Source organism: Stomoxys calcitrans, chromosome 4 (genome assembly GCF_963082655.1).
Source record: "Stomoxys calcitrans chromosome 4, idStoCalc2.1, whole genome shotgun sequence".
NCBI lineage: Eukaryota > Metazoa > Arthropoda > Insecta > Diptera > Muscidae > Stomoxys > Stomoxys calcitrans.
The window spans coordinates 160,873,827-161,425,369 of NC_081555.1; the positions used below are offsets into that span (position 1 = coordinate 160,873,827).

The window sequence follows — 551,543 nt, forward strand, 5'->3', positions numbered from 1 at the left end:
GCATAAATGGTATAGATCCGTTTCTACAATAAGCAAGATGATATTGTGTTTTCTTTCATCTGAGCCAACGTGCAAGTGAGCCAAATATATACCACTGAATGCAAAAACAAATTTTCTTGCTTCTTAGTTTGGGCATCCCTGACTTTAATTCAAGAAAACACATGGCTAGAGGAAAAAAAATTTTCAAAAAATTTAGAAAGTGTAAAATGTATTCAAAGCAAAATTCAATAAAATAAATATAGTGTGAATTAAAGGAGTACAAACAGAACAAGTAAGATCATGCTCAGTTCGGCCGGGCCGAATCTTATATACCCTCCACCATGGATCGCATTTGTCGAGTTCTTTGCGCGGTATCTCTTTTTAGGCAAACAAAGAATAATGAATAAGAACTATTATGCTATTGAAGCTATATCAAGTTATACTCTGATTCGAACCATAAATGAATTGAATGCTGAACATTGTAGAAGTCATTCTGTAATATTTCAAACCTTTCGGATAAGAATAGCGTCTTGTTGGGGCTTAAGAAGCATAATCGGAAGATATGTTTATACGGGAGATGTATCAAGCTATAGATTGCACATAAAATTCAATAAAATAAATATAGTGTGAATTAAAGGAGTACAAACAGAACAAGTAAGATCATGCTCAGTTCGGCCGAGCCGAATCTTATATACCCTCCACCATGGATCGCATTTGTCAAATTCTTTGCGCGGTATCTCTTTTTGGGCAAACAAAGAATAATGAATAAGAACTGTTATGCTATTGAAGCTGTATCAAGTTATACTCTGATTCGAACCATAAATGAATTGAATGCTGAACATTGTAGAAGTCATTCTGTAATATTTCAAACCATTCGGATAAGAATTGCGTCTTGTAGGGGCTTAAGAAGCATAATCGGCAGATATGTTTATACGGGAGATGTATCAAGCTATAGATCGATTCAGACCATATTGGACACGTATGTTGAAGGTCATGGGAGAAGCCGTTGTACAAAATTTCTGCTAAATTGGATGAGCCTCTACAGGCTCAAGAAGTCAAGATCCCAGATCGGTTTATATGGCAGCTATATCAGGTTATGTACCGATTTGCGCCATACTAAACACAGTTATTGGAAGTCAAACAAAAAAAATTTTCAGCCAAATCGGATGAGAATTGCGACCTCTAGCGGTTCAAGAAGTAAAGATCCCAGATCGGTTTATATGGCAGCTATATCAGGTTATGTTACGATTTGCGCTATACTAAGCACAGTTATTGGAAGTTATAACAAAACACCTCATGCAATATTTTAGCCAAATCGGATGAAAATTGCGCTCTCTAGCGGCTCAAGAGGTCAAGATACCAGATCGGTTTATATGACAGCTATATCAGTTTATGATACGATTTACGCCATTCTAAGCACAGTTATTGGAATTGATATTAGTATCAACACCACGTGCAAAATTTCTGTCGAATCCGACGAGAATTGCGCCCTCTAGAAGCTCAAGAAGTTAAGAACCAAGATCGGTTTATATGGCTGTTATATGAGGATATGAACCATACTAAGCACAATTATTGGTGTTGATACTAAAACACCACGTGCAAAATTTCTGTCGAATCGGACGAGAATTGCGCCCTCTAGAGGCTCAAGAAGTTAAGAACCAATATCGGTTTATACGACTGTTATATGAGGATATGAACCGATTTGAACCATACTTAGCATAGTTATTGAACCATACTTAGTTACTAAAACACCAGGTCCAAAATTTCAGTCAAATTGGACGAGAATCGCGCCCTCTGAAGCTTAAGAAGTTAAGACCCAAGATCGATTTATATGGCAGTTATATCAAAACATGGACCGATTTCGCCCATTTATAATCCCAACCGACCTACACTACCAAAAAGTATTTGTGTAAAATTTCAAGCGCCTAGCTTTACTCGTTCGAAAGTTTGCTTGCTTGCGACAGAGGGACGGACAGACGGACATGGACATGCCTAGATCGACTTAATGTTATGACGATCAAGAATATATGTACTTTATAGGGTCTCTGATGGATATATCGAGGAGTTACAAACAGAATGACGGAATTAGTATACCCCCATCCTATGGTGGAGGGTATAATAACAATTATTTATTTGAAATAAAATCAATTAAACATTTTTTTTTTGAAACAATAAACGATTTCCGATAAATTGGTTTATTAAGTTGTTAACCGCTTCAATCGGATTATTCAGCTTGTCATAAATTATAAATCATAAATTCCTTTATAGGATAGATTTCAACAAAATTTTTAATTGAATATACAACGTCTTAATTAAACCAAGTTTTAAATTTTTTCTATGTGGCGAGTGAAGGCTTCGCTTGCCTCACATAAAACTACTGTTGTCATTGAAAACTATAGAACAAGATTTGAAGACAATATAAACTTAGTAGTCAAGTGGGACAATCATCATATACATATGTATGTATGTGTGTGTGTTGGTATGGGATAGACACATTTCAAGGGGATTAATAAATAGAATTTGTTTTGCTGGTCAATGATTGGTTGAATATCATTATCATAGTTTATTTGGATTGGATTTGTTTTATATGCAGGGCTAAGCAAAGAAATTAATCGATAATTCCCTAACTTGATTTTGGTGAAGTTATCATTTTAGGTTTCAGTTGAGTTTAAATATTTTATCGGCAGTGAAAAAATAAAAAATTGGTTTTAAATATCATAGTACTGTTTAGCTATTTTTTTTATACTGAGTTTATGTTTTTGTATTTAAATATAAATTTAAAGTTTAGAAAAGTTTAGTTCATAGTTTTATACTCGCATTAAAATTCTAAGTTTTTGGTTTTTTAAAAATTATTCTTTATCATTGACTATTTCGTATTTCATTATTTGTAACAAATCACATATAATTTTTTTTCTGAAATTTATTTTATTTTTAAGTTTAAAATTCACATTAATAATGGTTATCGTTGTTTTTTAGAATATTATCCTTTATAATAATGTATCGATTGGGGTTAAGGGTGAGATTTGCTATATCATTCGCGCTCTATAATAATCATCAATCAGTACCTTTGGTTATTATTTGAATTGGTTTTTATATGCATATATGTAAAATTTACGCAATAAATATATAACTTTTAAATAGTGTTTCACATGTGTATAAACCTGTTTAAAGAAATCGAAAATAGTTTTTTTTTATATTGGTTTGATTTTAGCATTATTTTTTCCTTTTATAATTTCAGTACATATATCTGAATACCTCCCTTTTTGTCTTGTTTCCATCATTCATTTGTTCGTTGGGATATGCAGGTGCAGGTGTGGCGTGAGTGTTTGTGGGTTTTTACGAGGATATATGATTTATTTTATTGTTTTTTTTTTTCAATGATGAATTATGATGTGAATGTTACTGCAAACAATAAAAATATTTAATTTGGATTTTCAATGCAGATAGTTTCACTATTTTAACTATACGCTAAGATAGGCATCTACTTTTTCTCGAAATTGTTTACACTTTTTAATATAAAATTGTATAAGCTATATATTAAACCTAATTTGCCATTTTCTATACAAATAAATAAGAAATATTTGTGAAATTTTAACAATAATAACCCAAAGTGTTAAAGATCTTTAATTAGTACACCTACAAAAGAAAGCTGAAAGTGATTAGCTGACCTACTACTCTTTTTCAATATTGCTTCTCGTTCGGCTTTTAGCATACACTAATAGAAATTACCGTTATTTACCGAATCAAAAAGTGAAAAGGCTCCATTAGGCCAAGGCGGATTAAAAAAGGTGGTCTCACGCGAACAGCTGTTAACAGCCGGCCAGATTTGATGGTATTAAGATGACAGATTTTTTTCTGCATTGTCTTGGTTGATATATTCTTTCTAGCATATTGTATGCTCATGTACGCACACGTGTACATACACTCGCACAAATTTCTTTGGGTGTGTTGGCAAAACGTTGATCAGCTTCATGACAAGATGGCGGATTTGCACCCAAGATATATTACTTTATAGGCAGTGGCAGGTGCCCAACAACAAAATATTGAGTTCACTATCTGTCAAAATCAGTGATTAGTGCAACTCTGATTTTGTGTATGTGACTGGTTCGCGCCATTTTTCATTGTTTGTGTGTGTTATAGTTCTCAACTATAATATACAAACACAACCAAAACTCGTTGACAGATAGTGTACTTCGCGCGAAAAAATTTTACTCAGCTGTTTATGTCATGATTGCACCATATAATTTGTGGTTGTTGTACGAATGAGACTACCTTTAATTGTTTCGCCATGCTATTAGGCCTTCAAACGAAAAGCTAAAGCTAGTGTCAAGTTCCCTTGCCTTGGAAATTGCAACTCTGCAAACAAATCCCACAAAAACAACGCGCAAAATTTAAAGAATTTTCAACTTTGGCGAATGAAATCGATCGTCGTTCTGTGTTTCCATACGTAAAGTAGTTTTTTTTTTGTGACACATATATTTAGAGAAAATGACTGTTAAGTTTTCCCTGTGAATATTTTTTACTTATTTGCATTAATTCCTATTTTGTCCCCATCAATGTATTTCTTCTCAATTTCAGTGTTTTTTTTTTTAATTCTAGAAGCAGCTCTGATATGCACTTTGTTGAATAACCTTAACTCTCTTTTTCTCTGCATTGCGAGTTTTACGGCAAAACGACGCCCGCAAATGGATCTCTTCAAGCTATTTGGTTGCCCAAAAAGTAATTGCAGATATTTCATATAGTCGGCGTTGACAAATTTTTTCACAGCTTGTGACTCTGTAATTGCATTCTTTCTTCTGTCAGTTATCAGCTGTTACTTTTAGCTTGCTTTAGAAAAAAAGTGTAAAAAAAAAGTATATTTGATTAAAGTTCATTCTAAGTTTTATTAAAAATGCATTTACTTTCTTTTAAAAAATCCGTAATTACTTTTTGGACAACCCAATATATTCATATTGCTTTTTTACAAACGGCACATTACTTCATATCAAAAACACATTTAATCGTACTGTAGGTGCTAGCTGATTAGAGCGCAACTTAGCATATTTGACATATCGATAATTGAGAGGCAGACAATTTCTCTAGTATATCGATAAAATGAATAAAAGGCGAAAGAAGGCATGTAATAGAAAACTGTTTTCTAGTAGCATCTGGGACGAAATATAAATATTTCAATGTTCGCATCGCATAATTAGTGAGACAATAGATTTTATAGCTGAATAGAATACAAGTTAAATTAGAGTAGGTTTATTGTTAATGGTTTTATGAAATGTTGACTTTTTACAAAAAATGCCCTTAATATAAAAAAGAAAAAAATTAAAAATATACTTACATTTTGAGTGGTTTGGAGTCGATATGCTGAAGATAAGAGAAAAAAATTCCCCCTATTCCGGTTGTTGAAAGCGTAGTAGATTTTCGAAAATTTTTAGAAAAGTTATTATTGTCGTCGATGGCGTAATAACATCGATTAGTTTATTTTGAAAAGTGGGTGCGGATATGAATCTGCCCCATGCCCCAGTAATCGGCTTGTTGTGCTCTCTAAATACTAAGAAGTAACAATGAAAAATACAATTTAAGTCAGGAATTCCGAGCTGCATACAAAATTCCTTATTGTTTTCCATACCACGACCCTTAGTTGGTTTATGTCTGGTATTGTGTCCCCATCTAAGGGCTGGTGTCTGCAAGCCGCGAAAGCCAGACAATGACAAAGGAAATGTTCCAACGTCCCATCATCTTTCCCGCTTGCCCTACAAATACTATCACTTGCCGCACCGATTTTGCATAAGTGAGCTAGTAGTCCCACATATGTGTTCTGTTATGACGTCAATCCGAATCTCCCCATAGGATTTTCGTCGTCCTGCCGACCATTTCGCTGTTCCACAGTGTTACATGCGCGATAAAAGTCCGTGCTCTTAACTCGGACTGCGTGACCAAGTTTGTTGACGGCAGTCCACTAGCCTTCATTGACAAATCGTCTGGCCCGGCAACGAAACGATGCTGATCGTGCCATTCTCAGAAAAGGCGTTAATCTCCTTCTTACAGTACAATACTCTTCGTGTCTTTAACTTCCTGGTTGTTGTTGTCCTTATGGGCAGTTTACTGTCCATAAAAATGTTCACACTCAACGGTCTCAGATTAGCACCACACCACCTCAGACATTCCGTGATCGCCCGGATCTCCGCCTGCAGGTGTTATGGTCAGGCAGCCCAAAACAAATCTCAGTTCGTGGGTTTTTAAAGTATACCCCCAGGCACATTCTGTTCTCTAGCTTTCATCCATCCGTGTAAATTCGCGAAATAACATAAATAATAACATTTTTGGTATCACGTAAATCAAGTTCGACTATCAAATTTGACGAAAACGATCGATATAAGTAAATTGCACTCTACACTACATCACGTTTGTTGAAAGAGTATGGAGCCTACTTTTATATTATGTTTTTACTATAATTACTATAATTTATTTCTGTATCCAAACTGTCGAAAGCAATTAAGTTACTTAATACCCAAGGCGGATTTAAAAATTTGGTCTCACGCGAACCGCTGTTAATAGCCGGCCAGGTTAGACGGTATTAAGATGACAGATTTTTGTTTATCCTTATCTTATCTTATTTCTCGTATATTCTCTGCTCATGTACGCACATGTATACACACACGCACACAAATTTCTTTGTGTGTGTTGGCAAAACGTCGATCAGCTTGATGACAACATGGCGGATGGCACCTTATGATTTGTGGTTGTTGTACATATGAGACCACCTTAAATTATTTCGCCATGCATAATACCATGAAATGTAAAATTCGCCTACCACTATGACTACTGTCGATTTTCGCCTTCGAAAACCGGAATAAGGGTGATTAATCTATTCTATTGAATAAAACTCGTATATCAAGAAATTGTTAGGGTTGTATGAGAAAAAGTATTAGCGATCCATTGATATGTAGATAATACGCTACGTGCTATTCTATTCGTTCAGCAGTCTTCCACTCTTGTACTCATTTGGAAAATTTTTTACATAAAGCCCTTGTCGTTCTTTTTTGCCAGTAGATTCCATATTGACAATTAAGAATTTGTAAATAAATCAACATTGAATAATTCAAAATAACGTTCGATAACAAGTCTTTTTCCCCTCTTTAGAACAGGTATGGGCACAAACAAGGTGTAGAGGCCTAAACCCTATGCTCGCAGCAATAGGAAAAGCAAACAAAAGCACACGTACACTGTTAACAGCTTCGTGTGACTTTGTTTGGTTAACGCATTGTTGTCACTCCACAAAGCTATGCCATTCAATTGAAGTTTTATGATATTCTTGTATAAGAAAACTGCTTTCTTATAACACGTACAGCTTAGTACTGACTTCGACTTTTCACACCAACAGCTGTCAAAACTCACTATAAAAAAAATGGCGACGAAAATTATGCGAACACATTCCGTACAAGTGGTACTGAGATTTGTAAGCAAAATAGTAGGGACATGTCCCTGCATCAGGATAAATTTCGCACAATTTTAATTGGAAATGCTCGCGAAATTGGCCGAATCAGGGGCCTAATTACCGCATTCGTGATTGAGTACGCATTTGTATCGAATAAAATTTTATATCGTATTAATTGTATATTATTTCACTTTAATATACATTTTAATGACAAATTGTTTAAAAATTATGATCGATTTAAACATCCGCGTTAAAAAAATCAAAAAATTTTGTTTAATAAAGAAATACATAATTCACAATAGACATATTTCGAACGATTCACGACTCGGTCACGGTTGGCGTTATTAGGCCCCAGCTCTGCTTCAGTCTTGTTGTTTGATTTTTGTTGTGTTCTGACAAAGAAAAGAGTCCGTCGAATTTCGCAGTTATTTAATAGGCATTTTCCCAGTGAACGAAGTCAGTGCTAGGCTTTAAGGCTAAAACAGAATGAGCGCGTTGAGCTTTGTTTTTGAGTGTTTTGTTGAAAAATGCAAAAGTTAAAAATTAGAAGTGTGCTTTTAGGCGTCAAAATTGAAAATTGCTCATCTGTTTCGGCTTGTATTAATAATAGAATAACATTTCACTATATGGATGTTATGGCGTAAGTTATTCAATTAGACAATAAGCATATAGAGAAAATTATTACTTATCCAATATGTTTCTATTGAAAATTATTAAGAAAAAAACCATAAAACAATAAAACAAAATTAAATTAAAAAAAAAAATGAAATGAATTCAATGACTTTTTAATGTTTTATTAATATTTATTTGTGTTTGCTCGATTTTGTTATTTGGTATGATTATTATAAATAAATCACTTACGGTATAAATTATAGAAATGAATTTGTAGTTGGTTTGTTTGGTTATCATTACATTTTTAGCTCATCTTTAGTATTAATAATTAACAATTAATTCGTTTACAGCAAAATTATTGCAATAAAAAAAACTAGAAAATTATATAAAACTAATTAGGAAAATATGTTGTGTTTTTCTTAATATATACAAATAAGTTTTAATATGCTGTGGGGTTTTTTAAATGAGTCATAAAATTAAATTAATCTATGGACGTATTTGACATAATATCAATCAATAATAATAATTGTAATGATAATATATAATTGTTCTGTTTTCATTAACAAAAATATGAGGATTATGGAAAGTGTTTAAAACCAAAAAAAAAAAAACATTTTTCATACCTTTGTTAACATTTCATTTATTTTTTTTTAGTAATGCAAATAAGTTTGAAGTTAGTTTGAGTAGCTCAAAACTAAAACAAAAAAATTTTAATGGTATTTGTGTACATAAAAATAGAGTAGTGTATACGTATATGGAGCTGCAGTATATTTTCTTATTTGTTTTCGTCCTTATTTACTTTATTTTCTTTTAAAATTTGTAAAAAAAAAATAATTAAAGTGTTTTTGTTTTTCGTCATAAACTATATCCGGTTTACTTTTTTAAATAAAAATTAAAGTTTGTGATAGTTTTATATTTTTTCGGTTTTGTTTTTTTTTTTTTGTAAGCAACATAATATTACACAAATTAAGCCTTTGATTCTTTTATGTTTTTTTTTTATTTGTATTTTTAATTAACTAATTCCCATATATTTTTATTACTGGTACAAATTAGGCATATAAAGAAAACTAAAAAGTACAATTTCTCCTCAAAAATGTATATATTTTATATGATTTCCTTTAATTTTATTGGTTTTTAAAATTGTTTCTTGTTATTTTATTTTGTTTTTGTTTTGGGAATTTTATTTTCTTGTTAAAGCATATTGTTGATTGACGCTGTAAAAATCCATATGAAAAATAATACAAAAAATTGCATTGATTTTCCTTATAATGAAAATTTTTAAAAGAACAGCGAATGTTTTGTATCTGTTTACCCGTTCAAGGGGTTTGAAATTCTTCTTATGAACACAACATATTTAAAGTTAATAAAGATTTGAGTGGTTGTCATATCTTAGTTTTCAAAATTCTATGTTTCTAAGTTTTTCCCACAGTTTGCTTATAATTATAACATTTGACGAATATTAAATGTTTTTTTTTGGTATTACACATAATTTTCTTTTCTTCTGAACTTATTATGTATTTTATACATATGTTAAAAAAATCTTTTGTTTTTTTCAAACGTATTTCTTATATTAGTTTGTTTGTTTATTTTTATTAATATGTATATATTTTTCAACTTTACACTTAGACAAAAGGAAAATGCTGTAAACAACCGTCTTAGGTCAGTAAGAACGATTTTTTGTAGTAGGAAAATACTATAAATAACCGCTTTGTATTCCAACGTAAATCAAAAGTAATAACAATGTTCCATTCAGGCAAAAATCTTTGTTTTTAATAGGAACTAAAAAAAAACAAGTTTATTGTTGAGTTTTTACTGTCTCACTCTATGCCTCTAATTACTGAAATTCTATCGGGGTTTTAAGCAGAGTTTACATGGCACATCATGGTCGTACTCATCGTGTGTATGTGTTGATTACAGCTTTTGCCTAAAACGGTACATCTATTTTTTCTTTTATTTGGTTTTATTTAATTTTTAATACATTACTTCTCATTTTATAACCGTATTTGTCACAGAACGTGTGTTTAATGATTACACATATCTTTGTAAACGGTAATCGATAGACGTCATTCATCGAAAAAAATTAAATGATTTTGATTTTCAGACATGACTGATTGTTATGTGTACATGTGACGAATACACCTTTGTTTTCACCAAACTATTTATTACAATAGCCATACATCATATGTGCCATGTAAACTCAACATTAGATTAACAGGAAGATTAGAGTTATCGGTTTTTCTTGTTATCGAAACATATTTTCTCTCTCACTACTTTATTAGCAACAGTGATTGACACATCTCAATAAAAATAACTAAATGAGTGTTATTGAATTCACAATATGTTATGGAGAATTATACCAAGCAATGGTATATTTCGATAACAAATAAAGTTTAACAATATAACATAAGTTCAATAAGAAAAAAATAAAATAAATTAAAATAAATGCAACAAAATAAAACCAATTAATTAAAAATTTTAAAGAAAAGTAATAAAAAAATCCGGATAAATGTTTCTGAATAAAATTAAATTTTTTGTTACTAAGATAATAATTCGATATTTACGATTACCTGGAACCCGGCCGATATTAAATATTTGAGAGTAACGTTTAATAAACGACTAGAATGTACATTGCACAATAGTATAGTTTTATTAAAAATAAAGAGTTTCTGTGATGAATTTGCTCTATATATAGCAGCCCAGTGAACCAAATTTCTGAACTGAACGTCTATAAGGCTGAGTTAGGAAACACAAAGGCGAGCGAAAAGAGGCTCAGAACAAATCCCAAATAGAATTCTGCAGCTGCCTTCCCGGCTTAGGCTTTCTATTGGACAACAAATCATACAACGGCACACAAGAATAGCAATTACATTGAAACAGAGTTGTTTGTGATCCAGTTCGGGGGCAATTAATTACATTTGCGTGCTAAATTTGGGCGGGCTGAATCTTATATACCCTCCACCATGACTCGCATTTGTCAAGTTCTTTGCATGGTTTTCTCGTTGTAGGCAGAAACTAAAAAATAATAATGGGGGGCCATAAAAAGAAATCCCATTTGGATTTGTTTTATGCTTGGAAAAGAATTGCGCCCTCTCAAGAAGTATATTCGGAGATCGGTTTATATGGGAGCTGCATCAGGTTTTGGACCGATTCAAACCATATTTGATACATCTGCTGGAGGTCATTGGAAAAGTCATTGTGTCTACTTTCAGCTAAACTGGAACAGAATTGAGCCCTCTAGAGGCTAAAGAAGTATATTTGGGAGATCGGTCTATATTGTCTTATGCCATGTCAAATTTAGCACAGGTTGAGTTGTACATGTCGTGTGATAAAACGATACTACAATACCATATAAAAATCGCTTCAAAATAGCACATGTTATATTTTTCAATTAGAGTGTGCTCTATTCCTTCTGTGAAAAAGATTGTCTTGTGACATATACAAGTTTAGCTCACGGGTGAGCATGCGATTCCTTATGCTTAGAGATGGGCTAATAAATTCTCACACATTTGAACTCTTTCTTAGGAATCTATAAATTCCTTTGTGTAAAAACACATTACACATATAACATACATCACAATTCTAATGCTGAGTTTACATGGCACATATGATGTATGGTCATTGTAATAGTATTGGTGAAAACAAAGGTGTATTCGTCAAATGTACACATAACTATCAGTCATGGCTGAAAAATCAAAACCATTTGATTTTTTTCTATGAATAACGTCTATCGATTACTGTTTACAAAGTGTAATCAATAATTGAGAAATATTGAAAAACGCGTTCTGTGACAAATAAGGTTAAGAAATGAGAAGTAAAGTATGAAAAATTAAAAAAATCAAAGAAAAGAAAAATTCGATGTACCGTTTTAGGCAAAAGCTGTAATCAACACGTACACACGATGAGTACGACCATGATGTGCCATGTAAACTCTGCTTTAAAGGTCAACGAATATTGAATGAACTGTGTAAATGGTTTCTATTTTGAATTGTGTCAATTGTAATTTCTTTGCTTGGCATGTAACGGTATTACAGAGTGTATAAGAACACAATCATCAAAAACATTGAATGGATATTATGCAACAGCAGTAGTTTTGAATGGTTTCGTTTAGTTTTTTCGGCTTAGAAATTCGCAAGTAGCACAACAAAACGATAGTTATTATACACGCGAAAGGCACATAAATTATATAAGATTTAAATAATTTGTAGTGAAAGACAGTAAGAAAAACTAGAAGCGAATGGCGACTTCATTCGTGTTGAAGAAAAAAAATCGAATCATAGAGCTTCACAGTTATCGATATCATTAAATCGATATCATCTAAATCTAATAACTGTATTTTGCTCATCAAAGTGCTGACACATTGAGAGTCAATGTGTGCTCTCTTACCGATAGAAAAATGAGAATAAGTGACCCTTACACGATCAGAAATAATGACAAGCATTAAAAGATGTAAAGTTTTCTTCATGTCATATGCATTAAAAATTAATACTTTAGTTAATTTGCAGAGTACAAACATAAAATGTAAAATATGAACAAAAATAAGTAAAAAATTTTCAAATATAGAAATTTATCAGGACACATCAAATGATTTATTAATTGGTGTGTCAAAGTATATATAAATATTTCAGGATTCACTGAATACGGTTAAGCCATGCGATCAGCCGACATATAATATTTTTAATTTTTGGCAGTACTTGGCATTGAGGATGTCAACTTGTTCTCTTTTAACATTTATTCTTTGTTTACGTTTTCTCCTATTAGATGACATTTTCGATTGGCGGATTTGACATGCTTAATGATGTTCATGGGGCCTACCCACTTTATGTTTTTGCAAGTGACCAAACCTTCTATTTGTGAATCCTGTAAATATTTACATAAATATTTTTTATATTTGATTTAATTTTTACTTATATTTTAACATTCGATTTACTTTGAAAAACATTGGACCTTAGTATAGTTGGGAGGTTATGCCATGGTATTAAATTTGAACAAATATTTTTTATGCATTTTGCGCTAATATAAACTTAAATATATTCAATCTAAGAGAAGTTTATGCTTTTCATTATCGCCATTTAAGTTTTTTTTTTATATATAAAACTAATTTATGTTATATATGTAGATGCATATTTGTTTAATTTTTACTTTTCTTTTATAAATATACATATAATTAATTTTGTAAAGGCTCATGTGTTTTCTTCAAAGTTTTTTTTTGAGATTTTTTTCGAAGATTGACTTTTACATTGTCTGGGGGAAAAATTTAGAATGTATCGTATTTAAGGGTGGTGTTTAAAGCAAATAAGCCAAATGATAAATTTTTTCTAAATAAAATAGATAGAAGCATTTTCAAAAAAGCAATGATTGAATGCACTTTCTTTAAATTATTATGTTTTTCGGTTCTTTCTTTAAAATTGCATTAAGTTTGCCCAATATTTTTTTCTTTTATAACTTTTAATTTTTTTTTCTTAGATTTAGGAATCTATTTCTTTGTATGGACTTGACTTAAAATTCTCGTGCAGCTTCCTTTTCTTGTAAATTTCAATTTATTTAAACATAAGTTGCCACAGCTCCCGTATTAGTACCTGTTGTTGATGCATTGGCTCCAGTTGCTCCTCCACCGCCTGCTGCGGCAGGAGCTGAAGGCGCTGTTGGTGTATGTGAGGCTGGGGTGTTGTTCGCCGGTTGTGGACTAACAGGTGGTTGCAATTTACCCGGCACATATTGACCAATAAATGAGCCATCTTCGGTAAATTGTCCTGAAAGAAAAATCGATTATGAATGAATAAACAATGGCCAATAAAAACAACAAAAAATATTAGTATTAAAAATTGGAGAATTAGATTCCAACCACCAATTTCAGGATCGGGTAAGAATTTACTACAACGAAGATTTTATTTTTAATTCAACCACCAAGATTATTAGTATATTTAGTTGTAATATTATAACATTTAGGATATTCATCATATCTTTTATCGGGTATATAGAGGTACATACATTTTTTCCCAATACTGAGAATATACCAAATTCGACCAAATAATCTATGAAAATCAAATTATAAGTACATTTTCTATGAAAATCAAATTTCTGGAATACGATTTTAGACTTTATTTTTTAAATCTTCACAAAATTGGATTTGCTAAAAAATTTTCTCTAAATTTGGACACCAGTGAACGTTTTTAACTTAATAGACTGTTGAAATTAGAGAAAAAAATTAAAAGGTCAATTCCCATCACCAGCTGTATAATATCTTACCTTTCTTTTATTCTATATCTGTAAAGTAAGGATTGGAACGAGATTGCTGAAAATGATTTCAGTTTCTATTATTTCTATGGAGGCCACTGCAGCGCAGAGGTAAGTATGTCCGCCTATGACGCTGAACGACTGGGTTCGAATCCTGGCGAAACCATCGGAACATTTTTTTTAAGCGGTGGTTTTCCCCTCCTAATGCTGGCAATATTTGGGAGGTACTATGCCATGTAAAACTTCTCTCCAAAGCGGTGTCGCCTTGCGGCATGCCATTCGGACTCGGCTCGGAGGCCCCTTAAACTTGAATCGAACTGAACTCATTGATATGTGAGAAGTTTGCCCCAGTTCCTTAGTGGAATGTTCATGGGCAAAATTTGCAATTTGCAATCATTTTTATTAAAGCCGGCGTTTGTCGTCAACATGGAGCATAAATTATCCAGCCTTGATCGTCATTATATAGCAGACTGATTATATGGCGAACATACTATCTCTGTCCTTTCCCAGGTCTGTGGTAAAGAATTTCATAATACGAAGGATATTTTACATAAATGATGTGATGCACATCTTGTTTAAAAATTCAAAAAGAATATGTAGATCTGTTCTAGGTTTCATTTGTAAAAGCAGATAATGCAGAAGTGTCCCCAGGCCACTATAGTGCAGAGGTAAGCATGTCCGCTTATGACGCTGAACGCCTGGGCTCGAATTCTGCCGAGACCATCAGAATAAATTTTCAGCGGTGGCTTTCCCCTCCAAATGCTGGTAACGTTTGTGAGGTACTATGTCATGTAAAACTTCTCTCCAAAGAGGTGTCGCACTGCGGCACGCTGTTCGGACTCGGCTATATAAAAGAAGGCCCCTTATCATTGAGCTTAAACTTGAATCGGTCTGCACTCATTGATATGTGAGAAGTTTGCGCCTTCCTTAGTGGAATATTCATGGGCAAAATTTGCATTTTCGCCCCCAGTCCAACCCAATCCGTACTTGGGTAACAAAAGCCTCCCCCAAGAAAACTCATGTTTCAGCTCGCCTGAAATCAGTTGCAACGATAGAGAGAGTTAGCGGTAGAAATGAAGAGAGTAGAGACGCCTATTCCTATTTTATTGAAACTTCATATATGGGCCGACTTGGTTAAAATGCCTAGAAGGCCTCTACAAGTCGAAGTTTCGGATTTCAGCGAAATCGTGTAAAAACTGGGCTTTTTATGGGTTTAAGATATTTCGATGTGTTGCAAATTAAATCACTTAATAAATACACCCCCTATTCTGCGATAATGAGTATAAAAATGTGAAAAACACAAGTAAATTCTCAAAAAGAAACTCACGACAAAGTTTAAAGGGAAAAACAATTCCATAATCGATTGAAAACTACCGCAATCACTTTCAATGTTCATTCACAATATTCTTTTTTTTCATTCACAGTAGCTAAAAGTTGTATATTCTCTCAATTTTTGTTTATTTTTAATTTTTGCACTAGAGATGTTTAGGAATCAGAATAATGTCTCGAAATTCTGTCAAAGAATCAAACCAATGCCTTTGGAACACGCGTATTCTTCTATATTGAAAAGGCCAAACGGTGTTTGTATGAGTATAATCAAACATCGACTACCCAATGGCCGAATGACGAAGGATTGTTTAATGCGTTAAATGCCAATGTGGCCTAAAAGAATTCTTATTGAAAATCAGTTATTTAGAATAGGTCTGTTCGCGTACTTTTCCAGTAAAAATTTGCTAATAGAAACTCGCAGGAGAGTAAGAACATCTCTTAGTCTCTTTTGTTATTTATTTGAATTCAACAGCTGGCTTTCATAAAACAGCAGTTCGATGCTGAAAATTTCTATTGGGAAAAAAAATCTCTAGTAGAAATTTGCAAGCTCTAAGTTACCAAACTCTCAAAATGTTGCTCGCTCTCACGCACTCTCCCGCTCTCTTCTGGTGGCAAATAAAGTACACGATCGACTTCCAGTAACAATTTATGCAAATTTTCACAAATTTTTGAGTACAAGAACACACTTAATGACATGATGCAATCTGAGTTTTCAAAAAAAAAAAAAAAAAAAAAAACAGAATCTGAGTATGCCAAAACACAAAACAGAATATTGCGCCATCTAAGGCAAATAAATGTCATCTCTTCAGTTTAATTCTAAACATCGTGCAGCAAATGACGGACAAAAAGATAACTTTGCATAATATCAAGGCAAGTTCTTTACTTAATTTATATAAATCTCTTTTGTTGTTTGTTATATGTGTACTAATTTCAGAGTTGACGAAAACAGCGATATAATTAAACATTGCAGTAATATGTCATTACTTCAGAATTATGAAGGGTTGTTGAAGACCCTGAATATTTGGCTCACCCTATGTAAAATGGAAAGGAAGATGCAAAGTGCTAAGCAGACCTCTGGAACGTCTTGACAGGCCTGAAAATAGACCGTCTAAGGACATGAACTCTGATGCTGGGTATATAAAATAGAGTCAGCCGAACGAAGCAACACGAAGTTGTTTTCACTGTATGTGTGCGTCTGTATGGTTTTTCCTATGCCCGCGGGTATAAAAATTAATGTGCGGATGTGTATGCTGGCCTTCTAGGTTCTATAGAGACAAAGAAGGATATCTGGTAACAGATGCAGATAGTGTGCTTATGATATGTAAATAACATTTACCCAGCTGCTAATAACCGATGGTGGTGACAGAATTAATCCCAGATGATCGTATAGAATGTAGTCGTATACCACCTAGTCAGAATGAAGTCCAAGTGGCTGTGACCCGACCGAACTATTTCAGACAGGTGGCCGGGGGTGACACATTAATAAAGCTTTCGCATTTGCTCATCTACGCATACCCTATTAGTGGAACCTCTGCATACTATGTCCCGTACACAAGAAAGGGGACAAGAGACCATTAGTGGAATTCTGTTAGCTGTTTCAACGAAAATCGTTCCCTAAATAATTGTGTACATTTTATTGATGATTTTAATGTTTTTTAATTAAAATAAAAAAACTCCTGGCTATGAGAAAAATTATTTTTTAAAAGATTTAAAAAATTTTAAAAGATGTGAAATAAAAAAAGAAAAATAACAGGTAGATGTACAAAATGTTCCCTTTTGTCACAGAAAAAAAATGTACTGACATTTGTTAACATTCACACATGGCGAAACAATTAAAGGTTGTCTCATTTGTACAACAACCACAAATCAAATGGTGCTATCCGCCATTTTGTCATCAAGCTGATCGACGGTTTGCCAACACACACAAATAAATTTGTGTTCGTGTGTGCGTACTTGAGCAGAGAATATGCGAGAAAGAAGATGACAATAAAGAGAATGCAAACAAAATCTGACATCTTAATACCGTCAAACCTGGCCGGCTGTTAACAACTGTTCGCGTGAGTCCACCTTGTTAAATCCGCCTGGACATTCACAATAGCCAGATTTTGACAATTGTTGTGTTTTATTTTAGTATTGGATAAACAAGCCGTTAAGGGCACAAATAAAAAGTTTCCAGTGCAAATCAGTTTGTTTGTCATGAGGTGGTTACGTCAAAACAATACGAAGAAAAAGTTGTAAAATTTACGACTAAAATTTGCAAAACATGTTTACACATAACAGTCAAATAAAATTTAGAAAGTTTTGTGCACGAAATTGTATAAATAATTGACTTTTATTTTATTCTATCATTCACAATAGACGTATTTCTGCAAGTGGCCACACTTATGTATTTGCAAAAAAAAAATATATCATGACAACTCTGACAACAGATGTTCTGCGTAAGTCTGCACTGGTAATTTATCCAGAGCTTTGTTGTCCTGGATAGATGTCATTTTCATATAAATTTCATTGCACTACACTATAAAGTACTGAAATAAAACACAGCTAATATTAATTGAATTTTATTTTATCATTCACAATAGACATATTTCTGCAAGAGGCCACACTTATTTGTGAAAAAATATATCATGGAAACTCTGACAACAGATGTTCTGCATAAATCTGCACTGGTAATTTATCCAGAGCTTCGTTGTCCTGGGTAGATGTAATTTTCATATAAATTTCATTGCACTACACTATATAGTACTAAAATAAAACACAGCTAATATTAATGATGTTCATGGGGTCTATCCACTTTATGTTTTCGCAAGACAGTATGTGTCAACTACAGAGGAAAGGTCTCCTTCCCATTGCATGAAATATGCTCTCGAGCGTACTGTTTGAAAGATTAAGATCAACTGCCAAAACTATTGGGTTGCCCAAAAAGTAATTGCGGATTTTTTTAAAGAAAGTAAATGCATTTTTTATGAAACTTAGAATGAACTTTAATCAAATATACTTTTTTTACACTTTTTTTCTAAAGCAAGCTAAAAGTAACAGCTGATAACTGACAGAAGAAAGAATGCAATTACAAAGTCACAAGCTGTGAAAAAATTTGTCAACGCCGACTATATAAAAAATCCGCAATTACTTTTTGAGCAACCCAATATTAAGCTTTTGACAGGCAATTTCAATGGGTTTTCGAATGAATCGAGTATTAAAAAGTGGTTTATGCAATATAATGCGGACCTATTAATTCCGACCCAAATCTCCGAGGCGAACATATTGGACAATTAGGATAAAACGAGTTTCAAATGAAAGGTTTTTGAGAGTAGATCATGAATCTGGGAATTTGGGACCCTTCATACGTGTATATACGAATGATCAGGATTTGCAATTTGTAAATTTTGCCGATACATCGTTAGAAAAAATCTCAGTCGATATTTAGTAAAAAATTTTAAATATCGATAATAACATCGATATTTTGTCAGATCTAATTGCAAATGGTTGTTGCACAAACGAAATTTCGTAAGGTTCAGGGCCTGTCAAAAGTGGCCTTAAATTTTGCATATAATCGAGTTCAATTTTATTAAATTTCATTTCGTTATGTACCGTTCGGAATCGGCAACATAAAGGAGGTCCCTTATTATAAAAAAACTTGAATGGGACATTACTCATTTATATGAGAGAGGTCTTTTCTTAAATGCTAAAATTGCATATACAACCCAGATGGTTCTCCTTATAGAGTTCAATAATTTCCTATTGCTATACTTCAAACTTAAATTTGTGTATACAAAACTGTAAAGAATTGACTGTTGTGGGGGCTATGAACAATAATACATTTGAACGGAAGAGGATATGCATACAACAAACGAAACGAAAAGATTAAAAAAATTATAAAATATATCAAAAAAAATCTACCTTTATGGGAAAAAATCCTTGCAAACATGCTCAATATGTTTAAAATTCAAATATTAAATAATATTTACAAGCTACAGAAAAATGAAAAAAATAAAAAAACCAAATTAAATATTAAACTCAAAGACAAAAGAAGAAAGAAAAAATGTTTTTTTTTTGGTTTTTATTGAATTTTTACGATTTTTTAATAATATTTTTTGTGTTTGTTGTTTTTTTTTTTAATTTATATATATTTTGTTTTTATAATACGAAAAAGAGGTACAAATTTAACTTAACTAAAGTTAAATTTACATTACAAAAAAAAAATTAAACATTACAAATATGCATACATTTTTGATAGATTTTGTTGGTGTTTTCTTTTTTAAATCATATTTTTCTGTTGTTTTTTTTTTTTTTTTTTAAACTAAAAAAAAGAATTACGTTTAAGGTTAAGCTTTTCTTGTTTTATAAAAAAACTATATATGCAATTACATAAAAAATAATAAAAAAAAACAGAAAAAAGTTACAATACAATGAAAGAGAGAAAAGCATCGGTACTTATTACACATAAAAACGATGAGCTAGATAAAAAAGAAGATACATTGGAAATTTGCTTGGACATTAGGGTGTGATGCTAGGGGACGTATGAAAAAATTGTTTACATTTAAATACACACATGTTCTTATACAAAAAGGACAAAAAATTAATATTATTATATAAAAAAATAGATGTAATAATTGCTATTTTTTTTAACAAAACAAATATATTTTATAAAAAAAGAAAAAAAAAAAGAGAATGAAACGAAAAGTTTTTGTTATACATAATTACTACTGACAAAAATATTTATATCCAATGATGATTCGTCGTTTTGTTTTAAGATTCGAGATTGCAATTTTAATTAAAATAAGAAATAAAAAAAAAAACATACAAATAAACAAATAATATAGCTGCTGGCAGTATTTTTAAATTTTTGTTTTTTTTTTTTAAACCTAAATACAAAATAAACTTGGATTTATTGTTTGGGTATAATAGGAGTGAAGTAGCTGATTTTTTTTTTTTTAATTTTGGAATTTATTGAATTGGTTTTTGTTTTTGTCATCAGTATCTTGGCGGCGGCGTTGGTGGTGGAGATGATTGATTACTTTTTCACATGGTTTGTTTTTTTTATAACTATTTTTGTTTTGTTACTTTTAAAAAAGTTGTTTACTTGTTAGAAATTAAACTAAATCAAAGTTTACGTCCATATTGGCCTATGAAAGAACCATCTTCGTTCAGACCTAAGGTTCAAAATTCGCCCCCAAGAATAAAATAAAAAACACCAACACGTTACAGTTAAAGCACGTTACAGATAAATAGCATAATATCCAATCCATAAGCCCCATTCGAAGCATTTAAGTCGTTGTGTGTGTGTGTAGACAATGGGGTGGTCGGTCACACACATTTGATTAATTATCGTTGTGTGGATTATGGGTGTTCAAGGTGGTTGACATTAACACGTAGTAGACAAAAGTGGTAGTGGTAGTGGTGGTGGTGGTGGATTTGTTGGGTGGTGTTTACACAACATGGTGAAGATTTCAATTTTATTATAATATAAAACCCACACGTACGCATAATGAAACAGAAAATATATATAAAAATTCAAAAAGAAAAAACAAAACATGAATTAATGAAAAAAAATAATGAATATAAACAAATTGTGTAAATAAAACCATATATGTAGGTATTTTAATAATTAATTGAAACTTTGCATTTGTAGTTTAGTTTTGGTTATTCTGTTTGCATATTGATGAAAATGAGCTGAGATTTCAATTTTAGTTCACATTTGAGCTCAAACATTCCTTTTGCTTTTTTTTTTTTTGGAGGATGACTTGTCTATGTTGCTCATTGCCAAGATGGATGAATGATTGTTTGATTGAACGATTGATTGTTTGCTTCTTTAAGTATGACAGCCGAAACAACAAGCACTGAAGTGGTATAAGTACTGTAATAATAATTATGAACGAAACAAAGCCATAACAAGAAAATGATGCCAAGTACTAGTTTGCTGATCCTTTATTATTTCAAGCTTGGAGGGTATTTGCAAAAATAAAAACAAAATATTTTTTGAGGACAAAAATTTGATTTTTTGTTTCTAATACTGAAAATCTTATTAAAAAAAACTATGTTTTTAGAGAAAGTTTCCTAAATATTTCGAAAAATGTTTCAAGAAATTTTGTCTTCCGAAAAGCTTCCTACTACCGCGCCGTTGAGTCCTGCGTCGTTGTCAGTGCGTTGCATACTCATACATACTGACAACGACACAAGACTCAATCGAGCTATACGGGAAATTATTTGTTCTATTCCAGATGATGTCTTCCGCGTAAAGACGAAATCTTATATATAAAAATCAATTTGTGTTTGTAGGTTTGTTTGTTTGTATGTTTGTGTGTTCCTTATAGACTCAGAAACGGCTGAACCGATTTTCTTCAAATTTTCACAGATGGCGCATAATGACCCCGTGGTGAAAATAGGGTACTATTGTACATTTTTTGATATCTAAAGGAGAGGGGGTTCAGACCCTCCCTCTTACCCTAATTTTCAGAAACGCCAGATCTCGAAGATGGGTGGTGTGATTTAAGCGAAATTATGTGTGCTCTCATATAGTACCCTAAAAATAAAAGTTTGGTATCCAAATTTCGGATGGGGTACCTAGGGCGGCTGCCCCACCCTGAAACCTACCAAACATATATTTAGACCAATCACGACAATATTTCCCAAAACACCCCCCTAACAGGACTTATTTACTGACCATGGGAATATGGGACTTGAATAAAAGGTATTTGAACGTAGAATACGAATCTGATATCCAAATATGGGACTAATTGCTTGGGGGCCGCCTCTCACCAAAAAGTTCCCTCAAAGGGGACAAATTTACGACCATAGCAATATGGGGCTGAAATGAAAGGTTTTTGGGAGTAAAGCACGAATTTCATATCAATATTCGGGAAAAGTGTCTATGGGGCCACCCCACCCCCACACACCACCCAAATAGGAAGTATTTGCTTACTATTCGAATATGAGGCTCAAATTAGAGGGTTTTTAGAGTAGAGCACAAATCCGACATATATTTTCAAGGCCAACTCACTGAGTGGCCTCCCATCCCCCAAAACACCCCCCAAGCCGGCCATGTTTGCCGACTATGGAAATATGGTTGAAACCGATTTTTATCTATTTCTTTATGTGTAACAGAAATTTTTTTTTATGTGTACCACAGCTTAAGAAGCCATATCGGGAGATGTTTTATGTGGGACTTAGCCACATCGGGAGATGTTTTATGTGGGACTTATACCTACAACATATGTATGAATGTAAAGTGTTAAGAATATGGCTTTATTGGTTAGAAAATTATATAGCTATGGACAGACGGACAACGCTTAATCTGCATACATTTTTAAAGGATCTTAAATCAACATTTCGAAGAAATGCAAATGGAATGGCAAAGTCTTTGTTTAGTATAAAATTTCAAGAGGCTGGCCTTCTTAAAGTTTGGCGGCTTACGAAAGGCATAAAGACTTGTATCGCCAACTCAACATTAGACTATCATGGCAATCAAGGGCCTTGAGAAAATATTTCCAGATGTTACAAGCGAAATGGCAAAATAAGAATACCTCAAAATCTTATCAGTTTTGATGAACTGACAGCTTGCATAATTTTTCATAGTAAGGTTGTAAAATTTCCCGTTTATTTCTAGTTTTCCTTTTCAACAGCATCTTGGGATTTTTTTATTGACAATCTAATTTCAAAGCGCTTAGTGGCTATTAGAAAGGGGTTAGTTAGTTCAATAACGCAAATAAATTTGAACTAGAGTTTTCAATATCGCTTAGGGCTTAACATTTTTTTTAATTCAAACAAAAAGCATATTTCAAATTTGGATTAACAGCAAACTTGGCAGAATTAAAGGCGAGCGGAAACATGGTTTCTTTGTTTATTTTAAAACGCATTAATAACTCAAGTAAAAAAGACATGCATAAACTCTTTCTTTACCTTGAAGACGTTTTTTTTGGGAGGACGATTTTTTGATATGAAACTTCAATGGTAAATTACAAAATTTTGAAATTGAATTTCTAATTACTTCTTAATACCAAAAGACTGAGGGGCGGAAGTCTCATCTATGTGCTCTGACAAAGTAGGTAAAGTTTGTTGAAGTTTACGCGCCCCCGCTGAGCTCATTTTCAACATAAATGCAAAAAAAAGTAAGAAAAGAATTTAAAATCAATGGAAAATAATACAACAAAACAATTACATAAAGTAAAAATAAAAAACAAAAACAAAATAAGTCACTTGAAAGAAACCACAGCGGCTTATAGAATATCGAAACGCATACCTGTATCACCATCACCGTATTCGGCCATGGAATCGGTATCACTTTCCAGGCCTGGTTTTGCTGAACTAACAGACTGGCGACCAGCGCTCTTGTTGTCCAATCTGCAAAATGAACAAAAAAAGATTTAGTTTACCTTTGCCTGTCTCTTTATCACCCAAATTTGAAAAACTTACGGCTGTGAGTATTCATGGAAACCACCTTCATCGGGGTAGTCGCGTCTGCCATTCGCCATTTCGCGATCGTGCACATCATATTTGCCACCACGATTGCGGCGTATTATACAAATGATTATGAACAGAATGATTATGATGGCCAAGGCCAACATCATGCCGATAAACCAGCCGGCATTGGCCAAATTTTCATTGGGCACCTTTATGGGACCCTCAACGGCTCCAATATCTACCTCCCGCGTTTCACTTTCCTTCATGAAATGACCATCAACGGCCACTACACGGAATTCATAGACAGATTCAGGATCTAAACCGGCTACCTCTTGGTAATCGCGATTCTTTTCCTCGGGAGTGGTATTCCATTGGGTTTCACCCTTGACCCTGAAAAAAAAAGAAAACCGAAGAGCATTTAATAAATAAGGAAACGAAAATACATTTCCCACCACCTGCTTCCTACCTGTATTTGGTGAAGAAATGTGTACCGGTATGACCTTCCTTGTTGGGTATCCAGTTAATGCGGAATTTGGCCAAGCCATTGTCTGAGGGCTCTTGCTGATATTCGAAATAGGGAACTGCGGGTTCCTTGGATTCTTCGGTTAGGGTACGTTTTTCAATGAAATGTCTGAAATTTAAAAAAATTATTAGAAAACAAGCCTTCCTTCCTCCTCCTTCTTTTGACACTTACTCGGTGCCTTCTCCCGCCTTAGTGGTGGCCGCTAAGGCAATGCGATATTTGGTATTGGGTTTTAAACCAGCCATCTTCATGCTGGTCACACGTGGATCGGTAATATGGGGATCATATTCACGTCTCTCGCCCACATAGCTGCCCTTGACTTCCTCATAGTAGACCTTGTAGCCGGTAAGTTTGCCATTGGGATTCAAGGGCTTCTTCCATACCAACCAGAAAGCCGAGGAGCCCATGGGATAGGCATTCAATGACTCTACTGGCGAGGGGACACCTTCGGGTGTATCAAAATCAATAACAGCACTGGCGGGGCCATTGAAACGTCCATTATAGGCCAAGACGCGAGCAAAGTTCTTGCTATCCGGTTTGAATTGTGTAACCAAGGCCTGATTTGAATCACCTTTGACATGAATTTCTCGCAGACCTTCCTCACCTTCCTTTTCGGTCCAGGTCTGAATCTTATAGCCCTTGAAGTGTCCACGAATGGATTCCACATTAACGGGATTCCAGTTCAAAATAGCCGAGGTGGCACCTACAACCTGGGTCATGCTGAAATTGGTGGGGGCTTCCAAAGGACCTGTAACCAAGAGAAATAAGAACAAGATCAATATTTTCTTAAAGGAGAGGGCTATTGCTACTTACGATCTTCTCCTGACCAGCCTACTACTTCCTCGGCCGCAACATTGGCTTGTCCATTTTGATTGATGGCCACCACCTTAACTAGATAACGCACAAACGTGGGCTGGTCCTCCACCACCAAACTGTCTTGTTTCCAATCGAAGATGTCCTTTGTATTCCAGGTAGCTGCTGGTATGTCACGCTTCCAATGAACACGATATTGGAAGTTGGGACCATTGTGATCGATTTCGGGCATAGAAGTCCATGTTATCACCAAGTTGGTGGGCTCAGTTCCTTGTCCTTGGACATTATCGGGATTCTTATAGGGCACATCGGGTTGGGTGGTACACACTTCACTATGACCCGAAGGGGGAGAGGGTCCAATCTTGTTAAAGGCAATCACTCGGAATGTATAATTGGCCCATGGCGACATATCTACCACAAATGAGGTGTCCGTCGAGGGCACCTTCTCGTAGGCCACATCCCAGGAGGCCGGAGTGAATGAGGTATTGAACTGAATGGTGTAATGGAGGATGGGAGAACGATTATCGCCGCGTGGTTCCCAGGTGATTTCGGCTACATTTGGTCGACATTTAACTTCCTTGAGCAGAGGGGCGTTGGGCACATCCTGCACAATGAGATTGGCACTGCTAGAGGCCTCATCCAGTTCGGTGCGGGCCACACAGGTATATTCACCAGAATCCAGTTCGATGGTCTTGGCAATGGTCAGCGAGTTGTCATTGGTCTTCACAAAACGAGCCTCGGCCTCAAAATCGATTTGTTGCGAATCCTTCCACCATTCAATGGTCAAATTCAAAGTGTCATCGTGGGCCTCGTTACAACGGAAGGTGGCCGACTGACCCGCAGATACTTCGTAATTTTGGGGACCCTGGGTAATGCGAGTGGCTTCCTTCACCTCCAGCGAACCATTGGCTGATTTTTCACCAAATTTATTCTTAGCATAACATGTGTACTGGCCAAAGTCATCATGGATAACCTGTTGGATGTGTAGATCACCACTGGGGAGGACAGTGAAGCGTCCACCTGTCAATTCGCGGCCATTGTGCAGCCATTTTACTTGGGGCTTGGGGGCACCAAAGACACGACAACGCATGGTAACATTTTTACCGGCCACAGTGGCTTCTTTGCGGGGAGGTGCCTCAATCTCTGGGGGCAGGGCCAACACATTTAGGTAGACATCCTTGTATACATAGCCCAGGGAGTTGGTGGCGTTACAACCATAATTGCCTGTGTCAGTCTTAACCAAATCGCGAATAATGATGCGATTGGTTTCCACAATGCGTCTGGTATTGGGGGTTGCTTGTGCTATGGGTTTACCATTGTGGATCCATTGGATAGTGGGCTCAGGAGTACCCAAAGCTTCGCAACGGAACTCGACAGTCTCATCTTCGGCAGCATTTTGTATTTCTGGCTCTACAGTGAAATAGGGGACGGCTTGAATTTCTAAATTAATGGAATAAGACTGGCCCTTGCCTACACCATTGAACACATCACAGGTGTAGGTGCCAGCATCCTCGAAGGTGGCATAGCGTATGACCAAAGACTTGCCATAGTGGCCCTGAGATATGCGATCGCCCCAGTTAATGGGAGCTCCATTCTTTTTCCAAATCGTTTCGGGCAGCGGCGTACCACCATAGATACAGTACAGCTCCACGTATTTGCCACGTAACGCCACTTCATTCTTACGAGTCACATATTGTTGGCGGGGAGGGAATTTATTTTGCGAAGGGCTAATGCCTGTCTGCTTGACATCCAAAAGGACACGATTACCAATCTTGTACTCATTACGGAACACTGAGGTAGCTGAGCAAGTGTAAAAGGTATCTAACGAGGCATCATCACGGGTAACATTGGAGAACCACAGGGTACCCTCGGGATCCAGGGTCATGCGTGAGTTGTTGATGGTCTTGATGCCGGCATCAAATGTGTTTTGGATCAACCAATTGACGGTGGGCTTGGGCCAGCCATCGGGCGCCTGACACTGCAACGAGAAGGGTTCACCCTCATTGGCTTCGACAATCTTCTTCTCATCCTCCTTGAACGCATTTAACTCGGCCTTGCGCACAAAGACCGAGTTCGAGGTGGCAATACCAAATTCATTCTCAGCAAAACATTGATATTGGCCCAAATCTTCGTCTTTCGGCGAGGTAATGACGAGTGTACCACGACCGGGTTGTTGCAACATGCGATTATCATAGGCTTGCCAATCGAATTTCTTGCCATTCTTAATCCATCGGTATCTGGAAAGAGAAGAAGAAAGAACACATGGTTTGGGTTAATTACTTGTTGAGCATAAGTTTAAAGGCAATTTAAATTTTTTTATGGTTCTGCTTGCTTTTGGTTTAAATGGCAACCAACGGCAGTTTTAATTTGCTGATTATTTTTATGTTTCCTGTTTCAAAGAATTGTGGTCGGTCAGCTGGTGGAAGAATGGGGGAAAGAGTTGACGGGTGGGTGGTACAAAATGAGGAAAATTTAAGTCGTACAACTTTTGCATAATTAATTTAAAAGTCTTCTAAAGTTCCAAATACGTCCGACTGTCAGTGTCTATGATGATGAGTCAAATATCATAAAAGCCACAAATGGCCAAACTTGCAAACTTTGTGGCATGCAAGTTCCGTTAGAATAAAATTTATTATACACTTCGAGTCAGCTTAGTATCGTTAAAAATATCTTAACATCCAAAAGGGGTTGAGGGGTTTTGTAAAAATAAAATGTCCCCAAAGTTTTTAGTACGTTGTTGAGAGGTGATAAACTAACCTCAAACTACAGGAGAAAGATGATTGTTTAAAAGAGGTCAATGATTAATCCTTAATCATTATTTTAGTACCAAAACGTGCAGTAGAGCGAAAATTGTATGGAAATGGCATCTACCTATTCACTACGACGAAGTTCTGGATAAATTCCCAGTGCAGGCTTATGTAGAACATTATTGACAATGAATTTGAAGTTCGCAAGTACACTGGTTGGTGACACTTGTGAATACAGATAAATGAGAGTTATCTTAGAACATGCCGCAAGCAAAATTCTGCTTTCAATGACATGCTGTTTGCGTCGTTTGCATTTTCTAAATATCCATTGTTTACTTTCCCGGGGAGGAAACTATGGCGTAATAGATGTACATATATAGGCGTACGGTGGTCTAAGCCTCCAATGTGCGTAGGTTAGGTTAGGTTGAAAAGAGGATACAGATATTAATCTGCCCCATGCCACTATGGACATACACCTGCGACAGTAATCGGCTTGTTGTGCGCTCTAAAAACTATAAAGTAACCTCTAAGAAGAAAATTTTAAGTTAGGACTTCTGTGCTACTTACAAAATCCTTTATTGTCCAACGTTTCATCATCTTCCCCGCATGCCCTACACATGCTATCACTTGCCGCACTGATATGTCCCGTTATGATACCAATAGACAATGTGTCCCGTTATGATGTCAAAGTGCGTATATTTCTTTCTTTTCTTTTTGCTATAAATTTAATTTATCAACTTTTAGGCAGGGCTGCTTGCTTTGAAGAAAAATAAAATAATTAACGACACCTTGTTTGGTTTTTCACAATTAAGTGTGGCCAACTACTGAAATACATCCATTGTGAATGACATTGCAATTTTTCACATCATATGTAATGGTATGCAATGCCACCATTTTTATTTTGTAAAAATTTTTTGGACTGATCGTCACTGAAGAGAAAATAATTCATGTTGTTTTTAGTAAATTTATTAAAACAATAAATTAACATAAATACCTAGGTCGTATATATCAAAAAATACATTTTCTTAAAGGAGAAAATAATTTTTTTTCTAAAGCACCACATGATGTCTTTGGCTCTTTAGGTTTGTCCTCTCTGTGTTGCACTGTTGTCATTAACTACAAGTTATAGCTAAGCTTTTTGCCATACATACAATTTACGGGTTAATTGGGTATGAAACTTCTGGCTTAGTTTCAAGCATTGGCCACCATTAATGCATATTTTCTAAGGCTGGCTGGCTGGCAAGCAAACCGGGTCGGCCTGCCTGTCCATCTCTATATGAAATAAGGAGGGCAAGCCACACCATAGACAAGCAATATTAAGCAATAAAATAAGCAAAATAGAAATGTAAATGAATAAATGGCAAAGTATAAGAAGTGCCTTGCCTGTCGTACACACACAACCCACCAACAATTCTGCTTTTGTTTTATTATTATTATCATCATTACAAGTAGTTTCGAGTATTGTAGTACTTCACGACTTTTTGTTGTCTTAGTAAGACAAGAAAGGACGCCCGGCAATGAGTGGGAAAGTCAGACTTTTTTGCTTTCCGTAATGAAAATTGTCAGTGCCTGTAAGTTAAGTAACGGTATGAGGATTGCTTATTGCAAAGCATTGCTTGTAGAACACAAAGGCAGGAAGGAAGGAAAGAGTGGGCATTTGAATGATAGAGTGAAGTTAACTATGCTGAGGCCAAGAGGTTCGAAGAGGTTAAATGCGGCCGCGAATTGTTTTTAAGTGGTACTATATCAGCCATGGAGAAGATGGAGATAGATGGCTTTGTGTAAACTCTTAATTTGATGGCTAAAAAATATAAAGATGATTATGTTGGCAGTATATAAGAGGAGATAGTTTAAAAATTAAAAAAAATTAGTATATAAAAGTCCTGTATTATCGACAAGCAAGCCATAAAGACAAAAATGAGTGTTTATTTGTGTTGCCACTTTATTAATATCATTCACAATAGACGTATTTCTTTAGATGTACTAGATATGCCTGCACTGAGGATAGAAGGATTCACTTAACCAGGTGAAGCCAAGCGATCAGCTGATATGCAATTTTCTTTTAATTTTCTCGATTAAGCTTTCAAACTTTTCATTGTTTACGTTTTTCTTACATTCTCGCAATGTGCGTTTGTTTATATCAATACACAAAATTGAAACATTTCAAGCCGTATTTGGAAAAGATGTGAAATAAAAAGAAAAAAAGGTGGATGTGATATATGTTGAACTTTGTAAGAGAAAACATTTTTACAAATTTGCAAATTTTGGCCTGAACATTCCACTAAGGAACAGGGGCAAGTTTAAGCTCAATCATAAGGGGTCTCCTTTTTATAGCCAAGTCCAAACCGCGTGCCGCAGTGCGACAACTCTTTGGAGAGAAGTTTTAACATGGCATAGTAGCTCACAAATGTTGCCAGCATTGGGAGGGGAAAACCACCGCTAAGAATTTTTTCCGATTGTCTCGCCAGGATTCGAACCCAGAGAATAATGCGAAGACGTGCTATATGTTGAACTTTGTAAGAAAAAAACATTTTTACAAATTTACAAATTTTGGCCTGAACATTCCACTAAGGAACAGGGGCAAACTTCTCACATATCAATGAGTGCAGTCCGATTTGAGTTAAAGCTCAATGATAAAGGGCCTCCTTTTTATAGCCGAGTCCGAACGGCGTGCCGCTCTCTCTTCGGAGAGAAGTTTTAACATGGCATAGTACCTCACGAATGTTGCCAGAATTAGGAGGGGAAAACCACAGCTGAAAATTTTTTCTGATGATCTCGCCTGGATTCGAACCCAGGCGATCAGCGTAATTGGCGGACTTGCTTACCTCTGCCCTACGGTGGCCTTCACATAAGGCTGCATAGGTTATTTACCCAGGGGTCGAATTACCGCATACTTGAACGAGTAAACGCGTTCGAAATATTTCTATTGTGAATTATGTATTTCTTTATTGAAAGATAATTTTTGAAATTTAAGAACGTAAATGTTTAAGTGGTTCTTAATTTATAAAAAGTTTGACATTAATATGTTTATAAAAGGGGTATAACATCAATTAAATACGAGATGTCATTTCATTCGATTCGGAAGCGTATGCGATAATTCGGCACCAGAACTAGAACTGGCAAAATATCGATATTTAATTTTTTGGCTGAATATCGATTGATATTTTTCCGATGGATACTATCACAAAAGTTAAATTTTTTCCAAAACTTAACAATAAAAAGCAATCCGATACTGAATGTACCTTAAAGATACATTGCGCCTATAGATGGCGCAATTTTCATCCGATTAAACTAAAAATTTGTACAATGATTTCTCTTATGACTTCCAACTGACTTTATTAACCTTGGTTTTATTTGGTCTGTGCTTTGATATTGCTTCTATATAAATCGATTTTTTACTTCTCATTTTCGTTTGAAATATAGGTGATGGGAAATTAACGGTATCTATACTATCGTTATTTATTATTAAAACTATCGAAAATATCGAATGTTGCGATTATCGATAGTAAATAGTAAATAAAATAAAATACATCTAATAGTTTAAACCTAAAAATTTCGAAATAACTCTAGTTTAAAAAAATCGTAAACCTAACAACACACACAACAATGACTAATCTTCATTTACACTGCTAACAAGAAGTATTCTCGATTATTTGTTTTGCTTATACTCTCTGACTTGTTTGAATTTCCCACATGTTTGCTCAGACTTTAGAGAACGCCTTAGTAAAACGAGTACACATCAAGTACAAACTCTGTTTGGAGTTATGGAGTGGGGGCACATGGTGTCTGCCATTTCTCTACACTCCATACCTCCTCTTGACCTACTTACTCAAACCCAGAATGTTGTTGTGGCGGCTTACTCAGTGCTGCTCCATAGCTTTGAATTCGAATTGAACAGAGAAAAAAGCGTCTGAATACAAAACAAAGCCAATCATAAGTCTGGGAGCGAAAAAGAGTCTAAACGAGAGAACGAGTACAGGGGGAGAGTTGATATATTTATGTTTGCTGTGTTTCTATCGATATATGTATGTGTTGGTGTTTGTATATATAAACATCATGATATATACTTTCAACTATACCTCAAGTGTCATTTACATACATATAGTATGTAAGTAAGTATGTCTAATACAACAGCTATATTGAAGTTGGTTGAAATAAAGGTAAAATTCTACATCATTACATGGAATCATACCTTCCATGCATGCACAACACATGTGTACACACATACATACACCCAGTCTACATATGTGTATGCATAAATTATTCAAATGCTCAAGGCTAAATTGGGGTCGACTTGGTCGTTCGTTGTTGTTGTTGTGACGTTGGCTTACAATACAACCTGGCTCCTCTTCCCATTCATTGTCACATTGCTGATTGAGTTGGAATTGAGCAGTTCCAGCTTAGCAATCTCCCACACACTGACCAAAACACCAATATGCTTGGACAACAAAAAAGGCCTCCAAAGTTCAAGTTGCACTGGAAACACAATAGGAATTGTTAGTTCTTTTCAATATTCATTCTATATTGTTATTGAAGTGAGTGTGAGGGTGATCACCGAACTAAATTGTAATGTGTCAAAGTTACAAAGACTTTTGATTCTTATCATATGAAGTCATGAGTTGTGTGGAATTATTGGAGCCAATAAATATAGCCACGTTTTCTTTTAGTAAGCAGAAAAGTGTAAGAAAAATTACCAATTTATGCATACACCTAATGGCTCAGTCAAGAAGGCTAGGTCAGTTGCCAAAAACAAAAAGTGGAAATGTACCCTATGAACAAATGTGCCCATCAGGATTCTCTGAATAAGGTTAAGTCAAGCGATCAGATAACATAAAATTTTTTGAATTTTTGGCAGTATTCGGCATTAAGGATTTCAATTTGTTCTTTGTTTACATTCTCTCATTCGCTGTTTGTTAAAATTTTATGTTATACTAGCCGAACCGGGCCCGCTCCGCTGCGCCTTCTTTAACTCTCTAATATCTTTTTAGGGTTGGGACACTTCGCCCTGAAGGTGTATATCGAATTCGTGCCTCTGTAGCTTATGTCCGTCTATAACGTTGAACGCCTACGTTCAAATCCTGACGATAATATCGGACAAAATTTAAAGCGGTGGTGATCCCCTCTTAATTCTAGCGACATTTGCCATGCATGGTTATGTAAAAAATTCTCCCCAAAGAAGTGTCACACTGCGGCACGCCATTCGGACTCGGCTATAAAAAAAGTCCCTCATCATTGAGTTTAAACTTTAATCGGAAAGCTTTCATTGGTGTGTGAGAAAATACCTTTCTTTTGAGTCCTATATTATCGTAGTGGTAAATATTTCCGGTTTAGAGAAACACTTGCCCCTTAATGTAAATATACGCTCCTTGCTCTACATTCAAATACATTTCATGTGACATGATCGGTAAATAAATTCTGTTTGAGGGTGGGGTGGACCCCAGGGACTTTGTCCAGAAAATGAGCATCAATTTCTCGAAAATCAATTAATTTAAACATGAAATAGCTTTTTTATAATAGGGAGATCTGAGATCTGTTGTTTTGTCATATTGCCATAATCGGAAATGACGTTTAGGGGGTGCTTTAGGGCGTACCCTCTAACGCTTGGTTCCAAAATTGGTTATCAAATTCGTTAATTCATAATGGGTCAATTAACCTATTTGACTTATTTTTGGAAGGAAAAATGCCACCTAGACTTGAACAGAAATTTTAATGTCATATCATTTACTCTCAAATAACGTTCATTGAGTCCCATATGGGGTGTAAATTACACCCCATATGGGATATCTAATATGCCCATTTGCGGGTACTTGGGGTGGGCCGAAATCTATTGTAGAATACTTTTTATTTGAGGTCCATATTGACATGAACGTCGAATATATCAATTTAGAGGAGTTTTTGGTGAAAGCCCGCTGAGTACTTGGACTCAAATTTTAATACGATATACGTTTTCTAGTCTCCAATACCTTTCATTTGACGCCCATATTGTGCATATCGGTCCACTTTTGGTTTTGGATGACATAGTTGGGGTAAGGGGGAGGGACCGCTCCCATCCGATATCTAAAAATTATATAGCCTATGTTTCCTTCCAGACAAACTTACACAATCAGTGAAAATTTTAAGAAAATCTGTTCAGCCGTTTTTGATTCTACGTAACAAACAAAAAAACCGTGTCCCAGATAGTCATGACACGTCATGCGAAATTTCAGATAAATCGGACTAGAATTGCGACCTCTAGTGGCTCAAGAAGTAAAGATTCAAGATCGGTTTATATGGCGGCTATATCAGGTTATGGACTGATTTAAACCATACTTAGCACAGTTGTTGGAAGTCATAACTTAACCCGTGCAACTTGTGCAAAATTTTAGCCAAATCGGATTGTAATTGCGCCCGCTAGACGCTCAAGATGTCAAAAACCTAGATAGGTTTATATGACAGCCTAATCAGGTTATGGACCGATTTCAACCATACTCAACACAGTAGTTGGAAGTGATAATAAAATACCTTAAGCAAAATTTCAGACAAATCGGTTAAGAATTGTGCCATCTAGTAGCTCAAGAAGTCAAGATCGGTTTATATGGCAGCTTTATCAAAACATGGACCGATATAGCCCATTTACAATTCCAACCGACCTACACTAATAAGAAGTATTTGTGCAAAATTTCAAGCGGCTCGCTTTAGTCCTTCGAAAGCTAGCGTGCTTTTGACAGACATATGGACGGACGGACGTGACTGATCGACATAAAATGTCATGACCATCAAGAATATATATACTCTATGGAGTCTTAGACGAATATTTCGAGGAGTTACAGCGAGGAGTTACAGTTACAGAATGATGAAAATAGTCTAACCCCATCCTATGGTGGAGGGTATGCTGAATTTTGTAAGAGAAACAAATTTTTACTGATATCTGCCAACATTCACAATAGGCAGATTTTGAAAATCTTAATGATGTTCATGGGACCTATCCACTTTATGTTTTAGTAAGTGACTTAACCTTCTATTAGTAAATCCTGAGTCCTATCCAGCATAAGTCGGATGTTCTGGATAAAATATGAGTGCAAAGTTGTACTGGAAAGTTATCGATAACATGCAATAATAGAAACGATTAATCGTGATTTGCACTATATAGTACTAAAAAAGCCCAGTAAATATAATGAGCTGTCAATAAAACAAATATCATGTAGCTGACATTTCTAGTTTGACAGGTATACCAGTGCAAACTTGGTAACACTTCATTTCCGCTACACTGTAAAACCAATATAATTGGTGTTTTATTTGAATTGCAATTTACGTTCCGATTTTTATGAACCAACCTCGGCATAAATCGAGGTATTACTGCACATATGTTTCCAGGATTGCCATGGTATGTTTTTCTTAATTGTTATCAACTGAAGAAATGCGTCTATTGTGAATGGTATAATAATTTGTTTTTTTTCTTCACGCATTTCTTCAATTTCCAAATCACATGTGCTGCCTCCTTTAACTTTAACTTTAGCTTTCCTTTTTTGCTTAGTTACATTTACTTTATTAATTACTACCAACCAATTTGCCAAAGATTAAATTGCCTTCTATCATTTTCGATTTCACATTTCAAAAGTGAAAACGACAACAGGAATGAAATGGGAGGCAACTAATGTAATTTAATCCTTAAAAAGGTTACGCCTAAACAAGTGTCGCTTTCCAGAAGCCCACCCCGGGGGCGAAGAAACCATCGCTCAATACACACTTTTGCAAACACTACTCAAATTTCACATCCAATTTTATGATTTCCTTTCATTTAAAGTTGATCAAGGCTGTAGTTTAAGGAAGACAAAAAAAAAAAACTCCAAAACCACATTTGAATGAAATCAAAGTAACCTCAGGCTGGCTTGAGTTGGGGGGGGGGGGGGGGGGGGTCGGTTTTTTTATTTAGTGATGATGACTTATGTTTCCAACGAAAAGACAAAAAAAGTGAGCTATAGAAAGTACACAAAGGTGTTTGTTAAACTAAACAGGGAGTACTCACGACCTGAGGTTACATATTGGTTAGTCATCAAAAAACAAAAAAAAAAAAACCAAACCAAGTAGGCAGAAGCTAGTCCTATGGGAGATTGTGGTGGTGGTGGTGGTGAAGCTTTCGTATATAAAATGATTCATTATCTTCCTTTTGCCTGATACCTCATTTAAAGCATGAACCATGACGACGAGTGATTTATTCCACACCAAATTTCAGCATGGCCTTAATGGCGGGATTTGAATGCAATGCAACCAAAAGTCCAGAGTTTATGGTCTCTGGTTAATCCAAAACTGAAATTCATATCTATGAATAAATATTTGAAAAAATGCAAATGGATGATGTTGGCCCTGGGGCAAAAGTGATGCCAACACCAAAGAATAATGGTCACTATAAAAGAGGGAAAAAAACACAAATAAAAGAACCACATCCCCTTCATGCACAGTCCAGCACAATGCAGCTGGATAGGCCTCGGTTTTGTACTGGCTGAAGTAATGCTGAATTAATGTTGGATGTGGTTCACCATTAGCAGCCAACCATAGTGTCGCGTGTCATGTTTGTTATTGGGAAATTGGGTCCGTGCTCCGTGCCATTTTGTGGGGAATCGTTCTACCATGCATAAATGTGCTATGGTGCCATGGCCACCATGCATGCATATGCCTCTCTCTAGCAATGGTCCGCCCCACCAACTCTAGATGGCATTGATGCATTTCCATAGTAAATCTTGATAATGATTTTGGAATATTGATGGCATATTAAGTTACCCAATCATTTAGGCTTTCATGGGGCAAATACGAGAGCATTTCTGAAAATGTTGAGTGTCATTATGCAAATGATTGACAAAATAATTGGTGCATTCAGAGTAGCAATTCCACCTACATACCTAAATCTTATTTACCTTCATATCCGTTATATTTAAATTAACAACTCAAAAACTGCTATAATGTAGAATAATTAGTATCCATGTTTTATTTAAGCATTGGATTATGCCAAACCCAAGATTATGCCAAGCCAAAAATGTTTTTAGTGTGTATCAGCGACTTATGCTTAATAAAAGGTAAGGACACTTGCGAAGACATAAAGTGGATAGGCCCCATGAAAATCATTAAAATTGTCAATTTTTTTATAACAATATGCAGCTTGCGTGGATACGCCCATTACTTTTATACCCTCCACCATAGGATGGGGGTATACCAATTTCGTCATTCTGTTTGTAACTCCTCGTAATATTCATCCAAGACCCCATAAAGTATATACATTCTTAATAGTCATGTCATGTTAAATCGATCTAGAAATGTCCGTCCGTCCGTCTGTCTGTCGAAAGCACGTTAACTTTTAAAGGAGTAACTAGCGGCTCGAAATTTTGCACAAATACTTTTTCTTTTATCCTTTGTTTGCCTAAAAAGAGATATCGGGAAAAGAACTCAACAAATGCGACTTGTGGTGGAGGGTATATAAGATTCAGCCCGGCCGCACTTAGCACGTTTTAACTTGTTTCTTATTTTACATCTTTTTTAAAAAAAGCTTGAAATATTTAATTTTTGTGTATTATCGATTCAATTTGAATTTGCGAAAGCGCACATTGAAATAAGTAAAACCAGTAAGGAAAGACAAAAGTCGCAGCTTAATATAGGAGCTATATCCAAATCTGAACCGATTTTTTCCAATTTCAATATGCTTCGTCTCTACGCCAAAAAAATATATGTGTCAAATATAAAACGCAACTAAAGTTTCCAGTACAAATCTGTTTGTTTGCCATGTGGTGGTAACGTCATTTGCCAACCTGTCAAAACAATGAGAGGAAAAATTGCCAATGTTTATAAAATTTACAACTAAAATTTTCAACAAATGTTTAGGCAATTGTATAAACAATTGGTTTTAATTTTATCATTCACAATAGAGATATTTCTTCAGTTGGCCACACTTATTTGTGAAAGACATATCAGAGACCAATCCTGATAACAGATGTTCTAAATAAGTCTGTACTGGTGAATTATCAAGAACTTCGTTGTCCTGGACAGATGTCATTTTCATACAAAATGCATTGCACTGCACTGTATAGTACCAAATAAAACACAGCTGAAGTTATACTGTCCAAAGAAATGCAGTCTCAAGGTTGTGCGCATTGCATTGCATCGTTTGCCAACCTAATTTTAAATACTTATAAAAATTTTATACTAATTTTTCATTATATGTGCTGTATTGTAATTTAATGCCCTTCACAGTAGATGTATTTCTTAAGTTCGCTACACTCCATGCTAACGATGAGGAGTTTAACCTATACCAAATAAAAAAAATATTTCATATAAACTATTTGTCTTTCTGTTTCTCTAATTAGGGTGTATAATTCTAAAATTGGTTTAATCACAAATACGCCATTCACAATAGATGTATTTCTTTTATTGGCCACACTTATTTGTGAAAAATATCCCATTGTAACTCTGGAGACAGATGTATTACCTTGGACCGAATTACAGCATACATACGTGAACGTGTAAATTCGGTTCGAAATCCGTCTATTGTGAATTATGTATTTCTTTATTGAGCGTGAGTTTTTGAAATGTAAGCAAGCGAATCTTTAAATTGATCATACTTTATTACAAATTCTATATTACAATAGTTATATTTACAAGTGGTATAACTGAATATGAAAGCGCACTCAATCACGTATGATGCAATTCGGTTTCTGCACAACTGCAAAACTTCGTTGTGTTCGATGTATGAGAATCATGTATGTAATAACATGTTCAAAGCAGTCCTGTCCATCAGAGAAGAGGGGCTTTCGTAGGTGAGTCTTATATACCAAAAATAAATGTCTTTTTCCCACAGTCATACATAGCCAGACCGCAATATCCTTAAATTGTTATTTTGGCTATGTCCGCTTTCAAATGGTTCTGGCCTAATGCAGTTGCCAGTTTTCACATACAAATGAGACGGCAGTTTTGTAGTCTGGCTGTTGGGTTTGTCTTTTGCCACTATGTGATGGAATTTTGTTTATATTGAAATGTATTTCTTTTTTGCTTCCAATGTTTGGGTGTAGTTTTTGTTGTTGTACGATGTGTTTTGAATTATAAGCATTAAATACTCCGCATTATTATTGCTAACATCAACATTTGGTTTTTCTTTATAGCACACTTTGGGAAGCTTTTGGAATATGAATTTTTGTGCATAGCAAAGTTCCGAGTGTTTGCGCCAATGGGCATAAGGCAGTCATAGGGTAGTTGAGAACTGGAGGGTTAGCAGTAAGTCAACCAGCCATTCAGCTCCACAATGTAAGATTCTAGTCTTTTTATCCCTAAACAAGTCAAAGGGCGGAAAGGGAGGCAATAACATATGAATAAATGGACTCACGAACACCACTGACGATGGCTGATGCATGGAAACATTTCATTTCCATTCCACATCCCATATTTAGATGGTTATGAGTTGTATTGTTGTCATGCCTATGCTGGCATAACTATTTTCATATTAAATACTTTTGCCATTATTATTAATATTTTTATATACAAGTTGCTTTTTTTTATTACTATTGTTAACATATTTTGAATAGTTTGGGTTGCCTTTTTTGTTTTATATTCTGGTACAATGGAAAATTGGTCATTCCTTTGGGCTTTCGGCTTTATCTGTGAAGTTTTTGTATAACTTTATAAGTATGCACAAAAAGTGGGATGACGCCCCTGAGTCACGCGATATGCCTGAAGAATAGTGAGGAGATAATCGCATATTATGCATGCAAGGAGTAGGATTAAGGTAATGGGGACAAATATGACTCCACAAAATAGAAAGAAAAAAAAATAAAGAAAAATCTAAACAAAGCAAAAATTAAAAAAACTCGAAAAGGCAATTTTAAAAAAAAAATTGGAAATTAGGTTTCGGTTCTGATAATTATCATCATAAGGTAATCAGATTAAATATGGTTATAAGTAGGGGCCGAAGATCCTGAAGTTTCAAAGCGACGCACAATGGCGCGGTTTGGGTTTTTTCGTTGCAAATCATTAAATTGAATTATTTAAACGGCATATGTATGATAGATAAATGTTCAGCCTATGAAATGAATATTTAAAAAGGGTGCCACGTCTTTTAGTTGAATTGTGAAGAAATGGAGCAAAAGCATTTTTTTCAATTTTAGATTTATTCTCCTTTTATTGAGGAATTAATATTTTAAAATTATCAACCAAAACTAAAAAAAATTAATTATTTTTTTTAAATTTTCTGTAGAATATTTGGAAATTTTAATGTTCGGAGAATTTTTTATTGCAACTCCGAATGGAAATGTATGTTTTAATAGATACATGCGACATGAAATATTGTTATTTGCTAAAAGCCAAAATTATCTCAAATCGGGCAAAATTATATTAAATCGGACAAAATAATGAATCGAAGTTTGTCCCCATTTTGTTATTTTTCTACACAACTATTTTCCAGTGGAGATATAAATGCCTCGGCGGCAAACGAAAATTTCGCTAAAGCTGCGTACTGAATTTTGCATAGCACATTTGTTGACCAACTGAAGAAATACATCTATTGTGAATGGCAGAGTTAGATTCAAACAAAATATTTGAAGTGCAGGGTCAAAATTAACGCACATGTTAACTAATAAAATCGTTCGAAATAGATATTGTGAATTTTGTATTGAACGAGAATTTTTGAAATTTAGCAACGGGAATGATTAAATCTATTATAATTTATAAATAATTTGACTTTAAAATGTGTATAAAAATGGTACAACATCCATTAATTACGGACAATGGCATAGGAAATGCTCTAACGTTTCATCATCTTCACCGCATGCCATACACATGCTATCACTTGCCGCACCGATTTAACAAGGACTGCGTCGATCCGAAAGGCTTCGGGTTAACCAAGTTTATTGACGGCAATTCTCTGGCCCGCACTGCCAAATCGTCTGCTTTCTAATTCCTAATGGCTCCGCTATGGCCCGGCAACCAAACGATGCAGATCGCGCCATCGTCAGAGAAGGTGTTTACTGTCCGTAAAGATGTTTATACTCGACGTCCTCGCGTTTATAACTGATGTACAGAATAACTGTTATACAATGTAACTGTTATACAATGTAACTGTTATACAGTGTAATTGTTATACAGTATAGCTGTTATACAGTTTAACTGTTATACATTTTAACTGTTAAACAGTTTTACTGCTATACAATGTAACTGTAATACAGTTTAACTGTTATACAATGTAACTGTTATGCAGTTTAACTGTTATACAATGTAATTGTAATACAGTTTAACTGTTATACAATGTAACTGTTATGCAGAGTAACTGTTATACAATTTAACTATTATACAGTGTAACTGTTATACAGTTTAACTGTAATACAATATAACTGTTTCAAATTATTCCACAGGTATACTGTAAGGTACACATTTTAACTGGTTTAAGTATAACTATATTACTGTTAAATGGGTTAGCTTCCCTACAACTGAAAACTATACTCGACAAATGATGAGTGAATCAGAATTCGTGTGTTTTGTGACGGGGAGCTCAAGCATTCATTTCTTGCTTAACTGTATTGTTGTTGTTTTGTTCAATGTTTTTGTTCAATGGCCCTGGTAGCCTAGGCAAGTGATTAGTGCGACATATGTTTACAGATGCTTGAGAACACCAGCATATAACACTTACATTAAGATGATTAACATAGGTGTTGCTCTTAATATTTTTAACTACATTATCTTATACACTAAGTGTTGTATACCTAACTACATTTGTCATTCTATCATATTGGTATTGGCTTACAATACTATAATTGTTAAGCATAACTTTTACAGTGTATAACTGTTATAAAATGAAATTGTTATAAGTTAAATTATACAAATTTTATACAGTGTTACTGTTATAATGTGTAATTGTTAAACCAAACCACATTTATGCAGTATAACGGTAATACATTGTAACTTTTATGCAGTATAACTGGTATACGAAATAACTGTAATACAGTATAATTTTTATACAGTATAACTGTTATACAATATAAATATTGTAGAGAGTAACGGTTAAAATATATTGTAATAGTAATATAGTACAACTGTTAAACAGTTATACAGCGTAACTGTTATACAGTACAACTGTTATACATTATATTTGTTATACAGCATAACTTTATATAGTATACACTGGGTAAACAGCCCTATGCGCACAAAACAAGGAAAATTATAATAATCAGGAACAGTAATCAACCAGAAAAATGATTCAGGATTTCATAGTCATTTTCTGGGGTTTCTCGAGCCAATTACATATCTGTTAGTGCATACTATATCGGGTCTTCAGAGTTCAATTTTAGAAATATTTAGCTTAATGGAAAACCGACTGACAAGTTTATAGTTAAAAGCTTCACAAATTTCAAAAAATCTGTTACTTTTTTCCCCCAAAACTATATCCTTTTTGGTTTTCCTATAGGTCTTACAAATTTCATATTTAGTATTCATTTCAAGGATACCTTTTGATAAACTAATAAGGCTCTTGTTTTCCCAAATTTCATAGGGCAAGAAAGTAAGCCAGTGGCACAAAGACCATTTCCCCATGGATAACCAAACAAAATAAAAAAAAAAAAACAATATACATGGTATTCATAACAAGAATAAAAGCTCAAAGTACAAACAGACAAAAAACCAATTATTAATAAATCATTTTTTCAAGACTCTGGCCTGGCAATGGGTAAGCAACTCAAAATTTGTTTCTGTTTACTCCTTTTTGTGCTTATTCATGCTATACTTGGTATATGGATACGAAATTAGTCTCATTTTCCGCTTTCAGAATTCCTGGGCCCCCTTTTGCCCTTGGAATGCTTTGAGTTTCACATTTTTTATTTTAGCTCTCCGTTTGCCATTGTTGATTGTATGATTTGTATGTCTATTTACTTTTGTACCTCAAGTAGGCAAATAATTGTTCTGTTTCGTTTCAAAGAACTTTTGATGGGGGGAAGTGAATGAGAGTGGCTACTGTGAAAAGGGGTACCCCCGTTCAAGTAGTTATGAATGATTTTTGAGATTTTCAAATTTGATCTCCTTCCATTGTTGTGTTTATTTTCGGGGGGCAAGGCATGAAATTGCCACCCAGAAGTAGAGTTGATGGAATTTTTTGTTTGTCATTAAGTTCAAATGGATCAAAAATGTAATTAAAGTTGAAAGCAATTGGTTTGATTTGTGAGGTGAGGTCTGTAGATCGTTTAAAGGATGAAGAATGGTTTTCCTAGGCATTGAAAGCAACAGCTTTCTTTAATTGGTAGAGGGGGAAATCACAAATGGGCCAAGTCTTTGAAAAACTTTTCAAACTTTTTTAATGAAAATCTAACAAGAGTTCGTGATTAAACCACATTCAAACTTCGATGAAATTTTCTTTAAGAATCTAATTTTAATGAACTGATTTTGTCGAAACTAGAATACTCCTTTGTTGCCCAAAAGGAGTGGGGTGGGCGCACCAACTAACCTCAATTTTCGAAAACACGAAGTAGAGTTCGATAAAATAAATGGGTCAAGCTATGTACATGGGGGAATGCCCCGCCAAACGAATGTTACCCGATTGGGACAGTGTGAATGGTATTGCGGAGTAGAGTATGAATCTAATACTAATACTAGGGGACAATGTATGTGGGCCCGCGCCAACTCCAAAAAATCTGTTTAACAGTCATGAAGACCAATCGGGATGTGGCATTCAAATAAAAGGGTTTTCACGGTCAAATACCAAGTCCTTGACGCCAACCTATAAAAAAATTCATGTAGGTCAAACGGGGCTATAAGGCACTCAAATGGAAGGTTTATGAAATTAGAGTTGAGATCTTATATTAATATTAAGGACTGAGTATCTGGGAGGGAGGCCCATCCAAAAACCCGTCAACAGGACATGTAGACCTATTGAGACTATGCGGAATAGGATTAGAGTTAGAATCTGATATAATATTGGGTACATATAGGCTGATCGGGACAGTTTGGGATCTATGCCCTTGGGGGTCCCCCAACCCAAAATTATGCACCAAATGGCCATGTACACCGAATGTGACAAGATAGGACTCAAACGTAAGGTGTTTGAGAGTAAAACACGAAATGTATATAAAAATTTGGGTCAATTTCCGGAGAGTCGCCCTACCCCAAAATTAAACGTCAAATGGACATGAATACCAAACGGGATTCCAATGAATTTCATTGAAGAGTTAAATACGAATATTAAACATTTTCAAATCCATGACCATGTCGAAAGGGGGCCTCAAACACTTATGGGTGTAGCGAAGAACACCTGGTCAGCTCGTTTTCGATAAGAATAAAATGTCGACGAAATTTTCTTTAAAAATTAAATTTCAACAAAAATTTCAATAAAAAAAACGAAAATTTTTATAAAAATAAAATTTCGACAAAAATTTTTATAAAAATAAAATTTCGACGAATATTTTTATAAAAATAAAATTTCGACGAAAATCTTTATAAAAATAAAATTTTGACGAAAATTTCTATAAAAATAAAATTTCGACGATATTTTCTATAAAAATAAAATTTAAACGAAATTTTCTTAAAAATAAAATTTCGACGAAATTTTCTATAAAAATAAAATTTCGACGAAATTTTCTATAAAAATAAAATTTCGACGAAATTTTCTATAAAAATAAAATTTCGACGAAATTTTCTATAAAAATAAAATTTCGACGAAATTTTCTATAAAAATAAAATTTCGACGAAATTTTCTATAAAAATAAAATTTCGACGAAATATTCTATAAAAATAAAATTTCGACAAAATTTTCTATGAAAATAAAATTTCGACGAAATTTTCTATAAAAATAAAATTTCGACGAAATTTTCTATAAAAATAAAATTTCGACGAAATTTTCTATAAAAATAAAATTTCGACGAAATTTTCTATAAAAATAAAATTTCGACGAAATATTCTATAAAAATAAAATTTCGACAAAATTTTCTATGAAAATAAAATTTCGACAAAATTTTTTTTAAAAATAAAATGTTGACGAAATTTTCATTATAAATAAAATTTCGACAAAATTTTCATTAAAAATAAAATTTCGATAAAATTTTCTAAGAAAATAAATATTCGACAAATTTTTCTATAAAAATAAAATTTCGATGAAATTTTCCATAAAAATAAAATTTCGACGAAAATTTCTATAAAAATAAAATTTCGACGAAATTTTCTATAAAAATAAAGTTTCGTCGAATTTTTCTATAAAAATAAAATTTCGACGAAATTTTCTATAAAAATAAAATTTCGACAAAATTTTCTATGAAAATAAAATTTCGACAAAATTTTCTATGAAAATAAAATTTCGACAAAATTTGCTATAAAAATAAAATTTCGACGGAATTTTTTTATAAAAATAAAATTTCGACGAAATTTTCTATCGAAATTTTCTATAAAAATAAAAATTCAATGAAATATTCTATAAAATAAAATTTCGACGAAATATACTATAAAAATAAAATTTCGACGAAATTTTCTATAAAAATAAAATTTCGATAAAATTTTCTAAGAAAATAAAATTTCGACAAATTTTTCTATAAAAATAAAATTTCGATGAAATTTTCCATAAAAATAAAATTTCTACGAAATTTTCTGTAAAAATAAAATTTCGACGAAATTTTCTATAAAATTAAAATTTCGACGAAATTTTCTATAAAAATAAAATTTCGACGAAATTTTCTATACAAATAAAATTTCTATGAAATTTTCTATAAAAATAAAATTTCGACGATATTTTCCATAAAAATAAAATTTCGACGAAATTTGCTATAAAAATAAAATTTCGACGGAATTTTTTTATAAAAATAAAATTTCGACGAAATTTTCTATAAAAATAAAATTTCGACGAAATTTTCTATCGAAATAAAATTTCGACGATATTTTCTATAAAAATAAAATTTCAATGAAATATTCTATAAAATAAAATTTCGACGAAATATACTATAAAAATTAAATTTCGAGGAAATTTTCTATAAAGAAATAAAGTTTTGACAAAATTTTCTATAAAAATAAAATTTCGACAAAATTTCTTCAAAAATAAAATTTCGACTAAATTTTTTATAAAAATAAAATTTCGACAAAATTTTCTAAAAAATTAAATTTTTTAACTCAATTTGATATAGAAATAAAAATTCCCCCATATGATACCCGAAACATGAAATTGGTAAAAAATTTTGGTGTCAATTAATATGGGGGGACGCCCCATCCCAAAACCCACCTGAAGGGACATATTTACCGATTGGGACAATATGGGTATCAAATGAAAGGTATTTAAGAGTAGAGTACGAACTTGATAAACAAATTCCACCCTACGTGCTCGGGGGGTCCCCCACCCCCCAAAAACACCACAACAGGACCTTTTCAACGCTTTGGGCATTATGGATATCAAATGAAAGGTATTTGAAAGTAGAGTACAAATCTGAGACAAAAAAATAAAATTTCAATGAAATTTTCTATAAAAATAAAGTTTTGTCGAAATTTTTCTATAAAAATTAAATTTCGACAAAATTTTCTATAAAAATAAAATTTCGACGAAATTCTCTATAAAAATAAAATTTCGAAGAAATTTTCGATAAAAATAAAATTTTGACGAAATTTTTCTACAAAAATTAAATTTCGACGAAATTTTTCTATAAAAATTAAAAATTTTTTATACGAATTTTATACGAATTTGCTGAAATTTCGGACAGTGAGATGTTTTAAGCCAGCTGACATCCTTCCTAAATTTGGCCCAGTTTGAACCCATAAAAGGCGCATTTATAGTCTGATTTCGCCGAAATTTGGAACACTAAGTTGTGTTAGGCCCTTCGACAGCCCTCTTCAATTTGGTCCAGATCGGTCCAGATTTGGATGTAGCTGCCATATAGACCGATCTCTCGATGTTAGGTCTTGGGCCCATGAAAGGCACATTTATTGTCCGATTTCGCCAAAATTTGGGACAGTGAGTTGCGTCAAGCTCTTCAACAACTTTCTGCAATTTGGCCCAGATCGGTCCAGATTTGGATATAGCTGCCATATACATCGATCTCTCGATTTAAGGTTTTGGACCCATAACAGGCGCATTTATTGTCCGATTTCACCGAAATTTGGAACAATGAGTTGTGTTAGGCCCTTCGCCAGCCCTCTTCAATTTGGCCCAGATCGGTTCGGATTTGGATATAGCTGCCATATAGCCGATCTCTCGATTTAAAGTCTTGGCCCCATTAAAAGCACACTTATAATGCGATTTCGCAGAAATTTGGGACAGTGACTTATGTTAGGCTCTTCAACATTCGTGTTGTACATGGGTTAGTTCGGTCTATATTTGGATATGGCTACCAAAAAGACCAATACTTCTCAATAACCATGTTTCGATAAAGCTGCTATGGATGCATAAATTATGCATTTTTCACCGGACTATGACGCAAGGTGGTTTACATATATACCCGAGGTGGTGGATATCCAAAGTTCGGCCCGGCCGAACTTAACGCCTTTTTATTTGTTTTATTCCAATATTTCGGATGACATCACTTTACCGTAATCAAGGCTACTAGTTAAATATACGTCTTGAAAACGGAAAGGCAATGTCAGCCGAAATAATGGAATAACACAATGAAACAATGAAGAACCTACAACCTGAACAATACAGTATTGCAAAAAATACTTAAGGACCTCATAAAATCAGATATGAAATATAGAATTTTTTTTTAATTTTGGTAAAAATAAATTTTTGGGTAATTAAATAAAATCTTCTATAATAATAAAATTTTCTACAAAAATAAAATTTTGATAAAATATTCTATAAACATATATTTTGACAAAATTTCTATAAAATATTGAGTAACACTTTTTTTCTTGTTAAAACAAAATGTATTCTTTTCCTTCTTCTTTTTGGTTTGGCAAAATTACAATATTTAAATAAACTGTAAGTCCTTAAGAGCATAATTTTAGTTCACATTACTTTGAAAATAAACATAAGTCTTGGGCTATGAAACCACACTCAGCAGGCCTCATTGCAAGGCAACATTTCCAATGTTTGAAAATTTTATTGTGTTCGAAGTCATTTAGCCCATCCACCCACTACTTTGGCTTTCCTTTGGAATTTTTGTATGTATGTATAAAATTTGTACATAAGTATAACTTATAATCATGATGACTCATGGTTAAGGCTATGAACTCTTCCAAATGGTTGAAGGTTCATATTACACATTTATGGCAACCGGTCTCAATGTCTTATGGAGGGAAAGCAAGCACATATAAGGAGAAAATATAAGGGAAATCAAGAAAATAAATGACGAAAAAAGAAGAAAATCAAGTATCGAAGGGAGCCAAAGAGCAAATAATTTCTGTGATGCGATAGTAACAGTGGGATAAACCACAAAAATGATAAACGGCAAAAAGTTTACATTAAATTTTAGTTTTCTGTCTTCAAGTTATAAATTCGATTTAGTTTAGTTTCTAGTTTTGAGTCTTTTAAGCTTTTTCATCTGCGCAGGATTGTTGGCCTCGTAGCTATGTGTTTTGTTAGATGGAGTGTGAGTGTGAGGGTGTATGTGTGCAGTTTCCTATTGGCGCAGTTTTACATGTTCTATTGTGTAGCATAATAGAAGGATGTAAATGCCAGGATATGTGTGCTTCATATTGCAAAAATGGAAATAGTAGTCATTCGAATGGTGCAAAGAAACACTACAACCAGATGACATTAAATATCCTGACGCGTTTTATTTCTGCATAAGGCAACAAAAGGACATTCTTGTTAGCTGCCATCAACAAAAACAACAACCACAATTCATATACAATGAAACAAAAAAGAAGGGCAAATATCGAATTGTTAACAAGTTGTGGAGTTGTAAAAGAAAAAACCAACATCAACACAAAACAATGGAAAAACTCGTGATATGGAAGCTTAAACAAGAAATAAGGAGTCAAATGGGAGTAGAGAAGAAAGATGTGTGTTCCTTACATACAACCTTTATGACAACCATAGAAAAGTTTCCTTTTATTGTCACAACTTTTTAAACGTTTAAGGATCTCCAACACATGTCCTATGTGCCTTGTGTAAATGTCCTTTTTTTATTAAATTTCTAAACAAAAAAACAAACTCTCTAAATGTATTGCGGTTGTATTCCATGTGGGGTTTTTTGTTTTATTTCCACTCTAAACCAACACCGGAAGACATTGCCATTTGTAAGTTGAGGTCTAGACAATATTTGAATGTCTTTTTGTGTTTCTGTGGTGTTTCTTTAAGAGGTCTATGCACTATGGCTGGCTGGTATTGTATAGTCTTGGCCCCATAAATTTGTCACCCCACGTTGCCTTTAAAAGCAAACAAAATAACAAAACAACGAATTCAAACGGCTGTCATATTTAAATTCATGATCTATTCATCAATGTCATGTTGCCCTGCTTTATGAGGTATAATGTATTACTTAAACATTGTAGGCTTCAAGGAATTCGAATCCTGTGTTGTTTTGCATTTTTGGCGATTAAGTTGTCAAATAATTTGGGTCGTTTTGTCTTCAGGTCTTATGTATCGAAAACAGCAGGGGACAAAAGTCGAAAAATGACTAATGGACTTTTTGGGGGTAAAAAAAAAAAAAAAAAAAATAGCATAAATGATTGTCATAACAAAAAAAAAAATCCCAAAAAAAATTTGAAACAATTCTACAGAAATAATATTTGTGCAAAAATTTTGAAAAATATTTCTATGAAATATTTTGACAAAAATTTGTATAAATTTTTCTTCTAAAAAAAATCCAACATTTAAATTTTTTTTTTATTTTTGAAGAAAAAATATGTGCAGGAATAAAATTTATTTTATATGATTTGTTATTTAAGCGAAACAATTTTTTAAATAAAATTTTTACAAAATTTCTAAAAGAAATAAAATTTTTGTACAATTTTATGTTTTTTCCTAAATTTTTTTCTAAATATTTTCTGACAAAATATTTTTAAGATGAATTTAAAAAAACCGGTCTCTTAAAAAAGTATTGAGAACAAATACCTATTCCAGTATTCCGAATCTTGAAGTCGGTGATGGGTCCATTGTCGGATCCCGATGTGTTAGGCTGTGTTGGGTTTCATGCTACTGCACTGCCTGATATTTTAGTATAAGGATCTTTGCTTATCCTATTTTAGTATTAGGATCTTTGCTTATCCTAGTCTTTCCAATATTGAGAGAGGCCGGGGTTGTCTCGTCATCAGCCCCCTGTTCGTTGGGCGGTGTTGAGTCAACAGTTACTGTACGGCCTGATGTCTCAAAATGAGTATTTCCTCCTATCCTAAAATGCAAACTTCTCACATATCAACGAGTGCAGTCCGATTCAAGTAAAAGCTCAATGACAAGGGGCCTTTTTTTTATAGCCGAGTCCGAAAGGCGTGCCGCAGTGCGACACCTCTTTGGAGAGAAGTTTTACATGGCATAGTACCTCACAAATGTTGCCAGCATTAGGAGGTGAAAACCACCGCTGAAAATTTTTCTGATGGTTTCGCCAGAATTCGAACCCAGGCGTTAAGCTGCACAGAAGGACATGCTAACCTCTGCGCTACGGTGGCCTCCTCCTATCTTAGTCTTCCTAATCTTGAAAAAGACAGCTTTGCCCCTGTAGTGCCCAATGCCCTTAGTCTTAGCCAAACTCGTCGCGGAAACTTGATGAAAGCCAATCACAAGGAGAGTTCCATCCTCCTTCTCCTCCCTGTGCAAGACTTCCCACTTCTCTGCGACCAAACATTGATTTTGCTTGCCCAAGAATCCCAACATGCGTTCCGTCGCAAATTTACTGCCCCATCCCTTGATGAAGACCGTCGTCTATGTGAGCTGGGGGATATCCATCTCTCTCACAAGTTCGAGCTTTGCGCCCTCCCAGGCAGCGTGAATTTCTCTGACGAGCTGTTGGACGGTATCAATACATTCCGCCGACGCAAAACGCAGCGTAAAGATGTCCCCTCTATATTCGCAGCTCATCATTTGTATGGGTGGGCCCTCTACAGAGTTTCACATATGTTCAAAAATCCGATCGCTAAACAGATCATCCACTTGTGACCGATGATCTGGTGGAATCTCACCGAATGCACTGTCGATATTGATGACTGCATAAGTCAGCTCATCTCTCCTTGTGCTTCCTTGCCACTCTGGCGTAAGAGGGAGGCTCCTTACCATTCTCAGCGACCATCTTCAACTTCCGTGATGGCTGTGGCCTCATTTTGGAAGTCACAGTTCTCCATGAAGACTCAGCGCGCGCTTCCTTCGTTCCAGTTCCGACTTTGTCTACCTTTGCGGGATGGCTGACTTGGTTTTCCCAGAGTACTTGAAAGCGGGGAGCTCTTTTTCTTCTTCAACATTTTAGCAGTGTTATGCCCTTCGGGAGATTTGATTCTTTTTCCAGCTTCCGTAGAAGTGCTTGAAATGTCAGTTTTATCCCTTCCAGCATCCTGCACTTTCGCCCGATTACACTTCCGGCACATACTCCTCTGTCTCCTTCGTTGTACACCGGATCGCTTTTTCGGTATGCTTGTGCATGTGAGCCATCGCTCACTTCTGCCGTCATCCCGATGCCTTCATCTCTCGATTCAGTTGCGACCACCTTTACTTAAAGGCTGGGGACGAACTGTGTATTCCTCTTGGGACCAATTTTTTATATCAAATACGTAATGTACTCTTACAAGACCATACATTTAATACCCATATTGTTTCGATTGGTTAATATGCCCGTTTTGGTGGGTTTTTGGTGGGGCGTTCCCCCACCAACTTTCAATTTTTTGGAAGTTCTTGTTTTTGGATCACTTATATTTGTCCGCTCAGTCCTCCTTTTTTATACCCACCACCGACGGATGGGGGTATATTCATTTTGTCATTCCGTTTGAAACACATCGAAATATCCATTTCCGACCCTATAAAGTATATATATTCTTGATCAGCGTAAAAATCTAAGACGATCTAGACATGTCCGTCCGTCTGTCCGTCTGTCTGTTGAAATCACGCTACAGTCTTCAAAAATAGAGATATTGAGCTGAAATTTTGCACAGGTTCTTTTTTTGTCCATAAGCAGATTAAGTTCGAAGATGGGCTATATCGGACTATATCTTGATATAGCTCCCATTTAGACCGATCCTCCGATTTAGGGTCTTAGGCCCATAAAACCCACATTTATTATCGGATTTTGCTGAGATTTGGGACAGTGAGTTGTGTTAGGCTCTTCGACATCCTCCGTCAATTTTGCCCAGATCGGTCCAGATTTGGATATAGCTGCCATATAGCCTGATCCTCCAATTTAAGGTCTTAGGCCCATAAAAGCCACATTTATTATCGGATTTTGCTGAAATTCGGGACAGTGAGTTGTGTTAGACCCTTCGACATCCTCCGTCAATTTGGCCCAGATCGGTTCAGATTTGGATATAGCTGCCATATAGACCGATCCTCCGATTTAGGGTCATAGGCCCATAAAAGCTACATTTAGGCCCATAAAAGCTACATGATTTGTCTTAGGCCTTTCGACGTCCTCCGTCAATACAGCTCAGATCGGTTGAGATTTGGATATAGCTGCCATATAGACCGATCCTCCGATTTAGGGTCATAGACCCATAAAAGCTACATTTATTATCCGATTTTGCTGAAATTTGGGACAGTGAGTTGTGTTAGCCCCTTCGACATCGTCCGTCAATATGGCTCAGATCGGTTCAGATTTGGATACAGCTGCCATATAGACCGATTCTCCAATTTAGGGTCTTAGGCCCATAAAAGCCACATTTATTATCCGATTTTAAGAAAATTTGGGACAGTGAGATGTATTAGGCCCTACAACATCCTCCGTCAATTTGGCATAGATCGGTTCAGATTTGGATATAGCTGCCATGTAGACCGATCTCTCGGTTTAAGGTTTTGGGCCAAAAAAGCGCATTTATTGTCCGATGTTGCCGAAATTTGGTACAAAGAGTTAAGTTAAGCCCCTCCACATATTTCTGCAGTTTGGTCTAGATCGATCAAGATTTGCATATAGCTGCCATATAAATCGATCCTTCGATTTATAGTCTTGGCCCCATTTGACGCACTGACTTACGTTATGCTTTTCGACATCCGTGTGGTATATAGTTCAGATCGGTTTATTTTTAGATATAACTACTAAAAATACCAATATTTTGTTATATACAATTTAACAATAACTTTTACTTATTAGTATCTGGTCCAAATCGGAACATAGTGGTGGGTATCCAAAGTTCGGCCCGGCCGAACTTAACGCCTTTTTACTTGTTCCTTCTCCTCTTTTGATACCAAAAAAAAAAAAATTAGGTAGGTACCGTTCAACAGGTTGGGTGGGGCGTCCCCCTGGTTGCTTGGCCTCCTTCTGATATTGTCCAGATGGATCCCTGTATCTTTTCCATTACCTTTTGGTTGAGTCCCGTATGGTGCCGATTGATCTAAATAGCCACTTGGAGGGATTTTTGATATTGGGCCCCCCTATTCACGTTTAATCTCAACTTGGATGTCAGATTTGAACTCTACCCCCAAATTGTCCTGATGTGTATATTCAGTAACAATTCCGACTTTCGTTATTGATGACATTTGATCCAAAATTTTGATAAACGACTCGTAGTCTAATTCCAAATTCCTTTCATTTATATGATCTCGAATAAGATTTATGTTATTGAGTAAAAATCAATAAGGGTACACAAAATCCCCCTGAATTGGTTCAGGCATCTGTGTGGAAACGCTGTATTACAAATGAGTGTAAGATTTGTAAATATAGTGTAGCGCCATCTACAGGTGTAAAGATACAATTAAGCCTAACATTTTAGGCGGCAAGCGCATAATAAGTCATGGTATGAAAAACAGTAAGGAATTTTGCTACTTAATCGATTTTCAATGCTCCTTAAAAAAAACTTTCCTACAAGTTAAAATGATGTTCACACTACTTTGGTTGCTCTAAAAATTGAATTCCTCCGAAATAACTTCTAAACTTCCCCATTTATGTTATATTTTCTTCCATTACTTTAAATCTGCGTAAAGAATTTTGAAAAAAAAACTTTCTTCATTAAAAGCCTATAAAACTTAACACCAACTTCAACACCCATGAAAACCTTATGCGGGAATAATAAACCGCAGGGTGAAGTGAATACCCAAAATACCTGCTTTCTGGCAAGTGTTAAAATGCTCCATGAACAAAACATTTCAAGTCATTATAAGCAGCCATAATGAATCATTTTCAAGGAACTGTTTACAATAAAATTAAAATGCCATTAAAATACACACACAGCAGACCATAAATCCCAACATCTATTCACAATATACAGCCGCCACCCCCACGAAATCCTTGACACTTTTGAGCATATCAGGGGGGAATGTAGAACAAATGTCAAACACAAGTGTGGGTAAATTTACAATAGAAAAAATATTTAAAATTCCTTTAGAGCAAAGAAGAAAGAAGAAGCAGCAGCTGCGAAATGACATCAGGGGGCACAAAAACTTCCTGAAAAAGACAAATGCCTAGCATTACATAGCTACCTTTCTCTCTCTCTCTCTTTCTTTGGCAGAAAAACCGCAATGTTGGCTGTGGTGGCTTAACACCAAAAGAATGCAATGATAGGCGACCTTATATCCTTGACTAAAAATTGCCAGAAAATGTGTAATCGTCTAATTTTAATATGACAAACCCCAGTTTCAACTTTGGAATGGCATGCCTTGGCCTGGAATGAGATGGCGTGCATATGAAACATTCAAATGTCGCAGTAATACACAAATTCCATACCCGACAGCCATCATCAGAGCTACCATCCACAGTCATTCTGTCATTCATTCATGCATTTTGTCATTGTGACAGCACGTTGACTATGAGACAACCACATTGTACAAAGAAGAAGCAGCAGAACAAGAAGGGTAATGACACGCTAACACAATGTAAGCCACAATGGAAAATTGTATCCACCATTTAGGTGTATAGCAGTTGGGGGAAAAATTACATTAACTGGCAAATGGGTGGCATGGCAGTTGCATTAGGAGATTTGTCAGTTATTAAATTGTGTTTATATAGCCATTTTTCTATTTCTGGCCCCAAAAAACTGTGTGGTGGCTCCTAGCGACATGGCTTTTTACTGGTTTTATGGCCTAATCTGGGTTACAACATTTGTATGCCATTACAAATGAATCAGCCTAACATTAAGCATTATTAGGGGTAAGAAAAAATAGTTGGCTTTGAAGATAAAAGTTTACTAAATTTGCAATAATTAAATAAAATTAAATAAAAAAAAATAAAACAAAAAAATTTAATTAAATAGAATAACATACAATAAAATAAAACGAAATAAAATAAAAATGGCAGACCCTCGCCTTACCCCATTTTCAAAAACGCCAGATCTCGAAGATGGATGCACCGATTTAAGCGAAATTTTTTATGCCACCTTATGCAAATTTGACCATGAACATTCCATTAGGGAACTGGGGCAAACTTCTCACAAATCAATGAGTGCTGTCCGATTATAGCCGAGTCCGAACGGTGTGCCGCAGGGCCACACCTCTTTGGGGAGAAGTTTTTACATGGCAAAGTACCTCGCAAATGTAGCCAGCGTTAGGAGGGGATAACCACCGTTGAAAAATTTTTTGATGTTCCTGCCAGGATTCGAACCCATGCATTCAGCGTCATAGGCTGACATGCTAACCTCTGCGCTACGTTGGCCTGCCCCTTTATGGTATCCCAAAAACATGAAAATGGTATAAAACTTTGGGGTCAAATAGCCTAGGGGGACGCCCCATCCCAAAACCCACTCGAACGGACATGTTTACTGATTGAGACAATATGGGTATCAAATGAAAGGTATTTAAGAGTGGAGTTCGAATTTGTTATACAAATTTCGCTCTAAGTGTTCGAGCGGGCCCCCACCCTCAAAAAATCCCACAATAGGACACTTTTACCGCATTGGACAATATGGGTATCAAATGAAAGGTGTTTAAAAGTGAGCCCCCCCCCACTCTCCGAAACCCACCAGAAGGGCATATTTACCAATTGGGGGTAATATGGGTATCAAATGAAATCTACTTAAAAGTAGAGTGAGAATCTGACCCAAAACCCCTCAACAGGACATATTTACCGATTGGGACAATATGGGTATTAAATGAAAGGTATTTGGAAGTTGAGTACACTTATGTTATAAGAATGTGTCTACGGGGCCTCCCCAACCTTAAAACGGACATGAATGTCCAACGTCACAAAATGGGTATCAAATGAAAGGTATTTGGGAGTTGACTACGATTCGGTATACACATTTGGGACAGAAACTGGGACCGGCCCACCCACTAAGTACCCTTCAATAGGACGTGTAGTTAAATAGGGATAATATAGGAATTAAAGGAAAGGTAGAGTTCGAATCTAATGTTGATATAAGGATCCAAATATCTTGGTCACATCCTGCCTTTCAGCAGGACATGTAGATCGCGACAATAAAAGACCCAAATAAATGGTCTTTTAGATCTTTGCGTAGGGGGGACCGACCCTCCCCTTCCAATATAAACAACAACAAACTGTGATGTAGGACGACTGAGAACATATTGTACACAAATGAAAGGACTTATCAGAGGGCAATCCCCCTCCCTCATCCTACCAAAAACAAAAAATAAATAAAAATTTATATATGAAGGCCTCATCGGTCTAGAATAGAACAGCAATAAAAGGTCTTTGGTAGTAGAGTACACTTTTTGGCCTCAGATTGGGATAGACACAGGAGGACCTGCAGATCGTACAAAATGTGGGATATCACATTTTTACATTGATAGCTTTGAAATATGATTTTGAATAAAGATAACCAATAGAAAAAAAATTAATTGGTGTGGATCTGAACGAAACCCGTAGCCCTGAATATCTTGATCGTCACCTTCAAAATGCTTGACATTATGGGGCACAAACAAAATATGATATAGCTCCCATATAAACCTAACTCCCGATTTCACATCTTAAGCCCCTAGAAGCCGAAAATGTTATCCGATTAGGCTGAAATTTTGCACATAGTGTTCTGTTACGACTTACAACAACTTTACTGAGTATAAACTGATCAGCAGATTAGCCTTCTATGGCCTCTGAAGGCTTACATTTTTGCCTGAACTGGCAGAAATTTGTTATGGAATGTACTCATATACCCTTCAATTAGGTTCAATTGTGTAAATTTCAAGCAGAATCTATGGAGGTGGCTTTCCAAGATTCGGCCCGTGGGAACCTGACAGATTTTTACTTGTTTAAATTTTAATATATGCCATGTTAGATGGTTACCCCTAATATTTTCATGATGTACCTCGGATCATTGTACTTTACGCTGTTGATTACAAAAGTGTAACAGTCTCACGTTGATGATTTTTACCCTCGACAATCCAGTAAACCCGCCAATTCTCAAAAGCACATCCTTTGTAATACAGCCAAACGAGGGGCAACTCCCCCTTGTACTGCCCAAACTTATCTTGGCTTTCATCGCAAACAGTAAACACAATAGGAACTTGCATACCACAATCCTGGCAAATGGGTTTCCCAAATACATATAAATAGAATTTTCCCACTACAAACACACACACACACATAAAGATGGGCTTAGGATAGTAAGACACGCAAGAGTAAAATAAGTAGTTTTTCTTTTACATTTTTACTTTATATAAAATACTTTTTAAATTATGACATTTTTCTAAGTGCAGTAACACCGATTCCCCAGGTGGTAAAGGGATAGTAAGCGCACATATTTTGCCGTGGAAATTTTAAGGGCGTCGACAATGTGACGCTAAGCTATGCCATGTTCGAGAGGAGTTTTCCTAAAAAGGTGAAGAACCTTTTAAAGGTAACTTTAGGGAACTAAAAAAAAATAGCTGCAGCAGTAGTAGGAATCCATGTCATTGCTTAGGTAGTTGGCTGTGCAAGCAGGCTTTTGGCTTTTCTTTTTCGCGTGGGGTTATTAGCGAAATTGCATATTTCGTCATTTGAATGCTCATGTTTTTATTTTTGTTTTCTGGGTTGAATGTTCTTTTTTTCTTTCGTTTTTTTTTGTGGTGATTGTGGTTGATTCATGGCTTTTTGTTTGAACGGCTGGTCGGCATTTTTTATTTCATGGGAAATGACAGTCTAAAAATATAAACATTCAGGCAGAATTACCTTTGAACACGACATTCTTCAAGTAATTTTATATGTTTTTTTATGTTATGTTTCATTTCTAAAGGAATTTTCTTTGGTTTGTTGTTTTTTTTTTGTCAGTATTATAATGGCCTGGCAATTTGTATGGAAAACATCGGGCCAAAAGGCTATTTATTCTATAAATTATACTCAGAAATGATTTTATGCCACCAATCTCCTAAAATGAATGTATCACCATGATATAATCCGGCACATAGATAGATATCTTCATTAGTGGAAAAAAGTGAAATGATTTAAGAATCCCACCAAAAGGGAAAATTCGTGACTTCAGCATATAAACTGAATGTGAAAAAATTACTGAACATCTCATGTTTAACATACATAAAGCATAAATGTAATTATAGAGAAGTTAAGATTTTTTAACTCTTACAAAATATTTTTTTCCTAATTTTAAAGTGTTTTTGTATTAAATTTAAAGACGTTCATTATTAAAACTAAGGAAAAATTTCTTTAAATTAAGGAAAAATTTTCTCCAATTAAGTAAAAAATTTCAAATTTAGTTTTTTTGATCTATCCTTGATGGTAATTTTAAATTGGACTTCAGTAATTAATGCTGTAAATTTGTCTTCCGCCGTGCTACAAGTAATTTATATGTTTTTTATGTTATATTTTATTTGTTAAAAATTTTCTTTGGTTTGTTGTTTTTTTTTTGTAATGGTCTGGCAGTTTGTATGGAAAACATCGGGCCAAAAAGCTATTTATTCTATGAAGAATTGTTTTATGCCACCATAATCTGGCACATAGATAGATATCTTCATTAGTGGAAAAAGTGGAATGATTTAAGAACCTCACCAAAAGGGAAAATTCGTGACCTCAGCATATAAAATTAATGTGAAAAATTACTGAACATCTCATGTTTAACATACACTAAGCATAAATGTAATTATAGAGAAATTAAAATTTGTTAACTCTTAGAAAATATATTTTCTTAATTTTAAAGTGTTTTGTACTGTAATTTAAAGACGTTCATTATTAAGACTAAGGAAAAATGTCATTAAATTAAGGAAAAATTTCCTCCAATTAAGTGAACATTTTTTTTAATTTAGTTTTGTTAGTCTACCCTTGTTTTTAATTTAATTTAATATAATCTGGCACATAGATATCTTCATTAGAGGAAAAAAGTTAAATGATTGAAGAACCCCACAAAAAGAATAAATTCGTGACCTCAGCATATAAAATTAATGTGAAAAAATTACTGAACATCTCATGCTTAACATACATTAAGCATAAATGTAATTATAGAGAAGTTAAGATTTTTTAACTCTTACAAAATATTTTGTTCCTAATTTTAAAGTGTTTTTGTACTAAATTTAAAGGAATTCAATATTGAGACTAATGAAAAATTCCATAAAATTAAGGAAAAATTTCCTCCAAAAAAGAAGAAAATTATAACATTTCAAAAATTTAGTTTTTTAGTATTCCCTTGTTTTTAAGTCGATGGTAATTGTAAATTAGACTTTCATAATAAATGCTGTAAGTTTGTCTTCCGCCGTTCTACAAGTAATTTTATATGTTTTTTTATAATGGCCTGGCAATTTGTATGGAAAACATCATTACAAATTTTTTCAACTCTGAAAAAATATTTTGTCTTAATTTTAAGTTTTTTTTGAACTAAATTTAAAGATGTCCAAAACTAAGTCTAACGCAAAATATCATTAAATGAAGAAACAGTGTATTTGTATGAGATCTTTCTTTATATATTCAAATATTTATTCTAATGCAAGCTGAAATTTAAAATTTATGAATTTAGTTTTTTTAGTATACACTTGTTTTTAATTCGATGGGAATTGTAAATTGGACTTTAGTAATAAATGCTGTCTTCCGCTTTAATTGAAATAATTTAACAAATGGCCATCTCATCACTTCAGCCATTCTAATTAAATAATGAAAAGCCATTGGCTTTTAACCTCTGTAAAGATGGATGTTTCGTTAGAAACATTGAAACATTTTGCCACATTCCTAAAATTCCTAACTTGTAATGATTATTTGATGATGTAATTTCATCAGCATCACTTAACATTAACATTTGATAACAATGTTAATTTGTAAATTGGTACAAATTCTGCCATTGGGGGTACCCATTCCAGAATCACCACAACAAGATGCAGGTCTTTTAATGGCTCCCACAGGCATTAAACACTAAAGACTAAACGCAACCACTACCACACCACCATCATTACAGACATTTCTTAGTCTGCCCTTGCAATTCATTTAATGAGAGGGCCAATGGTCGTCTAAAGTTCTTCATTCTTGTGAATTCGATATAAACAGTTGGATATGGAATAGTTTGCAGAGACTTAATAAAAATTAAATTTTTCTCATTGCTTTCGATTGTTGTATTCCCTTGGGGCGTTCAGCCATAATTGCAGAGTTGGCCACAACCATTGGCGTCTGTGGTTTTTAGAATAAAATGCTAACCCAAATCAGATAAAATTATATAAGATTCCCCTTCAATCCTGCAATTCCTTTGTTTGTAGTATTTCTTGTGTTTATTGTTTAATTATGTGCAAATTTCTTGTTAATTTTGGTTTTATCAAAGGCATAATTTTGCAATGATTTAGGAAATATTTGCTGGGGTCTTGTTATCGCGGTGGTCTTTATCAGAAAAATTTCCCACAAGCATAGTGGTGTATAGGATAGGCTTGGGCGAGTTAGGCTGGTAAAATGATGAAGGAATTTTTAAGAAAAAAAATGTCTTAAGTATTGACAAAAAAAATAAATAAAAGGCGAGAATAAAAAAGGAGGAAAATAAAAACAAAAAATAACAGGAGAATGTCAAAAGAAAAAATGAAAAACAAATTAAAAAAAAAAAATTGGGTTGGTCGAACATGGAAGTTTCTGTGCGATGTTTTGGCGAAGCGAATTAAAAACTCTTAAAAAATTCACTCCAGCTATCAAAAATTTTAAATCTTAGACTTTAGTTTGAGTCTAGTCTCTTTTCCTCAGTAAATGCCTTTATACATTGTCTGGAAAAAAAATACCTTGGAAAATTAAAGAAGTGTATTCTAATCACGATTAAATTGAATTTTTATCAAATATGGGATTGACTGCTATAATTCTACCTATGCTTCAAACATATAGCCCTTCAAGTCGAACTTCACTCTGTCCGTATGACAGTATGATAAAATAATGATATTATACGTGATAAAAATGTTTTATACAAGCAATAATTAAATGTGTCAAAGCAATACAAAAAATTAAAACAACTTTTGCCTTCAGTTTAACACATCTCAGGTTTTTTTTTTGTATAGGGAAAGGGTTCTAAAACTACACTTTGCATAGGGAAAGGGTACTAAAACTCTACTTTCTAAAGGGAAAGGGTATTAGTATAAGGAAAGTGTACTAAAACTAACCTTTGTATAAGGAAAGGGTACTAAAAATAACCTTTGTATAAGGAAAGGGTACTAAAACTAAAATTTCTATAGTGAATGAGTACTAAAAAAACCCTTTCTATAGGGAAAGGATACTCAAACTACCCTTCCTAGAAGGAAATGGTACTAAAACTACGCTTTGTATAGGAAAAGGGGACTAAAACTACTATTTATATAGGGATAGTGTACTAAAAATACACCTTCTAAAGGAAAAAGTTACTAAAAATACCCTTTCTAGACGGAAAGGGTACTAAAACTACTCTAGATAAGGAAAGGGTACTAGAACTAACCTTTGTATAAGGAAAGGGTACCAAAACTACGCTTTCTATAGTGAAAGGTTACTAAACTACCCTCTCTGTACTAAAACTACCCTTTGTATAAGAAAATGGAACTAAAAAAACCCTTTCTATAGGGAAAGAGAACTAAAACGGCACTTTCTTTCGGGAAAGTGTACTAAAACTACCCTTTCTATAGGGAATGAGTACTAAAACGAACATTTCAATAGGGAATGAGTACTAAGACTACCCTTTCTATAGGGAAAATGTACTAAAACTTCTCTTTGTATAGTGAAAGGGTACTAAAAATACCCCTTCTATAGGGAAACGATACAAAAACGGTACTATTTGGTTATGGGAATGGGTACGTAAACGATGCTTTCTATAGGTAAAGGGTACTAAAACTACTCTTGTTTAGGAAATGGTTACTTAAACTGCCCTTTCAACAGGAAAAGGGAGTTAAAACTACTCTTTGTATTGGGAAAGGATACTTAATCTACCATTGGCATAGGCTAAGGGTACCAAAAATACACTTTCTATAGGGATAGGGCACTAAAAATACCCTTTCTATAGAGAATAAGTGCTAAAACTACCCTTTCCACAGGGAAAGACTACTTAAACTACCCTTTGTATAGGGAAAGGGTACAAAAACTATTCCTTGTATAGGTACAAAAATTACCCATTGTATAGGGAAAGGGTACTAAAAATACCCTTTCTGTAGGGAAAGGGTACTAAGACTACACTTTCTATAGGAAAAGGATACCAAAACTACCCTTTGTATAAGGAAAGGGTACTAAAACAAACCATTGTATAAGGAAATGGTACTAAAACTACCCTTTCTATAGGGAAAGTTTACTTAACTATCCTTTCTGTACACAAACTACACTTTTTATAAGAATAGGGTACTGAAAGTACCTTTACGTAGGGAAAGGGTACTAAACCTGCACTTTCTATAGGGAAAGGGTATTAAAACAACCATTTCTATTGGGAAAGGGTACTAATATTACTCTTTCTATAGGGAAAGGGTACTACAACTACCCTTTCTACCCTCTAAAATATGCTTTTTATAGGGAAAGGATACTAAAACTGTACTTTTAACAGGGCAAGGGTACTAAAAATACCCTTTCTATAGGGAAAGGGTAAAAAATACCCATTCTATAGGGAAAGGGTAAAAAATACCCTTTTATAAGGAAAGGGTACTAAAAATAAACTTTTTTTAGGAGAAGGGTACTAAAACTACCCTTTGTATACTAAAACTAACCTTTCTATAAAGAAAAGGTACTAACACTACACTTTCTGTACTAAAACTATAGTTTATGTACTAAAACTACCCTTTCTGTACTAAAACACCCCTTTTTATAGGGAAAAGTTACTAAAACTACCATTTCTGTACTAAAGCTACCCTTCCTATAGGAAAAGGGTATTAAAACAACATTTGTATAGGGAAAGGATATTAAAATACCCTTTGTATTAAAATAACCTTTATATAGGGAAAGGTTACTAACACTTCCCTTCCTATACTATCCTTCCTATAGAGTACTAAAAATACCCTTTTTATGTGAACAGTTTCTACCCTCTCTTTAGGAAAAAGGAACTAAAACTACCCTTTCTGCAGGGAAAGGGTACTAAAACTACCCTTTCTGCAAGGAAAGGGTACTAAAACTACCTTTTCTGTAGGGAAAGGGTACTAAACAACTCTGTTGGGATAGGATTTTAAAACTACCCTTTCTTTTGGGATAGGTTTCTAAAACTACACTTTCTGTAGCGATAAGGTTTCTAAACTATACTTTCTGTTGCGATAAGGTTTTAAAACTACCCTTTATGCTGGGATAGGGTACTACAACTACACTTTCCATTGGGATAGGGTACAAAACTATACTTTCTATAGGGAAAGGGTACTAAAACAATCGTTTCTATAGGGAAAAGGCACTAAAACTACCCTTTCTATAGGGAAAGGGTACTAAAACTACACTGTTTATAGGGAAAGGGTACTAAAACTACATTTTCTATAGGGAAAAGGTACTAAAACTTCATTTTCTATAGGGAAAAGGTACTAAAACTACCGTTTTTATAGGTAAAGGTTACAAAAACTATCCTCTCGATATGGAAAAGGTACTAAAACTACACTTTCTATAGAGAAAGGTACTAAAACTACGAACTACTAAAAGTATTTCTCCCTTTTCTATTAGCAAAGTATGCTTAAACTACCCTTTCTATAGAGAAAGTGTACTAAAACTCCCCTTTCTATAGGGATAGTAGGTTTAAACTACCCTTTCTATGGGGACAGCGTACAAAAATTACCCTTTCTTGAGAAAAATGGAACGGAAACTATCCTTTCCAAAACTAACCTTCCCTTGGGGGAGAGTACTAAAACTGCATTTTCCGTTAGAAAAAACTACTAAAACTGCTCTTTTTCTTGAAAAAGAGAGCTTGAATTACATTTTCCTTTGGGAAAGACTGCTCGAACCATCTTATCCTTTGAAAAAGAGTACAAAAACTAGAGGAATTAGTATACCGGTTTTTTTGTTCTAAAGCCGGTTTTCGAACTATTCGAAAAATTTGCTGTTTTAAAAATCGGTTTAAGTTTTTAAGTGTTTTTAAAATCGGTTAAACCGAATATTATCCTTTAAAGGAAAACCTTTTCCAAATTTTATAAAGAAATCTTACGCTGATAAAAAAAGACGTTGCAAAATCATGCACCGATGTTGTCACTATCATACACAGACGTTGTTGGAAATATTGTTAACAAGCTTGGATAATTTTGCTGCTGTTGGTCTTGTAGCCATATTTACATGTGGAGGGGGCGATCCTCGTCCAGTTCCTTTAGGCGAGCAAGTTCGTTCGGGCCTAAACGACCGATCGCCGCGGGAACATGATGGCCATTGGTTACTTCAAGGCGCCAATAACTCGTCTTGTCGTTTCGAGCATTATAAGCACTCAGTATTTACGCAAGAGCCGGTTCCGACCGGTCTCTCACTGAGACTCTCCACTCGATACCGCTGATTGTCCGCGACTGCAGTTAAAGTTACTCCGCAAGAAGCATTCCACTATCCACTATCCGCAATCTGTGAACGCGACCGGTAGCTGCCGGCTAAGCTTGTCGTAATAACGAAAACACCACACAGATTGGAGCTCAAAGTTCCGGCCTGTATGATGCTTATGGTTATCCATGCCATTTGTATGATTTTGTGATTAAAATTAACCATTGTTTTGGGAGAGGGTACTAAAACTACAATTTCTATTGGTAAAGGCTTCTATAACTACCAGTTCTCTTGGAAATTGGTCAGTGGACCATTTGAAGAACCAGAAGATCTTTAAAAGGCTATTTAAAGTACAAGTTACATAAAAAAGTTGCGATAATATATCTTCTGTGCTAACCATCGTTTATTCAACTCTTCCTTAGCATATAGCTTCTTCAGAAAGCCTACCATAATTTTGGCAATATATTTCAAAAGTGACCTTTTCCATTTCCAGTGTGACAGTGACAAAATACTTATGCTATACGTGATAAAAATTTCTAAAAACAGCAATAAATTTAAATTAAACAACAAGTGTTAAATTCCCAACCATTAAATTCCTTTTGTCTTTAACGCATACTCTATGTGATTTTCTTTCTTTGAAATTCTTAACAAAAATGCTGCGGATATGCTCACCGTCGATTTAATTTTTGAGCGGCTTTAAACTTTTATCTCTACCTTCAAAGGAAATGCTAAGTAAACTCATTTATTTCCTCTTAAATTGTTTGTACTTGCACATAAAGGCTCATTTGCCGGCAATGTGAAGCGTGGGGAAAAGGTATTATTATATGCCTTTACTTTAAAAGGCCTTCCGTCCCAGTACCCACTAAAATCCAATTAAGATCAACCATACCAATAAGCCGTAGTACAATTGCAGGCATTAACATACAGCAACAAAACAACGGAAGCAACAGCTACTAAATGAAGTTTTAAAGACATTTCAACAACAAATCAACACTAGACGTGGGCTACTACAAGGTTCTTATGTCTGTATATGTGTTTGTGTTTGTTTTTGGCTTACGCAGCAAGAATACCCAAAAATTCCCCAGGTTGACATTTTCATTGTTGGAAAGTCAGCAACGCTAAACACAGCAGGCACTTAAGTTGAGACTACTTACCTGCAAAGAGAGAGAGAGAAAAGAGAACAAAAGAAAAAAATCGATTAATTTTATGACTTCCAGCTTTAAACGACAATAATAATAAAAATTACAAAATACAAGAAAAACGAATCACAAAAAAAACAAATTCAAAAAGCAGCTTAAAGCTTAAAGGTTTCTTTCCATGAAAATACATCTCAATAAGGGATGTTTCTGTGTTCTTTTCAGAGAGGTTTCCTTTTATTCATTTCGTCTCGTTTCATTACGTTTTACGCAATGTACACTCTAATCCAGGGGTATTACTGTCAGGCAATTTTACGCACCTTGTTATTTAGTTATGCTCGTTGAAGGAGGAGGGTGGGAGGTTATCTCAAATGCACAGGTGTAGCTAGGGGGCGAAGTGATGTCAGTATACATTGTGTATTAAAGTGGTTATAATTAAATCATTTGTAATGACAAATCATAGTTTACTGGGGGCAGCAAGCGAAATAGGATATGAATGAGGATGAAGTCTGGCAAACCGGATATGGTTGGCATCTAGGGAATTATGTGCTGACTTTTAATGGATATCGTATGACAAAACATAGTGGTAGAAATTTTATATCTCTGAATACATTTATATAAGGTTATGGTTATAGTGGGGATAATTGGCTTGTCGAGAGGCTTACAAGTAATTAAATTGTTGGAAACTTTTACCTAAAGCTAAGGGAAGTCCAAAAAGAACAAGGAAGGGGAACGACTTAAAATATTAAAGTGAAGATTTTAAATCAATTTAATATTGAAGACTTTGGATTTCTGGTACGAAATGTGTAGAATAAAAATTTTCTACGAAAAATGTTTATCGCAGAAAGATTTTCTACGAAAATGTTTATCGCAGAAAGATTTTCTATAACAAATTTTCATCGGATAAATATTTTCTATGACAAATGTTTAACGGATAAAAATTTTCTATGAAAAATGGAAATTGTTTATCGGATAAACATTTTCTATGAAAAATGTTTATCGGATAAACATTTTCTATGAAAATTGTTTATCGGATAAACCTTTTTCCATGAAAATTGTTTATCGGATAAACATTTTCTATGAAAATTGTTTATCGGATAAACATTTTCTATGAAAAATGTTTATCGGATAAACATTTTCTATGAAAAATGTTTATAAAACATCCGATAAACATTTTCTATGAAAAATGTTTATCGGATAAACATTTTCTATAAAAAATGTTTATCGGATAAACATTTTCTATGAAAAATGTTTATCGGATAAACATTTTCTATGAAAAATGTTTGTCGGATAAACATTTTCTATGAAAATTGTTTATCGGATAAACATGTTCTATGAAAAATGTTTATCCGATAAGTATTTTCTACGAAAATTGTTTATCGGATAAATATTTTCTATGAAAATTGTTTATCGGATAAATATATTCTATGAAAAATGTTTATCGGATAAACATATTCTATTAAAAATGTTTTTCGGATAAACATTTTCTATGAAAAATTTTTATTTTCTATGAAAAATGTTTATCGGATAGATATTTTCTATGAAAAGTGTTTATCGTATAAATATTTTCTATAAAAATAGTTTATCGGATAAACATTTTCTATGAAAATAGTTTATCGGTTTAAACATTTTCTATGAAAGTAGTTTATCGGATAAAAATTTTCTATGAAAATTGTTTATCGGATAAACATTTTCTATAAAAATTGTTTATTTGATAAACATTTTCTATGAAAAATGTTTATCGGATAAACATTTTCTATGGAAATTGTTTATCGGATAAACATTTTCTATGGAAATTGTTTATCGGATAAACATTTTCTATGAAAATTTTTTATCGGATAAACATTTTCTATGAAAAATTTTTATCGGATAAGTTGTCTAGGAAAAGCATTTATCGGATAAAAGTTTTCTAGGACAAATATTCATCGGATAAACATTTTCTATAAGAAAAATGAATCGGAAAAACATTTTCGATAAAAAAATCAGTCGGATAAACATTTTCTATAAAGAAAGTTTACCGGATAAACATTTTTTAGTAGAAAAATGAATCGTATAAGCATTTTGTATAAGAAAAGTTTATTGGATAAAGCTTTTTATGTAGGAAAAGCTTATCGGATAAAAATTTTCTAAAAGAAAATTCTAGCGGATAAACATTTTCTGGAAGAAAATTCTAAACATTTTCTATGAAAATTGTTTATCGGATAAACATTTCTATGAAAATTTTTTATCGGATAAACATTTTCTATGAAAATTTTTTATCGGATAAAAGTTTTCTAGGAAAAACATTTATCGGATAAAAGTTTTCTAGGAAAAATATTCATCGGATAAACATTTTCTATAAGAAAAATTAATCGGAAAAACATTTTCGATAAATAAAATCAGTCGGATAAACATTTTCTATAAAAAAAGTTTACCGGATAAACATGTTTTAGTAGAAAAATTAATCGTATAAGTATTTTGTATAAAAAAAGTTTATTGGATAAAGCTTTTCTATAGGAAAAGCTTATCGGATAAACATTTTCTAAAAGAAAATTCTAGCGGATAAACATTTTCTGGAAGAAAATTCTAAAATTCCTATTATTGTAGAAAAGTTTATCGCACATTTTTTCGAGAAAAGCCTCTCGGATAAACATTGTCTATAAGAAAAGCTTATCAGATATAAATTTTCTATGGGAAATTTTATATCCGATAAACATTTTTTATGACATATGTTTATCGGATAAAGCTTTTTTATGACAAATGATTATCGGATTAATATGTTTTATGACAATTGTTTATCGGATAAATCTTTTTTATGACAAATGTTCATCGGATAACCATATCTTATGACAAATGTTTATCGGATAAACATTTGCAATAAGAAATAATTGGTAGGACTCCCCTGGGTTTTCTTATTAAAAGAACAAACCCTGGCAATTTACAAAAGCAAAGTAATTAAAATAATTATTTGAGGTTTGGGAAGGTTGTGCAATGTAATTCATACAACAAAGCAAGCACATAATTAACCCTTTTAAGATTTTAAACTTGTAGATGTCACGATTGTTTATTATCCACTTAACATGTTAATAAAATAAAGTGTAAGGATAAACAAAAACAACCCAGTATAATAAAAGGATAACTTAAGGCTGCAAAAGCCATCATTTGAAATGAAAGACATTGTGTATGGTAGACAGTAATTCCCAAAATAGTAGCTTATAAAATTTTCAATTCAATTAATTGTTGTGCTTGGCTAGATAACACCCAAAATCCATTAAGAACGATTGAAAAGTGCTGCCTTCTAACCATTATACTCATACCCATAATCAGGTTTTTTTTTTGTTACTGAACAAAATGAAAAAGGTCAGCATGGATTACAGTATAGTCAAAAAGTTGCGGAAATGAGTAAGGAATTTGAAAAGAAGGTTTATTTTGCCTTGTAGACATTTGAAATGTTTCTAAATTGTATGTAATCCACATAAAAGCTAAAGCATTCCCAAAGGGTTAAGTGCAGGGTCAAATCATTGAGGCGTGCATCGTCATACCATACATACCAAATCAACTCATAGAACAAAGTTTGAATTGAGTCAGTAGAAATGGGATTTTTTTTTTGTCTTTTCTGTTTTATTTTTGTTCCTCTATGTTATGCCTCAAAGCAAATACTAGCAGCAGTTGGAGCTGCCCCTAGTTTCCTAGCGATGGTTTTAACTTTGCTTCAAAGCGTAAAAGTTAAAAGCCAAAGAAAGACATCTGAGAGCATAATGAATTTATTAATGTTTGCAGGCTTAGGCTCCCCAACTTCAACTTAAGATGGCATGTGGTATGATGGGTTTGGAAAAGGTAACAGGAATGACCCAAAATTAGCTCGAAGGACCAAAAATGTTTTGTTATAACTGTACATAATGATATTGGTTTAAGGCTATATGATGTTTACTCTAATTCTAGGTCATAATAAGGCGCAGACAAAATTTTTCTGAAATTACATTTAGACATTTTTTCTGACATTTCTTCTAAAGACAAACTTTTTACGAATTTTTTTCAAAGATTTATGTTTTTCCCAAAAAATTTTAGTATTTGTAGTTGTATTCCTTCTAAGAAATTTGTTCGTTCGAACCAGGAGCTTGATTTTATTTAGACTTCATCTGTTATGCCAACTTTCTCTTTCTCACCTTATTAAAGTTACCTCAACCATCATTTGACGAGGTTTGAGGTCAATGAAATGTGTTGCTTTTCTTGCCAAGCATAAATACCCCTAATGCGTGCTTATCCATACACTCAGCCGGCAATAACAACTACCATCTACCTTGACAAGTCGCGAAACCTCAAACATCCCGGTTGTAAAGAAAAGCCTATGTAGAAATGTGAAAGAAAACAAATACAAGCCATGATGGGGCGGTTGCCTACTTGAGGTCTGAGTTCAGTGACGGCATGCCACCCAATATGGAGCAACATACCACAACAGCAAATGAATGAGTCATCCTGATGGTGTATAGAGGAAAATGAAACGATGTAGTCAAAGAGGAGATGAAACCTATGCAGGTTTTTAACCCTTTTAAGGGGAGTTTCATGATTTTTCTCTTCTTTTTTTTAATGAAAAGGACAAGGACGTTGATGTATAGGATTGCCAACAACAAATACTGCAGCATCATATTTACCTAGACAGCTACCCCCTACCTCCCTCTGCATGTTTTATTTGGAGGTTATACATGTTTTTACACTTAACCAACAAAAAGGAAAAAAAAATTGCCATTTGCCAGAAGTAAAAAATAAATAAAAATGTTAAGTACAGTACATGCCATCATATCATTGATGCGTAGTCCTGCATACATTTTGTCGACTTAAGGACACTGTTGATGGTGATGATGGTGTAGATGGTAGTGGAGATGTAGATAAAAACCAAGCAACGTTTATTTTTATTTGTTTATATTTTTCTTTTGCTCAAAAAAAAAAACGCTTACAAAGGATTCCTTGCCTCAAAACAGGACCTAGGCTCGTCAACGTCAAAGGCAATGGGACAACATAAAATCTCAGCAAAGCGTTGGCAATTGTGTAAAGAGATTTTTTTTTTTGATGTTGTTGTAATTCCTTTGAACGAAAACAGAATTTCAGAACATTACGTCTGTCTACTGCCATTTCCATGTAATTTTCTGAGTTTTTTCTGCTTTCTTGCTACAGAGGAATTCATTGATGTTTGCATAATGTTTTACTTTTGGTATTACACCGACTGAACATTACTTTAGAATTGCTTGTAGCATAAAGCCTTAGTCCTAGTTTTATTTGCCAAATAATAGCAACATGGAAAGGAAAACAAGGAAATCGCTAGACAACACAATTCTTGTTAGAGGAAAAGAGAGGGCGATAGAGGACTAGCTAGACAAATGAAAATATTTGAAAAAGTCTGCAGACGAAATACATATAATAAGGGGGAAATTAAATATCATTAAATAAATTGGAAAAAACATTCCTCAACAGGCGAGGCAGGAATTTAAGACTTGATGTTTTGAATTTAAACTTAAAATTTAAAACTTATATATAATCAGTAAGGAAGGGCAAAAGTCGGGCTGTGCCGACTGTATAACACCCTACACATACCCTATAAGTACAATGTGGGAGCTATATCCAGGCGACATACAAATATGACGAACATATGGAAGCTTTATCTTAATCTGAACCGATTTGGAGCACACTTCTCAGATATTGTGGTAGTTGCCGAGAAAAGTGTTGTACAAAGTTTTGGCAGCATTGGTTAATAAATGCGCTTGCAGTGGCTGTAGAAGTGAAAATCGGGCGATATACATATATGGCAGCTATATCTAAATCTGAACCGATTTCTATGTTTTTCACCGGTAATATCCAGAGTCATAAGAAAATCCTTCCTGCTAAATTTCGAGAAAATCGGTTAATAAATGAGCACTTTATTGCAATATTTCACAAAATCGGATGAACATATATATGGGAGCTATATCTAAATCTGAACCGATTTGGAGCACACTTCTCAGATATTACGGTAGTCGTCGAGGAAAGCGTTGTTCAAAATTTTGGCAAGATTGGTAAATAAATGCGCTTGCAGTGGCTGTAGAAGTGAAAATCGGGCGATATACATATATGGCAGCTATATCTAAATCTGAACCGATTTCTATGTTATTCACCGGTAATGTCGAGAGTCATAAGAAAATCCTTCCTGCCAAATTTCGATAAAATTGGTTAACAAATGAGCACTTTATTGAAATATTACTCAAAATCGGACGAACATATATATGGGAGCTTTATCTAAATCTGAACCGATTTCGAGCACACTTCTCAGATATTGTGGTAGTCGTCGAGGAAGACGTTGTGCAAAATTTTGGCAAGATTGGTCAATAAATGCGCATGCTGTGACTCTAAAAGTTAATATCGGGCGATATATATATATGAGAGCTATATCTAAATCTGAACCTATTTGTATGTTATTCACCGGTAATGTCGAGAGTCATAAGAAAATCCTCCCTGTCAAATTTCGATAAAATCGGTTTACAAATGAGCACTTTATTGCAATATTTCACAAAATCGGACGAACATATATATGGGAGCTTTATCTAAATCTGAACCGATTTCGAGCACACTTCTTAGATATTGTAGTAGTCGTCGAGGAAAGCGTTGTTCAAAATTTTGCAAGATTGGTCAATAAATGCGCTTGCTGTGACTCTAAAAGTTAAAATCGGGCGATATATATATGTGAGAGCTATATCTAAATCGGAACCGATTTCCATGAAATTCACTAGTAATGTCGAGAGTAAAGGATTTTCTTATTCTTGCAAAATTTCGAGAGAATCGGTTAAAAACTACCATTTTATTGCATTATTACTACAAATCGGACGAACACATATATGATAGCTATATCCAAATCTGAACCGATTTTTTCCGATTTCGATAGACATCGTATCTAGGCCGAAAACCATGCCTGAACCAAATTTTAAGATGATCGGATGAAAACTGCGACTTGTACTTTGTACACAAATTAACGTGGACTGACTGACAGACATAGCTAAATCGAATCAGAAAGTGATTCTGAGTCGATCGGTATGCTTATCAATGGGTCTATCTCTCTTCCATCAGGGAGTTAGAAGCAAATGCACTAAGTTATAATATCCTGTACTACAGTAGTGGTGTAGGGTATAAAAATCAATCTGTCTTATTTGTTTCTTTGTTTGTATGAATGTTCCGTATAGACTCCAAAACGCCAGAACCGGTTCTGTGGATAAATTGGGGTACTACATTTTCAACATCTGTGGCGGGTGGACCCTCCCCTTTACCTCAAAAACACCAACCAAAATTAAAAGTGAGCTGAAAGGAACAATATGGGTACCAAATGATCGGTATTGGAGAGTAGAATGCGAATATGGCACTAAAAAATTTGGTCTGAGTACCTGGGGTTCCAACCCCAAAATTCTTCCAAAGAGACATATTACATATTTATGTCAATGTTGGAATCAAATGAAAAGTATTCGGGAGTAAATTACGAATATGGAATACAACTTAGTATCTGCTGGGTGGTGGTCCAAGTAATGGGGAATCCCCCAACCCCCAAAAACATACCAAATAGCCCTAAAAGCCGATCATGGCTATATGGGACTCAAATGAAATATATTTGAGGTTAGATTACGAATATAACATTAAAATTTGTGTCCAAGTGTCTATGCGGCAATTTACCTCATAAAAACACTTCAAATTAACCCATCATGACAAAGTGTGTGATTCGAGTGATTGATATTTTTGAGTGAAGTGCCACAAATTTGTGCTCAAATGCCAGGAGTGAGGCACATACTTTTCAAAAACGTCAGATCTCTAAGATGAAAGCAATATTTTCAACAAAATTTTGTATTTTTTGTCCTCATTTGGCAATCCAAAAACACAAAATTGCTATGAAACTTTGTGGTCAAATAACCAAAGGGGGACGCCCCATCCAAACGGGCATACTTTGCGATTGGGTCAATATGGATATCAAATGAAAGGAATTTACAAGTAGAGCATGAACTTGATGTAAAATTTTGACCTTAAGTGTCAAGGGCCGCCTACCCCCAAATAACCTTCCCCCACATATGGACTCGTATACCGATTCGTATAATATGGGTATCAAATGAAAGGTTTTTGAAAGTAGAATACGAATCTGAAATAACAATTTGGCACAAGGAGCATGAGTGTCCTCCCCAAATAATCTCCTACAGAACATATTTACCGATCGGGACAATATGGGCATAATATAAAAGGCATTTAGAGGTAGAGTGTTTATAATTTCGTGGATAGTTTAACCGATAAAATTATTATAAAAATATTTGGTAAAAGGTGTTTGGAGTCTCAACAACCCCAAAAGCTCATTAAAAGCCCAAAAACGGACATGCATGTTCAACGACATAAAATCAAAAGATCATAAAATAAGTCTTTGGGAGTAGACAACGAATCTGGTATAAATATCTGGAAGACAGTTAGTGAACCGTCCACCACCTAAAATCCGCTCAATATGACGAGTAGACTGATCGGTTCAGCAAGGGTCTTAAATAAAAGGTCTTCGACAGTAGAGTACCCAACTGACATTAATAGCCCATAACCCTGAAGGTCTAGATAATCTCAGCCCCAGGGAAGGGAAGGCTTTACCCCAATTTGCAAAAACGTCAGATCTCGGAGATGGGGGCGAAATTATGTATGAACACTTGCAGTAACTCAAAAACACAAAATTGGTATAAAACTTTGTGGGGGACGCCCCACCCAAACGGACATGTTTACCGATTACGACAAGATGGGTATCAAATGAAAGGTATTTAAGAGTTTAGTACGAACTTGATAAAAAAAAATGTGACCCCAAGTGGCTCTTGGGTCTAAAAGTCAAGATCCAAGATCGGTTTATATGGCAGCTATATCAGGTTATGGACCGTTTTGAACCATACGTAGCACAGTTGTTCGAAATCGTAACAAAAACCTTTATGCCAATTTCAGCTAAATCGGGTGAGAATTACGCCATCTAGTGCCTCAAGAGGTCAAAATCCAAGATCGGTTTATATGGCAGCTATATAAAAACATGCACCGATATGGCCCATTTACTATCCCAATCGACCTAGTATTTGTGCTAAATTTCAAGCGCCTAGCTTTACTCCTTCGTGCTTTCGACAGACGAACGAACATGGCTAGATCGACATTAAATGTCATGACGATCGCGAATATATGTACTTTAGGGGCCTTAGACGAATATTTCGAGGAGTTACAAACGGAATGACGAAATTAGTATACCTCCATCCTATGGTGGAGGGTATAAAAATATTAAATATTTTGTTTAAAAATTATAAATTTAGTTTTTCAAGTTTAGGGCGAAGATCATTTGAATTTTACAATTTTCGTTTGTTTCTCTTTCGAGACTAGCTCAATGATCAGAGATTTTTTTTGGCAATGGAAAAGGAAAACCAGAGAAACCATCACACACACCAACCGCTATGGAAACCGTTTCGTCATTTGGTTAGAATAATCCATCGGCCATATTAGGTGCAAAGGCTTTAAAGGGCCCTACATTGGTATGTTGTTCTTACCCACGCTCGACTATGAATAAATACCACATTACCCACGCTCGACAAGCTTGTCTTTCAGCCGTTCCTTTCCCAATGCATGTGTTTGTGTAATGGCAGATTTTTTGTCTACACAATTACACTACTCCCATGGCATACACATGATACTGTGCGTCCTTTGGAAGTTGTATTGATGGCTTCCAACGCTAGACAACGGCAAAGGCTCTCGCCGTTGCTTCGTGTGCCCAGGTTCGAATCCCGAGCCGGGCTCTGCCGCATTTTTAATTTTCAAGGTTTTTTTGCAGTTTTATTTTATAATTTTCGTTTGTTTCTCTCTCGAAAACTGAAAAAATTTCTTTCAACTATCTCTCAGTTTTTTTAAATTTTATTTAAATTTTCTATTTAGCAAAAATGTATCCTCTCCTCGCTTAAGTACCCTTAAATATTTTAGTTTAACAAGTGTTTTGCAACATTTTTCAAAAGCAGTCAGGCGCAAAGTAATGTCATTATAGCGGTTTGTGGTCTAGAGGCTAAGTAATCGATAAAAATGTTAAGGCCACCCACACAGTACAGACATACCAAGAGGATGACCACAACCACAAAATGTTTTGAAGCAAATAAGGACTACAATCATGATGATGCGCTAGATGATGATGCCATGATAACAAGTTAGTAATGTATGAACTGCCAGACAGTAGACAAAAACAAATTGAATATTGAGGGCAGCCTCTTTTGCATTATTAATAAAGATTTGTTGGTAATGTCCAGAAGAGGGAGTGAACAAAACGCACATCCCCACACAAATGTCCGTCTGCTCAATATTCGCAATATTCGTTACTAAGACGATTTAATGGAATTTTGTATACATTTTTTGGAATACAAAAATTAATAATTGGCCAACCGCCTGTCTATATCAATAATAATTGTCGACATCTGTGCTTGACTGAGCAAGAAGGGGCAAAGATAGCAGGCGGTTTTTTTGATTTTCATCAGTTCTCAGTTTAAATATTGGCGCATAATTGCTATGGTATGGCTTTTATATGGCAGTTTTAATTATAAGAAAAATGACGAGATGTATATTTTGGATTGGATCGAAAGAAATTCTGGGAAATCAAATAATTTCGCCACATGTTTAATGCAACTCTCAAGGGGTAAAAAAAATGCAAAAATAAGAAATAGCCCTCTTAGGGAATGGGAAGAAAAATATATCGTTTTTGAATCAATTTTTCATTATTTTTTTTTTTTTTTGACAAAATTCTCTTTGATGCTCTTAAGTTTTTTTGTTTTTGTTTTAATTCAACTTAATTTATTTAATTTATTATTTTAAGTACTTTTTTATACCTGGTAACCTTATTATAACAATATCTTCTTATATATATAAAATTAAATTTGTGTTTGTTTGTTTGTTCCTTATAGACTCAAAAACGGCTGAACCGATTACCTTGAAATTTTTACAGATTGTTTAGGTTGGTCAGGAAGGAAACATAGGCTATAAAATTTTTTGATATCGGGAGTGGGGCGGACCCTCCCCCTAACCTCAAAAGTTGGGTCCAAGTATCTAGGGGGCCGCCCCAGCCCCAAAACTCCTTAAAATAGTTTTATTTGTCGATCATGACAATATGGGACACAAATGAAAGGTATTCGGGAGTATATATCGTCAGGAAGTAGGAATAGGCTTTTTAATTTATTGATATCGGGAGGTGGGCGGACCCTCCCCCTAACCTCAAAAGTACTACCCAAAAATAAAAGTTGACCGATCGGGACATTATGGGATTCAAATGAAAGGTATTCAAGAGAAGAGTACGTATTTCATAATAAAAGTTGGGTCCAAGTGCCTAAGGGCCGCCCCAGCCCCAAAATCCCTTTAAATAGGTATATTTGTCGATCATGACAATATGGGACTCAAATGAAAGGTATTCGGGAGTATATATCGTCAGGAAATAGGAATAGGCTTTATAATTTATTGATAACGGAAGGGGGCGGACCCACCCCCTAACCTCAAAAATACTACCCAAAAATAAAAGTGGACCGATCGGGACAATATGGCATTCAAATGAAAGGTATTCAAGAGTAGAGTACGTATTTCATAAAGAAAGTTGGGTCCAAGTACCTAGGGGGCCGCCCCAGCCCCAAAATCCCTTAAAATAGGTTTATTTGTCGATCATGACAATATGGGACTCAAATGAAAGGTATTCGGGAGTATATATCGTCAGGAAGTAGGAAAAGCCTTTATAATTTATTGATAACGAAAGGGGGCGGACCCTCCCTCTAACCTCAAAAGTACTACCCAAAAATAAAAGTGGACCGATCGGGAAAATATGGCATTCAAATGAAAGGTATTCAAGAGAAGAGTACGTATTTCATAATAAAAGTTGGGTCCAAGTACCTAGGGGGCCGCCCCAGCCCCAAAATCCCTTAAAATACAAAGAAACACAAATTGAATTTGTCGATCATGACAATATGGGACTCAAATGAAAGGTATTCGGGAGTATATATCGTCAGATACCGGATATTGATACCGGAAGGGGCAGGACCCTCCACCCTTACCCCAAAAACAGCACCCAAAATCAAAAGTGGACCGACAAGGACAATATGGGTATCAAATGAAAAGTATGCGGGAGTAGATAACGAATCTGGCATACAAATTCATGTCGAAATATAGGGGGTCACCCCACCCCCACAAAAACGCCCAAAATGGGCACATTAGCCAATCACGGATATATGGGATTCGGTTTGTTTGTTCCGATAGACTGAAAAACGGCAGAACCGATTTTCCCGAAATTTTCGCATATTGTGTAGGTTTGTCTGTAAGAAAACATATGCTATATAATTTTTCGGTATCGGAAGGGGGAGGACGGACCCTTCCCCTTATGCCAAAAACACAACCCAAAATGGATCGATCAGGACAATATAGGCATCAAATGATAGGGATTGGAGAGTAGAATACGAATATGGTGTTGAAATTTTAGTCTAAGTGCCCATCTCCGACCCCAAACCTCCTCCAAAAAGACATAGTGGACGTTGATTTCAAAATGGGGCTTAAATGAAAGGTATTCGGTAGTAGATTACGAATATGGTCACGAAGTAGAAATAGGATTTATAATTTATTGATAACGGAAGGGGGCGGACCCTTCCCCTTATGCCAAAAACACAACCCAAAATGGATCGATCGGGACAATATAGATATCAAATGAAAGGTATTGGAGAGTAGAATACTAATATGGTGTTAAAATTTGAGTCTAAGTACCCATCGGGACGCTCCGACCCCAAAACTTCCCCAAACAGAAATATTGGACGTTCATTTCAAAATGGGGCTCAAATGAAAAGTATTCGGGACTAGATTTCGAATCGAGCATACAAAAGCAGATCGAAGTATAGGGGGTCTCGCCACCCTTCAAAAACGCCATTAGACCCATTAAGACTTTATGATACTTGGCTGAACCGAAATAAGTATATAACCTATATAAGTTTTAGATATCGCGTGGGGGCGGACGCCATCCATATCCGAAATTGGTCCGATGGGCAGAATAAGAGTATCAAATGAAAGATATTGGAGACCAGAAAGCGAATATGAAAATTTGGGTCCAAGTACCCAGCGGGCCCTGCCCAACCCCAAAACTCCTCTAAACAGATATATTCGAAGTTCATGGCAATATGGGACTCAAATGAAATGTATTAGGCAGTAGATTACAAATATGGCATAAAACATTAGGTCCAAGTAAGGGGAGGTCGCTTACCCCCAAATACCCCCAAATGGGAATATCAGCCAACCATGGCTTTAAGGGACTCAAATAAAAGGTATTTGGGATTAGATAACGAATATGACATTAAAATTTGCGTTCAAGTCTAGGTGTCGCTTTTCCTCATAAAGATACGTCAAATGGGCTATTTGCCCCATTATGACAATATGGCACTCGAAAGATATTTGAGAGTTGAAAACGAATTTGATATCCAATTTTGGAGCCAAGTGTTTTGGTGTACGCCCTAAAGCACCCCCTGAACTGAACTTCATTTCCATTGGGAATAAAGAACGAATTTGATATCTATTTTCAGTGCAATGTGTCGGTGGCCGCTCCAGCCCCAAAACACCCTCCAAACGGTTCATATTTACCGATCATGGCAATATGGGGCTCAAATTAAAGGAATTTGGGAGTGTAGCACGAATTTGATATCCATATTTGAAATGTCTGAGGGAGGGATGGCTCCCGTAATGAGAACATTATCTCAAGGAAGAACATTACCACCAGGAACCGAGAAGGGGCAAATTCTCACACATCAATGAGTGCTTTCGGATTCAAGTTTAAACTCATTGATAGGGGATCTTTTTTATATAGCCGAGTCCGAACGGCATCCCGCAGTGCGACACACCTCTTTGGGAAAATTTTTTTAAATGACCATGCATGTATCTCGCGAATATTAAGAGGGGATAAATACCGCTTTGTCAGATATTCTTGCAAGGATTCGAACGCGTTCAGCGTCAAAGGCTACAATGGCACAAATTCGATAACCGCATTCAGGGCGAAGTGTCCCCACCCTAAGAAGATATTATAGAGTTAAAGAAGATACACCCCCTTGCATATGGTTTTACTTCTTTTATTGCACTTCAGTCCATGAACATTATTCAGGATGTCAAATCTGCCGATTGAAAATGTCATCAAATAGGAGAAACGTAAACAATGAATGAATGTAAAAAAGAGGACAAGTTGGCATCCTCAATGCCAAGTACTAATGAAAACTAAAACAAATCATAGTCCGATTCGGACCATTAATGAACTGAATGCTGAACATTGTAGAAGTCACTATGTAATATTTCAGTTTATTGGGATAAGATTTCCGCCTTATAGGCGCTCAAGAAACAAAATCGGAAGATCGGTTTATATGGGAGCTGTATCTAGCTATAGAACGATTCAGACCATATTGGACACGTATGTTGAAGGTCATGAGAGAAGCCGTTGTAGACATTTCTGCGAAATCAGATGAGAACTGCGCCCTCTAGCGGCTCAAGAACTTAAGATCCAAAACCGGATTATATAGCAGCTATACCAGGTTATGAACCGATTTGAACTATACTTATCACAGTTGTTGGAAGTGAAATCAAAACACCACATGCAAAATTTCAGCCAAATCGGATGAAAATTGTGCCTTCTAGAGGCTCAAGAAGTCAAGGCGCAAGATCGGTTTATATAGCAGCTATACCAGGTTATGAACCGATTTGAATCATACTTATAACAGGTGTTGGAAGTGATACCAAAACACCACCTGCAAAATTTCAGTCAAATCGGACGTGATTTGCGCCCTCTAGAGGCTCAAGAAGTCAAGACCCAAGATCGGTTTATATGGCAGCTATATCAAAACATGGACCGATTTGGCCCATTTAAAATCCCAACCGACCTACACTAATAAAAAGTATTTGTGAAAAATTTCAAGAGGCTAGTTTTACTCCTTCGAAAGTTAGCGTGCTTTCAACAGACAGATGGACGGACGGACATGGCTAGATCGACTTAAAATGTCAAGACGATCAAGAATATATTGGGTTGCCCAAAAAGTAATTGCGGATTTTTTTAAAAGAGAGTAAATGCATTTTTTATAAAACTTAGAATGAACTTTAATCAAATATACTTTTTTTACACTTTTTTCTAAAGCAAGCTAAAAGTAACAGCTGATAACTGACAGAAGAAAGAATGCAATTACAAAGTCACAAGCTGTGAACAAAATTGTCAACGCCGACGATATGAAAAATCCGCAATTACTTTTTGGGCAACTCAATATATACTTTATAAGGTCTTAGACGCCTATTTCGAGGAGCTACAAACAGAATGACGAAATTAGTATACCCCCATCCTAGGTGGAGGGTATAAAAAATTGTATGTCAGCTGATCGCTTGGCTTAACTTTATTCAGTGAATCCAGCTCTTCAGTAAAAGTTTTTTATTTGATCACTATAAACGGCTTCAAGTTTTATGACATTAAATCAAGTAAAATATTTACATCAAAAAATCTTCTTTTTAATTTTTTTTATTATGGCAACAATGTGTTGCTATGGTAGATATTTTCCAACACACAAAGTGCATAGGGGCATAATGTCAGCTTAAAAATCCATAAAAATTTATAAGACACACCAACGTCTGATAGAGGCGACAAAGTATGCACTGCACAAACAGTTAACTTTGTTTAAAGTCAGGTGAGGTGGCATAAAATCTCCATGGTTTTTGGTTGCATTGCCAGGCAAATGACCAAGTTGGAAAAAAGCATGTAAATTGAAATTTCTAACAGGTGGCGGTGCCGTGTGAGAAAGGGCATATAAGGGCAATTGATTATAAAAACAAGCAGTGTGACTGATAATACCAAAGAAAAACCAACTTCCAAGACTTTCTAAGAGAAAAAAGCAAAGACAAATAAAGTACTCCAAATTTAATGATAACTAACCAAAAAATGTAAGAAAATTCGATGACACCTTGGTGTCATAATTAATGATAATTATTTGAACTATTGTATTTCCTAAGGTAGACATTTTTGTTCCCATTTACAAAAACTTGGCTTCAGTAAACCAATATTTATTAATAAAATTGATTTTTGTAATGAACCTGTAGTATAGCTTGACACCAGTAGCTTGAAACCCCAATCATCACGACCGAGTACGCTAGCAATGACTTTATACAACAAATGGAACACCAACCTCTTATGGTATTGGCTAGCAGGTGTTCGTTCATTGGTACTTGAACACGTTCTTACAAAAACTTATTCAATAAGAAATTCCATAGAAAAGTTAAGGGGGGTGTAAAGTGAGTGATGTAAAAATTGAGGTTTTTTTTAACAAATTCGGTTTATAAATGAAGAAAACCGAAGAAGAACAAATTTATTCAATATTATATTACCTATAGACGAAATTTTCATAATTCTTATTCAATAGAAAATTTGGCATTTAGCCTCGAACACCAAGGAATAGGTTTTTATATAAGTTCTTTACTATACTTTTGAATACCTTGCACTTGATATTCATCTTGTCCCAACGGGTAAATATGTCCCTCTGGGGGTTTTGGTGGGGTGGGAAGGCTACTTAGGCACCAAGGAATAAATCTTTGTCAGATTTGTATTCTTCTTTTAAATACCTTTCATTTGATATCCATATTGTTCCAATTGAAAATATGCCCTCCGGGGATTTTGGGGTGTGGAAGTTTATGTCAGATTTGTACTCTACTTTAAAATACCTTTCATTTGATACCCATATTGCCCAAAGCGGTGAAAGACTCCTGCTGGGGGGTTTTTGATACTTGGACCCAATTTGTAATATAAAATTCGCATTCTAAATCTGAATACCTTTCATTTGAGTCCCATATTGGTCCACTTTTATTTTTGGTTCCTACTTTTCGGGTAAGGGGAGGGTCCGCCCCCCCTTACGATATCAACAAATTTTAAAGCCTATACCTCCTTCCTGAACATATTCGTAATCTACTCCCGAATATCTTTCATTCGTGTCCCATATTGTCATTATCGTCCAATAAACCTATTGTATTTTAGGAGGTTTTTGGGTCGGTGGGGCCCCTCAATTACCTGAAGTCTAACTTTTGATATCATATTTGTATTCTACTCCCGAAAACCTTTCATTTGAGTCCCATATTATCCCGATATTATTTTTGGGTAGTACTTTTGGGGTAAGGGGGAGGGTCCGCCCCCCTCCGATATGAAAAATTATTTAGCCTATTGCTCCTTCCGGATCATTCCCCACAGTCTGTGAAAATGTCAAAAAAAATCGGTTAAGCCGTTATTGAATCCATACGGAACAAACAAACTTACATACGCACAAATAAACATACAAACAAACACAAATTCATTTTCCTATACATAGATGGAAGATATTATCAACTTTTTATTATTTTGTTAACCGTCCAACCGGTTTTTCTTTACCCCAGTTGAATCAGTCTCGTTCGGCATACATAAGTCTAGACCAAGAAAAGGTACAAATACATTGCAATTAAAGCCAAGCAAATAATGGTGAAAATTAGGTTATCCAATCCCCCTAAGGCCAAAAGGGGGGATGACTCCATGGCAACCCCATCTATGCAATTGCAGCAAAAAGGGCTTGGAGTTCATATTTCCCAACCCCAACACCTAGCCCTTTGAGCAAAATTCTCAAAATAAAGGCCAAGTGAAAACGTGTTGACATTTCCGTTCTAGGATGTTATTTCCAGCACAAATTGATTTGTCATCATCTCTTGTTTGTTGCCCAGGCCAAGAGCTACGCAGACATGTCTTATCTAGGCATTGGCATGTCATGCGGGTGCCATGTTTGCTTTGGGGGGTTCAATTCTAGGAATATGAGTCATGGTCACAATAACGCCATCACATACTTTAAGGAGTTGCCAAGGAAGATGTTTTTCTCTTTTGGAGAATATTAAAGACCTTCATACAAAATAATGAAGTGGAAAGCAATGAAATTATTTTTGCGGACGAGACAAGTGTTGGTACGCCTCATACACACAAAATGTTGATGAGGAAGTAATTGGCTCACATAGCCACCCCCAAAGTTTGTTCTTCTTTTGTTTCTTTCGAGTTGAGTTTATATCACAGCCTTAGCTGAAATTTCTAATTTAAATGGGAGTAACTTTTTCCCCTTCCCCTGCCTTATCCTAGTGCCGCTGTGGCTTGATTGCGCTTTAATAGGAAGTTAAGCTTCGGGCGAGAAATGCCACATGTTAGCAGTTTTTCATTCGTTGCTGCTGTGTTTAGAAAGATAGATGACTGTTTTTTGGCAATTTAACAGGCGGGGGTGTATACGAATTTTGCAGTCCTATGGACAAATGGTGTGAAAAAATGCAAATGTCCTGAGTTATTTTTTTTTTTTTACTTTTTTCTAAATGTTCTAAAAGAGCTATAAAGGGAATAAAGCAACACGTTTTGCTTAAGTAAAAATTGGAAAGCAAATCTGAAATCTGATATTGGATGTATTGCCTAAAAGCCTTTTAGTGATTTCAATTAAGTGCCATTGTTTGTTTTTTTTTACTTGGGGACTTGTAGACTATGGGCTCCTACTCGTAGCTGTAGAAAATTTTTATTTATGGAAATTTTTTTATAACTTGTTCACAGTTTTGCAGCACAAATCAAAAACTAATCCAAATGGGGTTTTCTGCACACAACACAGCAATTTGAAAGAGTTTTATTTGGGCTATAAAACACTATGGTACCTCAGATTTAAGGAGTTTTTGCCTTAAATTGCATAATTTTTTTCAGATATTTCTAAACTTTGGCACAGGACTTACACAAATATCTTCGAAGCCGTGAACAATTCGAGTCAAATTTTTACATAGACACATATAAGAGAATATTTTTATCTAAACAGATTCAGGGGTTAAGGGGAAAAATAATTTTACAAAATTCCTGTACTGCAAACTTAAAACGCAAATCTTGTTTTCCAGTACAGCAATAAATAAATAAAAAAGTTAAGGTGTAATTCAATTTAATTTATTAAAAAATGTATTAAAAATAAAATTCTGAAAAATATTATATAGAAAATTATGAATACATTTTTTTAAAACAGAATTATTTTTTAAAAAAATATATAATTTTCAAAAAAAAAATTGAATAAATAATATTGAAAAGATTTTTTTTGAAAATTTGATATTTTTTTAAAAAATAGTTCTGTTTTAAAAAAAATGTATTCATAATTTTCTATATAATATTTTTCAGAATTTAATTTTAATAAAATTTTTAATAAATTAAATTGAATTACACCTTATCTTTTTTATTTATTTATTACTGTACTGGACAACAAGATTTGCGTTTTAAGTTTGCAGTACAGGAATTTTGTAAAATTATTTTTTCCCTTAAACCCTGAATCTGTTTAGATGAAAATATTCTCTTATATGTGTTTTTTTTTTATTAAAAATTGGATTCGAATTGTTCATGGCAGAGCAAATGCAGAGCAAATACAGATTTGTACTGAATTTTATAAAAAATGTTTTTCTATGGTAGATTATGCCGAAATTTTCATTTAGTAGAGCCTTTCAAAACATTACAAAACATAATTTTTGGAAGGGGGATCCAATATTCTCCTGTACCAAAGCCTGATCAAAAGTTGTGAACTTATTTCCTTTATGCTTTTCGGATCACTTTATATAGTAAATTTTGTAATTTTAATGTCGAAATATTATTTAGATTTTATTATTGCATCTGATATCGTTTATAATCGATTTTTTACTCGTTTCCGATTTCATAACCGATTTAGTTTTTTTTTTCCAATTGCGATATAACAAACAAATTTTGATTTATTTTTGAAACGATTTTAATTTTGTTATCGATTTTGTTTGATAATCGATTTTTATTTCATTACTGATTTCACAATCGGCTTTGATATCATTATCGATCCCGAACTTATAATTGATTTTGATTTACAAACGATTATGATTTTATAGATCGGTGTCGACTTTATAATTGCTTTCAATTTTATGATCGCTTTCACTTTTGCTTTTCATGTTCTTTACCATCGATTTTGATTTTATAACAGACTTTTTTGATTTTACGATCGTTTCGATTCCATTTTACAATTAATTTAGATTTTTTTCGAATAGATTGCGATATCACAATCAATTTCGATTTCTCATATTATAATTGATGTATTACTTTATAAATAATTTAAATTTTTTTATACGATTTTGATTTTATAATCGATTACAGTTTTATAATTGTGAAACAGTTTAGAATTGATGCGAAACGAATAACTAATTATGATAAAGTAGTTATTCTGAATTAAAATTCTGAATTAAAAATCAATTTCGTGTTTTAATCGATTTTCTATTTCTCATTTTATAATCGATTTATTATTTTATAAACAATTTAGTTTTTAATCGATTTTGATTTTATAATCGAGTTAAATTTTATTGTTGATTTCGATTCTACAATTAGTGTTTTGTTTCCCGAATTAATCATCGATTTCGATTTTATAATCGATTTCGGTTTTGTAATTGATTTCGACTTTATAATCGATTTCGATTTTATTCCACAATTATTTTTTTGTTTCCCGAATGAATCATCGATTTCGGTTTTGTAATTGATTTCGATTTTATAATCGATTTTGATTTTATAATCGATTTTGATTTTATAATCGGTTTCGATTTTATAATCCATTTCGATTTCAATAACCTATTCGATTTTATAACCGATTTGATAAATTTCATCGATTTTGATTTTACAATCGGTTTGAAATTCAAAATCGATATTTATTTCATTAGTTTATATCAAGTTTTTAATCGATTCGATTAATAAATAGATGTGATAATAAATTTTAATTCAATTTTATGATCGATATCGATTTAATAATCGATTTCAATGTTTTAATCGATTTTAATGTTGTAATCGATTTTGATTTTACAAACGACTTGAATGTTATAATGGGTTTTAATTTTATAATTGATTTTGATTTTACAATCGATTTTATAATCGATTTCGATTTGGTTGTATAACCGATTTCGTAAATTTAATCGAGTTTTGATTTTACAATCGGCGTCAAATTCAAAATCGATATTTGTTTCATATCAAGTTTATAATCAATTCAACTACAAAATAGATTGGGATGTTCAAATTGTTTTCGATTTTATAATCGATTTTAATTTCATCGCCGATTAAGATATTATATTCGATTTCGATTCTCTTATATAGCCAATTTCGTGTTTTTAATTGATTTTACAACCGAATTTAATTTTATAAACTACCCTGATGTTATGATAATTTGAATTTTTATTTCATAATTGATCTTAATTTTTATTTTATCGATTTGATTTCAATTTTACGATCGATTTCGATTTAATAATCGATTTCAATGTTATACTGGACATTGATTTTATAATCAATTTCGAATTTATATTCTATTTCGATTTGGTTATATAATCGTTTTCGTAAATTTAATCGGTTTTGATTTTATAATCGGTGCCAAAAATTCAAAATCGATTTTTATTTCATAGTTAATATCAATTTTTATAATCGATTCGATTACAAAATAGATTGGGATGTCGTAATTGATTTCGACTTTATAATCAATATCAATTTCTTAAACAATTAAGATATAATAATCGATTTCGATTCTATTATTTAGCAAATTTCGGGTTTTTAATCGATGATCGATCTGATTTTATAATCAATTCAAAATTTTTTTTCATAATTGATGTAAATTTTTATTTTATTGATTTGATTTTGATTTTACGATGGATTTCGATTTAATAATCGATAAGAATTGCACACTCTAGGAAAAAAATATTGATGATGATGAGCTTTGGAAAATTAAAACTAACTTACTGGTCTAGGTATAACATCCTTAGCACAAGTCATTGAACTTACCTAAAACGAAAGAATAAAAGAGAACATAAATTAATAAAAATCTATAGCTACTAAAATATGTTTAAAAGGTTTATACATATCTACATGAAAATTGTTCACTTTTAATACAAATAGGAAAATTTAATAAAATTTCCATTATCCCTTTTTAATGTTTTTTTTTTTGAGTTTATCATTTATCTGCCTTTGCCATTTATATTTCTGAGTATGCAAATTGCCATTTTTCACCACCATCTTTGGGCAACATCATAAGAAAATTGAAATTTATTAATTTATTCCAACACGCTTAAATGCCATTAAAAGACAGTTACGACAGCTACTCAAAGCAGAACAGATATAAAGGATATGATAAGAAGGAAATGTATGAGAGCTACCAGCCATATCCTTATAAGTTTACAACAAAGACAACGAAAACGTGATGTCTATCCTTGAGGTATTTCATAAAAAAACACACATACACACAGAAAAAATGGCCAACAACTTTTGTTGCATTTCCGCACAAAAGCATTTCTTGCCAAATCAGCAAATTTTTGGTTGTTTTCTTTTACTTTTTTCGTGCCTTTTTTCTCTTTATTGCAAAATCATATCTGGGTAATCATTCATTGTGGGCGGGTAAACAACTGCTTTCCTTTCCCAAAAAAAAAAACGTTTATCAATTCTAGTTTAACCCATTTTGGTATATTAAAATGCCATGTCGCAGACACCCTTGTCATTTGGTCTTGTCTGAGTCATGTCCTGCCTGCCAGTTTTTACTATCGAAATTGTCTGCCATAAATTCAAAGTCATTCTTTGGCGCCCAGTCCTCATTAATTTTGGTGAAGGACAAACAAAAGGAGAAGAAAATTGGGGAAAAAAACCATGCATGGCAACAAAAATTCTCACATATCGTTTGGCACAAACTCTGTAAGGAGAGACATAAGAGGGAAGGAGTTTATTTTAAGGACAAAGTCCAGGACAAAGTTTGCTGGCTACATTTACATTAACCACCTTCATTATATCATATCCCAAAAGTCTGCGTTTGATGATTTCATACCACCTTAAACCATAAAATAAACCAGTGATGCCAATGTCAAAAAACAAGGAAAACTAGAATTTTTTTTTTAAATCGCTGTAGAAATAACATTGTTAAGTAAATAAAAAATGAATTTACATTTTCTTTAAAAATTTTCTGTGCAAATTTTTTAAAAATCAATTTGCGTTTGTTTGGATTTTCTTGAAACTCCACATATGTTGCAGAATGGTCCCGTGGTAAAAATAGGGTCCTTTATTTTTTGATATCTTAGCGAACCCACCCCCTTACCATAATTTTTAAAAACGCAAGATCTCAGATATGGGTGGGGCAATTTAAGGGGGCTTTTGTGTGCACTCTTACAGTAGCCAAAAGCAAAAATTTTGGCATTCAATATTGGTAGGGTGCCTAGGGGGACCACCCCACCCCTAAAGCCCGCTCAATGGAGTTATAGACCAATGATTACAATATTGAACTCAAATGAAAGGTATTTAAGATTGGAAAACGAATTTGATATCCAAATGTGGGATCAAGTGTGTAGTGGGCTGATCCACCCCCAAATCGCACATATTTGCCGACCGTGACAATATGGGCCTCAAATGAAAGGTATTTGGAAGTGAAGTACGAATCTTATATTCACTTTCGTCATTTCTAGTAAAGATTTTAAATATCAAAATAAAATAGTGCAAACAGATGCTGGCTCGTCGCTGCGCTGTAGGTAAATGCGGCCTAAGCACTTTTTGTGCTTGTGGTACTTGCAGTGCAGTGTTCAAGTGCACACCAAAAACAGTTTGGCAATGTTGATGCGTTTGCTGTTCCAAGCATTGTTGATTACTCTGTATCGGAATAGTGAAAAGTAATGCTTTCTTCTCTCTTGCTACGCTAAGGAGGACGTTAAAGGACTTATTGAGCCCTGATTTAAAACAAAAGCGTGCTCCACACTCAATAGTCTTTGGGTATGTAGGGCACCTTAATCTATTTGAGAAAGGTGTTGATGAAGATGCATGGCGTATCAGAAATCATGATCCGCTAACCAGTCAAAGTGTTTTGGATAATAACACACACTTGCTCAACTTTTATAATTTCTTTGCTTTACTATTTGATTAAATTGGGGGAGACGTCCAGCACGTATGGGGCCGTTCCAATGCGATGAGAGTTGTGGATGGTTTGGATGTTATCCAAGTTGTTCCATCAACTGGTTGTGGACTGTATTTGTGGGATCACAGACTCACAGTTCTCACTAGGAGACTAAGGTAAAAGAGTTTGCTCGTAGAGTGGAGTACAAAAAAGGAGGAAAAGTAAAAAACAAAGAGTTGGGGTGATTTTACCAATTTATTGCTGACTCGATTGCTGCTGCTGACGAAGTGGCCGAGCTTAGCTATTTAAGCCCGCCAAGAAGCCTTCGAGTATCGGCATTTGTATCTTTTTTTTAGTACATTTTCATGACATTTGTATTTTGTTACGTTAAATTCAGTGCCTTTCCAACCGTTACAATTCATGTGTGTTTTTTTTTTTTGACTACGAATTCATGATTTTAAAACTAGTATTTCATAAGAATATAAAAAAATAAGTATAAACTTTGAGTTTATACACTATTCTTTGAATAGAAGGCATTGAATATGTTCTCGAGCTGGAAGATATTCGACAACTAAAATTTTGACAAAACTTTCTATAAAAATTAAAAATTAATCTATTTGAGAAAGGTGTTGATGAAGATGCATGGCGTATCAGAAATCATGATCCGCTAACCAGTCAAAGTGTTTTGGATAATAACACACACTTGCTCAACTTTTATAATTTCTTTGCTTTACTATTTGATTAAATTGGGGGAGACGTCCAGCACGTATGGGGCCGTTCCAATGCGATGAGAGTTGTGGATGGTTTGGATGTTATCCAAGTTGTTCCATCAACTGGTTGTGGACTGTATTTGTGGGATCACAGACTCACAGTTCTCACTAGGAGACTAAGGTAAAAGAGTTTGCTCGTAGAGTGGAGTACAAAAAAGGAGGAAAAGTAAAAAACAAAGAGTTGGGGTGATTTTACCAATTTATTGCTGACTCGATTGCTGCTGCTGACGAAGTGGCCGAGCTTAGCTATTTAAGCCCGCCAAGAAGCCTTCGAGTATCGGCATTTGTATCTTTTTTTTAGTACATTTTCATGACATTTGTATTTTGTTACGTTAAATTCAGTGCCTTTCCAACCGTTACAATTCATGTGTGTTTTTTTTTTTTGACTACGAATTCATGATTTTAAAACTAGTATTTCATAAGAATATAAAAAAATAAGTATAAACTTTGAGTTTATACACTATTCTTTGAATAGAAGGCATTGAATATGTTCTCGAGCTGGAAGATATTCGACAACTAAAATTTTGACAAAACTTTCTATAAAAATTAAATTTTGACAAAATTTTCTACACAAAATTATATTTTGACAAAATTGTCTTTAAAAATTTTTTTTTTTGACAAAATATTGTAAAAAAATAAAAATAAATTGACTAAAATTTGTATAAAAATAAAATTTTGACAAAATTTTCTATGAAAATACAATTTTAACAACATTTTCTATGAAATAAATTTTGATAAAATCTGTTTGTTTGTGTGTTCAAAATGGTTGAACCGATTTTCTTCATATTTTCACAGATAATGCATAACGATCACGTGGTGAAAATAGGGTACTACATTTTTTGATATCTGAACCCTCCCCCTTACCCTAATTTTAAGAAACGCCAGATCTCGCAGATGGGTGGTGCGATTTAAGCGAAATTTTAGTGCTCTCATATATAGTTATCTAAAAACAAAAATTTGGTGTCCAAATTTCGGATGGGGTAACTAGGGGGGCCGCCCCACCCTAAAACCTATCAAACGTATATTTAGATAAATCACGACAATATGGGACTCAAATGAAAGGTATTTAGGATAAGAAAACGCATCTGATATTCAAATGTCGGACTAAGTGTTAGGGGGACCACCCCAACCCCCAAATCATCCCTAAATCGGACATATTTACAGACCATGGCAATATGAGATTCAAATGAAAGGTATTTGCGAGAAGGATTCGAATCAGATATCTAAATGTGAAACCAAGATTCTGGGAGTCCGCTCCTTCCCCAAAATATGAGTATATATAATTTCAAGGCCAAGTCAAAACACCCCCAAACCGGTCATGTTTGCCGACTATGGATATATGGGGCTCAAATGAAAAGTCTTTGAAAGTAGACCACGAATCTGATATCAACATTCGGGGCCAACTGTCTAGGGGACGTCCCACCACCATAACAACCCCCCAAATAGGACGTATTTGCTCACCAAGACAATTTGGGTCTTCAACACAGTGGAGCTCGATATTAATAGTTTTTGGGGCCCATACCTCAAACCGGACATATTTGCTGAATTTTGCAATAAGGGGTTTAAATGAAAGGTGTTCAAGATTAGAAAACGAATTTGATATCCAATTTCAAGGCTAATGCCAATATGGGGTTCAAATAAATGATATATAGATACACGGGAATAGAGCACGATACTGCTTTATTTTCAGTGCTTAGTGGTTGGGGGACCACCCCACTCCTCAAAACACCCCTAAATCGGGCATATTTACCATGTCAATATGAAAGGTAATGGGGAGTAGAATACGAAATTAATACCCACTTTCGGAACCAAATACCCCACAAACAGCAGTTATTTACTGACCACCGCAATATGGGACTCAAATAAAGGTATTTGGGAGTAGAATACCAATATCCAAATGTGGGACCATATTTTTGGGGCATTGCAATATCTCGAAAAACCCCCCAAGGGTTTAAAATTTGCTGACCATGCCAATATGTGGCTCAAATGAAAGGTATTTGAGATTAGAAAATTAATTTGATAACCAATTTTGGGGCCAAGTGTTTAGGGGACGCCTCATCCTATAAACTCTACCTCAGCCAATGGCAATGTGGGGTTTAAATAAATGGTATTTGAGACAAGAGCAGGAAAGGCACTTATATTGTTATACTGTTAGTCAAGCGATATGCATATGCTATTTTCTAGCTGGCATTTCACTAAAAACCCTTTAATTGTGGAAAATAAATATTCAAAGGATAATTTTGTTCCATATAAAGTAGAAGAAGGCGCAGCCGAGCGGGCCCGGTTCAGCAAGTTTACAATAAAAATAAAGTGTTAACAAACATTTCTATACATATTTGACAAAATGTTCTATAGTAATTTACATTTAAAACAAGTAAGAGCGTGCTAAGTTCGGCCGGGCCGAATCTTATATACCCTCCACCATGGCCGCATCTGTCGAGTTATTTGCGCTGTATTTGTTTTTAGGTAAACAAAGTAAAATGAATAAGGACGGAGGAGCAGCTACATCAAGTTATAGTCCAATTATATGGGAGCTGTATCAAGCTTTAGATCGATTCTGACCATATTGCACATGGGAGGAGCCGTTGTACAAAATTTGTGCCAAATCGGATGAGAATTGCGCTCTCTAGAGGCTCAAGAAGTCAAGACCCAAGAACGGTTTGTATGGTAGCTATATCAGGTTAGGACCATACTTTGCACAGTTGTTGGAAGTGATATCAAAACACTATGAGCAAAATTTCATCCAAATCGGACGAGAATTGCGCCCTTTAGAGGCTCAAGAAGTCAAGACCCAAGATCGGTTTATATGGCAGCTATATCAGGTTATAGACCGATTAGGACCATACTTGGCACAGTTGTTGGATATCAAAGAAAAAAACACGTCGTGCAAAATTTCATCCTAATGGGACAAGAATTGCGCACTCTAGAGGCTCAAGAAGTCAAGTCCCAAGATCGGTTTATATGGCAGCTATATCAAAACATGGACCGATATGGGCCATTTACAATACCAACCGACCTACACTAATAACAAGTATTTGTGCAAAATTTCAGGCGGCTAGCTTTAATCCTTCGTAAGTTAGCGTGCTTTCGACAGACAGACGATGCATTTGTTTGTAACACCCAGAAGGAAGAGAGATACACCCATACACCAGTATACCGATCGACTCAGAATCATTTTCTGATTGGATTTAGCTATGTCCGTCTGACTGTCTGTCCGTCTGTCTGCCCATGTTAATTTGTGTCAAAATTACCGGTCGAAACTTTCGTCCGATCGTCTTAAAACTTGATACAGGCATGTTTTTTTTGGCCTAGGGACGAATCCTATAGAAAAATCGGTTCAGATTTGGGATTTTGAGAATATTAGCAATAATGTTGTAATTTGATTTGTTTGAAGATATTTGCTCAAAATGTGATACGGTTTGTTGAATACCCCATCTGAAACCATCCTGCAAGGTTCACCAAATTTGGGCCAGAGTAAAAATATAGCTCACACTTTGTATTTATAGAGTAGGTGTAGGGTATTATACCATTGACACCGCCCGCCTTTTGCTTTCCTTACTAGTCTTGTAATGCTTTATCACTTCAAGAGGTTGGCAACTCTGCAGTGGCCATACAAATTGTAATCCTCCCCCTAACACCTATAAAAGAGGGATTGCAGTTGTTAGTTTCTTGAGTCCCGCCAAGATTATTGAGGTAACAAAGTGCTTTTGTTTTATTTAAGTTGCGTTTTTTTTTTTGTTCTCCTCAACAACAGCTTTTAGCCAACTTTTATGGCCCCCAACAAACAAAAAAGGCAATAAAAGTCTGCTGGTTGTTTAATATCCTTGTATTTTTCCAGTACTCCCTCCTTTCTCCTTTCTGCTTCCTTTCGTTGCTGTTTCGCTTTAAGCAGCGCATTAACTATTTATGAAAGTACATACAATGTAGGTGCTCTTTGGCAAGCGAACGAGTGAGTATACAGCATGTAAAAATGCTTGGAGTATCTTGGAAATTTGGTAGCAAAGCATACAATGGCAGGATAACAAGTGTGTATGTATCCTGGGGCAAAAGCAAGGAACAGCTGTTTACGAATACATTTATTTCCCACAAACCCCGTATAAGATGTAGAGAATTTTCCTTTTTTTTTGCCACTGCAAGGCAAGAAAAGAGAAACACGAAAAACAAATTTACCATAAAATGACGCCATAGGGATAGCGGGCAAGCTCTTAAGGAAAGACGAAAATGGCATAACCAAAAACCGAAAAATAAATAAGGAAAGCTTGAACATGTCCCTAAAACCCTTAAAAAGAAGCAACAACGTCTGGGCACTATAACTTTAAGAGACAAGCGTCTTTTTTATGTGGTACAGAATTTTATGTTTATATGTGTCTGGCAGTTGGACTGTTGAAGGAAACCCAAAATGTCCTTTTGAATTTTCCAGCAGGTTTATTAAAGTTGTGGAAAGTTTTAGGAGTTATGTAAACAATTTAGTTGATTAATTCATATATTATTTAGGAAATTTCAAGGAATTTCAAGAGATTATAAAATATGGGAAGCAAATTTTCAGCTTAGCGGCTTAAGATGAAACAGAGTTTCATAACTTGTTTTGGAATCTTCAACTGATCTTTGATCTGGAATAGCTTTTTTTATTAGGCTTCCCAGTCTTCCCTATAAATCTCTAAATCTTATGTTTTTATATTTTTATACCCTCCACCATAAGATGGGGGGTTTACTAATTTCGTCATTCTGATTGTAACTACTCGAAATATTCGTCTGAGACCCCATAAAGTATATATATTCTTGATCGTCGTGAAATTTTATGTCGATCTAGTCATGTCCGTCCGTCTGTCTGTCGAAAGCAAGCTAACTTCCGAAGGAGTAAAGCTAGCCGCTTGAAACTTTGCACAAATACTTCTTATTAGTGAAGGTCGGTTGGTATTGTAAATGGGCCATATCGGTCCATGCTTTGATATAGCTGCCATATAAACCGATCTTGGGTCTTGACTTCTTGAGCCTCTAGAGTGCGCAATTCTTATCCGATTAGAATGAAATTTTGCACGACGTGTTTTGTTATGATATCCAACAACTGTGCCAAGTATGGTTTAAATCGGTTTATAACCTGATATAGCTGCCATATAAACCGATCTTGGGTCTTGACTTCTTGAGCCTCTAGAGTGCGCAATTCTTATCCGATTGGAATGAAATTTTGCACGACGTGTTTTGTTATGATATTCAACAACTGTGCCAAGTATGGTTCAAATCGGTCCATAACCTGATATAGCTGCCATATAAACCGATCAGGGGTCTTGACTTCTTGAGCTTCTAGAGTGCGCAATTCTTATCCAATTTGAATGAATTTTGGCACGTAGTATTTTGTTATAATATCCAACAACTGTGCCAAGTATGGTTTAAATCGGTTTATAACCTGATATAGCTGCCATATAAACCGATCTTGGGTCTTGACTTCTTGAGCCTCTAGAGTGCGCAATTCTTATCCGATTGGAATGAAATTTTGCACGACGTGTTTTGTTATGATATTCAACAACTGTGCCAAGTATGGTTCAAATCGGTCCATAACCTGATATAGCTGTCATATAAACCGATCTTGGGTCTTGACTTCTTGAGCCTCTAGAGGGCGCAATTCTTATCCGATTTGGCTGAAATTTTGCAAAACGTTTTTTATTGTTACTTTCAACAACTATGTCAAATAAGGTACAAGTCGGTTCATAACCTGATATAGCTGTCATATAAACCGATCTGGGATCTTGACTTCTTGAGCCTCTAGTGGTCGCAATTATTATCCGATTTGCCTGAAATTTTGTACGACGGATTCTCTCATGACCATTAACATACGTTCTTATTATGGTCTGAATCGGTCTATAGCCCGGTACAGCTCCCATATAAATCAATCTCTCTATATTACTTCTTGAGGCCACAAAAGGCGCAATTCTTATTCGAATTGGCTGACATTTTACACAGGTCTCCAACCTATAAATTTAATTGTGGTCCAAACCGGACAATATCTTGATATCGCTCTAATAGCAGAGCAAATCTTTTATTATATCATTTTTTTGCCTAAAAAGAGATGCCGGGAAAAGATCTCGACAAATGCGATTTATGTTGGAGGGTATATAAGATTCGGCCCGGCCGAACTTAGCACGCTTTTACTTGTTTTAATTTTTGCTTTTAATAAGCCGGTCTGTTTCTCAAATCTCTTAAGTAATCCAATTTTAATAAGAAATATTTTTTTTTGTCGTCAAGAAACCCCATTAAAATCCATTCAAAGTGACAATAATCGAAATTGAAAAAGTCCATAAAATTATCCATTCATTTGGAAACAAACAGCAGTTGCCACTTGGCAAAAATTTCAAATTCAAATTAAATTGAGTTGATTTCCTTTGAGAAGAGAGCAAAAAAAAAAAAACAAAAGCGAGAAATTTATTCACGCGCCAAATACCTGAAAAATTTGCATATTTTGTGAGTAAAAAAAAAAAAATATTATCAATAGATCACCGCTAGAATAGATGTCTGTTTAGAAGGCTACCCTAGTAAATGTTCAGTTAAACTTTGTATGATTAAAACGCAGATGAGAGCTTTTTTCAGTTTCCAAGTAGTTGAGATTTGAAATCAGCAACTACTCCTCTAGTGTCTGGGCTATCATGGGGCATCACCTACTGTGGCCTCATCGTCATTGTCTACAATGCTGTTCCATGGACCTGAAAATCCATTCTCCACCATCCATACATCTGGGCCCCCTATGTCTGTCTGTCCATAATTCAGTCCATTCGCTTTGACTAGCTGTCAGGGTGTACTGACATTAATCAGATGTCATCAACAATGACAACATTTTGCTGCGACTTTACAGCAATCATTTGTTTTGTTGCTCAGCCGTGAATGTCGGCGGCATATATGACACAATTACCATGATTTTTTTTTTTGTTTTTTCCTCGTTTTTTTTAGAATTTTCCATTTATTTTGATAGAGTTTTTTTGTTGTTGCCATTGTTGTCATAGAATCATAGAATAAAGCGTAAACTTGGAAAATAGAAAATGTGCATAACTATGCGTAAGAGTTGTATAATTTCGATTTGGTGGAAATCTAAAGGCATACGGTTGACATTAAAAGGCAGGCTCAAATGCAAAAGAAACTAACAGTTATAACTTTTGAATTAAATAAATTAAAATTAAATAAAAGAAAACAAAAATGTGAAATAAAATAAAATAAAATTAAATAAAATAAAATAAAATAAAATAAAATAAAATAAAATAAAATAAAATTAAATTAAATAAAATTAAATAAAATAAAATAAAATAAAATAAAAAAAAAGTAAAATAAAATAATATATTCTTTTTATTCATTTTGATAAAAATTTGTAAAAAAAATAAAATTTACAAAATTATTAAAAAAAAACAGTAAGGAAAGGCAAAAGTGGGGCGAAACCGACTATATAATGCCCTACACCACCGAGTCTACGTAATACTTTTAATATATAGCACTTATATCCAAATTTAGTCAGACTTTAATTTTGCCTACCTATTGAAATATCGAATAGAACCTTCTACGATTTGCTTACAATTGTACGAAAATTGAGGCTTCTACAGCCTTAAAAGTCGAAACGCATAAAAGCTATATATGGGAGTTTCATCTAAATCTGATTCGATTTTGATGACATTCAATGTAGTGCGACGTCAAATAAAACATCTCCTGCAAAATTTTGTAAGGATGGGACCAAAATAGTGGCTACTACACCTTTAAAAGGGCATATCGGATGAAAGATATATATGGAAGCTATATATAAATCTGATCCGATTCTGGTTCAATTTTGCACACATACTAGGACGTCAAAAAAAGGACATCGTGCAAAATTTGGTAAAGATAGGACCGGAATTGTGCCTTCTACAGCCATAAAAGACCATATCGGATGAAAGATATGTATGGGAGCTATATATAAATCTCATTCGATTCTGATGAAATTTTGCACACATACTAGGACGTTACAAAAAGCACTTCGTGCTAAATTTGGTAATGATAGGACCAAAATTGTGCCTTCTACAGCCTTTATAGGTCAAATCGGATGAAAGTTATATATGGGAGCTATATATAAATCTGATCCGATTGTGATGAAATTTTGCACACATATTAAGATGTCACACGAAATATATCATGGTGAATTTGGTGAAGATCGGACTAAAATTGTGGATCCTATAGCTTTAAAATGGCATATCGGTTGAAAGATATATATGGGAGCTATATCTAAATCTGGACCGATTTTTTCGAAATCAATAGCGCTCATCCTTGGACCAAAAAAGAGATTTAAGTAAAATTTTGAAAAAACCGGACTATAAATGCGACCTATGACAGACGGACATAGCTAAATCGAATCAGAAAGTGATTCTAAGCCTACCCGTATACTTATCCATGGGTCTAGCTCTTCTCCTTCTTAGCGTTGCAAACAAATGCACAAATCTATAATACCCTGTATCACAGTGGTGGTGTAGGGTATAAAAAATAAAATTTCAATTCAATAAAATTTCACGCTAACTTGCGAAGGAGTAAAGCTAGCCGATTGGAATTTTGGACAACTACTTTTTATTAGTGTAGGATCGGTCGGTTGGGATTGTAAATGGGCCAAATCGGTCAATGTTTTGATATAGCTGCCATATAAACCGATCTTGAGTCTTGACTTCTTGAGCTCATAGAGCGCGCAATTCTCATCCGATTTGGCTGAAATTTTGCATGAGGTGTTTTGTTATGACTTCCAATAACTGTGATAAGTATGGCGTAAATCGGTACATAACCTGATATAGCTGCCATAAAAACCGATCTGGGATCTTGACTTCTTGAGCCTCTTAAGGGCGCAATTCTCATCCGATTTGGTAGAAATTTTGCACAACGGCTTCTCTCATGACCTTCAACATACGGTCTGAATCGATCAATAGCTTGATACAGCTCCCATATAAAACGATCTCCCGATTTTGCTTCTTGAGCCCCTACAAGGCGCAATTCTTATCCGAATAAACTGAAATATTACACAATGAGTTCTACAATGTTCAACATTCGTTTATGGTCCGAATCGGACTATAACTTCATATAGCTCCAATAGCACAACAGTTCTTATTCAATATTTTTCGTTTGCCTAAAAATAGATACTGCGCATAGAACTCGACAAATGCGATCCATGGTGAAAGGTATATAAGATTCGGCCCGGCCGAACTTTGCCCGCTCTTACTTGTTCAATATCCGAAGGGGAGGACAGACCCTCCCCCTTACCACAATTTCTCAAAACGCAAGATCTCGGAGATGGGTGCACCGATTTAAGCTAAATTGGTATATAAGTTTAGGGTCACATAAAATGGGGGACGCCCCATCCCAAATCCCATCCGAACGGACATGTTAACCGATTGGGACAATATGGGTATCAAATGAAAGGTATTTAAGAGTAGAGTATGATTTTGGTATAAACATTTCACCGTAAGTGTTCAAGGGTCCTCCACCCCCAAAAAACCTTTCAACAGAAAACTTTCACCGCTTTGGGCAATATGGGTATCAAATAAAAAGTGTTTGGAAGTTGAGTACACATCTGTTATAAGAATTTGGTCCGACGTGTCAACGGGGCTCCCCAACCCCAAAAACCCCCTAAAACAGGTATGAATGTCCGACGTCACAAAACGGGTATCAAATGAAAGGGCTTTGGGAGTTGACTACGAATATGGTATACAGATTTGGGACCGAGTCCGGGATCGTCCAGTATAGTATGGGAATTAAAAGAAAGGTCTACCACCGTAGAGTTCAAATCTAGTAATGATGTCAGGTTTCAAGTATCTGGGTCACGTCCTGTCGTTCAACAGGGCATGAAGGCCGATCACTGTAGAGGACAGCAATAAAGTCCTTGGTAATAGAGTACACTTTTTGCCGTCAAATTGAGATAGATACAGAAGGACCTGCGGATCTTTAGAAATGTGGTACCCCAAGTGGTAGCTTTAAAATATGATCTTGAATGTAAATAACCAATACAAAAAAAAATATTAGTGTGGATCTAAACGAGACCCGTAGCCCTGAATATCGCCACCTTCAAAATGCGTGACATTATGGGGCTTACCCACATACCCCTCAAACTGGTCATATTTGTGGACTATGGCAAACAGAGGCTCAAATCTGATGTCTGTTTTATGACTATGTCTTACCTCAACTCAAAACTCGCCCTAAACCACACAAATATACCGACTATAGCAATGCGTACCTAAAATATGGTTTTTGGGAGTAGAAAATGAATCTGATATCCAGATTCATTCTCTACTCCCACCGAGTAGCCAAAACACCCCCCAAACGTGACATGTTTGCCGACTACGGCAATATGCGGTACTAAGGGACATTCGGGACTTACTGTCTAAGGGACGTCCCACCTCAAATAGGACGTATTTGCTCACCATTACAATTTGAGGCTCAAAGAGAGTGGAGCACGATGCACCGGCCATATTTGCTGATTATTAGAATGAGGGACCCAAATGAAAGGTAGTTCAGATTAGAAAACTAATTTGATTTCCTTTTTTGGGGTGAAGTGTTTGGAGGACGCCTCCTGCCATATACTCCTCCTTAAACCAATGTCAATATGGGGTTCCAACAAATTATTTTTGAGAGTGGAACACAATGCCAATATTTTTTCAGCTAAGTGTTTGGGGACCACCCCACTCCCCAAAATACCCCTTTTTTAACGACCATGGTAGAGTAGAGCACGAAATACCAACTTTCAAGACCAAGTTTCTTGGGGTCCACCACTTTCCCAAAACAACCCCCCCCCTCTCCCGCCAAATAGGACTTAATAGAATAGAATAGAATAGAATAGGATTTTCCAAAGGGGGACCAAGTGTTTGGGGAACGCTTCATCCCATAAACCAATGGCAATATGGGGTCTAAGTAAGTGGTATTTGAGAGTAGACCACGATGCTTACACTTTTTCAGGGCATTTAGTATTTTTTATATATTTTTCTAATTAATATTTTTTTTTTTATATAGCTCAACAAAGATTAACATTTTTTTCATTTTTGATTATTTATTGTCTCTTTATTAATTTTTTTTTGTTATTATCTAAACGATTCTTATGCTCTATGACATTCTAACTGCCTATGTTTGTGCGAAAATGCTGTTGTGTCTGTCGTTGTCGCGACAGACTAGAAACAAAACTTTATTGCAATTGAATGTTGAAAAACTACTTTTGTTGTAAAAATAGTTTTATATTGACATCATGACACACTTTTATTTGATTTTTGTTATTTTCTCTGTTTTTTTTTTTTTTTGTTTTTTGTTAGTGTGTTGTTTTTGCAAACTGAGGGTAAAAGAATTTGAAAATTGTTTTTAATTTTTTTTTTTTAGTTTTGTACAAACGAGCGGCAAAATGTTCTAAGCAGCAAAACACGCATAAAATACCATCACTTCATAATACAAGTATCATTTATTGTGGCAAAGATCAAAAAACATTCATTAGCAAACAAAAAACATATGCCCTCATATTTAGTTGTATTAATTTTCTTTTGTAGTTTTATAAAATATTTGTGTTGATTTGTTGTTCTTGGGAGGGCATTAAAAGAATCTGAGGAGAAAAAGGTTTATTAATTTTTTTATTGAAATTAATTTATTTTAATAACATAAAAAAAAAATGATCTTAGCCTTGACAGGCGCGAAAATACTTGGAAACAAATTATTATTTCGCTATCTAAGGCACGCATCAGGGATACACTTTTGAACATCTGCTGTCTAAAGATTTGTATCACACTTCAGCAGCAACATGCATCCAACTCTATACTCATAGTAAAACGTTGGCAGGCGACTTTCTGGTTTAAAATCACAATGAAGAATATTTTTGTCTTTGTCAGCATCCTCCTGAAAGAAGGTATTTAAGGATAATTAGGCGTCAACTTAGAAAAACTACGGCTTAAATCCATATGATAAAATAAATGATAGGTTTGGTGTATTCAGGGATCTATAGTAAACTTTTATGCCAAACATTTGTGTAGAGAATTTGGATCAGCAAATAGTCTGTTTTAAGGGCATTTTTATACCCTTCACCATAGGATGGGGGTATACTAATTTCGTCATTCTGTATGTAACACCTCGAAATATGCGTCTGAGACCCCATAAAGTATGTATATTCTTGATCGTCATGTCATCTTAAGTCGATCTAGCCATGTCCGTCCGTCTGTCTGTCGTAAACACTCTAACTTTCAAAGGAGTAAAGCTAGTTGCTTGAAATTTTGTACAAGTAATTTTTATTAGTGTAGCTCGGTTGGGATTGTAAATGGGCCAAATCGGTCCATGTTTTGATATTGCTGCCATATATGTCTTGATATAACTGCCATATAAATCAATTTTGGGTCTTGACTTCGTGAGCCTATAGAGGGCGCAATTCTCCACTGATTTCACTGAAATTTTGCACTTGGAGTTTTGATATCACTTCCAACAACTGCGTTAAGTATGGTTCAAATCGGTCCATGTTTTGATATAGCTGCCATATAAACCGATCTTGGGCCTTGACTTCGTGAGCCTATAGAGGGCGCAACTCTCGTCCGATTTGACTGAAATTTTGCACGTGGTGTTTTGGTATCACTTCCACAACTGTTCTAATTATGGTTCAAATCCGTTCATATAAACCGATCTTGGGTCTTGATTCTTGAGCCTCTAGAAGGCTCAATTCTCGTCCGATTTGACTGAAATTTTGCACGTGGTGTTTTGGTATCACTTCCCACAACTGCACTAAGTATAGTTCAAATCGGTCCATGTTTTGATATAGCTGCCATATAAACCGATCTTGGGTCTTGACTTCTTGAGCCTCTAGAGGGCACAATTCTCCTCCGATTTGACGGAAATTTTGCACGTGGTGTTTTGGTATCACTTCCACAACTGTTCTAATTATGGTTCAAATCCGTTCATATAAACCGATCTTGGGTCTTGATTCTTGAGCCTCTAGAAGGCTCAATTCTCGTCCGATTTGACTGAAATTTTGCACGTGGTGTTTTGGTATCACTTCCCACAACTGCACTAAGTATAGTTCAAATCGGTCCATGTTTTGATATAGCTGCCATATAAACCGATCTTGGGTCTTGACTTCTTGAGCCTCTAGAGGGCACAATTCTCCTCCGATTTGACGGAAATTTTGCACGTGGTGTTTTGGTATCACTTCCTACAACTGCTCTAAGTATGGTTCAAATCGGTTCATGTTTTGATATAGCTGCCATATAAACCGATCTTGGGTCTTGACTTTGTGAACCTCTAGAGGGCGCAATTCTCATCCGATTTGATTGAATTTTTGCACGTGGTGTTTTGGTATCACTTCCCACAACTGTTCTAAGTATGGTTCAAATCGGTTCATATAAACCGATCTTGGGTCTTGGCTTCGTGAGCCTATAGAGGCCGCAATTCTCGACTGATTTGACTGAAATTTTGCACGTGGTGTTTTAGTATCACTTCCAACACCTGCTCTAAGTATGGTTTAAATCGGTTCATGTTTTGATATAGCAGCCATATAAATCGATCTTGGGTCTTCACTTCTTGAGCCTCTAGAGGGCGCAATTCTCGTCCGATTTGACTGAAATTTTGCACGTGGTGTTTTGGTATCACTTCCCACAACTGCTCTAAGTATGGCGCAAATCGGTTTATGTTTTGATATAGCTGCCATATAAACCGATCTTGGGTCTTGACTTCTTGAGCCTCTAGAGGGCGCAATTCTCGCTCAATTTGACAATGAAATTTTGCACGTCGATTTTTGGTATTATTTCCCACAACTGCTCTATATATGGTTTAAATCGGTTCATGTTTTGATATAGCTGCCATATAAACCGATCTGGGATTTTGACTTCTTGAGCCTCTAGAGGGCGCAATTCTCATCCGATTTGGCTGAAATTTTGTACAACGGCTTCCCTCATGATCTCCAACATACGTGTCTAATATGCTCCGAATCGGTCAATAGCTTGATACAGCTTCCATATAAACCTATCTCCCGATGTTGCTTTTTGAGCCCCTACAAGGCGTAATTCTTATCCGAATGAACTGAAATATTACACAATGACTTCCACAAAGTTCAGCATTCATTTATGGTCCGAATCTGACTATAATTTGATATAGCTCCAAAAGCATAACAGTTCTTATTCGATATTCTTTGTTTGGCTAAAACTCGACAAATGCGATCCATGGTGAAGGGTATATAAGATTCGGCCCGGCCGAACTTAGCACGCTCTTAGTTGTTAGTTTTTGTTTTTCAAAGGGACCAAAAAGACCTCTTTAACGAGTTGCTGAAGGGTTCAAATGAGTTGCTGAAGGGTTAAATATTTCATTGCAGTATTATCAGTAATATTGACAAAAGACATTATATACCCAATATATAGGGCTTGCAAGGAATCGTTATTTCAAATTTTGAAAAATGCCGAAAAGTGGACATTTTGCCTTCCCTTCCCCTTATAGATTCCCAGAATATGCAAACCTTCTATACACCGATTGGAGGCCACCGTAGCGCAGAGGTTAGCATGTCAGCCTATGACGCATACCATTTGGTATGGCAACCATGTAAAAACTTCTCCACAAAGAGGTATCGCACTGCGGCACGCCGTTCGGACTCGGCTATAAAAAAGAGGCCCCTTATCATTGAGCTTAAAAAAACTTGAATCGGACAGCACTCATTTATATGTGAGAAGTTTGTCCCTGTTCCTTCATGGGCAAATTTGCATTTGCATTTTTAACACACCGATACACGAGACTTCTTTTTTTATCTCTCCTTTCAAAACTCATTTAGTTTTCCTTATAATTATTGTTTCTGTTCTCAACACTTGTTTGAAAATAAAGTCTGTGCTTGCCCGACATTCTTTTGAGCCTTACTTATAATCCATCTGTTGAAAGTATCACGAAATGTTTTATTGTTAATTGTTTCTGGGTAGAATTCACAAATAACAAAATGTTCTATTGTGAATTATAATGGGCAGCTGTTGTACAGTGAGCATTACTAGCATTCACAATAGAGTTTAAATGAAAAGAATAAAAACTAAAATTAAGGGTTTTTATCGACAAAACGCCATTTCTAAAGTAATTACCATGAATATAAGAGTAAAGTTGCTATCACACGATACGTATAGTCATATATATTTCAAAGGTAGCAGGTAAAGGTGGTCAAATCAAAATAATTCACGCAAAATTTCACCCAAATCGGATAATAATTGCGCCCTCTATCGACTCAAGAATTCAAGATCCGAAATCGGTTTATATACTAACCGATTTGGGCCAGTTGTTAGAAGTTAGAACAAAACACTTCATGCAAAATTTCAGCCAAAACGGATAATAATTGCGCCCTTTAACTGCTCAATAAATCAAGATCCGAAATCGGTTTATATATGAATTACATCAGGTAACTAACCGATTTTGGCCATACTTGGCCCAGTTGTTAGAACAAAACACTTCATGCAACATTTCAGCCAAATCGGAAAATAATTGCGTCCTCTAACGGCTCAAAAATTCAAGATCCGATATCGGCTTATATGGGAGCTATATCAGGTTACCAACCGATTTGATGCAAAATTTCAGCCAAATCGGATAATAGGTTAATAATTGCGCCCTCTAGCGGCTAAGAACTCAAGATACAAAATTGGTTTATATGGGGGCTATATCAGGTTATAAACTGATTTCAGCCATATTTAACACAGTTGTTGATAATCAAACATAAACACTTCATGCATAATTTTAACCAAATCGGAAAATAATTACGCCCTCTACCGGCTCAAGAATTCAAGATCCCAGATCGGTTTATATGGGAGCTATATCAGGTTATGAACCGATTTGAGCCATACTTAGCACTGTTGTTGGAAGTCAAAATAAAGCAAATGGTGCAGAATTGCAGCCAAATCGGATAAAAAATGAGCCCTCTAGAGGCTCAAGAAGTTAAGATCAGATATCGGTACATATGGAAGCTATACCAAACCAGGACCAATATGGCCCATTTACAATCCCAACCGACCTGCACTTATAAGAAGTATTTATGCAAAATTTCAAGCACCTAGCTTTACTCTTTCGAAAGTTGGCGTGCTTTTGACAGAAAGATGAACAGACGGACGGCCATGGCTAAGTTGACTACGAATGTCAAGATGATCAAGAATGTGTATAAAGGGTGATTTTTTTAAGAGCTATAGAAAAGCTTTTTGTTTTACAAATATACATACAAAAATAAAATTCAGAAAAATACATGAAATCGTTATTTGAATCGATAGTACGGCCCATATATCGGGTTGCCCAAAAAGTAATTGCGGATTTTTTAAAAGAAAGTAAGTGCATTTTTAAAAAAATTTTGAATGAACTTTAATGAAATAAACTTTTTTTACACTTTTTTTCTAAAGCAAGCTAAAAGTAACAGCTGATAACTGACAGAAGAAAGAATGCAATTACAGAGTCACAAACTGTGAAAAAATTTGTCAACGCCGACTATATGAAAAATCCGCAATTACTTTTTGGGCAACCCTATATATTTCAAAGGTAGCAAGTAAAGGTTGTCAAATCAAAATAATTCAATTTTAGCCAAATCGGATAATAATTGCGCCCTCTATCGACTCAAGAATTCAAGATCCTAAATCGATTTATATGGGAGCTATATCAGTTTACTAACCAATTTTGGCCATACTTGGCCCAGTTGTTAGAAGTTAGAACAAAACACATCATACAAAATTTCAGCCAAATCGTAAAATAATTGCGCCTTCTAACGGCTCAAAAATTCAAGATCGATATCGGCTTATATGACAGCTATATCAGGTTACCAAACGATTTGGACCATACTTGGCCCAGTTGTTAGAAGTTAGAACAAAACACTTCATGCAAAATTTCAGCCAAATCGGAGAATAATTGCGCCCTCCAGCGGCTTAGAACTCACGATACAAAATTGGTTTATATGGGGGCTATATCAGGTTATAAACTGATTTCAGGCATATTTAGCACAGTTGTTGATGATCAAACATAAACCCTTCGTGCATAATTTTATCCAAATCGGATAATAATTGCGCCCTCTACCGGCTGAAGAATTCAAGATCCCAGATCGGTTTATATGGGAGCTATATCAGGTTATGTAACGATTTGAGCCATACTTAGCACTCTTGTTGGAAGTCAAAATAAAGCAAATGGTGCAGAATTGCAGCAAAATCGGATAAAAAATGCGCACTCTAGAGGCTCAAGAAGTCAAGATCAGATATCGGTATATATGCTAGCTATACCAAACATGGACCAATATTGCCCATTTACAATCCCAACCGTCTTCCACTTATAAGAATTATTTATGCAAAACTTCAAGCCGCTGGCCTTACTCTTTCGAAAGTAAGCGTGCTTTGCACAGACTGACAGATAGACAGACAGACGGACGGCCATAGCTAAGTCGACTACGAATGTCAAGATGATCAGGAATGTATATAAAGGGTGATTTTTTAAGAGCTATAGGAAAGTTTTTTAAAGAAGAAACACATAAAATTCAGAAAAATACATGTAATCTTTATTTGAATCGATAGTACGGTCTATATAATTTAATGTTTAAAAATTATTTCATGCAAATGTTGACCAAGACTGCGCCTCAAATGGTCCATCCGCTTAGTCCAATTTTGACATACTCTTTCCAACATTTTTAGCGGTATCTCACAAATAAATTTCAATGTTGTCCTCCAATGCCTCAATCGAAGCGGCCTTGTCTGTATAGACAGGTGCTTTAACACAGCTCAAAAAAAAAGTAGTCTAAAGGCGTTAAATCGCGCGATCAAGGCGGCCAATTGACCGTTCCCGGACGTTAAATAAAAAATTCAACAAACTCGCCTCTTAATAAGTCCCTTGTAACGCGTGCTGTGTGGCATGTGGCATGTGGCACCGTCTTGTTGAAACCACATGTCATGCAAGTCAAACCCTTGGATTTTGGGTAAAAAGAAAGTTGGATATCATCTCAGGATAGCGCTCACCATTCACAGTTGCGTTACGATTCGCATCACCATTGAAGAAGTACGGTCCAATGTTGCCACCAGCCTATAAACCGCACTAAATTGTGGCTTTTTCTGGATGAATTGGTAGCTTTTGCAATGTTTCTGGCTGATCTTCACTCCAAAATCGAAAATTTTGCTTATTTACCTACCCATTGAACCAAAAATTAGCTTCGTCGTAAAATGGAAGAAGTGCGCGATTAACTTTCTTAATAGAGCACGCATTTAGACAATAAAATTCAATGAAGATCCAGCCCATACATGTAAGTTGTACTCTATTTTTGGCCCTATGAAAGTGGTATGGATGTTAAGAAGATCAGAAGGAGTAAAGTAATTCTTACACAGTTTTAGGAAGACTTAGAACTTGAATGCTTCTTTCGACACTTCAAATACAAGTTGAGCCCAACGGACATCACTTTGTATTTTCATGCCCAGAAAATCAAGAGCTTCTGATTACTCAACATATATACCGTTGATAGACAAAGATGATCGTAATAGGTCGGTTAATCATTTGTGTGACTACAAGCATCACTGATTCTTCCGTACATTAAAATCTACTCGATTCATTTGACCCCACTCAGAAATGGCCAGAAAATCCTGGAAGATTGTATCGTCCATAACCCGCCTCTTGTCCTCAATCTCTCGAAGACTTGACCTATGGTCGAATGAGTATGAATGACAGAGATTACTGTCATCCGCAAATGAGTAGATCGGATTCGATGTCTGGCTCATCAGATCCTTGACGAAAATAAGAAGAAGAGAAGGAGAAGTGCATGCAAGTCTTCTGGATACAGAAAGTGACAGCACATACATATGTAACGCATATATCGTGTGATAGCAGCTTAAGCATTATAATCTATTAAAAAGGTATATAGGGTTTTCGGTTTCGTTTTAATGAGTTTGGCAGCAGCATTTCTAGGTTGGCAACTCAGCCATCACACCTTATGTCTGGCCGTATGAAAGCCCCACAGCGTATGGCTCCAGCACAAGTTATGCCTATATATGAAGTGTAGTTTTTTTTCTTATTTTTAAGTATTTTTTGCTACCTGAGGTTGCTTAATTTTTTCTTTCATTTTTTTTCATGACTTTGATTTATTCTCCTTTTAAAGTAATTCGAAAACTTGAATTGTCTATCCATGCTTTAAACGTTAATGGCTTCATACTCATGCTAGAATATTTGGCGGTTAGATTGGTGATGATGGTGATTTTGATGATGTCATGAAATTGACTTTTTTCCCTTGTCACATCACACTTCATTTCGAATTCATATGAATTTCCGTTGAACGTATAATGCGGTGTATGTCATTATTTTTTCGAATATTGAAACAAGTTTTTTTTCTTCAACTTTGCTTGTTCAAAAGCGTTCACATGTTTCAAATAATTTGAATTTGGTTTTTTTTTCTTCGTCTAAGTGTTTATAGCATAATTTTGACATGTGTTGACTTGGTATTTTTTTGGTTGGGTATATTTATTTGTTTATAACAAAAGCCGGTAAAATATTGATTTTTTTTGTTGTTGTAGATATTTTTTTTTCGCTTTTTATGGTTGTTTGTTCGAATTTTGGTGTTGGGAATTGCTATCGACACTTGGCATATACAATTCCCAATGGCTTACTATTTTAATGGCTTTAGCTTTAGTAAATCAATTTTTTTTTTTCATAAATTATTTTCACATTTGTGTATATCGAACAATTGTTTATTTAATGGCCATAGTTGGTGTTTCATCCTTTTTTGGGTTATTAATAAATAAATTATACCTTGGCCATAAATGTAATAGCTTTCTGAGTAGGTAATGCACTTGGAAAAAAATTTAAAAAATTAACTGTGCGAAAAAAAAATCATTTAAAAGAACAACGTAGATATTGGAAGAGGAGCTAAGAATGGAATCGGTGTTTCCAAAGGCTACTTAGAGAGGTTACCTTAAAAAACCCGCCCTCTTCCGATATCAAAACATTATAAAGTCTATTTCTCATTCCTGACCATATTTGTAATCTACTCCAGAATGCCTTTCATTTAAGTCCCATATTGTCATAATTCTCCACTAAACCTATTTAAGTGAGTTTTGAGGTGGGGAACAAACCGACAAACAAACACAAATTGATTTTTATACCCTCCACCATAGGATGGGGGTATACCAATTTCGTCATTACGTTTGTAACACCTCGAAATATTCGATAATAAGTCAATCTAGCCATGTCCGTCCGTCTGTCGAAAGCACATTAACTTTCAAAGGAGTAAAGCTAGGCGCTTGAAATTTTGCACAAATTCTTCTTATTAGTGTAGGTCAGTTGGGATTGTAAATGGGTCATATCGGTCCATGTTTTGATGTAAATAGCTGCCATATAAACCGTTCTTGACTTCTTGAACCACTAGAGGGCGCAATTCTCATCCGATTTCACTGAAATTTTACATGAAATGTTTTGTTATGACTTTCAACAGCTGTGCCAAGTATAGTTCAAATCGGTCCATAACCTGACGTAGCTACCATATAAAACCATCGGGGTTCTTGACTTCTTAGGCCTCTAGAGGGCGCAATTCTTTTCGGATTTGGTTGAAATTTTGCATGAAGTGTTTTGTTATGACTTCCAACAACTGTGCTAAATATGGATCAAATCGGTGCATAATCAAATATAGCAGCCATATAAACAGATCTGGGATCTTGACTTCTTGATCCAATAGAGCGGGCAATTCTCATCCGATTAGGCCGAAATTTTGCATGAGGTGTTTGTTATGACTTCCAACAACTGTATTAAGTATGATTCAAATCGGCCCATAATCTGATATAGCTGCCATATAAACAGATCTGGGATCTTGACTAAATGAGCCACTAGAGGGCGCAATTCTTTTCCGATTTGGCTGGAATTTTGCATGAGGTGTTTTGTTATGACGTCCAACAACTGCACAATGTATGGTTCAAATCGGTGCATAGCCTGATATAGCTGTCATATAAACCGATCACGGATCTTGATTTCGTAAGCCTCTAGAGGGCGTAATTCTTATCCGATTTGGTAGAAATTTAGCATGAAGTGTTTTGTTATGACTTTCAACAACTGTGCTAAGTGTGGTTCAAATCGGTCCATAACCTTATATAGCTGCCATATAAACCAATCCTGAATCTTGATTTCTTGAACCACTAGAGGGCGCAATTCTTATCTGATTTGGCTGAAAATTTGCATGAGATGTTCTTTTTAGACTTCAACAACTGTGCTAAGTATGGTTCAAATCGGTGCATAACCTAATATAGCAGCCATATAAACAGATCGGGGATCTTGAATTCTTTAGCACAATGACTTTTAACATGGTCTCCAACTTTAACTGGGTAACTTGATATAGGTCCAATAGCATAACAATTGTTATCTATAATTTTTTGTTTGCTAATAAAGGAAAAGAAGGCCACCGTAGCGCAGTGGTTAGCATGTCCGCCTATGACGCTGAACGCCTAGTTACGAAACCTGGCGAGACCATCAGAAAAAATTTTCAGCGGTGGTTTTCCCCTTATAATGCTGGCAACATTTGTGAGGTACTATGCCATGTAAAACTTCACTCCCAAGAGGTGTAGCACTGCGGCACGCCGTCCTGACTCGGCTATAAAAAGGAAGCCCCTTATCATTGAGCTTAAACTTGAATCGGACTGCACTCATTGATATGTGAGAAGTTTGCCCCTGTTCCTTAGTGGAATGTTCATGGGAAAATTTTGCATTTGCAATAAAGAAAAACAGAGCAAAGAACTTGACAAATGCGATCCATGGTGGAAGGTATATAAATTTCGGCCCGGACGAATCCAGCAAGTTTTTTCTTACTCTATATAAGAAGTTTTGGCAAAATTTTATTCACTTTTCCTACATTTTTAACATTGTTTTTCTAACTCAGTACAGTTTAAAGATACATTTTTCACTTTATTTCCCAACAATACCAAACCCATTGCTAATATTTTCCTTCATTCTCTTCGTTGCCATGCCTAACTACCTGTCGGATGCAGATGTAGCAGCTAGAGCAACATAAATGTTGATGTTTGTCTAACAAGCCTGTCTCGCCTGCTTTTGCAGTTTATTTTATTTATTTATTTTTGTTTTAGTTTTAGAATGTTGACCCAAATGCTCATTGATGCTAACTGTGTGAAATTAGAATTTATTTTTCTTTAGAGCATTTATTTTCATAAACTGCGCCTTGTGTCGGTTTACTTTCATATATGCGGATTTGGATTTGGTTTCTTTCGTATACCAAAATAAACAGACATAAATTGCCTGCCGTGAAATTTATGGGAAAATTATTGGTTAACATAAACACAGGGAGTAAAATACAAATAGAGGTCAAATCTATGCATGGAACTTGCAAAAAAAAATCCAAAGGAGATGTTTGGTTAAAAAAAAGGCGGGAGAACCAGATGGAAAAGTATAGCAATCTTAAATTCATGAAGAAACATTTTCCAGAGGATACTGAATGACACAGCAGCAATCGAAGCAAAGAGCCTAATAATGAGTGCGTCTTGCCATCAATGCAACCGTAAAGGGCTGACCATCGCTTATTTAATTTCTACTTAAAACTTCCAGTTTCGATTTAGTTTCTTGACGGGGGAAAATGCTACATCTTTTCCTCTTACATTGATAAGAGATTTGCAGCCATATTCACAAAACTTTATGAACCCCTAAAATGGGTTTATTTGAAAGTTACAAAAAAGAAATCGGTCAAATAAACCTATTTCAAAGTTACACTAATACATACATACATTGAATAACACATACTTACATTGAATAACGCATACAAACATTGAATAACACATACATACATTGAATAACACCTTCATACATTGAATACCGGTGTTAATGTATGATGAACAATACCGAATAACCATGAAAATTACGAAATATTTATGTACTGAAATCTCATTAAAACTTCATACATTTTAAGAATCCAATTTCTTATTTTGAATACAAGTTCAAAACTCTTACTGCCTTATTCACAAAACTTTATGAAGCCAGTAAGGAAGGACAAAAGTCGGGCGGTGCCGACTATATAATACCCTACACCTACCCTATAAGCACAATGTGGTACCTATATCCAATTCTGAACCAGTTTTGATGGACCTCGGCTATATTTGCTAGCCGAAACTCAAGCTGTAAAAACTACGTTTGATAAATGACAACATTATGGCAAATAACCCAAAATCTGACGAACGTTTATAAGGGAGCTATATATATATATATATATATATATATATATGTGAGAGCTATATCTAAATCTGGGCCGATTTCCATTAAACCAGTAATATTGAGAGTCAAGAGAAAATCCTTCCTGCAAAATTTCGACTCAATCAGATAACAAATGATCACTTTTTTGCAATATTTCTCAAAATCAGACAAACATATATAAGAGAGCTGTATCTAAATCTGAACCGATTTCGAGCAAACTGCTCAGATACTGTGGCAGTCGTCGAGGAAAGCGTTGTGCAAAATGTTGGCAAGATTGGTCAATAAATGCGCTTGAAGTGGCTGTAGAAGTGAAAATCGGGCGATATATATGTATTGCACCTATATCTAAATCTGAACCGATTTCCATGAAATTCACCACTAATATTGAGAGTCAAGAGAAAATCCCTCCTGCCAAATTTCGAGAAAATTGGTTAACAAAAGACCATTTTATTGCAATATTACTGGAAATCGGACGAACATATATATGGGATCTATATCTAAATCTGAATGGATTTTGACCAAACTCTACGTATATTGTGGTAGTTATCGAGGAAAGCGTTGTGCAATATTTTGACAAGATTGGTCAATAAATTTGCTTGCAGTGGCTCTAGGAGTGAAAATCGGGCGATATATATACATATGAAAGCTATATATAAATCTGAACCGATTTCCATGAAATTAAACAGCAATGCCGAGAGTCAAGAAAAAATCTTTCCTGCCAAATTTCGAGAGAATCGGCTAATAAATTACCATTTTATTGCATTATTACTGAAAATCGGATGAACATATACATGGGAGCTATATACAGATCTGAACCGATTTTTTCCAATTTCAAAAGGCTTCGTCTCTAGACCGATAAACATGCCTGTACCAAATTTGAAGACGACCGAATGAAAACTGCGACCTGTACTTTGTACACAAATTAACATGGGTATTAACATCGGGTATATATGTAAACCCCCCTTTTGTCGCAATCCGTTGAAAATTGGATAACTTGTGCACCCAAATTCGGCACGGACATTGAGTGGTCTACTAAATATAAGTCCCTGTTGTATTTTCACTGTTGGTATCTAAAATTTCAATAAAATCGGGTAATAAATAAAGCTTTTATGAGCTTCAGACCCTTAATCGGCAGATCGGTCTATATGACAGCTATATGTAAATATATTCCGATCTGAACCATATTTGGGTCCTATGTTGGGAGGCGCAAAACTGCGCACTATTCCAAATTTCGGCGAAATCGGTTAAAAAATTAAGCTTTTATGGGCTTCAGACCCTTTATCGGGAGATCGGTCTATATGAAAGCTATATCTTAATATAGTCCGATTTGATCCATATTCAAGTCAGCGGGAGGCTTAAAATAACCCACTGTTTAAAATTTCAGCGAAATCGGTTAAAAAAAAGCTTGTATGGGCTTCAGACCCTTTATCGGCAGATCGGTCTATATGCCGGCTATATCTAAATATATTGCGATCTGAACCATATTTGGGACGGATGTCGGGAGAACTAAGACTACCCACTGTTTCAAATTTCAGCGAAATCGGTTAAAAAATAAAGGTTCAGACCCTTTATCGGTAGGTCGGTCTATATGGCAGCTATATGTAAATACAGTCCGAACTCACCCACATTTAGGTCAGCTGCTGGGAGGCTTAAATTAAACCACTGTTTCAAATTTCAGCGAAATCGGTTAAAAAATAAAGCTTGTATGGGCTTCAGACCCTTTATCGGCAGATCGGTATATATGACAACTATACCTAAATATAGTCCGATCTGAACCATATTTGGGTTGGATGTCGGGAATCCTTAAACTTCAGCAAAATCGGATAAAAAATAAAGCATTTATGGGCATTAGACCCTTAATCGGCCTTTATAGCAGCTATATCCAAATATGGATATAGAATCGTCTTAGAATTTTACGACGATCCGAAATATATATACTTTGTAGGGTCGGAAATTGATATTTCGATGTGCTGCAAACGGAATGACTATATGAATATACCCCCTATCCTAAGGTGGTGGGTATAAATATAACTCATAGATGATGTACTTTTTGACTTCTAATTATACCCTCGACCATAGGATGGGGGGTATACTAATTTCGTCATTCTGTTTGTAACTACTCGAAATATTCGTCTGAGACCCCATAAAGTATATATATTCTTGATCGTCACGACATTTTATGTCGATCTAGCCATGTCCGTCCGTCTGTCCGTCCGTCCGTCTGTCCGTCCGTCCGTCTGTCTGTCGAAAGCACAATAACTTCCGAAGGAGTAAAGCTAGCCGCTTGAAATTTTGCACAAGTACTTCCAATTAGTGTAGGTCGGTTGGTATTGTAAATGGGCCATATCGGTCCACGTTTTGATATAGCTGCCATATAAACCGATCTTGAGTCTTGACTTCTTGAGCCTCTAGAGTGCGGAATTCTTATCCGATTGGAATGAAATTTTGCACGACGTGTTTTGTTATGATATCCAACAACTGTGCCAATTATGTTTTAAATCGGGTCATAACCTGATATAGCTGCCATATAAACCGATCTTGGGTCTTGACTTCTTGAGCCTCTAGAGGGCGCAATTCTTATCCGATTTGGCTGAAATTTTGCATGACATATTTTATTCTTACTTTCAACAACTGTGTCAAATAAGGTTCAAATTGGTTCATAATCTGATATAGCTGCCATATAAACCGATCTGGGATCTTGACTTCTTAAGCCTCTAAAGGTCGCAATTATTATCCGATTTGCCTGAAATTTTGTACGACGGATCCTCTCATGACCATCAACATACGTGTTTAATATGGTCTGAATCGGTGTATAGCCCGATACAGCTCCCATATAAATAGATCTCTCTATTTTACTTCTTGAGCCCCCAAAGGGCGCAATTATTATTCGAATTGGCTGACATTTTACACAGGTCTCCAACATATAATTTAATTGTGGTCCAAACCGGACCATATCTTGATATCGCTCTAATAGCAGAGCAGATCTTTTCTTATATCGTTTTTTGCCTAAGAGGAGATGCCGGGAAAAGAACTTGACAAATGCGGCCCATGGTGGAGGGTATATAAGATTCGGCCCGGCCGAACTTAGCACGCTTTTACTTGTTTTCTTTATTTTCACAATTTTTTTTCTTAAACTATTGAAAACAGAACAGTTCATTGAGTTCAGCCAAAAGAGGCATCGGCATTTTCTCTCGATTAATAGAGAAAAATAGCCTCTGATGCTGGCCTTTGAAAAATATTTGTTTTTAATTTATTGTAAATACAATGCTAAGACACTCATCACCTAACACCACAAAACGTATACAAAATATTTGTCCGTCCGTCCGTGGCAACGGACCTATCCTCCCCATATATATAATTGCCCACATTTATTATTTTTGCATTGAAAAATTAAACAAGACAAAAAAAGTGCCTGAATAATAGAAAACATTGTCTATTGCAAACAAATGCAATCACTTTAAATGACATGAGTCATATACATACGGGTATGAATGTATATGGGGAGTAAAGAAAATGATTTCGTTTTTAATTTGATTGGCGTTGTGTTGCAGAAAAAAGTGAAGTCTCAAAAGGAAATATTCTAAAAATGAATCATTTGATTGACGATGATCATCGCTCAATGATCGATGATGACAAACTTGACATTAATTGGTAAACGATGTCATGTTGAGAGAGGTTGGGAAAGTTATTGCCCAAAGCTCATAACCCTATTAAAATTTGTATTTGTTGGTACAATTTCTTGCGCATCTAACGATTACATCAATCGTCGAATGCCGGCCTTCTTCGTATCGGTGGTGCCGGTAAATAACCACCTTACAGATAACCAATCTTGGGGTACAGATTCCACCTCGGAACTTCTTTTCCATTACTTCCAGGTGGGGCCCCTTATTTGGTACTTGACCATCATTTCCGCATAGTGTCTGCGTCCACACCTGTGCTTTTTCCCCTACGCCATTGCGTCGAGGTCCATTTTCTTTCTACGCAGTATTTGTGCGACGTATCTAGTGAATGCCTCCCAATTCCTCTCATTTTTCAACATCTGCCCTAGCGCATCAGAGGAAATGTTGCCAACCAACGTTTCCAGTTCTCTGCGTCGCACAGCCCGCTGACTGCAGTCGAAGAATGTATGCTCGGACAGTGGGAACCGAAAACAAGTAAAAGCGTGCTAAGTTCGGTATGGCCGAATCCTGAGAACCCACCACTATGGGTTCTGCAAAAAATTTATACAAAATAAATGTAGTTGAAGGACATAATTTTATTCTACATACTAAACTTCTGTCAAACCAGCAAAAATTAAAGCTTCTAGGAACTGAACATGGATGATCGAGAGACCGCTTTACATGGGAGCTATATCAGGTTATATACTGATTTGGACCGTATTTGGTACAGATGTTGGAAGTCGTAACAAAACACAGCATGCAAATTTTCTGCCAAATCGTAACGGTTCAAGAAGTCAAATCGGTTTATATGGGAGCTATATCAGATTAAAGGTCAAATCGGGAAACCGGTTTATATGGGAGCTATATCTTAATCTGAACCGATATGGCCCATCTGCAATCCCCAACGACTTACATCAATATTAAGTACCTATGTAAAGCGGCTAGCTTTACGTGTTCGACCGCTATCGTGATTTCGACAGACGAACGGACGGACATGGCTAGATCGACTCGGAGCGTCGAGACGGAATGATTAGATTAGTATACCCCCATCCTATGGTGGAGGCCACCGTAGGGCAGAGGTTAGCGGGTCCGCCTATGACGCTGAACGCCTGAGTTCAAATCCTGGCAGGAACACCAGAAAATTTTTCAGCGATGGTTATCCTCTCCTAATGCTGGCGACATTTATGAGGTACTTTGCCATGTAAAAACTTCTCTCCAAATAGGTGTCGCTCTGCGGCACGCCATTCGGACTCGGCTATAAAAAGGAGGTCCCTTATCATTGAGCTTAAAATTGAATCGGACAGCAATCATAGATTTCTGAGAAGTTTGCCCTTAATGGAATGTTCAAAGGCAAATTTGCATTTGCATCCTATGGTGGTGAGTATACAAAATTGTGGAGTGAGTCAGCCATTTGAGAGCGGATAAATATATCTTCTTAAAACTGTATATGGTTATGAAGGGCGAATTTTTAGCTATTATCTTTTTGGCAACACTCGTTCGAACAGCTCACACACGTTTGGAGTTTTGTTTCACCATTCATCGTCTAACAAACGAACAACACTTGCAAATTATTGAATTTTATTATAAACATGAGTGTTCTGTTAAGAAAGTTCATCGCGCGCTTCTTCCAATGAGCGATTAAGCTCATTTTTAGCTCAATGGGTACGTGAATAAGCAGAATTGTCGATTTTGTAGTGAAGATCAGCCAGAAGCATTGCAAGAGCTACCAATGCATCCAGAAAAAGTCATTGTTTGGTGCGGTTTATGGGCTGGTGGCATCATTGGAACGTACTTCTTCAAAGATTATGCGAATCGTAACTTAACTGTGAATGGTGAGTGCTATCGTGAGATGATATCCAACGTATTTTTGCCCAAAATGCAGCTTGACTTGCATGAGATGTGGTTTCAACAAGACGGTGCCACACGCCACACAGCATGCGTAGGGCTAAGTGGGGCTAAGTTAAAGCTTATGTCTTTACAGACAAGCTCGCTTCAATTGACGCATTTGAAAACAACATTGAAGCATTTATACGTGAGATACCGGCCGAACTGTTGGAAAGATTATGCTAAAATTGGACTAAGCGGATGGACAGTCACAGTCAACATTTGCATGGCCGAAATGTTGGAAAGAGTATGCCAAAATTGGACTAAGCGGATGAACCATTTTAGGCGCCGTCACGGTCAACATTTTCATGAAATAATCTTCAAAAATTAAATTATATGGACCGTACTATCGATTCAAATAAAAATTTCATGTATTTTTCTGAAATTTATGTGTTTTTTAACTTTCCTAAAGTTTGCCCCTGTTCCTTAGTGAAATGTTCATGGGCTAAATTTGCATTTGCATAGCTCTATAAAGTCACCCTTTAACAAGTGAATTTATTTGATTGGCGACTTTTCGCCTGAGACAATAGTCCAGAGGATGCAGGTAGGCGGCGATGAGATACTCCGAAGTAGTAGCGCAGGAAGACGATAGAACTGGAAAAAAAGGCCTCGAGTATGAATGCGGAGGTTTGGATGCAGACAAAACGAAGATAATATGGATAATCCGCAGACATGCGGTCCACCTCGAAGGTGGAACTAATCCACAAGGGTGACACAGGGTGGGTTTTTAGCCGGTATCGTTGTTGGGCAATCGAACATAAGGACATTCCTTAAAAAAAGAGGAAAAAATGCCACCAGGGCCGGGAACCTTCTTACTTTTGAGTTTTTTGGCGGCGGCTTACAGTTCCTCAGTGGTGAACAGTGGTATGATCGCGCTAGGCTTTGTCTCTGTGTTTTCCTCTGTTATCTCAAGCCCGGGGAAGTGTGTTCACTATGTTGTTATTGGTATCCGCATCCATCTTGCCTACTCAGCATCTCATTCCGAGCTTTACAATGACAATTTTATACCCAAGTCACCTGGGATTTTTATACCCTCCAACTTAGGATGGGGGTTTGGTTATTTCGTCATTCTGTTTGTAACACCTCGAAGTATGCGTCTAAGACCCCATAAGGTATATATATTCTTGATCGTCATGTCATTTTAAGTCGATCTAGCCATGTCCGTCTGTCTGTCGAAAGCACGCTAACTTTCAAAGGATTAACGCTAGGCGCTTGAAATTTTGCAAAAAAAAAACTTTTTGTTAGTGTAGGTCGGTTGGGACTGTAAATGGGCCAAATCGGTCCATGTTTTTACATAGCTGCTATATAAACCGATCTTGTATCTTCACTTCTTGAGCCTCTAGAGGGCGCAATTATCGTCCGATTTGACCGAAAATTTTACCAATATGGTCTGAATCGATCAATAACTTCATGCAGCTTCCATATAAACCGATCTCTTCTTGTGCCCCTACAAGACGCAATTCTTATCCGAATGGACTGAAATATTACACAAAGACTTCTACAAAGTTCAGCATTCAATTCATTTATGGTCCGAATCGGACTGTAACTTGATATAGCTCCAATAGTATTACAGTTCTTATTCATTATTCTTTGTTTGCCTAAAAAGAGATACCGTGCAAAGAACTCAACAAGTGCGATCCATGGTGGAGGGTATATAAGATTCGGTCGAACTTAGCACGCTCTTACTTGTAATTTACATCAAGTCTCGTATCTTCCCATTTGTCTCTCTTGCTTTTATATATGGTGGCCTCGTTCTTGTTTAAATCTTGGATATTGCTGAGTTACACGAGCTTGTAATTTTCGTCATAGTGTTCTAGGCAATAAGTGAAGTATCTGTACGTTCTTGATCTTCTTCCAGGCGTCTGTCAATCTCGTCTAGTAGTAGTGTTGTGTCAATCTTGTTGACGTTCCATCTTCTGGTGGACGCGGAGAGTTTGCAGCTCCGTGATCCAGGCACGTGATCTGTTGGTCTTTCTCTCTGTGAGCAGACTCAGCATTTCATTTAAGTCCCGCATTACTTCATTTTGTGGTCAGTTTCGCAATAGTGGATAGTATATAAGATTGGACCTGGTCGCACTTAAGACGCTCTCACATGTTTTTTCTATTTTTTATTTAATTTTCGATGAAATGATTTTCGATAATTTATTCTTGACCTTGCATTTCTCTTTGTCAACAAAAACCTCCATGAAAGTAATAAAACTTTTGTCGTTTTTGTTTAAAAAAGAAAAGCGGATATACGTATGCCTGCCAGCCTGCTTGCCTACCACCTAGACAGTGTTTGTACTATTAATTAAATTTTTTCCATTATATGCCTAATTTTTTATACACCATAAAAGAATCACATAAAATACGCCATAAAAATTAATGAGGCCTATTGCGAGCCATAAACTACGAGTATATCTATTATAGAAAATTATATACAAAATTTATGTATATATATAATTTTTTTGCTATACAATTATGCATATTATAAAAATAAAAATTGAAACTTTAAACACTTGTCAGCCGTTAAATTGATGCGTGAGAGTGTTGAATATTTTTTTTTTTTTTTTTTGGTCTACAATTCTTCCAGATTTTCTCGATGAGACATGTTTTATGAGAATAGACAACCCAATTGTGGATGGCGACTATGATAACAATGACGTATTTAAATGTAGTGGGCAGAGATGTTTGTATGACATCTACAAACTAAAATTGAAGGTCAAACAAATAAAAAAAAAACCAAATTCATTCAAATCCCAATAAGATTGTCGAACATGTAGCTGGTTCAAACATATTTTTCTTCATGTTGTAAGCAAATATTGTAGTACAAAAATTCAAGTTTTACATGAATTTTTCAAATAATGAATAAAGTTTGTAGTTTCTAGTTTGTCTTCTTTGCTATGAAAAACATGTTTTTCTCTATGTGATGTGTTTCATAAACGCCTACAAACCTTTTTTTATGGCAGCATGACGGGCGAGATTTGCTCGCTTTAAAGTAGTCTAACAGCCCCGAGCCTAAGGCAGATATAAAATTTCTTGTCTCGTCGTCAAGGTTGAGAGTAAGTTATATGAATTTTGTTTCATAGAGAAGAAGTAGAAGAAATATTAATAATGAGAAAATGTCGCAATAGCTTACGGGCCTACAGAAGAGTAAAACATATATTCAACATTGAATAAACTTTAAATGTTAAGGAGAATATGGACTTGTTCGTGATAAGGGACATTTAATTTAATTTATTTTAATTTAATTTAATTTAATTTAATTTAATTTAATTTAATTTAATTTAATTTAATTTAATTTAATTTAATTTAATTTAATTTAATTTAATTTAATTTAATTTAATTTAATTTAATTTAATCTAATTTAATTTAATTTAATCTAATCTAATTTAATTTAATTTAATTTAATTTAATTTAATTTAATTTAATTTAATTTAATTTAATTTAATTTAATTTAATTTAATTTAATTTAATTTAATTTAATTTAATTTAATCTAATTTAATTAAATTAAATTAAATTAAATTAAATTAAATTAAATTAAATTAAATTAAATTAAATTAAATTAAATTAAATTAAATTAAATTAAATTAAATTAAATTAAATTAAATTAAATTAAATTAAATTAAATTAAATTAAATTAAATTAAATTAAATTAAATTAAATTAAATTAAATTTAATTTAATTTAATTTAATTTAATTTAATTTAATTTAATTTAATTTAATTTAATTTAATTTAATTTAATTTAATTTAATTTAATTTAATTTAATTTAATTTAATTTAATTTAATTTAATTTAATTTAATTTAATTTAATTTAATTTAATTTGATTTAATTTAATTTAATTTAATTTAATTTAATTTAATTTAATTTAATTTAATTTAATTTAATTTAATTTAATTTAATTTAATTTAATTTAATTTAATTTAATTTAATTTAATTTAATTTAATTTAATTTAATTTAATTTAATTTAATTTAATTTAATTTAATTTAATTTAATTTAATTTAATTTAATTTAATTTAATTTAATTTAATTTAATTTAATTTAATTTAATTTAATTTAATTTAATTTAATTTAATTTAATTTAATTTAATTTAATTTAATTTAATTTAATTTAATTTAATTTAATTTAATTTAATTTGATTTAATTTAATTTAATTTAATTTAATTTAATTTAATTTAATTTAATTTAATTTAATTTAATTTAATTTAATTTAATTTAATTTAATTTAATTTAATTTAATTTAATTTAATTTAATTTGATTTAATTTAATTTAATTTAATTTAATTTAATTTAATTTAATTTAATTTAATTTAATTTAATTTAATTTAATTTAATTTAATTTAATTTAATTTAATTTAATTTAATTTAATTTAATTTAATTTAAGTCCTAATCTGTGACACAATCCAAGGCACAGAAAGGATGCTAGACACGTAAGGAGCCACCCAGGGATCCATATTGGGTCCAGACCTTTGGAATGCAACGTACGACGAGATTTTAAAAATCAGAGGTTAGCATGTCCGCCTATGACGCTGAACGCCTGGGATCGAATACTGGCGAGACCATCAGAAAAAATTTTCAGCGGTGGTTTTCCCCTCCTAATGCTGGCAACATTTGTGAGGTACTATGCCATGTAAAACTTCTCTCCAAAGAGGTGTCGCTCTGCGGCACACCGTTCTGACTCGGCTATAAAAAGAAGGCCCTTTATCATTGAGCATAAATATCAATCGGACTGCACTCATTGATATGTGAGAAGTTTGCACCTGTTCCTTAGTGGAATGTTCATGGGCAAAAATTACATTTACATGCTTGACAATCAAAACAACTTTATCACTGCTGTGTTGTCGTAGCAGTGATAAAGGCAAGAATCACGGAAGAGGCCCAACACAAACTCCGCCAAACCATGATCAGCATTAAGAGCTGACTGGACTCACATGGACTACAAATGGCCATGCATAAAACAGAGCTGCTGCTGTTGACAAGAGATAAAGATGAATGTAGGCGACATTTTCATCCCCACAAAGACGTCTATCAAATATCTAGGGATAAGGCTGGATTCCAAATTAACGCACACGAATCAAATCGAGTACACAACGACGAAAGCAGCGGAAATAACCTCGAGACTAATTAGCTTTATGGCCAATATAGGCGGACCTCTTCCAAGCTAGGGAAAGATACAAATGGAGACCACAAACAGTATCTTATTCCATGGCTCCTACATATGGACACCGACCATAGCGATGCAGACGAGAGCAAAGAGAATCCTATCCGAGAAAAGAATAGCAGCGCTACGAGTCACATCAGCCTATTACACGGTATCAGTAGAAGCCGTCATTGTACATGACCCCCACTGATCTCCTAGCAATGGAGCGATAAAGCATCTTTAGAGTCAAACATGACGGCGTGAATCATACCAACCAGACACGGAGAAGGTGGACACACCGACTTATCCCAGATATACAAGCATGATATCCGGCCATGGGTATTTTAGGAAGTACCTACATCGAATGTACAAGACGGAAGAAGTCGACTACGACGCCGAAACATACGTCCTTTGAATGCAGTCTCTAGGCTGGGCGATGCAGGGAACTAGAGATGCTTATTGGCGACCCGAGAACATAGACCAGAATATACTCGAAAATGAGAGGATTTGGGGAACAGTCACCAGATTCGCTGAACAGATACCGCGTAGGGAAAAGATGGACCTCGAGGCAATGGCGTAGGGGACAAAGCGGAGGTCTGGACACAGACACTATTTGGAGGCATTGGTAAAGCACCAAAATAGAGGGTCCACCTCACCTAGTTCATAGGTGAAATCTGTACCCCGAGGTGATATAGGGTGGGTTCTTAGCCGGTACCGCCAATTCGACAGAGTCCGGCGACGACGATGGACGATGGATACTTACGTTACACATAATTAAGATATGAGTTTTTGAACTTACCTAAAAAGAAAAAAAAAATAAATAAATTTAATTAATAAAAATATACAAAATATTTGTCCAATAGTAGTTAAATCTTATATATAAAATTCAATTTGTGTTTGTTTGTTTGTTCCGTATAGACTCAAAAACGGCTGAACCGATTACCTTGAAATTTTCACAGATTGTATAGGTTGGTCTGGAAGGAAACATAGGCTATATAAGTTTTTGATATCGGGAGGGGGGCGGACCCTCCCCTTACCCCAAGAGTATAACCAAAAAATAAAAGTGGAGCGATCGGGACAATATGGGGCCCTAGGGGGCCGCCCCAGCCCCAAACCCCTTAAAATAGGTTTATTTGACAATCATGGCAATATGAGACTCAAATGAAAGGTATTCGGGAGTAGATTACGAATATGCTCAGGAAGAAGAAATATGCTTTATAATTTGTTGATATCGAAAGCGTGCGGACCCTCCCCGTTACCCCAAAAATACCACCCAAAATCACAAGTGGACTGATAAAGACAATATGGATATCAAATGAAAGATATTGAAGAGTAGAATACGAATATGGTAATAAAAATTGGGTCCAAGTACCTAGGAAGACGCCCCAACCCCAAAATGTCTAAAAACAGACAAAGTGATCGTCCATATCAATATGGGGCTTAAATGACAGTTATTAGGAAGTAGATTACAAATCTGGCATACAAAATCAGATCGATGTGTAGGGCGGTCACCCTACCCCCCAAAAACTCCCCAAATGGGCATATGACCTATCATGACTATATGAGACTCGGTTTGTTTGTTTGTTCCGTAGAATCAAAAAAAGGAAACATAGATTATATCATTTTTAGATATTGGATGGTGGCTAACCCACTTCTCATTACCCTAATTTCAAAAATACCAGATCTCGGAGATTGGCAATGCGATTAGTTCGAAATTTTTTGCACTCTAACAATCACCAAAACAAAAAAAAACATGGTTTCTATTGTTGGGGACGGGAACAGCCCAAAACCCGCCAAATGGATATATAGACCAATCACGACAATATAGAGCCATGTGTTTGGGGAGCCGCCCCACCTCAAAATACCTCCCTATTACATAAAAGCTATTTGGGGCGGAAATTTATTGATTTTCGGGAAATTTATATTCATTTTCAGGACAAAGAGCCTGGGGCTCACCCCACCTTCAAACACAAATTATTTACCGATCATGCCATTATGGAACTCATACGAAATGTTTCTAAAAGTAGAACACGAATCTTTTATTTACTTTGATGGCCAAGTGATCACTCCCGAAATAACCCCTAAACCCGAAATATTTACCAATACAGTAATATGGGACTTAAAAGAAAGAGTACAAATTTGCCCAGGAACCGAGCAGGGGCTAACTTTTCATACATCAATGAGTGCTTTCCGATTCAAGTTGAGTTTATCAACAATAAGGGACCTTTTTTATAGCCGAGTCCGTACAGTGTGCCGCAGTGCGATACTACTTTGGCGAAGCATGGTCTGGTACCTCGCAAATGTCGCCAGCATTAAGAGGGAATAACCACCGCTTTGAATTTTGTCCCAAGTTCCGCCAGGATTCGAACGCAGGCGTTCAGTGTGGACATAGGCTACAGTAGCACGATATCCACATTCAGCGCGAAGTGTCCCCACTCTAAAGAGATATTAGAGAGTTAAAGAAGGCGCAGCGGAGAGGGCCCTGTCCAGCTAGTACCATATAAAATTATATTTAAAAAAGATTTGTATTGAAAAAATTTATTTTACAAATTTTTATCCCATTTACCTTTGGCTTCAAATAATATTTTCCTAACAAGACAAATCCAATAAAATTGATAACAGCTTTAACAACAAAAACGTTTTCAATATTTAACTGCTATCTTAATTTTTTTCTGAAAAACATTGACAAATGGGGAAAACTCAATACAAGTCAGGCAAATCTACCCAACAACAAAAGACTGAATGATTGAGGCCTTTTCCTCATTTTCAATTCAAAGAAACTAAAAGAAAAAAATTGTGAAGCAATCCTTGATTGGATTTTTCCACTTCAACGAAAGTTTGCCGCATTGTTTATGCCTGGGAAAATATTTCTCAGACCTCAGTAGCTCCTCTGTATATGCAGTTTGCAGTAAGTATTCAAGTAAGTTGTATTGACAAAAGTAATCCATAGACATTTTTGGCTTGGCTTTCCCCAAATTTCATTGGACGAGCGGAGCGGGGAAGGAAATTGAAAACAGCTACATACAAACAATAAAATAATGAAATTCTATGATATACAGCCTTCTGCCAGTCTGGCTGAAAGCTTGGTTGACTGGATGTTACTACGTTTCAATTACAGGGATTCTTTTATGGTTCGCTACAATTTGTGCGCTATTTTTTGGGAGCCTAGTATGGATGTTGTGGGGAAACTGTGACGAGAGGAGAGTTTAAGCCATCAATCTCATCTTGTATTGTGGTCGCAATACGTGAAAGCTTTAACCATTGTAAGCGCTGCAGTCCTCCAACAAAACAAATAGGAAACTAGACTCCCTTGAGCAATATGTTGGTGCTTGTGATGCATCCGTTGGGTTTGCTCTTTACCCAGAAAAAAACTTTTACATAGAGAAAAAATACTTCCTTTTATATAATAATTTATGAATTAATTTATAAAAAATTATGAATAAATTCTTAATGAATTTATTTAAATAAATTGATAAAAAATTATGAATAAATTCATAAAAGATTATGAATTAATAAAAGATTATGAATTAATTCATAAAAAATTATGAATTAATTCATAAAAAATTATGAATAAATTCATAAAAAATAATGAATAAATTCATAAAAAATTATGAAAAAATTCATAAAAAATTATGAATAAATTCATAAAAAATTATGAATAAATTCATAAAAAATTATGAATATGAATATTCATAAATAATTATGAATTAATTCATAAAAAACTTATGAATAACTTAGAAAAATGTTAAATAACTCATAGATTTATGAATCTAAAAATTTTTTGAATAAATTCATTAAATTGTTTAAATAAATTCATAAAAAATTATGAATAAATTCATAAAAAATTGTAACAATTGTTATTATTATAAATAACTCATACAAATTCTAAATTATACGTAGAATTTTATGAATTCATTCATAAGAATAAATTCATAAAATATATGAACAAATTCATTAAATTTATAAAAAATTATGAAAAATGAATAATTCATAAAAATGTATGAAACTTCTTAAAAAAGTATGAATAAATTCATAAAAATTATGAATAAATTAATAAAAAATTATGAATAAATTCATAAAAAATTATGAATAAACTCACAAAAAATTATGAATAAACGCATAAAAAATTATGAATAAATTCACAAAAAATTATGAATAAATTCGCAAAAAATCATAAATAAATTCATAAAAACTTATGAATAAATAAATAAAAAATTATGAATCAATTCATAAACAATTGTGAATAAATTTATAAAAAATTATGAATGAATTCATAAAAAATTATGAATAAATTCATAAAAACTTATAAATAAAATCATAAAAAAATTTTGAAATTATTTTATTATGAATATCTTTAAAAAAAATTAAATAATTCATAGAAAATAATCATAATCATAGAAATTCTTTCATAAAAAACTTTGAGATTATTTCATAAAAATTTATGAATAAATTCAATAAATTGTATGAATAAATTCACAATAAATTGTGAAAAATTACTTCTTAAAAAATTATGAATAAATTCATAAAAATATATGAATAAATTCCTAATAATGTATGAATAAATTCCTACAAGCTTATGAACAAATTTATAAAAATTATGAAGAAATTCGTAAGAAAAAATTATTTAAAATTTAAAGAAAAATCATTAAAATTTATGAACGAATTCATAAAATTTTAAGAAATATATAAAAGAAAATTTATAAATAAGTTTATAAAAAAATCCTTTACAATTATACTTCATCTCGAATGTATATATGCCACACTCTTTTTTCTTATGTTATCTCTTCTATGTCTCGCTTCATACTAATCACCCAAGGAGCCACCATTCCCACCTGGTGTCAAAGTTGGATGGCGCAAAGTACATGCTGGTGTTGGTACTTGCTTGGATGTTAGTTAAAGTGCAATTGTGCAGAATTTTCCATTCTCTATATAAACGTTGCACAGACACCAGGGAGTGGCGGTTTGCTGGTGGGGACCCCCACCCATAAAACAAATTTTTCTTCTTATTTCCAAGTTGTGTGTTGCACAAATAGGTGGAAATTGGATTTGAATGGGTTTTCGCAACATTGCAGTTTTGCTAGATGAGAACAGTTGAGATTTGTGAACTCCAGCATGGCTTTTCATAGAAGGAACAGTGGGATCCATACCCATATGGTTGTAGCGGTTATTTAAAATGGAAAGGTATGGTTGTAAGATTGGGCAATCAAGTGTTGTAATGGATTTGCCAAAAGGATTTCAACGTTGTATGTGGTTGGAGAGCCATTTTGTTAAAGGTTAAATCGATAGATAACATAAACCATTAATTTGAGGTTCTTTTTATACCGACTTGCTGCGAGATATCTATGTGGCCATGATGACTTTAGTAATTGCTGTCAAGGTTTAAATTGTATGGCACAATGTGCTAAGATATTCATAGGAATATCATGGGATCTAAAGTTAATGAATTTTTATTGTACAAACTAAGCACTCTAATGGCATGGTGAGTGATAATAGCAATTGAAATGACAAAATACATTAGACACACCAATAAATCAAATGTGAAGAAAGAAAAAAAAAACAGGAAATAGTCATTGATATCTAATATGAAAATGGATATCTTCTTCAAAGTAAATATAATGGCAAAAATTGGTCGTGATGCCTGAGAAAGAAATAGGAGGTTTAATGGAAATGTGAGTTAAAGAGAGAAGAATGATAACTGTGAAATTTAAAAAAATTGGATAATTGGCTATAAGCTGGACAATATCCTAGAGAAATCTCGAAAGAAAATTACTCAATTTTTTCTTCTAGAAACTAAAAAATTTAATAGATCTGCTAAAAACACTATTTTTGTTTTTAGTTTTTCCAGTAACTAACGTTCCTGTTAGACTTTTAATCTTCTCAGTTCTCTATCCTGTAACTTGCCAACCCATAATCGTCTTTCATCTCTCTTTGACAATGAATAATGGCTGTTTCACACAAAGATACTCATAATATTGTATATCGGGATTGATTTCCTAGATTTTCTTTCATTTTTTGTTATCTTATTCCGGAAAAAGATACTAAGAAAATGTTGTATTAATGGATACAAACAAAAATATAACGGAATCAAGTACAGACTAGCATCATTGAACGAGAGGAAAGAAGAAAAAAAGGAAGTGAACAGCAAAAACGTTTTAATATAAAAAAAAACATCACAATAAGAACCATACAGCCAAAGAGGTCATCTGAGTCAGTGTAATGATACGTCGCACATCATCAGAGGAAACGGAAATAGGAAACTTAAGTGAAAGCATGCTACCAAGATAATTGCAAAATAAATATTAAATTTCTTCAACAGGGGAGGGAAGCTGAATGCCATAAACGGAAATTTTATGATTAATGGTTATATTAAGAAAAAAATTCGTATTTTTTATTAAACCTATGATAAGGAATGATGATAGTTAAGTGAATATATCAAGAATATCCAAACTAGCAAAGAAAATAAAAAAAAAACCAATAGATTGAGAACATTTCTTTTTTACATTCTCCTCTATCTCAGGAAGGCCATCCCCTGGGAACTTGTCCTACCGGTAACATCATAAAAAGTTTTCTGTGACGATTAGGCTCTCACTAAGGCTGGCGACGTATGTGAGGGATTCAGATGTGGAAAGTCATGTACGGCCAAACGGTAGTCCTTACCGTTCAGCCTAACCCCCAACTTGAACCGAATTGAAGCAGGTGGAGCAAATGACACTATCCCAAAATTGCTTATAAGGGTGACGCGATCCCTAGACTTTTCTTTTTCCAAAAATAATTTTCCGATCGGTCCAAGTATTATCTTCGATAGTTATGGAGGAACTGCTGCCAACTAAGACTTCGATTTCAAGTCAGTGGAAGCCAAATCCCCCAAAAGAACTCTAAAGCGCACGAATAAATTAAATGTGACAACATTAGACCTTATGACACGCATTTAAGAATAGAGTACAGATTTAGGTGGTAGTGTTTGGGGGGAGGCCACCCTAGCGCAGAGGTTAGCATGTACGCCTATGACGCTGGATGCCTGGGTTCGAATCCTGACAAGACCATCAGAAAAAATTTTCAGCGGTGTTTTTCCCACTCCTAATGCTGGCAACATTTACCAGGTACTATGCCATGTAAAACTTTTTGCCAAAGTGGTGTCGCACTGCGGCACGCCGTCGGACGGCAATTTTTTGTTTGGAGGGAACGCTCCACTCCAATATGCACCCAGTGGCCATAGACTAATTGAGATAAAAAGGTTTTTTGGCATTAGGAAAGTCTACGGTTTATCGCTATACATTGGATAAAAAACTAGCCCTCAACATAAACCCAAAATTGGTTATAAGGGTGAGGCGATCCCTAGACTTTTCTTTTTCCAAAAATAATTTTCCGATCACTTCAAGTGTTATATACGACAGTTATGGAGGAACGGCTGCCAAAAAAATCTCAAACACATGAATAGATCATTACATTGACTTAATTTTTTTGCCATATTCGTAATCTACTCCCGTATACCTTTCATTTAAGTTCCATATTGACATTAACGTTCAATATATCTGTTTGGGAGAGTTTTGGGATTGGGGCTGCCCGCTGGTTACTTTGACTCAATTTTTAATACCTTATTCGTATTCTACTCTTCAATACCTTTCATCTGATACCCATATTGTTGCGATCGGTCCACTTTTGTTTTGGGTGGTGTATTTGATATAGGGGGAGGGTGCGCCCCCTTCCGATATCAAAAAATTATATAGTGTTTTTGCTTTGTAATATCATTTGAGTGGTTTCCTAGGTCTCGTTTTCGTTTGATACCACCAAACTCGTCAGCAGGATTTGCCAAGAAAATATATGTCTTCTAGGTTGAAACTATTTATAGCGTGGCATACGACGGAGTTTGTCTTGCATTTACAACGACAATGAACATTATTCAGTCTCTCCGCAGATTGTGAAGCTGCATAAAAATCAAAATGTGTTCAAACTATTACCTACAGCTTTCTTCGTAGTTATGAGCAAAGTGTTTTCTCATTTTGGTAATTATTCCCTTAGCTTATAACATTGAATACCGCTGATGACAAAATGGTATTTCTCTACAAAATTTTTTAAATGGTTATTAAAGCTTTTTTTAATTTTTTTGAAATTAGATTGCTTTAATGTTTTTTCTCTTTCGAGACGAACAGAATGATCGGAGATTTTTCTTTGCAAATGGAAAAGGAAAGCCAAAGGTCGCAACACACAAACCCCTATGGGACGCCGCTCGCCTTTGGTTAGAAAAAATAATTAATTGTTAATAAAATTTTAATAAAATATAAATATTTTTTTGAGCTTCTTTTGTTTGGCCCCAAAAATTATTTCATTTTGTTTTAGGATTACTTGTTTCGATCTTTGCCGGAGGCCACCTCGATTTCGGCCTTTGTCGGAGGCCTCATCAGATTGCGATGCCACCAAAAGATTACATCCACTGCTCACTAATTGGTAAGTAGGTGGAAGTATGTAAAGACCTTTGCCAAAGGCCTTATCAGATTGCAATGCCGCCAAAAGATTACATTCACTGCTCACTAATTAGTGATCAGGTGGAAAGGTGTAATCTTTTGGTGGCATCGCAATCTGATGAAGCCTCTGGCATGGGCCGAAATCGAGGTGGCCTCTGGCAAAGGTCGAAACAAGAAATCCTAAAACAAAATTAAATAATTTATGTGACCAAACAAAAGACACGCATATTTAAATCATATTTTTTTAATTGCTTTTTATATATTTTTTAATTGTATTTTATTTTTTTATATTTTTAAATCTTTTTTGTAATTTTCATTTTTTGCTCTTAAAAAACACTTATCAAATTTTTATAGAAAATTTAAATAAAATTCCATTTCAATAGAAAATTCTGTCCAAATGTTCATTTTATAGCTAATGTTTTGCTTTAGTTCTCATCTTAAAACATCAAAGCAATTAAAGAAAACCCACAAAATGCTCATAAAATTTGTCAATTTAGATTAGCAAATATATTTCAAAACCCCTATAAATATCTTATATTCTAAATTACTTGACATATTTTTAAGGCACACCCTTACCATGGACATCTATCTTGGCGCATTGCCATTTTATACAAAAAAAAAAATATTAAACAATATTTGAGTCATTATTCATTTAAGGTTGCTTGGCGATTGTAGACCATCACAAAAAAAATGACGTAATTTTCTGACTTCATTTCTGACACAGTCGTATTTTTTTTATTCTTAAATACAGCTTTATTTTAACTCCATGTGAGATATTTATACTCGATTCTAAAGAGGTAGCAACAATTTATGTATGTAAGCTTTTTTTCTCTTTGTGCATTTATAATGAATTTATTTTTTTTAATCATAAAGCAAATCAGTTTCAAACAACCGGTTTATGGAATGGTTTTCTATTCCAGCAACTCATTCAAAAGTTTTTTTTCTTTATAATAAAAAGCCGAAGAAAAAAAGAATTAAAGCATAAAAGATATTTAAATGATAATGACCCTGAAAATTACCATAACATTTAGTTCTTTTTTTTTTTTGGGGGAAGATTATCTCTTCAAAAAGATTGAAATGAATTCAATTGAAAAAGTCTTGTCTGATGTAAAAAAGATTTATTACACACAAACTGATGCGGTATTTTGAAGAATTTTTGATGATATCCAACATTAAGTGGTAGTTTATTTAGCATAGAAAAAAAAACAAAAATAAACACTACTACACAAACAAAAAGAAGTGTGGTTTTAAATGTAAAGTTATCACACATGCGAGCGTACATGCAGGCAACTACATCACTACAGCAAATCGTACATACGACTATCGACACCCGAACTCATAGCATGTCTACACTATGCTGCTCACATCTCAATTCGCTCTCACCAGTGTTGACTCACTTGTTGCGAACGGTAGATCTTTTTGAATGTTTGCCGTATTTGGCAACATCAGTGTCTCCACGACCAAATTTTTGCTTTGAGGGAATATTTTTCTATCAACGCATCATTTACGATAATTACCAATGAAATCACATTTTTCTGGGTGTAATGATTTCATATCCAAACTCCATTAAAGAAACTTTCTTACTAAAGTACCTAGCATTTTAAAATGCTGCTGTTTAAGACAGACATGTATCTGCACGTACCAAGCAAATAACCAACCAGGCAACAAGCAATCAGGCAAACAACAACTCGCTCAATGACATCCAAGTGCCACTGATGAGCCTGATGATGATGTGCCTCCACTTATGATTACTTAGGCTGCCACTGCTGTTTAATGTCTGTCGGCTGCTGCCGCCACTGTCTGTCTGTCGAAATGCCACTTGTTCAAAAAATTCAAAACAGACATTTCTATGCATTAGAGAGAGAGAGAGAGAAAGAGAAGAGAGAGAGACGCTACTGTTTACCCATGATGCTGCAGCAGCGTAAGCTATAAGAAATTTATAATACAGAGCCGGGGGCTTTGGTAGGAGATGAATAAACAAAGACTTGAGGCCGCACTTCTTTTGCTACAGTCTTTTACATCAATCGGGCACAACTGTTTTGAAGTTAGGAGGCGCACAACCTAATCACACACACACACACACACTCATACGATTTTATAAAAGTAATAAAATAATAATCACTTCTCGGCTAATGGCGGCAGACACTTGTTCCTTTGCTTGACATTTGAGAGCAAAAGGAATAAATGTCCAACATAAAGATTTGCAAAAGATCGAGGCACGAGGCTCGAGGAAATTTTTAAAGGAAATATGAAGCGAATAGAGTGAAAAGGGTGCTAAGTTTGACCGGCCTTCTTCAACTGTCTTATACACTTTTTTTGAGCCCTATCTTGCCATGGTCGTTAAATAAGTTCTGTTTTGGGTTGGGAACGTTTCGCCTCGAATTGAATTCGCCCTCTACTCCCGAATACCTTTCTTTCGAGTCCTATATTGCCATGGTTGGTAAATATGTCCGATTTGGAGGGAGTTTTGGAGATGGGGTGGCTACCCAGACACTTGGCTTTTAAAGTATTTGTAGAGAACATGCTCCCAAGTACCTTTTATTCGAGCTCTATATTGTCATTGTCAGTAAAAAAAGTCCTATTTCGGGGTGTTATGGGATGAGGCGGCCCACCAGGCACTTGGTTCCAAAGCTGGATGACATTTTCAAAAATTTGATATTTTGGGGTCTAGCGGCCCTCCAAACTCTTGGGCCTAAAATTGGACACTAGTTTTGTTTTCTACTCTAAAATACTGTTAATTTGAGTCCCATATTGTCATGATGGGTCTTTATATCTCTTTTGCGGGTTTTGGGGGCGGGCCGGTCCCCCCAGGTACCCCACCCCATATTTAGATAGCAAATTTTTGTTTTTAGGTTATTATAGAATTGCAAAAAAAAATCCACTTGAATCACACCACCAAACTTCGAAATCTGATGTTTTTGCAAATAAGGGTAAGGAGGAGAGTATTTCCCCTCTTTCTTTATGGAAAAATTAAGTACCCTATATGGTATTATATGGTTCAGTCATTTTTGAGTGTAATCGGAACATACATAGAAACAAACAAAGACAAATTGATTTTATACATAACACCAGCTGGCCTGGTGCGCTGCGATACACTCTAAAATGGTTTGTGAATTAAGTCCTTAAAAATATAAAAATAAGCTGGTCTCGGGGTCCTAGGTTAACTCTTGGTTCCTTTATGCCCCAATGTGGGACACGAGATTCGTGTGTACTCCAAAAAAAAAAAAAATTATAAATAGACCATATTGACCCGATCAGCCTCACTGTCCAATTGACAGTTGTTTGGGGTGAGGCGGCCCTCTATACACTGAGTCCTAAATATTAATATCGGATTTGAACTTTACTTTCAAAACCCATACATTTGAGTCAGATATTATCCCGATTAAACCACATGTCTTGATGGAGAAGTTTTTCGTTTTACACTTCCAAAGCTCGTTAATCTGAATCCCTTATTGTTTCGATATGTCATTCGTTCATTTGGGGTTTTTTATGGGTTGGGCAGCACCTGTCCCAATCGGTCTTCTTATCTACTTCTCTACTTCATCTGAGTCCTAAAATTGCCTTCGGAACATGTAGACCGATCGGAACAATGATTACATTTTCCGAAGGGTATTTTTTTTGGGGTGGTTAGGCCCCCCGTAAACTTGATCCCTGATATTCACTTGTATTTGTAATCTACTCCCGAACACCTTTCATTTGGTACCCATATTGCCCCAATCAGTAAACATGTCAAAAAAGATGTCCTGTAGGCGGGAATTTTTGAAATAGGGGTGACCAAACTTTTATATCAGATTCGTTTTCTATTCTTTAACACATTTCATTTGATACCCATACTGTGCCAAAACCCACTCAAACAGACCTGTTTACGTTTGAGTGGGTTTTGGGGTGAGGCTCCCCCACAAGGCATTTACATTTTCGCTTAAATCGGTGAAACCCTCTCCGAGATGTGGCATTTTTGAAAACTGGGGTAAAGGGGAGGCCCGACCTTTCCCCTTTGGATATCAAAAAATGAAGCCAAATCTACTCCCCTCCCCCTTACAATAAATTTCAAAAACATCAGATCTCGAAAATGGTTGGGGTGATTTAAGCGAAATTTTGTTTGCACACTTACAGTTACCTAAAATTCAAAATTTGGTATCTAAATCTGGAGTGGGGTGCCTAACGGATATAGGTGCCAAACGGATATATAGACCAATCATTACAACATGGGTATTAAATTAAAGGTACTTGAGAGTAGAAAACAAATCTGATATCCAATTGTGGGACTAAGCGTTTCGTGTGTCACCTCAATCCCAAAAAACTCTTGAGGGGAAATGTTTACCGACCATGGCAATATGGAATTGAAATGAAAAAAATTAATTGATCCAATTATTTTTTTAATTGAAACTATTAACTGATTAAAGGTACTTGAGAGTAGAAAACGAATCTGATATCCAATTGTGGGACTAAGCGTTTCGTGTGTCACCTCAACCCCAAAAAACTCTTGAGGGGAAATGTTTACCGACCATGGCAATATGGAATTGAAATGAAAAAAATAAATTGATCCAATTATTTTTTTAATTGAAACTATTAACTAATTAAAGGTACTTGAGAGTAGAAAACGAATCTTATATCCAATTGTGGACACGAAACACTTAGAGTGTCACCTCAACCCCAAAAAACTCTTGAGGGGAAATGTTTACCGACCATGGCAATATGGAATTGAAATGAAAAAAATTAATTGATACAATTAATTTTTTAATTGAAACGTTGAAACATGAAAATGATAATTTCAATCAAATTTTTTAACAAAAGTAATTGGAAAAATTTTAAATTAAAACAATTAAAAGTGTGCTAAGTTCGCCGGACCGAATCTTATATACCCTCCACCATGGATTGCATTTGTCGAGTCCTTTTCGCGGCATCTCTTCTTAGGCAAAAAAAAAAGGATAAAAGAAAAGATTTGCTCTGCCATTAGATATGATCCGGTTTGGACCACAATTAAATTATATGTTGGAGACCTGTGTAAAATGTCAGCCAATGCGAATAAGAATTGCGCCCTTTGGGGGCTCAAGAAGTAAAATAGAGAGATCGATTTATATGGTTGTATCAGCCTATAGACGGATTCAGACCATAATAAACACATATGTTGAAGGTCATGAGAGGATCCGTCGTATAAAATTTCAGGCAAGTCGGATAATAATTGCGACCTCTAGAAGCTCAAGAAATCAAGATCCCAGATCGGTTTATATGGCAGTTATATCAGGATATGAACCGATTTGAACCTTATTTGGCACAGTTGTTGAGAGTAAGAATAAAATACGTCATGCAAAATTTCAGCCAATTCGGCTGCCCTCTAGAAGCTCAAGAAGTCAATTCCCCAAATCGGTTTATATGACATCTATATCAGGTTATGAACCGATTTGAACCATATTTGGCACAGTTGTTGGATATCACAACAAGAAATGTCGTGGAAAATTCATTCAAATCGGATAAGAATTGCGCCCTCTAAAGGCTCAAGAAGTCAAGACCCAAATTCGTGCAAAATTTCATTCAAATAGGATAAGAATTGCGCCCTCTAGAGGCTCAAGAAGTCAAGACCCAAGATCGGTTTATATGACAGCTATATGAAAACACGGACCGATATGGCCCATTTACAATCCCAACCGACCAACACTAATAAGAAGTACTTGTGGCTATCTTTAGTCCTGCGAAAGTTAGCGTGCTTTCGACAGACAGACGGACGGACAGACTGACGGACATTTTTTCTACATTAATTTTGATTTATTTCTTTCAGTGTAAAAATATTTCCACAATCTTTTGTATGGAAACCAAGTGCAAATGTACATTAATAATGTTTGTGTAATGTGATAATATGAAATTCAACATCATTAAGGGTAGCCCAGGAAATGAGTCTGTACTCAAATCACAGTTCTGACTTGGCTAGCTGAGACTATGACTACCTACCTGCATTGAAGGAAGACTAAAGTGTGCGAAAGGGCAGGAAAGAGCGTTGCCAATTCCCAGCAGACATTAGGGTAAATTAAAAATTAATGAGAGAAGTGAAAAGATTGCAATTCTCAAATTGCATTGCAGACACTAAAGTAAATAATACTCGTATACGGTATGAAAATGAGAAGATTTGTAAATAATGAGTGGATGTGTTATTCTTTTGTATGAATCAGCAACAAAGGTATTTTATCAGGGGACTAGAATTGCACACAACACAAAAAAGAAATAAATTTAAAAATTTCGAACGTAATCTAACAAACAAACAAACAAGAGAAATCAAAATCACAATGTAATGAAAACAAATTTTATGGGAAACTAATTTTTCCGTTTTGGATATCACAACAATATTTCGCACTCCATTTATTTTATTTTCAATAAAGTCTTTAATTGAATCACAACAATATTTTTTTTGTGATTTTCTTATGAACGGCTGGACTACATCGCCTTTTTCACCCATTTCCTCTGAAATGAAAATTGCGCCATTCTCTCAAGCTGTACGATTGTTGGCCTTGTGTAATAATGATCTCATTTGGGTAGGAAATCCACTTGGCGGCTGTTTGAAATGCTAAGAGTGGTTCATTCATAAATCTTTGCGAATTTTATTGATGTTATTCCATTTTCTTGAATATGAGCCTTATAAAGAAAAATGTCTATCATGAATTTCTTTTAAAATTAAGTTAATATCATCATAAAATCAAGTCATAACAATTATCCACAACATATTGCCATCATAGCACACCTCCCATTGCATTGCCACTTTCCATCATTTTCCCATTAACTTACAACTGGCATCTCTCATTTATCTCATTTTTATTTTTGGGTGTCTGTTTTTAAAAGCAACCAATTAGCCTATAAATATAAAAATTCAAGTGAAACACTTTTCACTTTTGTTTTGGGAGGTGGGTAAAAATAGTCTCTCACTCAGTCAGTCAGTCACTCACTCATCGGTGTGTGATGCCAGGCATGGCATACTAAATTTAAAGCGCCACCACAATTTCCTAGTCGATCGGCCTCACCGGCCTCACACCTTCTCTTGAACATCCATGACTATTTCACACCATTTCATGTTCCCGTAGTTATTTGTTTGGCAGCAGCTGATGTCAGCCCTCCCAACCCAAATTAATTTCGATGCCATTTTTCATACCAAAAAGACAACATGATTTTTCCTTAATTTCCCAGCAAGGTGTATTTTATGGACATTTCATTTTTTTTCGAGAGGAGCAGCAGTCAGTCACACGACGCAGCAGTAAAAGCCTTGTTTATTTATTTTCCTATAACTTAAGCAATATTTATGAGATGTTTTGAAGAATTTTCCTTATTTCTCTCACTCCCAAAAGAGGAGGCATCGTTTGTTTAATGGGAGCCAGAAGTGTAATTATGTACTTACGTTGGATCTGGTGTTCCTTCAGCTTCACATTCGATGATGAATGGTTTATCACTTTCCTTAGTTGCTTGAGCTACTTTGAATAGAAGTTCATCTGTGGGGGGTTGTTTGATAATGCGGGGAGGTGAATTGACTGTAAAAAGACAAATAAGAAGAGAAAAGTTAAAAATCAATAAAAAATAAAAAAAAATTATAAAGATCTTTAAAATACAGTTAAGAAACACAACATTTTGTCAAATGTTATTTTTATAGAAAATTTTGTCAAATTTTTATACACCTAGACATATTTTTAAAAATTTTATTTTGTGGAAAATTTTGTTCAAATTTTATTTTGTGGAAAATTCTTTAAAATTTTTAGAGAAAATTTCATCCAAATTCTATTTTTATGGAAAATTTTATCTAAATTTTATTTTTATGTAAATTGTTAATACAATTTTATTTTTTTTTAGAAAATTTTGTCAAAATTTTGTTTTTATAGAAAACTAGCTGACCTTGTGTGCTTCGTAACACCCATTAGTGCTTGCGGCCCTACTTCAACATAGTCCAAATTTGAAAATAGTTTATATTCTTATTTAACTTTCAAATAACTTTTATTACAATTCTATATTGTCCCGTTGGTATACATGTCCACTGGATGCATAGTTTTGAGGTGAGGCTACCCGCCCGGAAATAGATCCCAAATGTCGTATTCTACTCTCAAGTACTTTTCTTTTTAATCCCACATTATCCCAATCGGCCTACATGTCCACTTGAGAGTGTTTTTTGGGGTGGGGCGATCCTAGTAAGACTTGATCCTAAATTTGTATTAATGTTTCGTATTCTACTTCCAATCAGGTTTCAGTTGTACCCCAATCGTTTAACATGTAATTTTTTGGGGTTGGGGAGGGCCCCCCTGGGACTTGACCCCAAAATTTTTCTACTAATCTACTTTTACTTACGATCGAGTTGATACCTATATTGCCGCAATCGTCAATTTTGGGTGGTTTTTGGAGGTGGGGGGGGAAGTTTTTATATCTGATTCGTAACGTGCTTTCAAATACCTTTTATTGGTTATTTATATTGTGTTAATCAGCAAACATGTCCGTTTGGGTTAGTTTTCAGGTAAGGTTAACTGAAACAAGTCTTGTCTACAATTATTCGAGGTTTGGGTTGGAAATAAAAATTCGCTTCCAACCGTGCACCCATTACGGAGAATTCGCGTTTTTGAAAACTAAGGTAAGAGGGAGAGTCGGCCCTCCCCTTTGAGATATCATAAAATAGGGTACACTAATTCATGGGGTAACTCTACATTGTGTGAAAGTCGGAATCGGAAAAAAACATAATGAAGAAATATAAATACAAACATAAAAAAATAAAACAAATACAAAAAAAAATTTAAATAATAAATTAAAAACTATAAAAAAATAAATAAAAACATAATAAAAAAAAAAAAAACAAAAAACATAATAAAAAAAAAATAAATAAAAAACATAAAAGAATTAAAAAAAAATAGAAAAAAGAATAAAAAAAAATAAAAAAACATAAAAAATAAAAAAATATATAAAAACAAAAATAAAAAAAAAAAATAAATAACAACATATAGAAAAGTATAAAAAGATATAACAAAAAATTAAAAAAAAATTATAAACAAATAAAAAATTAAACATTGTTTTTATATTTTTTAATTTTTTGCGCATATTTTTTTATTTATTTTTTTTTGCGATGTCATAAAATGGGATACACTTTTTCTTGGTATGGGCTCAACTCTACATCGTGTGAAAGTCGGAATCGGAAAAAACATAATTAAGAAATATAAGTATAACAAAAAAAAATAAAAAAGAAATAAAAAAATAAAAACAAAAAAATAAATTAAAAACATAAAAAAATAAGAAAAGACAAAAAATCATAAAAAATAAAAAAAAAACTAAAAAAACATAAAAAAATAAAAGAAAAATAAAAAAAAAATAAAAAAATATTAAAAAAAATAAAAAAAAACATAAAAAAACAAAAAATAAAACAAAAACATAAAAAAATATAAAAGTTTATAAAAAAATTAAAAAATAAATAACAACATATAGAAAAAATAAAAACAAATTTTAGATAAGTATAAAAAGGATATAAATTAATTTAAACAATATTTTTATATTTGTTAAATTTTTTGCGTATTTTTTTTCATTTATATTATTTTTTATTTATTATTATTTATTTTTTTTATTTTTGAATTTCGAATTTTTAGTTTCATTTTTATTAGTTAGTTTTATTTTTCATTTCTATTTTTTAACTTTATAAAAAACTATATTTTCTGTATATTTCTTTTATTGTTTTGTTTTTTATTTTTATGTTTTTTTTTTAAATTATATTTGTTATTTTTTATTTGAAATTTTTATTTCTTTGTGAATATTTTGTTTATTGCATTTTTATATTTTTTTTTTTTTTGATTTTTTTTTATTAGAAATAATTATTACTTTACTTTATGACAATTTGTTTTATTGTTTGTTTTCATTTTTAAATGTGACTTATAATGCATTTTTTTTTAATTTTGAATTTTTTTTAGAGTAAATTTTTTATTGTTTTTTAATATTTCTTTACATTTTTAACTGTTTTCCTATATTTTTAATTTTTTTCTATTTTTATTTTGATCTTATTATTATTATTTTTTTGTTATTATTTTATTAACAAGCAAAAAAAAATAAAAATAACAAAAAACAAGTAAAAAGGCGTTAAGTTCGGCCGGGCCGAACTTTGGATACCCACCACCTCGGGTATATATGTAAACCACGTTTCATCAAAATTCGGTGAAAATTTCATACCTTATACTCATATACCTCATACCGATCTGAACTATATACGACACGGATGTCGAAAAGCCGAACATAAGTCACTGTCCCAAATTTCAGTGAAATCGGATTATAAATGCGCCTTTTATGGAGCCAAGACTTTAAATCGAGATATCGGTCTACATGGCAGCTATATCCAAATCTGGACCGATTTGGGCCAAGTTGCATAAACATGTTGAAGAGCCTAACACTAAGCACTGTCCCAAATTTCGGCGAAATCGGACAATAAATGCTTCTTTTATGGGCCCTAAACCTTAAATCCAGAGATCGGTCTATATGGCAGCTATATTCAAATCTGGACTGATCTGGGCAAAATTGAAGAAGGACGTCGAAGAGCCTAACCAAACTCACTGTCTCAAATTTCAGCGACATCGGACAATAAATGCGTCTTTTATGGCCCCAAAACCTAAAAACCTAGATATCGGTCTATATGGCAGCTATATCCAAATCTGGACCGATCTGTGCGATATTGCAGAAGTATGTCAAGGGGCTTAACTTAACTCACTGTTCCAAATTTCGGGGACATCGGGCAATAAATGAGCATTTTATGGGCCCAAAACCATAAATCAAGAAATCGGTCTATATGGCAGCTATATCCAAATTTGAACCGATCTGGACCAAATTGAAGAAATATGTCAAAGGGTCTAAGACAACTCACTGTCCCAAATTTCAGTGAAATCGGATCATAAATGTAGCTTTTATGGGCCTTACACCATAAATCGGAGGAACGATCTATATGGCAGCTATATCAAAATCTGTACCGATCTGAGCCAAATTAACGAAGGATGTCGATGGGCCTTACACAATTCACTGTCCCGAATTTCATCAAAATCGGACCATAAATGTGGCTTTTATGGGCCTTAGACCCTAAATCGGAGGATCGGTCTATATGGCAGCTATATCCAAATCTGGACCGATCTGAGCCAAATTGACAAAGGATGTCGAAGGGCCTAACACAACTCACTGTCCCAAATTTCAACAAAATCGGATAATAAATGTGGCTTTTAAGGGCCTAAGACCCTAAATCGGCGGATCGGTCTATATGGGGGCTATATCAAGATATAGTCCGATATAGCCCATCTTCGAACTTAACCTGCTTATGGACAAAAAAAGAATCTGTGCAAAATTTCAGCTCAATATCTCTATTTTTAAAGACTGTAGCGTGATTTCAACAGACAGACGGACGGACATGGCTAGATCGTCTTAGATTTTTACGCTGATCAAGAATATATATACTTTATAGGGTCGGAAATGGATATTTCGATGTGTTGCAAACGGAATGACAAAATGAATATACCCCCATCCTTCGGTGGTGGGTATAAAAAATATATAAAACAAGTAAAAACGTGTTAAGTTCGGCCGTGCCGAACTTTGCATACCCACCACCACCATGGATGAATTAATTATCCTCTTTAATACCAACTTCACTACCATATTCATAATAATATGCAAATGGGGGCTGGTATGGATTATATATGATTCAGGGCCCGAGAACTCTTATATCAATCACAGTTTCAGCGAAGTCGGGCAACATGTCCGCTTTTATGGAATCAGGAGCCTAAATTAGAAGATCGGTCTATGTGGCAGCTATATCTAAATATAGTCTGATCTAGACCATATGCTGGTCGAATACCGGGAGGCTTAATACAAGTCACTGTGTCAAATTCCAGCGAAATCGGGTAATATATGGGCTTAAACCCGTAATTGGCAGATCGGTCTATATGGCAGCTATATCTGAATAAAGACCGATGTGAACCTTATTTGAGTCGAAATTGGAAAATCGAAAATCGATATATGGCATCTATATCTAAATATAGTCTGATTTGGACCATATTTCTGTCGAATGACGAAAGGCTTATAACAACTCATTGTTCTCAATTTCAGCGAAATCGGATAATAATAGCGGCATTTATGGGCTTAAGGCCCTAAATCAGAAGATCGGTCTCTATGACAGCTATATCTAAATATGGTCCGATCTGAACCATATTTGAGTCGGATGTCGGGAGGCTCAAAACATCTCACTGTTTTCAATTTTATCGAAATCGGATAATAAATGAACCTGTTACGGACTTAAGACCCTAAACATGCATATCGGCCTATATGGCCGCTATATGTAAAAATGGACCATATTCGTATTTACAATAATAACGGGGTCCTTAGTACAACTTACTGCCGCCTATGAAGCTGAACGCCTGGGTTCGTATCCCGGCGAGACCATCAAACAAATTTCGCACTGCGGCATGCCGTTCGGACTCGGCTATAAAAAAGAGGCCCCTTAGCATTGAGCTAAAGCTTGAATCGGACTGCACTCATTGATATGTGAGAAGTTTGCCCCTGTTCCTTAATGGAATGTTCATGGGCGAAATTTGCTATATGCAACCTTTTATATATAAAAATTTCTTATTTTAATGTTAGATTTTTGCATAAAATTCAAAACAAAAATGCCATGGAAATCAATATTACAAAATTTTTACTTATCCTACAATTTAAAAAAAAAATAGTTTTTTAGTTTCCCCATCAACAACATCTCTATAAACATTCCCAGTTGACGTTCAATATACCAAATATGAAAATTTTGCAACTTTCTGTTTGACAGATTTGACACTTCAAATCAAAGCCAACAATAGGCAAAGATTCTTATCTGACTGAATCAATGAATGTCTCTTAGGAGACTCAATACCCTCATTCTTCCCATTTTTTCTTTCGACAAGCAAAAAAACAAAACACAAATAAACAAAAATTAAAAAAAAAAACTCAACAAAAAAAATGGGAACATGTTCCCCTCATGCCACTCAAAGTCATGCCACGTACCATACCATCAACAGTGCAGATCGTTGGACACAGATGTGTCAATAGATTTGGATCAACAAACTAGTATAGCCTCTAACAACAACCACAATACCTGCGTCTAAGTTCCCCTTGGTCCCAATTAGTGGCAATACGTAGCAAATATTCTATGGTCCCACCAACATGCACACACATGCACCCACTACTCAAACATTGCTGTGAGGCTGAGACAGATGCATCCATCACTAAACGAGATGGTTTGTTGTTTTTTTTTCTTATGGCACATTCGATTCATTGCTTATCGCTTGTGCAACATGATTTTAAATTGGATTTATGGTCAGAGCATCTGCTGCCACTCATACTGCATGCCTTTTGTAGAGTGTATAGTTAGGGGTAAAGAGAGTCAAAGAGAGAGAGAGAGAGAGAGAGGACATAATGATTTTTGCCAAGATCTATAAAGACCCCATAATCATGACGTTGCCCATCATCTGTTAGCTAACATCTACATCTACCAGAGATGTAATCATCTTTCCCAGCAGCCTTTGGCAATGGTCGATGGTCTCCCCCACTATTGCACAGCCATGACTGCCTGTGCAGTTTGTCTGTCTGTGTCTCTCTGTCTGTCCCATGGATGTCGAGAATGTTGTCTTGCACATTGAAGCGATTGTTATGTTGCACTTTAGCAAATTAGTTTGGAGTCCATTCTGATAGGGTGTGTAAGGGGCGAAAAAAGAGTGTGGGGGTATTGTGGCAGTATGGAAGTGTGGGTCTTGTTGGGAATTGTTTATATTGAATTTACATGAGCTATGCTGTGCTAAGATGAATGTAAACAACCATGGAATTTGAAAGACATGGAAAAATATGTTGGCCCGCTTACACAGCATTAAATTCAATTTCAGTCTACAACAACAAGTTGAGGAGAACCCCAATGTTTTGAAATAAGAATTTTTATAATCCAAATATTTAAAAATTGCTCGATATAGGGGATATTGTGGATAGATGAGAGTTTATATCACTGACCCTAGTGTCACCTGTTGTAGCTGCTTTTAGCTTTCGTTTAAGATGGTGAGCTAAAATGTATGAAGCGTGCAACCTACATTGTGAAGAGGGGTCTCATAACAAATCCAGCCCATGATGAGGAAATTCGATGAAAACTGAAACTGAACTTCAAACGTTGTCGCAGAGACATTGATGATGCAGAACAAAGTGTTGCCAAACTTGTCAAAGAAAGCATTGACAAAACGTTTTGAAATAAGCAAATGCTTACGTTGTGAAAATAAAGGGTGAATTTTTAGCTATTGTCTTTTTGACAACAGCTCACGCACGTTTCGTTTTTTCTTTTACTGTCAAACATCTTCAGTGTGTTCTATAATTTTAGCATGAATCGTCTTACAAACGAACAGCGCAACAACAAATTATTGGATTTTATTATCAAAATGCATGCATTTTTAAGAAAGTTCATCGCGCGCTTCTTCTTCTTCAGCTCATTTTAGGCTCAATGGGTACGTAAATAAGCAGAATTGTCGATTTTGGAGTGAGGATCAGCCAGAAGCATAGCAAGTACTACCAATGCGTTGTTGCACACTCTTTCTCTGACCATCGCTACATTAGGTTTAGAATAGCATGGCCAGCGCCAAATTCGATAAGCTTTTGGAATAAGTTAGGTAAGGATAGGTTAGGTTAGGTAAGAGTGGCAGTCCTTTACAGACTCACTTAGACAAATTTAAGTCCATTGTGATACTACAGTAGCGACAGACCAAGGCTTCTGGCGGGAATCGAACCCACGACCCCCTGCACTGGTAATCCAAGCACGCTACCAACTCGGCTACCTGGGATGGGTTAAGTTAGGTTAGGTTGAAAAAAGTGGACAGATATTTATCCGCCCCATTCCACTATAGACATACATCTAACCCAATAATCGGCAATGTTAACCCTGAGAAGACTGAAATATGCCTGTTCACGAGCAAGACAAAGGTGGGCCAATTTAACGCACCACGTTTCCTCAACGAAACGATTTCGATATCTGACCAGGTCAAATACTTAGATATTGGGTTGCCCAAAAAGTAATTGCGGATTTTTCATATAGTCGGCGTTGACAAATTTTTTCATAGCTTGTGACTCTGTAATGGCATTCTTTCTTCTGTCAGTTATCAGCTGTTACTTTTAGTTCATTCTAAGTTTTATTAAAAATGCATTTACTTTCTTTTAAAAAATCCGCAATTACTTTTTGGGCAACCCAATATGATCTTGGACAGAAAACTGAATTCAGGAGCGTACTGAGAAGGCTCACAGATGTTGGGCACTATGTCGACGAGCCCTTGGCTTGAAATGGGGCTTGAATCCGAGGAAAGTCTACTCGCTCTACAGGCGCGTCCACCAGTAGTTTGATGGACTGCTATGGTGAAAAGGTGCAACAATAAGGACCATACAACAGGTTCAGACAACAAGTTGTCTTGGCATAGTCGCAGCGATAAGGACCACGCCCACTTAGGCAATGGAGACTATTCTAGATATCCGACTCATTGACATACTGATTAAGTGTGTGGCAGTCACAGCGGCTATGAGACTTAAGGCGATGGGAGAATGGATTAAGGAAGGGAGCAGCTCATACCATCGCGGTATAATATAAGGCGACGATAGGAAACGTGGAAGAAAGGGAGAGGTTTCCGTTCAAATACCAGATATGAACCTTGAGGTCGAGTGCAAGGCACTGCTGGATTGACGGAACACTAATAATGCCATATGGAAGATCACGTTGCACGGATGGATCAAAGCTTAAAGACAGAGTGGACCTGGGGTCTACATTAAGAACCAAAAGACTGCCTGATCATAATACGGTCCTGCAGGCGGAGGTTCGGGCGATCACGGAATGCGTGTGGTGCTAATATGAAGACCTCGAATCTTTACGGACAGTAAAATTGCCATAAGGGCAATAACAACCTGGACGGTAAGGTCACGAACAGTCTTGCAGTGTAAGAAAGAGATTAACGCCTTCTCTGAGGATGTCAATATCCGCATCGTTTGGCAACCGGGCCATTAGGAAGTAAGAGGGAATGCAAAGGCAGACGATTTGGCGGTGAAGGCCAAAGGACTGCCTTCAATAAACTTGGTTAACACGAAGCCTATCGGGTCGACGCAGTCCGAGTTAAGGGAGTGGGCGACGAATGCGCATGCAACATTGTGGAACAGCGAAGCGGTTGGTAGGACGGCGAAAATTCTATGGGGGATCCAGAGCATGAGAAGACGAGGCTATTACTAAAAGGAAGTTAGAAGAAGGTCAGTATAGCTATTGGTATCATAACGGGACACATAGGACTACGAGCTCACTTATGTAAAATCGGTGCGGTAAGTGATTGCCTGTGTAGGGCATGCGGAGAAGATAAAGAGACGTTAAAGCATTTCCTTTGACATTGCCCAGTTTTCGCGTCTAACAGATACCGGTACTTAGGTGGATTTAGATTTTCTTTTTCGAGGTTATTTTTTAGTTTCTAGAGCGCACAACAAGCCCGTTACTGACTTAGGTGTATGTGTGTAGTGGCATGGGGAAGATTAATATCTGCACCCACTTTTCAACTTAACCTAACCTTACTAATGCATCCAGAAAAAGTAACAGTTTGGTGCGGTTTATGGGCTGGTGGCATCATTGGACCGTACTTCATCAATGGCATGAAACGAATCGTAACGTAACGGTGAATGGTGCGCGCTATCATGAGTTAATATTCAACTTTTTTTGCCCAAAATGCAAGAGATTGGCTTGCAGGACATGTGGTTTCAACAAGACGGTGCCTATTGCCACACAGCACACGTAACAATGGACTTATTGAGAGGCGTATTCGGTGAACATTTTATTTCACTTTCGGGACCAGTCAATTGGCCGCCTAGATCGTGCGATTTAACGCTTTTAGAATATTTTTTGTGGGGCTCATGTTTCAACAGACCAGCCCACTTCAATTGACGCATTGGAAGACAACATTGAAGCTTTCATTTGTGAGATACCGGCCGCAATGTTGGAAAGAGTACGCCAAAATCGGTCTAAGCGGATGGACCATTTGAAACGCAGTCAGGGTCGACATTTGCATAAAATAAACTTCAAACATTAAATTATATGGGCCGTACTACCGATTCAAATTAAGATTTTTAGCATTTTTTTTGAATTTTCTGTGTTTTTTTAACTTTCCTATGGTTCTTAAAAAATCACCCTTTATTAAAAGGGTTGCTTGTATATTTTCAATTCGGGCAATATTAGGTTTGCCATGGGAAAGTTTAAACATTCTTCGAGCATTTTTACTCAGAACACTTTGTCATTTTGTATGAAACTACTCTGCTACTGGAGGTAAGCGTAGCACAGAGGTTAGCATGTCCGCCTATGACGCTAAACGGCTGGGTTCGAATCCTGGCAGGAAGATCAGATACAAATTTCAGCATTGGTTATCCCCTCTTGATGCTGGCGAGGCATTTGTGAGGTACTATGCCATATACAAACATCTCCTCAAAGAGGCGGCACTCTGCGGCACGCTGTTCGGGCTCTGGGCTAAAAAAGGATATCCCTTATCATTGAGTTTTAGCGTGAATCAGACCGCACTCATTGATGTGTTAGAAGTTTGCCCCCGTTCTTTAAAGGAATGTTCATGGGCAAATTTGCATTTACTTGACACCTACGGCAACATTTTGCAGAAAATTAAACTTTTTCCTCAGGGCCATTGGTTGGCAATGTGGAAAACACAAAATTGCGGACTATGATCTTGTACTTTTAGATTAGTTTTCGTACGTGTGTTTTAGTAGCCAAACTTTTTTTGTGTTATCAATTTAATTACTTTGTTGTGTGACTTTGACTGGAGTTCAACGGAAACATATGGAGTTCTATTTTTTAAGCCAATTGACGATTAGTTTTTATGTTTCATACTGCGTGTTATGCATCTATCATGAACTCTTTTAATCTCTTTAGTTGTGGTAGTGTAAATCCTTAAATGTTCAAAATAATCCCTACTACTGATAGAGTTAGGCACGCAGGATTTTGCCCTTTTCCCCCCTAAATCATTAATTTGGTGGCGCACGTGCGACTTACTACAGCAGATGTTATTAAATCATCAATCACGTTGTAGTGTCATCACGTAGTAGGAGTTAAGAGAAGGAGTTAGTAGGAGAACTCGTGTTGTAGTTATTGTTAGCGATATGAGAGAATATGCTTTATACTGTTATGTCAAAATAATTTTTATACCCTCCACCATAGGAAAGGGGTATACAACACTTCTCTATTCCGTTTGTAACACCTTGAAATATTTATCTAAGACCCCATTAGGTATATAAATTCTTGATCATCTTGACATTTAAAGTCCATCTAGCCGTGTCCGTCCGTCCGAAAAGCACGCCCACGTTCGAAGGACTAAAGCTGGGCGATTGAAATTTTGCACAAATACTTCCTATTAGTGTAGGTCGGTTGGGATTGTAAATGGGCCATATCGGTCCATATTTAGATATAGCTCCGATCACCGATCTCTAGATTTTCTTCAAATGAGCCTCTAGATAGAGCTGGGAAACTATCGATAATCGCAACATTCGATATAATCGATAGTTTTAATAATAAATATCGATAGTATCGATACTATCGTTATTTTCCCATATTCTATATTTCAAACGAAAATGAGAACTTCATCAGGAGATCGATTTATATAGAAGCAATGTTAATGCAAAGATCAAATTTAACTAAGGTTAATAAAGCCAGTCAGATAATGAGAGAAATCATTGTTCAACATGTTAGCCTAATCGGATGAAAATTGCGCCCTCTATAGGCGACTACTTTTGTTTAATTTTACAAAAAATTAAACTATTCCGATAGTGTCCATAGAAGAAATATCAATCGATATTCAGTCAAAAAATTAAATATCGATAGTGCCATCGATATTTTGCCAGCTCCGCCTCAAGAGGGTGCAATCCAAAGACCAAATTAAACTAAGGTTAATAAAGCCAGTCAGATCATGAGAGAAATCATTGTACAAAATGTTAGCCTAATCGGATGAAAATTGCGCCCTCTATAGGCGATTACTTTTGTTTCATTTTGCAAAAAATTAAACTATTCTCAATCGATATTCAGTCAAAAAATTTAATATCGATAGTGCCATCGATATTTTGCCAGCTCCACCTCTAGAGGGTGCAATCCAAAGACCAAATTAAACTAAGGTTAATAAAGCCAGTCAGATCATGAGAGAAATCATTGTACAAAATGTTAGCCTGATCGGATGAAAACTGCGCCCTCTATAGGCGCAATGCATCTTATTTTTGTTCACATCGCTTACGTTTGTTTAATTTTGCAAAAAACTTTTCCGATAGTATCCATAGAAGAAATATCAATCGATATTCAGTCAAAAAATTAATAACGATAGTGCCATCGATATTATTCGATTTTGCTGAAATTTGTCACAATTGGTTCTTCAATGACCTTCAACTTACGTGCGAGTATGGTTCAAATCGGCCCAAAACCGTATATAGTTTACCTACAAACCGACCTCCCGATTTGAGTTCTTGAGCCTCTAGAGGGCGCAATACTTATACGATTTTGCTGAAATTAGGCAAAGTCGCTGTATCCATGACCTCTAACAAATGTTAGAGGTCAAATGTGGTCTGAATGCGTCTTATATAGCTCCCATATAAGCCGATCCCGCGATTTTACCTCTTGAGCCTCTGGAGGGCATAATTCCTATCCGATTTTGCTGATATTTGGCACAGTCACTGTATCCATGACCTATAACAAACGTGCCAAATATGGTCTAAATCCTTCCATAACGTTATATAGCTCCCATATAAACCGATCTCGCGATTTTACTTCTTGAGCCTCTAGAGGGCGCAATTCTCATACGATTTTGCTGATATTTGGCACAGTCACTGCATCCGTGGCCTCTAACAAACGTGGCAAATAGGGTCTGAATAGGTCTATAGAATGATATAGCTCGCATGCAAAGCGATCTACCGATTTTACTTCTTGAGCATCTAGATGGCGTTAGTCTTATCCAATTTGGTTAAAATTTTACACAATGGGATATACATTCATAGTAGAATGTCTGCTGAAAACAACAAACATTGTCTGCTGACCGTTAGCAGTTCATTTTGCTGCTATTACAGCAGTAGTTTTGCTATTACATCAGTAGTTCTGCAATTTCAGAACAGCAGGCCTACTGCTGAAAAGTCTGTTGTTTAATTTATGATGCTTTGTAAAAAGAATTGAAATGGAAGAGACATTTTTTTGGAAAGAAAATTAGAAAAAAAATGGTTTTGGTCACCCACCCACACGGTTGTTATACTTTTGTAGTTGTTGTTTATTGCACACACTGTTTGTATAAGATTTTTGAGCCCAGGCCCTTGTGCGCTGGGTTTTATGACATTGTAAAAAAAGTCATCGTTATTGTGAGCAATACACAGCACTTCTATGTCATAAGCTTCAACTAGGTATGGAGCATTTATGCGGCATTTCCCTGTTTAAAATACCTTTGTACTGTTGTTGTTCTACTTTACTGCACACGAGAGATGGATTGTTGTTGTTGCTGCTGTGTTAAAAGACAAAACAGCAGCATTATGTTTGCGGAAACAGCAGTAATGTCTGCTTTGCCTTTTTCACCAAAAAAAATGTTGTTTAAGCAAACATTTTTGCTGTTTTGAACAACAAATTTTGTTGAGTGTACTGTTGTCTTAAACATCCAAGCCAAGTATGGTCCAAATCGGTTTATAAACTGACATAGCTCCAATAACATAGGAATTCTTATCCATTATCCCTTGTTTGCCTATAGAACTTGACAAATGCGATCCATGGTAAAGGGTACGTAAAATTCGGGCCGGCCGAACTTAGCACGTTTTTACTTATCATAATTTAATTCCGATATGATTAATGTTTGGTAATATTGAACTTGGACAAAACATTAAGGAATATGGCATATTTCTATTACATTAAAAGCAGCAAAAAGAAGAAAGTCACCCGTTAGAAATATTAAATCATATTAGGAGCATGAGTGGGCACAACAAATGCAACTCTGTAAAAGTGTAACGTTAAGTTTGAATGCCTCCATTGAATGGTGGGGTGTGTATAAGAATTTTTATTACAAACAATTTTTCAATATCAGCCAAGCTAAAGTAGCCTAAAGGGATTTGAGCTCTTTAATTTTTAGCTTGTTCAGCTAAAAAACAACCCAAAGTACTCATCATAGAGTTTAGTGCAAAGGCGACGAAAGGTTCTGGTTACTACATTGTTGTGTCTGTTCTGAATGTAGTAGTCTGCGTATAACGTGGTGTGCATAGTAAAATGTTGCCCGAAGAAGGTAATTGGAATTTTAACAGATGGGGAGAAATAAATAGCACAATAGTTGAAACTCAAATAGCGGATAAGTTAAAAAAAAATTTACTTATATGAAAGAGAATTTCTATTTTGGAGGCCACGGAGTTTAGAGGCGCAAAACGCCTGGGTTTGATTCTAGGCGAGAAGTCTTGAAAAATCTTTCAGTGGAGTTTCTAGCCTCACTAATTTTGGCGCCATTTGTGGAGTAGTCAGCCATGCAAAATTTTTCCGTTAAGAGATTTTCTAAGCGACATGCGTTTTTGATTCAGCTATAGAAAAGGTGTATCTTATCATTGAGCTAAAACTTGAATTGCACGACATTCATCGATATGCGAGAAGTCTCCCTCGGCGTTTCTTAAATAGAATTTTTATATATCGGACGACCATCATCACAATGCGTTAAGTGTCCCCAAAGTAACTTAAAACCAGTAAGGAAGGGCCAAAGTCAGGCGGTGCCGACTGTATTATACCCTACACCTACCCTTTATCTACAATGTGGGAGCTATATCCAATTTTGAACCAATTTTGATGGACCTTGGCGGATGTTTTCAGATGGGTTATAAAACAGTCCGTATCATATTAAGAGCAAATATGTTCAAACTGTAATAACTACGGTTGAAAAATGACAACATTATTGCAAATTACCTAAAATCTGATGAACATATATATGGGAGCTATATCGAAACCTAAACCGATTTCGAGCAACCTTCTCAGATATTGTGGTAGTCGTTGAGGAAAGCGTAGTGCAAAATTTTGGCAAGATTGATCAATAAATGCGCTTGCAGTGGTATTTGAAGGGAAAATCGGGTGATATACATATATGACAGCTATATCTTAATCTGAGCCGATTTCTATGAAATTCACCAGTAATGTCGAGAGTCAAAAGAAAATCCTTCCTAACAAATTTCAAGGGAATCGGTTAACAAATGACCATTTTATTGCATTTTTACTGCAAATCGGACGAACATATATATGGGAGCTATACCTAAACCTGAACCGATTTCGAGCAACCTTCTCAGATATTGTGGTAGTCGTCGGGGAAAGCGTTGTTCAAAATTCGGGGAAGATTGGTTAAAAATGCGACTGCAGTGACCATAGAAGTGAAAATCGGGCGATATATATATTGGGTTGCCCAAAAAGTAATTGCGGATTTTTTAAAAGAAAGTAAATGCATTTTTAATAAAACTTAGAATGAACTTTAATCAAATGTACTTTATTACACTTTTTTTCTAAAGCAAGCTAAAAGTAACAGCTGATAACTGACAGAAGAAAGAATGCAATTACAGAGTCACAAGCTGTGAAAAAATTTGTAAACGCCGACTATATGAAAAATCCGCAATTACTTTTTGGGCAACCCAATATATGAGAGCTATATCTAAATCTGAACCGATTTTTATGAAATTCGATACTAATGTTGAAAGTTATACCAAAATTCTTACTGCCAAATTTCGAGAGAATCGGTTTAAAAATGACCATTTTATTGCATTATTACAACAAATCGGACGAGCATATATATGGAAGCTATATCTAAATCTGTTCCGATTTCTATGAAATTCACCAGTAATGTCGATAGTCATACCGAAATTCTTACTGCCAAATTTCGAGAGAACCGGTTAACAAATGACCATTTTATTGTATTATTACTGCAAATTGGACGAACATATATATGGGAGCTATATCTAAATCTGAACCGATTTCTTTGAAATTCGCAATTAATGTCGATAGTCATAAGACAATTCTTCCTGCCAAATTTCGAGAGAATCGGTTAACAAATGACAATTTTATGGTATTATTACTGCAAATCGGACGAACATATATATGGGAGCTATATCTAAATATGAACCGATTTCTATGAAATTCACCACTAATGTCGATAGTCATAAGAAAATTCTTCCTGCCAAATTTCAAGAAAATCGGTTAACAAATGACCATTTTATTGCATTATTACTGTAAATCGGACGAACATATATATGGGAGCTATATCTAAATCCGAACCGATTTTTATGAAATTCACCACTAATGTCGATAGTCATAAGAAAATTCTTCTTGCCAAGTTTCGAGAGAATCAGTTAACAAATGACAATTTTATTGCATTATTACTGCAAATCGGACAAACATATATATGGGAGCTATATCCAAAACTGAACCGATTTTTTCCAATTTCAATAGGCTTCATCTCTTTGCCGAAAAACATGTCTGTACCGAATTTGAAGACGATCGGATAAAAATTGTGACCTGTAGTTGGTACGCAAATTAACATGGACAGACAGACGGACCTGGTTAAATCGAATCAGAAAGTAAATCGAATCAGAAGTCGATCGGTGTACTTATCAATGGGTCTTTCTTCTATCTTGGTGTTACAAACAAATACACTAAGTTAAAATACCCTGCACCACAATAGTGGTGTAGGGTATACAAATATCAGTTTCAGCCAAATCATGCAATAAATCTGATTTTAATGGGATTAAGGCCCTTAATTGCAACATCGGTCTATACGACAGCTATATTTATAAGGTCTGATCTTAATCAAATTTGGAACGGATGTCGGGAGGGTTAAAACAACTCACCAATTAAAATTTTAACGAAATCGGGTAATAAATAAAGCTTTTATGGGCTGCAGACCCTTAATCGGCAGATCAGTCTATATGGCAGCTATATCTAAATATCTTCCGATCTGAAACATACTTGAGTCGCATAATGGGAGGCTTAAAAGAACTCACTGTTTCAAATTTCAGCGAAATCGGTTAATAAAGAAAGCTTTTATGGGTTTCAGACCCTAAATCGGCTAATCGGTCTGTATGGCAGCTATATCTAAATAGAGTCCGATCTGAACCATATTTGGTTCGGATGTCGGGTGGCTTAGAACTATTCACTGTTTCAAATTTCAGCGAAATCGGATAAAAAAATAAAGATTGAATGAGCTTCAGACCCTTTATCGGGAGATCGATCTATATACTCACTGTTTCAAATTTCAACGAAATCGGATAAAAAATTAAGCTTTTATATGCTTCAGACCCTTTATCGGCAGATCGGTCTATATGGCATTATTATACCCACCACCGAAAGATGGGGGTATATTCATTTTGTCATTCCGTTTGCAACACATCGAAATATCCATTTCCGACCCTATAAAGTATATATATTCTTGATCAGCGTAAAAATCTAAGACGATCTCGACATGTCCGTCCGTCTGTCCACCTGTCTGTTGAAATCACGCTACAGTCTTTAAAAATAGAGATATTGAGCTGAAACTTTGCATAGATTCTTTTTTTGTCGATAAGCAGGTTAAGTTCGAAGATGGGCTATATCGGATTATATCTTGATATAGCCCCCATATAGACCGATTCTCCGACTTAGGGTCTTAGGCCATAAATTCCACATTTATTATCCGATTTTGCTGAAATTTCGGACAATGAGTTGTGTTAGGCCCTTCGACACCCTTCGTTAATTTGGCCTAGATCGGTCCAGATTTGGATATAGCTGTCATATGGACCGATCCTCCGATTTAGGGTCTTAGGCCTATAAAAGACACATTCATTATCCGATTTTGCTGAAATTCGGGACAGTGAGTTGTGTTAGGCCCTTCGACATCCTTTGTTAATTTGGCCTAGATCGGTCCAGATTTGGATATAGCTGCCATATTGACCGATCCTCCGATTTAGAGTCTAAGGCCCATAAAAACCACACTCACTGTCTCAAATTTCAGCAAAATTTGATAATAACAATTTTGCTGAAATTTGAGACAGTGAGTTGTGTTAGGCCCCTCGACATCCTTCGTTAATTTGACCTAGATCGGTACAGATTTAGATATAGCTCCCATATAGACCGATCTCTCGATTTAAGATTTTGGGCTCTAAAAAGGCTAACTTGTTGTCCGATGTCGCTGAAATTTGGGACAGTGAGTTAAGTTAAGCTCCTTGACATACTTCTGGCATATGGCACAGATCGGTAAAGATTTGGATATAACTGCCATATAGACCGATCTCTCGGTTTTAGGTTTTGGGACCATAAAAGACGCAATTATTGTTCGATGTCGCTGAAATTTGGAACAGAGAGTTGTTTTAGGCTCTTCGATGTCCTTCTTCAATTTGGCCCAGATCGGTCCAGATTTGAATATAGCTGCCATATAGACCGATCTCTCGATTTAAGGTTTTGGGCACATAAAAGGCGCATTTATTATCCGATTTCGCCCAAATTTGGGACAGTGAGTTGTGTTAGGCTCTTCAATTTCCTTCTTTAATTTGGCCCAAATCGGTCCAGATTTGGATATAGCTGCCATATAGATCGATATCTCGATTTAAAGTCTTGGCCCCATAAAAGGCGCATTTATAATCCGATTTTACTGAAATTTTACACAGTGACTTATGTTAGGCTTTTCGACATCCTTGTCGTACATAGTTCAGATCGGTATATTTTTAGATAGGACTACTAAAAAGACCAAAATTTTGTTATACACAATTGAACAATGACTTGTACTTATTAGAATTTGATCCAAATCGAAAAATATTTCGATACAACTGCTATGGGACATAAGGTATGCAATTTTCACCGGATTTTGATGAAAGGTGTTTTGCATATATACCCGAGGTGGTGGGTATCCAAAGTTCGGCCCGAGCGAACTTAACGCCATTTTACTTGTTTTTAAAATATTTTCTGTTGTGCCCTATAAAGTAGATTTTTCTCAAAAAATTTTAAAAAAATTTTCTATAAAGAAATTTTCCAACAATTTTCCATAAAGTTTACATTCATTCATATTGATTTGATTGCTATTTTCTGTTTAGTTAGTATATTTTAAACCTCCCTATCTAGTATGCTGTTATAAAAGAGAATTTAAAATAATTTTTTGGTTTTTTTTTTCGTTCAACTTACCCGATGCTGTTGTAATGCCTAAAGCAGCAACCAAAAGGACGACGGTCAGCGTACTAGACGACTGCCGTCCCATTTTGATGGCAGTTGCTCTGCTGTTGATGGAGGGAAAATGGAACTCTTCCGCAATACACGATGCCCTTGCACTTACGGCCGGGTCTGATTAAGATATTCACACACTCTCTCTCTCTGTCTCGCCCTCGCTTACACACAATCAGACATACACAAAATCCCACCTCTTTAGGGCCTCAACTGGGAATGTGGGGTTGAGGGGGATTTCTACCAATGTCGCTGTTGTTTTGTATTCCTTATTTTGCACGTTTGTACGTTTTGAATTTTATTTTGAATATGTATTTCGTTTTAGATTTTGTATCACTTAAAAATTAAATAGGCAAAATTTTACGTAGAAAATCTAAAATTTTGAAGAAAGAAAAACGAAGAACATGTTGTAAATCTGCAAAGAGAGAGAAGAGTTAAAGAAATGGAATTAGTTTATGCAGAAAAAATTACAAATATTTTTTATTTCTGTGTTTAAAGTGATCTAATTTCTGTATGATCTAATTTTCTAATGTCTATTAATAATAATTAATCTGTCAATGTGTGTAACAGTCTTGATGTCTCTAGCAACAGTAAGGCTAAGAGCCGGCCCTGCTCTTACAAAAGGTGTCAGGTAAATCAAACCACAAGTAACCGCAACAACATAAAACGAACAACCATATCATACATGTGGTTAAAAAGAAGAAGAAAAGAGTATACAGAGACGTCGTTATTCAAATGGAAAAGCTAGCAAAAACAAAAGTGGTTGATGGTAAAATGGTAACAAATTTGAACAAAGTTAAAAAATAAAATTCAACAAGTTTATGATCGGGCGCCAGCAAATTTGCATTCGATTAAGAAATTCGTCTATTATAAGGCGATCATTGAGCAAGGGATGGACAAGTAACAAGACCCCTCAAGGATGACCGCCAAACGAGACAACAATGTAATACGAAAAATGCAAAAGTTGTTGTAAGTCATAACGGAAAAATTGGGGTTATCAAATCAAATGAGTCAAATCGGGAGATCGGTTTATATGGGAGCTATATCCAAATTTGAACCGATATGGCCCATTTGTAGTCCCCAACGACCTACATGAATATAAGGTATCTGTGCAAAAATTCAAACGGCTAACTTTACGTGTTCGACTGCTATCGTGATTTCGGCAGACGGACGCGTTCGACTGCTATCGTGATTTCGGCAGAGGGACGGAAGACGGACATGGCTAGATCGACTCAAGACGTCGAGACGATCAAGAATATATATACTTTATGGAGTCTTTGACGAACCTACCCGATCCTATGGTGGTGGTTATAATAAAATCATGAACTACAAAGAAACCTATGAAGAAAACAGGCCATCAATAATAAAGAAAACAAAGAAAAAATAAACAAGTTATAGTCCAATTCGGACCATAAATGAATGCTGAACATTGTAAAAGTCATTGTGTAATATTTCAGTTCATTTGGATAAGAATTGCGCCTTGTAGGGGCTCAAGAAGCAAAATCGGAAGATAGGTTTATATTAGAGCAGTATCAAGCTATTAATCGATTTAGATCATATTAGACACATACGTAGAAGGTCATGAGTGAAGCCGCTGTACAAAATTTCTGCCAAATCGGAGGAAAATTGCGCCCTCTAGAGGCTCAGGAAGTCAAGATCCCAGATCGGTTTATATGGCAGCTATATCAGGTTAAGGGCCAATTCGCGCCATACTTGGCACAGTTGTTGGAAGTCATAACAAAACATCTCATGCGAAATTTCAACCAAATCGGATGAGAACTGCGCGCTCTATTGGCTCAAGAAGTCAAGACCCAAGATCGGTTTATATGACAGCTATACCAGATTATGAATCGATTTGAAACATACTTAGTACAGTTGTTGAAAGTGATACCAAAACACTACGTGCATAATTTCAGTCGAATCGGACGAGAATTCCGCCCTCTAGAGGCTCAAGAAGTCAAGACCCAAGATCGGATTATATGGCAGCTATATCAAAACATCGACTGATTTGAGCCATACTTATCGCAGTTGTTGGAAGTGATACCAAAACACCATGTGCAAAATTTCAATCAAATCGGACGAGAATATCGCCCTCTAGAAGACAAGCTGAACGGGGCCCGCTCCGCTGCGCCTTCTCTGACTTTGTATGGAAGAAAATTATACTTTGAGTATGAATTTTCGACAATTAAAGAGCCTTAAGTGAAATACCATGCTACGAAAATAGTATATGTATTGGGTTGCCCAAAAAGTAATTGCGGATTTTTCATATAGTCGGCGTTGACTTATATTTGATTAAAGTTCATTCTAAGTTTTATTAAAAATGCATTTACTTTATTTTAAAAAATCCGCAATTACTTTTTGGGCAACCCAATATATCGCTTGACTAACAGTACGCGAATATAAATACCTTTATCTGAATCCTTTATGATCCTTATTGGTTTAAGAATTCGCTCGGAGGGTTTAGGGTCATTAACGTTTGGATGTGTGATATACTTTATCCTTAAAAGTCTTTATTTCAGCCCGATGTTGTCATGATTTCCGATTTGGTGGTGTTTTCAGGGGTGAATAAATACCATTTATTTAAACCCCATATTATCTCAAACTCTTGGCCCCAACATGTGTACTCTTTGGAGGGTGTTTTGGAAAAGGGGCGGTGACCCAAATACATGGATTCTAGATTCTGGTTTCAGATTCTAGGGGTGTGTTGTGGAAAGGGGTGCTCCCCCAAACACTTAGCCCTCCTCTACTCTCAAATATTATTCATTTAAAACTCCTTTTTGGCATTGGCCTCAAAATTGGATATCAAATTCGTTTTCTAATCTCAAATACCTTTCATTTAACCCCCTTTTGCAAAAGTCAACAAATATGTCCGGTTTGGGCTATGGGCCCTAAATACTATCAATATCGCGATCCACTCCCTTTAATACCCCAATTGTCATGGTGAGCAAATTCTTCCCATTTGGGGGTTGTTTAGGGGGTGGGACGTCCCCTAGACAGTTGGTCGCAAATTTTCATATCAGATTCGTGGTCTACCTTTCATTTGAGCCCATATTGCCATGGTCGGTAAATATGACCGATTTAGGGGTGTTTTAGGGGTGAACACTTGGTCCGACAATTGGATATCAAATTCGTTTTCTTATCTCAAATACCTTTCATTTAACCCCTTATTGCAAAAGTCAACAAATATCTCCGGTTTGGGCTACGGGCCCTAAATACTTTCAATATAGCGTTCCACTCCCTTTAATACCCCAATTGTCATGGTGAGCAAATTCTTCCCATTTGGGGGTTGTTTAGGGGGTGGGACGTCACCTAGGCAAGTGGTCGCGAATTTTGATATCAGATTCATGGTCTACTCCCAAATACCTTTCATTTGAGCCCCATATTGCTATGGCCGGTAAATATGTCCGATTTAGGGGTGTTTTAGGGGTTGGGGTGGTCCCCCTAACACTTGGTCCGACAATTGGATATCAAATACGTTTTCTTGTCTTAAATACCTTTCATTTGAGTCCCATATTGTCCTGATTGGTCTTAATATATATTTGGTAGGTTTTAGGGTGGGGCGGCCCCCCTAAGTATCCGAAATTTGGATACCAAATTTTTATTTTTGGTGTACTAAAAGAGAGCACACATAATTTCGCTAAAATCGAAGCACCCATTACCGAGATCTGGCGTTTCTGAAAATTAGGGTAAGGGGGAGTGTCCGCCCCCCCCCCCCCCCCCCCCCCTGTAGATATCAAACAATTTAGTAACGTTTTTTCACTATGGGACCATTATTTTTATTTTTTTTTTATTTTTCTATCCAATCGCAGTTTAAGGGTTAGAGTTTAAGTCTGTTGTTACAGAAAACTTCATTACATTTAACAACATTTGAGGAAAATTATTTAAAAAAAAAAAATATTTTGTTTTACTATAATCACAACTTTGGAGCCCCCATTTCCATTGCCGCCACTGCTTAACAACCCAATGTGCAAGCATGTATCTCTCCCCCACAACATTACTAGCTAGACGCATAGCACTTTTGTGTGAATAAAAGGTAAAAAAAACCGTAGATTTTTACAACAACACATGGAAAAATAGAAAACCAAAACATGAAAATGAAAACAACAAAAGCCAGAGCGCAAAAAACAACACAGAAGACGCTGAATAAGACCGAAAATGTGGGGGAAAATAAACCAAAAAAAAAAGAAAAAAAATGAAAGCGAAAACTTGCTAATTCAATTAGCCCCATTGAAACGACACAGTCCCAACCATCGAACGACAATGAATGGCACCAACAAATTGAAAAGTGAATCGGAGTCAAAGGGTTAGATTCACTAAAATGTTCTCAGATACCTCAGCGAACGGTAGTGGTGGTGGTAATTCGATCGCTATAATTTTGGCTTTAGTAATTATATTAAATATCTTGAAGATAATACGACAGCTGGTGAAGATACATAAAGTGAAAAATCAATAAAAAATACAAAAAAAAAAACAAAAATTTGGAAATTAACTTCAAAACGCTTGATTCATATGTCCCTATGTGATTAAAAAGGAAAGTGTAGAAAAAAAATGGATTTTCGCAGTATATGTTCAAAAATAGATGTGGATTCAATACGAGGTGGGTATCAAGGGTGTGAAAATCAATATTTGAGGGGACCTGAGGGCCAATAAGACCCCTCTTAGCTGGCAGCTAATAAAATGTGCGTGATTTGTTGTAGCATTTTGTTTTGAATGTCAAGCGTGCGTGGTCTTTTCAAAGGAAACCTTTTAAAATAAAAGCCATGGATTCCCCCCTTTGGTCCCTACTTCCTCTACCTTATCATCATCATCTAAGGGCTTACGTTTTTTGATACTCTTATTTGATTACAGCTAAAATTCCACCTTTGCCTGATATGGTAACCCAAATTAAGTTACCCAAATCAATGTCAAAGTTAAAATCCCGCAAGGTTTTCCGCAGCTCAAGGGATGATCTCAACACTTCGCCACATGCCAAACGTTCCAGCTCACGCCGTTCGGAGAGCTCTGATATAGCAGGGCAAGCATTTGCCATACCCTTAGCACCGCCTTCCGATTTTGTGGATCATACACCAAGGAAAATTTCAACCATTTCTTCATTGGTGGGCCAATCACCGGTAAGAGGTCAAACGAATAGAGGTGGTGGTGGTGTTGGCGGGCGCAGTTATAGGCCCACTACCCTAAAAGGCTCCCACTTCGATGATGATGACGATGATGAATTCTCCTATCGCAGTGCTGGGGGCATAGAGGATTATTGTCCTTCACCTCTAAATGGTCCAAGGAAAAAATCCACCATATCCAGAACCTCCTTGGATATGTCTCCCAGCCATCTACAAGCCACTGATGGGCCGCCAGCCAAAAAATCCCTCATGCAAAGGGCCAAACAAGGCTACAAGGAAGCCTCCGAGTTTCGTTTAAAGCATATTTTTGTCAAAAAGACAGTGGTGCGCCAGGACACCATACAGGTGGACAATTATGTGCATCGCTATGAAGAGGATCGCCAACGCCAGCAGATGTTTGAGGCTCGCCGCAATAGTGGCATATCTGATGATTATGAATTTGAATTTAAACTTTCAAGTCGCAAGTCCGAGGAATCCTTTGGTGATGGCAGCCCAGAGGGTTCAGCCAGCCACCAATGGAAGAGTCATAACAAGAAAACTTTGAGCGAGCAGAGCGGTGATGAAAGTGGCATGGAACAATCGCCACCCAAGCGTAAGCCTGGAATAGCAGCCACACGTTTCTCAAGAGTGCGCAAGGATTCTTTGCATATGTCCTTGGAGGAGGACGATGGCATACAACAGCACTTGAAGGCAGCTAAAAGACCTCAGCACGTCGATGATGATGATGATGCTGAAATGCGAGAAATTCCTTTGCATCCCATAGAGAGTGCCCTTAAGAAGAAGCTCAGCCAAAAGCAGGAACATTTGTCGCCTCCTCAAAAGATGACAAAATCCAAGAGCATAAAAAAAGGTTTGGGAGAATTGAAGAATGAGAGCCAAGAGGAATCCTTGTCACTGGATGAAAAGGAAGATGGTGACGATGAGGAAGAGGATGAGGATTTTCAAGCAGCAGAGCAAGAATTGGAAATGGAAACGGTCATAGCCAAAAGGCCAAAAACAAGGCCATTGCCGCCGAGACCGCCCACACAAAAATCCCAAAGCATTAAAAACCCTCCCTTGGCCAATTTGAGAAATGTTAGCCAAGAGGAATCCTTATCCATGGATGATGATAATGTCGATGGCAGTCCAGAAGAACAGACCAAGACTGCAAGCCGCAGTTCCAAAATCCTAAGTCCCATTCAAAGCAGCCTCTATAGGCTAAAGGGCACCCTGTCGAAAAATAACAGCGCTGATGATTCCTTATCCAGTGGTTCCACAAAGAAACGCAAGGCTCCTTTAAGGGGACAAAAATCCCAGGAATCCCTAAAGTCCCCTGGAGGCTCGGAGAAGGCCTCCTCAGAAAAGGCTTCCTCCAAGGGCAATTTCAAAGAGAATCTCAAACGTTTCCATAAATCCATAAAATTACCCTCCCGCTCCTCGGTTTCTGCAGCCGAATCCGATGTGGAGAATCAAAGCGACAAGGTCAAACAATCCAAGAGTCAACAATTTGCGGAGCGTCTAAAACGCTTCCGCTCGGTGGATAATGTGGATAAACACACTGAGGAGGGGCAGGAGGAGAGGCAAACACCAGGCTCACCTTTGCAAAAGTTGAGCTCAAAATTGCAGGATTGGAAGAAGAGCTTCAAAATTAAGGCCTCCGAGAAGGCCTCCCACACCGAAGATGATGATGAAATGAGTGGTGCCACCTCACCGAAACGTAAAAAGGGAACCTTGATCAAAAGGCTACAGCAAATACGCATGCGCAAGCAGCATAGTCAAGATGATCCCGATGATGACGAAGAGGGTGGGGCCACCTATCGTGAAAGTTTCCGCTCTCGAGCCAAGCTACAGTGGGAGAAGGGTGTGGTGGCAGCCACTCAAATGCCACAAATGACCATGGAAAAGTTGAAGGAATCCAAAAAATATTTCCGCAAAAGACAGGAGAAAGACAGGGACAAGGACAAGGAAGAGGATAAGAATAAAAAAGAGAAACCCGAAATTGGGGTGGCTAATAATGCCAGTGGTGAATCGGATTTGGAAGATAGCGAAGAAGAATCAGCAGCCCGAAGAACAAAGAAACCTGCAGCCAAAGCCCTAGCTAAGGCTCAGGATAATAGCAGACATTATTATAGCTCCGATGATGAAGAGCCCGAAGAAGAGGAGCAAGAGGAAGATCTCACCAAAGTCACTTTGGAACCCTATCAGCCCAATGTTTTGGTGCCTTTATCACGAGCCGCTTGGAGTGCCAAACCCATACACCCTGACTCCACTGGCGACGAAGATGATGACATGCTACCACGTGTGCTCATACACCAGGATAATTCCGATGTCTTTGAATCGACTTTGATTATAGCGGTGACAAGACCCATACCCTCACGCTCTTCCACCTCCTCACCCTATATAACAGAGTTGCCACCAGATTACCAAGAGTCCCCTAAGGGTTCACCCACAGATTCACCAAAGCCTTCCACGCCGGAAACCAAAGCAGACAATTGGATACCTAATCGTGAGATTATTTCAGCCTTTAATGCTGCAAGTTCACCCTCCAGGAAGTGCAGAACAATAAAACGGGATTTGTCCAAGGATTCCTTGGACTCCACAAGCCCACAGAGGGCCTATTCACGCAATCAGTCCATGGATTCCAGTTCCGATGAATCTTCGTGGCTGAGAGGTGTTAATCGAGAGCCTTCTACGGCCATAGGACTGATAGGCAATCGTCATATCGACCTAGAGGAAGAGGAGGGACCTTGGAAAGTTGGTGCGGTAGCTGATAATACCAAAGACAGTCTTTACAAGACCAAGAGCATTGACATCTTTGAGCTACACAAACAACAGGGTCAGGCTTTGCATATTTTTGAAGATTTCGATGATGAATTGAAAAATACGCCAGTGGTCAAAATTGAAATGGAGGCCAAGGAACAACAAACAAAAAACAATAACAGTGCAGAGGATGAAGAACAGGAGGATGATAGCAGTGATGATGAATATGACAATGCTGCTGATGATGATAACTCCTCGAGAATTACCAAAATTCTAAGATCAGAGGAAAATGACAACAAAATCAAGGAAGCAGAGGCCAGTGTAACTCCGCCCCTGGCCCCGAAGAGTTCCCTGGATAATGTGGTTCTGCATATAAGTGAGGATGAGGACCTGGCAGATTTGCCAACAATTGCCATAGATCTGGCCGAGAATTTATTGGAAAATTGTCGAGGAATAGTTGCCAGCAGAGAGGTAAACAACAAGCAGCCTGTCAAAGTCGAAGCAAAAGCCGAAACCGAAGCCAAAGAAATGGGAGAAATCCCAAAACATAATCAGAATCCCAATGGTAATAAACCATCTGGCAACACTTTCCAAATAACTAAACCTTTAGTCCAACCTCCCCTTGCAACAAATCAAGTCCCTCTTGTGGAAGAAGCAGTAGCAAATCTACAACAAAGACTTGGGGAAATACCCAGAGATCAGTTAACCATAGAATCCAATCTGGCAACTCAATTGCATGGCAGTAGTCGAGAGTGCTTACTCCAGGAAGAAATAAAACCTCTTCCTACCATAATTGCAGCAGCTAAACCCAAATTGGCCAATTTCCAATATGCCAATAGTCAAGAAAGTCTCATGGGCAATGTGGATCCCAATGAGACCCCTGATGATGAGGAGGATTCCAGCTACAAAGAGGATGATCAGGATAGTGATGAAATCGAGGATATGGATCGTCCTCCATCGTCGGCACCTTCACCACCACCAGTGCAATCGCCGCCACCACCACCTCTACCGCAAAGACAAACATCTCCCAAGGTGTATAAAGCTCAGCAGCAGGCTCCCCCACCACCACCACCTGCTCTACAAAAAGAACGAACTCCCTCGCCGCCACCACCTTTACCGCAAACCAAACCACCTTTACCCCCCAATAGACCCATTGCGGGTCCTCCAAAAATACCTGAGCGAACTCCCTCAGTGTCAAAGGTGGCCAAGCCTCTGGTGAAGACAGCCTCCCTACGTTTGGCCTATTCGGAACAGGTGAAACCCCAAGATGTGGGGAAAGTCAATAAACTGATATCACGTTTTGAGCCACAGGGAAGACCACGTATTATACCAAAGCGAAATTATATGACTCAAGAATCCGAGGAGATATTTAGCGATGACGAAGAGGAGACCATCAAACGTCTAGAGAAATTAGAACTGAAGGATGTGAATAAAAATATTATAAACGAAAATGAGCCCCTTCTACAGCCTCTCAACATAATACCAGATGAAGATGTTATGCCAGTGAGGCAAACATTTTCCCGAGATAGAACACCAACAAATGCTAACATGACTCTGGAGACCAACATTGCTACCAAAACAGAAGAAACTTCCTTCAATAACAACAACAACAACAATCTCCAAACCTCCAGAAAATCATCCAAGAAACTCAATAGAGCGCCACCACCTTTGATAACAACATCTCAGCCCCAGCCAGAGCCTTCGTCTTCACCTACGAATCTTTTGTTAACCCCCACCCCCGGCAGCACCACAAATTCCTTCAATCAATTCGATCGAAATTCCAATTATAGTCAATCGAATTCCGAATATGGTTCACCCATGGATTTTCCCTCCAGCCTAATGGGTTCCACCGAAGTGACTCCGATTTCCATGCGCAAGGAAACGGAGTTTTTGAATACTCACCGCAGTCGACGCAGCATGACAAGGGATGATGCAGAGAGATATTATTCATTTGATAGTGATGAAGGTATGGTGGATTCTTAATATTTCTGAATTTTTTTTATTAAATTTGTGACATTTTCTTCTCTTCCTTTAGAGAACAGCTACTATTCCATCAGTTCTACGGGCAGTAGTCGTTATGTGGTGGAACTGTAGCTTGGACTAGAAGACTAAACCAAATCAGACCACTGCACAGTGCAGTACAGTCCAGTGCTATATAAAATAATTTATTTGTTAAATCGTTTTATTGTTATATCATTTATCTGTATGTAGAGTAAGATTTTATTTTATTGTTAGGCCAATGTCAAATACTGAAAAGATTGCGGCAGTGTGTGAATAGACTTCAGGGAGAAAAATCAAAAACGAAAATTCAGTGTTTGGATTTATGAAGAAAGATATTTGGCGAAAAAAGGGTATAAAATAAAAACTGTACACAAATTTGTACTGAAAGTACGAAAGAAATGGAAATTAATCGTACTTAAATTAAGAAAAATCGTATGTTAAGTACGAGAAATCATATGTAAAGTACGAAAATCATACTAAATGAACAAAACCGTACTAAAAACACGATAATTTGTACCAAAATTACAAAAAATCGTAACAAATGTACGAAAAAGTAATTTTATCGGCGAACAAAGGGATAAAATGTAAACTCGTACTAAAAGAACGACAAATCGTACAAAAAGTACGAAAAATTGTACTAAAACTACGAAAAATCAGATTCGATGTACGAAAAATCGTACCAAAAGTACGGAAGCGTACTTTTAATGCTACGACTGGTACTCTTTAGCACTTTATTGGGACTAAATTTAGAGCTATACATTTTGACTTATGCGTAGACTATCAGGTTCCATATCGTACAAAAAAACTTACTTAAAGTTATAAAAAATTTACTAAAAGTTCGAAAAATCGTACCGAAAGCACTATAGCTTCATATTTTCGGCGTTAGAAAAAGGGATTAAATGAAAACTGGGCAAAAAATCTCTTATAGTACTAAAAGCACCAAACTCGTACTAAAGGTAAGAAAAATCGCACTTAAAGTACAAATATCGTACTAAAAGTACAAAAATCGTACTAATAGTACTAAAAGTACAAAAATCGTACTAATAGTACTAAAAGTACAAAAATCGTACTAATAGTACAAAAATCGTACTAAAAGTACAAAAATCTTACTAAACATACAAAAATCGTACTAAAAGTACAAAAATCGTACTAAAAGTACAAAAATCGTTCTAAAGTACAAAAATCGTACTAAAAGTACAAAAAACGTACTTAAAAGTGAAAAAATCGTACTAAAAGTACAAACAGGTACTAAAATCGTACTGACAATATAAGGTATATATGTATATATGTAATACAAAAAAATCCTACTAAAAATACGAAAAATCTTACTAAAAGTAAGGAAAAATCTTACCAATAGTGCGAAAAGTACTATACGGACTAAATTAAAAATCTGCTCAAAAAGTGATAATATAAAAATCTTTCCCTAAGCACAAAAACTTTTACTGAAAGTTGTAAAATAGTACTGAAAGTACGAAAAATCGTACCAAAAGTGAGTTAATTTTCTTCTGTCGACGTAAAAACAGAGGAGAACATCAAACAAGTAAAGTCGTGCTAAGTTCCAGGCCAGGCTGAATCTTGAGAACCCACCATCATGGATTCTACTAACATATGGGAGCTGGTTATAGACCGATTTGGACAGTTGTTGAAAGTCATAACAGAAGACACATTTGCAATCTCCAACGATCTGCATCAATATTAAACATCTGGAAAAAATTTCAAGCGGCTAGCTTTAGGAGTTCGACCGCTATCGTAATTTCTACAGACGGACCGAGACGATCAAGAATATATATACTTTATGGGGTTCTAGATCAATATTTCGAGGTGTTACAAACGGATTAGTATACCCCCATCGGCCGTGCCGAACCTAATTTACCGTCCATGGATCAAATTTGACAAGGTTGTTGCTTCCTTGCTATGCTTTTGAAGCTAAATCACGTTATGGACCAGTTCGGACCATATTTGGTTTCGATGTCGGATGTAGAAGTCGTTGTGCAACATTTCATCAAAATCGTACCAATATAAGAACTTCGTACTTTCTGGAGGCCACCGTACCGCAGAGGTACGGTGGCCTAAATGATAAGGCGTCCACCTATGACGCCTTATCATTGAGCTAAAACTGGAATCAGACAGCACTCATTGATATATGAGAAGTTTGCCCCTGTTCCTCAATGAAATGTTAATGGACAAATTTGCAAACTTGAATTTTTCTTCGATGGTTGCTACATTTTGGAACTTTAGAAAATAGCCCCCATATAACCCGAACTCCCAATTTGACTTCTTGAGCCTTGAGAGTACGCAAATCTTATCCGATTAGCCTCAAATTTTGCAAAATGATTTCTCCAATAATCTTCAACAGCTATAACAAAGATTCGAATCAGTCGATCAACAGATATAGCTCCCACATACATAGCTGGCTTTGGTGCAATGGGATAAGGCGTTTGTAAACCTTCAACGGAATGGATGGAACACAAGTTCGATACTCAGAAGCATACAAAAACTTGTGGCAATCTTTTAAAAGAAATGTGCACTAGACGTTCCTAGAATGTGAATGGGTGTGGACATTCCATTCAGAAATACTGCTGTCGATTTATGAACATTTGTGGTTGATGTGATAACATCTGTGTGTTGATTCATTTTATGAACGAATGTGGTCACTTTATCAACGCCGTGCTTGATTTTTTCTATGGGTGTATGGGTATAGTTATTCTGAATACTATGAATGCGAAGAGAAGACTGCGGTAGCAGACTATCTACAACCGAGACCATTTCGGGTTGGAAAATTTGGGATTCGCGATGTCAACATTTGCATTTGAAGGTAGCGATCCTCGTCCAGCTGCTATAGGTGAGCAAGCTCGTTTCGATCCATAGGACCGGTCGCCATGAGAACATTATGGCCATTGGTTATTTAAAAACACCCATATCTCGCCTTGTCATATAGAGCACCATAGGCACTCAGTGAGACTCTCCACGCGATACCGCTGATTACCCGTGTTTAAACTGTAACAGTTACTCCACATTAAGCATTCCACTATCCGCAACCTGTGGACGCACCCGGTAGCTTTCAACTAAGCTTCTCTTGATAACGATGAACACCACACAGATGGGAGCTCAAAGTTTTAGCCCGTGTTGAGCACCACCCGGGTAAGTTATCCCTTGCCGGTGAGTTATCCCGTGTATTAGATAATGGTGCTCCAAATCTTAACATGTCTATGAAACTGCCGGCCGTGTGCAGGGTTCTTTAGGCCTTCGTCTATGCCATACCGATAAACGCAGTCGAAATTCAGGGAAAAGACTCTACTGTCCCCTAAACTCTGGGTTTATGTGGCAGTAGCTCAAGCCCTTGAGTTCAAGGCAAATTGGAAATGCGTGGCGGAGTGTTTAGAATTCTAAATAAATTACAGAAAGTTTTCAAAAAGACACATCAAATTTAGAATACTTGAAATCTTCATTTGCATTGATAGTACTGTCCTAATGTTTGAAGATTTTTTCATGCAAATGTTGACCGTGATTGCGCTTCAAATGGTACATCCGCTTAGTCCAATTTTGGCACACTCTTTTCAACATTTCGGCCGGTATCTCACGAACAAATATTACAATGTTGTTTTTCAATGCGTCAATTGAAGCGGGCTTGTCTTAAGGAGTTAAATCGCACGATCCAGGCGGCCAATTCCCGAACGTGAAATAAAAAGTTCACCGAACTTGCCTCTCAATAAGTCATTTGTTACACGTGCTGTGTGGCATGTGGCACCGTCTTGTTGAAATCACATGTCATGCAAGCCGAGCTGTTGCATTTTGGGCAAAAAAAAAGTTGGGTATCATCTCACGATAGGGCTCACCATTCACAGCTACGTTACGATTCGCATCATCTTTGAAGAAGTACGGTCCAATGATGCCACCAGCCCATAAACTGCTCCAAACACTGTTAGCTTCTACAAACATTGGTAGCTCTTACAATGCTTCTGGCTGATCTTCACTCCAAATCGACCATTCTGCTTATTTATGTACCCATTGAGCCAAAGATGACCTTCGTTGCTCAATGGAAGAAGCGCCCGATGAACTTTCTTAACAGACCACGCATTCTGATAACAAAAATTCTATGATTTGCAAGCGTCGTTTGTTTGTAAAACTATTCATGGATAAATTAGAGAACAAACTGAAGATGTTTGACAGTGAAACAAAACACGAAGTGTGCGTGAGCTGTTTAAACCAGTGTTGCCAAAAAGATAATAGCTAAAAAAATCACCCTTTATAACGCAATGTTGGGTACCCTCTCGCAATGATATTTTGGCAAATGAGAGATCAAAAATATGCAAGGAGGGGATCAAGGAAGTTAGAAAACCATTTGCCTGTGTCCTATACTTGATATTTGTCGATCTTTGGAACCAAATAGAGAGGATGATCAGTACGGATGTCATAATAAGTTGAGAATCTTTACATGGTTGGTGAATTACCAAAACTCTCTGGGCTAATGTCAACCAGAAAAGGGCTGAAAAATGTTTGATTTTAAGAAGAGGTTGTTGTTGTAGTAGCAATGTGTGGTATACTGAGGCGGCAGCCCTTGTCGATGAAGGAATTCATCGGGTCAATCCGGTACATACAACCGGCTGCCATGGGATTGTTAACAAGAGGTCACTGAGTGCTGTAATAGAAGTCATAACCGATCATTGCGCGACCGGACTTATGGAAGAAAACATGGAAATCCTGCATAATGATTACAGAATGATGATGAGGACAAATAGATCTCGATTGAACAATCGTCGAATAAGATTCAAACATATCTCAGAATCAAGTTTGGAATAGACTTGAAGAAACCGGGGTCTTTTAATGCGTCCTTATGGCACAAATATTTCTATTAGATGTGGATCGTTTGGCATATCGGCCATACCCCCATATAAAGCCAATCTTCCGGTATGATTTTTTGAGTACCTACAGCACCTAGTTCTTTTCTAACTATAATAAAATTTTTTATGTGGAATTCTTTTGGGAACCTCATTTATGTTTGGTCCAAAGAATTCGGCAAATGCTACCCATAATGAAGGGTTTATAATAATTGTCCCGGTCAAACTTAATGCAAGTTTACACATTTGAAATTTTATCATTACTATACCTATTCTGCTTTGCTAATAATTTATACCATTTTTATTATGATTGACTTCTATCCCAATAAATTTTACTCCCATGGGGATTTATTCATATTTGGCGGTTAACCACATTTCAATCAGTGCTCAGTGAAATTGTCAATTCCAACCACATAGGCGTTAGTAATTCACAAAACTCTCTTAACTAGAGAAATTTGGCAACAGGGTATTAAAAATTTTGCTCCAGCATAGAAAGAAACGAAAAAAGAGTGCTGGATTTCATATCTAGGCAAAAATTCCCATATATAAAAATTGGGAATACCAAAATGGCATAAATTCCATGTCAATTGAGTTTCTTCATGGCTGTGATGGCCAACAGTCAGTCTATTCCTCTGTCTATCCTTGCTAGCGCCCGCTTGTTTTCGCAATGAAAATTATTATCCTTCATCTCCATCCTATATGGAGCGATATACATATTGTATCTGGATGAGTGAGAGTACACATAAATGAAGGACATGCGAAAAAACAAAATAAAAATGGATAATGGTGGCGGCGCACAAGAGAAATAGCGAAAAAAAAATATAATGGAAATCATTAAATGAAAGAATGACTATGGCGGCGACAGCGACCACTACAACAACAACAATTCATCCTGCTGAAGAGTGAGAGTAATTTAAGTTAGTGTAGTATGTGCGTGCTGGTTGTCTTAGGCAAACGAGGAGCCAGGACCGTAGCACCCGATTACACTGTACAACAGCCAATTCATCCATCTGTGAGTCATTCCATCCGTGAAGTTTGAGTTTGTTTATGTTTTTATGGGCCTTTAGAAAGAGCCGCTCGACAACTAGGACCAAGATTATTGTCATGCATGCGATTGATGACTGACTGACACAACGACAACGACAACGAGTCCTGTGTATTCAGTTTTCAACCCCTCACTTAATGGGTAAAGGGAGTCGTGCCATCCGGTCGACAATGTAGTTATCGTCTAAAATGTGGCACGAGTCACATTGAGCTCACATCACATCATCGATGACTCTGTCATCATTGTCGCATTCTTCAGTGTTTTTGTTGAATGATGTGAATATTTTGTGCCGTTAAATGTCCATAATTATGTACATATATTTTGATTGAAGTTTATGTTATTAATTAAAATAGGGGTACCCGCATTTGAAACTGCATTTCAATTGTTTTAATTAATAGCTTCATTTCAGTAGAGGAGAGAATAAACCTTAATGTTGGTAATTGAAAATTATTGGAAACTTTTAATAAAGCAATTTTAATAACCCAGACAAAGATCCAAGCGTAAGAAAAGTCAATTAGCTGAGAAAATATTTGTAAGTGTTTCTTACTATAAATAGTTTTTTTAGTCAACAAAAATCAAGATCAAACATTCAATGACCAAAGGTCATAATATTTTTGTGCCTCCTTTTTATAGCCGAGTCCGAACGGCGTGCCTCCTTGTAGAGAAGTTATTACATGGCATAGTACCTCACAAATATTGCCAGCATTAGGAGGGGAAAACCACCGCTGACATTTTTTTCTGCTGATCTTGGCAGGATTCGAACCTAATCGTTCAGCGTCATAGGCGGAAATGCTAACCCCTGCGCTACGATAAACTTTTCTTATAAGAAAAATGTAAACCTATGAACTTATCTTATAGGAAAGGCTAGTTCGTTTAACTTTTCTTATAGAAAATGTTTATCCGATTACTTTTTCTTGTAAAAAAACGTTTAACCGATAACTTTCACTAAAAAAAGTTTGTCTGATAACTTTTTCTTAAAAAAAAGTTAGTCTTATAACTTTTTCTTGAAAAAAGTTGGTTTGATAACTTTTTCATGAAAAAAGTTTATCCGATAAACTTTTCTTATACAAAATCGTTATCTGCTCAACTTTTCTTAGAGACAAAGTTCTTTTCTATTGTTAGGTTAATCCGATACACTTTTCTTATAGAAAAAGTTTATCCGTTACACTATTCTTGAAGAGAAAGTTTATTAACTTTTATTTAACTTTTTCTTATGACAACTTTATCTGGGAAAAAAGTTTTTCTGATAACTTTTCTGAGAAAAAAGTTCATCCAAAAACTCTTTCTTATAAAAACAATTTATCTATAAATCTTTCTTACAGAAAATCTTTATCTTTTTTACAGAAGAAATTTATACGTTGAAATTTTCTTTTAGAAAAATTATAATTGATTAACTTTTTCTTACAGAAAACATTTATCCGAAATTCGTTTCTTATAGAAAATGTTTATGCGATATTTTTTTCTTATGGAAAACGTTTATCCAATTTCTTTTTCTTATAGAAAATATTTATCCGATAATATTTTCTTATAGAAAAAGTTTATCCGATAACTTTTTCTTATAGAAAAAGTTTATCCGACAACTTTTTCTTATAGAAAAAGTTTATCCCATAACTTTTTCTTATAGAAAAATTTATCCGATAACTTTTTCTTATAGAAAAAGTTTATCCGATAACTTTTTTTATAGAAAAAGTTTATCCGATAACTTTTTCTTATAGAAAAAGTTTATCCGATAACTTTTTCTTATAGAAAAAGTTTATCCGATAACTTTTTCTTATAGAAAAAGTTTATCCGATAACTTTTTCTTTTAGAAAATTTATCCGATAACTTTTTCTTGTAGAAAAAGTTTACACGACAACTTTTTTATAGAAATAATTTATCCGATAAGTTTTTCCTATAGAAAAAAACAATTCCAATAACTTTTGCTCATAAAAAACTTTATCCGATTACTTTATCTTATAGAAAAAGTTTATCCGATAAGTTTTTCTTACATAAAAAATTTATCCGGTTGGTATTTCTCATAGGAAAAGTTTGTCCGATAACATTTTTTTATCCAATAACTTTTTCTTGTAGATAAAGTTTATCCGATAAATTTTTTTATAGAAAAGTTTATCCCATAACTTTTTCTTATAGATAAATTTATCCGATAACTTTTTCTATAGAAAAACTTTATCCGATAACTTTTTCTTGTGGAAAAAGTTTATCCGATAACTTTTTCTTATAGAAAAAGTTTATCCGATAACTTTTTCTTGTAGAAAAAGTTTATCCGATAACTTTTTCTTATAGAAAAAGTTTATCCGATAACTTTTTCTTATAGAAAAAGTTTATCCGATAAATTTTTCTTGTTGAAAAAGTTTATCCGACAACTTTTTTATAGAAATAATTTATCCAATAAGTTTTTCTTATAAAAAAATTTCAATAACTTTTGCTCATAAAAAAGTTTATCCGGTTGGTATTTCTCATGGAAAAATTTTATCCCATAACTTTTTCTTATAAAAAAACTTTATCCGATAACTTTTTCTTATAGAAAAATTTATCCGATAACTTTTTCTTATAGAAAAAGTTTATCCGATAACTTTTTCTTATAGAAAAAGTTTATCCGATAACTTTTTCTTATAGAAAAAGTTTATCCGATAACTTTTTCTTATAGAAAAAGTTTATCCGATAACTTTTTCTTATAGAAAAAGTTTATCCGATAACTTTTTCTTATAGAAAAAGTTTATCCGATAACTTTTTCTTGTAGAAAAAGTTTATCCGATAACTTTTTCTTGTAGAAAAAGTATATCCGATAACTCTTTCTTATAAAAAAAGTTTATTCGACAACTTTTTTAAAGAAATAGTTTATCCGATAACTTTTTCTTATAGAAAAAAATCCAATAACTTACAGAAAATGTTGATCCAAAAACTTTTTCTTATAGAAAAAAAATTTACGTCACATGCTTCAACATTGAAATTCATTTTAGAATACAAAAATTGTTGAAATTTATAAAGTTTTATCATTTGAAAACAGCAGAAAATGTTTGCTATTTTAGCAAAGAATTACTGCTGTCACATTTTCTGCAGACTTTCTGCTGTTACACTACACATTTTTGCTGTTTTTACTAGCAAATTTCTAGGAGTCTAATAGAAAAATGTTGCTGTTTGACTTTTCGTATGGAAAAGTTTATCGGATGAACTTTCCTGAGAGTAAAAATTTATCCGAAATACTATTCTCATAGTATGTTTAACTTTTCTTATCCAATTAGTATAGAAAAATCTTTAAAACTTTTAGACCAGATTTCCTAAATTTTAAGTTTATCCGTAAAGTTGTTTTACAGTTAAAAATTATAAGAAGAAATTTTCTTTCACAAACATTTTATCCGTAGGCAAACATTTTTGTATTAAACGCATGCGGCATATTGGAATCTATCGAATTCTAACTTTTATGCCGCAGTTTTCTTCTATGTTATATTGGGTTGCCCAAAAAGTAATTGCGGATTTTTTAAAAGAAAGTAAATGCATTTTTAATAAAACTTAGAATGAACTTTAATCAAATATACTTTTTTTAGACTTTTTTTCTAAAGCAAGCTAAAAGTAGCAGCTGATAACTGACAGAAGAAAGAATGCAATTACAGAGTCACAAGCTGTGAAAAAATTTGTCAACGCCGACTATATGAAAAATCCGCAATTACTTTTTGGGCAACCCAATAGTTTTCTTTTATTCTTAATTTCTCTGCTGCTAGAGAGAAATCGAAGTTCATCAACCCCAAACCTAAACCGATTATTAATAGCTTTAAGTTTTTTCCATCAATTCCATATGAAATCATTTTTTCACATTTAATGTCAAAGATGTTTTTTTTTTACGGTATTTTAAAAAAGGAAATGCAGTTCTCCTCTTCTATGAATTAATTAACATAATTAAACAATTAAAAATTATAACCAAGCATGACAACACATATGGTGATGGCTGCTCCTTCGTGTAGCCGTATTTCAATATGCACGCCACCCCATGGTGCGTGTTGGTATGAAACCTAAACTAAATAAACAGCAGACTGACGCTATCGGCTCGCATATTGCATGCCAAACCAGGATACATCAACAGGAACTCCCTTCTAGGTGGCTGATGTAAATGAAAATATGTGGCATGTGTGATCTAATCGAAATTATAACAGAAACACAAAGAGAGACACCACAGATACAGAGAGAGGTTTTACAGATAGATAGGACCGACAGTCAGATATGTTGTACACACCCTTAGTCATCACATTTCGAAAGTTGTCTAACCAGGTAACTATGCAGCAAGGCGTCAGCTGTGAACTTGGAAATTAAATTTTGATAAAGGAAGCCATTTGCGCCTGCGCACAAACCACCCTCCTGTTAACGGCAATGTTGGCTGCGTTTTTTTTTTAATGTTATTCCTAAAAGCCTTAATCAATCACTTAATCAAGGGCACATTCGCAGAAGTTTCTATTTGTGGAACCACCACCACCAAAAAAGGATACCACCACCACCACCGCTACTATCAATTTATCCTTTCTTCCCCTATGAGTCATTTCTAGGACCTAACAAGGTGTTAAACAGGGGTTGATTTGAGTTTCTTCTTATATTTGCAGGCAAACAATTAATTTCTGAAAAATCGCAGGCTTAGGCTGGACAAAGGTGCCATATCCGTTTCCGCCTTACAAAATAGCGTAGCAGACCTGATCAAACTTACCAAATGCCTTTTTACCATACCCATACCTGGCGGTGGAGAACTAATTTAATCAACACTGCTAGAAGCACGTTCTGAGCGATTTGCTATTTGGCTGCTAGTCCTTGCCAAGTGATGGTGAAAATCGAATTGAATTCTTTAAAATTCCCTAAATATTTCTATTGCACATGCTGCAACAATAGGATATGACCTCCCACAATTTCATTTTCAATTTAACGCACGTGCCTTGTGTGGCTACCGCACAATTGACTCCAAGTCCTTCGGCATAGTTTTTTTCATTATTTTCCCACTTTATACAATGTTGTGTCATTTTAGATTGCATTTTATGGAATTTTTTGAAAACAAAATCCATTGTTTTCTAGTTTTATGTTTGAAATATGCGACTGGTTTCTGATTTTCTAGTTGCTTCCATCCACTTTTGTCTTTAAACCTTGCAATGTTGCAATCACTTTGATTTTTCCACTGGCTTCACACAGAGACTGAAGCCATTCTAGTGTTTGATGCTCCCCGCAGCTCTGCGGTTTTTAGATTTCATCTGTTGGCCAAGAATTCCATGGAACGATAAGCAAAGGGACAACAAACGACACAATGTTTACGCAATAAATCAGAAATGTTCATTTGGTGCATATGGAAGGAAGGAATGGCATTGCTTTCATTCAAGCGGAATAGCACATTGGATGTATTTTATCCAGAGAACAAATAGGTCAATGAACTATTTACCTTAGGAGACATCGGAAAAATGTATAAATTTTCTCTATATTCGATAAGAAAAGTATAACCCACAAATTTTTCTGGCAAAAAGTATAACGGATATACTTTTTCAAGAAGAACATGTAAAAGCGTGCTAAGTTCGGCTGGGCCGAATCTTATATACCCTCCACCATGGATCGCATTTGTCGAGCTCTTGCCACGGCATCTCTTTTTAGGCTAACAAAGGATAAAATAAAAGAATTGCTATGTTATTGGAACAATATCAAGTTATGGTTCTTTTCGGACCATAATTGAACTGAATATTGGAGACCATAGTAGAAGTCATTGTGCAAAATTTCTGCCAAATCTAGTACGAATTGCGCACTTTAGAGGTTGAAGAAGTAAAATAGCGAGATCGGAGAGCTGTATTAGGCTATAAACCGATTCATGCCATATTCGACACGTATGTTAAAGGTCATGAGAGTAGCCGTTGTACAAAATTTTAGCAAAATCGGATAATACATGCGCCCTTTAGAGGCTCAAGAAGTCAAGACCCCAGATCGGTTTATATGGCAGCTATATCAGGTTATGGACCGATTTGAACCATTCTCATTACAGATGTTTGAAGTCATAACAAAACTGGTCATGCAAAATTTCAGCCAAATCGGATGGAAATTGCTCCCTGTAGAGGCTCAAGAAGTCAAGACCCCAGATCGGTTAATATGGCAACTATATCAGGTTAAGGACCGATTTGAACTATTCTTAGCACAGTTGTTGGGTGTCATAACAGAACTCGTCATGCAAAATTTCAGCCAAATCGGATGGGAATTGCTCCCTGTAGAGGCTCAAGAAGTCAAGACCCCAGATCGGTTAATATGGCAGCTATATCAGGTTATGGACCGATTTGAACTATTCTTAGCACAGTTGTTTGAAATCATAACAAAACACTTCATGCAAAATTGCAGCCAAATCGGATAAGAATTGTGCCCTCTAGCAGCTCAAGAAGTCAAGATCCCAGATCGATTTATATGGCAAAAATGCAAATTTTGCCCATGAACATTCCACTAAAGAACAGGGGCAAACTTCTCACATATCAATGAGTGCTGTCCGATTTAAGTTTTAAGCTCAATGATAAGGGACCTCCTTTTTATAGCCGAGTCCGAACGGCGTGCCGCAGTGCGACACTTCTTTGGAGAGAAGTTTTACATGGCATAGTACCTCACAAATGTTGCCAGCATTAAGAGGGAAAAACCACCGTTGAAAATTTTTTCTGATGGTCTCGCCAGGATTCGAACCCAGGCGTTCAGCGTCATAGACTGACATGCTAGCCTCTGCGCTACGGTGACCTCCGGTTCATATAGCAGCTATATCAAAACGTGGACCGATATAGCCCATTTACGATCCCAACCGACCTACACTAATGGGAAGTATTTGTGCAAAATTTCAAGCGGCTTGCTTTACTCCTTCGAAAGTTAGCGTGCTTTCGACAGACAGACGGACGGGCGGACATGGCTAGTTCGACATAAAATGGTGGAGGGTATAAAAATTAAACTCGTCTTAGAAGAAACTGAGTGTAATATGAGTATTCCATAAGACTCTGGATATAGATTTTCTGTAAGAAAACGTTGTTGATTAAAGTTTTTCTATAAAAAAAAGCTTGTCGGCTAAAGGTTTTCAAAAAAGAAAAAAACTTAAAAATTTTCTATGAGAAATGGCTATCAGAAAGAATTTTTCTATAACAAAAGTTTTTGGATAAACATTTTCTATGATACAAAAAATTATCGATAATCTTTGCAGTAAGAAAAGTTCATTGAATAATTCTTTTAAAAACAAAGTTTATCCGATGAACTTTTTTTAGAAAAAGTTATAAGGTAAATATTTTCTAAAAGAAAAATTAGCCAGAGAAATTTTTTCCATAAGAAAAAATTATTGAAAAAATTTTTTCTATAACACAGTTATCGGATAAAATGTCTTCATCAGAAAAATATATCGCATTAACTTTTGTATAAAAAAATTTAAATTTTAAACTTTTTGTTTAAGAAAACGTTAAGGGATAAACTCTTTCTATAAAAAGAAGTTTTCGAATGGAAATTTGTCAAGCAAAAATTACGAGATAAAATGTTTCTATAAAAAAATTTATTGGGTAAACTCTTTCCTCAAGAAAATGTTATGGGATAAACGTTTTCTATAAGAAAAAGGAGCCACAGTAGTGCAGAGGTCAGCATGTTCGCCTACAAAGCTGAACGCCTGGGTTCGAATTCTGGCGAGAACATCAGAAAAATTTAGGAGGTTATCCCTTCCTAATGCTGACGACATCAGTGAATAACTGGATCATGTGATATGGTCTCCATGTCGCACAAAGAGGTGACTGATTGCGGCTTGCCGTTTGAGCTTGGAAAGGAAGCCCCTTTTCATTGAGCTTAAACTTAAATCTGAGAGCACTCATTGTTTTGTAAGAAATTTGTCCCTGTTTCTTAATGGATTATTATCGGATAAAATCTTTCGATAAAAAATGTTATCGGATAAATTTTTAATAATTTGTATAATTTTTCTATAAGTAAAAGTTATCGGATAAAATTTTTCTAAACGAAAAAGATATCGCAATACTTTTTATAAAATTTTTTATCAGATAACCATTTTCAATACGAACAAGTTTTTTTTTACGAAAAACTTCTAATCGAAAAAGTTAGTGGATAAACTATTTCTATACGAAAAAGTTATCGGATAAACATTTTTTATCCGAAAAAGTTATCGGATAACTTTTTTTGAAACAAAATTTTTCTTCCATAAAAACACAATAATGGAAAAACTTTTTCTATGAGAACAAGTTATCGGATAAACCACTTAAATAAGAAAAAAATGGTCCGAACAAACATTTTTATTAGTCAAAGTTATAGGATAAACTGTTTCTAAGAAAAAGTTAGCGGAAAATCTTTTTCTATAAGAAAAATATAAGATAACTCTTTTCATAGTAAAAAGTTATCGGATAAACTTTTTCTATAGAAAAAGTAATCACATGAACTTCTTTTATAAGAAAAAATTAAAAATCGGATAAACTTTTTCTCAAAAAAAAGTTATCGGATAAACTTTTTCTCAAAAAAAGTTATCGGATAAACTTTTTCTCAAAAAAAGTTATCGGATAAAATTTTTCTTATGAGAAAATTTTATCGGATAAAAATTATCGGATAAACCTTTTCTCAAAAAAAGCTATCGAATAAAATTTTTCTCATAAGAAAATTTTATCCGGTAAACCTCTTCTACAAAAACACAATAATGGAAAAACTTTTTCTATGAGAACAACTTATCGGATAAACCGCTTCAATAAGAAAAAGTGGTCGGAAAACATTTTTATAAGTAAAACATATAGGATAAACTGTTTCTAAAAAAGTTAGCGGAAAATATTTTTCTATTTTTCCTTAAAAAAGGGATATCGGATAATCTGTTTCTATAGGCAAAAGTTATCGGATAAACTTTTTCCAATAGAAAAAGTTGTCAGATAATCTTTACATATATCGGATAAACTTATTTTATGCAAACAATTTACCGGGTAAACTTTTTCTTTCAAAATATTTAATCCGATAAACCTCTTCTGCATAAACAATTTATCGGAAAAACTTCTTGTATAAGAACAAGATATCGGATAAATCTCTTCCATAGGAAAACTAGTCGGATAAACTTTTTCATACGTTAAAGTCATCGGAAAAACTTTTTGTATAAGAACAAGTTATCGGATAAACCTCTTCCATAAAATAACTAGTCGAATAAAGTTATCGGATAAACTCTTTCAATAAGACAAATTTATTATATAAACTTTTTCTATTAAAAAATTTATCCGATAAACTTTTTCTATTAGAAAAAGTTATCGGATAAACATTTTGAATAAAAAGACGTTATCGGAAAAATTTTTTTCTATAAGAAAAATTTTACGGAGAAAACTTTTTTATAACAAAAAGTGGTCGGATAAACTTTTTCTGAAAGAACAAGTTTTCGGATAAACTTTTTCATGTAAAAAATTTATCGGATGGACTTTTTCTAAACGAAAATTTTATAGGATAAACCTCTTTTAGAAAAAAAAGTTATCGGAAAAACTTTATCTATAAAAATAAGTTATCGGATAAACCTCTTCCATAAAAAAACAAGACGGATAAACTTTTTCTATAAGAAAAAGTATTCGGATGAACATTTTCTATAAGAACAACTTATCGGATAAACATTTTTTATATGAAAAATTTACCGGATGAACTTTTTCGAAACGAATATTTCATCGGATAAACATCTTTTACAAAAAAAGTTATCGGAAATCTTTTTCTATAAAAACAAATTATCAGATAAACCTCTTCCATTCCATAAAAAAACTAGTCGGATATACTTTTTCTATACGATAAAGTAATCGTATAAACTGTTTCTAAAAAAAAAGATATCGGATAAACTCTTTCTCAAAAAAAGTTATCGGATAAACTTTCTATTAGAAGAGTTTAGTGAATCAACTTTTTAGAAAAATTCAATGTTTCAATATTTTCGGATAATTTGTTTCTATAAGCGAAACTTATCGGATAAACTTTTTCTAAATGAAAAAGTTATCAGATAAACTTTTTCTATAAGAAAAAGTCATCGAGTTCCGTTATAAAAAAGAGGCCCCTTTTCAGCAATCTTAAACTTGAATCGGACAGCACTCATTGTTATGTGAGAAATTTGTTCTAGTTCCTCAATGGAATGTTATCGGATAAACTCTTTCAATAAAACGTTATCGGATAAATTTTTAATTAATGAAAAAGTTATCGACATAACTTTTTCTATAAGTAAAAGCTATCGGATAAAATGTTTCTAAACAAAAAAAGTTCCGGAACACTTTCTATAAAATAGTATATCGGATAAACATTTTCAATACGAAAAAGATTTCGAAAATACTTCTTCTAAACGAAAAAGTTATTGGATAAAATTTTTCTATACGAAAAAGTTATTGGATAAATTTTTTCTAAAAGAAAAAGTTATCGGATAAACTTTTTCTAAAAAAAAAGTTATCAGATAATCTTTTTCTACAAAAAGTCTTCGGATAAACATTTTTTATGTGAAAAATGTATCGGATAAACTTTTTCCAAAAGAAAATTTTATCCGATAAACTTTTTCTGTTATATGAAGTTATCGTATAAACCGTTTCTAAAGAAAAAATTATTGGATAAACATTTTCTATAGGAAAAATGTATCAGATAAACTTTTTCTATAAGAAAAATTTATCAGATAAACTTTTTCTACAAGCAAAAGTTATGGGATAAACATTTTCTATAAAAAGAAGTTATCGGATAAACATTTTCTTTAAGAAAAAATGATCGGATAAACCTTTTTTATAAGAAAAAGTAGTCGGATAAGATAAAGTTATCGAACAAACTGTTTCTTAATGATAAAGTTATCGGAAAAACCTATTCTATAGCAAAAGATATCGGATAAACTTTTTCTACAAAAAAAAGTTTTCAGATAAACTTTTTCTACAAGAAAAAGTTTTCAGATAAACTTTTTCTACAAGAAAAAGTTTTCAGATAAACTTTTTCTATAGAAAAAGTTACCGGATAAACTTCTTCTATAAGAGAAGTTCATCGGATAATCTTTTTAGATTATCTGTTTCTATAAGAAGAATAAGTTATCAGATAAACCTCTTCTATAAGAAAAAGTTTACCGATAACCTATTTCTATATGAAAAATTTTCGGTTATATTTTTTTGGACGAAAAAGCTTTCAGATAAACTTTATTTTATATAAATAGTTGTCCGATAAACATTTTTTATCCGAAAAAGTTATCGGATAACTTTTTTTGAAACAAAATTTTTCTTCCATAAAAACACAATAATGGAAAAACATTTTCTATGAGAACAAGTTATCGGATAAACCACTTAAATAAGAAAAAAATGGTCCGAACAAACATTTTTATTAGTAAAAGTTATAGGATAAACTGTTTCTAGGAAAAAGTTAGCGGAAAATCTTTTTCTATAAGAAAAATATAAGATACCTCTTTTCATAGTAAAAAGTTATCGGATAAACTTTATCTATAGAAAAAGTAATCACATGAACTTCTTCTATAAGAAAAAATTAAAAATCGGATAAACTTTTTCTCAAAAAAAGTTATCGGATAAACTTTTTCTCAAAAAAAGTTTTTTGAGAAAAAGTTATCGAATAAAATTTTTCACATAAGAAAATTTTATCCGGTAAACCTCTTCTATAAAAACACAATAATGGAAAATCTTTTTCTATGAGAACAACTTATCGGATAAACCGCTTCAATAAGAAAAAGTGGTCGGAAAACATTTTTATAAGTAAAACCTATAGGATAAACTGTTTCTAAAAAAAGTTAGCGGAAAATATTTTTCTATATCGGATAATCTGTTTCTATAGGCAAAAGTTATCGGATAAACTTTTTCCAATAGAAAAAGTTGTCAGATAATCTTTACATATATCGGATAAACTTATTTTATGAAAAAAAATTTACCGGGTAAACTTTTTCTTTCAAAATATTTAATCCGATAAACCTCTTCTGCATAAACAATTTATCGGAAAAACTTTTTGTATAAGAACAAGATATCGGATAAACTTCTTCCATAGCAAAACTAGTCGGATAAACTTTTTCATACGTTAAAGTCATCGGAAAAACTTTTTGTATAAGAACAAGTTATCGGATAAACCTCTTCCATAAAATAACTAGTCGAATAAAGTTATCGGATAAACTCTTTCAATAAGACAAATTTATTATATAAACTTTTTCTATTAAAAAATTTATCCGATAAACTTTTTCTATTAGAAAAAGTTATCGGATAAACATTTTGAATAAAAAGACGTTATCGGAAAAATTTTTTTCTATAAGAAAAATTTTACGGAGAAAACTTTTTTATAACAAAAAGTGGTCGGATAAACTTTTTCTGAAAGAACAAGTTTTCGGATAAACTTTTTCATGTAAAAAATTTATCGGATGGACTTTTTCTAAACGAAAATTTTATAGGATAAACCTCTTTTAGAAAAAAAAGTTATCGGAAAAACTTTATCTATAAAAATAAGTTATCGGATAAACCTCTTCCATAAAAAAACAAGACGGATAAACTTTTTCTATAAGAAAAAGTATTCGGATGAACATTTTCTATAAGAACAACTTATCGGATAAACATTTTTTATATGAAAAATTTACCGGATGAACTTTTTCGAAACGAATATTTCATCGGATAAACATCTTTTACAAAAAAAGTTATCGGAAATCTTTTTCTATAAAAACAAATTATCAGATAAACCTCTTCCATTCCATAAAAAAACTAGTCGGATATACTTTTTCTATACGATAAAGTAATCGTATAAACTGTTTCTAAAAAAAAAGATATCGGATAAACTCTTTCTCAAAAAAAGTTATCGGATAAACTTTCTATTAGAAGAGTTTAGTGAATCAACTTTTTAGAAAAATTCAATGTTTCAATATTTTCGGATAATTTGTTTCTATAAGCGAAACTTATCGGATAAACTTTTTCTAAATGAAAAAGTTATCAGATAAACTTTTTCTATAAGAAAAAGTCATCGAGTTCCGTTATAAAAAAGAGGCCCCTTTTCAGCAATCTTAAACTTGAATCGGACAGCACTCATTGTTATGTGAGAAATTTGTTCTAGTTCCTCAATGGAATGTTATCGGATAAACTCTTTCAATAAAACGTTATCGGATAAATTTTTAATTAATGAAAAAGTTATCGACATAACTTTTTCTATAAGTAAAAGCTATCGGATAAAATGTTTCTAAACAAAAAAAGTTCCGGAACACTTTCTATAAAATAGTATATCGGATAAACATTTTCAATACGAAAAAGATTTCGAAAATACTTCTTCTAAACGAAAAAGTTATTGGATAAAATTTTTCTATACGAAAAAGTTATTGGATAAATTTTTTCTAAAAGAAAAAGTTATCGGATAAACTTTTTCTAAAAAAAAAGTTATCAGATAATCTTTTTCTACAAAAAGTCTTCGGATAAACATTTTTTATGTGAAAAATGTATCGGATAAACTTTTTCCAAAAGAAAATTTTATCCGATAAACTTTTTCTGTTATATGAAGTTATCGTATAAACCGTTTCTAAAGAAAAAATTATTGGATAAACATTTTCTATAGGAAAAATGTATCAGATAAACTTTTTCTATAAGAAAAATTTATCAGATAAACTTTTTCTACAAGCAAAAGTTATGGGATAAACATTTTCTATAAAAAGAAGTTATCGGATAAACATTTTCTTTAAGAAAAAATGATCGGATAAACCTTTTTTATAAGAAAAAGTAGTCGGATAAGATAAAGTTATCGAACAAACTGTTTCTTAATGATAAAGTTATCGGAAAAACCTATTCTATAGCAAAAGATATCGGATAAACTTTTTCTACAAAAAAAAGTTTTCAGATAAACTTTTTCTACAAGAAAAAGTTTTCAGATAAACTTTTTCTACAAGAAAAAGTTTTCAGATAAACTTTTTCTATAGAAAAAGTTACCGGATAAACTTCTTCTATAAGAGAAGTTCATCGGATAATCTTTTTAGATTATCTGTTTCTATAAGAAGAATAAGTTATCAGATAAACCTCTTCTATAAGAAAAAGTTTACCGATAACCTATTTCTATATGAAAAATTTTCGGTTATATTTTTTTGGACGAAAAAGCTTTCAGATAAACTTTATTTTATATAAATAGTTGTCCGATAAACATTTTTTATCCGAAAAAGTTATCGGATAACTTTTTTTGAAACAAAATTTTTCTTCCATAAAAACACAATAATGGAAAAACATTTTCTATGAGAACAAGTTATCGGATAAACCACTTAAATAAGAAAAAAATGGTCCGAACAAACATTTTTATTAGTAAAAGTTATAGGATAAACTGTTTCTAGGAAAAAGTTAGCGGAAAATCTTTTTCTATAAGAAAAATATAAGATACCTCTTTTCATAGTAAAAAGTTATCGGATAAACTTTATCTATAGAAAAAGTAATCACATGAACTTCTTCTATAAGAAAAAATTAAAAATCGGATAAACTTTTTCTCAAAAAAAGTTATCGGATAAACTTTTTCTCAAAAAAAGTTTTTTGAGAAAAAGTTATCGAATAAAATTTTTCACATAAGAAAATTTTATCCGGTAAACCTCTTCTATAAAAACACAATAATGGAAAATCTTTTTCTATGAGAACAACTTATCGGATAAACCGCTTCAATAAGAAAAAGTGGTCGGAAAACATTTTTATAAGTAAAACCTATAGGATAAACTGTTTCTAAAAAAAGTTAGCGGAAAATATTTTTCTATATCGGATAATCTGTTTCTATAGGCAAAAGTTATCGGATAAACTTTTTCCAATAGAAAAAGTTGTCAGATAATCTTTACATATATCGGATAAACTTATTTTATGAAAAAAAATTTACCGGGTAAACTTTTTCTTTCAAAATATTTAATCCGATAAACCTCTTCTGCATAAACAATTTATCGGAAAAACTTTTTGTATAAGAACAAGATATCGGATAAACTTCTTCCATAGCAAAACTAGTCGGATAAACTTTTTCATACGTTAAAGTCATCGGAAAAACTTTTTGTATAAGAACAAGTTATCGGATAAACCTCTTCCATAAAATAACTAGTCGAATTAAGTTATCGGATGAACTTTTTCAATAAGAAAAATTTATTATATAAACTTTTTCTATTAAAAAATTTATGCGATAAACTTTTTCTATTAGAAAAAGTTATTTTGAATAAAAAGACGTTAACGGAAAAAATTTTTTCTATAAGAAAAATTTAACGGAGAAAACTTTTTTATAACAAAAAGTGGTCGGATAAACTTTTTCTGAAAGAACAAGTTTTCGGATAAACTTTTTCATGTAAAAAATTTATTGGATGAACTTTTTCCAAATGAAAATTTTATAGGATAAACCTCTTTTAGAAAAAAAAAGTTATCGGAAAAACTTTATCTATAAAAACAAGTTATCGGATAAACCTCTTCCATAAAAAACAAGTCGGATAAACTTTTTCTATAAGAAAAAGTATTCAGATGAACATTTTCTATAAGAACAACTTATCGGATAAACTTTTTTTATATGAAAACTTTACCGGATGAACTTTTTCTAAACGAAAATTTTATCGGATAAACATCTTTTACAAAAAAAAAGTTATCGGAAATCTTTTTCTATAAAAACAAATTATCGGATAAACCTCTTCCATTCCATAAAAAACTAGTCGGATATACTTTTTCTATACGAGAAAGTTATCGTATAAACTGTTTCTAAAAAAAAAGATGTCGGAGAAACTCTTTCTCAAAAAAAATTATCGGATAAACTTTCTATTAGAAGAGTTTAGTGAATCAACTTTTTAGAAAAATTCAATATTTCAATATTTTCGGATAATTTGTTTCTATAAGCAAAACTTGTCGGATAAACTTTTTCTAAATGAAAAAGTTATCCGATAATCTTTTTCTATAGGAAAAAGTCATCGAGCTCGGCTATAAAAAAGGGACCCCTTTTCAGCAAGCTTCAACTTGAATCGGACAGCACTCACTGTTATGTGAGAAATTTGTCCCAGTTCCTCAATGGAATGTTATCGGATAAACTCTTTCAATAAAGCGTTATCGGATAATTTTTTAATTAATGAAAAAGTTATCGACATAACTTTTTCTATAAGTAAAAGCTATCGGATAAAATTTTTCTAAACAAAAAAGTTCCGGAACACTTTCTATAAAATAGTATATCGGATAAACATTTTCAATACGAAAAGGATTTCGAAAATAAATCTTCTAAACGAAAAAGTAATTGGATACAATTTTTCTATACGAAAAAGTTATTGGATAAATTTTTTCTAAAAGAAAAAGTTATCGGATAAACTTTTTCTAAAAAAAAAGTTATCAGATAATCTTTTTCTACAAAAAGTCATCGGATAAACATTTTTTATGTGAAAAATGTATCGGATAAACTTTTTCTAAAAGAAAATTTTATCCGATAAACTTTTTCTGTTATATGAAGTTATCGTATAAACCGTTTCTAAAGAAAAAATTATTGGATAAACATTTTCTATAGGAAAAATGTATCAGATAAACTTTTTCTATAAGAAAAATTTATCAGATAAACTTTTTCTACAAGCAAAAGTTATGGGATAAACATTTTCTATTAAAAGAAGTTATCGGATAAACATTTTTTTTAAGAAAAATGATCGGATAAACCTTTTTTATAAGAAAAAGTGGTCGGATAAGATAAAGTTATCGAGCAAACTGTTTCTTAATGATAAAGTTATCGGATAAACCTATTCTATAGCAAAAGATATCGGATAAACTTTTTCTACAAGAAAAAGTTTTCGGATAATCTGTTTCAATAAAAACAAAAAACGTTATCGGAGAAGCTTTTGTCCATAAGATAAACTTTTTTTATATGAGAAGTTATCGGTTACATTTTTTCTGTATGAAAAAGATATCAGATAAACTTTTTCTATAGAAAAAGTTACCGGATAAACTTCTTCTATAAGAGAAGTTCATCGGATAATCTTTTTAGATTATCTGTTTCTATAAGAAGAATAAGTTATCAGATAAACCTCTTCTATTAGAAAAAGTTTACCGATAACCTTTTTCTATATGAAAAATTTTCGGTTATATTTTTTTGGACGAAAAAGCTTTCAGATAAACTTTTTTTATATAAATAGTTGTCGGATAAACTTTTTTATACGAAAAAGTTATCGGATAAACTTTTTTATACTAAAAAGTTATCGAATAAACTTTTTCTATAAGAAAAATTATCGGATAAACATTTTATACACAAAAAAAGTTTCTTCAGAATAACCTTTTCCATCTTACAAACATTTGCTATGGCAGAAAAGGTTTGTTCTTTTTCTATTTAAAAGAATTTTTTTTGTGTAATCGATTGAATGATTTAAGGATTTTCAAACAATTAACCCGAATTCCAATTGAAACTCTCAAATAAAAAATCTGAATACGATTTCCAATTACCTTAAATAAGAAACTGTCCTCTAAAACACTGCCACACTCCTCGAAGCCACAAAACGACTGCGCTCGTTGTGTTTAAAAAATGACACAAACATGGAATAAGGAGAATATATTATGACCAAAACCCCGGCCAACTTCAAATGGAATTAAGGTCAGGACAGGCACTCAAAACGAACACGCGCAAGAATACACCCTTTTCAAGCAAACAAACAAAAAATACCAAAAACAAATTAAAAAAAAAATTAAATGATGAAAACCATCATAAAAAAGTGTAATAAAAAGAAATTATCCAAAAATAAAAGAAAATAAGAAATTAGTAGCGGAAAGCGGGCTCTAAGAATTTCCAAACCTATGTGTATGGTTCAAGAACAACTTGTGAAGCTATTCCATGTGAAATATGTGACAAATGCCTGATGATGTTGTCGTTGACATAAAATGATGATAAAGAAGAAAAAGAAGGCAAGGATGCGAATCCAATAATTACTCATATGAGCCATGATTAGAGATTGAGACTACGAGATGAGGGTTCCCATGCAATACAAATGATTCACTCAGAGTCCGGGAGGCATCATCATCATCGACCGCAACGACTCTAATGATGATGATGGCAAGCTAGCAAGCAATGATGTATAATTTGTAACTTTAATTAAATTATGGGGGTCAAAAGGCAACTATGCCACAAAAGCATATTGCATGGAACAATGCCAGCAAATATGTATCGAATAATAAAAAGCTAATTAAAAAAGAAAACTCTTGAAAGGCATAAAGAAGTTTTCGCTGTGAGGGATAAAAATCAATGAAGCCTATACAACCACAAAAAAAATATATATACAATATATGAGAACCTAGGACAATAGCTGGCGGCAACACCAGTCACAATGATAATCTTTGGAATATAAGCCTCCTACATGCTGGTATTGGAGTAAAGAGGCACGTTCCGCCCTCTAAACTGCAGCCCTTTAAGCATACTTTGGCCATAAAATTTATTTTATGGGCCCACCACAAGAAAAAAAATCAATAATGCTTTAGTGCTTTCGACTTAACTCGTCGTGCCAAAACCATCGAGGTCAGAGTATCAGGAGTCTGCAAGAAGAAAATCAAAGATAGCCATGACTGGAATACTTTGCCTTGCCCAGCCTTACATTCAAGGTTGTTGGCATCGCCGTCATGTGGCAGATAAAGCAGCATTGGGTCAAGGATTGGATATATGCAGCCATAAAGGCTGATGATGACGATGCACATGAATGAGAAAAAAATCGCATCCTTTTTTTAGCTCAAGGCAATGAGGGTAATGAAATTAAAAACGACTATTAGCCTCTGCCAGCAGTCTGTTGCAAGCAAGATATTTGTTGAAAATTAGCAAAGTTAAAGTGGAGGTTTCAAATCTGGCATAAGTTGACCATGACCTAAAGTGAATAATCACAAATGATTTAGAGGGAGATAAAATCTTTTGGATGACAACAATAATTGAACAATATTCATAACATGAACGAATAATAAAAAATCATTAATAAATTGAACGATTTTTTACAAAAACATTGATTTTTTATGCATTTTGTTATTTTTTTTAAGTTCCATAAATTTTTCTAAATTCTATGAATTTTCATACATTCTGTAAATTTTCATAAATTCTATGAATATTCATATATTCTATGAATATTCATATATTCTATGAATATTCATATATTCTATGAATATTCATATATTCTATGAATTTTCATAAATTCTAAATTTTCATATATTCTATGAATTTTCATAAATTCTATGAATTTTCATAAATTCTATGAATTTTCATAAATTCTATGAATTTTTATAAATTTTATGAATTTCCATAAATTCTATGAATTTTCATAAATTCTATGAATTTTCATAAATTCTCTGAATTTTCATAAATTCTATGAATTTTCATAAATTTTATGAATTTTCATAAATTTTATGAATTTTTATTAATTCTATGAATCCTCATATATACTACACATTATTATAATTTCAGTGAATGTTCATAAATTGTATGAATTCTCTTAAATTCTATGGTATGTAAATACTATGAATTTTCATAAAATTTAAGAATTTTCCTTATATAATTGATAATTTTTATAAATTCTATATAATTTCTTAAGTTGTATGGCTTTTCCTAAATTCTATGAACTCTAATTATTCTTAATTTTTTTTTTTAAGTTTTTTTGCCTGTTAGTGCGAAAATCATTAAATTTTAAATTTTTGATTTTCTCTCGAGACGAGCTCAATGATCGGAGATGCAAATTCTATGAATTTTTATTATTCTATAAATTTTTATAATTCTATGAATTTTTAAATAATGTTTTAAGGTTTTGTGCCATTAAAAATAACTCTTTTAACCAAAAACGATTACTTTCACTTCTTTTCCCAAGGGCGAAGATTCTAAATGAGCTTGTTCCTTAAAAACTCTTCCTGTTTTGAAGTATTTCCTCCCTATGAATAATTATTAAGAGAAATAAGGGTTACTCGACTTTTGACGATGTGTCAGCGGGTAGCTATTAATTTCTGTCATAGCAAAATGTTCAAAAGTTAAAGCTTTCGGGTTGGAAAATACGTGACATCTGTCCAAAACTTGTTCATCTTGATTCGGATATGAGGCATGCATTTATGATAAAACCGATAACAAAAGGCCGCAGACGACAAAAATTTCATTAAACTTAGCCCTGTACTTGAGGCGACTGATGCCACTCATGTTCAGTAATCAGACGCACCAATGAGAAATGCCTTTGCCAGGCAATTTGTCTGTCTGTCTTTGGACAGACAGGCGGATAGCCTGCCATCAATCCTTGCTTTCTTTTACATGTATTCATCCTTTGATGACTTGAACTTCCATGACATAACACAGATGGACGATGACAACAAAATACCCGCTTAGCCAATACTCGCCAGATGAATAATCCTCACCGATGCAGTCATCCCGCAAGCGTCATCATGGCCTTTATATACCAAGTGCACCGATGAAAGCACATTTGATATGCAATGGACGACAATAATAAAATTTTACAAATTACCGAAAAACACAACAAATTGCTGACAAATGACTTTCTGTGTCCTGTGATTGCAGTGCAGGAATACACCCACATTTCGACCTCTCTTGACGCTGCGTCATTATTACTCACAGTGGCAATGGTTGGAGAAACAAAAGCTTCCGGACCAAAATCACCACCCCACCATCAGACAAAGGATAAGTGAATGCAATTTATTTGAGTCCTGTTGGTCGTTTATGGATGTGGGAGTGAAGCACAAGTGGCTCATATTTCATTGTTCTTTTGTGTATGGATGGTCCATGAATATTTCGAGATTTATAAACTCCTTTTATATGCAATATAAGGAGATTTTTAAGTACCCATGATAATTTCCATGTCCGGCATCAGTCAAACGAAGGCCAAGCAATTTTTTTGTACATTGAAGACGATATTTTATTAAACATGCTGGTCTTATCAATTTATCTTGGCTTTGTGGAAAATCAAGTAAATTTAAAAAGCACCTTCATAACTTTATATTTTCATAAATTCAAGAAGAATTTTCGTAAATTAAAGGAAAATTGGTATCATTAAGGTTTGTAAAGATTTATGGCAGAATTTTTGTAACGTAATGAATTTTCCGAAAATTTTCATAAAATTTATATATTTTTGTAAAATTTATGAATTCTTGTAAAATTTATGAATTTTTATAAAATTTATGAATTTTTATATAATTTATGAATTTTTATATAATTTATGAATTTTGATAAAATTTATGAATTTTTATAAAATTTATGAATTTTTATAAAATTTATGAATTTTTATAAAATTTATGATTTTTTATAAAATTTATGATTTTTTATAAAATTTATGAATTTTTATGACATTTAAGAAATTTTATGAAATTTATGTTATGTTTAATTGTTTAATTTTAATAATTTATGAATATTTATAAAATTTATCAATATTTATAAAATTTATGAATATGTATAAAATTTATGAATATTTATAAAATTTATGAATATTTATAAAATTTATGAATATTTATAAAATTTATGAACTTTTATAACATTTATGCATTTTCATAAAATGTATGCATTTTCATAAAATGAATGCATTTTCTTAAAATGTATGCATTTTCTTAAAATATATGCATTTTCATAAAATGTATGAATTTTCATAAAATGTATGCATTTTCATAAAATGTTTGAACTTTCACAAAATTTGTGAATTTTCATAACATTTATCAATTGTCATAATATATATATATATGAATTTTCAAAATATTTATGAATTTTCATTAAATTTACAATTTTTATAAAATTTATGAATTTTATAGATTTTCAAATGAATGAATTTTAATAGAATTATTAGATTTATTTATAAATTTTCATAAATGCATACATTCTATAAAAATTCATACATTTAATGAAAACCCCTAATGTTTTATAAAAATGTATGCATGTATGAAAACGTATTTTCATAAATTTTATGAAATTCTAAAGCTAGAAGATTTTTCATAAAATGTATACATTTTCTTAGGATTATTGTATTTGCATTATATTTATGAATTTTCATAACACTTTAGAAGTTTTCATAAATTTTATTAATATTCATAATATGTATGAATTTTTATCATGTGTATGAACTTTCATAAAATGTATGAATTTTTATAAAATGGTTTGCGAATTTTGTAAATTTATAAATGAATTTTTATAAAATTTAGGTAACTTTATAGAAATTATGAATTTTTATAATATATCTGAAGTTTCCTAAAATTTTTTAATTATCCTAAAATTTATTAATTTTCCTACAATTTATTAATTTTTCTAAAATTTAATTATTTTCCTATCATTTATGAATTTTCTTAAAATTTATTTATTTTCCTAATATTTATTTATTTGTCTAAAATTTATAAATTCTCCTAAAATTTATTAATTTTCCTACAAATAATGAATTTTCAAAAGATTTATGAATTTTCCTAAAATTTTTGAATTTTCCTAAAATTTATGAATTTTCCTAAAATTTTTAAATTTTCCTAAAATTTATGAATTTTCCTAAAATTTATGAATTTTCCTAAAATTTATGAATTTTCCTAAAATTTATGAATTTTCCTAATATTTATGAATTTTCCTAAAATTTATGAATTTTCCTAAAATTTATGAATTTTCTTACAAAAATGTATGAATTCTCATATAATTTATAAATTTTCTTCAAAATTAAGAATTTCCCCAAAAATTTACCAAATTTCCTAAAATTTATTATCCTAAAATTCATTAATTATCCTAAAATTTATTAATTTTCCTACAATTTTTTAATTTGAGTTTTTCTAAAAATTATGAGTTTTCCAGCACATCATAATGGCTTCCCAAACTTTAAATATTCCCCATCGATAAACACCAGCAAACATTAAATATGAACAACATTAAAAAAGCTCTTAGGCCAGACAGTACATGAACTCTTGGCAAAAAACAGCCCCAAGTAGTAATTGGCATTCCTGCATTGCTAAAAAGCAAGGATGGCAAGCAATACCCTATACCCCCTTGTTGGGGGTATGACATAATAATAAGCCCCTAGCAACAACAGAAGGATAATGAAGGCAACTACTCTCTTGAACTCATACATGAGAAGTGAAGTAGAGCAAAAACAAAAATAAAAATCTGTAATTAGTTACCATTTCAATGGTTAAACGACAGTATGGCTGTGCCCGCTTAACATGGCTAACTTTTCATTTTTTGGTGGAAGCCATTGTCTTTAAAATGGGGGAAATGAAGGAAAAAACTTTTTGTTGGAAAAGTGTCGTTGGAAATCTGTTGATTTGGGTCACATTCCTCCACTGAGTCTGATATCACATTAAGTTGGCATAGTATTAGCATACTTACAAAAAAATAAACTCGTTGCTATGGATGATTTAAGGGAAAAGTTATGTAACCCGGTCGGTATGCTTACCTGCAAAAATATAAAAAAGGGAAATTATGGCATTAGCAAGGATAATATTAAGGATAAAGAACATTTCATAGAGGTTAAGAGACATGGCATATGATTAGGGGCAAAAACGGATATGACCAAAAACAGAAAATATTGTGATATGTTGAGGATTAATGATAATGACGGAGCATACAGGTATTTTTGTTTTTGCAAGGCAAAAAAAATATTTTCATTTATTCTATGATAAATTAGAATAAATGAAAATAAATTAATTTTCATAAATTCTATAAATTTTCATAAATTCCATGAACTTTTATAACTTCTGTGAATTTTTATAAATTCTATGAATTTTCATAAATTCTATGAATTTTTATAAATTCTATGAATTTTTATAAATTCTATGAATTTTCATAAATTCTATGAATTTTCATAAATTCTATGAATTTTCATGAATTCTATGAATTTTCATAAATTCTATTAATTTTCATAAATTCTATGAATTTTCGTAAGTTCTATGAATTTTCATAAATTCTATGAATTTTCATAAATTCTATGAAGATTTTCATAAATTCCATGCATGTTTCTTAAATTTTATTGTTTTTTCATGAATACTATGAATTTTAATTTTTTTTTAACTTTCATACTTTCTGTAGTTTGCCCAAAATACAATAACCAAACGATATACCAAACGAGTGACCCTTATTATGTGTGATATGATGTGATGTGAAAAACATAGCCATAAATTAACAAAACAAATCCCTGGGAGGTTTGGAAATATATTCCCAATGAACATTTTTCGCTAAACTGTAATAAATCCTCTATGTGTGCTACAGTTAAGCGAAAAGGCTATTCACCTCAGTGATGACATGACACAGTTCGTGTATAATTTTTTATTTAATTTGTCTATTGTCTTAATTAAACGGCTGACCAGTCGGGAAATATTAACAAAATCTAGTTGCTCATCGTTAAACCGCAAGAGATTTGCATGTTTCCGCGAAGGAAATTACAAACCCAACTAACAGTATAAGACAAGTTTTTGACTAGAATTCATAGCAATTATCTCATTTATCAGTAGAAGAAAAAATACCACAAAAAATGTGCAGATCAACCCACTTTCACACAGCATGTCCACAATTTCATACAAATGGAATAATTGTATGTGTCTCAAGTGAAACGCCAGTTATTTTATAGAGCAAAAAATGTCTGTCTTTTACTGAGAGCTAGTCAAGAAGAATTGAGAATTGAGTGATTATGATCATAATGTAAGAACTTGTTGACCTTTCAAGAGTATGACATATGAGTATAAGTAGTTTTATTTGTCAAAAACATAGGCCAGAGGGGAGAGAAGAAATGATTCCATGCTTTATGGAAAAAAATTAGCCAAGCCAAGTTTTTGTTCGAACTCAGACCCCTCCCCACAACAGGTCTACAGCATAGATTAGAGTTTTTAGAGCTGTTTGTCTATCTATGATTTTTTTTCTCTTCAGGATTTTTTTTTTAATAACTAAAATATTCGATTTTAGATCCATAACAGAAAAAGCTTACATTCAAAATTAAGTTTTATTTTAGTCTTTTATAGATGCATTGTCTCCAAACGATGACTAGTTTCACAGACCCACCCTATTTGGTTAATTCAATGGTGCCCATGGAATTTATAATTGGAAAAATAGCTATTCACAAAACGAAAACATTTGTTGAAGAAAGCCAAGAGGGATTGTTGTAAACTTACAAGTCACATAAGAAGCATTCACAAGACAGTTGAAAATACCAGCATAATAAACTTGAACAATAATAATAAAGCAATTAAATCCAGTGACAATTTTCTCACACTTTCATTGAAATCGGTTGAGCTCAGGGTATAATCAATTGCTTAATGAAAAAAAAACTGCATTGTATCATACACTCGTAACTCATAAAAAGAAATGCAATGCAACCTCAACAACATGTGAAACAAATAAATTTCACAAATATTTCGTATGTGAAGTAAAACAATTAAAAAAATAATATTTTTCGATTATATGTATATTAATAGTTAAAATACTATAAAATTTCATAAATTCAATGGATTTTCATAAATTTTTAAAATTCGACAAATTTTTTTTCATATCTTTGGCTTTTATTAGCGATTAATTTAATAAATTAAATAATAATAAAAATAATAAAACTATCATGAATTTCAATAATTTTCTAGATTTCTGAATTTTGCATAAATTGTATGAATATTCATAAATTCTATGAATTTTCATATATTCTATGAATTTTCATAAATTCTATGTATTTTCATAAATTCTATGAATTTTCATAAATTCTATGAATTTTCATAAATTCTATGAATTTTCATAAATTCTATGAATTTTCATAAATTCTATGAATTTTCATAAATTATATCAATTTTCATAAATTCTATGAATTTTCATAAATTCTATGAATTTTCATAAATTCTATGAATTTTCATAAATTTTATGAATTTTCATAAATTCTATGAATTTTCATAAATTCTATGAATTTTCATGATTTCTATGAATTTTGAAAAATTCCATGAATTTTAAAAAAATCTATGAATTTTCATGAATTCTATGAATTTAAATAAATTTTAAGAATATTCATGAATTCTATGAATTTTCTTTTCATTTAGCAATGTTGTAAATTATATTGTTGTTTTTTCGTTATTTCCACATGTCTATATGTGGAGGTGGCGATCCTCGTCTAGCACCTATAGGTGAGCAAGCTCGTTCCGGTCCAAAGGACCGATCGCTGCGGGAACATAGTGACCATTGGTTATTTAAAGGCGCCAATAACTCGCCTTGTCATATCGATCATCATAGGCGCGACTGCAATTGCAGCTACTCTCTATAGAGCATTCCACTATCCACAACCTATAGGCGAGCAAGCTCGTTCCGGTCCAATGGACAGACGAAATAAATGAATTTATAAAAAATTCTAGGAATTAATTTAAAATTTGGGAGTTCTCAAATTTCTGCAATTCAATAAATGTTCATATATTCTATGATTTTTCAAACCATAAATGAATATTGATAAATTATAAGAATTTTGATAAATTCTGAGAATTTAGATACATTCTAAGCAATTTGATGATCTCCGATCATTGAGCTCGTCTCGAAAGAGAAACAAACAAAAAAAATTTTATAAACTCGCCCTAACAGGCAAAAAACTTGAAAAATGCAGTTTGATAAATTCTAAGAATTTTGATAAATTCTGAGCATTTTCTATAATTTCATATATTCTATGAATTTTCCTAAATTCTATAAATATTCCTGAATTCTATGAATTTTCCTAAATTCTATGAATTTTCCTAAATTCTATGAATTTTCCTAAATTCTATGAATTTTCCTAAATTCTATGAATTTTCCTAAATTCTATGAATTTTCCTAAATTCTATAAATTTTCCTAAATTCTATGAATTTTCCTACATTCTATGAATATCTTAAATTCTAAGAATTTAACATAAGAATCTAACATATATTATATAAATTTTGCTAAGTTCTACGAATTTTTACTTATGCCTATAAATATTCATAAATTCTAAGAATTTTCATATATTCTAAAAGTATTCATATGTTCTAGGTTAGGTTAGGTTGAAAAGAGGATGCAGATATTAATCCGCCTATGCCAATATGGACATATAACTAAGCCAGTAATCGGCTTATTGTGCGCTCTAAAAACTATGAAGTAACCTCTAAAAAGAAAATTTTAAGTTAGGAATTCCGTGCTACTTACAAAATCCTTGATTGTTTTCAATACCCCTCCCCTTAGTTGGTTCATGTCTGGTATTGTGTCACCACCTAAGTGCCGGTATCTGTTAGACGCGAAAGCCGAGCAATAACAAAGGAAGTGCTCCAACTTCTCATTATCTTCCCCGCGTGCCCTACACATGCTATCACTTGTTGCAACGATTTTACATAAGTGAGCTCGTAGTCCAATGTGTCCCGTTATGATACCAATAGCTATACTGACCTCCTTCTTACTTCCTATCAGTAATAGCCTCGTCTTCTCACGATAGGATAGGATTTTCGCTGTCCTACCGACCGTTTCGCTGTTCCACAATGTTGCATGCGCATTCGTCGCCCATTTTCATAAATTCTATGAATTGTCCGAAATTCTATCAATTTTTAGAAATTTTATGTATTTTCATACATTCTATGCATTTTCATAAATTCTATGAAATTTCATTAACTCAATGAATTTTTATAAATTCTGGGAATTTTCATGAATTCTAGGAATTTTCATAAATTCTAGGAATTTTCATAAATGCTAGGAATTTTAATAAATTCTCGGAATTTTCATAATTTCTAGGAATTTTCATAAATTCTAGAAATTTTTCATAAATTCTAGGAATTTTCATAAATTCCATGAATTTTCATAAATTCTAGGGATTTTCATAAATTCTAGGCATTTTCATAAATTCTATAAATTTTCCTAATTTTCTATGATTCGTTAATAAATTCTATGATTTTTAATAAAATTTATGAATGAAGCTATAAACTCTGTTGTTTTTTCTTCATAATATCACATAATGGTTACAACGTGGTATATCTAATTTAATCAATAAGGGTGTCCACATTGTACAGCTACAAAGTCGTAGTAATTGTGGTAATTAAGGCAATAAACTTGTAAAATCGATGATAGACCTAAATTTAAGCAATTAAAAGACCAATAAGTCTAATTTATGCATATTATTTTTTTCGGTTTTAATGGCAACAATTATTTCAGTAGTTTTGTCAATTAAGCCCTAGAGTGATTAGTTTAAATATTTGGAGCATAAAGCAACATAAATTCAACTATGAAATGCGTTGATTCCTTTGATGTTGACAATTCACGCATAGCGAGAAGGCAAACATGTTTTATTTCTTGACTTTTTTTTTTTTGTTGTCTTTCCGCTATATGAAAAAAATTTTAATTCAAATATACATTCATCATTTATGTACAAGTCTACAAAAGCCGGTATAATTAAATTTAATAATACCATGTTTTTGTTAAAACGATGACGTTATTTAGACTTAGCAACCTCATGATGTCACTTGCATATTTCGTTGAGGCTAGTGATTCCGCCGGTGATGATGATGATGATCGGATGAATAATGAATAATCATATTTTGTATGGTGTTTTATAAACCATTTGAAAAAATGAATCACTTTATTGTTAATGGAATAAAAATTAAATAAATTGAAATTACTTTTGTTTCAGCTAACATAAAAAACATTAATTTTTAAATAGAGGATTAACTGTGAGAAAAATATTATCATGCATCTATGTTGGGCGCCACGATTCGCAGTACTAAAAAAATATGTATTGAACTTAATCTAAATTTCAATTTGAATATTTTCGTATCATTACAAGTGCTAAAACGATTTAAAGACTATATCTCAAAAACAACATTCACGTTGGACGCCAATAAAACAATAGTGATAGGTTAGGTAAGAGTGAAGGGCATGCGGCCAGGAACCTCAGATACGCTTCACTCGGATACCTTTTGTAGTGTTAACGTTTAGATTAGGCGACAAAATTTTATATCTATATCCACAATTGAACTTTAGAATTTAAATTTTAGTTTTCACGTTGGGCGCCAGTACTGCTACTGCAACAACTTTAGAACGATTTTCTATTCTTTTGAATATTCGCATGTTGCAAACCAACCAATATATGCATTCCAAAACGTAACCCTTTTGACAACAGGAAATAATCACCTTAAAGATTTCTACAAAATGTTTATGCCCATATATTTTTCCATATCACAGATCACTGCACATGACCGAACTTTTAATAAAAAAAGAACAAAATGAAATCAAACAAATAAATAAATGCACAAATCATGGAATGGGTATGCCGAAAAGGCTTGGCATTTAATTCTCTTTACTATACGAAAATGGTTGCATATAATAAGTAGCCTCTTTGGATTTAACAAGCAAACTACAACTTATAGTTCAAAACTTATAATTTAGCTTGTTAAGCCAGCCAACCAATGGAATTCACTTGAACGTTGTTCTGCATTTAACTTCTTCGAATGATAAATGCTAGCAAAGTTGAGGCTAACAACCAGATCACTACAATTACTCCATGTTGATGAAATTGCATAGGCAGAAGAAGTTTGCGGTTTTTTACAGTACAGTTCACTATGCAGTTATTCCTGGTTAGAGATTTTGAGTAATGAGTAATGCTTAAGATGTCAAACTATTTTCAAAACTAGACTAAATTTAATTCCCAAGTTAAAGAAAGGCTCAAGTCGGGCGGAGCGCAAGATAGGAATTTTCATCAAATTTAGAAAAAAAAATCATGGGATTTAGAAGAATTCACATAATGTATGAAAATTCATAGGAAATAGAAAAATTTATAGGATTTAGGAAAATTAACACTGTTCATTAAAACTCATACTGAAGGAAAATTCATAGATTTTAGAAATAATTAAAATTCATAGAATTTATGAAAATTCATACAATTTTTGAATATTCATAGAATTTATGAAAATTCATAGAATTTATGAAAATTCATAGAATTTATGGAAATTCATAGAATTTATGAAAATTCATAGAATTTATGAAAATTCATAGAATTCACGAAAAATCATTAAATTTATGAACATTTATAATATTTATGGAAATTCTTGGAATTTATAAAAATTCTTGTAATCATGAGAATTCCTAAATTTATAAAAGTTCTTAAAAGTTATGCAAAATCTTAGAATTCAAAATTCTTTTATTTTGGTCTTTAAAATCTTTTCGTGATTTTTTGAATTGAATATACATATACGAAAAAAATTCTTTGAATTCATAAAAATTCTTAGAATTTATGAAAATTCTTAAAATTTATGAAAATTCGTAGAATTTATGAAAATTGTTAGAATTTATGAAAATTCTTAGAATTTATGAAAATTCTTAGAATTTATGAAAATTCTTAGAATATATAAAAATTCTTAGAATTTATGAAAATTCTTAGAATTTATGAAAATTCTTAAATTTATGAAAATTCTTAGAATATATAATAATTTATGAAAATTCTTTAAATTTATGAAAACTCTTAGAATCTATGAAAATTCTTAGAATTTATGAAAATTCTTACAGTTCATGAAAACTCTTTGAATTTATGAAAACTCTTAGACACGAGCTTAATGACGTAAGTACGACGTTTCTCTTGCAAGAGAAAAGAAAAGCCAGAGATCACAATACACCAACCACTGTAGGACGCGTTTTGTCCTGGGTTAGGGGACGTTTCAATCCCACTAGGAAGCTTCAAGGGCCATTCATTGCATCGAATGAAAAACGAAAACACATTTACGATGTCAATACGATACTAACCAAGTTTGACACCTCTCGCACTAACTGTTCTTTTCCAACGCATGTGTTACTCATTTCAGTAATCCACATATTCAGTTGTTTTTCACAAATGTTGTCAGTGCATCTTTTGGAAGTTGTATTGATGGCTGCAAGCACTATACTACAGCAACGGCTCCGTCTGTCCAGGTTTGAATCACGGTCTGGCTCTACCGGTTTTTTTTCAAGTATTTTTGCTTGTTAGGGCGAGAGCATTTATTTCATTATTCTTTTCTTTATTCTCTTTCGAGACCTGCTTAATGATCAAAGATTTTTATTGTTATGGAAGAGGAAAGAGATCACAATACATCAACCACTGTTAGACGCGTTTCGTCCTAACAGGCAAAAAAAAATTGAAAATGAAAATTCGTAGAATTTGTGATAAATCATAGAACTTATGAAAATTCTTAGAATTTAAGAAATTTCTTAGAATTTAGGAAATTTCTTAGAATTAAAGAAATTTCTTAGAATTAAAGAAATTTCTTAGAATTTATGATTCCTTAAATTTATTAATTTTCATAGAATGCAGGTGTTCAGCAGTTGACCACAATTTGAAAATTGTTTTCGTTTTTCTTAAATTCTAAGAAATTTCTTAGAATTTAAGAAATTTTTTAGAATTTAAGAAATTTCTTAGAATTTAAAAAATTTCTTAGAATTTAAGAAATTTCTTAAAATTTAAGAAATTTCTTAGAATTTAGGAAATTTCTTAGAATTAAAGAAATTTCTTAAAATTAAAGAAATTTCTTAGAATTTAAGAAATTTCTTAGAATTTATGATCCTTAAATTTACTAATTTTCATAGAATGCAGGTGTTCAGCAGTTGACCACAATTTCAAAATTGTTTTCGTTTTTCTGACGTATCCTGATGTCAGGTCAAGCATTTACTTTCCGATTGTAAAACATTTGAGTGACTAAAGTTCACCTCATAAGAAATCTGCGTGAGAAATCAATGGCACTTTTAACCTACTCATAACTGCTTTCCACAATCGTGCTTTTTTTAACCACCAAAACAATAAACATAAATTTTGCAGGAATTTTTAATTTTTTGTAAACAAGGCTTAGCATTTCAATATTTGAACAGACCAAATATCCACCTTCATGAACAGAAAAACTGGAATACACCAACAAGTTAGCCATTTTGGGAACGCCATCGCGTCAAAAGTCAAATAGTACACACCTTTGTTGGGGACCAACTCTTATAAACTCTCCCTTCTCTGCACTTCAGGAATGCATATAGACGGTCATTGCGCTTTGGTCACAAAATGATATGTTTGCCAAGAAAACACAACGACTTGTGTCGACCATGGCCAAAATAGAAAAAAGTAGCTTTTCAATTAACCCCAAATAGTAGTGGTGGTAATGACGAGGATGATGATGATGATGGCCAAAACAATGCAGTTGACTGATATCCAAGTCGGTCGTCAGCTAAATGTCATCGCCATGAGCCAACAACATGAGTTTGATGTCATGCGGCAGCATAATACCCTCCAACATTATCACCCTGCCAACAACTAACGTCTGCTTTGCTCTAACTAAAACGTTCCCCAAGTCGATAGCCCATATGGTGGTGCTAGAGTTCTTCAATTTATTAACTTGGCCTCAAGGGGAAAACTCTGGCAAAGAAAATGAAAGTCCCCAAAGTAAAGAAATACGAAAGAAATGCAAAGAAAATCAGCCTCAAAATAAAATGTAATAACGATAAGTTAACGAATGCTCACTCTCAAATAGAAACGCTTCTGTGCCTAGTGCTACGAAATTAACCCATTGTTGACACTGGCCGTATTTATTACATTTTCCTATTGGAAGATGTGACACCTACACACTTTGTCTTTGGGCCAAAGAAAATTTCATTAAATTTCTCCACAAATTTGAAAATGAAGAAAAATGGGAGATAGGCCACACTTTATTTGGCCCCCATGACAATACTAACGCCAATATCACTTTCTCTTGCAGTTAATAAAGCCATACTGCCATACAATGGGTTCAACAAAGGACGACGAACGCCAACCAAATAACGACTCGCAAAATGGAAATTGGAATGGCATGACGTCAACTATGATTATCAACCGAAGTGAATTCTCTGCCATGGAAAATTTATCGATTTTATGTTGTTGCTACTCGTGTTTGCTTTGCGTGCCTTTTCTTATTATTATTATCCTTTTGCTCCTTTTTGGCTTCGAAGCTAACTTAGAAACATGGAGAAAAGCGACAACAAATTATTTCCATTTCCAGCAATTTGTGTGTGTTTGAAGAGTTCATGTGTACTTTGGTAGTCGTCCGCAGCATTTCAGGCGACGACTATTTGGCTTTTTGCCTGGCGACAAAGGCTTTCTTCGAGTCGTTCATTATACTAAATTTGTTGCACTATTATGTAGCGGGAGTAAGAAGAAGAAATGTGAATTTTTCCTTTCCCAGCCACACTCATCAACTGTTTGTATACCCTCAACAAAAAAAATGACATCATCTGGTAGGTTTTTTGTTTTTATTCATAAAACACAACAGCCGAAGCATTGACGCATTTTTTGTGTTTCGAGGGTTAAGAGGGCATAAATTCAAGAGTTTATGTTAATTCCGTTGGCAGGCAATAGCGGGCTGCTGACTTATACATAATTGAAGAAATTGCTATGGACTTTAATTAAGTCACGAAAATATTTAAACTCAAAGTTTTTGTAACAAAAATGAAACGTTGAAAAAAATCCTGTTAAATTCTAAGAATTTTCATGTGCAAATTGCAAATTTTGCCCAGGAACAGTGGCAAACTTCTCACATATCAATGAGTGAAATCTGATAAGGTCAATGATAAGGGGCCTCCTTTTTATAGCCGAGTCCGAACGGAGTGTCGCAGTGCGACACCTCATTGGGGAGAAGTTTTACATTGCCATAGTTCCTCACAAATGTTGCCAGCATTAGGAGGGGAAAACCGCCGCCGACATTTTTTCTGATGGTCTCGCCAGAATTTGAACACAGGCTTCCAGCGCCATAGGCGAACATGCTAACCTCATAAATTCTGTGTATTGTCATAAATTCTATGAATTTTCAGATATTCTATGAATTTTCCCAAAATCTATGAATTTTCATATTTTCTATGAATTTTCATAAATTCTATGAATTTTCATAAATTCTATGAATTTTCATAAATTCTATGAATTTTCATAAATTCTATGAATTTTCATAAATTCTATGAATTTTCATAAATTCTATGAATTTTCATAAATTCTATGAATTTTCATAAATTCTATGAATTTTCATAAATTCTATGAATTTTCATAAATTCTATGAATTTCCAGAAATTCTATGAATTTTCATAAATTCTATGAATTTTCATAAATTCTATGAATTTTCATAAATTCTATGAATTTTCATAAATTCTATGAATTTTCATAAATTCTATGAATTTTCACAAATTCTATGAATTTTCATAAATTCTATGAATTTCATATATTCTATGAATTTTCATAAATTCAATGAATTATCATAAATTTTATGAATTTTCATAAATTCTATGAATTTTCACAAATTCTATGAATTTTCCCAAATTCTAAGAATTTTCCCGAATTCTATTAATTTCCATAAATTGCATGAATTTTTTTAAATTCTAGGAATTTTATTAGATTCTAAGAATTTTCATAATTCTAAAAATTTTGTTATACTCTAAGAATTTTTTAAATTCCAAGAATTTTCTAAAATCTAAAGAATTTCTAAAATCCTAAGTATTTTCGTTTGTTTCTCTCTTGAGACGAGCTTAATGATCAACGATTTTTCTTGTGCGTGAAAGTGCGTGTCCCTTTAGTGCTTGATGACAACTAACCAAGTAGTGATGGATGAGTTTCATCCTGGGTAAATACGACACTAACCAAGTTTGACAGCTACCCCCAATAATATACACATGTTACTTGTGCATCTTTTGGAAGTAGCATTGATGGACTTCGAAAGCTAGACAATTTAAATTTGAATTTTTATAAATTCTTTGCATTCTTATAAATTTTATGCACTTTTATAAATCTTATGAATTTTTAAAAATTCCATGAATTTTTATAAATTTTTATAAATTCTCTGAATTTTCATATATTCTATTAATCTTCAAAAACCCTAAGAACTTTTTTAATTTTTTTTTTCATAAATTCTAGGAATTTTCATATATTGTAAGAATTTTCATAAATTGTATGAATTTTCCTAAAACCTTTGAATTTTTTGTCAACTCTGAGGTCTACAAATGTACACTAATTCTATGAATTTTCAGAAACACCAAGAATATCCATAAATTTTAAGAATTATGAAGAATTATATGCTAAAAATTTTCGTAAATATCCATAAATATTCATGATTTTTGGGAAATTTTGTAAATATTTCTAAATTCTAGAATATTTTTCACTCACCGAGTTTTCATAAATTCTATAAATTTTTATAAATTTTTGACATTTCCTAATTTTTACAAATTTTCCTACATTCTAAGAATTTTCCTACATTCTAAGAATTTTCCTACATTCTAAGAATTTTCCTAAATTCTATGAAATTTTATAAATTCTATAAATTTTCATACACTCTTTGAATTTTCCTAAAATTCTATTTTCATAGATTTTTAAAAATTTCATAAATTTTCATATTTTCTATGAATTTTCGCGAATACCGTTAGTTTACATTAAATCTAAGAATATTCATAAATCCTGTGAATTTTCGTAAATGCTTTGAATTTTCGTAAATACTTTGAATTTTCATAAAATCTGTGAATTTTCATAAAATCCATGAATTTTCATAAAACCTATGAATTTTCATAAAATATATGATTTTTCATAAAATTTATGAATTTTAATAAATTCTGCCTATAAAAGATAACTATTTTCTGGCTTTCTTTCCTATCCATGGTAGTTGTTAAACATATCCGCGGGGTGGGGTACCATTCATTTCAAACATTTTTGGCATAAAAAGAAACCAGAAAATAACAAAAAGTTCAACTAAAATTCCTAAATATTTTGCTTAAGAAATATGTAACCAAAGCCAGTGACGGCATTACCTTAAAGGTGTTATTCCGTGTGAAACAATTTCTAATTGTATTCAGTAAAGCTCCTCTCAACTTCCATGTCAAAGGAAAATTATTCCTTCATTTCTGGCTTCTTTTGTTTTAATAAATTCTCTTCTATTTCCGCTTCCGATTTGTTGCCAACTAAATCTTAACTTTCCTTTTTTAATTCTAGCCAAGCATGTATATCTCCTTTGGCACATGAAAATAATCTCACCCTAGTTTTTCCTCACCCTCTTCCTCTCCACTCTTCTGATATTAAATCTGAGATTTGAATAGGAAAAAATTGTATACTAAGGCTGTTTATAGGCGTTATTTACATAAAGCCAAAGCAATTAACCTGATTTCTAGATACTAGGCAAAAAGGTGTTTATTCGTTGTTGGCTGGTTTGTTTGGTATGGCGTTGGCACATGGCAAGGAACATGCAACTAGCAGTGAAGGGGGGCTGGCTCCCTTCTCTACCCTCTACCTTCTAAGGCAAGTTAGCATTCATTCATTTCATTTGAAAATTGTTTTTTCATTCATATTTTCATAAAACAGTCTAGGTATGCACGTACATAGGTACATACGCCAGAGTATTTATGTGTAACAGCCATGGCAGAAAAAACGCTGATGGTGCGACGATAGCGATGGCTGAAGCCCAAAGTCTCGGCAGCATCGGAAAATTCATATTTCACAATAACAAAAGCCTGAAGCTTTTCCAAACAGCCAGTCAACAACCACCACCAACAGCACTATCCGTCTCAGCGACAGCAGCAATAACGACTAGTTTTGTTGTTGAGAGTATCCAACAGATACGAGCACTTGTTGGTGCAATAACCTCAGCCGCAATAGCTACCGGAGGCAGCTACGACAGCAACCTGTAAAAACTTGTGTTGGCCCCCTCTCTGTCAAACAGCAGAAGGAGGAAGAGACATGCATTGTGGACAACAAGCAAAAAATCCAGAAATCAAACAACCCAGCAACAATCGGCAGAAAAACACAAATATTGGATTGTGGACATTGTTATTAAAATTTTTTATGAATGAATGAAAGTGGAGCACTCATAAAAAACACTTAATTGCTTAAATACAAAGGCATATGAGTACGTAAACCATTGGCAGTTTTTTTTGTTTGGTGGAACAGGAAGGCCCCCCATCAGTTTTTGGCAAAGAGGAAAATATCAACCAGGCTTAGCAAATGGTGAGTCAAATCAGGAATTGTAATTTAAGATGAAGTTAGCGGAATAAAAAAAGAAAAAAACGGCTAAAATAAGGCAACCTTTTATATGAAATTGGCACCCAACGTGGGGCGCAGCTTAAGGTATAAAAATTTAAATAGAAAATGGAAATGTTAAGAACATATGAAGAATCGAATTACTAGCCTGGAAAGAGGAAAAGAAAATGCACATAAGACAACACTGAACAAAATTATTGGCGCCTCACGAGGGAAATCTTAAGATTCTTGGTCTCATGTATTGCCTTATGTCACATGTTTACTATAGAAGTAAAAATGCAGGTGCACCCGATCCTAAAGCAAGCGTTATTCAGTAGTAGTTTAGATTAAGTCCATTTCCGTCAGGGTAGTGCCCTTTTCTAAGACAAATGGTAGTTTTGGTAACCATTTCCAAGGAAAAGGGTAGTTTTGGTAACCATTTCCAAGCAAAGGGTAGTTTTGGTACCCTTTTGCAAAGGGGAAAGGGTATTTCGGGTACCCTTTTCCAAGAGAAAGGGTAGTTTTGGTACCCTTTTCCAAGGAAAAGGGTTGTTTTGGTACCCTTTTCCAAGAAAAGTACAGTTTTAGTATCCTCTTCCAAAGAGAAAGGGTATTTTTAGAAACCTTTTCAAAGGTAATGGGTATTTTTGGTACCAAGGGAAAGGGTAGTTTGGAACCCTTTTCCAAGGAAAAGGATAGTTTTAAACCCTTTTGCAAGAAAAAGGGTAGTTTTTGTACCCTTTTTCAAGGAAAAGGGTTGTTTTGGTACCGTTTTCCAACGAAAAGGTTACTTTTGGTATCCTTTTCCAAAGAAAAGGGCAGTTTTGGTACCCATTTCCAAGGAAAAGGGTAGTTTAAGTAACTTTTCCAAGGGTAGTTTTAGTACCATTTTCCAAGAGAAAAGGTAGTTTTGGTACCCTTTTTCCAAGCGAAAGGGTAGTTTTGGTACCCTTTTTTCCAAGGGAAAGGTAGTTTTAGTACCCTTTTACATGGAAAAGGGTAGTTTTAGTACCCTTTTCCTAAGGGAAAGGGCAGTTTTAGTTCCTATTTCCAAGGGAGAGGGTAGTCTTAGTACCTTTTCTCAAAGGAAAGGGGAATTTATGTACCCTTTTCCCAAAGGAAAGGCCAGTTTTAGTACCCACTTCCACGGGAGAGGGTAATCTTATTACCCTTCGTCAAGGGTTAGTTTTAGTATTCCTCTCCAAGAAAAAGGGTAGTTTTGGTACTCTTTCCCAGGGAAAGGGTAGTTTTAGTACCCTTTTCTCAGGGAAAGGGTAGTTTTAGTACCCTTTTCTCAGGGAAAGGATAGTTTTAGTACCCTTTTCTCAGGGAAAGGGTAGTTTTAGTACCCTTTTCTCAGGGAAAGCGTAGTTTTACTAACATTTTTCAAGGGAAAGGGAAGTTTTACTAACCTTTTCCAAAGGTAAGGGTAGTTTTAGTGCCTTTTTCCAAGGGAACTGGTAGTTTTAGTACCCTTTTACAAGGAAAAGGGTGGCTTTAGTACCCTTTTCCAAAGGAAAGGTTGGTTTTAGTACCTTTTTCCAAGGGAACTGGTAGTTTTAGTACCCTTTTCAAGGGAAAGGGTAGTTTAAGTACCCTCTTACAAGGAAAAGGGTAGATCCGGGTAACGGTCGTTTTAGTGCCCTTTTCTTAAGGTAAGTCTGCCAAAACTAAAGTTTTAGTATCCTTTTGCAAGGAAAATTTTAGTTTTAACCCTTTTCCAAAGAAAGTACCCTTTGCTAAGGATAGCTTTATAGGAAAAGGGTATTTTAAGTTCCCATTTCCAAGGAAAAGGGTAGTTTTAGTACCCTTTTCCAAGGGAATGGGTAGTTTTAGTACCCTTTTGCAAGGGAAAGGGAAGTTTTAGTACCCTTTTCCAAGGGAAAGGGTAGTTTTAGTACCCTTTTCCAAGGGAAAGGGTAGTTTTAGTACCCTTTTCCAAGGGACAGGTAGTTTTAGTACCCTTTTCTAAGGGAAAGGTTAGTTTAAGTACCCTTTTCCTAGGGAAAGGGTAGTTTCAGTACACATTTGCAAGGGAAAGGGTAGTTTTGGTACCCTTTTCCAAGGAATAGAGTAAATTTGTTACCCTTTTTCAAGGCAAAGGGTAAATTTGTTACCCTTTTCCAAGGAAAAGGGTAAATTTGTTACCCTTTTCCAAGGAAAAGGGTAGTTTTAGTACCCTTTTCCAAGAGAAAGGGTAGTCTTAGTACCCTTTTCCAAGGGACACGTAGTTTTAGTACCATTTTCTGAGGGAAATATTAGTTTAAGTACCCTTTTCCTAGGGAAAGGGTAGTTTCAGTACACATTTGCAAGGGAAAGGGTAGTTTTGGTACTTTTTTCCAAGGAATAGAGTAAATTTATTACCATTCTCCAAGGAAACGGGTAAATTTGTTACCCTCTTCTAAGGAAAAGGGTATATAGTTACCCTTTTCCAAGAGAAAGGGTAAATTTTTTACCCTTTTTCAAGAAAAAGGGTAAATCTGTTACCCTTTTTCAAGAAAAAGAGTAAATTTGTTACCCTTTTCCAAGGAAAAGGGTAGTTTTAGTACCCTTTTCCAAGGGAAAGGGTAGTTTTAGCACCCTTTTCCAAGGGAAAGGGTAGTTTTAGTGCCCTTTTCCAAAGGAAAGGGTAATTTTAGTACCCTTTTCCAAGGGACAGGTAGTTTTAGTACCCTTTTCCAAGGGACAGGTAGTTTTAGTATCCTTTTCTAAAGAAAAGGTTAGTTTTAGTACCCTTTTCCAAGGGAAAGTGTACTAAAACTAGCCTTTTCTAGGGAGAGTGTACTAAAGCTGCCCTACTCCGAGGAAATGTGTAATTTTATTACTTTTTTCTAAGGGAAAGGCTAATTTCAGTACCCTCTTCCGATCGAAAGTGTAATTTTAGTACCTTTTTCTAGAGGAGAGGGTAATTTTAGTACCTTTTTTTAGGGAAAGGGTAGTTTCTCCACCCTTTTCCAAGGGAAAGGGAACTTTTGATACCATTTTCCAAGGGGAAGGTTAATTTTGATAACCTTTTTCAAGGGAAAGAGTAGTTTTGGTGCCCTTTTCCAAGGGAAAGGGTAGTTTTTGTACTCTTTTCCAAGTGAATGTGTATTTTTGGTACGCTTTTCCAAGGGAAAGAATAGTTTTAGTAGTTAGCAAAACAATAGTTTTAGTACCCCTTCCTAAGGCAAAGTGCATGCTTGGCTGTTTCATAATTTTTTTCCACTTTCTTAAGGAAATGATCTCAGTTCTTCCTCCTCAGCCGCAATTCACAAAATATATACTTCAATTATCCATTGAAAAAAAAAACACACACACCAAAAAAAAAATTGTCTAAAGAACATTTTCAAGTGTGTGTGGTCTTCTCAACTATCCATGGGCACATCCAGTTTAAAATGGTTTTTTTATGTAACCGCAAAACATCGCCGCAAATCCCCAAAAAGATGGGATGGAATGGGTAGGCAACCAAGTCAAAAGTACTGCAAAGTCAATTTAAAATGACATGATCTCGTGTCAACTTTTCGTAGAAGCAAACCAACCTACCCAAGGACGGACAGACAAACGGAAGAAACGGAAGGAGGAATAACGATGAGAATGATGAATGATATGTGAACATAATCGCCATCAATTAAGATGGACACACGCTTATTTCAAATTTAAGTTACAAATAAAACTCAACGAGGTTTGCTAGGCTTGTAATTGCGGAAATAAACTAAAGCAGAAAAGCAAAAATTGAAAAAAAAATAAACTTGAAAATCTAACAAATTTTTGAAAACTTTAGAAAATCATTTATAACAAATTGAAAAAGATCTAGTCCCAAAAAAGATTTCAAATTAAGGTCATTACTTGAACGAAAAAAACCGGTATTTCTTCTAAACAAAAGAAAATCTCTGCACAACTAAAAGAGATCATAAATTTGTGGGGCAATAGCCAATGTAAAACTTGTTACGACAATCATATTCTTTTTTTTGGGAATATGACGTAACCCTTAGCATGGTCACAAAGCGAACAAAGCAGAAAGAAACAGATCGACTACCGGACAGACGGATCAACAGTTGGTGTGGCTAACACAACTTTGACACCCAGAACGCCAAGAGCAGAAGCATTCACAGCAACATCATTGCCGCCATCACCAACATCATTTGCCGTCATAGCTGATGGAATATGGATGGAGCTCAGGGTGAATGTTGCCGAAGCGATAAATTCCACATAACGCCCAAAAATTTTAAATTAGGAAACTACCACAGCCAGCAATGAACTCAAAAACTAAAAACAAAACTAAGGCAAAAAAACAGAACACTTGGCCATTTGAAATGCGCCGACCAGCCATACAGCCCGCGAGCTAGCCAGTGAGTGAGAATTTTTTAAACTTTAAAATTAGACGCAACAATTTGTACAAACAAACAAAAACTACAACATTTTTGAAATGTCCAAAAATTAAAATTTGAAATAATACCAAGAACAGGCGTTTCTGGGCCAGCCGATCGCCCACCCTAGTCATGTGTTCATAGCCATAGCGTGCGCTACGTACGCCGCCATAATGCTCTCAATTCGCAAGCGGGCGGAGGCATATTAAATGAATGACTCGAAATACGAAATTTATGCTCAAATAGTCAAATTATGTTCTTAGGGGGTAGCTAGGAGGGCTGGCAATATTTTCGGATTTATTTGATATATGTATGTGGCCTCACCAAAAAGTGCAAAAACACATGTAAGGAAAAAATTTTTGGGATGTACATGGCGAAATTTCCCTTAAGATTAAAATGTGGCAAATTTTTTAGAGCAAAGAAATTTTAAAATTTTCTACAGAAAACAAGTTTTGAAAAAAATGTCTGAAAATTAAATTTAGACAGAATTTCTCATAAAGAGAAGTTTTGACAAAACTTCCTTAAAAAGGAAATTTTTGAGAAAATTTCCTTGGAAGGGATATTTTTGAGAAAATTTCCTTGGAAGGGAAATTTTTGAGAAAATTTCCTTGGAAGGGAAATTTTTGAGAAAATTTCCTTGGAAGGGAAATTTTTCTTTTAAAAGAAAATTTGACAACTTTTCCTATCGTTGGGAATTTTTCACGAAATATCCTGTTGAAGGGAAATTTTCATGAAATTTCTTATTGAAGGGAAATTTAAAAAAAAATTATATTAAAGGGAAATTTTTACAAAATTTGATATTGAAGGAAAATTATTACAAAATTTTCTATTGAATGGAGGTTTTTACAAAACTTCTATTGAAGGGACATTCGGGTAAAATTTCCTGTTGAATTGAAATTTGTACAAAATTTCCTATTGAAGGAAAATTTGAATAAAGTTCCTATTGTTGGGAATTTTTTACGATATTTCCTCTTGAAGGGAAATTTTCATGAAATTTTTTACTGAAGATAAGTTTTGATAAAATTTTGACATATTATTCAATTAAAGGGAAATTAAAACAAAAAATTCAAATCAAAGGGAAAATTTGAAAAAATTTAATATTGAAGGGATATTTTTGCAAAGTTTGATATTGAAGGAAAATGCTGGCAAAATTTTCTATTGAATGGAGATTTTTACAAAACTTCCCATTGAAGGGACATTCGTATAAAATTTCCTGTTGAATCGGAAGAAAATTTGCCAAAATTTCCTATCTTTGGGAATTTTTCACGAAATTTCCTGTTGAAGGGAAGTTTTCATGCCATTTCTTATTGAAGAGAAATTTTTACAAAATTCACTATTGAAGAAGAATTTATGCTCAATATTTGTAGATTTATCTTATTAAAGGAAATTTTTTACGAAATTTCTTATAGCAATGCAATTTTGACAAAATTTCCTATAGAAGGGAAATTTTCAAAAAATTTCATATTAAATGAAAAATTTTTCAAAATTTCATATTGATGGACAAACTTAAAAAAAAATATCATAAAAAGATAATTTTTACAAAAATTCCTGTTGAAGGGAAATTTTTACAAAATTTGCTATTGAAGGGAAATTTTGACAAAATATGCTATTGAAGGTAAATTTTGACAAAATTTGCTATTGTAGGGAAATTTTGACAAAATTTGCTTTTGTAGGGAAATTTTGACAAAATTTGCTATTGAAGGGAAATTTTGACAAAATTTGCTATTGTAGGGAAATTTTAACAAAATTTGCTATAGAAGGGAAATTTTGACAAAATTTGCTATTGAATGCAAATTTTTAAGAGATTACTATTTAAGGAAAATTTGTCCACATTTCCTATAGCAGGAAATTTTGACACATTTCTTTGCAGAAGGTTTATTTGACAAAATTCCCGAAGAAGGAAAATTAAAAGAAGATATTTTCTCAAATTTCCTATAGCAAAGGAAAAATAAAATTTTTCATTAAAATGTATATTTGTCAACGACGTTCCCGTAGAATTTAATTTAAATTAATTTTAGACTTGATATTGTAAAAATAAATTCTTTAAAAATTTTGTTTAACCAGGACTGCGCAGTCGATCGTACCAAACCGTACTCCGACTGCGGCTTGGTACTCCAACTCCGAATTAGACTCCGGTCCGAAGGTCAGACTACGCAGACCTGATTTTAACAAAATGTCCTATAGAAATGAAATTCTGACTAGAGATGTGCGGGTGAGTGATTTTTCATGTGAGTGCCACGTGAGTGTCCCGTGAGTGGTGCGTGAGTAAAATGTTCATCCCTGAGCGTGTGTTAGTAAAATTTTCGTCTCCTGAGCGTGCGTGGATATGAGTCGACATAAAAAAGTCGTTCGTGAATACAATTTTTTTCTCGTGAGTCGTCAGTGTCGCGTCGGTCGTGAGTGTCTTGCGAGTCGTGTTTCTCGTGAGTCGTGATTTTCTCATGAGTCGTGATTAGTGTCGTGAGCATGATTTCGCTCACGATATACTCATGCACGAAGAATTTTAATTCAAAAACGGTCACGCACGAACATGTGCTTTAATTTGGATCTTATTTACGAATCACGTGAATCACGTGTGAGTCACGACACAACAACTCACGTGCACACCTCTAATTCTGACGAATTCCCAACTACTTGCTACAACCACATACTTCATCACAATGGGGTACTTACAAAATTTGTATAGCAAGGGTATAGAAGTAATTTACCTGAAAATATAAAAAAAAGAAGTTATTTTATTTTGGTATTTTTAATAAAAAATAGGTTTAAGTTAAAAAAAATGTCTGCCTAAAAAAAGTTTTGCAACAAAATCTTATTATATATAAAATTCAATTTGTATTTGTTTGTTTGTTCCGTGTAGACTCAAAAACGGATGAACCGATTACCTTGAAATTTTTGCAAATTGTGTAGGTAGGGTCTGGAAGGAAACATAGGCTATATAATTTTTTGATATCAGAGGGGGGGCGGACCCTCCCCTTTACCTCGAAAGTACTACCCAAAAATAAAAGTGGACCGATCGGGACAATATGGGATTCAAATGAAAAGTATTCAAGAGTAGAGTACGAATTTCATAATTAAAGTTGGATCCAAGTACCTGGGGGGCCGCCCCAGCCCCAAACCCCTTAAAATAGATTTATTTGACGATCACGACAATATGGGACTCAAATGAAATAAATTCGGGAGAAGATTAGGAATATGGTCACGAAGAAGGAATAGGCTTTCTAATTTATTGATAACGGAAGGGAGCGGACCCTCCACCGTTACCCCAAACACACCACCCAAAATCAAAAGTGGACCGATAAGGACATACCCATATATCAAATGAAAAGTATGCGGGAGTAGATTACGAATCTGGCATACAAATTCATGTCGAAGTGTAGGGGGTCACCCCACCCCCACAAAAACGCCCAAAATGGGCACATTAACCAATCACGGATATATGGGACTCGGTGTGTTTGTTGCGTATAGACTAAAAAACGGCAGAATCGATTTTCTCGAAATTTTCACAGATTGTGTAGGTAGGGTCTGGAAGGAAACATAGGCTTTATAAATACTCACCCTCCCCCCTATGCCAAAAAACAAACCAAAATCAAAAGTGGACCGATAAGAAAATTTCATACCCATATATCAAATGAAAAGTATGCGGGAGTATATTACGAATCTGGCATACAAATTCATGTCGAAGTGTAGGGGGTCATCCCACCCCACAGAAACGACCAAAATGGACACATTAGCCAATCACGGATACATGGGACTCGGTTCGTTTGTTTCCGTATAGACTGAAAAACGACAGAACCGATTTTCTCGAAATTTTCGCATATTGTGTAGGTTGGTCTAGAAGGGAACACAGGCTATGTAATTTTTCAGTATCGGAAGGGGGACGGACCCTTCCCCTTATGCCAAAAACACAGCACAATATCAAAAGTAGACCGATCGGGACAATATCAGTATCAAATGAAAGGTATTGGAGAGTAGAATGCGGATATGGTATTTACAATAAATTTGAGCGAAACTCCCCATACAGACATATTCGACGTTCATTTCAATATGGGGCTCAAATGAAAGGTACTCGGGAGTAGAATTGGAATCTGGCATACAAAATCAGATCGAAATATAGAGGGTCACACCACCTCTCAAAAACGCCATGAGATACATTATGTTTATATGATATTTGGCTGAACAGATTTTCTTAAAATTTTCATAGATTGTGTACGTTTGCCTGGAAGGAACATAGGCTATAAAATTTTTAGATATCGGGAGGAGGCGGACCCTCCCCCTTACCCCAAAAACGCCACCCATATCCGAAAGTGGTGCGATGGGCACAACAAGGGTATCATATGAAAGGTATTGGAGACCAGAAAACAAATATGGTATTAAAATTTGGGTCCAAATACCCAGCGGGCCCCTTAACCCCAAAACTCCTCTAAACACATATATTCGAAGTTCATGTCAATATGGGACTTAAATGAAAGGTAATAGGCATTGGATTACAGATATGGCATAAAACATTAGGTTCAAGTAATAGGAGGTCGCCCACCCCCAAATACCCCCAAATGGGCATATTAGCCGAACATGGCTATATGTGACTCACATGAAAGGTATTTTGGAGTAGACTACGAATATGACATTAAAATTTGCGTTCAAGTCTAGGTGGCAAAGTTCCTGTTAATATGGGACTCAATTGAAAAGTATTAGGCAGTAGATTATAAATATGGCATTAAACATTAGGTCCAAGTAATGGGAGGTCGCCCAACCCCAAATACTTGCAAATAGTCATATTAGCCGAACATGGCCATATGGGACTCACATGAAAGGTATTTGGGAGTACATTACAAATATGACATTAAAATTTTCGTTCAATTCTAGGTGGCGCTTTTTCTCCTAAAGATACACCAAATGGGCTATTTGACCTATTATGATAATATGGGACACAAATAAAAGGTATTCGAGAGTAGAAAACGAATTTGATATCCAATTTTGGAGCCAAGTGTTTTGGAGTACGCCCTTTCAACTGTACTTCATTTCCGTTGGGAATAAAGAACGAATTTGATATCTATTTTCAGTGTAAAGTATCGGTGGCCGCCCCAGCCCCAAAACACCCTTCAAACGGTTCATATTTACCGGCCATGGCAATATGGGGCTCAAATTAAAGGGATTTGGAAGTGCAGCACGAATTTGATATCCATATTTGAGTCGAAATGTCTGAGGTGCCATCCCTTCCCCAAAGAGCACTTCTCATTACCATAATTTTTAAAAACACCAGGAACCGAACAGGGACAAACTTCTTACACATCAATGAGTGCTTTTCGATTCAAGTTTTAACTCAATGATAAGGGAATTTTTTTTATAGCCAAGTCCGAACGGCGTCCCGCAGTGCGGCACCTCTTTGGGAAAATTTCTTTAAATGCTTTGTCCGATGTTCTCGCCAGGATTCGAACGCATTCAGTGTCATAGACTACAATGGCGCGAAATCGATATCCTCATTCAGGGCGAAGTGCCCCACCCTAAAAAGATATTAGAGAGTTAAAGAAGGCGCAGCGGAGCGGGCCCGGTTCGACTAGTTTCGTATAAAAATTTTGTTTCACATTTTTTGCGACGGCCACAATGATTTTTTATAAAAACTTTCCTCTCATTTTCAAAAATATTTAAAACATTTGCTAAAAGAAATTTTTAAAAATTTTTAAAAATCTTGATTTAAGGGTCAACTTCATTAGTATCAAACCAAAGCACCATTACTAATTGCCTGAATAACCTACAAAGTTTTACATTGTTTTTTTTTTTTTTTTGCTAAATATACCTTTTGGCATTCATCAAGCCGATTTGGAAAACAAAATAAACCATTTGAGCGCCGCCAACTGAGCGATGTGAATTATTGAAGCGAATCGAGCAAAGAAATTGAAATATGATGAGCACTTAAAAAATTAACAATTAAAGCACGTTTGCACAGTTTATTCCATTAAAATAATCAAACATTTTTAAGTAAAAAACAGAAACTTTTTATACAAATAGTAATAAAAATGCCTCTAAATAAGCTGTGTATTGCAGGAGCGAAAATATGACATCATTAATAAAGAACAAACATTTTTGGGTGATCAACAAGTATATGTATTTTTATAACACCGAAAATATATATGGTGATAAAACAATTAAGACGAGATAGTAATTTTTAGATTTTATTAAAAAATTTCTTAAACTTGGCAGTTCAAAAAAAAATGGAATTATTAGCCTAAGAATATGTTTTAGAAAAATATATTTAAACATGAAAATAAAATTTTAGAATGTTTTGACAAACTTTTAGTTTACAGGATAAAGCGTCCCCCAAACACTTGGTCCCAAAATTGGTTATCAAATTCGTTTTCTAATCTTAAATACCTTTCATTTGAGCCACATATTGGCATGGTCGAAAAATTTTTACCCTTTGAGGGGTGTTTTCAGAAAGGGGTGATGCCCTAAATACATGGTCCTACATTTGAATAGCAAATGATGCCCTAAATACATGGTCCTACATTTGAATAGCAAATTTGTATTCTATTCCCAAATACCTCTAAATTGAGCCCCATATTGCGATGGTCAGTAAAAAATTTATGTTTGTGGGGTATTTTGGGAAAGGGGTAGAACCCCAAAAATAGGTCCCGAAAGTGGGTATCAATTCTTGCTCTGTCCCCAATACCTTTCATTTAAGCCCCACATTGACATGGTCGGTAAATATGCCCGACTTAGGGGTGTTTTGGGGAGTGGGGTGGTCCCCCAATCACTAAGCTCTGAAAATATATCAGCAACGTGCTCTATTCTCACACTGCGACACGCCGTTCGGACACGGCTATAAAAAGGAGGCCCCTTATCATTAAGCTTAAATTTTGAATCGGACTACACTCATTGATATGTGAGAAGTTTGCCCCTTTTCCTTACTGGAATGTTCATGGGAAAATTAGCAATTTTGCTCTATTCTCATATATTTGAACCCCATATTGCCATTAGCCTCAACATTGGATATCAAATTCGTTATCTAATCTCAAATACCATTCACTTAAATCACTTAAAAAAGTCAAAAGCAAATATGTCTGGTTTTGGGCATGGGCCCTAAAAACTATGAATATCGAGCTCCATAGTCTTGAAGACCCAAATTGTCCTGGTGAGCAAAAACGTCCCACTTGGGGGGTTGTTATGGTGGTGGGACAACCCCTAGACAGTTGGTCCCGAATGTTGATGTCAGATTCATGGTCTACTCCCAAAAACCCTTAATTTGAGCTCCATTTTTCCATAGTAGGGGGTGTTTTTGAGGGATGGGACGGCCACTCAGTGACTTGGGTTTGAAAATACATATCAGATTCTTGTTCTACTCTAAAATACCTCTTATTTGAGCCTTATATTGTAATGGTCAGCAAATACTTCCTATTTGGGTGGTGCTATGGGGGGCCATAGACACCTTTCCCGAACATTGATATCAGATTCGTGCTTTACTTTCAAAGACCTTTCATTTGAGCCCCATATTGCTATGGCCGTAAATTTGTCTTCTTTGGGGATGTTCTCGGGGATGGGCGGCCCCTCAAACACTTGGTCCCACATCTGGATATCAGCTTCGTGCTCTACACTCAAATACCTTTTATTTAAGCCCCATGTTGCCATGGTCAGTAAATAAGTCCTGTTTGGGGGGGGGTGTTTTGAGGAAGGGGTGGACCCCCAGAAACTTTGTCGCAAATTTGGATATCAAATTTGTAATTTATTCACAAATACCTTTCATTTGAGTCCCATATAGCCATGGTCGGTAAATATGTCCGATTTAGGGGTGTTTTGGGGGTTGGGGTGGTCCCCCAAACACTTGGTCCGGCAATTGGATACCAGATACGTTTAGCAATCTTAAATACCTATCATTTGAGTCCCATATTGTGGTGATTGGTGTATATATATATATATTTGCTAGGATGTGGGGTGGGGCGCCCACCCTAGGTACCCCATCCGAAATTTGATACCAAATTTTTGTTTGTAGGTTACTATAAGAGAGGACACAAAATTTTGCTTAAAAACCACACCACCCATCTCAGAGATCTGGCGTTCCTGAAAATTAGGATAAGGGGGAGGGTCCGTTTCCCCTTCAGATACCGAAAAATGTAGTACCCTATTTTCACCACGGGATCATTATGCACCATCGGTGAAAATTTCAAGAAAATCGGTTCAGCCGTTTCTGAGTCTAGGAACATACAAAAACAAACAAACACAAATTGATTTTTATATATAAAAGATGTGGCGCAGAGAAATGTGGTCTACATAGCAGTCATACGGCTGTAGAACAAGGCCGCAGAAGCCGATGGTTTGCCAGCTGATCTAATCGACTGACAACAACCACCTCTGTGGAATCTGTAGAAACTCCTTAAAATGTTATTTTCATCAAAATTATTAAAAAAAAACATTTTAATTTTTATTGAAATAATGAACAATTATTTTCATGTTTTTCCAAGAAAATTTCTCGAGCATTTCATTTTTATAAGAACACCTTGCAAAATATTTATCATTTATTTTATAATTTTTTTTTTATTATAATTATTTTTTTTTGCTTTTCATGTTCCTCTATGTAGTTTTTATTAAAGTCTTATTTAATAGAAAGTGATTTCACTTTTTAAATTAATCCCTAAAAATTTCAAGAATTTAAAAACTTTGTAGCTTATATTGTATACTACTTAAAATAGATTTCAAATTAATTAATTAGCGACTGAGAAAACAAAATAATGATGTGGATGAAAAAACTATTTTTAGCTATGAAAAACAAGAATGATAGCGGAAAATTGAAAAAAAAATGAAAACAATAACAAGCAACGCACAACTAACGATTTTAGACCATATGCCAAAAAACACTTTCAAAATTAAAATGTTTTATTAGAGAATGTTTTATGTTCCCATATGGGGGGCAGTGGCGTCGGTTTAGTCTGTAGTTTTTTACGAAAAAAAAGCTGACGTCATTATTTATGGTGGTGGGGACGACAATGGTGATGATGGTAGTGATGTGTGTGAGTGGAGACTTGAACTACCACTACGGAACATATGGCCACATATGTATGTGTGTAGGTATGTGATATAAAGATCACATTTTTAATGATATGACGAGGCACTGGAATAAATGTAGGGAAAAACACAGTTTAGGTAAATTCAAACTGTGTGCCACAAAATTACTACCCTTGCAAATGTAAAGACAAAATTTGTTTTGTTGTTGCCGTTTGAGTTTGTAACCACGTTCTGATGGTCAGTGAAAAAACGCCAGCCTTGCACTACGACGAGTGATTTACACTAATTTTGTATCACTCCCACTTACTTTTTCATAACAAATGGTCAAACCAATAAACAAAATGGGAGCTATATCTAATTCTGAACTAATTTTGATGGACCTCGGCATCAAGTTTCCAGCAAAGCAAATATGTTCAAAAAGTAATAACTGCGATTGACAAATGACAACATATTGCAAATTACCCATAATCTGACGAACATTTATATGGGAACTACAACTTAATCTGAATCGATTTTGAACAAACTTCTTAGATATTGTTGTAGGCACCGAGGAAAGCTTTGTGCACAATTTTGGCAAGATTCGTCAATAAATGCGCTTGCATTGGCTTTAGAAGTGAAAATCGGGCGATATACATAAATGGCAAATTTGCCCATGAAGGAACAGGAACAAATTTCTCATATATCAATGAATGCAGTCCGATTCAAGTCTATCAAAATCTTGACCGATTTCTTTGAGGTTAGGTTAGGTTGAAAAGAGGGTGCAGATATCAATCCGCCCCATGCCACTATGGACATACACCTAAGCCAGTAATCGGTTTGTTGTGCGCTCTAAAAACTATAAAGTAACCTCTAAAAAGAAAATTTTAAGTTAGGAATTCCGTGCTACTTACAACATCCTTAATTGTTTTCAATACCACTCCCCTAAATTGGTTCATGCCTGGTATTGTGTCTCCACCTTAGTGCCGGTATCCGGGCAATGACAAAAAAAATGCTCCAACGTCTCATCATCTTTCCCGCATGCCCTACACATGCTATCACTTGCCGCACCCATTTTACATAAGTGAGTTCGTAGTCCTATGTGTCCCCTTATGATACCAATAGCTATACTGAATGACAGAGAAGGCGTTATCGCCTTCTTACACTGCATGACTGTTCGCCACCTTACCGTCCTGGTTGTTATTGGCCTTATGGCAATTTTATTGTTGGTAAAGTTGTTTACACTGGACGTCCTCGCTTTAACACCACACCACTTCACGCATTCCGTGATCGCACGGATCTCCGCCTGCAGGCGGTCCCTGGGTTTCCAATGTAGACCCCAAGGTTCACTCTGTCCTCCGTGTAACATGATGGCAATACCAGGGTTCCGTCAATCCAAGACTGTACCGATGGCAGCAGTGCCTCGCACTCGACATCAAGGTTCATCTCAGGTATCCGATCGGAAACCTCTTCCCTTCCTTCCAGGTTTCTTATCGTCGCCTCGATTATATCGCGATGGTATGTGCTGCTCCCATCCTCAATCCACTCTCCCATCGCCTTAAGTCTTATAGCCGCAGTGGCTGCCTCACACGTAATCTGTATGTCAATGGGTCGGATATCTAGAATAGTTCCCAGTGCCCTAGTGGGCGTGGTCCTCATCGCTCCGCCTATGCCAAGACGACATGTTCTCTCCTGTAGAGCCGGTGGACTATCCTCGGATTCACGCCCCATTTCGAGCCTACGGCTCGTCTACATAGTGCCCAACATATGTGAGCCTTCTCAGTACTCTCCTGAATGTGACACCGACCAATTCAGATTCCTGTCCAAGATCACACCTAAGTATTTGACCTTGTCAGATATCGAAATCTTCTTACTGAGGAAACGTGGTGCATTAAATTGGCCCACCTTCGTCTTCGTCGTGAACAGGCATATTTCTTCTCTGGGTAAACATTGAGACATGTGGATCTAGCCCAGTCATTATTTGAATTCTTAAAGACAAGTTAATTTGATAAAAGTTTAATGAAGTATATGCTACAGTACCATACGCCTTTTTTAAGTTAAGTTCTCCGTCTTACTAGGTCTTCCTTTAGTTAAGTTAAGTTTGGGCACCCCGTTCTACCTTATTTCTACCAAATTTTTATACCATCCTCTTACACGTGTATGTTGTTTTTGTTTCTTTTTAATTTTTTGCTTAAAATTTTCTGTCATTTAGTAACGGCGAATAAGAGACAGAACAAAATAAAGCCACAAAACCACCAAATTGTAGGTGTCAGCATTTGTGTGAGTAAACATACGTATGGGTGTATATGTATAACTATATCTGATAGTCTTTTATACCTTCACAAACTTTTTGTGCTAATTTTGGGAAGAGAAACGAAAAAAAAACAAACATTTTCAAAAAAAACCAACGCTTCAACGTGTTTAGTGACGAGGGAGCCATGTGTATGAGAACATAACTCCCTTCATGTTACCTCTTACCCCACCTATCAGAAAAAAAAGCGAAAAAGCTTCCAAAAAGAATGAATGAACCAAACCAAACCAAACGAAAAGAAACGAAACGAAAAAACGGCATGGACATTAGCAACAAACAACAACAACAATAAATTCCTCCATCATTTTCTTGTTTTTTCTTTGGTTTGTATGCGACTGTGTGTTCCCACACCAAAGTTCATCATTTGTATGAGTAGAGCACTCTTGAACCATGCTTCGGGCTTAATATTTACTACTCTCCAACATTAGATGTTGACAGATGTTTTTGCTCATCATCATTATCATCTCATTCGTAATGATTATAATGGCGTCTATAAGTAGTGTGTTTGTGTATGTGAGTTAAGTTGCTTGACTTGACTGACTGACTACGTATGATGGTTGTGGGGCAGGGGGGCAGTTAAAGGGGATAACTCATTATACTACTCTTTTATAAAAGTTTCTGCATTTTTATATTAGAAATTCAACTCACGCTCTTTCTCTATTGCTCTTTATGTCTTTTTCATACATCAAGTTATGATGACGACGCCTGCCCCACCTTAACGCTAATTGAGTTTGATTTACTTGATACAAAGATACACTCACAAAATCTCATAGATATTTTCTCTTGCTCTTGGAAGAGAAAATAAATGCATTGTGTGTAATGAAAACTTCAACTCATGAGATTGTGATACATTGGTAACAGTATTACAGTATTGCCAATTTTATGTATGACTGTTAAAAAAAATAAATAAATAAAAGAAAAGAAAACGAAATAAAATTAGAAGAAAATAAAACAAAATAAGATAAAATAAAATAGAATAAAATTGAAATTATACCGTATATCTGGAATATTTTTGAGAATATATTTGAGACAATCAAATTTGTTTTTATTGGTGAAGTACTAATTTTTATACCCATTGAGATATATTTCTCTCCACTGCCAAATGTTAGTCGTGAAGTTTTCTCCTCTTTATATAAAAGTCACATCGTCTATGGTAAAACTTTTGGGAACGTCGTCCGTGATAAAGATTCATTCAAAGATTAAGCCAAAAATATTACGTTTACAGTAAAAGACAATTTGTTACACGAAAAAATGATTCGTTTGCATTCGTTTCAACCACCCAGAAAAGAGAGAGACACATAGAGAGACCCATTGAAAAATATACGGATCAACGCAGTATGTATTTAATATTCCATTTCGTTTTATATGTATTTCTATCCGTGTTAATTTGTGAACAAAGTAGAAATTGCAATTTTTTTCGGAACATTGTCAAATATGAGACAGACAATTTTTTAGCCTAAGGCCGAAAACCAAAGAAACTGGGAGATATGGATCCCATATATATGTTCGCCCGATTTAGACTAGTATTGCAAAAATGTGGAAGGAGTCTATTATGAGCCTCCATACTGGTAAATTTCATCGAAATCGGTTCAGATCTAGATCAGCGATGACCAAAATGAAATTGTTACCTCCCTTCTACAGCCTATTATCCTCACGAAATTAGGCACATAGCATTCCTTATGATATTGAATATTCTACAGGATCTACGCTTAAAGGGCCGAAGTTATAAAGATGTCAAATCAGGAGGTCAGTTCATATAGGGGCTATATCAGGTTATACATCGATTTGGACTGTACTTGGCCGGGATGTTCGAAATCATAACAGAACGCTAAAATTAAAAAATTTCACCCAAAATAGATAACAACTACGGCTTCCAGGGGATCAAGAGGTCAAATTGAGAGACCTGTTCCTATGGGAGCTATATCACTTGATTATATACCAATTTAATCTATACTTAGCACGATTGTTGAAAGCCGTAATAGAAATGTCAGCCCATTCGGAAAACAATTGGGTCTTTTAGGAACTAAAAGATTCAACCCGAAGGACCACTTTATATGGGAGCTATATCCAAATCTGAACCGATGTGGCCCAGTTACAATCCCCAAAGCCCTACATCAATAGGAAGGTTAATTTAGGTCTATGCGGCAGTCTGCCATCAGACTCACTCAGACGTTTTCGTTCATTGTAATACCACAAGAACAGGAGAAGGAAGGTGCCTTCTAGTTCCCATCGTTGAAACGTCAAAATCACTTAATAAATCCCTACAATATGCGAATGTTTACATCCGCTAAATCAGACAAGTTCTCAAAGGAATGAGAACCTAAAGTAAAACTCCTTCTAATTGCCAGCAGATGTTCTAAAATCTCTTCCTCCTCGACGTCCTTTTAACTGCTCGACGTGCTTATAACAGAACATTTGTTCCATTATCCGAACGTAGAATAGCAATCTAAATGCCTCGATCTTCCCCGCTCCTTTTACAATCTCAGAAACTAAGTTTCGAGGTGTCTCCCACCACTAGACCGGGCTCTTGGTCGTCTCGATTGAGGGTACCACCGACGTCCACACAACATCTGCAAAAGTCGTTACTTGCAACCTTTAGTCTGTCAGCACGTCATTGTCATTGTATCCTATCATGACGGACATAATGACTAAGAAGTCTGTTCCAGATTAGGCCACATTGTTTTGGAATGTTGACAACAAAACCCGGGTGAATATAATGCGCCTACCAACGCACATGACCGAGTCAGCATGAGTACCTATTTAATCCAACATTGTTTGGACATGATTTCAATATTTGTTATGAGCCGAGCACCATCTAAAACTCCTTTCGATCTATGGGTCATGGCACCCGGTAGATTACATGCAACTCCACACCGATCATCGAAATGCCATTACTGCGATTTTAGGTACAAAGCATAGCAACCACGTTGCTTCCAACTGGGTCATCACCATCATGGTTAGGCTTGTACCAAAGTTTAAGGGGCTCTTTACTCCCGATGTACCAGATTAAGGACTCTGTTCCGACCACGCAGTTCAACTACTTTCAGTTGAACTCTTACCAATTCCGGACTGGTCACCTAGTGGGATGATGCAAGCACCAATCCGTAGCAACTCGTCATTCAGAAACCATCAGAAATCGGTTGGCATAGCCCAAAATGAGCCGGCACAAGACTGAGCCAAAACATGAATGCCACAGAAACATTCACACAACACGGTTTACATTCTGCTTTTCGCAAGGAATAGAAGCGACACAATGTAAAACACATTCAAACGATCAGAACTTCTACACTCACACCCACTCGACAAGCTCCGAAGACTTCAACGATACAGTAGCCTTCAACTCTCTCCACTCATCCATCCTCCGTCTCGTCGCTTTAACCGTCCATCACCACCTACCCATCCATTACCTTCATACCATCCATCCTAGTCTTCCCTTCTACTCCGACTGATAAACCAGAACTTTCTTTCAACCAACATGTAAACAGCACTGTCGTATCCAGGAGATCCTTAACAATTTAAGGAAATCTCAAAACAAGACTTCAAACCGTGGTGAAGAGATTTTATATACTTTTCACCAAATGGTCCCCCGGGGTGGGGACTATTGTACCTCCTAATGAAAAGAACTACTTCTGTCATGCACGGATTTACTCCTAGACCACTTTCGGTAGCCCACTCCGCCGTCGCACGTATCTTTAAGAGTCCTGCTAAGTACATCAGTAGGAAGCATCTATACAAAATTTCGAGCGGCTAACTTTACGCGTTCGAACCCTATTGTGATTTCGACAGACGGACGGACGGACATGGCTAGATCGACTCGGAATCTCGAGACGATTAAGAATATATGTAAATATATACTTGATGGGCTGGCAGATCAATATGTCGAGGTGTTACAAACGGAATGACTAGATTAGTATACCCCCTACCCTATAGTGGTGGGTATAAAAATGTAATTAATTGAGAGTTACAATTTTATTTCTGAATTTAGAAAACCTCACATTTTTAAAACAAAAATAGTCTGTAATTATTTTCTTTTCCTGCTTATGGCAACTCTCTGTGGGACAGCATCAAACTCTACCTAATGTTATGTTGTTGTAGGTAGAACAACAAATACTAACATGGATGGAAAACCTGTTCGTCTTTTCTAAAAATCATACCTAACGTTCCTCGCATTTTCCCTATTTCCTTCTTTGCGAAATTGTGTTGTCATTTTTGTTTTGATGGCCACATTTCCAGCTCATTTGGTTTATTGCTTTACGATGAGTTAAAACAGACAGAAACAAAGCAGAAGGAAAACAAAAAGGAAGTAATTGGCGGTAGCCGCCAGTGTACCACGAGTACCCTGCAAACATTTTTCATTATTTTGAAAGAGCGTTCGTCCCCATCATAAATTGTTCTTCCGAATGAGTCGCGAAACACTCTTCTGGGATATCATTAAACAATCCTTTCGCGATGATTCTTTAGAGACATGAAACTCTCTTATAGGATATCATTGGACAATCCATTGTGTCTGTGGAAGATTTAGCAACTCTTCGCGACGACTGATACGTAACTCATTGCGCTATAATCGCCCAGAAGATTTGTTTACAAATCGCCTTAGTTAACTTTTGGCGATTGCTTTTATTTTTATACGTGGTGCGTTTAGGTCTTGTGTTGAATAATGATGTTCGATGTTTTGTTTTGAGTCGACTTGGCTTATTTGACGATTGGTACTTAGTATGACGAACATGACGAGTATTTTTTTTTACTTTTTTCGGAGTTGCTAAGTTTTTTATGAGCAAACTAATGCATTTTTAGATCTTCCAAGCCAATGACGAGCAGCTCTAACAGAATAATATATAATAAATATTACACAACACTTTCAGCACGGAATAGCTGTGAGCACCACATAGGCTGGAACATTGAGGTCCGTCCGGTGTTATGTGAGGCCACGAGAAGCTTAGCAGCGAGCTACCGGGCGCGTCCACAGGTTGCGGATAGTGGAATGCTCCATACGGAGTAGCTGCAACGGCAGTCGCGGACACTCAGCGGTATCGAGCGAAGAGTTTCAGTGAGAGGCCGGGCGGCACCAGCTCTTGCACAAATACTGAGTGCCTATGATGCTCGATATGACAAGGCGGGTTATTGGCGCCTATATATAACCAGCGATCGGTCCTTTGGACCGGAACAAGCTTGCTTATTTACAGCAGCATGGCGAGGATCGCTACCTCCACATGCAAATGTGGTTAAAACAACAACAACATTACAAAGCACTTTTTCTTTTCTCGTCCAGGCGAATAATGCCTAAGAGGAGTATTTTATTAATCTTCCAAAACGCTAATTTTTTACTCGTCCACACGATAATTGCTAGATTCTTAGATCTTCCAAGAATCTTCTGGCTTTCTCATAACCTTCATCTGGGAGATTCGCGGAAGAATGTTTGGCGAAAAAAAATGTTTGCAGGGTACATGGGTATGTAAGGAGATGTAAGTATGTATGTATGTACGTACGAATGGAAGTGCAAAAATGTATATTCTTCTATTGCTCTCTTTTGTAACGTGATGTGTAATCTCTATGGCAGTGTGTGTGTGTGTGAATCTCTGCGTTTGGTGTGCAAGAAAACAAACCACTTTAAGGCAACAACAACAACAACAACTTGTTTTTCTGCTTTTCCCTTTTTCACTTCACTTTACTTTTGTTGTTGTTGTTGCCTACGTTATCTGCTCTTACACCTCATCACACACCACCACCTGTCAGAGTTTTTCCCAATAAATACTGGCATTTTGTATGCCACACTGAATTTTTTGTGTTTTGTATAGGTATGTATGTGTGTGTATATGTTTGTTTGCTAGAGGATTTGTATAATGTATGTGCCATTTTTTTGCGGGATTTATTTAAAATGGAAATTAAGATTTATGTCAGTATAAATTATTTTAGATCGGCTCAAATAAGTAAGTTATTTGTATTTATGCAAAACTTTTATTAATTCAAGTCCTGAAGTGAGTTGCAGTGATCACTTCTTACAAGAGAAAACATCTTTGTAAGAATTGATTTTATTTTCTATATTAAAAAGCGCCATTAATCTTAAAATATACACCGTTCATCATATCAACATGGTATCATTTATGAAGGTCAGTGTTTAGCTGTGTAGTTAAGTCTTCGCTTTTAATCTCTGATTAAGACTTTACCAAATTTGCTGTTTCTCAGTTTGCGCGCTTTGTTCGGTTGTTCCGTATATTGAGAACCCAACACAGGGTCTGATACTAACGAACCCACAATTTTAGGTACTTTTGCTCTGAAACCCACATTTTTGTTCCAATCTGTCTAAAATTTTGCAAACGAAAGTATATTCCATGGACGAAACGACCAATATTTTATAGTAGCTCCCATATAAGGGTACATTTCACAAATAGAGAATTTTACACGGAATTTAGCGAAGTCTAGATGGAATTAAGAATACATAGACTTCGCTTTGGAGTAGATGGTCTTCTTTCATGTTTAATGGTGACAACAACAACAACAATTCGCAAGATCGACTTTTTCAAAAAATGGTCTTTGTTAATGCATTATATAGGATAGAAGAGATAATTTTGTGTTTCTTTTTGATTTATAGAGGAAGTGATAGAAAATAAATGTTCTTTACTCATATGTGCAATGAAATGGGATGTTCTATTTGGGATATAACATTCAGAAAAAAACTAGTGAGTCGGCTTGGGTATAAAGATCATTTCAAGCTTTAATTCAAATAAAACAAGTAAAAAGGCGTTAAGTTCAGCCGGGCCGAACTTTGGATACCCACCACCTCGCGTATATATGTAAACGACCTTATACCATAATCCGATGAAAAATGCATAATTTATGCCCCCATAGCAGATTTACAGAAATTTGGTACAAGTCCACATTCGACAGGGATATTGCAGAACAATATAATGGTCTTTTTGGTAGCCATATCCAAATATAGACCGATCTGAATCGTATACGACACGGATGGCGAAAAGCCTAACATAACTCACTGTGTCAAATTTCGCCGAAATCGGACAATAAGTGCGCCTTTTATAGGCCCAAAACCTTAAATCGAGAGATCGATCTATTGGGTTGTCCAAAACGTAATTGCGGATTTTTTAAAAGAAAGTAAATGCATTTTTAATAAAACTTAGAATGAACTTTAATCAAATATACTTTTTCACACTTTTTTTTTTCTAAAGCAAGCTTAAAGAACAAGCTGATAACTGACAGAAGAAAGAATGCAATTACAGAGTCACAAGCTGTGAAAAAATTTTTCAACGCCGACTATATGAAAAATCCGCAATTACTTTTTGGACAACCCAATATATGGCAGCTAATCCAAATCTGGAGCGATGTGAACCAAATTAAAGAAGAATGTTTAAGGGCCTAACACAACCCTCTGTCCCAAATTTCGGCGAAATCGGACAATAAATTCTACTGTTATGGACCCAAGACCGAAAATTGAAAGATGGGTCTATACGGTAGCTGTATCCAAATTTGGACTGATCTGTGGCATATTGCAGAGAGGTGTCGAGGGACCTAAAAAACAAACTGTCCTAAATTTCGGCAAAATCGGACAATAAATGCGCCTTTTATGGGCCCAAAACCTTAAATCGAGAGATCGGTCTATATGGCAGCTATATCCAAATCTGAACCGATCTGGGACAAATTGAATAAGGATGTCGACAGGCCTAACACAACACTCTGTGTCAAATAAATGTGGCTTTCGTGGGCCTAAGACCCTAAATCGGCGGATCGGTCTATATGGGGGCTATATCAAGACATAGTCCGATATAGCCCATCTTCGGACTTATCCCGCCTATAGACAAAGAAAGAACCTGTGAAAAGTCTCAGCTCAATATCTTCATTTTTAAATAGTGTAGCGTGATTTCAACAGACTGGCAGACAGACGGTCGGACATTTTTGATTAGACTTTTGCGCTGATCAAGAATATATATACTTTATAGGGTGGGAAATGGATATTTCGATGTGTTGCAAACGGAACGACAAAATGAAAATGCCCCCATCCTTGGGTGGTGGGTATAAAAAGGGGAAAAACAAGCGGGAATTTGAAACTTTTGAAAGTTAGTAATAAAAAATTAGCCATATTGGCTTTAAGAAAGCTGGGTGGTTTGAAAATGCGCTAAATTTCTGTATGAAACTTTTCTTAATACTTCCCCTTTATGAAAATACAAGGAAAGGAACGAAATGAAAGAGTTTGACTTGAATTATATGTGGTTTCAACAAGACGGTGCCACATGCCACGCAGAACGCTTAAAAATGGACCTATTGAGGGGCGAGTTCGGTGAACATTTTATTTCACGTTCGGGACCGGTAAATTGGCCACCTAGATCGTGCGATTTAAAGCCTTTAGACTTTTTTTGTCGAGTTAAATTAAAGCTCATGTCTATACAGACAAGCCCGCTCAACATTGAAGCATTTATTCGTGAAATACCGAATTATTGCCAAAATTGGACTAAGCGGACAGCATTTACATGAAATAATCTTCAAACATTAAATTATATGGACCGTACCAAGGATTCAAATAAACATTTTATGAATTTTTCTGATTTTAATGCATGTTTTTTTTAACTTTCTTTTTGGCTCCTAAAAAATCACCCTTTATGAGTAAATCACCAAATTCATAATTTTTTTTTTGTGATGTTAAAAATTGTCTTTAATCTACTTTAAGGGAATTAAGAGATTTGAAAACACTTTCGAAAAAAAAAATTGTTATTACTTTGCTTCCGAAATCTTTGATTTGACACCCATATTGACCTGAAATTTTTCAATCAATTCAACATTTTCCTGCACAAGCTGTCAACACTAATTGCAAATTAAATTTGTCCACGAATATTCCATTAAAAAACATAGGGCAAACTTCTTACACATTTATGAGTGCTGTCGGATTTAAGTTTAAACTCAATGATAAGGAAACACCTTCTAATAGCCAAGTACGAACGGCATGTCGACACTTCTATGACAAGAAGTTTTTATATGGCTTAATACAGGACAAATGTATCCAACATTAGGTTCAGATAAGACCTCTGTTCTCGCATGGATACGAACCCAGGCATCCAGCGTCAGAGGCAGACATGTTTTCCACTGCACCACGGTGAGCACCAACACTGGAAGTAAAAACTGTAAAGACTATGAAGGTGTGTACAGGCGTTGTATCGGCGTTTTCAATGTTTACATCAAGAAGTACCTAACAAGAGGGGAAGTTCCCACCTCTGGACATTACTGTAACTATTTCGGTTTACGTTTTCTCGTTATCTTTTCATTTTTGAATTAAGATGTCTTCGGCAAAAAAAAATCCAAAGAGTTCATCTTAATATTAATCGCAATAACCTCATAAAGTAAAACTTGTGGAAAAATCATTGTTTTAATTCAACTGTATAGATAAACTATAAATTCTGTCTGAGAATTAAATAGATCGTAAATCATAAACTCACCTTTAATAAGAGTTTTAAACTCTCCGCGTGCTTAGGACTATGACAAAATATAAATCCACAAATATATTTTTCTATGGTTCACCACAAGCATCCATAACATTCCATATCTCTTCAATGTTTGTCAATTTTTGGCACCACAGAATTACGACAGATGAACGCACACACACACACACACGCAGCCAACAAAAAAAAATGACATCACAAACCAGAGCGGCGTTTGTAAAAGACAAACTCGACACAATAATCCAACAACAACACAACAAAAAACCACTCACAACATCAACAGAGAAATGAGATGGATGGGCAAATTCTTGCAGAAGGAGAGTCAGGGGGAGAGCGGAGCGTGCGCAATTTGCGAACCAAACAAGAACAATAAATGAAAATTAACTCAAAATGTTTGCCAGAGTTGTAGAATGGAACAGAAGGAGAGTCATCATTCAATTTAACAACAATTAACACCTTTTTGTTTAAACAATTAAAAAAAATCTATTAGTAAAAAAGAAAATATTTTTAATTAACAAACTAAACCCGAAACACACCGCCTTAAGGGAGAATGGAGCCAATAAGGCAGCTGGGCGCTTTCAATCCAAACACACACAGATAGAACACCTCAATGAGTGTATATGTGTGTGCGGAGAGTTTATTTGTCAAACAGAGAAAAAATTAAGAAGAGACAGGCCCAAGCCACACTCAGGTGAGAAACTTAAAATCAGGGTGAAGGGAAGGGGAGATACTATCTGTGAAATAAGAGAGAACTAAGTCTGTTAGTCTGCCAGTTTGTTGCCCAGCCACTCTGTGGTGTTTTTGGAGAGTATAATTTCTGAGTTGAATTTCGCCAACAACAATAACAACGTTGCTATGTTTTCTTCTTCTTGCTATTCTGCTGTTAGTGGGCTTTTATTTTCAGTGGAATTATATTCTTTTTTTCTTATTAATTTCAATCTAAATTTTTTTCGGTTGAGCTTAGGATACGAGTTTTTTGTGTGTTTGCTGCTATAAACTTTGTTTTTGTTTTATATTTTTTTTACTTTGCGCTTCAATAAATGATGACGATATCTTTGAGGTGTTGTTCGCTTGTTGTTGCTGTTATTGCTACGCTGTGGCTTAGGCTGACAATGGTGATGTTGATGATTTTGTGCTGTTGTTGTAGTAGTAGTAGTAGTTTGTGTTGTTGTTATTATTGCTAGCTTGTTGTTGGTTTGTTTGTGAGGTAAAGTCGTTGGTCGTCGTTGTTGTAATCGTAGTAGCATTGAAAGAGGTGAAACAAGAGTACAGCCACTGGCGAGTTTAGTTGTTTTTTAACATTCTGGTTTGTTTTTTTTTTTGTTGAATTGTTATTAAAAAGCTGGGTTATTTGTTTAATTAAACTCTCGACAATTTTTTATTGTTAAAAATTTTCCTTTCTACACGTTTTTCCATTCAAACAATTTCTCTATCAACTTGTTTTCATTTCATGCGTTTGCATTTTTTTTTTTGATTTTATGACTGCTGGCTACACTGATGATGCTACTACTTTCAACAGCTTTAGATTCTTTTAATTTATTAAACAAATTTTGGGTGCGGCAGCATAGTGGCTGCTTCTACGTTTTGAAATCCAAAATCCACTCAACAATGAAATGAGGAACGATTGCGTTAACGATTCATTAGCTTTAATTAAAACAATTCAATTTTCGTTGATTCTTTAATTTGCCGTTCATAATTCCCGCATAATAAAAGACTGGCCAAAGGAGCCATGCACACACACACAACACACACTGATGCCACTAACGTCATCAATATCAAGTTTTAACTCACTTTTAATCGAGATGAATGAATATCAACCATCACAATTAAACTATCAAAAATTATTTTTAATTTTCATTTGAACACTTGTGTATTTTGTTGTTTATTCATAAATAAATAAAAAAAAATAGAAATTACTTCTTTGTATTCCTTTCGACGGGGCGGGCGGGTAAAAAGGCAAAAAAATTTAAAAGATCTAAACTTTCTTTCAACCTTTCGATTCGACGGGTGACTATTGAATGAATTGAATGAATAGTCCGTGCTGCCGAGCGACTCTTTAAAAAAACGCTGGGTACGACAAATTAGAAAATTAAGAGAAGAGAGATTTTTTATCAAGAGAACTTAAGAGAATAGACTACGAGAGTACTGTGAATTTTAAGAGTACCAATTAAATATACCGTCTGTGAATGTGGCGAATAATTTGTTAAAAGTTAAATTTTATTTTATTTTTCAAAGAAAAGTTAAACCAACCAGATGTGTAATAAGTTACAACTTGTTTTTCCATATTTTTAATTTATTTTATTATTGCTAATTGATAAATTTTTATTTTATAATCATATTCTGCTTAAAAGAAAAGGACAGAAGGATTTGAATTGTTTGTTTAGAATTGAATGGAATGGAGGAATGCAGTAAACGAAGACGAGATTTTTTCAACGTTGGCGACGGTTGAGCAAAATCTTGAACGGCGGCGGCTCGTCGGCTTCGTAAATTCAATTTCTGGATGATTATTATATGTATTTATTTATGTTATGTGTTTTATTTATTTATGTTATATGTATTTGTTTTAGTATGATTATTTCGCCTCAGCCGATTTATTGCTGAGATTCATTGCTCAATATAAGCCGCTGAAAACGCCTGCTGCGCGGCCGAAGCAATAATACATGGCGACGCCGTCGGCTATAATCGGGTTGGCTTCGATCACTGGAGATAAAGTGGAAGAAGTTTAGCAGTTTGCACTACATTTTACAATTTGTGCGGACGCTTGTTTCAAACTCATAATGATGAGGGCGCTGCCAGATGAATTTGAATTCAAAACGAAAAAAATATATGTGTTGGCAATAAAATAATAACTGGTCTTATTAAACAACCTAAAGTAAACTAATGAAACCCCCTTTCCGCTAAAGGTAGATATTAAGATCGTTCATTGTGAAAAGTTTTCACAAAACATTACTTCATTTAATGTAGAATTGCAATAAAAAGATATGTAGGCAACTCTCCCATCATATGTTTTACCACCAGCATTATTTTGGTAAATTGTGTTGTTTGCGTTGTGTTACTACAAAAAAACAAAAGTGGAAGAGCAATATTTGCTAATAATTGTTATTTCGTTGAAAGTATTTCGTTAAAAGTATTTGGGCAGCACTTTTTTCTGACAATTTTTTATTGAAATTATAAAATTTAGTAGTAATTTAATAAAATCGTTTCACAAACTTAATTGCTGACCGCAATGTATATGTTAAACACAGTAAAAATGCCAATCAAAATAAAAACGCGGTCAAAAACGTCACTGTTGTCAAATAAAAACCGCATAAATCGTAGTGGAAACGGGTTTCTGGAGATTGCTCAAATTAAATGGATTTGGGCTCTTGTGGAAACTTGGGTATAAGCCGTTAATATTTATTTTTATTTATTTCGTTAAAGTAAACACCTAATAATTGCCCGTGGTTTAAGCTGAGTATTCTGTTCATCTTTTCAGGCGGAATGCTGTCAAACTCCATAAGAAAAAAAAAACGTCGACGAAATGCTCAAGGAAATTGGGTGAAAAAGTAATACTCTCTTTATAGTGAGGAAAATGGCAGAAAGGAAATTTTAGTGGCAACGCTTGACATCATTGTTGGCATCATATTTGCTTTATTGTTTTATATTTTATTTACACGCGAAAAAAAATTATAAATCCATAAGTGCAGATAAAAAGCGTCTTTTGGTATGAAAATAGAAACAATACAGAACTGTCAAATTACGCTTGCGAAACAATTAAAGATTTCCGCTTCTATTCGTTAGCGAAAACAGCTGATTTTAACGTCGATTATCATTTAAAGTGGCTACAGAATACCAAATTCGTTAACTTTTCTGTTATTTTTCTTTGACTAAACGATTTTCGTTAAAACACTTTACTGAATTCCACTACTGAACTATTGTTCGATATCCACAAACAGGCCATTATAGCACGTTTACATTAATTTATTATTTAGATTTAACTAAATCCAAAAACAAATCCTGCCCATTTACACTACGTTTTTTGGGGGATTTAATTGACATCCACAAGTGTATATGCGTATACATGAATGTACATATCATACACAACCATACACAATTCTTGAAAATAGTTGCCTATTTTGGTACTTTTATCGATTATTCAGCCACGAAATCGGGTATATTTGGGATTAAAAACAAATCCTACATAAATGGAATTTATTTTTGCATAGCAAAGTCTGAAAAAAACAGTATTTAGCACTTAAATCTCAAAAGACCATAAATCCAGATTTAGTTGTCAATGTAAACGTACTTTAAGTTGTCATTCAAATCGTTACAGGGTGACCAGGAATTTTTAATGATTTTTTATCGACGCTTTGTGGTAACGCCGTTAAATTGTTACTAATGGTGTTTGGCTGTGCTGAGAGACATCGTTACCAACAACCATGTAGTTACACCAGTCGATAGTACGGTGCATACCGTTAGCGATGTCACAAACATCAATAACCAACACATGGGGCATTTACACGGCTTAAATATCCACAGAACAAAATGTAAATTTTAAGTTCCCGTTTTCAGTGCGGGAGTATTGAACTACCCATGGCGCTAAAGAATTATATATATGCTCGGTACGAGTTCAATAACTTAATAACGGCTACGAAATTATTTTTAAATATGGAAATTAACGTTTTAGTTATATTGAATTAAAAATACAAATTTCTTTAAGTAGTCCATTCAGTAATACATTTCAGAAAGGTACCATCAACGAGGACATGCTTTAACCGATGTTAAGTAAAGTTCTGGCTTATTTCAAAAATAAGTAAAACCGTGCTAAGTTCAGCCAGGCTGAATCTTGTGAACCTACCACCATGGATTCTGCTAAAATATGGGAGCTATATCTGGTTATAGACCGATTTGGACCGTACTCGACAAGTCATAATAGAGCACTATGTGCAAAATTTCAATCATATCGGACAAAAATTGCGGCTTCCAGGGGCTCAAGAAGTCAAATCAAGAGACCGGCTTATATGGGAGCTATATCAGGTTTTTGACCGTACTTGACACAGTTGTTGGAAGTCGTAACAGAACACTACATGCAAAATTTCGGCGAAATCTTACAAAAATTGCGGCTTCCAGGGACTTAACACAGTTGTTGGAAGTTATAACATAACACTATGTGCAAAATTTCAGCCAAATCGGCTTCCAGGGGCTCAAGAAGTCAAATCGGGAGATCGGTTTATATGAGAGCTATATCAGGTTATAGACCGATATGGACGGCACTTAGCACAGTTATTGGAAATCATAATAGAACTCTATGTACAAAATTTCAGCTAAATCGGATAAAAATTACGGCTTCCAGGGGCTCAAGAAGTCAAATTGGGAAATCGGTTTATATGGGAGCTATATCAGGTTATACACCGATTTGAACCGTACTTGACAGTACAGTTGTTGGAAGTCGTAACAGAACACCACATGCAAAATTTCAGCCAATTCGTACAAAAATTGAGACTTTCCGGGGCTCATAAAGTCAAAACGTAAGATCGGTTTATATGGGAGCTATATCAGGGAGATCGGTTAATATGGGACCTATATCAGTTTATGGACCGATTTGGACCGTACTTAGAATAATTGTTGGAAGTCATAACGGAACACGGCTATCGACTCAGGATGTCGAGACGATCAAGAATATATGTTCTTTATGGGGTACTAGATCTATATTTCGAGGTGTTACAATCGGAATGACTAGATTAATATACCCCCATCCTAACTACACCCGTGTTGTAAGCTGTTTCATTTGTACTCTTGAGTAGTGAGGTTTTATACTCTCCACCATAGGATGGGGGTATACTAATTTCGTCATTCTGTTTGTAACACCTCGAAATATGCGTCATGCCATTTTAAGTCGATCTAGCCCTGATCGACCTAAAGAGTAAAGCTAGCCGCTTGAAATTTTGCACAAATACTTCTTATTAGTGTAGGTCGGTTGGGATTGCTAATGGGGTGTATCGGTCCATGTTTTGATATAGCTGTCATATAAATCGATTTTGGATCTTGAGCCTCTATAGGGCGCAATTCTCGTCCGATTTGGCTGAAATTTTGCACATAGTGTTTTCGTATCACTTCCAACAACTGCTCTTAGTATAATTCAAATCGGTCCATGGTGTGATATAACTGCCATATAAACCGATCTTGCGTCTTGACTTCTTGAACCTCTAGAGGGCGCAATTCTCATCCGATTTAACTGAAATTTTGCACATAGTGTTTTAGTATCACTTTCAACAACTGCGCTAAGTATGGTTGAATTCGGTTGATAAACTGATATGGCTGCCATATAAACCGATCTGGGGTCTTGACTTCTTTGGCTTTTAGAGGACGCAATTCTCGTCCGATTTGACCGAAATTTTGCACGTAGTTTTTTGGTAACACTACCAACAGCTGTGTTATGTATGATTCAAATCGGTTCATAATCTGCTATAGCTGCCATATAAACCGATCAGGGATCTTGACTTCTTGAGCCTCTAGAGAGCGCAATTCTCATCCGATTTGTCTGACATTTTGCACAACGGCTTCTCTTATGACCTTTAACATGTGTGTCTACTATGGTCTGTATCGATCAATAGCTTGATACAGCTCCCTTATAAACCTATCTCCCGATTTTGCTTCTTGAGCCCCTACAAGGCGCAATTCTTATTCGAATGAACTGAAATATTACACAATGACTTCTACAATGTTCAGCTTTCTTTTATGGTCAGAATCGGACTATAACTTGATATAACTCCAATAGCATAACAATTCTTATTCAATATTCTTTCTTTGCCTAAAAAAGAGATACCGCGCATAGAACTCGACAAATGCGATCCTTGGTGGAGGATATATAAGATTCGGCCCGGCCGAACTTTGCACGCTCTTACTTGTTTTTTCCAAAAGGTTAATTTTCTAACTCTTAAGAATTTTTTAGTAATAGTAGATAAACATCATGAACTAACTTGTAGTATGTAATTAACTCATAGTTACGACAAGCATTTTTCTGAGAAATAAAACCAAGCCAAAAAGTATTTTTCCATTTGTATTTTCTTTATGTGTATTTTTTTATTCATTTTATTTCATTTGATGCTTAAAGTTTATCATTGGATTACACTTTATTTTCCAAGATATATTATTTATATATATTTTTTTGGGTAATTACGGGAACCATTGAATTGAAAAACATTTCCTAGATCGAGTAAGATTGTTTTTAAAAAGGTTTTCTAGAGACTTTACAAAAAAAAAATATTGAAAAACAAAAAACAAAATAAAAAATAATCTACGAATAAAAACTTAGTTTGAGAAGCTTAAAAACTATTGCAAATATTTTTGTTTTTGGCAACTAAAAGTGGAAATGTCATGTTACATGAGCGTATATCGTTTTTGATTATAAAAACAAGAAGTCGTCGGACCCTCTTGGGAAATAAAAAAAAAATGGGGAAACTAATAAAACAAAAACTTAAACTAGCCTCACACTAAATTTGTATGTCTTTTTTACTTGTGGGTGGTTTTTCTTCTTTGTTTTGTGGTTGTCATTTTGTAATAAATAAATATATATGTATATTTTTTTATTATTAAATATAATTAATTAAGTTAATGGTTATATAGGCGCAAATACAGATTACGATTTGTCTTAAAACTAGAAAATTTGAATTATTATTGGTAACTATTTAGTGGAAAAGTACGTTTTGTTTTGCTTTGTTTTAAACTAGAAAAGGTTACAATATTTGTATATGTATTTGTATGCTATTTATGTGTGCATGTATGTACAATAGGAAGGTGTTGTGCTACAGGGTCAAAAACATAGGAAGAGGGAGGAGAATAATGCAGAGAACACAAAATCCCCTAAATTTGATGACTTAAATAATTTTTGCCGATTTTATCATTTGCTGCGTTTTTTGTGACAATCTTGTTGCATGGGATCCTTTTGTGCTTGAGGTTGCCTTTCACATTTGTGGTCTGGTCCAGAGTTCGCTCAAATCTTTGGGACGTATTTTACCTATATCTGCAACAAGATAAAAATAATGATTGACAAAATAATGAAAACTAAAAGGATTCGTTGGCGAAAAGCTTTTCTCATATCATGAGGACTTTACAGAAGCTAATGCAGCGTCAGCATAAGTTCGGCCGGGCCGAATCTTATAAACCCTCCACCATAGATTGCATTTGTCGAGTTCTTTTCCCTATATCTTTTTTTGGACAAACAAAGGACAAAAGGAAAGAATTGCTATAATATTGGAGCTATAACAAGTTATGGTCCGAATCGGACCATAATTGAAATGAATATTGAAGACCATATTAGAAGTCATTGTGAAAATTTTCAGCCAATAAGAGTTACAATTGTGCCTTTTAGGGGCTGAAGAAGTAAAATAGAGAGATCGGTTTATATGGGAGCTGTATCAGGCTATAGACCGATTCGATATTTGATATAGAAGTTGATGGTCATGGGAGAAGCCGTTGTACAAAATTTCAGCCAAATCGGATAATAATTACGCACTCTGGAGGCTCAAGAAGTCAAGATCCCAGATCGATTTATATGACAGCTATATCAAACCATGGACCGATTTACGCCACACTTGGCACAGTTATTGGAAGTCATATCAAAACACCTCATGCAAAATTTCTGCCAAATCGGACGAGAATTCCGCCCTCTAGAGGCTCAAGAAGTCAAGACCCCAGATCGGTTTATATGACAGCTATATCAAACCGTGGACCGATTAAAACCATACTTGGCGCAGTTGTTGGAAGTGACACCAAAACACCAAGTGCACAATTTCAGTCAAATCGGACGAGAATTGCGCCCTCTAGAGGCTCAAGAAGTCAAGACCAAAGATCAGTTTATATGGCAGCTATATCAAAACATGGACCGATTTGAAACATACTTAGCACAGTAGTTGGAAGTGATACCAAAACACCATGTGCAAAATTTCAGTCAAATCGGATAAGAATTGCGCCCTCTAGAGGCTCAAGAAATCAAGACCAAAAATCGGTTCATATGGCAGCTATATCAAAACATGGACCGATTTAAACCATAGTTGGCGCAGATGTTGGAAGTGACACCAAAACACCACGTGCAAAATTTCAGTCAAATCGGACGAGAATTGCGCCCTCTACAGGCTCAAGAAGTCAAGACCCAAGATCAGTTTATATGGGAGCTATATCAAAACATGGACCGATTTGAAACATACTTAGCGCAGTAGTTGGAAGTGACACCAAAACACCACGAGCACAATTTCAGTCAAATCGGACGAGAATTGCGCACTCTAGAGGCTCAAGAAATCAAGATTCAAAGTCGATTTATATTGCAGCTATACCAACACATGGACCGATTTGGGCCATTTACAATCCGACCGACAATCCAAACCGACCTACATTAATAAAAAGTATTTGTGCAAAATTTCAAGCGGCTAACTTTACTCCTTCGAAAGTTAGCGTGCTTTCGGCAGACAGACGGACAGACGTGGCTAGTTCGACTTAAAATGACATGACGATCAAGAATATATATACTTTATGGGGTCTCAGACGCATATTTCGAGGAGTTACAAACAGAATGACGAAATTAGTATACCCCCATCCTATGGTGGAGGGTATAACAATAGATATACACAATTTCCTTATCGTACCATCATGTATCTATCTGTGAAAGTCAAACTTTGGACTTTTTTATCGTTTATATCTGCTTTCGGCCAGACTAACCCCCTCGACAACGCATCACTGCCCATGGTCTCGTCACTGCGGAGCCTACAACAATGTCAGAATATAACTCGGCAACCACGGCTAACATCACCACCACCGCCTTCACATCCACACTCACTTCTTTGGCTAACACAACAATCACTGCCCAATAGAGTTGGCAAACTATCGATATTCGCAACATTCGATATTTCCAATAATAAATATCGATAGTACCGATATGTCGACAAGCCTAACATGTCACTGTGTCAAATTTCAGCGAAATCGGATTATAAATGTGCCTGTTATGGGCCCTAAACCTTAAATCGAGAGATCGGTTTATATGGCAGCTATATCGAAATCTGAACCGATCTGGGCCAAATTGAAGAGGGCCAACGAAGGGCCTTACACAACTCACTGTCCCAAATGTCGGCGAAATCTGACAATAAATGTTGTTTTTATGGGCCCAAAATCATATATCGAGACATCGGTCTATATGGCAGCTATATCCAAATCTGGACCGATCTGAGCCAAATTGAAGAAGAATGTTGAAGGGCCTAACACAACTCACTGATCCAAAATTTGGCCAAATCGGACAATAAATGCGCCTTTTATGACCCCAAAACCTTAAATCGAGAGATCGGTTGATATGGCAGCTATATCAAAATCTGAAACGATCTGGGCGCAACAAAACTTACTGTCCCAAATGTCGTCGAAATCGGACCATAAATGTGCCTTTTATGGACACAAAACCTAAAATCGGCTAATCGGTCTATATGGCAGCTATATCCAAATCTGGACCTATCTAGGCCATATTGCAGAAAGACATAAATGGGTTACAATCTGACCATAATCGTCTGGTTCTAGGGGACTTTAATGCGCAGCACACTTCATGGCATTCTCCCCTAGGTAACGACCAGCGAGGCATAGCTTTGGCAGAGCATATTGAAAGCTCCATGTTTTGCACGGTGAATTAGGATGCCCCCACTAGGATTACAAGGAGGTGCAGCAGCTCGCCAGACACTTCCAATGCATCCCCTGTTCACCTGAGTGACGTATCCTGGCAAGCAGTAATCTCTTTGGGGTCGGACCACCTACCCATAATTCTCACCATCGACCGACCACCCGACTTCATAACCTCTGAGCGCCGTACGTTTATCAATCAGAAGAAGACCAATTGGGCTGGCTTCAGAGAGTATACCAACCGCCGCTTAAGTGAACTGCCACCCCCCCCTTCGGATGTGCTAGTGGCCGAGAGGAAATTCCGAGACATCATTAACGCAGCCGCTCGTTTTATACCAGCCGGTCGAATACCCCAAGTGCGGCCGAATTTCCCGGCGCAGGCAGTGGTACTTGCAGGCGAGCATGATGGGGTGTTAATTTCTGTCACGAGAAGCTTAGTACGGAGCTACCGGGTTGCAGATTGTGGAATGCACCATACGGAGTACCTGCGCAGTAGCGGACATTCAGCGGTATCGAGCGGATTGACCGCGTGGCACCGGCTCCTGCACAAAGACTGAGTGCCTATGATGTTCGATATGACAAGGCGAGTTATTGGCGCCATTTAATAAACAATGGTCAACTCGTTCCTGCGGCGATCGGTCCTTTGGATCGGAACGAACTTGCTCACACAGGAGCCTCCACATGAAAATGTGGCTACAGCAACAACAACTACATTGTCTGGGATGGCAGCTCCCCCTACTCATCCTAGCGCCATATAACGCATTCAACTTTGAGTTTTCCTACTTCCTAACTTTCGAGCATTTCGCTGTTGAGTCCTCCAAATATACATAACTAAAACGCCTTCTTATAAGAAAGACCATTACCGCTTACCCATTTGTCCCGGCTTTGGTGAGGGCCATACGATATCAAATCGGTGCTGCATGGGTCCACTACTTTGATATGGTCTCATTGAGGTGCTAGAGAGAAAAACCAACCAGCAATTATTAAAACCTTATCCATATAAAAAACCAATAGACAACTAACCTGTAAGGATGCTTAAGACAGCCATAGACTTCCCTATAGCGACCATATAAAGTACCATAGGAAACCCCCAGTATGCGGGCTGCCTTTTTCATTTCTAGTCTTTTATTCTTAATGGCATCTAGAACCTGTTAAGGAAGAAGGATATAACGTTCCAGTTATTATGCTACAATTTTTCCAAAAATCAAAAACCTACCCTTCTTGTGAATGGCTCCTCCCAGAATTGTGGCCGTCTGCCTTTGGCCAAATAATCATCCATTTTGATGACATCTTGCCATTCGGACATTTCCTCACTGGTCAAGCGAAAATCGGCATCATTGAAATCCTCCATTTTGATATCATTGTAATCATCAGCATTATGGCCATTCGAGGAACTGGCTCCCGGCGCTGATGATGATGTGGGTATGGTAGCCGTGGGAGCATGTATGAAATCGTGTGTCATTAGAATGCCATGTTCATTGATCATATAGCCGTCGGGTACATATTTGCCATAATGATGGTGGGGATGATGCAGTGGAGGTGGTGGTACAATTGCATGATGACCATGCGCCGAGGAGGAGGAAGAAGAGGAATGATGTGGATTTGAAGAGCTGGCCGAAGAGTTGCTCGGTGTACTGGATGAATGGTGATGGGAATGTCCAGAAGTTGTTGTCGCGGTTGAGGAGGAGGATGTAGACGATTTGTGTGCAGCCAAACTTGTAGAGTGCGAGGTTGCTATAGAAGAGGATGATGATGATGATGAGTTTGTTGTGGCTGATGATGATGATGTTGAAGTGGTGGTTGTCATGTTGTTTGCCGTTGATGTTTCTACAGCAGTTTGTTTCTGTTGTAGTAGTTGTTGCTGTTGTTTGGTCTCCATCTCTTCCACTGTTTGTGGTACATTGGCTGCTTCATCGGTTTCAAATTCTTCTGGCTGTGCACTTTGTGGCGATCTCTGTTGACTTTCCTCCTCATTGGAATCTTTATTTGCGGTTTCCTTAACTTTGGGATGTTCGGCTGTGGAATCATCTGAGGGTTCCTCTGTCTTGATCTTCACAATTTCTTCACTGTCATGTGGCAGAATGTCCTCGGTATCGCCTTGCTCACGAGGACCTTTAGTACGCTCTGCCTCCAAAGAACTGGTTATCCATTCGGGTTCTGTAGCTGGCTCATCGTTGGCAGAGTTTTGTTCCTGTTCTCGCTGCATATGGGGCCTGTAGCGCATGCGTTGTTTCTGTTGCTGCACATGGTGTTGATAGACCTCGGCCGCCGAGGGGGAATTGGGCCTGGAATGTTGATTGGGTGTGCCATGATGATGTTGATGGTGAAGCAGAGAACGTTCGTCGGTATATTGAGCTTCCAAGTAAGGAGATTGTTCACCACGATGGGCATATTGAGCCAATTTACGTCTGTAAGGCAGGAAAGTAAATTACGAAGGCTACAGGATTTTTGTGAGGAGTTACAAGTTTTACTTACACATTAAACACATCATAGGAATCATCCAGTGGAGGTCTTCCTCTCTTGCGTTTTGGTCCCAAATAGGCATCATTGGGTGACACTGCTGCCACCGCTGAGATGGCCGTTGATGTTGATGGTATAGGCGTTAAGGTTGGCATTCGCGCATTCATCGCTGTTCCATGTTTAGGTGATGGAGTTTTATTTTCCCCTTCGGGACTGTGAGATCTTTGTTGGTGGTCACGGCCATACGGATTGTAGAGGTGCGACGCCTGCCGACTGCGCGAAATTGGTGGCGAATGAAATTCCGTTTGTGCTGTTGGTGGCGGTGGTCCATCGTCGTCATCGCGCCATGTTACCTCGGCCAATCCTTTAATCTTGAGATCATCTGCGGTTTTGAGCAATGAAGCTAAGTTTGCCTATGTGTAAAGGAAAGGGAAATCAGGATTAGGATTATTTTATCTAATTTAATGTTATTTTATTTTTATACCCTCCACCATACTAATTTCGTCATTCTGTTTGTAACACCTCGAAATATGCGTCAGAGACCCCATAAAGTATATATATTCTTGATCGTCATGTCATTTTAAGTCGATCTAGCCATATCCGTCCGTCTGTCCGTCCGTCCTCTGTCTGTCGAAAACAAGCTAGTGGCTTGAAATTCTGCACAAATACATTTTATTAGTGTAGGTCGGTGGGGATTTTAAATGGGCCAAATCGTTCCATGTTTCGATATAGCTGCTATATAAACCGATCTTGGGTCTTGACTTCTTGAGCCTCTAGAGGGCGCAAATCTCGGCCGATTTGACTGAAATTTTGCACGTGGTATTTTGGTATCACTTTCAACAACTGCGCTGAGTATGGTACAAATCGATCAATGTTTTGATATAGCTGCCATATAAACCGATCTGGGATCTTGAATTTTTAGGCCTCTAGAGGGCGTAATTCTCATCCGATTTGGCTGAAATTTTGCATGAAGTGTTTTGTTATGACTTCCAATAACTGTGCCAAGTATGGTTCAAATCGGTCTATAACCTGATATAGCTGCCATATAAACCGATCTAGGATCTTGATTTTTTAGGCCTCTAGAGGGCGCAATTATTATTCGATTTGGCTGAAATTTTGCATTAAGTGTTTTGTTATGACTTCCAACAACTATAGTTAGTATGGTTCAAATCGGTCCACAACCTGGCAAAGCTGCCATATAAACCAATCTTGGATCTCGACTTCTTGAGCCACTAGAGGGCGTAATTCTTATCCGATTTGGCTGAAATTTTGGATGAAGTGTTTTGTTATGACTTCCAAAAACTGTGCTCAGTATGGTTCAAATCGGTCCATAACCTGATATAGCTGCCATATAAACCGATCTAGGATCTTGATTTTTTAGGCCTCTAGAGGGCGCAATTCTTATTCGATTTGGCTGAAATTTTGCATAAAGTGTTTTGTTATGACATCCAACAACTTTTCTAAGCATGGTTCAAATCGTTCCATAACCCGATATAGCTGTCATATACACCAATCTTGGATCTTGACTCCTTGAGCCACCAGAGGGCGCTATACTTATCCTATTTGGCTGAAACTTTGCATGAAGTGATTTGCTGCGACTTCCAAAAACTGTGCTAAGTATGGTTCAAATTGGTACATAATCTGATATAGCTACCATATGAACCGATCTTGAATCTTGACTTCTTAAGCCACTTGTAATCACTCTACAGGCTTCAAAAATTGAGATATTGAGCGGAAATTTCATACAGATACGCATTTTTGATGCGCGCTGGTTAAGTTCTTGAACGGGCCAAATCGGACCATTTTTGGATATAGCTGCTATATAGACCGATTTTTCGATAAAGGGTCTAATGCCCATAAAAACTTAAATCATCCGATTTTGCTGTAATTTTAAAAAGTGAGCAGTTTTAGGCCCCCCGACCCAAATATGGTTCAGATCGGAATATATTTAGATATAGCTGCCATATAGACCGATATGCCGGTTAAGGGTCTGAAGCTCATAAAAGCTTTATTTATTACCAGATTTTGTTGAAATTTGAAATACAAAATTCAACAGTGACCTATATTAATAAGACCACTCAATGTCCATGCCGAATTTGGGTGCATAAGATATCCAATTATTATCGGGTTGTGACGAAAGGGGGTTTACATATATGCCCGAGGTGGTGGGAATCCAAAGTTCGGCCCGGCAAAACTTGATGCCTTTTTTTTTTGTTATACTCACATGTTCCACATTGATTTCTCCCTTGTACATGAATTCTATGAGACATTTGATATCAGCAAATGATATATCCTTCATGATGATAATGGGATCTCGCTCATTTGAATAATTTGTGAGAATTGTATCGAAAAATGTACTGCAAGCACATAGCACCACACGATGGGCCTTAATCAGTTGACCATCACAGGCCAGAGTGACATCACAAAAGCAGCCACGATCCAGTAGCTGTGAAAACATGGTCTGTAGATTACTGTGATGGTACTTCCACCGCAAACAATACTGTTGCGGCAACATGGTGGCAAGTTAAATCTGAAATGAAAGGGGAAGGGGAAAAAATTCTAGTTAATAAAAAAGGCCTTAAAATTTGTAAGGAAGAAAGCTACAAAAAAATAAATAACTTTTTAGTTTATATCGTCTCGAAGTTAATGCAATCCCACAACTCCAACCGTCTCCCTCTGTAGCCTCTTACATGCGTGTGTGACCAAAGGAAAATGGTCAAAAGTCTTAATAATTTATAACCACCATCTCTAGCAACACCCCGAACATCCGCCTCCAACATCTTTCGGTGGTTGCTGCTCAATCCTGCCTAACCCATTTCAGTGCTAAGCCGTTTGACCACATCCTTTGGCTTGTCCAGCTTAACCCAAAAGGGTATTTTCTCGTTTTTTCCATAAATTGAAAATATTTTCTTTCATTTCCTTAAAAGCAAAATAACATTAGAAATTCTTGTGTATTTTTCAACTCGTTTTCTTTACTTTTATTTTTCGAAAAAAAAAACACAGAGTGACCATTTTTGCCATTTAAGGGAACCCAAAGTCCTGCTGACTCCCCAGTCCACATACAACGAAACAGGCTCTGAAAAGGACATACATTTCATAAAACCCTCTTTCCTTTTTTTTGGGAGGGGGAATGGGTAGGGGAGATTGGTATAAAAACAGCAACACATTTTCTTTAAAGCAAAAAAAAGAGGGAAATAATAAAAAAGAAAAAAATAAAACCAAAAGGATTGGGGAAAAATTCTATCGTAAAATTTCAGGATAAAACCTTTTTTTCATTTTGTTTGAGTTTTTTTGCAGATTTTCTTTTTTTTTTATTTCTGCGAAAAAACATTTTTCTCGTTAAAAATACAAAATGCAACATAAAAAAAAGTAAATGGCAATAATTTCACAGAATGAGTGAAGGTAAGGACGAAAGTAAAAGATTCAATGGCTAAAACGACAGTGTGGTATTTCCTATAAATATCCCATGAACAAAAAGTGTAGCATATCTTAAGGAGCACATAAATAATGAAACAGCACTGGAGAATTAGGTTTTTTTTATTTTTGACAGATTATTAAGAAATAGGAACGGGATAGAAAGGGATAATGTTAATGAATGTAAAATAAAATGAATTGGTGATCTTGGTGGTGAGCTCAACAATATTATTAAAAGCCTTAGTTGGAAACGGAACGAAATTTAATTTAATATGAATTTGTTCTCTTTTTTTTAAGGCTTTCTTTGTTGTTGTTGTTGTAGCAGTTTGTTGTGTTCTATCTTTCGTCTGCTTGATTCTGTTGAGTGTCAAGACCCAGGAACTCTGCGACTAAGATGGGGTGCGTCCACAGGGTCTGGCTGAGTAGTTAAACAGGTGACGTGTATCGTGTGGTCCTTGGTCACAATCGGGACATACATCTTGCACTTCGAAATCAAACCTTGCTCTGTAGGAGTTAAGGCGGCTGCATCTGCCGGAACGTAATTGAGCCAGAACTACTCTGGTTTGCCGCCGGAGGTCAAATTCTTCGGGTGCAATGGGAGGCGATCGTTCTCAAAGGAATACATTCACCCGGTAGCTAATATTTACCGCATCTGCTACCGTGTCTGCATGAATGTTATCTAGGGCCCGCTTGATATGCCGCTTGATCTAGAGGTTCTCTCTTGTAGCGCTGAACCTCACGCTTTGGATCATGTAGATCTACCTTAAGGCTTCTGGTCGGTGGATATCTTTCCACAAGATGATGATTTGGATGGTCTCTGCGATAACAACCTAAATGGTATTGCTTAGACAGCATGTAGTTATGTCTTCGCACTGGTAGGATCTTTGTCTTCTGATGGAGGTGGTCCACATGAGAACTGAGGAGATAGCCCGTCGCAGTTCGGAGGGCGGCATTCTGACATATCTGAATATTACTCCACTGCGTGTCACAAAGTTGACGAGACCACACTGGCGCTGCATAATTTACCACAGACCGGTCAATTACCTTGTACGTGGTCAACAAGGTTTCTTTTTCTGCCCAAGTACTGCCAGCAAGTGACTTGAGGACCTTGTTTCTACTTTTTACTTTGTCGCAAGTTGATGTTGCATGTGGGGAGAATGTGGGGAGAATGTGTAAGAGCTATCAAATGTGACTCCAAGTATTTTGGGACACTTGATGGTCGGAATCATTTCTCCATCGACCATCACAGTCAGCTCAGTATTCACCTCGCGCGTATTTGTAGCGATCAATGTGGCTGAAGATTTGGTGGCAGATATCTTCAGGTTTCTTTCCGCGAAGTATGAGACAAGTTCGTTGAGATAGACGTTAGACCTATCGCAGATGTCAACAATGGGTGGGGGGGCTGATGCCACTATCGTCCGCATATGATACGATTCTATGTTCTCTGGAGGGGGTGGAATGGAAGATAGGTAGATGTTAAACAGCACCTGAGATATCACCCCGCCTTGGGGAACACCCTGTTTATCTCTACGGTGTTTCGACTTCTTATCCTTAAATTTCACAAAAGACAGGCGACCATACAGGTAATTCACGATCCAGCGTTTCACCGCATCAGTGTAGAAATTCCGTCAGGGCCTTAGATGATTTGGCGCCATGGATGGTATTCGTAACTTCGCCCACGGTAAATTGTGATGGCTGTTCACCGGCTCCGGGACCACGGATACGACGAATGGCTCTCCTCCTTGCCCTGTCACTCTCGAGATGCACAACAAATTGACGGTTGAATAACCTGGGGCATCTATACGAATCAGTCACGGTTACTTCGCCAAAAGTGACTGAGGTCCTGTCATCCTGTCTACCGGGGTTCGAGAGTGACTTAACAGTAGACCACGGCTTGCCTTAACTGACACACATTGCTCTAAGTGTTCCAGCCACAAATTTCGCCTATGTTCGTTTACTACCCTGTTTATATCCAGATTCAGCTTGCTGATTCTGGGGTTAGTGGGGTCCGTACATCGAATCCCATCACGCTCGTCTCCGAGTACCACTGCCTGCGACGGGAAATTGGGCCGCACTTGAGGTATTCGACCGGCTGGTTGAAAGCGAGCGACTGCTGCGTTAATGATGCCTCAGAATTTCCTCTCGGCAACTAGCACATCCGAGGGGGGTGCCAGTTCTCTGAAGCGGCGATTGGTGTACTCTCTGAAGCCAGCTCAATCGGCCTTCTTCTGATTGATAAACGTCCGGCGCTCAGAGGTTACGAAGTCGGGTGGTCGGTCGATGGTGAGAATTATGGGGAGGTGGTCTGACCCCAAAGAAATGACGGCTTGCCAGGATACGTCACTCAGGAGATGCAATGGAAATAACTGGCGAGCTACTACACCTCCTCGTAATCCCATTGGGGCATCCTTATTCACCGTGTAAACCGTGGAGCCTTCAATCTGCTCTGCCAAAGCTATGCCACGCTGGTCGTTACCTAGGGAAGTATGTCATGAAATGTATTGCGCATTAAAGTCCCCTAGTACCAGACGATTATGGCCAAATAATAACTCACTTATGTCGGGGTTGTAAGCTTGGGCTTTAATGGGACACAGTTACCAACCGGCGCTTTGTACATGTTGTATAGCTCTATCTCGGCAGTACCGGACCTGACTGCTATCCCCATGCACTCCATGAGGGGTCACTAGCGCCAGGTCTAGGTCTATATTGCACGGAATGGTGTATCACGAAGGCTAATACCTCACCTCCATTCCATGAGCGATCCTTTCGTAGCACATTGTATCCTTGACAACTGTGCAAGCTGTAGGTGTTGGTCAGCTTTGTCTCCTGGATCACAATTCAATTGCAAAAATGATACACTTTCCGGCATTGGCCTGGCAATTTTGGGGTTGGGATGCTGCTGTTGCGTATATTATTGCACGGGAGAGGACGGAGGGGTCACAGAGTCCGACGACAAGGACGCAGCAGAAGGCGACGACGACGACGCTTGTGACCCACTGCTGTCTATTTTCGCACAGCACCTTTCAACATACTCTGTATGACTATACTCCCGTATTGATGTAAGGCCAGAGCAAGATTGGAAATGTACCCGCTCCATGCACCGATTACACCTCACCGACACTGACCGATGATGGAGGCGGTTCTGGCAAACCGAACAGAACCAGAGTCCGGGGTTCTTTTCAATCCCGGCACGGACCAGAATCTCGCGGAGAAGGCACTCCGGGATGTGCCTCTCCCATGACGAATAAAGGACGAACACATACACTGAGGCGGCAGCCCATGCAGATGAGGATTCCATTGGGTCAATCCGGTGCGTACTACCGGCTGCCATGGGATGGACCCCGGATCTAATTCCTGAATATCAATCCTTACCTACGTACACAGTAATTTGCAATAGTGTGAGTATTTAAGACTATCACTGTCCTATAGACTCAAATACTCACCCTTTTTCTCTAGTAGGAGAGACACAAGTGAATAACAATTGGTCTGGTAAACGAATAATCGTTTGGAGCTATTTTAACTCTTTTTTCGTTAAAGTGTTTTTGGTTTTATAACAAAATAGAAGCCGTAGGCGAAGCTGGTAAAGGATTTACAAGAAACAAAGTTAGACGATTCGAAATATCACAAAGTTAGTTACGTTCAATAATGCTACGTTTATGGCTAACATTGAATATGTTGATGCGAAACGAAAAACTTCCTAATAAAAGGATTTTGTTTGTTGTAAAAATTTCCCAAACGTTTAATTTTTTTCATTCGTAGAGAGAGAATATGACAGCCGGCCCGTCCATAATATTAAAAGCGTTCTGGGAGATTTTAATGCGAAGATAGGGAAGGAAGACATCTTTGGTCCAACGGTCGTAAAGTTTAGCCTCCATAATGGGTTGAGGCTGATAGATTTTGCCTCGGCAAAAAACATGGTAGTTAGAAGCACCAGAATTCAACATAAAACTATTCACAAAGCCACATGGCTGTAACTCGAACAAAACACGAGAAACCAAATTGAACACGTTGTGATAGATGGAAGGTATTCATCCATCGTGTTAGGTGTACGATCGATCCGTGGAGCGAATATAGAGTCGCATCATTACCCTGTTGCAGCAAAGGTTTGCACCCGTTTGAATATGGCGATGAAAGTACGATCTGACATTGCACGGAAGCTGGACCCAACTGTTTGATGAAAACACACCTTGTTCCGCTGACATTATAACGCAGTGGCAAACCTTTGCCTACTCTACTACAGAAGCCTCCCCTAGGAAATCCATGGTACGACCACGAGATACTACTGAAGTCAAGAATGCGGCATACAGAGCAACCCTGCGCCAGATGAAGGAGAGCTGTCGAGAGAAAAGACTATTCCGCACAAAGAAAAAGGAAATGGAAAGACGTGATTGTAAGCGCATTGAGATATACAGGAGTCTGAATGAAGTCCGAAAATTCTACCAAAGAATTTAACATCACACCGAAGGCTTTGGTGCAGGCACATTCTCCTGCAGAGAAAAAGAAGGAAATCTGGTAACTGACACAGATAGAATGCTGAGGATATGGAAAGAACATTTTACCCAACTGTTAGTGTCCGACATTGCCGGCGATTAGGATACCGCAGAACCAATCAATGGTGATGGTATAGAATGTTTACCTCCTAGTCAGAATTAAGTCTAAGTTGCAGTGAACCGACTGAAGAACAACAAGGCAGCAGGAACCGACGGGTTACCCGCTGAACTATTTAAGACCGGAGGCGACACGCTGATAAGGCGTATGCATCAGCTTATCTGCGCAATCTGGCTAGAAGAACGCATACCCCATGATTGGAACCTCAACATACTATGTCCCGTACAGAAGAAAGGAGACAAGACGGAATGTGTCAACTACAGAGGAATAAGTCTCCTCCCCATCGCATACAAGATACTCTCCAGCGTACTATGTGAAAGATTAAAACCTAAAGTCAATGAGATAATTGGCCCCTATCAATGCGGATTTAGACCTGGTAAATCCAGCATATAACGGATATTCACACCTCGCCAAATCCTGGAAAAGACCCAAGAAGGACAGATCATCAGCTACAATCTCTTTGTTGACTGCAAGGTCGTTTTCGATACCCCTTTACGTTCAAAGTTATTTCAAGCCATTTCTGAGTTTGGTAACACTGCAAAATTAATAAGGCTCTGCAGAATGACACTTGCTGATACACGTTTCTCAGTCAGAATAGGAAAGAATCTCTCCGGACCATTCAATACAAAACGAGGTTTCAGACAAGGAGACAAATGATCGTCTAATCTCTTTAATATCCTGCTGAAAAAGATTATACGAGTTGCAGATGTGAATAGATATGACACACGAGTCACCAGAGAACACATGCTACTCGCCTATGCTGACGACATCGATATCATAGGTCGGTCACCGAAAGTAGTAACTGCTGCCTTTGAAAGAATCGAAAGAGTGTCAGTGAAAATGGGTCTGGCAGTAAATACAGATATAACGAAATGGATGGTATCAACTCCCAAAACGCCTTGTACAACCGATCAGATAAAGAAAATGGAGAAAGTTGGGATCAATAACTTAGAGATAGACAGGTAACCGAAACTAATGACAGCAGTTTTAAAATGAAGTGAAAAATAATGCTGGCAGACAGATGCTACTTTGGATTAAGTAGGCAGTTTGGAAACAAGGCCACCTCTCGATAGACGAAGATTACACCATAAAAGCCACTAATACTACCCGTGTTGTTATATGGCTCTGAAGCATGGGTAATTGTGAAGGCAGGCGAGGCAGTGCCGGGAGTGTTTGAGAGAAAGTTACTCCCTAAAATATATGGAGTTTTCATACTCATCACCATAGGATGCGGGTATACTAATCTAGTCATTCCGTTTGTAACACCTCGAAATATTGATCTAAGATCGTATAAAGTATATATATTCTTGGTCGTCTCGACATTCTGAGTTGAACTAGCCATGTCCGTCCGTCCGTCTGTCGAAAACAAGATAGCGGTCGAACGCGTAAAGCTAGCCGCTAGAAATTTTGTACAGATAAAATTGATGTAGGTCGTTGAGGATTGGAAATGGGCCATATCGGTTCAGATTTGGATATAGCTCCCATATAAACCAATCTCCCGATTAGATTTCTTAAGCCCCTGGGAGTCGCAATTGTTGTTCGATTTGGCTGAAATTTTGCACATAGTGTTCTGTTGTGACCCCCAAAAACTGTGCCGAGTACGGTCCAAATCGGTCAAGAATATGATATAGCTCCCATATAAACCGATCGCCCGATTTGACTTCTTGAGCCCTTACAAGCCGAAATTTTTATCCGATTTGGCTGAAAGTACGACCCAAATCGGTCTATAACCAGATATAGCTCCCCTACTTTAGCAGATTCCATGGTGATAGGTTCCCAAGATTCGGCCCGGCCGAACTTACCACACTTCTACTTGTTGTTACTAGAGAATATAGGCGTCGTATGAATCATGAGCTGTATGATGACGAAAGCATCAAAATACAACGGCTGCGTTGGCTAGGTCATGTTGTCAGAATGGATGAAGAAGCTCCAGCAAAGAAGTCTTTTGAAGGCAAACACGGTGGAACACGCAAACCGGGACGAGCAAAAGCCCGATGGAAAGATCAAGTTGTGGGAGACACCTCGAAACTTGGTGTCAGAGGTTATAAAATGAGCGCAGAATATCGGCGCGCTTGTCATGTTCTATCATAGCCAATTAAAGTAAAGTAAAGTAAGTTTCACTTTCAATTTTTTTGTCTGTTAGGGCGAAGATTATTAAATTTCACATTTTTTGTTTGTTTCTCTTTTGAGACGAGCTCAATGATTGGAGATTTTTTTGCAAATGGAAAAGGAAAACCAGAGATAGCAACACACACCAACCATTATGGGACGCGCTTCGTCTTTGGTTAGAAGATTTTCCAACCATATTAGGTGTGCTGGCTTCAAAGGCCGTACGTTGATATGTTGCATTTGTATCGCATTTATTGCAAAAACGCCTCTTTGATACAATTACCACATTAAACACGCTCGACAACCCTGTCTATTAGCTGTACTTTTTCCCAATGCATGAAAACACATGCATGTAATGACAGACTTTTTTCTGTGACAATTACACTACTTCGATGGTGCGGCAAATTTCATTCGTCTACTTTGTGCCAATCAAAACTGCATTGGTATGGTATGGTACCTCTTTTCCAACTCAAGCTAGTATAATTCTAAGCTTTATTTTTGGGTATTTTCGATCCTTACTCCATAACGGAGTAAGGCCTTCACCCCTGTTTTGTTAGAATTTCAAAATATATACATTTCTATACAGTTTTTATACCCACCACCGTGGATAGGAGGTATGTTTATTAAGTCATTCCGTTTGCAACACATCGAAATATCAATTTCCGACCCTAAAGGGATATATATTTCGGATCGTCGTAAAATTCTAAGACCATTTAACGATGTCCGTGTATCTGTCCGTCCGTCTATTGTAATCACTCTACAGCCTTCAAAAATTGAGATATTGAGCTGAAATTTGCAACAGATACGTCTTTTTGATGCACACTGGTTAAGATTTTGAACGGGCCAAATTGGACCATATTTGGATATAGCTGCTATATAGACCGATCTGCCGATAAAGGGTCTAATGCACATAAATGCTTTATTTTTCGTCCGATTTCGCTGAAATATGAAACAGTGAGTAGTTTTAGGCCTCCCAACATCTGACCCAAATATGATTCATATCGGACTATATTTAGTTATTGCTGTCATATAGACCGATCTGTCGATAAGGGGTCTTAAGACCATAACAACTTTATTTTTCATCCGATTTCGCTGAAATTTGAAACAGTGAGTTATTTTAAGCCTCCTAACATTGGTCACGAATATGGTTCATATCGGACTATATTTAGATATAGCTGTCATATAGACTGATCTGCCGATAAAGGGTCTAAAGCCCATATATGCTTTATTTTTTAACCGATTTCGTTGAAATTTGAAACAGTGAGTAGTTTTAGGCCTCCCGACATCTGACCCAAATATGGTTCATATCAGACTATATTTATATATAGGTGCCATATATACCGATCTGCCGATACAGGGTCTGAAGCCCATAAAATCTTTGTTTATTACCCGATTTCGCTGAAACTGCTGAATAGATCGATCTCCCGACTAAGGGTCTGAAGACCATAAAAGCTTTATTTTCTAACCGATTTCGAAGAAATTTGAAAGAGTAAGTAGTTTTACGCCTCCTAACATAGGACCCAAATATGGTTCAGACCGGACTATATTTAGATGTTGCTGCCATGTAGACCGATCTGCCGATAAAAGGTCAGAAGCCCATAACAACATTATTTATTACCCCAATTCGCTGAAATTTGAAACAGAGGGTTATTTCAAGCCTCCTAACATCTGACCTAAGTATGGATCAAATCGGACTATATTTAGGTATAGCTGCCATATAGACCGATCTCCAAATAAAGGATCTAAAGCCCATAAAAGCTTTACTTTTTAACCCATTTCGCCGAAATTTCAAACATTGAGTAGTTTTACGCCTCTTAAGGTAGAACCCAAATATGGTTCAGATCGGACTATATTTAGATATAGCTGCCATATAGACCGATCTGTCGATAAAGGGTCTGAAGCCCATAAAAGCTCTATTTATTACCCGATTTCGCTGAAATGTGAAACAGTGGGTAGTTTTAGGTCTCCCGACATCCGTCCCAAATGTGGTAAAGATATAGCTGTCATATAGACCGATGCACCGATTAAAGGTCTGAAGCTCATAAAAGCTTTATTTATTACCCGATATTGTTGAAATTTTAAAGTTATCCAATTTTCACCGGATTGTGACGAAATGGGGTTTACATATATACCCGAGGTGGTGGGTATCCAAAGTTCGACTCGGCCGAACTTAGTGCCTTTTTACTTGTTATTTTTATAAAATTCCTTTTAAAATCACTCTAAACTTTTAGAGAGAAAAAAAAACACATTTTTTATTTTCTAATTAAAGCGCATAGTTTATGTGCCCCGTAGGCTACAAAACATAATGTCGAAATGAGAAAAAGTTCATAAAACTCAGGCAACGTAAAAAAAGTCATAAGTACATATAAAAATAAATAAAAAAAAATAACACAGAAAAAATATAAAATTGCGAAACACATAAAAAATATTTAATATAGCCCAAGCCAAGAGGTTAGAGTGAGTGAGTGAGGGGAGAGAATGGCATTGCTACCTTGCAAAGCAAAGCATTCAAAAGCAAGTGCTAGTAGAGCAACAGCCTCCTACAATCTTTCCCTCCCCCCCCCCCCCCCCACCCACTTCCATCTTGGAAGGGTTTTGGAAAATAAAAAAAAAAATTATATGACAATGGTTTACAAAAAAGAAAAACGACAGGTTAAAAAAATTTTCCACCTAATTTTTATGTTTTTTTTTTTCTCTGTTCTGGCCCTCCTGCTGGCAAATGGGGGCGAAAGCAAAAACTACAAAAAGGGGTTGCCTTTTTTGTGTGTGCTAACAAATGTTCATCAGTAGAATTTGTAGCATACGACAAATAAAAAATAAAATAAAAAAAACAACAGCAGCAACAGCAAACAGTAGCTGTAGCTGTAGCAAGGATAATGCCAGTAGAGACAAGGAGAAAATTTATAAAAAAAAAAAACCAGAAAGGTAAAATGAAAGGAAATAAAATACAACAAAAAATGTTATATGAGTAACACAAGAAAAAAAAAGGAAAAAATAATAAAAAATACTGTACAAAAGGACCTAAACATTAATAGGAGCTGGCAGTTTCTTCTGGCAATGCTTGTCATTGCCCCTTTGAAGTGAAGATGTTTCGTTTTTTTTTTATTTCTAGCAATTTTTCCATATATTTTCCAAAAAGGATTTTATGTCCTTGCTAGATATGCTGCTTGCCTGGCCTTTTGAAATGTATTTCACTCATGTTGTGTGTGTGTGTGTTTTTTTTTTAATTTTTCTTTTGGTGTTTTGAAAAGATAAATAAGAAAAAATTGTTAAGCATGATTTTCCGTTTTTTTTTACTGCTAAGCCTTATGTGTGTGTGTGTGCGTTTGATGTTTATTTTTGTATATTCTATTCTCTTCCGTTTCTTTTGTTTTGTGTTGTTTTTTTTTCTTGCTTTCTTAAAGACAGCAAGGAAACGGATGTTGGCGTTTTATGACATCATATTAAGAGTTTATGGCGTTTTTCACCGTCACAACGTTGTCTGTCTGCCTGCTGCCCTTGCTTGCTTGCTTGTTTGGCTTTGGGAGCACCAATATGTATTTTCTTTCAAAGTTTTAAAATGAATTTTCTCAAAAAAAAAAACCGAAACAAAAAACGAAATCTGTAGGCAACAAAAAACCAACCTTCTTAACAACAATAACAAGTAATAAATTAGAAGCTTGTCCCTGTGTGTGTGTGTGTGTGTGTGTTTACGAGTGTAGTTGTAAAATAAGGAAAACGTACAACTTTTAAAATCAAAAATTGGGAAAAATGAAAGAGACTTACTTGGTTTTTTTGCTATTATCACATGTAAGAAATCTAATCAAATTGTTGTTGCTTCAGGCTAGGCATGGGGTAGGGGTAGCAAGGGGTGTGGGGGTCCTTCGAATTTTAAATATATGGCTTTATCGCAGGCATGGTGTTTGTGTAAGAAACTAAGAGTTATTGCTTTCTGCCAAGGGATGATGAAGATAACATTGTAATATGTAAAATGACTAGAATATTAACATGACAGTATTAGTTTTTTTTTATTATTATTTTACAAAAAACGAGAAGATTGTTGGTGCGACGGTAGAGACTTTGAAACAAAATCCAGTGCTTGTAGTAACACAATTCGAACAAAACTTAATGCAATGTTCTTTAAACCATTAACGGAGTATGAGTAGAATAATACCCAAAATAGAGCTGTCTTAGGAAAGTTTTAGCTCGTGTTAGGAAAAAGGTATCCTGAAGCGTGTTTGATTGGCATAAATTGGACGAATGTGTGCAATCCTGTTCCTAAATTATGTACGTTAATGTACTTTAGCTATATTTTTGAAGTCAAGAAGTCAAATCGGGGGATTGGTTTATATAGGGGCTGCATCCAAATCTGACCAACGACCAACATCAATAGGAAGAACCTTTCAACCTTGCTTACTGTGCGGGAGTTTTCCCGGCGCATTGGAAGGTTGCGAACGTTCAGCCCATCCCCAAAAAGGGTGGGGCGAACAACCCTGCGAATCAATTGCAATATGCTCTGCGCTCTCCAAGGTTATGGAGAGTATGGTTAACCATCATCTTGTCAGATACTTAGAGTCCACTGGCCTTCTTAGCGACAGTCAGTATGGCTTCCGCAGAAATCGCTCTACGGGAGACCTAATGGCTTTTTTGTCGGAACGATGGGGTCGCTCTATCCACCAGTTTGGTGAGAGTAAGGTCGTAGCTCTGGATATCTCCAAGGCATTTGATAGGGTCTGGCACGGTGCACTTTTATCAAAGCTTGTCGCTTTTGCAGTCGGTAATAACTTCGTTCGATTTATATCGAGCTTTCTCAGAAATTGCACTATATGAGTTGTTGTAGATGGGTTCTCATCAGATGAATATACATTGACCGCAGGTGTGCCACAAGGCTCTATCCTTTCCCCTTCCCTTTTTCTTATTTTCATTGACGATCTATTGGATCAGACTTCGAATTCAGTCTTCTCATTTTCCGATGACAGTAGTCTGTGTCATTCATATTCATTCGACCATAGACCCAATCCTCAAGAAATTGTGGACAGGAGGCGCATTATGGATGAGACGCTTTCCCAGCATTTGTTGGCCATTTCCGAGTGGGGTAGAATGAACAGAGTAGAATTTAACGCACAGAAGACGCAGTGCTATTTCTTGTCTCATAAGCGATTCACTGACTCACTTCAATCGTCGATATCTATCAACGGCATCGATATTGAACGGTCAGATTTTCTTGATGTTTTGGGCATGAAGATACAATGTGATGTCCGTTGGTCAAAACACGTATTCGAAGTGTCGAAAGAAGCATTCAAGTGTTTGGGCTTTCTTATGCGGTGCAAGAAATATTTCACCTCTTCTGATCTTCTCAATATCTATAATACCTACATCAGGTCGAGGATGGAATATAACTCTTATATATGGGCAGGAGCTCCAAAATCATCCTTGGAGGTACTTGACCGAGTTCAGCGCAGATCGATGGTGTTGATTGGGGGCAGTAGGGTATACAACTCTATTGCTTCTCTTGAACATCGTCGGAATGTGGGTAGCGTTGTATTGCTCTATCGTTATTTTCATGGCGTATCTTCCAGGGATATTCGTCTTCTTATCCCTGACGTTAGGATGTTCACCAGGAATACAAGACTTGCCAGGCACTCACACCCGTTTGTAATTGATTGGCCAGTCGATCGAACCATTCATTACCGTTAAAATTAATTTTTCACCCGAACCATTCGTATATGGAATCGACTTTCGGCTACTGTCTTTCCCACCGACATTGACGTTCAGAAATTTAAGACGAGTATCAATAAACACTACTCCCTCTTGCTGCCTCCAATCCTAAACTTTCCTAATTGCCAACGCAATGCACTGCATATATAGGGGACATCCCCTGCATGATGGTTACGTGAAGAAAAGTATCTGTGCGAAATTTCAAACGGCTAGCTTTACGTTTTCGACCGCTATCGTGATTCGGACAGACGGACGGACATGGCTAGGTAGACTCAAAATGTCGAGACGATCCAGAATATATATATTTTATAGAATCGCTGATCAATATTTCGAGGTTTTACAAACGGAATGACTAGATTAGTATACCATCATCCTATGGTGGTGGTGGGTATAAAATGGTATTGTGGTGTCGTTAACATTATTTGATTTTACGTGAAATAATTTGAATCTTAATAAAGTATTGATTTATCCACTAGAATATTTTTCAAATCTTTATGAAAAACTGAAAAGTACTCTTTTGGGCCCAAAAAGTACCTTTTAAGTATCATTTCAAAATTTGTAATTTCCATCCCTGCCCTTTATTCGTGATTTTCTTGTCTCGTAAATCACGAGTGTCTCATGAGTTGTGTTAGTGTGGTGAGCACAATTTCGCGAAAAATTTTATTTCAATCACGGTCACGCATGATTACATGATTGGATTTGGATCTCACTCACGAATCACAGCTCACGTGCACTCCTCTAATAGAAGCCGTGCAAAAACTTCTGCTCAAAGAGGTGTCGCCCTGAGGCACTTCTGACTCGGCTATAAAAAGGAGGTCCCTTGTCATAGACCTTACAATTTGAATCGGACAACACTCTTTGATATGTCAGAAGTTTGCCTCTGTTCCTTAATGGAATGTTCGTAAGTAAATTTACATTTTCAGTTTTGTTACATTGCTTTGACTATTTGCAGTTTTAATCAATAACAAACAAATAAAGTTAAATAAATTTTATTTTGTAGTCTCCTTTTTTTAATTTTGCTTCTCTTAATTACTATTCTGTTTATTTTTTTTCGATTTTTGCCATTTATAAATCATTTGAAATAATGATTCTTCGTTTTGTTGTCTTTAAAAAATCTTCAAAAAAAAAATTCAACTGCATTTTTTTAATCCACCCTGTATTCGTTTCACGTAATTTGTGTCTTTTTTGTGTGACTGCTTCAGTTCAATGCAACAAAAAGTATAACGGCATCAGCAATAGAAACAACAACAGCAGCAGTAGTAGTAGTAGCAGCATAAAAACGCTCTTTGCAGGTGTGCTATAATTAAACAGAAATGAACAGAAAAAACCAAACGGACGAAAACAAAGAAAAAAAAAGCTCAGCAAAAAGTACCCTTTTTTTAATAACCAACAAGAAGGAAAGAACGGAAAAAACACTCCATAAAAATGTTAAATTTTTTTTATATGATTCTCTTCTGTTTTTTGAGCAGTTTGTTTTTGTTTTATTTTGGTTTATTATATACAGGGACACAAATGAACGAAAGCACACATTCCCATGAACACACACACACACGTAAAAGGAAATACAAAAAATATACAAATGTATAATGTCATCGCTGGCAGGTCCTTCATATATAAAAATTAAAAAAACACGCACACACATGCTCGTACATACACAAAAACCAAACAAGAACTCAGCAATGATGAAGGAAGAATGGCACATAAAAACGCTCTTCACTTACATATATATGGGTTGGAGTGTATGTGTTTGTGTGTATGTCTATCGCTCTGTAGTGTAGGTAACTTGGCGAACAAAAAAAAAAGAAAACCTTACCAAAGAAATGAAACATTAAAATAAATTCAAAATAATTTACAGTGAAACAAAAAAACGCATAAAAAAGTGCAAAATACAAAAGCAACATCGTTAAACAAGGCGCAAAAAACGCTCTCGAAAAACACACAACAACAATAACAACGCAAAAAAGTGTGTCCCTTTTGTGAGAACTGCTTCTCATCCTCATTCGCATCCTTATCCGTTGTGGTGCTTATGTTTTTGTTCCTGCCAAACAGGCAGGAGGAGTTGCAACATCGCAGTCTCTGAGTGTGTGCGTGTGTTGGCTGTGTTCTTGTTGGGTGAATGAACAGAACGTTTTTTCCGCGAAATGAAAATAAAAATAGGGGAAAATGTTAAATTTGAACGTTGGCTGCAACACCACCAGCAACAGCAGCTTTATCCATATCGAAGCACATATTTCAACGTTAGTTTTTTTGTTTTTGCTTTTTACAATAATGCGGCAATTTTTTTAATGTTTTTTTTTTGTTTGCATTCTCTTGCATTTTTCACAGGTTGAATCTTAATTTGTGAAAAAACAGCCATGTACTTTTTTCGAATTCGCGAGAATTAAAATTGAACAAGTGGAAGTTAACATAAATTATTGTTGTTAGTATGAGTGTGTATGTGTGTGTGTGTTTGTATAAGTGTGCTAGGGAGTGTATAAATATGCATTTTCTTAAGTGAGCCAGTCCATATAAAATACTCCTAAATACCTACAAACTTTAAAAAATTTTTTATTAAAAATTTAAAAAAACACTAAAAAACAAGAAGCGAAATCGGGAGATCGGTTTATATGGGAGCTGTATCAAGCTATTGATCGATTCAGACCTTATTAGACACGTATGTTGAAGGTCATGAGAGAAGCCGTTGTACATAATTTCTGCCAAATCGGATGAGAATTGGGCCCTCTAGAGGCCCAAGAAGTCAAGATCCCAGATCGGTTTATATGGCAGCTATATCAGATTATATACCGATTTGCGCCATACTTAGCACACTTATTGGAAGACATAACAAAACACCTAATGTAAAATTTCAGCTAAATTGGAGAGAATTGGCTGAATTGCGCCCTCTAGAGGCCCAAGAAGTTAAGATAGCAGATCGGTTTATATGGCAGCTATACCAAAACATGGAGCGATTTGAACCATACTTAACACAGTTGTTTAAAGTGATATCAAAACACCTCATGCAAAATTTCAGCCTAATCGGATAAGAATTACGCCTTCTAGAGGCGCAAGAAATCAAGATCCCAGATCGGTTTCTATGGCAGCTATACCAAAACATGAACCATACTAAGCGCAGTTGTTGGAAGTGATACCAAAACACCACGTGCAAAATTTCAGTCAAATCGGATAAGAATTGGGCCCTCTAGAGGCTCAAGAAGTCAAGATCCCAGATCGGTTTATATGACAGCTATATCAGGTTATGTACCGATTTGCGCCATACTTAACACAGTTATTGTCATAACAAAACACCTCATACAAAATTTCAGCCAAATCGGATGAGAATTATGCCCTCTAGAGGCGCAAGAAGTCAAGATCCCAGATCGGTTTATATGGCAGCTATATCAAAACATGGAGCGATTTGAACCATACTAAGCACAATTGTTGGAAGTCATAGCAAAACACGTCGTGTAAAATTTCATTCCAATCGGGTAAGAATTGCGTCATCTAGAGGCTCAAGAAGTCAAGACCCAAGATCGGTTTATATGGCAGCTATATCAAAACATGGAGCGATTTGAACCATACTAAGCACAGTTGTTGGAAGTTATACCAAAACACCACTTGCAAAATTTCAGTCAAGTCGGACGAGAATTGCGCCCTCTAGAGGCTCAAGAAGTCAAGACCCAAGATCGGTTTATATGGCAGCTATATCAAAACATGGACCGATTTGGCCCATTTTAAATTCCAACCGACCTACACTTATAAAAAGTATTTGTGCAAAATTTCAACGTGCTTTCGACAGACGAACGGACGGACATGGCTAGATCGAATTAAAATGACATGACGATCAAGAATATATATACTTTATGGGGTCTCCGACGCATATTTCGAGGTGTTACATGGTGGTGGAGGGTACGGTGGAGGTAATAAAAATCAAAATTAACCCGTTAATGCCTGACCCTCGATTACCTTGTCTGGATTTGTTTTTTGATATCTCTTATATTTTTGTTGGATCCAAATCGTGAGAAGACGAGGCTATTACTGAAAGGAAGCAAGAAGGAGGTCAGTATAGCTCTCGGTATCATAACGGGACACATAGGACTACGAGCTCACTTATGTAAAATTGGTGTGGCAAGTAATATCATGTGTAGGGCATGCGGGAAAGATGATGAGACGTTGGAGCATTTCTTTTGTCATTGCCCGGCTAACAGATCTAACAGATACCGGCACTTAGGTGGTAACAATACCAGACCTGAACCAAATTAGAGCCGTGGCTTGGAAACAAATAAGGATTAGATTTTCAGTTATGCAGTTTAAAATAAAAAAAATTTAAAAAATGTGGACTTTTTGTATTTTTTTTTTGTCAAAAAATACAAACAAGTAAAAACATGCTAAGTTCGGCCGGTTCGAATCTTGGGCACAAATCACCGTGGATTCCGCTAAAAATATACCCTTATTAACGGAGTTTGTATCTGAATTATTTTGTAGCAATAAAATCGGGAATTGATTGAGACTTTAATGGTCTCAAGAAGTCATATCGGGATATCGGTACTATGGGGGCCTATATCAACATATTGACTGATTCGGACAAAACTTCGCACTGATGTCGTAAGTCATAAGATAGGTTTTTGGGGTCAAATTTAAACCAAATCATGTGGAAATTTGGACTTCAAAGGGCTGAAGAAGTCAAATCCGGGGATCCGTTTATATGGCGCCTATATCTGTTTATAGACCGATTCGGACCGTACTTGACTTGGATATTGTAAGTCATAACACAAGTCTTCGTTCCAAATTTCAGCCAAATCGTATAAAAATTGAGGCTTCTAGGTGCTCAAGAACTCAAAACCCGGGATCGGTTTATATGGGGGCTACATCTGTTTATAGACCGACAGTGATCATACTTGGCATGAATGTTGAAAGTTATAACACAAGTCTTTGTTACAAATTTCAGCCAAATCTGATGAAAATAGAGGCTTCTAGGGGCCGAAGAAGTCAAATCCGGGTATCGGTTTATGTGGGGGCTATATCTGTTTATAGACCGACTAGGTTAATCCTTGGCATGCATGTTGGAAGTCATAACACAAGTCTTTGTTCCAAATTTCAGCCAAATCGGTTTCAAATTGAGGCTACTTGTCAAAATTGAGTTCAAGAATAAACCAATTACAATCCCCAAAGACCTACAGACAGGGCAAAAACCTTGCGATCCGTGGTGGAGGGTATATATGATTCGGCCTTAGGAATGCTGCAGCAATATTAGATTAAAAAAGTTCTGCGAATGGCTCATATATTTATATGTGCGTGTAACTATATAATAACAAATGTACATATGTATTTTTAAGAGAATTTTTTTCAAAGCTGTAAAAATAAAAATTAATATTGAAACTGGCAAGTTCCAGAGAAGTTGGCAATCGTTATTAACGGTTTTGGGAAGCGACAGGCAAAAGGCGGTAGGTAGTTGGCAGAAAGGACGATCATGCTTTCGGAAGAGGTGGGCTATGTATTCTTTCTTTAGGTCGTTAGCCATTGTGTGCCATATACAAATGTACAGGAGAGCAAGTATTTATGAAATGCACATAAAATATTATACATTATATAATGTTTACAAGTAAACAGATATACATATATATGTAAACATACCTTCAGACATATGTACCTACATTCGTACATGCATGTATGTGGGTGTGCATATGAATGTAAACATCTAGCTATGTATGAACGTACTTAAAAATTACCACACAAAATGATGCACGCTTTCAATGCAAAATTTTTTTAATTTTGTTTTTTTTTTTTCATTTGTCCTTCTTTTCTTCTCTTGCTTTTGCCCTTAGGTTTACTTTTTAATATTTGTTTTATTATTAAATTCATGATAAAAATTGTATTAACATTTTTTTTGTGTTTTGATAAAAAGCAATTACTAAATATTACATACGATTCAAATCAGTTTAAAAGGGATTTATTTTATGTTTAAAAAATTGAATTAATTAAATGCATATCATTAGTCCTTAACTATAATGGCTTTTTCGAAGGTTACATATTAATATACATTCAAAATGCATTCATACATATAAAAACAAGTAAAAGTGTGTTAAGTTCTTGCGAACCCGCTACCATGGATTCTGCTATAATATGGGAGCTTATCTAGTTATAGACCAAATTGGACCGTACTTGGCGCAGTTGTTGAAAGTCATAACAGAACACTATATGCAAAATTTCAGCCAAATCGGATAAAAATCGCGGCTTGTAAGGGCTCAAGAAGTCAAATCGGGAGATCGGTTTATATGGGAGCTATATAAGGTTCTTGACCGATTTGAACCGTACTTAGCATAGTTGTTGGGATTCATAAAAGAATACTATGTGCAAAATTTCAGCCAAATCGGATGAAAATTGAGGCTTCCAGGGGCTCCGAAAGTCAAATCAGGAGATCGGTTTATATGGGAGCTATATCAGGTTCATAACCGATTTGGACTGTACTTAACACAATTGTTGAAAGTAATAACAAAACATCTCATGCAAAATTCCAGCCAAATCGGATGAAAATTGAGGCTTCCAGGGGCTCAAAAAGTTAAACCGGGAGATCGGTTTATATGGGTGCTATATTAGGTTCTTGACCGATTTGAACCGTACTTGGCACAGTTGTTGGAAGTAATAACAAAACACTATGTGCAAAATTTCAGCCAAATCGGATGAAAATTGAGGCTTCCAGGGGCTCCGAATGTCAAATCAGGAGATCGGTTTATATGGGAGCTATATCCAAATCAGAACCGATATAGCCCATTTGCAATCCCCAACAACCTACATCAATATAAAGTATCCGTGCAAAATTTAAAGAGGCTAGCTCTACGCGTTCGACCGCTATCGTGGTTTCGACAGACGGACGGACGGACATGATCAGAATTGGAATCAGAATTTCTAGACGATCACGAATATACAAATTTTATGGGGTCCTAGATCAATATTTCGAGGTGTTACAAACGGAATGACTAGATTAGTATACACGCATCCTGTGGTGTATACTAAGCGTGCCCACGCAAAAGAAACCGAATTCCATACATAATGGCATCGAAAGTACTTTCACTCCACGTTACTGTATATAGGACGCATAGTTGTGGAGATATAGCCATTTTAAGTTTTCCAACTGAAATTTCGATTTTTAATGGGTTTTCAATGAAATTTACAATTTTTTGATGAAATCGTGAATTAAGGCCCATTTCCCCCTAGGACGCATAGTTTGGGAGATACAGCCATTTTAAGTTTCTCAAGTGAAATTTCGTTTTTAATGGGTTTTTCAATGAAATTTATAATTTTTTGATGAAGTCGCGAATTAAAGCCCATTTCTCTCTAGGACGCATAGTTAAGGAGATACAGCCATTTTAAGTTTTCCATGTGAAATTTCGATTTTTATTGGGTTTCCAATGACATTTTTAATTTTTTGATAAAGTCACGAATTAAAGCCCATTTCCAAGTGAAATTTTCATTTTTAATGGGTATTCAATGAAAGTTTTAGTTTCTTCATGGAGTCACTTCTTGGACGCATAGTTTACGAGATACAGCCATTTTAAGTTTTTCAAGTGAAATTTCGATTTTTAATGGGTTTTCAATGAAATGTAAAATTTTTTTATGAAATCGCGAATTAAGGCTTATTTCCCTCTAGGACGCATAATTAAAGAGATACAGCCGTTTTTAGTTTTCCATGTGAAAAATAGATTTTTAATGAGTTTTCAATGACATTTTTAATTTTTTGGTGAAGTCGCGAATTAAGGCCCATTTCACTCTAGGACGCATAGTTAAGGAGATACAGCCATTTTAAGTTTTCCATGTGAAAAATGGGTATTCAAAGAATTTTTTTAGTTTCTTCATGGAGTCATGAATTAAGCCCCATTTCCCTCTAGGAGGCATAATTTGGAAATACATCCATTCTAAGTTTTCGAAGTGAAATTTAGATTTTTAATGGATTTTCAATGAAATTTTCAATTTTTTGATTAAGTCACGAATTAAGGCCCTTTTCCCTCTAGGAGGCATAGTTTAGGAGATACAGCCATTTTAAGTTTTCCACGTGAACATTCGATTTTTAATGGATTTTAAATGAAATCCATTGTCGGACTTTTCCTCGTAAGGGGTACATTTTTATACCCTACACCACCACTGTGGTATAGGGTATTATAACTTTCTGACTCATTGATAAGTATACCGATCAACTCAGAATCACTTTCTGATTCTACTTAGCTATGTCCGTCTGTCTGTCTGTCCATGTTAATTTGTGTACAAAGTACAGATCGCAATTTTCGTCAAATCGTCTTAAAATTAGGTACACGCAAAATTCGGTTCAGGTTTGGATATAGCTCCCATATATATGTTCCTCCGATTTGGACTGATATTGCAATAATGTGGTCATTTGTTTACCGATTCTCTCGAAATTTGGCAGGGAGGATTTTCTCTGGATTCTCGACATAAATGGAAAATTTTATAGAAATCGGATCAGATTTAGATAAAGCTCTCATTTATATATGTCGCCCGATTTTAACTCCTAGAGCCGCTGCAAGCGCATTTATCGGCCAGTCTTCCTAAAATTTTAATCGATTCTCTCAAAATTTGGCGGGAAGGATTTTCTCTTGAGTCTTAATATTGCTGGTGATAGAAATCGGTTCAGATTAGGATATAGCTGACATAGTGCCACTGCAAGCGCATTTATTGACCAATCTTGGCAAAATTTTGTGCAACGCTTTCCTCGACGACTTTCACAATATTTGTAAAGTTTGGTCGAAATCGGTTCAGAGTTAGATATAGCTCCCATATATAAATATATATATATTCGCCCGATTTTGAGCAATATTGCAATAAAGTGCTCATTGGTTAACCGATTTTCTTGAAATTTGACAGGAAGGATTATTTTATGAGTCTTAATATTGTTGGTGAATTTTATAGAAATCGGTTCAGATTAAGATATAGCTGACATATATGTATATCGCCCGATTTTCAATTTTAGAGCCACTGCAATCGCATTTATTGACCAATCTTACCAAAATTTTGTACAATACTTTCCTCGACAACTTTTACAATATTTGTAAAGTTTGGTCTAAATCGGTTTAGATTTGGACATAGTTCCCATATATATGTTCGACCGATTTTGAGAAATATTGCAATAAAATGCTCATTTGTTAACCGATTCTCTCGAAATTTGGCAGGAAGGATTTTCTCTTGATTCTCGACAATATAGATGAATTTGTCAGAGATCGGTTCAGATTTAGATATAGCTGCCATATATGTATATCGCCCGATTTTCACTTCTAGAGTCACTGCAAGCGCATTTATTGACCAATCTTGCCAACATTTTGCACAACGCTTTCCTGGACGACTAACACAATATGTATAGAGTTTGGTCGAAATCGGTTCAGATTAGGGTATAGCTCCCATATATATGTTCGACCGATTTTGAGAAATATTGCAATAAAGTGCTCATTTGTTAATCGATTCTCTTGAAATTCGGCATGAAGGATTCTCTTATGAGTCTTAATATTGCTGGCGAATTTTATAGAAATCGGTTCAGATTAAGATATAGCTGACATATATGTATATCGCCCGATTTTCACTTCTAGAGCCACTGCAATCGCATTTATTGACCAATCTTGCCAAAATTTTGCACAACGCCGAGTACCACATTATCTGAGTAGTTTGCTCGAAATAGGGTTAGAACTAGATATAGCTCCCATATATATCCTCGTCAGATTTAGGGTAATTTGCAATAATGGGTAAATTGTCATTAGTCATACGTAGTTATTACAGTTGGTTCATATTTGCTCGAAATGATACGGTTTGTTTAATAACCCATCTGAAAACATCCGGCGATGTCCATCAAAATTGGTTCAGAAGAAGAAATAGTTCTCACTTTGGACTTATAGGGTAGGTGTAGGGTATTATACAGTCGGCACCGCCCGACTTTTGCCTTTCTTTATTGGTTTTACTTTTCTTTTATGGCATTAAAATCTCTTAACACGATTTTAATGTCATGGTAGTGGTAGCGTTCATATGTTTATTTCCTGATTCGAATTAGCCATGTCCTGCCTGCTTGACTCCCTGTTTGACTGTCTGTCGTCTGTCTTGCTGTCCTTGTTTTCTTATGATCAAAGTACTGTTCCGAATATCATAAAATTTTGCACATGTCCATCCTTTGGCCTAGGGACGAAAGCTTTGTAAAAAATAGGTTGAGATTTAGATATAGCTCCGATATATTTCATCGGATATTTTCTTTTATGGCTGTAATAGGCACAATTTTGTATGAATCTCTATAACATTTTCTACACAATTTCATTACAATTGCTTAAAATGTTTTTAAAAAGCTCCCATCTGTGATGCCCTTTAATGGCTGTAGAAGTCACTGTTTTTTTCAAATCTTTACAAAATTGCATGAGGTGTTTTTTTTTATTTTATCAACATAGGTGCGGATTTTGATATAGCTCCCATATATATCTTACCTCCGATATGGTCTTTTATCATGGCTCAATTTTGGTGAATATAGTCAATACCAAAAGTTTTCGTTTCCCATGGTTTATGCTCTAAAAATTTCCATTTTCCCCAATCCTACCTAAGGTTTTTTTTATGTTTTATGTTTGAAAAAGGGACATTCCAAAAAAATGTTTTATTTGTGCTCAAAAGAAACCCCCCCCCCCCCCTACTCCACCACACTTTGTTTGGGCATCTCCTTTGGCAAACATTTTCACAGTTTTTTTTTACAACAAACAAACAACACAAAAAAAAATTGGGCTAAATCTTGTGGGTGGTTATCCTTTGTATGAGAAATATTCTACTGTTACGTATGCTGGGTGTGAATAGCTTGCTATGTGTGTGTGTGTGTGTGTGTGTTTGTATGTTCTTTTGCATTTGAGTATGTGTGTAAGTGTATTTTCCTGTTTTTAGGTTAAAAAAGGGACATGCCTCTTTATTGTTTGAGAATAAAAATGTTTTCTTCATTTTTTCAAACAGCCCTCTTCCATTTTTGGCAAAGTTGAAAAATCCCTAGGCTTCTTTTCTTTTTTTTTGGAATTACTAACGTAATTCATTTTGTTTGGGATCTTTTCTTGTTTTTTATTTTTTTTTGTTTTTTTGGAATATAATTTCAACATTTTTTGTGCAGCTTTGGCAACTTTTCAAAAATACCATAAACGATAAATGTATAGACGTTATGAGCTTGAGTGGCAAGGGGAAACGTATAATATTGCTAAAAGGCAGCTATGAAATGCTCTATGAGACTGACAAACTAGGGAGCGAGGATATTAAGAGAAAAAATATTTAAAAAAGAATTTCAAACTCGAGGGAAAAATGTTTTCTTTTTTTTCTATTACAATAAGCTATGACAATATTGTATCCCTCATACCAACCATGCCCTGTTTTTCTAGCTGCTTTCCTCCCCCTTCTCAGAAAGATAAGGATATATAAAAAAGGATATTTCAGAGAATGAAATAAATCTACCATTACATGGAAACACACGAAGGATGTGTTCAAGTAGAAATATAGGAAAAACTGATATTGAAAAATCTCCTATTTTTATTGTTTTGCCCCAGGAGTGGGAGGTAGTAAGGGGATTTTATTTAACATATATGGGTGGTGGGGGAAGAGAAAAATTCAAAATGACGAAGATAAGACTAGTTTTTGGTGCTTTTTAATTTGGTTGCACAACAGGGGAAAAAGTTGAAAATTCTGTACAAATATTGCCCTGCTTCCCCCAGAGATTAGCTTTGCCGCGGTACCCTATACCTTCTCCATATTCCTGCGAAGGCATAGTTGTTCAGGACATTGTGCCACACCAAACAACCATAGGAGAGAATCGGTGAGAACGGCCGCCGTATAGTGGGATAGAACCAAAACAAGTAAGACCGTGCTAAGTTCGGCCGGGCCGAATCTTATATACCCTCCCCCATAGATCGCATTTGTCGAGTTCTTTGCGCGGTATCTCTTTTTAGGCAAACAAAGAACAATGGATAAGAATTGTTATGCTATTGGAGCTATATCAAGTTATAGTCCGATTCGAACCATAAATAAATTGAATGTTGAAGACCTTAGTAGAAGTCATAGTGTAACATTTCAGTCTATTCGGATAAGAATTCCATATTGTAGGGGCTCAAGAAACATAATCGGGAGATCGGTTTATATGGGAGCTGTATCAGGCTATAGATCAATTCAGACCATATTGGAAACGTTTTTGAAGGTCATGGGAGAAACCGTTGTACAAAATTTCAGCGAAATCGTATAAAGATTGTGCCCTCTAGTGGTTCAAGAAGTCAAGATCCAAGATCGGTTTCTATGACAGCTATATCAGGTTATAAACCGTTTTGAACTACATTTAGCACAGTTGTTGGAAAAAAAACTTAATGCTAAATTTCTTCCAAATCGGATAAGAACTGCGCCCTCTAGTGGCTCAAGAAATCAAGATCCAAGATCGGTTTATACGGCAGCTATATCAGGTTATAAACCGATTCGAACCATACTTAGCGCAGTTGTTTGAAGTTATAAAAAAACACTTCATGCTAAATTTCTGCGGGAAACGTTGCGCCTTCTAGTGCTCAAGAAGTCAAGATCCAAGATCGGTTTATATGGCAGCTATATCAGGTTATGGACCGATTTGAACGATACTTGGCACAGTTGTTGGAAGTTATAACAAAACACTTCATGCTAAATTTCTGCCAAATCGGATGAGAATTGCGACCTCTAGTGGCTCAAGACGTCAAGATCCAAGATCGGTTTATATGACAGCTATATCAGGTTATGAACCGATTTGAAACATACTTAGCATAGTTGTTGGAAGTCATAACAAAACAATTCGTGGAAAATTTCAGCCAAATCGGATAAGAGTTGGGAACTCTAGTGGCTCAAGAAGTCAAGATACAAGTCGGTTTATATGGCAGCTTTATTAAAGACATGAACCGATTTGGCCCATTTACAATCCCAACCGACAATTCCAAATTTCAAAGAGATATCTCTACCCGTTCTCACACAGCAAATTTTTTTACTATTTTTTCGGTTCTATCCCACTGTTCGCCTTAAACATCCAGTGCATCGTCCCTGGCCTCAGTCCCCGACTCCTTACTATTGAGTTGCGATGGGAGTAGAGCGCATTCAGTCCCCTTTTGAGCCTTTCTTCGATGTTCCCTTTCCAACTTACTTTTTTTGTCGAGAACTACTACCACGTACTTGCCTTTCGAAGAGAGCGGTATCAGGTCCCATCACATCCAGGAAAGGTCCCTCCAAAACACCCAGCTTACTCCTTCTGGTGAAGGGGATTTGACGAAAATCGCCACCTGTACATCCAAGTGTGGCTATGACGACAACTGCTAGAGAGTACTGCCCTACCATCGACCGAAGGAGGATGAAAAAGATGATGGTTTGCCATAAGAGGTTTGGCGGCTATGGCGGGAGTCATAACCGCGTATTTGATATGACAAGGCGAGTTATTAGCGCCTTTTAATAACAAATGTAAAGATTCCATAGGAGGTTGTCTTAAAAAGGATAAGACGATTGATTTGTTCTTCTTCAGGTCTCAGACGGTTTTTCTAGGCAATCTTGCAAACGTGTCTCTAAAAAGTCCCTCTAATATGTAAGTAAGACCAGATTATGCCGGCAGCTAACATGTCAAGATCTTGCACTCTGCCATGTGTTCAGAGGTCACACGTGGCAGTTGGCTAGCACCGAGTAAACTCTGTGGACGTTGATTTGAGCTCTTTCGGGCTATGTGCGTGCGGGTATTACGTATAGGCGATTGTTTCGTTCTTTCTTCTTTGACTCTTAATTTTTTATCTCGCCTCTGGTTCTGATCTGGGGCAGAGGCGAGGGGGGGGGGGACCCTCCCCCTTACCCTAATTTTCAGAAACGCCAGATTTCGGAGATGGGTGGTGCGATTTAAGCGAAATTTTGTGTGCTATCATATAGTACCCTAAAAATAAAAATTTGGTATCCAAATTTCGAATGGGGTACCTAGGGCATCCGCCCCACCCTAAAAACTACCAAACATATATATAGACCAATCACGACAATATGGGACTCAAATGAAAGGTAATTAGGAAAAGAAAACGTATCTGATATCCAATTGTCGGACCAAGTGTTAGGGGGACCACTCCAACCCCCAAAACACCACTAAATCGGACATATTTACCGACCATGGCAATGTGGGACTCAAATGAATGGTATTTGCGAGTAGAATTCTAATCTAATATGCAACTGTGGGTCAAAGTTTCTGGGGGTCCACCCCTTTCCCAAAACATCCCCAAAACAGGACTTATTTACTGACCATGGGAAGCCGGTCATGTTTGTCGACTATGGAAATATGGGGCTCAAATCAAAGATATTTGGGAGTAGACCACGTCTCTGATGTTAACATTAGGGACCAACTAGGGGATGTCCCACCACTGTAACAGCCACCAAATAGGACATATTTGCTCACCAAGACAATTTGGGTCTTACAGAGAGTGGAACTAAATATTTATAGTTTTTAGAGCCAATACCCCAAACCGGATATATTTTCTGATTTTAGCAATAAAGAGTTTAAATGAGATTACAAAACGAATTTGATATCGAATTTTGAGGCCAATGGCTATATGGGGTTCAAGTAAATGATATATAGATATATGAGAATAGAGCACGTTGCTGATATATGTTCCGGGTTTAATGTTTAAAGGACTACCCCAAGCCCCAAAACACCCCTAAATCGGGCATATTTACCGTCCATGTCAATGTGGAGCTTAAATGAAAGGTATTGGGGGGAAGAGCAAGAATTGATACTCACATTCGGGACTACCCCACAAACAGCGGAGCGGGCCCGGTCCAGCTAGTTGTGAATAAAAAAGAGATATTGAGCAGAAATTTAAACAAATAACGTTTTTACCGAAGGCATGTTGAATTCGAAGATGGGCAATGTCGGACTATGCTATGAAATAGCCTTCATAAGACCGATCTGTCGATTAGAATACTCATAAAGAGCGTATTTTTTATTCTAGTTCCCTGAAAATTCGAACAGTGAGTTGTATCATATTCCTCGTCATCCATGGCGACTATGGGTCATATCGGCCTATATTTGGATATAGCTGCCATATATAACCATCCCCTGATTTTAGGTATTGGCCCTATAAACGGTGCACTTATTACCCGACTTTGCTGAACTTTGGTAGATAAGTTGTATCAGACTCCTCAACATCCGTGTCAACTATGGTCCATATCGATCTATATTTGGATATAGACGCCATATATACCAATCTCCAGATTTAAGCTCTTGAAACGAAATAAGGCACAATTATCACTCCATTTCGCTGAAATTTGGTGCAGTGAGTTATGTTATACCCTTCGACATTTGTGGTCCAGATCGAACCATATTTGGAAATAACTGCCAAATGGACCAATCTCCAGATTTAAAGCCTTGAACCCATAACGGCGCATCTACTAAACTGCATCAAGTCTCTGTTTCTAGCTTCGACTTTTTTGTTCCACAACCAAGATTGACATGTTCCAGAAAGTTTAAGAGTCCCTATGTTTAAGGTGACAGCTTGACATAGACTATGCATAGCATTTTTTTATGTCAGGATTAACAAAACTAAGACAGACTATCCTTTATTTCTTTTTTACAACAATGAAGGAAATGAAAATTAGTCATAAAAAAAATCCCCCGAAACAAAAAAAAACAAATATGAAAACCCTTAGTCATAAACTTTAGATTTGCAAAAAATGAAAGAAGAATACGAAGTAGAAACCCCTCATTCCTTTAACACCATTCACCCGTCACCAGAGATATCCCCATCTCCATAAGTTTTTTTGATCTGATATTCTTTTAAAATGCCACTCAACCTTTCAGTTCTTTTTCCCTTTTAATTTTACTCAGATCTCCACGAGAGCTTTTGAAATAAACAATATTTTGTTCCGGCATTTCTTTTTTTTCTTGTTTTTGCTCTCCTCCATCTACTTTTATGGCCAGGCAACCTTCTTTAAATTGTGGCAAGGAAAAACTGTGTTGTTTTTCTAGTCTTTCTTGGCTGGCGTTTTTGGAGCAATCATCATTTTCATCATCATCATCATCATCAACAACATGGTTGGTTATTCGTCGTCATGAACTGCATCGTCGAAATGTTGCTGGCGTCCTTCTTGGGAACAGGAGCAACAGCAGCAGCAGTAGTAGTGCAAAAGCTTTTGGATTTTTGTATTTGCTTTCTTTTGTGTGTGTTTTTGTCTACTTAAAAAGGAAAAACCAAAAAAAATACAAAAAAAAAAATAATGGCAACAAACAACAGACATGCCATGGGGTAACAGGAATCCATGGAAGGATCTGCACAACACAAAACAAAAAGGAAAGCCGGAAAAAATATTACAAAAAAAAAGGTAGATGATGATGGAGGTGGAGGGTGTATAGAGAGGGTGGATGGCCTGGAATGCTTGAAGTGGGTGATGGGCAGGGTTGCCATATAACAGGATATTTAATCAAAAACAAAAAAATTTTGCAAATGTTCAATGGATAGGATTTTAGTCAGCGAACTGATGTAACAAGTCATTAGATAGGTTTTTGGGCCAAATTTCAGCCAAATCGGGTGAAACTTTAGGCTTCTAAGGGCTGAAGAAGTAAAATCCGGGGATCGGTTTTTATGAGGGCTATATCAGTTTACAAAACGATTCGGATCATACTTGGCAAGAATGTTGAAAGTCACAACTCAAGTCTTTGTATCATATTTTAGCCAAATTGGATGAAAATTGAGACTTTTGAGGGCTCAAGAAGTCAAATCCGGGGATCGGTTTATATGAGGGCTATATTTGTTTACAGGCCGATGCGGATCATACTTGGCATGGATATTGGAAATCATAATTCAAGTCATTGTTTGAAATTTCAGCCAAATCGGATGAATATTTACGCTTCTAAGGGCTCAAGAAGTCAAATTTGGGGTTCAGGAGATATATGGGACCTATATCTGTTTATAGACCGATTTGGATTATACTTGGCATGTATGTTGGAAGTCAAAACTCAAGTCTTTGCTCCAAATTTTAGCGAAATCGGGTAAAAATGCGACAATAAGCGGCTTATGACTAAAAATAGGCAGTTCGATTTTTCGGTTCGGTCTTATTCGGTTGGGACATCGGCAAATCGAAATCGGGTAATAAATGTGGCATTTATGTATTTTAGGCTGCTCTTTCCATGCAAGTCCGACCACAGCGCAAAGGGTGGGGGTATTGTAACACTTCGAAATATTCGTCTAAGATCCCATAAATTATTATTATTATATTATATATATACTCCTTATCGTCATGACATTTTAAGTCGATCTAGCCTTGTCCATATGTCTGTCTGTCGAAAGCACTCTACCTTTCGGGAGTAAAGCTAGGCGCTTGAAATTTTGCACAAATACTTTTTATTAGTGCTGGTCGTTTGAGATTGCAAATCCGTCAAATCGGGTCATGTTTTGATTTAGCTGCCATATAAACCGATCTTGGGTCTTGAGTTCTTGAGCTTTTACAGTGTATAATTCTTATTCGATTTGGCTGAAATTTTGCTCATATAGGTTTGATATGACTTCCTAAAATTGTGCCAAGTATGGTTCAAGTCGATTCATAACCTGATATGGCTTCCATATAAACCGATCTCAAGATTAGACGTCTTGAGCTTCTAGAGGGCGCATTTCTTATCCAATTTGGCTGAAATTTTGCATTCGTCGTTTTGGTATGACTTTCAACGACTGTACTATGTATGGTCTAAATCAGTCCATAATCTAATATAGCTGTCATATAAACCTATCTCCCGATAAGATTTCTTTCGCCTCTAGAGGGCGGAATACTTGTCCAATTTGACTGAAAATTTGGACTTGTCGTTTTGGTATGACTTCCAACAACTATGCCATGTATAGTCGAAATATATCCATCACTTGATATAGCTGTCATATAAATCGATCTCCCAATTAGATTTCTTTTGCCTCTAGAGGGCGCAATACTCATCCAATTTGGCTGAAATTTTGCATTCATCGTTTTGTTATGACATCCAACGACTGTACCAAATAAGGTCTGCTTCGGTTCATAACCTGACATGGCTGCCATATAAACCGATCTCCCAATTTAACTTTCTGAGCCTCTAAAGGGCGCAGTTATTACTAGATTTGCCTGAAATTTTGGAGGTAGTATCTTTCTATGACTTTTAACAGGCATGACTAGTACAGTCCAAATCGGTCAATAACTTGATATACCTCATATATATTTGAAAAAGTCATTCAAAGAACTCGACAAATGTGATCCATGATGGAGGGTATATAAGATTCGGTCCGGCGGAAATATTTTGTGGGAAATGGAATGGGGAAAAAAATCCGCGTTTTTTGGGATTAAGACCCTTAATTGGTAGATCGGTCTATATGAAATATATATATAATTATAATCTGGTCTACACCATATGATGGTTAGATCACGGAAGGCTTAATACAAGTCACTGTGTCCAATTCCAGCGACATCGGATAATTAATGCAGACCCTTTATCGGGTGATCGGTCTATGTGGCAGCTATATTTAAATATAGTCTGATCTGAATCATATTTGGGTCGGATATTAGGAGGTTTGTAATAACTCACTATTTCATATTTCAGCGATATTGGATAAAAAATAAAGCTTTTATGGAGTTCAGACTCTTTATCGGGAGATCGGTCTATATGGCAGCTTTATCCAAATGTAGTCCGATCTGAACCATATTTGGGTAGGATGTCTGGAGGCTTTATATAACTCACTGTTTCAAATTTCAGCGAAATCGGATAAAAATTAAAGAATTTATGGACTTCAGACCCTTTATCGGCAGATCGGTCTATATGGCAGCTATATACAAACATAGACCGATATGAACCATATTTGAGTCGAATGTTGGGAGGCCTAAAACTATTCACTGCTTCAAATTTCAGGGAAATCGGATAAAAATCTGTGCCAAATGTCAGCTCAATATATCAATTTTTGAAGGCTCTAGAGTGATTACAACAGGCGGACGGACAGACGGACCGACTTACGAATACCGTTAAATCGTTTAGGACGATCCAAAATATATATACTTTGTAGGGTCGGAAATTGATATTTCGATGTGTTGCAAACAGAGTGATTAAATGAATATACCCCCTATCTTATGGTGGTGGGTATAATAAAAAATTAAAATTTTTTTTTATTCTTTTTAATTAATTTTTAGGTTTTTTTTTGTCATCAATTTTAATGGAATACCCTAAATTGTCAACCCTGTTGTTAGGGATTCTATTTTTTTTTTTGTGTTATAAAAATAAAAATACCATTACAACAATATGTGTTATGGGTTCTTAGTCTGCACGTATGTGTGTTTGGATGAATGTGTAATAAATGACAAGAAAAACATAAAAATATCAAAAAAGCAGGAACATTTTTTCCAACATTCACAAGGAATAATTTAACGACATTTTTTCATTATTTCGTATTTTTCGCTATAATTTCGCATCGGATGTTTTTCCTGTTGCTGTGGTACCTCTTACCCCATGTTTGTGCAGTATGCGAGTGATTTTTTTCTGCAAATTTTTTCTTTCAACTTTTTTTTTTGTTTGCTTCAAGTTATTTATGTTAAATATTTTCCTCCCTTTTTGCAAATCCTTGTACAAGAAAAAAAAAGCAATGAAGAGGAGGAAGAATTTCCATTTTAGCCTGTTTTTATATATTTTTGGTTTTTTTCAATTTATCCTTTTTTTTGAGAAATATCGATTTTTATGTCATGTTAATAATGAGAACAAAAAGGTGCTCCCCATTTAACTTGTGCCAAGTAAACTAGCACAGGGAGAAATTTTTGGAAAGGAAAATACTGTCGAAAAAAACCAAAGATGGAAACGTAAGTTTGAAAGAATAGTTGGAAATTGTTTTTGGGGTGAATAGAATACTCCCACTTACAATGATTTTGAATAATTGTTCTGTTAAAGTTAACTGCGATACTAATGATTTGTTGCAGTCGAAATATAAGACACCTGGGTAGTTGCCAACCCATTGACAACTTTCAACATCCCCATACATCAAAATAATACTCAACTTAAGGGGAAATTTGAATGATAGGCTTTTCTAAGCCATGGAGTAACATATAGCGCCTTAGGCGGATACTGGAAAAGGACTTCCATTGAAATGAAAATTGAAATTGAACAAATTAGCAAAATATGCCAGAGGCAAAAAATTTTAAGGTTGCAAGGGCATTTTTAAACTCTTAACTGGAAAACGCATAAACTAAAATATTTAAAAAAAAAAAATAAAATTCGCAAACGTAACCTTTGTCTGGGCATTATAGAATTTTTTGGTTAAATAAAAGAGCCAAAGGAAAGAAAGGACTTAAGTCGAACGAAGTTCACCATATATCACAAATGTGTAGTTCTATTGAAATTTTATAAATGGGCCATGCGGCTTAAAATTAGTTAATTCGTAAAGAAAAAAATAAAATTCTAAATTGAAAAGATTTGTGTTTAAACCTTAAAAACGTATTGAAATAATATTTAAGACGCTTAGCATTTTAGGAAAAAATGTTCTTATGGGAAAATGTATTTTCTTAAATATTAGTTCATATTAAGAATTATGCTATATGAACTAATATTTAAGAAAATAAATTTTTCTCTTAAGAAATTTTTTTTCCTAAAATGTTAAGCGTCTTAAATGTTAGTTCAACACCTTTAGATCAGTCTATATGGCAGCTATATCCAGATATGATACGATCTTGGGCATACTCGGCGCGGATGTTAGGAGGTATAGCATAACCCACTGTTCCCAATTTTAGCGAAGTCGGGTAGTAGATACGGGTTTAATATGCCCAAACCTTAAATCTTATAAAAACCTTAAATAAGAAGACCGGTTCATATTTTAAAGAAATCGAATCAATAATATGCCGCTTATGAGCTCAAGACGAGTAATCGAGATATAAGTCTTTATAGGGGGCTATATTCAAATATGGTCCAACCTAAACCATACTCGACATGGATGTCGATGGGCCTAACACAGCTCACTGTGCCAAATTTCAGTGAAATCGTTTAATATATGCGCCGCAATATAAGTCCAAGGATCAAAATTGGTATATATGCGAGCTATTTTCAAATGTGGTTTGAACAGGACCATACTTGTTGCTGATATCGAAGGGTTGAATGCACTTCTCTGTATTAAACTTTTCAAAAAATCGGGTAATATTACATCCTCCATCATAAGCTGGGAATATACTATTGGGTTGCCCAAAAAGTAATTGCGGATTTTTTAAAAGAAAGTAAATGCATTTTTAATAAATCTTAGAATAAACTTTAATCAGATATACTTTTTTTACACTTTTTTTCGAAAGCAAGCTAAAAGTAACAGCTGATAACTGACAGAAGAAAGAATGCAATTACAGAGTCACAAGCTGTGAAAAAATTTGTCAACGCCGACTATATGAAAAATCCGCAATTACTTTTTGGGCAACCAATGATTTCGATTTGAGTAGTATGTTGTCGAGTCATGCGTGAGTCACGTGTTTTATGAGTAAGATCCAAATCCAATCACGTGATCGTGAGTGACCTTGATTTAATGAAAATTCTACGTGCGTCATTGACTTAAATCATACTCACTACTCATGAGAAAATTACGACTTACCAGACACTCAAGACTTACAAGACAATCACGACTCATGACTCAGAAAACATTCATGACTCAGAAGACACTCATGACTCAGAAGACACTCACGACTCAGAAGATACTCACGACTTACGAGAAAATCCCGACCAAAGTTGAAAATATTACGAGAAACCAAATTGTTGTCTCGTGAGCGTGAGTGAAAAAAGTGGTGCGTAAGTAAGTTGTCGTGTCACGCGTGAGTCACGTGTTTCGTGAGTAAGATCCAAATTCAACCACATGATCGTGGGTGACCAGGATTTAATTAAAATTCTGCGTGCGTGAGTGAGTTAAATCAGACTCACTACTCACGAGAAAGTTACGACTCACCAGACACTCAAGACTCATAAGACACTCAAGACTCAGGAGACACTCACGACTCAGGAAGCCCTCACGGCTCATTAGACTCACGACTCAGAAGACACTCATGAGACACTAAGGACTTTCGAGAAAATCACCACCCAAGTTTGAAAATATAAAGAGAAACCAAATTTTGTGGGTCAGTTAGGGTTGGCCAAATAGGCCAAAATCGTTCCATGTCTAGATAAAGCTCCCATATAAATCGATTTCATAATTTGACTTCCTATGCTGATAGAGAGCGCAATTATGGCCCATTTTGAAAGAATTTTTTTAACATGGTGTTTTGTCATGACATCCAGTATCTTTGTAAATTATGGTCCAAATCGGCCCATATCTATCTGCCATACAAACTGATCTCCATATTTGATTTCTTGAACAGATAGAGAGCGTCATAATTACCCGATTTGGATGAAAATTCGTATATGGTGTTTTGTTATGACTTCAAAAATCCAAACACAGTACAGTACAAATTAGTTTTCAACCTGATTTAACTCCCTTAAAACCCGATTTCCCCATTTTACTTAAGGAACCTTTAGAGGGTGCAATCTTGACAGAAATTCAGGACGATGACTTTTATTATGACCTCTAACAAATGTACTCAATATGGTCCCTATCGGTTTATTACCTGATCTAGCTCCCATATAAACCGTTATGTCCATTTAATTTTTGTGCCGCTAGAGGGCGCATGTATTTTGCGATTAGACTGAAATTTTGTACAAAAATGTTTGCTATGACCTTCAACATTTATACCAAGTATGGCACGAATCGGTCTGTTGTTGTTGTTGTTGTTGTTGTAGCAGTTTATTGTGTACTATCTTTCGTCTGCTTGATTCTGTTGAGTGTCAAGACCCAGGAACTCCGCGACTAAGATGGGGTGCGTCCACAGGGATCTGGGTCTGAGTCGAGTGGGTCTGGCCGGGCAGTTAAACAGGTGACGTGTATAGTGCGGTCCCTGGTTACAGTCGGGACATACATCTTGCACGTCGGCATCAATCCTAGCTCTGTGGGAATTGAGGCGGCTGCATCTGCCGGAACGTAATTGAGCCGGAATCACTCTGGTTTGCCGGGGGAGGTCGATTTCATCGGGTGCAATGGGTGGCGGTTGTACTCCAAGGACTACATTCACCCGGTAGCCAGTTAACGCGTCTGCTAGAGGTTCTCTCTTGTAGCGCTGGACCTCACGCTCTAGATCATGTAGATCTACCTTAAGGCTTCTGGGCGGTGGGTATCTATCCACAAGATGATGATTTGGATGATTTCTGCGATAACAGCCCAAAAGGTATTGCTTAGACAGCATGTAGTTATGTCTTCGCACTGGTAGGATCTTTGTCTCCTGGTGGAGGTGGTCCACATGAGAACTAAGGAGGCAGCCCGTCGCAGTTCGGAGGGCGGCATTCTGACAGATCTGAATATTATTCCACTGCGTGTCACAAAGCTGACGTGACCACACTGGCGCTGCATAACTTACCACAGACCGGCCAATTGCTTTGTACGTGGTCAACAAGGTTTCTTTGTCTGCACCCCAAGTGCTGCCAGCGAGTGACTTGAGGACCTTGTTTCTACTTTTGACTTTATTGCAGATTGCTGTGGCATGTGGGGAGAAAGTGTAGGAGCTGTCAAATGTGACGCCAAGTATTTTGGGACACTTGATGGTCGGAATCAATTCTCCATCGACCATCACAGTCAGCTCAGAATTCACCTCACGCGTATTTGTAGTGAACAGTGTGGCTGAAGATTTGGTGGCGGATATCTTCAGATTTCTTGCAGCGAAATATGAGGCAAGCTCGCTGAGGTAGACGTTCAACCTATCGCAGATGTCATCAATGGGTGGGGGGCCTGATGCCAAGATCGTACAGTCGTCCGCATATGATACGATCTCTATGCCGTCTGGAGGAGGTGGGATGGAGGAAAGGTAGAGGTTAAACAGAGCCGGAGATATCACCCCGCCTTGGGGAACTCCCTGTTTCACTCTACGGTGTTTTGACTTCTTATCCCTAAATTCCACAAATGACTGGCGGCCACACAGATAATTCGCGACCCAACGTTTAAGGCCTGGCTGGAGGGACGTGTTGGCGATGTCCTCAAATAATTTGGCATGGCTGACCGTGTCGAATGCCTTCGATAGGTCCAATGCCACGAGGACCGTCCTATCACATGGCCTGGGTTGATTGAAGCCACGGCAAATGTGTGTGGTGATGGCATGCAAAGCTGTTGTTGTGCTGTGCAGTCTCCGAAATCCGTGTTGATGCTCGGCGAATGGAAATTCTCCTACGAGGCTCGGGAGGAGTAATGCCTCAAGCGTCTTAGCCACTGGTGAGAGAAGGGAGATCGGTCTGTACGACTCCCCCAAACTCGGGTCTTTACCAGGCTTCAGTAGCGGGATCACTCTGCCCATTTTCCAGACATCGGGAACTATAAGAGTGTTCAATGACAGGTTAAGGACAGTGGTAAGGTACTCAACTCCAGGTAAATCCAGATTCTTCAGCATCAATGTAGAGATTCCGTCGGGGCCCAGCGCCTTGGAAGATTTGGCGCCACGGATGACATTCGTAACTTCGCCCACGGTAAATTGTGATGGCTGTTCATCGGCTCGGAGACCACGAATACGGCGAATGGCTCTCCTCCTTGCCCTGTCTCTCTCGGGATGCACGATAAATTGACGGTTGAACAACCTGGCGCATCTCTTCGGATCAGTCACGGTTAACTCGCCAAAAGTGACTGAGGTCCTGTCGTCCCGTCTACCGGGGTTCGAGAGAGACTTAACAGTGGCCCACAATTTGCCTGCACCGGTGCCTAAGTTACATTGCTCCAAGTGTTCCAGCCACAAATTCCGCTTATGTTCGTTGACTACCCTGTTTATTTCCAGATTCAGCTCGCTGATTCTGGGGTTAGCGGGGTCCATAGCACGAATCCCATCACGCTCGTCTGCGAGTACCACTGCTTGCGCCGGGAAATTGGGTCGCACTTGCGGTATTCGACCGGCTGGTATAAAGCGAGCGGCTGCTGCGTTGATGATGTCTCGGAATTTCCTCTCGGCCACAAGCACATCAGAGGGGGGTGGCAGTTCATTGAAGCGGCGATTGGTATACTCTCTGAAGCCAGTCCAATTGGCCTTCTTATAGTTGATGAACGTTCGGCGCTCAGAGGTTATGAAGTCGGGTGGTCGGTAGATGGTGAGGATTATGGGGAGGTGGTCTGACCCCAAAGAGATGACGGCTTGCCAGGATACGTCACTCAGGAGATCAGGGGATGCGATTGAGATGTCTGGCGAGCTGCTGCACCTCCTCGTAATCCTAGTGGGGGCATCCTCATTCACCGTGCAAAACGTGGAGCTATCTATCTGCTCTGCCAAAGCTATGCCACGCTGGTCGTTGCCTAGGGGAGAATGCCATGACGAGTGATGTGCATTGAAATCCCCCAGAACCAGACGACTATGGCCAGATAGCAACCCACTTATGTCGGGGCTGTAGGCCTGGCCATTAATCGGGACACAGCTGCCAACCGGCGGTATATACACGTTGTATATCTCTATCTCGGCAGTACCAGACTTGACTGCTACCCCCATACATTCCATGTATGGGTCACTAGCGTCAAGCGCAGGCGAGATAGGTCTATACTGCACGGAATGGTGTATAACGAAGGCCAATCCCCCACCTCCATTCCTTGAGCGATCCTTACGTAGCACATTGTAGCCGTGACAACTGTGCAAGCTGCAGGTGTTAGTCAGCTTTGTCTCCTGGATCGCTGCGACCGATATGCTCTTCCGACTCATAAAATCCACAATCTCATCAATCTTGCCTCGCAGTCCATTGCAGTTTAACTGCAGGAACGATACATTTCCCGACACTGGCCTGGCAATAGTAGGGCTAGGGTGCTGTCTTTGCAAAAATTGCCGTACGGGAGAGGTCGGGGGGGTCACATAGTCCGACGACGAGGACGCCAAAGGCGACGACGGCGACGCTTGTGACCCACTGCTGGCTGAGTTCGCACAGCACCTAGCGACATAGCCAGTATGACTATACTCCCGTAGCGAAGTTAGGCCAGAGCAAGAACGGAAATGTACCCACTCCAAGCACCTGTTACACCTCACCGACAATGACCGATGATGAAGGCGGTTCTGGCAAACGGAACAGAACCAGGGTCCGGGGTTCTTTTCAATCCCGGCACGGACCAAAAGCATACGGAGAAGGCACTCCGGGATGTGCCTCTCCCATGACGAAAAAAGACGAACACGTACACTGAGGCGGCAGCCCTTGCCGATGAAGATTCCATCGGGTCAATCCGGTACGTACAACCGGCTGCCATGGGATTGAATCGGTCTGTAACCTGATTTAGCTCCCATATAAACCAATCTTCCGAATTTACTAATTTTAACCGATAGAGGGCGCTATTTTCATGCGATTTTGCTGAAAATTTGCATGATGACTTCTATAACGACCAACAATGCCTATTACCAGAATGGTTCGAAACGCTACATAACAATTTTACTTCTTGAGCCTCTAGGGGCCGAAATTTTAATCCAAATTGGCAGAAGTTTAACAGAATGACTTCCATTGTGACCTCTAACGAATCTATAAAAATGGTCCAAGTCGGTTTATAACCTGGTGTAGCTCCCATATTAACCAATCTCTCGATTTTGTTTTCTTGAGCCGCTAGAGGACGCATTTATTATTCGGCTGAAATTTGGTACAAAGATTTTTGCTATGCTTTTGCTATAACCGGATAGAGCTATTTGCTATAACCGGATAGAGCTCTCCTATAAGGCCATCTCCCGATTAAACTTCTTTAACCTCTAGAGGGCGCACTTCTAACCCGTTTTAGATGAAATTGCCCATGTTGACTTCTATTTTAACTTCCAACATTCATACCAAGAATGGTTTAAATCGGTCTATAACCTGATCTAGCTTCCATATAAACCGATCTCTCAATATAATTTATTGAGCCCCTAGAGGGCGCAATTCTTTTCCGATTCGGCGGAAATTTAGTACAAAGATTTTTGCTATGACTTTCAACATCTCTACGAAGTAAGGTCATTCGATTTCACTTCTTTAACCTCTAGAGGGCGCACTTCTAACCCGATTTGGCTGAAATTGCACATGATGGCTTCAATTATGACTTCCAACATTCATACCAAGAACGGTCTAAATCGGTTTTTAACCTGATCTAGTTTCCGTATAAACCAATCTCTCAATATAATTTCTTGAGCCGCTAGAGGGCGCAGTTTTTTTCGCTTCGTCGGAATTTTGGTACAAATATTTTCGCTAAGACCTTCAGCATCTGTACCAAGTATGGTCCGAATCGGTCTATTGCCTGATATAGCTACCATATAAGGCTATCTTTCGATTTAACTTCTTTAACCTCTAGAGGGCGCACTTCTAACCCGATTTGGCTGAAATTTCCCATTTTGACTTCTATTATGACATTCTTACCAAGAACAGTGTTAATCAGTCTGCAAGCTGATCTAGCTGCCATATAAACTGTTCTCCCAATATAGTTTTTTGGGCTACTAGAGGGCGCAATTATTTTCCGATTCAGCTGAAATTTGGTACAAAGATTTTTGCTAAGACCTTTAACATCTGTACCAAGTATGGTTCGATTTTTTTTATAACCTGATAAAGGTCTCATATAATTCGGCCTTCGGATTTTCTTTCTTGAACCTTTGGAGGTCATATTTCTTATCGGATAAGGCTGAAATTAACCACGGAGACGTCTATTGTGACTTCTACCATCCATATCAAGAATGGTTAAAATCTGTCTTTAACCAGATATTCCTTCCATATAAACAGGCCTCCACATTAAATATCTTTGGCTTCTAGAGGACACTATTCGCATTCGATTTGACGATTTCTGCCATGACCACTAACATTTGTAAAGGGTGATTTTTTTGAGGTTAGGATTTTCATGCATTAGTATTTGACAGATCACGTGGGATTTCAGACATGGTGTCAAAGAGAAAGATGCTCAGTATGCTTTGACATTTCATCATGAATAGACTTACTAACGAGCAACGCTTGCAAATCATTGAATTTTATTACCAAAATCAGTGTTCGGTTCGAAATGTGTTCATTCACCGTAACGTTGCGTCCAATAGCATCTTTGAAAAAATACGGTCCAATGATTCCACCAGCGTACAAACCACACCAAACAGTGAATTTTTCGGGATGCATGGGCAGTTCTTGAACGGCTTCTGGTTGCTCTTCACTCCAAATGCGGCAATTTTGCTTATTTACGTAGCCATTCAACCAGAAATGAGCCTCATCGCTGAACAAAATTTGTCGATAAAAAAGCGGATTTTCTGCCAACTTTTCTAGGGCCCATTCACTGAAAATGATTTGCAAGCGTTGCTCGTTAGTAAGTCTATTCATGATGAAATGTCAAAGCATACTGAGCATCTTTCTCTTTGACACCATGTCTGAAATCCCACGTGATCTGTCAAATACTAATGCATGAAAATCCTAACCTCAAAAAAATCTAAAAATCTAATCTAAATCTACTAAGTAAGGTCTTAGAGGCGCCCCAGTAGCCGAGTTGGTAGCGTGCTTGGATTACCAGTGCAGAGGTCGTGGGTTCGATACCCACCAGAAGCCTTGCTCTGTCGCTACTGTGGTATTACAATGGACTTAAAATTGTCTAAGTGAATCTGTTAAGGACTGCCACTCTTACCAAACGTAACCTAACCATGGTCCGAATAGCTCCCATTTCAATCATCCTATCGATTTTACTTCTGGAACCCTTTTTATTGATATTTTCACAGTGTAATGATTATATTTTTATTTCTTGCATTCCTTTTGTTAAATATTCAACGAAAAAAAAAACAAAAACAAAACAAAATGTGGAATTTTTCATTAAAAAAAAAAAAATCCCGTTGCCAACATTTTCCGTTTTTTCAACCGGATATGTTCGTACACACATACACACACACACGTAGATGCGTTAACGGGTAGAATATTGTACGACTTATGTATTCACTATTGTAATGAGTGTGCCTGGGTGTATGTGCAGAAGATTAAAGACTATCATATAGTACTGCAATACATATAAAATATTGCTTATATACATTCTTATGTACATATGTATGCACTACATGTATGTAGGTATGTGCGTAGCCATATTGTTAAGTGTGTTCATTTATGTTTTGCAGGCAAAAAACCGAGATCGTTCATAAACGTCCAGTCCAGTTCAGTTCACTTCCCTGCAGCATAATTTTTTTCCTGCACATTAAAAATAATATTTATGCACAAACTTTTTTGTTTGCATAAAAAATGGAGAAAAAATTAAATTTCAACCAATAAAAATAAACACCATTAAATATTTGTGCAAATATGTGAAGGCTGTTTATAAAGAAATAATACATCAATGACAGGCATTAAAATATTGATATGAACATGAAGGGAAAAATAACTTGATACAAACATATATGTATGTATAAGCATTTTTAATTAACAATAATTGCGGGGTATTGATAAATAAAATAAAAAATGGTGAAAAAAGGATTAAGTTCTGTCAGGTTGAACTTTGGGTAGACACCACCATGGATAAATCACATGACAGCCGGTTGTACGTACCGAATTGACCCAATGAAGTCCTTCATCGGCAAGGGCTGCCGCCTCTGTGAACAAAAAAAACTGCAACAACCACCATGGATCACATTTAGAGTTCATGAGGAAAATAAGTCTACATAGATTATTCTACAAGCTCTGGCATATGATGAAATGTTTACAAAATTCGTAAATTCATTAATGCTTTTGTAGCAGCTCTAAACTATTGTCCAAGACTTTATTCACTTTATATAACTGCAGTTGATAGCCATTATATACTGAATTGCTTTAGCCATTTCTGTCCGTCCATCTGTTTTTTGAAAGTACGCTAACATTCTAGCCTATGTGGCTAACCCCATGAAATTTTACAACGATTCTGTAATGCATCTCTCTATCTAGTGGGTGCATTTGATTGAAATTGTTCACCTAGTTATACCCACCACCATATGATGGGGGTATACTAATCTAATCATTCCGTTTGTAACAACTCGAAATATTGATCTGTGACCCCATAAAGTATATATATTCGTGATCGTCTCGACATTCTGAGTCCAAGTAGCCCTGTCCGTCCTTCCGTCTGTTTGACCACCCGTCTGTCGATATCAAGATAGTGGGCGAACGCGTAGAGCTGGCCGCTTGAAATTTTACAAATATACTTTATATTGATGTAGGTCATTGGGAATTGCAAATTAGTCATATCGGTTCAGATTTGGATATAGCTCCCATATCAAGCGATCTACCGATTTGAACTTTTGAGCCCTTACAAGTCCGATTGGGCTGAAGTTTTGCATGGAGTGTTCTGTAATGACTTACAACAACTATGTTAAGTACGGTCTAAATCGGTCTATAACCTGATATAGCTCCCATATAAACCGATCTCCCGATTTGACTTTTTGAGCCCTTACAAGCCGCAATGTGTGTCCGATTGGGCTGAAGTTTTGCATGGAGTATTCTGTTATGACTTCCAACAGCTGTGTTAAGTACGGTCTAAATCGGTCTATAACCTGATATAACTCCCATATAAACCGATCTCCCGTTTTGACTTCTTGAGCCCTTGGAAGCATAAATTTTTAACCGATTTGGGTGAAATTTTGCATGCAATTTTCTCTTCTGACTTCCAACAACAGCATCTAAAACTACTCACTCTTTCAAATATCAGCGAAATCGGATAAAAAATAAAGCTTTTATGGGCTTCAGGCCCTTTATCGGCAGATCGCTCTGTATGGAAGCTATATCTAAATATTGTCCGATAGAAACCATATTTGGGTCCTATGTTGGGAGGCTTTAAATAACCCATTGTTTAAAATTTCAGCGAACTCGGTTAAAAAATTAAAGATTTTATGGACTTCAGACCCTTTATCGGCAGATCGGTCAATATGGCAGCTATATCTATATATAGTCCGATCTGTACCATATTTGGGTCGAATGTTGAGAGGCTTAAAACTGCGCATTATTCCAAATTTCAGCGAAATTGGGTAACAAATAAAGCTTTTATGGCCTTCAGACCCCTTATCGGGGGATCGGTCTGTATGGCAGCTATATCTAAATATAGTCCGATCTGAACCATATTTGGGTTAGATGTCGGGAGGCTTAAAATAACCCATTGTTTTAAATTTCAGCGAAATCGGTTAAAAAATAAAGCTTTTATGGACCATATCGGCAGATCGGTCTATATGGCAGCTATATCTAAATATATTCCGATCTGTTACATTTTTGGGTCGGATGTTGAGAGGCTTAAAACTGCGAATTATTCCAAATTTGAGCGAAATTGGGTAATAAATAAAGCTTTTATGGTCTTCAGACCCTTTATCGGCAGATCGGTCTATATGGCAGCTATATGTTAATATCGTCCGATATAAACCATATTTAGGTCAGTCGCCGGGAGGTTTAAAATAACTCACTGTTTTAAATTTCAGCCAAATCGGGTAATGAATAAAGCTTTTATGGTCCTCAGACCCTTTATCGGGAGATCTGTCTATATGGTAGCTATATCTAAATATAGTCCGACCTGAACCATAATTGGGTCAGGAGTAGGGAGGCCTAAACAACTCACTGTTTAAAATTTCAGCAAAATCGGATGAAAAATTAAGTTTTTATGGGCATTCGACCCTTTATCGGAAAATTGGTGTGCATAGCAGCTAAATCCAAATATGGTCCGATTTGGCCCCATTCAAAAACTTAACCAGCTCAATATGTCAATTTTTGAATGTTGTAGAGCGATTACAACAGACGAACGGACAGATATACGGACATCGTGAAATCGTCTTAGAATTTTACAACGATCCGAAATATATATATATTTTGTAGGGTCGGAAATTGATGACCTAGAGACCTATAGTAATTGGAAAAATCGGTTCAGATTTGGATATAGCTTCTATATATATGTTCGTTCGATTTGCAGAAATACAGCAATAAAATGGTCATTTGTAAATCGATTCTCTCGAAATTTAGCAGAAAGAATTTTCTTATGACTCTCGATAGAAATCGGTTCAGATTTGGATATAACTCGCAGATATATATTCGTCCGATTTGCAATAATACAACAATAAAATAGTCATTTGTTAACCGATTTTCTCGAAATTTGGCAGGAAGGATTTTCTTATAAATCTCGATTTTACAGGCGAATTTCATAGAAATCGGTTCAGATTTAGATATAGCTCTCATATATATATATATATATATAACCCCCGATTTTAACTCCTAGACCCACTGCAGGCGCATTTATTGACCAATCTTCCCAAAATTTTGTAAACGATTTCCTCGACGATTTCAACAATATCCATAAAGTTTGATCGAAATCGGTTCAGATTTAGATATAGCTCATATCTATATGGTCGTCACATTTTGAGTAATTTTTGCCATTTGTTAACCGTAGTTTTTACATTTTGAACATATTTGCTTTGCTCGAAATTTGATACAGTAATTTTAATAACCTATCTGAATAGATCCGCCGAGGTCCATCAAAATTGGTTCAGAATAAGATATAGCTTCACTTTTGTATTTATAGCGGAGGTGTAGGGTATTATAAAGTTGGCACCGCCCGACTATTGCCTTTCCTTATTGGTTCTCTTTTGGTTTATATTTGCCCATTTTTCCCCAAAAAAAGCACCCTTTATCCCAAAAAAAACTCTCACCAATATTGTGTAACATTCCCTCTTATTCCCCAACCTTTCGAAGAAGGCAAAAAGTTTTAATTCGTTTTTACATTTCTGTCCTTAGTTGAAAGTTGAAAATTCGCTCAAAAAAATTGAAGAAAAAAACAACGTTCATTATAGCCGACCCATTCGTTTCGAAACCCTTCCATGCGTTCAGTCTACGCCAATGTTTTTCACCATAGTTTTTGGCACAATGTTGCCAACTACACTTTTTTTCCCAATGGTGGCCAATGTTTTTGCTTAACAAAGTTTTGGTCGAAAAACTGGTAAATGGTTCTTTTGCTCACCTCTGAACACTGAGAAAGAAGGGAAAATAAATGAATTGGCTTATTACACTGGAAGAATTTTAAATTTCAAAAAATTTTTAGGATGTGAAGGTAAATTTTTATGTAAACACTTCGTCCATAAAACATTGGTTGAAGGCCAGGTATACAAATTCTTGATTGTCATGACATTCAAAATCGCGTCGGCGTTGTCTGTCTGTACGGCGTAGTCGAACTTAATACTCCTTAAATGATATAATCTTATATATAAAATTCAATTTGTGTTTGTTTGTATGTTTGTCGGTTTGTGTGTTTGTTTCGTATAGACTCAAAAACGGCTGAACCGATTACTTTGACATTTTCACAAATTGTATAGGGTTGGTCTGGAAGGAAGCATAGGCTATATAATTTTTTGATATCGGGAGGGGGGCGGACCCTCCCCCTTACCCCAAAAGTACTACCCAAAAATAAAAGTGGACCGATCGGGACAATATGGGATTCAAATGAAAGGTATTCAAGAGTAGAGTACGAATTTCATAATAAATGTTGGGTCCAAGTACCTAGGGGCCGTCCCAGCCCCAAAACCCCTAAAAATAGGTTTATTTGACGATCATGACAATATGGAACTCAAATGAAAGGTATTCGGGAGTAGATTACGAATATAGTAAGGAAGTAGGAATAGGCTTTATAATTCATTGATAACGGAAGGGGGCGGACTCTCCACCGTTACCCCAAAAACACCAGCCAAAATTAAAAGTGGACCGATAAAGACAATATGTGTATCAAATGAAAAGTATGCGGGAGTAGATAACGAATCTGCCATACAAATTTATGTCGAAGTGTAGGGGACACAAATGCCCAAAATGGACACATTAGCCAATCAAGGATATATGGGACTCGGTTTGTTTATTCCGTATAGACTGAAAAACGGCAAAACCGATTTTCTCGAAATTTTCGCATATTGTGTAGATTGGTCTGAAAGGAAACATAGGGTATATAATTTTTCGGTATTATATTATTCTAAAAACACAACCCAAAATCAAAATTGTACTGATCGGGACAATATAGGTATCAAATGAAAGGTATTGGAGAGTAGAATACGAATATGGTATTAAAATTTGAGTCTAAGTACCCATCGGGCCGTCCCAACCCCAAAACTCCCCCAAACAGACACATTGGACCTTCATTTCAATATGGGGCTCAAATGAAAGGTATTCGGGAGTAGGTTTCGAATGTGGCATACAAAATCAGATTGAAGTATAAGGGATCACGCTACCCCTCAAAGAAGCCATTAGACCCATTATGACAATATGATATTTGGCTGAACTGATTTTCTTAAAATTTTCCTACATTGTGTACGTTTGTCCCCCCCCCCCAACCCTAAAACTCCTCTAAACAGATATATTCGAAGTTCATGTCAATATGGGACTCAAATGAAAAGTAATAGGCAGTAGATTACAAATATGGCATAAAACATTAGGTCCAAGTAATGGGAGGTCGCCAACCCCCAAATTCCCCCAAATGGGCATATTAGCCGACCATGGTTATTTGGGACTCAAATGAAAGGTTTTAGAGAGTATATCACGAACATGACATTAAAATTTGCGTTCAAGTTAAGGTGACGCTTTTCCTCCTAAAGATACGTCAAATGGGTTATTTGACACATTATGCCAATATGGGACTGAAATGAAAGGTATTTGAGAGTAGAAAACGAATTTGATATCCAATTTTGGAGCCAAGTGTTTTGGTGTACGCCCTAAAGCACCCCCTAAACTGAAATTCATTTCCGTTGGGAATAAAGAACGAATTTGATATATATTTTCAGTAAAAAGTGCCGGTGGCCGCCCCATCCCCAAAACATTCTCCAAATGGTTCATATTTACCGGCCATTGCAATATGGGGCTCACATTAAAGGGATTTGGAAATGCAGCACGAATTTGATAACCATATTTGAGTCAAAATGTCTGAGGTGCCATCCCTCCGCTAATGAGAACATTACCACCAGGAACCGAGAAGGGGCAAATTCTCACACATCAATGAGTGCTCTCCAAATCAAGTTTAAACTTTATGATAAGGGACCTTTCTTTGGGGAAAATTTTTTAAATGACCATGCATGGAATTTTGCCTTGGAAATGTCGCCAATATTAAAAGGGGGGTAAACACCGCTTTGTCCCATGTTCTCGCCAGGATTCGAACGCGTTCAGCATCATAGGCTACAATGGCACGATATCCGCATTCGGGGCGAAGTGTTCTCACCCTAAAAAGATATTAAAGGGTTAAAGAAGGCGCAGCGCAGCGGAGCGGGCCCGGTTCGGCTAGTTTAAAAAATATTTTTAAGAAATATATTGCAATAATAGAATTCAAAATTGTTATCTTTTTTCAAATGACAATGAAGGCCATTAGTTTCAGTATTTCATTTAAATTTAAATTTTGGACTATATCTACAAAACTACTCATCAATTAAACATTAAACGTTCAAGGGGGGATTCTTTTTAGGGATTTCCCAAAACCAAAACAATTATTAAAGCTGTGCTTTTTTAAATCGTTTCTAGTCTTCAATCAATTCTAGACAACAATGTTACAATGAGTCACCCTTTTGTTAAATAAAATCCCCAAAGTAAACATAAAACCACTTTTACACTGATTATTAAAATCTTTTTTAATAGCTCAACAATCTGTATTCCTTTTATAAAATCAACTGACAACAGCCTTAAATCCAGTTTTGATGAGCAGTGAAAATGGTGTTTAAGGGTGTATTTGGTTTTGTTTAACATTGTTAAGAAATTTTTCTTCGAGTGTATGTACACACACATACATTTTTTAATGCGATTCCAAAAACTATATAATTTAAAAATGGTTTCTTTCCCATCCTCACACACAAATGCCTGCCATTCATATAATTCATAATTTTTTTTCGAAAAAAATTATCGCAAAAAACTTGAAGTTTTTTTTTGTAGAATGGTCGTTGTGCGTGTGTGTGTGTGTAAGAGTATGACAACATTTATGGCTTTTTGGAAAGCGTCAGCAAGCAGCAACAACAACCCATTCAGACTATAGTAAAAATATGAAAAAAAAACTGGTAAAAATAACCCTTTTTCCAGTATTTTATATGTCATTTGTATTATTTGTACACAGCAAGAAAAACACACTCGCATATTGGGACATACATGGATACTTATGTATGCATACTCCCATACCCTCGGTGGAGGTTTCCATATAGGAAAAGTAGAAAAACTCACTAAAGTTCGTAACGGTAGGGATGGTGGAAGAGGGGCGGGCAAGCAACGCAATATTAATGTCAACATAATGAAAGTGCAGAAAAATGCTTAAATTTTTTTCAAAATGTTTAATAGGTAATGTGCTCGGAGGGATACTGAATACTTTGGAGACACAAGGGGAGGAGAGAGGGAGGTCATATAAGGAACTTACCGTAAAGTTTTTGTAAACTTGTAGTTTTTTGCGTTTAAAAATGATTTTATTGAACAAAATAGTGTTTGCTTTGTTACTTGATTTTGAGCGGCAACGCAGCAAGTGAAGAGCCATTAAGATTGCATGTAAAATGCGGCCAAAAAGAAATAAAAATAAAAATATTAAATAGAAATAAAAGTATAAAATATTAGAACTTCAAATATAAAATATATACTATGAATAAATGTTAAAAAACATGTATAAAATAAACTTAAAAATATAAACAAGTAAAAGCGTGCTAAGTTCGGCCGGGCCGAATCTTATATACCCTCCACCGTGGATCACATTTGTCGAGTACTTTTCCCGGCATCTCTTCTTAGGCAAAAAAGGATAAAAGAAAAGATTTGCTCTGCTATTAGAGCGATATCAAGATATGGTCCGGCTTGGACCACAATTAAATTATATGTTGGAGACCTGTGTAAAATATCAGCCAATTTGAATAAGAATTGCGCCCTTTGGGGGCCAAAGACTTAAAATAGAAGGATCGATTTTTATGGGAGCTGTATCAGGATATAGCCCGATTCAGACCATAATAAACACGTATGTTGATGGTCATGAGAGGATCCGTCGTACAAAATTTCAGGCAAATCGGATAACAATTGCGCCCTCTAGAGGCTCAAGAAGTCAAGACCCCTGATAGGTTTATATCGCAGCTATATCAGGTTATGAACCGATTTGAACCTTATTTGGTACAGTTGTTGGATATCATAACAAAATACAACGTTCAAAAATTCATTCCAATCAGATAAGAATTGCGCCCTCTAGATACTCAAGAAGTCAAGACCCCAGATACGTTTATATGACAGCTATATCAGGTTATGGACCGATTCGAACCATACTTGGCACAGTTGTTGGATATCATAACAAAACACGTCGTGCAAAATTTCATTCCAATCGGATAAGAATTGCGCACTCTAGAGGCTCAAGAAGTCAAGACCCAAGATCGGTTTATATGGCAGCTATATCAAAACATGGACCGATATGGCCCATTTACAATACCAACCGACCTACACTAATAAGAAGTATTTGTGCAAAATTTCAAGCGGCTAGCTTTACTCCTTCGGAAGTTAGCGTGCTTTCGACAGACAGACGGACGGACATGGCTAAATCGACATAAAATGTAGCGACGATCAAGAATATATATACTTTGTGGGGTCTCAGACGAATATTTCGAGTTACAAATATAAAAGACGAAATTAGTATACCCCCCATCCTATGGTGGAGGGTTTAAAAACAATTAAAAAGGTGCTAAATTCGGCCGGGCCGAATTCAATTTTGTAGAACAAATTATTGGCCTTTTTGGTAGCCATATCCAAATATACGACACGGATTTCGAAAAGCCTAACATAAGTCACTGTGTCAAATTTCAGAGAAATCGGATTATAAATGTGCCTTTTGTTGGGCCAAGACTTTAAATCGAGCGATCGGTCTGAATCTGAACCAATCTGCATACGGACATCGAAGGGCCTAACATAACTCACTGCCCCAAATTTTGGCGAAAGCGGACAGTAAATGCGCCTTTTATGGCCCCAAAACCTTAAATCGAGAGATCGGTCTATATGCCAGCTATATCCAAATCTGGACCGATCTGGGACAAATTGCAGAAAGTTGTCGAAGAGCCTAACGCAACTCACTGTCCCAAATATCCGTGACATCGGACAATAAATGCACCTTTTATGGGCCCAAAACCTTATATCGAGAGATTAGTTTATTTAGCAGCTATATCCAAACCTGGACCGAACTGATACGGTCCAGGTTTGGATATCGGATATCGCAACGCCTAACACAACTCACTGTCCCAAATTTTGGCGAAATCGGACCATAAATGCGCCTTTTATGGACCCAAGACCTTAAATCGAGAGATCAGTCTATATGACAGCTATATACAAGACTGGAACTATCTGTGACATATTCTAGGAAGATGTCGAGGGACCTAATGCAACTCTCTGTCCCAAATTTCGGCGAAGTTGTCGAAGAGCCTAACACAACTCACTGTCCCAAATTTTTGCAAAATCGGACAATAAATGCGACTTTTATGGGTCCAAAACCTTAAATCGAGAGATCGGTCTATACGGCAGCTATATCTGGACCGATCTGGGCCAAAATGAAGAAGAATGTCGACTGGCCTAACACAACTCACTGCCCCAAATTTCAGCAAAATCAGATAATAGATGTGGCTTTTATGGGCCTAAGACCCTAAATTGGCGGATCGGTCCATATGGCGGCTATATCAAGATATAGTCCGATATAGCCCATCTTCAAACTTAACCTGCTTATGGATAAAAAAAGAATCTGTGCAAAGTTTCAGCTCAATATCTCCATTTTTTAAGACTGTAGCGTGATTTCAACAGACAGACGGCTACATCGTCTTAGATTTTTATGCTGATTAAGAATATATATACTTTATAGGATCGGAAATGGATATATCGATGTGTTGCAAACAGAATGACAAAATTAATATACCCCCATCCTTCGGTGGTGGGTATAAAACATATCAAATAAATATAAGAGGGTTGCCTTTTATATTTCGGGATTAGACAAACCTTGTGTTGGAAACTGAGAACTGACAGCTCTATCGTAAAGCTTGATATTTTTGAGGTTATACGTAGTCAGAACGTTTTGACATAAGAGCGCTATTTGTGTTGTTTACAGTGCTGAAAAGATTCATCTCGCCCAAAAAATGGAATTAAATGGTGAACATTTTAGTGCGATTATTTTTTTTACAACTTTCGACGTGGATTAACTCAACAACAGTGCATCCATGAATTTAATTAAATTTTTGGCGATGAAGCTCCATGAAGAACCAGTCTTTATCGATGGTATGGAGAATTCAACCGAGGTCGTAGTTCACTGAACGTCACATTCTACTCCAGTATACGTAATGTGTATGGGTTAAGAACATGTTTGGCGATTTTCGAAATCTCTTTATGGCATGCGTTTCAACTCTCTTTTGAATGTAAGAGGCCTGGTATTTTTGCACAACATTATTTATGGACAGAACCCGAGATATATTTTTGATCGACTCGCAAATGCTAGGTCTAATAGAGGAAAAAGAACGATAGCTCAGGGAAGGTAAAGCCTAGTATCGGAATGGCAATTTTTCATTGGTATAATACGTCTTTGAAATACTCTTCCCTACGAATTATAAGGCATCAGCAACGTATCTGAGTTAAGAAATAAATTAATAAATTTTTTTCAAAACATAGAATCTGAGTAAATTCACTTAGGTTTTTAATATTTTTTTTTACAACTATTATTATTTAATATAATTCCAATGTTTAAATTTGAAACTCGAAATTATTGATTTTGGCTATGTTCTTGTTTTTTCATTAATCATTAATTTATAAGATAACTCTCCTTTAGTCTGGGAACAAGAAAAAGTGATTTTTTTTAGTTCTATTCATTAATTATTACCAAATACACTTAAGCTAGTTTGCTTTGCACCTACTGCCTTCTCATGCAAATAAGAACATAACAAATACACTTACAAACTTTCTTTTTAACACATACTGGCATACGCAACGCACCAAACCAACTTCTATGGCCAATTGTTTTTTGTGCATAAAGTGTTAATCCCTAAAGCACTTAACTTATTGTTGTTGCTGCTGCTGCTGTTGTTATTATCATTTCTTGCGTTGTTGTTGTTGTTTTTTTGGTTTGGTTGGTTTTTTGGTGCGTGTAAGGTTTTCTTTGCAAAAACATACAATTGTGAGTGAAAAACATTTGTGGTAATGACTCTACATCGACGTTGTCCATGAAATGGAATACTCTGGTACTTCAGTAAAAGAAAGAAAAATGAAACATAACCATGTGCAGCCGAAAAAAAACAACGTTTTTGCAGCTGATTTTAGTTATGCGCTGAAAGTTAGAAGTCACAGTGTGATGAAATCGAAAGGACGTAAGTAACAAAATAACAAGTTATTACAGGCTAAAGTCAAGCAAAGACGACTTTTTCATATCCTACACTTAACCGTCTATATTAAAGTTTGTTATGGTTACCCTCCACCATAGGATGGGGGTATACTGATTTCTTTATTCCATTTGTAACACCTCGAAATATTTGTCCCCCAATAAATAATTTATTGGGTTGCCCAAAAAGTAATCGCGGATTTTTTAAAAGAAAGTTTTATTAAAAATGCATTTAGCATTTTTAATAAAACTTAGAATAAACTTTAATCAAATATACTTTTTTTACACTTTTTTTCTAAAGCAAGCTAAAAGTAACAGCTGATAACTGACAGAAGAAAAAATGCAATTACAGGGTCACAAGCTGTTAAAAAAATTGTCAACGCCGACTATATGAAAAATCCGCAATTACTTTTTGGGCAACCCAATATAATTTGGGTCGCCATTACATTATAGGTCGATCTAACCATGTTCGTCCGTCTGTAAGTAAGGCTAGGTGCTTGAAATTTTGCACAAATACCTCATATTATTGGAGGTCACCGTAGCGCAGAGGTTAGCATGTTCGTCTTTGACGCTGAACGCCTGAGTTCAAATCCCGGCCAGATCATCAGAAAAAATTTTCATCGGTGGTTTTCCCCTCCTAATGGCAACATTTCTGAGGTACTATGCCATGAAAAACTTCTCTCCAAAAGAGGTGTCGCACTGTGGCACGCCGTTCGGACTCGGCTATAAAAAGGAGGCCCCTTATCATTGAGCTTAAACTTGAATCGGACTGCACTCTTTGATATGTGAGAAGTTTGCCCCCGTTCCTTAGTGGAATGTTCATGGGCAAAATTAGCAATTTGCAATAAAACCAAACCAATACCATATTTAGTGCGAATCGGTTAAAAATTGGGGCAACTACGATAATTTTAGTGGAAATCGGAAGTCATATATTTATATACATGGGAGCTACATCTAATTCTGAGCCTATTTAAACCAAAATTAATAGAGTTTGTTCCCAGATAAAAACAAGTAAAAAGGCATTAAGTTCGGCCGGGCCGAACTTTGGATACCCACTACCTCGGGTATATATGTAAATCCCATTTCGTTACAATCCCGTGAAATTTGGATAACTTAAACAACCCAACTCGGCACGGACATTGAGTGGTCTAATATATATGTCACTATTCAATTTTGTAGAACAAAATATTGGTCTTTTTGGCAGATATATCCAATTATAAACCGATCTGAACCATATTAAGGTCAGATATCGTGAGGCTCAGAAAAACTCACTGTTTCAAATTTCAGCGAAATCGGGTAATAAATAAAGCTTAAATTTCAGCGAATTCGGGTGATAAATGAAGCTTTTATGGGCTTCAGACCTTTTATCGCCAGATTGGTCTATATGACAGCTGTATCGAAATAAAGTCCGATCTGTACCATATTTGGTTCGGATGTTCGAAGGCTTAAAACTGCGCACTATTCCAAATTTCAGCGAAATCGGGTAATAAATAAAGCTTTTAAGCTTTACCATATTTAGGTCGGATGTTGCTTTTATGGGCTTCAGACCCTTTTTCGGTAGATGGGTCTATATGACAGCTGTATTGAAATATAGTCCTATATGAACCAATTTAGGTCAGATGTCGGGAGGCTTAAAATAACCCAATGTTTAAAATTTCAGTGAAGTCGGGTAATAAATGAAGCTTTTATGGACTTCAGACCCTTTATCGGGAGATCGGTCTATATGGCAGTTATATCTAAATATGGACCGATCTAATCCATATTTAGGTCAAGTGTCGGGAGACTTAAAATAACCCACTGTTGTTAATTTCAGTGAAATCGGGTTATAAATAAAGCTTTTATGGTCTTCAGACTTATTATCGGGAGATCGGTCTATATCGTAGCTATATCTAAAATAGTCCGATCTGAACCATATTTGGGTCAGTTGTCGGGAAGACTTAAACTACTCACTATTTCAAATTTCAGCGAAATCGGGTAATAAATAACCTTTTATGGGCTTTGGACACTTTATCGGAAATCGGTCTATATGGCTGCTATATCCAAATATGGTCCGATTTGGCCCGTTCAAGTACTTAACCAGGGTGCATCAATTTTTGAAGGCTCTAGAGTGATTACAACAGACGGACGGACAGACACACGGACATCGTTAAATCGTCTTAGAATTTTACGGCGATCCGAAATATATATACTTTGTAGGGTATATTTGATATTTCGATGTGTTGCAAACGGAATGACTAAATGAATATACCCCCCATCTTACGGTGGTGGGTATAAAAAGTGATACGTGCAGAATTTCGTGATGATTGGACAACGAATGCTACCTGTACCTTGATTACAAAACGCAAACAGGCAGACAGGGGATTCGCACCCAGACGGGAATGGCTAGTTCGAACTAGGATTCTGCTAAAATGGGGGAACTTTATTGGGTTATACACCGATTTGGACCGTACTTAGTACCGGTGTTGAGAATCAGCCAAATCGGATAAAAATAGAGGCTTCCAAGGGCTTCAGAAGACAAATCGGGAGATCGGTCTATATGGGAGCTATGTCCAGTTCTTAACCGATTTGAGCCGTACTTGGTGCAGTTATTGGAAGTCATAACAGAACACTATGTGCAAAATTTCAGCCAAATCGGAAGAACTTTCGACTTTCAGAGGTTCAAAAAATCGGGAGATCGGTTTATATGGGAGCTATATCAGGTTATAGGACGTTTTCAACCGTTCTTGACACAGTTGTTGGAAAACATAACAGAACACAGTTGTTGGAAGACATAACGGCTCAAAAAATCCAATCGGGAGTTCGCTTTATATTGAAGCTATATCAGCTTCTTGACCGATTTTGACGGTACTTGGAGTAGGGGTTGGACGTCGTAACATAACACTATGTGCAAAATTTCAGCCAAATCGGATAAAAAATAAATATTTTTTTTGTGCATTAGAGCCTTTATCGGAAAATCGGTCTATATAGCAGCTATATCCAAATATGGTCCGATTTGGCCCGTTCAAAAACTTAACCATTTGGCCTGTTCAAGAACTTGCGGCTTGTAAGGGCTCAAGAAGTCAAATCAGGAGATTTGTTTTGTATGGGAACTATATCAGGTTCTTGACCGATTTCGAAGGTACTTGGCACAGTTGTTGGAAGTCACAAAATCACACTTTGTGCAACATTTCAGCCAAAAAATTCACTTTTTCCAATTTTGAATGCCGTTGCGGCACATGTTATCGTTAAACGATCGTCATATTTCGTATTTCGCTTAATAGGACCAAAGGAGAAAAGATTAGGAGTATGCGTTTCTCTAGTTGCAAAAAAGAAACATTTCTCTTTTATAGGATGATATAGCTTCAATATATATATAATGCATATATGGGAGCTATATCCAAATGTGAACCGATTTTTTCCTGTTTCAAAAGGATAGGTCTCTAGGCCAAAAAAGATGCTTTTGCCAAATTTTAAAATGATCGCACGAAAATTAAGTACTGCACTTTGTACTTTGGAGGCCACCGTAGCGCAGAGGTTAGCATGTCCGCCAATGACGCTGACCGCCTGGGTTCGAGTCCTGGCGAGATCATCAGAAAAAATTTTCAGCGATGGTTTTCCCCTCCTAATGCTGGCAACATTTGTGAGGTACTATGCCATGTAAAACTTCTCTCCATAGAGGTGTCGCACTGCGGCACGCCGTTCGGACTCGGCTATAAAAAGGAGGCCCCTTATCATTGAGCTTAAACTTGAATCGGACTGAACTCATTGATATGTGAGAAGTTTGCCCCAGTTCCTAAGTGGAATGTTCATGGGCAAAATTTGCATTTTGCATTTGTACTTTGTATACAAATTAACATGGACAGACTGAAGGACATGACTAAATCGAATTAGAAAGTGATTCTGAGTCGATACTTATACTTATAAATGGGTCTATTTCTCTTACTTCTGGGTGTTACAAACAAATGCATCATGTCATAATACCCTGTACCACAGTAGTGGTTCAAAGTATAAAAAGCAAAGAATTGCTTTCAACGAATACCAAATACAAGGGTCCGTAATATCCATATCCAGCCAAATAGAATTAATACAACTGATTTGTATTCCGAGCAAAATCTTAACCCTTTACAAATAAAATGTTTATTTGCATTTTTATTTGCTTTTTTTTATTAGGACATATTCATACCTTTTACAGTATTAACATATTAAAATTTTAAGCCTTCCCTTATTTAATAATTTATTGATAGCTTTCCCATTAAATCACATTTAATTTGACCAATGTTCGCAGAATTCAAGTTACACATTTAATTACCTTTTTTTAATTCTTGGTATTAAAATTTCCACAACACATGTATGAAGTAGAACTTGTTTTAGAAAAAGTACCTGAAAAAGAGAAGAAAAATAATTGCATTATTATAAAATTAAAAAAAATCTATATATTAATAATAGTTGAATAATAAATGGGAGATCACGATTAAAACATATTAGGGTGTACTGAGAACTATTCAAAATTCATAGGAAAAAGTCTTGATAAAATCCCATTTGGCAATGTTTGTTTTCTTGGGTCGACCCAAGTTGAAGATAGTAATAGAAGGCCACTTGCAAAATACTACCACATTCGGATAAAAATTGCCCCACATAGGGATGTACATGGCCAGATCGACTTGGGATATATTATGCATACTCTTTAGAATTTTTAAACAATATGTTGAGTTGAAAAAGTTTACGTACCCCTCTCTACGCGAAGGCTATAAAAATAGCGTGTTTATACAAAAGAACTATATTTTATTGTAAATGCCCTTTAATATTAACAGTTCAAGGCACAAGTTCAACATGTGTGCAAATCTTATGCACATTATTTATATGCTCCTTTAATGAATACAAAAAAAAAAATCAAATAAAATATAAAAAACTTTTCTATATATTTAATTGCATTTCTTTTCGTAGCCATCAAATGATATTTTAATTTCAAAATCCAAAAGCAAACGAATGATTCAAATTCCGAATTTGAATATAAGCAAACACTTGCGAATAAATTTCCATTTTTGTAGACATTTGTGAATTATTTTTCAAATCAGTGAAATATCTTCACCAAGAAAATAAACAACAAAGAAAATACAATTTTTGAAATTGCAAACAAATGCAAGGTGACATTAACATGACAACTTAATATTTGTCAAATAAGTTTATTACATTTTTTTTTGAAGTATTCAAACAAGTGCAAAAATTGGTTTGTGAAATTGTTAAAAGGCAAAATTTATTGAAAGAGACATTAAAGAAATAAAAAAAAAATAATCAAGGGAAGAACAAGTAAATATTTCCCTTTTAAGTTTCCAAGACACACAAAATTTTTTTTCTAAGAATTTTTAAGACTTCAAATAATTTGTATAAATATGATTTTATGATATAAAATTTTTAAAAATCCTGAAAATTTTCAAAAATTCCTTGAATTTTCATAATTTTCACAGATTTTATGAATTTTAAAAAAATCTAAAAATATTATTAGAATCAATAAATTTTTAAAAAATTTTCATAAATTTTATGAATTTTCCGAAATTCTATGATTTTTTAGAAATTTTATGTGTTTTCACACTTTTTATGCTTTCATAAATTCTATGAAATTTCATAAATTCAATGAATTTTTATAAATTCTACGAATTTTTTTAAATTCTATGAATTTTTATAAATTCTATGAATTTTTATAAATTTTATGAATTTTAATAAATTCTATGAATTTTTATAAATTTTATGAATTTTTATAAATTCTATGAATTTTCATTAATTCTATGAATTTCCACAATTCTATTAATTTTCCAAAATTCTATGAATTTCTAAAATTCTATGAATTTCTAAAATTCTATGAATTTTCATAAATTCTATGAATTTTCATAAATTCTATGAATTTTCATAAATTCTATGAATTTTCATAAATTCTATGAATTTTCATAAATTCTATGAATTTTCATAAATTCTATGAATTTTCATAAATTCTATGAATTTTAATAAATTCTATGAATTTTCATAAATTCTATGAATTTTCATAAATTCTATGAATTTTCATAAATTCTATGAATTTTCATAAATTCTATGAATTTTCATAAATTCTATGAATTTTCATAAATTCTATGAATTTTCATAAATTCTATGAATTTTCATAAATTCTATGAATTTTCATAAATTCTATGAATTTTCATAAATTCTATGAATTTTCATAAATTCTATGAATTTTTATAAATTCCATGAATTTTCATAAATTATTTTGTATTCTTACATAAACACACCTCATTGTGTATTTTTTTTATTTGTTCTTTGCTTAATTGTTAATTTTCCCAATCCATTGGCTTTGTGTGAACAGGTGTTTTTGATAACTGAAAAAAACTGGCTTAGTGTAAAACATATCGACATTTCTTGATTGAATAAGCCTGCCATTATGGCTTTGTTTTCTTTGTTTTATGATGTCAAATAAATATTACCCAATAGTAGTCACTTGACAGCTTAATATATGTGTCGGAACAAACAAATTTTTGGGGGTAATTAAAATTTCAAAAAAAAAAACATATCTTCAGGTCAAGGGCTAATTTTTGTGGAATTAAATGTTCTATTGAGTTTTTATTAAGAAATTATTTTTTTAAGAGCAATTTGAAATATTCCTGCCAACATTTATAATTCGTTGTTTGTTCTACTTTGATTTATCTTCTTTTTTATTATAGACCTCAAAATTGAGTTCTTTATTTGCAAAATTGTGAGAATAAACTCAAATCACCTTTTTGGCCTTTTCTTTAGCTTTAAATGGTTCTCTTGTTTTGCTATTCAGCTTCAATAGTTTAGATTTTTTCTATTTTTGTTTGTTTTGAAGCTTTATTAAGACATTATCATTAAAAAAAAAAATTATACAAAATACACGAAATTTTTCCAACAAATGTTTTTTTTTTGCTTTTTGGTAGAAAGCCAAAAATTATTACAAACACACAATAAATGGCCAAAATAGCAAAACAACATCAAGACCAAACAACAGCTAAGGCTTTACTTGGCTCACAATAGAAGCCAAGCAACCACCACAAAACGCTGTTATTTTCTTTTATGTTCTTTTTTGTTTTGGTGTATTTCGAAGCCATAAAGAAAACATAGAATTACACAAACACAAAAAAAAAAAAATACCGTAAACATATAAATTTTCAAAAAATAACAAAACACCAATAAAAATCTCTCAGAAATATTAAAGAATAGAATTTATTGTTCATATAACATTTTTAATATAACCTATAAAATTAGATAGAATACAATATAAAAAGGCCACAAACGTTCTTAGTTTATATCGGTCAAGTTGAAGTGTCTTCAGTTTTGGTGATTTGGTTAACATGGTACGGTGGCGAAATGGACCATTTGGAACTTTAAAATGTGAAAAAGAAAATTTTACAACACCAAAGTTATTAAAATTGGCATCACTTGCCATAGTAAAGTTTTTTTTTATTGCCAAGAATGATAATCAAATTTTAAAGGTAGTTAAAACTTTATGGAATTTTCCAAGGAATCAATAAACCAGGAAATTTGTTTTTTATTTTAGATGATTAATGTAAAATAAATTTTATTTCATAATTATACCCTCCACCATAAGATGGGGGGTATACTAATTTCGTCATTCTGTTTGTAACTACTCGAAATATTCGTCTGAGACCCCATAAAGTATATATATTCTTGATCGTCGTGAAATTTTATGTCGATCTAGCCATGTCCGTCCGTCTGTCCGTCCGTCCGTCCGTCTGTCTGTCGAAAGCACGCTAACTTCCGAAGGAGTAAAGCTAGCCGCTTGAAATTTTGCACAAATACTTCTTATTAGTGTAGGTCGGTTGGTATTGTAAATGGGCCATATCGGTCCATGTTTTGATATAGCTGCCATATAAACCGATCTTGGGTCTTGACTTCTTGAGCCTCTAGAGTGCGCAATTCTTATCCGATTGGAATGAATTTTTGCAAGACGTGTTTTGTTATGATATCCAACAACTGCGCCAAGTATAGTTCAAATCGGTTCATAACCTGATATAGCTGCCATATAAACCGATCTTGGGTCTTGACTTCTTGAGCCTCTAGCGTGCGCAATTCTTACCCGATCAGAATAAAATTTTGCACGTCTTGTTTTGTTATTATATCCAACAACTGTGCGAAGTATGGTTCAAATCGGTCCATAACCTGATATAGCTGCTATATAAACCGATCTTGGGTCTTGACTTCTTGAGCCTCTAGAGGGCGCAATTCTTATCCGATTGGAATGGAATTTCGCACGACGTGTTTTGTTATGATATCCAACAACTGTGCGAAGTATGGTTCAAATAGGTCCATAACCTGATATAGCTGCCATATCAACCGATCTTGGGTCTTGACTTCTTGAGCCTCTAGCGTGCGCAATTCTTACCCGATCAGAATAAAATTTTGCACGTCTTGTTTTGTTATTATATCCAACAACTGTGCGAAGTATGGTTCAAATCGGTCCATAACCTGATATAGCTGCTATATAAACCGATCTTGGGTCTTGACTTCTTGAGCCTCTAGAGGGCGCAATTCTTATCCGAATGGAATGGAATTTCGCACGACGTGTTTTGTTATGATACCCAACAACTGTGCCAAGTATGGTTTAAATCGGTTCATAACCTGATATAGCTGCCATGTAAACCGATCTTGGGTCTTGACTTCTTGAGCCTCTAGTGGGCACAATTCTTATCCGATTTGAATGAATTTTTGCACGAAGTATTTCGTTATGATATCCAACAACTGTGCCAAGTATGGTTCAAATCGGTCGATAACCTGATATAGCTGTCATATAAACAGATCTGGGGATTTGACTTCTTGAGCTTTTAGAGGGCGCAATTCCTATCCGATTTAGCTGAAATTTTGCATGACGTATTTTATTTTTACTTTCAACAACTGTGTCAAATAAGGTTCAAATCGGTTCATAACCTGATATAGCTGCCATATAAACCGATCTGGGATCTTGACTTCTTGACCCTTAGAGGTCGCAATTATTATCCGATATGCCTGAAATTTTGTACGACGGATCCTCTCATGACCATCAACAAACGTGTTTATCGTTCTATAGCCCGATACAGATCCCATATAAATCGTTCTCTCTATTTTACTTCGTGAGCCCCAATGGACGCAATTCTTATACGAATTGGCTGAAATTTTACACAGGTCTCCAACATATAATTTAATTGTGGTCCGAACCGGACCATATCTTGATATCGTTTTAATAGCAGAGCAACTCTTTTCTTATATCCTTTTTTGCCTAAGAAGAGATGCCGGGAAAAGAACTCGACAAATGCGATCCATGGTGGAGGGTATATAAGATTCGGCCCGGCCGAACTTAGCACGCTTTTACTTGTTTTTTTATATTTTTATACACTGCGCACCATTAGGAGTATATGATGATTGATGATGTGGTTAGTTCCAAATATTACGGCTTCTTTCATAAAATTTTCGAAAACAAAATTTCATGAATTAAAAGTCAAATTTTCCCTGAAATGAATTATTTTTCTATGCTATTTCATAAAGCTATTATTTCCCCAACACTAAATATTGATTGACATTTTCCTTGTACTACTAATTATATGAAAAAATTTCTTCGAAATAAAATTCAATTTAGAATTTCTACAAATTATTATTGGTATGCAAAAATACTCTCGAAATGAACACTTTTAAAAAAATTGCTGGGTATTGAATTGTCTAAGAATGGAGTGGATGAGGGAAGTAATTTGGTCAATATGACTGGAATTAATTATTTAAAGTACGTCCAGCATGAATTTTGCAATGTTTAAGTGAAGGTTGAACGGTTAGCCCAACTTCTAGGTGAGCTATCAAGATTAAAAGTTTTACCAATTATGATACCCTAGTGAAGGCAAGTTTAGGTGAAAAAGTTGAAAGGAAGACTTACACCTAAAGCCACCCTAAAAAATATTTGGTTAAAGTTTTTTTTAAAACTTTAATTAAAGATGTTCAATTTAACAACTTTTAAGGAAAAATTTCCTTGAGAGAAAGATGCTCTTACTTCATATTAAGGAATTTTTATCTTTAACTCCACCATCAAGATGATATCCTACGAAGGCCAGTAAGTCCGTTGTGATGCGTTATTAAGGAGAAAAGTGATAAACAAAAGTTTAAAGGTGGATTCACACTGAAACAAATTTAGTTTAGTATATAAGATGTTTTAAACTAAATTTATGAATATTAAATTTTAGGCAAAAAATTTCCTAAGTGAAATATTTTTTGCTTAATACTAAAAAATGTGTATGCCCAATTTTCGAATATTTGAGAATATCTTTCCGTTAATGAACGATTTTTATAGATATAACCTAACGAGGAAAAGTGTAGCTAAAAAAGTTTGACTTAATATTAAAAATTTCTTAAACTTAATTCATGGATGCCAAATTTACAACTAAAAAAATTTTTAGTGAAATATTTGTTACAAAGTTTTAAGAGATTTGTATACTCAATTTACGCAACTTTATGGGTCCTTTAGAAAAAGAATTTTTATTTAATATTAAGGAACTTTTTCTTAACACTAACCTGTAATATTTCCTGCGTTTTCATAAATTCTATGATTTTTTAATAAAAGCTTTGAACTTTTATCAACTCCATGAATTTTAATAAATTCAATGAATATTGATAAATTCTGTAAATTTTAATAAATTCATGAATTTTAATAAATTCCTTGAATTTCAATACATTCCATGAATTTTAATAAATTCAATGAATATTGATAAATTCTGTAAATTTTAATAAATTCATGAGTTTTAATAACATCAATGAATTTTCATGAATTCCGTTAATTTTTATAAATTCCATGAATTTTCATTTAATCTATGAATTTTCATAAATCCCATGAATTTTAAAAAATTTTATGTGTTTTCATAAAGTCCATGAATTTTCATAAATTTTATGAATTTTCATAAATTCTATGAATTTTCATAAATTCTAAGAATTTTCATAAATTCTAAGAATTTTCATAAATTCTAAGTATTTTTATAAATTCTATGAATTTTCATAAATTATATGAATTTTCATAAATTATATGAATTTTCATAAATTTTATGAATTTTCATAAATTCTATGAATTTTCATAAATTCTATGAATTTTCATAAATTCTATGAATTTTCATAAATTCTAAGAATTTTCATAAATTCTATGAATTTTCTAACATTCCATAAATATTCATATATTCCTCAAATTTTCATAAAGTTCATGAATTTTCATAATTTTCATGAATTGTCTGTTTGCGCTTTTTTTATTGGTCTTAAAAACTTATTGAGATTCCATTGCAGGATGATGTTCGGCTTTAGACCATTGTTTAATGCTTTCTTTTTGAAGAAAAGTATAGCAAAAAACGTTTAAAAAAGTCAGCAAAAAGTGTGTTGTTGCTAGAAGCATTCGACTGGTTTCCTTTATCGCGATATCATTTTCAACCAAGGAAACTCATCAGAAGGAGATGTCAAATGGATCAAGGTGCATTACAACCATTCCAATTAGAGTAAGTTGTAAAGCACATATCCGAATTTGAACAGGGCTCTTTAAGCCGATTTGAATTTTCCATGAATTTTCATAAATTCCAGAATTTTCATAAATTCCATGAATTTTCATTAATTCCATGAATTTTCATAAATTCTATGAATTTTCATAAATTCTATAAATTTTTATAAATTTTATGAATTTCTATTAATTTTATGAATTTTTATAAATTCAATGAATTTTTATAAATTCTATAAGATATCATAAATTCCATAAATTTTCATAAATTCTATGAATTTTTATAAATTCTAAGATTTTCATAGGATCTACGAATTTTCATGAATTCTAAGAATTCTCATAAATTCTAGGAATTTTCATAAATTCTAAGAATTTTCATAAATTCTAAAAATTTTCATAAATTCTAAGAATTTTCATAAATTCTAAGAATTTTCATAAATTCTAAGAATTTTCATAAATTCTAAGAATTTTCATAAATTCTAAAAATTTTCATAAATTCTAAGAATTTTCATAAATTCTAAGAATTTTCATAAATTCTAAGAATTTTCATAAATTCTAAGAATTTTCATAATTTCTAAGAATTTTCATTAATTTTATGAGTTTTCATAAATTCTATGAATTTTCATAAATTCTATGAATTTTTATAAATTCACTACTTTATATTTTATGATTTTGTCAGAAATTTCCTAAATTTTCATAAACTCCATAATTTTTTTTTTATTAATTTTGTCTATGTTTGTACTCTAACACAAACTCCTCATTGTGTATTTTTTTGCCTAATTTTTCCAATCGATTAGCCTTTTTTAAATTAAATTTAAAATAAAATTAGAAATAAATTTAAAAAAAAATGTCAATCAAATCCACTATTTGCGAAACTTTCTCTAAGACAAAACATTTTGTTCCTTTTTCATAAGCTTGGCACTCTATATCACTATGGGGACTACACAGGAACTCGTCCAACTGATTGATATTTGTCAACTACATACAAATAGTGATTAGTCAATGGTGAAACATGGTTTGAAAGTTTGAAAAGTGGCTACAAATTTCCATTTTCCACAAATACAGAACTGCAATTAGAATTTCTTCGAATACCGAACTTTGGAAGAACTTTTGTATGCGGTATTCAATTTCCATGACCCATATTTGTGTACCAAACCCAACTTTGTGCAACTTTTCAAGGAACATCAAATTGAAAAATAGCGTAAAAATGTATATCGCAATTCAAATATTGACAACACTTTCCACGAAAGAAAAATTGCATTAACAACTTCTGTAAACATAAAATTTTAAGGAAATTTTTTTTTGTATGGATATTCAATTTCCTTGAAATTTTTTTACGCAAATTAAAATGCGATGAAAATTGGTATTTGTTTAAAATTTCCTAGAAATTTTATCTTCTTCATGGCTAAAAACCTTCCAACCACCCCCACCCAGTTATGTCAGAAAAAAAACCCAAGGTCTTTGCATGCAAAATTCTAATTTAGAAAATTCAGAGAATCTTAAAACATACCAAATTTAATTTCGCTTTAGTAAATATATAAAAAAAAAATTCAAATGAATTTTTCAAAACGATAAAAACGCAAACACACACACACACACGCACACGCATACTATCAAAATAAGAAGACAAGCTAAATAAAAAAAATTCGGTTTTTTTTTGGAGCCATGGATGGATAGATGGATGGTTGGATGAGTGGAAGAAATATGTTGGGTCTGTTGATGATGAAACCTCTCCCCAACCTTTTCACACATCCGAAATTGTGTTTTTATCGTTTTGCTTAAATGAGGCAAAATGTTAGGGGGAAAAAACACCAGCCAAGAACAAAAACAAAAATTTTTCTCGAGCTGTTGGAATTCCATTTTTATACTTTTGTTGCTGTTGTTGTTGTTGTGCTACAGTTTTAGATGTTTATTTAACTGTGAGTTATGATGAGGTGGCAGTAGAGGGCAAAGTGGGTAGAGAGGCAAACATAAAAATTAACAAGAAAAGTTTTTTAGGATCACAAATTTCGATGATTTTTTTGTTAGGGTCTTTTGTTGATGAAAACAAAAATTCAAAATTCCAGACTTAACCCAAAAAAACCAAAAATTTCCAGAAAAAAATAAATGAAACCCAAAAGATGGTTGATACCGACTTTTTGAATGCCTACTTAAAAAGATGTTAAAAATTTGAGATAATATTTTATATACAACTATCCGAACTGGGCCCGCTCCGCAGCACTTCCTTTAACTGGGGTGGGAACATTTCGCCTCGAATGTGCATATCAAATTCATGCTCTCTTTCCCAATACCCAGCCAGACACTTAGCCCTCAAAGAAAATAAATGGTTCGTGTTCTGCTCTCTTATACCTTTTATTTGAACCCCATATTGTCATGGTACTTAAATAAGTCCTATTGGGGGGTGTTATGAGCTTGGGGCCCTTAGTACCGCCCCATATTGCCATACTCGGTAAATATGTACGTTTTCGGAGGGTTTTGAGATGGGGTAGCCCCAAACTCTTGGCCTCGAAATTGAATACCAGATTCGTTTTCTACTTTCATTTGGGTCCCACATTGTTATGATTGGTTCCCTCCACATACCCCAACCCAAATTTTGATCTAAAATTTGGAGTTTTAGTTCAAAATTTAGATAACCATTTTCGTATTTTATCCCCATCTACAGGTGCAGAGATTTGTGTATTTTTACCGTTACGAGGATTAATAATCTGCTGAGAAATCACAGAAATCTCCCGTCGACGTCGACTTTAATGCCTTTCTAGTCTCTACGTAATTTTAGATATCTTTACATGACGTGTTTTTACACCCTCTACCATAGGATGGGGGTGTACTAATTTCGTCATTCTGTTTGTAACACCTCGAAATATGCGTCTAAGACCCCATAAATTCGTGATCGTCATGACATTTTAAGTCGATCTAGCCATGTACGTCCGTCCGTTTGTCTGTCGAAAGCACGCTAACTTTCGAAGGAGTAAAGAGAAAGGAGAAGTTTTGCACAAATATTTCCTATTAGTGTAGGTCGGTTGGGATTGTAAATGGGCCAAATCGGTCCATGTTTTGATATAGCTGCCATATAAACCAATCATGGGTCTTGACTTCTTGAGCCTCTAGAAGGCGCAAATCTCGTCTAATTTGACTGAAATTTTGCACGTAGTGTTTTGGTATCACTTCCAACAACTGTGCTCAGTATGGTTCAAATCGGTCTATAACCTGATATAGCTGCCATATAAACCGATTTTGGATCTTGACTCCTTGAGCCACTAGAGGGCGCAATTCTTATCCGATTTGGCTGAAATTTTGCAAGAGGTGTTTTGGTATCACCTTCAATAATTGTGCTAAGTATGGTTCAAATCGGTTCATAACCTGGTATAGCTGTTAGGTAAACCGTTCTTGGATCTTGAGTTCTTGAGCCGCTAGATGGCGCAGTTCTCATGCGATTTGGCTGCAATTTTGCATGAGGTGTTTTGTTATGACTTCCAACAACTGAGTTAAGTATGGCGCAAATCGGTACATAACCTAATATAGCTGCCATATAAACCGATCTGGGATATTGACTTCTTGAGCCTCTAGATGCCGAAATTCTAATCCCATCTGGTAGAAATTTTGTACAGTGGCTTCTCTTATGCGTGTTCAATATGGTCTGATTCGATTTAGAGCTTGATACAGCTCCCATATAAACCGATCTACCGATTTTGCTTCTTGAGCCCCTACAAGGCTCATTCTTATCCGAATGCACCGAAATATTACAAAGTGACTTCTACAAAGTTCAGCATTCAATTCATTTATGGTCCGAGTCGAACTATAATTTGATATAGCTCGAATAGCATAACAATTCTTATTCATTATTCTTTGTTTGCCTAAAAAGAGATACCGCGCAAAGAACTCGATAAACGCGATCCATGGTGGAGGGTATATAAGATTCGACCCGGCCGAACTTAGCACGCTCTTACTTGTTTAACTTTACCTCGTTGCTTTTGTGGGATTTGTGTGCAGAGTTGCATTTTTGCAACGCGACACTCAAAAACTAAGCTCAACGCGCTCATTCTGTTTTGGCCTTTAGTGACTGTCCCAACTAGAAATGTCTAGACCATTTTAAACTGATCAGATCTATAGATCAAAAGTTGTAGACTTTCCCCTCTTTTGTCTTCTAGACCTTAGTTCTTCTCATATTTTTACAGAGATGCTTTTCTTTGATGCTTTCACTAATTACTCTGGAAGTTACTAATAAATCGATATACACCACTAAAGCAATGGGGTAGGGTATTTAATTCAAGCTAAGACCAAACTAGTTTTATTTCAATTTGCCAAAGGGAATAGTGGAAAGCATGGTAAAAAAAACACTTTAGCAGAAATAAAATTATCAACAGCAAAGAATTTCTTTTGAATTGTTAAAAAAACATCAAAATTGGAGGAATAAAAACAAAACTCTTTTGTACACGCTTAAATAAAATTAAATTAAAAAAAAAAATCCAAAAAATACTAAACACTTAAATATAACGAAAAAATTCATAGGTATACAGAGTCTTTTGCTTTTTCCAGGAATTGGCGTTTTTATCAAATAATGTTTTGTTTAGAAAAAAATTAAACGAGATAATGTTTTTATGGCTAAGCAATCTAATAAATGCTTTCACAGAAGATTACCAACTCACATATCAAACAAAGCCTATTTAGAAGCTAACAAACTCAGTTTGTTTCTTAGTTTATTTTTAGATTTTTTCAATGTTTATAAAAATTTCTATCAAATATTATTTAAGGTCTATAATACAAAACAAAAAATTCTTTGTCCATATCCCTATGTGAGCAAATGTTTGCTGAAATACCAAAAAAAAAAGTAATCGTCCAATAAATTCTCTAACGACAATGACTGTAATCTGGCACTAAAATATTATCCTTTATTTTTTCTTTGCACTTCTCGGATCTTGAGTAAAAACATACCTACATGTGTGGAAAGAGTCATAATTTAAACGCAATGTGTTGCATTGGAAGTCGCAGGCACAGTGTTAGGAAATATGTATAACAAAAGTGAAGGAGAAGTCAGCACTTTTACAAGATCAAGAAATATTTTACCTAAAAATGCTCACAATATTTTTCTGTTAAAACGCAAATAAAAGGAGAAATAAACTTAGCCTGCTTTTTCTTGAGATAGTGAGAAAGTTACGGTTTGGTACAGCAAAATGTAATTTTTTTCTCAGCAGTGTAAAAAAAAACACCCACAGAGCATTTTTACATCTCACCATAGGCGATTGCTACCAATTGGCACAGCTATTTATAAATACAAATTGTTCCACAGCCTATTTCTCTACAAACTTAATATGAGTGGTGAGATGGATATGATGTTTTACCTTCAACTTTCATAGAAATCGAAAAACAGTGGAGCAGTGGTGAATTTCGCTCTCATAACGGCTGATTTGCATTTTAGTTGAGAATGACTGCTATGTTGGAGCAACAACAAGAGGTGAATAGCGACACTTGTTGTTGCTCCAACATAGCAGTCATTCTCAACTAAAATGCAAATCAACCGTTATGAGAGCGAAACTCACCACTGCTCTATTGTTATGCAAGTGAACAGTTAAGAGAATTATACTCAGCGCTGCCGTTAAGAAATGGAAAAGGGCAAAGAAAGGAGTTTTTTTAATCGCACAAAATGAGGTCGTTTGCAACCTACAAAACATTCAGGGGGGTTTCTGTGACTTCCAAACAAGCTTCATGGGATCAGTTTTTCCCTTCAAAATGGTAAATAAATCAACCATTCCTGTCAACCTTGGTGAGGTAATCTATACTTCATGGAACCATTTTTTATTTATAAAAAGCTGTGCCAATTGGTAGCAATCGCCTATGGTGAGATGTAAAAATGCTCTGGGCGGTGTTTTTTACACAGGTGAGATAAAAATTTACATTTTGCTGTACCAAACCGATATGGACGACATTCATAGATTCTTTCAAAGCGGATTTAAAAAGAAGGTCTCACGCGAACAGCTGTTAACAGCCGTGCAGGTGTGATGGTATTAAGATGACAGGTTTTTGTTTGCATTCTTTTTGGTCATCTTCTTTCTCGCATATTCTCTGCTCATGTACGCACACGTATATACACACGCACACAAATTTCTTTGTGTGTTAACAAAACGTCGATCAGCTTAATAGCAAGATGGCGGATTGCTCCCATATGATTTATGGTTGCTATACAAATGAGACCACCTTTAATTGTTTCGTCATGAGATTCTCTATTCTATAAAGAAAACCTAATGAGTTTCCTCTCATCTTTTGTTACCTTTACAGAAGACCTTGCCAAGTCTTGGCTCAACAACACTGTGGCATGGTGCCATCATCGATAGTCATCGTAAAAGAAAACGTTGTTATTTTTTCCAAATTTATCTACTATTATTGCTTGGTGAAAGGATGGACAAATTGGAGGATGAGAAGTGGTATAGGATAGAAAAATCTTGTTTTTCTTTTTTCTAAGATATTAAACACACAAAATATACCAAGCACATACACACTTACCCGCTGAGGTGCATACAAGTGTTTGATGTGATAAACAACAACAACGAAAATTAATATAAACAACTTAAAGCACGTTAAGTTCTTATAAACCCTCCACAATGGATCGCATTTAAAAGGATGTTTGAATGACTTTTTCCAACATATATAGAAGATAGAGCTACAGATACAGATGGTCCGTACTTGTCATGACTTTTAGAAGTCATAACTTCGGATAAGAATTGCGCCCCCTCTAGAGGCTTAAGATGTCAAAATCCGAGATCGTTTATATGGCAGCTATATCAGGTTATAAACCTATTTAGACCACACTAGGCACAGTTTTTGGATAACCAAACAGAACACCTTTCGCCAAATTTCAGCCAAGTCGGATAAAAATTGCGTCCTCTAGAGGCTCAAGATGTCAAAATTCGAGATATTTTTTGGAAGTCAAAGTAAAACACCTGGTGCGAAGTTTCTGCCAAATTGGCTATTTTCTCTAGGACTCCTAAAATGTGTACGGATTTTGGGCGAAATTCGAAAGAATTTAGCTATTATCTCTTTGGCAACACTAGTTTAAACAGCTCACGCACGTTTCATGTTTGGTTTTACTGTCACTCATCTTCAGTTCATTTTTGGCTCAATGGGTACGTAAATAAGAAAGTTGGTCGATTTTCGAGTGAAGATCAGAAACTTTGCAAGAGCTACCAATGCATACAGAAAAAGTCACAGTTTGGTGCGGTTTATGGGCTGGTAGCATCACTGGGCCGTACTTCTTCAAAGATGATGCGAATCGTAATGTAACTGTAAATGGTGAGCGCTGCCATGGGATGATATCCAACCTTTTTTTGCCGAAAATGCAAGAGCTTGACTTGTATGACATGTGGTTTCAACAAGAATATTATGTTTTTTTTTTGAAAACTTTCCTATAGCTTTTAAAAAATCACCCTTTCCATAAAGACACGATTTTAATAAAACTTTTGCAAAACAAACGTCCAAGGCAGTTTTTAACACAAACTTTAAAATGTCAAAGAAATTTTTCTAAAATTTCGATAACATTTTTTAATGAAATTTTTTCCAAACATCCAATTTTATTGAAATTTTTTCCAAACTCAAAATTTTACTGAATTTTTTTAAACAAACTTTAAATGTAAGTGCGACACCTCTTTGGAGAGGTGTTTTTACAATACATGGCCTCACAAATGGTGCCAGTATCAGAAGGGGAAAAACGCCGCTAAAAATTTTTTGGCGTTCAGAGTCATGAAAAAGTGAGAATTTTTGGGACTAATAGACGATTTTAATATATTTTTTTATTGAAATCAATGTTTTCATTTCTAAAGCTACCATCAGCTATATATTTATTAAGAAATTCCTAACTTTAATTTTCGAATACATCTTCACTGTCATCATCATCAGCACTGCCATCATCATGATCCAACACTTTGCTCCTCTAGATTGATTAACAACAATAATAACCTATCTCAATACAAAATGAAAAGCGAAGAAGAATTTAAAAGCAAAAATCAAAACAAAATGCAGGAAACAAGAAACAGAACACACATTTTTTACTGTGTCGTCATTAACAGCATCATAAGCATGATGCTTGTGATAGGGGGAGGGGTGGGGGGCCATAGCCCCATAAGCAACAAACCACCAGCCAATCGTAATTATCCCCCAAACAACATTCATCATAATCATCTTCGTTAACATTATTCTCAATAGACCCAAGTGGAGTCTATTCCTCCCTCTCCCCCAAACGATCGTCATAAAATCAGCCAACAAACAACAACATGCCGTGAGAGCCATAACTATTTTTTCTCAATTTTTGTTTAACTGATGCTCCCATAACATATACTCTCTCTCTCCCCCTCTAGTTCGTTTTGTCATCCAACGCACAGTGGGCCAAATGGCAAAAAAATTGGAAATAAGTCTACAACTTTTTATCTGTTGATTTTAGCCATACAAAATGTTCTAGACATTTGTAGAGGAGGACATAGGCTTTCAGAAAAGTGCTGTTGTTGGTCCATATCTTTAATACAGGGTGAGCTACAGGGTGTCAAAGTTGACCACTTTTGACTTCTCCAAGCTTCTGGGGGCCATAACTTTTGATCTACTCAACCGATTTACATGATTTAGGACTCTAGAGAAAGAGCTTGACAAGATCTAAAAAACTTATGCATAAAGTACCATGCCATCGTGTACTGTTAAGGAGTTATGAATTGTTTAATTTTAAAATATGAAAATTTGGCCTTGGTTTTTTTCAGTGTTTTTTAAATAACTCCGTCAATTTTAAAGCTATAAACTTCATACTTCACACAAATTATGCCAGCATATGTGTGCATAAAATACAAAAGGAATCACGTGAATATCTTTGGCGGTTTAGAAATGGCATCGTTTTCAATATGAAAAATATTTTTTTTGTCAAAAAATTGCAAAATTTTTCAAAAAAGATACTCCCATTTCCTTTAAGTTTTCGCAAACTTTGGCCGTCAAAGCATTATCATTTCTTTCCATTTTCACAAAGTCGAGGTATTAAGAAAAGTTTTAAGTGCTAATTTGGCTAATTTCGATATCAAACAACACCGTTATCTTAAGACCAAAATGGCCAATTTTTTTACTAAACTTCAAAAGTTTCTCACTGGAAAAAAAGTTCCACGGGGATTTTTTCGCTTTTTTTGAACTTAAATGAAAGCTTAAAATGTTCCCAACATTTTAAGGTATGTCTCGCCATATCCTAGCCATAAATGAGATCGTAGCGATCAAAATACTGAAAAAAGTCAATTTTCAAGTAGTGCTATATTCATTGCTAAAAAACAAGTATTACGTCACATTTTATTGCAAAGATGTTAAATAAACTTTTATTTGGTAACACTTCTTCTACAAAACACAAAAAGAATCATGGAAATATCTCTATTCTATTCCATTTTATGGAACCGGCAATAAAAAAGTAAATTTTTCAAAAAAGTCGAATTTCCCAAATTTTGTTTTTGTTGTCCTAATTGCACATGACACACTATAGCCATATTTACGCAACATACCTTATCGTAAAGGAAATTTTCATACCTTTCCAACAATGTATAAAACATTTCTCAACTCGGATTCTATCTACTCTAAAATTCATTTACACTTCATTAAACTCTATATAAAAATGTCTATTTGTGAAATGGAACCTTATATGGGGCCTACACTAAAACATTGATAGATTTGCCCAGGGTTTACAATACAAATGTGTTAGAATAAAAAAAGGTCTCCTGCCAAAGTTTAAAAAAATTGGAATAAAAATATGTGTTTTAGAGCGAAAACACTTCGCATCGGCGTGCGTTTATATGTATATTAGCTACTCCCAAAATAAAAAAGCATTTTAGTTTTGTATTATTTGATTTTATTCTCTACCAAATAATCTAAGGTATCAAAATTTAAAAGCTCTTTAATTTGAATGGCATCGGGATCGTCCTTATCTATATCGTCACATATTTTTGGTAGCCATTTAGTTCTGATGCTGTATAGTACCGGATCAGACGATAACAATAAATATTGAAGTAAATCATAATTTTGGTTAAATTTGGTGCTCTTTCGGGTATTGAAAAGCCGGAACTGTTTAACATCTCTATTACGGGATTCCTGAGCTTCTTCTGTAAGTTCTCCTAACGGAAGTATGTTGTATTCCACAATTTCCTTGCCATGATGTAAGACTTTATGTACTGTCGGTGTTAAAGCTTTCCACGAATATAAATCAGATAAAATGTTTTTTGTGTCATTACTATAAGCTTCAAATTTGGTTGAATTTATCATCTTTTTGCTATTGATTACAGCCAAAATCACTTTGAATCGTCTTAGCAAGTGTTCATCAAGACCGGTTATTTTAGATGTCGATACGGGGTCCTCAAAAAACCGCCTTGCCGAGTTGCCATCATTTGTGCTTCCGTATCCGTAAAGAGGTTTATCTATTATAAGTCCCTTTTGTTTAAACTCCAACTGGATTCGATTCTTCTCTTCCTGCCTCATTTTGTGAAGATCTTGGTTGTTTCTAGCAGAGACATCGCGGTTTCCAGGGCTAGTCCGATATTTAAGGTCATACGATAAATGCAAACAATACTCCATGAATCGAATTCTACAGTGCAGGGGCGAAATACCGAAATTGAGCGCATTTTCGTTTACTAAATTTTCATCAGACTTGTCCTCGAATTGCCCATTCTTCTTGCCACAAATATTGCATCTCCAATTGGACATAACGCCAGTTAATGCGTTTGCCACCTTTCCATCGATCATAGTGAGTTGTAGTTGAAACGAAACTTTTATATTTCTTCCCAATTGGTTTATAACAATCATGGGTAATGCAGCAATTTCTTCCTTTATTTCGTTCACCAAAGATCGTGTTGTGTTCCGGTCTTCCTTTGTATACTCAAACCGAATTGGGCGACATAAATATTTTGACCCAGGTGTTCTATTTATCCATATATCTTGAAATGCATTTTCTTTCGATGATGAAGATTGGTCCTTGTACAATCTCATTCTCAATGGTACTAATGATGCCATGAAAATTGATGCGAAGTTGGTATCTATTTCTGTTTGTTGCTTATATTCGGAAAATCCAGATGATCCATCACAACCCCATTTGCTGATCAAAACCACTTCGGAATTATTACATGTGTTCAACTGTTCTTCAGTAAAATTAGAAATAATTCTAACAGCTGTATTTTCAACAAGATCAGCAAGTTTCACTCTTGCTTTTAATTCGTCCACGTATATATTTGATGGCACCATTTTCGTCCTGGTGTTGTACAATTTATGTTTTGAGGGTAAACAACCCCATCCTTTTTCACGAAGAGCCTTCCTCATTGTTGAGTATTTGTTTCTTGAGAGGCCTAGGTTCAAAATCAGGGCCAGTGCATCTTCCTCCGTGAATTCTGTAGTCGATTTTGGAGTTGGAATACTTTCTACCATTCTCTTTACCCTTTTCGGAGATGCTAATGGTAAAACATCGACAATTCGTCCAACATTTTTTGGTTGTGTTTTTAACAATGCTGTTTTGAACGTATCTTTTATTAAATTTGGCGGATGTGCCGCCAATAGTTCCTCTTGTTTTTTCTTTTTGGTTTTCTCCGTAACTTCGTCGTATGCTTTGCTAGGCCGGCCGGGAATCAGCGGTTTAATTTCAATAAGTAGATCCGATTTCAGCCACTTCTCATACATTTTGAAAAACTTGATTTTTGCGAATGAACATTCTGGCAACCTTCTCTCAAATGATTTGTAGAATTTTTCAAGTTTGTCTAAAGCGTCTTTATTTAGCCTTATTCCATATATGTGGTCCAAAGTGTAAACAAGTTCCTTAAATGACTCCGTGTATGATTTGGAATCATTTTTGATGTCCCATACAATTTTCGAAAGAGTGGAATACTTCAGTATGACTTCCATAACTTATAAATGTCCTTTACGCCTCTACAAAATATAATGAAGAAAATTTGGATTTTGTTCAAATATTTATGCAATATATTCACAATTAATGACCCATTTCAGGTATCAGACGCAATCGTAAAAAGGGGTCCAAAGTGCCTCTTTTTACTTACTCTTCTATAATTATTTACCTGGACTCGAATTTGGTTAAAAAAAATGACAATGAATTTTTTATGGGTAGGTTTTTTCACATTCATTGATACGGTGGATTTCCTGGGAATTCGACATAGCGAAACAGGTAACATTTGTCTGCATCAAATCTTAACACAAATATATATATATATGCAGGTATATTTCTAGGTTACTTTTTATTCAAAAATCATCAGCTTACATTAAAAATAGATGTAGGTACTATACAAACGCACGCCGATGCGAAGTGTTTTCGCTCTAAAACACATATTTTTATTCCAATTTTTTTAAACTTTGGCAGGAGACCTTTTTTTTATTCTAACACATTTGTATTGTAAACCCTGGGCAAATCTATCAATGTTTTAGTGTAGGCCCCATATAAGGTTCCATTTCACAAATAGACATTTTTATATAGAGTTTAATGAAGTGTAAATGAATTTTAGAGTAGATAGAATCCGAGTTGAGAAATGTTTTATACATTGTTGGAAAGGTATGAAAATTTCCTTTACGATAAGGTATGTTGCGTAAATATGGCTATAGTGTGTCATGTGCAATTAGGACAACAAAAACAAAATTTGGGAAATTCGACTTTTTTGAAAAATTGACTTTTTTATTGCCGGTTCCATAAAATGGAATAGAATAGAGATATTTCCATGATTCTTTTTGTGTTTTGTAGAAGAAGTGTTACCAAATAAAAGTTTATTTAACATCTTTGCAATAAAATGTGACGTAATACTTGTTTTTTAGCAATGAATATAGCACTACTTGAAAATTGACTTTTTTCAGTATTTTGATCGCTACGATCTCATTTATGGCTAGGATATGGCGAGACATACCTTAAAATGTTGGGAACATTTTAAGCTTTCATTTAAGTTCAAAAAAAGCGAAAAAATCCCCGTGGAACTTTTTTTCCAGTGAGAAACTTTTGAAGTTTAGTAAAAAAATTGGCCATTTTGGTCTTAAGATAACGGTGTTGTTTGATATCGAAATTAGCCAAATTAGCACTTAAAACTTTTCTTAATACCTCGACTTTGTGAAAATGGAAAGAAATGATAATGCTTTGACGGCCAAAGTTTGCGAAAACTTAAAGGAAATGGGAGTATCTTTTTTGAAAAATTTTGCAATTTTTTGACAAAAAAAATATTTTTCATATTGAAAACGATGCCATTTTTAAACCGCCAAAGATATTCACGTGATTCCTTTTGTATTTTATGCACACATATGCTGGCATAATTTGTGTGAAGTATGAAGATTATAGCTTTAAAATTGACGGAGTTATTTAAAAAACACTGAAAAAAACCAAGGCCAAATTTTCATATTTTAAAATTAAACAATTCATAACTCCTTAACAGTACACGATGGCATGGTACTTTATGCATAAGTTTTTTAGATCTTGTCAAGCTCTTTCTCTAGAGTCCTAAATCATGTAAATCGGTTGAGTAGATCAAAAGTTATGGCCCCCAGAAGCTTGGAGAAGTCAAAAGTGGTCAACTTTGACACCCTGTAGCTCACCCTGTATTAAAGATATGGACCAACAACAGCACTTTTCTGAAAGCCTATGTCCTCCTCTACAAATGTCTAGAACATTTTGTATGGCTAAAATCAACAGATAAAAAGTTGTAGACTTATTTCCAATTTTTTTGCCATTTGGCCCACTGTGCAACGTTACTCATACACTCTTTGATAATGTTAGGGAACTGAAATGCGTTCTTGATTTTTTTCTCTTTCGCAAAAAGAAAGAAAGAAAAAGAAAAGGAAAATAATTTCCATTTGTTTTTTCTGAAAAAAGGAACTAAAAACTTTTGAAAACAAATAAAAAAACATGAACCAAGGAAATGAAAGGAAATTCTAGTTGCAATAAATGTTTGTTTGCAAGAGTTTATATGTGTGTGTGTGTGTCTTATGTTGTATTGTTGCTAGAATAGTGGCGGGGGGTTTTTACACTGAAAATGGGATGCACTCGAAAAAAAACATCAGAGCTTGAAGTATTGACAGACAGACTTTGGTATCGCAGTGGACTAAAATATCCATGTGAGTAAGATTTTAGAATGCCACAAAAACCGAACCTGACATAACCTTCAAAAGAAATGTAACCAAACATTTGCTTACATAATAAACAGACAAAAAACCTTAATTTATTGTGGGAATAAACCTCCTGTTAACAAATTTGGTTTTCTCGTACACTTTTAAGGTAATTTAGAAGATATGGCAACATTACACAGCAATCAGCAATTAGAGTGTTCGCGTACCCAAAAATTCGCACAAACTTAAACTTAAAGTTCCTTTCCCGGTATCACTTTTGAGATAAACAAAGGATAAAGGAAAAGTATTGCTATGATATTGGAGCTACAATATATCAAGTTATGGTCCGATTCGGACCATAAATGAATTGAATATTGGAGACCATAGTAGAAGTCATTGTGGAAAATTTCAGCCAAATCGAATAAGAATTTATGAGCTGAAGAAGTAAAACAGGGATGTCGGTTTATAAGGGAGCTGTATCAGGCTATAGACCGATTCAGAACATATTTGACACTTATATTGAAGGTCTTAGGAGAAGCTGTTGTACAAAATTTCAGCCAACTCGGATAATAATTGCGACCTTTAGAGGCTCAAGAAGTCAAGATCCCAGAATGGTTTACATGACAGCTATATCAGGTTATAAACCGATTTGAGCCATATTTGACACAGTTGTTGTAAGTAATATCAAAACACGTCATGCCAAATTTTAGCTAAATCGGATAATAACTGAGCCCTCTAGAGGCTCAGGAGGTCAAAATCCAAGATCGGTTTATATTTCAAGCGACTAGCTTTACCTCCTTCAAATGTTAGCGTGCTTTCGATAGACAGACGGACGGACGGACATGACCAGATTGACTTAAAATTTCATGACGATCAAAAATATATATGGGATCAAAGACGAATATTTCGAGGAGTTTCAAACTGAATGACGAAATTAGTATACCCCCATCCCATGGTAAAGTGTATTAAAATGGTGAAGAAGAAAATGCAAGCACATTCCGTAGAAGAGATACTGAGTTCTATGAACAAAATAGTAACGACATGTCGCTGCGCTAATACAGTTAGCGCTTTCAATTAATTGCTAAAGCCTAGTACTGACTTCATTCGCAGCGAAAATGCCTATTGAATTATTGCGAAATTCGACGGACTCTATTCATTGCTCGAACACAAACAAAAGTTAAAGAACAACACACAACAACGACAACATCATTGAAACAGTGTTGATTGGTGCCCATTTCGTCCAAATTTGTAGATTTTGATCATCTTGGTAGGTTGACAAGGCGGTTCTAATAAGGTGGTCCCACGCGAACAGCTGTTAACAGCCGGCCAGGTTTGACAGTATTAAGATGTCAGATTTTTGTTTGCATTCTCTTTGTTATCATCTTCTTTCTCGCATATTCTCTGCTCATGTACACACACGTATGCACTCACGCACACCAATTTCTTTGTGTGTGTTGGCAAATCGTCGATCAACTTGATAAAAATATGACAAATTGCACCATATGATTTCTGGTTGTTGTACAAATAGGACCACCTTTAATGGTTTCCCCATGGGTCTGTGCATTGACATTGGTTCTATATAAATCGATCTCCTGAATTTTACTTTTGCTATCGACATTTATTATGGTAAATATCGAATATTGCGATTATCGTAGTTTGCCATCTCTACCTTCTAATCTGTGATGCCGTTTTTGGTAGGTTTTTATCTTTTTGGTAGGTTGGTTGGCTGATGTCAATATATTTCAAACATATAAATACCAAGTTAATTACTGAACAAATCGCTGGGGATAGCTTAAAACTATTACACTTCTTCTCGTTTCTGGGTATTCGTTGAGAGTGTAGAATAAAATCTTGGATGTCGAAGGGCCAAATTCTGTTATAAGTGGTCTCACTGCATCAAATTTCAGGAAAAAGGCTGAAAGGTCTGATGGTACGAGTGTTAGGGGATCTTCCGTAAATTCTTCAATCGAAAAACAGGACTATAGGCAGCTGTATACAATTATGGTCAGTTCTGTTTCATACTCGGATGTTGAGGGGTCCATAAAACTCACTGTAAGGCGGTAGTAGTAAAAGCGCATTTCTGGGCTGAAACCCCTAAACCGGGAGATCGCTTCATTCAAATTCGGCACGGGTTTTTACTGAAATCTTGACAAAAAAACGACTTTTATAAACTTAGGTTTTGTTTTTGGCAGATAAGAAGATAAAGGGTGCTATATCAAGTTATAGGCCATCTTTGTACTTTAAGCTGTGGAGTGATATCAGCAAACTGATGGACGGACGCAAATATAACGACGATCTATTGTAGTATATATACTTTCTAGGGTTGATGTTATGTTGATGTGGCAAAGGAATGGCAAAGTGACCAATACCGACTTCTTGGCTTTTAGAACATTTAGTAGGTTTTTTCTTAAATTTTGCTAAGAAATAATTTCTTCAGTGGCAACACTGCTTCTAACGTGTCAAAAATATTGCAGCCAACGTCGAGGCGTTACAATTTTACAGTTAGCAAACAGCGTTGCCATATGTCCACACCAGACCGATTCATGTTATACAATTTACTTGTTTTCTCTGAGTGTTCTTTGTCATGGTCTGCAGTTCTTTCTATCGACAAAAAACGAAAAACAACAACAACAAATGCCTATGACTGGCCAGTTTATTTATTGTCCATTCTACTCCTTGGACAGCAGCAGCGTACAGCAGTCCAGCCACTATTTTCCTTTCATTTGCCATTACTTTTTTTTTACAACAACAAAAACAACAACCCCATTGCCAATAACTTTCAAAGATGTTAAATTGTATCTCTGGTAGATATCTTCTCTATAAAATTCTTGCAATTTGAAAAACTACAACAACAAAGCCATTAAACATAGAAAAAAAGGAGGGGGGAATAAATAACACAAAACCTAAAGAAATCGTAAAAGAAGAGCTTTTACTCATATGTCCAACAATGCCATCATATCCATCCCAAGCATACAAATATGGTTGGGTTAGATAGATGTTTAAACATAGATGAATGGCCAGAATGGTGTGCCAAGGAGCAGTGAAGGGTGCTTAAAAACGGGTAGCTTATTGGAAAGGTGGACCGACGGACGTTGGCAAGGTTAGATGGGATTCATTTCTTTTAGCATTCGATAATGACTGCTGATGCTGATATTGATTCTTTGGTGGTGCAATTTACACTGTTGTTTTTCTTTAACGACTGTGATCGTCCAGCACTCGTAAAGAGTTGAACTTTAACCCAGGATATTGATTTTGCATTTCATGGTCGTAGATATCAACAGTTTTTATTAGTCAGGGAGTGTTTTTAAGTTCAAAATTTATTGATTTTTTATGTGGCCAAATCTTAACAGCCGTTTAATGGTAATTGTTTGGTTTAACTTTGAACACCATGGTGGCGCAAAGATTAGAATGTCTGTATATTAAGCCAAATGCATGGTTTCAAATTAGTGTTGTGGAACTCTCTGGTTGGGGTCGAAGTAATTACCCCGTGTCAAAGTGCTGTTTGAAATTCAGCAAATGTGACTCGACTCCAATCGGACATCGCCTCCGCAGTTCAAATCCTGCGATCCTGATCCTGAATGTCACGATCATTCAACTCACAGCATTAGGCTAGAAATTTGAATGATCATGATTGATTCATGCTGATTATGGTACATATAAATCTCCAATTAGATATAGCCGCCATAAGAACCATTCCTCTGACATATCGACAAACAAAGGGATGACCCAAAGAACAAAAGTTTGGGCCGACCAAAACAAACAGAAACCATCTTCATCTCTGAAAATGGAGAACAGTAAGTTTCAGAAACACACTTTTGATACGAATTCAAGGTCAAAGTCAATACTGGAACATCTAAACCAATTCTAAGGTACCTTATCCGTGAATATGTAATTTTTTTAATTTGTAATTTATTTATTTACACCCGCACAACAAGAATATAAAATTCTTATAATTAATCAGAAATGGTTCTACCGAACCATTACCATCATAAGAAACTTTAAAGGAAACAATCATTGGCTTTGAAAAACCAAGCCCGGCTCTGAAGAACCAAAAATAGTCTTAACAAACGAAACTGGTTCTTACCAAGGCTGGTTTTGGGTTGTCAAATAAGTTGAAAGATATCAATACCAACTCTAAAGAGTCTATGATGGGCCTGGCGTTGCTTAACATATGTTAGGTTAGGGTTAGGTTAGTTTGAAAAGAGAGTGCAGATATTAATTCGCCCCATGCCACTATGGACATACACCTAAGCCAGTAATCGGCTTGTTGTGCGCTATAAAAACTATAAATTAACTTCAAAAAAGAAAATTTTAAGTTAGGAATTCCGTGATACTTACAAAATCCTTAATTGTTTTCAGTACCACTCCCCTAAGTTGGTTCATGTCTGGTATTGTGTCTCCACCTAAGTTCCGGTATCTGTGAGACGCGAAAGTCGGGCAATGACAAAGAAAATGCTACAACGTTTCATCATCTTCCCCGCATGGCCAACACATGTTATCACTTGCCGCACCGATTTTACACAAGTGAGCTCGTAGTCCTATGTGTGCCGTTATGATACCAATAGCTATACTGACCTTCTTCTTGCTTCCTTTCAGTAATAGCCTTGTCTTCTCACAATCTGGATCCTCCCTTAACTCGGACTGCGTCGACCCGAAAGCCTTCAGGTTAACCAAGTTTATTGACGGCAGTCCTCTAGCCTTCACCGCCAAATCTACTGCCCATTCATTTCCCCTTACTCCGTTATGGCCCGGCACCTAAACGATGCAGATTTTGTCATTCTCAGAGAAGGCGTTAATCTCCTTCCTACACTGCAAGACTGTTCGTGACCTTACCGTCCTGGTTGTTATTGCCCTTATGTCAATTTTACGGTCGGTAAAGATGTTAACACTCGACGTCCTCGCGTTAGCATAACACCACTTCACGCATTCCGCGATCGCCCGGATCTCCGCCTGCAGGACCGTATTATGGTCAGACAGTCTAAAACAGATCTCAGTTCCTAGTGTTTTCAATGCAAACCCCCAGGCCCACTCTGTCCTCTAGCTTTGATCCATTCGTGTAATATGATCTTCCAGATGGCAATACTAGGGTTCTGCCAATCCAAGACTGTGCCGTTGGCAGCAGTGCCTCGCACTCGACTTCCAGGTTCATCTCAGCTATCCGATCGGAAACATCTTTCCTTCCTTCCAGGTTTCCTATCGTCGCCTCGATTTATGCCTAGTACTGACTTCGACTTTTCGCCCGAACAACTGTCAAAACGCATCATAAAAAATGGTGACGAAGAAAATGCGAACATATTCCGCTGAAGTCTACGCAAATTTATACAAGTTAAAGTCATTAGCCCAACAACAACGAAATCAACTAAGCAACCCTCTGGCAATGGTGGCGCAAATTCCCTCTAGGCTGTCAAATTTCTGAACACTTCAAAATTGACATTACAGTTTTTATTTGCATTATCACGTATAGCAACCATAATATCAAAAGATTTAAGGTTAGAAAAGTGTAAATTATAAATGTGAAAAAAGAATCAAAATGTGAAAAACATTTAAAATCCAAACAAAGCATTTGACGTTCTAGTGGGCTTTGGCTGCAACTCTGAAATTGGAAAATTCAATCAGCTGGACTAATGGCTTTACATTGCATAAATTTTCATAGTTAGAAGCAGTACTCAGTTTTATGAGCAAAATAGTAGCGACATGTCGCTGCGCCAAAACTAATTTCGCTGCAATTAACTGCAAATGTAATTAAATGCTCACGAAATAGGAACCAATCAACTCTGCTTCAATGTTGTTGTTTTTGTTTTTTGTTATTCTTTGACTTTTGTTTGTGTTCTGGCAAAGGATAGAGTCCGTCGGATTTCACATTTTCGCAGCGAATGAAATCAGCACTAGACTTTAAACCCCGTTTACACTGCTCGTTACATCCGTATTTAATGGCTCGATCATCTGTTTTCCCTTTATAAAATCAGCTGACGAGAGCTTTAAATCCGGATTTAATGAGCAGTATGAACGGGGTTTTAAGCTGAGTATTCTGTTCAGCTTTTCAAGCGGATTGCTCTCAAACTCCATATCAAAAAAAAAACGTCGGTGAAACCTTGGCTAAAAATAGGCGGAAAGGTAGTACTCTGCTTATCGTGAGGAAAATGACAAAAAAAAAACAAAGTGGCAACACTTGGAACCATTGCCGGCATCATTTTTGTATGTTTTATTGATTTCAATGGTTCGTTTTTATACCCACCACCTTAGGATGGGGTCTTTCCGTTTGTAATTCTTCAAAATATTCATCTAAAACCCCATAAAGTTTATATATACTCTTGATCGTCTCGACGTTCTGAGTCGATCTAGCCATGTCCGTCCGTCCATATGTTGAAATCATGATAGCGGTCGAACGCGTAAAGCTAACCGCTTCAAAATTTGGACAGATACTTTACATTGATGTAGGTCGTTGGGGGATTGCAAATGAGCCATATCGGTTCAGATTTAGATATAGCTCCCATATAATGACTGACCGAATGACTTCTTAAGCTCCAGGAAGCTGCAATTTTTGTCCGATTTGGCTGAAATTTGGCATGTAGTGTTTCGTTATGACTTTCAACAACCGTGCTAAGTATGGTCCAAATCAGTCTTTAACCTTATACAGCTCCCATATAAACCGATCTCCCGTTTTGACTTCTTGAACTCTGAAGGCCGCAATTTTTGTCCGATTTCACAAAAATTTTGCATGTGATGTTCCGTTATGACTTCCAATAACTGTGCCTAGTACGGTCCAAATCGGTTTATAATCTGATATAGCTCCTATATAAGCCGATCTCCTGATTTGACTTCTTAATCCCTATACAAGCCGCAATTTTTTCCGATTTGGCTGAAATTTTGCGTGTAATGCTCTGTTATAACTTCCAACAACCGTGCCAAGTACGGTCCAAATTGGTTTATAACCTAATATATTTAGCTCCCATATAAACCGATCTCCCGATTTGACTTCTTGAGCCTTACAACCAAATTTTCCATAAAGTGTTCTGTCATGATTTCCAACAACTGTGCTTAGTACAGTCCAAAACGGTCTATAACCTGATATAGCTCCTATTTAAACCAATCTCCCGATTTGACTTCTTGAGCCCATGCATGCCACAATTTTGGCTGAAATTTTGCATGTAGTGTTCTGTAATAATTTCAAACAACTGTGCCAAGTACGGTCCGAATCGGTATGTAACCTTATATGACAGAAATTTTGTTCGGTTCCTAGAAGATTTAATTTTTGCTGGTTTGACAAAGTTTTGGAATGTGGAAAAAAATTATGTCCTTCAACTAAATTTATTTTGTATAAATTTTTAGAAGAATCCATGGTGGTGGGTTCCCAAGATTCGGCCCGGCCCAATTTTGCACTCTTTTAGTTGTTCTTTATTTATTTGCAAAAATATATTATGTAGGGAAAACAATAAGTGCAGATAAAAAACGTTTTTTGGCATGGAAACAAAATAGATTGCTGCCAAATTCCGCTCGCGGAATAATTAAAAATTTCCGCTACTATTCCGAATGCAGAATAGAATACCAACGCAAGATATATTCATTTACAGGTAGTGGCAGTTGCCCAACAACAAAATATTGAGTGCACTATCTGTCAAAATCAGTGGTTAGTGCAACTCTGATTTTGTATACGTAACTAGTTCGCGCCATTTTCATTGTTTGTGTTCTTAACTATAATACACACACACAACCAAAACTCGTTAACAGATAGTGCACTTCGCGAGAAAAATTTTACTCGGCTGTTTGATACCAACACTTAGACGTGTGGTTGTCAATCTGGCAACACTTTTTTCCGAGTTGGGCTTTTTGTCGGCTGTCACTTTATTCATGTACTGTTTAGTTTGCCAATTCATGAAGAATAGACTTACTCATTCTGAAAATTGGTGACATACGCTCCCAAATGCTGGAAAAATGGGCCAACCTCCATACTATCAATACTACAACAGGTAGTAGTTTCACCATTCAGAGCCATACTAAAACTAATTCACCTCATAACATATTTTTATGAGGTGAATTAGTTAGCCAATAATTCAACACTCAGAAAAATCCCCACTCATCAACCAATTCACCTCATACCCTTTACATCAATAGGGATAGCCACCACGAAATCTGTTCTTGTTTTTCTTCGTAGATAACGAATTCAGGCGTTTCGCGCAGTAGCTCAGGAAAACAAATTGACAGTTTTTTTAGATACAGGGCCTACGAGTGTCATGAATTAAAAGTTCAGTGGGAGTGATGAAGGCAATTGAGAATTATATATATATATGTCCGGCCCATAGTTAAATAATAATGTACTCTGCCACATTTTGCAAGGCAAAGATGCAAGTCAAAATGTTTGCCATAGCAAAAATCTTCAGTCAAAGTATGATTTCCGGTTTGTGTAGTGTGCATGATCGCAAAACATCCATAGTTGGAGTCATGGCAAGTGACACAGCAGTGGTATAGGCAAATTATCTTTGACTACAACTTTCCATTACTTTGGGAAAATGTAGCTACCTAAAACAAAACATAATTTTCACATTCAAAAAATTATCTTTTTTTTAAGAACATCATTATTTCAAAGAAATCTGAAAACTGCCACTCAACATGAAAGTATTTTCCAGCAAAACCCTTTCAAGACTCTGCGCAAATTTATGCAATTTCTGAAATCTCTTCGCCAACCATAAAGCTGATGAAGAAAAAAACTTTGTAATTTAAACATTTCCTACTCCTCCTTTATTAGACTCAAAAAAAGACAACTTTTTTTTGCCTTTATTCTTCTTTCAATAAAGAAAAGCCAAAAGGGGGGGAAAAACGTCAAAAATCCCCATGAAATGTGAAAAAGAGCAACAAAAGAATCTAAAATAAGGGAAAGACATTTTCTAATCTCAGTAACATGAAAAACATGAGACATGGATGGGAGAATACAACAAACAACGAAATTGCCAAGAAATGAAAAGAACACGAAGAAGAAGAAGTAAGAGAACAATTAAAATTCCAAACTTTTTTTTCCTAAAATGAGATTTTTTCCATAATTTTTTTTTTGTTGCTTGTGCCATATCTTTTTTTAAAAGAAAAATTGCATTGTTTGAGAAAAATGGGGGGGGGGGGAAAGCAAAATGGAAAAAAAAAACTTCGTTACTAAAAGCATGCAGCCATTACCAAGTGTGTGGAGAGTAGTTAAAAAAAAAGAGAAAAGATGAGAGAGAGTGAGTGAGGAGGTAAGAGGGAGAGCAATAGCACAATTTAACAAATACGGTAAACTTCATCATCAGCATGACCATCAACATCCATCATCACAATCATGGTGATGTTGAAGACTACAAAAACAACACGATGGTGATGAAGCGATAGCAAGCAAGGCAATGTCAGTGGCATTGGTGTCTAAAGCGGCTAAGCACAATGGGTCCATGTGGCTTATAGAGATGCCTCAAAATAGAATTACAGAAAAGAATAATTTGTCTTATAACAAATATGCACATTATAGAGAGCACCTCCATTTTCGCTGAAATTTGGTATGTGGACATGGGTTAACTCATATGGAACATTAATCTGAAGGCCGTTTTTGGGGCAAATGCCAGCGGATAAGTAAATATGTTTACTTATGGGTCAAGAGTGGAAAGCTTCAAAGGTGAAAAATTTTTGGATGCGGCGCTTTCCCTTTCTTGCCCCACAAAATAAATATTTTTTCACTTTTTTTATTTAATAACCATATTAACTAGGATAGGGAGTATACCATTTCAAGACCCTTTAGATAATTTCCGGGTCAACTTTTTTAGAGTAGATTACATATTTTTGTATTCTACTCGTTAATAAATTTAGTTTGATATCCATATTGCCTAGTTTGCAGCACTTCCCATTGAGGTGGGGTCTACGACCCCTTGGATCATGGACCTTTGCCAATTAAAAGAGCGGACTTCAGATTCGTAGTCCTCGGTTTAACCTACATCTACGTATCAAATTGCAGCGAAATCGAAGGTGAGCCCTATAAAGAGCAGTTTTTCCAATCTTATTACGAACCCTCTTTCTCTCACACTCTCTCCACATCGTACATTTGGATATAACTGCCACATAGATCGGATAGGGAGGCCAGAGTAGCGCGGAGGTTAGTATGTCTGCCTATGAATCAGAACGCCTGGGTTCGAATCCTGGCGAGAACATCAGAAAAAATTTTTTCAGTGGTGGTTATCCCCTTCTAATGCTGGCGAGGTTTGTGAGTAACTATGCCATGTAAAAACTTGTCTACAAAGAAGTGTTGCACTGCCGCACGCCGTTCGACTATAAAAAGGAACTCCCTCATCATTGAGCTTAAACTTGAATTCGGCAGCACTTATTGAAATGTGAGAAGTTGGCCCATGTTCCTTAATGGAATGTTCATTAGCAAATTGCCATTGCCACGTAGATCAATTGAAAGTCTTCCCTCATTAAAACCCAAATTTCTCAAATTTGTGACAGTGAGATAGGTCTTTTGTCATCTTTGAAGACTATTTTTTCAGTTTGGACCATATTTGAATATAGCTGCCTTATACTCGTATACCGTATAAGGTCTTGAACCCAATTTGAGGTCTTAAATCCATATAAGGCGATTTTTTTTTGCCCGATGTCACTGAAATTTGGTACAGTTATGTTAGGCCCCTCGACATCCCTAACAGATATGTTCGTTGTTGTTGTTGTAGTAGCCACATTTACATGTGGAGGGGGCGATTCTCGTCAAGCTCTTATAAGCGGGCAAGCTCGTTCCGGTCTATACGACCAATCGCCACGGCAACATGATGGTCATTGGTTATTTAAAAGCGTCAATCACTCGCCTTGTCGTATCGAGCATATCGAGGCACTCAGTATTTAAACAAGAACCGGTGCCACTAGATCTCTCACTGAGACCCTCCCCTCGATACCGCTCATAGTCCGCGACTGTAAATGCAGCCACTAGATCCTCTGCTGATTTGATTAGGACATCTTTCTATAGCTTTTTTGGTTATGGTGCGGGTTGTCTTTTCTCTTTGGCTTCCTCTCCGAGCCTTAAACGTTTGTCTCACTCTTTTTTGTGGGTTACTTGATATGTCCCATGTTGGCCTTTTTATTGGTTCCTTTAATCAAACTGGCAACTGGCCATTTTTTTCCTTGATATGCCCCATGTTGGCCTTTTTATTGGTCCCTTTAGTCAAACTGGCAACTGGCCTTTTCTTTCCTTAACTCTTGGATTTCTATGCTCGTCTTTGGTCTAGGGCCCTAAAATACCGCTACTGTCCAAACCTTTATCGATTTTTTACCACCTTTCCTCACCACCGGTTCTTGTCTTCCATGTAAATTGGGTTGTATCGTCAGTCTTCTCAGACATAATGCTGACGGAAGCCTCTGAGCACGAAGGCATAACTATGATCTTCTATTGATTTCATTATGACAACTTTATACAGCTCTTTGCTTATCGTATGGGTTGCATTTTCTCTTTGGCACCTGACCGACCCTTAAGACATTTATCTCCCTCTATGTTCCTTGGGTTACTTGATGTCCCATGTTCGCCTGTTTATTGGTCCCTTTAGTCGGGTTGACCACTGGCCATGTTTTCTTCCCTTTCAGTCTCGGATCTCTTGCTCTTCTTTGGTCTAAGACTCTGAAATACCGCTACTTCTCCATCTCGATATTAGGCAGCCGTTCCCCATTGCCAGCTTTCATCTCCCTACTGTATCGGGCCGCATCATCAGCCCTCTTAGGTTTAATATGCTGATGAAGACTAATGGATGATGGAAAACTGATTATGACAGCTTTATATAGCTTTTTGGTAATTGAGGGTTGTCTTTTCTCTTTGGCGCCTGTCCGAGTCTAAAGACGTTTATCTCCATCTATGTTTCGTGGGTTATTTCATATACCCCATTTTCCGCCCATAAATTGCTCCCTTTCGTTGGTTTGACCACTGTCCACGTTTTCTTTCCCTAAGTTTTGGATTTCTATGCTTGATTTTGGTCTAAGACTACCCTTAATCCAATTTTTTCCTATGCTGACAGAGACTTCTGAGCACATAGGCATAACTATGACTCTTTGATGGTTTGATAGCGAATGTTTAAAAACGATCTTTTGATGCGCGATGTGTGTGGTTTTTAGTGCCTGTCCAAGCCTCAAGACGTTTATCTCCCACTATGTTTGGTGGGTTACTCGACCAGTGCTGCCACGTGTTTTTCGAGAAAAACCGTCAAAATTGAGAAAAAAAAGTCGCAAAAGTCGTCAAGTTTCTATAATTTTCGATGGGTAGACGATCTCTCAAAAAAAAACCTTCTCTAGAGCCAGCATTTTAATGAAATTTAATCCTAAAATAAAATTTAACCGACATCGACCTTCAACAGAAAATTACTATGAAATATTTATTAAAATTTTATAAAAACTTCTCTAAGCACAAAATTTTAACGAAATGTTAGTCAACATTTCAGAATGCTAGCAAACTTTCAGAATGGTAGGCTAAAGAAACTGAGCGATATGAAAACTTCACCAAAGAGATACGCCACGCCGTTCACACTCGGCTATAAAAAGGAGGTCTCTTATCATTGATTTTAAATTTGAATCGAACAACACTCATTGATATATGAAAAGTTTGCCTCCCCCCTTCCCCGTTCCTTAATGAAATATTCGTGGGAAAATTTGACCTTAATATTTATGTGACTTTCAAATTAAAAAAAAAAAATAGTCAATACGAATGGTATTTAAAGCAAAAATCGTCAAGCGTCAAAATGCCAAATTTTGACCAAAAAAATCTTTAAAATGACGTAAAATCGTCACGTCTGGCAGCCCTGTACTCGACATGCCCCTTGTTGGTCGTTTTATTGCCCTCTTTAGATGGTCTTTGATCTGTATGCTCGCCTTTGATCTGGGGTTCTAAAATACCGCTGCTAGTCAAAATCATCTCGTTTTTTGCCACCCTTCCCCATCACCCTTTTCAGTTTCCTCAGGCTTAACAATGACCCTCAAATGATTTGATTATGACAGTTTTAGTTCACTCTTTTGTGTGCGTTCTCTTTTCTGTTGTCGCCTATACCAGCCTTAACGTGTTTATTTCCCTTCCCATTTCGTGGTTTACTTGACATGCCCCATCTTCGACGGGTTTTTGGCCTCTTAATTCGCTTTGGCCACTTACCATTTTTTCTTTTCTAAAGGCTTGAATTTCTATTCTCGCCTTTGGTCTAGGACCCTGAACTCGTCATTCCTGATGCGTATGTCTTGTTTGGACCATATTTGGATATAGCTATCATATAGGCCGATCCCGCAGATTACAGATTTTGAGTCCATAAAACGTACATTTATTATCCGACTTTGTTGGTGGTAAAGTCTTGGGCTCATAATGGCGATTTTATTCCCCAGTTTCGCTGAGTGAGTTGTGCTGGACCAATATGAATGGCTGCGAACTTTTCGGTATCCAAAGTTCATCCCAGCGAACTTAAATGCGATAGGATTTCAAAACTACAAAATGGATCCTTTATACCTTCTTTCCATAATCCAATTCGTTTTTCTTGTAATTTTGAAAAAAAATTGAACGACATTTTCTCTTCTTCACATTATCTCTAACCCACTGTGCCAAGCTGCGGCTTGTAGATGACGTTGATGGAGAACATCAACTACCATCAAGCCAACGAACAGACTCTCATCATTTCAAACACCAAAACACACAACACACGAACGCCCCCTGTTTTTATTTTATTACTTATTCTGCTGCTGCTTGCTACTGCTGCTGCTAACTTCGTTTTTCTCAAAGAAAAATCCGCAAAAAAACAGAGAAAAATAAAATAATCTTCATATGGAGCAAAGAAAATGTACATATTTACATCATGAAAAATGTCGTTGTTTTTCTTCATTTTTTTTTTCCTACTACATATGAAGCAACATCTTTTTTTTGTACCTTCTTCGAGGCAAACGTATGTACACTGCACAGAAATATCAGCGTCATCATCTAATACTACATCATCACCATCATCATCAGCAACAGCAGCGGCAGCATTCACAACCATCTCAACAGCTCTAGTATAGCTTGCAGTAGCTATAGCCCCAAGGCTTAGAACAAACAGGGCACGTGTGTATATCGCGCCCGCTTGACTTTGTGGCAAAAAATTATCTGGAAAATCACACAACAGGAACAACCGCATCGACAACGAAAAACTAAATTGTACTGCAAAAAGCCAGACAACAACAACAAAACTTGGAAAATTAAGGTTTGGCAAAGATGCAATAAATGGAGAAAAGATTTAAAAAAAAAACCCAACAGTGATCAAACCCATTAGGAAAATGGCTTTATGACTGAGAGAAAAGGAATGCATTCCATATAAAGATTAAGAAAACCGGTACAAAAATAAGAAATTGATCTCAAAGTATATCGGAGAGACCCCAAGGTAGGTTCCAAGGCGGATTTAATAAGGTGGTCTCACGCGAACAGCTTTTAACAGCCGGCCAGGTTTGACAGATGACAGATTTTTGTTTGCATTTTCTTTGTTGTTATCTTCTTTCTCGCATATTCTCTGCTCATCTACGGAAACTTTCTGCACACGTATACAAATTTCTTTGTGTGTGTTGGTAACACGCCGATCAGCTTGATGACAAGATGAAGGATTGCACCATACGATTTGTGGTTGTTGTAGAAATGAGAACACCTTTAACTCTTTCGACATGGGTAGGCTCTAAATGCCAAAACAGAATGAGCGCTATATGGAGAGTTGAAAAAGAGAGAGAAAAAGAGAGAGTTGAAAAACAAATCCCACTTTTAACTTTTCAGCGTTGCTTTTGTGGTATTCGTTTGCAGAGTTGCATTTTGCAATGCGTTCATTCTGTTTCGGCCTTAAAGGTGGAGTTACATACTATGCGCATTAAAAATGCAATCTGCAAACTAATCCCACAAGCAACGCGCAAATGTTAAACAATTTTTAACTTTGACAATCGAACTCAAACGTCATTCTGTGGTGCCATATGTGAAGTAGTGTTTTAAGGCGTCAAAGTTAAAAATTGTTGCGTTTATTTTCGGTATTTGTTTGCACAGTTAAATTTTTAATGCGCGTATATGTATGTAAGTAACAAGATAAATCTAACGGGTAGGAGCATTTGACAAAAAACAAAAAATTATGTGCACTATCTGTCAAAATCAGTTTTATTCCAACTCTGATTTTGAGTGTGTTATCAGTTCGCGCCATCTTTCGTAGGCTGAGTGTGTTATGTGCATTATAGTTAAGAACTATAATGCACACATACAACAAAAATTTGTTGACAGATAGTGCACTTCGTGAGAAAAATGATACTCAGCTGTACGCTGGACACTACCTGGGTTAATATGCCTTGGTATGTAGGTTAGGTTGAAAAGAGGGTGCAGATATTAATCCGCCCCATGCCACTATGGACATACACCTTAGCCAGTAAACGGCTTATTGTGCGCTCTAAAAATTATAAAGTAACCTCTAAAAAGAAAATTTTAAGTTAGGGATTCCGTGCGACTTACAAAATTCTTAATTGTTTTCAATGACACTCCCCTAAGTTGGTTCATGTCTGATATTGTGTCTCCAACTAAGTACCGGTATCTATTGGACGCGAAAGCCGGGCAATAACAAAGGAAATGCTCCAACGTCTCATCATCTTCCCCGCATGCCCTACACATGCTATCACTTGCCGCACCGATTTTATATTTCATATTTCAGCCTGGGTTAACATTGAGACGTCTGGGTCTAGCCCAGTCATATGCCATATGCAAGACCCTTTCGGCCCGTCTGCATAGCTTGTTCGAATCCTTACCTCTTAGAAGTATTATAACATCGTCGGGTTCAAATCCCTCCTCAGTCAGCATCCGTAATAGGTCATTTATGGTGGTCACCCATAGGAGTGGCGATAACTTGCCATAACTTGCCTTGCCGGGCTTAGGTATAAACACCACCCTTGCCTCCTGCTAGGCTTTCGGAGTATATGAAAGTCCTAGGCACGCTGTGAAAATGTTGGCCAGACGAGGCGCAAGATAGTCTGCCTTTTTCTGTAGTAACGCCGGAAATATTCCATCAGGTCCGGGTGACATAAATGGTTTAAAGCTCCTCAAGAATTCCTTCACCATAAATTCCGTTTTTATAAACCTTCGATCAACGTCATTATTCCAAGATTCCGGTGTCTTCGTGAGTCCCGTCGTATCCTGTGGAAAGTGGGTTTTCATCAAAAGCCTCAACATGTCCTCCGTTGTCTCTGCTCTCACTCCCATATCGTAATCATAAAGTTTCAATTTGGTATGTAACTCCACCTTAAGGGTTGGTGCTCCCTCCAACTATTCACGTAAACAACTGTCAAACTCCATATAAAAAATATTGAAAATGTGGGAAACATTGAAATGCTTTTTTAGGCAAATGAATTAAAACTAGGTATAAGACACAAGTACAGGAAACTTTCCGTAAATAAGTTTAAATAAATTAAGATATTTTGTTGAAGTTATTCACAACAAAAAACAGAGTACCCTGCTTTAGAGTCTAAGATCTCTGGTGGTGGGACCCATGTCACATCATATGTTTTGCTCCTTAAAGTTGTTCTTATAATAATATTAGAGTTCTTACTTACGCATCAACAAGTCTAAACCGTTCTTGAAAAAGTTACCTGCAAAGAAAAAAAAGAGTTAAAAAAAAATGGTTTACATTTTTTAAGAAAAAGTGTAGGAAAGTATCTGCCATGTTGCCAGTGCGCTGTGAGAAGCGACCATCAAAACATCTCTTTCTGCTTGAAAACCAACGAAACCTCACATGCATAAAATATTTACCAATCCCTCAGAAGATGGTACCAAGATAAATTTAATTGGAGCGGTTGCCCAACAACAAAAAAATATGTGCACTATCTGTCAAAATCAGTATTTTGTGCAGTGTCCGACACTTCTGAACAGTCTTCATAACGATTTCTGTCCGACTTGTCTAAGGGATGTTTTCACCCGTTTCTCTAGATTAAAAGAGATATTTTTGTTGTGATTTTACATTGTTTGCCTATTCATGTTTCTCTCCTGCTTGTTGGTTTTTCAAGTCTCTTCCCAAAGTTTCAAAGGTACGTCGAAATTCAATACGAAATTACTTCCGAAATCGTTCAGAATTTTTTACTAAATTTCGGTAAAATATTTTTCCTTACGAAACTTTGTTCGTATAGATTTCGTACTAATTGGTTTGCTAGGTGTGTATACGCCCAGTGAACCAGACGTTAAGAATTCGGTCAGAAATCTGTATGAAAGTCGGAAAATTCATCCGAAATCGAATCCGAAGTCTGTGCGAATTCTAAACGAAAAAAATATGCAATGGTTGACAAGTTGTGGGAGGGAAATCTGATGTTTCTGCCGGAAATTCTGACAGAATACTTTCAGAATTCTGAACCAAAATTATGGGAAATTCGGAAGGGAAATTAGAGTTGTCGTTATGACGCCTAAACAGAATGAGGTGCGTCGCGTTGAAAAATGCAACTCTACAAACAAAAATGAAAAAAAAACTCGCAAAAGTTATAAAAAAATTTAATTTGATGACCAAAAACGCCCTTTACGTGTGGCAACACAGAATGACGCTCGCTTTCAAGCGTCAAAGTTGAAATTCTGTTTCGAGACGAGACATGTGATTCTTGATGGTCGATATCGTCACTCCATCGATTATCACATTTAGCTCCTTACCCAGCTCATGCGTGTATTTAGTGAACAATGTGGCTGAAGATTTGGTGTTCGTTGAGGTAGACCTTAACCTATCGCAGATGTCAACAATGGGTGGGCACCTGATGGCATGATCGATCGCTCAAAACTCAAGCTCGACGCGTACATTCTGTTTTGGCCTTGGGTCCACTTCGAAACTCGTCATTTCATCACCCGTTTTCGTCTCCCTTGTGGATTTGAACGCATCGTCATTCTTCTCCAGCTGAAAACTTCAGAGTTCGTCGGTATAACTATGATCTTTTTCTGGTTCCTCTCGAAGGCTTAATATTCTGCCGGAGACTTCTGAACGCGTCGACAGCTTTTTATTGCTCGTTTGATTATCGTTTTTGTTGGGTTTCTCTTTGGCGCTTTCCGAGCCATAGGGCATTGATTCCTATGGGTTGTTTGACATCCCTTTGGTTGTCGTTTTTGGCACCTGGACTTCTTTCCTTGCATTGCTTGCCTCGTGTTCCAGCAGCTGGGTTCCTCACTGTTGGGCTTTTAGTAGGCTTTTGTTTAACACAGGTCCTTCCTTTAATACAGGTCCTTCCTTTCTCCGCTCATTTATCACTCCGATTCGCTTATTGGCCATGATGGCCAGGAGCTCGACTAGCTGGGAGATTCTTTTTTGGCGAACGATTAGCCCTCTATGTACCTATGGCCCGTTTCACCCTTCTGAGAGCCTTTTGCCGCTCTGAGGTAAGCTGCTCGAGACGACACATTTATGTACAGTAACGCGAGGTGTAGGCAGACATTCTACGCAACGACATCTGGATCATAACCGATGGTGTTTTCGCTGGGGAATGCAAAGTCTGTCTATAGATGCAAGATTTGTACTCTACTCTCAATGCCATATCATTGGGCTCTTATTTTAGCTCCGTTATGGAGAAGGGAAGGTGGGTCGACTTTGCGGCATTTGAATGCTAGATTTCTACTCTACTCCAAGAGAACTTTAAATGGATTCCAATAGAGTCCCGGTTAGGCTACGTTTTTTCTGTTATGCTTCTAGCCAGAAACAGGTCTAAAGAGCTAATATTTTATATTTGTTTTAGTATTTATAGCCAACATTTTTTCCTAGAGGGTCTTTGAAAACATTTCCATTGGAGTGCGTTAGCCTCAATATACAGCTTCAGGTTCTCTATGTCATTATTGTTAGTTATTATTATTATTTTATATTAGTTTTTTGTTTGGTTTTTTCCTATTTCGTTTTTATTGTCGCACATTTTCCTCAACTGTTATTATTTTCTATATGGAGAATGAGGGAATAGACAAAACGAACGACTGACTGATGGAGGACATTCTATAACGTCAGGTTGGCAACAAAAAAAAAAAACCATGCCACACTTGAACCGGCTTAGATAGTGGCAGCAGCAAAAATAACTATGTAAGTAACAAGAACAAAAACAAGCAACTAATATGATGCGGCAGCTTTATGCCCTCTCCCCTTGCTTGGCCCCCAAAAATATACAACACATTTATGGAATATTTTGTTGTTGTTGCTATTTGTTTGGTTTGCTTTTAGTTTTTGTTTTGTTGCTTGTTTTTCTATCTTTCTCTCTTTTCCAGTTGGCCAAGAATCTTGACGTCAAATGCCAGTGTTTTTTGTTTATTTTGCCGGTTATTTTTGTTATTGTTGTCTTTTGCGTTTTTTTTTGTGTTGTTACAGCATTTAACAGCAGACAGACAACAGAAAACAATATTTTTCTGTAAAGTGAACCCCAAGCAATGCAAAACCAAAATGCGCGCCAACAAAAAACCCCCAAACGACAACAACAGCAAACAAGAAAATTAACAGTAGGAGAAGAAGAAGCAGAAGTAGAAGAAAACAACAAAAACAAAACACCTTAGTCAGAGTTAGTAACTAAGGCTTGACTAGAGCTACATGCTTATGTAAGTATGTGTGTATGCGAAGCAGTAGCGCATAACTCGCTCCACAACAGCAACAACATCTTATGCTAACCATTGAGGCCCCACATACAATGTCAAACACTTTTGGCATTTGACACAGTGTTTAGAGAGGAGAATAAACACAAATAAAAAATATTTTTGTAAAGCATTTTAATCGTGAACGATTCATTGAAGGGGTTTTATTTGAATTCTTTAAAAAGTCAAAATGAATGCCAAAATGCCCAAGTAACGGCTATGAGCGGTTGTAAGTTCGAATTTCTCGAAGTGAAGGGTACAGGGAAACAACGCTTTCCCAAAGAAAAGGGTACTTAAAGCACAGTTTCCCAAAGAAAAGGGTATGAAAACTACCCTTTCCGAAATGGAAAGCTTGGAAAAATACACTTTCCCAATGAAAAGGGTATGAAAACTACCCTATACCAATTGAAAATATATAAGAACGAACTACCCTTTCCTAATGAAAATGATATGAAAACTACCCTTTTCCAATGGAAAGGGTATGAAAATGATATGAAAACCACCCTTTTCACACTGAAAACTACCCTTCTCACAATGAAAACTACCTTGTCCAATGAAAAAGGTACGAAACTACCCTTTCCCATTGGATTGGGTATGAAAACTACCCTTTCCCATTGGATTGGGTATGAAAACTGCCCTTTCCCATTGGATTGGGTATGAAAACCACCCTTTCCCATAGGAATGGGTATTAAAACTACCCTTTACCAATAGGACAGCTATAAAAACTACCCTTTCCCAATGGAAAGGGAATGAAAACTACCTTTTCCCAAGAAAGGGATATGACAACTACCCTTTCCCGGGGGAAAGGATGTGAAAACTACCTTTTCCCAAGAAATGGGTACAGAAACTACCCTTTGTCGTAGGAAAGTGTGCTGAAACTACCCTTTGTCTTAGAAAAGGTACTCAAACTACCCTCTCTCTTAGGAAAGGGTACTGAAACTACCCTTTCTCCCAGAAAAGGATGCTGAAACTACCCTTTCTCTTAGGAAAGGATACTGAAACTACCCTTTCTCTTGGGAAAGGGTATTGAAACTAGCCTTTCTCATAGGAAAGGGCACTGAAACTAACCTTTTTCGTAGGAAAGGGTACTGAAACTACCCTTTCTCTCTTGGGAAAGGATACTGAAACTACCCTTTCTCTTGGGAAAGAGTACTGAAACTACCCTTTCTCTTGGGAAAGAGTACTGAAACTACCCTTTCTCATAGGAAAGGGTACTGAAACTAACCTTTTTCATAGGAAAGGGTGCTGAAACTACCCCCTCTCTTAGAAAAGGGTACTGAAACTACCTCTTCTCTTAGGAAAGGTACTGAAAATACTCCTTCTTTTAGGAAATGGTACTGAAACTACGCTTCTCCTAGGAAAGGGTACTGAAACTACCCTATATCTAAGGAACGGGTACTGAAACTACCCTTCTTTTATGAAAGGTTACTGGTACTACCTCTTCTCTTAGGAAAGGTACTGAAACTAGCCTTTCTTTTAGGATATGGTACTGAAACTAGGCATATCCTCAAAAAAGGGTTCTAAAACTACCATTTCCGTGCCGGCAACAAAACAAACTAGCCTTTCCCAATGGAAAGAATATTTATATGCCCTTTCTGATAGGAACGCATAAAATAATTTCTTCTATAAAAAAGGTAACTGAAGCTGCCCGTTGCCTTAAGATCGGTGCAGATTTGGATATTTTTGGGCCCATAAAGGCTGCATTTATTGTCCGATGTCGCCGAAATTTGGTACAGTGAGTTGTGTTGGGCCCTTCGACATTATTCTTCAATTTGGCTCATATCTGTCCAGATTTGGCTATAGCTGCCATATAGACCGATCTCTCGTTTTAAGGTTTATGGCCCATAAAAGGCGCATTTATTGTCCGATGTCTCCAAAATTTGGGACAGTGAGTTGTGTTAGGCCCCTCGATATCTTTATGCAATATGGGACGGGTCGGTCTAGATTTGGATATAGCTGCCATATAGACCGATCTCTCGATTTGAGGTTTATGGCCCATAAAAGACGCATTTATTGTCCGATGTCGCCGAAATGTGGGACAGTGAGTTGTGACTTTTACAATACTTAATAGAACACTCAATATATATGTCGAATTTGGGCCAAATCGGACCATATTTCGATAGAGCTGCTATTAGGGGATTGCTTATACATTTTTCGTCGGATTTTGAGGAAAAGTTGGTTTTCACATAAAACCGAGGTGGTGGGTATCCAAAGTTCAGCCCGGCCGAACTTAACGCCTCTTTACTTGTTTTTATTTTTATTAGGATTCGTTGTCCAAATCTTTATTGATGTCTCTACACTGTGTGCCACTGTTCGTATTGTGCGAATTCCCTTACCACCCAAACATCTCCTACTTCACCCTTCTGCCATTTTTGAGTCATTCACTTGGCCTTATCTTGAAGATACACACATACTCTGGTACATAGCTAAATTCATGCCGGCAACAAAACAAAAACCAACAAAAAAACCGCACTGAAAAAGTAGTAATAATTTATTTTCTTTTTATTTTTTTTGTGGGGTTTTTTTCTCACCTTTTTGTATATTTTTCAAAAAAAAAAAAAAACAAAAACAAATCAAGTTTTTCTTTTTGTAGATGTTTTTCCATGTTTGTTGTAGTCGTTGTTGCCACCAACATCTACAGCACAACCACTCTGCTGCTACAAGCTGGCATTTCTCTGAAACGGTGACATTGGGTAGGGAGAGGGTATAAGGAGATGGTAGGTTTTTGTCTATTTTCATTACAGAATTTAAGCCTGCAATTGTTTAGTAGCAGCGATGGTGTTTTCTATACCCACCACCGTAGGATGGGGCTATACTAATCTAGTCATTCCGTTTGTAACACCTCGAATTATTTGTCTTAAACCCCATAAAGAATATATATTCTTGATCGTCGCGATGTTCTGATTCGAATCCGTCCGTCCATGCGTCTGTCCGTCCGTATGTCGAAACCACGACAGCGGAACGCGTATAGCTAGCCGCTTAAAATTTTGCCCAGATACTTAATATTGATGTAGGTCGTTGGGGATTGCAAATAGGCCATATCGGTTCAGATTTAGATATAGCTTCCATATAAAACGATGTCCAGATTTGACTTCTTGAGGCCCTGGAAGCCACAATTTTTGTCCAATTTGGCTGAAATTGAGAATGCGGTGTTTTTTTATGACTTCCAACAGCTGTGCCAAGTACGGTTCAAATCTGTCTATAACCTGATATAGCTCCCATATAAACCGATCTCCCGATTTGACTACTGAGCGCCTGGAAGCCACAATTTTTGTCCGATTTGGCTGAAATTGAGATTGCGGTGTTTTATTATGACTTCCAACAGCTGTACCAAGTACGCTCCAAATTGGTTAATAATCTGATATAGCTTCTATATAACCCGATCTCCCGATTTGACTTCTTGAGCGCCTGGAAGCCGTAATTTTTGTCTAATTTGGCTGAAATTTTGCACGTGGTGTTCTGTTAGCACTTCCAACAGCTGTACCAAGTACGGTCTTAATCGGTTTATAACCTGATATAGCTGCCATATAAACCGATCTCCCGATTTGATCCAATTTTGGTTAAATTTTTGCACTTTCGTTCTGTTATGACTTCCAACAACTGTGCCAAGTACTGTCCCAAAAAACCATAAAATCATGCCCTTCAACTAAACTTATTTTGTACAAAATTTTAGCAGAATCCATGGTGGAGGGTTCCCAAGATTCGGCCCGGCCAAACTTAGCACGCTTTTACTTGTTTTTGCTCCATCGCCGCTGTCGTAATATAACGATTATTTTATTTTTCTAAATGATGGAGCAAAAACCCCTACAATGAATGACTAGATCTTGTAGTCTGGGCTGGATGGCCCTGTAGGGAGTCAGGGTGCATACACACACACCCAAAAGACAAAAACGACCACGACCCTATGCTTTAACAGCACCACGCTAATGGGCAATGTTAGCCTTTGCTTGAAATCTTGGGGCCATGGTGTAAGCTGCCTGTCCCACTGGCTGGTTGCCTGGTGTTTTCCTCTGTTGAGGTTGTCTTTTAAGATTACAACTGCAATTCATTTATTTATGGCCCAGACGGACGGATGGATGACGGACAGACATACAGACAGACACAAGGTCTATGGTACATGGAAGATAGCAGCTCTTAGGTCTGTGAGTTTTAAATATGTTTTGGGCCTTTTTTTCTGTGCATAAAAATTAGTTATGTTTTCTTTCTTTTTTGGTTGAGAACCAAAGTAACGCCAACAATTTGTGAGATTTTTTTTTTTGAGAACAAAATTATGAAAATACACTCGAAAAAAAAAGAATTTACAAATTTAGAAAATTAAGTAAAAGTAACAGCTAATGTAATGACACCAACTCCAAAAACTCCGTTGGCTGAACAAGTGGTACACAAAAGCTTTAGCCTAGCATCGAACACAGTCCATTACACTGAAAAAAATTTACCTCGTTTAAAGAATTGAACCCAAGAAAAATAATTTACTTTTTAAAGATAAAGAGCCCAAGGTTTATTAAAAAATCGTTTAAAAATCAAATTTACCCTTGGCCTCGAGCTTGAAATTTCAATCGAAATATTCTGATTTAATCAACCAAGCTGAACTGCAAAATTCTTAACTGGATTCCAAATTTTCCAAATTTTTAAGGAAATATTTCCTTTGGTGAAAGATTTTTTACTTAATATTAAGAAATTTTTAACTAAAAGGAAAACTCATTTATAATTAGTAATATCTTTTTTTGTGTGTTGTTATTAAGAAAGCTACATCATGATTTTTCTGCCATACCAAAAATATGTTTAGTTTACATGAAATTTTCTCGAGTGTATTTAAATCTTCTTAGCAAAGATACTCTCCACGTATACAGACCTTAATGAAGGGGATTTTTTTTTGCCATGCAATGAGATGTAAAAACAAAATCAAGTTTTTTTTATTTTTGTTTTATTTATTATCACGAATGTGAAATTAAAATTTACCTTCATTATAAGAAAATTTTCTAAATTTGTTTCCCCATTTCATTTTTGCTTCGTAGAAAAAAAAACCTGGTGGAAGATTCCAAAGAAGAAAAATAAAACAACACTCATTACCAAGAAATATACCCATAGCAGGGATATAACAAAAAAAATTAAACAGAACAAACGACTTGTGACGACAATGATATTCCAGCCAGCTTTGAGGTGAGCAAAATTTCCATTAAAAAATTCAAGCTTCTTTAAGGTGTTTTTTCAAATGCATAAATTCTAAATGAAAAATACTAAAATCAGCCAAATTAAAATAACGACCTTGGTGTTTTTCTTTGCTATAAATTAATTTTTTTATATATATATATATATATATATATGGGGTTGGGTAATTGTTTTGGTTGTTTTCTAAATACCATTCAAAGTATACGAAATTATTTAAAAAAAATGTTTATCTATTCAGTGAGTTTGGAAATTCAAAATATTTCAATTTAATTTTTAAATGGAAAAATTTGTTATATATAATTTCCGTTATTAATGTTATTAAAAACAAATTAAGATTTCCATTAAAATTCAAAAATATTGCTGTGAAAGTTGAAAATAAACAGGAAATGGCAAACAAAACAATTAAATTGAAATTTTTAAGAAATACAAAATGTTTTTTTTTGCTTTTTTTTATTGCTAACCGAACACTAAAATTCCAAAAAAAACATTTACATAAGGTAATTTTAGGCAAAGTTCTTAATGTATCGCTATCGTGGTTTTCATAGACAGACGGACGGGCATTGTTAGATCGAGTGGACCACACATCTACGGTGAAAATCGAGTCTCCAGATTTTGACTTGCAGTTTTTTCTCAGACTTATGTCACAGAAATCTCAATGGTTTGGCTGTTATAGGCCAAAATATCCAAAAACAAGTAAAAAGGCGTTAAGTTCGTCCGAGCCGAACTTTGAATACCCACCACCTTTTGTCATAATCCGATGAAAAATGCATAATTTATGCCCCCATATCAGCTTTATCGAAATATGGTTCGATTTGAGCCAAATTAAAGAAGAATGTTGAAGGGCCTAACACAACTCATTGTCCCAAATTTCGGCGAAATCGGAAAACAAATGCATCTTTTATGGGCCCGTAACCTTAAATCAAGAGATTGGTCTATATGAAAGCTATATCCGAATCTGGACTGATCTAAGCCAAATTGAAGTAGGATATCGAAGGGCCTAACAAAGCTCACCGTCTCAAATTTCGGCGAGATGGGATAATACATGTGCCTTTTGTGAGCCCAAGACCTTAAATCGAGATATCGGTCTTTATGGCAGCTATATCCAAATCTGGACCGATCTGGGCCAAATTGCAGAAAGTTGTAGAAGAGCCTAACACAACTCACTTACTCAAATTTTGGTAAAATCGGACAATAAATGCGTCTTTTATGGGTCCAAGACCAAAAATCGAGAGATCGGTCTATAAGGCAGCTATATCCAAATCTGGACCGATCTGTGCCATATTCCAGAAAGATGTCGAGGGGCCTCACTCAACTCACTGTCCCAAATTTCGGCGACATCGTACTATAAATACGCCTTTTATGGGTCCAAGACCAAAAATCGAGAGATCGGACTATATGGCAGCTATATCCAAATCTGGACCGATCTGTGCCATATTCCAGAGGGGCCTAACTCAACTCACTGTCCCAACTTTCGCCGACATCGGACTATAAATGCGCCTTTTACGGGCCCAAGACCAAAAATCGAGAGACCGGTCTATAAGGCAGCTATATCCAAATCTGAACCGGTCTGTGCCATATTCCAGATATATGTCGACTGGCCTAACACAACTAACGGTCTCAAATTTTGGTAAAATCGACAATAAATGCGCCATTTATGGGCCTAAGACCTTAAATCGAGAGATCGGTCTATATGGCAGCTATATCCAAATCTGAACCGATCTGAGTCAAATTGAACGAGGATGTCGAAGGGCCTAGCAGAACACACTGTCCCAAATTTCGACGACATCGGACTATAAATGCGCCTTTTACGGGCCCAAGACCAAAAATCGAGAGATCGGTCTATAAGGCAGCTATATCCAAATCTGGACCGGTCTGTGCCATATTCCAGATATATGTCGACTGGCCTAACACAACTCACTTACACAAATTTTGGTAAAATCGGACAATAAATGCGTCTTTTATGGGTCCAAGACCAAAAATCGAGATATCGGTCTATATGGCAGCTATATCCAAATCTGAAACGATCTGAATCTAATTAAACGAGGATGTCGAAGGGCCTAGCAGAACACACTGTCCCAAATTTCAGAAAAATTTTATGATAAATGTGGCATTTATGAGCTTAAGAACCTAAATCGGTAGATCGGTCTATATGGAGGCTATATGAAGAGATGGCCCATCTTCGAACTTAACCTGCTTATGGACAAAAAAGAATCTGTGCAAAGTTTCAGCTCAATATCTCTATTTTTAAAGACTGTAGCGTTATTTCAACAGGCAGACGGACGGACATGGCTAGATCGTCCTAGATTTTTACGCTGATCAAGAAAATATATACTATATAGGGTCGAAACTGGATATTTCGATGTGTTGCAAACGGAATGACAAAATGAATACACCCCCATCCTTCGGTGGTGGATATAAAAAAGAAAGTCAAAATTTCGAGGCTCGATTTCTACCGTAGACGTATGGTCTAATGGACTTTTTGCTCAGTACAATCCCAAGAATCAGAAACTCGAAGGGCGCTGTAAGATTTTTTTTCCTTCCATACTAATCGCCCAACCCTAATGGTTGACATGACACGATTTTCTCATCGATTTCCCCAAATGTCGATAGGATTTTTATACCCTCCACGAAGGAGGGGGGTAACTTAGTCATTCTGTTTGTAACATACCGAAATATCGGTCTAAGAAAGAGCTGGCAAACTATCGATAATCGCGACATTCGATATTTTCGATAGTTCTAATAATAGATATCGATAGTATCGATACTATCGTCATCAAACGAAAATGAGAAGTAAAAATCAGGATATCGATTTATATAGCAATATGCACAGACCAAATAAAACCAAAGTTAATAAAATCAGTTGGAAGTCATGAGAGAAATCATTGTACAAAATGTTAGCCTAATCGGTTGAAAATTGTGCCCTCTATAGGTGCAATGTATCTTATAGGATAAATTAGTGTCGCATTACTTATTTTTGTTTAGTTTTGCAAAAAAAAAATAACTTTTGCGATAGTATCCATCGATAAAATATCAATCGATATTCAGTCAAAAAATTAAATATCGATAGTGCCATCGATATTTTGCCAACTCTAGTTGATTTAGTCATATCCGGCCGTTTGTCACAAGCACGTTAACTAAGGCTAACCGCTTGAAAATTTACACAAATACTTTCTATTAGTGTAGATCGGCTGGGATTGTAAATTGGACATATCGGTCCATGTGTTGATAAAGGTCCCACATAAACCGATCTCTGGATTACATTTTTTGAACCTCTAGAGGGCGTAATTCTTAATTTAGATGAAATTTTGCACAGTGACTTCTCCTATGACCTCCATCATGTGTGCCAAATATTTTCGTAATCGGTTCATAACCTGATTTTTTAATACTACTAAATTTCCTATGAACATTTCATTAGCGAAAATGGGATACTTCTCTCATATCAAGGAGTGCAGACCGATTAATGTTTAAGCTCAATGATAGGTTAGTTTAGGTAAGAGTGGCAGTCCTTAACAGACTCACTTAGAAAATTTAATCCATTGTAATACCACTGTCGCTACAGTGGTTCCACTTAGTCCATTGTGATACCACTGTAGCGACAGACCAAGGCTTCTGGCGGGAATCGAACCCACGACCCCTGCACTGGTAATCCAAGAACCCTACCAACTCGGCTACCGTGGCGCCAAAGATAAGGGACCGCCTTATTTATGCCTATTCTGAACGGCGTGCCGCATAGCGGCACCACTTGGTAGAGAAATGTAGCCAGCATTAGTAAGGAGATAACCATCGCTGAAAATATTTCGGATGTTCGCGCCGTGATTTGAACCCAGGCGCTCGGCGTCATAAGCGGACATGTTTACCTCTGCGTCACAGTGACCTCCGGCATCCTCATAACCTGATAAACCTCCCATATAAACTGATCTCCAGAATTGGCTTCTTGGGCACCTATGGGGCGCAATTCTTATGCGATTTAGATGAAATGTTGTGTAGCTTGAAACTCCCTTACAATAGCTGATGAAAATTCAGCACGTTTTTTGCTGGCATGTTTTATTTAAATAGGAAATACATATTCCCAAATGTTGTAAAAAAAAATAATCGATAAACTTTCGATAACTTTGTAATCGATTTTATTTCGCAAACTTTGTAAGGCATATTATTTCGATTACGTTTTGATGACTTTGTTATCAAATATTTTTGTATACATTGGAAATCGATATGTCGATAACTTTTTTTCGATAAAATTTAAAAAACTTTTTAACTAATGCGTCGATAAATTTGTTTTTATTGATGTAGAAGTGTGTTATACACTGAGGCGGCAGCCCTTGCCAATGAAGAACTCCATCGGGTCAATCCGATAAGTGCAACCGGCTGCCATGGGATTGATAAACTTGTAATCGATATATACGGAACTTTGTAATCGATATGTAGATAGATTGTAATTAAACACTTTTAATAAACTTCATTAAAAATAATTAATTTAATTAGGACAAAATGGCTTCCGGGCAGGAATGTCCACGACCGGAGCTCTCAGAGATGAGGCAGTTAGGCAAAGGAATTACTACTCCATGCCGATTTTCCTCTTGGTCACACTGGTTGTGAAGAATGCATTATTGAATGCCTCAGTTGATCAAACGTCCTTCAAGGGCTCAGAGAGGACTTTAATATCCCGTCGCATCTGATGACAATAATGAGAAGTTACCTGCATGACAGGGTATTTATCTAGAACTCTCAGGATGGAACGAGTGAATAAGAGGTCACATCAGAAGCGGACCGGATCTTTGGAATGCCAGTTATGATGGAATACTTCGAACAGAAATGCCTGAAGGAACCTTTCTAGTAGGATATGGAATATCGCTGCAGTTATCATGGCAAGAGACATGGAAGGTGCAGAGGGCAAACTACGACAGGTAATGCTAAGGGCAAAAAAATGGCAACTAGCCATGCAGAAGACGGGGTTGCTACTCCCAACAAAAAAAAATATCCCGGTGGAAGTGGATATGCATGCACATACACGTCATACTGGTGAATACCAAGAGATCGGTCAAATATATAGGAATCCGACTAGGTACAAAGCTGACCTATGCAGAGCAAAGGTCGCGAAGATAACGGCGCAACTCAGCAGACTGATGGCAAACATAAGTGGGCCTCTCCCCCCCAACAGGCGCAGACTCTTAATGGAGAAATGCAATAGCATCCTCCTCTATGGGAGTGAAATATGGGGCCAGACAGAATGCCGAGCGAAGTTTCTGTTCCTGGTACAGAGGACGGCGGCTCTTAGGGTCATATCATCCTACCAGAGGGTGGCGGAGCCTGCATCCCTTGTAATAGCGGGAATGATTACGATCTCACCTTGTCCTCTCTGGCTGTCGAAGTGCTCGCCCCATGGCCTGTAGATCTGCCAGGCTTTACACCGCGAAGTGCGACACCTAGAGAGGTCAGGGTGAGATTCAAACATACATCACATACGGCTCATACGAGAGAAGACTAGCGAGAGATGGCAACAAAGGTGGACGAATGAGAATCGGGACAGGTGGCCGCTACGGTTAGTTCCCGATGTATGGAGGTGGAGATATGGAAAGCACGGGACGTCAACTTCTAAGTCACGTTACTTCCGGAAATACCTGCATAGAATAAATAGGCAAATGCTCCTCAAGCAGGTGCATAAATGAGCAGCTAAAAGTTGCAAACGATATGGAACACACATTCTTGCACTGCGAGCTCTGGGCCGAAAGACGCAGGGAATTTGAAACAGCGATTGGTAACGTTTTGCCTGAGACAATAGTCCAGATGTGATGAAATTCGCCGAAGAAGCACTGAGCAGGAAGAAGGTACACCTGGACCCAGCGGCGTAGAGTATGAATGGGGAGGTCTGGACGCAGACACAATGACGTTGATATACAATAGATAATCACCAGATATGGGTCCACCTCGAACTAATGCAAAAGTGGTTCCGAGATGGAATTAATCCCCTGGGGTGACACAGGGTATCACCCCAGGGGCACCGTTTATAAAAGGCCACATCGGATGAAAGATATATATGGGGGCTATATCAAAATCTGAATCGATTTTGATATTAGGACGTCAAAGAAAACACTTCAATTGTTGTAATAAAAATAATCGATAAACTTTCGATAACATTGTAATCGATTTTATTTCAAAAACTTTGTAAGGCATATTACAACGTCTTGATAACTTTGTTATTAAATATTTTTCTATACCTTTGAAATCGATATGTCGATAACGTTTTTCGATAAAATTTAAAAAGCTTTGTAACTAATGTGTCGATACATTTTTTTTTGATGTAGCAGTGTGGTATACACTGAGGCGGCAGCCCTTGCCGATGAAGAACTCCATCGGGTCAATCCGATACGTGCAACCGCCTGCCATGGGATTGATAAACTTGTAATCGATATATACGGAACTTTGTAACACTTCATACTCAATTTGTTAAAGATCAGACAAAAATTGGTGGATTCTACAGCTTTGAAAGGGCATATCAGATGAAAGATATATATGGGAGATATATTTAAATCTGGACCGATTTTGGACAGATCAATAGCGTTCGTCCTTGGACCCAAAAAGTGACTTGTGCAAAATGTTATGGAAATCGGACAACCATAGCGACCTGTAGCTTCATTACAAGAATACATGGACAGACAGACGGACATAGCAAATTCGAATCAGAAAGTGATTCTAAGCCGATCGGTATACTTATCGATGGGTCTAGCTCGGCTCCTTCTTAGTGTTGCAAACAAATGCTCAAAGTTATAATACCCTGTACCGCAGTAGTGGTGTAGGGTATAAAAAGAACAACGAAAAACAATTGTTAATAAATTGATTTGATTGATTGCAATATTTTGTCAATCGTAACATTTAATTTCGTATTATATAACCTAAAATGTTCGGAAATGTTATGACACCTTAAATGATATCGAATGAATGAATTCTTCATTGCAAAGTATGACACAACAAATTTATACTATACCAACTCATTAAGTCTTGTTCAACAAAAAAACAATTGATTTTTTTCTGAAGATCCTGTATTAATCGGAAATGTAATTTAAGATTGCCATAAAAAATTAAGTTAATGATATACTTAAAGTTAATGCAAACAAACTAACATACAAACATGGTTTATTTTTGGCTGAATCAAACATTTTTTTTTTTCAAAGAATATCTTCCGTAAACCAGTCAAAAACGTCAGTCGGACACAAAAATAAATTAAAATAAAATTTCCCCTTTTGCGGTAGAGACTCGACATCTTGGTAATAAGGAAATAAAACTCAGTACTCAGTGCACTCTCATACACACACCCATATAAAGCTACAGAACAAAAAAATACCAAAGAAAGAAAAACAAACAAAGAAAAAAATTCCAAAATAAACGTAATATCAATTCAATGATAAATCAATTAAAAATAACAGTGAACAAAAAAAATATTATGATTGCTTTAATCAAAAGGCCGCACACGCCCGAATTTCAAATCTTATCGTAATTCAAATTCTGGGAAAAAACAAAAAGATTAATAACAAAAATAAAGAATAATAACAAATTTGGGAAATTATTATGTGATAGAAACATTTTCAAGTTGTGGTGGAAGTATGAGGGAAATTTTCTTAAATGTTGGGCAAAGCTATGCTTATGGTGCAAGTCTTAGGGTTGAAGGGTTATGTGTAACTTCTTAATTTAATTCTTTCGTTTTTCGTAACATTGAAAAAAATTTCCAAATATAACCTAATCAATGATAAATTAATTAAAAATATCACCAAACAAATTATGATTGCCTTAATCGCCCGCACATGCCAAAATTTCATATCTTATCGCAATTAAAATTCTTTGAAAATAAAAAAAAAATATAATAAAAAGAAAATATGCACGTATGTTGCCAAAAACAGTGTTTCGAAAACATTTTTAGCTAGATAAAATTATTTTAATCATTTTCTTATTTAACTCCAAGGGACTTAATTGAGCCTAATGAACACGAGCATGTTGTAAGAAAAGAGAGGTTTGTTATATGAAGAAAATAAATTTCCAAATTTTCGGTTAAATTGTGATTATTAAGCGTTATTAACGCCTCGAGGGAAATCGAAATGAAAATCGTATTCTCTTTGCACACATTTATCTATTTATATAAAAGAGTTGAGTGACTGACTGATTACTGACCGACTGAATGATCATCGCCCAGTCCAAACGGCTGAAGCTAGAATCATGAAATTTTGCACGAGTGTTGGTCTTGGGTCAAAGAAACAGGATAAGGCTGGATTTAGTGATATTCGTTCTAAAAAGTACCAAAAACAACGAAATGGTACATATTTGCCGCGAACGGAAAGTCCTAGATTTACATTCTTGGGCTTATATTAAAGAGTTCCTCTAAAAAAAAAATTAGGTTTGCTAGAGTCATGTAAAAAGGCATTAAGTTCAGCCGGGCCGAACTTTGGATACCCGGAGGCCACCGTTGCACAGAGGTTAGCATGTCCGCCTATGTCGCTGAACGCCTGGGTTCGAAACCTGGGGAAACCATCACAAAAAATTTTCAGCGGTGGTTATCCCCTCCTAATGCTGGCGACATTTGTGAGGACCTTGCCATGTAAAAACCTCTCCCCAAAGAGAAGCCGCTCTGCGTCGCGCCGTTCGGACTCGGCTATAAAAAGGAGGTCCCTTGTATCGGACAGCACTCATTGATTGGTGAGAAGTTTGCCCCAGTTCCTTAATGGAATTTTCATGGGCAAATTTGCATTTGCAACTTTGAATACCTACCACCTCGGGTATATACGTGAACCCCCTTTTGTCACAATCCCATGAAAATTCCATAGCTTATGCGCCCAAATTCGGCACGGACATTGAGTGGTCTTATAAATATAAGTCACTGTTGAATTTTGTATTTCAAATATCAACAAAATCGGGTAATAAATAAAGCTTTTATGAGCTTCAGACCCTTAACCGTCATATCGGTGTATATGACAGCTATATCTAAATAAAGTCCTATTTTTGCCGTATTTGGGTCGAATGGCGGGTGACCTAAAACTACTTACTGTTTCAAATTTCAGTGAAATTGGATAAAAAATAATGCTTTTATGGGCTTCAGACCCTTTATCGGGAGATCGGTCTATATGACAGCTATATCTAAATATATTCCGATCCGAACCATATTAAGGTTCGAAGTTGAGAGGCTTAAAACTACTCACTGTTTCAAATTTCAGCGAAATCGTTTAAAAAATAAAGCTTTTATGGGCTTCAGACCCTTTACCGGGAGATCGGTCTATATGGCAGCTATATCTAACTATAGTCCGATCTGAACCATATTTGGGTCCTATATTAGGAGGCCTAAAACTACTCACTGTTTCAAATTTTAGCGAAATCGGTTAAAAAATAAAGCTTTTATATGCTTCAGACCATTTATCGGGAGATCGGTCTATATAGCGGCTATATCTAAATATAGTCCGATCTGAACCATATTAAGGTTCGAAGTTGAGAGGCCTAAAAGTACCCACTGTTTCAAATTTCAGCGAAATCGGTTAAAAAATAAGGCTTTTTTTGGGCTTCAGACCCTTTATCGAAAGATCGGTCTATATGGCAGCTATATCTAACTATAGTCCGATCTGAACCATATTTGGGTCAGTTGTCGGGAGGCCTATAACTACTTACTGTTTAAAAATTAAGTTTTTATGGGCGTTAGACCCTTTATCGGAAAATCGGTCTATATAGCAGCTATATCCAAATATGGTCAGATTTGGCCCGTTCAAGAACTTAACCAGCGTGCATCAAAAGACGTATCTGTGCCAAATTTCAGCTCAATATCTCAATTTTTGAAGCCAGTAGAGTGATTACAACAGACGGACCGATAGACGGAATGACTAAATGAATATACCCCCTATCCTACGGTGGTGGGTATAAAAATATGAATATTGTACCGTAAGTGGGAGAAATAGTACGTATTGCATTGGTACTATTTGGTACATTCTTGTAAATTGAACTAGAGCTCTGAGTTTTGGAACTAAGTTACACTATGGTAACCTTAATTGAGTGACCATAAGAGTTTTTGAAAATGTGTACATTTAGATACTAAAAAAAGTACCACAATAGTACGAAATGAGTGAACTTAGTACAGATCGGATAGATAGAGGTAAAATTTTGAAATTTGACTTTAAAAAAATTTTGTAGAAATCAGACCAAAATTATGGCTACTCCAGAGGTTCAAGAAGTCAAGACCCAAGATCGGTTTATATGGCAGCTATACCAAAACATAGACCGATTTTAACCATATTTAGCACAGTTGTTGGAAGTTATACCAAAACACCGTGCAAAATTTTGGTCAAATCGGACGAGAATTGCGCCCTCTAGAGGTTCAAGAAGTCAAGACCCAAGGTCGGTTTATATGGCTACTATATCAAAATATGGACCGATTTGGCCCATTTACAATCCCAACCGACCTACACTAATAAAAAGTATTTGTGCAAAATTTCAAGCGGCTAGCTTTACTTCTTCGAAAGTTAGCGGGCTTTCGACAGACAGACGGACGGACGGACGAACATGGCTAAATCGACTTTGATGACGATCAAGAATATATATACTTTATGGGGTCTCAGACGCATATTTCGAGGTGTTACAAACATAATGACGAAATTAGTATACCCCCATCCTATGGGGGAGGGTATAAAAATGGTACTGCTAACGGGAGAAAACGTACGTTTAGTACCGCAATTGGTACTAAAGGGTGATTTTTTTGAGGTTAGGATTTTCATGCATTAGTATTTGACAGATCACGTGGGATTTCAGACATGGTGTCAAAGAGAAAGATGCTCAGTATGCTTTGACATTTCATCATGAATAGACTTACTAACGAGCAACGCTTGCAAATCATTGAATTTTATTATCAAAATCAGTGTTCGGTTCGAAATGTGTTCATTCACCGTTCAGCGATGAGGCTCATTTCTGGTTGAATGGCTACGTAAATAAGCAAAATTGCCGCATTTGGAGTGAAGAGCAACCAGAAGCCGTTCAAGAACTGCCCATGCATCCCGAAAAATGCACTGTTTGGTGTGGTTTGTACGCTGGTGGAATCATTGGACCGTATTTTTTCAAAGATGCTGTTGGACGCAACGTTACGGTGAATGAACACATTTCGAACCGAACACTGATTTTGGTAATAAAATTCAATGATTTGCAAGCGTTGCTCGTTAGTAAGTCTATTCATGATGAAATGTCAAAGCATACTGAGCATCTTTCTCTTTGACACCATGTCTGAAATCCCACGTGATCTGTCAAATACTAATGCATGAAAATCCTAACCTCAAAAAAATCACCCTTTATTTAGTACTTTCTTTACAGATGGAGCTAGTGTTCTGAAATTCGTCATATAGGTACAACTAGGAAAAATATGACGGGTGACTAAATGATCTATTCAAAATTCGTACATTTTGGTACTTTCCTAACAGATGTAGCTAGAGGAAAAAGATGATGATCATTTTACAATTTGTACATTTTGGTACCAATGCTCGTATTTATACCATATGGTGCTTTCTGTGCAGATGGAGCTAGAGGTCTGAAATTTGGCATATAGGTAAAGATTAAAAATATATAATGGTTAACTAAATTATTTTATCACAATTCGAACATTTTGGTACCAAAATTGGTACTATTTGGTATTTTTTTATTGATGGAGCTGGAGGTCCGAAATTTGGCATGTAGGTGCAACTAAGAAATAAATGATGGACGACTTAATGTTCTATTCAAAATTCGTACATTTTGGTAGCAAAAGTAATACCATTTTGTACTTTTGCTCAGATGGAGCTGGAGGTCTGAAACTTAGCATGTAGGTACAACTAAGAAATATATGACGGGTGACTAAATGTTCTTTTAAAAATTCGTACATTTTTGTATTTTCTTACCAGATGGAGCTAGAGGTCTGAAATTTTGGCATATAGGTACAACAAACAAATATATGATAGGTGGCTAAATTACCTTTTCACCATTCGCACATTTTGGTACCATTTGGTACTTTCTTCATAGATGGAGCTAGAGGTCTGAAATTTGACATGTAGCTACAATAAAGAAATATATGATTGGTGGCTAAACGATCTATTTAAAATTCATACATTTTGGTACTAAAATTGGTACCATTTGGTACTTTCTTTGCAGATAGAGCTAAAGGTCTGAAAGACAGAGATCTGAAATTGAAAACTTAAATCGGACTGCACTCATTGATATGCGAGAAGTTTGCCCCCGTTCCTTAGGAGGTATCAAAGAGGGCGTAACGAAGCGGACCAACAGAATGCTGGTATACAAAATAATATAATTATTTTTCTAAGTCATAAGCAGAGTACGAATTCAGGTATATTTTCCATTATTTTTATTAACTTATATTGACGTGAATGAAAACTTCAATTCCGCTGGTAAATATGCAGTATACCAAAGCATTTGCCAAATAAGAGATGAAAAAATTCGATTTTGCATAAAAATCCGTACTCTAGTCATAAGTGTTTCTTCATTTAAAAATCGCAAATACACACACACATACAAACAAAGAGTATTTCTGTTTTTTTTTTTTTTTTTGATAGAAGATAGAAAAAATATTTTTGGAAATTCCAAAAAAAAAATTTCATTCCATTTAAAATTCAAAATAAAAATAAATAAGAAATCTAATCAAAAATTCAAAACCAAGAAATCTATTTAGAAATTCCCCAAAAAAACAATCATAACACCGCAATGACGACATTGCTCTGATTTTATGCAAATTAGAGCAGCAACCAAAGATAATAAAGGAGGGGCAAAGTCAAATGAAAAATAGTTTAAAGAAAAACATTTTTTTTCAATGGGAATGAGTCACTTAGGTCTAGTCAGTATAGCGTGTTCAACAACCTTTTTGCTAAGTGTTATACTGTTATACGACAATACATTTTCTTAAATACAAGTAAAATTGGTGATCGGACCACTTATCAAAAAGATCAATGGGTGTAGAAATGGGGAAAATTGTAGACCTAGGAAATGGGTGATTTATTTTACCATCTACCGAAGGACTGGGGTATATTCATTTTGTCATTCCGTTTGCAACACATCGAAATATGCATTGTATACCTAATTTTGATTGTCTTATAATTCTAAGTCCATTCTTTTATCCCTTTGTCTGTTGTAATCGCGCTAGTCTTTAACAAGTAAAAGGTAAAAGCGTGCTAAGTTCGGACGGGCCGAATCTTGTATATTTCTCCACCATGGATCGAATTTGTCAAGCTTTTTGCCCCGTATTTCTTTGTAGGTAAACAAAGGATAATGGATTAGAATTGCTATGATATTGGAGTTATATCTGGTAAGAAACCTATTCGGTGCGTGCTTGGTTTGAAGGTCATAGGAAAAGTCACTATGCAAAACTTCAGCCATATCGGATTAGAATTGCGCCCTCTAGCGGCTTGAAAAGTCAAATCAGGCGATTGGTTTATATGGGAAATCACGATAGCGGCCGAACACGTGAAGCTAACCGCGTGAAATTTGGCATAGTTATTTACTATTGATGTTGGTCGTTGGGGATTGCAAATGGGCCATATTGGTTCAAATTTAGATATAGCTCCCATATAAACCGATCTCCCGCTTTGACTTTTCCAGTCCTTAAAAGCCACAATTTTTGTCCGATTTGCTTGAAATTTTGCATGTAGTTTTCTGTTATGTCTTCTAACATCTGTGTTAAGTACGGTCCAAATCGGTCAAGAATCTGTTATAGCTCCCGATTTGACTTCTTGAGCCCTTACATGCCGCGATTTTTGTCCGATTTGGCTGAAATTTTGCATGTGGTGTTCAGTTATGAATTCCAACAACTGTGTCAAGTACGGTCCGAATTGGTCTATAACCTGATATAGCTCCCATATAAACCGATCTCCCGATTTGACTTCTTGAGCCCTTAAAAGCCTCAACTTTTGTCCGATTTGGCTTAAATTTTGCATGTGAGTTCTGTTATGACTTTCAACAACTGTACCAAGTACGGTTCAAATCGGTCAAGAATCTGATATAGCTCCCATATTAACTGATCTCCCGATTTGACTTCTTGAGTCCATGAAAGCCGCAATTTTTGTATGATTTGGCTGAATTTTTGCAGATAGCGTTCTGTTACGACTTTTAAACACTGTGCAAAGTGCGGTCCAAATCGGTCTATAACCTGATATAGCTCCCATATAAACCGATCTCCCCATTTGTCTTCTTTAGCCCCTGGAAGCTTCAATTTTTGTCCGATTTGGCTAAATTTTGCAAATGTTATAACTTCCACCACCTGTGCCAAGTACGGTCCAAATCAGTCTATAACCTGATATAGCTCCCATATAAACCGAACTCCCCATTTGACTTAGTGATTAGGGGTTAGTAATTAGGGGTTCCACTGTAATGATTGTAAGCATTTGGCTTCTGTCTGTCTATATGTACGTCTATCTGTCTGCCTATATGCACGTCATCTGTCCGTCCGTCTGTCTGTCTGTCCGTCTGTCTGTCTGTCCGTCTGTCTGTCCGTCTGTCTGTCTGTCTGTCTGTCTGTCTGTCCGTCTGTCTGTCTGTCCGTCTGTCTGTCCGTCCGTTTTTCTATCTGTCCGTCTGTCTGTCCATCTGTCTGTCTGTCAGTCAGTCAGTCAGTCTGCCTGTCCATCTGTCTGTCTGTCGATCTGTCTGTCAGTCAGTCTGTCTGTCTGTCCGTCTATCTATCCGTCTATCTATCCGTCTATCTATCCGTCTATCTATCCGTCTGTCTGTCTGTCCGTCTTTCTGTCTTCCGTATGTCTGCCTTTAAGTCTGTCTGTCCGTCTGTCTGCCTGTCCGCCTGTTTGTCTGTCTATTCGCTTGTCAGTCGGTCAGTTTATCAATCAGTCTGTCTGTCTTTCCATACTAATTTGCCTGTCAGTCCATCTGTCTGTTCGTCTGTCTGTCCCTCCGTCTATCTGTCTGCCGTCTGTCTGTCTTCCGTCCGTCCATCTGTTTGTTCGTCTGTTTGTCGGTCTGTCCATCTGTCTGTCCGTCTGTCTGTCCGGTCGTCTGTCTGCCCGTATGTCTGTCCATCTGCCTGTCAGTCTGACTGTCCGCTTTTCTGTCTGTCCGTATGTCTGCCTGTCAGTCTGTCTGTCCGTCTGTCTGCCTGTCCGCCTGTTTGTCTGTCTATTCGCCTGTCAGTCGGTCAGTTTATCAATCAGTCTGTTTGTCTTTCCATACTAATTTGCCTGTCAGTCCATCTGTCTGTTCGTCTGTCCGTCTGTCTGCCGTCTGTCCATCTGTTTGTCCGTCTGTTTGTCGGTCTGTCCATCTGTCTGTCCACCTGTTTGACTGTCCACCTGTTTGTCTGTCCGCCCGTTTGTCTGTCTATCCGTCTGTGAGTCGGTCAATGTCCACAATGTACACTTTTGATATTTTACCTTTTAACTTTCCCTGCCTATTACCACATATCGAACCTAACACCTCTCAAACTTTATATTTCAGTGCCGTTTTCATTTGTTGCCAAATTTTTATCTATAAAAATGTTCAAATTTGCACTTAGCACCCTCTCACAATTGCCTGCCGAGCAGAATCTAACCAACTAACAATTCATCAAAATCCCCATTCTAAAAATAAGAAAGTCATCGTTATCGCTTATTAGCAGCCAAAAAATGTGTGTCTTCGAACACATTTTTTGTTGATAAACAAAAATATTAAATTTAGTAGGCCTTTTAACGGCCACTTTGAGCGAGTTTACAGCTGCCCCAGAAACAGCAAAGAAGCGAACCAAAAACACAAACAATAACCAATACACGTTTCAATTTCATTCAGTTTTTGTATAGTTTTTCTCTGTTATCCCCCATTTCAAATAAAACAACAAAAATCAAAAGGCAGCTGGAAGGCCGAGAGAGGGTCTCAGCCAAGACGTTCGAATCAAACATCCAAAAAAAAATACAAAAACCTTAAACAAAAATACCTGTACGGGTCTTTTGGCTGTTACCGTTGCTGCCTCAGTTATTGGTTTTTGTTTTCGTTTATTCCATTTATTTTTTTTTTTTGTATTTATTTTAAATCATTATTGAAAAACTATAAAAAAACGCAATACCTTGTCTGAATGGCAGGCTAAAAGCCATAGCCAAATTCAGCTATCAATCTAAAAAGGTTGTGCTGTTTTTGAGAATTTTTTCATACTTTTTTTTGGGGACGGACGGAGGAACGGACAGACATGGCACTCATTTTTTACGTTTTACCTTTTTGTAGTTCTGATACCTTTTGCGGTTTCACACAATTATTGTTTATAAAAATTCATGAAAAAAAAATTAATAACACAATATTGTGTAGACAAACAAACGTCTAAACATACACTCACACTCAGACCATTATTCATAAAAGCTAAAAACAAATTTAAGAAAAACAAAAAAATCCAATTTCGTCTAAAAAAAGAAATAAGATAAGAAACAAAAATTTTTATTCATTTAAAAAACAACGAAAACAAAATGCCCCTAAATATGATTCACGTTATTAAATTTTTGGTTTTAGTTTTTTTTTTTTTTTTTTTGCTTTGGCTTATTTGCATGTGAACCCACAAAACGGAAGAAAAAGAACGGGGAGACAGAAAACGATACCAAATTGAATGATGGCCTTACTCTGTAACTAAATAATCATTTTAGGACAGAGTCTTAATTGAAACACTCGAGAAAAAAAGAAGCAAACATGAGCCCAGTTCTGGCGGGCCATATCTTATATACCCTCCAGCTTGCATCGCATTTGCCAAGCTTTTAGCACGTTTTCACTTTATAGGCAAAATCCAAAAAAAAATAACATTAGGTCAAGCAACAAATCCCATGAATTTTTTTTTAATATTTAGATAACAATTGCGCCCTCTAGGGGCTGAAGAAGTATGTAAGTTGGAGGTCAGTTTATATTGAAGCTATATCAGGTTATCGGCCAATTCAGACCATAAAAGAACTCATTGTGCATTTCAGCCAAAACAGATAAGAATTATGCCCTTTAAGTGTTCAAGAAGTCAAATCCGGAGATATGTTTGGATAGGTGCTATATGTGAATATTAACCGTTTTGGCCCAATTGCAATTCCCAACTATCTACAACGCACGGACAGAGGGGTAGACGAGCGGACATGGCTAGATCGACTTAAAATATCATGATAATCAAGAATATATTGGGTTGCCCAAAAAGTAATTGCGGTTTTTTCATATAGTCGGCGTTGACAATTTTTTTCACAGCTTGTGACTCTGTAATTGCATTCTTTCTTCTGTCAGTTATCAGCTGTTACTTTTAGCTTGCTTTAGAAAAAAAGTGTAAAAAAGTATATTTGATTAAAGTTCATTCTAAGTTTTATTAAAAATGCATTTACTTTCTTTTAAAAAATCCGCAATTACTTTTTGGGCAACCCAATACTTTATAGAGTCACCGAACAATATTTCGGTGTGTTACAAACAGAATGACGGATTTAGTTGTTGTTGTTGTAGCAATGTGTTGTACACTGAAGTCCTTGAAGCTCGATGAAGAACCTCAACAGGTCAATCCGGTACGTACAACGCCCATGATTGGTGGAGGGTAAAGAAATACATTTTAAATATTTAATAACAAGTAAAAAGGCGTTAAGTTCGGCCGGGCCGAACTTTGGATACACACCACCTCGGGTATATACGTAAACCACCTTTCGTCAAAATCCGGTGCATACCTTATGCACCATAGCAACAATATCGAAATATGTTCCGATTTGGACCAAATACTATTGAGTACTTTTATTAACTTTATGTAAAAATAAACCGATCTGAATCATATACGACACGGATGTCGAAAAGCCAAAAATAAGTCAAATGCAAATTTTGACCATGAACATTCCACCAAGGAACAGATGCAAACTTCTCACATATCAATGAGTGCAGTCCTATTTAAGTTTTTAGGCTCACAGTGCGGCACCTCTTTGGAGAGAAGTTTTACAAGGCATAGTACCTAACAAATGTTGCCAGCATTAGGAGGGGAAAACCACCGCTGACAAATTTTTTCTGATGGTCTCGCCAGGATTCGAACTCAGGCATTCAGCGTCATAGGCGGACTTGCTAACCTCTGCGCTGCGGTGGCCTCCCTGACATAAGTCACTGTGTCAAATTTCAGTGAAATCGGATTATAAATGCGCCTTTTATGGGGCCAAGACTTTAAATCGAGATATCGGTCTACAGGGTGGCTGATGAATATTGCTACAATGATGAATATTGCTACATTTTTTTTCGGTGTATGGAATACATTTTTCTTTTATTCATGTTAAATTAAATTATTAAATTAATTATTAAATTATTATTAATTAAATTAATTAATTAATTAATTAAATTAATTATTAAATTATTATTATTAAATAGAAAAAAAGTTATTACATTTTTTTTTGGTAGCGGCTTTCATCAGCCACCCTGTATATGGCAGCTATATGCAAATCTGGACCGATCTGTGCCATATTGCAAAAAGATGTCGAGGGGCTTAACTTAACTCACTATCCCAAATTTCGGCGAAGTCGGGCAATAAATGCGCCTTTTATGGGCCCAAAGCCTTAAATCGAGAGATCGGTCTATATGGCAGCTATATCCAAATCTGAACCGATCTGAGCCAAATTGAAGAAGTATATCGAAGGACCAAACACAACTCACTGTCCCAAATTTCGGCAACATTGGACAAAAAAATTCGCCTTTTATGGGGCCAACACTTTAAATCGAAATATCGGTCTATATCGCAGCTATATCCAAATCTGGACCGATTTGGGAAAAGTTGCCGAAAAATGTCCGAGAGCCTAACACAACTCACTGTCCCAAATTTCGGCAAAATCGGGCAATAAATGCGCCTTTTATGGGCCCAAAGCTTTAAATCGAGAGATCGGTCTATATGGCAGCTATAGCCAAATCCGGACCGATCTAAGCCAAATTGAAGAAGAATATAAAAGAGCCAAACACAACTCACTGTCCCAAATTTCGGCAACATTGGACAATAAATGCGCCTTTTATGGGTCCAAAACCTTAAATCGAGCGATCGGTTCATAAGGCAGCTATATATTTAAATCTGGACCGATCTGGACCAAATTGAAGAAGGATATCAAGGGCCTAACACAACTCACTGTCCCAAATTTCATCAAAATCGGATAATAAATGTGGTGTTATGGACCTATAGCCCTAAATCGACGGATCGGTCTATATGGCAGCTATATCCAATCTGGACCGATATGAGCCAAATTGAAGAAGGATGTCGAAGGTTCTAACACACCTCACTGTCCCATATTTCGGCGACAATAAATGCGCCTTATATGGCCCCAAAACCTTAAATCAAGAGATCGTCTATATGACAGCTATATCCAAATCTGAACTGATCAGAGCCAAATTGAAGAAGAATATCGAAGGGCTAAACACAACTCACTGTCCCACATTTCGGCGACATTGGACAATAAATGCGCCTTTTATGGGCGCAAGACCTTAAATCGAGAGATCGGTCTATATGGCAGCTATATCCAAATCTGGTCCGATCTGTGCCATATTGCAGAAGTATTTCGAGGGGCTTAACTTAACTCACTGTTCCAAATTTCGGCGAACTCGGACAATAAATGAGCCTTTTATGGCCCCAAAACCTTAAATGGAGAGATCGGTCTATATGGCAGCTATATCCAAATCTGGACCGATCTGTGCCATATTGCAGAAGTATTTCAAGGAGCTTAACTTAACTCACTGTCCCAAATTTTGGCAAAATCGAACAAAATATGCGCTTTTTATGGGCGCAAGACCTTAAATCAACGGATCGGTCTATATGACAGCTATATCCAAATCTGGACCGATCAGGGCCAAATTTAAAAAGGACGTCAAAGGGCTTAACACTACTCACTATCTCACATTCCAGCAAAATCGGATGATAAATATGGATTTTATGGGCCTAAAACCCTAAATCGGCGGATCGGTCCACATGGGGGCTATATCAAGGTATAGTCCGATAAAGCCCATCTTCGAGCTTAACCTGCTTATGGACAAAAAAAAGAATCTATGCAAAGTCTCAGCTCAATATTTCTACTTTTAAAGATTGTAGCGACGTCATGACGTCGATCTAACCATGTCCGTCCGTCTGTCTGTCGAAAGCACGCTAACTTTGGAAAGAGTAAATCTAGCCGCTTGAAATTTTGCACAAATACTTCTTATTTGTGTAGATCGGTTGGGATTGTAAATGGGCTATATCGGTCCATGTTTTGATATAGCTGCCATAGAAACCGATCTTGCATCTTGACTTCTTAAGCCACTAGAGGGCACAATTCTTCTCCGATTTGGCTGAAATTTTTCATGAATTGTTATGACTTCCAACATTCGTGCGGAGTATGGTTAAAATCGGTTCATAACCTCATATAGCTGTCATATAAACCTATCTGGGGTCTTGACTTCTTGAGCGTCTAGAGGGCGCAATTCTTATCCGATTTGGATGAAATTTTTTTCCACAAGGTGTTTCGATATGATTTCCAATAACTGTGCTTAGTATGCTTTAAATCGGTCCATAACATGATATAGCTGCCATATAAACCAATCTTGAATCTTGACTTCTTGAGGCACTAGAGGGCGCAATTTTCATCCGATTTGGATGAAATTTTGCATGGGATCTTTCGTTATGACTTCTAACAACTGTATCAAATATGGTTGAAATCGATCCATAACCTGATATAGCTGCCATATAAACCGATCTGGGATCATGACTTCTTGAGCCTCCAGAGGGCGTAATTATTATCCGATTTGGCTGAAATTTTTTACCACGGCTTCTCCCATGACCTTCAACATACTTGTCAAATATGGTCCGAATCGGTCTGTAGCCTGATACAGCTCCCATATAAACCGATCTCCCTATTTCATATAAACCAATCTCCCACTATTTCACTTCTTGGACGCAATTCATATTGTCTGAAATTTTACACAATGACTTCTACTATGGTCTCCAACATTCAATTCAATTATGGTCTGAATCGGACTATAACTTGTTTTTTTTTTTATAATTTAAAAATTAAGTTCTCGTACGTAGTCGACTCCGGAGTCGAAGTCGCAGTAGAGCAATCTTCCCACAGTCAGTGTAGGAGTCGAGTCGAAATTGCTCAATTCCGCAGTCCTGATGGCAACCGAACCCAAGAGCCTTCATTTGAGTCTAATATTGCTTCGATCGGTATAGTAATAGTTGTTGGGGGAAGTATGGAGTTTGCTCAGCCCCCCATAAACATGCTCCTTCATATTGAGACCCTTTCGACGAAGACCCAGTATCTGAGTTAATAGCGAGCTCGGTCTAACAGTGCGAGGATTGTAGGTTCTTGTAACCACATTTCTATGGCAATTAACATCCACCCTAATAAACAACAACATTTTGTAATTTTAATTTTTTTTTTTATATTCGAATGGAAATATTTTGGATTTTTAACTAAATTTTATATTTGAAATTCCAATTGGCAAGAGACTTTGAATTTTAAATGACAAAAATCGAATTGAATCAATACATGGTGTCATATTCAAATGTGTGTGTCTGTGGTTTTATTTTGCGCTGTGTTGGTCCACATCAAACAGTTTTGAATTTCAAATTTTGGTGATTTTTGTTTTTTTGTATTTGGATTTTTTTCAACTAGATTATATGAATTTAAATGGAGAATTTGTGATATTTTAATTTTTTAATTTTTTGCATTTTTCATTATTTTTTAAGCATTTAATTATATTATTTGATTATTTTTGATCAAAATTGTTATTCTCTTTTGTTTGCCATCTCATTAAATGCCTGGCTGTCTTTGAAGACCACACAATTTTTATACCCTCCACCATAGAATGGAGGTATACTAATTTCGTCATTCTGTTTGTAACACCTCAAAATATGCGTGAGAGACCCAATAAAGTTTATATATGCTTGATCTTCATGATATTTTAAGTCGATCTAGCCATGTCCGTCCGTCCGTCTGTCTATCGAAAGCACGCTAACATTCGAAAAAGTAAAGCTAGCCGCTTGAAATTTTGCACCAATACTGTTTATAAATGTAGGTCGGTTGGGATTTTAAATGGGCCAAATCGGTCCATTTTTTGATACAGCTGCCATATAAACCGATCTTGGGTCTTGACTTCTTGAGCCTATAGAGGGCGCAACTCTCGTCCGATTTGTCTGAAATTTTGCACGTAGTGTTTTAGTATCACTTCCAACAACTGTGTTAAGTACAATTTAAATCGGTTCATAATTAGGTATAGCTGCCATATAAACCGATCTGGGATCTTGACTTCTTGAGCCTCTAGAGGGCGCAATTCTTATCCGATTTGACAGCAATCTTGCACGTAGTGTTTTGGTATCACTACCAACAACTGTGTTAAGTATGGTTCAAATCGGTCCATGTTTTCACATAGCTGCCATATAATCCGATCTTGGGTCTTGACTTCTTGAGCCTCTAGAGGGCGCAATTCTTATCCGATTTGACTGAAATCTTGCACGTAGTGTTTTGGTATCATTTCCAACAACTGTGTTAAGTACGATTTAAATCGGTTCATAATCTGGTATAGCTCTTATATAAACCGCTCCTGAATCTTGACTTCTCGAGCCGCTAGAGGGCGCAATTCTCATCCGATTTTGCATGAGGTGTTTTGTTATGACTTCCAATAACTACGCTAAGTATGGCGCAAATCGGTACATAACCTGATATAGCTGCCATATAAACCGATCTGGTATCTTGACTTCTTGAGCCGCTAGAGGGCGCAATTCTCATCCGATTTGGCTGAAATTTTGCACAACGGCTTCTCTCATGACCTTCAACAAACGTGTCAAATATGGTCTGAATCGATGAATAGCTTGTTGAAGCTGCCATATAAACCGATCTCCCGAATTTGCTTCTTCAGCCCCTACAAGGCGCAATTCTTATCCGAATGAACTGAAATAATCCACAATGGCTTCTACAATGTTCAGCATTCATTTATGTTCCGAATCGGACTATAACTTGATATAACTCCAATAGCATAACTGTTCTTATTCAATATTCTTTGTATGCCTAAAAAGAGATACCGCACCTAGAACTCGACAAATGCGTTCCATGGTGGAGGGTATATAAGATTCGACCCGGCCGAACTTAGCACGCTCTTACTTGCTAAAAGCAATTTAGCTATGTTAGGCACATTCATTCCACACTCATTTCTTGTCTCAAATAAAGCAAGGTGTTCAAATCAATTAAATTGTGGTCTTTAATGACAACACATTTTGGGGCATATCTCATATTTACACCTCTGCCAAAAAAACAAACAAAAAACAAAACTTTTTATAAAGGAAATATTTCGAAAAAATGGGACCATGTCATTGAGAGAATTAAAAACAATTGAACACCAAATTATAAAATATTTTAGATGTTACACATATGTATATACAAACATACGAATGTTCTTTTTTGATATTACAATTATGTATATAGTATAAATTAATATTCATTTATAAGTTTATGTGTATGTATAATTTTTTTTTTAATTGTTTTTTATTTCTTACTAATTCTATAATTTATACATTTTCAAAAGGTTTGAAAAAATTTTCAATTAAAATTGTTATTTATCTGCTGCTGCTGCTGCAATTGGGGGAACCGTCGACCTGCCTTTGCCTCAATGGCTGCCATCAAGGGGGCCGCGGTAACAACCAACCAACTACCCCATACCATAGCAGCAGCAAAGCAAAGCAAAGCACCAACAACACCAACAGCAAAAAAAAGTATTAAAATAATTGCCTTGTGTTGTTGTCGTTGTTGTTGTTGCCGTCGTTTTTTGTTTCTTATATTTTAATTTCCATTTCAGTTTTTTTTTTTCATTTCCAAGATATTTTATCTGTTTGTGAGTGTGTTTTTGTTTTGTTTTTCTGCCTTTTTTTGATATTTCTATGACATACTCTCAAGGGGATTTAAGTTTTTGTGTTGTTTCTCTGTATGGAAACACAGAAAAAATTGTTTAATTTATTTTGTACTTTGCAATGTTTTTATTTATTGTTATTATTATTATATACACTAAAGTCCAAAGCTCAACAGAAAAAGTCAGTTCAAATGAAAGTTTTTTGGAGTTTTGTTTTTTTTTATTTTTGTAGAAACACCATATGTCACTGTTTAATGGCATATCACTTTAAGGTTTATAAAAACCTTCTTCATTTCATATAGAATGCTGATAACATTTTTTATTTCAACTAGATTGATTAAGTTACAAAGAGAGTGCAGATTTTAATCCGCCCCATGCCAGTATGGACACTATGGTCCGTAATTGGCTTTTTGTCTAAATTAGGGATTATATTATACCTTACACCACTACTGTGATACAGGGTATTATAGCTTAGTGCATTTGATTGTAACACCCAGAAGGAAGAGAGATAGACCCATTGATAAGTATACCAATTGACTCAGAATCACTTTCTGATTCGATTTAGCTATGTCCGTCTGTCTGTCCGTCTGTCTGTCTGTCCGCCCGTCCGTCTGTCTGTCCGTCTGTCTGTCCGTCTGTCTGTCCGTCTGTCTGTCTGTCCGTCTGTCTGTCCGTCTGCCTGTCCGTCTGTCTGTCTGTCTGTCTGTCTGTCTGTCTGTCCGTCTGTCTGTCTGTCTGTCTGTCTGTCCGTCCGTCTGTCTGTCTGTCTCTCTGTCTATCCATCCGTCTGTCTGTCCGTCTGTCTGTCCGTCTCTCTGTCCGTCTGTCTGTCCGTTTGTCTGTCTGTCCGTTTGTCTGTCTGTCCGTTTGTCTGTCTGTCCGTCCGTCTATCTGTCCGTCTGTCTATCTGTCTGTCCGTCCGTCTGTCTGTCCGTATGACTGTCCGTCTGACTGTCCTTCTGTCTGTCTGTCTGTCCATGTTAATTTGTGTACAAAGTACTGGTCGCAATTTTTTTCCGCATCATATTAAAATTTGGTACAGGCATGTTTTTCAGCCTCGATATAGCTCCCATATATATGTTGGTCCGATTTACAGTAATAATGCAATAAAATGGTAATTTGTAAACCGATTCTCTCGAAGTATGGCAGGAGGGATTTTCTCATTACTCGGGAATTTCATTGAAATCGCTTTAGATTTAGATATAGCTCTTATATATATATATATATATATATATATATATAAAATTATTCCCATATTTGGATATCAGATTCGTATTCTACACTCAAACACTTTTTATTTAAGCCCCATATTCCCATGGTCAATAAATAAGTCCTGTTTGGGGGGTATTTTGGGGAAGGGGCGTACCCCCATAAACTTCGTCCCACATTTGGATATTAGATTCGAATTCTACTCGAAAAGACCTTTCATTTAAGTCCCATATTAGCATGGTTGGTAAATATGTCCGATTTAGGGGTATTTTGGGGGTTGGGGGTGTTTTGCGGAAGGGGCGTACCCCCATAAACTTGGTCCCACATTTGGATATTAGATTCGAATTCTACTGGCAAATACCTTTCATTTGAGTCCCATATTATCATGGTCGGTAAATATGTCCGATTTAGGGGTGTTTTGGGGGATATCAGATACGTTTTCTTATTCTAAATATCTTCCATTTGAGTCCCATATTGTCGTGATTGGTCTAAATATATGTTTGGTAGTTTTTAGGGTGGGGCGGCCCCCCTAGGTAACCCATCCGAAATTTGGATACCAAATTTTTATTTTAGGGTACAATATGAGAGCACACAAAATTTCGCTTAAATCGCACCACCCACCTCCGAGATCTGGCGTTTCTGAAAATTAGGGTAAGGGGGAGGGTCCGCCCCCCTTCAGATTTCAAAAAATTTAGTACCCTACTTTCACCACGGGATCATTATGCATCATCTGTGAAAATTTCAAGAAAATCGGTGCAGCTGAGTCTATAAGGAACACACAAACAAACAAACACAAATTGATTTTTATATATAAGAAGAAGAAGAAGAGGAAGAAGATATCGCCCGATTTTCAATCCTAGAGCCACTACAAGCGCATTTATTGACCAATCTTCCCAAAATTGTGCACAACGCCTTCCTCGTTGACTTTCACGATGTCTATGAAGTTTGCTCGAAATCGGTTTAGATTTAGGTATAGCTCCCATATAGATGTTCGTCTGATTTTCAGTTATATTGCAATAGAAAGGATTTTCTCTTAACCCACGACATTACTGGTGAATTTCATGAAAATCGGTTCAGATTTAGATACAGCTTCCACATAAACCGATCTCCCGATTTGCCTTCTTGAGACCTTGAAGCCGCAGTTTTTCTCCGATTTCCCTGAAATTTTAAACAGAAAGTTGTATTAGGGGCTCCGATATTCAAACAGAATATGGCTCATAGCGGACTAGATTTACATATAGCTGCCATATAGACCGATATGCCGGTTTAGGGTTTTAAGCCCGTAAGAGACGCATTTATTATCTAATTTCGATGAAATTGGGATTTTTGGAGGTGGGGGCATAAAAACCGAGCCCAAGTATTGGACTTGATAATCTACTACCTTTCATTAGAGCTCCATATTGGCATGAATTGCATGAAGGAGTTTTGGGGTTTGAGTCGCCCCATGGGTATTGGAACTCAAGTTTGAATATCATATTCTACTCTTCTATACTTTTCATTTGATACCCACATTGTTCCGATAGATCCACTTTTTATTTTGGGTGGTGTTTTTTTGGGGTTTTGTGTTTTTATACCCTCCACCATAGGATGGGGGTATACTTATTTCATCATTCTGTTTGTAAGTCCTCGAAATATTCCTCTAAGACGCCATAAAGTATATATATTCTCGATCGCCATGACATTTTAGATCGATCTAGCCAAGTCCGTCCGTATGTCTGTCGAAGGCACGCTAACTTTCGAAGGAGAAAAGCTAGCCGCTTGAAATTTTGCTGAAATACTTTTAATTAGTATAGGTCGGTTGGGATTGTAAATGGACCATATCGGTCCATATTTAGATATAGCCGCTATATAAACCAATCTTGGATCTTGACTTCTTGAGCCACTAGAGGGCGCAATTCTTATCCGATTTGGTTGAATTTTGCATGAGGTGTTTTATTATGACTTCCAAAAACTTTGCAAAATATGGTTTAAATCGGCCCATAACCTGATATAGCTGCCATATAAACCGATCTGGGGTCTTGACTTCTTGAGCCTCTAGAGAGCGCAATTCGCAGTCGATTTGACTGAAATAAACCATGACGTATTATATGTGGGTTATTTTAAGCCTACTCTCATCTGACCTAAATATAGATCAAATCGGACTATATTTCGATATAGCTGTCACATATACCGATCTCCAGATAAAGGGTCCGAAGCCCATAAAACGTTTATTTTTTAACCGATATCGCTGAAATTTGAAACAGTCAGTAGTTTTAGGCCTCCCAATATAGGACCCAAATATGGTTCAGATCGGACTGTATTTAGATATAGCCCGATTTGCCGATAAAGTGTCTAATGCCCATAAATGCCCAATTTTTTATCCGATTTCTGTCTGTCCTGTTGTAAAATTCTAAGACGATTTAACGATGTGTGTTTGTCCGTCTGTCAATCCGTCTGTTGTAATCACTCTATAAGATAAGTCTTTTTGATGCACGCTAGATAAGTTCTTCAATGGGCCAAATCGGACCATATTTGAATATAGGTGCTATATAGACCAATTTTCCAATAAAGGGTCTAATAGCCATTAAAACTTTATTTTTCACCCGATTCTGCTAAAATTTTAAACATTGAGTAGTTTTGGGCCTCCCGACATCCGATCCAAATATGGTTCAGATCGGACTATATTTATTTATAGCTGCCATATAGACCGATCTCCCAAATAAGGGTCTGAAGCCCATAAAATCTTTATTTTTTAACCGATTTCACTGAAATTGAAACAGTGAGTAGTTTTTAGCCTCCCTATATCCGACCCTAATATGGTTCAGATCGGACTATATTCAAATATAGCTGCCATTCAGACCGATCTCCGGATAAAGGGTTGGAAGCCAATAAAAGCTTTATTTTTTTAACCGATTTTGTTGAAATTTGAAACAGTGAGTAGTTTTTAGCCCCCCCATATCCGACCCTAATATAGTTCAGATCGGATTATATTTAGATATAGCTGCCATATAGACCGATCTCCCTATAAGGGTCTGAAGCCCATAAAAGCTTTATTTTTTAACCGATTTCGCAGAAATTTGAAACAGGGAGTAGATTTAAGCCTCCCGACATCCGACCTAAATATGGTTCAGATCGGACTATATTTAGATGTAGCTGACATATAGATCGATTTGCCGATAAAAGGGTATGAAGCCGATAAAATCTGTATTTATTACCCGATTACGCTGAAATTTTAAACAGTGGTTAGTGTTAGGTCTCCCGACATCCGACCTTTTTTCTTGTTCGTTAATCCTTCTTTGTGCTTCCACTAATAGGTATATGCCAATATCATCTTAAATCAGTTTCTGTCGTTTCAAGTGAGACGCAGAGTTTCTTGAGATAAAGCAAACGATTTGCCTTATAATAATTCTCTATCCATTGAACAATCAATGGAACTGAATAAACATATCATTTTATTCTGACCTTAAAACCCATTATAGAATGAAACTGCCTGCTATCGTACTGCTGCTTTGTTCTTTTTATAACTATTTTGTGTTGTGTGTGTTTTTTTTATATCAAGTTTTTTCTATATAAATATATATATATTTTTAATAATTTCAATAAAATTAAGGTAAACTTTTTTTTTCTTCAACTGTTTCACTTAATTCAGTTTTGTTAATGGCATTGTTTGTTAGCGATTTTATGGAAAAACAAAATTAATTAAAAAAAACCTTAATAATACCAAGTTTGTTGTTGGTTTTTTTTGCAGCCATCATACAATAATGGTTGCACTAGATGGAGGAAGGGCGTGGAGGGGAGGAGAGAGAATGATAAAACTTTATACTCGTACGTTTTATTATTATTATTGTTATTTTCATTTTTTGCTGTGGCTTTTAAATATAGACAGCCAGCATTTGATTGTTACGTTTCTGTTTTTTCTCTTTGGTCTTTTGTTTTTTGTTTTCAAGGAAAAACTGTTTTTTTCTTCTTGTTTATGGCATTTGGTGGTGATTTTTGTATTTAATTTATAATGCAAATATTTATAATAAAAAAAACCTGATTTCCTGAAAGAGTTTTTTCTTATTAAAGATATAATTAAAAAAGTAGCGAAAAGGCTTAAATCGCTCAAGTTTTTTTTAGAAAATATTTTTTTCTCTTGGTTGTAAATTAAAAAGTACAAAAAGTCATTATAAAACCTTTAGCTTTAGTTTTTCTTTTTTTTTTTTTGGAAAATATCTATTTTTGTTTATTTGGCTTGTTAGAAGTTTCATAGGTCTGTGCTGTATATCTCTCCTTTGTTTATTAATTATATCGAAACATGCAAAAGTTAATTGGAATTGTTAGCGTTTTTTTATATTTGTTGCATTTTTTTTTATTATTCGGTTTTTGTCTTGATTGTTGAACAAACTAACAAGACTGCAATAAAAAGGGGGGGGGGGGTCATACATGATCGAGGCATTTTTTGTTTGTTTTTGTTTCGTTGCAAGGTGCAAGGATTTCATGTTAATTAAATATTTAATAAACATTTTTAATTGTTTGCTGTGATAATGTTCCATTTAAAACGATTCTTTTGTTTGTCGCTCCGTCTGTCTGTCTGCCTATCGCTCTCTATCAGGTGTTGGCTGATGTGAAATTAACTTGAATTGTGTGTATAATTTATGTTCAATGTGAAGTAGCAAACAAAACAAAACTTTATGACAGCGATAACTTTAAAATATTTGAGCTATTTTTAAAAACAAAAAAACAAAAGTCATTAAGTTTGGCCAGGCCGAACTTTGGATACCCACCACCTCGAGTATATATGTAAACCGCCTTTCGTCAGATTCCGATGAAAATTGCATAACTTAAGCACCCAAATCGGCACGGACATTGAGTGCTCTAATATATATGACACTATTCAATTTTGTAAAACAAAATATTGGTCTTTTTGGCAGATATATCCAATTATAAACCGATCTGAACCATATTAAGGTTGGATATCGAGAGGCTCAGAAAAACTCACTCTTTCAAATTTCAGCGTAATCGGGTAATAAATAAAGCTTAAATAGGCTTCAGTCCGCTTATCGACAGATCGGTCTATATGGCAGCTATATCTAAACATAGTCCGATCAGAACCATATTTAGGTCGGATGTTGGAAGGCCTTAACCTACTCACTGTTCCAAATTTCAGCAAAATCAGATAAAAAATAAAGCTTTTATGGCCTTCAGACCATTCATCGACAGATCGGTCTATATGACAGCTATATCTAAACATAGTCCAATCTCAAACATATTTAGGTCAGAAGTCGGGAGGCTTAAAATAACCCACTATTTCAAATTTCAGCGAAATCGGGTAATAAATAAAGCTTTTATGGGCTTCAGACCCTTCATCGGGAGATCGATCTATATGGCAGCTATATCTAAAAATAGTTCGATCTGAACCATACTTAGGTCAGATGTCGGGAGGCTTAAAATAACCCACTATTTCAAATTTCAGCGAAATAGGGTAATAAATAAAGCTTTTATGGGCTTCAGACCCTTTATCGGGAGATCGGTCTATATGGCAGCTATATCTTAATATAGTCCAATTTGAACCATATTTAGGTCAGATGTCAGGAGGCTTAAAATAACCCACTATTTCAAATTTCAGCGAAATCGGGTAATAAATAAAGCTTTTATGGGCTTCAGACTCTTTATCGGGAGATCGATCTATATGGCAGCTATATCTAAATATAGTCCAATCTCAAACATACTTAGGGCAGATGTCAGGAGGCTTAAAATAATCCAATATTTTAAATTTCAGCGAAATCGAGTAATAAATAAAGCTTTTATGGGCTTCAGACCCTTCATCGGGAGATCGATCTATATGGCAGCTATATCTAAAAATAGTTCGATCTGAACCATACTTAGGTCAGATGTCGGAAAGCCTTAAACTACTCACTGTTTCAAATTTCTGCGAAATCGGTAATAAATAAAGCTTTTATGGGCTTCAGACCCTTTATCGGGAGATCGGTCTATATGGCAGCTATATCCAAATATGGTCCGATTTGGCCCGTTCAAAAAACTTAACCAGCGTGCATCAAAAAGACGTATCTGTGCCAAATTTCAACTCAATATCTCAATTTATGAAGGCGGTAGAGTGATTACAACAGACGGACGGATAGACGGACAGACACACGGACATCGTTAAATCGTCTTAGAATTTTACGACGATCCGAAATATATACACTTTGTAGGGTCGGAAATTGATATTTCGATGTGTTGCAAACGGAATGACTAAATGAATATACCCCCTATCCTACGGTAGTGGGTATAAAAAAATCAAACCTTTGACATTGAAGTTAAGCAATTTATTTAGAAAGGAGAAGGGCCTAAGGTTGGATATAACTATGCAATTTAATTGTTCATGTTTTCCTTCGAATCGAGCTTACTGCCTAAATCACTTACATACAATCGCTCTACTTCATTTATTTATCGAAAACAGCTGTTTTTGTTTTCTTTATAAATCAGCTGATTTTAATTTCGAATTTTCAAAGAAATCGAGTGAGCAAATGTTAGCAGTTGTAGAACTTAATGTTAGAAATATTCTAGCAAAGGAAGCCAAAGGATACCACACACCATACTGTGACTGGTTTCGATCTTAGACTAAGATCTTTTCAAATACTTTGTGGTTAGGCTTCAAAGGCCATATATAGGCAGGTGGTAAATTGCAAATTTTGCCCATGAACATTCCACTGAGGAACACAGGCAAACTTCTCACATATTAATGAGTGCAGTCCGATTCAAATTTTAAGCTCAATGATAAGGGGCCTCCTTTTGATAGCCGAGTCCGAACGGCGAGGCGCTGTGCGCCACCTCTTTTAGAGAGAAGTTTTACATGGCATAGTCCCTCACAAATGTTGCCAGCATTAGGAGGGGAAAACCACCGCTGAAAATTTTTTCAGATAGTCTTGCCAGGATTCGAACCCAGGCGTTCAGCGTCATAGCCGGACATGCTGGCCTCTGCTCTACGGTGGCCTCCTCCAATGTACCAATATAAAGTATCTGTGCAAAATTTCACGCTGCTAGCTCTACGCGTTCGACAGCTATCGTGATTTCGACAGACGGACGGACATGGCTAGTTGGAATCAGAATTTCGAGACAATCAAGAATATATTTATTGTATATACTTTATGGGGTCCTAGATCAATATTTCGAGGTGTTACAAACGTAATGACTAGATTAGTATACCCCCATCCTATGGTGGTGGGTATAAAAAGTTGAATATCATCTCACGATACGTTGCGTTTGGCATCATCCTTGAAGAAGTACGGTCCAATGATGCCACCAGCCCATAATCCGCACCAAACTGTGACCTTTTCTGGATGCATTGGTAGCTCTTGCAATGCTTCTGGCTGATCTTCACCCCTAAATCGACAATTCTGCTTATCTACGTTCCCATTAGAGCCAAAAATGAGCATCGTCGCTTAGTGGAAGAAGCGCTAGGGGATAAAGCTAGCCACTTGGAATTTTGCACAGATACTTTACATTGGTGTAGGTCATTGGGGATTGCAAATGGGCCATATCGGTTCAGATTTGGATATAGCTCCCATATAAACCGATCTCTCGTTTTGACTTCTTGAGCCCCTGAAAACCACAATTTTTGTCCAGTTTGGCTGAAATTTGGCACATAGTGTTCTGTTATGACTCTCAACAACTGTGCTAAGTACGGTCCGAATCGGTCAAGAACATGATATAGCTCCCATACAAACCGATCTCCCGATATGACTTCTTGAGCCCCTAAAGTGCGCAATTTTTACTAGATTTGGGTGAAATTTTACACAATGACTTCTACTATGGTCTCCAATATTCAATATTCGTTTATCCTTTGTGTGCCTAAAAAGAGATACCGTGGAAAGAGCTGGACAAATGCGATCCATGGTGGAGGGTATATAAGATTCCTTCAATTAGTTAAAACCTAGAAAGGCATTTAAATACTCATTTGCATTTTTTATATAAATATATAAACTTTAGATGTTCGCTTTTAATTACGTTTTTCATAATATGTAAAATTTTGACTAACATAATATCATACATTGTAATTCATTTTAATAAATATATGTAAAAAATATTAAATTGACTATTTAATTTCCATCACCATTACAAATAAAGCCTCAACTGAGCCATGAATGTGGTCACTAATGAATGTGGTCACTAATGTGGTCACAGACAAACAGACACTTAACATTCTTACCAATTTTTCGGAAGGTATCTTCATATAAGTGTAAATAGGAAATTAGATCGTTTTAAAGAAACAATTTTTTAAAATTGAGATTTAGTTTTTAGAGAATGATATTTCATTCATTGGAATGATATTTTCAGAGAAAATCACATTCAAATTTTGTTTTTAGAGAAAATTTCATATCACCAGTTGCATACTCTCCCATTTTTTCACAAATGTTCTAATCTATTCATTCAGTCAATTATTTTTAATAAACCCCTATTTGTCGAACATTTTTTTACATTTTATTAAATCAACCTCAGATTATGTGTAAAGTCCAAAATATGTTATATTTCATTCGAAATATTTTAGCATTCTTCCACTGAAATGAATTTTATTTTGAATTTAAAATTAAAACAAAGTTTGTTTCCATTATTACCTATGTACAGCGGTCAAAAAAAGTATTCATCATTAGCAAAATTGATAATAAATTCACTTATTTTGGGTAATTGAAGAAAATTTAAAGTAAACAAATAATGCAGTTTTATGCAATAGTTTATTTTTCGTAATATGTTTTAAAATAAATTCAAAAAATAAATTTAATTAGCGCAAAAAATGCAATTTTATATAATAACACCAAAAACAGAACAAAAAAAGTATTCATCATTGATGTGCTATCATCAAAGTCAAATTCAAATATTATTTGGGAATCCCCCTTTTCTGTTTTATTTAGTAAAGGAGGCTTTGCCCTTGACAGCAAATATTTAATTTCATTGAAAATATAGTTTTTTGTCAAAATGGGTCGTAAGCAAAACGAGGTTTCTGATGAGGTAAAAGTTTTGATAATAAAACACCACAGGAATGGTTTAACTCAAAAAACTATCAGTGAAATATTAAATAGACCACGATCTACTATACAATCCATCATCAGAAAGTGGACAGAAACGAAAACTGTTGACAATAAACCAAGATCTGGTCGACCAAAAGCATTTTTAGTTGGAGATGTGCGTTGGCTAGTGCGGCAAGTTCAGAAAACTCCGAAGACAAATGCGACCATTCTTCGTAAAAACACTATGGAATATTTAGGGAAGGAAGTTACTACACAAACAATTCGAAATACACTCAAAAGGCATAGTTACAGAGGAAGAACTGCACGTAAGAAGCCCTTTATAAATAAAATAAACCGAGTGAAAAGGCTAAACTTCGCAAAAATGTATGTAAAACAGCCCGAATCATTTTGGAAAACAGTCATTTTTGCAGACGAGAGCAAGTTTAATCTTTTTGGGTGCGATGGAAAGGTCATAGTGTACAGAAAACCAAATACAGAGCTTGAAGAACGAAACACAGTTGCTACTGTAAAACATGGTGGAGGTGGTTTAATGGTTTGGGGGTGTATGGCGGCTTCAGGAGCGGGAAATCTTGAAATTATTAATGGAGTAATGGATCATAAGTATTACATTGACATTTTAAAGAGGAATTTAAAAGATAGTGCTGTAAAACTTGGGCTTGGTAATAACTTTCAATATTATCAAGATAATGACCCCAAACATTCTGCTTTAAATACCAAGATGTGGATGCTGTATAACTGCCCCAAAGTCATTAAAACTCCTCCTCAAAGTCCCGACTTGAACCCAATTGAACATCTTTGGGAACATCTCGAACGCAAATTGAGAACGCGCAATTTTTCGAGCAAGAGTCAAATGCAACAGGTGATAATGGAGGAATGGACTAATATAGACCAAAATATAACCGCTAAATTAGTCCAATCGATGTCAAACCGTTTAAAAGAAGTTATAAGACGCGGTGGTCGAATAACAAAGTATTAATTTTTTTAAATTATGTTATTTATTTTTTTGTTTTTTTGCAATGATGAATACTTTTTTTGTTTAATTTTTTGTGTTCAGCTGTAAAATGGCCCTTTTTGTTCCAATAAATACTATTTTTTTCTTTAAAAACAATGAAATTGTGTACATATATATCACACAAGCACTACTGCATCATTAGTTTAATATGTTTTTATTCCAATTGTCTTTTGTAGACTTATTAAAAAAAAAACATTGAATGATGAATACTTTTTTTGACCGCTGTATGTATATATTTGCTTTCTCCCAGCCCACAACTTTTGATTCTATGTCTCTCAATTAAAAACAAAATGACATGGAAAAATGAATAAAATTGAAAATAAAAATTCAATAATAAATCTCCACAAATGTCATTTAATAAACAATCAAATACGTAGGCATGCTGATGCAAGTAAAAGGATGTGTCGAAAATGGCATAAAATAATGTTTAAAAAAAAAACACTTTAATTTTTGGCAAACAATGTCTTTATAAACTACCTGAGTTAGAACCTTTAAAAAAAAACCTAAAACAGATAATGAACTTGTAATTAAAATCTTATGATCATATTTTAAAATTTGAACTTTTAACAAAAAAAGTTTTTCTGTTGAAATGCTAAAAAAAAATTTAATATTTTTAGTGTTTTTAAGTTTTTTATATCTAAAAACCAATTGAAATCAAATTACCTGCTTTGAGTTACTATATTCGTTTGTCTGTTTTTCGTTACACCCCAATGTGGCCCCCATGGCAAATTCACTTGAATGTTTGCTGTTACAACTAAACTCAATTGATGATGTTGATGATGACGACCATTGAGTGAGTCCATGAACTAACTAAACAAACTGCTGACTGACACAAACAACAACTAAAATTAGAGCAACTTTGAAAAATAGAGAACAGAGAAGTAATGATGCATCACATGCAGATACTTAAACCACAGCACATGTAAATGCAAAACACCCCGGCGAGAGAGAGAGAGAGAGAGAGCATACGATTGTATTGCTACGTGAAATTGCAAAAAACACTTGTTGGTTGTTTCGTTTAAACAATAGCAACAACAACAACAAATACTAAGAGTGGGGGTAGCCCCAACAATGACGACAACGCCACAACAAACGCCCCAAATCAAATACAGGCAAATCATGATAACTGCAAAAGCACAAACAAGCAAACATACATACCAGTCTACATAAATACGTGCCCATCCAACCAAGTACATACGTAAAAAAATTACTGTTGCATGCAGAACGTCATAGTCGCCGTACTCATTCGACCCAATGCACACACGTGCTGAAACGGCCGAATGACAGACGAACAGACAAACGAATAACAACAGTAACAGCGGCAATGCCAGCTATGATTAGAAAATATATTGGGGATATGTGTGTGGGACAGTGGCTGTGTTTATGCTATGCTGTGTTGTGTGGTGTTGTGCGTATCTCAGCTGCATATTTGTAGGAGAATTACTCTACTGGCGCCTGCCTCCCTTACTCCCTCTCGCTTTGCTTTCCCTCTTCATTTATTTGGCAATGTGCTGCTACTGTTGCTTCCTTTCCTGTGAGTGGTGGGTGGTAAAGTCTGTGACCTCACTCAAGTGGGGGTGTGTTTGTCTTGTAAATGGTGCCGGCATTTAATGTTTGCCGTTGTGTTGTTGTTTGTGTTGTGTTGATGATTATTGTGGCTGTGGTTACGGTGGCAGCGTTGGAGAAGGAGATTAACTTCGACATTTGTTTTTGGACAATGAACTTGACACTTATTTTTTTTGTGCACTCACACACACACACACAGCTACATGCAAAGTGTTTACATAGAAAAACACGTTGTAGTATTTTAACATACATGGATGAATTCACGTTTTTCTTTTCACTTAGGCAGTTTAATGGGGAATGTGTTTAGCGGTTTCTGTTTACTTTAGGGACAAAATATTTACAAAACTGATTAGAGGGGCTAAACAGAGATATTAAAATTAAGAAAACCAATCAGTTGAATGAAAAATACTTTGAATTGAATAGAAAACAAGTAGATACAATTTAAAATTATTACTATAATAGTAAAAAAGGGCTTGTGGTAATGCCCACCAGTATTCTAGTTCTTATGATTTAAGAATACACCGGATATCTGGTGGGGAAATGACTTTTTTTACACATCATTCCGTGTGCAACGATCCAACCGAATCTTGAATCTGGCTCTCAAGATGGTGGTCTATGTACACAAGCGAAATTTTAGGCTGGTGCACTTTAAGTACTGCTAACGACCCTAAACACTTTTATTGACGTAACAATTGCTGATCCGAAGTGATGTGCACGGTTATTGAACCGGCAGTACATTTTGCAATTTCTTATCATGTTATGTTATTTCTTATCATTATCATGTCATGGTCTTAAGCATGACATTGGATTATAATTGGGGTTTCTTGGGGGTTAATAAGCCATACCAAGTTACAGCGGGTAACAATTGAGAATTCTAGATAGAGCAGGAAAAATATCGAAATTTGATACATTCGATATTTCTAATAATAAATTTCGATACTATCGTTTATTTCCTATCACCTATATTTAAAACGAAAATGATAAGTAAAAATCAGGATATCGTTTTGTATAATAGCAATGTCAATGCATGTACCGATTAAAACCAAATTCAATAAAGTCAGTTGGAAATCACGAGAAAAATCATTGTACAAAATTTTAGCCTAGTCGGATGAAAATTGTGGCCTCTATAGGCTCAAGAAGTAAAAATGGGAGAAATAACGATGCCTGAAATACTCATCAAGATGGACGATTGAAAATTTTTTAATTGGGATACTTTCCCAACCGAATTAGAGTTTCCAACTATCGATAATCTCAACATTCAATATTTTCGATAGTTTTAATAGTAAATATCGATTGTATCGATACTATCGTTAATTTCCCATCACCTATATTTCAAAGGAAATGATAAGTACAAATCGAGATCGATTTATATAGAAGCAGTTTCAATGCACAGACCAAATAAAACCTTTCCTCGTGGTTCTGGAACTCTCGAAAGCTTTGGATATGGTCAGTCTCATGCCACGCTTTTTGAGAATTATGTTAGATGACGAATTATCTCGTTTATGGTATTTAGAGATAAGAAGTCTAAGCTCGGTAGAGTGAAATAAGGATCTCCCCAAGGCGGGATGATATCTCTGGTACAGTTTAACCCACTAAGTACCAAATTTGACATTTATATTCCATTAGGGAACATTCCAATATCTCCTCTACTCTTTCCCACACCCTCCCGACGGCATAGAGATCGTATTATATGCGGATTATTGTGCAATCATGGCTCAGTCGGATGAAACTAACGCCAAAGTAAATTGTTTTCACCATTCTATGATTTGATCAGCTTTCTCACAACTGTAAACATTTTTATGTATTAAAATATGAGCTGTTGTTACATTTTTAGGTTATGTCATACAAAAATAACATATACTAGGGTGATAGCAAAAATTATGATGTAAATTGACAATTTTGCCACACATAATGAAATAGCATTGTCACATAAAAAGTGGCATGGTATAAGACAAGAACATATACTGTGATAACAGCTTAAGTGGTGTCGCTATACGGCTCGCCTTTTGGGCTCGGCCAAGAAGGAGGTCCCTTGACTTGATGTGAGAGAAGTATCCCCGATATAACTTAACAGAATGTTCATGGGCAAATTTTTTTTGCAAATCTATGTAACACCCAGGATACACTAATAGAAGTTTAGGTCACTTGCTAAAACCAAAAGTGCCCCCATGAACATCATTAAAGAAGTCGAATTTGCCGATTGAAAATGTTATCATATAGGAGAAAACGTAAACAAAGAATGAATGTAAAAAGAGAACAAGTTGACATCACCAATGCCAAGTACTGCCAAAAACTAAAAAATTGTATGTCGGCGGATCGCTTGAATTAACCTTATTCAGTGAATCCTGTATAACACCCATCCACGTTTACATCCGGAGCGTTTAAAACCTTTGGAAGTCAACTTGTCTTTGCTTCACAAATAAATTCATTGACTGAGTTCCAACTCTTCAATCTCAAAATTTTAAAGCATACAAAAAATCTTTAAAAATCACAATTACGACCCATGGCTTAATAATAGAAAGTTCCGTTAGAAGTGCCGAAGACAAAAAGCCCCATGAATATTGAAGTTGTCAAAATGCGCCGATAAAAAGTTTCACAAAAAGAGAACAAGTTGACATACTTAAGGTCGCTGATCGCTTTCCGCAACCTTAAGGCCAAAACAGAATAAGTGCGTTGAGCTCATGACATAATTACCAGGTAGTGTCCCCTTAACAGCTGAGTACAATTTTTCTCGCGAGTGCACTATCTGTCAAGGAGTTTTGGTTGCATGTGAGTATTATAGTTAAGAAACATAACACAAACAAACAACGATAAATGGCGCGAACTAGTAACATACACAAAATCAGAGTTGCACTAATCACTGCTTTTGACAGATAGTGCACTCAATATTTTGTTGTTGGGCAACTGCCACTACCTGTAAATGAATATATCTTGCGTTGAGCTCTGTTTTTGAGCGTTACGTTGAAAAATGCAACTCTGCAAACAAATCCCACAAAAAGTAACGCGTAATGTAAAAGTAATAATGGTTGATACCATGACATAATTATTAGGTAGAGTACCGTAAACAGCTGAGTACAATTTTTTCTCGCAAGTGCACTATCTGTCAACGAGATTTGGTTGCGTGTGAGTATTACAGTTAAGAAACATAACACACACAAACAACGAAAAATGGCGCGAACTAGTAACATACACAAAATCAGAATTGCACTAATCACTGCTTTTGACAGATAGTGCACTCAATATTTTGTTGTTGGGCAACTTCCACTACCTGTAAATGAATATATCTTGACTGGTACTATGTTCGTTTTTCACAGATTGCTTTTTAAATTTAAAATTTTATTAAAATTTTACCAGAAGTTATTAGGGAATATCCTACTGAATGAAATAAAAACGTTTTTTTGCTTTAAAATCTGTTATCTAAAAAAATTAATCGGCGGAAAATATTGCGAAAATCGAATATAGTAACAGTCTTAATTTTTAACTTTGACGCCCAAAAACACTTACGCTCGATTTTAGTGGTTGAAGTTAACAATTCTTTAACTTATGCTCATTGGTTTTGTGGGATTTGTTTTTAGAGCTGCATTTTTTAACGCACTGCTCAAAAACAAAACTCAACGAGATCATTCTGTTTGCCTATGTCCTATACATTGTGCATTTTCCGCGATTAGTATGGGGTACCCTATGAAGGGTATAAAGCTTATTTGCAGAATCCACTGTGTGGTTGGGTATCCGATACCCGTCCGATCTTATTTAATATTTAACGATTTCCCCTTACAAAATACCTTTCCAGATAATACTCCAGGAAAACAAACCGATGAAAATACCAATAAACAAACACTTGTTCAAAAAAGAAGAAAAAATATCAAACAAATTTTTTATATTGCAATGAAAGAAAAAAAAAAGATCCATACCAGGAAGTGCTTAAACAAAATTTCACAATTCAATAAGTCTCTTTGTTAAGAAAACAAATAAAAAATAATACAAAAAAAACAAAATTAAAAATAAAATAAACAAAAAAAAATTGCTCACCTGTTCTTTTGTTATACGTTGTTGCTGTGGCCTTTGAGGTTCTTATGAAAAGTAATGAAAATTTCTTGGCGTTGTGATGTGTTCTTTGTTTTTGCAGGGGTTTTGAATAAATTAACAGTTGATCTTAATAAATTTTTAATAATCTTTGTTGTTTTTCTTATTAAACAAAATTTGAACAGCTGTTCCAAATTTCGTTTTTTGTTTTCTCTGTTTCAAAGTGTTACACTTGTTGGTTTTAGCGCCAGGCAACGGTTGTAGGGATGGGGTGGGTAGCTTGACAACACCCAACACCTTTCAATGTCACCTGTTTCCTTTTGCTCGCTCAAACAACAAACAACAACAAATTCAACACAATCATGTGAAATTATGGCAAGCACTGATCAAAACCGTCACAAATTGAATTTGTTTTGTTGAAAACGCCTTTTCAGGTTTTTTTAAGCAGTTATCATTTTTGTTGTTGTTTTTTTATTACCAAAATATTGCAAGTATTTCATAATTATTGTTGTTGAGATTTTTTTTAATAACTTTAATTAAATTTTGGCCACATACAAAGTTACACTCGCTCTGCCTTCCTACAAAGTAGCATGTATGTGGGGGCAGTTGTTGCTGGCAATAATTTTTTTCACTTTACTTAACAACAATGCTAAAATTCAATTCATTGATGATGCAGAATGTCATTAAACCCGGAAATGGTTTAAAGAAAAAAATTGTTGCACTACTCACTCTTTGCCCATGTCAGCCAGCAAGCCCAGCCCAGCTTTGCTCAGTCAACTTGCATTTACGATGATGGTTACCGCGTTACGGCTATTTTTGTTTTATTCACTCGACAACGACGACGATGTTATAAAAACAGAACTATAAGCAAAAGTTGTTGTTATTGCTTGTTTTGTTATAAAAATAATTTCATATTTGAGTTTTATGACACTTTTTACTTTTTTTTTATTCAATGCCGCAGCAGCAATAACGCAGGGAAAAAACAAAAAACCCCAAACCGAAATATTTTTAGCAATTTCAGTTGTTTTTTCTCTCTTCCTCTGTTAAATTTTTTGCACTGTCACTCACACTCACTGCCGTTGTTGATTTGTTTAATTTTGTTGGTATTGTTGTTTTTTATTTTAATTCGTAATTTATTATCTTTTTTATTAAGCGGTTAATAATACTTCCTCTTTTTTGCGTTTTTGTTTTTTTTTTTTAATTTTGCACTTTTCCAGCTTACACAGCTTTTAAATAAATATTGAGGATGGTTTTTATGGCGTTTTGAAACAAACACAAAAAAACACCTTAATTGGTAAAAATTTTATTCTAAATTGCAAATGTTTTTGTTGTTGTTATTTCTTCTTCAATTTCCGTTTCAATTTCCCTTTAATATCCGTTGTTATTTGAAAGCCACAAAAAACACTCTGCAAATTCCTAAGATGTTTGTTTTTTTTTTCAATTGATTGCTTGCTTTCTTCTGCATACGTTTTTTTGGTTTTGTTTTCTTTTGTTTATTCCATACATAAAAATTATCCACACATTGTTTACCGTTGTTGTTTTTGCTTTGCTTTGCTTTCTTTGGATTCGTTAACAAGTGTTTTTTGTTTATGTTTACTTTTTTAAGGAGCGCGTGCTATTGCCGTTGAGGTTGTTGTTGTTATTGTTATTGGTGCTAACGGTTTCTACTACTTGATTTGTATTTCCTCAATTTCCGTTAACCGGAAGGCAATCAAATTTCTTTGGGATAACACAACTCCAACATATAACAATGTCTTTCTTTTTCATAAACTATATATTAATCGTTTGCACTTAAAAAATTCTAAATTTCGAGTTGGCGAAGGTTTGGGGGCAATATTTATAGGTTTTAAGATTTTACACGTCCATTTCCAGCGCCACTTCGTTTAAGAATGAATGGAAATAGGAATCTAAAAGTCGATTTCGAACAAATCGGTTATTTGCAAAAGCAATACTACCAAATTCGATTTTTGGGTAATCGATTCAAGAATAATGTAATCGACTTTTTTCGCCGATTAAGGAACGGTTATTCTCGCGTAACCGTAACGTTAATGAAGCGATGTAGCGACAATACAACAAGGGATTTTTTAATTTCATAAGGGGAGTAGTTGTAAATTCAACAACAGAGCAGAACCAATTTTATCTAAATTGTCGCAGATTCTTTAAAATGGCATTTGGTAAAAATTTAGCACAGAAGTATATTAATGAGAACCAATTTTATTGAAGTTTTCGCAGTTTTTTAAAATGGTATTTGGTGAAAATTTAGCACAGAAGTATATTAATCAAAAGAAAGTCGATTGGACTGGCGTCCAGTAGAGCTGGCAAACTATAGATAATCGCAACATCCAATATTTTTGATGATAAATATCTATAGTAGCAATACTATCGTCAATTTCCCATCACTTATATATCGAACAAAAATCAGAAGTAAATATCAGGAGATCGATTTATATAGAAGCAATATCAATGCACGGACTCAAGGCGGGTTTAAAAAGGTGGTCTCATGCAAACAGTTGCTAACAGACGGCCAGGTTTGACGGTATTAAGATGTCAGATTTTTGTTTGCATTCTCTTTGTTGTTACTTCTTTCTCGCATATTCCATGCTCATGCACGCACACGCATACACTCACACTTACATAAATTTCTTAGTGTCTGTTGGCAAAACGTCGATCAGCGGATTACACCATATGATTTGTGGTTGTTGTACAAATGAGACCACCTTTAATTGTTTCGCCATGGTACGGACTGAATAAAACCAAGAGAAATCATTGAGCAAAATTTTAGACCAATCGGATAAAAATCTCGCCCTCTATAGGCGCGATGTGTGTTATAGGAAATATTCAGTGTCGAATCGATTATTTTTGTCTAATTTTGCTTTGTCGATAATATCGATAGGAAAAATATCAATCGATATTCAGACAAAAAATAAAATATCAATAGTGCCATCGATATTTTGCCAGCTCTACCAGCCACAGCTCCAGAGAACTACTATTTCCATTCACCTTCGTTATTTTTGCTTTGTTTGGATTTGTTAACAAGTGTTTTTTTGTGTTGCCGTTGATGTTTTTGGTGTTATTGGTGCTAACGGCTTCTTAATTCTTAATTTCTCAATTTTAGTTAACCGGAAGGAAATCAAATTCTTTTTGGATAAACACAACTCTAACAACTCTTTTGCTTTTTTTTAATTTATATCTCAATTTTAATTTTTCCTCTTAAAAAATGTTTTGGTTTGGCGGAGTTTGGGCATTTGACTTTTGTAGCCGATTAAGAAAGCCCAGTTATTCTTGCGTAAACGTATCATTAATGAAGTATTGTAGCGTTGATGTAACTAGTGGTAGCTAGGCGGTTATTCTTTTACGCAAGGCGATTATTCGTAAATTCAATAACGGCTGCACTGATTTTATTGAAGTTGGATCCGATTTTATAAAATGGGCATTTGGTGAAAATTAAGCAGATCAGGGAAGTTGATCAGTCAGAAGAAAGTTTTGTAAAAAAAATCGTAAACGCAGCTGCCGCTCACTTTATACCAGCCCGTAGAAAACTCAAAGTGTGATCCAACTTCTCGGCGCAGATGAACGTGATGTGTTTCGCTACTTCGATCCTATTGACTGAATTTGCCACCTTAATACCTACAGATCTAGGAATAATACCTACCTGTAGCAGAAGTCTACCGCTTGTAAACGGAATCCATACAACAAGACACATGTTCAACTGCTCTGCCAATCTTACTCTTCATCGAACCAGATTGCTCTGGACCCAGCCCACACTGGTCGCAGTCTTTGGATCTGTATATTGAACAGAACCTAGCAGACAAATGGGTGAAAACATAAAACACTGCTACAACGAGGTATTCCGCCGCCTTAAGTCCTTATATTTTATATGAAATGATCGCCCGATTCAACCCTTAAGTCACACTAAGGTCTAATATGTATAGGAGCCTATATAAAATTCAATAGCCCATATGATTATATAAAAATATTATTTCTTCTTTATTTGCTCGATTGCATTTCGGAAATTTTCTCCTGCAACACTCCAATGATATTAACATTTATGTATTCGCTTATCTAATATGAAAAAAATGTCAATAAATATTATTGAGATTGAAAACAAATGCTGAACTTACCGTCATTCTCAATTCATAATTATTTTCAGCTGCGGAGATGTTAACTTTCAATAAACCCGATAAACGTTCGGCATATTTTTTCAATTTTTCCAGTTCTCGTTTAGTGTAAGAGAAATAATTACGATAGCCAGCTTTTTTAAAATCATCATTTTGCCCAAACACTATGGCATTGACCAAAAAACCTACACTCTGTATCAATATGTAGACTATGCGTAAGTTTTCCTCCTTCAGCAGTAGCTGATCATCAAGTTCATTGAGAATTTTCATTAACTCACTGAATTCGTGAAAGCAATACATTTGAATTCTTGTTTCGGTTATCTTAAAGAGTATAGTCCATATCAAACATATAGCAATGGCACGTCCAGTTTCGCTTGCCGATGATAATTGATGACATATTGTAATTAAATTGAAAACATAATCAATCTCATCGGTTTTCAGAGCATTCCATAAGCGTTTGGTAGCTATGTGAAGCTGTAAGAAGACAAAGAAAATGAAATCTAATACTTTCTTAGCCTTACATAGCAGTCCGTAAAGAATTAACTTTTCAAAATTATTATCGTTACTACTCACGTGCATGGGACTCAGTGTATCCACATACTGGAATGTCTTCTGTAGCAATTGCGAGCGCCACTCATAGTTTTCCGGCTTGGCGTTAACAAAGTAACACATACAAGCAGCCACAAACAATGTTGTTATTTCATCCAGGTTAAGTTCCTCTTTGCGCAAAATAGTTATAAATTCTTGGCATATCTTAAAAATAATAAAAACAAAACAGGGAGATAAATAGTGCAAATATTTTATGGCGCCTGCATTTGGGCATTAATCACTGAGAGCTTTTAGGAACACTTTAATAAGAAAGTCTATCAATAATTTAAATTTGCAAAGAATTTTTTTTACCTCTTGAATTTCATCTGTGGTTTGCACAAACTGACACTTTTCAGACAGACATGACATATTCATGTATTCGCGTAATACTGCTAACGTACAGCCAGGTTCAATAATTAAATGCATACCATCGTCTTTGCTCTTTAGATCATCCTCTGGAATAGCCAATGGAGCGGACTCCACTACCATTTCTTCCATTTCTGTCTCTTGCTTTCTCAATGACAGGATTTGTTTACCTCCGCCAACTTTGCCGCATCATATGGTTTATCTGTTTGGTTGCCATACTTCCGCATTTTTGGCAATGTGAAAGATCTTAATTCATACGTACAACGGTACCGTCTGTCAAAGAAAACACTTCACTGAGCATGGCTCTCTAGTAAAGCTCGAGTTACATACCAAGCGATGCACTTATGCGTGCTGAAGCAACAGATGCGCCCTCATGCGTTCATTGGGTTGAATTCATGCCGTGCGTCCTTTGCAGCGCACGAATTTTTAAAAATCAGCTTATTTATGTTATTTCCAAATTTAATTTCAATGAAAATTGGCAATGATGTGGTTGAATATGATTTTAATAAAAGAATTTCTCTCATTTACGGACTACAAAACAATTTTTAACAGTAAGCATATTCAAATCATATCTTTTGCGTCCTGAAACGAGTTCAAAGTTGAGAGTTGGTTACTTTATTCTGTCACAGGATTCACTAATAGAAGGTTAGGTCACATGCAAAACACAAAGTGGATAGGCCCCATAAACATCATTAAGGATGTCAAATCCGACGATTGAAAATGTCATCATATAGGAGAAAACGTAAACAAAGAATGAATGTAAAAAGAGAACAAGTTGACATCCTCAATGCCAAGTACTGCCAAATATTAAAAAAAAAGTATATCGGCTGATCGCTTGGCTTAACCTTATTCAGTGAATCCTGATTCTGTCAGGTGTGTGCCAGGATTCACTAATAGAAGGTTAGGTCACATGCAAAACACAAAGTGGATAGGCCCCATAAACATCATTAAGGATTTCAAATCTGACGATTGAAAATGTCATCATATAGGAGAAAACGTAAACAAAGAATGAATGTAAAAAGAGAACAAGTTGACATCCTCAATGCCAAGTACTGCCAAATATTAAAAAAAAAGTATATCGGCTGATCGCTTGGCTTAACCTTATTCAGTGAATCCTGGGTGTGTGCATGCATTTACAATACAAACCAGCCTATTTTAATTTTTTCTGACATGCACACATAATTGCAGCGCGAGGGATGTAACCATGACATAATTACCAGGTAGGGTACCGTAAACAGCTGAGTACAATTTTTTCTCGCGAAGTGCACTATCTGTCAACGAGTTTTGGTTGTGTGTGTATATTATAGTAAATAACTATTGCACACAAAAACAAAGAAAAATAGCGCCAACTAGTAACATACTTAAAATCAAAGATGCCCTTATCGATGATTTTGACAGATAGTGCAATCAATTTTTGCGGGCAACTGCCACTGCCTATAAAGAATATATCTTGTATACAAATCTACCTTAAGGGCTAGGCGGATTTAAAAAGGTGGTCTCACGCAGACTGCTGTTAGCAGCCGGCCAAGTTTGACGGTATTAAGATGTCAGATTTTTGTTTGCATTCTCTTTGTTGTTATCTTCTTTCTCGCATATTCTCTGCTCATGTACGCACACGTATACACACACGCACACAAATTTCTTTGTGTGTGTTGGCAAAACGATTAGCTTGATGGCAAGATGGCGAAGTGCCCCATATGATTTGTGGTTGTTGTACAAATGAGACCACCTTTAATTGTTTCGCCAAAACAACTTATCTTCTTCAAATGTGTTTTATATTTGTATTTTCATCGTCAGAAAATTGTTTTGTTGCTTATGTGTGGGCAAATTTTACTCATCTGCTCGCATGACTCGCCTTATAAGTGCATCCTGAATTCAGTAATGGTTCATTTCTAAAGGCGCTATTACACGACATGTAGATGTCGTATGAAATGCCACTTTTTGTAATTGAAAATGTTTGTCAAAATTATCAATTAACATACAATTCATCATTTTTGGTACCACAATCTAATTTGGAGTTGCTTTCATTCGAATGATAACAAAACACCTGATTTCGTTTTGTTTTTGTCAGAAGGAATAGAGCACGCTCTAATAGAAAAAAATTACATGTGCTATTTTGTTGTTGTTGTAACCATATTTGAATGTGGATGTGACGATCCTCGTCATTCACCTGTAGTTGAGCAAGCTTGATTACTATTTTTAGGTAATAGATTTTAAAGCAAAAAAACTAGATATTTTTGTTCGGTAGGACATTCCATCATTACTTATGGTAAAATTTTTATAACTCTTTGCACCTAGCGCTTTTTTTATAGAGTCGCTTGGCAAATTATGAAGATTTTTGAATTTTTCTCATTCAAGTAGAAGTACTTAGATCTTGTTGCCCCGTATATTCAGTTCTTTATTTAAAATATCTTTTGCAATTCGTGTGGCGAGATGTTGGAACTTATTGCCAACTGAGCGACGAATCTTTTCACATTCTAATAATGTTTTTCTCCTTAATCTTCTAGACATTTTTCTTCTGACTCCATTTAACTGTTATTTTGGATTTCTTTTTTTTTTGCAATGCTAACCGGGACGTAAGGAAGTTTTTTACTTTTAATCTGTAATTGAGTGAATAGTTAAAACCCCATTTACACTGCTCTTTAAATCCGGATTTAATGGCTCGATCAATTCTTTTCCCTTTATAAAATCAGCAGAGGAGAGCCTTAAATCCGGATTCAACGAGCAGTGTTAACGGGGTTCAAAGCTGGGGAGCCAATTGAATTTTCGTATGTTAGTTTCGTTTGTATCACACGTCATGTACAACTCAATATGTTCTAAATTTGACATGTCATAAAACGACTACAAGATATAGTCATTTACAGATAGTGGCAGTTGCCCAACAACAATCATTGAGTGCACTATCAGTCAAAATCACTGATAGGAGCAACTCTGATTTTGAGTATGTTACTAAAGGGTGATTTTTTTGAGGTTAGGATTTTCATGCATTAGTATTTGACAGATCACGTGGGATTTCAGACATGGTGTCAAAGAGAAAGATGCTCAGTATGCTTTGACATTTCATCATGAATAGACTTACTAACGAGCAACGCTTGCAAATCATTGAATTTTATTACCAAAATCAGTGTTCGGTTCGAAATGTGTTCATTCACCGTTCAGCGATGAGGCTCATTTCTGGTTGAATGGCTACGTAAATAAGCAAAATTGCTGCATTTGGAGTGAAGAGCAACCAGAAGCCGTTCAAGAACTGCCCATGCATCCCGAAAAATGCACTGTTTGGTGTGGTTTGTACGCTGGTGGAATCATTGGACCGTATTTTTTCAAAGATGCTGTTGGACGCAACGTTACGGTGAATGAACACATTTCGAACCGAACACTGATTTTGGTAATAAAATTCAATGATTTGCAAGCGTTGCTCGTTAGTAAGTCTATTCATGATGAAATGTCAAAGCATACTGAGCATCTTTCTCTTTGACACCATGTCTGAAATCCCACGTGATCTGTCAAATACTAATGCATGAAAATCCTAACCTCAAAAAAATCACCCTTTAGTTCGTGCCATTTTTCGTTGTGTGTATGTGTAATGGTTCTTAACTATAACACACACACACAACCAAAACTCGTTGACTCGCACTTCGCGAGAAAAAATTGTACTCAGCTGTTTGAGGTTTTTGTATTGGGTTGTCCAAAAAGAAATTGCGGATTTTTCATATAGTCGGCGTTGACAAATTTTTTCACAGCTTGTGACTCTGTAATTGCATTCTTTCTTCTGTCAGTTATCAGCTGTTACTTTTAGCTTGCTTTAGAAAAAATGTGTAAAAAAGTATATTTGATTAAAGTTCATTCTAAGTCTTATTAAAAAATGCATTTACTTTCTTTTAAAAAATCAGCAATTACTTTTTGGGCAACCAATATTATTATCATAAGTAAATAAATAATATGAAACATCTGTGCCTATACATTTTTAATGAAAATGTTCGCGAACACACCTATTAATACTACTTTGACATTTGTTCTCTCTCTTTGATAGAAAACATTGCCTTAACTCCTCTTTCTCTCTTCTCTTTGCAAATGTGCTATGGAAAAACAAAAGAATGTATGTATTTGCAAATGTCATATCTTACATGATAACAAAATGTTCAATAAAACTATAATGTTAAAAGCACAGCACAAAAGACCCCGAATATAATATGACATATAACACCCCAAAAAAAAGAGCAAGACTCAATTAAATGACTAAAATGAATAGTTCAAAAAGGTTATCTAACTTGACCATAAACGAAGCACATAGTAAAATAAGTGAAATGCTTTAAACATTGTTGAAAGCGTGTGAAGCTTATCAATCGGAGAATTGCGGAAGGATCTATTCATCGAATATTCTCTTACGTAGGTATGCAGTAAACTCTCATAGAAACAAATACACATATAAATATTGGAAAAAAAATCATTATCAAAATGAAGATTGTTTCTTATTTTTGTCACTTGAAAATTTTCTTTCACGTTTACAGTTAGCCCTAAGCTATTGAGGCGGTGGATTGTGGATTACAACGATCGGTATTGGTATTGTTCATTTGTCAAAGAAAAAGAGACAGACAACAAAATACAATGATGTCGATGACTTGTTTACGTTGTGTTAACCCCATGAACTACAACAGAGTTCTTGTGCCGATATTTAACATTGCCAGTGGGTCTGCTAAAGATTTCTCTTCGCTGCCTGTTAAAGTCGAGTGTTCTCCACAGAGATCTGGAGTTTTGTGCAAAAGTGAAACAAACGTCAGCCAGTCTAGAACTTTGTTCTCCAGCACGCCGGCATTCAATACAGTGAGTTACAGTTAAAAAAAAAATTGCCTAATTATCTGTTGATTTTGTGTGAGTTTGTAAAGATTTACATAAAGTTTATTTAAATCTTGATAAGTGAACAAAGTAAACTGGATTGGATATGTTAATCAGAACTGAATATATTCCTACGGGCACACTAGGTGGTGCCATTGATATGTCCTTGAACTTGTTAATTTTTGGCGGTACACCACATCTTTTAAGTCTTTTTCTTTAACCATGTGATTGCAGTTTGCATCATCCCCATTTATGGTCCATGTGTGTAACTAATTGTTGATCGTTTGCGCCTCTTTAAAAAACCATGTGTTGATCAAGAACGTACACATATGTAAATATGTATCTACCCACATAGTATGTATTCGCAAGCTTTTCCAAATAAATTGAAAAAACCTGATTAACGCTTGTTCGCATATAGTTAAGGCTAACGCCTATTATACCTTCCACTAGACAGGAAATTATGCTAACTTTGTTATTCCAAATTGAAATGTATTTAAAGTGTATATTGAAAAAGATTTGATGAATTTCGCCCGCTCAATCGTCTATCGAAAGAACGCTAGGTATCTTCTGAGCGAAGGTACACCATATCTTTGGTTGTTTGTCGAGTAGGATTGGATTGGCAGTTGCACAGGAAACGCTTGTCGTCTCTGGCTATAAGCGGGAGACAAATCTTAAGGGTTTGTTTTATTCTTTGCTCAACATGAAATGAGCTGTCTGCCAATGGAGTTTAACCCCCTTAAAAGCTATGCGTGGCGGTTTGTCTACAAAAACGACATACACTCGTTAACTGTTCAACCCTCTCGCTACCATGTCTTCGTTGCTGTCTCAACAACGAGAGAGCTATCGGGCGTCCACAGGTCTCGTATGTGGAATGCTCCATACGGAGTAGCTGCAATAGCAGTCGCGGAAAATCGACGGTATTGAGTGGAGGGTCTTAGTGAGAAGATGGGTGGCACCGGCTTTTGCTTAAATACAGAGTGCCCATGATGTTTGATATGTTTGGGTTTGCTCACGTTAAGGAGTTTGACGTGAATCGCTACCTCCATATGCAAAAAGTAGCTACAACAACAACATGAAATCGAAGGGGCTGTTATCCACTGCACACTACGATGGCACATAACCTTGCAACGAAGTCAATATGGCTACGACAACCCAGAGCGCGAGAAATGGAAAGGGGAATGGGGGTTGTTTTTTTATTGTTCTCTATTTGCATTAGCAGTCTTTTGTGCAAGGCTTATGCTAATGGGTCTGGGGAGTGATTGAGACCTGAGAAAGTTATGTCCACTTCAGGCCAGGGCGATGACTGCGGATAGCAGGACGAGATAAGGCCCGATTATGGCGCAGCGGCTCAGGGTCTCTCGGAAGCTCAACTATACGCTGGCTACTTAAGTAACCGGGACGTGGTTCACTCAAGCAGGTGATCAAGGTACGCGATCAATGCCTACAATGCCGGTTGTTACGAACGCGTGACCAGTGGCTGGTGTGCCAGAAGGACAAAGGGCAGGGCGAGATAGAGCTCGGTTATGGCTCAGGGTCTATCGGATGCTCGACTCTACGCTGGCTACTTAAGTAACCGGGCGTGGTTCATTCAAGCACGTGATCAAGGTACTCGGTCAACGCCTACTACCGCGGTTGTTACGAACGCCTTATCAGTAGCTCGTGTGCCTCAAGGACAAAGGCTAGACGCTGGCTAGGTTGGTCATCGAGACGTGATTCACTTACGGCGTAATTCTGGCTTTTGGTCACCATGGCGCGGGAGTAGGTGGTTTTCACAAATGCGTGGTCAATGGCTTAGTGACTCCTATGCCTGTGGGCCAAGACCAGAGAGAAGTGAATCACTCACTTTGTGATTAGGGCACTTGGTCACTGGGACGCGAGAGTTTGCTGTTAGAACGTAAGTGTGGTGGATCCTCTGTCTAAGGGCTGCCGGCAGAAAGCTGGTTAGACTCGTGGCGTGATGGTGAAAACTAAATGATCGAGAGATAAGGTGGTGAGGTAAATGAAAGGAATGAGTAGCACTGACACTGGCCCAGGTGCTCCAGTATCTGAACGCCGCCGGGCAAAGTACTGACGGCTCGCGCTAGTCGAACACTTTGATGTTGTTGTTGTTGTTGTAGCAGTGTCTTCTACACTAAGGCGGCAGCCCTTGCCCATGGGTTTGTCGCAGACTTCGACAGTCAGGCTTTGCAATCGCTACACCATTTTCATTTTCACTTAGTGGCTATAGGCTATCGTCAGCGCAACCCTTATCACTTTCTATACCCCTTAGGAGGCGAGGCTAGTATATTGTATGTTGGAGAATGTTGTAAACAACACCCCTTTGGTTTTATTGCCTTCATTCTAGTCGTCAAAACATTGCCCTTTTGTTGCTGCTAAAAAAACCTTTGGACAAACAACCTATCTCCGTAAGTTCAGCTTTGCGACGAAATGGACTTAGTGCGTTTTTTTGAAAAACAAAAAAGTGCTCTTAACCACGGTACATGAATATAAATGTGCGGAAGAAAACGGACGTCTTCATATCCGCAATCCTAGGACATGAAAGGTTGAAACATGTCAACCCCTTGTGGATGAGAATTCCATCGGGTTAATCATTGATATAGAAACAGCCCATTTCATTTCTTCAAATGAAAGAAGTATCCCCCTGTTCTTTTCGAAAAACAAAAAAGTGCTCTTAACCACAGTACATGAATATAAATGTGCGGAAGAAAACGGTCGTCTTCATATCCGCAATCCTGGGACATGAAAAGATGAAACATGTCAACCCCTGGTGGATGAGAGAATTCTGTCGGGTTAATCGTTGATATAGAAACATCCCATTTTATTTCTTCAAATGAAAGAAGTATCCCCCTGTTCTTTAATAGAATGCTGATATGCCCTGCGCACGGGATAGCTTTGAGCACCGAACTGGCTGGGACATTGAGACCCGTCTGTGTGGTGTTCATTGCTGTTACCAGAAGCTTAGCTGCGAGCTTAGCTGGAATATTCCATACGGAGTAGCTGCAACGTCAGTCGCGAACAATCAGCGGTATTGAGCGGAGAGTCTCAGTCAGAGCCCGGGCGGCATCGGATCTTGCGCCATTACTGAGTGCCTATGATGCTCGATATGACAAGGCGGTTATTTGAATAATCAATCAATGGCCACCTTGCTTCCTAGGCGAACGGTCCTTTGGACCGAAACGAGGTGCTTACATGAAAATATGGATAATAAAACGAAGCAAATGCAAATTTGCCCATGAACATTCTATTAAGAAACAGGGGCAAGCTTCTAACATATCAATGAGTGGAGTCCGATTAAAGTGTAAGCTCAATGCTTTTTATAGCCGAGTCCGAACGGCATGTCGCAATGCGACATCTCTTTTGAGGAGAAGTTTTTACATGGCATTGTACCTCACAAATGTCGCCAGCATTGGGAGTGGATAACCACCGCTGAAAACTTTTTGTGATGGTCTCGCCAGGATTTGAACCCAGGCGTTCAGCGTCATAGCCGGACATGCTAACGTCCTCCAAAACAATAACATCTTCTATATATGATTAAAGTTCATTCTAAGTTTTATTAAAAATGCATTTACTTTCCTTTAAAAAATTCGCAATTACTTTTTGGGCAACCAATATATACCTCTTTAAAGTTTTATAGCCTGATACTGTTTTTACATGTTTAGGCTAAATTTCCGGCCAGTCGGACTGAATATACTCTTCTTCTTAGGAAATCTTAATGCCATGGTCTGCGTAGAGATTTCTCTCCTAGACGTAAACAACTTTTCGGCATTGTGGTTGTTGTTTAGCAGTGTGTTGTATACTGAGGCAGCAACCCTTGCCGATGAAGGACTCCATCGGGTCAATCCGGTACGTACAACCGGCTGCCATGGGATTGAAAAATTTTCGTTATTGTTATTGGGTTGCCCAAAAAGTAATTGCGGATTTTTTTAAAAGAAAGCAAATGAATTTTTAGTAAAACTTAGAATGAACTTTAATCAAATATACTTTTTTACAGTTTTTTTCTAAAGTAAGCTAAAAGTAGCAGCTGAAAACTGACAGAGGAAAGAATGCAATTACAGAGTCACAAGCTGTGAAAAAATTTGTCAACGCCGACTATATAAAAAATCCGCAATTACTTTTTGGCAACCCAATATTAGTATAAGTCTTCATTGTTTTCAGTAGGCGGTTTATAGCGTCGCCCAGTGGTATCGTGGAGTTCGTTTTTCATCCGAAGCCTGGTCTGTCGCTAGTGCCGTATCACAATGGACTTAAATAGTCCAAAGTGAGTTGAGATAACCTCTCAGTAGTCATATATAAGACTAAAGTTTGTAAGTTCCGCGTGGGTTTTGTATTTCCTTTGCAGAAAAAGTGTTTTTGAGCCTTTCACTAACTGCAAATGCCCACATAAATATGTTTCGTGTTTGTAGTCCAAATTTGATATTTGATTTTTTTATTTTCCTTATTAGTGAGAAATAAAAATTTTTTGCAAGGCTTTTGGTAATTGGTGCAAATGAATTGTCAATACACGTTTTTTTTGCTAATTTCGTAGAAAATGACTAGAAAAATTAAAAAGACTAGAATTTCCATATCTTTATTTGCATATGGGCACTCAATTTATTCATTTCGTTGCGAGCTGAAGCGTAGGCTGTGGAAGGCAAATATTTTTTTTTATAATTTGCAGCAACATTCGATTGGGTGGTTTCTTATCTGTGCCTGATGTCCATCGTCGCATGATCATTTTTTTTTTTTTGCAAATGATATGGTACCATTCTTATCAGACATTTTTGCTTTGATATAGCCTACATAGTCACTTATACTGCTCGTAGATTTTTATTGAGCTGAGATTGAGAGTTCAGCGATGCTATTGTCAAATACATAAATAAAATTGAAAAATTTATGTATGCGATAAAGCTTAGCACCTAAGCACAACTTTTAAGAAATAAAAAGTTTAATTAAATAAATTAGACAACATTTTTATAGACAGACTTTATCATTTAATAAGGTGGCCGCATCGGCGAATTGCTACAACAATGCATCATTTTTGGGAACTTAGTATGTCAAAATTTGTAAACAGGGCAAAGAAAATTCAATTCGCCCTGACATTTAAAGTTTTCAGAAACTTTGTTTCGACCAATCAGAACAAGAAGAAATATTTAAAAACGTTCAAAATGCCAATTAGCTCCAGAGGCTTTACCCACAAAACTAGCTGGAACATTGAGATCCAATCTGTGTGGTGTTCATTGCTGTCACGAGAAGCTGAGTTGCGCGTCCACTGGTTGCGGATAGTGGACTGCTCCATACAGAGTATCTGCAACGGCTGTCGCGGACAATCAGCGGTATCGAGCGGAGTGTCTCAGTGAGAGGCCGGGCAGCAACGACTCTTGCATAAATACTGAGTGCCTATGATGCTCGATATGAGAAGGCGGGTTATTGGCGCCTTTAAATAACCAAAGGACCGGAACGAACTTGCTCACTTGCAGGAGCTTGATGAGGATTGCCACCTCCACATGAAAATTTGGCTATAACAACCCACAAAACCACTAAAATGCCAGGTTTAAATAAATAATTCACTTTCTGTATTCGTATTCCATTCAAGTGCGTCAAATACGAATAGAGCGGGCTCTAATCGGCACATATTCTCATATGTATTGTTGCTGTTGTTGTAGCAGTTTATTGTGTTCTATCTTTCGTCTGCTTGATTCTGTTGAGTGTCAAGACCCAGGAACTCTGCGACTAAGATGGGGTGCGTCCACAGGGATCTGGGTCTGAGTCGAGTGGGTCTGGCCGGACAGTTAAATAGGTGACGTGTATCGTGCGGTCACTGGTTACAATCGGGACATACATCTTGTACGTCGGCATCAATCCTTGCTCTGTAGGAATTGAGGCGGCTGCATCTGCCGGAACCTAATTGAGCCAGAACTACTCTGGTTTGCCGGGGGAGGTCGATTCCTCGGGTGCAATAGGAGGCGGTCGTTCTACATTCACCCGGTAGCTATTTACCGCATCTGCTACCTTGTCTGCATTAATGTTGTCTAGACATGCTTGATATGCCGCTTGATCTAGAGCTTCTAGATCATGTAAGTCTACCTTAAGGAATCTGGGAATGAACAAGATGTTGATTTGGACGGTCTATGCGATAACAGCCCAAAAGGTATTGCTAACACAGCATGTATTTATGTCTTCGCACTGGTAGGATCTTTGTCTCCTGATGGAGATGGTCTACATGAGAACTGAGGAGACAGCCCGTCGCAGTTCGGAGGGCGGCATTCTGACAGATCTGAATATTATTCCACTGCGTGTCACAAAATTGACGAGACCACAGACCGGCCAATTGCTTTGGACGTGGTCAACAATGTTTCTTTGTCTGCACGCCAAGTGCTGTCAGCAAGTGACTTGAGGACTTTGTTTCTACGTTTGACCTTATCGCAAATTGCTGTGGAATGTGGGGAGAATGTGTAAGAGACACTTGATGGTCGGAATAATTTCTCCATCGACCATCACAGTCAGCTCAGTATTCACCTCACGCGTATTTGTAGTGAACAGATATCTTCAGATTTCTTGCAGCGAAATATGAGGCAAGTTCGTTGAGGTAAACGTTCAAACTATCGCTGATGTCAACAATGAGTGGGGGCCTGATGCCATAATCGAACAATCTCTATGCCGACTGGAGGGGATGGAACAGAGGTTAAACAGTGCCTGAAATATCACCCCACCTTGGGGAACTCCCTGTTTCACTCTACGGTGCTTCGACTTCTTATCCCTAATGTCCACAAATGACTGGTGATCACACAGATAATTCGCGACCCAGCGTTTCAGGCCCGGCTGGAGCCATGCCAAACTATTTGAGGACAAATGGTTTGGCCTGGTTGACCGTGTCGAATGCCTTCGATAGGTCCAGTGCCACGAGGCCCGTCCTATCACATGGCCTAGGCTGATTGAAACCATGGCAAATGTGTGCGGTGATGGCATGCAAAGCTGTTGTTGTGCTATGCAGTCTTCGAAATCCGTGGTGATGATCGGCGAATGGAAATTCTCCTACGAGGCTTGGGAGGAGTAATGCCTCAAGCGTCTTTGCCACTGGTGGGAGAAGGGAGATCGGTCTGTACGACTCCTCAAAACTGGGGTCCTTTTCAGGCTTCAGTAGCGGGATCACTCTGCCCATTTTCCAGACATCGGGAACTATATGAGTGTTCAAAGACAGGTTGAGGACAGTAGTAAGGTACTCAACTCCAGGTAAATCCAGATTCCTCAACATCAATGCAGAGGTTCCGTCGTGGCCCAACGCCACGGATGACATTCGTAACATCGCCCACGGTAAACTGTGATGGCTGTCCATCGGCTCGGAGACCACGAATACGGCGAATGGCTCTCCTCCTTGCCCTGCCACTCTCGGGATGCACAATAAATTGACGGTTGAACAACCAGGCGCATCTTTTCGGATCAGTTACGGTTACTTCGCCAAAAGTGACTGAGGTCCGGTCATCCTGTCTACCGGTATTCGAGAGTGACTTAACAGTAGACCATAGTTTGCCTAAACCGGTGCCTAAGTGACGTTGCTCCAAATGTTCCAGCCAAAAATTCCGCTTATGTTCCTGTTTATTTCCAGATTCAGCTCGATGATTCGGGGGGTAGTAGTGGGCAACGAATCTCATTAAGCTCGTGTGCGAGTACCACTGCCTGCGGCCGGCTGGTATAAAGCGAGCGGCTGCTGCGTTAATGATGTCTTGTAATTTCCTCCACTAGCACATCCGAGGGTGAGCGGCGATTGGTATACTCTCTGAAGCCAGCCCAACCGACCTTCTTCTGATTAATAATCGTCCGGCGCTCAGAGGTTATGAAGTGGGGTGGTCAGTCGATGGTGTGAATTATGGAGAGGTGGTCTGACCCCAAAGAGATGACGTCTTGCCAGGATACGTCACTCAGGAGATGCAATGGAAATGTCTGGCGAGTTGCTTCACCTCCTCGTTATGCTAGTGCGGGCATCCTCATTCACCGTGCAAAACATGGAGCCTTCAATTTGCTCTGCCAAAGCTATGCCACGCTGGTCGTTACCTAGGGGAGAATGCCATGAAGTGTGTGGCGCATTAAAGTCCCCTACAACCAGACAATTACGGCCATATAGTAACCCACTTATGTCGGGGATGTAAGCTTGGCCATTAATCGGGACACAGCTACCAACCGGCGGTATATACACGTTGTATATCTCGGCAGTACCTGACCTGACTGCTATCCCCATGCACTTCATGTGGGGGTCATTAGCGCCAGCCGCAGGCGAGATGGGTCTATATTGCACGGAATGGTGTATCACGAAGACCAATCCCCCACCCCCATTCCTTGAGCGATCCTTACGTAACACTTGTATCCGTGACAACTGTGCAAGCTGCAAGTGTTGATCACCTTTGTCTCCTGAATCGCTGGGACCAATACATTTTCCGACTCATGAAATCCACAATCTCATCGTTCTTGCCACGGAGACCGTTGCAGTTTAGTTGCAAAATGATACATTTCCCGGCACTGGCCTGGCAATATTGAGGCTGGGATGCTGCTGTTGCGTATATTGTCGCACAGGAGAGGTCGTGGGGGTCACATAGTCTGACGACGACGCTTGTGACCCACTGCTGGCTATGTTCGCACAGCACCTTGCAACATATCCAATATGACTATACTCCCGTAGTGAAGTGAGGCCAGAGCAAGATCAGATATGTACCCACTCCATGCACCGGTTATACCTCACCGACACCAACCGATGATGGGGGCGGTTCTGGCAAACCGAACAGAACAAGGGGCCGGGGCCCTTTTCAATCCCGGCAAGGACCAGAAGCGTGCGGATAAGGCACTCCGCGATGATAGCTCAAGCCGGCTTGATCCGGTTAAAGTTTTTGTTTTTGTTGTGTCCTATAGGTTAACATTTTTGTTTTTGTTGTGTCATATAGGTTAAAGTTTTTGCATTTTAGAAAATCTCATATATTAGGGGTAGGCATGGAAAATTCTTCTTGTTAAAGTTTCTGATGACTTTGACCATTTATAGAATTTAATCACTTTTCAACAATATTGTTGCCATGTCGGAGGTGTGTTAGATGTTCTCAACATGTTACCATGTCCAATGATTCTAATCAGGAGGGTATGAGAAACGCAATTGAAAATTGACATTTAAGCTCTGTATTTAGCAAATGTTAAACCTTGAGAGAGAGAGAGAGAGAGAAAGAGAAATTTATGAAGGTCGTTCTTATGTTGTCAAAATTTAAATAAAGTACCATACGGAAACAAGTAACATACGAAAGAAAAAGTGCAATGCTCATTTGCATTTTGAGAATGTTGTTTTTTCTACACGCATCACATTATGTCCCTTTCTTACTTGAAGCTCAATTAGCATCTATAACCAAGGAATTTTTTTTTCGTTTCTGCGTTTCTTTTATTTCTTTATTTTTTTTTTTTTTTTTGATAACAAAAGTTCTTAATCAAATTTATAATGTTATCAAAAACACCAAAAAAACCAACAAACGACATTAAGTTTTGGCAAAATAAAAAGCACCAGTCAAACACCGGTAGTCGTTGGGCCCACAACATATCACACAAGAAGACCGATAAACACGGTATGCAAAATCGAATTACTTGCAAATATAATAGGGAGATTAAAAAGAAATATATCACCTACATACAAATAGATGAGCTAACGAACGCCGCTATCATTTACTGCAATAATATTTCCATCATTACAAATTTGCCAATTCCTTCCTTAGTGACGCATTATCGCTCTAATCACTGTTGAGTTAATCAGGAAAACAAATAACTAACATCTGAACTATGATCTCAGAAAGAGACAAGCAAGACGACTGGTATTGCCGATGATAAGTTGTAAAAATTTTACACCAAATCGTTTTAATGTAAAAATGAGTCGACATGGAATCTGGCAAATATTGCACTTGTGCATTACCAATTCACAATTGGCACCGTCAAGTTAATCTCTTTCTCTGCTCCAAGTCCAAGTGGTGAAATTACTAAGCAAAAATGGCTCCCAAAGTACTTAATTTTTTTTTTTTTAAATATTTTGTAATTTTTATTTAATTTACCTTTTTCTCTTTTTTTTCAGAAAATGTCTGGAAATTCGAAACTTTTGATGTCGTCTATCAATGAAATTGATACGGAATTATTGGAATTGATCAAACATGAAAAGGGACGCCAGACTAAAAGTCTTGAGATGATTGCCAGTGAAAATTTCACCTCATTGTCGGTTTTGGAATGCCTGGGCTCATGTTTGCATAACAAATACTCGGAAGGTTTACCTGGAAAACGGTAAGTTAAGAATAAAAAAGTGACGAATATCAATTAAATGAAGTGAACTAGTGGCGGACGAAAAATAGCTTTTTCGTTATTATTGTAAAACATGAGGATAACTATGGTCCAATGGTTGTATTTACATAAATGATGGGACATCACTTCATTTATATGGTTGTCGCGGCGGTCCTTGGAAAAACAATCGCTATATGGGCCGGGCCTTACTATAGAAGTGGTTCCCATCCAGGATTACCTTTTTTAAAAGAGTGGCCTTTATTTATCATGCTTTATGTAACTCGAAGCCATAAGGTGATCGATTTAAATAAATGACAATGTCGAATGACTATCGTACAAGGTCACCTCGTTAGCTTTAAGTGATTTGTGTCTTTACATATTTGTAAATGTCGCCAGCACTAAAGGTAGATTTATATACCTAGCGTAGCACTTTTGCGTGCATGTCAGAAAAATGAAAATAGGTTGGTTTGTAAGGTGTGAGTTACACAACAAATGCACGCACGCTTTTGACGGAATAAGTTATCCAGCGATTCAGGGCGTTCAAAGTTGAGAGCTCCCGCGTTTCAGGGATATAGCTGCTATATAGACAGATTTTCCAATAAAGGGTCTAATGCCCATAAAAACTTTATGTTTCATCCGATTTTGCTGAAATTTTAAACATTGGTAATTTTTGGCATCTGACCGACATAGGGTTCTGATCGGACTATATTTACACATAGCTGCCATATAGACCGATCTGACGATAAAGGGTCTGAAGCCCATAAATGCTTTATTTTCGCTGAAATTTGAAACAGTGAGCAGTTTCAGGTCTCTCATCTTCGTACCTAAACAGGGTTTAGATCGGACTATATTTAGATATAGCTGTCATACAGACCGATATGCCGATATAGGGTCTGAAGCCCATGAAAGCTTAATTTTTTTTTATCAGATTTCGCTGATTTTAGCTATAATACACACACACACAACCAAAACTTGTTGACAGATAGTGAACTTTGCAAGAAAAATTTGAAATTATGTCATGTAGTCACAACATCTTTGTTCATTCACAATCCTCCTGTTGCACAAATTTTTTTATACAGTACAACCTGTGGAATAAACTTGCAGTAATAATCATTAGTGGACTGTATCTATTGCTTCCATATTGAAGATTTTTATATATGGGTCATGCATGGCCAAAGGTGTTCTTCTGAACTATCGCGTAGCAGCTTATGCTCTTTTGATGGATGCAAGCTCTCTTTAGACAAGCAGAAATAAAAACAAGCTACGAACATTATTCAGTGCAGCTCAGGCAACATAAACACACATTGCGATGAAAGAATAAATATCAATATATTTCTTCCCAGTAAAATATTTTATGGATGAGGAAGCATAATGTTAAAATTCAAATTGCAATGATTTTGAAGGATTTTGGTCGAAAATGACATCGCGATACAGGAAACCAATCAAATGCTTCTATCAACAACACACTCTTTGCTGACTTTTAAATGATTTTTTGCTACACTATTCTTTGAATAGAAATCATTAAACTATGGTCTAAAGCCGGACAATATACTGCAATGGAATCTCAATATGATTTTAAGACCAAATAAAGAAAGCTCAAACAAATAAATAAAATAACTTTTTCGACAATCCCGTGACAGCCGGTTGTACGTACCGGATTGACCCGATTCGAGTCCTTCATCGGCAAGGGCTGCCCCTCACTGTACAATGCACTGCTACAACAACAACTATTTTCGAACCATTTGGGCATTGGTCATACGTAATCACGCATACATAGCTAAAAAGGTGTGGTTGTGTCTGATAGAAGGACAGGCCTTATTAGAAACCTAACTCTGTCTCAGGGGGAAAATAAAACGCTTAAATTAACTATCTTTCGATATCATCCCCATCAACAAATTTATTTCAACAATTTATACAAAACAAACAAATTTAAAGTTAGATGCTTAATGCAAAAGTTGTCATGAGGTTGTTGCGATTCACAATAGTGTGTTATCATTATTTAAGTACTGTATAGACTAGCCGTGAAGGACAAAAATAACGCAAAAAGTTTCCAGTGCATGTCTATTTTTTTTAACTGAACTTTTTTTGCGTTTTATATTTGTCCTTCACGGCTTATCTATCCAGTACTAAAATAAACGTCATTTGCCAACCAAGTCAAAACAATACAAGGAAAAAAAGTAAAAATAATTGTAAAATTTATAAATACAATTTGCAAAACATGTGCGGGCATAAAAGTCAAATAAAATGTATTTAGATTTTTGCTTGCAAATTTATAAATAATTGGTTTTAATTTTATTTTGGCATTCACAATAGAGAATATCTGCGATTGGCCACACTTATTTGCAAAAAACATATCTTGGCAATCCTGACGACAGATGTTCTACATAAGCCTGCGCTGGTAATTTATCCAGAAATTTGTTGAAAATGTGATTATCATACAAATTTAATTCCACTGCACTATATAGTACTAAAATAAAACACAGTTATTATCAAGTGGATAGTTTTGGATGTTAATTTTTCGAATTTTTTTGACCAGGGTAGGGTTATCCTGAATCAAACTATCAATTCCCGCAGGCATTCCCGCTCTTAACAACAAAAAAACGGAAATTGTCATACGACTAGATAGTGGAGTGAATACCGAAAGTATTGAAACAAACACAAGCAACACCGATCATCGAGCTAAGCCATAACGAAAAACATGGAAGCCACCGTAGCGCAGACGGTAGCATGTCCGCTTATGACGATGGACGCCTCGGTTCGAATCCTGGCGAAACCATAAACAAAGTCTCCAGCGATAGTTATCCCCTCTTAATGCTGGCGATATTTTTGAGGTACAATACCATGTCTTATTTTGGTCATATTTTGTTGTAATATATTTAATATACCCCAATTGTAAATTAAAGACATATATAAATACGCCATGTAAAAACTTTCCCCCAAAGAGGTGTCGCACTGCGGCACGCTGTTCGGATTTGGCTGTAAAAAAAGAGGTCCCTTATCATTGAGCTTAGAACTTGATTCGCACTCATTGATATGTGGGAAGTTTGCCCCTGTTCCTGAATGAAATGTTCATAAGAAATTTCACGTTTGAATAATGAAAAACACATATGTAACACACGAAACACATATGTAACACATTAAAGGCTACTTTCTTACTCTGATAGTTTTAATTTGTAATAAATAAACGTACAGAACATTGATTAGAAAAATTACTGACAAACAAGAAAAATGAGATTTAATCTAATAATCTTTAAAATTATCAGATTGCTGTTTACAACCAATAAGCATGGAAATAAGCTATAGGTGAATGTTTTTTGTTTTTTGCAAAAATTCTAACAGTCATACGTTGTTAGAAATTGAAACTTTGTGATAAGATTCTTGACTTTATTTGGCTTTTGCTTATTTTAAATTGATCTGACAATTATTATTGACATACATTAAATCGGAGTCCCAACCATAACTCGACACTGTAATTCCATAATGCAGCTTATTTGTCAATATTAAAAAAAATACGAATGACAATATTTTTTACAACAATTTCCTTATTTTCCTCCTTTCAGTTATTATGGTGGCAATCAGTTCATTGATAAAGTCGAAGTTCTTGCCCAAAAACGTGCTTTGGAAACCTTCAACCTCAATCCCGAGGAATGGGGTGTTAATGTACAGCCCTATTCAGGCTCACCGGCTAACTTTGCCGTCTACACTGGTCTGCTGCAGCCCCATGATCGCATTATGGGTTTGGACTTGCCCGATGGTGGACATTTGACTCATGGTTTTATGACACCTACCAAACGTATTTCGGCCACATCGATCTTTTTTGAATCTATGCCCTATAAGGTGGATGCCAAAACCGGCTTAATCGATTATGAGGGTTTGGAGGCTAATGCTAAACTGTTCAAGCCAAGAGTTATTATTGCTGGTGTGTCTTGTTATTCACGTTGCCTGGACTATGCTCGTTTCCGCAAGGTGTGCGATGCTAATGATTCCTATTTGTTTGCTGATATGGCCCACGTTGCTGGTTTGGTGGCAGCTGGTTTGATTCCATCTCCGTTCGAGTATGCCGATGTTGTGAGCACCACCACTCACAAGACGTTGAGAGGTCCTCGCGCCGGTGTTATCTTCTTCCGCAAGGGTGTGCGTAAGGTCAAGCCCAACGGTGAGAAGGTTATGTACGATTTGGAGGAACGTATCAACAATGCTGTGTTCCCAGGATTACAGGGTAAGTATATCGCTCTTTCAATATAGATAAGCATATGCATCTGGTAGTAACTAATGTTAATTTTCCTTTTTTTCTTGCAGGCGGTCCCCACAACAACACCATTGCCGGTATTGCTACTGCCTTCAAACAAGCCAAGTCTCCCGAATTCAAAGAATATCAAGCACAAGTTATTGCCAATGCCCGTCGTCTGTGCGATGGCTTAATGAAGAAGGGTTACAACATTGCCACTGGTGGCACTGATGTTCATTTGGTTTTGGTTGACTTGCGTAATGTTGGTCTATCTGGTTCTCGTGCCGAATATGTTTTGGAAGAGGTCAATATTGCCTGCAACAAGAACACTGTGCCTGGCGACAAATCCGCCATGAATCCTTCCGGCATTCGTTTGGGTACCCCCGCCTTAACCACTCGTGGTTTGGTTGAAACCGATATCGATTCTGTGGTCGATTACATTGATGCTGCCTTAAAGATTGCCGGTGAAGCTGTCAAATTATCGGGACCCAAATTGGTGGACTTCCATAAAACAGTGCATGAGAATGCCGATATTCAGAAGAAAATTGTCGCTTTACGCACTGACATTGAAAAGTTCAGTGAGAAGTTCCCACTGCCTGGTTTTGCTGAGATCTAAGCAATGAATATTTAAGCCTTGTTTTGTTTATTATTAACAAAAAAATAATTTCCTTTTAGATTTAAGACAAAACTAAAAACAAAATTCATGACAAATGAAATAAAAACAGAATTTTTTATATTAAAAATATGTATTTTTTCTTTTCTTTTTACATGTTATTTTGATCAATCATGGGTAAAATCCATTTTTATACATTCCTTGACGGGCTTCATGTCCCGATGAAATCTGGAGTTATGCGTTGATAGAGACCATTTTGTTTTGAAGCTTTTATTGCATACGGCACACTCAAATTCTTTGCCCATTATTTTGGAGTGTTTTGAGGCTATGTGTCGTCTTAGGGCATTGGGAGAATTAAGTTTACGCTTGCATATTTTGCAAAGTAGATATTTTCCTGTAAGAAAAGAGAAAGAAATTTCAAATGAATAGAATTTTTAGAAAGATTGCTAGGTATTCCACTATCAAGTCACAAAAATAACTGGACAATTTTTTTTTAAGTTTGATTTATCGAAAAAACTTGGATCACCAAATTGCTTTGATCCCCCACATCTTAGACTTATCCAATATGTTGAAAGTCTCCATAAACGATCCAGCCGCTTATTTCGCTGCAAGCAATAGAAAGATATCCAACACCAACTATTCAGACGGATTTTTCACAACATGGACAGCGAAAGTACGCCCGCAGCCAAATGTAAGAGTCGATAGTGTAACAATTGCAACCATCCCAAAATTTTTGGTGTTACAATTGACAGCTTTTACAAGTCTTCCCAAAATATGACAAGTCAGGAGTATAATTAAGGTCTCCTATCGCTTCCCATTAAGACAAAGAAGGATTGTAGATTCTATATAAGACATTGTAAATCTTATTGTGAAATTTGAAATACAAAATTCAACAGTGGCTTATATTTATTAGACTTCTCAATGTGGGTGCAAAAGTTATCCAATTTTCACCGGATTGTGACGAAAGGGGGTTTACATATATACCCGAGGTGGTGGGTATCTAAAGTTCGGCCCGACCGAACTTAATGCCTTTTTACTTGTTTTTGTTAAGTTTTGCAAAAAACTTAACTTTTTTGATAGTATCCATCGGAAAAATATTAATCGATATTCAGTCAAAAAATTAAATATCGATAGTGCCATCGATATTTTGCCAGCTTTACTTTCGTATCGAATAGAACTTCATCTCGTATTTAATGATTGTTGTACCACTTTTATAGACAATTTAATGTAACATTTTTTACGAATTATGATCGATTTACACATTTGCGATCTTAAATTTCAAAAATCTTCGTTCAATAGAGAAATGCATAATTCACAATAGCGAGTTTACGAACGGTTTTTCTCGTTCACGTTTGCTGTAATCCGGCCCCAATATTTTGTAGTGTTTAAAAAAAGTAATCGCGAAAAACGTGTGTTTTCTACTGTGAAAAACGAACATAATACGAGCGTTGCCTTTTATATTTCGGGATTGTACGAACCGTGTGTTGCAGTCTGCCAACTGACAGCTCTATTTGTGTTTTTTTACAGTAACTTAAAAGATCAATCAATCGGTAAACAAAGCAAAGCTGTATTTATCGGGACGATAATTCGCTAACCGGCACCCATCTGCCGGTTAAGGTTTACAACTTCATCAAGTTCAACAACCTAACCAAACTCCTTCACAATCATTCGTGGCATGACCTGGAAGAATTATGCAACTTTTTGCACAGGAGCAAAATTGATATTTAAAACTGAGCAAGTCTTAAAGAAAATCCAACACACAAAGCTTCGAACGCACAAACCTCTAAAGACGAACATGTACACCCTCTACATGGCAACACACAGACTACAGCACAAACGCTGAAAACACCGATTAATCTGTAAATTACTTAGCACTGGTATATGAGTATCAACTGATACTCGTCCAAAAACATGGGGAAAATCAAAATACCCCAAATTCTTTTAACCAGAAGAATATCGATACTGTAAATTCAGAATGAGAAACCCGGTATTAGTGGGTTTGGCCGTTAGTAAAAAATAAAAACTCATATATTTGTTCAAGAAATTATTTCAATATACAAATTCAAAATTGTTTGGGGATTTTTTTATTCAAGCACGCTCACGCAGTAATCCAGGCGAGACCATCAGAAAAAATATTGTCAGCGGTAGGTGGGTTTGGTAGGTTTTGGTCGGATTTGGTAGGATTTTTCTTAAATTTTGGTAGGAAATAATTTTTTTGAGTGGCATCGCTGATCACAACTCGCGAGAGAGACACTTAAGAGAAATTCGCGACACTATGACAACTCACGAGACACTCACAACGAATATGAAATGTATTACCCCTGCATAACCAATCATTTGCTCCTTTTATGCATCTGTAGACAGAAATTGTTTCTACTTTTAGAACTGTTCTAGCCGATCGGCCCATAAATGAGTGTTTGGCAAGTAATTTAAAATTGGACATGCTCAAGGTAATCAACTTTCAAGTTCCATGGAAGAGGCTCTGGGCCCACTAGGGTCGCCAAATTTTAAATACTTATTGGAAAACAAGATTTCCAAGATTTTTCGATTTAGCAACACTCTACGACAGTCCAGATCATACTTTATAGGGCCCGGCACGGGATAGCTGTGAGCACCACACAAGCTGGAACAGTGAAGTCCGATCTGTGTGGTTTTCATTGCTGTTAAGATAAGCTTAGCTAAGAGCTACTGGGCGCGTCCACAGTTTGCGGATAGTGGAATGCTTCATCCGGAGTAGATGTAACTGCAGTCGCGGAGAATCAGCGGTATCGAGCAGAGTCTCAGTGAGAGGTCGGATGGCTCCGGCTCTTGCACAAATGCTGAATGCCTGCGATGCTCGATGTGTCAAGGCGAGTTATTGGCGCCTCTAAATATCCAATGGCACCCTGTTCCCGCGCCGATCGGTCCTTTATACCGGAACGAGTGTGCTCACCTACAGGAGCTTGACGAGGATCGCCACCTCCACTTGAAAATGTGGTTGCAACAACAACATACTTTATAAGGCCCGGCACGGGATAACTCTTCGACCAAAAAGTCGAAACTTTCAATGAAAGTTCGAGTAGAGAAAGCCATCTTGAAACTTGGCAACAGCAATTGAAAAAGATAGCAGTGCATATAGGCGTTTGTTAACCCAGACAGGTAAATCCATAATTATTCCCATTACTTGTATTTGCCTTACTGCGTTTTGTATTTTGTTTTGTATACAAACTTACAACAGTATTTAGGGAAAATCAGCATTTTGTTTATTTTGAATAATTTATAAATTAAATGAAATTAATTGTTCTTTTTTTATATTTTAATCCATGAAATACTAAATATATTTTTATATATACGTGTGTAGGTATGGTTGGTTATATATGCTTATAGAATTTCAAATTCTATTTAAAATTGGGGGAGGGGGGGATGGTGGAGCTTTGAAATGAATGCGGTCGGTCGGTCATACAGGTCCAACTTCACATGTTATTAACAACAAATTTACAAATTATAATATCTTAAAACATTGCAAATTTATTTACAACAATCTACCAACTGTTTGCATGTAATCCAAAATTAGTACAAATAAATTCCATGTTTTTTGTGTGTGGTTCTAAATGTGGCTGTTTGTTTTCAGTGATGCCAGGTGTGTGTGGGTCTGTAATTCTATACATAATTTCAAATTTGTATATAAAATGAATTTTGTTTGATTTTCTACTACTTCCCTAAGATAATGCTTATGTTTTAGATAGAGTTGGGGTTGAGTAGAAAGGTAATACGTTAAGTCTAGCTTAACTTTAGTTAAACAAAATTACCATATACGTAAGAATATATATGTATATATACATGTATACAATATACATCTATGTACTTCTTATGTTAGGCTTGGTAGGTAACTACTTAAGAAATGAATAACTTAAATTATCTAAAAAATATTCAGTTTTGGTTTCTTTATAATTATGTATGAATTACTACATTAACAATGTTGTCCAAAGGATTTTGTTTTTAGGAAACCATACAGTTTCCTAATGCCATGGCATTTTCTTTTATGGACTTATCTCTATGTATATAATCTGTGGGGAGATTTGTGATGTGTTTTGTGTGTGTGTGTGTATGTGAGTTGAGGTGCTTATGCAGGCATTGTTGCTAAAAATGTGGACGACTAGCTTCTTAATATGAAATATTTACATTCTTTGACTATTGATCAGTTTTCCGGTTTCAGGCCCAACTTTTGTTCATGGGAAATTCGTATGTGTTCGCGCAGACTATATTTGTTTTTGAAATTCTTATTGCAAAGTTCACATTTACGCGGTGGTTGCGGCGTATGCTGTGTTCGAATATGTCTCCAAAGATTAACCGTTGTTATGACCATTTTGCAAAATTGACATTCTGTCCATTTATTATTGGGTAAATCTAAAAATATACAGAATAAGAAAGAAAACAAATCAAGAACACAATCCAACTAACAACAACAACATGAACATGGACAACATCAACAAGATCAATGATCAATAACAAAAAATACTAAATTAAACAAAAAACTGTGATTTTACTTTTTGAAAGGTGGTTGGAGATTCACCAAAAACGGAAAGAAAGAAAAATTGAAGTTTTCATAACCAATTAATTTTTGAACAAAAAATCAATTATGGAGAAAGTTTCTATTAATGTAGTAGAGGGTGGGGTAGGTAGGGCAATAGTGGCCTCAGCACTCAGCGAACAGGGTGCTTCCTATTAAGGACCATGTTTGTATTCACAAAACTGTAAGACAATTTAGTAAAAGCCCACCAGCGACTTTTACACAACATTGGTACTACAGAATCTGGGATACGCATCACCATAGTACTCAATCCCATGACAGTCGGTTGTATGTACCGGATTGACCCGATGAATTTCTTCATCGGCAATGGCTGCCCCCTCAGTGTACCACACATTGCTACTATAGCAACAACCATAGTACTAGCTGGGATAGCTCTGAGCACCACACCGACTGAAACATTAAGGTACGATCTGGTGTTCAATCCCATGGCAGCCGATTGTACGTACCGGATTGACTCGATGAAGTCCTTCATCGACAAGGGCTGCCGCCCCAGTGTGGAACACACTGCTACAACAACAACAAGAACATCTGTGTGGTATTCATTGCTGTCACAAGAGGCTTAGCTGCGAGCTATAGCGCTTCAAGTTGCGGATAGCGGAATGCTCCATACGGGGTAGCTGTCGCGGACAATCAGCGGTATCGAGTGGAGAGTTTCAGTGAAAGGCCGGGCGGCTCCGATTCTTGCACAAATACTGAGTGCCTATGATGCCTGGTATGGCAAGGCGAGTTATTAACGCCTTTAAATAACCAATGGCCAGCTGTTCCCCCGGCGATCGGTCTTTTGGACCGGAACGAGCTTGCTCACTTACAGGAGCTTGACGAGGATCTCCACCTACCCATGAAAGTGTGACTACAACAACAACTAGCTGGACCGGTAAGCTTCACTACACCCAAAAATATCTTTTTGAAAATGGAGTTTGTTTAAATATTTTGAAGTTAGTCTTCAAATGATCAAAACATCCTTGGTGTCCTATTTTGTACCTGTTGCCAACATGTGTTCGAGTTTTTTTAGGGTGGGTGGTAAACCCACCTCAATTTTGGTATCAGACCTTTCGTTGTAGTAACGTATATTCCTAGTCGGCCTACATTTCCGATCTGGGGTTTTTTTTTGCGAAATTGTGGTAAGAGTGGGGGTCCACTCTTCCCCATCAAAATTTTAGCCATGAACATTCCACTAAGGAACAGGGGCAAACTTCACACATTTCAATGAGTGCAGTCCGATTTAAGTTTAAGCTCAATGATAAGGGGCCTCCTTTTTATAGCCGAATCCGAACGGCGTGCCGCAGTGCGACAACTCTTTGGAGAGAAGTTTTACATGGCATAGTACCTCACAAATGTTGACAGCATTAGAAGGGGAAAACCAGCGCCGAAAATTTTTTCTAATGGTCCCGCCAGGATTCGAACCCATGCATTCAGCGTTATAGGCGGATAATCTAACCTCTGCGCTACGGTGGCCCCCACTTTCCCATCGGATATCAAAAAATTAAGTATCCTATTCACATCTTACGCTGTTCGTAGTGTCTTCGACCAATAGAGCCAACCTCGTTTCCCTCAATTTCAACTAAATTACTTGCGGGGAGGAGCGCCCCGGTAGCTGAGTTGGTAGCAAGCTCGGATTACCAGTGCGGGGCCAATCCCATGGCAGCTGGTTGTACGTATCGGATTGACCCGATGGAGTCTTTCATCTGCAAGGGCTGCCGCCATAGTACACAACACACTGCCACAACAACAACATGGATTTCGAAGACTGCATAGCACAACAACTGCTCTGCATGCCATTATCGCAAACATTTGCCGTCGCATCAATCAGTCCAGGCCATGGGATGGTACGGTCCTCGTGGCACTGGACCTATTGAAGACATTTGACACGCTTAGCCATCCCAAACTATTTGAGGACATCGCCAATACGTTCCTCCACCCAGACCTGAAACGCTGGGTTACGAATAATCTGTGTGGTCGCCAATTATTTGTGGAATTTAGGGATAGAAAATCGAAACACCGTAGAGTGAAGCTGGGAGTTTCCCAAGGCGGGGTGACTGTTTAACCTCCACCTTTCTTCCATTCCACCCCCTCCAGGTGGCATAGAGATCGTATCATATGCGTACAATTGTACGATCATGGCATTAGGCCCCCACCCAGTTAGTTAAACATCTCCCTCAACGAACTTGCTGCTTATTTCGCTGCAAGAGATTTGAAGACATCTGACGCCAAATCTACAGCCATATTGTTCATTACAAATACGAGTCAGGTGAATAATGAAGAGCATGTAAAAGTAGATGGAAAACGATTCCCAAAATACTTGGTGTCACGGCTCTTACAAATTCACTTCACACGCCACAGCAATTTGCGATAAAGTCAAAAGTAGAAAAAAGGTTCTCAAGTCAATTGCCGACAGCACTTGGGATGCTGAGAAAGAAACCTTGCTGACCACGTACAAAGCAATTGGCCGGTCTGTGGTGAGTTGTGCAGCGCCAGTGTGGTCTTGTCAGCTCTGTGACACGCAATGGAAGAATATTCAGATCTGTCAGAATGCCGCCCTTTGAACTGCAATGGGCTGCCTCCTCAGTTCTCACGTGGACTACCTCCACAAAGATTCTACCCGTGCGAAGAGCGTAAGTTTCAGCGCTACAAGAGAGAACCTCTAGATCAAGCGGCGTATCAAGCGGGCATAGGCAGATACAGACGCCACAATTCCTACAGACCAAGGATTGATGCCAACGTGTAGGATGTATGTTCCGATTGTGACCAGAGACCTCACGTCACCTGTTTAACTGCCCAGCCAGACCCACTCGTCTCAGACCCAGATCCCTCATCTTAGTCGCAGAGTTCCTGGATCTGGATACTCAAAAGAATCAAGCAGACACACTGCTACAACAACAACCAGTACGGTGTCTCGTCACGGAATAACTATAAGCACCAAACAGTCTGGAATTTTCAGCTCTTATCACGAGAAGATTAGCTTGGAGCTGTTGCGCGTACGCCACAGGTTGCGGATAGTGGAAAATTTTATACAGAGTAGCTTGAACTGCAGTCGCCGACAATTAGCGTTACGGAATAACTATAAGCACCAAACAGGATGGAATTTTCAGCTCTTATCACGAGAAGATTAGCTGGGAGCTGCTGTACATCTGCCACAGGTTGCGGATAGTGGAAAACTTTATACGGAATAGCTTCAACTGCAGTCGTGGACAATTAGCAGTATCGAGTGGATAGTCTCAGTGAGATGCCTGGCGGCACCGGCTCTTGTTTAAAAACTCAGTGCCTATGATATTTGATATGACAGGGCGAGTTATTGATGCCTTTAGCACCAAAGACCAACCGGTCATTTTGACCGATATTTGCAATCCATTCGAAATTATTTTATTCTTTTATTTTAAAAAATGTGCCCTCAGATATTTGGACATTCATTTTAATGTCATATTTGTAATTTACTCCAAAATACCTTTCATTTGATCCCCATATAGCCATGACTGGCAAATTTCCCCATTTTGCGCAGTTTTTGAGGAGGTTTAAGGGGTGGAACGGTTTCGCATTTTTAGGACCACATTTTGTCATAACTTTCATTTGAGTTGCGTATTGACATCATAGTACAATGTGCCTATTTGGGGATTTTGGGGTCGAGGAGCCTTCCTTGGTACTTGGACCCAATCATAATGTTTATAGTGTTAAATAACCAATGCCTATCACGTTCCAGTGATAGGAATGAACTTGTTCACCTACAGGAGTTTGACGAGAATCACTACCTCCACATACAAATGTGGCTACAAAAACCAGTGCGGGATAGTGGTTTCGATACCCTCTAGACGCTTTGGCCTGTCGCTACTGTGGTATCACAATGGACAAAAACTGTCAAAATGAATCAAATTTTAGACTGCCACTACAACCTATTGTACTTTGCGCCAGAGACGCTTTCCATTACTACTTCTCCCGGACTAACCATACTACATGGGTTGAAACCAGCGATTAATGTGGTGTTCAACTTTATCTCCAGAAGCGGAGCTACGAGCTTACGTGCGCTTCTACAGGTTGCGGATAGTGGAGTCTCAGTGTGAGAGGACAGCCGGCACCGGCTTTTGTTTAAATACTGAGTGGTTTCGAGCGGCGGAAAGTCTCAGTGAGAGGCCGAGCGGTACCGGTTCTTGCATAAATAAAAGCCGGTTATTGTTGGTCCCTTTAAATAACCAATGGCCACCCTGTTCCCACAGTAATCGGTCGTATAGACCGAAATGAGCTTGCTCACCTGCAGGAGCTTGACGAGGATCGCCACCTCCACATGCAAATATGGCTACAACAACAACAACCTATAGATTTTAAGATTTTTTTTAATATTTCGTCGTTTAAATTCTTTTGAAGCTTTACTGTTTGAATTCCTTACTTGAATAAAAGTTAGATGCACCTTCTCGAACATAAGGTATCAAAACATCAAAAATGCGAAAAAATTGTTCCAAATTGATCACAACACACATTTAGCAAAGAAAAGAAAACTACATCAAATAATCAACAACAATGAACAAAATTTCAAAAAACAAAAATAAATCACTGGCAATTACTTTGGAGACATATTCGTTGTTAAACATAAACTGTTAACTTTATCAAGTCCACACTACTTTGAAATGATATATTTGACAATCAAAAAAGTGTTACAAATGATACGTTAATATAAAAATTATAAATAATCAGCTAATAATAAATGATAAGGTAAAAATAGCGAAACGTACCTGTTGTACTCCCTCCTTTATTATCGGATTTAAGTAGAGCATTCGAACTGGAATTTGTGTCATCCAAGGGATGTGGTGCACCACTGCCCGCTGTTTGATTTAAAAGACGTCCTAGGCAAGAATTTAAATGGAAAATTTTAATATTTTTTTACATTTAATTCTATCAAATATTTGACATACCCATTTCTATAGTGATTTCAGCATTATCCGAGTGCTGATATTTCTCTTCGATTTCGGATTCAGTTAATATCTCATATTCGGATGTGTATTGCGTTACATTTTGCCCGCCATTTCCAGAATCTTGATTATTGACTGGCGTTCCACCACCATCAGAGAGACGATCATCCACATCACCAACTATGTACTCAGGTATATCCATTTTTATGGCACCCCTTAGCAGGTTAATATCAGCAGCTGTAAGAAATGGTTGCACATATAGATTATCATATGATTTAAAAGGCAATGATAAAAAGTTGGCAGTGGTTTCTGATTTTGTTGGGCTATTTATTGATATCGGGATTTGTGTGTCTACATTCCATTAGACCTGATTGGGGTGTGGAGCCTCCTAGACATGGCCCAAATTGAAATTCCATACTCATAAAAGTATGAGTATGGCGAATGCTCCAACCAAATTTACGTCTATGTAAAAATTTCATCTTGATAAAACTTATTCGAAAATTTACTATTTTTAGGGTCGTGTTATCAACTCTATCGAATTCTAATATAATACCATTTCTCAAAGGATAATATAAAAACTTGAGCTTACTCTTAACTATAGTTTGTTCATCAACAGTTTCTGTGGTGTAAATATTATCATCATCATCTGAAAAAGTGATTTTTCTTTTTTTCATGGTGCCCGCCGTTGTGGTGGCAGCGGCAGGAAGTGTTACAATACTGGTGCCTAAGGTGCCCGTTTGAGTGGTCACTTGAACTGGCTGGTTTTGCGTTTGTTGTTGCTGCTGCTGATGCGGTTGGGGGGCATGAGTGTGCTGTAACTGTATATGTTGCTGCTGGTGACCAGTCCCCGTTGCTGTGGTAACTTGGTGTGTGGTCACTTGATGTGTATTACCGGTGGACTGAGTATTCTGATGGATTTGTATGTGCTGTACTTGCGTTTGAATATGGTGGTGTTGATGCTGTGAGGGATTTTGTACAGTGGTTTGTGTTTGCAGGGCAGGCATTTGCAATTGTTGTGTTGTGGGCTGCAGGAGTGGTATGTCGATGGTTTGTTGCGTCGCCGTTGCGTTGTCATTTACAGCACGTATAGTACTGGGTATGGACTTTAGCAGCTTTTCATCGTCAATCACAGGTGTTGGCGGCTTGGGCTTTTCCTTTTCTTCAGCCGTTAAGCCTTGGACTGCCAGCAGTTCTGCCGTTTGCAAGAATGATTGCAATGCCTCTTGTTGGACATTAACTTCGCCCTATGACAAATGTAGAGATAGATGGTGTGTTAGTTTAGTCAGCAGTAACCAAGACTCCCCCCCTTAAACTTACCTGGTACATAAACTCTATTATTGAATTGAGATCCTCGAATTTTATAAACTTAAAAATTATCACCGGATGCGGGTGGGGATTTTCTGTGAAAATCTCCTTAAAATAAGAACTACATGCTGATAATACCACTTTGTGAGCCTTTATTTTTCGTCCATCACATAAAAGGCTAACATCGACAAAATCATCGTTGACCCGATGATTATCCAACGCATAGGTGAGATGTCGAAAATAGTTATTCCATCTAAGGGAATATTGCTGTGGAGCTGCCATTGCAAAGATTTTTTTTGCTAAGCCTTTCCAAAAATCAACCTCTTTTTTCACATTTCTTTTTTAATCGGCACAAAAGTAATTCAATTTCATACACCACCAAAGCAAGGCTACATAAGACCTTTCCTCTCAAGAGCTTTACACACAAACAACTATAACTTTGTTATTTGTTAACATATAGAATGGAATAAAATGTTAAAATTCTAATATGCCCGTAATGATATCCTTTTTGTTATTTTAATTGCCTTTAAATATTTATTATTGTATTTTTGTTGTTTTTTGCAAGAAAGAAAATATATGTCTATGTACGCTTGGACCAGGTATGATTAATTTAGTAGTGCGTACCTGGAATGTACAATTTTCATCACTATGCCAATTGTAGGGGGTAGTTCTTAATTGGCAGACTGCAACGTTAACGTCTGGCAAAAAAATATTTTCATAAAGCGCAGTGTGAACCTCTTGCGAATTTTTTGGTTGCAGCAATGGCGAAACAATTAAAGGTGGTCTCATTTTGTCAACAACCGCAAATCATATGGAGCAATCTGCCATCAAGCTGATCGACGTGTTGCCAATACACACAAATAAATGTGTGTGCGTATGTGCTTACATGTGTGTAAATGAGCAGAGAATATGCGAATGCAAACAAAAATCTGACGTCTTAATACCGTCAAACCTGGCCGGCTGTTAACAGCTGTTGGCGTGAGACCACCTTTTTAAATCCGCCTTGGGTTGCAGCCCATACATTTATTTCGCCACTGAAAAATAGTTGTGTAGAATGCAAGATGGCAATAAACATCGATTAATAATTTTGGCCGAGTTTTAATCATTTTAATTATTTTTTTTTGCGTGGCATAATAGGCATTGCGTGACATAATAGGCAATGGACAATTTTTTGTCAATAAAAATTTGCAAATGACTAAATAACTTCTGCGAGAAAAAAAACAACGAGAAGAAATTTGCAATCTTTCATTTAAAAAACTCTCCAAATGTGTTTCGCTCTCTATCTTTTACTTAAAAAACGAACGACTTTCCGTAAAAGTTAGTGCAAATTTTTGAGTACGCGAACACTCTAATTACTGCGAACACTCTAATTAATGCGATATCTTTTAAAAAACCAAAATTGTCAACAGGATGTTTATCCTCATGATAAATTAATGTTCCGGTTAGCTTTCATGAACTCTATTTTTTCTACGAGAAACCCGCCCTAAGTTAATATTTGTACATTTACAGCAGAAACTATGATAGAGAGTACCCAAGATTCGGCCTAAATGACAAGATGGCGGATTCTACGGATTCTAGACGAGCTCAATGATCGGACCACTATGGGTTGTTATACAAATGGGATGACGTTATTAATGAGCCATGAACCCGAGCATAAACTATAAAATGAAAAAGTCCACAAATCATTTGAAGTATTTTTTATTATTAATTTTTTTTTCTTGAAAAACATCATAACAAAAAGTTGATTTAATTGATACGTGAAACCATAGATCCCAACAAATATCGAACGAGGTAAAACGTTCCCATAAATTGAAGGTAATAATGTACTACTTGAAAAATGCGCATACGTAACCGGGCACCTGGGGAGGCCTCAGGATTTTCTTTGAGTAAAAATTCTTTTCCACCTTTGAGAGCATTTTTGTAATACTCTATATGATCAGCATCACAAAAATCCATGAATTTGAAATCAGACCTTAAAAGAATTTTTAAAGGAAATGGGAGATAATTTATGCGACGCAATATCTGGATTGGAATAGTAAATATTTTGTCAAAAAAATATGCAGGCAGGGCTGCAAAGAGCACTTATTATAAGAAAATCAGCTGATTTTATGAACAATATACAAAACAACTTGATTGCTTAAAAAAAACGAACAAAAATTGCAAATTCATGTGTCTGGCTGATAATCTCAAAGAACAAAATTTATTGTTATGGTCAGGATACACCAATAGAACGTGGCGTCAATTTGCCCAAATCAAAAAGTGGAAGGTGTTAAAGTATGCCAATTGATAAACCCCTCAAATGTCAATAGATGAAGGAAAGGATAAAAACTAAATGTTAAGAAAGAACAAATCGACAACTTTAATAGCGAATGCTGTCAAAAATTCACTTTCCTCTATCTTTTATGAGTGTGTTCTGTGTTTTGGTACAAACTAACAGGATATTGAAAAAATGTCTTTTAAAAACTTACCATTCCTTGTTGATTAGCAAAGTCTCCAATGACTTTAATTTCTTATTATCGAAGGCCCATTCGTTGTTTAAGAATACATCGAGAACCTGAGCATTCGAAACTATTCTTCTTTGGAGTCTTAGTAAACTGAGCAAAAGGAGATTATGGAATTAACAAATATTAAATGAAATCTTAATCAAAGTAGATAAATGACATATGAACTAAAAAAAAAAATGCTAAGTTCGGCCGCACCGAATCATTGGCACCCATCACCATGGATTCTGAAAAAAATATATGCATATTATTTTAATTGGGATTGGATGGAAGAAATCAAATCAGGTAATATTGTTGTTGTTCTGGCAGTGTGTTGTACACTGAGGCCGTAGACCTTGCCGATGAAAAACTCCATCGGTCCAATTTGATACGTACAATCATTGGGTAAGCGGTACGTACAAACATTGGGTATGCGGGATTGAAATCAGGTAATGATTGCCACATGTACTCAAAAATTCGAATCGGGGGAACGATAGACCTATCAAGCTCGAGTTGACCAACATAAACGCCCCTTGTGAGCCCCTGGACTTTCTGGGGTCTTTATTGCATACTTATTGGAAACCAATGAGTGCAGTCCGATTCAAGTTTAAGATCAATGATAACGAGCCTCCTTTTTATAGCCGAGTCCGAACGGTGTGCCACAGTGCGACACCTCTTTGGAGAGAACTTTTACATGGCGTAGTACCTCACAAATGTTGCCACCATCAAGAGGGGAAAACCACCGCTGAACATTTTTCTGATGACCTCACCAGGTTCGAACTCAGGCATTCAGCGCCATAGGCGGACATGCTAATCTCTGCGCGAAGGTGGCCTCAAAAATCTCGTGTACAATTTTTGAAATCGTTGGAAATTTTTACGTAAGATAGGTTCTTTCAACATTTCGTAGATGCACACGAAAATGTTGATTTTTGCCACCTGTTTCATATGTCCGCGCCACTATGCGACGTTCAAAGTTGGATGTAGTGCTTTCTAAGGAATGGTCCTAGCATGAAATTTATAAACTAAGTATATAATTATATGTAGGTTAGGTTAGGTTTAAATGGCAGTCTGCCTCAGACCCACTTAGACGTTTTCGTCCATTGTGATACCACAGCAGCAGAAAAAAGAAGATTAAATGGCTGCCTGGCTGTATGAGAAGATATTTATGCCAATCGTCATTATGGCATTATATCTTAGAAATTCCACAACTTCCTTAATTGCAAAGATCTCCGCTTGATACACACTGCAGTGATACCAGGGATATCGTAGTTCCAATCGGTTCTATCAGGAATAGTGGTACAGTAACTTTTATCAAAAAGCGGCTCAGGTAGGGTGTAATCCACACTGCATGGAACATCGGATATTGTATCAAGGATAGCACAGTGTCCGTAACTGCCATATGAGCAAAGAGAAAGCTCCCTTAGCCTCACGGCAGTGTTCGCAGCAATTTGTCTAACCACAATGTTCAGAGCCATTAGATGTAACATTAAATTCAATGCATCAGATGGTCTCATCCTTAGTGCGGCTGTGATGCACAAACAAGCCTTCTTTCGGTTGAGTATTAAACAGTAGGTAGATTTTTGAAGAGCCGTCCACCAGACCACAACACCATATAACATTATAGGTCTGACAACTATGTCCAGAAAAACACCCAAGTATTTTGCGCTTTCTGTGAATGGAACATTCTCTCCTCCCAAGGAGACAGGTGCCACTGTAGATAACTTGTAACTCCTGCTGAAAAGAACTACTTGTGTCTTGCACGGATTTAAACCTAGACCACTTTCGGCAGCCCACTTCGCTGTTGCACGTGGAGCTTCTTGATGTATATCTTTTAGAGTGCTGGGAAACTTTCCCCTAACCGCAATTGCCACGCCATCAGCATACGCCTACCATTTTTACACAATCTTCTTCCAGAGATAATAATATATTCTTACTGGCTATATTCCAAAGTAGAGGAGACAGTACTCCTCCTTTTGGTGTTTCTCTGCTGACTCAAAACACTTTGACTCTCTTGGTGGATCATGATTTCTGATATGCCATGTATCTTCATCAACACCTTTGTCAAAATGATTAGGGTGACCTACATACCCAAAGACTATTGAGTACGGTGTAAAGCACGCTTTTGTTTTGAACAACACCATTGCCGGACAATGTAGACATCACCATTGCCGGACAATGTAGACTTGAAGAAGTCTACCGCTTTGCTGTCACTGGTTAGAACAGACGTCTCAGTCATTGTGTCTGTAATGAGAGGGGTATCGTCATGACATTTTATGTCGATCTAGCCAGTCCGTCCGTCTGTCTGTACCACGCTTACTTTCGAAGGAGTAAAGCAAGCCGCTTGAAATTTTGCACAAATACTTCTTATAGGTATAGGTCGGTTGTGATTATAAATGGGCCATATCAGTCCATGTTTTGATACAGCTGCCATATAAACGGATCTTAGATCTTCACTTCTTGAGCCCCTATAGGGCGCAATTTTCATCCAATTTGGCTGAAATTTTGCATGAGTTGTTTTGTTGTGATTTTCAACAACTAGTCCAGTCCTGATATAGTTGTCATATAAACCGATCTTAGATCTTCACTTCTTGAGCCCCTACAGGGCGCAATTTTCATCAGATTTGGCTGAAATTTTGCATGAAGTGTTTCGTCATGACGTACAGGGTGGCTGATGAAAGCCGCTACCAAAAAAAAATGTAATAACTTTTTTTCTATTTAATAATAATAATTTAATAATTAATTTAATTAATTAATTAATTAATTTAATTAATAATAATTTAATAATTAATTTAATAATTTAATTTAACATGAATAAAAGAAAAATGTATTCCATACACCGAAAAAAAAATGTAGCAATATTCATCATTGTAGCAATATTCATCAGCCACCCTGTACAACAACTGTGCCAGTTATGGTGGAAATCGGTCCATAACCTGATATAGCTGTCATATAAACCGATCTTAGATCTTCACTTCTTGCATGAAATTTTGCATAAAGTGTTTCGTCATGACTTCCAACAATTGTGCCAAATATGGTTTAAATCGGTTTATAATTTGATATAGCTGCCATATAAACCGGTCTGGGATCTTGACTTCTTGCAATCTGTATCGGTCTCTAGCCTAATACAGCTCCCATATAAAACGATCTACCTATTTTACTTTTTGAGACCCTAAAGGGCGCAATTCTTATTCGATTTGGCTGAAATTTTACACAATGACTTCTACTATGGTCTCCAACATTCATTCCATTATGGTCCGAATCGGACCATAACTTGATATAGCTCCAATAGCATATCAATTCTCTTCTTTTATCCTCTCCTTTCCTTTGTTTGCCTTAAAAGAGCCAACAGGAAAAGAACTCGACAAATGCGAACCATGGTGGAGGGTATATAAGATTCGGCCCAGCCGAACTTAACACGCTTTTTCTTGTTATAAATCCAAAGTTTCTAAATAGCGCATATTCAGAAACAAAAAAAAAAACGCAGGCAATACTTAAATTGGAATTTCTAATACAAATGACCTCTTCGAAATACTTTCCCCTACAATGTATAATTTAAATGAGAAAAACTACTTACACAGGAGGGTGTTGAGCCAGGCGTATTAGACAATCGAGCAAAATTGACGGAATGATTTGCAGTGTAATAAACTTCGAGAGAAAGTAGATCAACATTAATTGAAAACGCAAATTTGTAGGTATATTCGTTAGAATGGATAAATTTTGGCTTTTACCACAATCGCAATCTATGACAATTTCTAAGAACCATAGGCGTAATATCAAACTTTCGGAATTTGGCTTAATATTGGTCGAAAAACAAAAGCTTGTCATCAAAAGCCGGAAGCTCGATTTTGATTTAAGACCAATGGTTTCGTTGCAAAAGTTCTTAAAATTTATCTGAGATTACGATTTTGATGACCGCTAATTGGGTATTTTTTGGCCCTTACAAATTGACCCACTCTCATATACATATGTATGATTTGGAACTTACTCGAAAGTAGTGCCACACAGGGAATTGTGTAATGCCACCTTCCGGCAGCCATATGCATTTCTCTAGGGGATTTTCGATCACCAGTTCTTTGCCCAGACATACAATGTCATTGGTAGTCAAGTATCTTTTGTCTGAACTGCAGCAATTAAAGACGGGTACCTCATCAGTGTCCACAGCTTGATTTGTGGCATGTTGAGCTGCACTAAACGCGGAAACTATAAGGGACTTGGCACACATATCGACAGGTACAAAATCATGAATCGCATCCGGATTGCAGCAATGGGTGCGTAGTACGCCAGCACCACAGGCCACTAGCAAAGCTGCAGGACCATTGAAATTATCAATCCAGCCAGGGAAAGGTTCTTCAAAAGAGCTAACCACTGAAATATGCAAGGCAATGAGACTAAAATTAAAATGATTAAAGGATTAACTTCTTACCTATGGATGGTCGAAGTATAGCAACTGGAATTTTATGGCGACTTTCTTCAATTATATGCTCTCCTAGACTCTTTGTAAACGTATATGTATTGGGATGTTTTGGGGCATATTTGGGAAAAAGGATATTCAATGTCTCTATATCGTAGGTCTCAGCCAACTTGATGGTTGTCCGCCAGTCCGCATATGGAGGATATATCTGAAATAAATTGAATTTGTCATATATTATTTGACAGCAAAAACAAGTAAAAAGTCATTAAGTGCGGCCGGGTATATATGTAAACCACCTTTCGTCAAAATCCGATGAAAAACGCATACCTTCTGCCCCATAGCAGCTATATCGAAATATGTTCCGATTTGGACCAAATACTAATAAGTACAAGTCATTGTTCAATTATGTATAAAAAATACTGGTCTTTTTAGTAGCTATATCTAAAAATAAACCGATCTGAAGCATATACGACACGTATGTCGAAAAGCCTTACACAAGTCACTGTGTCAAATTTCAGTGAAATCGGATTATTAATGCGCCTTTTATGGGGCCAAGACTTTAAATCGAGATATCGGTCTATATGGCAGCTATATCCAAATCTGGACCGATTTGAGCCAAGTTGCAAAAAAAAGTCGAAGAGCCTAACACAACTCACTATGCCAAATTTCAGCGACTTCGGACAATAAATGCGCCTTTTATGGCCTCAAAACCTTTAATCGAGAGATCGGTCTATATGGTAGCTATATCCAAATCTGGACCGATCTGAGCCAAATTGAAGAAGAATGTCGAAGGGCCTGACACAACTCACTGTCCCGAATTTTGGCGACATCGGATTATAAATGCGCCTTTTACGGGCCCAAGACCATAAATCGAGAGCTCGGTCTATATGGCAGCTATATTCAAATCTAAACCGATCTGAGCCCAATTGATAAAGGATGTCGAAGGGCCTGACACAACTCACTGTCCCAAATTTCGGCAAAATCGGATAATAAATGTGGCTTTTATGGGCCTAAGGCCCTAAATAGGAGGATCGGTCTGTATGGCAGCTATATCCAAATCTGAACCGATCTGTTCCATATTGCAGATGTATGTCGAGAGGCTTAACTTAATCCATTGTCCCAAATTTCGGCAAAATTGGCTAATACATGTGGCTTTTATGGGCCTAAGACCGTAGATCGGCGGATCGGTCCATGTGGCAGCTATATCCAAATCTGGACCGGTCTGGGCCAAATTGAAAAAGGATGTCGAAGGGCCTAACACAACTCACTGTCCCAAATTTCGGTAAAATCGAACAACAAATACACCTTTAATGGGCCCAAAACCTTAAATCAAGAGATCGGTCTATATGGCAGCTATGTCCAAATCTAAACCAATCTGTGTCATATTGCAGAAGTATGTTGAAGGGCCTAACATAACTCGCTGTCCCAAATTTCAGCAAAATCGGACAAGAAATGCGCCTTTTATGGGCCCAAAATCAAGAGATCGGTCTATATGACAGCTTTATCCAAATCTGAACCGATCTGAGCCAAATTGAAAAAGGATGTCGAGGGGCTTAACTTAACCCACTTTATGGCTTTTATGGGCCTAAGACTCTAAATCGGCGGATCGGTCCATGTGGACCGATCTGGATCAAATTGAAGAAGGATGTCGAGTAAAATTGCAAATTTTGCCCAAGAACATTCCACTAAGGAACAGGATCAAACTTCTCACATATCAATGAGTACAGTCCGATTTAAGTTTTAAGCCCAATGATAAGGGGCCTCCTTTTTATAGCCGAGTCCGAACGGCGAACCGCAGTGCGGCACCTCTTTGGAGAGAAGTTTCACATGGTATAGTACCTCACAAATGTTGCCAGCATTAGGAGGGGAAAACCACCGCTGGAAATTTTTTCTGATGGTCTGGCCAGGATTCGAACCCATGCCTTGGTGGAGAGTGTTGACTATTTGGGTCCATAGTTTACATTTTGGAAGCTATTACCAAATTTTTCATTTTACACGTTTTCGATCACTGTGCGGTACTTTTTAAGATTTTAAAAAAAGAGTTTCCTTCATATTCACAACTCTTCTTCTACTCACCTTTTCCTCCAGCACATTTAAATCCGGATGGGCATATGTGGTCGACACATGCATAAATATTTTCAAATTAGCCAATCCTTCGGCAATTTTTACCAACTCATGGGTGCCACGAGTATTAAGCAAAATCGAGGTTCTCAAATTATCATCAAAACGCACAGTGGCTGCCACATGGAAAATAATGGAAACATTGCGTAACATCTCCAAATTTGCCGATGAAATTCCCAATTTAAGTTCTTGGCAATCGCCATCAATGGCAATGATTTTCTTCAAAGACTCCGGTTGTTCTCTGCGTACGCGTCGAAAAAGGGGTATGGCCAGAATCTCATTCAAACGTTCTTGGGCATTTTTATTTTTTTTATTACGTAGTAAAACATAGATTTTGCCAACATTCGGTAGAGAGCGTACAATTTTCTCCAGAAGGACTTTACCAATAAATCCTAGAATAAAGAGCAACGTTTAAAAAAATGCCGGCTCAAGATATAAATATGGGTTTTTGTGATCTGACCTGATCCTCCAGTTATGAAAATGTCTTGATCCTTGTAAAAATTTACCAAAGACATTTTTGGGCTTTCCCAATTGAATTGCTTCACAGTCGTTTGAAAACTAATAGTACTACTTACCTGAGGTTATTGCCAGAAGGCCAAATGGACATAGTTCTCTGTGGGCATGTAATTAATTTTTTATTCTTGGATAAATTTGCAGACTGTTGGTTGTGTAACTCACACGGGGACTACGTAAATGGTATAAGGTTTGTAAGCTATTCAAATTTTATTTGATTTTCATTTTACACTCATTGGAATTAGATGTCATAGTCGAGGCATGATATTTGGCGCAAACAGCTTACGCATGGAAAATTTTTCTATTTTAATCAACAAAAGTGTTTGTCTTTTAGTTGTTTCAGTGTCAAAAAACTGTGTAGTTTTTTGAAATACAAATTATGGTTGGGTAAGGAATTTTAATATATTGTAATACACAAATCTACAAATAGTTTTTATTTCTAATTAAGAACAATTTTCTTTTAATCCAAAAAAATATTAAGTAAAATCTTCCCCCCGCAAACGAAAGGCTATATTAGTAGAAAGGGTAATTTCTTTCAGTACACTCTCCCAAAGGAGAGGGTAGTTTTAGCACAATTTTCCAAATGAAAGGATAGTTTCAGTACTATTTTCCCAAAGGAAATACTAATTTAGTACTATTTTCCATAAAAAGGGTAGTTTTCTAACACTTTTCCAAAAAAGGGTAGTTTTGTAACACTTTTCCAAACCAGGGTAGTTTTGTTACACTTTTCCAAAGGAAAGGGTAGCTATTTTCAAAAGCAAATAGTAGTTTATGAATACTTTCCCAAGGAAAGAGTAGTTTTAAAACTATTTTCCCAAGAAAAGGGTGGTTGTGGTACTATTTTCCAAGGGCAAGGCTAGTTTTAGAATTATTTTTAAAAATAAAAGGTTTTTTAATACCATTGCCAAACAAAAGGTGGTTTTAGTACTCTCTCTCTCAAAAGGAAAAGGTTAGTTTTAATACCCTCTCTAAAAAAAAAACGATATCTTCAGTACCATATCCAAAACAAAAAGAAGCTGTTGTACCATTTTTCAAAGGAAAGGATAGTTTTAGTACAATTTTCCAAAGGATAATCTAGTTTTAGTATACTTTCCCAAAGGAAAGAGTAGTTTATAAACATTCCAAAGCAAAGGGTAGTTTTAGTACACTTTCCCAAAAGTAAGAGTAGTCTTAGTACACTTTCACAAAAGTAAAAGTAGTTTTAGCACACTTTCCCAAAGGGTAGTTTTAATACACTTTGCCAAAGGTAAAGGTACTTAAAGTACACTTTTCCAAACAAAAGGGTAGTTTAAGTACACTCTCCCAAAGGAAAGGGTACTTTAAGTATACTTTCCTAAGGGAAAGGGTACTTTTATTACACTTTTCCAAGAGAAACAGCAGTTTTACCACATTCCCAAAGGACAGAGTAGTTTTAACACATTTCCAATAGAACGGGCAGTTTTAGTACACTTTCCCAAAGTAAAGGGTAGTTTTAGTACCCTTTTCTAAAAGAAAGTGTAGTTTTAGTTCCCTTTTCCAAACGAAAGCGTAGTTTTAGTACCCTTTCAAAAATGAAAACATAGTTTTAGTGAACTTTCCCACAGGAAAGGATAGTTTTAGTACGCTTCCCAAAGGAAAGGATAGTTTTAGTACGCTTTCCCAAAGGATAAGGTAGTTTTAGTATCAGTTCCCAAAGGAAAAGTTATTTTTAGTAACCTTTACCAAAGGAAAGGATAGTTTTTTCCTTCCCTAAGGAAAGCATAGTTTTAGTACCCTTTCCTAAAAGAAAGTGTAGTTTTAGTACCATTTCCCAAACAAAAGGGTAGTTTTAGTACCCTTTCCCAAATGAAAAGGTAGTTTTAGTATGCTTTCCCAAAGGAATGGATAGTTTTTCTCAAAGGAACGGGTAGTTTTAGTAACCTTTCCCAAAGGAAAAGGTAGTTTTAGTATGCTTTCCCAAAGGAAAAGGTAGGTTTAGTACACTTTCCCAAAGGAAAGGCTAGTTTTAGTACACTTTCCCAAAGGAAAGGGTAATTTTAATGTCGGTTTCCCAAAGGAAACGGAAGTTAAAGTACACTTTCCCGAAGGAAAAGGTAGTTTACGTAGCCTTTCAGAAAGGAAATCGTAGTTTTACTACCCTTTCCCAAAAAAGGATAGTTTTAGTACCCGTTCTCAATGGAATGGGTATATTTTGTACCCTTTCCGAAAGTTAGTTTGTGTACCCTTTTCTAAAAGAAAGGATAGCTTATGTACCCTTTTCTAAAAGAAAGGGTACTTTATGTACCCTTCGCCAAAGGAAAGGGTAGTTTTTTTTATTTTTAGTATCCTTTCCCTGAGGAAAGGGTAGTTTTATTACCCTTTTCCGGATGGAAGGGTAGTTTTAGTACCCTTTTCCGGATGGAAGGGTAGTTTTAGTACCCTTTCCCTGAGAAAAGGTTTTTTTTAGTACCTTTTCCTTAAGAAAAGTGTGGTTTTAGTACCATTTCCCAAAAGAAAGGGTAGTTTTGTACTCTTACCCAAAGAAAAGGGTAGTTTTAGTACTTTTTCCCAAGTGAAAGGATAGTTTTAGTACCCCTTCCCAAATGAAAGGATAGTTTTAGTACCCCTTCCCAAAGCAAACGATAGTTTTAGTTCCCTTTCCCAATGGAAAGGATAGTTTTAGTACCCCTTCCCAAAGTAAAATGAAGTTTTAGTATCAGATCCCAAAGAATTGGTATTTTTAGTACCCTTTTCCATAGGAAAGGGTAGTTTTAGTGCCCTTTCCCACAGGAAAGGGAAGTTTTGAAACAATTTCCCAAAGGAAAGGGTTGTTGTAGTACGCTTTCCCAAAGGAAAATGTTGGTTTAGTACACATTCCGAAAGGAAAGGCTAGTTTTAGTACACTTTCCCAAAGGGAAATTTTAGTGTCGGTTTTCCAAAGGAAACGGAAGTTTAAGTACACTTTTCCAGAGGAAAAGGTAGTTTAAGTAGCCTTTCAGAAAGGAAAGTGTAGTTTTACTACCCTTTCTCAAAAAAGGATAGTTTTAGTACCCGTTCCCAAAGGAAAGGGTAGCTTTTGTACACTTTCCAAAAGGAAAGGATAGTTTGGGTATCCTTTCCCAAAGGAAATGGTAGTTTGTGTACCCTTTTCCAAGGGAAAGGGTAGCTTTTGTACCCTTTGCCAAAGGAAAGGGGAGCTTTTTCAGCCTTTCCCAAAGGAAGTAGTAGTTTTTGTACCCTTTTCAAAGAAGAGAGTAGTTTTAGTACACTGACCCAATAGTAAGATTAGCTTTAGTACACTGCCCAGAAAGTAATAATATTTTAAGCGGCCTTTCCCAAAAGTAAGAGAAGTTTGGTACCCTTTCCCAAAGGAAAGGGTCAGTTTCCCACCCATTTCCAAAACAAAGGGAAGTTTTAGTACCCTTTCCCAAAGGATAGGTTAGTTTTAGTACCCCTTCCCAAAGAAAATGGTAGTTTTTGTATCCTTTCCCAAAGGAAAAGGTAGTTCTGGTATCCTTTCCTAACAGAAAGGGTATTTTAAGTACCCTCCCCGAAAGGAAAAGGAAGTTTTAGTACGCTTTCCCAAAGGAATGGGTAGTTTTGGTACACTTTCCCAAAGGAAAGGGTAGCTTTTGTACCCTCTCCCAAATGAAAGGATAGTTTTAGTACACTTTCCCAGAGGAAAAGGTAATTTTTGTACCCGTTCCCAGAGCAAAGTGTAGTTGTTTTATCCATTCCCAAAGGAAAGTACAACTTTTGTACCCCTTCCCGAAGGAAAGGTTAGTTTTTTTTACCCTTTCCCAAAGGAAAGTGTAGTTTTTGTTTCCTTTCCCTAAGGAAAGATTAGTTTTTGTACTCTTTCCCAAAGGAAAGTGTAGGTTTAGTACCCTTTCCCAAAAGAAATTATAGTTTTAGCACATTTTTCCAAACGAAAGGGTAGTTTTAGTACCCTTTCCCAAAGGAAAGGATAGTTTTTGTACCCTTTCCCAAAGGAAATGGTAATTTTATCACATTTTGCTAAACGAAAGGGTATTTTTAATACCCTTTCCCAAAGGAAATGGTAGTTTTTGTATACTTTCCCAAAGTAAAGGGTAGTTTTTGTACCTTTTCCCAAAGGAAAGGATAGCTTTTGTACCCTTTTCCAAAGAAAAGGATATCTTTTGTACCCTTTTCCAAAGGAAAGGGGAAGTTTTTGTACCCTTTTCCAAAGAAAAGGATAGCTTTTGTACCCTTTTCCAAAGGGAAGGGTAGCTTTTGTACTCTTTCCCAAAGAAGAGTGTATCTTTTGAATCCTTGCCAAAATGAAAGGAGCCTTGGTACCCTTTCAACCCTCCCGTTTTCCAATGAAGAGGTTTGGTTTTGTACCCATTTTCAAAGAAGTTGGTTTTTTTACACTTTCTATAGGAAACGGTTTGAATCACCTAAAGCCTGGATTTAAAAATCAATAAACAATTTCGCTAGAGATATTTGCACATTCGACTTATAATTGTTTTATTCAGTATATTTTATTAGTTGTCATTACGATTTCATACTGTTCTACATACATATTTGTATAAACTTTCCAGCAAATAACGAGCCAAATGATAGGTAAGTAGAAACTGCAGTAGATAGTGTAAAAACTGAAAAGTTCTCATCCGAATATGGGCACCTTTACACGCAATTGGCTTTTCATTTAGCAGAAATTCTTTGATGCCTTTTCCACAATTTTGATAGTATTCGAATTTGTCACACGTAGAAAATCCAAGAAATCCAAACTTTGATCTATAGTATTTGTAATATTTTAAAAGGACTTTAAAGATATAATTCTCTTTGTAAATAAATAATGACTTACAGATCTTTATCTGTTAAGACAGTTTCCAACTCTTTAAATTTGTCATTGTAGAATAGCCATTCATTGTTCATAAATGTTTTCAGGATTTTTGTAGTATGATATATATGTCGATTCACCTTTACTAAGCTGTATTCAAAAAGATATTGAAAAAGTTAATATTGAATAGATGTTTCACAGATTCATATTATATTTTATTCATATATTGGGTTGCCCAAAAAGTAATTGCGGATGTTTTAAAAGAAAGTAAATGCATTTTTAATAAAACTTAGAATGAACTTTAATCAAATATACTTTTTTTACACTTTTTTCTAAAGCAAGCTAAAAGTAACAGCTGATAACTGACGGAAGAAAGAATGCAATTACAGAGTTACAAACTGTGAAAAAATTTGTCAACGCCGACTATATGAAAAATCCGCAATTACTTTTTGGGCAACCCAATATGTATGTTACCCCACTATTTAACGTCAAAACGGCTTTGAAGGCTATGTAAATCTGAACGATTACTAGGCAAGAGATGTAAAGGGTAGTTTAAGTGCCCGTGAAAAAAGGAAAATGTAGTTTTAGTACCCGCCCCAAAAGGTAAAGCCGGTTTAGTATCCGCCTCAAAAGAAAAAGGTAGTTTTAGTGCACGTTTCAAAAGGAGAGGGTAGTTTTAGTTTCCGCTCAAAAAGGAAAATGGGACCGGTCCCTATCACCAGAGAACCTATCCCATCACAGGTTTGGAATCTGTCCCATTTAGTTAGTTTTAGTACCTACTCCAAAAAAGAAAGGTCGTTTTAGTACGTGCTTCAAAAGTAAATATAGTTTTAGTACCCGTCTCAAAAGGAAAATGTAGTTTTAGTACCCGCTCCAAAAAATTACTTTTAGTACCCGTTTTTCTTTACAAAATTGAAACATTGGTTTTCTTTAATTTAAGTTTAACAAATATTTAAAATTAGGAAAAAAAAACTTAATTTTAGTAATGACTTTTCTTAAGGACAAGGGTTAGTGTACTTGTGCTCACATATTGGAACAGTAGTTATACTTACAAAGGAGGCTTTCTGGCCAAAAATAATAGACCATCAAGCAGTATTGCTGGTATTATTTGTAGTGTTAAAAGCTATAAAATAAAAGATCTCAATGACTTATTCTTCTTTCAGTTTGATTGTTTTCACTTACCCTCCAATAGTGCCATACAGGGCAAGGTGTTATACTGCCCTCGGGGAGCCAAATACATTTCTCAAAGGGATTAATTAGAACCACTTCTTTACCCATATTGACAATATCGCCCGTAGTCACATGATTCGTCGAAGATTGGCAACAATTGAATACTTCCAGTGGGCCGCCATTGTTGTTTGTTGACGGATTTGTGCCTACTTTATAGGCGGCAACTAGAAGGGAATTGGCACACATATCCACAGATATCATGTCGGATACTATATGGGGATTTCCATATGAGGTTCGCATAATACCGGTACCACATGCAAGAAGCATTCCTACCGGTCCATTGATATTATCAATCCACCCAGGCATAGGTTCTTTATACGAACTGACCACTAAAAGAGAAGAAAGTTCAAAAATGTTGCTGAAGAGATTTTAAAGGATTTTTCTTACCTATTGAAGGGCGAACTATTGCAACTGGAAGCTTGTGTCGATATTCATCGATTATAGCCTCCGCTAGATATTTGGTAAAAGTATAAGTGTTGGGATGTTTACTGGCCAATTTCGGAAAAAGGGGATTTAGGGTTTCCACATCGTAGGTTTCAGCTAATTTAATAGCAGTACGCCAATCATAATAAAGTGGATATATCTAAAATGTTTAACACAAACGAAGATTAGTTTAGAGCTGCTATTTATATGCTCATAGTTGTAAGAAAATTAGATGTGAACAAACGTTGCAAATGGGACAAATGGATAAATAAAAATGTGTGGAAATTAGTCAAGAAGTTGATTTGAGCTTTACTAAATATTCTAACATATGCAGAGATGATAAGGATAGAAAGGGTTATAGTGGCAGTCTGCATCAGACTGATGACATTTTAGTCGATTGATTGATGCCACAGAAGCAAGAGAAGGAATATGAATTCTAGTCCATACTAGAATGCAAATGCAAATTTTGCCCATGAACATTCCACTAAGGAACAGGGGCAAACTTCTCATATATCAATGAGTGCAGTCCGATTCAAGTTTAAGCTCAATGGTAAGGGGACTCCTTATTATAGCCGAGTCCAAACAGCATGCCGCAGTGCGACACCTCTTTGGAGAGAAGTTTTACATGGCATAATACCTCACAAATGTTGCCAGCATTAGGAGGGGAAAACTACCGCCGAAAATTTTCTCTGATGGTCTCGCCAGGATTCGAACCCAGTCGTTCAGCATCATAGGCGGACATGCTAACCTCTGCGCTACGGTGGCCTCCTAAAATACTAAACAACATACAATACTAAATTTCCCATGACCATTCCATTAAGGAACAGGGTATACTCCTAGTCCGAACGACGCACAGTGTCACTTTTTCCACTCTTAGGATGCCAAAATTAATAACTCCCATGCGGAAAAGGCTACACTATTAAAATTTGGCATATATACTCTGAGGGGTTATGTGAAAGGTCAAAACAAAAATGGGCGTGTTCCGCCTTCTTTTACGCCTACTTCACTTACAGTGTTGGGCAAAACCTAAGCAACTTTCGTTCGCCCTTTTTAACATCAAACAAGAAAGGGTGGCGGGAGGTGGAAGCAGCTTGTTGTTGTTTCCTCCACCCGCCCCCTTTTTTGTTCGATGTTAAAAAAGGTGAACGAAAGTTGCTAAGGAGTTTCGCAGCACTGTGTAGGTTGGAATCTCAAATAACAATAGTTTCTTAAAAATCTTATATATCCTCCACCATGGATCGCATTTGTGGAGTTCTATGCGCGGTATCTCTTTTTAGGCAAACAAAGAATATTGAATAAGAACTGTTATGCTATTGGAGCTATATCAAGTTATAGTCCGATTCGGACCATAAATGAATGCTGAACATTGTAGAAGTCATTGTGTAATATTTCAGTTCATTCGGATAAAAATTGCCCCTTGTAGGGGCTCAAGAAGCAAAATCGGGAGATCGGTTTATATGGGAGCTGTATCAAGCTATTGATCGATTCAGACAATATTAGACACGTATGTTGAAGGTCATGAGTGAAACCGTTGTACAAAATTTCTGCCAAATCGTATGAGATTTGCGCCCTCTAGAGGCTCAAGAAATCAAGATCCCAGATCGGTTTATCAGGTTATGTACCGATTTGCGCCATACTTGCCACAGTTATTGGAAGTCATAACAAAACACCTCATGAAAAAATTTAAGCCAAATCGGATGAGAATTGCGCGCTCTATTGGCTCCCGAAGTCAAGATCCAAGATCGGTTTATATGACAGCTATAACAGATTATGAACCGATTTCAACCAAACTTTACACAATTGTTGGAAATCAAAACAAAACACCTCGTGCCAAATTTTAGTCAAATTGAACGAGAATTGCGCCCTCTAGAGGCTCAAAAGTAAAGACCCAAGATCGGTTTATAACTATATCAAAACATGGACCCAATTTGGCCCATTTACAATCCCAACCGACCTACACTAATAAAAAGTAAATTTTCCACAAATTTCATGCATCTAGTTTTACTCCTTCGAAAGTTAGCGTGCTTTCGACAGATAGACGGACGGACAGGGCTAGATCGACTTAAAATGACATGACGATCAAGAATATATTGGGTTGCCCAAAAAGTAATTGCGGATTTTTCATATAGTCGGCATTGACAAATTTTTTCACAGCTTGTGACTCTGTAATTGCATTCTTTCTTCTGACAGTTATCAGCTGTTACTTTTAGCTTGCTTTAGAAAAAAAGTGTAAAAAAGTATATTTGATTAAAGTTCATTCTAAGTTTTATTAAAAATGCATTTACTTTCTTTTAAAAAATCCGCAATTACTTTTTGGGCAACCCAATATATACTTTATGGGGTTCTCGGATACATATTTCGAGATGTTACAAACAGAATGACGAAATTAGTATACCCCCATCCTATAGTGGAGGATATAAAAACATTCACTTACCATCTCCTTCAAGTCATATCTATATGGATGTGAATACGCTGTCGAAACATGAATAAATGCCTTAAGATTGGACAAATTCTGGGCAATTTTTACCAACTCGTAGCAACCACGGGTATTGAGTAGAATTGCTGTTTTAATCTTTTCATCAAAACGCACAGTTGCAGCCACATGAAATATCACCGAAACATTTTGAATTTTCTGCAAATCCTCTGATGAAATGCCTAAGCCAAGTTCTTGACTATCGCCTTCTATGGCAACCAGTTTTTCAAAAGCCTGTGGTTGCTGCTCTCGAGCAAGACGAAAACAAGGCTTGTCCAAGATTTCCTTCAAACGCTCTTTGGGAGATTTGTCTTTTTTGTAACGTATCAGTAGATATATTTTGCCCACATTTGGCAAGGATCTCAAGATTTTCTCAATTAGAACTTTTCCGATGAATCCTTAGAAATAAATAAAATTAGAAAAATGATTTTAGCTTCGATAAAATGAAGCTCTTACCCGATCCTCCTGTTATGAGGATATCCTTATCGGCGTAGAACTGTTCCACAGACATGTCCTGCCTTAATGATGATGACATAACAGCCTAATCTTATTTCAACGTTATTTTATTTTTTGCCACTACCACTCTTCCACACTGAAGGTTCTATAGAATACTAATAGACATGGCTTCATCGATTTTATTGAAACATTTAATTTCCGTCCTTCACATTCCTATTCATGATTGTATATTAATTGATTAGTACAATGCAGTAATCGAGTACACAACTATACACACCTCATTGTATTTATTTGGCGAAAGTGTTTTGAAAAAGTTCTATGTCGTTTTGGATATCCACAATATCTGACTTAAACGAGGCACAGTGGTTCCAAATAGGAAAGATCTCAGGAATTGCTCTGAAACTCTTGAAAGGTTTTGTTGGACAGCACAAGGAACTTTCAATCGAACTCCTATATGCCTGTATAAGGGCTATAGGCACAGCAAAAGAGTTTGTGAACTACAATCATCATCCCTATAATGCTATATGGTGTTGTGATCGGGTGGACGGCACTTCAAACATCCACCCACTGTTTAATACCAAGCCGGATCATTTAGGATAGCTGTATGTGCATCTTTTAAAAAATCCGCAATTACTTTTTGGGCAATATTTTATTGTACGCTAAAGAGGCGACAGGATTTACCGTATTCCTGGTAATAAAGGACTGGATTTACAGTATTCCTGATCATTATCCTTATAATGCTATATGGTGTTGTGATCTGGTGGACGGGACTTCAAACATCCACCTACTGTGTACTATTGTACTAAGCCGGATTCTTTAAGATTGCATGTGTGTGCATCATATCGGTACTGAATACGACGTCATATGATGCACTGTCATCACTCGACATTGTGGCATAACAATTTTCTGGGATCACAACCGTCAGGTTAAGGTCTTCTTTGCGTTAGTATTCAGCCCATCGTATGCCTTTCCATAATCTCGCTGATCGTAGACAGAAACCTGCCTCAAATCAATAGGGTGACGCCATCCGCTTATGCGATTAGTGTCACGCTGTCTCCGTTGATAGCCAATAGAATTTCGTTTATCACAAGGTTCCAAGAAATCAGCGAGAAAGCCCTTCTTAAGGCGTTTCCCTTGCCATCCGCCTTCTGACAACAATTTCTCTCAAGTCCACGTTAATGATCCTGCTGCAAAGCATGTTGTCCCTCAACCGTGCGGTGCAGGGCAGTGACTATCGAACCTATCTCCACGTTACTAAATGCCTCCTCAATGTCGAAGAAGGCCGCCATAGGCCTCCTTATTGCCCCCTTCTGTTGGCGAAACATACCGACCTCTTGTACCACTTCATGTAGGGTTGTCTCCACCGACCTCACCTTGAGATATGCATCTTATACCCTACTGAAATTCTCCGGTGTCAGTCCCTCCCTCAACTTCAGGTCTACCGGTCTTTCCGTGTTTTAAGCAAAAACGATGACAGACTGATTGGCCTATAATCCTTTGCAGTACTGTGTTTATTTTCCCACATTGGGTATAAACACCACCCTGATCTCCCTCCATGCCCTCGATATGTTGGACAGTGCCAGGCTGGTCCCGAAAATGCGTTCCAGCCATGGCAAAGTGGCCCCATGGGACTTTTGCAGCAGGGACGGGATGATATGGTCTGTTCCAGGCGATTTAAACGCTCGGGAGGTGCGAATCGCCCACGCTATCTTCTCTTCGGCAGCGATGTCATCGATGTATTCAGTCCTTGTGGTTATTACAATGTTCTGAACGTCCTCCTATTCCTGGCTGCCTGGAAAATGTCTCCCCATTTGTAATTCCACCCTCCCCTGATTGTCCTCGGTTTGAGTTCCGTCTTCTCTCCTCAGATTGCTTGGTGTTCTAAGATCCTTGATGAACACTTGGCCCAATCTAGATGCTTTACTAGTGCTCTCTACTTCTTCGCAAGATTTCGTCCAGGAACTCATCTTCACTCTCCTCGTCTCCTTCTTGAACCTGCCCGGGCTTCACAATATTCGTCTCAGCCCTCTTCTACCTCTACTCCTTGTTAAAGAGCCTATTGCTCCTCTTCTAGAGTACCTTTAGTTCCGATATATACCATGACTGGTTCGTCTTACGAGGAGATCCCATTCTGGACATGCCTTCCAAAAGGCCTTTGGTCTCTGACTAACAAGATCCACTGCCGACTCCAGTTTCCTTGCGTCCGATATAGGTCCTCCAGACGACCCAAGCTTCCCCAAAATTATCTCATTTCGTCTTTCTCAGATTCCTATGCGGCCTCCTTCCTCTTCTCTCATGCTTAACCTGAAAACCTTTCCTGCAGTGATCCGAAAAGGAGCACTAGGTGGAGACCTTCGAGTCTGAGACTCCAACCGAGTTACTGATCGTTACAAATTTATGTCTATAACTTGTTCCTCAACTCGGCAGTAGAACGTCGGAGTGTTTCTCTTGTTGCAGGTAACCAAGTTCATGGATAAAATGTAACCAAAAAGTGGCTCATCTCTTTTGTTCGGAGGGTTATCTACTTCGTACGGTAGCAACTTGGAATAAACAAAACCTTTTCGAAGAGTTTTACGCAATCTCTTCTTCATATGATCCTCTTCTAGGATATAATTGGACAATTTAAGGCGAAACGAAGAGAACTAGGAACAAATTTTAAAATATTAGAAGGATTTTTATATAGGTTGCCCAAAAAGTAATTGCGGATTTTTCATATAGTTGGCGTTGACAAATTTTTTCACAGCTTGTGACTCTGTAATTGCATTCTTTCTTCTGTCAGTTAGCAGCTGTTACTTTTAGCTTGCTTTAGAAAAAAAGTATAAAAAAGTATATTTGATTAAAGTTCATTCTAAGTTTTATTAAAAATGTATTTACTTTCTTTTAAAAAATCCGCAATTACTTTTTGGGCAATATTTTATTGTACGTTAAAGAGGCGACAGGATTTACCGTATTCCTGGTAATAAAGGACTGGATTTACAGTATTCCTGATCATTATCCTTATAATGCTATATGGTGTTGTGATCTGGTGGACGGCACTTCAAACATCCACCTACTGTGTACTATTGTACTAAGCCGGATTCTTTAAGATTGCATGTGTGTGCATCATATCGGTACTGAATACGACGTCATATGATGCACTGTCATCACTCGACATTGTGGCATAACAATTTTCTGGGATCACAACCGTCAGGTTAAGGTCACTTTCTTTTTAATCAAGTAGCAAATTTCTTGATGCAATGCTCGTTTTCCCAAACAATGCATTACAGTTTTTCTGAACCGCACTTTGATAAGAAGTATTTTATTGTACGCTAAAGAGGCGACAGGATTTACCGTATTCCTGGTAATAAAGGGTTTTCCAATAGGGACTTGACAACTTTGATTATAATTTGTGTACGCACTCTTAAACTAATCATCGAACTGTCACTGTCAATTTATTCAGTAGGCTCAACATTTGTATCATGGTAAAGTACACGAACAAACAACGTTTGCAAATCTTACAAATTTACACCGAAATTCGGAGTCGGTGACCGCTACTTTAAGGCGAAATCAAAGCAAACTCATCTTCAGTGACGAAGCTCATTTTTGGTTTTATGGACTCGTTAATAATCAAAATATGCGTTATTGGTCAGTTGAAAATCCACATGTGCTTCACGAATCGAAACTTCATCCATAAAAAATAACTGTTTGGTGCGGTTTGCATGTCGGCGATGTCATTGGGCCATACTTACGTACGATGTCAATCGTCACGTTATTGTGAATGGACAATGCTACTGCCATGATATAATTACCAGGTAATGTCTCGCAAACAGCTGAGTACAATTTTTTCTTGCGATGTACACCATCTGTCAACGAGTTTTGGTTGTGTGTGTGTAAAATAGTTAAGAACCATACACGCACAAACAACGAAAACTGGCGCGAACTAGTAACATACACAAATCAGAGTTGGACTGATTTTGACAGATGCACATGCACTCAATATTTTGTTGTTGCGCAACTGCCACTACCTGTAAAATAAAATATCTTGGATCTAGCCATGTCCGTCAATCTGTGGAAATCCCAAATAGCCGCTTTTGAACGAATGAAGCAATTCGCGTAAAATTTTGCACAAATACCTTTTTTCGTTGAAGGTCGTTAGGTCAAATTAACTAAATCGGTCCATGTTTAGATATAGCTCCCATATAAACCAATCATCCGCTTTGAATTCTTGAGCCCCTAGAGCACGCAATTCTTATCCGGTTTGGCTGAAATAACTATAACTTCTGGTATGACCTACCTAACAATAACTTCTGGTATCACCTACAACATCCATGCCAAGAATTGCCGGAATCTGTACCTAAGCTGACATAGCTTCCATATAAACCTATATCACAAATTGACAGCTTGAGCACCTAAAGGAAGCAATTCTTATCCAAAATTAAAAAAATCCTTCGCATTTGTTGCTCGACCTCTCATTACCATTAATTAGATTCGGCCTTTAAATATAAGAAAAAAAACCTAGCAAAAAACTTCGCACACGCGATCCATGGTGGAGAGAATATATAATTCGGCGTGTATAAACTTAACATATTTGTATACCCTCCACAATAGGATGGGGATATACTAACTTCGTTATTCCGTTAGTAAATTATCGAAATATTGGTCTAAGATTCCGATCCAGCCTAGTCCGTCCATCTATCTGTCTGTCTATGGAAAGCACGCTAACATTCGAGGGAGTAATGCTATCCGCTTGAAATTTTGCACAAATACTTCTTATTAGTGTAGGTCGGTTGGGATTGTAAATGGGTTTTATCGGTCCATGTTTTGATATAGCTGCCATGTAACCCGATCTGGGATCTTGATTTCTAGAGCCACTATAGGACGCAATTCTCATCCGATTTGGCCGAAATTTTGCATGAGGTGTTTTTTTATGATTTCCAACAATTGTGCCAATTATGGTTCAAATCGGTCCATAACCGGACAGACGGACGAACATTACTAGATCGACTTCAAATGTCATGACGATCAAGAATATATATACTTTATGGGGTCTTAGATGAATATTTCGAGGAGTTACAAACAGAATGACGAAATAAGTATACCCCCATCCTATGGTGGAGGGTATAAAAACGGCTGAACCGATTACGTTAAAAATTTCACAGATTGTGTAGGTTGGTCTGGAAGGAAACATCTCTTATATATAAAATTGAATTTGTGTTTGTCGGTTTGTTTGTTCGTTCAGTATAGACTCAAAAACGGAAGGAAACATAGGCTATATAATTTTTTGATATCGGAAGGGGGCGGACCCTCCCCCTTACCCCAAAATAACTTCCCAAAAATAAAAGTGGACCGATTGGGACAATATGGACTCAAATGAACGGTATTCAGGAGTAGAGTACGAATTTCATAATAACCAGCAAGGAAAGACAAAAGTCGGGCGGGGCCGACTATATAGTACCCTACACCTACCCTACAATTAAAAATTCGGGCAATATATATATATATATATATATATATATATATATATATATATATATATATATATATATATATATATATATATATATATATATATATATATATATATATATATATATATATGAGAGCTATATCTAAATCTGAACCGACTTTCGAACAGTTCGTTTGAAAATTGTTGTTACTACGGCCATATGAGTGCAAATCCGGCGATAAACATGTATGGGTGCTGCATCCAAAATTCAACCGATTTTGATGAAATCTCACAAACAGTAACAGAGCTGTCGGTGCCAAATTTTGTGCAGATCGGTTGAAAGTTGTAGCTACTACGGCCATTTAAGTGCAAATCGGGCGATGCATATATATGGGAGCTATATCTAAATCTGAATCGATTTTGATAAAATCTTGCACATATGTCAAAATCAGTAACAAATAGTCCTTGCCAAATTTTGTACAGATCGATTAAAAATTGTAGCTACTACGGCCATTTAAGTGCAAATCGGGCGATACATATATATGGGAACTATATCGAAATCTGAACCGATTTTGACGAAAGATATGTTTAGATCAGCAAGAAAACAGTCTGTGCCAAATATTGAGCAAATCGGTTGAAAATTGTAGTTACTACGGCGATTTAAGTGCAAATCGTGCGATACATGTACGGGCAATATGGGAGCTATATCTAAATCTGAACCGATTTTTTCAATAGCGTTCGTCCTTGGGCAAAAAAAATTATATGTGCAAAATTTCGTGACGATTGGACAAGAAATACGAACTGCACTTCGATTACAAGAATACATGGACTCACAGACTGACAGACGGACGGACGGACATGTTCAAAATAGAATCAGAAAGTGATTCTGAGTCGATCGGTATACTTATCAATGGGTCTAGGCTCTTCTCCTTCTTAGCGTTGCAAACAAATTCACAAACTTATAATACCCTGTACCAAATGTAACAGGGGGCCGCCCCAACCCCAAAACCCCCTAAAATATGTTTTTTTTGACGATCATGACAATATGGGACTCAAATGAAAGGTATTCGGGAGCAGATTGCACATATGGTCAGGAAGGAGAAAAAGGCTTTATAATTTGTTGATTTCGTAAGGGAGCGGACGCTCCCCCGTGACTCAAAAACACCACCCAAAATCAAAAGTGGAACGATCGGGGCAATATAGGTATCAAACGAAAGGTATTAGAAAATAGAATACGAATATGGTATTAAAATTTGGTTCTAAGTACCCATCGGACCGCCCCAACCCCCAAACAGACATATTGGGCAAATAAAAGGTTTTCGGGAGTTGATTACGAATCTGGCATACAAAATCAGTTCGAAGTATAGGGGGTCACCCTACCTCCCAAAAATGCCTTAAATGGGCATATGACCCATCATGATTATATGGAACTCGGATTTTTGGTTTGTTCCGTAGAATCAAAAAAGGCTGAACCGATTTTCTTAAAATTTTTACAGATTGTGTAAGTTTGTCTGGAAGGAAACATTGGCTATATAATTTTTAGATATAGGATGGGGGCGGTCCCTCTCCCTTAGTCCAAAAACGCCATTATAACCAAAAGTGGACCGATGGGCACAAATCGGTTTGTGGTTTTGGATGGTTATCAAATCAAAGGTATTGGAGACTAGAAAATGAATATCGTATTAAAATTTTGGTCCAAGTACCCCGAGCGCCGCCCCAACCCAAAACTTCTCTAAACAGATATATTCGACGTTCATATCAATATGGGACTCAAATGAAAAGTATTCGGCATTAGATAACAAAAATGGAATAAAAAATTAGGTCCAGGTAATGGGAGGTCGCCCCACCCCCACATACCCCCAAATGGGCATATTAGCCGACCATGGCTATAGGAGACTCAAGTGAAAGGTATTTAGGAGTAGATTACGAATATGACATTAAAATGTGCGTTCAAGTCCGGGTGGCGCTTTTCTCCTAAAAATACGTAAAATGGGTTAATTGATCAATTATAACAACATGGGACTCAAATGAAAGGTATTTGATAGTAGAAAACGAATTTGGAGCCAAGTGTTTGGTGGGATATGAAATTCAGTTTAGGGGGTGCTTTAGGTCATCACCCCCTTAACTGAGCATCATATCAGACTATGGAAAATTGGAGCTCAAATCCCCTTGATTTGGGGGTAAAGAACGAATTTGATATCTATTTTCAGGGCAAAGTACCGGTGGCCGCCCCAGCCTCAAAACACCCTCCAAATGGTTCATATTTACAGACCATGGCAATATGGAGCTCAAATTAAAGGGATTTGAAGTGTTGCACGAATTTGATATCCATATTTGAGTCGAAATATCTGAGCTGCCATCGCTCCCCTTAAAAGCCCTTCTCATTACCCTAATTTTTGAAAACACCACATCTCGGAGATTGGTGATGCGATTTCTTCGAAATTTTTTTGCACTCCTATCGTCACCAAGGAGTGTAAGAAGTAGATTAAAGCCTTCTCTGAGGATGGCACAATCCTCATCGTTTCGGTGCCGGGCCATAACGGACTAAAGGGGAATGAAAGGGCAGACGATTTGGCAGTGAAGGCCATAGGACTGCCTTCGATAAACTTGGTTAACCCCAAGCTTTTTGGGTCGACGCAGTCCGACTTAAGCACGTGGGCGATAAACGTAACGCGGTGGAACTGCGAAACAGTCGGTAGAATCCGTATCGTGAGAGGACGAGGCTATTACTGAAAGGAAGTAAGAAGGAGGTCAGTGTAGCTTATGGTGTTTTAACGGGACACATAAGACTTCGAGCTCACCTATGCAAAATCGGTGCGGCAAGTGGTAGTATGTGTAGGGCATGTGGGGAAGATAAAGAGACGTTGGAGCATTTCCTAAAAATTGAAATTTTCTTCTTTGAGATTATTTTTTAGTTTTTAGAGTGCACAACAAGCCGATTACTGGCTTAGGTGTATGTTTATAGTGGCATGGGGCGGATTAATATCTGCACAAAACATGGTTTCTATTGTTGTAGTCTGGTGGCTCTGTGGCCGCCCAAAACCCGCAAAATGGATATATAGACTAATCACGACAATTCAGCTTTATAGGCGGACATATACTATAATGGTGCGAATTCGATACGATTTGACATTTCCCCACCCAAAATTGATGTTAGAGAGTTAAAGAAGGCGCAGCGTAGCGGGCCCGGTTCGGCTAGTAGCTATATACCTATAGTAGCTCCTATACCTCCTATATAAACCCTTCCTGAGCCTCTAGAGGGCGCAATTTTTATCCGATTATGCTGAAAATTTTTGCTATGAAGTTTTCTATGGTATTTAACAGATGCTCAATATATGGTTGGAGTGGGTCCAAATATAGCTCCAATATGGGTTATATAGCTTCCATATAAACCGATTTCCTGATTCTAATTCTTGAGCCTCCAGAGGGCGCATTTGTTATCCGAAAACTCTTACAATGACTTCTGTTATGACTTCCAATATATGCGCCAAGTATGGCATAAATCGGTCCAAAACCTGATATAGCTCTCATATGAAAAACCATCTCCCGATTATACTTCATGATCCTCTAAAGAGCACAATTCTTATTCGATTTGTTTGATATTTTGCACATTGACTTTAACTATGGGCTCCAACATTCGGGCCAAGTAAAGTCCGAATCGGTCCATAACATTACATAGCTCTCATATTGCCTATTTCTCATTCTCATATTTGAACACCTACGATAAGCAATATTGTCTGTCTGCTTATAAAGATAAACCGGGCCAAAACCTTGACAAATGCGGTCCATAGTGAAGGGTACATAAGATTCAGCCCGACTGAACTTAGGAAGCTCTTATTTTTTACTTTTTAACATCTTAAGCCTATGAAATTCGTATTTTCCGATTTATTCGAAATTTAGTATCGGAAGTTTCATTCAACCTTCATCTACAGTTAAGATCGGCCCTGCTTTGGGTATAAGTCCCACAGAAATATATATCTCCGTCTGCCGTTTTACTTTCCTTGGCTAGAACAGAAGTCTCAATCAACTTTACCGTGATGACAGGTCACTCTGTCTGATTGGAAAACATGCTCATAGACTAAACGTTGCAAGAGCTATGGGGGCGTCGATTAAGACGTCAAGTCCAACAGTTAAAAAATGGGATATGAAATGAATCATTTGCATTGCTAACAAACATTTCCAAGAGGATGAGCCAGACTAAGGGCCCACTAATAAGCCTTGTGTTTTCTAGAGTCCTGAAATGTTACAAACATTAACCTCAAAAGGATATATCTATCCTTTCATTAATGACAAACTGATATCCACTGATTCCCAGTGTGCGTTATGTTAAGAATGTTATGGCAAATCAGCAAGGTGTCCAAATTGCGTATTAATTAGAGTTAAGCATACACTTAAGGAAAGGTCGAAGCGGAAAACAAAATGCTAAAACTTAGGCGCATAATTTTGGTAAAAGTACTTAAAATATATTTTGGAAATATTTTTGTTTAAAAAAACCAGTAAAAACGAGTAAAAAGTTTGGCCGAGCCGAATCTTGGGTACCCACCACAATGGATTCTTCAGTTTACACGAGATTTGTGAGTGTACGCAGCAACATAGCAAATTTGAATGAAATCGAATAAAAATTGAAATCCCAGAATTGGGTTATTTTGGGGCTATATATGGATTTATCTGGTTGGGATATTGTGTTGGTGTTGGAAATCACAAATGTACTTCACATACCCAATTTCAGCTCAACCGTGCGAAAATTGTGGCTTCTAGGAGCTGAAGAAGTCATATTTGAAGAACAATTTATATGGGGTTTATATGGGGTGTTTAAGGGCATAAACGTACCTCACATAGGAAATATTTGGCAAATCCTATAAAATTTGGACTTCAAAGGGCTCAAGAAGTCAAATCGAGAAATCGGTCTATATGGGGGCCATATCTAGTTATGGACCCATCTGGGCAAGATTTGGTGTGGATGTTTGTGGTTATAATAATAAAGATTTTTAGGGGCTCAATAAATTAAAGAACCACTTTATATGAGAGCTAATATATCCAAATTTGAAACGATATGAAGCATTTGCAATCCCCAATGACGAGACAAGAAGAGTCTGGGCAAAATTTCAAGCGCATATCTTTAATCATACGAATATGATGGTGGGTATAGAAAGCAAAATTCAGAATCTATTGGACTTCCACATAAGATGAAATATCCTTACTATCAATTTAAAAATCTTTCACCGAAGGAATTTTTTTATAATGTGGAAAAATGGGTATGGAAAAATGGGTATATTTAATTTTAGTTTAACAAGTCTTTACATTTAGTACAGGGATTTTTCGATGCAAACAAAGCAATCCAACTGGAAGGGTATGTAAGATTCGGTTTGGCTGAACCAACATGAACACATGAACATGAACACATGCCTTTCTACTGAACTTCAATTTCGTCCAATGTCCAAAAGTGAGCATGATGACAACAATGACATCATTATACCTCGACTACACATAAATAATTGGAAAGTGAATGAAAGTAATTACAATAAAGAGTTTGTAATACAAAGACTCATTAAGCACAGAGCGTCACTAGAAATGTAAATGCAAATTTGTCAAATGTTTTTATTTCGAAATTGAGTTAAAAGGTGAATAGACATAGTCAATCATTCCTTAAAGCAGCAAAGGCTACACACATTGTAGCTCGTTATTGTGGTCGTACCCAACATTATGGGCCCTGCCAACTAGAAGTGTGCACATGAGTTGTCGTGAATCACGCGTGAGTTACATGATTCATGAGTGAGGTCCAAATCCAATCACACGAAACACTCAGGACTCATGAAAATATCACGACTAAAGTTTAAACAAGTAAAAGCGTGCTAAGTTCGGCCGGGCCGAATCTTATATACCCTCCACCATGGATCGCATTTGTCGAGTGCTTTTCCCGGCATCTCTTCTTAGGCAAAAAAAGCTATAAGAAAAGATTTGCTCTGCTATTAGGGCGATGTGAAGATATGGTCCGGTTTGGACCACAATTATATTAAATGTTGGAGACCTGTGTAAAATGTCAGCCAATTCGAATAAAAATTGCGCCCTTTGGGGGCTCAAGAAGTAAAATCGAGATCTCGATTTATATGGGAACTGTATCCGGCTATAAACCGATTCAGAGCATAATAAACACGTATGTTGATGGTCATGAGAGGATCCGTCGTACAAAATTTCAGTCAAATCGGATAATAATTGCGACCTCTAGAGGCTCAACAAGTCAAAAACCCAGATCGGTTTATATGGCAGCTATATCAGGTTATGAGCCGATTTGAACCTTATTGAAAGTAAGAATAAAATACATCATGCAAAATTTCAGCCAAATCGGATAGGAATTGCGCCCTCTAGAAGCTCAAGAAGTCAAGTCCCCAAATCTGTTTATATGACAGCTATATCAGGACCGATTTGAACCATACTTCGCACAGTTGTTGGATATCATAACAAAACACGTCGTGCAAAATTTCATTCCAATCGGATAAGAATTGGGCACTCTAGAGGCTCAAGAAGTCAAGACCCAAGATCGGGTTATATGGCAGCTATATCAGGTTATGGACCCATTTGAACCATACTTGGCACAATTGTTGGATATCATAACAAAACACGTCATGGAAAATCAAGACCCAAGATCGGTTTATATGGCAACTATATATCAAAACATGGACCGATATGGCCCATTTACAATACCAACCGACCTACAATAATAAGAAGTATTTGTGCAAAATTTCAAGCGGCTAGCTTTACTCCTTCGGAAGTTAGCGTGCTTTCGACAGACAGACGGACGGACGGACAGACAGACGGACGGACATGGCTAGATCGACATAAAATGTCGTTTATACATTAACAGCCTTATATTCAAAACTTTATGGAGATTTCATGTAGGTTTATTTGACAGATTTCCTTTATAAAACTGTCAAATAACTACGAAATGGTGACTTTTTACCCAGCGCTAACGGATGGGGCTAGAATTACGATTTTTGGCTCAAATAAAAGAGCGTCTCGACAAAATTAGATTTGGTGTGAACAATTTCCCAAAATATTGAGTTGCCTAAAAAGTAATTGCGGATTTTTTAAAAGAAAGTAAATGCATTTTTAATAAAACTTAGAATGAACTTTAATCAAATATATAATTGCCATTTTGTTCGATAACCTTTTGCCATCTTCCTGGCAAATTTAGTATTCCACGCTCATAGAACTTCTGGTCTTTATCTGCAATGAAACTGAACCAAGTGCGATTTTATAGCCTCATCATTGCCGAAAGTTTTACCATTTAAGGAGTTCTGCAAAGATCGAAATAAATGGTAGTCTGATGGTGCAAGGTCAGGGCTATATGGTGGATGCATAAAAAGTTCCCAGCCAAGCTCACTCAGTTTTTGGCGAGTGACCAAAGATGTGTGCGGTCTAGCGTTGTCCTGCTGGAATGTGACACCTTTACGATTGACCAATTCTGGTCGCTTCTCCTTGATGGCTGTATTCAATTTGTCCAATTGTTGGCAGTAAACATCCGAATTAATCGTTTGGTTCCTTGGAAGCAGCTCAAAATATACCACACCCTTCCAATCCCACCAAACAGACAGCATAACCTTCTTTTGGTGGATATCAGCCTTTGAAGTGGTTTGAGCTGGTTCACCATGCTTGGACCATGATCGTTTTCGACTAACGTTGTTGTAAACAATCCATTTTTCATCTCCAGTTATGATTCGTTTTGAAAACGGATCGAATTCATTGCGTTTAAGGTGCATATCACAAGCGTTGATTCTTCGGTTTGTTAAATGAATTTCTTTCAATACATGTGGTACCCATATTAAAATTGACGCCAAACAAACAAATGTAAACAAAATTTCGCGCACTTTTTTTCTAAAGCAAGCTAAAAGTAACAGCTGATAACTGACAGAAGAAAGAATGCAATTACAGAGTCACAAGCCGTTGAAAAAATTTGTCAACGCCGACTATATTACTACTATATTACCGACAATTACTTTTTGGGCAACCCAATATATATCTCGTCAGTCCTGAGTGTCTCGTGAGTCCAGCGTATTTCGAGAGTCGTACGTCAGTGAAATGTTCATCTCAAGAGCGTGCGTTCCCACATTTTTGGAAATTTCGGATGATGTTTGAACCAAAGAAACTTCTGCGTCTCTTTCGACTCTAAAAAAAAATTGAAACTAACGATACGGTCATCCGTAGTTTATCTTCAAAAGCGCGTACACGCGATTATTGGAACATTTTTTCTATATCTTATTTTTAACATTTTAAAGCTTATAAAACAATCATCCTGACATTTCATTGGCTATTCTTCTAAAACGAGTGCACCCGATTATTAGAAAATTTTGTCTATACCTTTTTTAAACTCATAAACAGCCATCCTGACGATTGATAAGTTATTCCTAGAGATGAGTTACTACCGGGTAAATACGCAACGCTTGGGTAAACCCATTAAATACCTTTTTTGGGCATTTATTTGGGTATTTCTAATTTTGCAGATATGTTGGGTATAAAAAAAATTCCACAACAATTTTTGATGATTTCGTATTCTTTGTGGAGGCCACCGTAGTGCAGAGGTTAGCATGTTCGCCTATGACTCTGAACGCCTTGGTTCGAATCCGGCGAGACCGTCAGAAAAAATTTTCAGCGGTGGTTTTCCCCTCCTAATGCTGGCAACATTTGTGAGGTACTATGCCATGTAAAACTTCTCTCCAAAGAGGTGTCGCACTGCGGCTCGCCGTTCGGACTCGGCTATAAAATGGAGGCCCCTTATCATTGAGTTTAAACTTGAATCGGACTGCACTCATTGATATGTGAGAAGTTTGCCCCTGTTCCTTAGTGAAATGTTCATTGGCAAAAATTTGTAATTTGTTGTATTCTTTGTATATAAACCTGACTTCTGATCTCATAAAGTCGCATTTTAGTTATATTGGGTTGCCCAAAAAGTAATTGCGGATTTTTCATATAGTCGGCGTTGAAAAATTTTTCCACAGCTTGTGACTCTGTAATTCTTGCTTCTGTCAGTTATCAGCTGTTACTTTTAGCTTGCATTAGAAAAAAAGTGTAAAAAAAGTATATTTGATAAAAATTCATTCTAAGTTTTATTAAAAATGCATTTACTTTCTTTTAAAAAATCCGCAATTACTTTTTGGGCAACCCAATATATAGCAGCTATATAGACCGTTCTCCAGACTTAAAGTCTTGAGGCAATAAATTAGTAATTTTTTAACCGATTTCGATGAAATTTGGCACAGTGATTTCAGGTAGACACCTATTCATTTCTGTGAAGTGCGGCTCAGATCGGACTATATTTGGGTATAGCTGTCCTTAGACCGACCACCCAATCTCCTGATATAGGGTATTGAGGCCATAGAAGATCCTTTTACTACCCAAATTCGATGAAATTTGGCACAGTGTGTCCTGGTAGACCCCTACGGATTCCTGTCATATGTGGTACAAATCGGACCATATTTGAATATAGCTGCCATATATGCCGATCTCCCAATATTGTTAAATGAGCCTATAAAAGGAGTATTTTTTCCATCCTATTACAATGAAATTTGGCAAAGCGAGTTCCGGTACCCTCTACATATTTGGATAAAGCTGCCATATAGACCGATCTCCCGAAAAAAAGTATTGAGCCCATAAAACGAGAATTTTTCATCCGATTTTGATGAAATTTTAAACAGTGCGTTTTGGCACCCCTCTACACCCGTTTGTTGAATATCGTTCTGATATTGACAATAACTGATACAGATATTAAGGGAGCTCTTACAAATTTCGTAGGTAGGAAATGCGGCTTTTGTCCGTTCTCTGCCTTCAATCGGAAAACAGGGTTATGTGGTCTATACTCAGATCTTGAAGGATCCATGCAACTCACTGTAACGGCGAAAATGGGTAGAAAGCGCATTTCTTGGCTTTATCCAAACTCGGCACGTTTGTACTTTGAAATTGAGGAGAAAATGTATGTGAGTTTATGAATTCAAGATTTCTTATCGGGAGATCGGTATAAAGGTAGCAAATGGAATGGCAAAATGGCGAACTCTTATGTGGAGGGTACAAAAATATATACTGCATTTTTGATTTGTAGAACATTTGGTAGGTTTTGGACGAATTTGGAAGAATTTTTCTTAAATTTTGGTAGGAAATATTTTCTTGAGTGGCAACAGCTAATTTCAGTCAAATGGGATGAGAATTGCGCCCTCCAGTAGCTCAAGAAGTCAAAATCCTAGATTAGTTTATATGGCAGCTATCAGGTTATAGACCGATTTGAACCATACTTATCACACAGTTGTTGGAAATCATAACAAAATACTTTGTGCTAAATTTCACCCAACCGACCTAGACTGATATGAAATATTTGTGCAAAATTTCAGCAGCCTAACTTAACTCCTTCGAAAGTTAGGGTGCATTCGACAGACGCACGGACGGACGGACATGGCTAGATCGACTTAAAATGTCATGACGATCAAGAATATATGTACTTTATGGGGTCTCAGATGAATATTTCGAGATGTTACAAACGGAATGACGAAATAAGTATACCCCCATCCTATGGTGGAGGGTATTTAAAATCAATTTAAGTGTTAGGGCGCGGAAGCGGAGCGGAAAAAATTTTTCCGGAGCGGAGCGGAAGCCACATTTTTTATCCGATTTTGCTGAAATTTGAAACAGTGAGTTGAGTTAGGCAACTTGACATCCTTCTTTAGTTTGGCCCAGATCGGTCCAGATTTGGATATAGCTGCCACAAGCACCAATATTGAGTCAAAATTGAACAGTCTGTGCCGAATTTGGTCCAAATCGGACCATATTTGGAAATAGCTGCTATGGGTGCACAAATAATGCATTTTCACCGGATTATGATGATAAATTTGCTCCTAGTTCTCTTAGTTTCTCCTTAAATTGTCCAATGATATCCTAGAAGAGGATCATATGAAGAAGAGATTGCGTAAAACTCTTCAAGAAGGTTTTGTTTTATTCCAAGAAGCTACCATATGAAGTGGATAACCCTCCGAACAAAAGAGATGAGCCACTTTTTGGTTACATTTTATCCATGAACTTGGTTACCTGCAACAAGGAAACACCCCGACGTTCTACAGCCGAGTTGAGGAACAAGTTATAGACATAAATTTGTAACGATCAGTAATTCGGTTGAAGTTTCAGACTCGAAGGTCTCCACCCTGTGCTGCTTTTCGGATCACTGCAGGAAAGGTTTTCAGGTTAAGCATGAGAGAAGAGGAAGGAGACCGTATAGAAATCCGAGAAAGACGGAATGAGATAGTCGCGGGGAAGCTTGGGTCGTTTGGAGGTCCTATATCAGACGCAAGGAAACTGGAGTCGGTAGTGGATCTTGTTAGGCAGAAACTGAATAAGGCCTTTTGAAAGGCATGTGCATGATCAATATGCTCTTTAACAAGGCGTAGAGGTAGAAGAGGGCTGAGACGAATATTGTGAAGCCCGGGCAGGTTCAAGAAGGAGACGAGGAGAGTGAAGATGAGCTCCTGGACGAAATCCTGCGAAGTAGTAGAGAGCACTAGTAAAGCATCTAGATTGGGCAAAGTGTTCATCAAGGATCTTAGAACACCAAGCAATCTGAGGAGAGAAGACGGAACTCACACCGAGAACAATCAGGAGAGGGTGGAATTACAAATGGGGAGACATTTTCCAGGCAGCCAGCTAGAGGACGACGTTCAGAACATTGTAATAACCACAAGGACTGAATACATCGATGACATCGCTGCCGAAGAGAAGATAGCGTGGGCGATTCGCACCTGCCGAGCGTTTAAATCGCCTGGACCAGACCATATCATCCCGTCCCTGCTGCAAAAGTCCCATGGGGCCACTTTGCCATGGCTGGAACGGATTTTCGGGGCCAGCCTGACACTGTCCAACATATCGAGGGCATGGAGGGAGATCAGGGTGGTGTTTATACCCAATGTGGGAAAATAAACACAGTACTGCAAAGGATTATAGGCCAATCAGTCTGTCATCGTTTTTGCTTAAAACACGGAAAGACCGGTAGACCTGAAGTTGAGGGAGGGACTGACACCGGAGAATTTCAGTAGGGTATAAGATGCATATCTCAAGGTGAGGTCGGTGGAGACAACCCTACATGAAGTGGTACAAGAGGTCGGTATGTTTCGCCAACAGAAGGGGACAATAAGGAGGCCGATGGCAGCCTTCTTCGACATTGAGAGGCATTTAGTAACGTGGAAATAGGTTCGATAGTCACTGCCCTGCACCGCACGGTTGAGGGACAACATGCTTTGCAGCAGGATCATTAACGTGGACTTGGGAGAAATTGTTGTCAGAAGGCGAATAGCAAGAGAAACGCCTTAAGGAGAGGTGTCTCGCTGATTTTTTTGAACGTAGTGATAAATGAAATTCTATTGGCTATCAACGGATACAGCGTGACACTGATCGCATAAGTGAATGGCGTCATCCTATTGATTTGAGGCGGGTTTCTGTCTACGATCAGCGAGATTATGGAAAGGCTGAATACTAACGCAAAGAAGACGGAGCTGGTGCTCTTCTCTCGGAGATATGTGATACTGGATTTCAGATTTCTGTTTTTGGACACTTTGTAGTTGTCAAAAGAGGTGAAATATCCGGGTCTAGTCCTCTATTCGAAACTGTCCTGAAAAAGGAATAAGGAGGAAAGGGGCGAAAAGGGCGAAAAGGTAATGTACGCCTTCTACTACTCCTGCAGAAGGATATTCGGTAGAAAGTGGGCAGCATGATGATATACCACCATTGTAAGACCATTGCTGACATATGCAGCACTTGTATGTCTTTGTCGGGATCACGGTAGCGTTAAAATCCACACCGCAGGCAACTCTGAAGACGATGCTGAAAATAAAACCTTTTCGGGGCTGTGCCGCCAAGGTGTTATTTGGGCTGTGGAAATTTGGCTGCAACCATAGTATCTATTCTGGATGCTATTGTTGCAGCCAAGAGAGTGGTTGTTTCCAGGAGATAAGTGGGAGGCAGATGCTATGTTTGAATTGGATGAGACCTCGGTCTTCACTGATGGCTCCAGGATGGAGTCAGGGACAAGATTGGGGGTTTACTCAGACAGATCCGGCATCGGTATGCTCGTGGCATGCTTGTGGCCGGTTTTGCAAACGAGTCCTTTGTCGAATTACTGAACATAGTAGAGGAAATGGACAGTGCAGAGGCTGTACCATGGTGGGAGTCTGTGAATGGATGTCGGATTACCAGGGCATTCGGACTAGCTGTTGACCAGAAGAGAACAAGGAAATTGCTAACTCTTGATAAGATGGTTTCTGAGTACGATTACAGCCCCGGCACGGGATAGCTGTGAGCACCACACAGGCTTGAACTTTGAGCCAGGTTGCGGATAGTGGAATGCTCCATACAGAGTAGCTGCAACAACAGTCGCGGACAATCTGCAGTATCGAGCGGAGAGTCTCAGTGAGAGGCCGGGCGGCACGAGCTCTTGCATAAATACTGAGTTCCCGCGGCGATCAGTCTTTCGGAACGAGCTTGCTCACTTCCACAATGACGAGTATCGCAACTTCCACATGAAAATGTGGCTGTAACAACAACAATTAAAAGGACACGATAGAAGGAAACGGTGGAACACCCGTTCTTCGAACTTGAAAATGTAACGCATTTCTCAGATGCGTTGATAAGACGGGTTTGTTTCAACGAGGGACGCGATGAGATCTTCAACATGCTGTCATCAAGCGCAGACCGATACTTGGGTAGTAAATACTTGAGTGAGTGTAGGCCGACACTCAGGGGAAGCTTGATTGATAGGCGCTTGCTCCTTATCCCATTCCTATATTTTTATTATCTTTTCATATCTCGTCATCCCAATGTCTTCGCTGTCGGTCGGAGCAGTGGGCAGGGTATTTCATCATCATATTTTTTATCTAGTCTTCCATTTCTTCTTTTTCTCACCAGTGTGTTCCAATGGGCCGGACTGGCCTTCGAGTGAACTCGCCTTTCGCGGTGAGTTCCAAAATTATCAAAAATGTTTGCAGGGATGCATGTGTGTGTGTGGGCGTACAAATGATAACCATGCCTTAAAGTATGCAATGAAATGTTTATTTTCATGTTATTCTTTAAAATAAAAATTAATTTCACTTTATATATCGTAAAAATAATCTAATACATTTCCTTTATTTTTAATCAGATAAATGCCAAAAAATATAGCCACTAAGTGATCTCCATAAAAATCGTATAATATAAAAAAGTCCCCAACTTTGGATAGCATAGTGCAGCACTTGGTAAATGCGGAGGCGTAGTCTAGCCTGTGGGGAAGCCTCGGGATTCTCTTTAAGTAAAAATTCTTTGGCACCTCTTATGCCATTCTTCAGGAAGACTTCAATATCGGCATGGATATATCTCAGTAAACCAAATGTTTTCCTGCAATAAAAAAGTGGGCAAATTAACGTAGAACAAGTAAAACCGGGTTAAGTTTGGATGAGCCGAACCTTGGATATCCATCTACTACCATGGATTCTAATAAAAAATTACCTTCGTTCATATCTGAATTATTTTAAAGAAATATTTAAGGTCGTTTAAAAAATAAATAAATAAATAAATAAATCTACACCAAACTATACAAAATTTCAACCCCATAGCTTCATTTTAAGGGACTAAAGCGTGCTTACAATACACAGAAACAAAGACATCGCCAAATCATCTTAGATTTTTACTACTATCAAGAATATATACCTTATGTGAGCAAGAATGAATATTGCATATACCCTTATGGTGAGGCCAAAAATACGTTAGTTTCCTAATTTTAAAATGTCTGTCCCCAACCCTTATCGTATGACTTACTGATGTTATACTTACTGTTCTTTCTCAGTTAACAGGGTCTCCAACGCCATCAACTTGTCATTGATGAATTTCCATTCTGTATTGATGAAGATGTAGAGGGCACTACTTGTGCCATAAATACGCCGTTGAAGTCTTACTAAGCTGTAAATTACAACAAACAAATAAAAGAATTATAAAATCCGTTATAGATCCCATTTGTCACATTATTGGCGCGGCTTCTCTTTATAGACAAAAACTAAAAAGTGTAATGGGAAGTCATAACAACAAATACCCATTGATTTTTTTTATATCCTCCAACGCCTCGAAATATGCCTCTAAGGCCCCACAAAGTATATATATTCTTGATCGTCATGACATTCCGAGTCGATCTAGCCAAGTCCGTCCGTCTGTCGAAAGCACGCTAACTTTCGAAGGAGTAAAGCTAGGCGCCTTCAATTTTGCACAAATACTTCTTATTAGTCTATTGGGTTGCCCAAAAAGTAATTGCGGATTTTTTTAAAAGAAAGTAAATGCATTTTTAATAAAACTTAGAATGAACTTTAATCAAATATACTTTTTTTTTACACTTTTTTCTAAAGCAAGCTAAAAGTAACAGCTGATAACTGACAGAAGAAAGAATGCAATTACAGAGTCACAAGCTGTGAAAAAATTTGTCAGCGCCGACTATATGAAAAATCCGCAATTACATTTTGGGCAACCAATAGTTCGATAGGGATTGTAAATGGGCCAAATCTGGTATGACTTTCAACATTTGTGCCAAGTATAGTCTATAACAGTCCATAACCTGATATAGCCGCCATATAAACCGATCCCCGAATAGACTTCTTGAGCCTCTAGAGGGCGCAATTCTTATCCGATTTTGCCGAAATGTTGCATGAAGTATTTTATTTTGACTTCCAACAACCATGTAAAGTCCCTCCAGCCAGGCCTGAAACGATGGATCGCGAATTATCTGTGTGGTCGCCAGTCATTTGTGGAATTTAGGGATAAGAAGTCGAAACACCGTAGAGTGAAACAGGGAGTTCCCCAAGGTGGGGTGTTATCTCCGGCACTGTTTAACATCTACCTGTCCTCCATTCCACCCCCTCCAGACTGCATAGAGATCGTATCATATGCGGACGATTGGACGATCATGGCATCAGGCCCCCCACCCATTGATGACATCTGCGATAGGTTGAACGTCTACCTCAACGAGCTTGCCTCATATTTCGCTGCAAGAACTGAATCTGAAGATAACCGCAACCAAATCTTCAGCCACACTGTTCACTACAAATACACGTGAGGTGAATACTGAGCTGACTGTGATGGTCGATGGAGAAATGATTCCGACCATCAAGTGTCCCAAAATACTTGGCAACACATTTGACAGCTCTTACACATTCTCCTCACATGCCACAGCAATCTGCAATAAAGTCAAAAGTAGAAACAAGGTCCTCAAGTCACTTGCTGGCAGCACTTGAGTGCAAACAAAGAAACCTTGTTGACCCCGTAAAAAGCAATTGGCCGGTCTGTGGTAAGTTATGCAGCGCCAGTGTGGTCTCGTCAACTTTGTGACACGCAGTGGAATAATATTCAGATCTGTCAGAATGCCGCCCTCCGAACTGCGACGGGCTGTCTCCCCAGTTCTCATGTGGACCACCACCATCAGGAGACAAAGATCCTACCAGTGCGAAGACATAACTATTGGGATGCCCAACAAGTAATTGCGGATTTTTTAAAAAAAAGTAAATGCATTTTTAATAAAACTTAGAATGAACTTTAATCAAATATACTTTTTTTACACTTTTTTTCTAAAGCAAGCTAAAAGTAACAGCTGATAACTGACAGAAGAAAGAATGCAAGTACAGAGTTACAAGCTGTGAAAAAATTTGTCAACGCCGACTATATGAAAAATCCGCAATTACTTTTTGGGCAACCCAATACATGCTGTCTAAGCAATACCTTTTTGGCTGTTATCGCAGAAACCGTCCAAATCATCATCTTGTGGATAGATACCCACCGCACGATCTAGAGCGTGAGGTTCAGCGCTACAAGAGAGAACCTCTAGTTCAAGCGGCATATCAAGGGGGTCTAAACAACATTCATGCAGACACGGTAGCAGATGCGGTAATTGGCTACCGGGTGAATGTAGAACAACCGCATCCTATTGCATCCGAAGAAATCGACCTCCCCCGGCAAACCAGAGTGGTTCTGGCTCAATTACGTTCCGGCAGATGCAGCCGCCTCAATTCCCACAGAGCTAGGATTGATGCCGACGTGCAAGATGTATGTCCCGATTGTAACCAGGGACCGCACGATACACGTCACCTGTTTAACTGCCCGTCCAGACCCACTCGACTTAGACCCTGATCCCTGTGGACGCACCCCATCTTAGTCGCAGAGTTCCTGGGTCTTGACACTCAACAGAATCAAGCAGACGAAAGATAGAACACAATAAACTGCTACAACAACAACAACCAACGGTAAGGCTGTTGGTGGCTAAGAAATGTTACACTTTATGGAGGTATAGATCAATATTTCGAAATGTAACTAACTGAAAGACCAAGTAAATATACCCCGTCCTATGATCGAGGCTATAAAATGAGAAAAAATGGTTTTGATTTTGTATGTAACGTTACTTACAATGGTGGGTATCTGGCCAGCTTCATCATAAAATCTAGAAATATTGCTGGAACTAATTGTAGTAGTACAAGCTGAAAGTTGAAATAAATTTATTCACTACATTTTTATTCACATTATTATTTATAATCGATAGATAACACTAAAGCCATCACCTTGTGTTGTAAGTATTATAACTTACCCTTATGAAATGCCATACGGCACATCGTGTTATATCGCCTTCCGGTAACCATATGCACATTTCAAATGGATTATCCAATATCATACGTTTGCCCATTTTGATAATATCACCGGTACTCAGACTGTTCAAACGTGAGTTGGCACAATTCACCACTTGCAATTCGTTTTGCTGCCCCTCTTCAGGTAGCTGAGTAGCCAATTTGTAGGCACCAATCAATAGAGCTCTAGCGCAAAAATCCACTGGAACAAAATCGGAAACAACATCAGGATCGGAATGGGTGGTACGCATAATGCCAATGCCGCAAGCCACCAGCATGCCAATGGGACCATTAAAGTTGTCAATCCAACCGGGGAATGGATCTTCAAGTGAGCTAATCACTGAAAAGGAGGGAATACAATTTAAACAATAGCAAAATTATAAAGGGCTTAGTGCCCATTCGATTACCTATTGAGGGTCGTAGTATTCCCACTGGAATTTTATGACGATAATCATTGATTATGTGTTCTGCCAAGCTTTTCGTAAATGTATACGTGTTGGGTTGATTCAAACTGTACTTTGGGAAAAGAATATTCAAAGTTTCCGTATCAAATTTTTCGGCTAATTTGATGGTGGTACGCCAGTCAGAATATGCAGGATATAACTGGAATGAAAATCAAGTAAATATATGGAAAGTTAGATTGGATAGTACCATGAATGGTGTTTGGCAAGACGATTTCTTTTTAATGTGATTCTTAATGACTTGACACGTACAAAGTCAGCTACTCATAAGATGAAAATGGTTAGTATTTCGATTCATATTCGAGCTATATGGGATTATGGACCAATATAATAAGGGAATTGAAAATCTTAACAAAACTCATCGTGCAAACTTTCCGCTCTATAGGAAAAGAAATGTGTCCACCCAGGTCTCAAAAAGCTTAATGGGGGAAATCGGTTTAAAAGGGAGCAATATCAATTTGTGAAATGATAATTGGCGGTGCAATTGGAAGTCGCAGTAGAATATCTTTCTAGTCAAGCCAAGCTAGACCTTCAATAACTTAGGGACAATCACTTTGTGTTGGTTCGCATGTTTGTCTACTAATTTGTCCATGTACTCTTATTGTATGGTGGCATGGTCTTGCATGCCGGGAGCTTGGAGAGACATTAGGGTGATCTTTATTCCCAGGCAGGAAAAATAAAACACAGGACGACAAAAACGATGAGAGGCCCTAAAGCATCGTTTTCCTGAAGGAATGGCAGCGACTGTCTTAAGCGCAGAACCGACACGACGGCCTTCACAAAATGGTATGAGATGTCCCTCTGTTGGAAGAAGTATGCCATAGTGAATTTAACAACGTGGATATAGAATCGATGATCGTTCGTGTTCTCGCCGATTCCTCGGAATCTAATAATAAATAAAGTACAACAAGAAGGCCACGGTAGCGCAGAGGTTAGCATGTCTGCCTATGACGCTGACCGCCTGGGTTCGAATCCGGGCAGAAAAAAGTTTCAGCAGTGGTTTTCCCCTCCTAATGGTGGCAACATTTGTGAGGTACTAGGCCATGTAAAACTTCTCTCCAAAGAGGTGCCGCTTTATGGCACGCCGTTTGGACTCGGCTATAAAAAAGAGGCCCCTTTTCATTGAGCTTAAACTTGAATCGGACTGAACTCATTGATGTGTGAGAAGTTTGCCTCTGTTCCTTAGTGGAATGTTCATGGGCAAAATTTGCAATTTTGCATCTCAAAACACATATATATGTATGTAGATATCTTTCCTGAAATGCCGCGGGAAGGGGTCCAATTCAGTAAAATTAGTTTGGACATCCATGGTAGGCATTTGACGGCAGACAGCGATGGCCGTTAAGACTGCATTTTGACAGGTCTACCGGTATCGCGCTACGTCTTGATCACTTCTGTGGCCATTACTCAAAAGTCGGCAAAAAAAAAGCTAATATATTTCGATCTTGCACTCCGAAGCATCGTTTTGGCTCTGCTATCAAATTGAAGAGAATTCTCCCCTTTTCTCATGCCTTTGCAGAATTCATTAAAAATATAATTCATTCCATTTGATTTGTACCCTCGAATATTCCATTCCGTCTAATTTAATGCATTCTTAAGTAAAAAATCAAAAGCGGTGCCAAGTTCACAAATTCAATTCAATCCCCCATATGACGTAGTACTTTCAAAAACTCAACTCAATAATGAATCACAACTGTACATAGAGGGCTTCGCACTTTTAAACATATTCCGAACCTACCTTTTCATCCAATGTCTGTTGGTTGGGATATGCATATGTCGTTGAAACATGTAGAAAGGCCTTTAAATTGGGCATATTTTCGGCAATTTTCACCAGCTCATGGGTGCCTCGGGTATTAAGCAATATGGCCGGTCTTAGATGATCATCAAAACGTACACTGGCAGCGGCATGAAAAATCAAATTGACATTACGAATTCTTTCCAAATCTGAGGGCTTGATGTTCAGGCCCAGCTCCTTGCAATCGCCATCGATGGCTATGACTTTTTTCAAGGCTTCGGGTTGCTCTTCACGCGCACAACGAAAAAGAGGTGTGGTTAAAATATCCTCCAGTCTTTCTTGTGCAGTTTTGCCCTTTTTGCTGCGAATTAAGACAAAAATTTTGGAAATATGTGGTAGGGAACGCAGGATTTTCTCTATGAGAACTTTGCCAATGAATCCTAGAGAGAGAGAGATAAAAGGAAAAAACAAGTTTTACAAATTTAAAATTCCATGTTCATAGGTACTTGTACAGTTTACCTGTGGCCCCAGTAATAAAAATCTGCTGGTCTGCATAAAAATCGGTGAAAGACATTTTGTTTTCTTGAGATATTCCTTGTAATCACCTTTCTTAACAAACTCCCTACTGGGACGACTTTCATTTACAAACTAATTGAATGGAAAACATATTTCGCTTAACATTCCCCTGCAGAGACCTGTGAGGTTTCAAACAATTCTAGCATTTTGCATACGCATAAATTATTTTAAAACGAATTAATGTCATTAACTTTGTTGCTAGTGTTGCTAGCAAATTCAAAATAAGGTACGTATATCAAGTTTGATGTAAATGTTCAATTCCCGACCAAGCTCAAGTGTTTTGAACCTTTCCTTTCCACTTGTTAGGGGGGGGCAAAGACTCTCATAAAGACATTCAACTTGAATTTATATCTTGCGTAATACTAATTTTGTTTGTTTTTAGGGAGAAATTAAATACCTTTTTAGGTGGGGGTGCCTAATACCGAACTAAACAAATAAATGTTTAGGGTAGAGAACTAGACCTACTTCAGCCCAAAATGTAGCCAAATCATGCCAAACATAGCAAATATACTTAAGCCCGAAAATATTGCACCTAGCCTGTCAGTTCCACTATGATAGATTCTTTATCTATATTTCCTAAGCGGTTATTACTCCCTTTGATCGATATATTGGGTTGCCCAAAAAGTAATTGCGGATTTTTTAAAAGAAAGTAAATGCATTTTTAATAAAACTTAAAATGAACTTTAATCAAATATACTTTTTTACCACTTTTTTTCTAAAGCAAGCTAAAAGTAACAGCTGATAACTGACAGAAGAAAGAATGCAATTACAGAGTCACAAGCTGTGAAAAAATTTGTCAACGCCGCCTATATGAAAAATCCGCAATTACTTTTTGGGCAACCCAATATTATGTCTTCTTTGATAAGCTTCCTGGATTCTGTTAAATATACCAGTCTTGAAACTCGGGTGCGCACAGTGTCACATGGAAACTGAACGAAATGAAATTTGTGAAAATATTATTTATTAATTCAAATGGCAAACATGTGTGGAAGTAATCTTAATTTCAGAATCAATTCACTTTTCCTGCCTTTGGCCTTGTCTTTTCTCCAGGATGCCCTTATAAGGTGAGGTCATGCGATAAATCTAAATGTCAAATGCTTGTTAACACAGCTGTGATTTTTTCCAAAAGCTTAGAAATATGTTCTATTTGATCCAACGTTCCACACATAAGCAACAAAACAGTGTTACAATGATGAAAATGCAGATATAAAACATATTTGAAGAATATAAATTGAAAAAAAACAACAAAAAATACTTTCACATTTGAATTTACGGCATTTGCCAATCAAGGTAGTTTCGTTGGGGGTAGATTTTTGTTGTTGTGCTAATGACGATACCTCTTAATTGTACCATGACTTTTCTCTGAGGTGGTCAAAAAACAAGTTGCAAATTGTACGAACGTAATCTTTTGGTATTTCGGCCCCTCGATAAAAGCTATCGTGTGCCTTTTTGAACTTGATGGCTTTAGGTTAGGTTAGGTTGAAAAGAGGGCGCAGATATTAATCATGCCACTAAGCCAGTAATCGGCTTGTTGTGCGCTCTAAAAACTATAAGGTAACCTCTAAAAAGAAAATTTTAAGTTACGAAAAAAAATCCTTAATTGTTTTCAATACTACTCCCATAAGTTGGTATTGTGTCTTCACCTAAGTGTCGGTATCTGTTAGACTCGAAAGCTAGGCAATACAAAGGAAATGCTCCAATGTCTCATCATCATTCCCGCATGCCCTACACATGCTATCACTTCCCGCACCGATTTTACATAAGTGAACTCGTAGTCCTATGTGTACCGTTATGATACAAATAGCTATACTGACCTCCTTCCTGCTTCCTTTCAGTAATAGCCTCGTCTTCCCATGATCTGGATCCCCCCATAGGATTTTCGTCGTCCTACCGAACGTTTCGCTGTTCCACAATATTGCATGCGCATTCGTCGCCAACTCCCTTAACACGGACAACGTCGACCCGAAAGGTTTCGGGTTAACCAAATTTATTGACGGCAGTCCTCTGGCGTTCACCGCCAAATCGTCTGCGCTTTCATTTCCCCTTACTCCGTTATGGCCCGATACCCAAACGATGCGGATTTTCCCATCCTCAGAGAAGGCGTAAATCTCCTTACAATGAAGACTCTTCGTGACCTTACCGTCCTGGTCACTTACAAAAACATAAACAGTCCAATTCTGAAAACTCCCTGGGAATAAATTTCTCCCTCGAATACAATCCTCCTATTCTGATTGAATGGGGAGAGGAAAAATATGAGAGAGAGATTAGATTAGATGATTCCAGAGTGGTCTGGTGGACAGATAAATAGATTAATTGTGTCGTGTTGTTATTGTTGAAGCCACATTTTCATGTGGATGTGACGATCCATGTCAAGCTCCTGTAGGTGAAGGAGCTTGCCTTCCGGTCCAAAGGACCGATCGTTATTTATAGGCGCCATTAACTCGCCTTGTCATAACGAGCATCATAGACACTCAGTATTTGTGCAAGAGCCGGTGCCGCCCAACCTTTCACTGAGACCCTCCGCTCGAAACCGATGATTGTACGCGACTACCGTTGCAGCTACTACAATGAACACCACACAAATCGGAGCTCAATGTTCCGGCCTGTATGGTGCTCACAGCTAGCCCGTGTCGGAAATTGGGCACAGATTTTGCATGTTGGGATTTTCCCTTGCCAAAAAGAGTTAAGGTGGCTGAATCTACTGGATCGTTCTTCGGCAGAATATTTTAGTGTGTAGTATAGAGGTTTGCTTCTCCTTTGTCGTCATAAATGCTGTGGTGATCTGCATGATACGCCGTTTCATCTAAAATCCAACTTTTATGAGGCTAAAACTTAAAGATCTAATCGACATTTCAGGGCGGCGGCCTATTTTCTTGATTGTTTAGATGGCTGCTGGACTAAGTGCTGCTGAAAAGCGACTTATGGATTTATTCCTACTCCTGTGGAACAAATGCTGATAAATGTAGCGCCAAATATTTTTGAAAAATTGGGAAAAATTTCTCCCAAGTTTTATCGTCTCATTCTCCCCCTTATTTCGATTCAGAACAGCTACTTTATTCCCTGGGAGATATTTTCCTTTTTCGAAGTTTGTTTAGAATAAGGGAAAAGGGAGTAGGGAACAAACTCCCAGTAAATTATTATTCAGAATAGGAGAAAAGGGAGTAAGGAATAAACTCCCAGGAAATTATTATTCAGAATAGGGTTGAAAGTGAGTAGACCTCATGAACATCATTAAGATTGGCAAAATCTACCTATTGTGAATGTTACCAAATGTCAGTAAAAATATTTTTCTTTTACAAAGTTCAAGCACATCCTCGCATTATTTTTTCTTTTTATTTCAACTTTGTGTATTGATATTAACAAACTGACATTGCAAGCAAGTAAGAAAAACATAAACAATAACATGTTTGACAAGCTTAATGTCGAAAATTCAAAAAAATGTCATGCCGACTGATCGTTTAGCTTAACATTGTTAAGTTAAATCTGTCTTCCATCTCTCACATTCTCTGCTCATGTACGCACACTTCCTGAACACGTATACGCTCATGCACACAACTTTTTTTGAGTGTGTTGGCAAAACGTCGATCAGCTTGATGACAAGATGGTAATTTTACCATATGGTTTTTATGTTGCTGTACAAATGAGATAACCTTTGAATAATTCAGCCATGAGCAACGCTAAAAAGTTAAACAATTTTCAACTTTGACGACTAAAACCACTTCCTTACTTATGGCAACACAAAATGACGATCGAGATCACTCGTCAAAGCTTAAAATTCATAAAACAGCTGAGTAAAATTTTTTTCTCACGGAGTACATTATCTGTCAACGAGATTTCGGCTGTGTGTGTGCTTTATAGTTAAGAACCACAGCTCACACAAGCAAAGAAAAATGGCACCAGCTAGAAACATACTCAAAATTAGAGTTGGACTAATCACTGATTTTGACAGATAGTGCACTCGATTTTTTGTTGTTGGCCAACTGCTCCTACCTGTTAAATTTGTCTGGGTTTACACTGCTCATTAAATCCGGATTAAAGGCTCTCGTCAGCTGATTTTATGAAGGGAAACAGATGATCGAGCTATTAAATCCGGATTTAAAGAGCAGTGTAAACGGGGTTAACATTTAGCTTGTTGCTTTTATGGGATTTGTGTTCAGAGTAGCAAAAACGTAACGCTCAAAAACAAAGCTCAACGCTCATTCTTTTTGGCCTTAAGGATTTGCAATTTTGAATTCGGCGTCTCACGATTGGGCTTTAATTTGCCATACGTTTATGCCGAAGCAAACATTAAGGTCTGCGCCACGTTATTGTGAATTGTTGATGAAAACAACACAAACCCGAAAGGATGTTAATTGAGAGATAAATAAATAGCATGTGGACTTTTATTTTAGAATTTAAACCGATTAACGAGGAAAATAAATAAATAATTGCAAATACAATATACATTGCTAATGGGTCAACAAGGCTTAGGCCTTACGCAGTCATAAGGCTTTGGATATAACAAAACGAGCGGCAGTTCTGGTGTTGCCTAGCAAAAGAGACATTTGAACTCCAATATTTGGCCAGGAGTTTTTGCACAAAGGTGAGATACGCTATGCAATAACATAATTGCCCATACAGAAATGAAGGTATCCTGCAGTTCGAGCCCAAATATAAGGCTTTTCCAAAAAGTGGTAATTGAAAAACCAATTTTGATATGCTCATGTTAAGCATGTCGGTAAGCGGTTAAGAGATAATACTGGTGGGAGGACATCGATTTAGCTAAATGAGCTAATAAATAATAACATAACATTATTTAGCAGGTTTTAGGTTTTAACCAAAGCCACCACATTGGAGGCCACCGTAGGTGTTATTGTGCTCGAAAAGCTGATTGTATATCACTGCAATTGCCACCGTGATTAGCATTCCCGCCTATGACCTGTTCGTGTGCAAACCAACCACATTCCCAAAAGAGTCTTTTTTTTTCAACTGTAAGGCCTAGTCAGAGTATCTAGACTTGGGCAGCAGCAGCAAAATGTAATATGAGCCAATCTCTCTATTAAGGCTCCTACACGTAGGAATTGAAGGCCAATCAAATTTAGGCTTTTTATTTATTGCAACACACTTTTTTTTCGCATTAACTCAGTTTTTCTCTGTTTTCAGGTTCATCCGCCAAACTATTTAAAGGGGAACTTAATAATGGATTTTTCTGACGACATTGAATTGGACAATTTTGTAAACCATCAAAATTCAAACAATTTCGCTAACGGCGGTATTGGGTCTAAAGGACAACTAAAGCCCACAAACCAAAAAGAATTCGAACAACGTTTTGAAAAATACCGTTCCTATTGTAAATGTATAAATGAAACAAAGGCTCCAACAAAAATTACTTTTAATGTCTTAAAAATTAAGGAACAGCGTTTGGCATATATTAAGCAGTTTGAACGTGATTATCCAGATAGAATGCTTGAAATATCCCCAAACTTCAAAAATCGCAGTAGACCCGCTCATGCATCAGATCGGGTGGATAGAAATGGCAAGCAAGAAGTGCTGGTTATATCCTCTGAAGATGAAGAACCTCCTGCCAAACAACCAATGGCTCTGCGTATCAGGCCCTTGGCGGACTTAATTGAGAATAAAGATCAATCTAAACAGCCTATTTCGAATCTCGTCCCTAATCCAGCCGCCTTGACAAAATCCAACCCACCCCAGTCCATAAACAATAAAAACGAAACAACAAAATATTCCACACAAATCGCTTCAAATGTATCTACACCTGCGCCTTCATCATCGACTGCACCAAAATACGCCCCTCCAAACTCTTCACAAGCAAACAGACCCATAAACTATCAGAAATTGAAAGATGATGAGAGATGGTACCAAAGATATTGCAAGTACTGTGAACAAATACACGAAATGGATGATGCTTACAAAAAGAATGAAGCGAATAAGAGTAGTATTGATAGTGTTCTAAGATATATTGCAAACTTTGAGCAAAAGCATCCAGGTGTAATGCACGATAAGTCTCCAAATCTTAAAAAATCCGAAAATACAAAGTTGACCTCAGACGTCTGCGGCAGCGAGGGGGTTGTTGCAAACAATATTACAACGACAGAAACTATAAGTCCAAGTGTTAGGGAAAAACAAATTGAGGTTTTAGTTTCAAAGACCAGAGTAGCTAAGAATACGGAAGCTGGCAAACCACAAAATATCCAGAAGTCGACACCTATGCAACCACCAGCATATCAGTTTTCAAATATGCAGAACCCCCACGCTCAACAGCCAGCCTCAAATATGAATAACTGGCAAATGACAAATACTCCAGTCCAGCAATTCTATATGCCACAGCAACAGAATCAGCATCAGTTTCCCATGTCAATTCAGGACTACAGGGTACCACCTTACAATTACGCAATGCACCAGCAACAACAACAACAGCAATCCACACAAAACTCCTTCAATATATCACAAACTTTTACAGATTTTTATTCTTCTAATACGACTCAACCAACCGACTATACCATGAATAATCAATGGCCAGCATACTGGGGCGGGAACCCAATGAATGCCTATGATTCTAATGTACAACAGCAAACCGGTAACTTCAACCCAGCAGCGCACTACAGCAATAACAATCCACAAGCACCCCCATATGTTAATACGAAAGCCATGCCTGCATCCGGTACCAGCAGCACCAGCACCATCAGTCAAACTCAAGCCAATGATAAATCTAAAACATCTTCAAAACCCAAAATAAAAGTCCATATTGTAGATCGAATAGATCCCTTGGGAAAACTTAATCCCGCCCAATGGTCGGTCATACATGAACGACTTTTAGAATCTCTAATTAAGGAAATCAATAACAAATCCTTGGATGATATTTTTATGGCTTACAATGGCTTTGAATGGCAAAATGGTTTTCTATCCATTGAGTGTGATAACAAAAAGGCCGTGAATTTTTTGGAAGACTCAATATTTGATATGGGCCCTATGGCTGAACAAATTTCCATAGTACCTGCTTTAAGCGAGCTACATCGACAAATTATATGGTTGACCATACCACCACCGCTGTTAGAGAAAGAGGATATTCTAAAATTGTTAAAGAAACAAAATAAAAAACTTATGTCCGAGAATTGGTCCTGCATACGTTCATATATCTATGAGGGTGATATGAAAATTCATCTTGAAATTTCACCGGCTAGTGCAGTTTTAATTAAGAAAGCAGGCGATAAAATACGATTTGGCATTAATTATATTTCGGTTAAATATCCTAAGCTGTGAGAAGATAATACAACAAATTTCAAGTTTTAAGGTAAGTTGTTGAAATTCCAAACAAATTTAAATAACCATTTCTTATACCAACGAGAGACTAGCTAATTGTCCACGCAGAGGAAATCTGAGAGTCGATTTTTTCAAAGAGATTTCTTAAAAGAAAAACTGGCACAGTTATCACATCTTTACTAGATGTTTCCGAGCTGGTGAAACTCTTCATCAGCACCATTGTAAAAAATTGACCACCCCTTTTAAGCATACATTCATTGATAAAGGTTTCTACGTTGAAATAAATAGACAAACCGTGGAGCGCAAAAATAAAAACGTCAACAAATACCCATCGTCTGTTTTTTTGCCATCAGGTGGTAACGCCATTTGCCAACTTGTCAAAACAATACGTGAAAAAGCGTAAATATTTGTAGAATTTATAACTCAACTATATATATATTGATAACTCAACTATAGTTGGTAACTCAACTATAATCGACCGCTAAATTTATTAGGATTTGTGTACGCAATTGTATGAATAATTGGTTTTAATTGTGTCTTATCATTCACAATAGATGTATTTCTGCAAGTGGCCGAACTTATTTGTGAAAAACATATCATGGCATTTCGTTTTGGCAAACGTAAGTGCCACATTATAAGCGTATTCGCATGGCTGCTGAGTATAATTTTTTCTCGTGAAGTGCACTATCTTTCAACGAGTTTTGGTTGTATGTATTATAGTTAAGAACCATAACACACAGACAACGAAAAATGGCGCGAACTAGTAACAAACACAAAATCCCAGTTGCACTAATCACTGATTTTGACAGATAGTGCACTCAATAATTTGTTGTTGTGCAACTGTATTGACCTCCATTTTCTAACATCAAGAATTATTGAGTGTGGTATAGGTAGTGGTACAGGTAGTGGTAAATGAATATATCTTGCGCATTCGTGCAAATTTGCACAAATTGTGACTGGAAGGCGTTCGCGTTTTTTATTTGCCAGCAGAAGAGAGTGGGAGAGTACGTGAGAGTCGTAACTCTGAGATTTGTACACAACGTGTGACACGTACGAAAATTTACTGATCGATTATGGCTGGCAACCTTGGTGTTTGTAGCGTTCACCATTGTTGAGATCTCCACAAATCAATAATTCTTGATGTTAGAAAAATGGAGGTAAATACAAATGCAGTCAGGCTTGTGCCTGTGCAAAAAAAAAATCGCCGCGTACTTTCGAATATAGTTGAGTGAAAGGATTTTAAAGCAAAGAAAGCAATAAGAAGAACAAAAACGGTAAAACTGTATTTTACGGGGTACTTTGCCAAAAATTTAATTTTGACCCGGGAAGGTCCCACGAAATCTTTAAAATTGTGACCCCTATTTGGAAAATTTACGAAATTGTTATTGCTATCGTTGCCGTTACCAAGGAATTACCTCGTGGAGGTGGTAGTCAAATTTAAATCCTCTTCACCAGTCTTATTATCGTGAGTACACTTCCATCTCACGGAATAAGCTATTTTGTGCTGAGTTGTCACTTTTCACTGGTTTGGAGATATCAAATTTGGAAAGTTTATCCCGAATTATTCAAAATCAATATTTTCCAAATTTGAGGCCTCCAAGTCATTAGAATCCGGACATGCATTAGATTTTTTTTAAAATTTAAAATTTTTTTTTTTTAGATAAGAGCGCATGCTATTTAATCACAATAGAGAATTTCTGCGGGTGGCCAACATATGGCAATCCTGACGACAAATGTTCTACATAAGCATGAGGCCGGATTATTGCAACGTGAACGAGAAAAGTTTGAAATTTCTCTATTGTGAATTATGCATTTCTTTATTGAACGAAGATTTTTGCAATTTAAGATTGCAAATGTTTAAATCGATTATAATTCTTCAAAAATTCGACATAAAAATGCATATGCAAGTAGTCTAACATCCATTAAATGCGAGAAAACTCGATCACGTATGAGGTAATTTGGCCCCTGCACTGGTAGTTTATCCAGAACTTTGTTCCCTTGGATAGATATGTAATTTTCATACAAATTTGTGCTAGTGATAACAATAACTGCTTTGTCTACAAAAAAAATTTACCAGCCTTACTGTAGCCCTGTGATGGCTGACTGGTCTAGGCTTAGTCGATGAGTGTTTTGCCTAGTGCATTGTTTTCCTTTCTATTTTTTGTTCTATTGCATTGAACCGTATTATGGTGGGGCCGCATTACCACATACGTGAACGAGTAAAATCGTTCGAAGTATCTCTATTGTGAATTATGTATCTCTTTATTGAACGGGAATTTTTGAAATTTAGAAACGCGATTGTTTAAATCGATCATTATTTATAGAAATTTAATAACGCGAGTGTTTTATATCGATCATTATTCATAAAAGCTTTAACATAAAAATGAATATACAAGTAGCATAACTTCCATTAAATACGAGTTGAAATTTCATTCGATACGAAAGCGCACTCTATCACGTATGCGGTAATTCGGCCCAGGCTATTTGAGATCCTTATAACTGAGCAGATTTTTTTAATATCTCAGGCGGGGTTCACTCTCGTTAGCTCTGATGAACAGTTTGTCAAAGCCTCTTCATACGGTTAGATAGATGTCGGTGTCTCTTTTTTTTAATAATTCTCTCTTGGCCAAATAACTCTACTCTCTTTGAAGTAGTAAATTAAGTTAAACATTTGTATTTGATGACCACATATATAACAAATTTAAAATGCTAAAAATTTTATTTTTATTTTTAGGTATTCCGCATGAGACAAAAGAAGCAACATTACTGGAAACTCCCTTGCAAAGATCACAAATGTAAAAACTGCAATTATTTTGATATATTTCTCATCGCATGCCCAAACAAGACACATTGTCCCTTTTGATTACAATTCATTGTAAGGAATTTCAAAATTGGAAAGCAGCAACTGGCTTAACTTTCCATTAAAGTCTGTTGTCTGAATTGTTATTTCATTTATACATTTACAAACAAATGCAATGCAAAGATCATCCATTATTCGAATATTTTCATGATACATGCATACATGTGTACATTTCCATGTATTAAATAATTATAAATAGTCGTAGAATCTCTAGTTAATAAGCAATGTGTAATTTTTATGTTTTAAAATAAATATTGAATTTATTGTACATTATACCTTTGCCCTTTCTATGGGATCCTGTTGACAGGTGCTCACTTTTTTGCAGCCTACATGGACTCTTCATCAAAATCACATGCAAATCAAGCCTTCTGTTACAACTCACTATGGTAAAAAGAAAACACGTTTCTTTTCCAAAATATAAATAAATGTTCAATGTTTATTGGGGGGGTTGTGGCGAAAATTATATCTTAATAAATATTTCCATATCCGAAATATCGTAGGATTTAAGAACTTTTTCTTTGTATATGAATTTTGTTTTTACATACATAAATATTAAATTAAACACAGAAGATTAGAAAATTATTTTTGTAACAGTTTACGAAAATCAGCATTGCTTTTGGGTGCCTCAGATGTGCCGGAAGCTGTTGGCGGCGTTAATGACGCAGATTTGGCAGATACCACCGAATTATTTGTCAAATTTTTACGCACAGCCATGGGTATGAGCGACATACGAGGTTTCTGTTCGAAAACTTTGTTGCGTTTTGGTGCTAGTCCCAACATTTTGGGATTAATAGCTGCACCACTAGTGGAGGGTTTGGGAGGAGGAGCAGAAATGGCCACAGATATCTGTAAGGTAAAAATTTTGTGTGAGTTTTTTTTTAACTCTAAGTGTCTGCATTTTACTAACCGAATGTCCTCTTAAGTCTTTGCCATTTAAAGCTAAAACTGCTTTGCCAGCGGATGACTCCTTCTGATATTCCACATAGGCAATTTGTTTGAATTTACCAGATCTATAATGAAAAAGAAATAAAATTTTGAAGACTAGCATTGATTGACTGTGTTTGAAAAACTTAACACTTACTTATGGTACACCAATCTAACATCCTTTAATGGTCCAAATGGTTTGAATAATTCTTCCACTTCTGCTTGAGTTGCATCAGTTGGCAAACTTTTTACAAAAAGTTTTTGAAGTTCCATTTCGGCTAAAAGAAAAGAAAAAATATCATAATGCAAAAATCATTAAAATGGCCCATATACAGGAGAATGAAAAAGGTTTTTTTTTCCATTTCAAACATTTCATTAAAAAAACAGGGGATGCTTCTCTCATTAGAGCTGGCAAACTATCGGTAATCGCAACATTCGATATTTTCGAAATTATTTTTAAATAAATATCGATATTTTCTTTGATTTCCTATCACCTTTATTTTGAAACATACAGCACACTTATTTTTGGTCAAATTGGTACATGTTTAGATATAGCTCCCATATAAACCCATCTCCAGATTATACTTCTTAAGCCTCTAAAGGGCCGAGTTGGCTGAAATTTTGCTTGATGACTTTTAGTATAGCCTCCAAAATCTTTGCTAAGTACGATCCGCATCTGTCTATTTTCTATGCCGACCCCTAACGGCGTGACGCATAGCGATACCACTTGGTAGAGAAGTTTTAACATGGCAGGATACCTCACAAATATAGCCAGTATTAGTAAGGATATTACCACCGCAGATGTTTCTGATGTTCATGCCGGAATTTGATCCTCTGCGCTATGGTTGGCATGTCCGCCTATGACGGACATCATTGCGATTAATTATAGCAACCCGCGTATGACCACTTCGATTTAAAAATTTCTTTCCAAAAAATGTTCGTGGGCAAATTTGCATTTGCATTTGCATCAGGGATGAGAAGTCTTGCTGCTGAAATTTGTGGATTAGTCTTGACTTAGACTAATTAGAGGCCGACAGTGAGGAAAATCAACCACTACGTGTACTGCATAATCTTTATGTGGCCAAATCTGTCCTACTTCACTAAAAGACGATCAAGCGAAAATGAGGACTACTTTAGTTGACTGTGGCTAATCACCGGAAAAAAAAAATCCGAGCGTTTTGTTGCGTTTTGGTGCTAGTCCCTACATTTTGGGATTAATAGCTGCACTACTAGTGGAGGGTTTGGGAGGAGGAGCATAAATGGCCGCTGACGATACTAAGGACCTACAATATAAGCAGTCGTCTCCTTTTGCTGCATAGCTGATAAGAATGGGGCCCAGTTTTGAAATGATCCACGTTTAAGTCGGGTTTATTTACAGGGATCGATATAGGGATTCCTGGCTAAGCTCCGCTCTTACTCCGCATACCTGCCGCCAAGTAAGGGAGGAGCTCATTAAGTGCAATTGGAGGATGATTCAAAGACCAGAAAGGATTTATCCGGACGCAGAGAAGAAATCGAACTTGCTGTGGCTAGTACCCCAGCCCAGCAAGGGTAAAGGCGGACAATTCCACAATCCCATGGCAGCCGGTTGTACGTACCGGATTGGTCCGAGGGAGTCTTTAATTTTTAAGGGCTGCCGCCTCAGTGTACAATACACTGCTACAACAACGGGCAACTCCAAAGGGTATTTTAAGCACGCATCTGCCGTGATGGCTTAATCCTGCAGGGCTCTTAACCCCGGGTGAATATAATGCGTCTACCAAAACCCCCATACATAACCGAAACCAGCATGAGTACCAATTCGATATTACGTTTTTTGGGCGTGATATCCTCCTTGTTAAGGAGCCGATCACTACTTCCGATCTATGGGTTTAGGCACCCGGTTGACTAGATGCAACACCACACCGAACATTGAAATGCTCTTCCTGCGATTTAAGGTATAAACCACCACGTTGATCCCAACTGGCGCCTGACCATAGTCAGGCTGGAACCGAAGTGCCAGGAGATCCTGACTCCCGTGGTATCAGATTAAGGTCTCTAGGTTGTTTCAATGTTACTTTATAAAAACAGAGAATCTTACGGTCTGCAGCCGGACAATATCCGGAAAATTGATTTTCATAGAAAAATTCATTTAAATTTTAATTTTTTATAAAACTCTTCGTTGAAATGAAATTTTTGGAAAAATTTTGTTGAAATCGATTTTTAGAAAAAAATTTTCCGAAATTAAATTTCACAGAAAATTTTGTTAAATTTAATTTTTATAGAAAATTTGATTTTTATAGAAAATTTAATTTAAATAGATTTTCATAGCAAATTTCGTTAAAATTGTTTTTCGTTTATATGGAGATATTTTCGAAAACTGATTTTTAAAGACATTTTCATCGAAATTTGATTGTCATGGATAATTTTGTCAAAATTAGATGTTCATAAAAAATTTCGTCAAAATTGTTTTTTTTTTGAACATTTTGAAAAAAAAAAAATCAGAAATTTTATAAAAAAAAATTATTAGATTCTACAATAGCTTACCTGAGTACTTGAATTTCTGCCTTTGCTCTTTATCCCTTAGGACGCTGGATATAAACACAGGTCGACCACTTAAGTCCTTGCGATCCATTGCTAACGCTTTTTCCACATCCGCCTAGTATTCATAAAAAAATTTCAATTTTTAGCTGCTGCCTAAACAAACCTTCAAATTACCTTACCTCACTGGCCAATTCTGCATAACCAAAGCCACGACTTCGACCATTGCCTGAACGTATTAATTCTACATTGACAATATTCAACTCTGGCAGTGATTTGCGAATTTCATCCTCTGCTAGATTGTAGTCTAAATTCGATAGAAATATACGCAGATGGTCTTTGGATAAATCGATTTCCTGATTCTCGTGTTCCTTAAAAGCAGTTTGGTTTTCCTTTTTAGCTGAGCTATGAGCCTTGGGCTTTTCTTTGTCTTCCACTAATTTTGTTTGTTTGGGAGGAGGAGGAGGAGCGCTGACATCGTTTTGAGTTGATGAAGATTTTCGTTTAGTACCTTTAGTTGCGTTTTTTACAGGTTTTTGGTTATACGAACTCTGATGGTAGTTTAGCTTAAATCTATTGCACTCTTTTAGACAATTATTGAGTGATTTCACTGTGCCATTGCAGCGTTCAAATCTTTCCCAGGCTGAAGCTATCACCAAGGGATTGTCCAAGCCTGGAGTGTTTAAAGCTTTGCTAAATAGCCTACATACAATAAAAAAACAAAAAAATTAGAAAACAAATATTTTTCTTGTAAAAGGTGATAACCTACTTTCTAGTGGACTCCAAGTCTCTTCTCATTTCCAATAAAACATATTCTATCCATAGACCGGATTTTGTGGAATTTTCCGCACTCTCTGCACATAAGAAATAATTTATGAGTTTTGTTTTTTGTTAACAACATTTCAAATTTCTCTTACCCATAACGGTTGTCCACAGTTCTTTACCCTTCTTGGGATCTTGCAGTGGTCCATATTCCAAGCGACCCCAAAATTGTAAAATCTCACAATTACAATCGGCCAATACTCCCCATTGTTGACCCAATATAGTCCATGCCAAATTAAAGTTCTTCCTTACAATATCACATTCATCCGCATCCGACCAGTCGGTGTGGCGTCTTAAATATGTCAAATATTCTAGCCAAACTGCCACTGCGGGCTCCGGCGTCTGAAAGCCTGCCGCTGCTGCGCTTTCCAATACCTCCTGTACAACAGTCTTGGGCCTATCCAATTTTTCCAAAATTTGCATACGTTTTATATACAACTCTGCAGACCAGGTACAATTTCGCAAAGCCCTCTGGCAAATGTCATCCGGCGTTTGTTCGAACAACGGCAATCGTTGCAGATCCTTAGGACGACCAAATTCATCACGATAATCAATGAAATTGATGTACTTTAACCAGCAGTCGGCATTTAAGCAACACTCGGCTACCATACGTTCGTAAATGGTCTGCAGGACATTTTCATCCAAATACTTATCCGAGTCTTTGATATAGTCAAAGTAAACCTCTCCTCTCTCACGGTAAGAGTTTGCAGGCAAAGTTTGTAATTTCTCTTCGTAGGGTAGTATTTTTTTCAAATGCTCCTTGGCTTTGAAATATTTGACATCAATGTCTTCCCAATTGATTTCCATTGCGGAGAGAGCCTCCTTATTTTTCTCATAGTAGACTTTAAATTCAATATAGGTCTCTTCCATGTGATACAAGGGATAGCGCAACTCGCTAATAAAACTGTTAATATATTCCTCGAGATTTTGTTCACTGGAAAATTGTTTTCTATATAGCCTAAAAAACTGTTGGCCATTGTAACAGCTCAAACCGTAGGTGCCTAAAATTTCTCGCCAAACTTCAGTAGCATCTGCGCAACGATTTGCAAAGCTGGCATATGCTAAAGCCAGGTCACAAGCTGTAAATAAAAACAAAAAAGTCATGCAAAGATTTTTAAAAGATAATACCTTAGCATATGAGTTTGTCCCAACTTACAGTAATAATCTGCCAAAGCTTTTCGGAATATATCTTTGACTTGTTGTATTTCGCTCTCAGATTGGGCCAAGGTTTGTTCTACGCCTATATAGCGCTGCCATAATTCCGGAGTTAAGGGATACACATTGGAAAACATTTTATAGGCTCTCCTTATATTGTCCAAATCACCAGTGGTGCTAAAAGTAAAAAAACAAAAACGTTATTTAAGTCCACATGACCATATCGTCAACATTCTCCAGTACTTCTACTTACTGTGACAATTCACATAGCCGCACATATTTATCGTAGGCATATTGATTGCTTGCCAACTCTTGCAGTATTGCCTGGAATTCCTTGAGAGATTTAATTTCTTCATCTTCCTCTTCATCGTCTTCGTCATCATCATCATCTTCGTCATCTTTATTAAGGTCACTGTCCTCACTATCATCAATGACCCCACCATCAATCACATCAGCTCCCGCTATTTCTTTATCTAGCGACATATCTTCATCATCGCCATTTCCCAATTCTATAGGAATTGGGCCATTCAAAAGCGAATTATCTTCCATTAACTCTACCACAGAAGGTGGCCGTAGCACTGAAAGTGAAATATTTGTCTTGGCTCCATCGTTTTCATCATCAGATTTGAGTAGCGCCTCTTCCTAAAAAATTGTTGGGTTTCATAGGAGTATTAGTGTGATTTAAGTGATGGTCAGTTTGCCATTATCTTACCTCGGCCTCATCGATTTCCTCCTCAAGGATTTTAGTGTTCGTTTCAGTGATGTCCATCCCAAATCTACCCTGTTCCAAAGAGGTTGTTTGGTTTATCCTGTTCTAAAGAGGTTTCGACTAATCGATTAATCGACTTTGTCGAAGTCGACTTTTGGTGGCTAAAAAAATCGAATATCGATTATTGCTTGTAAAGCGCAGTATGCACCTCTGGCAAAGTTTTCGCTTCGAGAATTTTTCTTGCAACTACGAATGAAAATGTGTTTTAATAGCTGCATGCAACATGAAACAAAGTTATGTGCAAATAAAAACGACTAATTACAGCACAATAAGTGCAACTAACGTGTTTTGGTATGGAAACAAAAATATTTAATCGCTGTTAAATACCGCTCGCGGAACAATGAAAAATTTGAGCAGAATAGAATCAACCCTATAGGTGGTACAATTGGTATAAATATGGCAACTCTGAAAGTTGTACACATCGTGCGCGAAAAATGTAATATGAAAAACAGATTTTGGAATAAATATGCAATTCATTCGATTAAAGCGAGCTTTTATTTATTTAATTGCTGTTAAATACCGCTCGCGGAACAATTAAAAATTTGCGCAGAATAGAATTAACCCTAAGGATGGTATAACATGATATGTATTCTATGTTTTATGTTTTTATGCTATGTTTTTACAAATATGGCAACTCTGAATGTTGTACACATCGTGTGATGTATGCGAAAAATTTAATATGAAAAATAGATTTTGAAATAAATATGTAATTCATTTGATTAAAGCGAGCTTTTATTTAATCGAACATAAATGTAGGCACATGTCGTTAAACAAATTTCAAAACATATGAGAGAAAACATACCGATTAAAGCGGCATGTATTTGACGTACATAAGGAAAGTCTTGACAGTACATTAGTAAACCACATGCCGTGTAATAGCCTCTTAAGACCCTTATAGATTTTTATTAGACAGAACACAGCCTTCGGAGGGAGCTTATCTTACGACATCTAGACTTGTCAAACACCCTCGTTTTTGCTTTACCTTTACTTTACTGAGTGATAACGTGTTTTGCATCACAAATGCATTTGTTTGTGCACAAAAAATTTTAATTTTGTTGCCATGTGTATGCCTTCAACAAATTTCGTGTGAACATTTTACCGGACTTCACATTAGAGCTGGCAATATGTTTATAACACTATCGATATTTAATATTTTGAAAGAATATCAATTGCTATTTTTCCGATGGACACTATCGCAAAAGTTAAATTTTTTGCAAAACTAAACAAAAATAAGCAATCCGAAACTGCATGTATTCTTTATGTTCCATTGTGTCCATAGAGGGCGCAATTTTCATTCGATAAAACTAACATTTTGTATAATGATTTCTCTCATGATTTCCAACTGACTTTATTAGGTTAGGTTTTCGTCCTGATTTTAATTTCTCATTTTCGTTTGAACTATAGGTGATAGGAAATTAACGATAGTATCGATATTTATTATTAAAACTATAGAAAATATTGAATGTTGCGATTATCGTTTGCCAGCTCTACTCCACATCAATTTTTTTCGATAGCAATAATCAACTGTTTTCGATTTTCTTTTTCGGTGCCAAATTAGTTTGTGTCTTTGCTAAATCACATTTGCAAACTGGGTGACTCTGTAGTAATATTATAGCACAGGGTGATGTGGTTACTTTATATAGTTGACAATTATTTTAGGTTTACATCTATTGTTTGCGCTGAAAGGGATTTATTAAATCTTCATATAGGATGGATGGTAAATTGACAGATCAGGCCTATGTTGAGAGCAGCCTTTAACACCCGTTTAATGAAGTTCGGTGAAGTATACGCACTGATGGAGGAATTTGAAAAGAGCAAGGCCTTACCGCCTTATAGAAAGTGCAATGGATGGCCAGCAGAGGCGTCGCAATAATACCAAATGCCATGATATAAGACTTGAATTTGGCTGTGGATTTGTGGTTAGTAGGAGACTGAAACACCTTGTCTCCATATTTACTCCGGTGGATGAGATATTAGCCGCAGACAAGGACGATCCGACTAAAGATAATAAGGAAGGATTATTGGAGGACAAATGAACGCTGGCCCAACATATTTTTACATATTTTCCCCATTAAGATTTCTTTTACCTTTAAGGAACAGGGAATAACCCTCTCATACCAATGCGTGCAGTCCTATTCAAGTTTTAGCACATGCAGGCCTCAGTTCCAGTCAAAACGGCGTGCCTCTTAGCGACAGCATTTGTAAGGAGATAACGTCCACTGAGATTTTTTCTGATGTCACTTCGTGATTTGAACCCAGGCGTCATGAGTGGACTTGGTAATATCTGCGCCACGGTAGTCTCCACTGATTGGCGCAACATATTATTAAAATCTACCTCACATTTTTTACTTAAATACCAATATAGAAAGGGAGGGTACTTTGATCCAAAATTAAGCCTTTTTCCCAGATGCTGGTATCCAATGAAGGAGAAAAGGTTACCTCAGAACCAATCCTTGATGATAATATTAAATGGATACCGCCAAGTTAGATTGAGGTCTACAAAGCAGTAAACCGGCTAAAGAACAACAAGGCTGCAGGAGTCGATGTGTTGCCGGCTGAACTATTTAAAATCCGAAACGAGACGCTGATGAGGAGTTTAAATACTCATCTGCGCAATCTGCCTATAGGAATGAATAGAAGAAGGCAATTAAAAGACGTTAGTGTGAGCGAAAGGAGATAGCCAGAATGAAGTTTGGAAATTCTAGAAGACAACAGTTAAGAGATGTGAGTTTGGGTGAATCGAGAAAGTCAGATATCAGAGTGAAGTTCGAAAATTCTACCAAAGATCAAAACATCAAACCTAAGGCTTTGGTACAAGCATGTCCTCCTGCAAAGACAAAGAAGGAAATCTGGCGGCAGATACAGATATTGTGCCTAGGATTAGGGAAAAACCTTTATCCCAGCTTCTGGTAAACGATAGTGGGGGCGACGAGGATACCACAGAACCAGTCTCTGATATGTTATAGAATGAATACCGCTTAGTTCAAATTATGAGTTCTACGTAGCACTGAAGAACAACAAGGGAGAAGGGGCAATGGGTTTCCGACTGAGCTATTCGAGATCGTAGACGAAAGGATGATGAGGCTTATGCATCAACGCAAAATTCAACATCATACCGATGGCTTTGGTACAAGCATATCTTCCTGCAGAGACAAATAAGGAAACTTGGTAACAGTGTGCTAGGATATAGAAAGAAAAGTTTTTCCCAGTAGCTGGTATCCGATAGAGGATACCACAGAATTAATCCCTAATCATGGTCACTATGATGTCTAAGTAGAAATAACCCGTCTCACGTACAACAAGGCAGCAGGAGCCGATAGTTTACGGCTAACCTATTTAAGACTGGAGGCACAGTATGTTATATACTGAGGCGCCAGCCCTTGTCGATGAAGTACTCCATCATGTCAATCAGGTACATACATCCAGCTGCCATGGGATTGCTTCGAAATCCATGGTTATGCCCGGCGAATGGAAATTCTCCTACGAGGCTCTAGAGCAATAGTCCCTCAAGCTTCTTGGGTACTGGAGAGAGAAGAGAGATTGGTCTGTACGACTCCCCCAAACTTGGGTCCATCTTACAGACATAGAACACTATTGGAGTGCTCAAAAACAGGTCAACTCCAGTTAGATCCAGATTCTTCAGCATCAGTGCAGAGATTCCGTCGGGGCCCAACGCCTTGGATGATTTGGCGCCACGTATGACATTCGTAACTTTGCCCACGATAAATTGTGATGCCTCTCCATCGGCTCTGAGACCACGAATACGGCGAATGGCTCTCCTCTTTGCCTTGTTACTCTCGGGATGCACAATAAATTGACGGTTGAACAACGTGGTGCATCTCTTCGGATCAGTCACGGTTACTTCGCCAGAAGTGACTGAGGTCCTGTCATCCCGTCTACCTGGGTTCGAGAGCGACTTAACAGTAGACCACAGTTTGCCTAAACTGGTATCTAAGTTACATTACTCCAAATGTTCTAGCCAGAAATTGCGCTTGTGTTCGTTGACTACTCTGTTTATTTCCAGATTCAGCTCGCTGGTTCTGGGGTTAGTTGGGTCCGTGCAACGAATCTCATCATGCTCCTCTGAGAGTACCACTGCCTGCGCCGGGAAATTGTGCCGCACTTGGGGTATTCAACCGGCTGGTATAAAGCGAGCGGCTGCTGCTTTAATGAAGTCACGTAATTTCCTCTTGGCAACTAGCACTTTCGAGCTGGTTGTCAGTTCACTGAAGCGGCGATTGGTGTACTCTCTGAAGCCGGCCCAATCGGCCTTCTTCTGATAGATAAACGTCTGGCGCTCAGAGTTTATGAAGTTTATGAAATGGTGAGAATTATGGGGAGGTGGTCTGATCCCAAAGAAATGAGGGCTTGCCAGGACACGTCACTCAGGAGATCAGGGGATGCAATGGAAATATCGTAATCCTAGTGGGGGCATCCTCATTCACCGTGCAAAACGTGGTTTTCAATAAGGGGCGGTGCCCTAAAAACATGGTCCCACATTGTCTCAAATACCTTTCTCTGAGTCCCATATTGTGATGGTCAGTAAATAATTGTTGTTTGTGGTGTATTTTTGGAAAGGGGTAGACCCCCAGAAAATTGGTCCCGAAAGTGGATATCAATTTCGTGCTTGGGGAGTAATAGTTTTCATTCGGTTTGGGGTATGGACCCTAAACGCTATCAGTATCGAGCTCTACTGTCTTGAAGACCCAAATTGTCTTGTGAGTTTTTATGGTGTTGGGACGTCCCCTAGACAGTTGGTTCCGAAAGTTCATATCAGATTCTTGGTCTACTCCCAAATACCTTTTATTTGAGCCTCATATTTTTGCATAGTCGGCAAACATGACCGGTTTGGGGGATGGGCCGAACACTCTGTAAAAATTTATATCAAATTCGTGTCCTACTCTAAAATATCTCTTATTTGAGCCCCATGTTCAGTCAGGTCAGCAAATACTTCCTATTTGGGTGGTGTTTTGGGGGTTGGTGGCCCCATAGAAACGTCTTCCCGAATATTGATATTGGTTGGGCTTAACTCCCAAGGACCTTTCATTTGAGCCACATATTGGAATGGTCGTAAATTTGTACTCTTTGGAGCATGTTTTTGAGGAGGGGCGGCCCCACAAATATTGTAGCTTTAATTTAAGCCCCATATTGCCATGGTCAGTAAATAAGTGCTGTTTGGGGGCTGTTTTGGGGAAGGGGTGGACCCCTGAAACTTGGTCTCACATTTCGCCGTCAGATTTGCATTCTTCTCCCAAATACCTTTAATTTGAGTCCCATATTGCCATGGTCAGTAAATATGCCCGATTTATGGATGTTTTGGGGGTTGGGGTGGTCCCCCAAACACTCGGTCCGACAATTGGATATCAGATACGTTTTCTTATCCTAAATACCTTTCATTTGCGTCCCATATTGTCGTGATTGGTGTATATATATCTATTTGGTAGGTTTGGGGATGGGGCGGTCCCCCCTAGGTACCCCATCCAAGATTTGGATACTGAATTTTTGTTTTAGGTTATTGTAAGAAAGCACACAAAATCTCGTCGATCTAGCCTTGTCCGTCCGTCCGTCGGTCTGTCTGTCGAAAGCACGCTAACTTCCGAAGGAGTAAACCTAGCCGCTTGAAATTTGGCACAAAATACTTCTTATTAGTGTAGGTCGGTTGATATTGTAAATGGGCCATATTGGTCCATGTTTTGATATAGCTGCCATATAAACCGATCTTGGGTCTTGACTTCTTGAGCCTCTAGAGTGCGCAATTCTTATCCGATTGGAATGAAATTTTGCACGACGTGTTTTGTTATGATATCCAACAACTGTGCCAAGTATGATTCTAACCGGTCCATAACCTGATATAGCTGCCATATAAACCGATCTTGGGTCTTGACTTCTTGACCCTCTAGAGTGAGCAATTCTTATCCGATTGGAATGAAATTTTGCACGACATGTTTTTTTATGATATCCAACAACTGTGCCAAGTATGGTTCTAACCGGTCCATAACCTGATATAGCTGTCATATAAACCGATCCTGGGTCTTGACTTCTTGAGCCTCTGGAGTGCGCAATTCTTCTCCGATTGGAATGAAATTTTGCACGACGTGTTTTGTTATGATATCCAACGACTATGCCAAGTATGGTTCAAATCGGTTCATAACCTGATATAGCTGCCATATAAACCGACCTTGGGTCTTGACTTCTTGGGCCTCTAGAGGGCGCAATTCTTATCCGATTGGAATGAAATTTTGTACGACGTATTCTCTCATGACCATCAACATACGTATTTATTATGGTCTGAATCGGTCTATAGCCCGATACAGCTTCCATATAAATTGATCTCTCTATTTTACTTCTTGAGCCCCCCAAAAGGCGGAATTCTAATTCGAATTGGCCAACATTTTACACAGGTCTACAACATATAATATAATTGTGGTACAAACCGGATCATATCTTGACATCGCTCTAATAGCAGAGCAAAACTTTTCTTAAATCCTTTTTTGCCTAAGAAGAGATGCCGGGAAAAGAACTCGACAAATGCGATCCATGGTGGAGGGTATATAAAATTCGGCCCGGCCGAACTTAGCACGCTCTTACTTGTTATACATAAGTTTTATGCGAAATTTGATGTAAATAAAAAGTTTTAATAAAACAAAATGATTTTCGTAAAAAATTTCCTTGAAATTTGAAATTTTTTCCAAACCAAGATTTTAAAAAATATATTTTTTTTTTAAATTTTCAAGTTTATGTATTTGGTGAAAATGTCTATTTCCATATTTTCTACTGTATACCATTTCACCCATTTTCCTTTCTAAGTATATCGGCTCTTCATTGCAATTATCCTGGCAAATCAAATCAAATGAATTCGAAGGAAATCTGTTTGATGTCAATTACAACAATTACCTCACAATCAAATGCAATGCAATGAATGGAGTCGGAAATGCAGGAAATTCCCACAGATGGTGACACCCACTTGTCAAAAGCAGAAGTGTGACCACATGCCGCCAATACCAGAAAGTGTGTCTGAGCCAAGCAGGCAGAGTGGCTGCGTTTAAACAAAACAATGCCTGAATTAAGATGTTTTGTTCGTGGGCTGTGACAGCAACAGCATTCGACTATGGAGAATGGAAATAAAGAAGCCATCAAACAGTTTGCTCCATGGGTTTTTTTGGCTATTGCCACAAGTTGGGAGTTATCACCCATTGGCAAAATCAAGATAACAAGTGAAGTCGTGCATCATTCGCACACACACGTTTCGAAATCACGGCCATACTGCTGCTGAATCATGGATAAGCTCCCCAACCCATCCCACAATTGAAGTCTCAGTTTTCCATGTCACCAAAATATGCACACAGACACACACATGCACACACCACCCAACAACAACGTCCTTTTACGATTTATCTTGGAGATGACACGTGCCGCCACGTGACTTTGGATGCTCTAGGCACGTGATGCTTTTTCACGTTAGCTGTGTGACACTGGATCTGTTTGCTTGGCTGATGGCCCTGGAAGCGAGATAAGCTGTTCGAATGGTCCCAATCGCTTGCTATCAGCCCATTTCCGGCTTAGAGAGCGGAGCAACGAGCGACCAACGTCCTTGGTTCCCTTCATTAGCCACACCGGTTTGGCAGTATGCGTGGCTAAGACTTGAATTTCCGTTACAATTGCGGGCGGTTACTTCCGCCCAACTCTTTTGTACATCCATTTATCCGCTGTTGTTTTACATAATCATATTATATAACATTATTATTATTATTGCCATTATTATTGGTGTTGTTGTCAATGTTTTTTCTTTTTTTTTTTGTGCAAGTGACACTTGGGCTATAAGTACCGCAACAACAGGCAGTGGATCACAGGCAGATTATTTGGAGGGGTGTGGCAGTGGATTTTAGATGCATGAGAAATGTCTTTGTTACCAAACTGTTATCGGATGAGTTAAGATATCATATTAACACCATTTCGTGATATCCTTTACAGTATGTTAAACAACCATTCGAACTCAAATTTCGACGAACTAATCTAAGAAAATCATTTTTCTACCAAATTTTCTATTAACAAGTCCTTCAAGACATTTTCCAAACCCCTGGAATCGAAGACTCGGAACAAAAAAGGACAAATGTCCAGTGCATGCGTGAATTCCATTTTAAGTTGGTGTACAAATTCTCTACAGAACTGTTGCCGCCAGAGCTAGTCAAAGAAAAACAAGTAAAAGGGCGTTAAGTTCGGCCGGGCCACCTCCACATACTCACCACCTCGGGTTTATACGTAAACCACCTTTCGTCAAAATCCGGTGAAAAATGCATACCTTATGCCCCATAGTAGCATAGTTTTATGAGGTCAAGACTTTTAATCGAGATATCGATCTACATGGCAGCTATATCCAAATCTGGACCGATTTGGGCCAAGTTGCAAAAAAATTTTGGTGAAATCGGACAATAAATGCGCCTTTTATGGACCCAAAACCTTAAATCGAGAGATCAGTCTATATGGCAGCAATATTCAAATGTGGACCGATCTGGGCCAAATTGAAGAAGGACGTCGAAGTGCCTAACACATTTCACTGCCTCAAATTTCAGCGACATCGGACAATAAATGCGCTTTTTATGGCCCCAAAACCTAAAACCGAGAGATCGGTCTATATGGCAGCTATATCCAAATCTTGACCGATCTGAGCCAAAATGAAAAAGAATGTTTAAGAGTCTAACACAACTCACTGTCCCAAATTTCGACGAAATCAGACAATAAATTTGACTTTTACGGGCCCAAGACCTTAAATCGAGAGATCGGTCTATATAACAGCTATATCTAAATCTGGACTGATCAGGGCCAAATTAAAGAAGGCTGTCGATGGGGCTAACACAACTCACTGTCCCAAATTTCAGCAAAATCGGATAATAAATGTGGCTTTTATGGACCTAAGACCCTTAATCGGAGGATCGGTCTATATAGCAGCTATATCCAAATCTGGACCGATCTGAGCCAAATTGACGAAGGATGTCGATGGGGCTAACACAACTCTCTGTCCCAAATTTCAGCAAAATCGGATAATAAATGTGCCTTTTATGGACCTAAGACCCTTAATCGGAGGATCGGTCTATATAGCAGCTATATCCAAATCTGGACCTATCGGAGCCAAATTGACGAAGGATGTCGATGGGTCTAACACAACGCATCGTCTCAAATTTCAACTAAATCGGATAATAAATGTGGCTTTTGTGGGCCTAAGACCCTAAATCGGAGGATCGGTCTATATAGCAGCTATATCCAAATCTGGACCGATCTGAGCCAAATTGACGAAGGATGTCGATGGGGCTAACACAACTCTCTGTCCCAAATTTCAGCAAAATCGGATAATAAATGTGCCTTTTATGGACCTAAGACCCTTAATCGGAGGATCGGTCTATATGGCAGCTATATCCCAATCTGAACCGATCTGAGCCAAATTGACGAAGGATGTCGAAGGGCCTAACTCAACTCATTGTCCCAAATTTCAGCAAAATAAGATTGAATATGTGGCTTTTATTGGCTTAAGACCCTAAATCGGCGTATCGGTCTATATGGGGGCTTATCAAGATATAGTCCGATATAGCCCATCTGCGAGCTTAATCTGCTTATGGACAAAAAAAGAATCTGTGCAAAGTTTCAGCTTAATATCTCTATTTTTGAAGACTGTAGCGTGATTTCAACTGATAGACGGACGGACATGTCTAAATCGTCTTAGATTTTTACGCTGATAAAGAATATATACTTTATAGGCTCGGAAATGGATATTTCTATGTGTTGCAAACGGAATGACAAAATGAATATACCCCCATCCTTCGGTGGTGGGTATAAAAACAAATGATAGCCAAATTTTAAATGGAAATAGAGTTTTAAATTTTTTTTGTGGAAATAAAATTTCATCTTAATTTTTTTTAGAAAGAAATTTTTGATGAAGTTTTCAAAAAAAGCTAATTTCGACTAAATTTTTTTGAAAACCAAATCGAAGCATAATGACATGTTTTAGGAAAATCAAATTTCCACAAACTCTGCTGTGGAAATCTAATTTCGACGAAATCCCCTTATATTACTTAATTTAATTGGCTATGACAGAATATTTGTTCCACTAGCCGAACGTAGAATAGCGTTCCAAGCGCCTCGATCTTCTGCGCTCATTCTAAAATCGTTGACACCAAGTTTCGAGATGTCTTCCACCACTTGATCTTTCCATCGGGCTTCTCGGTTTGCATCTACCACCGCGTTTGCCTTCGAAAGACTTCTTTGCTGGAGCTTCTTCATCCATTCTGACAACATGACCTAGCCAACGCAGCCATTGTATTTTGATGCGTGTAACTATGCTATCGTCGTCATACAGCTCGTGGTTCATACGTCGCCTATATTCTCCATTAATGCAAACTGGTCCATATATGATCTTTCTCTCAAATACTCCAGCACTGCCTCATCTGTTTTCACAAGTACCCATGCTTCAGAACCATATAACAGCACGGGTAGTATCAGTGTCTTGTAAAGTGTAATCTTCGTCTGTCGAGAGGTGACCTTGTTTCTAAACAGCTTTCTTAGTCCAAAGTAGCATCTGTTTGCCAGTATTATTCTTCGCTTAATCTCAAAACTGGTGTCATTCGTTTCGGTTACGGCGGTGCCGAGGTAGATAAAGTTACCGACTGTCTCAAAGTTGTGGTTCCCAACTTTCTCCATTTTCTTTATCTGCTCGGTTGTGCAAGGTTTTTTGGGAGTTGAAACCATCCATTTCGTCCTATCTCCATTTACTGTCAGACCCATTTTCACTGACTCTCTTTCGATGCACAAGGGCTGCAGTTACTACTTCCGGTGACAGACCCATGGTATCGATGTCGTCGGCAAAGCCGAGTAGCATGTGTTCTCTTGTGATTAGTGTGCCATATCGATTCATCTGCATCTCGTATAATCTTCTCCAGCAGGATATTAAAGAGATCACACGATAGGCTGTCTCCTTGTCTGAAACCTCATTTGGTATTAAATGGTTCAGAGATTCTTTCCTATTCTTACTGAGGAACGCGTGTCATCCTGCAGAGTCTTATTAATTTTGCAGGGATACCAAACTCAGATATGGCTTGAAATACCTTTGAACGTAAAGGAGTATCGAAGGCGGCTTTGTAGTCAACAAAGAGATGGTAGGTGTTGATTTGTCCTTCTCGGATCTTTTCCAGGATTTGGCGAAATGTGCAGATCCGGTCTAGGGTGTATTTACCAGGTCTAAAGCCGCATTGATAGGGCCCAATTATCTCATTGACTTTAGGTTTTAATCTTTCACACAGTACGCTCGAGAGTATCTTGTATGTGATGGGAAAGAGACTTATTCCTCTGCAGTTGGCACATTCCGTCTTGTCACCTTTCTTGTGTACGGGACATTGTATGCTGAGGTTCCAATCATTGGGTATGCATTCTTCTAGCCAGATTGCGCAGATAAGCTGATGTCTTCTGACATCAGCTTATCAGCGTGTCGCCTCCGGTCTTAAATAGTTTAGCGGGTAACCCGTCGGCTCCTGCTGCCTTGTTGTTGTTAAGTCGGGTCACTGCTACTTGGACCTCATTCTGTCTAGGAGGTAAACATTTAGTTGAAGGGCATAATTTTATTCTACATACCAAACTTTTGTCAAACCAGCAAAAATTAAAGCTTCTAGGAACCGAACAACATGATCGAGAGACCGGTTTACATCGGAGCTATATCATGTTATAGACTGATTTTTACCGTATATAACTCAATTGTTGAAAGTTATAACAAAACACTATTTGCAAAATTTCAGCCAAATCGGCTTCCAGGGGCTCAAGAAGTCAAATCGTGAGATCGGTTTATATGGGAGATATATCTAAATCTGAACCAATATGGCCCATTTGCAATCGCCAATGACCCATATCAATATTAGGTTAGGTTAGGTAAGAGTGGCAGTCCTTTACAGACTCACTTGGACAATTTTAAGTCCATTGTGATACCACAGTAGCAACATACCAAGGCTTCTGGCGGGAATCGAACCCACTACTCGGCTACCGGGTAGCCCTATAACAATATTAAGTATCTGTGTAAAATTTCAAGCGGATAGCTTTATGCGTTCGACCGCTATCGTGATTTCGACAGACAGACGGACAGACATGGCTAGATCGACTCTGAACGTCGAGACGATCAAGAATATATATACTTTGTGGGGTCTTAGACGAATATTTGGAGGTGTTACAAACGGAATGACTAGATTAGTATACCCTCATCCAATAGTGGTGGCTATAAAAGTCAATTTGTTTGTCGGTTTGTTTGTTTGTTCTGTATAGACATAAAAACGGCAGAACCTATGACCTTGAAATTTTCACAGATTGTGTAGATTGGTCTGGAAGGAAACATAGGTTATATAATTTTTTGGTATCGAAAGGGGGGCGGACCCTCCCCCTTTCCCCAAAAGTACTGAAGTGGATCGATCGGAACAATATGGGACTCAAATGAAAGGTATTCAGGAGTAGAGTACGAATTTTATATTAAAAATTTAATACAAGTAACTGGGGGTCGCCCCAACCCCAAAACCCCTTAAAATTGATTTTTTTGACGATCATGACAATATGGTACTCAAATGAAAGGTATTCGGGAGTAGATTGCGTATATGGTCGGGAAGGAGAAATAGGCTTAATGATTTGTTGATTTCGGAAGGGGGCGGACCCACCCCGTTACCTAAAATCAAAAGTGGACCGATCGGGACAATATGGGTATCAAATGAAAGGTACAAGAGAGTAGAATACGAATATGATATTAAAATTTGAGTCTAAATATCCATCGGGCCGCCCCAACCCCTAAACCCCTCAAACAGACGTATTGGACGTTCATGTCAATATGGGGCTCAATTGAATGGTATTCGGGAGTAGATTACAAATCTGGCTAACAAAATCAGATCGAAGTATAGGGGGTCACCCCACCCCCCAAAAACGCCCCAAATGGTCATATAAGGGGGCTCAACTGAATGGTATTCGGGAGTATATTACAAATCTGGCTTACAAAATCAGATCGAAGTATAGGGGTTCACCCCACCCTCCAAAAACGCCCCAAAAGGGCATATGACCCATCATGACTATATGGGACTCGGTCTGTTTGTTTGTTCCGTAGAATCAAAAACGGCTGAACCGATTTACTTAAAATTTTCCCAGATTGTGTAGGTTGGTCTCGAAGGAAACATAGGCTATATAATTTTTTTAAATCGGATGGGGGCGGATCCTCCTCCTTACCCCAAAAACGCCACCGAAAATCAAAAGTGAACCGATGGGCACTATATTGACATTAAACGAAAGGTATTGGAGAGTAGAAAACGAATATGGTACGAGTATTACAATTTGAGTCTAAGTACCTGGCTCGCTGGGCCCCAACCCCAAAACTCTACCAAAACTTATATATTAACCATTGCAAGATTGGGCTTCTGAAACTGTATAAGAGCGTTAAAGAAGGCGCTGCGGAGCTGGTTCGGTTCGGCTATTTGTAACAAGTAAGGACGGGCTAAAGTCCGGCGAAGCGGACCTGTTGATACCCTACACTACATTTGATATGCAGGCAAAGTCGTCGAAAATGTGCTTAAATTTTGATATGTAGAATTTCGATCAAAATCCGTACATATTTTATGAGCTAAGAGTAATTCGTTGTGTAAATTTTTGAGAAGATCGATTGATTATGTTGTGGTCCCAATCATCGGGAATACGTCCTTCTAGACCTTTTCCAGATTGCTGCACGAGTTTAGGCATACGCCTAAAAAGTGGGTCGCCTCCGATTTTAAATAGTTATGCATGTCGGTAACAATGTGCAGCCGCACAAACACTTAGCCCTAAATGGGGGGTATATTGGGGATAGGGGTATATTCATTTTGTCATTCCGTTTGCAACACATCGAAATATCTATTTCCGACCCTATAAATCTTGATCGTCGTAAAAATCTAAGACGATAGAGCCATGTCCGCCCGTCTGTCTGTTGAAATCAGGCTACAGTTTTTAAAATAGAGATATTGAGCTGAAACTTTGCACAGATTCTTTTTATATCCTCCACCATAGGATGGGGGTATACAAATTTCGTCATTCTGTTTGTAACTCTTCGAAATATTCGTCTGAGACCCCATAAAGGATAAATATTCTTGATCGTCGTGATATTTTATGTCAATCTAGCCATGTCCGTCCGTCCGTCTGTCTGTCGAAAGCACGCTAACTTTCGATGGAGTAAAGCTAGCCACTTGAAATTTTACACAAATACTTCTTATTAGTGTAGGTCGGTTGGGATTATAAATGGCCTATATCGGTTCATGTTTTGACATAGCTGCCATATAAACCGATATTGGGTCTTGACTTCTTGAGCCTCTAGAGGGCGCAATTCTTATCCGATTGGAATGAAATTTTGCACGACGCGTTTTGTTATGATATCCAACAACTGTGCCAAGTATGGTTCAAATCGGTCCATAACATGATAAAGCTGCCATATAAACCGATCTTGGGTCTGGACTTCTTGAGCCATGTTTTGACATAGCTGTCATATAAACCGATCTTGGGTCTTGACTTCTTGAGCCTCTAGAGGGCGCAATTCTTATCCGAATTTTGCACGACACGTTTTGTTATGATATCCAACAACTGTGCCAAGTATGGTTCAAATCGGTCCATAACCTGATATAGCTGCCATATAAACCAATCTTAGGCCTCGACTTCTTGAGCCTCTAGAGGGCGCAATTCATATCCGATTGGAATGAAATTTTGGACGACGTGTTTTGTTATGATATCCAACAACTGTGTTAAGTATGGTTCAAATAGGTTCATAACCTGATATAGCTGCGATATAAACCTATCAGGGGTCTTGACTTCTTGAGCCTCTAGAGGGCGTAATTGTTATCCGATTTGCCTGAAATTTTGTACGACGGATCCTCTCATGACCATCAACATATTTGTTTATTATGGTCTGAATCGGTCTATAGCCTGATACAGTTCCCATATAAATCGATCTTTCTATTTTACTTCTTTACATATAGCCCGATTCGCCGATTTAGGGCCGTAGTCCCATAAAAGCCACAAATATATTCCGAATTTGCTGAAATTTGCTACAGTGAGTTGTGTTAGGCCAGTCGATATTTTTCTTTAATTTGGCTTCGATCGGTCCAGATTTGGATATAGCTGCCATATAGACCGATCTCTTGATTTAAGGTTTTGTACCCAAAAAAGGCTAATTTATTGTCCGATATCGCGAAAATTTGGGACAGTGAGTTGCGTTAGTCCTATCGACATTCTTTTTCAATTTAGTCTAGATCGGTTCAGATTTGGATATAGCTGCCATATCTCGCTTTAAAGTTTTGGGCCCATTAAAGGCGCATTTATTGTCCGATTTGGATATAGCTGCCATATACACCGATCTCTCTATTTAAAGTTTTGGGTCCATAAAAGGCGCATTTATAGTCCGATGCCTCCGAAATTTGGGATAGTGTGAGGTCCTTCGTATTAGGGCCTTCGACGTTCTTTTTGAATTTGGTCTAGATCGGTTCAAATTTGGATATAGCTGCCATATAGACCGATCTCTCGATTTAAGGACTTGAACCCATAAAATGCGCATTTATTGTCCGATGTCGCCGAAATTTGAGACAGTGTGTTGTGTTAGGCCCCTTAACATCTTTTTGTAATTTGGCTTAGATCGGTACAGGGTCTTGGGCCCATAAAAGGCTCATTTATTGTCCGATGTCGCCGAAATTTGGAACTGTAAGTTGTGTTAGGTCCATTGACATTCTTCTTCAACCAGATCGGTTCAGATTTGGATATAGCTCCCATATAGACAGATCTCCCTATTTAATGTCTTGGCGCATTTAACGTCCGATGTCGCCTAAATTTGTGACAGTGAGTTGTTTAAGGTCCATCGACATTCTTTTTGAATTTGGTCCAGATCGGTTCAGATTTGGATATAGCTGCATGTAGACCGATCCGCCGATTTAAGGTCTTGGGCCCATTAAAAGCGCATTTAACGATGTTGCTGAAATTTGTGACAGTGAGTTGTGTTAGGTTCATCGACATTCTTCTTCAATTTGGCCCAGATCGGTCCAGATTTGGATATGTTGGGTTGCCCAAAAAGTAATTGCGGATTTTTCATATAGTCGGCGTTGACAAATTTTTTCACAGCTTGTGACTCTGTAATTGCATTCTTTCTTCTGTCAGTTATCAGCTGTTACTTTTAGCTTGCTTTAGAAAAAAAGTGTAAAAAAAGTATATTTGATTAAAGTTAATTCTAATTCCGCAATTACTTTTTGGGCAACCCAATAGCTGCCATATAGACCGCATTTATAATCGGATTCCGCTGAAATTTGAAACAGTGGCTTATTTTAAGCTTTTCGACATCCGTGTCGTATATTGTTCAGATCGGTCTATATTTGGATATAGCTACCAAAAAAACCAATATTTTGTCTTACAAAATTGAACGACTACTAAATGTCCTAGCCGAATTTGGTCCAAATCGGACCATATTTCGATATAGCTGCTATGGGGGTATAGATTATGCGATTTTTACCGTACTATGACGAAAGGTGGTTAGACCCAGATTTTTTTTAAATCGGCAACATGTACTTTCGAGCATGTTTGGAGGCACTTGAGACTTTTGGCCCAAAATGTCCATGTCAAATTCTCACTCTATTCTCAAATACCTTGAATTCGAGCCTCATATTGTTAGGTACGGCTACATGTCCGTTGCTGCCTTTTGGGGTAAAACTCTCTGAGAGTTGAAAACATATTTCAAATAAAGGTTCGTACACTACTTGTAAACTCTCACTCTCACTGTCATAATGGGTGGTTTAAGGAAAAAGGGTGACCCCAAAACACTTGACGTGATATTTTTATGTTAGATTCGTTCTGCCTAGTTTTCATAAATTTACAAATTTCCTTAAAATCAAATTTTGGTGAAGTTTTCTAAAAAAATTAAATCTTCAATTTGCCTTACAATTGTTATTAATTCATTTAATATGTTTAATCAGAGTCCAAGATTTCAGAATCATCCCCCCCGTTGTACCATCCAAATGTATCATGTGACACAAGAGTAATTGCATACAAATCACTATTTTGGCTTTATTCATAAATTGTTTGTGAAATTTTTATGAAGCTCATCATGATGCGCCATAGAATTCTCATATGTCAGACATGGCAACAACAACAAATAAATTGTTGGCTTGTTACGACAATACAACTCGTGTTGCACTCAAAGGCTACCAACCCCGCTAAATCCCTTCGTAATACAATTTGTTAGATGACACCGTCAAATCTCTTTGATTGTCTTGCTCTGGTTTCGCTCGAACGCAAAAAACAGAAATACCCAAAATTCGGGGTAAATCTTGTTAAACCGATTCACAACAAAATTAACCACAAATTCACCATTTGACTCGAATCACCGACAAAATCACAAATGTGTACAAGAACCCAAGAACAGCAGCAACAACAACAATAATCATCATGGGTAACATGAGGACATCTAGAGAAGTGATAAAAACATATGACACCATTTCCCAAATGAGACTCCTATCTGGGCTGGTTGAGAAGAATTGGTGTAGAATAGATTTGTTGTTTGACATTTTTCCAAACACCGGATCACAGGAATACAATAACCATTCAAATCGGCTAGGTTTGGTTTTAGTTTTGTCTAAGGGAACAGAAAAAAAACTACGAAAACAAAAGCCACAGACATCTCATGCTCTAAGGGCTATGCAAACCACCCTTAACGAATGTTTCTGTTATCCTTTTGATGTGACAGGATTTAAATTTGGTTACTTGTTTTGCACATACGGATAATGTAAATGGAACAACAATCTAGAACTATCAATATGACTATGATAGCATGAGTGAGTGTACCAACTGGTGACTGCAAAGTTTTCAAATGGTCCTGGTAATGAAGGAGAATCTTAGCTATGGACAAATGCATTATGGCCAATACCTGCGGTTACATTAACTATATTTTCGATGAACTTAAGGTGTTTAATAGATAGGATGGGGGGTATACTAATTTCGTCATTCTGTTTGTAATAACTACCCGAAATATTCGTCTGAGACCCCATAAAGCATATATATTCTTGATCGTCGAGACATTTTATGTCGATCTAGCCATGTCCGTCCGTCTGTCTTTCGAAAGCACGCTAACTTCCGAAGGAGTAAAGCTAGCTGCTTCTTATTAGTCTAGGTCGGTTGGTATTGTAAATGGGCCATATCGGTCTATGTTTTGATATAGCTGCCATATAAACCGATCTTGGGTCTTGACTTCTTGTGCCTCTAGAGGGTGCAATTCCTATCCGATTGGAATGAAATTTTGCACGACGTGTTTTGTTATGATTTCCAACAACTGTGCTAAATAAGGTTCAAATCGGTCAATAACCTGATATAGCTGCCATATAAACCGATCTTGGGTCTTGACTTCTTGAGCCTCTAGAGGGCACAATTCTTATTCGATTCGCTGAAATTTTGCACGACGTGTTTTGTTATGATATCCAACAATTGTGTCAAGTATGGTTCAAATCGGTCCATAACCTGATATAGGTGTCATATAAACCGGTTTTGGGTCTTGACTTCTTGAGCCTCTAGAGGGCGCAATTCTTATCCGATTAGAATGAAATTTTGCACGACGTGTTTTCTTATGATATCCAACAACTGTGTCAAGAACGGTTTAAATCGGTCCATAACCTGATATAGCTGTCATATAAACCGATCTTGGGTCTTGACTTCTTGGGCCTCCAGAGGGCTGAATTCTTATCCCATGTAAATGAATTTTTGCACGAAGTATTTTGTTATGATATCCAATAACTGTGGTTCAGATCGGTCCATAACCTGATATAGCTGTCATATAAACAGATCTGGGGACTTGACTTTTGAGCTTCTAGAGGGAGCAATTCCTATCCGATTTGGCAGATATTTTGCATGACGTATTTTATTCTTACTTTCGACGTATTTTATTCTTACTGTGTCAAATAAGGTTCAAATCGGTCCATAACCTGATATAGCTGCCATATAAACCGATCTGCGATCTTGACTTCTTGAGTCTCTAGAAGTCGCAATTATTATCCGATTTGCCTGAAATTTTGTACTACGGATCCTCTCATAACCATCAACATACGTGTTTAATATGGTCTGAATCAGTCTATAGCCCGATACAGCTCAGATATAAATCGATCTCTCTATTTTACTTCTTGAGCCCCAAAGAGCGCAATTCTTATTCGAATTGGCTGACATTTTACACAGGTCTCCAACATATACTTTAATTGTGGTCCAAACCGGACCATGTCTTGATATCGCTCTAAATGCAGAGCAACTCTTTTCTTATATCCTTTTTTTGCCTAAGAAGAGATGACGGGAAAAGAACTCGAGAAATGCGATCCATGGTGGAGGGTATATAAGATGCGGCCCGGCCGAACTTAGCACGCTTTTACTTGTTTCTCTTTCGAGACGACCTAAATGATCGGAGATTTTTCTTAGCAAATGAAAAAGAAAGCCAGAGATCGCAAAATACACCAACCACTATGAATTGTGTTTCGTAATTTGGTTACAATTACTCATCAGCCATATTAGGTGTGAAGGCTTCAAGGGCCGTACGTTGGTATGCTGTATTTATAGCGAAAGTACAACATATGTGTATACCATGGGAGCAGTGTAATTGTGTATACAAACAAGTAAAAGAGTGCTAAGTTCGGCCGGGCCGAGTCTTATATACCTTCCACTATGGATCGCATTTGTCGAATTCTTTTCTCGGGGTCTCTTTTTAGGCAAACAAAGGAAAGGAAAGGATAAAAGAAAAGAATTGCTATGCTATTGGAACTATAGCGATGGAATGAATGTTGGAGGCCACAGTAGAAGTCATTGTGTAAAATTTCAGCCAAATCGAATAAGAATTTCGCACTTCAGGGGCTCAAAAAGTAAAATAGGGAAATCCTATTATAGGGGAGCTGTATTAAGTTATAGACCGATTCAGACCTTATTTGACAAATTTCACCCAAATCAGATAATAATTCCGCCCTATAGAGGCTCAAGACCCCAGATCGGTTTATATGACAGCTATATCAGGTTATGAATCGATTTCAACTGTACTTGGCACACTTGTTGGAAATCATAATAAAACACCTAATGCAAAATTTCAGCCAAATCGGAAAAGAATTGCGTCCTCTAGTGGCTCAAGAAGTCAAGATTCAAGATCGGTTTATATGGCAGCTATATCAGGTTATAAACCGATTGGAACCATACTTGGCACAGTTGTTGGAAGTCATGACGAAACACGTCGTGCAAAATTTTGACCCTCTAGAGGGTCAAAAAGTCAAGATCCCAGATCGGTTTATATGACAGCTATATCAGGTTATGAACCGATTTCATCCATACTTAGCACAGTTGTTGAAAATCGTAAAAAAACACCTGATGCAAATTTCATCCAAATCGGATAAAAAGTTCGCCCTGTAGTGGCTCAAGAAATCAGGAACCAAGATCGGTTTATATTGCAGCTATAGCAAAACATGGACCGATATGGTCCATTTACAATCCCAACCGATCTACACCTATAAGAAGTATTTGTGCAAAATTTCAAACGGCTAGCTTTACTCCTTCGAAAATTAGCGTGCTTTGGACAGACAGACGGACGGTCGGACATACGGACGGACATAGCTAGATCGACATAAAATTTTATGACGATCAAGAACTTTATGGGGTCTGAGACGAATATTTCGAGGAGTTACAAACAGAATAACGAAATAAGTATACCCCATCCCATGGTGGAGAGTATAAAAATGAGGCATTACACAAAAACACATGCATTGGGAAAAGTACAGCTAATAGACAGAGTTGTCGAGCGTGGTTAATATGGTATTGATATCATAGACGCGTGTTTGCAATAAATCTGGTAAGAGTACAATATACTCTTGAAGCCTTCACACCAAATATAGCTGATGAGTAATTGTAATTAAATTATTAAACGCGTCCCCTAGTGGTTGGTATGTGTTGTGATCTCTGGATTTCTTTTTATACCCACCACCGAAGGATGAGGGTCATTCCATTTGCAACACATCGAAATATCCGATTCGGACCCCATAAAGTATATATATATTCTTGATCAGCGTAAAAATCTAAGACGATCTAGCCACGTCCGTCCGTATGTTTGTTGAAATCACGCTACGGTCTTTAAAACTAGAGAAATTGAGTTGAAACTTTGCACAGATTCTTTTTTGTCCATAAGCAGGTTATGTTCGAAGATGGGCTATATCGGAGTATATCTTGATATAGCCCGCATGTAGAACGATCCGCCGATATAGGGTCTTAGGCCCATAAAAGTCACATTTATTATCCAATTTTGCTGAAATTTGGGCCAGTGCGTTGTGTTAGACCCTTCGACATCTTCCAGCAATATGGCCTATATCGGTCCAGATTTGTATATAGCTGCCATATAGACCGATCTCTCGATTAAAGGTCTTGGGCCCATAAAAGTTGCATTTATTGTCCGATTTAGACAAAATTTTGGACAGTGAGTTGTGTTAGGCTCTAGGAAATCTTTCTGCAATTTGGCACAGATCGGTCCAGATTTGGATATAGCTGGCATATAGACCGATCTCTCGATTTAAAGTTTTGAGCCCATAAAAGGCGCATTTATTGTTCGATCTCGCTGAAATTTGGGACAGTGAGTTGTGATAGGCCCTTCAACATCCCTCTTAAATTTGGCTCAGATCGGTTCAGATTTAGATATAGCTGCCATACAGACCGATCTCTTGGTTTAAAGTCTTGGCCCAATAAAAGGCACATTTATAATCCAATTTCGCCAAAATTTGGGACAGTGAGTTGAGTTAGATCTTTCAACATTATTTTTCAATTTGGCTCAGATCGGTCCAGATTTAGATATAGCTTAATTCGATTCGATTCGATCTCTCGAATTAGGGTTTCGGGCCCATAAATGGAGTATTTATGGTTCGATTTCGCCGAAATTTAGGACAGTGAGTTGTGTTAGGCTCTTCAACATCTTTCTGCAATTTGGCTCAGATTGGTCCAGATTTGGGTATAGCTGCCATATAGACCGATCTCTCGATTTAAAATTTTGGGCCCATAAAAGGTGCATTTATTGTCCGATTTTGCCGAAATTTGGGACAGTGAGTTGTGTAAGATCCTTCGACATCCCTTTTAAATTTGGCTCAGATCGGTTCAGATTTAGATATAGCTGCCATACGGACCGATCTCTCGGTTTAAAGTCTTGGCCCAATAAAAGGCACATTTATAATCCGATTTCGCTGACACAGTGACACAGGTTAGGCTTATCGGCATCTGTGTCGTATATGGTTCAGATCAGTCTATATTTGGATATGGCTACCAAAAAGACCAATATTTTGTTCTACAAAACTGAACAATGACTTGTACTTATAATTGTACCACTTAATGTCCGGGTCGAATTAGGTCAAAATCGGAATATAATTCGATATAGCTACTATGGGAACATAAATTATACATTTTTCACCGGATTATGAGGAAAGGTGGTTTACATATATACCCCAGGTGGTGGGTATCCAAAGTTCGTCCCGGCCGAACTTAACGCCTTTTTACTTGCTTAAGTTTTTAGTAGAATCCATGTTGATGGGTTCCCAAGATTCGACCTGGCCTAACTTAGCACGTATTTACTTTTACGTACAGTGCTAATATTGTTCGATTAAAACTGGAGTATTTTTTATCTTTCTTTTAAATGGTATTTAGCAAGGATATATTAAAGCGTTTAACAGATTTTCTCGATAAGTGTCATACAAAATTGTTACCATTTAATCCTACTCCAGGCCATGATTGCATATCCTTCTTTAAACAGGACAGATGAGAAACCCCCTAAAGTATTTAAATTGTCATGCCACCACATCCCTGTAGAGTTGACAATAAAACATTCAGGACATTTAAATGGATGGACGCATATCCTTGTACGCTAACGCAAACACAATAAATCTGTTGGAAAATATTCCACATCAAAGCTAAGCAGTTAAACATCAACACTCGTAACAATATCAAAAATCTTTACCTTTGCCACAACAACAATTGCAACAACAACAACGATAGCGATTACAAATAGAATGACAAGGACACTTAGAGTTGTACAAAAACTGTGCTGTGGTGCGGCAGGCATTATGTTTGTCGTTAGGTACTATTTTAAATAAATGATATGCGTGACGTGTTTACGAGTGTACATCAAAAAACGAGAGCATACCTTTGGGTTGGTCTGACAACTATTCCATGGCTTCAAGCCAAAACGTCACGTGAATGTTGAAGAGCCAAACAACGACATTGTGCCGAATCCTTTATGTTGTTTTGTTTCAAAAGCCAGATTTGAACTTTCCACTCAATCAGAGGTTAACTGAATATGGTTGTTGTTGTTGAATGTAGTACTGGTTTTTGTTGTTGTTGTTAGTGTTGAAGTACGACAACATCGTTTAGATTACACTTTATGACTGGCACTAACTGCATCCTGGCACTACGCCAGCCACCCCTTTATTCTGTGTCATTGTGGAATGGTCCCAAAAATACGCCCAAATGTGCAATTTATCATTTCCACACTCATCATGCCCCCTCGTCCTCATTACCATCATCGAGAGTCAGTTTTTGTGTGGTTGTTAGTGTGTGTGTGTCTTGCTCTTGTGGTGTTCCTAGCCGTGCCTGTTTCAGCTTCTGCTTGTGGTGCGCTGCTGTTGGTGACATTGAAAAATTCCCAAAGTACCAGTTTGTGATAAGCACTTGTACCTTATCTCTCTGCTGCCACTCACACCAACAGTCATAAAAATAAGCACATACACACACACAAACTCAGATAGGATAAAGCTACCCTTACAGAGTTGGAGAGGGAATATATAATTCTTTATACCTTGAATATTGACTTTTTTCATGGATCTCCGAGAGCTGTGAAAGGGATTATAGTGAATAGGAAAAGAAAGAGGTCCCACGAAACCACCTATCAAATGCTCGAGAAGCATTGGCCCGTCTGCTTTTCCAAGTAATCATGGTTTAGAAACATATAACAAAACACGGGTAGTACCAGTGTCTATAAACTGCCACAGGTCTCATATAAACCGGCTTCTGGAGTCCCTAGAAGACAAAAGCCTTAACGTATTTAGCTGATAATTTGCACAATGAATTCTAAAATGACTTCGAACCTACTTGTCAAGTATGGTCTAAATCGATTTTAACCCGATATAATCCGTCCTACTGATTTGACTCCTAGAAGCACTGGGTCCAGACCAGTTCTCCTCTCTAGCTTCGATTAATCCGTGTAACATGAGTCACCAGTCACCAATATGAGAGTTCCGTTAATCTAAGACTGCATCGCTAGAAGAATTGTCTCGCATTTAACCTTGAGTCCTGTCAGGTATCTAACCCGAACCCTTTTCCAATGCAACCACGTATCTTATCGTGCCTCGTTCATCCCGCTATGGTATGACTTCCATACCAAGCCTTCTATCCACTCCCCCATCGCTCTAAGTCATATAGTGGCAATGGCCGCCTCATACTTACGGCCTTATTTGACAGTTCTATAAAGAACGTCTGTCAAATAAACCTATTTCAAATCTTCATTAAGTTTTGAGAATAAGGCCGCTAATATGTATGTATGTCTATAGGTCGACATCTAGAACTGTATCGGATGCCCTGGCAGGCGTGGTTCTCATCGCCCCGTCCATAGCAAGACAACATGTTCTCTGAGCCTGTTGTAATGTCCTCACGTTGCAATTATTCTCCATCCTCGTTGACCAAACTACCAAGGCGTAGGTTAGTATTGGTCTATCCTCGGACTCAGGCGCTATTTCGCGCCGGCCTGCCTTCATTTTGAACTTACTCCTTATTCTGATGCCATAGGATGCAAAATTTATCCACCTGATCCTTAGCATACGGCTCTTCTAATTCCTAAGGTCTCAATACAGCCGGTGCTGGTCCAAGGATCGGATCAGTGTGTCGCTACTCACCTTGTTAAAAGCACCTTCAATGTCAATGCATACTAGAGGTGTGAACGTAAGTCGTGAGTAGTCGTGTCACGCATGAGTATTCATGTCACGCGTGGAACACTTCAAGCAATGTAACTTAGGTGCTGGTGTAGACAAGCTTTAGGGCACTGTTAAATCACTCTCGAACCCCGATAGACGGGATGACAGGACGGGATAACTGTGACTGACCCGAAGAGCTGCGCCAGGTTGTTCAACCGTTAATTAATTAAGCCATCCGAGAGTGTCAAGGCTTGGAAGACAGACATTCTTCGTATCCGTGGTCTCCCAGCCGATGCACAGCCATCAAAATTCACCGTGGGCGAAGTTGCGAATGTCAGTCGTGGCTCCAAGTCCTCCAAAGCGTTGGGGCCCGGCGGAATCTCTAAACTGACACTGAAAAATCTGGATCTACCCGGAGTCGAGTAGATTACAGTAGTCCTCAATCTGTCTTTGAACATTCTTCTAGTACCCGTTGCCTGGAAGATAGGAAAGTGATCTGGCTACCGAAGCTTGGATATGACTCGAGTAAGGGGGAGTGGTACAGACCGATCACATTTGCAATGGCAATTGGATGGATGAATTTTCGATAGTATTTTCAATTTTTTTAAGAAATCACGAATTACGGCCCATTTCCGTCTAGGACGCATAGTTTAGGAGATACAGCCATTTTAAGTTTTTCAAGTGAAATTTCGATCTTTAACGGATTTTCTATAAAATTTTGAATTTTTGATGAAGTCACGAATTAAAGCTCATTTTCTCCAGGAGGCATATTTTGGGAGACGCAAGCATTTTAAGTTTTCCAAGTGAAGTGAAGATTTTTATGGACTTTCGATAAATTTTTGAATTTTGGATGAAATCGCGAATTAAGGCTCATCTCCCTCTAGGACGCATGGTTTGGGAGATATAGCCATTTTTAGTTTTCCAATTTGAAATTTCGGTTTTTAATGGATTTTCCTCTAGGAGGCATTGTTTAGGAAGCATAGTTTAGAATATGCAGTCATCTTATGTTATCCAAGTTCGATTTTTCATGGATTTTCGATAAAATTTTGAATTTTGGTGTGGACTTAAGGCTCATTTCCCTCTAGGTTTATTTCGATTTTTAATGGATTTTCGATAAAATTCGATAAAATTTGTGAAATTTTGGGATAAGAATTTCAAACAAAGTAGAGTGAAACAGGGATTTCCCCAAGACAGGTTGATATCTCCGGCACTGTTTAACCTCTAACTACCCTCCATTCCACCCCCTTTAAACGGCATAGAGATCCTATCATATGCGGACTATTGTGCGCCCACCACCCTTGGTTGACATCAGCAATAGGTTAAACGTCTACCTCAACGGAATTGCCGCTTATTTTGCTGCAAGAGATTTTTCCCAAAATACTTGGTGTGACAAGTGTCAAAAAATACTTGGTGTGACATTTGACAGCTCTTACATATTATCCTCACATGTCACTGCAATTTGCGATAAGGTCAAGGCAAGGTCCTCAACTCACTTGCGGGCTGCACAAAGAAATCTTGTCGGCCACTTACAAAGTAATTGGCCGGTCTGTGTTAAGTTATTCAGCGCCAGTGTGGTCTTATCAGCTCTGTGACAAGCAGTGGTATAATATTCAGATCTGTCTGAATGCCGCTCTTCTAATTGCAACGGGCTATCTCCTCAGTTCTCGGATGGACCACCTCCATCAGGAGCCAAAGATCCTACCCGTGCGAACTATATGCTGTTCAAGTAATACCTTCTGAGCTGTTATTGAATATGAATGAATGATGAATATTCAACAGAACCAATCAGATGAAAGATAGAACGCAACAACAACAACATACCAGTTTATTTTCTTATCCAAAATCACTTCCAATTATTTATCCTTGTCGTATTCGAAATTGTATAGTTGAGAAGCCATGATGCCTCGAACTGGCTTACTTTCGCCTTCTTGTAAAAAACCCGATTTTAGACTTCTCCGGATTAACTTCAGACCGAGCTATATCCTATCTCCAAGATCTTTTTATACCCTCCACTATAGGATGGGGATATACTTATTTCATCATTCCGTTTGTAACACCTCGAAATATACGTCTAAAACCCCATAAAGTATATGTATTCTGGATTATCATGACATATTAAGTCGATCTAGTCCTGTCCGTCTGTTTGTCGAAATCACGCTAATTGTCGAAAGAGTAAAGCTAGGCGCTTAGAATTTTCCACAAATACTTCTTTTTAATATGGATCGGTTGGGATTGTAAGTGGGTCCATGTCCATGTTTTGATAAGTCTGCCATGTATACCGATATTAGATCTTGACTTCTTGAGCCACTAGAGGGCGCACTTCTTACCCAAATAGGCTGAAATTTTGCGTGAGGTTTTTTGTTATGATGTTCAACAATTAAGTATGGTTCAGATTGATCTATAACCTGATATGGTTGCCATATAAACCGATCTGGGATCTTGACTTTTAGAGCCTCTGGGGGAAGCAATTATTATCCGATTTGGGTGAAGTTTTGCATAAGGTGTTTTGTTTTGTCTCGCAACAACTATGCTGAGTACGGTAAAAATCGATTCATAACCTGATTAAGCTCCCATATAACCCGATTTTACTTCTTGAGCCCCTAAAGGGCGCTTTAACATAGCCCCACAAAAAATAGTCTAAAGGCGTTAAATAGCACGATCGAGGCGGCCAATTGACCGGTGCCAAACGCGAAATAAAATGTTCACCGAACTCGCCTCTGAATAATTTCATTATTACGTGTGCTGTGTGGCATGTGGCACCGTCTTGTTGAAACCACATGTCATGCAAGTCAAGCTCTTGCATTTTGGGCAAAAAAAATGGTGGATATCATCTCTCGGTAGCGCTCACCATTCACAGTTACGTTACGATTCGCATCATCTTTGAAGAAGTACGGTTCAATGATGCCACCAGCCCATAAACCTCACCAAACTTTAACTTTTTCTGGATGCATTGATAGCACTTGCAATGCTTCTGGCTGATCTTCACTCCAAAATCGACAATTCTGCTCATTTACGTACCTATTGAGCCAAAATGGGTAGGTCGTTCGGCTACAATTTTTGCACCAGCTGTATTTTGAAAGGCTTCACACCTAAATCCTTCTGCAACATTTTCCACGTTGTTGAGTAACAGAGGCCCAATTGCTACATCATTAACACTGACAGATACACCTGCGATATTTTCTTCAGTTCGCACTCTACGAACTGTTGGTGGTTTAAGACCAACAATGTAAATTTGTTACGAAATTTAGTCACAATAGCCCGAACAGCCGCTTCAGTGGGTCGATTAAACTGACCATAAAATGGAAGAAGCACGCTATGAACTTTCTTAACAGAGTTCGCATTTTGATAAAAAAAGTCAATAATTTGCAAGCATTGTTCGTTTGTTGGACGATTCATGGTTAAATTATAGACTAAAATGAAAATGTTTGACAGTGAAACAAAACACGAAACGTGCGTGAGCTGGATAATAGCTAACAAGTAAAAGCGTGCTAAGTTCGGCCGGACCGAATCTTATATACCCTCCACCATGGATCGCATTTGTCGAGTTCTTTTCCCGGCATCTCTTAGGCAAAAGAGATTATAAGAAAAGATTTGCTCTGCTATTAGAGCGATATCAAGATATGCTCCGGTTTGGACCACAATTAAATTATGTGTTTGACACCCGTGTAAAATGTCAGCCAATTCGAAAAAGAATTGCGCTCTTTGTGAGCTCAAAAAGCAAAATAGAGAGATCGATTTATATGGGAACTGTATCGGGCTATGAACCGATTCAGACCATAATAAACATTGATTGTTGATGGTCATGAAAGAATCCGTCGTACAAAATTTCAGGCAAATCAGATAATAATTGCGACCTCTAGAGGCTCAGGAAGTCAAGATCCCAGATCGGTTTATATGGCAGCTATATCAGGTTATGAACCGACTTGTATTTTATTTGACATAGTGGTTGAAAGTAACAATAAAAAACGTCTTGCGAAATTTCAGCCAAATCGGATAGGAATTGCGCCCTCTAGAAGCTCAAGAAGTCAAGTCCCCAGATCTGTTTATATGACAGCTATATCAGGTTATGAACCGATTTGAACCATACTTTGCACAGTTGTTGGATATCATAACAAAATACCACGTGTCAAAATTCATTCAAATCGGATAGGAATTGCGCCCTCTAGAGGCTCAAGAAGTCAAGACCCAAGATCGGTTTATATGACAGCTATATAAGGTTATGGACCGATTTGAACCATACTTGGCACAGTTGTTGGATATCGTAACAAAACACGTCGTTCAAAATTTCATTCCAATCGGATAAGAATTGCGCACTCTAGACGCTCAAGAAGTCAAGACCCCAGATCGGTTTATATGGCAGCTATATCGGGTTATAGACCGATTTGAACCATACTTGGTACAGTTGTTGGATATAATAAAGAAACACGTCGTGCAAAACTAGAGGCTCAAGAAGTCAAGACCCAAGATCGGTTTATATGGCAGCTATATCAGGTTATGAACCGATTTAAACCATACTTGGCACAGTTGTTGGATATCATAAGAAAACACGTCGTGCAAAATTTCATCCCAATCGGATAAGAAATGCGCACTCTAGAGGCTCAAGAAGTCAAGACCCAAGATCGGCTTTACTCCTTCGGAAGTTAGCGTGCTTTCGACAGACGGACGGACGGAAAGCGGACGGACATGGCTAGATCGACATAAAATTTCACGACGATCAAGAATATATATACTTTATGGGGTCTCAGACGAATATTTCCAGTAGTTACAATCAGAATGACGAAATTAGTATACCCCCCATCTTATGGTGGAGGGTATAAAAATCACCCTTTATATTAATGGTGGTAAATTATAGGAGTGGCTATAAAATTCCTTCCTGTGGCGTGCTCTGGGCCACTCTTTTCCTTATCTGAATGTAATGGACCCACAATTTATCCACCTATTCTGGTCTTCAGTAATGGACTAAGGCAGGCATGGATTAGTGCATAGGTCCTTACATTGTTAAAATCCACCTCGATCTGAATACGTACTCCAGCGATAGTCCTTTGAATAAGCAGACTGCTTATATCTGAGCACTTTACCTGATATTTGTCTTGAGTAGAAATGACGTTAGGCTTATATGTCATAACGGAACAATCTTCAAGACTTCATAGCTCCCGTCAGGCCGTTGGAGTTTTGGAGAGTACAAGGCAATATGTGTATATAACGGTTAGATGGGGCGCGGGTAGTCCGCCTCCGCTACCGAAATCCTTTTTCATTGCAATATTCACGAACTTGGCTTGTGTTAATATAAATGTGACCATATTTATGTGAGCAATAACTTGTTGTTGTTGGCTAGAGATTGAAAGCATTCTTGTTGTTATTCACCTCATCCACCAAACCACACTTTCGCACTAGTAACACTTCATAAGAAGATGTTTAATGTATATAACACTATGGGATTCTACAGGGACCGTTTGAGACTGTCTACCTATACCTGTGAACTTAATGAAAGTGTGTGCGTGTGCGTGTATGTGGTGTGTTGCCAGACACCATCCAGAACAAATTGAGAAGAAAACACACAATTCTAACAGGGGGAAAGTGTGAACAACATTTTTCATAAATTTAACGACAACAACAATAACAACAGGGACGAAGGCAACAACAAAAACTCTCATCATAAAGAAAACCCTAATCGATGTTGTTAACGCGACAGGGGGCGCATAGGCCGGCCTGGCTGTAGCTACCCAGTTAAGGAAATGGCAACAAACTGCCAAACAGACAAGGCCAGCAGGCTGGAGTAAATGTAATGGCATTAAAAATAAAAAGTATAACAACTCGATACGATATGAAGGAACATGGTGCTCGTCCTTGTCGTCAAATATGATATGAACTTGCCAAAGTTAAGGGTTCGTGGTGGGTTCGTTCATATTCATTCTGTTTGGCCTTTTGCGCCCCAGCATGCAACGAAGTAAACAAGAAAACGTCTCCTGAGGCTGTTTGTCAGTCCCGTCGTACATTATTCAGCAGCCGAGGGGTGAATCCTTGGCAGAAGTGGCAAGAAGCTCGGCGGTGTTTTTTTTTGACTTGACGGAAGAAACGTTTGTTTGGATGAATGGTTGGTTTGATGATCGTTTGCTTAGTTTTTTTTTTTGGCTTGGGTTGATTTGCTTTGGCTTCAGCTTTCGAAAGCAGTATGGATGAGTTAAAGTAGGAGGAGTAGATATAGTGAATTGTAGTAATATTTGTATGTGTGTGTGTGTGTAAGTGTGTTTACTAGACCGCGGCAATGCAATAACAAACCAATTACTGTTAGATTGGCCACATATTAAAAGTTGAATGGGAAACACATCTGTCGTGTCTGTCAGAAAACAAACAAAACAAGGACAACAGCGCCCCAGCCACCAGCACCAGCACAGGGCACATCAATGACTACAACAACGTTAACAACACCAAAAGGATACATTCGCGGGGAGATATTTGTTTTTTTTTTACAAACAAAAGCGAACTATATTTTTTCGCAACTGTTGTAAAAAATATGAACAAACCCACTGAATGCAGTTGGACGGACAAGCAGGCAGAGATGGGAAAAAGGAATGCTGTGTAGCAGACTTTTAACGCTGGTGTTATTTTGAACAGGCAGGTTTTTACTTATTTTTAAGCAAAAGCACTGTGGTATGGTTAAAGGAATATTTTGAAAATATTTTTATTTTCATAGACCCTAGATCTCGAGGGTGGGTATCAAAGAACCAAAAGAACTAAAATGGGCGAGTGATCCAAGAATGTGCCATACAAAGTTGAAGCCAAGTGTCTGCAGGAAGCCAGCGGAAAAGGTGATGACGGTACCTTCACGGAATTCGATGGCGCCAAATGGATCTGAATGCCAAAAAAAAGTCGAATTTTTTGCCATTATAGAAGATACGACTTTTAGACTTTATTCGAAAAGCCAATTCTATGACTAAGGAAAAATCTACTTTTTTATAGTCATCGCTATGGGATATACTTATCTAGTCATTCCGTTTGCAACACCCAGAAATATTGATCTGGGGTTACTTTGTAACACCTGGAAAATCTGATTCCAATGCTTTCAGCGTCATAAGCCGACATGCAAACCTCTGCGCTACGGTGGTCTCCTGGGGCATCGTCTTGACTCTTTTGAGTCGATCTAGCCTTGTCCGTCCGTCCGTCTGATAAAAATTAAGATTGCGTTCGTGCGAATGAAATTATACGCCTGACGTTTTGCACATATACTTATTGATGTCGGTCGATGCTGTTTGCAAATGGACCATATCGGTTCAGATTTGGATATAGCACCCATATAAAATGGTCCTACGATTTTACTTTTTAAGACCCTATAAACCGAAATTACTATTTAATTTGGCTGAAATTTTACACAGAGTATTTGGAATCCCTAAATAAACTTCCGGATACGTACGATGCACTAAATTGGGTTCCCGAATACAATGGTATTAGGGCTAACGCGAAGGCAGAAAAATATACAAGGATGTGCTCTTCCATTGCTCTTTCATGCAGTGGGCTGTGTGTTTAGAATAGTCGCAAATGAAATCCTTTACAGCCTTCAAACTCAGGATTGATGTGGTGAGTATGAGAAGCCGCAAGGCTTTGAATTTGAGGGCATTGAGTTCGAAGATGGTGGCAGTGAGTTTGGAATCCCTAAATAAACTTCTGGATAAGGACGAAGCGCTAACTTGGATTCCCGGAAACGATTTTATTAGGGAAAACGCGAAGGCAGAAAAATATGAAAGGTGTTCTTCCTTTAAGAGTGAAACAGTCGCCGACCTTGCATACTAGGCGTCGAACTCCTAAACATAGCGAAAGGGAAAGAACAGTGGTGAGGTGGGAATTTTACATGGATGCTGAAATGCTACAGCATTCAAGCCTACCATGGACCGAAGGAGAGCATGAAAATGCTGGCTTTCGATAAGAGGTCATTGAGTACCATTGCATGAATTATAACCGTACACTGTGCGCACACACATATGACCCCCAAAATGATTAGAGGCGCAAGAACTTAAATCGGGATATTGGTTTATATGGGCGCAATTTCAGGTTATATATCGATTTGGGACAAACTCGCAAAAATATCATGTTGCAACCTGCGCTAAAATTCAGCTCGACATCGCAATTTTTGAGGTATGTAGCGTCACGGATATCGAAAACTATCCATTAAATTTATCGAAAGCTATTAATTAGATGATATCGATAACTATTCATTAAACTTATTGAAAACTATGCAGTAGATGCTATCGATAACTACCCTGTACATGATATCGATAACTGTCTAGTACAACTTTACACTACAATATTATCCTGAATCTGGCTTGTACTGGAAGGACTTTGAATACGATGTGGTTGTTATAAAAATCCAGTGAAGAAAATATCAGTCTTCTCTTTTCTATGGAAAACGGTACTGCAGTAAAAAGTCTTGAAACTATTGCTCGGTTATTCAGTTATAAACATTCTTCCTTAAGCGGCTAAAATTGTTGGATGCACTGTATCTTTCAACTTTCTTCTATTTTTTTGTTGCTTCCATGCTGAATATTTTTTCTGCATTCACTTGGATGTGGGCATATGTGCTGACAGTGAATGTATCATAGACCAAACAATGCGACAACAGTCACTGCTGCTATTCCTTGTTAACAGATCACCTCTCCCTGGGTGAGGATAAAGAGCAACATTTCAAACTTGTTTAATTGTTGTTGGTCCTGGCTGGCTGCCCGCCTCATTCATTCCAATTTATTGCCTGTGGAGTTGGAACTTACCCTTCTTTGGTGTCACCAAAAGCGAAAAGGTAAAGATGCCCAAAAAATGCCGGGGGTCGCCTGGGGAGGGCGGTGACAGTCACCAGCCTTGTTTGTTGCCAAAAAGGACCAAAAACAAAAAAAAAAAAAAAAGATGAAAACTGATGAAACACAAAAGGACGCAAAAATATGATTATGAAATGATTATTATAATTACTGTTGTTGTTAGTTAGTTTGCCACAGTTTCATCTGTTTCAGTTTCATCTTTGTTACGGGTTTTTGGTATGCCGGTGCTCTTTGTGTTTCACAAAGAACCTGCAAGAGCTTGTGCATCCTGCCAAAGGGGAGAGAGAGAAAAAGCGGGGGGTTTCACTTTTCTACACAGATGTTTATATAGTTAACGTGTCCCGTGCCTCAATGTATGGGCCTTATAGAGGCAGCAGGCATTTGGTTTTATTCATTCATGCCAGGACTCGAAGAGTTGAATGGAAAAACGGACAGACGTTCCAAGCGCCACCAAGAGCTGGCTAATAATGACCAAGAAACATGCAATTAGGGCGTTTGTTAGCATTTATGCATTCGTTACCTTTTTGTTGGTCTTTGTGGTAATTTTTCCCTTCAGGTCACAAAGGTGAAGGCGTTAATAAATCTCCTAAGGATGTTGTTGAATTTAGAGGTATCATATGTCGTTAACGAATAAAAAAGGAAATACAAACGAAGGCGTCTGTGAAGAAGATTTTGGGAAACTTTGGAATTTGTGTTAAGGTAAAAAAAATAAAATTTTTATAAAGGTTGATTTTTTTTCAGGTTAGGATTTTCATGCATTAGTATTTGACAGATCACGTGGGATTTCAGACATGGTGTCAAAGAGAAAGATGCTCAGTATGCTTTGACATTTCATCATGAATAGACTTACTAACGAGCAACGCTTGCAAATCATTGAATTTTATTACCAAAATCAGTGTTCGGTTCGAAATGTGTTAAAATTTTGACAAATTTTGTTCAGCGATGAGGCTCATTTCTGGTTGAATGGCTACGTAAATAAGCAAAATTGCCGCATTTGGAGTGAAGAGCAACCAGAAGCCGTTCAAGAACTGCCCATGCATCCCGAAAAATGCACTGTTTGGTGTGGTTTGTACGCTGGTGGAATCATTGGACCGTATTTTTTCAAAGATGCTGTTGGACGCAACGTTACGGTGAATGAACACATTTCGAACCGAACACTGATTTTGGTAATAAAATTCAATGATTTGCAAGCGTTGCTCGTTAGTGAGTCTATTCATGATGAAATGTCAAAGCATACTGAGCATCTTTCTCTTTGACACCATGTCTGAAATCCCACGTGATCTGTCAAATACTAATGCATGAAAATCCTAACCTCAAAAAAATCACCCTTTACAAAAATTAGGACTTTTTGAAAAATTATTCAAATTTTATATCAAATCAAAACATAAATAAAACCAGTAAGGAAAGGCAAAAGTCGGGCGGTGCCGACTTTGTAATAACCTACACCTACCCTATAAATACAAAAGTTGGGCTATATATAATTCTGAACCAATTTTGATGGACCTCGGCGGATGTATTCAGATAGGTTATTAGGTTATGTAATAACTACGGTTGACAAATGATAACAAATTACCCAAAATCTGACGAACATATACATGGGAGCTATATCTAAATCTGAACCGATTTCGATCAAACTTTATGGATATTGTGGAAGTCGTCGAGGAAAGCGTTGTACAAAATTTTGGGAAGGTTGGTCAATAAGTGCGCTTGCAGTGGGTATAGGAGTGAAAATCGGGCAATATATATATATGAGACCTATATCTAAATCTGAACCGATTTCTATGAAATTCTCCGTTAATATCGAGAGTCATAAGAAAATCCTTCCTGCCAAACTTCGAGAGAATCGGTTAACAGATGACCATTTTATTGCTCTATTACTGCAAATCGAACGAACATATATATGGGAGCTATATCCAAATCTGAACCGATTTCTATGAAATTCACTAGTAATATTGAGAGTCAAGAGAAAATCGTGTCTACCAAAGTTCGAGAGAATCGGTTAACAAGTGACCATTTTATTGCTGTATTACTGCAAATCGGATGAACATATATATGGGAGCTATATTCAAATCTGAACCGATTACTATGAAATTCACTAGTAATATTGAGAGTCAAGAGAAAATCGTTCCTACCAAAGTTCGAGAGAATCGGTTAACAAATGACCATTTTATTGCTGTATTACTGCAAATCGGATGAACATATATATGGGAGCTATATCCAAACCTGAACCGATTTCTATGAAATTCACTAGTAATATTAAGAGTCGAGAGAAAATCGTGTCTACCAAAGTTCGAGAGAATCGGTTAACAAAAGACCATTTTATTGCTGTATTACTGCAAATCGGATGAATATATATATGGGAGCTATATTCAAATCTGAACCGATTTCTATGAAATTCACTAGTAATATTAAGAGTCAAGAGAAAATCGTTCCTACCAAATTTCAAGAAAATCGGTCAACAAATGACCATTTTATTGCTGTATTACGGCAAATCGGACGAATATATATATATATATGGGAGCTATATCCAAATCTGAACCGATTTCTATGAAATTCACTAGTAATATTGAAAGTCAAGAGAAAATCGTTGTTTGAGAGAATCGGTTAACAAATGACCATTTTGTTGCTGTATTACTGCAAATCGGGCGAACATATATATGGCAGCTATATCCAAATATGAACCGATTTTTTCCAATTTCAATAGACTTCGTCTCTAGGCCAAAAAACATGCCCATATCAAATTTGAAGACGATCGGATGAAAATTGCGACCTGTAGTTTGTACTCAAATTAGCATGGACAGACGGACAGACAGACAGACAGACGGACATAACTAAATCGAATCAGAAATTGATTCTGAGTCGATCGGTATACTAATCAATGGGTCTATCTCTCTTCCTTTTGGGTGTTACAAACAAATGCACTAAGTTATAATACCCTGTACCACAGTAGTGGTGTAGGGTATAAATATTCAAAGGAGGTCATACCCCATGGAGTTTTTTTTTTATTTTTGAATAAGAATTGCTTCATGTAGGTATTCAAGATGCTAAATCGAGAGATCGGTTTCTAGAGGAGCTTATCAGGCTATGAACCGATTTGGGTTGTACTTAGTACAGATGTTGGATGTCGTAGTAGCAGTCATCGTCTTAAATTTCAGCCAAATCGGATAGGTTTAGGTTTAGGTTTAGGTAAGAGTAGCAGTCATTTACGGACTCACTTAGACAATTTTAAGTCCATTGTGATACCACAGCAGCGATAGACCAAGCTTCTTGGTGGGAATCGAATCCACGACCCCTCAAGTTTTAAACCGATTGGGGACATAAATAGTTTGGCTGTTGGAGACCAAAGTGAAAGTCATAGTTCAAAATTTTGGTAAATTTGGATAAGAATTGCGTCTTCAATGCGCTCAAGGAGTATAATCAAGAGATCGGTCTATATGGGAGCTATATCAGATTATGAACCGATTTAGAACATACTCGGCACAGTGGTTCCAAGTCATGACAAAACATTTCGTGCAAAATTTCAGACAAAACGGATATTAATTGCGCCCTCTATCGGCTTAAGAAGTCAAGATCCGAAATCGGTTTATATGGCAGTTATATCAGGTTATGAACCGATAATAATTAGTAACAAAACTAATTAATAATTAATTAAATAATAATTTCGCCCTTCAGTGGCTCAAGAAATTAAGATCAGAGATCGGTTTATACAGGAGCTATATCAGGTTATAAACCGTCCAAATTACTTGAGATGGTTGTTGGGAGTTAAAACAAAGTATTGGGTTGCCCAAAAAGTAATTGCGGATTTTTCATATAGTCGGCGTTGACAAATTTTTTCACAGCTTGTGACTCTGTAATTGCATTCTTTCTTCTGTCAGTTATCAGCTGTAACTTTTAGCTTGCTTTAGAAAAAAAGTGTAAAAAAAGTATATTTGATTAAATTTCATTCTAAGTTTTATTGAAAAAGTATTTACTTTCTTTTAAAAAATCCGCAATAACTTTTTGGGCAACCTACTTCACGCAAAATTTTAGCCAAATCGCCTTCTAGTGGCTCAAAAAGTCAAGATCCGAAATTGGTTTATATGACAGCTATACCAGGTTATGAGCCGATTTAGATCATACTTAGCACAGTTGTTGGAAGTCATAACAAAACACGTCGTGCAAAATTTCAGTCAAATCGGACGAGAATTGCGGCCTCTAGTCGCTCAAGAAGTCAAGGACCATGATCGGTTTATATGGCAGCTATATCAAAACTTGGACCGATATGGCCCATTTACAATCTCAACTGACCTACACTAATAAAAAGTATTTGTGCAACATTTCAAGCGCCTAGCTTTACTCCTTTGAAAGTTAGCGTGCTTAAGACAGATAGACGGACGGACGGCAGACGGAAGGACTTGGATCGAATTAAAATGTCATGACGATCAAGAATATATGTAATTTATAGGGTCTTAGACGAATTTTTCGAGGTGTTACACACGGAATGAAGAAGTAAGTATAGCCTCATCCTGTGGTGGAGGGTGTAATTACAAAATGTTTAGGTTCAATTAAAATATTAATCGAATCAATTAAATGACAAAAATTTCAACTATGACTGAATTGAAAACAAGTAAAAAGGCGTTAAGTTCGACCGGGCCGAACTTTGGATACCCATTATATCGGGTATATTGTAAACCACCTTTCGTCAAAATTCGGTGAAAAATGCATACCTTATGCCCCATAGTAGCTAAATCGAAATATGTTCCGATTTGGACCAGATACTAGCAAGTACAACTCATTGTTCAATTAGGTATAACAAAATATTGGTCCTTTTAGTAGCTATATCTAAAAATAAACCGATCTGAACCATATACGACACGGATGTCGAAAAGCCTAACATAAGTCACTGGGGCTTAGCTTAACTCACTGTCCTAAATTTCGGCGACATCAGACAATAAATGCGCCTTCTATGGGTCCACGACCTTAAATCGAGAGATCGGTCTATATGGGCCAAATTGAAGAAGTATGTCGAAGGGCCTAACACAATTCACTGTCCCAAATTTCGGCGACATCGGATGATAAATGCGCTTTTTATGGGCCCAAAACTTTTAATCGAGAGATCGGTCTATATGGCAGCTATATCTAAATCTGGACTGATCTGTGCCTTGTTGCAGAAGTATGCCGAGGGGCTTAACTTAACTCACTGTCCCAAATTTCGACGACATTGGACAATAACAGCGCTTTTTATGTGCCCAAAACCTTAAATCGAAAGATCGATCTATATGGCAGCTATATCCAAATCTGAACCGATCTGGGAAGAAAGATGTCGAAGGGCCTAACACAACTTACTGTCCCAAATTTTAGCAAAATCGGATTATAAATGTGGCTTTTATGGGCCTATGGCCCTAAATCGGCGGATCGATATATAGGGGGGCTATATCAAGATATAGTCCGATATAGCCCATCTTCGAACTTATTGTTATTGCGATGAGTTACAAACAGAATGACGATGTCAGTTTACCCCCATCCTATGGTGGAGGGTATAATAATTCTGGAGTAAAAAGAAAGTTTTTACATTACCAAGAAAAACTCTATTCCAACTAAAGTGAAATCATTGGCCCAACGGGAATTCTTGTATAATTATTCGCATCTACTGATAGTAAAGGACACATGTAACACACTGGGCAAACCACCTAGGCAAATCTTTCCTAGAATTCTGTGGAATACATCTAACGCCTCTTTTACTAATCGACTCTAAGGATGTCAAGTCAACAGGAGACAATGTCAAAGTAGTTGATACACTTGGCAAAGCTTCTATACACCCATAAACTGTGTTGCACGGCAATGGTAGGAGAGTTCTTCACTTGGTTGGAGAGATTTGTAATCATAAACACAATACCTCATACACATCGTTGTCATGGTTGTTGTTGTGTGCGTTTCTACTTTCAAGCTGTTCATTTACAACATCAACCTTAGGTGATGTTGCACCATGACAGGCAGACCTTTTCAGTTACAGCCTCAAAGGAGTATTGTTGGAGGCCCTCAATACATGTGTGTGTGTGTGTGTGTGTGTGCGTGCATGCTTCATATGTGTCGCCATGGCCATGGCGTTGTCACTCGTCGCCCCTCCGTGACTCTGGCATATCATGTCATTACGATTTAACACCTCGACGAGGCTAAAGGAATTTGTCAGATTGTTAACCAGAACCGAATATGTGGCTGAAGTTTGGCTGTAGCCTTTCGGTTTTTGCCACACAAAATATGAACACTGATGTCAAGTAAACCAGCAAAATCAACTCAGAGTGTGAGTTTTAATAGCAGTTCAGATAAACTCAAATTTAATCGATATTTTCTGGGGCACATTTTTATTAAAGATGAAGCAAAAGGAAATCCCACAGCTTCTAGTTTTACTATGACCATAATAACTGTGGGTCATGTGGAAAGTTGGCGGAAAGTTTAGCACCAACATAGCATAGAGGGTAAACTAATCCAGTTATGCCATTTATAACGCTTCGAAATATCGATTCTAGTTCACATACGAGGCCACTGTGGCGCAAAGCTTAACATGTCCACATACGACCCGGAATGCCAGGGTTCGAATCCTGGCGCGAACATCGGCAAATACTTTCGGCTTGGTTTTCCCCTCCTAATGTTGGCGACATTTTTATAGCAAATTACAAATTTTGCCCATGAACATTCCACTAAGGAACAGGGGCAAACTTCCCACATATCAATGAGTGCCTTCCGATTCAAGTTTAAGTTCAATGATAAGGAGCATCCTTTTTAAAGCCGAGTCCAAACGACGAGCCGCAGTGCGATACCTCTTTGGAGAGAAGTTTTAACATGGTATAGTAAATCATAAATGTTGCCAGCATTAGGAGAGGAAAAAAACGACTAACAATTTTTTTCTGATGGTCTCGCCTCTGATACTTTTTATTACTATAGGTCATTGGGGATTGCTATTGGGTCAAATCGGTTCATATTTGGATATAGCTCCTATATAAAATTGACCTTCGATTTGACTTCTTGGCCTCTTTAAGCTGCTATAGTTGCCCGGTTTGGCTGAATTTTAGCCTATGATGTTTCGCTATAATTTTCAAAAACCATGAAAGACGTATACAGCCCCAGTAAAAACAGTTCCCCCGATTTGGCTTCATGAGGTCCTGAAAGCCTCAATCTTAATCCAACATAACATCTTTAAAATAATATTTGATTTAGCCCCCATATAGACTGATCTTCCGATGAGGATTTTTGAGTTCATAAATACGATTGAAATGAATTTTGAAACAGCGAGTTTCATTAAACCCCTTGGCATCTGTACTGAATATGGCCCATTGGTATAGTGAATAACACTAGGGTCTCTCATATAAGAACCGATTAAGGTTCAAAATGGGCCCTATTTAAATATTGGTGCGTGCTAAGTTCGGACGGGCCGAATCTTATTTAACCTCCACCATGGATGGCATTTGTCAACTTCTTTGCCCGGTATCTATTTATAGACAAACAATCGATAATGGATACAAATTCCGATGCTGTTGGAGATTTAACAAGTTAAAACTGTACTTGGTTGGGATGTTGAAGGCCATAGTAGAAGTCAAAATGCACGATTTCAGCCAAATTGGATAAGTATTACGCCTTGCAGGGGCTCAAGAAGTAAAATCCGGAGATTAGTTTATAATTGAGCTGTATCAGGTTATGGACCGATTCAGATCATATTTGGCACGTATGTTAAACGTTATAGAAAAAGTCGTACTACAAAATTTCAGGCAAATCAGATAAGAACTGAGTCCTCTAGAGGATCAAAAAATATAATCGGGAGATCGGTTCATATGGCAGCTTGCTTGTAACGTGGTTTTTCTCCGATTGAAATAGACCAGCAGTCGTCCAGGGTTTTACCTTTAAGAACCCACAAACCTTAAAGTTGGCAACCCTGCCTGTGTAAAGTCAAGTTTTTTTGCTCATTCCCGTCGTTGGATTTTAATTTTTAAATATTCCTACAATTAAAGACGTTTTTTGATTCTGTTAAGAATATTTGGTTTCAACAATATTAAGTGGCTGTGAATTTATTAAAAAATGCCAGCAACAAGCAGACGCAGTGTTAATAACAAAAAAATTATATGCGGCCAGTGCGAACTGACTGTGCAAGAAAATGAAGGAAGCATAGATTGCGATAAATGCAACAAATCATTTCATGTTGTTTGTACTCGCCTAAACAAACGACAGTTCAATCATTTGCTTGCCCACGAAGACGAAGATTTTTTTTGTGATTTTTGTGTGCCCAACGTAAGCAACAATAACAACAATGCCAACGACAGCGGCAGTAGTCTTGTTACAGCTGAGTTAAGTGCTATGAGGATGGAGTTGAAAACTCAGCTGGGTGAAATGAGAGAGGCAATGAATTTCATGTCAAAACAATATGACGATATTTTGAGAGGTGTTGCAGATAATAAAAAGAAAATAGAAGCAGTACAAAAGGAGAATAAGATGCTAAAGGCAGAAATTAATACAATGAAGGAATCAATGAAGTATATTAACGATCAAAGAGTGTTAAATGACTGTTTGGTTACTGGAATGAAGGTGAGCGAAAACGAGTCAGCTGTTGAGGCGGTTATGAAGTTGTCTTCTGATGCTGGTGTAACTTTGCAACCGCAGGCAATAGCTGATGCATATTTTTTAAGGCGAAATAATGGTAATAGTCAATCAGTTGTAATTAAATTTAATTCGAGGAAAGCTAAGACTGATTTAATGACAATAAAACCAAAACTTAAGGAGAAGGAAGAAACAAAGAAAGTATATGTCAATGACTATTTAAGCCGTGAGACTTTGAACTTGTTTAAATATGCTAAAGTTTTAAAAAATATTGGATTTCGGTCTGTTTACACCAGCGGAAGTAAAGTCTTTGCCAAGAGAGGTGAATTGTCTAAGCCAAGGCTATTGAAAAGTGAAGCTGATGTTGATAATTTGCTCTCGGAAGCAGCAACATATCCAAAACAGCAAAGTAGATCACGCAAGGAGTCCCAATTTGAAGAGCATTCGGATAATGATTATCAATCACCATCCTAATTTCAATTAATTTCTTTTTTGCCTATGAGCTTGTAATTAGTATCAATTTTTATAGAATTATGAATAATAATTACTATTTTAATATAAACACATTTAATAGCAAAGAACTTATGAATACAAATTTGTTTAAAATGGTCTCTATAAATATTAGAAGCATTTCATCAATTACAAAATTTAATAAATTTAAAAAATTATTATCAACATTACCTGTACTACCTGCAGTAATTGCAGTGCAAGAAACGTGGTTCAAAGAGAATGTGGTCCAAATTTATAATTTACCAGGGTACAAATCAATACATTGTTGTCGATCAGACGGTTACGGCGGTACATCGTTATTTATCCGTGAGGAAATATGTTTCAAAGAAGTTGAAAATAAAACTGGTGACTTCATAGACTACATTGTTGTTCGTCTTGATGACATTAAGGTGGACCGTAAACCAATCACGCTTATGAGTTTTTATAAATCTCCTAAATGTAATGGTCAATTCTTTTTAGAGTTTTTGGATGATTATCTTGAACGTTATGGAAGGACCCCAAGTATATTCGTTGGAGATGCTAATATTGATGGTCTGGAAGTAAATGAGTTTTCTGATATTCTTTATACGTTGTCGGCTTACGATTTTCAAAATTGTCACAATTTGATTACTAGGCCACTAAGTAGTTCATGTCTTGATCATGTCTACAGTAACATTTTAAGGCCGATGGCAATTGATTCGATAGAATGCAACCTCTCTGATCATAACCTGATACACATTGCTGTAGATGTTCGGGTTAAACTGAAAGAAGTTGAGCGTAAGAGTGTTGCAGTGTGTGATTTTGACCTTTTGAAAGAACAGTTGGAAACCGACTTAGATATTCTTCAAAATACCGGAAACTGTTCCGTTGATACAGAAAATTTGTTGAACTGTATAAAAGTGGCAACTGAAGCGTCAACTTTTACCATGAACAAGAATAATATTTTGAAAAATAAACTAACTCCCTGGATTAATGGGAACCTACATAATTTGATAGCATATAAAAACCGACTTTTAAAACAAAGAAGGAAAAATCCTAGCTGTGAAACTTTAAAAAGTATGCTGAGAAGAATAAGTAAAGTAATAAATAAGTCACAGAAATTCTCCATGAACAATTATTACGAAAGCAATCTAACAAACTTTCAAAACGATCCTAAAAGGACTTGGAGATTTCTAAATGATACGCTTGGGAGGAGCTCTAAGAGTTGTGTAAATATTTTTGATGAAGATGGAGTTGCCGTAGTGAACAATTTGGATAAGGCAGAAATGTTGAACAAATACTTTGCAAAATCTGTTGAAAATCTTAAGCGGGGTATAGAAATTTTGCCTATGGATCATTTTAACTCCTTGAGAACTGTTCGTAGATGTGGAACTGTATTTGAAATCAATCAAACAACTGCACATGAGATGTACGTTATAGTATCGGGTCTATCACTGAGTAAAAGTTGTGGGCATGACAACGTATCCCCTAAAATCCTAAAGGAATGTAGTAGCAGTATTGTGCCACAGTTAGTTAATATTTTTAACACCATGTTGAATACCGGTGAATATCCAGAAATTTTGAAAATTCATAAAATCGTACCTATACCAAAGGAAAGATCGCCAACAGCAATGTCTAGTTTTCGCCCGATTTCAGTTCTGTCGTGTGTAAACAACGTATTTGAGAAAATCCTTTATCGACAATTGTCTGCATACTTCGAACAAAATAGTTTGCTTAATCCTAGCCAATACGGTTTTCGGAGAGGCTGTGGTACCGAGGAAGCAACAATAAATGTAATCAACTATATATGCAAACTTTTAGATGAAGGTTATAACGGCGTGGCTGGGATTTTCTTTGACTTGACAAAAGCATTTGACATGATCGATCATGATATAATGGTACAAAAACTAAGAAATTATGGAGTTCGCGGTAATGAGCTTTCACTTTTTAAATCATATTTGGAGAATCGCAAGCAATTTGTTCAGATCAATGAATGTAAAAGTTCAATGATTTCGGCGAAACATGGCGTACCTCAAGGAAGTACGTTGGGCCCCTTATTGTTCATTATATATATGAATGATCTTGTCAATTTGGAACTAACCGGAAAATTATTTATGTATGCAGATGACATATGTGTTTTTTACCCATACAAATCTGAAGCTGTTGTAAAATCTTACATGGAACGGGACGCTTCGTTAATATGTGAATATATGCGAGTAAATAAACTATTTCTTAACGAGTCTAAAACTAAGATAATGCGCTTCAGACCACTCAGACATTTTAATTCGCAATTCAGCCTAAATATTGGTGGAAAAGAAATCAAGGAAGTAAGCACAATCAAGTACTTAGGATTACACTTGCAGTCGAATCTAGCCTGGGATGAACATATCCGGCATCTAAAGTTAAAGATATCGCCGGCTCTTGGCTTATTATATAAATTCAAGAACAAATTTGATACTCGAACTAAATTTTTAATCTATCAAAGTTTAATTGGAAGTCATCTTAATTATTTGGCCATCATATACGCCCACAAGAACAATACGGCTTTGAAATCACTCCAGCGTCTTCAAAATAGATCTCTGAAAGCAGTGGCTAATCTGGATATAAGGCATTCCACGTCTAGTCTCTATCATGATATTTTCCCATCGGTTATGCCAATATATTGTAGATATAGATTCCAAGTTCTATTATATGTCTATAAATGCCTTAAAAACATTGGACACCACACACTTCTTTTTACACGAAATCAATCAAGTTTCAATACTCGGAATAATCAGCAGCTAAGAGTTGTATTATGCCGTACTGAGACGACTAAACAACGTATTGAGTATGCTGGTTGCCACGCATTCAATGCCTTACCACAAATTTTTAATGAATACAATAGTATCCAAATCTTTAAACGCAAATTGAAGGAATATTTATTATCTCATGTTGATGAATTTGTTTAAGACAGTACACAAGCTATGATTGTTACTAATTGTATATACGTAAATAATTTAAGAAAAAAAAAGTTTACAATATTAAAATTACTATAAATACAATATGAAGTAATGTTTTTTGCCAACTAGCCTCTTTAATGCCTTTTTGGCGCTGAGGCACCAACATAATTTTGAATTATTGTATATATAAGATTTATAACGAATAAAATAAAAAAAAAAAAAAAAAAAAAAAAAAAAAAAAAAATAATAAAAACACTTAAGTATTCCCTTCGATATACATTATCTAGGTTTAATTGATAATATTCTTCAGTTATCACGATGGTGTGAGCCAACACCCTGCACCTAGGCTCTTAGGTGCAGGGTGTTGACGAGTGTCAATCAGTGTAGCGCTTCGGCCGGTAGGTGCCGGTTCAGGAAATTGAGCCACTGGGTCGGGTTGTTTTGGTATTCGGTAGATTTCTCGGTATTTCGAAGGTTCTGGTAAGATTTTGGCTAGTATTCAGTCGTGGGCTATTTCGGGGCTCGGTTCTGGCTTTGGTGTTCACCTTGGGCAGCACCCCTATACTGATGGGGCACTGTAAAGATAAGACCAGAGTTAGGAAGGAAGCGAACGAGCCACGTTTGTGAAGCAAACTGATCGCGATAAGATGCAAACCAGTCGTGAAGGGAAGCGAACGGATTGCGTTAAGAGGCGATCGAGTCGCGAAGGAGAGCGAATGGATCGAGTTACGAAGCGAACGAGTCGCGTAGGGCAGCGAACGGATCGCGTTACGGGGTGAACGAGTCGTGTTAAGAAACGAACGAGTCGCGTGGGGAAGCAAACGAGTCGCATAGGAAAGCGAATAAGTCGGGAAGGGAAGCGAACGGGTCACGTAGGGAACAGAACGGATTGCACTAGGAAGCGAACGAATCACGTTAGCTGATGAGATCTCAAGGGCTTTTAAGTTACCAATTGTGAACCATGCCACAGGTCTAATGGTTTTGTCGGCTTGAGATTCTCATGCCCATCCTCAGAAAGGTGTGATATTAAGTAAAGACTGTTAAATGAGCCAAGTGAGAAATATATTACACTTTCCTTGTCAAAATAGACGTCGAAAAACGACATTCAATGTGATCACCTGTGCCAAGAAATATATCCGTATACCCACATCAGTTGGTGTGCCCTTCATACTAGTATGTTTGAATGTTCACCGCCTGCGTTGATAACCTCTGCCATCGTGCGTTCATATTAACAAACACATGTACGGATGGTTGTGCGGTTGGCCCGTAAATAAGGATGTGTATAACGATGTGCTGGTAAGTCGAGACTAGCGTACGATATGAACACATCTATTACGTTTGGATGGCCGCTTGGCTTGCATATGAGTATTTCCGTTAATGATTGCGGACGGACCCTGAGGCACAGTGGATAGTGGTATGATAAGTGCACAGTGGTCACGGTTTTCGTAGTATGCAAAATGTGAAGTACATGAGTATAACATTCGTGGGTGGCCAAAGGCATAGGGGGGCAAAAGATATATTATGTAAGAGTCGATATCGAATCGTTAAAAATTATATCAGGTTATAGACTGATTTGGACCATAGTTAGCAAAGTTGTTAGTAGTCATAACAAAACATCTCTAGGATCTCAAAATCAAAGTCAAAATCCAATATCAGCATATTCTTGGTCGTTATTTTAAGTCCATCTAGTTATGTCCGTCCGTCTGTCTGTCGAAATCACGCTAACTTTTTAGGGAGTAAAGCTAGGCGCTTGAAATGGTGCCCAAATATTTGCTATTGGAATAGGTCGGTGGGGATTGTCAATGGCCATATCGGTCAATGTTTTGATATAACTGCCATATAAACCGATCTCAGATTTTGACTTCTTAAGCCTCTAGAGGACACAATTCTTATTGGATTTGGCTGAAATTTTGCATGAGTTGTTCTGCTTTGACTTTAAATAAGTGGGTCAAGAATGGTTTAAATCGGTCCATAACCTGATATAGTTGTTATATAAACATTTCTTCGCATTTCACTACTTGAGCCTCTAGAGAGCGCAATTCTTATCGGATTTGGCTGAAATTTTGCACAATGACTTATCCTTTGGCTGAAATTTCAAAATCTGATATAGCTCCCATATAAACCGGTTGTTGTTGTTGTTGTAGCAGTTTGTTTGTTGTGTTCTTTCATCCGCTTGATTCAGTTAAGTGTCAAGACCCAGGAACTCTGTGACTAAGATGGGGTGCGTCCACAGGGATCTGGGTCTGAGTCAAGTGGGTTTGGCTGGGCAGTTAAACAGGTGACGTATGTCGCGCGGTCCCTGGTTACAATCTGGACATACATCTTGTACGTCGGCATCAATCCTTGCACTTTAGGAGTTGAGGCGGCCGCATCTGCCGGAACGTAATTAAGCCAGATCTACTCTGGTTTGCCGGGGGAGGTCAATTTCTTCAGGTGCAATAGGAAGCGGTCGTACTCCAAGGAATACATTCACCCAGTAGCCATTTACCGCATCTTTTACAGTGTCTGCATGAATGTTGTCTAGACCTGCTTGATATGCCGCATGATCTAGAGGTTCTCTCTTGTAACGCTGAACCTCACGTTCCAAATCATGTAGATCTGCCTTAAGGCTTCTGAGCGGTGGATATCTATCCACAAGATGATGATTTGGATGGTCTCTGCCATAATAGCCCAAAAGGTAATGCTTAGACAGCATGTAGTTACGTCTTCGCACTGGTAGGATCTTTGACTCCTGATGGAGGTGGTCCACATGAGAGTTAGGGAGACAGTCGCAGTTCGGAGGGCGGCATTCTGACAGATCTGAATATTATTCCTCTGCGTGTCACAAAATTGACGAGACCACACTGGCTCTGCATAACTTACCACAGACCGCCCAATTGCTTTGTACGTGGTTAATCCCAAGGCAGCCGGTTGTACGCACCGGATTGACCCGATGGAACCCTTCATCGGCAAGGGCTGCTACCTCAGTGTACGTGTTCGTCTTTTTCGTCATGGGAGAGGCACATCCCGGAGAGCCATCTCCGCACGCTTCTGGTTCATGCCGGGATTGAAAAGAACCTCGGACCCTGGTTCTGTTCGGTTTGCCAAAACCGCCTCCATCATCGGTTGGTGTCGGTGAGGTATAACCGGTACATTTCCGATCTTGCCTCACTTCACTACGGGAGTATAGTCACACTGGATATCTTGCAAGGTGCGTCGCGTCGTCGTCATCGCCTTCTGCGTTCTCTCCGCCGGACTATGGGACCCCCCGATCTCTCCCGTGGGGCAATATATGCAACAGCAGCATCCCAGCCCCAATATTGCCAGGCCAGTGCCGGGAAGTGTATCATTTTTGCAACTAAACTGCAACGGTCTCCGTGGCAAGATCGATGAGATTGTGGATTTTATAAGTCGGAAGAATATATTGGTCGCAGTAATCCAGGAGCTAAATCTGACCATCAACTGCAGCCCGCACATTTTCGTGTTTACCATTCGCACTCGTCCGAGCTGCTCAATATAATGACTGCTCCTTGCCAAGTCAAAACACAAAGGAAAAAAATTTTGTTTGTGAGAATGTGTCTGTAACAGTGACGAGCACAAAATTGCAATTATTTGCAAGCCTATGGGTCTACTTGGGATTATTTTCTTGTGTACGTACAAAGTAATGGGCTATGGAGTGAGTATTTTTGCTAACCACTAGTCTATACGCTCAAATACTCACCCCCTCTCTCTTTAGTGCAAGAGACACAAGTGAATTATTATCGGTCCGGCACACGAATACTCGTTTGCGGATATCGAAGTACTTTTGCAATTAAAGAGTTTTTAGTTTTATAGCAAAAGGAAGGCTCTTTATCATAGATGAAGTTGCTTAAGGGTTTACGAATAAACAAATTTAGTTACGTTTAATAATGCAAAATGCACAGTGACTTCCTTTATGACCTCTTATATCTGAACCAAGTACAGTTCAAATTAGTCTATAACCTGGTATGCAAATTTGCCCATGAACAATTCATTGAGGAACAGGGACAAACTTCTCTCTAAACTCCATGTCCATTAATCGGACAATTTGAAACTTCTAAAATAGTTTTGAACTTAAAGCAATTCCAATAAGAATTTTTAGTCTACAATCAAAAGCCATAGAGTCTGCAACATAATTCAAATTTGTATGCAGACCAGGTTCCACTCGAATATCATTCGCGTATGCAAACATTGGCGACAAAGGACAAAAAAAAAATCACCAAGACTAGAAGACAAGCTCATTGGCGCATTAATCCCAAACATTCATAGTCCTATCTTAAGCATAGAAAAATAAGTCATCTGAGAAATATGAAATGGAATTTATTACAAATCCAAGACAGAGGCAACAAGAAAATCAACTGCACTACAAGTATGGCAGGGAGGGGGCAGTCATACAGTTGGTAACTCATGAATGAACTTATCCATGTTTCGGGGCAGCACAAATCCTCATATCCCCACACACACACACACACAAAACTCCACCTCCGGTTATGCCATTTCCTGGCCTCCCCCCCACCCCCTCCCATCAGCCCAAAAAAAAAACACATTATGAACATTCATTTGGGTTATGGGAGCTTGTATGGCCAAGTGTAGTTGTACGTGTACGTGTGTTGGCAGAAATATATCCTACTTAAAAAATACTTTTGCTGCCAGAGCTTTATCATTCCAATCGTATCAATCAACTCCGAAGTAAGCGAATACAAAAAAAAAAAGCTAAAATAGAAACAAAAACCCCAGAAAAGGCAATATACAGCCATACCGCCCCACTCCCCTGCACAGTCTCAAGCCATAATTTAGCAAGCATCTTTGGTGGTGGAGGAGAAAAATTGCCGGACAAGTGATGTTTAAAAATAGAGAGACATTAGATGACAGTCATTCATTCTATTCGTTCGTCTGTCCGTCCGTCTCTCCGTCCGTCCGTTCTACTGCCTGCCTGTCCATCCATCTATCTATCCATCTATGAGTGGCTGCAGTGCATGGTTTTATGTGATGGAGGCATTGAATAGCTTGGATGTGGATTTGTTTTGCTTGGTTGGTTAGTTCGTTGGTTGGATGTTTTGGCTTGAATGCTTTGGCATTATATCAACGCTGGCATTGGAACTGGTAACAGCAGAAAATGGCAAAAATGTAAAACCCACAGCCACAGATTTGACATGGATCAGTAACCTAATGCCAGATTATAATTCAGCAAACGAAACGTGGAGAAGGAACGTTTGTTTTCTGCCATCCGTCTCGCTGTTGCTTCTCAAATGATGCTTTTGTTTGTTTACGGATTGTAGCGGCTCAAAATGTTTGGATAGTATTGAATACACTTGGCAAAAAGATGGCGAAAGGTCTAAACAACTCAATTGCAAATTTGCCCACGAACATTTCAATAAGGAACAAGGAAAGAAATTAACGCAGGGGGAGGGGCCCTCCTGTTTATAGCCAAGTCCGAACGGCGGTGTGACACCTCTTTGGGGAGAAGTTTTTACATGGCATAGTACCTCACAAATGTAGCCAGAATTAGGTTGAAAGGAGGTTGCGGATATTAATCCGCCCCATGCCGCTATAGGCATGAACATTGGCTTGTTGTGCGCTCTAAATACTATAAAGTAACCTCGAAAAAGAAAATCTAAGTTAGGAATTCCTTGCTACTTACAAAATCCTTAATTTTTTTCATAACACGCCCCTTAGTTGGTTCATGTCTGGTATTGTGTCCCCATCTATGTACCGGCAGCGAAAGCCGGCCAATGTTATAGGAAATGCTCAAAGGTTTCGTTATCTCTCCCAAATGTCCTAAACATGCTATCACCTGCCTCACCGAGTTTGCATAAAAGAGCTCGTAATTCTATGCTTCCTTCTTACTTCCTTTCAGTAATAGCCTCGCCTTCTCACAATCCGGTTCTCCCCAAAGGATTTTCGCCGTCCTACCGACCGTTGGGTTGTTCCACGGTCGTTTGTCAGCCACGCCCTTAACTCGAACTCCGTCGACCCGAAAGTCTTCGGATTAACCAAGTTTAAAGACGGCAGTCCTCTGGCTTTCACCACCAAATCGTCTGCTCTTTCATGTCGCTATGACCCGGCATCCAAACGATGCGATCGTGCCATTCTCAGAGAAGGCCTTAATATCCTTCTTAAACTCCAAGACCGTTCGTGACCTTACCATAATGGTTGTTAATGCCCTGATGGCCATCAGATTCACTTAGACGTTTTTGTCCATTGTGATACAGGATGGCCAGTTTACTGTCCTTAAGGATGATTACACCCGACGTCCTCGTGTGAACACCACACCACCTCACGCTTTCCGTGTTCGCCCGGATCTCTTATCAGGCGGTCAAAAACAGATCTCAGTCCTTGGGTTCTTAATGTGGACCCCCCATGTCCACTCTGTCCTCTAGCTTAGATACATTTGTATAGCATGATCTCCAGATGATCTCAATCCAGGTCTGTGCCGCTGGCAGCAGTATCTTGCAGTCGACCTCAAGTGTCGTCGCATTTATCCGATCGGAAACCTATACTAACCCATTCGGGTTTCCTATGGTCATCCGATTATACCACGATGTATCTCAATGGGACGGATATCTAGAATAGTCTCCAGCGCCCTGTAGGCGTTCCGCCAAAATAAAATGTTTTTTGAAGCTGTTGTATAATCCTTACGTTACACTTTTTCTCTATCGCAGTCCATCACTGAGGCGTAAGTAAGAATTGGTCTAATTTCGCTCCTGCAGAGCCAGTGGATTATTCTCGGATTAAAGGCCCCATTTAAAAAAAATATATATTTACTTCGTATAGTTCTACTAGCCGAACCGGGTCCGCTCCGCTGCGCCTTCTATAACACTGTAATGTCTTTTTAGGGTGGGGACACTTCGCCCTGAATGCGGATATCGAGTTCGTACCATTGAAGACTATGACGCTGAACGCGATCGAATCCTGGCGAGAGCATTGGACAAAGCGGTGTTTATCCCCTCTTAATGTTGGCGACATTTGCGTGGTAAAATGCCATACAGGTCATTTAAAAAATTTTTCCACGAAAAGGTGTCGCACTGCGGGACGCCGTTCGGACTTGGCTATGAAAAAAGGTCCCTTATCATTGAGTTTAAACTTCAATCGGAAAGCACTCATTGATGTGTGAGAATTTGCCCCTTCTCGGTTCCTGGTGGAAATGTTCTTCCTTAGGTTAATGTTCCCATTAGATATCAAATTCGTGCTGCACTTCCAAATCCCTTTAATTTGAGCCCCATATTGCCATGGCCGGTAAATATGAACCATTTGGTGGGTGTTTTGGGATGGGGGCGGCCTCCGGCACTTTGCACTGAAATTAGATATCAAATTCATTCTTTATGCCCAACGGAAATGAAGTTCAGTTTAGGGGGTGCTTAAGGGGGTAACCCAAAACACTTGGCTCCAAAATTGGATATCGAATTCGTTTTCTACTCTCAAATACCTTTCATTTGAGTCCCATAATGTCATAATTGTCAATTTGTCGTATCTTTATAAGCGCCCATATTGACATGAACTTCGAATATATCTGTTTAGAGGAGTTTTGGGGTTGGGGGCCCACTGGGTACTTGGACCCAAATTTTAATACCATATTCGCTTTCTGGTCTCCAATACCTTTCATTTGATACCCTTATTGTGCCCATAGGACCACTTTCGGATATAGGTGGCGGTAATTATGTAACCTATGTTTCCTTCCAGACAAACGATTCAGCCAAGTATCATATAGTCATAATGAGTCTAATGGCGTTTTTGAGGGGTGGCGTGACCCCCTATACTTCGATCTGATTTTGTATGCCAGATTCGAAATCTACTCTCGAATACCTTTCATTTGAGTCCCATATTGTCTGTTTGGGGGAGTTTTGGGGTTGGGGCGACCCGATGGGTACTTCGACTCAAATTTGAATACCATATTCGTATTCTACTCTCCAATACATTTTATTTGATACCTATATTTTCCCGATCGGTCCACTTTTGATTTTGGGTTGTGATTTTGGCATAAGGGGAAGGGTCCGTCCCCCTTCCGATACCGAAAAATTGCAGAGCCATTGTTTCCTTCCAGACCAACCTACACAATACGCGAAAATTTCGAAAAAATGGGTTCTGCTGTTTTTCAGTCTATACGGAACAAACAAACCGAGTCCCATATATCCGTGATTACCTAATGTGCCGCTTTTGGGAGTTTTTGTGAGGGTGGGGTGACCCCCTATACTTCGACATGAATTTATATTCCAGATTCGTTATCTACTCCCTCATACTTTCCATTTGAAACCCATATTGTCCTTATTGTTCCACTTTTGATTTTGGGGTAACGGTGGAGGGTCCGCCCCTTCTGTTATCAACCAAATATAAAGCCTGTTCCTTCCTCTTGCCCTGCGGATATGGGCAAGAGGAAGGAACAGGCTTTATACTACTTTATACTTTATCTACTCCCGAATACCTTTCATTTGAATCCCATATTGTCAAGATCGTCAAATAAACCTATTTTAGGGGGTTTTTGGGCTTGGGGCGACCCCCAGTTACTTTGTCCCAGCTTTTATTATAAAATTCGTACTCTTGAATACCTTTCATTTGAATCCCATATTGTCCCGATCGGTCCACTTTTATTTTTGAGTAGTACCTTTGTGGTAAGGGGGAGGGTCAGCCCCCCTCCCGATATCAAAAAATTATATAGCCTATGTTTCCTTCCAGACCATTCTACATAATCTGTGAAAATTTTAAGGTAATCGGTTCTGCCGTTTTAGAGTCTTTACGGAACATACAAACACAAATTGAATTTTATACATAAGATAACCTGACATAGCTCTCATATAAACCGATCTCCCGATGTGACTTCTTGAGCCCCTGGAAGCCGCCATTTCTGCCAAATGAGGCTAAAATTTTGCAGATAGTGTCCTGTTATTACTTCCATTAACTGTGCTAAATACGGTTCAAATTGGACTATAACCTGATATAGCTTCCATATAAACCGATCTCCCGGTTTTACTTCTTGAGCCCATACAAGCAGCAATTTTTGTCCGATTTGGCTGAAATTTTGCATACGGTGTTCTGTTATGACTTCTAACAACTATGCCAAATACGGCTCAAATCGGTCTATAACCTGACATAGCTTCCATATAAACCGATCTTCCGATTTGACTTGAGCCCCAGGAAGCTACAATTTTCATCCGATGTAGCTAAAATTTCGCAGATACGGTCGGTCTTTATCCGATTTAGATAAAAAATTTTCACAAGCTATTTTGATATGACTTCAAATAACTGTGCAAAGTACGGTCTAAATCGGCCTTTAACCTGATATAGCTCCCATATAAACCGATCTCCCGATTTGACTTCTTGAGCCCTTACAAGCTGCAATTTTTGTCTGATCTGGCTAAAATTTTGCAAATATTGTCCTGTTATTACTTCCATTAACTGTGCTAAGTACGGTTCAAATCGGTCTATAACCTGATATAGCTCCCATATAAACCGATCTCCCGATTTGACTTCCTGAGCCCTTACAATCTGCAATTTTTGTCTGATTTGGCTGAAATGTTGGTATGCAGTGTTCTGTTATGACTTCCAACGGTCCAAATCAGTCTGTATATACACCGATTCTCCGAATTGGCTTCTTGAACCTCTAGGAGACTCAATTTTCATTCGATTTCGATTTGACTGAAATTTGGAACAACGACTTGTATTATAACTTCCAACATCCATGCCAAGTATGACCCGAATCGGTCTATAAACAGATATAGCCTCCATATAAACCGATTCCCGGTTTGGACTTCTTGAACCCCTAGAAGTCAAAACTTTCACCTGACTTGGTTGAAATTTGACCTATTTTAGGACTTACAACATCAGTGACAAACTTTATCCGAATCGGTCAAAATGATGGTATACGTCCCCCTAAGTACCGATATCCTGATCTGACTTTTCGAGACCAAAATAATTCAATACAAACTCAGTACATTTTAGCGGAATCTATGGTGGTTGGTACCCAAGATTCTACCCGGCCGAACTTAGCAAATTTTTAATTTTTATCTTTTCTCGTTGATCTTTTTTTTCCATAGATTTGTCCCTTTATGAAAAATTCTTTGCATTTTAACTTTTTCTTTAAGTGTATTATCGTTTTGTACTTGTTTTTTTGAGGGTACCTTGTTACGTTTACAAAACCTGGCACTGTGTATATCATCCTCACACATACACCTACATACATATAACACCATTCACCACTCACCGTTGAGGATTCAGAATTCACGATTTCGTTGGTACGTGAACAAGCCGGGGTGAAATGTATCACTCAATGGTGGCGGCTACGACTGTATCGTCATCGTCATCTTGAATATCATCATCATCCTTGCCGTCATTCTCGTTGTCCTGCGCTACCATTGTAGTGGGTGTATTTTCTTCTTTATACCTTTGGCTCCTCCACCCCAAACTGTTTTGGGTGGAGCTGGGAGTAGTACTACTGAAGCTGAAGGAGAAAATCCCCTTTCTACTTGACATAACAAATAACAATTCACTGTGTGTGTGGGGCAGGATGGTTGAAGTGGATGTGGTGGGAGGATTATAAATGACCCAAAATAAAATTCTACCTTGGTGCGTGTTGATGTGAATCGGAGTATCAACGGTGTGCCTCTGAGCTCAGAGAAGACTTTGTATGTGTGAACCTTTGTGTGTGTTTGTAGAGATGTTAGTAAGTTTGTGTAGATATGTGTGTACAGCTATATCTTATGATTATTATGGATAAAGTAAAACTCTTCAATTTAAAACCTCCCCTTTCACAAAGTTTTCCTCACTTCTTCCATATTTTTTTTTCGGCTCCTCTGGGGCATAAGCAAGCTTAGGAGAATGATAACTCCCACACACATAGACAGCTACACATAAGAAAAAAAATTAAAGAATAAATATGAAAAACCTTCTGGTTCTGTGGAAAAATACTTCCATAGAACAATTTGCCAACCTACCTTCACATCGCATTTGTGCACAGTGGGAATAAGGCATTGGAGGAGCTGTTTATGCAGTTGGGATTTGTAAGGACAATTTGTTTTCATCCAATCTGTGGTGGGGATTGTTTGGGAAAAAATAGGTTAAATAAAGGGAAATTTCTCTTAAAGTGGGATATAAAGGAAATTTATTTAAAAATAGGTGTTTTTTATATTATAACTAGCTGGACAGGGCCAGCTCCGTTGCACCTTCTTTCACTCCCTTATTTTATCTGAGCCCTATACTGGCATGGCCAGGAAAAAGTCCTGTTTGGGGTTGCTGGTTCGGCCTTTCAGATATTTCGCCCTAATGTGGATATCATATTTTTGCTCTACTCCCAAATTTCTTTCATTTGAGCCTTATATTGCTATGGTCGGTAAATATGTCCGGCATGGGCGTGAGGTGGTACACCATGTATCAGATTCGTGCTCTAGCCTCAAATACCTTTCATTTGAGCCTAATATTGTAATTTTTCGCATAAATCGCCCCATCCATCTCCGAGATCTGGCGCTTTTGAAAATAGGCTAAGGGGAGAGTCCGCCCGTTAAAGTTTGGATGTTGGTTTTGGTGGTGTATCGAAGTTTTGGTTTTGGTGGTGTATCGAAGTAGCCAAACCTTTTGCCCGAAAGTGGATATCAGATTCATACTCTACACCCAAAAACCATATTTGAGCTACATATTGCTATAGACGGTATATATGTGTGGTTCAGGGGGAGTTTATGAGATGAGTCGTCCCACAAATATGTCCAGTTTGAGAGGTAAGTAAGGTGGGGCGGTCACCCACGCACTTAATCCAGAAAATATATCAGCATCGTGCTCTTCTGTTAAATTCTTACTATATGAGCCGCAATTGCAGTTGGTTTAGGGGGCGTTTATGGGGTGAGTCTACCCCCAAACACTTGGGCTTCAAATTGGATATCAAAATCGATTTCTACTATTATTTGAGCCCCTTATTGGCATAATAGCCAAACATGGCCGGTTTGAAGGCAGTTTAGGGTCTAGACACTGAAATAATATCAGCATCGTGCTAGAGCACGATGTTGTTTGAGCCCCATAATGTCAAGCATTTGGAAGGTGACGATCAATATATTCAGGGCAATGAGTCTCGTTTAGATCCACACAAAATAATATTTCTTTTGTTTTCGTTATCTACATTCAAAATCATATTTCAAAGCTTCCACTTGGGATATTACATTTTTATACCCACCACCGAAGGATGGGCGTATATTCATTTTGTCATTCCGTTTGCAACACATCGAAATATCC

At 36.7% G+C, this 551,543-nt stretch overlaps 10 protein-coding genes and 1 long non-coding RNA gene across 20 annotated transcripts; 4 read left to right on the top strand and 7 right to left on the bottom strand.

The window, feature by feature from the left end:
• Positions 1 to 13,150: 13,150 nt before the first annotated feature.
• LOC106085484 (neuroglian) lies at positions 13,151 to 238,713 on the bottom strand. 4 transcript variants are annotated; one of them, XR_001220951.2, is made up of 10 exons: positions 238,617 to 238,713; positions 159,066 to 159,474; positions 140,277 to 140,406; positions 25,320 to 27,556; positions 24,678 to 25,254; positions 24,450 to 24,614; positions 23,996 to 24,373; positions 23,823 to 23,923; positions 23,483 to 23,658; positions 19,784 to 20,736 (listed from the first exon to the last, which is right to left on the bottom strand). XR_001220951.2 is itself a non-coding variant. In XM_013249750.2 (9 exons), the coding sequence occupies exons 2-9, from the start codon at positions 159,136 to 159,138 to the stop codon at positions 13,562 to 13,564; spliced, it is 3,870 nt and encodes a 1,289-aa protein (XP_013105204.1). In that variant the 5' UTR covers positions 159,139 to 159,474; positions 238,617 to 238,713; the 3' UTR covers positions 13,151 to 13,561. The 4 variants fall into 4 exon arrangements, 3 of the variants coding, with proteins under 3 accessions (XP_013105204.1, XP_059224300.1, XP_013105205.1); XM_013249750.2 differs by lacking the exons at positions 19,784 to 20,736; positions 23,483 to 23,658 and adding an exon at positions 13,151 to 13,770; XM_059368317.1 differs by lacking the exons at positions 19,784 to 20,736; positions 23,483 to 23,658; positions 238,617 to 238,713 and adding exons at positions 13,151 to 13,770; positions 238,491 to 238,588.
• On the top strand, positions 163,359 to 169,261 carry LOC106085483 (protein PIP82). Its single transcript, XM_013249749.2, has 3 exons — positions 163,359 to 163,698; positions 163,950 to 168,920; positions 168,990 to 169,261. Exons 1-3 carry the CDS (start codon positions 163,650 to 163,652, stop codon positions 169,046 to 169,048), a joined length of 5,079 nt encoding a protein of 1,692 aa, XP_013105203.2. The 5' UTR covers positions 163,359 to 163,649; the 3' UTR covers positions 169,049 to 169,261.
• Positions 238,714 to 243,837: 5,124 nt separating the features above from the next.
• LOC106085489 (broad-complex core protein isoforms 1/2/3/4/5) lies at positions 243,838 to 398,664 on the bottom strand. 4 transcript variants are annotated; one of them, XM_013249759.2, is made up of 9 exons: positions 397,525 to 398,664; positions 348,012 to 348,047; positions 310,179 to 310,249; positions 252,016 to 252,321; positions 249,807 to 250,204; positions 248,548 to 249,739; positions 248,355 to 248,479; positions 248,202 to 248,287; positions 243,838 to 244,701 (listed from the first exon to the last, which is right to left on the bottom strand). In XM_013249759.2, exons 4-9 carry the CDS (start codon positions 252,304 to 252,306, stop codon positions 244,643 to 244,645), a joined length of 2,151 nt encoding a protein of 716 aa, XP_013105213.2. In that variant the 5' UTR covers positions 252,307 to 252,321; positions 310,179 to 310,249; positions 348,012 to 348,047; positions 397,525 to 398,664; the 3' UTR covers positions 243,838 to 244,642. The 4 variants fall into 4 exon arrangements, with proteins under 4 accessions (XP_013105213.2, XP_059222875.1, XP_013105212.2 ...); XM_059366892.1 differs by lacking the exon at positions 348,012 to 348,047; XM_013249758.2 differs by lacking the exon at positions 348,012 to 348,047 and having other exon boundaries at positions 396,802 to 398,664.
• LOC131996837 (uncharacterized) lies at positions 340,268 to 356,288 on the top strand. The gene is made up of 2 exons (XR_009398028.1): positions 340,268 to 340,434; positions 356,043 to 356,288. It is a non-coding gene; the product is annotated as an uncharacterized LOC131996837 (long non-coding RNA).
• Positions 398,665 to 400,758: 2,094 nt separating the features above from the next.
• LOC106085482 (uncharacterized) lies at positions 400,759 to 402,059 on the bottom strand. The gene is made up of 4 exons (XM_013249748.2): positions 401,814 to 402,059; positions 401,487 to 401,666; positions 400,917 to 401,387; positions 400,759 to 400,857 (listed from the first exon to the last, which is right to left on the bottom strand). Exons 1-4 carry the CDS (start codon positions 401,997 to 401,999, stop codon positions 400,783 to 400,785), a joined length of 912 nt encoding a protein of 303 aa, XP_013105202.1. The 5' UTR covers positions 402,000 to 402,059; the 3' UTR covers positions 400,759 to 400,782.
• A 4,316-nt stretch (positions 402,060 to 406,375) lies between these two features.
• On the top strand, positions 406,376 to 421,939 carry LOC106085490 (serine hydroxymethyltransferase). 2 transcript variants are annotated; one of them, XM_013249760.2, is made up of 4 exons: positions 406,376 to 406,688; positions 416,767 to 416,969; positions 420,527 to 421,185; positions 421,266 to 421,939. In XM_013249760.2, the coding sequence occupies exons 1-4, from the start codon at positions 406,473 to 406,475 to the stop codon at positions 421,808 to 421,810; spliced, it is 1,623 nt and encodes a 540-aa protein (XP_013105214.1). In that variant the 5' UTR covers positions 406,376 to 406,472; the 3' UTR covers positions 421,811 to 421,939. The 2 variants fall into 2 exon arrangements, with proteins under 2 accessions (XP_013105214.1, XP_013105215.1); XM_013249761.2 differs by lacking the exon at positions 406,376 to 406,688 and adding an exon at positions 416,588 to 416,696.
• A 17-nt stretch (positions 421,940 to 421,956) lies between these two features.
• Positions 421,957 to 433,184, bottom strand: LOC106085491 (modifier of mdg4). Of its 3 annotated transcripts, XM_013249764.2 has the most exons (6): positions 432,590 to 433,184; positions 431,862 to 432,516; positions 431,276 to 431,509; positions 431,096 to 431,206; positions 425,969 to 426,193; positions 422,114 to 422,201 (listed from the first exon to the last, which is right to left on the bottom strand). In XM_013249764.2, the coding sequence occupies exons 1-5, from the start codon at positions 432,857 to 432,859 to the stop codon at positions 425,985 to 425,987; spliced, it is 1,479 nt and encodes a 492-aa protein (XP_013105218.2). In that variant the 5' UTR covers positions 432,860 to 433,184; the 3' UTR covers positions 422,114 to 422,201; positions 425,969 to 425,984. The 3 variants fall into 3 exon arrangements, with proteins under 3 accessions (XP_013105216.2, XP_013105218.2, XP_013105217.2); XM_013249762.2 differs by lacking the exon at positions 425,969 to 426,193 and having other exon boundaries at positions 421,957 to 422,201; XM_013249763.2 differs by lacking the exon at positions 422,114 to 422,201 and having other exon boundaries at positions 425,027 to 426,193.
• Positions 433,185 to 434,259: 1,075 nt separating this feature from the next.
• LOC106085481 (putative fatty acyl-CoA reductase CG5065) lies at positions 434,260 to 442,155 on the bottom strand. The gene is made up of 7 exons (XM_013249746.2): positions 442,050 to 442,155; positions 441,545 to 441,981; positions 439,481 to 439,676; positions 439,043 to 439,422; positions 438,632 to 438,702; positions 435,046 to 435,171; positions 434,260 to 434,549 (listed from the first exon to the last, which is right to left on the bottom strand). The coding sequence occupies exons 1-7, from the start codon at positions 442,102 to 442,104 to the stop codon at positions 434,324 to 434,326; spliced, it is 1,491 nt and encodes a 496-aa protein (XP_013105200.2). The 5' UTR covers positions 442,105 to 442,155; the 3' UTR covers positions 434,260 to 434,323.
• Positions 442,156 to 446,518: 4,363 nt separating this feature from the next.
• LOC106085498 (uncharacterized) lies at positions 446,519 to 477,397 on the bottom strand. Its single transcript, XM_013249770.2, has 16 exons — positions 477,241 to 477,397; positions 476,725 to 477,161; positions 474,933 to 475,128; positions 474,489 to 474,865; positions 474,311 to 474,381; positions 471,704 to 471,829; positions 471,044 to 471,268; positions 455,905 to 455,921; positions 455,182 to 455,291; positions 451,450 to 451,534; positions 450,955 to 451,391; positions 448,485 to 448,680; positions 448,050 to 448,426; positions 447,920 to 447,990; positions 446,892 to 447,017; positions 446,519 to 446,821 (listed from the first exon to the last, which is right to left on the bottom strand). Exons 1-16 carry the CDS (start codon positions 477,293 to 477,295, stop codon positions 446,587 to 446,589), a joined length of 3,141 nt encoding a protein of 1,046 aa, XP_013105224.2. The 5' UTR covers positions 477,296 to 477,397; the 3' UTR covers positions 446,519 to 446,586.
• A 4,234-nt stretch (positions 477,398 to 481,631) lies between these two features.
• Positions 481,632 to 487,690, top strand: LOC106085480 (heat shock protein DDB_G0288861). The gene is made up of 3 exons (XM_013249744.2): positions 481,632 to 481,879; positions 482,440 to 484,588; positions 487,292 to 487,690. Exon 2 carries the CDS (start codon positions 482,476 to 482,478, stop codon positions 484,555 to 484,557), a length of 2,082 nt encoding a protein of 693 aa, XP_013105198.2. The 5' UTR covers positions 481,632 to 481,879; positions 482,440 to 482,475; the 3' UTR covers positions 484,558 to 484,588; positions 487,292 to 487,690.
• A 141-nt stretch (positions 487,691 to 487,831) lies between these two features.
• On the bottom strand, positions 487,832 to 493,678 carry LOC106085496 (squamous cell carcinoma antigen recognized by T-cells 3). The gene is made up of 10 exons (XM_013249768.2): positions 493,551 to 493,678; positions 493,092 to 493,480; positions 492,840 to 493,015; positions 491,779 to 492,762; positions 491,631 to 491,715; positions 491,044 to 491,563; positions 490,868 to 490,979; positions 488,499 to 488,619; positions 488,325 to 488,427; positions 487,832 to 488,263 (listed from the first exon to the last, which is right to left on the bottom strand). The coding sequence occupies exons 1-10, from the start codon at positions 493,605 to 493,607 to the stop codon at positions 487,997 to 487,999; spliced, it is 2,814 nt and encodes a 937-aa protein (XP_013105222.2). The 5' UTR covers positions 493,608 to 493,678; the 3' UTR covers positions 487,832 to 487,996.
• Between the last annotated feature and the right edge of the window lie 57,865 nt (positions 493,679 to 551,543).

Bases quoted from the DNA above. Each gene is read 5' to 3' on its own strand.
- LOC106085498 (XM_013249770.2), bottom strand. From the start codon at position 477,295: ATGTCTTTCACCGATTTTTATGCAGACCAGCAGATTTTTATTACTGGG. The intron at 477,162-477,240 runs GTAAACTGTACA...CTCTCTCTCTAG, and splicing joins TTTTATTACTGGGGCCACAG to GATTCATTGGCAAAGTTCTC. The intron at 471,269-471,703 runs GTAAGTATAACA...TTTTTATTGCAG, and splicing joins CTGTTAACTGAGAAAGAACA to GAAAACATTTGGTTTACTGA.
- LOC106085491 (XM_013249762.2), bottom strand. From the start codon at position 432,859: ATGGCAGCTCCACAGCAATATTCCCTTAGATGGAATAACTATTTTCGA. The intron at 432,517-432,589 runs GTAAGTTTAAGG...CATTTGTCATAG, and splicing joins TAATAGAGTTTATGTACCAG to GGCGAAGTTAATGTCCAACA. The intron at 422,202-431,095 runs GTACGTTTCGCT...CTTTTCTTACAG, and splicing joins TAAAGGAGGGAGTACAACAG to GAAAATATCTACTTTGCAAA.
- LOC106085480 (XM_013249744.2), top strand. From the start codon at position 482,476: ATGGATTTTTCTGACGACATTGAATTGGACAATTTTGTAAACCATCAA.
- LOC106085484 (XM_013249750.2), bottom strand. From the start codon at position 159,138: ATGGGACGGCAGTCGTCTAGTACGCTGACCGTCGTCCTTTTGGTTGCT. The intron at 140,407-159,065 runs GTAAGTTGAACG...GTCTTTTTACAG, and splicing joins AGGCATTACAACAGCATCGG to TCAATTCACCTCCCCGCATT. The intron at 13,771-23,822 runs GTATGCGTTTCG...TTTTTCTTTCAG, and splicing joins ATACGGTGATGGTGATACAG to GACAATTTACCGAAGATGGC.
- LOC106085482 (XM_013249748.2), bottom strand. From the start codon at position 401,999: ATGGAAGAAATGGTAGTGGAGTCCGCTCCATTGGCTATTCCAGAGGAT. The intron at 401,388-401,486 runs GTGAGTAGTAAC...GTCTTCTTACAG, and splicing joins ATACACTGAGTCCCATGCAC to CTTCACATAGCTACCAAACG. The intron at 400,858-400,916 runs GTAAGTTCAGCA...TTTTCATATTAG, and splicing joins ATTATGAATTGAGAATGACG to ATAAGCGAATACATAAATGT.
- LOC106085483 (XM_013249749.2), top strand. From the start codon at position 163,650: ATGGATTTTCGCAGTATATGTTCAAAAATAGATGTGGATTCAATACGA. The intron at 163,699-163,949 runs GTGGGTATCAAG...ATTTGATTACAG, and splicing joins AGATGTGGATTCAATACGAG to CTAAAATTCCACCTTTGCCT. The intron at 168,921-168,989 runs GTATGGTGGATT...CTCTTCCTTTAG, and splicing joins TTCATTTGATAGTGATGAAG to AGAACAGCTACTATTCCATC.
- LOC106085481 (XM_013249746.2), bottom strand. From the start codon at position 442,104: ATGTCTTTGGTAAATTTTTACAAGGATCAAGACATTTTCATAACTGGA. The intron at 441,982-442,049 runs GTCAGATCACAA...TCTTTATTCTAG, and splicing joins TTTCATAACTGGAGGATCAG to GATTTATTGGTAAAGTCCTT. The intron at 434,550-435,045 runs GTAAGTTTTTAA...AATTCTTTTAAG, and splicing joins TTGCTAATCAACAAGGAATG to GTCTGATTTCAAATTCATGG.
- LOC106085489 (XM_059366892.1), bottom strand. From the start codon at position 252,306: ATGTTGCCGCAACAGTATTGTTTGCGGTGGAAGTACCATCACAGTAAT. The intron at 250,205-252,015 runs GTGAGTATAACA...CTTTACACATAG, and splicing joins GAGAAATCAATGTGGAACAT to GCAAACTTAGCTTCATTGCT. The intron at 249,740-249,806 runs GTAAGTAAAACT...CCTGCCTTACAG, and splicing joins TCCTATGATGTGTTTAATGT to ACGTAAATTGGCTCAATATG.
- LOC106085496 (XM_013249768.2), bottom strand. From the start codon at position 493,607: ATGGACATCACTGAAACGAACACTAAAATCCTTGAGGAGGAAATCGAT. The intron at 491,716-491,778 runs GTAAGAGAAATT...TCTTATGTGCAG, and splicing joins ACTGTGGACAACCGTTATGG to AGAGTGCGGAAAATTCCACA. The intron at 488,428-488,498 runs GTAAGTGTTAAG...TTTTCATTATAG, and splicing joins GTTAGATTGGTGTACCATAA to ATCTGGTAAATTCAAACAAA.
- LOC106085490 (XM_013249760.2), top strand. From the start codon at position 406,473: ATGATGTCGATGACTTGTTTACGTTGTGTTAACCCCATGAACTACAAC. The intron at 416,970-420,526 runs GTAAGTTAAGAA...TCCTCCTTTCAG, and splicing joins GAAGGTTTACCTGGAAAACG to TTATTATGGTGGCAATCAGT. The intron at 421,186-421,265 runs GTAAGTATATCG...TTTTTCTTGCAG, and splicing joins TGTGTTCCCAGGATTACAGG to GCGGTCCCCACAACAACACC.